The following is a 576,716-nucleotide window of genomic DNA, read 5'->3' as shown; positions in this document are numbered from 1 at the left end:
GAGCCTTTCGCTGCTCCAGCCCAACTGAGATCCTCTCCCCTCTCCCCACCTGCACCAGCGCTGGTCCTAAAGGACCCCGTCCCCAGAGAAGCCGAGGCTCTGCTACTTACCCTGTTTCCCACCCACCTACCCCATCTCACTGCTCACCTGTGGCCTCACCACCTTCACTGAGGGGGGTGGTGACCCCTTTAGTTCCTGGCCAGGACACCCTTTTAGGGAATCTGCCTGGGATTTCATTCCTGAGAATCCAGAGGACTGGCTGCAGAGGTGGCTGAAGGCGGGTGCTTGTTCAGATAAGGCTGGGGTGTTCATCGCAGGGATATGTTCCTTTCAGGAGATCAAAAGAAAGACAAGAACAGCCAACAGAACACTCCTTATTTACACTCATCTGATGTTCCAGGCCACATTCTTCCCCTTGCCCTCTGCCCCCACACGTCCTGCACCATCTGAGGGCGCCTGACCCCTGGAGCTGGCAGATGGAAGGCAACCCGTGGTTCTTAAATCTCACCCACCACTTGGGAGCCCCCTGGGAGCAAGCCCTTGGGATGACCTCGGTGGCCTCCAGAACAGCCCCCCACCCGCCCCCGCCCCCAGCCAGCTGCCAGGGGTGACGAGGAGTCTCCCTGCCCACGTCCTCTCTGCCCCGGGGAGCTCAGGATTGGGAGACTCAAGGACAGGGGAGGGTGAGCGAGGAATGTGCCTCACAGCATAAAGGACAGTTGCAGTTCTTATCTGTTCCCGCTGACCTCAGGGCAAGAGGGGAGGACTTGGGCCAAAGGCTGGAGAGAACCTCCTGACTCACAGGGAGGCCGTGCGGGTGCCGCTGTGGAGTCTGCGTGGAGAGGGCCCTTTGCTGGGAGCTCCCCCACACCCCGCTCCTGTCCGAACGCCGCCCCAGCCCTTTTCCTTTTCTGAGACCTGAGACCGAGGTAACAACTCTGAGAAGATAGGAAAGAGGCGAGTGCAGCTGGGAGAAGGGCTGAAATAGAAACCTTGGCAGCGTGAGGTGCGTGCTGGGGAGGCCGGGAGGCTGGACACCAGAGCCTCCACACAAGGGGCCAGGGGCAGTCAGCTCAGCCCTCTGGGCTTTGGTTTCACCTTCGGTGAAATGGGGAAACGAGCCCTGGCTGGGCCTGCATTAGAAGTGCTGTTATGGCCCGGCCAGCGTGGCTCAGTGGTTGAGCGTCGACCTATGAACCAGGAGGTCATTGTTCGATTCCCGGTCTGGGCACATGCCCGGGTTGCGGGCTTGATCCCCAGTGTGGAGTGTACAGGAGGCAGCCAATCAATGATTCTCTCTCATCTGATGTTTCTATCTCTCTCTCCCTCTTCCTTCCACTCTAAAATCAATAAAAATAAATATTTATATGTTTTAAAAAAAAGTGTTGTTATGAACAAGTGAGATAATGGACACAAGCGTCTTAGGAAATATGTGATTTACTTGTAAAATATGGAGAAATACTGCTCTCATCAGCTCACCGTCCCACTCAGAGGGGACAAGGAAGGTGTCCCCGTGCTGGGAGGGAGAGCCAGGTGATACTGAAGATCCCTTCCACTTCAAAGAGTCTATGTTATAGCTTCATCTTTCCGCCAATGAATTTCACTCAACCCACTCTTCCTGTGAGCAAGGCAAGGACGCAGCGTGTGTGAGCGGGCAGCTCTCCGGACACTTAGAATAAGAGCTGACCCAGGGCCCTAACGGGTGTGGCTCAGTGGACAGAGCGTCGGCCTGTGGACTGAAAGGTCCCAGGTTCGATTCCGGTCAAGAGCATGTACCTGGGTTGCGGACACATCCCCAGTAGGAGGTGTGCAGGAGGCAGCTGATCGATGTTTCTCTCTCATCGATGTTTCTGACTCTCTATCCCTCTCCCTTCCTCTCTGTAAAAAATCAATAAAATATTTTTTTTAAAAAAAAGCTGACCCAGGGCCACCACATGGAGGGACATTATGCTGAGTGGATTAAGCTGGTCAACAGAAGAGAAAGACTATAGGATTCCACCTACACAAAACACCTGAGCAGTCAAGTCTAGGAGACAGTGAAATGATGGCTTCCAGGGGCTGGAAGGAGGGGAAATGGAATTAGTGCTTAATGGGGACAGAATTTCAGTTTGGGAACATAAGGAAGTGGTGACGGTGGCACAACAATGTGAATGTACTTGATGCCACTAAACTGTCCACTTAAAGTGGTAAATTTTATGTCATGTCTATTTTACTGCAGTAAAAACGAGAACGAAAACTGACATCAGGACACATGGCTACTAAGTAATAAATTCCTATCCGAACCTAGGACTAGGCTTTAGCCACTAAAATGGGCTGTTTCTCCTGACAAACTGCCACCGTTGCTCTGTGGGAGGGGAAGGCTGTCCTGTTTGACATCCCCTTCGTGAGGGCAGGGAGCAGGCTCGGCACCGGGGGTGTCCGCGGTCCCCCTGGGCACCTGGCGTCCTGCCCACACACCTGGGCTCTGAGGAAGCGCCGAGGCTGCACACGGGGAGGAATTGCTTCTCACTCCCTCTTGCTGCAGCGCAACCTTCCTTCACCTTCCCGCTTTAATGTCTTAATCAAGTGGCAGATGAGAGGAACTGATCCATGCAAAGGACAGAAGGTTTGACAAGACGTGTGGAAGCCACTGCTGCTCTCCTCCCCCGCCCCGGAGCCGCCGCCCCACCAAAGAGAAAGACCGGGGAGACAGAAAAAGAAAGAGAAAAAGGCAAGAGAGATTTTGTACCCTTAAGCCTCGACAGCCGCAGTTCAAAAGACCAATCTTTACTGAAAATAAATTTAAAGGAGAATTTTTGATGTACATTATGGTCTCTGGTGGAAGACAAGAGCGCTGCCGGCGGTATATGGAGTTATGCGAAGCCAAAGTGGGATTACTTAAAAGTGTCTGTAGTGCTTTGATTAACTGGTGTGTATTTTATTTTTATACGACACAATCACAGGCCTGTATTGATAATATCTTGCTATTATTGTTTGACACTTGAATCTCCCTTTTTCTTATGACTTGGAAGCAGGCTTTGTTCAGTCTGGGGCAAGGGGCAAAGGGTCAGGATGATCCAAAAGGGGTAAGAGGGAGGCGTGCCCACCCCAGACTTTTTCCATGCAATGTGTAAAAGCCCTCAGACCTGTCCTAGGAAGCTAAGCCATGGGAGCTCAGACATGGGGACTCGAGGAGCCGGCCAAGGGCATGTGCTGTATGCAAGCCCAGCCCACCTTCTGCGATTCCCTATGTGTGTCTGTGAAACAGTCCCCCATGAGGGCACCCTCTGGGAATAAGGCTCCATGCCAGACACTAAGCTCCAAACCCACCTTTCTATGGTTTGCTTTGGGATGCTGGGCTGGGACTCAGCAAATTGCATTTCTCCTTGGCCACTGGGCTCCTGTTTGGTTTTGCCAATAGGAGGAGCTAGAGTGAGACCTGAAAGCTGGGGGAGGGGAGAAGGGATTTGCTCCTTCCTATCCACCTGCTGTTTCTGCCTCTGCTGCCCCAGCACAGGTGCCCTTGCCCAGCGGCAGCAGTGGCTTCCGGGCACCAACTTCCTTTGGCTCTCGCAGTACCAACCTCACCGCAGCCCCGAGGTCCCAGCACCAGCCAGGCAGTGTCCCCTGGGAAGGCGGAGTCCCAGCTCTGCAGCCCTGAGTGACTGGTCTCCTGAGATAGGAGTGGGCGGGGCGCAGTCAGCTCAGAGCGCTGAGCTTGGGGCCCTGCCTTCCAGCTCCAGGTGTCAGCAGCAGCGCTGCCCCATTCAGGGCTGGATCCCAGCTCTTCAGGGTCCTGTCTTTGTTCATCCAGATCTAGGTAATAGCTGCTGGCTTCTGCTGAACCAATCCCCGGTGTAAAATCATCTCAGAAGCAATGCCTGGACCCCAAAGGGTATAGGTTCCTTGAAACAAAGTTGTCCTGAGCAGCGGGCTCCGTTCTCCTTCATCCGCAAGCAAAGATGGCGCTGGGGAGTGGCTGGGCTGCATTCCTGAGGCTCACAGAACCCAGGAGAGTCCCATGGAGCCATGCCAGGGAGGAACTGTGAGGGTGGTGGCTGAGAGGACTGCAGAGCCTCACACCCCACTCGGGAGGACATGGCCGGCACCTTTAAGACGTGGCAGGGATAAATCCAGCCAGTCCTTTGCTCTTTGAGCCCTTGGGGACAAGGAAATGGCCACTGGAATGTATCTTTGTTTATAGAACCCACAGAGCAGCTGTTTTCCTTGCTGTCTTTTCCCAGCTGTCACCCCCCCCCCCCCCCCGCCCCCCGTGGCACTCACAGGGACACACTCAAAGATGTTTTCTTTCTAATTTCCAGAGATCTCTCAGGTGCCAGTCTGACTCCCCCACACTAGCTCCTTGTATCCCTGCTTTATACCTGCTGAGCTCACCCGCTGCTCCCTGGGGTCCTGCCTGAAGCCTGGGCAGAGAATTCTGTTGCTGGCCTCATCCCCTTCATCCACTGGCGGCTGAAAGTGGAAGCAGGGTCTCCGTTATCCCTGTGCCGCCGGGTGTGCGTGTGAGGCCAGAGGGCACACTCCCAGGCTCATGGCTGTGGCCTTTCTGCCTTCCCAGCTGCCCTGGCACGGTGTGGGGCCCTCGTGATCCTTTCATCCCCCACCCCCACCCCAAGCCGGATTCTGTCTAAACTTCAGCCAAACCTGGTACGGAGTCCTCTGTTCCTGAAACACACCTGTGAACTTCCTTTAACCCTGAGCCGTGTTGCCCGCTCACTCGGGCGGATCCTCTTAGCACAGTGGAGTCAGAAGACCGGCCTCTTTCTGGCAGTGTGGTTTTGGCCAATTGATGGCTCTCTCTGAGGCCCAGCTTTCTCCCTGCTGTAGGGTCAAATACTATAATATACATGAAAGCATTGTTTTAAAATATATTTTTATTGATTTCAGAGAGGAAGGAAGAGGGAGAGACAGAAACATCCATGCTGAGAGAGAATCATTGATCGGCTGCCTCCTGCATGCCCCCACTGGGGATCGAGCCCACAACCTAAGCGTGTACCCTTGATGGGAATTGAACCTGGGACCCTTCAGTCCACCGCCAACGCTCTATCCACTGAGCCACCCCAGCCAGAGCCATGAAAGCATTTTTACACAGGAAAGCCCTGTACACATGGGAGGTAACATCACTGCAACAGTTGCTGTCCAAGCCACTCACCATGTTATTATCTAAGTCCTCCTTCTGGTGCTTTTGACTCATCCCCTTTCGCTCTGCCTGGTTGGGCGATGCTGTAGATCTCTCCCTGAGGCTGCAGTTGCACAGAGGAGGCTGAGGTAGCCACGTGTCTTCATTCTTGATTCTCAGAACCCACAGGGCTCTGGCTCACCCAGCTCCCCTGGGGTGGCCTGGGCTGCCCCTCAGGGGCCATACTTTCAGGCCTATCCAGTCCCAACTGTGGAGCCACTTCAGGATGTGTTGGCTGGAGCCCCACCAGCGGCTGCATGAACCATAACGGCGTGTGGCCCATCATGCAGGTCAGGGTTTCAGGGGAGGAGGCCCGGCCCGACCTCAGAGCTCCCTGAGTTATTTACTGCCTCTGGTGTCATGGGCTCATTTGGCCCTTTGCCCAGCCCTGGGCAAATGGCTTCACCCCTTCTCCCCCGGGGCCCTTCCTTTTCTACCTCACAGGAATAAATGACGGGGAGGGAGGACAAATTGAAGCACTGCTATACTGTGCTGTGCACTAAATTCTGCAGTAACAACTACTATAGATTGAAGAGAGGTCTCCCAACTTGAAGGAGCTGTTAAGAATGGAAACGCTCACCCATGGGAACAATGCTAGACCCTACACTCCTGTCCAGCTCGTGCTAAAACAGAGCCACGCAGACGGGCCTCAGATCGGGAGAGGATTAATGGAATCAGTGAATATTTCTTAGAGAGTGTCAATTTTTTTTAAAACCTGTGTTTTGCAGAAAATAAGAAAATTGATAAGTGAAAAGAAGAAGAAAAAATTACCTATAATTTCTATCTGAAGATAACCACTGTCTACAGGTTGATATATGTCCTTGTAGATGTTTTTGATGCATGTATTTGTATTCATGCAATTCTAATAAAAATCAAATTATTCTTGGTGTATTATTTTATAACCTACTTTTTAAACTTAATTATATATATATATATATATATATATATATATAGTCATTATTTTTAATGACTAGTAAGAATTCTATTATCTACACTAATAAAAGAGAAACATGGTAATTAGCATACGACCGCTACCCTTCCCATTGGCTAATCAGAGCGATATGCAAATTAATTGCCAGCCAAGATGGTGGTAACCGCCAACAAAGATGGCGGTTAATTTGCATACTTGCAATGATGGGAGGTAAAAGGGGAAGGACTGAAGAATGGTGATCGGCAACCTACTCGGCAGGCAAGAGCTGGGGGGTGGGCAAAGGCCGCCTTTCCCCACCCCCCAGCCAGTGATCGCCATCGGAAAGCTGGGGTTGCCGGCTGGCCTGTGCCCAAAATCGCCATGGCAATCAGAGGGCAGGAGGGCCGGGCCACAGGCCAGGAGGCAACCCGGTCCCCGCCATGGTGATCGGAGGGCGGGATGGCCGGGTGCAGGCCAGGAGGCAACCCTGGACTCCCGGAACCTCTCTTAAAGGTTCTCTTAAAGCAGTTGGCAGGGACCTCGGAGAGCCCCACGGGGCCCTGGTGCCAGCAAAACTGAGACCTGGGGCAGCTCTCCCCAGCAAGGTCCAGGGAACAGCCACTGCAGCCCGCCCCGACCCCAGCGCAAGGCAGGGCACGCTGGGCCCAAGGACCCACCCCCTCCCAGAGGCCCCTTGCTTGCTCATGCAGCCCTGGTCACCGGAGCAGCTATAAGGCACAGAAAGCACCAAGGACTGCCGCTTGCTCCCACCCGCATTTGCAAAGACAAGGCCAGAGGGTGTGAGGGCGGCTCACATCTCCTTCTCCCTCCTTTTGCTCCTCCTCTGGCTGCTTAGCTCGCCCAGCTTCTTATCCAGGCTCCTCTGCAGCTGGGCCCTCTTGGCGGGGTCCAGGGATCGGTCCTTGGCCCCACTGCCGGGCATACAGCACTGCTTCCTGGCTGATTCTCTGCTGGGCGTGGGCACGGGCCCTCTCCCCACAGCCATGGATCTTGGGCGGGCAGTGGCTGAGGCAGTAGTGGTGGCTGCAGTGTGGCCAGAGCTGGCCCAGAGTCACGACGCTGGCCCTGCACTCGAGGAGGCCACAGGTGTTATCAGCCTTCATGGCGGCCGAGACCAGGGCGTCAAAGTCCTCCGTGGAGGACAGATCCAGGGCCGGGGTCCTTTTTCATCTTTCTTCTTTTTCTTTTCTGGCAACTTCCGCAGCCCCGGGCCTGCGGCCCATGGGCCCTCCTTGGCTCGCTGCTCCTGCCTGCCCCTCTCCCTCTGCAGTTGCTCCCCAGGATCAGCAGAGCCAAGAGGCCTCAGGGCCCTGAGATCAGCAGAGCTGAGAGGCCTCCCGGCCCGGGATCAGTGGAGCCTGATGGAAGCCCTGTGTGTTTATGCACCCTGGGGGTGCAGAGGTCCTGTCCTAGACAGAGGCCTATGGCGAAATTTCCGGCTCTGAGAAGCAGCCTGGGGGCTGGAAGGCGGCTCCTCTGACCTCAGGGCTGGAGAAGACCATTAAGCAGAAAACTAAAGAAACCGATTTTACATCATTTCCCAGGTGGAGAACAGTTGGCATGTAAGCCCCTGACCAGTGCCCAGCCTCTCCTCTGTCAGTCTATCTCACTCTTAGGTACCATGTTCTTTGTTCTGTCTTAACGGCAACTCATTTTTAAACTAGATTGCTTTTAAAAGAAGACTAAATAAAGTTTCCCTTAAGTTATTTAGGTGGTGCTGGGGCTGCTGGGGCTGCTGGGGCTGCTGGGGGCCTGATAGAAGACACAAACACGCAGCGGGGGGCCTGTACCCAGCAGCCCCAAGGCCCACCACCTTGGTGCTGGGGCTGCTGGGGCCCTGATCAAAGACCCGCAGCCCCAAGCCCCGCCATCAAGGTGCTGGGGCTGCTGGGGGTATCAGAGACACAAACCCGCAGGCCCGGCACCCAGCAGACCCAAGGCCTTCGTGGCAGCACTAAGGAGCAGCAAGCCGAGCGGTAGGAAGCAGCAAGCAGGTGGACAGTAACGAGGGAGGGGTCCCGGACTGCAAGAGGGCACATGCTGGGCTAAGGGACCCCCACCCATCCCCAGTGCACGAATTTCGTGCACCGGGCCTCTAGTACGAATATAAAAGAGAATGTGTCATTTTGTTTCTGGTCCTCTAATATTGGACATCCAGAGAGCGCCGGCTCTGTGCCACCTCAAACATTGCTGTGTGGCACCCTGGCCTTTTTATGTACATGTGATTGTGGCTTTAGACTAAACTCCTAGGAAAAAATTACTGAGTTTAAGGGTTAACATGTTTCTAAGGCATTTATTCCCCCTTACATTTTGCACCAAAGTATACTCATGACCAACAGAAAAATTATCAAGTGTTAGATTCGGCTTTGAAAGTAGAGAGAAATGTGGATTGAACACTAGGCATGGAGACAACTTTGGCAGGAGGAAAGCAAGTATGAGGCACTGAGATGGAGTCTAAACATGTCATTCCTTTATTCAATGAACATTTGTTAACATGACTGGGCCAGGCACTGTGCTCAGCTCTGAGGTATAAAGACAAGATCTTTGAGACACTCATCAGAATGGAATTAGAAGGAATGTGGCTTTGGGTTAAGCCGAGCATCTGTGTTGGGAGAATGGACAGTCGTGGAGAAGTGGCTGAGTGATGGCCTTCGAAGACCTGGCTAAGTGGTAGGGGAGGGGCTGGTTCTGACCGCCCTGGAGTGACATCCGTCCAGGGGTGAGTCCTTGGGTCACAGATGCCTGGACTGCAATCTGGTTTAGCCACCAGGTCTGGCCACAGGACCCAAACAGGTGATTTGACCTTTAGAGTCTCATTTCTCCAACTGCTGTGAAGATACAATAAGCTAAAGTGTGTTAAGGGCTCAGCAGAAGTAAATGCTCAGTAACGATTAGGCATCATTCTTATCTTGAAAGGAGGTGAAGAGAGGTTGGTGCGGGTCTAAGAAGATGTAGTGGTCCCCACATCCTTGGTCCAATGGCAGGCTGGGTTCTGGCCAATCCACGCTCTCTGAATAGCCTATGGGCTCTGCTCATGGGGACTCCATAAGGGCTGACCCGGGTGGTGTAGTTGGTTCTCTGAAAAGGCGTAAGAGAAAGATAGATGATTGATAGATAGATAGATAGATAGATAGATAGATAGATAGATATAAATAGATATAGATAATAGATAGATGATAGATAGATAGATAGATAGATAGATGATAGATCTGAGAAAAATTAGGAACACCCCCAACCTAAGTGACCCATGAGGCCGAGAAGGGGTCACTGTGTGTCCCAGCACTCCGCTTGCCCGTGGTCACATGTTGCACAAGCTCTGTGGAGGCCTCCTCAGAGGCTCTCCTCCAGTCTCCACGCAGCAGGGGCTGCCATGCGTCTGTGAGCCTGTGATTTGCCTATTTGGCCAATGACAACCTGTCAATCTCCCCCAGTGTCACTTCCGATAAACAACTCGGAGAGAGTGGCACCTGGATACATCAATTCCATCTCACATTCCCTAGATGCCTCCCAGCTCCTGATCACCAGGGTAACTCATGGCCAGACATGAGTACTGCTGGCCAAGACGAGGGGAGGAGGAGATCTGAAGTCCCTGTCAGAGGCCTGGGTCCCAGGCTGGCCCTCCACCAACCTTCCTGCGGCTCTTAAAGAGGCACCGAACCTCTTTTTGATGCTATCACTGCAGACATCTCTGTCCACCGGTAAGAAGACACATTAAACAATCAGAGAATGTTAACAGAAAAGGGGAGGGAGGTTTTCAAGATCGTCAGGTTTAACTGTATTTATATTCATCCATTGAACAAATATTTATTGAATGTCCATTATGTGCTAGTGTTGGGGAATATATCAGTGAGCAAACAGACCAAAAAAAAAAAAATCTATACTCCTGGGGCTTACAGTCTAATGGAAAGAGACAGATAGTAAACAAAATAAATAAGTACAATATATAGCATATTAGGTGGTGATAAGTGCTGGGGATTGAAATAAGGCAGAAAGAAAGGAATGGAGCAAATTTGGACTTAACTTTAAGTAGGGTAGTTAGGGATGACCTCATGGAGAACATGATATTTGAAGACGGAGAAGATGATATTTGAGTGAAGCGAGGGAGCAAGCCATGAGGCTCCCTGGGGAAAGTGGGTTCCGGCAGAGGAAACGGGGAGACACCGAGGCAGGAATGTCCCCCTGTGCGCGGGAAGTGCAGGTTCCATGCGGCTGGGAGAGGTGCAGAGACCCACGTGCAGCTCCTGCAGGAAAGCGCTTGGGATTTTCTCCTGAGGGAGACGCGAGGAGATCGTGAACAGAGGAGTGATGTGGTGTGATTTGGATTTTAGCAGGATCGTTCTGGTGTTGTATTGAGAATAATACCAACAATAACAACGTATGCTTACATAGCACTTACGATGTGCCAGGAACCATTTTAAGTTCCTTGTCCATCTAAACTAGTCTTCACGAGAGCCCGACAGAGTCCAGTCTATCATTGCTCCCACTTTCCTGCTGAAAAACCAAGGCCCAGAGGCCTGATAAGGAGCTCGCCTAGTGCACGCAGCTCGCAAGTACAGAGCCAGGTTGCGAGTGGAGGCAGGTGGCTCCAGGTTCGGTCATTTCCCCAGCCTGTGTCAGCACAGGGGTGATGGTGTGGCGGGGAGAGCGGACCCCATTCTGGCTGTATCTGAAGGTGGAACCTACGGGTATTATTGTCGGATGAGCTGTGGGGTGGAAGCAAAGAGAGGAGTCACACTTTTGTTTTCACCTGAGCAGCTGGACAGATGGAGTTGCTTTTAACTGAGGCAGAGAAACTGGAGGGAGGGAGGAGGTTGAGCAGGGGCAGGGGTCCTGCTCCGCGGGGTTCCTCTCTCGGACATCGAGATGTAGGAGAGATGAGCCTGGCAGGAACTGAGAGTCTCAAGGATTTGCTCAATGTCATGGAGCTAATTAGTGAAAGGGTTAAACCGTTCACGCATGAGCTTTCCCCCATCTTTGCCCTGCTCAGCACATTTCCTTTCTCGGGGTGGGGAAGCGGGGGTGGGGGGTGGGGGAGCCAGGCCACTGTCACACCATCTGTACATCACAGGCCAATGAGGTGCTGGATGAGGGGGACAGTGTTGCCGGCTTGGTCCAGAGCGAGCTGGTAACCCAGGTAACTCTCCCAGGTGAGGGGGGGGGGGGGGCGGGGGTGCTTTAAATGTTTGCAGACTTCCGCCATTTCTCCCTCCCCATGGGCTGCTGGGCTGGGGTGCTGGCCTCCACAGAACTCTGTCCTGAGAGACGGGCCATCACAAGGGTCCCCAGCAGCTCGATGAGGGCTGGGTGGAGCTGCCGCTGTTTATTTGGGTAGCGAGCTGCTATTTAAAACCACGCTTTGTTTCTGAAAATGAGACAGCTGGGGCTACATTTGGTGGATAAAGACATTTTGTTGAACTTTCAAAATGGGTATTATTTTCCATTTACACTTATTTCACGGAGAATTGTAGGAAGATGAGATTGCAGACATGTCTGTGATATGCAATAAGGAGTGATGGATCTTTGAAGGTAAAAATATCTCTAGGATATTCTTTTCCTTTTTCTTTTTTTCCTCTCCTCTCTCTCTCCTCCGGGCCTCAGGTTGGTGGGTTTAGGTTTTCTTTTGTGTTGTTTTTTAATATCAAAATGGAGAGAGTCTCTGGGGGGAGTGTAGACTGTTCTCTGCTCAATGTTTGTCTTAATAAAGGTTAAAAGAAATGAAATAATATTAAAAGGGATCTCAGGAGACAGGAGCAGCAGAAGCTCTCAGCTCCCTGGGTTACGGGGGAGGAGGCGGCTCAGATACCAGGTCGGGGAACCCACCCGCCACCCACCCCCAGGCTGAACACCTCAGAGAACAAAGAAGCCAGGGGAGACCAAAGGAGCAGAGCAGAAGAGGACAAAAAAGGAGAGAAAGTCGGATTCCAAGAGGCCGCTGCCCTCTCTCCCCACGTTCAAGGCCTCGTCCCTGGGGAGCGGCCGTGGGAAGAGCATGCGTCCCAGGGGAGGCCTGCCAGACATCGCTCCCCCGGCTCTCTCTACCTCCTCTTAATTGCATTGGAAGGAGACCAAGAAAAGAGGAACTAGAAGGAAGAAAAACATCCATCTTGATTTTTTTTGAATTAAGAATTTAGATAAGGAAATCCATTTAGTGTTTATTGAATAAATAAATGAATTAATCATTAGTCTATCAGCCACTATATCAAAGTACCAATACTTGACTCAAGGAATGATTTAGGGGATCAGCAAATTTGGCATAAACACTCAGATTTTTTAACCTCCTGCCCCCAAATACAAACCTCTTTATTTTTGGCTATTGACAAAGTTGTTATTAAAAAAAAAACACACCCCAAACAAACAAAAAGCCATGGAATTTCCCACCATCAAAGGCCTGTGCCATGCAAGGCTTGCATCAAGCTATGTCCTCATAAAAATAGTGAAAAGACCCCTACCCTTTGTACATAAGTACTAGGTAATAGAAACAACATTTTTAAAGTAAGGGAAGCAAATAGTTTCCAATACACTGAGCTCAAACCTGTAGCCTCACTCAGCCACAAGGCAGGGTTAACTTCTTATCCTCACCGAGGATATGTTTTTATTGATTTTTAGAAAGAGAGGAAGGGAGAGGGAGAGAGAGAGAAACATCGATGTGAGAGAGAAACATTGCCTCCTGTACATGCCTCCTGTACTTGCTCCAACCAGGGGTTGAACCGGAAACCTAGGTATGTGCTCTGACCAGAATCGAACCCCCAACACTTTGATGTATAGGAGGGTGCTCCAACCCACCGAGCCACCGGGCCAGGGCGCGCAGGGTTAGGTTTTAGAGTTCAACTTCTGAAGGTTCTTTTAAGCGTGCTTCCCTCCTTAGCCGGTTTCAGGTACGACTCCCTTCCAGCCTCCCATGGCTGACTGATTGATGGGGCCTGCCCTTCTTCAAGGCGAGTTCCTCTGGGGACAGATCTAGGCCTCCTTCCTCTGGGTGTCTCCCAGCATCCCCAGGGCCAGCACCATGGCGGGAGCACGGTGCCCATCGGCAGATGATTCTTGAATTGGACTCAGTGTGGTCATGTCCAGAGTTTCAGCTTTTCTCCCAAAGACCATGTTTCTTAGACGACGACAGATGTCGATCCGTGGTCATTTTTAAATAGCAATTTGTTGTTTAAGGGCAATTACCCTGAGGCATCCTGGACTTCTCCGTGAGATGTCACTCATAAACCCACTGGCCCTGGGAACCAGCGTAAGACACAGAAACTTGGCGATCAGCTCTTCCTAATACCTTACGGTAGCTGAGAACTCAGGTACCTAAGATCTGTTAAGAGAGTGTCCTGCCCTGGCTGGTTTGGCTCAGTGGATAGAGCACTGGCCTTCGGACTGAAGGGTCCCGGGGTCTATTCTGGTCAAGGGCACATGCCCAGGTTGTTGGCTTGATCCCCAGTGGGGGGCATGCAGGAGGCAGCCAATCAATGAATCACTCTCATTATTGATGTTTCTATCTCTCTCTTCCTCTCCCTTCCTCTCTGAAATTAATAAAAATATATATTTTTAAAAGGTAGCATGTCCTGCACTTTGATCTGAGGGCAATAAGATCATAAGGAGCAAAAGGGGTAGAAATATTTGCCTCTGAGAGTAAGACTTATAATCAATAAATTGAGAAGGACCACCTTGGGGTCAGCCATGGAGCAAGAAGCCAAAGTTCTCCAGCCTGGGAAGAAAAGACCACATGAAAGCAGGAAGCGAGCCAGAGGCCCCAGCAGCCCAGAGCAGACCTTTGTCGTGGCTTCAGTGAGCAGAGGGGAGGTGACCTGCTTCAAGACTCTACCTCTGACTCATTGGGACAGAGTAAGGGATGGGAGAGAGGCCACAGGCTACACATGTGAGAGTGACCCCTTGCCTAGAAGCAGCAATACCTTCCCTGGTGTCAGGCCATGTGGGGTGGAGACAATTGCCCTGAAGATGAAAGAATCCCTGAGTGTCAAGGAGGGAAGGGATATGAATCATCCTCTCCTCCGGCCCCTCCCTGGCAGATGAGGAGACTCCTACTCAGAGAGGGGAGGCGCCATTTGCCTGAAATCCCTCCTCTCCCACAGAACTCCGTGATTCCTACCTGCATGCCATCCTCCCCAAAGGAGTTACTGATGTCCCAGGAAAACACAACACACCTCAGACCATTTTCTGTTTTTTTTTTCTACCACCTTCCCAACAAGTTCTGGAACTTGAATATGCAGTCACCAGCCCTGGAAGTTTGAAAACTGGAAGGAGGGGGCTGGGGGCGGGGCGGGCAAGGGCTGAGCAGGCCCCACTTAGAAAGTTAGAAGGACAGTAAGCCTGGGGAGGGTTCCCAAACGCCAGTCACATGAGGAGCACCTGGAGAGCCTGGCAAAAGTGCAAGTAACTTGCCCTGAAGCTCTGACTCCACACCTCTGTAGGAATCTGCAGTTTCCCCACACCTCAGGCGAGTCCTAGTCACTGGGCGCTCGAGGAGAGCATGACAGACTAATCAGGGAAGAATCAGGGAAGCTCACCTCCCACAGGTGCACGGGTGTGTAGGGCTGAGTGCTGCTGTCCTGTACCATGGGAAGGAGTCCCCACTCTGGGCTTCCACCCTCCCCATGAGCCAGTGACTAACCAGGTCAATGGGTCAGAAAAGGCGGGGCTCCTCTGAAGGCGCTCTATCATTGATTCCTATTTGAATGATCATCCGTTCACCATTCAGTCTTTGAAGAAAGGCTGATCTGAACCGGCACCACGCATGCCCAGATGCCTCTCCAACCCTCACCCGTCTTCGGCCAGCCCACCCAAGGCAGGTACCTCAGCTGCCGACCCCCATTCTGTACTCACCCTTGATTTAAGGCCACGGGAGGAGTCATTAAAGATAATTGAGGCTGCAGCTTCCAAAAGAAGACTTGCTGCCACCCAGGCGGCAATTAATCACCTCTCTGCCCTCCCCTCCCCCACCAGCATGTGCTTCAGACCAAACCGGGCCTTTATATCCCATCCACAGCAGACTCCCAGCCCCCTCCAAACCTCCTCCTGGGTGACATTCTCTAACTCCACCACAGCTCACCCACAGTTCCGCCCACTTAGCATCCCACATGGCTCCCGAGCACTGCAGGCAGCAGAAGCCCTGCCTGAGGCTGAGGATCACCTCACTTCCCGTCTACTAGGGGACATGGGGACATTCCAAGTGAGAAGAAGGACCACGCTCCCCCCACCCCCGGGGGTAAAGTCAACCACCTACGTTTTCTGCACACGCCCTGGGTGTTTGGTGCCCCACACTAGTCGAGGCCAGTGGTCGGCAAACTCATTAGTCAACAGAGCCAAATATCAACAGTACAACGATTGAAATTTCTTTTGAGAGCCAAATTTTTTAAACTTAAACTATATAGGTAGGTATACTGTTATTAACTTAATTAGGGTGCTCCTAAGGCTTAGGAAGAGTCACACTCAAGGTGCCAAAGAGCCGCATGTGGCTCGCGAGCCGCGGTTTGCCGACCACGGGTCTAGACTGATAACACAAATAACCCAGCCAGTCTGGGCCGGCCTTCCCTCCCAGGTGGGCCCGGGATTGTCGCTGTTTTAACGCTGGGGGACACAGAACTTGTAAAGAGCCTGGAGCTCTGAACGGGGGGCAGTTACGTAAGTCCGAGGAGCTTTGGCGCCGCGGGACCACGGGCTCCAAGTCGTGTCTAATTGCAGGGAGGCTGATGGCCGCAGCTGAAGATACCGGCACAGGCCCCGGGTCTCGGCCTGCGATGTCTCCCCAGCAGCTGCACTAAAACGGAAATTAAGTGCGCTGTCATGGCCATTTAGGGCATTAGGAACGGAAGGCGCCCGAGAGCGGCTGCCTGGCCCCTTGCCCACCTTATTAACAAGGTGCAAACAAGGACCTGTGCTGGGCGAGGGAAACAGCTGGAGGAGGGACCTGCTCTGCAGGTGGAGCTATGAGGAGAGGAGGGATGCAGTGAGGCTGTGTCCCAAATCACCTTGGCTGGGAGGAAACTGGCTTGATGAATGAGATAAAATCATCAGCCTCTGGATGGAACTCTTTAAGGAACATTTTCTAGGTTGCAGGTCCTTCATTTCCATTCCAACTTCCCCCTTATCCCCAAACCATACACATACAAGCAACTGGGGGCTGGGGGAAGGCATGGGACCGAGTCAGTCCCCTCTCATCACGTTCACTTGCTTGAGGCCTTCAAGCTAGTGGGTCCCCGCAGGGCGCGGCCAGCCTGCCAAGTTCTCTGGCTCTGATCTGGGGAATCCTCGCCTTGGCCACTGTCCAGCCCTGGACACCAGGGCTACCTGCTAACTGAAGGCCCCAGGCCCAGCCCTGAGGATGGGCTGTTTTGCTGCTCACCTGCCCCCCAACATACATACACACACATACCCTTCATACCCTCTCCAGAGTCACCCTGACCTTTATTTCTAGCCATTGTCCTGGCTAATTGGCCCACAAGCTCCTCCTAGGAAATGTGGTCAGACAGGGTGGGGGACACAGCAAGAGCGTGAACAGAGCTGTGACACCTCAGGGTGCTGCTCTCACCTGCAGCCCGAGCCCGGCTCGGGGGAGGAGCCTGGGACCTGTCTTATTTCTTGGCCAGCAGCTGTAGCAGAGGTGAACTGGGACGTGGGAAACACAGCTCCCTCTGGCTAGGGGAAAAAATTAAAAAGCCCGTTTTTCTGTCCTGTCAGGTCTATTTAAGTATTTAATGAGGTGAGATAGTACCAATAAATTTAACATGGCACAATAACTCTGATGATGGGGCCACAGACTAATAAGCTTCATCCCAGGGACAGAAGAGTGATCTCGCCTTTTCGAGATCTTATCGGGTTTGATTGCTTTGTGCAGATATTAAAAAGGTTGAGCAAGGACTTTCAGGCGCTGCCAGGGATCTGTGCGTCTCCTCCCAGAGAAGAGAGATTGAAGCCGGGCCTCAGAACATCAGGCTGTTTATTTTCATTGACAATCGAGAGGAGTGGAATAGGTGGAGGGTGGAGGGTGGGTGGGCGCCACAGGGGGGCCTGTGAATAGGTGGCTGGTGTGTGCGTGTGTTTTCTCCTCTTCAAAAGCTTGTGGCTAAGCTTCAAATCCGAGGGCCTATCCAACTGAGCTCCTGAGGCTTCAAAGAGCCTCTTCCCCACTTGTCTAGAGCAAGGAGACGGGCCGCTGGCCGGGGGGTCACCGTGATTTTTGTCCTTGCTTTTCACGGGGCCAGGCCTGCTGCCGACATCTCGCAGCCACTTGTGTCCCACTGGGGCTGTGTCCTGTGGCCCAGTCCGTCCCCCCATCTTCTGCAGATTTATGGGGCTGCCACCAAGGCTCCTCCAGACCAGGGACCACCGTTCCGCTTCGAGTCCCCCCAGCACACGATGAGATCCGAGCTTCTAACGTGTGAAATCCACACTTTGGGGTGAGTGCAATACCTTCACAATGGGTGGATTAGTGAACATTTAAAGTTAATGTTTAGATATTCATATGAATGTATATTGTAAAAAATATAACTAATACATTATACATCATTTCACAGATATTATTACAATGAGGTGAATGTAGACTATAAATTTTAAAGTGAGTCAAGTTTAGGTAAATTGTTTTTGAAAATATCCAAATGAGTAAAGTTTGGGAAACACTGTATTAGCTAATTTACTAATTGATTGGTTAGTTGGTTGGTTGGTTGGTGGCTTTGTGACTGGTAGAATTTTTCCCCCAACATTTCATTAAGAAAATTTTCAAACATAGCAGAAAAGTTGAAAGAATTGCACAGCAAATACCCACATGCCACCACTTAGATTCTACAATTAATATTTTGCTGTATTCATATATTATGTATCTGTCCATATAGCCTTCTCTTACACCCTCCATCAATCTATCGGATGTTTTCGGATGCATTTCCGACATCAATGCACTTCACCCTCAAACACTTCAGCATGCATATCATTAGAGTGCAATATTTGTTCATGGTTGGCTCATTTTGGGGGAGAAGTAAGATTTACATGCCACGAAATGCACAAATCTTAAGGGTATCATTCAATGAGTTCTATAAATTCCTACACCTGTGTAATCCACCATCGTACAGAAACAACTGCGGTTGTGATTTTTTTTCAATGTGTATTAGTTTTGCCTGTTACGGAAGTTCATCTACATGGACCGGCACAGGATGTACCTTCTGTATACGGCTTCTTTCACGAAGCAAGGTGAACGCTTTTGAGATTCATCCACGCTGACGCCCGTCTCAGCGGTTTGTTCCTTTTTGTTGCTGAGCGCTAGTTCTCTGTATGTGTCCATGCTCCTGTTGTTGATGGACATCTTGGTCTGTCTCCAGGTTGGGGGCTATAATCAATAAAGCTGCTATGAATTCTTCTACAAGACTCTGTAGATATACGCTGTTACTTCTCTTGGATAAATAACCAAGAGTCGTATTGCTGATCATAAAATAGATTTATGTTTAGTTTTTTGAAAAAAACACACACAAACTAACAGGTCTTTCTTCAAAGTGGTTACACTCTGCCACCAACAATGTACAAGAATTACAGTTACTCCCCGTCTTTGCCAACATTTGATGTTTTCAGCCTTTTTAATTTTAGTCATTCTAATGGACGTGGACTTGTATCTCGAGCCTTTTTTTTTAATGTGCTTATTGGCCATTTGTGAACTTTCCTTAGTGAAATTGTCAAATATTTTCCCAGTGTTTTGGTTATCCTGTTTGTTTTTCATGATTGAGTTGTAGCAATTCTTTATAGATCCTGGATCCAGTTCTTTGTCAGATTATGTTTTGTAAATATTTTCTTTCAGTCTGTGGGTGGCTTGTTTTCATAATTATGTCTTTTGTTGAGTAAAATGTTTTGATTTTGACAAATTCTAACTTATAATAATTATTTCCTATGGTCATTGTTGTCACTGCTCTAAGATACCTTTACCCACTCCCAAGGCATGAAGCTGTCCTGGGTTTTCTTCTAGACGCTTTTGAGTTTTAGCTTTTACACACAGGTCTGTGGTCAATCTCAAATTAATTTTTGTGTATGGTATGAGTCAGGGGTCAAGGTAGATTATTTTTTATATAAGTAACCAGTTGTTTCAGGAAAAAAAAAGTTGTTGAAAGACTTTCTTTTCTTCATTAGGTGGCTTTTGCAATTTTGTCAAAAATCCAATGACTGTCGGTGTAGGTCTGTTTTGGGCTCTCTGTTCTGCTCTACGGATTGATGGATTTTTAAAAACAAACTCTTGGAATGTTAGAGCTTGAAGGAAACTCAGAAAGTCCTTAATATATCAGTTTGTAATCTTTCTTGGATAACAGACCCCTTTAAGAATCTGATGAATATTGTGGTTCATCTCTCTCTAAAGGTATTTCCTATAGATGTAAATGTTTGCTTATAATGGGGGCGGGGGTGGTCATAGACCTTTGAAATCTGTATCTCAACTCTCATATTTTACAGAAGAGAAGATTGAGGCCCAGAGAAGTTATACGATTTGTCAAAGGCTACAGAGTTTAGCTCGTGGTATAACCCAGACTAGAACCCAGTGCCTTTTACCTGCTACACCAAGAAAACGAGTAGGCCACACTCTCTGTTATCCAAGAGCTTACATTTTAGTGAGGAAGTCAGACATGTTCACAACTAACCACAATAGAGAGCACTGTCAGATCAGAACCAAACCAGAAGTATGTGCTGCGGGGACATGGAGATTCCAGGTAATCAGGGAAGGCTCCATGGAAAAAGAGGCATTTGAGCTGGACCAAAGAGATGCGGTGCAAGTACTCTACAGTCCAGGGTATTCCAGGATGAGTGAAAGCTCTAGAGTAGAAAAGACTCAGTTCATCAAAGCTAAAGTCCAGGTCTGTGTGGGTACGAAGCAGTAGATGTGGACATATTAACAAACACATTTTGATGGTTATAACAATACTCCACACATTCCTGCTGATGGCTGGGGAAAACTTCCTATGAATTGGTGTTTTTCACACTTTGTTCCTGAAGCCATCACTATTATGAATTGAAAACTCTGTGTTTCTGAGTGTATTTAGAATGGCAGACTAAACCAACCTCTGGGTAAGAAAAGGAGGAGGTGGAGGCAAGCAGTTGAGCAGAAAGAATTCATAAGTTGGTGTGAGCACACACCACATTGAAACCTGTGTCTAAAATTCACTAATTGTGTGATCTTGCACAAGTCATGTAACCTTTCTGACCCTGACCTCCCATTTCATCATTTGTAAAATGAGACTAATCATAGCACCAGCCTCACCGGGTTGTTGTGATGTATCAAAGAAATAAGATATGTGAAAGCACGTCACCCTGGGCAGAGAACCGTGCAAAGAGGAGAGACCTCTTTATTATAAAGAATGACCTTGAACCTCAGTCCTGGGAACCCAGACTACTGGTGCTGGGCAATGACTCAGAGAGGCGATTCCAAGGGAAACACAGGCACTTATACTTCAAGCCAAAGCCTGAACAATGCCTTCTGACCCCAAAGGCAAAGAGTTGCATGGAAACTGTGACTTTACACACATCAATAGGCTTCATTTTTTCTATTTCCCATTCAAAGCCACCCTTGAAATTTATTTAACCTTATCTCTTATCTCTTCAACTCTATCTCTGTGTCTTTGGAGACTCTTTGGAGAAGAGGAGGAAAAGGTATTTCCCCAGACTCTATTTATTCTATCAATCAGGATAGGCTAGGTTACGCTTCAGTAACAAACAACCTTAAGGTCCTAGTGACTTATAACAACAAAGACTATTATTCTGAGAACAATACAAGAATATAGAATAGAGCTGGGGACTTTGTTCTGTTTTTCCTCACCTTAGAATTTGGACTAACAGAGCAGCCACCATTTCAAATATTACCAGTCACTGTAATAAAAGAAAAGACAGTTTGGGACTGTTTCGCATCAGTATGAAATGCTCTGGCTTACGAGTGGCACTCGTGACTTCTGCTCCCAACTCATTGTCACATGGTCACACTGTCACACCCAACTCTACAGAGCTCAAGAAAAGCAATCAAAACGCATGTTTAGAATTCGGAGAACAGAAGTAACACATGGCTCCCCCTTCCTTGGACCCATAATGCTGTTCACATTTAGTGGCTTCGTATATTGTGCTTCTTTTGCTTGGAATGCCATTATCTCTTCCCAGAGAGAGGCTATTCATCTTCTAAGACTCATTCAAATACCTCCCCATCTCGAAGATAAATGCTGGAATTATCTATATAATATATACTTTCCTGCTACACTGAGAACTCCTTTAGAGGAACAAGATTAGTGGCTCTAGGCTGAATGAATGAATGAATGAATGCTGCAACTCCTTGCCCAAGACGGCCTGGCCTGATCCCCACCTCACAAATGGCTCTGGATGTCATGGAAGGAGAAAAACAAGTTTTGCCACACCCTTCCCAGCGTCTGCACCATAATAGTGGCCATGTGGCAAGCATTAACCTGTACCAGGCACAATTAAGGATGCTATTTATATCACCTGATTGAATCCTCCAAACAGTAGTCTACGGCAGTGGTTCCCAACCTTGGCTGCACATTAGAATCACCTGGGAATCTTTTCAAAATCCTGATTTCTGGGCCTCATCCTCAGAGGATGTTTCTTTGTTATGGGGTGGAGCCACAACATTAGTAACAAAGAAACAGAATTTTCGGAGGTTGAGGCCCAGAAATCAGGATTTTAAAAAGATTCCCAGGTGATTCTAATGTGCAGCCAAGGTTGAGAACCACTGGTCTATGGCCTTGAGTTAGAAATCACAACAGTAAAGTTTAGAGAGGTTTGGTGACAGACATAGTCAGTGAGAGACCCAGGCTTAGCGTGCAGGTTCATCAGAGGCTAAAACCCATGCTTTGAACCGTGCACTGTGTTGTCTCAGGCCAAGGCCGCAGGCCCATCCCCACCAGGCTCAGGTTTCACTCTCTCCCAGCACACCCCTGACAGCAAAGCCAGGAGTCCCACTGTCCACAGTCCCTAAGCAAATTTCTACAGATTAGAGAACTAGATATACCAGAAGCTCTGCCCCAACACAGGCCCATGTGGTAGGAGCCCAAGCAAAACCCATTAAGGAAACTGGCTTGCTCTGACCATGACAGAGAGAACACTTATATGAACAGTTCATTGAATTGGGATTATTAAGCCTGAAAAAAACAAAAAACAAAACAAAACAAAACAAAAAAACTAAGAGTAACTTAATAGATTTTGTTTGATGACCAAATGTTCACTAAATCCACCAAGGATAAAAGATTCATCTTGGGGGATTTCAATTAGGCAACAAGAAGCCTCTCTTAACAGGACAGAGTATTAAATATATTTGACGAATGAAGGGCAATGGAGTCTTCCTTTGTACCTAGGGCCTCTATCTACTCAGTCATTTATTTGTTTATGCGTTTAACCACTTATTCTTTCAGCATTTATTTATCTACCAGGCCCTGTGCTGGGCCCTAGAAATACAAATATGAGGAAGAAATAACTCTCTGCCCTTGAGACCTTCTTCCTGGAATCTCTTTTCAAGATGTAAAATTTCTTGGAAAAATATATAACAGTTTATAACACCTTAATGCAAATACATTTTTACATTTCCCAGGGAGGCCCTGGTTACCAGACTTGATTTATGTGGTTTGGGATGGTAGAGGCTGAAGAGAAAGGCCTGGGAACCCAGACTACTACAGAAATGTTTATGCTTTAGGATCCCACTGGTTTCCTATTGCTGCTGTAACAAATTACCACAAACTTCAACTGGCTTAAAACAACAGATATGCATTCTCTTACAGTCCTGGGGGCGAGAGGGCTAAAGCCAGTTACACTGGGCTAAAGTCAAGACGTTAGTAGGACTGATTTCTCCCGTAGGCTCCGAGGGGGGAATCCTTTTCCTTAATGTTTTCACATTCCAGTGGCTGCTAGCATGCCTTGGCTTGTAGCCCCTTCCTCCATCATCAAAGTTCGTCATTACAGTCCCCTCCTTCTGTTTCACGTCTCCTATCTCTGACTCTGACACATCCCATTTCCCTCTTATAAGGACTGTTGTGATTACATCTGGCCCCTCAAGATACTCTCTCCATCTCAAGAACCTGAATTTAATCACATCTGTGAAATCCTTCTGTTATATAACACCAGAGGCCCAATGCATGAAATTCGTGCAAGGGGCTCGGTCCTCGCAGCCCCGGCTTCATCTGGAAGGTCGTCTGGACAGTCATTCTGCTGTTCGGAATAATTAGCATACTAGCTCTTTTTTATATAGGATTTCCAGGTTTCAGGGATTCGCACCTGGACCTATTTGGGAGGCACTATTCAGCCTTTCATGGGGATAGAAGACTATTACAGCCACTTTTCCTAGTTGACAGTTGTATCCAGGATTGGCCCTGACATTCGCCATCGCTGTGGTCATTGTGGAATAGGGGAGACTGCCTGGGCCAGTGTCACACAGCTGCTGGGACCCCAAAGTCACTGGGTTCGCCCTGTGATATGGCCAACCCTGGGCGGGATTTTAGCTACTATGCTGGCTAGAGGCAAGAGAACAGACAAGATAAACCTTTCATACCCATTCCAGTTCTATAATGATAGCTAACACCTACTAATCATTTATCAAAGTAATCTGTGCACCAGTTTTAAAAAATAAACTGTACTTACAGACTCACATCCAACAATAGCAGCCCCTGACTCACCCTCCTCACCTCTTCAGTCCCACAGAGGGAACCTCTCGCAACTCTTAGTACTTCCCACTGGCTTTTCCCTCCACTCTTAAAGAGCACAGTCGTGCTGCTGTTTCCCGAGCTCTCAGTGTCAGACAGTTTCTACTAAATCCCCATTATTGCAGTTGAGGGTTTTGCTCTCTGCTACACTGCCACCTTCTTCCTACTACCTCTCCCCATCCTTCCAGTGTAAGTATCTGCGGTGAAAGTGATAGTCTGTGATAGACTCTAAGTATGGGAGAGAGGAACACTTTTTCCCTCAAAGTTCTTCTGGCCGCTCTAATAATCAAATTGACAGGACACCAATTAACAGGAGAAAATAACCTAATGTGTCACATATGTACATATGGGGGTCCATAAGAGTATGGGGCCAGAGGACAGATCAGGCAGTTGAGGCTTATACACCATCTCGAGCTGAGGAGAAGGGAGGAGGAGGGAGTGGTTTAAGACTTCAAGGACAGAAGGCAATTCGTATGGAGATGGATGCAAATGCTTGGGAACTAAATGTTTGCTGGGCCATCTTTAACACTGGGCATGGGAGGACTTTAATCAAATGGCCTTTGCTGGGCTCCTTCCTGACTGTCACACTAGTTCAGATTAAACTATGGCTGTCTGCCATGATAGCTCCCTTCCTGGAGCAGGTCCTCTGCTAAGCTCTTTTAGGCAATTGGGGGGGGCGGGGGGGGGGCGGGGCAGGGCGGGGGGTCAAAGGTTCTTTCTGAATCATTGGTTTCTTTAAAATAATCAGTGTCCAAAAAATAAGCATATTTTGGAGTGGCGAACTCTGCTCCTCATAAGTATCGTTCCCAGCTGAGCCAGGTACTGTACCATAATACTGTTGTTTTTCCTGAGTTTATAAATGCATGATTTTTTAAAAATGCTGTTTTAAATGAACCAACTACTCTTCCTCTCCCCCTACAAATGTTCCAACTGTTGGATCGCCCAGCAAAAAATTTCCGAATATTTATACTGATCAGTAATCCTCCAGCCTGCCACGCCCACCTGGGCTTTCCCCCTCTGGCCAGGAGCAGCGCTGCTGCCCCAGAACTTTGCTTTGGCCATCTTCCTAGGCTGGACTCCCAAAGGCCCCCCAGCAGGGGTCAGGCCTCAAACGCCAGCCCCGCCCCCCCCCTCCCCCCGCTGCCGTGCCATGCGGCTTCTGTAAGTGAGCTTCCAGAGAGTCGCTGTGAATCTGAGCAGGAGGAAGCTGCTGCCGGTAGCTACTGCTGATGGTCGCATTGCGTTTGAACTCTACACTTGCACACACTTTCCAAACAGACGACACTTCTCCAAGTGTGAGTGTTGGCTCTGCTCTTCACACCTGGAACACAGCATGCACGCAGGGAGTTATCTTTAACCTCAAATAGCCTCGCAGACATGCCTCCTTTGCCACTCTGGGCATCCCTCCTTCCTCCTGTAAGGCTGTGCTCAGAAGCAACATCTGGTGGGTGTGGGTGGTTTTCCTCTGATTTATTTATTTTCTCTACCTTTCTCCCCTTAGTCTTGGAAGACTTCCAGTGTGCATACAGCCTGCCCAAGCAATGTAGCTTCTATCTCAGTGGTTCTCAACCTTCTGGCCCTTTAAATACAGTTCCTCATGTTGTGACCCAACCATAAAATTATTTTCGTTGCTACTTCATAACCGTAATGTTGCTACTGTTATGAATTGTAATGTAAATATCTGATAAGCAGGATGTTCTTAGGCGACCCCTGTGAAAGGGTCGTTCGACCGCCAAAGGGGTCGTGACCCACAGGTTGAGAACCGCTGTTCTATCTGAACCATGTACCCCTGCACCCACCTACCCCCACTCCTGTATTCTCTCACACACACAGACTCCCTGAGCACTTTGCCCCAACCATGTGAGGAGGAGAAAGTCCTGGTCAGTGTCAGAAGACATGGGTCTCATCAGCCTGTTGGACTGGAATCGTGAGGGTGAGAGGCATGAGGGGGAGAGAAGAGAGGTGTGATGAGGGAATTAAAGCTGCTCCACGTAGCCCTGCATGCCATTTTGTATTTCCTCCGTGGTACTCCCTCACAAACATAGACATACACCATGAAGAGCCAAATTACAGCTGGATTTTACTCTCCACCTGGTGAAGCCACGGATCCCCAAAGGGCACGAGTCCTTTCAGGACCAAAGCCCGGCCGCAGCCGGCCATTCCACCGAAGCGGTCCGGCACCGTGGCTCTCTCCTCTCTCTCCTGTTCTCTTTTTCCTTTTTCTTTTGCCTCCATTTTTCCCACTCTCCCTCCCTTGTTTCTCTCTGCTGCTCCTTCCTTTTAAAAACAAGCAGAGCAGCCACCCTCCTGTTGATCTGCTTGTGCTCTGTGTGCGGACCCTGGGGACCGCCCAGCATAGTTCACTGTGGCTTTTCCGTTGAGCCCAACTACAGTCCAGCAGCGGCAATGCAGTCCTGTCTCAGCTCCATGAGGTCCCGGAGGCTGACAAGCAGAACAGCCTCTGCTTTGTTTGTGTTTTACTCGTGGTGCCATGTGAGCTACGTGGGCTGCTGGCCGGGCTCCTCCCGCAGGACACATCAGAGAGGAGCTGGGCTCCATGTCGTCCCTACACACTCCCTCCTGCTAACACACACACTTACACACACTCCACAGCTCGGGCCGGTGGCGGGTAATGATCCAGCCCAGGGAGCATGAGAGGGCGCCCAGGGAAGGCAGTGGGGCAGGGAGGGTGGAGGGGAGAAGGAAGGGAAGTAATCCCGGGGTGGGCAAAGATAGGTTTACAGTTGTGCATGACATTCTTTCGAGTTAATAAAGCTCCTGTAATCATTGTAGTCTGCGTGTCTTTTTCCATACGAACAACTGTAAACCTACTTTTGCCCATGCCTGTACTGGTATTTATTGAGACGCTCACATAGTTCACTAAGCACTATGCCACCCTCATGCTTCTCTTTGGAATATATGTTGTTGCCACTTTTTCTCTCAGAGAAAACTGAAGTCAGTCATCTACTTGGCCTTTTCCCTTTCAAGTGGTAGACCTGGAATCCCCAAATTCATTCACAGTCTACAGTGGGTGGGTGGCTGGGGGAGTTTTTAACAGCTCTTCTGGGCAAAGAGCCCAGATCCGACTGTCAGAGACACGGGCTAGATGATCACCCTCCCAATTTTGAAACAGAACATGGTTATATAAAGTCGCAGGGGCTTAGCATCACCGTTAGACACACTCCCAGCAGGCCCGGGCCCCCCGCCATGGAGCAAGAGTGGTACAGTATCTCACAAGCATTTTAAAAATGGTGAGATTTCAGCACAGCAAACTTACAAGGTGGTGTCATCAATACTGCAGCTGAAATAGCGAGGTTTTACCTAAAAATGCAGAGGTGATGACTCGGTGGAGAGGCGTTAGGAATATATTAGGGACAGAACAACGGAAGACCCAAGCCCCAAGTCATTACTGAGGACCTTCAAGTTGCTGGGTGCTAAGCTAATGTTGTAGACAGATCCACTGACCAGATAGCTTAGATTGTTCTGGACAATTCCAATTCTAAATATTCTCTTAAACAAAAGAGAATCAATGACAGGTACTAGAAGTTTCATAATTTTGGCATCTGAACCATTTAAAACAACAACAATAGCTAATATTGTTTCATGCTCTCTATGAACAAATTCTAAGTGTGATCCAGCCACTAGTTCATCTAATCCTTGCAACTACCCAGGATGTAGGTGCTATATTAACAGTACCTGGCACAGAGCTGATCAATAAATATTTATTGAATGAATCACCACGCTGTTTTCTAGACTAGGAATATAACACAGAGAGATATTTCAGAGCATGTCCTACATCACACAGCTAGTGAGGGAGTGATGGGAATGAGAACCCAGGCAACCTAACTCTGCCAGACCCTGCCGGGCACAGCCTGCGTGTCCCCACCTCATTCTACTGCCTCTCCACAAGGCTCTCCAACGGACTTTTCCACCTGAAAGTGACACCAAATCCAACACCAAATCCAATTTGAAATTTATGACCACTCTATGTGCAAAAAGTGGCAAAGGGACTTTGTGTGGCTTCAGATACAAGGGGACCCTACACAAGTTGAGGAAGCACTAAGGTGGTGGGACCTGGTTTCCAAGGAGAAGCGATTTCACGGGAGAGGACTGAGAACAGCCCAGGCCATGGCACCACCTAAGGAGACCCACGGCTGGATCTGGGCCTGCAGAGGGATTGGAAGGGAACCTCTCTGTTATCAGGCGGTGCCGGCCCAGCGCAGGATGTGTCCTGGTCCCAGCCATGGGCAACAACTACCCACCCTTTCAACTGCCTCCTCAGGCCTCAGGCCTGAGTCGCAAAGGGCGAAGCTGGACTCAGGTTTGTACGTAGAAGCAGTAATCAGTTCCAGCGCCGCAGCTGCAGCTGTGGGAGTGGTGACAGTTACATCCATAGAGCATGTCCCATGTGCTGGTGACTCTATGCACATACACTCATTCATTCTTCCCATGTCCTTTATGAGAGCAACTGTATGAGCCCCATTTTGCAAACGAGGAAACTGATATATTAGAGATTAAAACCAAGAATTTTACAAATCACCAGCATCTAGATAGGAATAAAGAAGTGTTATGGGTAGCCTCGAAGAAGGAAAGGCATTTAAAACTCATGCCTGTGAGCTCATCTGTGGGGAAACTATGAAGGGAGGGTTCCATTCCTCCCCCTGGAACAGTGGAGGGTTATGGGGTGAAATGTATACGAGCATCTGCATTTTCCAGTACAAGCTCATTGACCCACCTGATGCTCCTCCACCATCTGTCTTCCCACTCACGACCCCCACCCCCCCCCCCCCCCACCCCCAGCCACTAGGGCAGCCTGGAGCCCAGAATAGTCCCTCATATCACCCGCGCCAGGAAGGGATGCCTAACACTCTGTGCACCCCCAACAGGGCGGAACCTCTGAAAAAGAGGGTGCCTGGCATTTATTTATTCTAAAAACAGGTATTGCGTCCCTTCTGTACCAGGCACATTTCTAGACATGAGAACAGACCAGTGAACACAGCAGAGAAAAGCCACCCTGCTCTCATGCAGATTCCGTTCTGCCCAAGAGACCTGGAGCGACAGAGCCATCGGCCCCGGCCTTCCTCAAGGAAACCTCAGTCCCCGCGAGCTTCCCAGGAGAAGCTCCTCCAGGCGGACCTGCTGTCCATCCTCCCAGCAGCTGCCCTGGCGTCACAGCGTGCGTGCGACAAACAGGGGTGAGTGTCCAAGTCTCCCCAAGTCAGACCCCGCCCCTCAGGGCCCCTCTGCAGACCCTGTGCGTGGCTCCATCTCTTCCTCACCACTTTGCATCGTGAATGTGTGAGGCCAGCCCGAGAAAGCCCCCAGCCCAACCTGCTGGGCCTCGCACCCGCAACAGCCTTATCAAGGGGTTTCTGCGCAGGGAGCACAGAGAGCCACGGGTGTTGATTCCTGGCGGTGAGGCGGGAGGTGCTGAAGCTGACTGAAATCAGCCAGGTCAACACTACACCTGAGAGCGCGGTAATTGGGCGAGAGCACCGCTTCCCGCGTGTGTGATCCGGCACTTTCTGCCTCCTGCTTTGGCGGCGAGTCTTTGTCTTACACAAAGACTTTATTGCACTGCTGTGTGTTTTATTTGTCTAAACTTCGGGTTTTGCTGACCCACAATTTCCGTTCCCTTTGTCGTGTAGCAGAGAGGTATCTGGGGGGATGGAGATAGAAGGAAGGTGGCTTCAGACCCTGGGGGTTTTGTGTCTGGAGGAATCGCACACTCCCTTCCGTTTTGTTTCAGGGAGGAAAGTGCTCTCTACCCTTTGATGTGGATAAGAGCGCAGGTTACCAAGAGCACAGCTCTACCTGACTCAACAGCAAGTGCCTCGCTGTACTCAAAGCGGCATCCACACACTCACACACTCACACACACACTCACAGACGCTCGCTCTCCCCCTCCCTCCCTCACAGAGGTTCCATGCAATGCGGCTCCCTGGGGCGGGAGCTCTGTCCCTTCTGTGCACCCTGGACGCTTAGCACAGGCTCAGCCCAGGCTGGGACCAGTAAGTGTTGGGTGAATGAGTGGACACCCAGCTGAGACTCAGTGGTGGCGCCGTGTCCCGAGGCCCAGCTGAGCGTGGAGAAAGGACTCTGTGGGTGAGCATCAGCCCTCATGGAGGAAGAAAGCCGCCACGTGGCCCCTGCTGCGGGGCCCGACCGGCTGACCCAGAGCCTCAGAGGCAGCAAGGACTGAACTGGAAAGCGACCTTCTTCACATTCAGGTTCTGGGGGGATGGAGATAGAAGGAAGGTGGCTTCAGACCCTGGGGGAGGGTTGCCCCCAGGAGCCTTGCCCGTGTGGAGGCTGCTGATCTGGAATCTCGTGGGAACTGGCCGGGGATTTTCCCCATTGGATGTCACCCCATCGGGTGGAGCCCCCGCCTGCTCTCCGGAGCGCTGATGGCTGCCTCCCCTCCCTCTCTGCCCAGAGCTCGCTGTCCCCGTGGAGCCCCTCCCGGCAAAGAAAGGCAAGGTAACCGCTGGTCACCTAATGACCTAGGGAAGTTCTCGCCCCAACCATCTGGCCCGGGAGACTAACAAGGTACCCACCAATGCTAGTCTTCGATTGAAAGCCATTCCTGTTGGCTTACCAGGGCCCCCGAAGGCACATGTCGCCAACCATGTAAGGGTAGTGGAGACTTCTTCATAAGCAGAATGGTCACCTCCCCGTTTGCAAATTGATAAGAGACTAAAGTCAAGAAGTTCATAGTCAGTAACAATATTAGCGAGACAGGCAGCCGATTCTGCCATGGTCTTTCATGCGGGCCGTGGTCAAGTCCTCCTAACGCTCTCTCCCTGTGCTGCCTTCTCAACTGCTCCCCAGTAACCCTCCTGAAAAACACAGCTGGCAGGGAATAACCAGTGTGGGGAGGATGTGGGGGAACGGGAACCCTTGCACATTACTGGAGGAAATGTAAAATAGTGCGGCTGTTTTGGAAAAGGCTCAAAGGTGAAATGTAGAGTTACCATATGACCCAACTATTTTACTCCTAGGTGTATACCCAAGAAATATGAAAACATATGCTCACACTAAAACCTGCACAGCGCAGCATTGTTCATAATAGCCAAAAGGTGGGAACAATCCCAATGGCTATGAAAGTATGAATAAGTAAATAAAATGTAGTATATCCACGCAATAGAATGTTATTCAGCAACGTGGAGGGATCTTGAAAGCATTATGGTAACGAAAGAAGCCAGTCACAAAAGGCTACATAGTGAATAAGTCCATTTATATGAAGTGTCCAGAATAGACAAAGCTATAAACACAACAAGCAGATTAGTGATAACCTAGAGCTGGGGGGACAGAATGTGGGGGCCCGGGTGGATGTTAGCGCTAAAGGGTGTGAGGCTTTTTTGAGGGATGATAAAAATATTCCAAAACTGATTGTGGGATGGTCGGTTGAGCAACTTGGGGAGTATACAAAAAAACATTGCAGGCACAGCTGGTATGGCTCACTGGTTTAGCATCGACCCACAAACCAGGAGGTCATGGTTTAATTCCAGGTCGGGGACCAGGCCCGGGTTGCGGGCTCAGTAACCAGTGTGGGGCATGCAGGAGGCAGCCAATCCATGGTTCACTCTCATCATCGATGTTTCTGTCTCTCCCTCTCCCTTCCTCTCTGAAATCAATGGAAAAGTATATATGTTTTTTAAATATTGCATTGTACACTTTAAATAGATGAATTGCATGGTATGTGAATTATATCTCAATAGAACTGTTACCAAAAAATAGAGGAAAAGTATTTTAAATCTGCTCCTATCCTTAACAAAGACATCTGCTGGTTTCCATCACCCATCAATGAAGCCCCAGCCCTGGCCACCACAGAAACGCCACTTTGACGGCTTGGTTCTGCCCTGGTTTTCAGCCTCACTTTCCTTGCTGAGCAGCTGAGCCTGAGCCTCGAGGATGCTCTGGCCCTGGAGCGTCATGCTGCTGCCGCTCGCGGGACCTGGCTCAGCGTCCTGTCGCTGCCCCGAATGCCTGCTCTCTGATTCCACTTGACGACTGTTGGTTCTTCTTCAGGATCCAAGGTGAACGTCACCTCTTCTTGTGAAGCTGTGCCCAGCTTTCCCAGAGGGAGTTTCTCCCTCGGCTGGGCTGCCACCACATTCTGTTTATAGTCTATTCTGGTGCTTATCACATTTTACTTTAATTACCTGTCGACAGAGTACTTCCCCACTATCCTGGGCCGTGGACACTTTGGGGACAGAATCTATGCCTTATTCATCTTCATACCCTTCTCTCCACCCCACTCCACTGATGCCACTGAACAAGTGCAGAGGGAGAGAGAGGGAGAGAGAGAGAGAGAGAGGGGGGGGGGGGAGAGAGAGAGCTAGGACTATGCACAGCTTACTGGCCAACCCATAAGAAATAGTTAACAAAGGTGGGAGGGAACATTTAGCGTCCCAACTAAAAGGAGGGAGGAGGGAAAACTAGTGAAGAAGACAGACTGTGGCACCTGAAGAACTAGTTTGGAATCTCGTCCTCTCCATTCTGACTGGGCAGCCTTGGTTAATAACTGTAGTTTTCTCCCTCCCAAAAGGGAATATGTAGCTGGTGGTTTGATCGTTGTATTAAAGACAGTAGCTGAGTGGTCACCTTGTGCTGGTCACTAATGCTAAATGATTGTACAGACATTAGCCTAGCCTTACACCAGCCCTCCGAAAGGGTATCGTTGCGCAGTTCACAGGTGAGGGAGCTCAAGGCTCTGTCTATCTCTCTGACACCCACCGCCCCGCAAAGCCTAAGCTGTCAATCATCTCAACAATGTGCATGTGTAAGCTGATATTGCTACTAATTATAGTGTTTAAGTTTCTTTCAACTTTCAAAGGACCCTGGAGGCACAAAGCACTAGGTCCCACCGTAAGAACAGCTTCCTGACTGGCCCTGTACTCAGAGTGCTTTGCTTTTCAAATCTGGGGCTTCAGATTTTACCAAGAGGCAACTGTACACACCCTAATTTCCACCCACTGCTCTTCGCCCAGCCACATCTCATTTTTAGAACCCAACATAAACCCAGTCTCCTGTAAGGCGTCCTCTTCAACAGCCCTTTTCTGTATTCTTTGAAGCCTTCCATTCGGAACCATTTATTTTAACCACACACCTCTACATTTCGCCTTCCACTCACAGACAAAATTGTCAGTGTCTCCCCCTGCTTCCATCTCCTTACTGCCCACTGAGTTTCTGACATTCTGCAATCCTCGCCTCTCCATTAGCCTTCTATTCTCTGGCGTTACTGCAGCCCTACCTCTGTGCCGGGCAAATACCTCTTTGGGAGCGCCATTCCCTCATCCTCCACAGCATTTGGCACTTGACAGTACTGACTGTCCTCCTAGACACTCTCACTTCCCTCCTGTGGCTTCCTAAACGGTGTACCTTTCCTTCCCTTTCCCCCCTCCCCCACTCCTCTCTCCCCGGGCCTGCCTGAGGCTCGGGTGTGGCCCTGGACTCTCCAGCCTTCACACTCCAGCCGGACTTCTTTCCTTAGCTGCAGCTGAGTGTCTCCAACCGCCTCTGGACACTCTACTTGGACACCTCGCTGAAACGTAGCATTCATTCTCGACCCCGTGACTGCTCCTTTTGTATAATATGAGCTGTAAATAGCAGGAGAAACTATAAAATACCTGTTGCATTTTCCACACCCCCAAATAGCCTGGTCTCTGTCAGAAAGTCACATGAGCATGCTTATCCCACAAATGCATCAGCTGAGGTGGGGATCCAGATATCTCTGTCTACCTTTACAGATATTTCTGTATACCTATATCTATAGAGGGTTAGCGGGACCGACATTTTAATACCAGCACCTTTCAACTACGAGTCAACAAATCCTCATTTGGTGCCTGCTCTGTGCCTAGCACTGTGCCAATGCTTCTTGAGATACAATGATGACTGCTACCACCCATCATCAAGCATAGCACAGCATACAACCCAACCCATCTTCTCCCTCCACGGCTGACAATCATTTTAGTCATCCATGTTTATAACAGTTGGGGGGCTTGCCTATTGCTTGTCCATCTTCTCTACAGTTGCCCCAAATCAGGTCAATTCCCAAACCCTGCTGGCTCCTCTTGCTTAGCATCCTGTGCCCATTCACCTGCTCTTTGCCTCAGCACACACACTGGGCCTAGTCCTCATGCCCAGCCCCCTGCGATGATTGCTTCCCTCTGCGAGCCCCTCCACACCCTTCCTCATCTAAAGGACCTCTCAGACCTTCCAAACTCCTCCTCTGAAGATGCCAGTTCCAGGAACTCAGTCTCTGTTCGGTTCCCATTACCTGCAGCACCTTTCACAAGGTGTGGAATCTTAAAGTCAGGAGAAACGCTGGGGGCCTTTGCGTCAACATTCCTCCTTGCTGTTCTCTCTTCTACAACACTCCCCCTCTGAATTCATCCAGGAATGAGGAGCTCATTCCATCCCAAGCCGTCCATTCCATTGTTGCCCTAATGGTTAGAGAATCCTTCCTAGGTGGACTTAACTGTCTTCTGTATCACTTCCAGCCTTTGGTTCAAATCATCTATTTTTACTACCTACTATCTCCTCCGTCACTTTACTCTGGGCTCCTAACAATCCAGAGACTTTCTGTCCTCAAACTCAACTCCACCCAGTCTCCCCACTTCCAATGAGCTCCAGTCCTCTCTGTCCCCATCTACTGGGCAAAGGAAGGAAAGGACAGGAGGCCGGTTGTAAAAGGCCCAGGTCTCTCCTGCCCAAAGAAAAGCCTGCCCCTCCCCCAGTGCCCTCACTTCCTGTGTCCCATGCAGCTCAGTCCCTTGGGCTGGGTGCTCTGTGCTCTCCCAGGGTTTCTGAAGGTGGAATCACACATAAGCAAGGCAAATTTTGCATCATGCTTAACTTGTTCACTAATATACAGTCGTATTGCAACAAATCCACCTTTAGTTAGAGAAAATTCATAGTCCTCACACAGAGGACATTAAGGACAAAGTTGGGAAATAGACACCAGAACTCTGTGGCTACCTTTGTCTGTACCCCACCATGCCGCCCTCCACCCACCATGCCGCCCTCCACCCACCATGCCGCCCTCCACCCCACCATGCTGCCCTCCATCCCACCACGCAGCCCTCCACCCACCATGCCCCCTCCACCCACCATGCCCCCCTCCACCCCACCATGCCCCCCTCCACCGCACCACGCCGCCCCCACCCCACCACGCCGCCCTCCACCCCACCATGCCGCCCTCCACCCCACCATGCCCCCCTCCACCCCACCATGCCCCCTTCCACCGCACCATGCCGCCCTCCACCCCACCATGCCCCCCTCCACCCCACCATGGCCCCCTCCACCACACCATGCCGCCCTCCACCGCACCATGCCCCCCTCCACCGCACCATGCCGCCCTCCACCCCACCATGCCCCCCTCCACCCCACCATGCCCCCTTCCACCGCACCATGCCGCCCTCCACCCCACCATGCCCCCCTCCACCCCACCATGGCCCCCTCCACCCCACCATGCCCCCCTCCACCCCACCATGCCCCCCTCCACCGCACCATGCCGCCCTCCACCCCACCATGCCCCCCTCCACCCCACCATGGCCCCCTCCACCACACCATGCCGCCCTCCACCGCACCATGCCGCCCTCCACCCCACCATGCCCCCCTCCACCCCACCATGCCCCCTTCCACCGCACCATGCCGCCCTCCACCCCACCATGCCGCCCTCCACCCCACCATGCCGCCCTCCACCGCACCATGCCCCCCTCCACCCCACCATGCCGCCCTCCACCCCACCATGCCCACCTCCACCCCACCATGCCCACCTCCACCCCACCATGCCCCCTTCCACCGCACCATGCCGCCCTCCACCCCACCATGCCGCCCTCCACCCCACCATGCCGCCCTCCACCCCACCATGCCCCCCTCCACCCCACCATGCCCCCCTCCACCCCACCATGCCGCCCTCCACCCCACCATGCCCACCTCCACCCCACCATGCCGCCCTCCACCCCACCATGCCCCCCTCCACCCCACCATGCCGCCCTCCACCGCACCATGCCCCCCTCCACCCCACCATGCCCCCCTCCACCCCACCATGCCCCCTTCCACCGCACCATGCCGCCCTCCACCCCACCATGCCGCCCTCCACCCCACCATGCCCCCCTCCACCCCACCATGGCCCCCTCCACCGCACCATGCCCCCCTCCACCCCACCATGCCCCCCTCCACCGCACCATGCCGCCCTCCACCGCACCATGCCGCCCTCCACCCCACCATGCCGCCCTCCACCCCACCATGCCGCCCTCCACCGCACCATGCCCCCCTCCACCCCACCATGCCGCCCTCCACCCACCATGCCGCCCTCACCCCCACCATGCCGCCCACCACCATAGGCTGCTTCCCTGTTCCAGGGCAGGCCAGGCCCAGCACATGCTGCCAGCTGACCAGGACTGGAGCTGGAAGGAGGAGTGGTGAACAAGGAGGCTCACTCAAGGCCTCCTATCTGTCTGGGCAGCTCCCCAAGTTCCAGACGGAGACCTGATCCTGAACCAGTCCAATGCCATCCTGCGACCCCCGGGCCACTCCCTCGGGAGTATGGGAAGAACCAGCGGGAGCCGCCCGAGTGGATGCGGTGAACAAGGGCATGGAAGGCCTGCAAGCACAGCAGCCCCTCCTCTACACTGACTGCGGGGCAGCTCCAACTATGAGGCGGGCAATGGGGGCCACGTGAAGGAGCTGGGGGACCCTGAAGCCTTCGGAGACCCTGCTGCCCAGACCCAGGGGCCAGGCCTTCCTGGGCCCATCTCCTTCTCAGACTACACAACCTGCTGAACGTGCTGCTGACTCAACGGGCCTGGCCCCGCTGCCTGGACTCCATCCCCGGCCCTGGGCCTACCTGCAAGGCTCGCCTCAGGGCCCAGCCCACGCTCCAGGCCTTCCTGGTCTCTCCCAAGCTCGCGAACTACCTCATGGATGGCAATCCAGGGGTGCCTGCCTCCCCTTCCCCAGGACCAATAAAATTTCCAGGAAAAAAGAAAATAGACACACAGGTTAACATGAAAATAATGAGAAGGTTGAGCTGTTTACTTCCTGGTTTTACATTTGGACCTGCAGTCTTCTAGAGCAGTGGATCTAGGGGCATTGACCTTGCCCGCAGGGGACACGGGCACTGTCTGGGGACTTGTTATTCATCACAGCTGTGGGGAGTGCCGTTGGCACCCACTGGTCAGGTATTTTGCTGAACATCCTACAAGCCCGTCTCATCTCCAGAACAAAGAAGGTTCCGGCCCAAAGTGGAGTAAGCTGAGAAACCCTACAGGAAGCTTGTCCCTTTTTCTTTTCTTTTCTTTTTAATATATTTTTATTGATTTCAGAGAGGAAGGGAGAGGGAGAGAGAAATAGGAACATCAATGACGAGAGAGAATCATTGATCGGCTGCCTCCTGCACGCCCCCCACCGTGGATTGAGCCTGCAACCTGGGCATGTGCCCTTGACCAGAATCAAAACTGGGACCTTCAGTCCGCAGGCCAATACTCTATCCACTGAGCCAAACCGCTGGGGCGAGCCTGCTCCTATTTTCACTTGCTCCTCCGGCTCGCCTGGACGTGAAGTCCTGTGCTGTGGGGCTGGACAGAGTGCTGGGAGGCTGCCAAGGGAACGCCCGCTCCCCGCGGGCCTGGAGGCTTGTGGTGTGACCTCCGGTCCAAGCCCTGACCCCTGGCCCCAGGCAAGCCCATCAAGATAATTAGGTCAGAAACACAGACACTTGGCTGGCGACCAGCTGCTGTGTCGGGCCGAGTTTCCCCTGGGAGTGGGGCAGAGGAAGAAAAAGAAAACAGAAGCAGGGAAGATAAACTACAGGGCAGGGAGCTGGGCGTCGGTGGGGAAGGCGGGCCACGAAGTGCGGACCAGGCATCACTGCGGCGGAGGATGTCTTACCTCCCGTCAGCTTTCGACTGAAAACAGTTCTCCTTGCAGCTCAGTGAAAACCTCACAGTTTACAGAGTTCTGTACCTGTGATCGCATTTAATTCTCACCAGGTGATGGTGACTCATCTCTGTGTCGAAAGGGAAGCCGCGTATCAGGGAGACCCCAGATCTCAGAGTTGCTCAACACGTGTAGGTTCTTGAGAAGCACTGAAAAGAGAGAGAGGAAAGGAGGGACGGAGGGTGACAGACAGAAGAGAGAGAGGAGAGAGAGAAGAGCATGGATGTGAGTGAGGGCATAGCAGATGCTCCATGAGTGCTGGTGTTCTCCCGCTGCTTGTCTAAGGAAAACTCTGTTAGGACAATGAGAACATGACCTTAACATAGCGCAGTGGTTCTCAACCTTCCTACTGCCGCGACCCTTTAATACAGTTCCTCATGTTGTAGTGACCCCCAACCATAAAATCATTTTCGTTGCTACTTCATAACTGTAATTTTGCTACTGTTATGAATCGTAATGTAAATATCTGATATGTAGGATGTATTTATGTGACCCCTGTGAAAGGGTCGTTTGACCCCCAAAGGTGTCGTGACCCACAGGTTGAGAACCGCTGACATAGCGCAAGAGAAAGAACTCTAGACTACCACCCCAACCTCCTGGGGGGTACCCCACTTCTGCCCTACCTGATGGGGCAGCCTCACCTTGCTGGACCAGGCTGCTCTGAAAATGTGGAGAGTGGCGTCTATCATTTTGGGGGCTCCTTCCAATTCTTGAATCTCTCATCTCTTTCTTTTTCAACTTCCCAGGCTGTTCAGCCTCAAGTTCATGGTCACACGTTCTGGCCTATGGCAGCTGGGCAAGGACTAAAGGCTCATAACTTATGCAGGTATTTGTGACAGTTACTGCACTTGCAACATCCCATAGCAATGTCACTGGCACCGGCTTTTCATCTTCACCAGGACTTTTGGAGGAAAATAGGGCAGGGATGACAAATCTCCCCTTTCTGGGAAGAGATGAGACATAATAACAGAAAGAATATTGGAGGAGGAACCAAGAGATGCGCGCTCTCTCTTCCAGGCTGGCCATCCCCTCGCTCCAGGCTCTCCCCACTTAGAACACTCCGGTGGCTACTGTCTGCGGTTCCACCAGCAGCTGGTCTCTTCCCTGCGCCCACGAAGGGCCCACGTGCCCAGGCCCTGCCCAGCTCTCTGCTTTATCTTCTCTCACTCCCTGCTTTGTTGCTTTGTGACCCTGGGTCTCTCTCTGTTCCCTGAACGCACCAAGTTTCCTCCCTCTCAGAACCTTCACCCTTGCTGTCCCCTGACTAAAGAGCTCTTTCCCATCATTTGGTCTCCAATCCAATGTCATTTTCCCAGAGAGCCTTTCCTAACCGCTCTGGCTAAAGTAATCCCAGAGTTCCCAGCTCCCCACCCCTGGTTGTATATTATTTCTTCATAGATGTAGGAGGGGACCCTGGGGAGCCCTGCTGCTGTTTCCTTCCAAGTGGGGATCTTGTCATTGGGCAGGAGAAGCTACTGGTCTCTCCCCCGACGGGACTCACTGCCCAGCAGGGTGGGTGTGTCTTATCTGACTTTCAGATTAAAAGAAGTTGCCGAGGCCACTGGCTCAGCCTCTCCCTCTCCTTGTTGGATCTGCTTCCTGCAGAGCTTGAGCAAGGGTTTTCCCTGGACTGAAAAGCAGGCTTAGTGCTCCGGTTGCTGCCCCTCTGGGGATGGGGGGTGGGGATTGACCGTGGAACTGGATGCGCAAGACTCTCTGGTTGGGGAACAGCATCCTGAAGCCCATGTTGCTGCACTCCAGAGCCAGGTCCTCCGGCCCAGCGTGGCTGAGCCAGAAAGCCAGTGTTTGGGTCTCAGTCTGACTCACAGGTCTGTCTCTCTGGCTCAGAACTCAGGCCTGGAATAGCTACGTCATCAATGGGCCAAACCACAGCATTTACCTCTTCCTGAAACATCATGCTTCTTGATTGAGTCATTTGTTTACATGGCTATTGTCTGTCCCTCCCCCCGCCCCCCGTCACACACACACACACACACACACACACACACACACACACACACTCTCACACGCCTCTCTCTTGCTACCATCCCCTACAGAAGGTAACTCTCTGAAAACAAGAATTCTGAATATATTCTGTGCCTGGAACAGTTTTGGGTTCAAGTATGAGTCAAAAAGTATCCGTTGAATGAATACAAGAGCCTTCTAGATGCCTTGGACTCCCGGGCCTGTGCACAGCCTTAGGGTGGGTGTCCCATTAATGACTAAGACTAAATGTTCAACTTGCTCAGAAGAATCGGAATTCAGAGCTGGATTCACATTGGCTTTTTAAAAATGTATTTCTCCTGCTCCTAAGTTGCACATGAGATTCACATCCATGGATTCTGATTTCCCTGAGGAGGAAAGTGGCACCAAGCCTCAGTCTTGCACTTCTCTCCACACCCTCTCCCCCGCAGGGCAGGCTGGCTCCTCCATCCCCTCACTCAGAGAGCCACTGGATGCCGATTTCCCAGTCCTCGTCTTCCCTGGGGTCTGTCAGTCCCGCCCGGTGTCAGTTCCCTTTGTCTAGGCCTTCGCTCTGCAGGCTCAGGCCCCCTGGCACTGAGAAGCCGAGTGCCACATGGGGCACACGGGAGCGCCAGCCATCCTTCCAGGGAGGCATGTCTAGTTTGCTCTCCTAAATTCAGCGCCTGGTGGGCCCGGGTCCCCTACACACTCACCGAGCTTCACCTGGCCCCACTCCTGGTGGCCCCGCCAGTATGAGGGGCTCTGGCGTGGGTTTCCTGCTACAGTCTGGGGTGGCCCTGAACCCTTGCCCCTTGGCCGAGGTTCCATCATCTCACTCAGCACTCATCAGCTTTTTCAACCCCGAATCTGAGCCACTGCAGAAGGTTCTAGCAGTGGTTCTCAACCTTCTGGCCCTTTAAATACAGTTCCTCATGTTGTGACCCAACCATAAAATTATTTTTGTTGCTACATCATAACTGTAATGCTGCTACTGTTATGAATCGTAATGTAAATGTCTGATATGCAGGATGGTCTTAGGCGACCCCTGTGAAAGGGTCGTTTGACCGCCAAAGGGGTCGCGACCCACAGGTTGAGAACCGCTGGTCTAGGGCAAAGGATAGAAACCTTCCAAAGCAAGGCTCTGGCTCCTGATCGATTTCAGGAACCTCTGCTCTCTGCAAAGCCCTGCTCGGGATGAAAGGGCGGCCTGGGCCACTCTGACTTCAGCCCCTGGGAGGGAAGACCAGGGGGTTACTGTCCCCCCATTTCTCATAATGAAACCCTGTAGGCCCAGCCAGCCCCCTCTTGCCTGTGGGCGCGGCACCTACACTGTCTCAGCTCCATGGAGTCACTCCCTGTCGGGCCTGAGCACCAGGGGAGAGCCCCTCCCTCTGGCATCTCTCTCAGGAGCTGGCTGGCCATTTTCCAAGAAGGCCGCTTCCTGAGCATTCATGCAATGGCCCTCAACTTCTCTCTCCTCCCCTTCCTGTAAATTTCACATTTGAAACAAATATTGATTTTCTTTACTAATGCCCCTTGCCAGATTGTAAGGCACACCACACACACACACACACACACACGGCCATAGAAAACAAAAGGCGTGGACCTGCTCCCACTTCTGGAACTGAATGAGGGAGGAAAGGGAAATCACAAGGAGAACAAGATGTGGCTTCCGCCGCTGCTGTCAGCTCCGTCCCTCCCTGACCCTGCGCCCAGGCAAGCACTCAGGGCAGCTGGTGTTAACAGGGGGTTGTCTTTAAATTTACAAAAAAAAAAAAAAAAAGGAGGGTTCTAACTTTTCTATCTCGTTACCAGAAATGAGCATGAAAGACTGGAATGGGCTGGGTTCTGTGGCTGTGAGACTCCCCGCCTCATCACCCTCCCCCAACTCCCTTTTCCCTTGGCTAATAAGTAATCCCCGAGAAGGTCTGTGCACTTTGCTTATTGTGTTTGGCTCAGAAATACATTCTCTTTATCACTCCCAACCTCAGGCAAATGCTTTCTGATCTCCATTTGTATGCCTGAGCACATCCAGCAATTGGGCTTAATGTCATTTGCTGGGTAACTGTAGGAAGCGGAAGGTCACTGGGCACAGCAAGAACTTGGCTCCTCCGAGGGGACCTCCATGCCCGAGGCCTGGTCAGTTTAGGCCTCCGGCTCAGCAGCCTTCTCCCAGCCCCAGCGACAGGCCTTTGAGAACCTACTTAGTTTCACTCCCTCGTCCTGCTTCCCCACCAGGGCGATCTCCGAATCCCCCTGAGACAGCTCACACTGCACAGAACCTGCATGTAGCCGGGCAATTGATTGAAACTTTAACGGAGCAGAGTAACTGACGCAGAAATTCCCTGTGTCTTGTTTTCCTCTGCAGTGGGGACAACACAAAGGCAAGAAAGTATTTCCTTTCCTCCTCCCCACCCTCCGGCCACCCCTCCCCTGGCTTCTGTGTCCTTGAGGTCTGCTTCTTCACTTGTTTAACAACGTTTACCTCTGTTTCACAGCACAGAGGAGACATTGCCAGCTGCCATTTTTTCTGTGACAACTCAGGGACAATCAAGCGATTAAATAGGTTTGTCATGTAGGGGAGGAGCTTGGTGGCTTGCAGGGCAGGGTCTGGAGAGAGAAGGTCTGGCCCAGGAGGAGGGCCTGCCTCTGGACCTGGGAAGAATGCCTGGATCCCAGGAAGCGGGAGGGGGAGAAGGAGGAGGCCCAGAGAAATAGAGACTGAGCGGCAGGAAACATAGCACCTCTGAGGCGGGAGGACTCGGGTGGGGAGAGCTGCGTGGGTGCCTGTGAGAACTGGCACCCTGGCCACAGCCTGGGGAACGCCAGGAAGGCCTCCCATGAGTGAGCAGCGCAGACAGCATCAGCTGGCCTTGGGGGCCTGAGCCGGGAGCTCGGCCAAGTGACCCCACAGACCGAGGAGCAGACTGACACCTCCCTCCACCTTTTGAGCGCTAACAAGCCCAGCCATTCTCTGACTAAATGTGAAGGAGGCCCTGAAAACATGCCGACGTGGGCAACCTTGGGGTCTGTTCCGGCAGGTTTTTGTCAGGTGTCCCCCAGCCCACTGGTGGGTGGCAGGCTGTTGGACGCAGAGAACTGAGTACAGCCGTGACCTCTGGGGGTCAGGGTGGGCTTTCAGGGGCTCATCCAGGCTCCCGGGAGCTGCTTCAGGACACCTGCCGCAGCGCCATCCGGCATTTAACTGATCCTTATGAGTCTGATGGCCGCATCCAATTACTGGACCGTTCCCTGCTTATTTCCTGACTGTCTGTTGCTTTCCCTGCGTTGCTGTTCTCTGGTCCTTGGCTCTCACTTGTGTCTCTGAGCCAATGGCCTCCAGTGAGATCTTGGCGCTTTCGCTCTGCCCCTGGCTTCGGCCTTCTTGCCTTGAGGATTGAGCGTTTGCTTTTGGTCCTTCCTGTATTAAATCTCAGCTACTCGTGCGCTCAGCCGTTTGGGGCCTCCCCTCAGGCTGGCACTGTTTGTGTGCTCCCCTCTCCTCCTCTCTTGAGGCTTTCGAACACGTCCAGCTGGGCTACCCTCTGCCCAGTCCCAGTCCCACTGCACCATTCACAGCGCCTGGCCCTTTCACAGATGCCTACAGAGCTCAACCCCTGGCACATACGCCTTCTCCCCGCCTGAAGCTCTGTCATCGTCCGCAGTGGCTTTGGTCTTCAAGTGGATGACTCATCTAATAACTTAACCCCAAAGGTTCTTGACTTCTTTTACTTCAACTCCATTCCAATTAAGTGTCCCACTTCCATGGCAACACCCTAGACCTTGTCGTCACCTCCAGCAGGCCCATCGCCAAACTCTGAAGTTCAGACAGCCTGCTCCCCAGACTTGACCTCCCGCCCCCGGCTCCTTTAGAGCTGCTCTTCGCCCCACGCCCCCAGACCTCCGGTCTCAAACCTTCCCCTTCCCTGCTTCTCTCGGCCAGTCTGTCTGCCTTTCCTTCCTTTGCCTCCAGATCCAGCCATATGATCATTTGTCTAACAGGAGTGGCAAACACCTGGAATTATTTGTGCAAGGCCCAGGTAAAAGGCTTTTCTATATGTTAACTTTCTTCTTCTATGTCATCAGCTTACACAAGAAGAAGATGAAGTGGAGTAACTTGCCCAGTGTTTCCAGGCAGAGCCAGCTACATAACAGGCAGAGCCCAGAGCAAAATGAAAATGCAGGTCTCGTTCAAAAATCAGGGGGGAATGCCCTTAAAGTACTAATAGATAAAGCTTGTCCTTTAAAAAAAATGTATTACTTAGGGCCTCTAGTATTACTTATAAAATGTAATAGGAGAAATCATCATTCTAGGTAAAGTTAAAAATGTTAACTATTAGCATTAAGTTTTACTGTTTATCTTTATATTGTGCAGTGCCAGCCTTAAATGCAAATATAAGAGCATGAGCTTGCCCATGCATTTGGATGTCATTCTTACCAGCACAGCGGGGGCACTGCACAAAACTAGCCTTCCACTTGGTGATATGCACGCCAACACGCCTCATCTTCAACAGACGGTGAGCGAGGGGAGACTGAACGGACAGGGAGCTACACGTGCCCTGTGTGTTTCCTTTCCTTGGACGCGTGACTTTCAGCATCAGCGTTTGGCTAATACAGGAAAGCAACGCCGTAAGAAAGGATGTGATGGGTTCCTTGGTTGTTCGAGTTGCTTAGAATGCCGCTGCCTTTTGCTGTGCTCCAAGCAAGTTCTGGTGGAAAGGAAAGCCCCTGAAGAGGGCTGTCGGTGCCACTTACTCGGTTACAGGTATGTTGATATGAAACAGGAGCACAGCATCTGGTGGGCCCACAGTGCCTGAGATCAGCAGGACTCGGAGGACAAACTAAGCACTTTATGGGGCCGTATAGCTTCCCGGATGCTCCACGCAGGCGAGGCACCAGGAGTGAGGGTCACGCACATGCGCACGTGTCCTCTGCTCACATGCATGCTCCATCGTCCCATCAGAGGGAACAAAACACACGTGCAAAGGTAAAATTATTCAGAACTTCAAGACAGTGTCAGCAGCCCTAGCCAATTTGGCTCAGTGGACAGAGCGTCGGCCTGCGGACCAAAAGGGTCCTGGGTTCGATTCCCATCAAGGGCATGTACCTCAGTTGCAGGCTCCTCCCTGGCCCAGGCCCTGGTTAGGGCTCGTGCAGGAGGCCACCAATCTATGTGTCTCTCTCACATCGATGTTTCTCTCGGTCTTTCCCTCTCTCTTCCACACTCTCTAAAAATCAATGGAAAAATATCAAGCACAGGACCCAGGAAGCCAGCCCTGCCCTTGTCACACACCCAGGAAGCCAGCCCTGCCCTTCATTCTTAAGAGGTGGTGCCAGGATTTGAATCCAAGACCTTGCCTCCAAGATGAACACGAAATGCAAAAACCTAAAATTCAAGTTTCCACAGATAATCACGGTTGATATTCTGATGTATACTTTTAGGACCCTTCTGCCAGTTTCATACTTTATGGGCTTTTCAGTGTTGAATATTGAATTTTTGATGTAAAATTTCTTGTTTTCAAAAGTTTCTATTGTCCTTCACATATGACTTTGTATTCTTTGTATCTTTTTCTTTCAAATGAATAAATGTAATTCTACATTGTAATGGCTATACAGCATTCCATGGTAAACTGTATTAGAATTCTTTTTTCAACATTTTCCACTACAATCAACAACATGGCAATGAGCATCCTTGTGGCCAAATTTCTGGAGCAAGCCCACAACCACTCTTAAGGCTACCCATGGATCTTGTCAAATTATCCTCAGACAAGACTGCACTGCTCTGTATTCCACCAGCAGGAAGTGAGAGTGCCGTGTCCCCTTGCCAAGAATACATAGCATTGCCTTTTATTTTGCCTATTTTCCTATCATTTCAATAGTGTTTATTTTTTTCTGTTGGCTTATTGTTCATTTGTATGTCTTTCTTTGAAAATTGCATTTTGGGGGTTTTTTTTGTTAATTTTATTCTGTAGGAAATGTTCTTTTAGTTAATGGTTTGCAAATACTTCTAAGTACTATTACTAAGACCCTGTGAGATGACTACAACTAGATTTCCTTTAAGGACTTCAAGATCAAAATTTCCAAAGCCAGATGATTATCTTCCGCATAAACAACACTTACCCCTGTCTCCCCTCTCTCAGTTAAGAGTGCCACCGTCTCCCAAATTAGCTAAGACATAAACTTCGAAAATGAGCACATCACCACCCCCTCTTCTAATCCAGTTGCAAAGTTGTGTCCATTTACTCTCAAACAGCCCTCAAATCTATCCCATCTTCTCTGTTCTCCAAGTCACTGTCTTAGCTTGGTGGTAGTCATAACTCCATGTCTTGCTTTCAAATGAATAAATATAATTCTACATTTTAATTCTACATTGTAATCCTCTCCTGTTGGAACCATTGCAAAAGCCTCCCAGTGACAGCCAGATGCCTCCTCCTCTATCGCAATTTCCATACTGACACAGGAATGATTTTCTTATTCCGGTACAGAACAGCAAAGCACAAAGCTGCAAGTGCCAGTCCCCTCCTTAAAACCCTGCTGTGGTTCCCCAACACTTTCTGTGTAACCTATATGACGCCCAATGCGGTTCCAAGTTACTGTTCACATTCTTCTACATTATTCTAGTCTTGGCACCTGCAGCCAGCCTTACTGAATACTGTTCCCTCAAAATGTCGCGCTCTTATACAACTTTCTGTTTAATCTTTTTTGCCTGGAGCCGCCTGGTTACGGCTCAAGACTTATAGCACATCTTGCCCCTGGAAATCCCTAAGAAATAAGTCAAACATATAAGCTTTGGATCGTTGGCTAGCCAGGAGCTGGGATAAAAAGCTGACCCCTTATAGCTGGAAGCCTGACTCAAAAAATAGCTGAAGGAGTTCTCAGTACAGCATAGGACATAAAAGATAAACTGCCTGGGTTCAAATCGCAGCTCTGACTTCACTGGTTCTGTGGTCCAGGGAAAGTTAGGCTGCTTTAGTTTCTTCACCTTTGAAACGGTAACCACAATTACAACTCCTTTAGGTCCTCATCAATTCATGTATGTAAAGCACCGAGAAGAGGTAGCCATTATACCAAGTGACTTGAATAGATGATACATCTGGGGTAACTAATGTTAGTGTCATCTGACTGTACGTGTGATGGTTCACCTGATGAAATGGATAATGCAGATGCGAGCGCTGTATAAAATGTAAAGCGTTACGAATTGTCTGGCATTGCCCTCACTCCATTTTAAACAAGGTAAGTCTCTATACTTTTAAGTATATTTCGAGATCTAACCCATAAAATCATTATAAGGACTAAAGAAGATTTTTTTCAAGTGTTTTATAGATCATCTCACTCCAAAATGACTTTGAGTAGTTAAATTCAACCCTAAAACTTAGCGTGAAGCACCGTGATGCAGGAGTGAGAACACTGCTGGGGTGTGAATACAGGTTCCCCTGCTCATTAACACAGGGGCTTCTCCAAGGCCCAAAGGTATGTGTGAAGCACTGAGCATTGAGAAATGATTGTTATTATCACGTGGTTGAAAGAGGACCACAGCAAGGCACTCTGGGCAGGAGGAAGAGGGCAGTCGTGCAGAGGAAGGGACCGAAGGGTGAGAGTTGCCCTAGAAGAGCTGCAGGACAATAGCCGGCCTCTCAGGCAGCCAGAAGCTCAGCCTAAGCTCGGACAGCAGCAGAGCGGTTCCAGGCAGAAATCGTTCCAAAGGCTGAGATTGAGCCCTTGCTCCGTTCAGCCTTCTATGGTGGTTAACTACTACTGTTGCATCTCTTGCAGTACATTTTCCCTTGAGATCAGTGACTTCGTCTTTGTAAACCCAACACCTGCACAGTACTTGGCCATTCAGAATCACGTATGTGGAATGAACGCGAGAAGAATACCATCTGTCCTGTGAACTCTTAGACGTGCATTAAGGCCCAGTTCTCTCTGTATGAACTGAACTGAGAGAAGACAAACACAGGTTTCTTTCAGAGAGAAGTAATGAGAAACCGGGATGGAGCCCCCAATCCTGGGGAAATTTTGCCAGAATCATGAGGCAACAGAAAGCTCTCCCAAGCCAGCCTCTACACCCACAGGCCCCCGTGAAGTAGCACCTGAAGGTGGCCAGGTCTTGGGGAAGCCGTGGTCAGAACTTCCTAGGAGCTGAGCAGGGCTGTGAACAGCTGGTGTCCCCAGACCTCAGACAAGGGCCGGCACAGGCAAAGGGCAGTTACGCCGCAGGGCTGACCTGGGGGAGCTTACCCCCCAGTCCACGTGAGTCCCACAATCCACTCATCCTGATGGCGACAAACTCAGGTTCACCAGACAAGCTCAGGTTCCTAGAGCTTCTGAGGACGGATGGGTTTCTGTGCCTGTGTCCTTCCCAACGTTCCCTTTCCTGTGCTCTCTCCCAGCCCAGGTCAGCCTGACACTCGGCCTCACAAGAGCCGGCCAGTGCTCAGAGGCATAGTTGCCTAAAGACAGCAAAACAGAGTGGCTGAAGGTTTCGAAAGCTCTGGACCTACAGGGATGATAAGGGGCTCCTCTCATCTCCCCGTCTCGAGAGCCCTCCCTCCTGCCCCTGAGACTCTTGAGCCGAGGTTGATCAGGACCTGAAAAGGGGTCACCCCAATCGCTGGGATCTAGAAGGCCAAGATTCCCCAGGGGCTCCCAGTGACTTCTAAGAGCTTCATCTGCCCAGGACGCTGGGTGGAGGTGAGGCTGGTGGAGACCTGGTGCAGAAAGCAGTGTGCAGTGGCAGCTGGCCTGGTCCGGGCAGAATGGGGTGTGTCTTCCTCGTCTTGTTTCCCTTTTCCCTGTGAATGTGTTCTTTCCTGGACCCAGAGGATGAGAGAAATCCAGCAAATGGTTATTTCCTTCAGTCATGTAGCAACTTGTGCTCAGATTAGCCCTGCTGGGTTTACTCGGAGGCATTTGCAATTCCTGCAGCAGCCGGGTCCTTGGAATGCCAGCCCAGATAGCATCGCTATGGGCTGCCGCGTGTGTCACCGGTAGATGGGCGCAGGGAGTGGCCAGGGAGTGGCCAGGGGGAGAGCGAGGAGGGAATCTCACACAGAGGGCTTTGTCCCGGGGCTGCCCTAAAGCAAGTACATTGTGAAACCAAAGAAGAGATAGAAGGGGAGGTCCTCGCTGCTGTGGCCCAGTGTGAAGAAAACAGCCGCTCTGTTAGCCAGGCTCCCGATACAATGTAATTTCTCTGTGCAGCGCCCATAGTCTGAGGCAGGGAGGGCTGGGGGCCTGGGAGCCTGGGAGCCTGGGAACCATGCAAACTTGAGGAGGGAGGAGGCTTGTGAGCCTGATGTCTGGTTCTGGGCTGTGCTGGGTCTCTGCTGGCCACCCCCGATCTCCAGCCAACCCTCTCCCAAGCCCAGTCATGACTCCCTCCCCATCCCCTGCTCTTCAGTCCCAGCGACCCTTTCTCCTGTCAAGACAGCAGAGGGTCCATAAGGCACAGAGGTGACATGGGCACCTGACGTTAAAATAAAATTTCTGCCAAGAATTCAAAAATGCCTCTGGCCCGAAGCTTGCACTCCAGCCCTCCTGTGGGTACACTGACCCCTTGGTTAGAAAGTCTCCCAGGAAGACGGGTCACATCCCTCTGCACCCCGTTCTCGAGTCTACACCCCCACAGCCTCCTCCCGTCTTCAGCGTGAGTGCCCTTCCTCCCACTGGCCCCAGCGGAGGGAGCAGCCTCGGGGGTCAGGCCTTCGCTGCCCCACGCCAACCCTTCCTCGGCTCTCAGAGGCCAGACTTGGGGAGCTGAGATGGGCGCGCCGCAACGTCATTGCTTTGAGAAACTCAGACTAGGCTGACTCAGGCGCAAGAGAGGGGTCACCCGGTCCTCTGGGTCCCTGTGTCCGAGCGGCCCTGTCACAGAGCTGGGCTCTCTGCCCGGCCACATCCGCGGGCTGTGTCTCCTGTTGTTGGGGTGGACAAAGGGACGGACTTGATTGACACCCTCTACCCAGAGGCCTGACACTTGGGAGAGGTGAGCAGCGTAGGCTATGACATCCATGTATTCCAGCAGGAAGAGGGTGGAACTTTCTTTAGGGACAGAGGGAGGGAGCGATGCTCATTATCTCTTGACCCCTGTCCCCCAAGCTCTCAGTAGAGGACATGGCTCCAATGTGGGGTGAAGGGCTGCGGGGCTGGGCTGACAAGAAACTATGGGTTGGCTGTGGGCAGCCCACAATTTTTCTTAATTAGCCATGGCCTCTTGCCCATCATCGAAACAAATAGCAGGTGTCCCCTAAGGACACCACGTGAGAGGCACCATTTATCCCATCCTGAGAGGAAACTGACAAAGTGACGGGTGACGCAGCAGAAATAATGAAGAAAAATGGCCGTGGCCCAAGGCAGGCCTATCTCGGAGCCTCGCAGTCAGTCCCACCGGCAGCCCCTGCCGCGGGGAGGGCAGCACCGCCCGTGCCCTCTTCTCTGGCAAGGTTCACATCTCCCCTTAGCACCAGGCAGGGGCCAGGTGGCGGCATTTCAGGGCACCAGCAACCCCGCCTATCCCCTCAGCGATGACTGAGACTGCGGGTCAGCACCCCCGAATTGCCGCTCTGAGGGTTGCATCGTTTTACCGGGTAGATATTTCAAGTTCAGGCAACTCTGACTTGTGTGGATCGCCTCTGCCAAACGTGAGGCTGCAGGCCACCGCCTGCCGCCCGAAAGCCTTCCGGCCGTTCTCCTCCTCGGACAGCCGGTTGCTAGGTCATCTCCTGTCCAGGGTTTATCTCAGAGGCCCCTGTGCTTGGCATCCGGGCCCTGCCGCTTCACCTGGAGTTTCTCTCGGTCAGCTCTCTCCTCTCTAACCATGATATTAGGCTCTCTCCGTCCATTCCCCTCGGGGATTAAAAATACACAGTCTCTCCCATTAAAATCAAAACAGCCAAGTCGGGCCTGCCTGAAGCCTTCACTCCACCACCCTCCACCTCCTACCTTCCGAGCCAGCTTTTCCGAAGCAGCCTCACATCTTCCCATTGACTCCACAGTCGACTTCCTGGCTCCGGCCCCAGGGCCACTGAAACACCTTCCCGAAGTCACCAGCGAAGTTCTAGTCCAGGGGTGGGCAAACTTTTTGACTCGAGGGCCACAATGGGTTCTTAAACTGGACGGGAGGGCCGGAACAAAAGCATGGCTGGAGTGTTTGTGTGAACTAATATAAATTCAAAGTAAACATCATTACATAAAAGGGTACGGTCTTTTTTTTTTTTTTTTTAGTTTTATTCATTTCAAACGGGAGGATCCCGCCCGCGGGCCGTAGTTTGCCCACGGCTGTTCTAGACTAAACGCAGTTGTCGCTTTCAGCCCTCATCTTCCTTACCATTGACAATTCCTTACCTTGACATTCCTTTCCCCCTTGGCTTTGGGGGGTCACTCTTCTCAAATTCTACTGCTAGTTCTTCAGCTCCTTCTTCTTAGACGCCACTGCAGCTCCTTCCCACTGCCCATCCATGTGTTGGAAATGTTCAAGACTCAGCTCCCACTCTTCTTACTCTGCATGATACTCCTAGGCAGACGCATGGCTTCAACCATCTCACATGTCTTGATGCTTTCCAAATCTGCGGCTGTAGCCCAGACCTGTCCCTTGCGTTCTACTCTCATATATTCACTCACTTACTGGACACCTCTCAGAGTGTTTTATAAGCACACACACACATCCACACTCAGCCCAAACTCCTGCTCGGCAATGACTCCACGCCCCACTATTCTAAGGGAACAGTAGAGACAGGGAGGTAGCAGCCACCCCGCTTTACACTGCTTCATGTGGTCCTAAGTGCTCTGAGAACAACTGGGTAAGCATTGTTGGCTGGAATCTGGGGATGGACCCAAAAAGTCTAGTGCGTATATGTTTGGACAAAGGCAAACACAGGTCTAAGCGAGTCTAAGGATTAGAGGTCATGTAAGGCCACAGAGAAGGCTATGGCACTGACGGTCTATCTATACACAGCAAGGCTCTTGCAATGGGCAGAGGTATGTAGAAAGCTGGACCAGCCCCAGAAAGGAAGATGAACTAGCATTCTTAGAGATCCCATCACTGATAAGTTCCAGGGCAGTGGTCTCAGCTGCAAGGGGCTTGGTCATCCCAGACAGGGAGCCCAGAAGATTCTAGAGTGGGAGAAAACGCCAGAGTAGGGCCTCAGGCACAGGTCCTGGCGTAGGGGCTGAACGATGGTCGAAGCACAGGAAATGCTCTGCCCAGCAGGCTTCTGGGCCGCAAGGGCTCATCTGAACACACCAAAGCCTGGGTCCAAGATAACGCAATGGTTCCAGTCTCAGCAGCTGGTTTAGACAGAAGCCGGTGCCCCACTGAAGACTATTGGGGACTAGGGGGCGCAGGCTCCCCTGTAGATCCCTTTGGGAGATGGAAAGATGGGAGGAAACTAAGGCAGGATAACAACACAGGCAGACGGACAGCTAGGTCTGCACAATGGTTCATTTGTATGCGTTTTGCAGAGCGGCGTCTGGAGGTCAGTTCTGCCTGGTGAGCTGGCCCTTTCTCTCCCGGGGTGCAGTGTGGTTTGGGTTGCATATCTGGGGAATGAGCAGACGGGGTGGCTGAGGGCACTTTCTATAGGCAGCAACAGTAGCGTGTTGTCCTACCAGCAGGTTTGGCCTGGGACGCATTGAGGAGCCAGAAGGGGTTTCCTAGTGTTTCAATTGAGCCCATTGAAGACGACTGCAGGAAAAAATAGCCTGGGTGATGTCATGCATGCAAGGGCCGAATGCCTACTAAGTATAGAGGCCGCGTAGGTCTTCTGTGTTGATGGGGAACATCTTTTGTGTGGGGACGAGGCTGCACCCCAGCCCCAGGTCTGCCTCGGGAGCTTGAAGAGGAGTCTGGACAGGCCAAGGATGGGAAAAATGAGAAACGGGGCAGAGAGAGATAAGTGATACTTTCCTTTCCAATTATGAGACTGCCACAGGCTGCTGGGTAAATGCTAGAGGACAAGCCTGCACTGAGAGTTCCCAGATTGGGGGAAATGAACATGCAAATGAAATATCCTAATATCATAATCCTGTGTGGCAAATACAGTAGGAGAAGGAATGATGATACCTGGGGTGGATGAGCACTTATTACATGTACTATAATATGTAAACCCTAGGAGACACCATGTTACAGATAAGGACCATCAAGGTGAGGTAACTCATCTGAGATCACTTAGCTACATGTTGAAGAGCTGAAATTCAAACCCATGATAGGTGTGCCTAGAGCTCATACAGTTAACCCCTCCACCTGCTTCTGCTTCCCTAGTTAAAGGCAGAGAAAGACAGAGGAGAGAATACTCTTTCTTCCCAACTGATCTGAAAGGATGAGGAAACGGAGGTGTTAGCCCGGGGTCAGTGGACTGGTATCCAGAGACTCAGAGAATCAGTAGCAGCCCATGTCCTCCCTCCTGGCCATGCAGCCCCCCCCCCCCCCCCCCCCCCCCCCCCGCCTCAGCCAGCATTTACCACGCTGCTTAGGACTCTTCGCCAGGGGTCCTCTTACTAAGCTGCACGAGCAACTGTGTTGGGTCTGCATGGTCTGCATGTATGAATTGCTTTTGTTTCTCTGCTTATGCTCTCGGGAATGCAGGATGCAAATAGGGTCATGGAGAGATTCCACCTTAAGAGATGGCCTAGGTGCAGCCCGAGAGATTAGCTGAAGCAAGAAGCTTAGATAACACCCTGGAGACCAGGTTCCAGACCTCCTTTGTTCCAGATCTGGTCCTGCCAGGTGGCACAATCTTTTCTCTTCGTGCTATTTCCTCAACAGATCGTCTTCCCTTCCTCCCCGACTCTCAGGGCCTCACACCTCAGGTCTGCATCCATCCTGAGTGGCTGCTCTCCTCCTCACTGCATCCCTTCCTGAATTTCCCCACTCCAGACCGAGTCCATTTGCAGGCCAGAGTCAGCCCCTGAGCTGGGCCAAAAAATAACAAGGAGACAGATGAACGATCCCTCAGCATCGCCCAGGAAATGCCAGCACAGGAGTGAGACTGGCACGGTGGACGCTGGGAAACCTGCCCCGTCCCCTGGTGTGGCTGTGCGGAGGGAGCACGAGCCCGCTCAGCCCAGGCCAGCACCTCGCATAGGGGCAGGGAGGAAAGATGCGGAGCGGCTCCGACCATCTACTCCAACTCCTGCTCTCCTTTCAGCATCAAGGTAAAGTGGAGGACCTGGTGCAGCCACGTGAGGGTGGAGAGGGGATAGTAGAGAGGGATTTCCTAGAGCACCGGTTCTCAACTGTGGGTCGCGACCCCTTTGGCAGTCGAACGACCCTTTCACAGGGGTCGCCTAAGACCAACCTGCATATCAGATATTTACATTACGATTCATAACAGTAGCAACATTACAGTTATGAAGTAGCAACGAAAATAATTTTATGGTTGGGTCACAACATGAGGAACTGTATTTAAAGGGCCAGAAGATTGAGAACCACTGCCCTAGAGACTCTGTGCTCCAAACTGCGCATGGATTAAAGTTTCCAGATAAGATCACCTTCTCTGCATTGCTCCCTATCTGAAGTTCAACACATCATAAATTCATAACTACAGTCATCCACATCTTCACACATCCTCTCTCTCTCTCTCTCTCTCTCTCTCTCTCTCACACACACACACACACACACACACACACACACCCCTGTCCCCCAGAGTCATATTTTGCTATGCACATATCTACACACAAAGCCATGTCTTCCTGGCCCTGAGCCCTGCCTGTGTGGGGAGGTACTATGGTTGGAAAAGAAGAAAAACACTAAAACCTTTGCATCCCTAGGCCCCCAGTACACAGTCCCAGCTCCCTCTAAAGCCCTGGTGGGCTAGGACGGCTCCCCCCTTCCTCCTTTTCTAATTATGACGGGCCCCAGGGGGCCGGAGCAGAGCGGGAAGGCTGTGTGAGGACTGCAGCGGGAAAGGAGGGCATAGGAGGGAGGGAGGGTGGCACCTGAAGCAGAATTCCACTCTGGGGAGAAACGCGTGCATGGCCGACACAGAGAGCCTGCATCCGCAGGGAGGTGACCCTGCGGGGTTCCCGGCTCGCTGTGGGGCCTGTGCCACGGGAAAGGGGAAATCCCTTTCGGTCTGAGTTTCAATAGTAGGCTGGCTTGTCTTGGAACCATAATAAAGTTCAATGTCATTTATCCTGCTGGCCCCTCTGTGAAGCTAGGAGCTGCAAAGGGCTTTTGTCATCACTTACATGAAGGGAGCCTGAGTTAAAAAAAAAAAATCGACTGAAGGTACAGGGTACAGGCCTCCTTGCTCCTAGCTAACGCCGGTGGTCTTGATCCGGCATCAAGAAGGGTTCAGGAATCTGGAGAAGGCACTGTGTGTAAATTAAATAAGAGTCCAGATACGAAACATAATTTTGAAAGGCATTATGGGAGTCAGAGAAGACTTAGCTAAAGGAACTAAGTTCTCCTTGTCGCAGGACCCCTTGCTTTTTAGTAACACAATTTGTCCTAAGGCGAGGTAGATATACACATCAAAGGGCAGTGTTTCCTGTATACAGTCCATTGTCAGATTGGGGAATTGCCTACGGCTGTTCAGGTGTTTGGCCAGTAGGAGGCAATAACATGTAGATTGAAATGCCCTTAGCTGTCTGGCAGCAGCCAATCATTTAATGCATCCTTTTCAGATTTGGGGAAATGCCCTCAGCCATTCCCAGATGATTCGGCCCTGCTGACATGCTGGAATTGGCTTCCGGCACCTAGCCCCATGCACACTTCACTGCTCTACTTCTTGGAGAAGGACTGGCCTTCCCTTCCATTCTTGGGGTTGGAGTCTATTCATAATTATGTCTTACAAGTGAACAAACAGAGGCATACAAAAGAATCCCTCAGCAATTATAAAGGGAACCCGCAGTCATCTGATCTTAGGGAGCACATGTTGACTGAGGGCTCCGCTCTCAAGGGCTCCACTATTGCCAGGCGCTTGCGGAGTGAGCGTGGGGCGCAGCTCAGGGGGTGCCGCCGGAGGAGCCCTGGTCCAGAGGAGGCCGAGGGACGAGTGACACGCCTGTTGTTTACATCGTCTTAAGGACACTGTGAGGTTAAGGACCACGGGAAGGAAACCTGCTCAGTCATCAGCGAAGAGAGAGACACGCTGGTGAGGAGGACTTCTCCAGACCGCAGCGTCTGTCTGTCTGTCTGTCTCACAGCTTTTGGTTGACCCAGTCCCAGGCCCTCTTCTCACCCCAGGACTCAGAATCAAGGGGCAGCGTCAGGTCCTCTGCAGATGGTAGATTTCCTCTCTCCCCAGATGTTTGGTTGTGGTCATGAAGACGGCCCAGCCAAGGATTTGGAAATAGCAACTGCTCCACTTATGTAAAATGTGATTAAAAGAAATGTCACGGCCCTTCACACGTGCCTTTCACTCAATTCTTGCCTTGCAACCCTTGCTTGGGCAGACAAGCATAATAGAGCTACTTGATGCATCTTGTGCTAAAAAAAAAAAAAAAAAAAGTCTAGTCAAAAGTGCTTAGAATCCCTCGAGGCTGGAGTTGGCTAATGATGTCATTACTCCACAGGGCTGGCATTATTTTTAGGATGGCCATTTCCTCCCACATTAAGGCTCATTAGGACTTTTTTTTCTCTGTAGTACTCTACCCACACAATAGAGGTCACACACACAGAGAGGCCTGGTCTGGGCCGGAGGCAGCTCACTTACTCTTTCTGGAAAGCTGAGTTCCAAATAAGGCCACCTGACCTGGCAGGAAGCTTTCTTTTAAGGGTAGGAGAACAGGCCAAGGTCAAAGGATGTCTGGGCGAGACTTGTGTCCACACAGCCTGCTTGCCCACATGGAAATGGCCAGGTTTGTGTCATCTACACCCCACTGGCCTCATGCCGCTCAGCTACCACCAGTTTAACATACGTTTAGCCCAGCTCAAATCACACAGCTGGAATAGCCTTGCAATATTCCATCGCCCACGACAAATTCTCTGGACTCCCAGAGTGCGGCAACCCCTACTTTGCAAGGAAAAACATTGATCTATTTTATCAGCATGTACTTTGCCATCAGATCGTTCTAGGCTGTGTAACCTGGGGCAAGTTGCTTCCTCTCTCTGAGCCCTAGCCTCCTCGTCACAAAAAGGAAGACAGTAATACCAACCGCACAGGACTGTTGTGAGAGAACAAATAAATACATGTCAGGCACTCACTGTCCCTGGCACAAGGAAAACACTTATTAAATGCAACTGTTGTTATTATTTGTCATCACCTTCAGTATTATTATAAATCAACAATCTGTGATTTTGAAATCAAAAAGGCTCTGAAGCCCTAGCTGGCTTGGCTAGGTGGATGGAGCATCGGCCTGCGGACTGAAGGGTCCCAGGTTCGATTCCGGCAAAGGGCACATGCCTGGGTTGCGGGCTTGGTCCCCAGTGGGGAACATGCAGGAGGCAGCTGATCAAAGATTCTCTCTCATAATTGATGTTTCTCTCTCTCCCCTCTCCCTTCCTCTCTGAAATCAATAAAGAAATATATATATATATATATATATATATATATATATTTTTTTTAAAGGCTCTGAATACTGAAAGATTTTTCATAACTCACTTGGCAGCAAGACCTGCCCGGAGCTGGCCTGAGTTGCCTGTGGTCCTTCTTGGTCCCACCTGGGATGAATATTTGCTGCCGAAATCTGACCGGTTTTCCTGTACGAGCTGCTGCTCTGGACTGCTAGGGATCTTACATCACACACCGTAGCCGCGCCACACTACTTTTCTAAAACCTAAAAAATCCTGAATTCTGAAACACATCTGGCCCAAGGGGTTTTGATAAAGGATTGTGGCCAGTCTTCTTTTTTGAGCCAGGCCAATCTCACAGTGCCAGGCCCAAGCCAGCACTGGTCCTCCCCACCTAGAAAAATGCAAAAAGTGGTGATTTCCTCACTGGCCGCAAGGCAGTCACCCTTCCCCAGGACAATCTTCAGGGAAGAAAATCCCAGGCAGGACTAGTGCCATTCTGCCACTCAAGACCAAATCTGTGACTAAACTTGGATCGTTGATTCTTGGCGAATCTAAACACAAAGGGCAACACAGGTAACCGAGAGTAATATCTTTCTGAAGATTTTATGCTCCCATATGAATAGCACTTCTGTTTACTGAACACCTACAATGTGCCAAGCTCGTTATAAATGCCCTAAACTTCACAACAAGAACAAAGAAGGTATTATAGATGTGTAAATGGGGATGTAGAGATGGTGGGAACGCGGACGAATTTCCATTTGATTCCAAAATCACGGCTCCTTTCTCTACAGCACTGCTTGCTGACACTCGGAACCATGGGAAAAGAACAAAAAGGCAACGCTTAGTTTGAATTTAACTTTGTTTCATTGTTATTATATTTTAAGTGTGTAGCATTATTTCTTTTAAGACTCAGGCTATAAATAGGGAGTCACTTTGCAAATTTTGGAAATAATTACTTTTCCTACTGCCATGGTCTCTAAGAAGCAGTTGTCTCAGAAAATGCTATTGACCTGTACTACTCACTCTCTTCCTTTACCCCTCCTCAATCTCCTGCAATGGAGATGACCTGCAGGCCGAGGGTTAGGATTGTGGAGGAGGGTTAGAATTGTGGGGGTGGCGGAGGTGGATATGGTTTTGGGGGAGGGGCGTGTTTTGTAGCTGTGTTCCCTGTTTGATCTGATGAGATCATTTAGGCATGAAGGCCAAGAAAGGCAATCTGGTGACCTTGGCTCTAACCCACGGGGGAGCATTCCGAGTTACTACACTCCGCCAGCACACTGCGCGATAAGCCAGGCACGAGGCTCTATCCATGACAACCGCCTTCCCTGGAGCCAAAAGTAAAAATCAAAGGCAGCAACAAAGGTTAAAAAGTAAGTGTCCAAAACCAGAGAGATCCACTCAGCCCCCTCGTGAGGCCCAATGAGACAAAGACCACCACGAGGTAAAGGTGTCTGCAGCCGCACACTAATCTGCGCTCTGCCTTAGTGGCCAGGCGCCCTCTCCCCCAACAGGCGGCCCAAGAACCTGGCCATGGGCTCCAGCCAGCAGCCAGCAGGCCTGGGCGGCCCCGTGCTTTGTTGACCAGCCACCCAGGGCTTGGGATGAAAAGATGTCTGAGAGGCTTTGTTATCTCCTTGTACTCCTGTGAGCAGCGCTGCTCCTCTTAAATTCCTCACTTTTGATTCGAGGACGTGATTGTTGCTTAGGCTGACAATAGGCTTGCAACCCAAAGGTGGGGCAGGGCCCATGGTCGCCTGCACGTGGGAGGTGCGGCTGGGCTCTGACAGGCCCCGGGGAGTTCCAGCGGCCTGCCAGGTGGCACGGCGGCCAGTGATCCATGAGGTCACCAAGGTACCCGCCAACGCTGGTGGCATCCATGGTTGCATCTGTAATATAGATGGTTCATGTCGCATGTCACAGGCCAATGGAAAAGTGACTTGTCTTGGAGGGTTATATATATATATATATATATATATATATATATATATATATATAATCCCAGTAGCAGAGAAAGCAATCAACCAAGAAATGGAGGGTGTGGGACAGGAAGCCCTGCCCAGGGGGGCTGCCCCTGCAGCGTGGTGCGCGGCTGGGAAAGTGGCCTGTGTTCTGGCCACTTTGTCCCTCTCTTCGCCACCGTAGGCGTCTAAGGCCATCACCCTGCTCTACTCCCTCAGTAGCTGCTCAAAAACTCAGGAAAGATTTTGTCTACTCACCTCATTTTAGAGATGGGAACACTGAGGACCAGAGGACAGGACTGTTCCAAGGTCACGGAGGACAGCGTGGCAAAGCTTCTCTCTGGGTCCCCAGTCCCGTGCTTTCCTAAGCACCTCACTCAGAAGCTAAGACCCTCGATTTCCTGATCCTGGAAAAGAAACCTGTGCTGGAGCACGCCGCAGTTCACCTGGAAACCTGCTCCAGGACCCGCGGCTCCCGACGGGCGCGCAGGGAGCTTGGCACCAAGAGAGCAAGCGCTGCGGTGTGGACAAGTGTGACGTCAGCAGGCAGCTCTCCACAGTACACCCTCCGTGAGCAATGACAGGAGTGAAATGCATGTAGGAGGATGGTGTTAGGCATATGCATTTTACTGGTCAGCAACCTAGGAGTCTTTTCCATCATCCTTTCTCTGTGCCTGAAGATGGCGGGGATCTGTGAACCTCCAAGTGGGCTCCAAACTTTTCACAGATGCAACTGAGGGTCCGTCCCTGTCCCCACTGCCCCCCCGCCCGCCCCGCCACACAGGCACCCGTTGAAGGATGGCTCAAAAGACAGGTGTGTGTTTTCAACAAACTGGGGAGCAGTGACGACTGCCCGCACCTACTGTCCCTCGCTGGTGGTCCTTGGGCTTTGGAGTCCTTCCCAGTGCACCCGTGTCCTGTCCTCCGTCACGTAGTCACACATTCTCGTCACTCAGCGTTTGCAAAGCCCCGTGTGTGGCCCTGATGGGGGCTGAACACAGGAGAAGGGCTCCCCCGGCTCCACATGCCTCCCACTCAAGCCCCACCTGTCCCCAATGAGCCTGCGGCAGCTCCCTCCCAGGACGCCCCCCACCCCCACGTCTGGCACCAAGAAGGCAGTTAGACTGACAACAACACTAACGGAGATTAATTCCTGCATCTCTGAGAGTTAATTTCTCTGATTAGAGGGCTCTCAGAGATGTGCAGTGACTAAGTCCTGAGTGGAAATATTCAAATGACAGAGGCCGGGGCGAGGAGGCCCGTCACACCCCAGCAGCTCCCTAAGACTTTCCTGAGCCGGGGCCCATTTGGGGTCAAATGGCTGGGATAAAAGCCAGGGCAGGGCTCCGGTGGGCGAGGTGTCTGTGCCTTTGTCTATTTCGTTCCACTTGTTTACTTACTGTTTCCATTCCTTTCCTGAGCTCCTGGGCAGGTCTTCTCTGAAACCTCCTTGGTTCAGGGAGATGACAGGAGAGGTTGGAGGCGTATCCACCTGGAGAACCGCACCTGGTCAGGCAGAAACTGACCCCTAACCGGGCTGCTGTGTTGGTCCATCCACCCTCCACCCCCCACTCCCGGAATTTACTTTGGATCATGAAGGAGGAACAAGCTGATGGGACAACCCACCTCGTGCTGTCCCTGCCCTGCCCTCCCTTCCCGTCTATAAACTCACACCAAGTGCTCCCCGGGGCCAGCAGCGGGCCGGGAGCTGTCCATATGTGACCTCCTCCTCCCTTTAGCCACAGGCTCCCTCACCCCCACAAAGATGCCCACCAGTTCCATGAGCAGGCACTGAGAGCCTGCTTTGTGCCGGCTTCCATACTAGGCCCCAGAATAGGAGACAAGGTCTCTCTCCTACGCGGTTCACAGCTTATTGGTGGAAGAGAAGCTGGCTTTGGTCTGAAGAGAGCTCCTGGAGGTTTGGGTAGGAGTACCCGGCGCTGCCCTCCTGAACGGGGCCAGTCCGGATGTACAGCTGCCGTCAGCACACTGCTAATGGGGCTCTGAAAGTCTCCGCTTGATTAGAGCATCCAGGAAAGCCGATTTCAGCTGCAAATGCCTTCATTGCCTCCCCAGCAGAAATGGCTAATACCTGCTTTCTGGGACAAGCTCATCAAAGGGAGACTCTCAAAGCCCCATTAGCAGTTGTGCTGACGCTGCCTGTACATCCTGAAAGGGCAGAGTCCAGTGGAGCTAAAGGAATCCAGCCTGTTTGTCAACACCAGAATGAATCAGAGCTCCCCACACCATCCCAGCCCACTGCCCCAGCCACTGCTCCCTCCCTCTTACCTGGGGACCTTGGGGTTGGGGGGGATTACTGTTTCTCAGCAGGTGGCTCTGTAGTCCCACAACCCACAGGCTTCCCCCTCCTTCCTCTGGCTCACCATCCCCCGTACCTGAGAGTCTCAATTAACCCTACAACCTTGCAGAAGCCTAGACACCAGCATAAACCTGTACACCCAGGACTTCCCAGTCTACCATCAGCTGACCACCTGGACAAGCTCTGGGCTCTGTTCTTCTGATCACCTTCAGTGGTTACCCAGGCTGATAGCAACTTGAAGCTGACCCAACCGACATGTGGTCAGTTGGTCTCCTGAGAGTGAAGATGACTGTCACCAGAGAGCCTTTGGAGGTGGACAGACCAGCCAGAAGCTGTGGGACCTTGCTAGTGCGCGTCCAGCTAAAAGGAAGGGCTGCCATCACAATCACAAGACACTGTGAACACCAAGAAGATGGCCTTGCCTGAGATTTTCACCAGCCAGCTTCCCCCCCCCCCCCCCCCCCCCCGCCCAGACTGCATATAACCTCATCTCCACTTTCACAATGACCCAGGATCGCATGAAAACGATGCCCAGTACCTAGAAATATTGGCCTTGCTTTCTCCGTGGGCCCCCTGAAAATAAAGGACAGGAATTGAGATTTCCTCAACTTTGTTTTGCCCCATTATTCTATAGACAAGCAGGGTGATGTACACCAGTAGGCAGCAGGAGTCATCAGAGAGTCTAGCAACAAATACAACATTTCAACATCACTGAGCAAGCCCTGCTGGGCTGCAGCCTGTGCTGGCCCCTGGGAATGCAAGGCTGAATAATAAACTCAGTCCCTTACATTAGGACTCATGGCTTAGTGGGTGAAGACCAACATAAATAAGAATTCTATGTAGCCTGAAACACGCTTTATTAGCCACGTGAACAAATGGCTTTGTTTTATTCCTTGTCTCATTTGATGTTGCTCTGGCATCTATCATTGTTGGCCACTATCACCTTCTTGAAATTCTCTACTTATTTGGCTTCTGACTTCACTTTCTCATGAGTCATCTTTACTTCTCAGTCTTCTTTATCGTATCCTCTTCCTTTGCTCACCCCCTACATATTGGTATTCCCCAAAGAGTTAATTTATTTGCCACAAATTCAGCAACTTACATTCTCCATGGAAAATATCTTTTGCTCCTAGACCCTGACAACACCTACACACTGACAGCTCCCAAATCCTATCTCCTACCCCGACTTTTCTTGAGTGGCATCTTTATAACTTATATTTGTCAAACAAACATTTCTTTAAAATGCCATGTATCAGTGCTATTCTAGGTGCTTTATAAACATTGATTTATTTAGTTCTCACAACAACCCTCGGAGGTGGGTGCTATTATCCCTATCTTAAAGATGAGGAAACCAAGGTACAGAGAGGTTAAGAAACTTGTCCAAGATCACACAACTAGGGAGCATTGAGGTTGAGTCCCACACACATGTGGTCTAGCTCTAGAGGGTGCCATACCAGGCTGCCTCTCCACCTCTGCATAGGCTACCGAGAAATCTTGTAGAATGAAATAAGTTCTTCTCCCCAAGTCTACTCTTTCATTTGTCTACCCAAATCTTGCACTTTTGTTAAACCTTCCACTCTTCAGTCTCAAAGAAAGTCACTGTCTGACATATCAAAAATTTTCAGTGAAAGCTTCTGAATTTTATTGAATTGAACTGTTCTGTTCTAAGCTGAATTGAATTGAAGCATGAAAAGATATCAGAGTGTGAACTTCCACTGGAAAATTGGGGAAGATTTTAGAGTAGAGCTGACATTTGCTGACCAGGATATAGCACATTACGTAGGGCATTACATATTTGCATTGTAAGGGGCTAAGAGATGAGGCGGTTCTATACTCTCATTGTACAAATGGTGGATCTCAGGTAGGTCAGAGGGAGCTGCAATGGGAATAATTTGAGACCCAGTGGGAGAGAACCTTAGCCCCTAGAACTCGGTGTGGTCCACAGACTGGTGGGACCTGTGGCACTGGCATCAAATGGAGGCTTGTTCCCACAGACCTGCTCAATGGGAATCTGCAAGTTAGCAAGATCTCCGGGCGACTCACCTGTCCGTTGCAGTTGAGAAGCATTAGTCTAGAGCTGTTTCTATACTGGCCAAGGGAACCAGATTACATAGCCAAACTCAGAGTCCTCATGCTTTCATTCTCTCTGGACCCCCTCTAAGTTTTGGTAACTACATCTCTCCTCTGGCCTGCACCCTGCTCCTGACAACCTCATGCATATGAATCCGTGGAGCTTAAGATGAATCTGACTGCATGTACATATATTTCTACTGTAGAGAGAAGGCTTCGCCCTCAGCAACTCAAAGGACACATAGCTGAGAGGAATGTTGGTGAATGTTCCACAGATGGTCTTGAAGAGGGTAGTTTTGTCCAGTCCCAAGCACTTATAGTTAATGGGGCTATTGGGCCTGCTACAAGTCGGACAGACGTGCTAGGAAGGGAGTGGTCCAGGTGGCTATTGGTTCAAGTCCAGGAACGTGGACGTGTTGGATGATCTTGGCCTGAGAGTAATACTGGGCCTGGATGGGGACTTGAGGCCATAGGCATTTGGCCAAGACTCTCAGTGAAAAAGAAGCCAGGTCCTGAGGCCTGGGTTAGCCTGAAAGGTGGATGCCATTAGACAGAAGGGCTGATACGCCGGATAGAACCAACAATGGAGGCTGGCAAACATGATAAAAAATTGGGAAAAGTATAAAAGCATAGGCTACATATAATAAGAAGAAAACAGTTAATTCAAATAAAACAACCTTCAGCCACCGCTGCCATGGCTGAGGGCGATTTGATGGTTGGACATGGGATGAAAGCATAGAGGAAATAGCAGTTAATGGAAGGGGAGGTCTTCTAGGGAGCTTGTCAGCCCAAAGTTACTCTTTTCCTGTCTAAACCCATGGAGGACAATAAAACCCCTTCTTCAACAGCTGGGGAAGACATCCACAGGCATTTTCTAGAGGCAGTTTGTTGCAGAAGGTATTCATGGAACAGGTTTACATTGGAAGAGAATTGCACCTTCTGAAATTTCTGCATTTGCATGAATATGTATGGTAGCAAATAGGAGCAGAAATAGCTAAAGTGGAAGAAATACGGAAATCTGTAAAGTCTGGAGTGAACAGTTGGGGGCCAACTTCAATTCTGCAGTCGGCCTATCAGCTCTGCAGCATGGAAGGGGTGGGCCCAAAGTCCACCAGCAGGAGATGCTGATGGGGACTGTGGCCTGTCCAGCAGGCCAAGGGAAGAGGGTTCAGAGCATCAGCACAGTGTCTAGGGGCCCCTAGCAGTTAACTATAAGTAAGCCATGTTACTCATTCCACAAAGTGAGCCCGGAACTGATCCTCTTTATTGCTGTTTCCAGAACCCCTTCAATATTGACGGCAGCTGGACATGATCAGAGCGAGGAGATCGGGGAGGCAGCACCCCTTGGGCATGGTCCCTTTTCTTCTCTCTGGGGCAGGTCTCCTGTCCTCTTTCTTTTTCTCCTACTGCCACATTCTCTCCTTCCCTTGGACTTTTTCTCACTCTTCTGGCTAGAAAATGAAACTGAAGTTTATATCTTATTACATGTTACAGAGAAGTTTGTGTTTCCTGGTCTTGGTTTAGAAAAATGCATAAGTGAAGTAGCTTTCTTTATTGATACATTCAAATAGACTAAATTACCCTGACGTGTATTTTTATGTACCTGCCTCCCCCGCCCTTTGCCCTAAAAGATGGCACTTTCTATGCCAAATGGTGTCTACCCAAGTCTGTTACTAGCCCAGCATTTGCAAAGGACGTTTCCAGATGCGGTAGATGCCTCTGAGCCTGCCCAGCCATCCTGCCCTTCAGAGGGTAACAGGAAGCTGCTCATCTAACGCTGAGGGTAGAGCCAGGGTGCAAAGGCAGACAAGTCAGGGAGCAACTTGACTGTGTCCACCGATGCCAGGCATATCTCTGTGTGAAGGTCACAGAATTCCTACTTGCTCGCCTCTTAAATCATCTGCTTCTGTCTGCAGGTGGTGACAAAGACTCCAAAAAAAAAAACCCAACTAAAATAGTCATCTTTCAGGGTTAACAAGGAGCTGCTTAGAAGCCCCAGCCTGACTGCCAACAGCCAATCAAAGGGAGCTGTCAGCGGCTCCCCTGAGGAGGGTTCCGTTAAAGCAGAGTGAGGCTGGGAGGCTACATGTGGAGAAGAACCAGCTGTCTGGCTTCCTATGTGGGAACCCAGAGCTGAGGGCGAAGAGGATGGGGTTTGCCATTCCGCCAAGCAGAACGGACCAGAATGGTCCCAGTGGGATGTCTGCAACCAGGGAAAACTTGCTACACTCTGGGGCTCATCCAGTGAAACCCATTGTCCTCTCCCCATGTAATGGGTTCTCATTAAATTTCCCCCGAAGTCCTTTTTCTCCCCTAGCGATCTGCTTCTTGCAAGACGTTTTACTCAGATACGGCAAGGTTGATTCAAATGAGCGCTGTAATTCTAGTCTGAGGTCAGAGTCATGCCATGCCGTTTTCTGAACATCAGCCTCTGTTTCCTTATTTGTAAAATGAGAGCGAGTGCAAACACAATATATAGTAACGCAATGACTTAGCTCCATAATAATTCTACCGGCATTTTAAAAAGAGAGTTATTGAGACTAACGTAAACGAAAAGGGTTTTTCTCCAGACTCCTCCATGACCTTCCCCTGCAAGTTCAGTGCAAGAAGGGAAGAGGTGGGACTACTCGCGGCAGAGGCATTGTACAGACAGGAGAGAAGGAGCACAACTTCTCAACCCCTTATACTTCTGCCTTCTCTGCCGCGCAGACAGATCTCCGGTCTGGGAAGAGACAATACACTCAAGTAGGAACAGACTGAAGTGTGATGGGTGGGGAGAGAGAAGAGCACCCGCAGAGGAAGTCAAGCCTTCCAGCCTAGAAAAGTCACCTGGCGGACAGGTGGGGCTGGGAAACGCCCATCTGGAATCGTGGGGGATGGTGAAGAAGAGCGGTGCCCAGTGACCGGAGAGAAGCACCTTTGTCCCAATTTTCAAAGAGAGGTAAAAGCTGCACGTGGAAACCACTCGCGGGGCAGCCCTTCGAAATCATCTGCTTCTGTCCGCAGGTGGTGACATCAAGATGGTCCTATTGGAGGTGGGAAAGCATAGTCAGGAAAGCAGGGTCAGCAGAAGCTGGCCGGCCCCCACCGTCAGCCCAGGAATAGCTGGGCTGATAGACTGTCCGGTTGTGAGAGGTGAGCAGGATATTTTAAAAGAATCTTCTAAGACTGTATTTAACATATTTGTCACTAATTCATTCATTCATCTGTTTATGAACTTCTGCTAGTGTGTCGGCTTCACACAGGCAGAGATCTTACTGCACCTAAGACAAAGCCTGGCACCCAGAAGACACTCATTAATATTGTTGAATGAATCAACATGGGTGCATAATAAAGGACTATAAGAAGAGGTAACAGAAGTTAATGGGGATTATCTCTGGGTGGTTAGATGTCAGGTGGTTTTACTTTTCTTCTTTATACCAGTTTTTTTTCCTCTATTTTCCATATTCTCTATAATGAGTTACTTTTGTAATCATAAAAATAAAATACTATCCTCTTTGAAAAACTTACTCATGACAAATTAGCCTTATTTTTCCTTTGAAAGCATACCCCACCTGGTAACGGGAAAACATGGGTTTCTGTGAAGTGCTTCCCTCGTCCTTTGACCCAGAGGAAGAGCTGTGGGCTCAGTGATGGCTGAATTGGGTGGACTTGTTGAAAGACTAAACCCAATGGTGTTGATTAAAGGCTCAATGCCACTTCCCAGGGAGCCGCAGTGGTGATACAGGGATTGGTCTCATTCAGCACGTTCTTCGGAGGCCTGGGTATGACTTCCTAGGCCTACTTACCTTATCGACGGCAGCTGGCTGAGAAACCTGGGTGATGCATTGGAGGATTCAGATAAAAAAGACCTCAACGGCCTTTAACCATGGCCAACACCAATAGAGGCCCTACACTCGGATTCCAAAAATGTCAATAGGCCAGATTCTGAAAGGAGAAGACCTACCAATCGATGGTTTATGCAAAAACCCACGCTGTGAGTAGAGTGAGTGCAGCGGGTGCTGGAGCCGCGGGCCACAGCCAAGAGCTCTTGTATCTACACTCAAAGTGTATCCTGCGTTTGGCATTCTAGGATGCAGGACAGCATTTCCCAAAGTGTCTTCTGGAACATTCTAGGTGAAATGGGAGTTTGATAGGGTATATACTTAGGAATCCCTTTTGGAGCTGCTGGGTGCCCCTTTTATTTTATTTTGTAAGATTTTTAATTGGTGTTTAGAGGGAGACAGGAAAGTGAGAAAGAGAGAGAGATAAACATCAATGTGAAATTGAAATCTCGATCCACTGCCTCCCGAATACCCTCCACTGGGACTGAGACCACAACCCAGGCACGTGCCTTGGGAATCCAACTGGCAACTCCCAGTGCCCAACCAACTGAGCCACACCGGCCAGGGCCTGGGTGCCCTTCCAGATGTACACAGTGCACATGAGCACATTAAACTCTGTGAGACATCTTGTGAAGAGATCCTGGATTTATCAGGAAATGGTTTTGGTTCTGCTTTTCTGTGACACCTGCCAACAATCAGAGCACTCCTCAGGGAAAGCCGGGTTAGGCATAGCTGATATCATACATGCACCGGTGGACAAAGTAGGTTTACAGTGTGAGTACCTTAAACATAGGCTTTATCATTAGGTTATTAGTTATTAATTATTGTGTTATTTTCACTACAAACAGCCGTAAACCCACTTTTGCCCACCCCTGCATCCGTGTCTGCTCAGCACACACAGGGCATGGCACACAGCAGGGGCTCGGACATGCCTGGGAGTGAATGGGGAGAAACTCCAGCACCACGAGCTCTTCAAACCACAGTACGTAAAGGTGCACAGGCACCTGAGGTGTCGGAAGGAGAACGAACAGTGTGTCGACTTGGTGCCTTAGTCTTCGAATGGGGGCTTTGCGTGAAGAGAGAAGGGTTGGTCAGAACAAAGCCCGCCAGGAGGGAGGGACCAAGCGAGCCTGCCCGGGGTCTGGAAACGAGCCAGACCTGCCGGGGGGAGGAAGGCATCACAGCGACCCGCAGACTCCCAGGGCAGAGCGTGCGCAGGGAAGGTAAGGGCCTCAGGTACATATCCAGGCAAGAGACCCCCGAGATGACATGGTCCAGTAATCCTCAACCCTGGCTACACATGTGAATGCTCTACGTAGTTTTTTAAAAATACCAATATCTGGGCCTCTTCCTGACTTAGTAGACAGAATCTCTGGGAATGGCCTTGGGAGTGGCAGGGCTGGGACTAGGGTGAGGCAAGCCGGACTCCTAGGGCACAAAATGCCAAGAGGATATTGCTCTCGGCGTCCTACAAGTGCTGGGCATCTTCTGAGAGTGGTGCCTCCTTCTGTCTGTCACACAGGAGCCTGGCCTGCTCCACCCCAGCCCCTGTCCCGGGCATTGGCATTCGGTAAAGTTTCTCCAGGGAAAATTCTAAGATGTGGCCCGTTTTTATAATCACTGATACACTCAAACTCACTCATTTATAGGCTAGAAAACGGAACCGGAGGTCCTGCAAGGAGTTAGTGTCAAAGGCAGGGCCACAAGGGACCAGCGAAGCTGGCAGCAGGCACACCAAGGGGAGGGCAGGCTCGTCAAACCCCAGGCTCATCCCTGGGGGTGGGGATTGGGCTTCACTCCTAAGAAGGCCTGTGAGAGAAGACAGGCCCCCATTCGAGGTACAGGGTCCTAAGCAGGGAACCAGAGCAGAAATGTAGACATCAGAGAAGAAATATGGCCACGGTCACAGGGCTGGACCACAGGGCTCGCTGGGTCGTCTTGAGCCGATGTGACCTGGCGATGGGGCTGTGATTCAGGGGTCCTCTGGCCTCGCTCCCACAGCCCCCGTGTCTGAGTGGAGCTGGGCTGGCAGGACAGGGCTCCACGACACAGTGGGAAACACAAACATTTGAATGGAAATCATATGGAAAAGGAATCAGATTTATTCCAAGGGGTTTTGAAAACTAGGACTCAGACCAACAAGAGAAATTATGACTTGGCCCCGATATTCAGCATTGCCACCCAGCGGAGCTCATGCTGGAGGGAAGCAGCGGGATCTGTGGGAGGGCGAGGCATGTGGGCGAGGGTGTCTCCCAGGGCAGCCCCTCCATGTAAAGTGCCTGCTGTTGCCTTTCACCTGGAAAACCCCAAGTCCCTTGTCTTTATATTTTTCTTCCCTCAAGGAGCTCCCCGGGATTCCCCCAAATGCTTGTCTGTCAGATATACACTGTGGTTAGGAAGGCCACAGGGGCATTTGCATATAATTAGATTACAAAAGACTGAGGTTTGAATAAACTGTGCAGTCTACGCACAGATAATTTTCAGGTTGAAATTACATCACTGCTCCCCCTATAGTCATCATCTTTGATTTCCCTCTCTGTATCTCCTCCTGCACCAAGTCACATTGACCCAGATCAAACCTAATCAAATCAGCTCGCATTTGTGGAGCGCTGACTGTGAGCGGTCTCTCCGCCAGACACAGTCCTCTCCTCGGAGGCCTGGGACACAGAAGCTGAGCCACGGAGCCAGGGCTGAGGGAACAGAAAAAGCCAGGGCCTTGGATGAACCTGCTGAGGCCACAAACCCTCATGCCCAGCCCTCTCTGCCCAGTGTGGGGAATAAGGGAGCAAATCCCCCAGACATGCTGCCTGCAACTCTCACTCTGCCCCCCAGAGCCAGGATCAGGACAGGCATGGATCCTTGGGACCCCAGAATGTACCCTCAGGGCTTTCGCAGAAGAGAAGGTTCTCTGGGCAAAGAGGCCAGGCAGGCATCTGTTCCTGGGTACACAGTGGGGCAATGTCCCGCCAGGAGGAAGGACTCTGACGAGCTCCTGCCAGCTCTGGGGTCTTTGCCTGTGCTGTTCCTCGGAGCCCGAAATGCTATTCACGCCTCCCCACCCCATCTCCCTAAAGCAGCCTCCGGAGTCGGGCACTTGGCATCCTAAGTCCCCTCCTCGGGAAAGCGTTCCACATGCACCAGATGAAGTCGGTCAGCCCCCCAAACACCTTCAAGCTTCCCAGGGAAACATCCATCCCACTTGTAAGCAGTAACATTTGTGTAATCATCTTCTCTCTAGACCACCGATTTTTAACTGGTGTGCCACAGAAATTGTGAAAACATGCAATACCTGACCATTTATTTAGTCAGGGGCACTGACCTCTTTTCCCTCAGATTGTCAAATTTAAAAATGACAACATTCAACACAATAATAGCTGTCTGGTGTGAAAGAATCAAAATTAAACCTATTTTTTTGGTCAGATCAGCAAAAGACAATATATTGTTGGGTGTGCCACAGACTTTTAGTAATTAGTTTATGTGTGGCGTGAGATGAAAAAGGTTGAAACTCACTGCTCTAGACTCTAAGCTTCTTTGGAGTAGGGATTGCAGATGAATAAATGAATGAATGCTGTAAGTTAGGGGGGAGCTACAGCAGCAGCGAGCTGGGAGCAGAAGCAGGCCACCGGGGGCACCAAAGCCAGACGCTTGGCTGGAGCAGAGAGGAAGCCAGTGGGCAAAGCATGGGGTCAGGCACAGGGCAAGTAAAGAAGGAGCAGGGGCTGTTGGGTTCGGACTCTTGGGACCAGGCTGGCAAATGCTGATTTCAATAGCATCCCTTGGAGGGAAGGGTCGGTGCTTCTTCCTGGATGTGACACAAGCTGGAGGGAGGAGGGCTCCCCCTGGATACCCTCGCTTCCAGCATGAAGGAGCTAACCTTCCCCTGGCAGAACTAACCATCCGGTATAAATTAGGCTGCACACGGGTTTATGGGACATCTGTCCTCAGACCACAGGGATTTGAGATCCCTACTTAGCAAGGCTGCCATGTCTCGCTTACAGCTGCCCTGGCCTTCTGTTGAATTTTTTTCCCAACAATCACTGAAGGGACTGGATCAGCCCCTCTCTCTGCACTGTGCTATCTGATGCCCAGAGTACCTCTTGATTACCCAGCTGAGATATCTGGGGGAACTTAAGAGACGGAAGAAGGAGGGTACATCCCAAGGGGCAGGCAGGGGCAGGTCTTAGAGCTCAGCTGGACACGGGCTGATTAACCACTTTAGGACAGAGCAGACAGCAGGGGTTCTGAGATGTAGAATTAGACTCATCTGTGCAGGTAGGGCAAGCTCCGAGGGAGAGAAGCAGCACCAGTCCAGCAGGAGGAACACAGAATCCGATAAATACAGGGAGAGGCCGCGGGAGCGGGTGGTAAGAAGTCAGCTTTGGGGCTTTAGTGGAAAACATTGGGGGTCACTTCACTTGCTGGTGGACGGGCACAGAGATACACATAAAATGTAGGTCAAATAGAGGCAGCACTAAAAAGTACCAAGAGGCAGAAAGCCATCCCAGAATATCCTTTTGCAGGTAACAAGGTCAAAGAGCAAGATATAGTCCCCCAAAGAACTGGAGGTCAGGGCAGGACACTTAAGCAAGGCATGTCCTCAGCCTCTGTACAAGGAGGCTGGTACCAGGAGAATAACCACAGCAACTTAGGGACAGAGGTGTGTTAGACCAGCCACTGGTCAGAATGAGTCACAGGGTCAGGGACAGGAAGCAAGCAGCCAAGGTGACAGGGGCAAACCCACACTGTTGGTCAGCAGCCGCCTGAATTCTTCCGGGCAGAGCGGAGCTGCAGGTCTGGCCCAGGGGACTCAGTTTTGGGGGAGAGGGCTGGGAGGGAGGCCCCCAGTGAGGCCCGACAGGCGGACGGAGTGCTGCCGGTCTGCTCCAGCTGCTTCCACAGCCTGGCTTCTGGCTCAGAGTTCAGGAAGCATGGAACGGGCTCGCCTGGAGCAGGAGAGGAAAGTGTGTGACTGTGTCAGGGTTTCTAGATGCCCTGAGGGGTGAGGGGCTAATCAACCGCCAGGAGACGGTGACCCAGACTCGCAGGGCTGAGTCCTGCACCTGCAGCAGGAAGCTGGCTTCTCCGCGCAGCCTCTCCCCATGGGAGAGGGCTGTACTTAGGTTTCCTGCTTTGTTCTGAGTATTGTTTAGCTGCTTCTTCCTCATTAGAAGACGGCGAGTGTTCTTCCTGTCTTGTCCTCCTCTGTCGCCTCAGCGTCCATGGCAGTTCGGCCCAGTAAGTGCTGTAGAGTGAATGAATGACTGATGGGGAACCAGGGCTCCCCCGATCCATGAAAGAAAACTGTTCTGTGTTTCCTGGAGTGGCCAGACCCCAGCCAGCCGAACTGGTTTCTGAATGCTGGTCCTACAGGGGATCCGCCTTCCTACTCACACTACGTGAGGGCGGCAGAGACCAAATCCGGATCAGGCTCCGGGTCCACTGTGCGCAGCCCCTCCCTGCCAGGCTTCAGCCTGGGCCGTTTGTTCGGGGGGGGGGGGGGGGGGGGGGGGGCGGGTGAGGATCGGGAGCAGCTGGGGAGAGAAGCTCTGACCAATTGGGAATGGCTAGCTTGCCGTGGGTCCCCATGGTCAACTGACGCGGCCTGTGCTAGCTTGCAGAACCCCGAGTTCCAGGACCAATTCATCAAACCCAGTAACTGGGCTAACGGGGTAGGGAGATGTTTACCACCTTAAGTGAAATAACGACAAAACAAAATCAGGGCTAGTGATGGGAATGCATTGATTTCCCGGTGGGTATAAATCTCTAATGGGCGAGGGGAACAATAGGTGATGGCTGCTATTCACCGTGCTTCGCTCCTTCAGTGAGTGCCCGCTGTGGTCCAGGCACTGTTCCGGGTGCTGAACACAGAAGGATGAGCAAGGTGGCCCGGTGCTTGGAGACACAGACAGTAAAAAGGCGAGTGCTGAGAAGCACAACATGGGCACAGAGAGTGCCGTGGAGCACAGGGAAGGAGCACCCGTATCAGCCTTGAGGCTGGAGTGAGGTCCAGGCAGCCTTCCCAGAGAAATGCTACCCAGGCTGAGATGTAAATCAGAGAAGGACTCACCATGCAGAGAGGAAAGAGAATTCCAAGAGGAAGGAACTGTGAGATGATGCCCTGTGAGAAAAGAAAGCTTGGTACAGAGGGCACTGCCGGCATCAGCCTGCTTGGCGTGTGTGGGAGAGCGTGGTGAGAGGCGGGGTAAGCAGGGGCCAGCTCATGATGGACCTTCTATATTAGTTCAGAAAGCTAAGTTCATCATGCTGTATCGGTGGGTGGCAATGCGGGGAAGTAGACAGTGAAGATTGATGGGTCTTAAGAAGGAGAGTGTGTTCTGGAATAATCTTTCTCCCTGCGGCTCTTAGAAAACATCCTGGTAATGCTTTAGGAAGAGGTGTTTTTCCATTTTCACCAGGTTGTTCCTAAACCCTCCTCTTCAGGGACACTGTCTGCCACGTCCACATGCCCTGGCACAGTGCCTGGTACATAACACATACTCCACACCCAGACGCCATTCCTTTCAGGAGGAGAGCGGTGGGATTTAAATGGCAGAAAGGACATACTCACTGCTGCCCTGTCCTTACCAGAGGGACTGAGGGAAAAGGCCACGCACAGGGGCCGCCTGGGAGAAGCCATCAAAGCCAAAGGGCTGTCCGCCTGTGGCAGAGGCTGCTCTGCACCCCCCGAATCCCATTTCCTTCGTCCTGGGCAGAGCCTCCCAGCCCCCGAGGGAGGTATCACCATGTGACTGGATTCCAGACACTTCATGTGGGCAGAAGAGATGTTCCCCCACTTACATATCTGGCCCAGAGGTCTTCTCCCCCTCTAATCTCTCCTCTAATCTCCATCTCCCCGCCCTTCTTCCAGTTGAGTGAAGGGGAGTCTGAAGATCTACTGAGGGCTAGACCACGAGATGAAGGAGATGAAGAAGCCTCAGTCCCCCCATGGCCACACAGAAAGCCACCTGATTGGGGACGGTCTCGCTGTGGTACAGTGTGAGTGAGTAAAGAACACCTGTTGTGTTGAGCCTCTGAGACATTGAGGTTTATGGAGCATAGTAACATGTGTTACTTATCCTAACTAATAGGCAGCTCACTTAGCCCACCATCCCCAAACTCATTCCAAGACAGGCCCCATGCCAGGCTGGGTCTCCTTTGAGACAAGAAACGGCCCTCTGACGGAGAAAACGCCCCTTGCTCTCTGTGAACCAGTTCTCCTCCTGAAGAACGCAGACCCTCCCACTTGAGCGAGTCTTGAGACCTCTGCAGGAATTTTGCATTGCTTGTCCTAATGACCATTTTTAGATTTCAAAATAAAATCTCCAAGAGAAACAAGCAACCGACTCACCCATTTAACTCTGTGTTCTTCCTGCTCATAGATGTTCACATGTTCACATGGACGTGAGCATGAAATTGTTCAGTAAAAAGCACCTAGAGATGAAGTAGTACAAGACGTAATGTGTGGTCAATGAGTTCTATAGGGTGAGGAAAACTTCTGCTCATTACTGAAATGAGGAGTTACTCTCTTCTAACTCCCCTCCAAAATAAAAGTCAGGGACTTTGCAACTCCTCCCAGCGCCTCCCATGAGCTCAGAGGGCACACAGAGCGGAGAGACAGAATGCAGCTATGGAATAAGAAGTTAATGTTCTCGGGGTTACAGGTAAGTTCATAGAAAATTCATAGGGTGAATATACAAATGGTTCAGTACGGCATGGATCTACGCGGTAGCTATTATAAACAGCAGTAGCTAGAGTTACAGAAAAACAGCTGATGGAGATTCTGTACTTAGAGGGAGAACTTTAAGAAGTTGCTGTCAGAGAAGCTGAGAATTTTTCACAATTGGTATAAAAGGAAGCAACCATTCAAAATTTGGTGGATGGTCTATAGTAGTGGGGAGTAGAATCAGATACGGAAACAAGAAGATAAAAAAATAATAATTCAAACAGGAACAGGACTTTCTTAGCTAAAGGTTTTTTTAAGATTCCCTGGTGAGAAGGGAACTGGAGTTAGAGCCATATTAGACATGATGTACTGCTTGAGGTATGTGTACAGTTCACTCCATCAGAGAGCATTCAGAATGATACCTGAACGGACAGACGCTGGCTAATCATTGCAATCAAGTTCCTGTGTCCACGAGTGGGACAACCCCACAGCCCTCTAAAAGAATGAGACCTCAGCCAGGTCTTATTCTGTGAGTGTGTTACACGCATTGCATGATTGAGTCCTTAGAAAGCATCTTCAGATTACCAAAGCTGTTCCCCCACAATAACTCTGTGGGGTTCCAGGTATATGCTTGAGCAACAATTATGATTTGGGCAGTACTATTAGTGGGTGTTACTGCATTTAGGAAAAGCCATCTCTCACTTCTCACTTCCTTGGCCGTTTTCTCCTTTGGTTCCCCAGCCAACTCCACCCCCGTTCCTCCTCTCTAGCACTAGGCCTTGGTCCTCCTTGCCCAGAGCTCCAGAATGAAGGCACCAGCAGCCTTTATCACATTGACTATGCCCTGCCTACCTGGCCTGATTGAGCGGAACACCTTTCTGCCAGGAAGGCCCCTGGCCTTCTGCTGCAAGGTGTGACCAACCATGATGGCCCCTCCTCCCCTTTCAGGCCTCAGTGACTGTGGGGAGAACAATTCTGCATCACAGGGCTCAGCGCGAATCCTGGCAGCTCAGCTGGGCCCCCAGCAGCACTGAGGGAACTTGGCGGCTATCCTAGGAGATAGGAGGCTTGGAGGGGCAGGAGAAAAGAGCAGAGGGAAGGCCAGAGGCAGAGAGATGAGGAAAGGAGTCCCTGTGATAGAAACTTCAAGACGGAGCTGCCTGAGCTGAGCTGACTACGTGAGCTGGGAGTAACACTCCCTCTGGGCTCATGATGCAATGGAAGCACTGGCTCTTCCTTTCAGTGGTTCTCAACCTTCCTAATGCCGTGACCCTTTAATACAGTTCCTCATGTTATGGCGACCCCCAATTTCATTGTTACAAATTGAACATAATTAAAGCATAGTGATTAATCACAAAAACAATATGTAATTATATATGTGTTTTCCAATGGTCTTAGGCGACCCAAAGGGGTCGAGACCCACAGGTTCAGAACCGCTGCTTTAGAAGGAGAACCATTTCAACACTCTGTCCTGGGACCTCAAGGCATCCCTTCAACTAACTACCGTGGAGATGTGTCTGCACTGGGAGGCTGCAACAGCCTCTGTTACTACTTTGGAAAGCAACTCAGAAGAGGAAATCAATTGTGTCCAAGGTGATTGGGGTGGTGGGGAGGGCTGGAAGGGCTGATCTAGCCTTTGGAGCATTAGCAACACAAAATAAACAAGATCATATGAGCATAGGCAGCAATAAGATGATCACTGCAGACTATGAAAAACTACTTGTCAGCTTTTCATCACCTTCCCTACCATAATGCCACCCTTCCCAGCCCCTCAGAACTAGGTCTCCTAAGTGAATAAGCCAGACACAAAAGCAAATATGTGATTCCATTTATATAAAGTGTCTAGAATAGGCAAATCCATCGAGACAGGAAGTAGATGAGGGCTATCAGGGACGGAGGCAGTGATTACTCAACGGCTTCAGTTTCTGTTTGGGGAGATGAAAACATTTTGGAAATGGATAGCGGTGATGAATGTGCATTTTGAATGTAATTAATACCACAGAATTGTACATATAAATGGTTAAAATGACATTTTATGTTATCTATATTTTACCACAATTTTAAAAATTAATAATGTAATATATCAAAACCCATTGAATTATACACTTTAAATAGATGAATTGTATGGTGGGGTGAATTATATGCTAATAAAGCTGTTAAAAAAAAAACCTAGGTCTATTAATGACCCTCACCTGCAGGCAGATTTAAGCCTCTTGTGGAGTCTTCCTGCCCTGCTCACCAAGCAACTTATATTTTCCAGGTATTCTGCAAGGCATTGATGGAGGGGAGGGACTTGGCAGGATTTGTTTAAGCAGCCTAACTCTCCTCCTTCCAGCCAGCTGATGGAGTTAGCGTTGGGCATCCCTTCATGTTATTATTCAGTTTTCTTCCTAATACCGACCCCAGAATTGCAGGGTGGAGGTTTACTTCTCAGTCTCAGCTTCCTGGCAGCACTGTGTTCTGTGCTAGAGTCTGTTTGCATTTCTGCCCTGAGTTCCCAGCCCACCAGCCTGCCAATCTCCAGTCGTCCTAGAAGACTCTGCTTTGTACTAATAAGTCTCTTTCTAACCACCCAAGGTCAGTGGTTCTGATTTAAACTCCATCCCATTGTCTGGGGTTCAGATTCTTTGTGGAGAGACCTCACTGATGCCCACTGCCCAACTGTCTAAACACCCCCACCCCCATTCACTTTCCCCGTATTCTTTTCCTTCCTGGCAGGTTACTTTGTACAGACCTCCTATTTTGACTTCCTATCAGCACTGCAACCAAAAGAACACATTATTCAGTTATTCTTGCAAATGGGTTGGCTCTCCTATCACATGTCCTAAAAAATAGATCCTGGTACCACCTCGCCTCCCTTGCCCCACAATGTGAACTGAGATAACCCAGAGCCATGGCCAAGAATCTCAAGATATGACAACTATGCCCAGGGCTGTATCTGAAACACAGGTGGGGTCCCACCTCTGCCAGGAGGTCACTTACAAACACAAACGCATTCGGAGCAGGAGCTTACAATCCTTGCTCGCGTTCGCATCACCGCTGGGACTCTTAAACAGTGCAGATCCCCAGGAATCCTCCAGCAGCCGCAGAGCTCATCTGCACCAGGGGCTCTGCTGGGCTTGAGCCTCCTGGCCCACACTGCAGACTTTGGGTTTGCAGCCTCCATCATCACGTGAGCCAGTGAAAGGCGGAGACTGATTCCTAGACCATGTCCCCAGAGATCCTGACTTAAATGGTCTGCGTTGGTTTTGGGCACGGGAGTATTTTTAAAGTGATTCTAATGTGTACCTAGGTTTAAGAGCTACAGATCTAAGGAAACTAGATAATATAGGAATATGTTCTTTCATTCAGTGAGTATTTATTGAGCACCTACTGTATGCCAGCCATAGAGTCTAGGATGCAGTGAATTAGTAAAATGTTCTGTTCTCATGGAGTTTCCAATGGTGGGTGGGGAATGAGGAAGGAAGCAAAGTAGAATTGTATAGCTGGAGAAATAGAAAATGTAAACCATACAAAGCAGACTTTTATAACATGTACACGGGTCTCAGGAACCCTGGACTTAGGTTTCCAGAACATGTGGGTGGATAGCTAGCATCGGGGGAGTGGGGATTGGGATCCCACCAGCCCACAGAGGTAGGCAGAAAGGGGGAAAGGACTCTTCAGAGAGTCAGAAGCTCTTCCCTCTCTTAGAATCTTAAACCATTCATAAAACCAGGGTGCGTGGAAAGACAGGCAGCTGTGTTTCAAGGGGGACAGGGCCAATGACAGAGCTCCGCTTAGTGTGGCTTTTTAAAGAGAAACAGGATCAACAGGTTTGAGGGCAGCCTGTGGGGAGACGGAGGGGAAGGACCCTTCCCCCTCCCTCTTTTCCACAATGGACTCTTTTTCTCTCACTTCAAGCTCTTAGGAAGAAACAACACGGAGGGGGCGGGTTTTCTCAACTCATCCTCTCTCCCAGGAACTCGGCCAGGCTTTGACTGGAGGTCCCTGGAGAGCCAGGCTGACTCACACCTTGCCAACCCACGTGTGCACCGGATCCCGCCTGTCTGCACTGGGACCTGCCACACAAGGTCAGGGGAGCAGTGGGTTGGTTCACAATCCAGCGTGGGGCTCGCCTGCTTTGGGGAACTCCTACTCCAGGGAGCTTAGGCTCTGGTGGAGGAATGGGACAGTAGAGTGCTAAGCAAATAGAATAGGCTATATTCTAGGGAAGAGGACGGAAAGCTAAGTCTGTGCTCTCTCAGGTGGTATTTTCAGGGAAGCTCTGCAGAAGGCAGTGATATTTCAGAAGAGGCCTGGGTGACATAAAAGATTAGGCTTCAGATTCCTAATACATAGGGAGCCTGTGGCCGCCCAGGGATCTTTTCCTTTCAGATAAAGCACAACCTGCCCTCCTCCAACCAGCCCCACCCAACTCCTCCCTGGGGGCTACTTGCCAAGGGCTGGGCGATAAGCCGCCTGGAGCTGGGATCTGGCTCCCTATGTCTTTAGGAATCGTCCTCAGATAGCCACGCCTGTGGTCCACAACTCCCGCTGAGTTCAAGTTCCTGTAAAGTTGTAGCCCCCCAAACTGGGCCCTGGAGGCCTCAAAGCCGCCTTACGCACATTCACAGACAGAGCCAGAAACCCCTTTCCGGGCGCTCAGTTTCATCCTATTTCACGTCACCAGCGGGAGGCTGGTTTCCCAACGGTGACCACAGTACCCAGAGCTCAGCCTGGTGCTCGCTGGCAGCGCTGTTGCCTAGAAGTGGGAGAACAGTGGGACCCCAGAGACGGCGGAATCCAAGGCAGATGAGGTCACAGTCTCTTCTGTTCCCCAAGAAGGATCATTGGACCGTTCTTCCATGTGATTAACTTCAGCCTCTTCTGTTCTAACATCGCCTCCTCCATTGCCTTTACTTGTGCTTCAGCAATGAGCTAGACAAGGAAGGGGCAGGTCTTGCCCCGCCAAATGTCACCCCAAACTCCTGCTTTTGCTTTTGGCGCAGAAGAGCCCTGTGTGAGTGCTGGAGGAGAAACGAAGGGAAGGATGGATGTGGGCTCTCCCAGCCACTCTTCCTGCAGGACGGAGTGCAGGGCCGATGGGCATGATGGAGACAAATTAGATAAAACTCAAGAAAGAGCAACACACACAAAAAAGATGATGGAGAGGCTGGAGGGATTGAATGATGAGGGGAGATTAAAAGAACTAAATATGGACAGACTGGCTAAACACCGATTAAAAGTAGCGATCAGAACTGTCTGCGGGCATCTGAACACCAGCAGGGAAGAGGGGCCGCCCTGGCAGGCGTGGGGTCAGGCGGGGGCAGTGAGGTGGGCCGAGAATAAATGAAAGGAAAGTGTTAGTGGCAAACTGCTGGCTGGTGAACGAGCCTCTATTTAGGGAAGAGGTGGGGGTGGGAGGATAGAGGGGCACTGGGCATAAGAGAGGAGGACATTTAACAGACGCACCTCCCTCTGAGCCTTCTAAATATATGCCCAACGATGGTGTTTAGCAAACCCTGGGGGATGGAGGTCAGGCCCCAGCAGACTGTAGGTGTGTCACGGGCTGTGTCCTCACCTCACATCTAAAGCCAGAGCAGTGGGTTCCTGCAGGCCTGGACCCAGGATGGTCAGAGGCCAGGAAGGACCATCGGATGAAGCCTCGGTTCAACACAAAGATGGGGCCATGTGACTGCCTAGCCGACACTGACCTCCTATGCCCCTCTTTGTTTTAAAAGTAAAATCCTGAACCAGAAATAACCCCCCTTCTGCCGAGAGAGAGGCAGCTGGTCAGCTTGACAAGCGGAAACGCCGGCTTTCTCGTTAATGTGCAGTCCTGAAGCGGTGATGTATGGCTGGTGATAGATCATGTTGGGTTTCCAGAGAGCAGGGAAGGCGAGCGCCGGAGCCTAATTCATGATGCATGAACACATTGATCTTCCTGGCTCTGAAAATACAGTGTAATGAACCCCCGCTAACACATCATTTTTATTCTGCTGCACCTCGCTAATATCTAATGATTTCACCTTCTACTGTGATCAAACATAATTGTATGGGAGTTCCAACTTTGTTCTTTGATACCGGAACGCTGCTGCCCAGCACTGTTTTGCTCTCTGCTATTGGTAGAACAAGTCTGAAACTTACACATATAATGATTAAGATATTAAGATCCCACAGGTGAGCTATCCTGTGGTCTTTTGAGGAGCCCTAGGTGTCCACATGTGTGAGCGTGCACGTGTGTGTGTGTGTGTGTGTGTATGTGTGTGCACAAGAATGTTCTGTTTATATTGAAGACAGAAGCTAATTGAAGGGAGGGATGATATTCAGAGGCAGAAGGCTGTTCCCTGGGATGGTTCTACCCTTCCCACCATTGGCTCTTGGAACATGGCAATGCCTTAGAATGGAGATTACACTGTGAGTGTTATTGTTTGTGGAATCCCATCTGCTGATGGAAATCACTGTAATAATTTGGTTTGAAGTCCATGCAGCTTCCTGCGGGCTCTCCCAGGCTGTCTCGACAGCACCACGTCCTCTGCACATCTATCTCGGGGTTCTTGGACAGGGCTCTCGGTCGCACTGGTCCACTCTCCATTTCAAACAGAGCTTTTGGAAAGGAATTAATATTAATTTTATAACTCCAGCCATCTGTTCTGAGGTAGTTGGTTTCTGATGAAGGACCAGATATTTGCAGTCCTTCTGTGGGGGAGTGGGACTCTCCCTTGCCAAGCGCTGCCCTTGGAGGCAGGGCACCAGGGTGTGAGGTCACTTCGGACGCTCACCAGCTGAGTGACCTTGAGAGAGTCATGTGACCGGTTACCTCATCTGGACCCCAGCTTCCCCCAGACAAAAGTCTAATATTTTCCTTGTCTGAATGCAGTTGACTGAGCCAGCCAATATTTTAATGTCTCAACATAACCTGCACACTCCCTTCTTTCTAATGTCTGCAGAGCCTGCGTTTCTCAGAGACCTCACCCTTTCCCACAGCCAAGGCTGGATGTCAGTAAAAGCCTCACAAGTTGGATAAAGAGAGAAACCTGCACTTTTGGTGTATTCCGCACCCCCCCCCCACCCCCACCCCCTGCCCAAGTCTTGTTTTTTAAAAAGAACAATGACAAGAGCAAATTAAGTAGAATGGTTGCCTGATTGTTTAGATTCTTTAAAGAATCTGTGGCAACATTAAGTTAATGCAAAACTCAGTTCTCAAGGCCAAGCTCCTGCACAGCTTAATAGGTAAAACTTTGACCCCTGTGCAGACCTCTGTACGCTGTTCCGTAAGGAGCTGCTGGAAGGTTAATACATAAAAAGCGAGCATTCCCGAGAAACACAGCCCGGAGCTTGTGATGCAGGTCAGGGTACAGTATCCGACTGAAATCAATATGCACTTAAATGTTTAGATCATCTGAACCTCCACTTGGCACAAAGAATCTCTAGAGAGAACCTTCTTAGCAGCAGAGAAATCACTATTCCAGAGCTGACTGTGGGTCTTCTTGGCCATTTGTTTTTCAAGGGAGATGCTGGTGAGAGGGGCAAGGGAAGTCCCTTTGGGATGAATTAGCTTAAAAGTAAATAGTCCCGGGGGTAGAGAGCCTTCCTTCACTTCTGGTCACAGCTTCCCAGAACAACTTGGCCCAATTCCTAATTATTGTCTCTCAGTCTCTGCCTCTGGAACAGGAGTAATTATTTAGACGCATGAACAAAGTATGTTGAGACTGTTAGATAGAAGGGAAATATCGTTGTTTATACTCACAGACTTGACAGAGCTAACAGAGAAACAGCTTTGAACTTTCAGCCATCACATTGTTCTGATGCTAAAACTGCAGGGAAATGGAAAATGTCATTTATTTGCATCTTTGCACTCCAAAACCTTATTAATTCCATAACCAAAACCGGTTTATTTTAGTTTTCAATGAGCCCAGATCTGGGCTGGATTAGAACTAGAATCTTTTTTCTTTTTAATTACTTTGCCAACTTCTTGAGAGACATAAGAAATGGAAAGTGGAAAAGTAGATCGACTTCAAGAAGCTTGGAATCATGGCCCAGATTGGGGACCAGGGATGCAGAGCTAGACTTGGGGTTGAAGGAGGGGAGCCACACTGGCTCCTGCTTTGAGGAGAAACAGAAAACAGCTCTATCACAGAATGGATACATACTGCACATATTACACATAGACGTCAATTCAGATATTCCCTTAAAAGCTAAGTGATATAATTACGGCAAAGATCTTTGGTTGGGAGTGAAGTTTAATTACAGGCAATGTCCGCGGTCAGAATAGTGTGGGTGGTGGGTGCTTTGAAGGGCTAGGGGTAAATGAGAAGGTTAGAAACAAGGTCTTAAGTTGTAAGGCAAGAGTTCAGAAGGACACAAGGCAGAATTCATTGGTCTTGCTCAGAGATTGTAAAGCAGAACAAGCAACTGAAAAAGCTAGAAAGTCACCTTCCACGAAAAGTTGGGAAATGTGACAGCCTTTCCTGAACGTTTGGGCGTGTCCTACCTAGAGGCCTGTGCTTGACCAGGTGGCCTGGCGAGGCTCCTTGCAGGTCGAGGAGTAAGTGAAGGCATCCCCCTGGCTTAGCGCACGGATCAGTGAATTTGCACCCACTCATTATTTGACTTTTTAGGACGCTTTTACTCCACAAGAGTATTCAATATATTTTTACAAAGCACTTAAATGTTAATGCAAAACCTGGAGGAGGGTGAAGGATGTCAACTAGATGAGCAACAGTCTCAGGCATGATGCCCCTACAGAAGGGTGACCCCAGTAATCTAATTTGCTTTACATTTGAAATGATCCTTCATTCTCTTGTTATAAGGCTCCATGTTGTGGGCTCATAAAGATTACTATTCCTTTTCTTCCAATTGCAATAAATCCAACTTAAGTGCCCTCTTGACTTGAAATTCGTCACAACTACATGCAGAGGGCAACACTCCCCTGATGTGCCTCTCGGTGAAGGCACACTAGTCTTCTCCACCAGAGAGAGACGATGCAAGACTCTAAGGTCAGTCTCTCTCTCCCCCTTTCTCTCTTCCACCCCCTAAACCTCAATCTAATCTGTGGAAAGAATACTGTGTCTAAATTATGGCCGATTCCTCATTATCCAGCAGTAAAAAGGTTAGGAAAGCCCAAAGCCAGACTGATGGCAGCTTCACATTTTATCTTTCCGCCTGGGAACAGTTCGGTTTCTCAAATTCATTTGAAAACACTTCAGCCCATTCCATCCAATCTAGGGATTTTAACCTTTTTCTTTCTTCTTCTTTTTTTTTTAAAAAAACTGGCAGCTTAGAATTATAACTGACCAGCCTAAAACTGGCGTATCTGTCTATCTGTCTATTGATCAGTCAAGGGTCTAGTGTCTTACAACAGAACTTGACTTTTGGATAACATTTGGTATTGATTCAGAGCTAAATTGGTTGGCTCTCTGAAGGACTTGGTTGTACTATCAAGGGTCTTTTGAGTGATAAATCATCCTAGTAATTACAGCACTTGGTATGAACTTCATAATTATAAGGCCTCTGTCACCCAAAGATATTGCCTTGTCAACCAGTAACTACCCCGATCTAGACGGGAAACTTGAGCTCCAAGCTACCACAAATTGTTATATTGATTAATAGGAACTCAAGGAAGCCAGCCCTGTCATAGGGCCTGAAGATGGGGAGCAAAGACCCAGAGGAATCCAGTGCTCTAGAAAGAGACTTAGTGCTCTAACCCAGACAGCACTAAGTCTATAGGCATAACCATTATCAACAAAGGAGATGCATCTCAATGACAGCCTTCTCTGTCATAAACATTATTACCAGACATAGGAATATATGGGCATCAGAAGGATATGTGCCAAGATCAACAAATGTTATGACCAAAACAATATTTAATACTAACTAAAATAAAAATAGTAACGCAAATAACAAAGAATGTATCAGAAAACGTAAACCGTGCTGTCTCCCTGGGGCAAGGGAAAGGAGGGGGGGAAAGCAGAGTTAATGCTGGGCGGGGGGGGTGCGGATTGAGAGAAGGGAAGAGAAGAGATTTAACTCCAGAGTAGTTCTCAATGTTGGCTATGCATCAGAGGAGCTTTTAATACAGCATTGTCCTTCCCAGAAACTCACAGCCAGGAGATCTGGGGTGGGATCCAGGAAAAGCTCCCACCACCAGACACTGTGGTTCATATCCAGGGATAAGAACCATTGCACTAGACTATGTTTTAGAAAAGAAGGACAATGCCCTGCTCGAATTGTGTCTCCAGTGGCCAGCTTAGTGCCTGGCTCATAGTAGGTGCACATAATGTTTATTTTAAGGGCTGATCAAATAGAAGACTGACAATTGGAATGAATGAGTGAATAAGTGTGCCGAGCCAGCTCAGCCAAGGGTTCACAAGCCTGAGTGAGGGCGGCAAATGGATGAAGAAATGACAGATAAAGAGAATAAGCTGGGTCTAGGTGGATCTTCCTGTGCCTGGCTGAGGCCACAAAGAGAGATCCAGAGGTAAGCTGAGCCTTTATTTTATAGTCAGAGGTAAAGAAGGTAGTGGTCACCATAGTTACAATGTTCTTCTGAGTTTCACTTGTTTTGGCAGCACTTGCTGCATCTCCCACAGCCCATTAGCTACCCAGATAAGGTCATAAGGTCAAGCCTAATTATGCTAAGAGGACTGTGCCCTCTAAGCTGGGACTTGTTTGTGGCTTTGCCAACAGGTCAGTCCGAGGCTTAACCTTATAGCCGCGCCCTACAAATAAGCATTTGTGAAGTGTCTACCTGGTGCAGGCTCTGTCCTAGGAGTCCTGCCTATAGTATCTTCTATCATTCAGATTGCCCCAATAAGGGAGATGCTATTTCTTTTTCAAAATTAGGTATTTAAACTCAGGAAGGCTATTTGTCCAAGTTCATGTGCTAGACTGGAGAAAGAAGCCTCACCTGTAGTCAGGTAAGAAAGGCAGGGAGGTGAGAGGGTCTGGAACACTCACCATTCCAGAACTTTTATAAAGAAAGAGTGGAGGGATGGCAATTTAGTTGAGCGGGGTTTGCATACCTATATGTTTACTTGGGGAACTTGGCAGGGGGGTGAGTAACAGAGATTCTGGGAGGTCTCACTCCAACCCCATCCTATGCCATTTCCCAGCAAGTCGCTGGTTTGGAGGAAATAGTTTGACAGTCCCCAGTTCATCCTTCTAGTGTCTCAGAAAGACAGAGAAGCTATCCCAGAGTTCTCTGAGCCTCCCTCATTTCTCCCTGTCTGCCAGCTAATGCCTGAAATGTATGTGAATGAAGAAAAGGTTTTATTTCCCATAATTAAATATGAAAGACTTAAAACACAAAGGTAGCCCTATATTGAAACTCATTCACACTAACACCAATCTACCAACAAGGGTGAATGACTGATGGCAGACCCCTCCTTGTTTTGAAAAGGAAAGTGAGGAAAGAGAACATAGACACTTGCCCCTGAGGTGGGCAAAGGCACCCCGTGCACAGATTTGCCTGGGATGAGCCTTACTTACATTCGACGGGGAAGGGACAAAGAGAAGCTGTGCTCAGGGGTATTTTTGTCATTGGCAGCTGTGAATACATGAAGCTTTTCTTCAAATGATTTATGAAGGGTTTTTGTTTGCCTTTAAAATGTGGAATAAAAGTGCTCCTTCCCCCAAGGCTTCATCGACAGAGATACCACCATCCCCAAAGCCATCTGTAGAACCCTCAATGTACGGAAGCCACCCCACCAGAAGCCGGGCATCGAAGTCAGAGGCTCAGCTCTGCCCTGCAGGCGAGGGACCCTGAGCAACTCCTTTATTCGTTGTGCCTGGAGTAGGATTAGAACAAGAGCACTGGCGTCCATGGAATATTTATCAAGTGTCAGACAGTGCGAGCGCATTTCCTGCATTATCTCTGTTCAACCTCACAACACCACCACAAAGTACACACTCATATTATCTTTTCATTTTTTAAAATGAGTCTTAGAGAGCTGAGTGTGGCTTGCCCACAGCAGCACAACTAGTAACAGGAATATTGGGTATTTGAACTAAGTCCTGTTGGACATTAGAGTTCACTATCGTAGACACACCATGTTATGATGCTACTTCATGGGGAAGTTATGAGGAGAAAAAGAAACAATTTAGTGTACATGCTCACATATGCCCATTTAACACTGTTCCAAGCTGCCCAGATTGGTTATGTTATTTAGATCAAAAACAGGTACATAAATCCATATCTTGACACCAGTGGTTTTCATAATGTGGCATCCAGATCAGCATCAGCAGCATCTGGGAACTTATTAGAAGTGCAAATTCTAGGGTCTCACCCCAGGCTACTGAGTCAGAGTCTCTTGGGATGGGATACAGGCATCTGTGTTTCAACAAGCGCTTCTGGTGATTCTGATGCATGTTAAGGATTTTGAGCCACTGAGTACAATTGAGCTAACATGGCAGAGAGTACATTCTCAGCCAAAGACCACAAAGGCACAGACTGCAATGCACTCATCCTTTGAGCTCTCCATTGTCCTATGGAGAGACCTATGGCTTGTCATCTGGCCTTTATTCTGTATTCTGGTTTTGACCTTAATGACTAAGAAAAAAATTTGCACAGAGCAATAGTGACTTTACCTTAGGAAAGAGAGAATGAGTATTATGCTGGGTGTTAAAATAAAGGATCAAGGTGTGTTCAACGACATGGCCCAAGAAACAGAGAATTTCGATGGGTAGATATATTTTATATCACAGAGGGCATGCATGATAAGCAACTGCATCCTGGGACAACTGACCAACATTTCCAGAAAAAGTAGAAGAAAGAAATTGGGCAAAGGCGTTTCATGACATGGGGATAGCTGAAGAAAACCAAAGAGGTATTGTAGAGAACAAGCTTCCTAAGAATGATCTAAAGAGGGTATACGTGTGTTTGTGTGTATGCATGTGTGAGCAACCATATTATTTATCATGCATTTGGCAATATAACATGGAGCTTAGTATTAAAATACTTAGGTCCAATTTTCTTACTGGATTTACCGTTAGTAATGGTTACCTTGGGTAAAGTACTTAATATTTCCAACCCACATTTTCCCTATCTGTGAATAAGGAACTGCGGATAAGAATAGCAGCTCCCTATTACAGAGCGTATTAAATTTGATACAGCTCTTAGCATAAACCCTGGTGTAGTAAGTGTTCAATACATTTTAATTATCATTTTTTTAAAAGTTGGAAATTTTAAAAAAGTTGATTTGAGAGAGAGGGGAAAAGGAGAGAGAGAGAGAGAAAAAGAGTGAGAGAGAGAGAGAGAGATATTTGTTGTTCCACTTATTTATGCATTTATTGGTTGATTCTTGTATGTGCCCTGACCCTGGATTGAACCTGCAATCTTGGTGTATCAGGACAACTCTCTAACTAACTGAGCTACCTGGCCAGGGCACATTTGCTACTAGAGAAGAGGGGCTGTGGGAAGATCAGTTAATTTTGATTATTATTATTATTAATAAACATAGTAGCATTATTAATATTGTTTTCTTAAATTAAGAAGGCTTCTTGGAAAACCTGAGATTTGAGTTAAGTCCCTAAGGAGAGAAAGGTGGTTGGTGGTACCTATAGAATCCAGTACCAGGCTCTGGAAGTTTCTACCAGAGTTTGTTCGTGGCTGATTATTGTCTCTGTGAGAGGACATGCTTGTTAACCCTCCGTGTCTCCTAATCTGCGGATGGCTAAGCACGGTCCCTCCCCTCAGCCCCTCACAGTCTTTACGTGACTTCCTGGAGCCCCCAATTCTTCCTCCCTTTCAAAGGGTTCCCTCCGTTGTTCGATTGTGTTTTGCCTCCACTCTTGGATCTCCATGTTTGGTTGTTTCCAATCATTCTCTGGGGCTCTGTTTTGTAGTCTTTGGGACACTCTTGGTGACTTCGAGGTGGGTGTGCTTCCGGAGGGAGCGATCCTCTAAAAGGATGTTTTCTTTTCCCTGCAGGAAAACCAGGGTGGATTCTCTTCACAGCCCTTTGCTACCTGCTTGTTGCCCCTTCCACGAAGCTGCTGGGCTCACTCCTTTGGCACCATGCTAAGCCTTATTACAGTATAAACCCTAGCAAGTTGTACTGTATATGGCAGGTGCTTAATGAATGCCTGGCCATGAAGAAGTTTACATTTTAATAGTAAAGAAAGGAGAAGACATAGAAAGGTTAGCCCATAAAACCGCAAAAAGATCTGGACAGGAGGTGGCTCTGTGAAGAGGGGAAAAGAAGGAAGAGAAAGAGACAGAGCGCCTTCGCCACTGTTCTCAGATGTCACAGATGATGACCCAAAGAAGGAAGGGCCTTTGAGAAGGCGATGCTGGAGTCAGAAAACCCTGGCCCAGATCTGATCCTGCTGACGGCTTGGAGACCAGCACACAGGTTGGGACTTATCCATCAGCTCCCCGTGAGCAGAACCCCTGGGAGGAAGCGGCGCAACAGGGCACACCTCCCAGTCTGCAGAGGGAGGGCAGCCGCTCTTCAGTCTCCTGCCAGCAGTGTCTGGGCAGCTGGCACCCCTCCCACCAGGCTGTGTGTCTGAGCAACTTCAAAGGCCAGGGCAACCATCAAAGGGAAGAGGAGGAAAAAGGCAAAATTAACTGCTCTCCCCACAGCCCCTCTTCTCTAGTAGCAAGTGTCCTTTGCCAGAACGTGGATGAGCAGCACACACCGTCACCATCAGATACGTGTGTCTGCAGCACGAGCCAGGAGCAACTTTTCAATCTGGGCCCAAGACATGACTCCCCCAGGCAGGTAGGAGCTCCGCCACAGGGCCTGTTCCATAGGAGACTCACAGTCCCAGATCACGGCCAGGTGCCAGCAACGAGGCAATGGTTCTGTTCTGTTTTGTGTCCTTTAAACTAAGTCGGGATCTGAGTATCTGTGTTGGATTGGAACAGAACCCGTGGTGCAGACAGAAGGGAAAAAAATGACACACGTACATGTTGAAGCGGGTACATTTCACATCAGGCTGGCTTATTCTAACCTGGCACAAGAATGATTGCCAGTCGAGGAAAAAGAAAGGTCCTGAGAAAGCATGGCCTAGTGCAAAGAGCACGGGCTTTCCAAGTCAGATAGGTCTGTGCACGTTACTTAGCCTTTCCGAGCTGCAATTTTCTCAACCATGTAATAATAATAATAATAATAATAATAATACTCAGCTATTGCAAGAATTAAATGAGATGTCTTAATAGAGTAACTGGCTCGTAGTGAACATTTAATAAATATCAGTATCTGTATTGGTTCCTTGCGGCTGCTGTATCAAATCACCATAAACTTGGAGGCTTAAAACAAGACAAATATATTCTCTCCGGTTCTGGAGAGCAGAAGCCCGCAGTCAGTGTCCCTGGGCCGAGCTCAGGTGTTGGCAGAGCAGCACTGTCCCCACAGGCTCCAGGGGGGAGTCTTCTCCTCGCCTCTTCCAGCTTCTGGCTGCTGCGGGTGTATCTGGGTTTGTGGCAGCCTCACTCCAATCTCCAAGACCAGTACCTTTAAATCACTCTCCGCTAGGCCTTCTAATCAGCTCCTCTGTGTGTACGTTCAATCTCGCTCTGCCTTCCTCATGAAGAAAACTGTGCTTACATTTAGGGCCCCCTTGGATAATTTCCCCACATCTAGACCCTTCCAGTAATGGCCTCTGCAAAGACCACTTTTCATGTAAGGTGATGGTTCCTCATGAAGGAACATTCACAAGCTCCAGGAATGAGCCCTACATATTTTGGCGGCCTTTAATCAGTGGCTACCACATCCTTCAGGGTTTTGAATAGCTGGAAAAGAGCAGGAGGAAAGAGGGTATCTTTCCATATGAAGTGAGTTTATATGCAAATTTGGCATACAGTGCTGATTCTTTTTCCAGTTGGCAACTCAGAATAACAAGGCCTTGGTTTTAGGAGGTCTATCATTTGGAGGTATAAGTGTACACATAGTGTTTTTTGGAATTTGGTTGTATTTATAGTGGATTATGTTATATAAGATCTTTTGTTTCAGTTGCATAGGAACATAAAGTGCTTCTTGAAGTAACTGTATCTGTACAATAAGAAATCATTTAGCCCTGGCCGGGTTGCTCAGTTGGAGCATTGTCTTGTACACTAAAGGGTTGCAGGTTTGACTCCGGGTCAGGGCACATACGTAGGTTGTGGGTTCAATCCCCTGTTGGGGCATGTGCGGGAGACAACCCATCAATGTTTTCCTCTCACATCGATGGATGTTTCTCTCTCCCTCCCTCTCTCTATAAAAATCAATAAAAAATCATTTAACAGGATTTTAAAATATCTGCCTAGCTCTTTCCCTTTGCATACTATATGCTTCTCATATACTGCCTTGAGATGTCAGTTAACTTTTCACAGATCTTGCCTCTTTAATACAATTATAAATTCTTTGAGAGAAGAGATCATGTCTCATTCAGCTTTGTATCTTTCTTAGCGCCAAACATAGCATATTGCTCAATAAGTATTTGCTCTACTGATTAATTTTGAAATACCCAGGAAAGCAATTGTGAAGGAAGTTGAAGGCAGATCTATTCAACATCTGAGCTTCATGGAGAGCGATATTAGGAAAATATACCTTAAACCTTGAGGGAAATATTGATGCTTCTCTCCCTCATTCCATTTTTCTCAGCTCTCATTAAAATTGTAAATCTTTGTCAAAATGCATTTCAAACTGACCAAAGAAAAAGAGCAATAAAGTATTTGAACACAGATTCTATCTGTTTTATCCCTTTTATCCAGGGAAGTAGATTGACAATCTGGAATCCCCTCAACAAAAATTCAAATAGTGTCCCCTTAACCTTTTTTAGCATCAAAATAAGCCTATTTCTGCCAGAAAGGGCCTTTATAATATGCTTATCAGTGGTGGGAAGAAAGGGAGAGCTTCTAACACAGAATACATTATGCATGTAAGACAAGCGAGCACACATCCTGGCACATAGCGCTCTAAAATATTAATTCCCTCCTGCTCTCCCTTTTGCTTTTTCACCTTAATAAACAAACTTAATAGTCGACAGACCGAGCGACCTTCAGAAAAATGAAAATTCCTTCAAGAGTAGAGGGTTTCACTGAAATGCAAAGTGTCTGTAAATGATGTCTTTTATGGGGTGTAGAGACCTAAAAAGACATCCTGTACCCACTCTGAAAGGAAAAGGCAGTTTAGCCATGAGTAGGGGGCTGTGGACATGGTCTTCCTAACGTGACTTCTAGGTTGTTCTGCTGGTGTCCTTGCGGTGATTCTGAGGTTTGTGGCTTCTCGGGAAAGCTAGGGAATCAGAATGCCAAGGTATCCTTAAGATCGTCTTTCCAGAAAGAAGATGGGTTCCCTTTCCTTTCCTTTCCTTTCCTTTCCTTTCCTTTCCTTTCCTTTCCTTTCCTTTCCTTTCCTTTCCTTTCCTTTCCTTTTTCCTCCTCCTCCTCGTCATCCTCCTCCTCCTCCTCCTCCTCCTCCTCCTCCTCCTCTTCCTCCTCCTCCTTCTCCTCCTTCTCCTCTTTCTCCTCCTCCTTCTTCTTGTTCATATGTGTTCCTTTGCAATGCCTTTCAGAGTAGAGGAGCAATCTTTTGAAAATGATGACAATATGGAATTGGCCATTGTAACCTGATTTAGCAAACCAGTTCCATGTGGGTGATTTTTAGCCTGCCTCTGAGAAGCAGAAATGGGCAGGTTGGAGTCTCCCCAGGCCCCTGATGATTGAGCTGAGCTAGTGTTGTGTACTCGATGTTTGTGCATTAGCTGCAGCCCTTTTGCCCTCTGCAAAACAGAGCTCTTTTCTCAATTATTCAAAATAAATCAATCAATGATATAGTTCTAAAACAGAGGAAAAAAACACCTCCTCTCTGTTTCCATATGGGAAGTGCACTCTAAACTTCAGTGATTTTAAAGCCAATTTTAGCGAGGAGAGAGAGTCCATCTGTATGGCTCGGCAAATTAATTTTGAACATTTGAAGATAAAAAGGCTGGGTTCCTAGGAATTGGCTTTAAAAGTCACAATCCATAGCAATTCAAGGTATTCGCCGACTATGGGCTTTTCTGTTTCTTCCAGATACCCCTTTATCACTGGTTTGGAAAGAATAAAAAACTGCCAAGTGGGGGAAAAATTAGATAATGAAGAAGTGATGCTGTCATGATGACAGGCCTTTAGGTCCCCGATAGGATTTTTCTTAAATCAAAAGACTGCTTCACTAGTGCAGTCAGTGGAGGAAGGGAAAAGAGGAGGAGAGCTTTTTCTTTTTCATCTTCAGAACCAAGCATGTATTTGGTAAACCCCCCTGGATGAGCCACAATGCAAACCCAGAGGGTAGAAGAGAGAACTTCGTAAGTTATAAATCAGAAATTCTATTTGCAGGAGACGCTGAACATATGTATTACCGCGCAACGCTGGTATCTGCAATAGGAGTGCGGTGGATGCCTTGTAAGTTTGAGAAGAGGGGCAGCGTCATTTAAATACCACGTATGACGTTCCTCGGTCCTCTGGAATTTCCCTCATTGGGAGATGCTCGAGGAGCAGAACATAGGCCTTGGCAGGGCCTGGAGACAGGGGGCTGCACAGTGGCTGAGCGGCCCCTCCCTCCGGCTTGTTTCATGGTCCAGCAGGAATGCAACCAGAGGAAGGAAGTTGGTGGCATTTGATTTTAGGATGATCTTGCTTTACAAAGGGACTCTTTAGGAAACTAATATGCCAGCCGGCTTACCACCTCGGGATTCCTGACCATTCTGAAGTTCGAATCGACTTGCTGAGACTTTTCTCCTTCTGTGCATTAACAAGCAAAGAGCACTCCTCGGTTGGCTGTGTGGGCTGAGAAGCCAGGTAATTGACTCTGGTGGGAGGCAGGAGTGGATGGCACAGCAGAATACGGTCAACCCACAGGCCCTCGGAGTAGCTCTGGGAAGCGCAGTGGGCTCTGGGGCCCTGATCCTAGCCTCTTCCTCATCTGGCATGGGAAGCAGCAGCAGTGCTATTTCTGGGCTAAAGCTGACACTGACAAGAGGAACACTTTAGATGGAAGATAAATAACAATTATTAGAAATCATAAGGGCTTTTTTTTGGGTAATTGAAGTCATGAACTGTACTAATTGCTTCTGAAACTATGTTATTTACCGCATTTTATTAACTGCGGTGCAAGAGGGTCTGCCTGTTCTGTGTATTGGCATCTAGTAGGTATATCGAGGTTTGGGCATAAATGTGTTATTCATCTCAGACCAAGTCACATAAATAAAATATATAGAGAGATATTAGTACAGTAACAAAAGTCTTAGAGAAATAGCTTAGCAAGTGACAATGCTGTCAGCGAACATGAAAGACTAAAATTAAGCCTTGCTTTTCTTCAAAACACAATCTTTAAACAAACCGAGCTTCAGTTTTCACAGTCTGGGGACTGGTAAAAAAAGATACTCAAAGCGGCACCTGGGGTTCCTGCGAGCTGATAGAAGGGCATCCTTGGAGAGCCAAAATAACTTTTAAAAAATAAAAAAAAATCTAAACAAAATGCAAACAGGAAGATGATTATTCCTCTTCGGGAACCCTTTTGACAAACCCCTACATTTTCAAAGAGTTACATGGGATTTAGCCTGGCATTGATTTTAATGTGAATTGCATTGCTAAACTACATGCAGTCCTTCAGAAATTTAGGGTCTGGTGTTTGCTATAATTCAGACAGTGGTTTGATCTAAGTTGACAGAGTATGAAGAACGAATAAACAGGGGCACTTTAGTGTGAAAATACAAAATCTTTAAGTAGTCCACTAGTCATGCAGGGGTAACCACAAAGAGGAAACACGTAGAATATCCAATTCAAAATGCAAGAGAGCGACTTGAGTGTCATTTGAAACTATAGGTCCATCAGAAGATCCCAAGGATGGTTTTTTGAGACCATGCTCCTAAAAACTTTTCCTGTTTGGGACTGCAAGATAGATTATCAACACAATTTCTATTCAGAGCTTGTCCTGTTTCTAACAGATATTACAAAAAGTTATATTGCCATTGTCATATTTTAGCAGCATGAGTGATACAATCTCATATTCATAATATGGCTATTTTATATTTGCAGTTTTATGAAAATCTATAGATATCAATGTCTGTTTTTAATGGATCTTGCTGAAATCCGGCTGCCTGGGAAGCTGTGCTGTACTGCGGTGGGCTTATCACAGAGCTAGATCTGACAATTATGATATCATATCAGAGAAATATGACTTCTAAAGTGTGGAGAAAACTTTTGCAGCATCATGACCAATCATATTTTAGTTTGGAGGTAAAAACTAAGGTCTAGATGTGATAATTAGTTGAGTTACCTCAGTTGCAACAATCCTTCTATGCCACCCAAGGCTGTCTGTCAGTATCAATGAAATTGAATGTCAAATTGAAAAACTCTAACGCTATTTCTTCCATATTAGAAAATCACTAGCAAATCACACCTTCCTGCCCTACTGGCAAGATAAGCAAAATTAGCACATACTGTATCTCTTTCCTTATTTTGTCAAACTTTAATCAAACTGTTTACACCAAATGTGAGGCTGGTCACATACTGAACCTCAGAATTTTATCTTTAATGTCAACTCTTCACAATTTTTGTGAAATGTATTTATTTGACTTTTCTTGTAGCAATTGACATGGTTAATCACCACCTCTTCCTTGTTTAGCCACCTCTTGACTCCCCGCTTAGTCACTTATCTGAGTTCTAAACCAGCATTTCAGATGACTTATTGCCCGGCTGAATATTTCATAGACACCTCAAAGCCAGCTTGTCCCAAAGTAAGATATTCATCTTCTTCTCATTGCCCATTCCCCGGACAAACAATAAGCAATCAAATAGACCTGTCCCATATCTCTATAAATATCATGGGTGAATGGTACCAATATCTACTGAAATGCTAAAAGTCAAATGTAGGATCCATTTTGACGCATTTTTTTTAACCATATCAGTGGAATACTCTTTCCAGAGTGTAAATCTGACCATGAAATTCTATTAGTTCAGTGGGTTCTCATTACCTCTAATCAACAATCAAAACTTCTTAGTATATCAATTAAGGCATTTCCTGCTCCTATATATTTTTCCCAGCCTCTTCTCTTGCCACTTGCTATATGGCAAGCTGTGATCCAGTCATTCTACTTCTCATTACCCCCCAAATACAGCATGCTCTCCTAAGCTGTTGGGCCTTGCAAATGGCCTTTCTCTCGTCACACCTTCCCTCTCTATCCATGTGCACTTTGTGGAGTCTTATTTAACTGCTAAGAGTCAGTTCATAAACATTCTCTTATGTGAACTTTACCCTCATACACTGACATTCACACCTGCCCCTTAGTTGGGTATAGTTGGTGACTCCTTTCTCTGTTCACATAGAGCAGTGGTTCTCAACCTTGGCTGCACATTAGAATCACCTGGGAATCTTTTTAAAATCCTGATTTCTGGGCCTCATCCTCCGGAAATTCTGTTTCTTTGTTGTGCGGTGGGGCCACAACATTAGTAACAAAGAAACGGAATTTCCGGAGGATGAGGCCCAGACATCAGGATTTTAAAAAGATTCCCAGGTGATTCTAATGTGCAGCCAAGGTTGAGAACCACTGACATAGAGGTATGTGCACACATTAAAAATAGCTTTGTCACATATAATAATTGTGGTACTTGACTGTCTCCCCTACTAACTCTGAGTTCCTTGACAGTAGATATGGTTTCTCATTCATCTTTGTAGTCCCAGATTTCACAGTGACTGTTCCATTGGGGTGCTCTATAATTTTTGTCTTTTACTGAATATATATTTGGATCAACCATGTATAACTAGACATATTCCTAGATATCTGATTGGAAGAAACGATGGCTTGGTCCCTATGGCAAATTCCCTTTCCATAGGCATTGGGGCTGCTCCTTGACCCAGTTTATGGGCAGTTTCTGCAATCTACTTCAGTACTTCCTTTTCTTTCAAACTGATATTCAATCCGTTATATTCAAGAGTTTACGATCAACTCTGTGAATCTGGAAGAATAAACCTGTGGGCAAAGTGTTTAAGTACTCATTTAGGAATATGGATTTAGCTGGCTTTATATTTCATAAAGATTCATAGACTGTGCCCCCAAAGATGAATTGCTTAGTCTTAATATAAGTATAGATGCGCTGTCTACCAGACAGACCAAGAGTCTCCCCAGCCCATGCCCGTTTGCCTCAGTGGAGAGAGCATTAGCTTGTGGACTGAAGGGTTCGGGGTTCAATTCTGGTCAAGGGCACGTACCTTGGCTGGCCCTGGTGTGGGAGGCCACCAAATCAATGTGTCTTTCACATCGATTTTTCTCTCTCTGTGTATCTCCCCAACTCTTCCGCTTTCTCTAAAAATCAATGGAAAAATATCCTCAAGTGAGGATTAAAAAAAAAAGTCTACCCAGCCCAATATTCTAACATAATACTAACTTACTTTATGGAAAAATTTTTAGAAAAAGTTGACATTTATTATAGATTTTATCAGTTTTGACAATGGAATTTGCGGCTTAGGGGTTATTGTAGTCATCTCAGGTTGCTGCGACAAAAGGCCATGACTGGGTGGCTAACATAACAGACATTTATTTTCTCACAGTTCTGGAAGTTGGAAGTCTGCCAGCATAGTTGGGTTCTGGTGAGGACCCTCTTGCTGGCTTGCAGAAGGCAGCCTTCTAGCTATGTATTCATATGGCCTTTCTCCAGTGCCTGCATGTGGAGAGAGAGCTTTGGTGTCTCTTCCTAGAGCATCAATCCCATCATAGGGCCCTCACCATCATGTCCTCATCTAAACCCAATAACTCTCAAAGTCCCCACGTCCAAATATCATCATTTTAGGGGTTAGGGCTTCAACACATGAATTTTGGGGTGGGGTGGAGGACACAAACCTTCAGTCTCTAAGCTGGTTAAGTCACTTTCCTACCCGTACTCAGAGAATCTAGTAGCAGGCAAATGCTGACTCCAAATATTGTTTTTTCTTTTCCCTAATAATTTGTCTTTATTGCTTTTTATACATGGGCACTCAAGTAATTAGCATTTTTGAAAGCAGGATGTTACTTGTTCTCACTGATTATCTGTGATGTATTCCCTAAAACATTAATCTCCCTTCCGTGCTTATTTTTCATATATGTTTATCCATATTTCTCAGCTGTGAGAGCAAACAATCTAGGGCCTCTCTGCCTCTCACTCTTTAAAGTTTTCTCAGGAAAAAAAAAAAAAAGAACCGAGCTCTAGGTGCTTCTGGCAATTTTATTCCAACACAAGTAGCGCCCAGATTGTAATTCTGATAAGTATTTCAGTTCTTTCTTGAAAAATTAAATTCACAAAACAATTGATTATCAGTTATAAATGGCGAAAACACCATCTGGTTTTCAAAATTGGTTCAATCCGTGCAGCAAGGGGGAAATGTTGGAACTTGGAGTTGGCTAGGAGTTCTAGTCCACAAAGCAGAAAATGACGAGCTTTCCTCTGAGCAAGCCAGAGTAGTCATAACTTGCATTTAGCGGCTGCGGGAATTTGCTACGTGCTTCACATGTTCCATATGTTAACTCACTTGGCGATGTCTCTAGTGTGAAGAGCTGGGGTGGGAAAGGAGTGTGGCTAGTGGGTAGGGTAGCAACAGCTTAATCCTAAAGGTTCAGCTCTGGTTCTTTCCATGGAGACGCGGTGATAAAGATGTCCCGTGGCCTGGGAATTTGGATGTGTAAGTTCCTTAAACTTATGGCACAGGTGGCATTCTTTTGGTGGAAATCTCTAAAGCTATTTGCATTCTGCTGGCGAGGTAAGTCATACAGCATTAGCATTTCCTACAAAAATGTCCCGTGTTGTTCTTTGCCAACTGGAAATTTGAGTAGGTGTTCATTGGATGTGCCAAGAGAATGAAGGGATATGAAACCACTCCACCTCTTCCAATGTCCCATACTGTGTTCTTAGTGTGGGAGGACTGGGGCCTGACGAGATTCTCCTGAAGATTCAGCTTCATGAGGAATGTTTTTCCTTGGGAGTAAAAATGAAATCCTGTTACTTTAAAAAAATGTTTCTGAACTGCTGGCATATTTTCACCTTATGTTAAAAATGTAGATATGGTTTTGATCCATGCATTATAATGTGAAATGTATTCATCCAGTTAACAAATATTTATTGAGGCACAGTATCGCATAGTGGTTAATTGCATAAGCTCTGTCTGCACTTTAGAAACTTTGACCTTGGGCCAATGACTTAATTTTCCTAACAATGTTTAAAAAAATATAAAATGAGAGATAATAATAGTATGTACCATGGGGATTGTTCCAAAAATTAAGTGAGATTATGCAGGCAAAATACTTAATTAAGAACTCAATAAGCCCTAGCTGGTTGGCTCAGTGGATAGAGCACCGGCCTGCAGACTGAAGGGTCCCAGGTTTGATTCTGGTCAAGGGCACATGCCTGGGTTGCGAGCTAGATCCCCAGGAGGGGGCCTGCAGGAGGCAGCCGATCGGTGATTCTTTCTCACCATGGATGTTTCCATCTCTCCCTCTCCTTTCCTCTCTGAAATCAATAAAAATATATTTTTAAAAAAGAACTCAATAAATGCAATGTAGTAATAATAATAGCAAATAATATTATTATGTGCTAGGCTCTGTGCAAGGATGCCAGAGTTCCTGACATATAGGACCTTACTTTACAGTTTGAACCTCAAATTGTTTCTATGGCCTCAAATTGTTTATCCTGATTTTGTTGGGACTCTGCTTTGCATTTTAGTCTGATCCAGGTAGATTTACTTTCAGAGGCATAAGAATAGGTCGGACGTTGCGAACTGGACACGTGGTGATGGTTTCCATGTGGTGATGGTTTCCTGCCTCATGTAGTGCTATTTTCCTGCGGGAGCCTTCCCACTTCTGGAGGGCTGCCTGCAGTTCATGCATGTGGCCTGTAATTAAGAGCAGAAATTCCAGGGTTGTGGAGACAGGGCAGTCTTGGAATTAGTTTATGCATAATGGGTAATAGGAGGCCGTTTTAAGTGTAACTCATTTGTTGGGTGTGCAGCTCTCGACTTCCTTTTTGGGTATGTAATTTTATTATTTATTTATTTTGAACATGATGAGGACGGAGGGCCTGGCCAAGCCATGTGGTGCAGCTCCACCAGACCATAGCTCAGACTTAGCAATTCACATTTAGTAATCTCTTGGTCATTTAGCCACAGATAATTTGTCATGGTTTGTTTTAGCTGTTGTGATATTGATATTTATTATGCAAATTGTATTTCCTACATCTTATTGTTCTGCATTCTATGAATACTTAAATTTTTATAAACCTTTACACTTAATATGGCTCGTCCTTCAATTTGATGCTTGAGCAACAGAGGGTCAGAGCGCACATGATCTTCTAGAGGAGAAGAAAATAAGTAATTAAAAAGCAAACAAACAAGAGATGGGGCTCCCTGGTTCAAAAGAAAGCAAAGGCAATTTCGAGGAGGTAGAGCGAGTGGAATCGGGAGAGCCTCTCCCAGAGACCCTGGAAGCCAGAGCACCTGTTGGACCACCCGCCTGAGGAGGGACTGGGGGTGTAGAGCAGGGAGGAGTGGGTTTGAACTCCGAAGGAGGAAGATGGCAAACCCTATCTTCACACGGGCGCCCACCACTCCCCGCCTCCGGGACTGCACCCGGAAGCCTTGACAGGATAATATTTTTTTTGTTGTTGAATGTGTGCAATCGTAAATATATATTACATATGGTCATATGTATTAAACACAGGCACACACACACACACACACACACACACACTAAAGCCAGGAAGGCGACCTTCAGCAAGCTGGGGCGCCTGAGTCGATCCTCCTCGAGCCACCTTTCCCGAGAATCTATCACAAAGACGCGGACTCGAAAACCCCAGAGCCCGACTCTGGCTCCTTTCTCCCCACTATGCCCCAGTCTACCGCTAGGTTGCCGAGCAGGCTCTCGCGCTCGCCGGACGTGCAGAGCACGCATGCACCTCTCCCGGATTGTTTTGTCAATCCGGGGACCTGCACGCTCACTCTCCACGCCCGAACACCCCCGTTTCCCAGAGATCGATCCCTCCGGTGCAAGGTGAGTGACGGAAATTTGCAACGTCTGCTTTCCAGGCCGCTGTGCTCGGTGTACCGGGCAGGGAACCTCCTAGGGAGATCCTCCAGTCATTGGTCCGACATCGCGCTTGCTGTAAGCATTCTTAATAAAGGTGTGCAGGAAGCTAGAACCGCCCCCGGAGCCGAGGCCCCACGCACCCGGCGCAGGGAGAACACTTTTTCCTAGATGCCCAGGAAGCAAGAAAGAATTTTAACATAAACATATTTGCATACGCCCCGCCCCTTTGTCCCGCCCCTAGGTGGCGCGGGCGCGTAGCCGAACCCCAGCGCCAGGGGGCGGGGTGGGGGATGGGGAAGTCCTCGGAGAGCCGGGTTGGGCTCTCAGCGCTGTGATTGGTCGGCCCTGACTCCGCCTTCAGTGCATGTCATTAGCATATCATTAGTTGTCCGCGCTGGCTCCGGAGGAAGCCGCCGCCGCCAGTCTGAGGCAGGTGCCCGACATGGCGAGTGCTGTGCTGCCGAGCGGATCCCAGTGTGCGGCGGCGGCGGCGGCGGTGGCGGCGGCGCCTCCCGGGCTCCGGCTCCGGCTTCTGCTGTTGCTCCTCTCCGCCGCGGCATTGATCCCCACAGGTAGGTGTGGGACCAGGCCAAGCGGCCCTCTAAATCTCCTAAGGCACCCCAGTAGCCGTAGCCAAGGGGTGGTGGTGGAAACGTTTCCATGACAACCGTCCCCCACTTCCTAAATCCGAGGCGCTGAGAGTGTGGAGAGGAAACTCAGGGCTAAGATGGAAGGGGCTGAGGGGATCGGTCATTCCCCTCTCCCTTGTCCGGCTGGGTGTGAATTAGAGTCCTTAGGGATGGCTGCACCCACATCTTCCCTCCACGGCTTGGCGCGGAGTGGAGTGAGAATGGGGAGCCCGGTTGGGAGGGGGGCTAGAGAATTTGGGGGAAGGGGATGGGTCATAGGCACCCCACAAACCGTCCAAACTCGCTGTTGTCCCTGTAACTTGCAGTCCTCGCCTCTCCCAGGCCACCCATTCACCACCGCCTCTCCAGCGGGCCCCCCAATTCTCCATCCCCAAATCCTCCCCGTGACTAGCCGCCGCCTCCAGTGAGATAGATCCCTCGCTGCTCCACAGGACAGCCCCAGACTTGTCTGGTCGCTTTGCGCTCCCCGCGCTCTGCCTGTTCCCGAGCCGCGCGTCCCCAGTGCTCCCGCCAGCCTGACCGCGGCCCCTCGGTCCCCTCCGCTCGGCTGCGGGGCGCCTCGGCCAGGCTCCCGGGAGGGAAAGTTACCGGGTCCGGCCCCGCGGGGGGGCGTTTGCTCTCGTCGCCTCTGCGGGTCGGAGCCGGGAGCCCGCAGTCGGCCTGCCCCACGGCATCCTCCGCCGCGAGTGGGGACGCCAGATTTCAGGCTGCCTGTCCTTTGAGCAGCCCGGGGGTGGCGGAGGGAGCGTTCGCGGCCTTTGCGCCACACGGGCACCCTTCGGGCCTCCGGGCGCCCCCTGTGTGCAGAGCTGTCTTGAGAAATTTGCCTGGGGGCGGCTCTGCACGCCCCGCGCTCTCCCCGAAGACGCGGAGCCCTCGGCCGGAGCTGCCCGGTGGCCGCCGGAGTGCCGGGCGCGTTGGCGCGGACGGGAAAGAAGAGGGCAGTGTTTGCTTTTGCTAACAAAAGGGAGCTCTTCCCCGGCGAAGGGGCCGGCCGTGCTGCGCCCGGCCTCCCGTTCCCGCCACCGCCGAGCTCAGCGTTCGCGCAGCTTCCCCGCGCCCCTGGCCTCCTGCAGCGGGCTTGGCGCGGGGAGCCGGGAACCAGGGCGCGAGGCCGCGGGGGGTTGCGGGGGGCGGGGGCAGGTGCTGGAGGGAATGCTGCAGGGCTCGGCGCCTGCAAAGCCCCTCCTTGCAGCTTCGGAGCTGCAGGACCCACGAGCAACAAGTGGCGGAGGACAGCGAGAGCTCAGCCCCCACCTACAGAGCCCTGGGCCCGGGCCGGCGCAGCGCGGGAGCCGCCGTGCGGCTCCGGGCGCCGCTCCCGGGGCGCCTCTGCGCTCGGGCTGTGCCTTTTGTTTACACGCTAGAGGACACACAGTTACGTAAACACCGCAGGAGCCGCGCTGAATGAAATGGGGATGCCTGGGGGTGCTAGCTTGGATTTGGGGGATGCCGGGTTGGTTGTTTCCTCCCCAGCACAGGCTTGCGAGGGAGCTCTGTTCGGGGAGCACATTGGGGACGTATCGGGGTGGGAATCTGGCAAGCAGCTTCAGTTCCCGAGCCGAGGGTTTTTTCTGCCATGCCACGGTCTGTCTCTCCGGATGTTGTTTATGTGTTTTTTCCCCCCGTGAATTTTTAATTTATGAGTTACGAGATAATTGGGTTCAGCCGATGCCGGTGTGGTTACAACTTCATTTCGGGTAATGTCTCCGACTGGATGGGTTCAATAAAATGTTCCCGAAAGGGAGTCTTCGCGCTGCTGCATTGTAAAAAGCGCCAGTGTCAGTTAAACGTGAGCGTGAGTAAAGGCTGGGAAACTGGCGCATAATAGAGGCAACAATAGACTTGTATTGGCTGCAAAAAAGGGGGAGGGGGAAAGCGCTGGTCGGGAATATCGCCTTTTGACAAAAAAATGGGAGCCGAGCAGTGCCGCTTGGCAGCAGAGCAGGATGAGATGCTACCCCCTCCGTCAAGCCTGCTCATTGAAGGCGCCGAGTAGTAACAACACCACTATATTTGTCACTATCTCGCGGCAAGAAAGAAGTTGCCTTCCTAGCGAGGGATATGTGCTGACTTGGAAAGGAGCGGTCTGGAACTCAGCCGTGCATGTCAGAGCTACAAGAAAATTCTGTTGCCAGTTACCATGGAAGCAGCTTCTTGCTCCTGTGTACCTCTCTGTTTATATTTTGGTTATCAGATTGTGTTCACATTAGAAAGTAATTGGGTTTGATTTGTAGTGAGGAGGTAGATGGTTTTCAAATCCTTTTTTCTTTTTGTAAATGCCTTTGTGTGTGCGTGTGGTCAGTTTGAGGAGGGGTCTGGGTCCTAGGCTACCAGGGAAGATTTCAGCTGGCCGCCCGTGACTTTTCTTCCTCAGTCCTCTGAGTTGCAGCTTTCGCGGAGGCCTCCAGTCCCACTCCCAGGATTAGAGAAACCTGTTGGAGCCGTCTTCTAACTTCATTAGCCTTGTTTCATTGACATCCTTGCCGGGATAGCAATCGAGGGCCATTGTGCAGTAGCTCCTGGTTATGTCTCCCCTGTAACCCAATCCACCCTCCTTTGGAGACAATCTCCCAGCCCCCCTGTGGTGTTTGGATGTTAATGAAATGCAGCTAAAATGGGGTTTTCTGAGCTCCTGCCAGTGTAAATCGTGCCTGTTTGGTGTTAGCTGCATGATGTTGTTTCTGATCCCGAGCAGACCAGTGGTTGGTCACCCTCCTCTTACCTCTTGCAGCATCCCAGAGGGTGGCTGATGGGTGGGGCTCTGGTGGCGCTGGCAAGCCCAGAGGCCGAGTTTTGCTTCTTGTGGCCTGTTGGGGCTTGAATACCAGGATCGGGACTTTGCAGAAGTGCCGCCCTGCTATTGTTGCCTTTCCGTGCATCAAATTGAATAGCCACAGGAGGGACTCGCACTTGTCTGAGATAGCTTTGATAAAATATCCCTCATTAATGCCACTTTATATTTACAGTGTGTCACTGGAGACGCACAAGGCTTCATTTAGTGACTTGTGTGACGAGACAAGCTTGCATTATTTGCCTGGGACGTTTTGGAGGAACAAGAGACCCATTGAGCAATCTTTTGAAATGAACAAATACGGAAAAAGGGGGGAATAAAAGAGGAGGCAGTTCCCTGGAACAAGAGCTTTATTCATATGGATGTTGTACATGCTTTCTCCCGTTTTCTCCAATGGCCCTCCTGGTGCAGGGGAGCGGGACCTGGAAGAAGCCAGCAGGCGGGACACTTTCGCATCCTCTCTCACTCCCTGACTTCACATTCTTATCCGAGTGGGTCCTCAGCTCCCCAACTGTTCATCTCGCTCCACACCCTCACACACCTCAACAGGTAACAGCTTTCCTGGGTCTAATGGAGATTTTGAAATCCTTCCCAGCTGTGAGTTTCAACAGAAGCAAATGCTAGCTCCCCGCTGAGGCCGATGGTTGTCGGAGGATATATTGGTGGAAAGGAAAGAGATGTCACCTTTCTATGACATGTGTCAAGAAGGGGGTTGATAGGAAGTGTCCGACTGCAAAGATGTCTTGCAATTATAATACTAGTCTGACTATTTTCAAAGAAATGTGTGAAAACCAAAATCCAAAATTCGATGGTGCTCTTGAAGTTTGCAGTGCCTTCTGCCCCCACTCGCTACATTTTGGCCGCCTACATATGTGAATTCTTATTCCTTGGCTTATGTTGCTTAAGATTTTCAGACTTTAGAAAATTGATATTATTGCTGTGAATATAAACTGTCTTATCCCCTGGGTTTCTGTATGTGCTAATCAGTCACTTAGAATTTACATTTTAAAAATGGTGTGTGTGTGTGTGTGTGTGTGTGTTTGTGTGTGTATGTGTGTGTGTTTAATAAAAGGCCCATTTTTACCTGAGTGACCTTCTTAAATTGAGCCAAACTAATCGATGCTATGATTTGAAGAGAAATTTACCAGCATATGAAGAAATGTATAAAAAATAAATCGGAAGTATCCAAATGCCGTGTCTCCTTCTTGGGAAGAATAGTACTGACCATTAGGCTGGGCTTTTTAAACTGAAAATCCAGCACAGAAAGGAGAAACCACACAGCGACATCTGTTGCAGAATTGAAAATTTGCTGCTTTGAGTTGGAAGCAATTAGTTCCGTACAAGCACCTAATGGTATCAATTATTGTGTGTGTGTGTGCACACACTCATACAAATATGTATATATACACACATATGTACATATATGCACACGGAGAAACTCACCCAATACAATATGCATATTCACCTTTTTTTAAAAATATATATTTTATTGATTTTTCACAGAGAGGAAGAGAGAGATAGAGAGTTAGAAACATCGATGAGAGAGAAACATCGATCAGGTGCCTCCTGCACACCCCCCACTGGGGATGTGCCCGCAACCCAGGCACATGCCCCTGACCGGAATCGAACCCTGGACCTTTCAGTCCACAGGCCGACGCTCTATCCACTGAGCCAAACCGGTTTCGGCGCATATTCACCTTTTAAAAGTATTTAATAGAAAACGTTCACTTTAGCACCAGAGCTTTTTTTCTTAATGTCACCTGTTGGAGAATTTGAGATTTTTGTGATCCTGGCATTTTTGAAAGGGGAAGGGCATTATTAGAAATCATCTGGTGAAATCTCATTACTTTGCAGTGAGGCAGCCGCAGCCCAGAGGGGGCAGGACCTTGCTTACCATTGACCTGAGGCTAAGTTACCTCTGCACCCTGGACGGGGAGCGGGTTCCCTTGAGGTCCAGCCAATGGACCTTCTCTTCCACCTTCCAGCAGGGATGCCCAGAGAGGGATATGGATCATGGGGAGACAGTATCTTGGCTGGGAATGGTTTGTATTCTGAAGGCAGCACGATTTATTGCTGTTTTAAGTAATAAACCCATGGATCAGAGGAGTGACCTCTGGGAAGAAAGGCCCAGTTCTTGGTAAGGTTGTCTTTGGTGTTGACAAATGATTCCGAAACCTCTGGACTTGATTTGGCAGCCACAGCGTGAACGCCATCCAGCGCTCCTGCACGGGGGCGAGCTCAGGGTTGTGTTGCTGTGATAAGTCAAGTGCATGAGAACCAGGTTTCAGAATCCTCAGCTTTCGTTTTTCCAGCTTTTGACTTGCCTTTGCAAGGGTTCCTCTGTACCTTAGAGCTCTTCCCCCCTAACTAAGGAAGAAAGGAGGGTCCTTGGTTAATGAACAAGAACACAGCTTGATTTCCTTACCAGGTGCTCACCCCTTTTTATGAAGCAGAGGAAAAGCGGAGTATGATTTGTTTCTTTTTTTAAAAAAATATTTTTTTTTGCAAGATGACTTTTTTACATTGGTCATATTTTCTTTACTTTTCCATTTTACTATGAAAAATTTCAAATACATACGAAAGCGGAAAGACCATAATTAACCCTGTGTGCAAATCACCTCGTTCAGTAATCATCCACCTATGGCAGCCCATCCTCTGTGCTCTCCACATGTCCTCTCCTTCCCAGATTATTTCACACGAATCCTGGACGTCCTGTTATTTCTCCCATAATTTACGTTAGAATGAGTCTCTGTGCAATGCAGTCCTCCTTCCCCCACTCCCATAATCACAGTACCGTTATTTTAATGTACATCTTCCCCACTGGCCTACGGAATTTTTGCCCTCCCCTTGCCTTACTGAGGAAAGTACCCAGAGTGAAGGCTTGTACGGCGGGTAAAGCTGAGGCAGAAACCAAGAAGCCAGAGTTTGATTACTGCCTGTACTGAGGAGACCCTTTTTCTTGGTTTGGTTTATTTTGAGCGAGGTTTTGTTTGGATTGGAGAAGATGAGTGTTATTGTTGTGTAAATATGGTTGTGTAAATATGCAGTAATTGTAGCTAATCCATCCACTGTGGTGTGCTTCAGAAGCACCGGTAGATTGCATTTCCAGTTCTCATGATGAATACCTCCATCTGAGGACTTCTGTTAGGGTGGCTGGGAGATACATAGCTTCATTTGTATGTTTATCTTAAAATGCCTCCATGCTATATAAAAGGCCTTTGCCTTTTTTGAATATAAGGATTAAAAGAAAAAAACTCCTTTTCCCATTTCTGACTGGCTTAGTGCTAATTTTTCCCTGTATTCTGTGACTGAAGTGATCGCAGAATTCTTCTGCACTGCAGGAAACCCATACAACAAGCTGTGAGCATTCGGGCTGAATTTTTGTAGGATAGGGGCACCAGGTAGGGAGAAAAAAGATCACTATTTTTACTTATTAGTATTTGCCCCATTGATTTAAAATATGAATTTTTAATTTTAACTAGAAATGTTGAAATGCTTCAGTATTAATTTCTGAACTTCTTTGTGTTTTTGGTTTTTTTTTTTGAAAATAGGTTGTTCCATTTTCCAAAGTTCATGAAATGTGAGTCTGTGTGCGTGTGTGTGTGTGTGTGTGTGTGTGTGTGTTAAGAGGTTCTTTCTCAAATGTATTTAATGTGGACTATAAATCAGAAGCATTTGGTTTTTTTGGTTTCCAGCCAAACAAGCAATTACACATGAGATGGTTTTGAGGGGTCTGAGCTGCTTGGCCAGGTGAAAAGCACAAAAGAATGCCTACATTCAAGGTTTGGGGAGGGGGAGCGCCACCAAATTCGAATAAACAGCCTTTGTTTGGAAACCAGCAATGAAGGAAGGAACCCACTGGAATGTTTGTAATTACAAGTAGCACCTCCTTGTTTAAATTTCAGAAGCCACAGTTTCTTTTTCAGAGATTTAAATTGCAGGCTCCAGCCAGCAGCTGCTGTTGTGGTTAATGGGCAGTTTCTCTTTGAAGACCTTCCAGGGCTGGTCTCAAAAGCGTGGTGCAGTTGGCCTTGAACTAGGGTGAGAAGAAAAGGCGATGGAGCGGTCTCTGTACATGCACAGCAAAGGCGATGTGTGGCCTTTCCTCCCCAGAGGAGAACCTGCGGTCAAGTGGAGAGAGAGCTGGCCCTGAGAAGATGTTATGGTGACAGGTGTCTTGAATCTCTTAAGAGAGTTGTGGGCCGGGGAAGATTTTTTCTCTTAGTAGATGTTTTACTGGAATATAGTCATTTGACCCAACATTTTGATCTAGATATTTCAGAAATGTTAAATAGGCTTGAATGAAAGTGCTCTGATATATATTTAAATGCTACTCAGTGTTTGAAGTTGATACTCCAATGACATGGACCTTTAAAAAGGCCTAGAATAAGCATCTCACTCTTGGCAGTCTTCCTTGGTAAGATAGGCGCTCCGATCCTCAGCATCCAGCAGGGACTGTAATGCCAGGTTGGAATTAAGTTAGGAGGTCCCTGGAGCGGGCAGGGAGGTATCTGCCCAAACACCAAGGGCTCACCTGCCCCCGTCATATCTCCCATTGTCTGCACCCTCTCTCCACTTGGCTAGGATTAACCTGAAGTTAACATGTCAGAAATGGAACTTTCATCTTTTTCTGTCATTGCATATGACACCATTGTCACCCTGGTCTCTAAGGCCCCTGAATTTGGAGTCTTTTCCCTCCTTGACTTCCACTCTTGGCTGAAATAAAATGGGCTGATTGCTTCTCCACAGCACTGTCTGGAAGCCTCAGCGTCCTGCCTCGCCAGATCATGTTGCACTAGCAGCAGCTTCCTAGCCAGGTCCCCTGACCACTCTGTCAGAATATGTCCACCTACACGATGCTGGTGCTTCTCTGGACAGGACCATGCTGCGTCCCTTTCAGAAAACCTCGTCTCACACGCTTGCTTCTTGTATCAGCTCAGCATCCACACTGTTTTGTCTTCAGGCCGTTCCTTCCTCAATTGCTGTCTCACTTCCTCTCTAACTGTCCTAATTTTTTATTACCTTTCAGCCCAATTCTGCTGGGACTGGGAGACCGTGATTCTCCAGTGAACCAGAGGAAGAAAGTGGTTCCACTGGTCCATCTTCAGCTCTTGCCTTTGCGTAAAACTGCTCTCTTATCTTTCCTTAGCCGCTTGGTTTACAGGTGTAGGACGCCGGATTCTCCTTGCCTACCTTGAGAATAAACATCTTCCCTTTGCATCTTTCAGTTTAACCAACACATCCTTATCTTCTTCTGCTTTACAGGTATATATGTTTATGTGGGGTTTTTTTTTACAGTAAGCCGAAGTGTGTAGCTATTATGGCCATTATTTTACTGAAAAAATTTAAAGGTTAGAATGTGGAAAGTGTGTCACACCTGTTCGGTGATATGTGTTTGAATGAGGGCAAATTACAGGCCGGCAAAGTAAGACCTTTAGACACAAAGGCAAGCTCTATAGCAGTGATGGCGAACTTATGACACGTGTGTCAGAGGTGACACGCGAACTCATTTTTTTGGTTGGTTTTTCTTTGTTAAATGGCATTTAAATATATAAAATAAATATCAAAAATATAGGTCTTTGTTTTACTATGGTTGCAGATATCAAAAAATTTCTATATGTGACACGTCACCAGAGTTAAGTTAGGCTTTTTCAAAATGCTGACACGCCGAGCTCAAAAGGTTCGCCATCACTGCTCTATAGGATAGGAAGGGCTCAGAGGTCAGGGTCAGGGTCAGGGTCAAGGGAGCTTTATCTGGAGCTGCTGCTGTGCCGTAAATGAGACCAGGCTCCTGCAGATGGCCCCAAATAGGAGCCGTTGTAGAAGAGTGGTTGGTGCTCATGTGTGGTCTGTCTAGTTACCAGAGTACCTCCCTGGGGGCCGGAGGAAAGTGCTAGAGCCAGGCTTTTGCCAGCCAGTGTTTGAAATGGCGTGACCTTGGGAGCAGTGCTGCCTGCCTGCACAGTCACCCCCAGCATCGCACTAGCTGATCGCATCGGGGCTGAATTGTCGCTGGCTCTAATCGCCGAGCCTGTTATCTTAAGGATCTGTTCAAAGCCTTCACCTGGTAATAGTATGTGCCACAGTCCATCCCTTATTTTTTCCTTGTTTGGACCTTCCTCTGCCCAGTTGGGTTTTTGCTGGTAGAAGGTTATGTAGCATGATACTTCAGTGATAGCTAAGCTGGATGATCCTGGAGTCTCTGGGGACAGTCTTGGGGAAAAGGTGTGTATTTGGCTCTTTGCGGAACGTGCCTGTGGTCAGCGAGCCGCCCAGACTCACTACAGTCATCAGCCTGGTGTCTCCTCTAAGCAGGCGAGGAACATCGCTTCATCCCTCTTCCGGAACCGCTCACCCAAACAGTAAAACTTCACAGACAGGGAGAAAGCAAGTGAATCTCATACTAAGTTACTGCTCGAGAGGTTTTATCTCTTAAAACAGAGGTTCTCAACCTTCCTAATGCCGCGACCCTTTAATACAGTTCCTCATGTTGTGGTGACCCCCGGCCATAAAATTATTTTCGTTGCTACTTCATAACTGTAATTTTGCTACTGTTATGAATCGTAATGTAAATATCTGATATGCAGGATGTATTTTCATTGTTACAAATTGAACATAATTAAAGCATAGTGATTAATCACAAAAACAATATGTAATTATATATGTGTTTTCCGATGGTCTTAGGCGACCCCTGTGAAAGGGTCGTTCGACCCCCAAAGGGGTCGCGACCCACAGGTTGAGAACCGCTGTCTTAAAGGGTTCACATAAAGATTCGCTTAAATGACTTGGAGCCTCACTGTTCCTGCGCGTGTCCTGTGAGCACACATGGAGCAGAGACCTTGTTTCCTGTCTTTTAGTTGGTTAGTCATCACATGAATGTTGGCTGCTGATCGTTTCCCTTTTCTGAGGCAAAGCTCTCCGTCTCCGGGCCCAGCTGGCCGGCGGAACACCCAGGGTAGGTTTTGGAGGGACGAAGCCCAGTGAGTTAGGAAGAGCAGAAACAAGCTGCCTTACAGGGGGCTAAAAATAAAAGAAGATCATATATGTGAACATATGTGAAAAAGGAGTTTTATAGGTACGTATGGCTTTTATTAAAACAGCCACTATTTAGTGATGAGGGTTTCATGTCTCAGACTACTGCTTATCACATTTGTAAATCTCACATGTTTGGGAATACGGAAACATAAATACCATGCTGATAGGATTAATTCAGGATATTCTGTCTCTAAGGTGAAACTGAAGAATAACCTGCAGTTTAAAATTTTTTTGTAAGTAAATGGAATCATCTAGTACTGACAGTGATAATAATCTCAAATTTCTGGACCTTTTTTTTTAACACAGAGAGGACTATATTATTTTACCTAACCTCCTGTATTTTAATACACTATATTTCAATGAAGAATTTGGCCCGGCTGGTGTAGCTCAGTGGTTGAGTGTCAACCCAGGAACCAAGAGGTCACTGCTAGATTCTGGTCAGGGCACATGCCCGGGTTGTGGTTCCGATCCCCAGTAGGGGATGTGCAGGAGGCAGCAGAACGATGATGTTTCTCTCTCATCTGTGTTTCTATCTCTCTATCCCTCTTCCTTTCTTTCTAAAAATCAATAAAAACGTATTTTTAAATACTTTATAAAAAATAAAAAAGAATTTGGTAAGGCACGTGGTGAAAAAATGAGATTTAAAAAGTGACTTTTAAGTGGAGCACCTGCTTTACACCAGGCTCTGTGTTGGGTGCATCCATAGTTGGGTGGGTTGATGTCTGTCTTCCAGAAGTTTACAGTCAATTTTTGTTCAGCTTTTATTTTGAAAACTTTCAAAACCACAGGAAGGATGAAAGAAAAGGACAATGACTGCGTGTACTTCCCCAGGTTCATCGACTGTTAAAAGCTGCCCGTTTGCTTTCTCTCTAGCTCTCTGAATAATGTGGACAAACATCTTTTCTTTTTGTACTGAACCAGGTGAAAGCCAGTCGAAGGCAGGGACACTGCCCCCTGCATGCCTTCAGCTCCTAACTTCTGAGAATAAGGACATTACCTGTGCAACCTCAGTACCATTATTGTGTTCATGGAACTCAACATTGACTGAACAATACCTCATATCTAGCCCATATTCAACTTTTCTAGTTGTCCTGGAAATATCCTTTATATGTTTCCTCTTCCTTCCTGATCCAGGCTTCGTCAGAGATCAAACATTGGATTTGGGGTTCCTGTCTTCCTTAGCCCAGTCCCGTTCCCTCCCTGTACCTTCTCTTTCAAGGCTTTGCAAAGGGGGCTGTCTTCCATGGTGTTGATGTTTTGATGTGCCCAGACCTGCTGTTTTACAGAACGTCCCGCAGTTCTTCTACAGATTGTTGACCCTTTCCTCATAGCTCCATTCAGACTACAGACCTGGGTAAGAACGCCGCATGCCCATGTTGCCACTTCGCCACCTTCTTACAGAATCACATCAAGGGGATGTGATATCAGTTTGTCATGTTATTGGTGATGGTCAGCTTGATGCCTTGGTTAATGATAAAAATTTAGTTACTTTGTTTCGATGGATCTATTGATTTGTCTATTAATGTCCCTTTATGATTAATAAGTAATTTGTGGGATATTTTGAGCTGAAGATCCTGTTTTCTAATAAGATTTCATTGAACATTTTTAGCAGCATTGATAAATCTTGTCTGAATCAAATATTATACCAGTAGGGTGTAATCTGGCTGGGTGTCGTCCATACACCAAAAGGCTGGGGGCTCAATTCCCAGTCAGGACACATACCTAGGTTTCGGATTCCCTCCCTGGTCGGGGTGCGTGCAGGAGGCAACTAGTCGATGTTTCTCTCCCTCTCTCTCTCTCTCTCTCTCTCTCTCTCACTCTCATCAGTATAAAAACATATCCTTGGGTGAGGATTAAAAATATATATAACAGTGATTACTAAATTGTGTTTTTTCTAATTCTGCCATTCCCCGGCCTTGGCCAGAGGCAGGCTTGCCTGAAGAAGAGCTTGCCTTCCCTCCGCCTCTCCTTTGATAAAAATCACAATGGACTCCGATTTTAAAAATTCAGTGTGATTATATTTCATTATCGTCAAATTTGGCCAGTGGGAACCCCTTTAGTCTGGCTCCGATTCCTTTTGATATAGCTCTGTTAATTTTTAAGAACTTTCTTATTTTCTGTCACAAGAAGATGTCTAAGCTCACATTGTATTTTCTCTGCCCCAGACCTGGAATCAGCTATTTCTCCCAGATGTCCTGGTTTCTTTTAGTATTTAAATATCAGAGGAGTGCTCATTGCTATGGACTTATCTTTGTTTCAGTGGGCAGAACTAGGAGATATATATATATATGTATATGTGTATATATATATATATATATGTATATATGTATATGTGTATATATATATTTTTTATTTTTATATAAATTTATCTCTATATTTTTTCTTTATATTTATTCATTTAAATCATGAGTTCAAACTGATGCTTTCAATTCGAGTCTAACACCCCAAGATTCTTTCTCTCCTTCTCCTATTCCTCATTTGTATCTTTCTTCTCAGCCACACTAATGTCTTATAGTTAATGCAAAATAGTTTTGGAATTACTCCACTAAGACCGCTGTAGACAACGAATCTACCAAGTATAGCTCAGGCTCTTTTTGCCTTTAAGTGAGATTCCAGGGAGGCTAGGCAGGGTACTGTGTTCACAAGATCACAGGAACAAGGCTCAAAATCAAAGCTGTAAAAAGAATTCTCACTTCCTCCCTTACCTTCTGGCCAGTCCCATCCATCTTCCCATATAGTAGCCAATTCCATTCCTCTCTCATGAATCCTGTCTGTTTGTCCTTTTAAAAAATAATAGGTAGCATTGTTCTTTCTTCCCACACATTCCACAAGCCGTGTTAACATCTGCTTATATCCTGTCTCCTTATTTGACAAAGCCTGGGTTCTCAGTTATTTTAATGAATTGCCCCCATTTGGCTTTATTTTACTTTAGAAACCTTTATCTTTCTTTTAATTCTCCAAATTACTTATATGAAAGTAGGGGCCGGATGGTTAATAATGTTGTTTAATAATGTTGCCTTATTCTGCTGTCTCTCCCTAGTTATCTTTCACCCTTCTCCTCAGCCACTACAGTGGCATATCTATTTCTCAAGCCTCACTGCCCCACTCCCCTCCCTTTCCTAAGGTGTGGTGTCCTTAGTTACGCTACACGGCCTTTTGCATCTAAACCTCAGACTGTTCTAAAGCGGTCTATTGGACATTTCAATCTGGATGTCCCATAGTTACCTCAAATAACAATACTGACAAAGCAGCTATCACTTATTTAGTATCTTCATTCATGATCTTATTTAATTCCGGCCCCAGGAGTAGTTACCCGTCTTGCTTCATTCCAGATGAGGGAGCAGAGAGGATGATAGATCCCTTGTCCAGGAGGCACAAATAATAAGTAGCAAAACCAGATATATTTTTAAAACCCATAGTTTTAAACACTTATCTATCTATCTATCTATCTATCATCTATATATATAAAAAGCCAATGGCCATAACGCCATAATGCAGGAACGACCAAACGACCGGCCACCAGGAGGTGCATTGATGGGTCCCGCCCATGGTGGCGTGGTGGAGTCGGGTCCTGCGGCGGTTTTGCGCATTGGGCCTCTAGTATTTTTCTAAAATTCCAGATGTCTGCAACGGAACTTAACATTTTTTTCTCCCCTAACCTCCCTCCATTCTGTGTTCACTCTTGAGTAGAAGGGTACCACCATTGACCCAATGAGCTAAATAAATCTGGGAGACATTTTAGGCTTTCTTCGTTTGCTATCCTTAGCCCCTCTGTTAGTTACTAAGTCCTGCCTACCTCTTGCATTCATTTATCTATTTCACCACCACTGTTTTAGTTTACCCTTATTCTCATTTTACAAGCGATGAAAGATTTAAATTAATGTAACAGCCCCTTAATTGGTCTGTTTACTTCTAGTCTCATCCCTTGTAATGCATCCTTAATACTGCTTCTAGACAGATCTTTCTAAAATACACAATAGGTGTCACTCTCTTGCTTAAAATCTTTGCACGTTTTCTCAGCACCTTAAAGACCAAGCTTGCCTGTTTCATCATGGCCTGTAGTGCCCTTCCTCACCTGACTCCTGTTGTCCTCTCAAGCTCATCTCCTGCCACCTGCACACACCACGTTCTTGCTGTAGGACTTGCTTTAGGTGCTACACACTGTTCCTTACCAAGGTAAACGTGCCCTACGTAAGCCATGATCTCACAGGCTCTCTGCTTTTTATATGCTACTGGCTCCTCCTTATGTATATGGCTGATTTCTACATGTCTTTGAGATCCAGCTCAAAGTTTTGCAAAGAAGCTTCCATGACTCTTCAGGTTGGTTAGATACCTTTTCTTTGCGCCCCTCCTGACTTATCTTCTTCCCTCCCATCAAGCATTTTTCTCCGAACCGCCCCGTGTTCCTTCTACATACCGTGCATTTCATATTTGTCCAACTTGTTTTCACCAACAGAAATGTCCCACCCTCTGGTCTTCCATGCCAGCATGTTTAAATCCTATGCATTCAAAAGACCCAAGTCCAGTGTTTTCCAAATCTAGTCTGATTACCAGCCTGAATGTAATGTTTTCCTTTCAACTTCCATTACAATCTCTCTAACCGTTCTATGACTTTTGACACCTTCTACATACATATTGACATGTGTTTCTGGATATATGTATCATAACCTTTCCATAGGAGGGACTATTGTGCAACTTGGTTCTCTTAACAGAGCACAATGCCCTACATAGTATGTGCTCAATAAATGTTTGTTGAAACAATGATTGAAATGGAAATTAGGTAACCATCACCATTAAATCGTTTTTAGCCCTTTCAAAATAAATATGAGCAGAGGACATAATGAAGACTAGTATAAAAATGAATCCCTCGAGGTTGTTTTTTCACTCACATTTTCCTATTACACAATCTGATTTCAATATGTATGTAGTCTCTCCTTTCTTATTTGTTCTGAATCCTGGTAGTTGGGGTATAGAATCTGTACTGGGCCTTTGTGTTTATAAATTTAACTCAGTGGATGTCTTATTATCAGCTTTTAGAACTGTAACTCTTGGTAGAAGTTGTTTATTCTCTCATTATGGATGAAGAGCTATCAGAATGCCTGAGTTTTTCATAGTCTGGAGGACTGACTTTTTTAGTGTGTTTGTTCATACTTGGTTGTTGGGCAATCGGAGAGATTTTAGACCACCAGCCCAGATAAGAAAACCTCTTTCTATTTAGTCACTCCACAGCCCTGGGATGGCTGGACTTTAAGTCATTCTAAGGCCATACTGGCACTTCAGAGTTGAAGCAACAAACCCAGAAACTTATCTCAGGGGCCATCTGCCCCACTTCCCCTCAGTTTTCATGAGTCTTTTCTTAAAACTGAGAGATATTCTTAGGAGAGGCATGGTGAACATGGAGATTTACACCTCAGGGTGACCGTTTTCCCATACAGTAATAAAGATATATGTGGAGTCAGTGGCTACAGGATCAAAAAACAGATCACAGCAGTTGGATCAGACATGAGAAATGGCTTGATGCTGTGTTTTAAAAACCTGAGATGGGTAAGGCAGTCTGTTTTATGGAGATGCTTGCGCTATTTGTGTGGCTGTAGTTGGTGCTAAATAAAACTGTGGCAAAATTAAGCTTGTAAAGTTAATTGCCTACTACCAATCTAGTTTTAAACAGAAGGATTTCCTGTTGGTCGTTCATGGAAAATGGGAGAAATTTTATATGCAGGCAGAGGGAGAGAGTTTGCTAACATTACCTTTTAATATAGGAGAAGTTTGGAGTTTGTTTTTTCCTGTGATATAGAGGTGGAACCCACTCTAACCAGAGTTTATTGCTGTAATATTTTAAAAATGCATTAGTGACACTGATGTATCTGTGACCTTGTAAAGGTGTTTTTTGAGGGGAGGGGGATGGTCAGCCTTTCTCTCACTGTCCTAAGTGATGTCTGCTTAATAGCTAACTCCCTGTCCGGGAGGGGCCAGAGGACCCCTCAGAACTTGTTTTCATGGCTTATTTCTAAGGTCTTCCCTTCACATTCCCATCCATCCACTTAGAATTCTTTTCTCTGCCGAAGGCATGCATCCAGCCTAGACTGTGTTTGGTGCTTAAAATGCTCTGAGTTAAGGGGAATCGTAGCAATTTATTGAAGCTTCCTTTGTAGCTGTAGAGCTCTGTATTGTCTTAGGTTATACAGCTTGAAATTCGTAGGCATCGTGTGTGAATTAATTGCAATTAGTTGAGGTTTTGAGTGGAATGACATATCTCCATGTACCATTTCCCCTTGTTGGTAAATATTTTTTAGGGGGGTTTGACTTCTTAAGAAATTTTTCAAGGTAGAGGCATTAAACCCTTCCTTTTCACCATGAATCTTGGTAAATATATCTTCACTAGAGGCCCGATGCACGAAGATTTGTGCAAGAATGGGCCTTCCTTCCCCTGGCTGCCGGCACTGCCTTCACTCCTACCGGAGCCACCTTTCTGCCTTCCCATGCTGCCCAGAGGCCCGGAGTGGCTGGGGTAGTGGGGAACACCTGCGTCGTCACCATGGCGACGACACAACCGTCCTGCCTCACCTCCAGCCACTCAGCACCTGCATATGTAAATTAACCCACCATGTTTGTTGGGTTAATTTGCATACTCACTCCTGATTGGCTGGTGGGCATCGTGAAGGTATGGTCAATTCGCATCTTTCTGCTGGTGGGCATCGTGAAGGTATGGTCAATTTGCATGTTTCTCTTTTATTAGTTTAGATTAGCATGGCCTACTGTCAAGTACTATGAATGGTTTGATAGCGATATTTAAGAAAAATTGTATCTTTGAAACACAAATTTTGTCAGTTTATTAGTATATAGTACATGATGATATTCCCTAAGAGAGAGAAGAGGCTAGTTAATCAGCTTCTTCTAGAATTAGGTGAATAGTGTTTCAAGCATCCTATTTAAAAACAATTGCTCTAGGTTCTGCTTATTTCATTATTTTGGTCATTTGCATGAAAACAAGTTGGTTCTTTAAATAACCCCATTTAGTTTTCTTTTTCTTGTAAAATGTTATTTATCAAGTATTATATTCCATCCATTCAGTAGCATGAATCAGGCCTAAAATAGTAATGGAACTTTTTTTCTTTTATAACCAAAAATATCTCCCATTTTTATTTTCATTTACCTATGATTATATCTCTTTATTCTTGTTTTATAAAGTGAATGCATACAGTGTTATACTTTAATAGAATATTTTTAAGGTATTAAGATTTTTTAAGATAAGGTCATCACCTTGAAGATTTTGACCTGAACCTTTGATGAAATAAAGGAGCAAGAAAAGGACAGACTTACACAAAAAGATGAACATATAATCTACTTACGGAATAACTGATAAGAGTAAAATTCATTTTATAACATTTATCTGTTTCTAGTTCCCAAAGCTCTACTAGAGATTTCAACAAGAGGATATCTACATTTATATATTGGATCTCCAAAGCATCCCCTTTGAAAAAAATGTTCAACTCTTTTGAAAAAGGTTTGAAAACCAAGCGCCTAAACAGAATGAGTCCTTTCCGGTTGAAAACAACAAAGCTAGAGAGAATGAATGACAGTTTACTGAGAACGTATCAGGGCTGAGGCCAAAGCCACAGGCAGCAATGAGGAATGTGACTGTCGCCTCAACAGAGAACTGGATTCGGAGCTGGGATTTCAGATCGCTGTCATCTCCGTCCTTCTATCAGGACAGGAAGAAGGGAGCTAACACGGAGTTGGAGGCTTTTCATTTAAACGAAGTCGTGCAAACATGGGCAAGATTCCCACCAAGAAAGATGGGAAGAAAGGACATTCCAGGCCGAGGAAGGAGGAAAGCTAAAATGGCTAATGAGAGATGAGATTAGCAAAAGATAGCTGGGGTCCAGATTGTGAAAAAACTTTGAATGCCAAGTTTAGATTTAGTTCAGGAGATCATGGGGATTTTGGACAATGAAGAAGCTTCGGATTGGTGCTGTAGGAATGTGATTTGGCAATGGTTTGTGATCAGATAGAAATGAGAAATTGGTTAGCAGTGTAATAATTCAAGTAGCTAGGGTGGAGGAGGAAGAATAAAGGTTGAATTGATTGGATTTGGTGGCTAACTGGAGAATGGGGATTGAGAAAAAAATAAAGACTGGAAATGAAGCTGTGCTTTGAATTTGAACATGAGTGGCTTAGGAGAATGGCTATTCAAATGAACAGAAATACAAATATATGGTAGCTTTTATAAGGGAAGACAATAAACTGGGTTTTGAATATATTAAACTTGAGCTGCCATTAGAACATGGTGGAGCCGAAACCGGTTTGGCTCAGTGGATAGAGCGTCGGCCTGTGGACTGAAAGGTCCCGGGTTCGATTCCGGTTAAGGGCATGTACCTGGGTTGCGGACACATCCCCAGTGGGAGATGTGCAGGAGGCAGCTGATCGATGTTTCTCTCTCATCGATGTTTCTAACTCTCTATCCCTCTCCCTTCCTCTCTGTAAGAAATCAATAAAATATATTAAAAAAAAAAAAAAGAACATGGTGGAAATGTTTAGAAGGTAGTTTGAAATGTGATGCTGGAATTTAGGAGAGAAGTTGGGAGCAGAGCTGGAGATGAGATCTGAAAGTCACCTACAAAGAGTTTATAGTGGAAGTTCTATATTATGCATTGATTCAGTTATTTATTTGACATAAATGTGTTGAAATGCCCAAAGCGTGCCAAACATAGTATTGGATGCTGGAGATGAGTGTATGAGAGGTCCCAAAGGGGTGATGCATAGAGGTAGAATGTTAAGGAAAGTGTGTTTTTAGGAGGCAAGATAAGGAACTGTGTGATGAACACCAGGAAGGACTAGTCAGAGGACTGGAGATTAATGTTGCTGAAAGAGGAGGGAGTAGTAGATGGAAGATAGGCTTGCTGACATGGGATGGAAGTTCGTTAAGTTTCCAGAGAGTCAGAAAATGGGGAGAGGAATGAATTCTCTTGGAAGTGAATGAATTCTAGGGAGGATGTTGTGTAAGAATGAAGTTAGACTTAGGTAACAGCCAGTCACACAGCTAGGATGTGGCAACACTCAGATTTTTGAACTGGAACATGCTGTAATGACTCCAGTTCTCCTTGTAGTGTACCAGTACACCTGATAATGCCTTTACCATGCTATAGGGAACTGTGGAGTGTCCGTGTTCCTTAAAATGTTTTTTTAAATTCTTGAGGTTGTGATGTTGAATAAAGAACAAATTAATGCCAAAACCGGTTTGGCTCAGTGGATGGAGTGTCGGCCTGCGGACTGAAGGGTCCCGGGTTCGATTCCGGTCAGGGGCATATACCTGGGTTGCGGGCACATCCCTAGTAGGAGATGTGCAGGAGGCAGCTGATCAATGTTTCTCTCTCATCGATGTTTCTAACTATCTCTCTCCCTTCCTCTCTGTAAAAAATCAATAAAATATATTTTAAAAAAATGTTTTTTTAAAAAAAGAACATATTAATAAAGCTTACAACTGTCCTTGTATTCTATGTAATGAATGGCCGTTTTGGCAGGCTGAAGCATGGAGGGAGGATGGTGAGAAGCTGTTTTTCTGGGATTGTGTTTCTTTAACAACCTCCACCAGAGAACAAAAACAAATCTTAGTGTAGCACAGGGAGCACTTTCAGGATGGCAGGACGAATCTAGGTCAATTTACTGGCAACTCTTATTCTTCAGGTAGATTAATGTTTGCATCCTGGTTTTCAACATACTGTGCAAAGTCCAGAAAGACTGGGCATGGTTCCTTAGTGAAGATTAGTCAGCAGGGGGTCACGGATTCAATTGATGTGTGGGAGCATTTTTCTCTACAGCTGAGTAATGAGAGTATAGCTCAGGCCTAATGTGGTAACCTGCATCTCCTTAACCCTTCCATGTAAAAGATACATCTTTGTGGAATTTTTCCATATTGTGTTTAGGAGATGACTGGTCTTCTGTAGGTAGTAGGACCAGAAAGGAGCTCAATTTAGCAGTGGAGCTCTGAAACTGGAGCTGGCTAGTCTAGCATCTTTAGCATATTTTCTCCTGCCACGCCTCTCCAGTGCTGTCCAAGAGAACGTTCTGTGATGGTGCAAATACTCTGTATCTGTGCTGTCCAGTATAGTAGCCACATGTGTCTGTTTGAGCACCTGAAATGTGGCTAGTGGGAGGCTAAATTAAAAAAATATATATATATATGTTTATATAATGTGTATATATATGTACATACAGATACATATATATATATTTGTATTCCATATATATATTGATTTCAGAGAGGAAAGGAGAGGGAGAGAGGGATAGAAACATCAATGATGAGAGAGAATCATTGATTAGCTGCCTCCTGAACACCCCTACTGGGGATCCAGCCCACAATCCGGGCATGTGCCCTGACCTGGAATTGAACCGTGACCTCTTGGTTCATGGGTCGACGCTCAACCACTGAGACACACCAGCTGGGTAGAAGCTGACTTTTAAATTTTATTTATATTAAATAGCCACATATGGCCCTAACTGGTTTGGCTCAGTGGATATAGGTTCAGCCTGCAGAACAAAGGGTCGTAGGTTTGATTCTGCTCAAGGGCACAGGCCCCTCCCCAGCCCGGGCCCTGGTTGGGGCTTGTGCAGGAGGCAACCAATCGATGTATTTCTCACACATTGATGTTTCTGTCTGTCTTTCCCTTTCTCTTCTACTCTTCCTAAAAATTGATGGAAAAATATCCTAGGTGAGGATTAATTAAAAAAAAAAGCCACATATGGCTAATCGCTACCATATTGGGTGGCATAGCTCTAGACTAAAAAGTAGGATGCCAAATTGTCATGCTCATCAATAGCATTAACTGATGAGAGGAGGTTGGAAGAGGGGTTGAGTTAGGGTATTGACGTTCATTCCAAATTCAATAGATTTGTATTGAATCTTGGACTCAGCTTTTGTGGGCATCCAAATTGTGCATTTCTCTCTACTTTTCTCTTGCTTTTCATGTCTAAAAGCTTCTCGCATATCTAATTGTCCTTCTTCATTTGAAGAATTATCCCTTTTGGCTTTACAGGGGTGTAGCTCATCTAGCGCAGATTAATAGCTCTAGCTTTGTCCTTAGAAGGCTGAATCCTGAAGGTTACTGTTACACGACTGTACTACCATATGCCAATTCACATTGTTATCTTGTGTGTGTGTGATGCTGAGAGTGAGTGAAATGTGAAAAAAAAAACATCATTCATTTTAAATAGTTTTGACTGCCAGGTTAATGCGACTCTTAAGCGGAGCTTCATGAGGTCTGGCCATAGTAACCGCTTTTAACTTGATTTAAAGTTCTTAAACATTCTGAATTGCTTCACCTAATCTTTTTATACTGAACGTACAATTTTCAGGCTCTTTTTTATTTTCAAATCCATAACTGACAGCTGCTCAACACCTCATTCAAATAGTTTTAAGAGTTTTAGAGAAAAGTTGAGACAGACTGGATTTACTGACGTCCGTTGGATTGAGATATTACGGATTTAGAGTAGATAGAAAGTGAGAAAGAAAAATATGAAATAATTATTGCACATTCACTGCTTGCCCAATGACAGTGATTTGAAGTGTAATAACTAAGAATACTGAGAGGAAGCAGAAAGACCCTTGAGTTAACTTTCAAAATTCAACATAAGAAATGAATATATCATTTGAAATAAAAATTTTTATGTGTGGCCTCATTTGTTTTATTGCATTTCACACCACACTGATGAACAGAAATGCATATATATATATATATATATATATATATATAATCTCCTATATAATGAAAGCCTAATATGCTAAGTGTCCAGTCGGCTGTTCAACCAAAGCGTAATATGCTAATGTTATGCTAAAGCTGCTCAACCGCTCGCTATGATATCCACTGACCACCAGGGGGCAGACAGTCTACCAGTCGACCAGTCGCTACAACGTGTACTGACCACCAGGGGGCAGACAGTTGACTGGTTGACCAGTTGCAATGATGTGCACTGACCACCAGGGGGAAGACGCTCTGACCAGTAGGTTAGCTTGCTGCTGGGGTCTGGCTGATCAGGACTGAGTGAGATGCCCTGAGTGAGCCCTTCTGCCTTCCCTCCCCGGCCCCAATCATGCACCAGTGGGGTCCTTTGGTCTGGCCTGCACCCTCTTGCAATCCGGGACCCTTTGGGATGTCAGAGAGCCAATTTTGGCCCAATCCGGCAGGCCAGGCCAAGGGACCCCACTGGTGCACGAATTCGTGCATTGGGCCTCTAGTGTGTGTGTGTGTGTGTGTGTGTGTGTGTGTGTATACACTGGGCCTCTAGTGTGTGTGTGTGTGTGTGTGTGTGTGTGTGTGTGTGTGTTTGTGTGTATGTGTATATGTATGTGTATATATACACACATACCTTACAATAAACCTTTTCTTGAAATATATTGTACAGATTCTATGAGACTGTAAGCCTTGAAGGAACTAACTCTTTAAGGGAATCTGTGATGTCTAGAGCACAACAAATATTTCTCAAATGAAATTGACCATTTTATAAGAGAAACAAGGTCATAGGTCTTCTACCTCTACTTCCAATGACAAATGAAACTATGAAACTGCCCAGTGACTCAACTCGAGAAGGCTCTGAACTATCTATAGTGAATATAGAGAAACTGTTTGTCCAAGACTCAAAAATTAATGTGACTATACATATTGTTCTCAGCCTTTTAATGCCTTTTGAGTAAATGCTGCATGCATGCACCCCCTCTTATATATTTGTGGTTATGTGTATTACCTGCTATGTGCTAGATACTGTGTTAAGTACTAGATTTACAAAGATGAATTATAAGCTGGTCTCTTCCCTCCATAGACTTATACTGTAGATTCTTTTTAAAAATATATTTTTATTCAGCAAGGAAGGGAAAGGGAGAGAGAGAGAGAAACATCAATGATGAGAGAGTATCATTGATTGGCAGCCTCCTACATGCCCCACACTTGGGACGGAATCTACAACCTGGGCATGTGCTCTGACCAGGAATGGAACCTTGACCTCCTGGTTCATAGGTTGACGCTCAACCCTTGAGCCATGCCGGCTGGGCTACTTTAGATTCTTGTGTGGGAGATAGTAAAACAAAAACAAAAAACCAATGCTATGTGCTAAGAACCGTAATACACATGATTTGTGGGTACTGCAGAAGCACAGAAGAGGAGTATCTAATGTAGTATGGAGATTGAGTCAGGAAAGACTTTCAAGGCCTCTTTTGTGTTGGGTCTTGAAAGGTAGTTTGGAGATAGCCATACAGATGGTTTAGTGTTTCCAGGTAGAGAGAGAGTATGCGGACAGATATGGAAGCATAAAAAACATGGGGTATTCTGGGAACCGCAAATAGTTTGGCATGGCGGCGGGCATGGTGGGGGGGGGGGGGCTTTGTGAGAGGAGCAAAAGCTGGAGAAGGTACGTGGGAGTCAGATGATGAAGGACAAACTAGGTAATAATGAGGAATCCCATGAAGTGTGTCAGTAGGAGGTGGAGAGAGTCAGATTGGCTGTGGGTGGAATGGATTGGGAGAATTAGAGACCACAGATAGGAGAACAGTTAGGGAGAAGCTGTGCCTTTAAGGTACTTACTATACAGTTTGGGAGGAAGTTGGTTTCAAGATGTGTTTGAGGGTTGAGTTTCCTAACTGTGAGAATGAGAAACGGAAGACTAGTTAATGGTCACGTTCTGGCTTAGCCACCTAGGTGGGTGATGGAGTTGAGAAGATGGACAGTGTTGGGGCTAAGCTTTGAAGAGGTTTTGGCACATGCAGGTGGAGATCTCTAGCAGCACTCGCTTGGGGCCAGGGTCATTGATGAGATCTCCCAAGTGTGTGTACTGGGCAGGAGGAGAAGAGGAGCTTAGGACAGAACTTCAGAAACATCGATGATTACAGGTAGGTAGAAGACAAACCAGTGAAAGGAATGAAGAAGGAACTGTCAGAGGTTTGGAGCAACATGGGAAAGGTTTTTTGTTTGGGGATCCAAGAAATAAGAGAGTTCTCAGAAAGGAAGGGAGAAACACTGTCAAATGCTACAGGGAGGTCTGATAAGATAAAGGAGGCCATTCATGGACATAGCACTTAAGCATTTGTAAGGGACAATCTGCCTCACAATTTCAGTGCTGGGGAGGGTGGAGACCAAATGGAGCAGGTGGAGCAAATGGGAGTGCAGAAAAGGAGCAGGGAGTATAGTTAAGAAATTTAAGAGGCATGACTGGTACAAATAAGGCCAGGGAGAAGGAAGTGGACAGAAGGAGATGTAGGACTGAGGGAAATTTTATAATATGTATGTTTATAAATTAGGGATCCTTGAAAAGATAGGGATCCTTGAAGATAAGGAAGGGAGAGTTGATCATGAGGCCCATGAGGAGGCATTTGCTTGGAGAGGAGAGACCTTCACTTTTTTCTTCCTGAGATGGAGTTGAGGGAACAGCTTTGGGAACAGGGTGAATGTAAGTTAAACTGCATGTGGGAGGGCTGAGGACTCGGTGGGGAGGACCTCTTTGGGAAAGCAGGAGCCCCTGTAGTACCTGCTGACTGTCCATGGAAGAGACAGCAGGAGGGAGAGGTATTTCAGATCCCCTGGGGGAACTCAGAGAGAGCATCCAGCTGAGGTTGGAAATGACATGGTGGTCTTGACCACAGTCCTGGCTGCTGCAGATTGGCCTCCTTGGGCAGTTGACTGAATGCTCCTCTTTACCAGGTAGATACTTTGCTACTGGGGTGTCTCTGATACCTCCTCCCTTTTCGAGCATATCACAGACATGTAGAGCTAAAGGGATTTTAGGGATCATAAGACTAACCTCCTCGTCTTGTAAACAAGGAAACTGAGGCTCAGAAAAGTGAAGTGACTTATTGAAGTGAATCCACAGCCAGGGCTAAGCCCCAGGGTTCTCTTTCTGTACCTTGCTACCTCTTTGGTAAGGGTTACGGATGAATCCCATTCATTATAAATACTCTTACTAACCTATTGGAACTGGGAATCCTATACCATTTTCTTACTTCTTCAACTTGTTTTTCTCTTTGCCAGGTTCAAGCAGGTACAGCCAAATTCTAGAATGATAAAAATAAGTAGGCTTATCTATTCCTAAATGGATTTTTTTATTAGATGAGAATATTTGGGACTTGTAAATGGTCAAATGTTTGGAATTTATAATCTTATAAACCATCTAATTTTAAAAATAGGTGATTTATTTATTCATACATATATTTATTCTGAGTTTTAAAAATATTTATTTTAGTTAAATTTATTGGGGTGACATTGGTTAATAAAATTATATAGGTTTCACGTGTACAATTCAATGATACATCACCTGTGTATTACAGTGTGGGCCCACCACCCAAAATCAAATCATCTTCCATCGCCATATACTTGGCCTCCTTTACCCTTTCCTACCTCCCTGACCCCGCCCCCCCCCTCCCTCTGGTCATCACCATACTGTTGTCTGTGTCTATGAATTTTTGTGTGCTCTTCTTGTTTGTTCATTTGTTGCTTCAAGTTTTATATCCTACATATGAGTGAAATCATATGACTCTTGAATTTTTCGGCCTGACTTATTTTGCTTAGCATGATATTCTCAAGATCCATTCATATTGTTGCAGATGGCAGTATTTCATCTTTTGTTATGGCTGAGTGGTATTCCTTTGTATATGTGTACCACATCTTCTTTATCCAGTCATCTATTGAAGGACACTTTTATGGTTGTTTCCATGTCTTGGCCACCATGAATAATGCTTCAGTGAACATAGGAGTGCCTATATTTTTGTGAATAAATATTTTCAAATATTTTGGGTAGGTATCTAGAAGAGGGGCTGCTGGGTCACATGGTAACTCTATTATTAATTTGTTGATGAGCTTCTGGGCTATTTTCCATACTGGCTATGCCCCAGCAGTGAATGAGGATTCCTTTGTCTCCATATGTTAATACTTGTCTTGTTGATAATAGCCATCCTAACAGGTGTGAGGTGGTATCTCATTGTAGTTTTGATTTGCATTTCCTCAGTAGTGAAGTGGAGCATCTCTTAATATATTTTTTGGCCATTTGTATGTCTTCTTGGGAGGAATGTCTGTTTAGGTCCTTAGCCCATTTTTTAATTGTGTTGTTTTGTTAGTGTTGAGCTGTATGACTTCTTTATATATTTTGGATGTGAACTCCTTGTCAGAGCAGTTGTTTGCAAATACTTTCTCATTTGGTGGTCCCCTAGTCTAAATTTCATTTACTCCATATTTTGAGTAAGTTCCCACTAGATGCCAGGCATTGTGATGTTGTAGTAGCACAGAATTCCCATCTCTATCCAAGGCCTGTTGAGAACTGACTCTTATATTATACTCTCTCTGTCTAGAACAATGGTTCTCAACCTTCCTAATGCCGTGACCCTTTAATACAGTTCCTCATGTTGTGGTGACCCCTAACCATAAAATTATTTTCGTTGCAACTTCATAACTGTAATTTTGCTACTGTTATGAATCGTAATGTAAATATCTGATATGCAGGATGTATTTTCATTACATAATTAAAGCATAGTGATTAATCACAAAACAATATGTAATTATATATGTATTTTCCGATGGTGTTAGGCGACCCCTGTGAAAGGGTCGTTCGACCCCCAAAGGGGTTGCGACCCACAGGTTGAGAACCGCTGGTCTAGAACTTTGAGTTTAATATCAGTAAGTTGTGTATGCCACTTTGGGGTCTGCCATCTACATCCTTCGTCTAGACAAGGACTAAGGAGCAGATAATAGCACGTCTGTCGGATAAATATAGGTTTGGCAGGAATGATTTAGTGTGGGACGGGGCCCTTAACTAATTATCATTGTTTATAATACCTTTTCCTCTTTCATTTTCAAGAATGAGAATAATTCAGTAGTATGATTGATAATACATAAAAGGTCGGTATGGTTGCCCTGGTATCTGTATTTTTCAGTAAGTATTTTGTTTGCCATGAAATGTGTTCTGGGTGATTTACTGAAAATCACCCTCTGTACGTCATGACACTTTGTGTTTGAGTTCCTTTTGCGCGTATTCAGGAGTGACAGCTTTGTCGGGCGCTTTGGGTTGGATTTGGAAGCTGTATGGTGCTGGGGTTCTTTGTATTTTTTCTTTCTTTGGGAGACAAACAGGACACTGGTTACAGTGAATCTGTTTGAGTTAAAGAAGAACTTCCAAGTCTAGTGGGATTTAAGAGTTTTTGAATGATTTGGGGGATACATAAAATTTCTTAAAAAGAATATTTTTATATAGAATACAGATAAAATATATTTTCTGATAAGTGATCAGAAATGTGTTAAAACATACCTTTTGATTTAATTCCTATGCAATTGATTTTGAGTAGAATAAATGATTCTCAAAAACAGTATTAAAGATGAAAATCAAAATAATTAAGCAATTAAAGCAATTGCTACCTTGAAGATTTTTGGTGGTATGAATTAAAGCTAAGTGGTTTTTTTTAAGTTTAGCATATTCTGTGACCCCAAACAAAAACCTATTTCAAGGAATTCAGCTTATAGGAATAATTTAAATATATATACACAAGGATGTAACTACTGGATTGTTTTTAATAGCAAAAAATGGTCCAAATGTCTGACAGTAAGAAACTAGTTAAATAAATTTTGGCCTCTGTAACAGAATACTTTGTAACCATTAAAAAGAGTGATGTAGATCTGTGTCTAGGTACAGAAAAAGATTTTCAAGATAAATACCAGTAGGCTGAAAAAAGGCACCTTGCAGAATATTGTATATGTGGAATTATCCTGCCTTTCTTAAAAAAAAAAAAAAAAAAAAAAAACCTTACATTTTATGTATAATTTGTCTGTAACACAAACTATAATTAGTATAGTCACTAAAATGTGAAGAATAGACAAAACTATTAGCAATGGTTATATCTGAAGAGTGGGGTTATGAAGGATTTTTACTTTTAAGTTATTTTATTTGCATATTGTTTGAAATTTCTATAATGAATGTGTTATTTTTGTAATTAGAGAAAAAGAATGATACAAAGCCTGCTGTTTAAAAGGTCTAAAAAATCAGTTGAAATGGGATGCTATATGTAAATACATTAGCTTTGTGGAAACCTTTTATTTATTGTTTGTTTTTGTCTAGATTCCTTGGACTTTGAAGTGTTTATATATATACTAGAGAATTTCGTGCGGGGGGCGGGGGGGGGGGGGAAGGGGTCCCTCAGCCTGGCCTGCACCCTCTCGCAATCTGGGATGCTGCACGCACCCGTGACCACACTTTTCATACAGGTGAAACATCTTGCTGTTGTATGGGCAGCTACATTTTTTTGCCCTGATTATAAAAAGTAGTACATAACATGATCCTTCTGAGGCAGTAGTACTATTTTCCCCATCTTATGGGTGGAAAAACTGAAGCAGAGAGAAGTTAAGTAACTGGCTTTGTCACACAGTTATAAGTGTCAGAATCAGGGCTGACCACAACATGTGCAAGCCAGAGTCCATGCATGTCATCACTGCATCATCCTGTTTTTTCAGTGTTAGAGTAGCCTTGCCAGGTGTTAATTTTTAAATCTAAGACTGTTCCCAATATATAGGGTAGGGTTGCTAGGTCTGGCCGGCGATCGGGGCCATCTGTGGGGCGATGGTGGGGGAGGGGCCCTCGCTGGCACCTGTCTTGGTTCATGGCCTGGTGGTGCCCATGACCGGCCCCGCCCCCGATTGCTGCAGCCATTTGGTTGATATGCATATTAGGGTGTTTATTATATAGTATGTTTCCTATACCATATATACTGACTGTTTTTTTATTCTTTTATAGATATCCACCAGCTATTTTGTTTTCTCACATTTCAGTTGTTTTCCAACATACCTTTTTCTTTAGATTATCACTTTGTAAGGTAACCTGTTTATTTCTTTTATTGTTATTTTTAAGATATATTTTTCATTGATTTTTTAGAGAGAGAAGAAGGGAGAGGGAAAGGAAGAGGGAGAGAAACGTCAAGTGTGAGAGAAAAACATTGATTGGCTGCCTCCTGCATGCCCCCTACTGGGGATCCAGGAATCAAGGGAGACCTCTTGGTGCATGGGAAGATGCTCAACCAACTGAGCCACACCAGTGAGGCTATTTCTTTTATTTAACTACAATCTATGATGCTTTGGTGGATTTTTGCTTTTTGTTAAAAGACTTTTTGGTGACCCCAATACTACAATATTTTTATGTTAAAATTTTATTTTGTGATCTCTGTGTACCAGGGAATTTAGGAATGGAGCTTACGTTCTTCGGGGTTTCATCTGATTGTGATTTACTAGATCCTGACTGCTGTACTGAATGTATAGGGGTGTGTGTGTGTGTGTGTGTGTGTGTGTGTGTGTGTGTGTTCCCAGTCTCTGCCTGGACCCCAACTGCGACAGCAATCTGGAGGCAGAACAGCACCAGGTGTTAGGCCCTTCAGGTCAGACAGGACCTGGGTTCAGCAGCCTAGGTACTTGAGTTCTGGCTAAGAAAGAATTCAAAGCGAAGACTCAAACTATAAGAGAACATTTATTTAGAAAATCACAAAGGTAGAAGAAGTAATTCATAGAAGAGATGGGCTTAAGAAACAAGTTACAGAGGCAAAGGCAGGGCCCTTGGAGCTTGGGAGTGAGGGAGGTAAAGGTGACACGTGAGGGTGGGGGTGGGGGTAAAGGCTAGGGGGCAGGAGAGAGAGCACTGGGTCCTCTGGCCTAGGGTTTTAAGGGTGGAGATTTTAAGGGAAGTCTCCGGGAGGAATCATTAGAATATTCCACAGATTTCCAGGTCAGTTCTCTCAGGGTCTGGGTTTCCACTGATTGATGGGTCTGCACCAGAGCAGAGGGTTTATTATCCAAAGCAGCTGGTCCTGAGGAGTTGCTTGTCTGGTTTTGCTACTTTTCTGGGCCTGGAGCTGAAATCTGTTATCTCCACGGAGGAAAGGTCAGGGGGTCCAGACCGCATGACCAGTGATACGCTAAGGGAGGAAAGGTCACCCTGGGGATGAGGGCCCCCCTACAACTGTCCCTTGCTAGGCATCAGGGCTTTCCACCTGATGACCTTCTGTGCCCGGCCCATCGTCCTTGCTCTGCTCACGGCTGTAACTGTCTACTACAAAGCTACATAGTGAGGTCACCTTAGGTCACAGTGCTGACATTGTGGATGTATTTTATGGATCAGGTGACTTAGTACAAATTTAGAAAACAGCCTGTGTTTTTTATTTTCCCTTCTTCTGCCTTGGTTACATAAAGCTGAATAGGTAATTCCTTGGAAATAACCATTGGATTCTTGTCCTTGGAAAGAGTATGCAAACATATTTTTAAAGAGGTTTCAGGTAAGAGGTTACTATGCCATGGGTTAAGATTTGAGGAAGTGTTTTTATAGAAAAAATTTTGACCAAGATGTATGCAACCATATATGCACAATAAATCACTTTGCATATATGCACAATAAGTTACTTTAAGTGTGCCTTGATGTTTTCTTTCAGTATGCTTTCATATTTTCTTTCCGTTTCCTTCTCTATCAATCTAAACCTGTCCACTGTATCTTGTCCACCTTAATCTACCCACTCATTTTTGTATCCTAGCCTACCTTGCTGCAATTACTCCATTTCTAGTTTATTTTATTTAAACAAATGCTGGGTGGGACCCATTCCAAGTATTTTAAGACCTACCATTTGAAAATCATTGATAAGAAGGATGACAGATTGTAATAAAAAAGATTGCTAAGATGTTATATTTATTTCTTGAATGCTGTGTGTCTTTTTCTGTGGAAGTCAGTGTGTGGCTAACTTTCAGTTATGGTGTATCTCCCAGGGCTTGCTTCCTGGCTTGGTAGGATGACAAATCGGCTACCTCATAATGAGATGTATACAGTTGTTGATTTCTAAGCCTTCTTTTTTCCAGGAGAGTTTTAAACCAGGAAATCTTTATCATTCTGATTCTCTTATCTTGTAAATGTTGAGTATGCTGAATATTCAAAGATGCTAATAAAGTCTGCATTTTCTCAGTGGGTTATGCTCTAAGGAGGTGTAATTCTAAGGCTGCTTTCTCCAACCACCCATCATGCTCCTCATCCTCTCCTGCTGCCATCTACCGATGCCGCATAGAGCGTACACCCACTGCAATGCTGCACTGAGCTCTGGGCCTAAGCTGCCTAGGTGAGGTGGAGACAAACCGCCAGTCCTCCCCCACCCCAACCCCCACTTAATAACCACATGGAAATGACCTTGGATTATCTGGGCTTGGTCATTTTTATTATTGATAATTTATGTTGCCTTTGCTCCTAAACATTTTATAACTGAATTTTAATCTTAACTCTTAGATATATAGTGAGAACATAAGTTACATTCTTGAAATTCTTGAAAGTATAGGCCAGCCGTGGGCAAACTACGGCCCGCGGGCCGGATTCGGCCCGTTTGAAATGAATAAAACTAAAAAAAAAAAGACCATACCTTTTATGTAATGATGTTTACTTTGAATTTATATTAGTTCACACAAACACTCCATCCATGCTTTTGTTCCGGCCCTCCGGTCCAGTTTAAGAACCCATTGTGGCGCTCGAGTCAAAAAGTTTGCCCACCCCTGGTATAGACACTATGTATGTTATATTTGCTGTAGAAGCCAGCTCTGTGCCAGGACATAATTGATCCTTGATAAATGTATTGATTTGATTCTAATAGGAATTGCATGCTAGATACTATAATAATTTAAAATGTACTGAGTGCTTACTATGAGCTTAGTTCATTCAGCATCTCTTGAGTTCTCACAACTCTTGTATGAGGTAAGTACTCTTTTTCTAGTGACAATTTTGTTTCCTTGACACTTTTAGGAATTTGTTATTAAATTTACATAAGCTAAAACTTACTGTTTTGAGGGTGACTGCTCTGTAAATATGGACTGATGCATAGAATCCTGTAACTACTCTGGTGTGTGACTGCCACGGTCAGTGTCCTGCTCCCTCACTTTCCCAAACCCCTCCCTCTTGCTCCCCCTGGTACCCTTCACAATTTTATATGGTTGAATTTGATTTTAAGAGAGATGTATGGTATTTCAGTGAAATAATTTTTAAAATGAACTTTTCATTTTGAATGTGAATCTAAAATTTTGCAATCATGCAAAGTGAATATATAAAGGAATTTTTATTAAAAACTCACATTTAACACCCAGAAGACTAGTCTGTTAAAAAGTTTCATATGGTGTGTTTTTATTTTGTACTTTATGCAAAGGGTTTAGTAAATTTGCCAAGGCTACAGTGAAGACAAAGTTTAAAAAATATTCTCTGCATCTTTCGAGTGGGCACTTGGAGGTCTGCGTTTATTGTGATGCACATCTGCACCTCTCAGGATAGAAAGTCTGCTTCCTAGTGTGACATTTGCTCATCTGAGGTCTTCAGTGGGACCTAAAGAATACTTTGGTCCACCCAACTTTTAATTCACGAAGCTCTGAAATGAGGAGCCACCAATCTGTTCTTCATTAGTATAGTTTTGTGTCTTTTCCAAAATTTCATATAAGTGGAATCATACTGGATGCAGTCTTTTGAATCTGGCTTCTTTCACTTAACATGTTGCATCTGAAATTAATTTATGTTGTTGCATGGATTAGTAGTTCATTCCTTGATATTGCTAAGCAGTATTCCATTGTACAAACGTACCATAGTTTATCTGTTCATCCATAAACGGACATTTAAGCTATTTCCAGTTTTTGGCGCTCTGAGTAATGTGGCTATAAATATTTGTGTACAGGCTTTTTGTGGACATAAATTTTCATGTCTCTTGGGCATATGCCTGGAGGTAGGATTGTCAGGTCATACATTAAAATATATGTTTAACTTTTAAAGAAACTGCCAAACTAATTTTCAGAGTGGCTGTGTTATTTTTCATTCTTGCTGCAATGCATGAAAATTCCATTTGCTCTGCATCCTTGTCAGCACTTAATGTTGTCAGTGTGTGTGTGTGTTTAATTTTGATCCTTTTGATAGCTATATAGTGGCCTCTCATTATGGTTTTATTTTGTATTTTCCTAATGACTACTGTTGAACATCTTTTCATGTGCTTATTTGCCATCTGTGTATCTTCCTTGGTAAAGTGTTGTCTTTTCAAGTATTTTGTCATTAAAAACTTTTATTTTACTGTTGAGTATTGAGAATATTGAGCATATGCCCTTTGTAGATGTGTGATTTGCATACATTTTCTCATAGTCTATAGCTTGTCTTTTCGTTCTTTGAATGCAATTGACCCTGAACAACACTGGTTTGAACTGTGTGGGTCCACTTATATGTAAATGTATCTTTCGTTTCTTATGATTTTCTTAATATTTTCTTTCTTTGGCTTACATTAGTGTAGGAATACAGTATATAATACATATAATATAAAACATGTTAATTGACTGTTTATCAATTGAGGCTTCTGGTCAACAGTAGGCTACTAAGGGTTTTTCTTGTTTTACTTTTAAAAAATTTTATCTCTATTGTTGAAAGAATTACAGATATCTCCCCATTACCCCCATTGACCCCCCCCCCCCCCCCACTCTGTACTCCTCCTTCCTCTAGGTCTACTGCACTATTGTCTGTGTCCATGGGCTATTCATATACATTCTTTGGTTAATCTCTTCCCATCTCCCCTCCCTCCTTCCTTCTGAGATTAGTCAGTCTGTTCCAAGCTTAAATGTCTCTGGATCTATTTTGTTAGTCAGTTTATTTTGTTCATTAGATTCCACATACAAGTGAGATCATGTGATACTAGTCTTTCTATGATTGGATTATCCTCACCTGAGGACATGCTTAGAGAGGAAGGGAGAGAGGGAGAGAGGGAGGAAGGGAGGGAGGGAGGTAAGAGAAAGAAAGAGGGGAGGTGAGAGACTTGAATACATGCCTGACCAGGGACCGAAACCACAACCCAGGTATGTGCCCTGACCGGAGTCACCCGGTAACCCTTGGTACACAGTAGGATGCTCCATCCAACTGAGCCAGGCTATTAGGTTTTTGAGGAGTCAAAATTGATAAGCGGATTTTCGAATGCACTAGGGTTGGGTCCATAACCCTTGTGTTGTTAAAGGGTCAACTCTATTATCTCGCACTGAGTTTTTAATTTTTATGAAGTTCTGTTTGACAGTTTCATCTTTTATGCCTTGTGTTTGATAAGGTAGCTAAATCCAAGGTTATAAAGATTCTGTCCTACTTTCTTCTAAAAGTTTTATAGTTTTACATTTAGGTGTGTGATATATTTTGGGTTAATTTTTGTTTAAGGTAGTAGGTGTAGATTGAAGTTTATCTTTTTCGCATATGAATGTTCAATTGTTTCAGAAATACTTGTTAAGACTAACCTTTCTCTTTTGAATCGCCTGTGTACCTTTGGCAAAAATCAATTGGCCATATTTGTGTGGTTCTCCTTTTGGACTCTTTTTGTTTAATTGATTGATTATGCCTATCTCAAGCCAGGTGAGGTAGATGCTTCTGAAACCTCAGATTTCTGACGAGGAAACCGAGTCTTAGTCAAATTAGCTAGCAAATGGCTGAACCTGTACTCAAACCAGGGCTCTGTGACCCCAAACTTCCGCTGCACTGGGAAGTTAAATTGGCACCTATCCTCATCTTAGTGATTTGCTTCTGGTTGAAATACTTGGTTTTAAGTAAATATTTAAGCAGTATATTTTCAGAAGAGTAGATGCGACAAGTAGATCTCATTGAATTATCTGAAATGGGTATTAAGGGTTTTTGTGTGTTTTTTTTTCCTGCTAATAAACTATTGATTATCAAATAATAGTTGTCAGTATCTTTAACAAGATATAACTTTTTTCCCCCTAAATCCAGAGAGCTGTATGCAATTTTCTTTTCTTGTAAAGAGAGCAGTAGAAATATATTTTCCTTGTATGGTAAGAAATAATGTTTAGGATTTGTGAATGTGAGAACACAGATGGGCTAAGAGTGACTTACACCCAGATGGCTTATGCGAGGAGCTCAGTAAGAGGTGAGAGAGTGATGCTAATGTGGCAGTGAATAATAAATTAACAATTCAGTATTGGCAAACTGAGGAATTTTGAAGAACTTTATGTTTAGTTAACTTCTGATTTTTAAAAACTAAGCTTGCACATGGGTAGGTTAATAACTAGCCATGCATATAGACAGACACACACACATATTTTTGAGTGTGGTCTCTAATGACTTCAACCTAAGCACTTAAATGTTGTTTTTTTTTTTTTTTTGAGGTATAATTGAGGTACATTATATTAGTTTCAGTGGTGCAACATAATGATTTAATATTTGTATACATTGTGAAATGATCACCACAATAAGTCTAGTTAACATCTGTCACCTTATGTGCTCATAAAATCTTTTTTTCTTTTTTTCCTTGTGTTTAGGACTTTTAATATGACACTCTTTATGCTTTTCCTTTTGGGAATCCATTTATTCACTTTTTTCAAAAGGCCAATGACTCCCAAACCCACATCTACATTCCATTATTAAGCCGACTTTCACTCTATGGGCTCTACTTACCTGTAAGATACAGGCAAATATTAGGATGGCCTTTTAAAACATCTTTATTAACTATTTATTTTAAAATTATAGTTGACATATTATATTAGTTTCAGATGTACAGCATAGTGATTAGACATTCATATAACTTACAAAGTGATTGCCATATAAGTCTAGTACCCATCTGACACCATACATAGTTATTACAATACTAGAGGCCTTGTGCATGAAAATTCGTGCACTCCGGGGGTCCCTAAGCCCAGCCTGTGCCCTCTCGAAGTCTGGGACCCCTTGGGAGAGGCACCTGCTGGTCCCAGAGAGTGGGCATAAGCTGGCACTCAGACATCCCTCTGGCAGCCCAGGAGCCCACGGGGGATGTCCACCTGCCAGCTTAGGCCCCCTCCTCAGGCAGTCAGACATCCTTAGTGCTGCCGAGGAGAGGGGAGAGGCTCCCACCACTGCTGCTGCACTCGCAGTCATCAGCCAGGCTTGTGGCTGATTGATCTCGCCCTGAAGAGGGAGGCTCCACCCACCCACCACAGCCCATTGGTCAGTGGCCTAGGTCTCCCTCTTTGAGGTAATCATGGAGCCCTCCATTGATCACCCCGCCAGGCCAGTGGTCTGGGCCTCCCTCTGCGGGGTGATCATGGGGCAATGGCCGGTCATATTGCACCCGCCTTGGCTGGCCTGGTGCCAATGGGTGTCTTAACGTGGTTGTCCCGCTGTTCGGTCGATTTGCATATTACACTTTTATTATTATAGATTATTGTCTATATTCACTATGCTGTACTTTATATCCCTGTGGCTAATTTTATAACTGACAGTTTATAGTTCTTTTTTTTTTAATGTTTTTCTTGATTTTAGAGAGAGAGGAAGGGAGAGGGAGAGGGAGATAGAAACATCCATGAGAGAGAACCATCAACATCCATCAACTGCCTCCTGCACTCCCCATGCTGGGGACAGGGGATGGAGCCTGAAACCCAGGCATGTGCCCTGACCAGGAATCAAACTGTGACCTCCTGGTCCATGGGTCAGCACTCAACCACTGAGCCACACTGGCTGAGCCAGTTGGTACTTCTTAATCCCTTCACCCTTTTTTCCTCTTTTCACTTACCCCTTCTTCCCCAATCTGGCAACCATCAGTTTGTTCTCCTTATCTATGAGTTCGTTTCTGTTTTGTTTATTTAATTTTTTTTAAGATTCCACATATAAGTGAGATCATATGGTATTTGTCTTTCTCTGACTTATTCACTTAGCATGATACCTTTAGGTCCATTCATGTTGTCATTAATGGCAATATTTTATTTTTTATGGCTGAGTAATATTTATTCCATTGTATATGTGTACCATATCTTTATCCATTCGTCTATTGATGGACATCTAGGTTGCTTCATATCTTGGCTGTTGTAAATAATGCTGCAGTCAGTGGACATAGGGGTACATATTATCTTTTTGAATTAGTGTCTTCGATTTTTTCAGATAAATACCCAGAAGCGGCATTGATGGGTCATATGGTTAATTTTTTGAGGAATCTCCATACTGGTTTTCCATAGTGGCTGCCCAGTTTATGGTCCCACCAATAGTGCCTGAGGGCTAGTTTTTCTCCACAACCTCCATAACACTTGTTATTTGTTGGCTTTTTTAGTACAGCCATTCCCACAGGTGTGCAGTAGTACCTCATTGTGGTTTTAATTTGCATCTCCCTGATGACTAGTAGTGTTAAGTATCTTTTCTTGGCCATCTGTATGTCCTCTTTGGAGAAATGTCTGTTCAGGTTCTCTGCCCATTTTTTACTTGGATTTGTGTGTGTGTGTGTGTGTGTGTGTGTGTGTTTTATGTTGAGTTGTATGAGTTCTTTATATATTTTGGTTATTAACCCCTTATCAGAAACGTCATTTGAAAATGTCTTCTCCCCTTCAGTAGGTTGGACTTTTTTTCCCCAAAAGCTTTTTAGTTTGCTGTAGTCCCATTTCTTTATTTTTGCTTTTGTTATCTTTGCCCAAGGAGATATGCTACTGGGAACTTACATACAAAACTGAACTCTTCTCTCTTCACCTCACAAATAACCAAACCATTCTGGATTTCCTCTTTGTTTTCTATAAGGTAGACTTTTTGGACCCTTAGAATCATTTTTGACCTCGCTTTCTCTGGCCCTGGTATGATCAAGTTCGGAGCCAATTTCTGATTGTTTCCACCTGGTTGCGTCGGACCTAGCTCCTCTCACTTCTTATAGTGCCTCCCACGCCTCTTGCCCTCTTCCTTCTCCCTGGATTTACAACTAGCAGCTTAGTTCGATGCCTTACCAGCTCCTCTACATGAACCCCATGCATGCCAAACCAATCTTTCTTGTTTTATTACCACCGTTCATGCTATTCAGTCCATCCAGAGAGGCTTTCCTTCTCCCACAGGATCTGCAGATTGAAATCGAGGGCATAACTCAACTGTTATCTTATCTTTGAAATGCCTTCTCTCATCTCCTGAAATACAGCCCCGACGGTGCCCAGGCCAGCAGTGTCGGCGTGGCCTGGGAACTTGTTACAGGTGCAAATTCTCAGGCTCCACTCCAGACCTAGGAATTGGAAACTTAGTGGGGAAGAGAGAAGGCAGCAGTCTGTGTCTAACAAGCCCTCCAGGTCATTCTGATGCTTTCTTGTTTGATAGCCACTGTCCTCTGTATTCCCATGTCTACATTCTCAGTCCCAAATGCTGAGGAGTCTCACTCCCCTTCTTAGCCCACTTCTACTTTTTAGCATGCAATATTTTTCATTTTGAATACCCACTCTCTTTTGCAGCTACTTCTAATTCCTCATTTGACATGTCAAGCTCCAAATTCACTTCCTTGAGAAATGCTCAGTTCACTCTGAGTAGCAGGCATGCAGTTTCTACTGTGCTCAGTTCTGCTTGTTGATCAAACTGCTCTGTGCGGACTTGGGTTGATTGCTCTAAGTGTGTCCTGTCTTTTCAGCAGGTAGAATGGTAAAATGTGTTCCCCCAGACTGGCATAGGATACATTTGGTACGTATTTTTGGTATGTCAATTTCACTAGAAGATTTGAGAAAATACATTTAAATAATGTCAAAACAATCCTATCCTATATAATGAAAGCCTAATATGCAAATTGTTCCCTCCACCGGGAGTTCAACCGGGAGTTCGACCAGGAGGCGGAGCTGGCCGGCCAACTGCAGGAAGGGAGGCCCTGGCCAGCATCCTCTAGGGACCCTACCCATGCATGAATTTTGTGCACTGGGCCTCTAGCAAATATATATTATCATATGGAATGCAAAACATGCATGTACTTTCATAGTTAGCGATATCTGGACCCAAGTAACTTTTGGCTATGTCTTAAGCCGCCTAGGGTCTTTATTAATTCCCTCTGCTCTGATATTAGAAGTATGTTGGTTAAAAAGTCCACAGCACTTTGGATGACTCCAGGGAAAGGGAGCGTGTGCCCTGTAAACATGGGGCCAGTTTGGGTTTCTGAGTTGCTACAGTAATTGATTCACATGTTTGGCCTTTGTTTTCTCATTTGAAAAATTAGGATGATACCGCCTACTTCCTATGATTGTTGTATTGCAAGGATTAAGTGAGATTTGGTAGGTAATTAATGTTATCCTACAATCCCTGACCTACATAAGGGGCTTTAAAAATGTACTTTTTTTTTTTGTTTTGATTAACTCAGTTAGGACAGTTTTAAAAAGACGATCATTCCATAGGAGCCTTGTGTTCTCGCACAGTAGGCACTTGGTAAATGTGATTTCCGTTCTGTTGTGTGCAGGCACCCTAATTGTACAGAGTTGAGAGTTTTAGTGCTTTACAGTCGTTAACGAACGGTAAGGAATACCACTTGACTTTTTGACAAATCTATTGCATTCCTTAAATTTTTCATTGGACTTTAGTTTTAATGGATGATAGCTTACTTCCTAATAGTATCTGAAAGGTTTTTATGGTTTTTCCAGTAGAATAAATTAGGCCAGCTAAATGGGCTTTTTGACACAATGCCCTACCTACTAGGAATGTGTTTCATTGTCCATCGCTAGTTTAATCAGTATTCTTTGAAGACAGTTTCCAACTACTTTGGTACTTGGTTTTCTATTTAGTTTTTATTCTTTTCCTAGCATTTCCTATTAATTGAACTGTACAATGTCTAACATAGAGAAGGTGAGCAGATGATATGAAAAGTTTAATCATTACAGTTGCATTTCAGACAAATGTTATAGTTTACAAAGTACTTTAACGTGCATTGTATCCTAGCTCCCAATATCATATGAAGTGGGTATTATTATTATTGTTACTAGAGGCCCGGTGCATGAAAATTCATGCACCAGAGGGGGGGGGTCCCTCAGCCCAGCCTGCCCCCTCTCACAGTCTGGGAGCCCTCAGGGGTGGGAGGCGACCCGGTGATCAGAGGAAGGCGACGCCCTATCACACCTCTGCTGCTGCCACTGCCTGCAGCACAAGCCTCGGCCGGCCCTGGTTACCTGAGCCTCGGGCAGCCCTGGGTGGCTGGGGGGCTGAAGGGACTGGGGGACTCTGGAGGCAGGCGTGTGGAGCAGCCAGGCCTGCCTGAGGGCAGTGGGCGCTGCCATCTTGTGGCTATGGGCACCACCATCTTTGAGGGTGGGGCAGTCAATTAGCATATTCACTCCTTATTGGCTGTGGTCGCCGCCATCTTTGTGACAGCTTGAGGGTCAATTAGCATATTCCCTTATTAGATAGGATTATATATGCTGATTAAAAAACTGATGCTCAGATTAATGACTTGTCCAAGATCACAGAACCAGAGGTAAAACAAAAGCCTGGGGACTTGCAGCTAACACGGTTATGAGGAACAGTTCCACTCTCTCACGGCCACTACATGCAGGTAGTAGCTTCCTGCCCTCCAGAAGCACTTCTCGGACAGTTCATTAATGTGACACCGGAGTCAGACAGCTTGGGGTTCAAATCCTGGCTTTACTACTTCTTTTTTTTAAAATATATTTTTATTGATTTCAGAGAGGAAAGGAGAGGGAGAGATAGAAACAGAAACATCAATGATGAGAGAGACTCATTGATTGGCTGCCTCCCTCCTGCACGTCCCCCACTGGGGACCAAGCCTGCAACCCGGGCATGTGCCTGGGGAATTGAATCTGGGACCTTTCAGTACACAGGCCAACGCTCCATCCACTGAGCCAAACCAGGTAGGGCTACTACTTCCTTCTGTGAAACCTCAGGCAAGTCTAACCTCTCTGTCAAATAGGGAGAAGAATCGTATTCATCTCATAGAATTGTATTACAGTAAGTTAATAAATATGAAACTATCAGAACGGTCCTTGGACGTAGCAGTAAGCACCATAAAAGTGTTAGCTATTATTATTCTTACTCTTATCATTATTATAGTGGAGTGGTTGAAGTGTTTTACATGAAAGGTACTTAGGCATAACTGAAATTTATAGAAATGGAAATTAGAACTTCTATAAGCATTTATTCTGGCAGAACTATTTAATTCTTAATCCAGCCTCTGCATCTCCTCTGACTTAACTTCATGCACTGCCCTGGGACAAATGAACATTTGGAGCACCTGGCCCCTCTTTCTAAAAATTCGAATGTTACACAAGAACTGCAGTAAGGTGCCCTCCCCCCCCCACCTCCATACTGGCAGACCTTTGCCTTTCTGCAAGAAACACACCCACACCCCCACATGGTGATAACTAAGTTGTTTGCTTTCTTTAGGAATTCTAGTCTTTCTTTTAGAATGTTCACAAGTGAAGCAGGTATCCTATTCATGAAGTTGAGTCTGTTTTTTCTTCTGGCTTTGGCAATGACCTGTTCTAAGAGAGCCTTCAAAGAGAGCCTTCATTATGGTAGAGGAAGCACCAACCCTGGCTGCCTTCCAGCTGTTTCCTTCTCATATAAGGTGGTGCTAGGAACACAGACTGACACGGTGCTTACAGTTCTCCTTTGTAATGTTCGGAAAGGCTTGAAGCTTTTCCTCAGTGAACATGTGTCTGTTTGATGGAACATGGAAAAACCCTTAAAAATTAAAATTCTGGTAAATGTTGGAAATGGGGAATTAAAATTGGTGAAACTGTAAATTAGTCTTAAAGTTTATACTTGTCTTTCTTGTGGATAGCATGTGCAGGATGTTTTTGTCTTAATTGCCTTTTTGTATATGAAAGCTAGAAGCTGAGTATACCACCTGGTTAGGAAATGAAGTACTTATAGAAACATATTCACTTTTAATTTATTAATGGCTATAATCAAGATGAAAAGCTTTTCTTAATAATTAATGTCAAGAGAAGTGTAAACTTACGACAACTTTATGACTTCTCTCCAGAGGATGTATAGATGTGACTGGGTTTATGAGTAATTTTTTTTCAGTTCCTTTGATTTCTTTCTTTTGTGGAAGGTCTTATGTTTCAGCCGTGGCTTGCTGTAGAGTTAGGAACAAACCCTTGTTGTCTACAAACTCATTCACTCTTAAAAGGATGAGCGTGTTTTTGAGTTCTTTCCTCCTTTAAAAAAATCGTAAGATGACAAAGGTATTTGGTCCAGGTGGTCCCGTTAGGGTGCCTCTCTTTCCATGCCCGACTCAGCCTTTGAGGAGGGGCTTGCTGGCAAGCTGCCTGCTTTCAGAGTGTGTTCATTTCTTGATACACCTAGAAAAACTCAAAATGGAAATGTTCTAGAAATCGAGCGGCTTCCTCATTGGGTGGCTCCATGAGCACTTAGGAAGCACTTTGTGAACCTATTTGTGGGCATCTCTGCACTGGTTCTTGGGCGCCTCCCACTGTTTGGGATCATGGCCCTTCCCAGGAAAGAGCAGGGGACGCCCTCCAGCCCCTCCACCTGCAGTCAGTTACTGAAGCGCAGCCCATTCCCTGATTGGAGCTTCGCGTCAGGTGCTCACTCTGAAGTGGTCCAGATCGTGTAGAAGGTTGAAGTAGCATCAGTGACTGAAGCCTATTCTTAAACTGAAACCCTTGTTGAAGGGTGCTGCTCCTCACCGCCAGCCTCTCCTGCACATCCTGGGTGTCCATCAGAGCAGGCCCCACCCACTTTCTCATAAGATAAAAGCGCTTTTAATTCCTCCTAACAGCTGCTGCCACAGTTTATTTACAACCAGTGCATTAAGATGAAACGTCCTGAAAGGGCCTGAGTGGAAGGCAGCTATTGAAATATTGCTGTATTTAAACGAGTTTTGTCAGGCTGATGGGTGGAAAGGACAAGCCAGTGTTGGCTGGAGTGATGTGCCGTTAGCTTCCTGTAGGCTTGGAAGGTGCTTTCTGTCGTGTATGTAAGCGAGTTGTGCAAAATCTGGGCCTAGCAGTGGGGTTGGTTGCACCCTTGCATGTTCATAATCATATTCAGATGTGGTGAGCTTTCATGCTCTCTGACATTTCTGATCTGTATGAAGCATGACATATGTTAGAACTCTCTCGGCCTTCTAGACTTATATTGAAGCACAGACTTGAGATGCTCAGTGAAAGAATTGTCCAGTGTTTCATGTAACCCCTTTCTTCCCAGCCCAAGTTTGATCTCATAATAGGGAAGGGTAAATGTACACTTTAATGTTGATGCAACTTCTTGGTATGAAGGCTTGTTAAGCTTCTGAAATTCTTGATTTATATTTCCATTGCATTTTCTCTTTCCTGAAAAATCTCACCCGAGCCGGAAGTGGTTGGGCTGTATTAATGGATGTTTATGCTGTCCTGTGGCAGCTGGTTTTCCTAATTTGTTTCTACAGGGCAGTTATAGTAAGCGAATGGCATGCTGAATATTTTACTGAGGTTTCAGATTATCTGAAGAATATTTTCCGGTTTACTAATTGGTAGATAATACTGAGTACATTGATGTTGACACAAGCAAATGGGTTTAAAATGATTTGAAGTGAACTTCATTAAAAGATGCTCTAATCAAGTCAGCAGGAAATGTCAAACTAGTTCTGCCTTCAGTCACTGGAGACCTGTCACCCTTGAAGACTTAGGGTGCTGTGCATCTTTGCGGCTCTGGTTTCAGGGTGACCCAGCCTGAGGGACACGATGGAGGCTTTTTCATAGCTCTTTTTTTGCTCTTAAAGTCTTGGCTAGAAAGTAAGTAACATAAATTATTAATTACCTGTATGGTTAAATGAACAGTCTCTAAACATCATGGTTGTATTGCTGGAGTCCCATAATGCATTATGGATTAGATACATGGGAGTCATGTTTGTTGTCCACTCTGACCTGGAAGAGAGGCGCTTACCTGGTACCCATTTCAGCAGAAACCTATTCTAGAATTAACGCTAATGTGCTTATCAAAAACATCAGGAAAAATCTAGCCCAATGCATTTAAATTCCCAGGCTAACACAGCATCTGTCCTACTTTTCATTCTTGTGAAAAGTTATAGAGACTGTTCAATCACAGTTGACCACTTGGGCCCTGGTCTGGTGGCTCAGTTGGTTGCAGTGTCATCCGGTCCACCAAAAGGTTGTGGGTTAGATTCCCGGTCAGGGCACATACTTAGGTTGTGGGTTCATTCCTGGGTCGTGGCCCATACGGGGAGGCAACCTATCAATGTTTCCCTTTCGCATTGATGTTTCTCTTGCTCTCCCTCTTTCCCGTCCCCTCTCTCTCTTAAAAAACAAACAAACCAATACACATATCCTCTGGTGAAGATTAAAAAACATTGACCACTTGGGCACAAAAAGGCTATGAAATAAAGTAAATAGAACAGTGAAGGAGTGAAGGCGGAGTCTGGAAAGACCTTTCAGGATTGAAATCTCACTTTTTCCACCCCGACTGTGTGATCTATGCAAGTGGCTTACCCTGTCTGAGCCCTAGTTTTCTTGTCTGTAAATGGGGATAAGAACATCTCCCCTGTGAGGTTGTGGGGAAGTCTGTCTGGGTCTGTGTTTGTGTTTGTATTTATAGCTCTGAAACATTTATCACAGTACACGGCACATGGTATGAGCCCTTCCAGAGTAGCTATTGTAACCAATGGAAATTTATTTCCTCTTTGGATACCTGTGCGTTTCACATACTAAGGCATTAACCAGACATTTTATTTCTACTTGTTTTAAGTTTGTAAAGACCTCTCTTGTCACTCAGAACATGCTGCCAAGGTGATGATCTGATATTGGATTTGTTGAGCCAGGTTGCCCCCACATTCGTGCAGGAGGGACTGGCCATGCTTGCTGCAGTGGCCTTATTTTTCCCTTTGAATTCCATTGAAATGCCTTTTCCTTCAAGCCCTGACACAATATGCTGAGGTATAATGCTCCTAGGCAGAGATCAAGGGCTCTAATTATTTCTCAGTAAAAATAATAGGATGCAGGAGTGTGTATAATGCTAATGAAATCTAGCTACATGGCCAGCAACCTGTTCTTTTGTTTCCTACTTAGCATCACATCTGCCCTGCTAAGTGGTCTTACAGTTTGGGTATCTTCTAAGGAGCATTCCTGTGGGTCAGCCTGACACTGTGACATTGTAAGCTCCACGCTTGATGGACGGCAGTGCCTCCTGGTAATCACTCTAAAGTGTCCTGTTGGATTAGGAGACGGATAAAGTGTGCTGATACTGGTGAAGAATGTTCTGGATCACACAAACAGCATCCCTACGTGACCTAGTGTTGGTTCTAAGCTTCTGGCTACATCGCATATGAATTTGGCCTGTGCACTTGAGTAGAAATGGTCCAACTCCTTCGCCAGGGTCCATAGGGCAGCTGTGAGTTGGCCTCCCCTCCCTGCCCCCCCTTTAATGCCACAGTGTGTTTAAAATGCGGGGGAGGGAAAAACAAAACCAGGCCTCTGCCTGGAATGGCCCTATTAGCTTTTCACTGTTTCCTGTAAACTATGCGGGAAATGGAATAACCTGTGATGACTTTGAGAGGAGGACACAGCCTCTGCTGACAACACCAAATGGGAAAATGTCACCCTGGACTGCAGCTGTGGCTGGTGGGCTGGTGTGGACTTCCCCCATCAGTGGGGAAACGGGCTTAAGTCAGGCTTAGAAAATGAGAAAAATGCTTAAGGGATGTGACTGATGTCTCCAGTGTGCACTACGCTACATAAACCCATTATGTGCTTTAATTTAATGTTCTCCATAAAGATTCAGGGCCTGTCAGGAAAAGGAAAGAGACAAGCAATCCATCTTCAGTGGATTGCGAATAGATTTTTATATTTTTTAAAATACACATTCACCTAAAACATACTTTCCCCTTCATTCAGTTTTCTCCAGGTCTGCTGCATTTCCTGTCCTGCATCACCTCTGCCAGACCTGCTTGTGGATTGTTTTGTTCAGTGAAATAAGACTAATGTGTTAAATATTTAACGTGGCTAATTGATTCAATGTGAGGGAGAGGCATAGGTGCAGAGTGCTGTGTCTGTCAGCGTGCTGAGCGAACGCCACTGCAGACGTGAGGTGCCATGGTTCCCCTGGAGGCTGTGGGTAGCAGAGCATTTCTTGCAGGTAGCGATGGGGTCGACATGGGGGGAAGGAACTTGCACCTGGAGCTGGAAAACGGAGTAGCTCTTTCTATGGGAACGTGGCTCTGCTTGCTGGTTTCCTCCTCGGGGTTGTTTTCCGGCTTCAGGGGTAGATGGGGAGGTGAGCAGGGAGATGTGGCCCTTCAGGTTGGGACATTTGAACACTCACCTGCACTTCACTAAGGCAAGCTGACATTTGCTGATGGTTTTAATTGATGAGTGAGGAAGTAGGCAGCCCAGTGGGTCAGTGAGAGTTTTTTCATTATAAAAACATAACCTTTCCGAAAGTAGTACCCAGTGGTAGAGAAATGTCAGGCACCTGGTTTTTATAAAGGAAAGGAAGGCAGATCTGTATTAATTTCCTATAATATGATTATGATACACTAATGCACATATATACCTCATTCTCTCAAAAAATATATTTTTATTGATTTCAGAGAGGAAGGGAGAGAGAGATAGAAACATCAATGTGAAAGAGAATCATTGATCGGCTGCCTCCTGCACGCCCCCTACTGGGATTGAGCCCACAACCCGGGCATGTGCCCTGACCAGGAATGGAACCTTGACTTCTGGGTTCATAGGTCGATGTTCAACCACTGAGCCACACCAGCCGGGTGTATACCTCATTCTCTTATTTTTATTTTTTAATCCTCACTTGATGATTTTTCAGAGAGAGAGTGGAAGAGAGAAGGAAAGACAGAGAAATACCAATGTGAGAGAAACACATTGATTGGTTGCCTCCTGCACATGTCCTGAGGGGCTGGGGAGGAGCCTGCAACTGAGGCACATGCCATTGACCAGAATCGAACCTGGGACCCTTCAGTCCTCAGGCCAACACTCTGTCCACTGAGCCACACTGGCTGGGTGTTTACCTCATTCTCTTTTTAAATTGTTTCGTTGGCCACTGTGTGAAGGTGAAAGATAATTGTGACACTGATAGTTTGAATTGATTAAGAACTGACGTAAGCCCAGGAAATAGAAATAGTGTAACAAATGTTGATATTGGGAGTTAGTCTCAGCTATTTTTCTTTCTGGAGGCAGAGATGGCTTTGTGGGGTAGCCATGTTCCCATGGCTGTGGTCAGGAGTAGTTTGGTGAGATAAAGCAGAAGGCGTCCATGTGCGTCCACGGGATCCCTCAGGAGGTCCATCCTGAACTCATGCCATGTTCTGTGTGTACTTTCCTGGCAGGATCCGTGTTTTAAGCAGCCTCGCAGGGTTATAAAGAGCACTGGAAATAGAGCTGCTCCTGCCAGCTGCCTGAGTGGCTTCTCTGCAGGGTCACATGAGCTTCTGTTTTGTGTTATTCATCCCCTGGCCCCCTGTCAGCCTCCCTTCTGCAGACCACACTGATGTCCCCTGCCATGCCCCCCGCCCCCACTGTCTCTTGTGCAGAGCCTCCAGGAAAGGGTGCTCCTGGTGCCTGCCATGTGGACTGACACTCAGACTTGAAGGGTCTCCTTAAATCTTCCTGCTTTAAAGTCCACAGGCTCCCGGCTCTGCAGGGACAGGACAGTTCAGTCTTGTTTGATTGTACACTTTCCTTGTACCCGGACACTTTCCAAAGCCATGATGGTTTTCTAACATCCCTTTCCCCGCTCCTACCCCTCCTCCCCACCAAAAATGAATTACTTGGAGGATATTTAATAGGTTCGTGGGTTCTGGTCCTGCGTCATGTTTTAATTCTGTGAGGGGAGATGTGCCCCTTGGCAGCACAGGCTGCCGAGGGTGGTGGCCCACCTTGCAGAGCGCAGGTGCTGCCCGCAGACCCGCACCGCTGTCCCACACACCCCCACAGCTGCCCCGCACACCCGCCCCGCTGCCCGCACACCCCCACAGCTGCCCCACACACCCCCACAGCTGCCCCGCACACCCCCACAGCTGCCCCACACACCCCCACAGCTGCCCCACACACCCCCCACAGCTGTCCCACACACCCCCACAGCTGCCCCGCAGACCCGCCCCGCTGCCCCGCACACCCCCACAGCTGCCCCGCACACCCCCACAGCTGCCCCGCAGACCCGTCCCGCTGCCCCGCACACCCGCCCCCGCTGCCCCGCACACCCCCCACAGCTGCCCCGCACACCCCCACAGCTGCCCCACACACCCCCACAGCTGCCCCGCACACCCCCACAGCTGCCCCGCACACCTGCCCCGCTGCCCCGCACACCCCCACAGCTGCCCCGCACACCCGCCCCGCTGCCCCGCACACCCCCCACCGCTGCCCCGCACACCCCCACAGCTGCCCCGCAGACCTGCCCCGCTGCCCCGCACACCCCCACCGCTGCCCCGCAGAGGGAGCATCTTTTCCTTTTCCTGGGCTACCCCAGTCGCCCATCATTAGCTGGGGGGGTCGGGGGAGGGGTCAGCGGTGCCAGCAAGGCTGCTCCTCCGGTCTCACCAGCAGCTCCCTGAGTGAGTGGCCGTGGAACCGCCTCCATCCTGAGATGCTACTTCTGAAGGCCACGCCCTGGCCTTAGCTTTGTCCGGGGCCTGCCCTACAGTAGTTGCCCATCTCCTGTTTCCTCTAAAATCTGCCCTTTCTGCCGCAGCCCCGCCTCCCCGTTTACACTGGGCTTCCCTGGGCCCAGGCCTTGCCGCCCTTCTTCCCAGCCCCTGCCCAGGCTTCGCCCGCCTCCTTGTCCACAGCCCGCCTCGGGGTTCGGGGTTCGGGGTTCAGGATCCCATTGGCTCCACAGCTTCAGGGGCTGCTTCAGCCCGGCCTTTTTTTTCATCCCTGAACTGCATGGCCTGATGCCCACCGTTCTTGCCACCCTTGGAGCCCTCCCGTCCCCTCTAACTTTTCTTGTTTAAAACAGCTATCTGCACCTCTTCCCCTCTCAGTCACCAGAGAGACAGACCCGAAAGGCAGAACCCTCCCTCGGTTAGAAAGGCTGCCCTGCCCGTCCCGAAGGCTACCCCTCACCGGCTGTGTCCTTGTTCATCTCCCTCCCTCTCACCGCTCACCATCGCCTGAGCGGCCACCGAGTGGCATTTGTCCACGTGGACCCCACTCGTCCCACTGCAGACGGATTGATCTTCCCCAAACACGGTTCTGACCACTGTCTGGCTCCAAAGCCTTCAGTGTTTCAAAAGCAAAATTCTTGGGCCTGCTGGGCTCACCCACTGCTCACCTGTGTCAGCTCTTCCTGCTTGCCATCATCTGCAGCTTATAGTTTCTCACTATTATGAATGTTTAAAATATTTTTCTTCTAACATATTCTTACGTAGCAGCCATTTTCAGCTGGTGTGCGGCAAGAACTCTTCACGTGCAGTACCTGACTATTTAGTCAGGGCACTGACCTCTTTCCCCTAGATCAGTGGTTCTCAACCTTCTGGCCCTTTAAATACAGTTCCTCTTGTTGTGACCCAGCCATAAAATTATTTTCGTTGCTACTTCATAACTGTAATGTTGCTACTGTTATGAATCATAATGTAAATATCTGATATGCAGGATGGTCTTAGGCGACCCCTGTGAAAGGGTCGTTTGACCGCCAAAGGGGGTCGCGACCCACAGGTTGAGAACCGCTGCCCTAGATTGTCAAATGAAAAGATGACAACAGCACCACAACAAGAGCTGTCCGGTGTGAATGAATCAAAGTTATACCTATTTTTGGTCAGATTGGCAGAAAATACTTTTTGGTGTGCCGCAGAATTTTAGTAATCAGTGTGTGTGCGCCGTGAGGTGAAAAAGGTGGGCAATCGCTGTTAGAGCGAGAGATTGTTCACCCTTTGCGTTTCTCAGTGAAGACAAAGCCTCTCCTGACTCCATTGGCTGCTCTGAACTACTGTTCGGGAGCACATACATAAAAGCACACATATTAAATCTTGTGTGCCACCTCGCACAGGACCATTGACATGTTAGGGGTCCTATAAATATTTATTGAATGGATTAATGAACTTCTACACTAAAGTTCTACTTCAGGTTAGCAGTCTGACCCAAAATTAATAAAGATCTCTTCCTACTAAAGATCTCTTGTCTAACTGTTTTTGGAGCCTTTCTACTTAGCCATGCAAATGAGTGTGGGTTCATGGGCTCAGGACCTGAAATAAATTGATCTATACTTGAAATAAATCAGACTGTGGCCATGCAAGGATTTTAGTAAAAAAAAAAAAAAAATGGGGAACAGAGAGCCAGTGACCAGTTGTCAGTGTAAGTGACGTGCTTCTCTTTTTCTTTCTTCTGGAACATTCACAGTAGGAGGTGGCATTTACCTGCAGGGGCCCAGGGCAGGACCTCGGCAGTACAGTTAAAAGGGCTGAGACAGGGAGAGGAAGATACATGAGGGAAAACAGTACAGTGCCTGCACTTCTTAACTAAATGACGTCATCATCCTTATTATTGCTATTACTCGGTTTTCACCATTTATTGCCACTTTAAAAAAGTGGGGAGTACATCTTCAGAGGGGATTTCGGAGACCCAGCAATGAAGGGTGAATGCGTGCTTTCAGGCCGTCACATGTTTTTCTCTGGCACTCGATTGCTCGTGGGAGAGGGTTTTGTCAGACTTGCAGGTAAAGCTGTGCGTAGCTGCACGGTGTTGTTTCGGGCTATCTGTGAGCATTGCACGTGTGACACGCTTCCAGCACATGGGCAGCCTGGTCTGTGGGCCATTTGCAGTTATGGCAAACCAGCATGGCCGGGGCGAGGCTTGCTCCGTGCAGCTCACCTGGCCCCGCGTCCCCTGGCTGTGCCAAGAGGTATGACTGCGACGCTTACCAAAGCCGCGCCTTGGCGGGAGCTTCTAGAAGCTGCATCTCCCGGCCTGCGTGGCAGCTGGAGAAGCGTGCCAGGCTCAGGTGCCGCTTTGCAGGTACCACCGCACCTGACTAAGCACATGTGCGTTTCTAAAATCTCAGTCCTCCTTGTGGGAAGTCCCTGGAGGCCTTATTAGAAGGTTAAACATATTACTCAGATGCACACAGAAATGGTATGGCCTGAGTGCCAGGGGCCAGGAAGTGACGCTGTTTGGGTGAACTACTCGGAGGCCGTTTATTTCCAAAAAGTATTGAACCCATTGAAGCCATATGCACATACGGTCTGGAACTGAACTCTTTCTGAGATGGGAGCAGCCAGTGGCTCAGCCGCGTTGAACTAACTGTGTGTGTGACAGTCTCTCTAGTGCAATCTCTTTAGGTTCACCCGTGGTGGGGAGACACTGTAGTGCTCCCCTGAGAGGCGACTTCCAGGAGGTAAAGGAGACCCTGCTCATCCTTGCTCAGAACTGGCTTTCCATCAGGGAGAAGAGGGGCAGGAGGACAGCTCTGCCCTTCTTTTCTGGAGAGAAAGCTGGTTTGATTGAAATTTCATTTATAACTTCGGGTTTCTCACGGGAAAATGTAATTGTGACATTGCAGTTATAAATTTTATGTTTAAAAAGCATTAAATTATAAAGAGTGAACATACTTTTTGTGTGTGTCTTAAAGCTATGCCCCTTGCCGGGTGGGGATGCGGCAGAGGGTGCATGTGCAGGGGAGAGGAACATGCAGGGAGGCTCACCAGAGGCCGAGCGGAGCCATCAGCCGAGACAATCTCCGGCTGGAACACAGGCGCATTGTGGGCAGTGACACTCCTTCCCATTCACTTTGCGGGTATAATTATGGAACCCAGCACACTGAACTGGCACGGTGTGCTCTTCTCCCTGAATAGATGGCATTGTTCTGTGGGAAATAACCCTCCTGCATCGGAATCCACGCACATGTTGCTTTTTGGCTCTCTCTCGAGAGGTTTCCTTGTTTCCATGATGAATGATTAACCGAATCGTAGAGCCTCGCTCTGCGTCCTACGCGAAGAGGGTGTACATTGGACGTAAAGTCGGGTATCTGCTCTGCTCTGCTCCTACTTTGAAGAACTTTGGTTAAAAAAATCTGTGCGGTCTTTGTGAGTAAGTCTTAACTTAGAAACAGGTAAATGGAAATAGCAGTTGAGTTTGATATGGGCTGAATGCAGAGGCCTTGTTAGAGGAAGTTGTGTCTGGTGGGATGGCATCGGTGTGTGAGATTCTGTTCACAGTGGGTCCCAAAGCGGGGTGAGAAGGAGCAGTGCCGAGTGTGCACGGGGAAAGGACCTCAGAGCCTTGGAGGCCAGGACCAGAGACTCCTCTAACGGCAAGACGAAAAGCGTGTGTGGATAGGGAGGGCCAGATCGTACAGATAACAGTTGTCGTATTTATTATTATTACTGCTAACGTTGGTGAGCACGGATTGCCTGCCAAGCCCTGTCCTAAGCCTCTTAGGTTCCTTCTCATTGAATTCTCACCACTGTTCTGGTGTCTGCTGTTATCCAGGGTCCTGATGAGGAGCACTAGCCTGGCTGGACCACTTCATTTTCTTGTCTGGAGATCGCAGCCAGCAAAGCTGGGACTTGATCCCAGCTGCCTCTCACTGTGTGTAGAACATACTGGGAAGGCATCGCTCATTGTTTTAAAACCTTTACTATGTTGGTCATATTGTTCCTTACTACATGTAGAGGCATCTTGATTTTTGAAAATTAATCAGAGCTCGACAGGCTGTCCCTGGGACATCAGCTCCTCGCTACCCCAGCTCAGACTGACGAGGGGGAAGGAGAGCAGGCCCACGATGCTCTTCGCTGCCGCCACCGGCAGGCCAGGCGGCTGCGCTGGATGCTGACGGCTTCTAGTTCAATTTCTTGCTGGAAAGGATTCTTCACAAATCAGGCTAATCCTCCATTTGATGTTGACTCACATGGATTCCTTCCGTGTTCTGTACTGTCCACATTGGGTTTTGCAGTTTTTATATATTCCTGCCAGAATGCACTTATTCATTAACTGTCTTTATTGGCGTTACGGTTGAGATGACATTTTCCCATTCTAAACTCCATTTTCCTGTGGCTTTTAATTTCACAAAACAATGACCTATTGGGCTGGAACTCCTTGGGCTGGTTCTCCTCAGAGGGGAGGTTCGGGGGCAGGTTTGAAAGTCTGTTCCGCTTCCCGAGGCAGCCTGACATTTAGATTCATGGACGCGCTCTTTAAATAAAGTTGCAATTTCTTAATTATTTAAATAAACAGGAGTTGATTTATTTAAGGATTTTCTGGCAAGACAAAAGGTTTGGGATTTTCTCTCCTACCCTCACTTTTCCATCCTTTTTTGGGCTGGCCAACTGCAGATGGGTGTCTTTGTTGTGTTTTGATGTGTCTGCAGATTTAGGCATATTTTCTGGAGATTTTACCCAGGTTAAGCCCATGGATTTTCAAAGTCACGTGTGAAAATTTATACTCAAGTGCTTATGTTATGTCTCTATGTAATGTTACCGTTAAAATGAAGACTTTTGTGAAATTCTGCTTATTGACCACCTACAATGTGAAAGGGAGAGTAACAGAGGGGAAAGAATACAGTCTGCGAATTTGAAAGACCTGGGTTTGGGTCCTGGCCCTGGCAGTGATGTGGCTCCGTCACCTTTGCAGTTACTTACTGGTAACCTTTCTGAGCGTCGGTTTCCCCTCTGTGACCCACCGCAGAGGTTTGAGGCGGGGATTAAGGAAACGTATGCCAAAGCCCCACAGACCCTAGCGTCTTAGTGAACACTCGGTCTAGTAACTATGAATCTGTGCCACGCGCTGTGCCCACTTTTAGGAATTCCAAGGTGGACGAGACAGCAGTGCCTGTGCTTCCTGAACCGGTGGTCTGGTGATGGCAAAGCCTGCCAGATGCAGGAAACACACAGGGCACAGGCAGAGGTAGGTTGGGAGCCACGAAAGTCCTTCAGTTAGTTATTTGGCAAATGGTCAGAGGGTCAGTGTCGCAGTGTGCCTAAGCCCAGTGTTAATGTAATGGGAAATATTAAATTGATGCGGTGTTTATGAGGTTTATAATACACAGGACATACATTATTTCATTCGATTCTTGTGAAAATCCTATTTGACTGACAGGGATTACTGTCTCTATGTTACACTGGATTTGAGTGACTTACCCCAAATCATACAGGTAGTGGGAGGTTTAGGATCAAAGTTCATGTGTTTGCATTTCTGGTCCAGTGCTCTTTCTGCTGTATCTGGTCCAGTGCTCTTTCAACTTGCCGTATGTCTAATCTATATACATAGGTTAAGGAGCCTTTAATTATAATTTAATGAAACTTTAAGCTGAAACATGTTTACTCAAACTCATCTGACTTAAGATAAAATTATACAAAATCAAATTGAGTTTATACTTTAGCCTTTATGTATATCACTTGTGACCTTGTAATTAAAACCTCCCAAAACAGTTATAGTTTTTTTCTCCCTACTGCAAGGGTGTTGTAGAGTCCAAATTCCACCTCCAAACTTTACTTTAAATGCTAGTTCCTTTTTATTCTATACTAGAGGCCCGGGCATAAAATTTGTGTACAGTGGTGGGGGGGGGGGGGGTCCCCTCAGCCCAGCTTGCTCCCTCTCCAACTGGGACCCCTCGGGAGATATCCAACTGCCAGTTTAGGCCCGATCCTGGGGATTGGGCCTAAACCGGCAGTTGGACATCACTCTCACAATCTGGGACCACTGGCTAACTGCTCACCTGTCTGCCTGCCTGATCACCCCTAACTGCCCCCCCCCCCCCCCGCCAGCCTGGTCACCCCCAACTGCCCCCCTGCTGGCCTGGTTGCCCCCAACTGCCTCCTCTGCCAGCCTGGTCACCACACTCAGCCTTCTGTTCAGTCGTTTGGTCGTCCCTCACTAACCCCTTTGCCGGCCTTGTTGCCCCACGCAGCCTCCTGTTCGGTCATTACTGTTACTATGACGGCGCCCTGGACAATTTGCATATTCCTCTATTATTAGTATAGATGTCTTATAATTGTCTTACAGAATGGACAAAACACTTCTTATACACATTCAGATCTGCTGAGTATACAACTAATGCCATAAATACCCAGTTCTTACTATTATTCTGCATTAATGACAACAAAAGATATTGGTTTCATTATACTTGATTCAAACATGTTGGATTTTTGCTGAAACTGTTAAGATTATAGTTCTTTTGACATCACTTATTTTTTAAAAATATATTTTTATTGATTTCAGAGAGGAAAGGAGCGGGAGAGAGAGAGAAACATCAATGATGAGAGAGAATCACTGAATTGCCTGCCTCCTACAGGTCCCACACTAGGGATGGAGCCCACAACCTGAGCATGTGCCCTGCCCAGGAATCCAACTGTGACCTCCTAGTTCATAGGTCAGTGTTCAACCACTGAGCCACGCCAGCTGGGCGCCATCACTAGTGTTTTAAAAGCAATGCACAAACAGGATAGTACGCCCGACTACTTCCATGTTCTATGTTCACTAGGAGCCGCACCACTGCGCCAGTTGTAGGGCGTTCACGGGAAGGCCGAGTGAGGCTCCCCTTCCTGGAGAGTACTACTGGCACCTGGGCTGCTTCGATCCTGCCCCTGCATTTCCAAACATGACCGCCACGCATGCATGCTGTCGCCTTGCTCTCTGAGTGGGGAGTTCTATGAGTGGGCAGACATGCTGATGCCCAGCATGGGGACATACTTCACCGTGTTGGGCACACAGGTTGGCAGGCTCTTTCCTCTCACAGGGAAGAGCACTGGCGAGGACTGCCTTCTCCTGGCTTTCAGGGAAGTATTTTACAGTTGTCCCTGTGTTAGGGAAGAGGCCCCTGAGGTAGGAGTGTTGGCTCCACTGGTTACAGAACTTGCACGGCTTTCCTGGAAGGCTGAAGGCTTTTCCTGGGGGCTTCACTCCATAGGAAACTTTCTGTAGTTATGATTAAATTATTGAACTTTTCAGTGAGGGTGGCTCGTAATTTTTGGAGCTTAATGTGTGAGGTGTTTTGAGTTTCTCTTTTGATTTTGCAATTGTGAAAAGATGCAAGGCCCGGAAGCAGCAGCTGTTGTGACCCGGGAAGGGCTTGCTGTAGTGAGAGAACCGAAGCAGGAAGGCTGCCCCCCATCCGGGCCATTTCCGCCTCCGTGGGGTGGAAGGAAGATCTGAAGCTTCCTCTCCAGTGCTTCCACGAAGTTGAGAGTTTTTATTTATGTTATGGACTGGCAAGAACGCTGGGAAGGGCAGGGAGATGGTTTCTTTCTGTCAGGAGTATCAGAAGATAAGGTGCAGGACTTGTCCTTGGAGATAGACAGGTGGACAGATCCTCAATAGTAAGCACCACTGAGAGGCACATTTTAGGATGACGTTTTCCTACAGGGATCGATCGTCTGACTCTCTCTTGTGATGCCTCCCCTGAAAAGAGCTCTTGGGAGGCCACGTCTTCCCTGCTTCACAAAGAGGAGGTGGGCCTGACGGTGGGCCTGACAGTGGGTGGGGGGCTGGCCCTCCATCAGGAAGGCGGGCATGCGCCTGATGGCCCTTCTATCGGATTTAATGTGCTTTTTGGTTTGTCATTTTGCCAAGAGCTTTGAAGGCATTTGAAAGGCGATGTGATGTAGTGCCTTTCTGTTTTATGAGGTTATAGTGAAACTCTTTTCCTTGACCCCGTGGCAAGACCAGCTTCTCAGGGTTTGAAAATCTTTTAAAAATATAGCGCAGATGTGAACAGGGAGCGCGAGAGCACTGCCCGGCACGCCGACTCGGCCCAGGAGCTGTTTACTGCACCTGATGGACCTGCAGGAGAGCCGTTGCAGACACTGCTGAAGGTTTTCTTAAATTCCTCCGCTTTGAATTGTGTCTCCAGGAGCCATTCATCTTTGTCACCTGCTCTACTTCTGCTATTTTTAGCCACGTGCCAAAGACCCCACAGCTTCCTCCAGTGAAGGACGGAATTAAGATCTGCTGTAAATAAAGGCTCATCACAGCTCTGTTTTCCTTTTCCTGTGAGAGCTTCCTTCAAGTTTCCCTTTGAGTCAACTTTAATTGCTTAGAACTGGAGGACTTAGACTCCAGCAGAGAGACCTTTGTCAATTTGATTCTAAATCCTAAGTCCTTGAAAAGGACTTTCTTTTTGTAAAGAACATTCTAGAAGCGTCCAATAAAGGACTACTTCTTTTCCATCTCCATTCTCATGTAGAAATGATGAGCTGTAGGTTAGTCATTTAAAAAAATAAAAGTGGGTTCGGGGAGTGCCTTCTGGATCTAGGAGGCTCTGTCCTCTAAGGTGATCCATTTGGAAAGTGCCAGTATTTGTTTAGCACAATCGGTTAATTTTGGTAATCAGGAATTAAACTCATTTTTAGGCTGCTGTGTGGAGGGGATAGATGTGAACTTGTGATCAGTGAGCTTTTGGTATAACAGCCACGTCTGGATGGAAACAGCTAGGCACATGCCCCATGGTGAGTGCCTCCCTCTGGCTGCCAATGGGTTTCAGGACTGACTAGACAGATAATGTAATTGTAGATAAGTAATTAATCCAACTAATTAATGTAATTTTATCATGCAAATGTAAGATGCTTATAGGTTTGGTTTCTCCCTTTAAGAAAGTGAGACTGCCCGGCTGGTGTGGCTCAGTGGTTTAACATTGACCTATAAACCAGGAGGTCATGGTTCGATTCCTGGTCGGGGCACATGCCTCTGTTGCAGGCTCGATCCCCAGTGTGGGCTGTGCAGGAGGCAGCTGATGGGTGATTCTCTCTCATCACCGATGTTTCTCTCTCTTTCTCTCTCTCTCCCCCCCTTCTCCCTTCTTGTCTGAAATCAATAAACATATATTTTTTAAAAAGTGGGACTAAAATAATTTCTTTTATCTCCATGTTGATCGCTTCCACCTTCCCCCTTTAACATTTATTTTGGAGATTGAAATATTGTATAATAGATATTTCCCAGTAGTGATATTTCTTTTCTATATAAACATTGTACTTAATTTTTGAGAGAAATAGGGAAACGAATAGTGAAATATTGCATATGCACAGTGCCCAGAAATGGTACTTTTTTTCTATTCTTCCAAGTTGAGTTTTGTGCTGGTCTTATTTTTATCTCTCTATGTTTGAAGGACTGTCTGTTTCCCCCAAGTGTTAATGTAAACACATTTTATTTTGAGACAGATTAGTTCACTTCCCTCTGGAAATCCATTCCTATAATGTGGTAAACCTCAATATAACTCTCTGGTCCGAATGACATTTCATAACTGTGTACAAATCAAACATACTGTTGATATTAAATGACAACATTTAATGCTTTTGTCAACAATTCACTTAAGTCTCATTTCATTAAAATACTCCTGATCTGCAGAGAAGCCGCTGTCTGAGCAGATACAGCACTTGACTTTCACCTCTAGCTTCCAGGTTAAAGTGCAGCTGATGGCTGTAATTCAGGTGGATCTCATATCTCATGGCCAAGGGATTGGAACCGAAATCTAGTTCCCATAATCAGAGGAAACCTTGGGTCGAGAGAGCATCAAAACAAGATTTGCAGTGTGTTCCCTGTGTAAGTCAGCTTGTCTTTGGGGATGATTTCCCCCCCAAATCTTAAAAATATCTTATTTCTTGCCATGCTCGGTTTTGTTCAGTGGGTAGAGCATTGGCCCTCAGACTGAGGGGTCTAGGGTTCGATTTCTAGTCAAGAGCATGTACCTCAGTTGCAGATTCCCCAGCTCCGGTAGGGGCATGTGGGAGGCAGATAATGGATTTGTCTCTCCCACATTGATGTTTCTCTCTCTCTCCCTCTCTCTCCCCCTCTTCTTTCCCTTCCATCTCTCTCTCCCACTCCTCCCTCCTTTCCATTCTCTCTGGAAATCAGTGGGAAAAATATCCATGAGTGAGTATTCTAAACAAAATAAACAAAAAAATACCTTATTTCTTAAAGTTAATATAACTTTCTTATGGTTAAATAAGAAATTAGCTCTAGCCAGTTTGGCTCAGTGGATAGAGATTTGGCCCTCGGACTGAAGGGTACCAGGTTTGATTCTGGTCAAGGGCACATACCTTGGTCTGGGCGTGTGCGGGAGGCAACCAATTGATGTTTCTCTCTCTGTCTCTCTCCCTCCCTTTCACTCTCTCTAAAACAGTGGTTCTCAACCTTCTGACCCTTTAAATACAGTTCCTCATGTTGTGACCCAACCATAAAATGATTTTCGTTGCTACTTCATAACTGTAACGTTGCTACTGTTATGAATCGTAATGCAAATATCTGATATGCAGGATGGACTTAGGTGACTCCTGTGAAAGGGTCGTTCGACCGCCAAAGGGGTCGCGACCCACAGGTTGAGAACCGCTGCTCTAAAAGAAATCAATGGAAAATATCCGCTGGTGAGGATTAACAACAACAACAGAATTAACGTGGTTAAGAAAATTAGTGCAGTTCACTGCTCTGGCTTATATTCTCCCCTCATCCTCATCCTTCACAGCCATCTTCAGGCCCTTCATTCCTTTTTTAACAATTTTTATTTATTTATTTATTTATTTAAATTCTTTATTCTTGAAAGTATTACATATGTCTCCTTTCCCCCTTGGCTCTTCATTCTTGCTTTGAGGCTATTTGGAGAACCTTTCTGTTTCCTTCCAGCTCTGAGTGCGCTCCAGTTTCTCCTCTCAGGATCCTCTCCAGTGGTCGGCAAACTGCAGCTCGGCAAACGCGGCTCGAGAGCCACATTCGGCTCTTTGGCCCCTTGAGTGTGGCTCTTCCACAAAATACCAGCTCTTCCACAAAATACCGACTTCTGTGCATGGGCCATGAAGTTTCAATTGCACTGTATGTGCGCGCCCGCACGTGGTGTTTTGTGGAAGAGCCACACTGAAGGGGCCAAAGAGCCGCATGTGGCTCGCGAGCCGTGGTTTGCCGACCACGGCCTAGGCTTTTAGTATTTCCCAGAGTGTAATCCTAATTTACCTGCCAATCTTCTGAACACAGTTCCTCCTCCGATGGTATCCCTGGAGCTAGGAACAGAGCCCAGCCCAGTTAGGAACCCCCTCTTCTCTCTAAGTCAGCAAGGGCAGGTGCTCCCTGCACTTCATGGTCATGGTGTCGCCATGTTCAAGAATAGCCTCTTTTTGGGGATTGCTGGTGTCTAAAGCTGAAGCTAATAAAGAGGCCTACGATTACACGTGGTCTGTAAGGGTAATTTGAATAAATAATGACAGTTGCTGCTGCTATATAAATGATCCCAGAACATTTTCACTCCATATAACTCATGAAGTTTAGGGCTTAGTTGCAAATCCCTGTCTAAATCCTTTTCGTCTTGCACTCCTGTGAGCCCTCAGCACATGCTGGAGAATAGGAGGGGACCTGAGCCACTGGCATCTCACATGGCTGCCTGTGGCTGAACTCGGGGCTCGTGCTGAATGTTGACATACCTGTGTCAGTGCAGAAAGACCCTGAGCTGAACCACACAGTGGAACGACGTGAAGTCGTGGCTGTGAGGCTTCGCTCAGGTCCCGGTAACTTAGGGAAGGCAGATAATTAATACAGCCAAGATGACAGGGGGCCGTCATTGGCTGTGTATTATGAGGCTTAGACATTTCCTTTCCTTATGTCTCCGGGAGAAAGAAATTGCTCGAGCATATGTGTATAGAAGGCATAAAACTTACTACAGCAATATTTTTATTTCCAAATTATTCTTAGAGCTATTTAAAAACCACCATAGAACGTGCTTTCCAGTAGCAATTTCATGGCTCCTTCAGGCTTTTGTGTAAATCCAGACAACTGACACGTGAGCCCGGATTCATTCTTGAAAAGCCAGGAGGCCCCCAGTGCTGAGGGTGGAGTCTGACCACAGTACTGAACAATGGGGGGTGGAGGGGAGGGTCTCACCGGACTCTTCGGATCTGCCTAAGCTTTCCTGTTGTGGTGGGTAATGGAAGGGGCATCTGGAAGATGATCATTATTTGAGAAATGTTTCTGAACTCGAAATTCGCCAGCTTCGAGTCCCACTAGTGCTCACTGGCAGTGAGAGCCATTTTCCATTCCATGAGATCAATTTGGAACTCGAGCATAATTTTATTTCTGCTTTTATAGTTCTTAAAATCCTGTTTGGAAATGTCATTAGGAGGATAAGGGATGTAATGAAAAATACGTTTTCTCATGTATCAAATCAAAGTGTATAGTTATGGACCTAGCTATCTATACTGAACAAGTTAAAATGAATTGGCTGCTTTCTGCATTTGAAGTTGTATAGTGTAAAATTCAATGAAACATTCAATAACTGGAAAGATCACATCGGCATCAAGGAGGTTTCCTCCTACCATATTCCTAGAGCAGAAGTACAGTTCAGAACCAGGAATAAAAGCTGCGATTGAAGTTAGGAATTGTGGGAGGCCTGGCAGTAGAAAAACAAGAAGTGACTGTGCCTGGAAACCCAAGCTTGGATGCAGGGGGCAGACACTGACAGAAAGATGGGCCTTTGGGGACCAGTCCTTCATCTGAATGGTGCTCTTGTCAGCATCTTCTATTGAAGCCTGAAAGTTATCTTTTGAAACTGGCATCTGTCAGATTCCTCCTTAGGGCAAAGGACCTTCGTTTTAGTGTTTGAACTTGCTGGTCAGATAGAACGAGGGCTGACTCCTGTGCAGCATGGAAAACAGAGGGTGGCATGAAAGGAGCTTTCTTTCCACCCAAAGTCTTAACAGCTTTTTATTTTTATATTTTTGCAAACAAAATGCTTTATTTGGCTGCATTTATACCAACTCAGCATAATTATTTTAAATAATAAAATAATATTAAATGCTACTTATTATGTTTCCACCATGAGTCAAGTGTTCAACACACATTATACATTATCTCTTTATCCCCCTAACCTATATGACTTTATTTTTATTCTTTTTTATTGCAAATGGAGAAACTAGAGTCCTGCAAAGAAAAATTACGTGTTAAAGTCATTTTATTAGTAATTGGCAAAGCCAAAAATAAGGCCATATTCTTTTTGCTAGTGTATGGCTATTCAAATAGTTTTGCTAAATTTTTATTGTAAAGTTTAAAAAGAAATCGTTATTGTTGAGAGTATTAGAGATGTCCTCCTCTTCCCCACCATTGGCCCCCCTCTGCCTGGTTCCCACCCCACCCCTTCACCATCCTACTGACTATGTCCATAGGTAAGAGCTTTGGTTAATCTCTTCTAAGTCCCACCCCTTCCCTCTGAGATTTGTCAGTCTGTTCCATGCTTCCATGCCTCTGATTCTATTTTATTCACCAGTTGATTATGTTCATTAGATTTTTTTCATTTATTTTGACTTTTAGATTCAACTGTTAATAGACATGTATTTGTTGCCATTTCATAAAAATAGATTTTTATTGATTTCAGAGCTGAAGGGGGAGAGAGAGAGAGAGAGAGAGAGAGAGAGAGAGAGAGAAAACAACCATGATGAGAGAGAGTCATTGATAGGCTGCCCCCTGCATGCCCCACACTGGGAATCGAGCCTGCAACCCTGGCATGTGCCCTGACTGGGAATTGAACTGTGCCCTCCTGGTTCATAGGTGGATGCTCAACCACTGAGCCACTCCAGCGGGACTTTGTTCCCATTTTATTGTTCATATTTTTACCCCTTCTTCTCCTTCTCCTTTGTCTTCCTCCCCCCGCCCCTTCTCCTCCTCCTTCTCCTCTTCCTCTTCTTAAAGAAGACCCTTGGACATTTCATGTAATACTGCTTTGGTGGTGATGAACTCCTTTAGCTTTTTCTTGTTTGTGAAGCTCTTTATCTGACCCTCAGTTCTAAATGAGAGCTTTGCTGGGTAGAGTAATCTTGGTTGTAGGTCCTTACTATTCATCACTTTGAATATTTCTTGCCACTCCCTTCTGGTCTACAAAGTTTCTGTTGAGAAATCAGCTAACAGTCATATGGGTGCTCTCTTATAGATAACTAACTGCTTTTCTCTTGCTGCTTTTAAGATTCTCTCTTTGTCTTTAGTCCTTGGCATTTTAATTATGATGTGTCTTGGTGTGGGCCTCTTTGGATTCCTTTTGTTTGGGGTTCTCTGCGCTTCCTGGACTTGTAAGTCTATTCTTTCACCAGGTAGGGGAAATTTTATGTCATTATTTCTTCAAATAGGTTTTCAATATTCTTGCTCTCTCTCTTCTCCTTCTGGCACCCCCATAATGTGAATGTTGGTATGCTTGAAGTTGTCCCAGAGGCTCACACTATCTTCATATTTTTTTATTCTTTTTTTCTTATTGCTCTTCTGATTGGGTGGTTTTTTGCTTCCTCATATTCCAAATCATTCATTTGATTCTCAGAATCCTCTTCTCTACTGTTGAATCCCTATAAATTATTCTTTATTTCAGTTGGTGTATGCTTAATTTCTGGCTGGTCCTTTTTCATGTCTTTGATATTCTCACTAAGATCCTTGAAAGTCTCATGTAGATCCTTGAGTAAGTAACCTTATGACCATGGGTTGAACTCTGTATCCAGTAGTTTGCTTGCTTCCATTTATTTCATTTGTGACATGTTCCTTTGTCTCTGAATTTTGGCTGCTTCCCTGTGTTTGTTTCTATGTATTAGATAGAGCTGCTGTGGCCTTGTGTAGGAGGTGTCCTGTAGGGCCCGGTGGCTCAGCCTCCGTAAACGCTGAGCTGGGTACTCTAGGTGCGCCCCTGTGTGGGCTGTGTGCACATTCTTGTAGTTGAACCTTGATTGCTGTTGGCGTGAAGGTCAACTCGGATATGGCTGCCAGTCCACTCTGTGACAGGGGAGGTCTCAGCATAGGAAAATGACCCCTGTAAGTACCCCCATCTGGGAGAAAGCCGCCCCTGAGTGCCTGGCCTGATGCCAAACAATCTAGCTCCTCACTGTATGTGTTTGGGTCCCCCAAAGCCTCCTGGTGCTGGGAGTCTGAGTAAGTCCCTGTGCTGGACCTTTAAGAGGAACACCTGGGTCTCTGGCAGCCTGCGTGTCCCTCAGCCACCATCCCCGATGGTTTTTACAATCCGTAGTTACAGGGATTGCTCTTCCCAGCTCTGGAACCCTGGGCTGGGGGTCTGGTGTGGGGCTGGGATTCCTTGCTCCTCATGGGTGGCCTCCGCAGAGATGATCTTACTCCCAATTTAAAAAGCCGCCCACATGAATGTCGGACCAGCCCACTTGGCGCCTCTGCCCCTCTTACCAGTCTCTGTGTGTGTGCTTTCTTCTTTATTCCTCTAGTTGTAGGACTTCTACTCAGTCAGCTTTCAGGTGGTTCTGAATGATGGTTGTTCTGTATTTTAGTTGTAATTTTGATGTGGTTGTGGGAAGTGGTGAGTACAGGCATTCAACGACACCACCATCTTAGTTCTTGTCTCTATTGTAAAGTTTTTAGCAGAGTTTTAGAAATTATCCTATATAATAAAAGCCTAATATGCTCAGTGTCCAGTCGTCCATTCAACCAATCAAAGCATAATATGCTGATGATATGCTAATGCTGCTAACTGCTTGCTATGATGTGCACTGACCACCAGGGGCCAAACAGTCAACCAGTAGACCAGTTGCTATGACGTGCACTGATCACCAGGGGGAAGACGCTCTGACCTATAGGTTAGCCTGCTGCTGGGGTCCAGCTGATCGGGACTGAGTGATACGGCCAGACACACCCTGGAGTCCTCCTGCGACCCCCCCTCCCCCCCCCAGCTGGCCAACCTCCCGTGCCTCTCCCTGGCCCCGATCGTGCCCCATTGGGGTCCCTCGGCCTGGCCTGTGCCCTCTCGAAATCCCGGACCTCTTGGGGAATGTCAGAGAGCCAATTTGGGCCCGATCCCACAGGCCAGGCCGAGGGACCCCACTGGTGCATGAATTCGTGCACTGGGCCTCTAGTTCCATAAATAAGTAAATTAAATGAATGACTGAATGAATGAAAAAAAAATCAATAACTGAGTTTGTTTTTCCTGGACAGGTTTTGTTTGCTATAATCTCGTTTTTCCTGTTATAAAATGAAAGCTAAAATCCAAAAAAAATGCATACTTAAGGTGTGTGTGTATGTGTGTCACAATAATATGCAAGGAGATTATGGAGCTCACTGGCATGTTTGGAACTGTAAAGTTAAGCCTTTTTGAAACATTGCTCTGTTACACATTGGCTTAGGGAATACATATTCTCATATAAAACACCATGAGCATTAAGTGAAGACATTGCTAGGAAGTGCACCTTGCCATCTTGAGCAGTAGCTGCAACTTTTTAGAATGCAAATGTAAAAAGCTGACGGTGGGAAATTACTAGAAGCTCACATATTCTTGGGTTTTCTCCACCTGAGTTTTAAGGATAGGCTGCTTCTGATTATGGTTCTTCCGGGGGGAAATAGGTTTACAGGACTGACCTGAGTGCAAAATGGATAGTAATTCAAAGCCCTGAGGGGACGTAAGACATGAAGGTGCCTTATTGGTGTTGGCAGGGAAACGGTTGGCTGGTAAGACCACTGAGCCCCTTAGCTGACAGTGCTGACAAGCGGAGAGGCACGTGTGTGTGCTACACCAAGCACAGTCATTATTTTCATTGGCAAAGTGTGTTGCTCACGGTTTTGAGTAGTGTGTCCATTTTGTCAGTAATGTAATCTAGGTCGGAAAAGGCCTGGTGTACCTGCGATTGTGGCGCACCCTGCAGGCATGCCCGCATGTCCGTTTTAATGAGGAGCCTTCTTTACGTGTGGGCCCTGTGGTGGCTCACAATATCTATTTTGGGTTTTTTCACATGGGGGTTAGCTCTTGAACTGGACAAGGTGCTGCCTGAAAGATGATGAGATTCCCCCGCCCACCTTTGGTCTCGGCTCCTTGTTAAATTGATAATTAGGTGAGACTTACAGGCAGAAGTGGAAATACAGATGACACGGGTTTGCGTGGAAGGTGACGGCTTTCCTTTGAGAGGAGGAACGATTCTGCAGATTGGAAGTAAAGAATTGGAAGACAGAAACTTTATACATTTGGGAATTTTCTATATTTTATATTAATTTCATTTCACAATGTGTGACAATATGTGACACCTTGAGTCTTGTATTTTTACCAGTACACTCCTTACCCCAGATTTAAGCGGTGCAGTCGCAGGGTGAGGCAGTACGGGCTGACTTTGTAATACTGCCTCTAAGCCCCCTGCTCCGCTCCCTGGGAGTGAGCTCGCCCACCCTCCACCACAGACTCATCAGTTGTGCTAAGGTAGGGAACGCCTCGTGTTTTCTATGCTTTTTCAAAATATTGTAGTTTATTAACTTGAGTTGAGAAATGAGGAAATAAAATGATTACTATTTAAGAGTTGAAAGCTTCATATAGTAATGCATGTGGTTCTTTAGATAAGGCTGGGAGTGTCCTTGCCAAGGAGAGGAAGGCGTGCCACCTTCGGTCACATTGTCCGAGGCCGCCCGTGCGGCGCAGACCGGACTTCCCAAGCTGATGCTAAATAAGGGGACCGTTCACTGTAGGCAGCCTTCATTTTTTCTCTCAGTAGATACTTGGCAGAAACTGTTGGGACATTCTTTCCCTAATTTATTCACTGCTCCACTTACACCATATAGGAATTTTTAGAGCGGAAATAGGTTCATGTTCTGGTCAGAGTAGAACAGGGAAGGGAAAGGACTGCCTTTTGAGAGTAGGGTGAGGAACCCAGTCATTTACAGCTACTGTGGCCGCGGGGACTGTTGAACATTACAGTGTATCAGGCACTTGTCTAGGAAACTATAATTTGGGCCCGTGAAGAGAGAGAATCCACACAGTAACTTGAACAGGGGAAAGTTCACTGTAAACTCATTTACTGTAACGGGATTAGGATAACGAGGGATTTGCTAGTAGGAAGTTAAGAGAACTCTAAAGGATGTAGGTGCAGCCGATACAAGCCTCAGCGGACTCTGGACAGAGGCAGAGCCCCTGGGAGGAGCCCCTTCCTGCCACTCCAGGCTCAGGCCCAGGCTGTTGGAGTGGGCACAGCTGCAGTGGAGAAGTTGCTGGAAATCTGCCCTCTGGGAAAGCTTCAGAAGAGGGTTTCTCTTTGGAGGCACTCTGATAACAGAAGTGTCTGGGGAGGGTGCCCAGGAAGCTGCAAGTCTCTATGTGCTCCAGGCCTGCCCGCTAGGACCTGGGAGCTTTGGGGGTGGGTGCTCCAGGCCTGCCCGTTAGGACCTGGGAGCTTTGGGGGTGGGTGCTCCAGGCCTGCCCGTTAGGACCTGGGAGCTTTGGGGGTGGGTGCTCCGGGCCTGCCCGTTAGGACCTGGGAGCTTTGGGGGTGGGTGCTCCAGGCCTGCCCGTTAGGACCTGGGAGCTTTGGGGGTGGGTGCTCCAGGCCTGCCCGTTAGGACCTGGGAGCTTTGGGGGTGGGTGCTCCGGGCCTGCCCGCTAGGACCTGGGAGCTTTGGGGGTGGGTGTCCAGGATGCCCGCTAGGACCTGGGAGCTTTGGGGTGGGTGCTGCCCGCTAGGACCTGGGAGCTTTGGGGGTGGGTGTCCAGGATGCCCGCTAGGACCTGGGAGCTTTGGGGTGGGTGCTGCCCGCTAGGACCTGGGAGCTTTGGGGGTGGGTGCTGCCCGCTAGGACCTGGGAGCTTTGGGGGTGGGTGTCCAGGATGCCCGCTAGGACCTGGGAGCTTTGGGGTGGGTGCTGCCCGCTAGGACCTGGGAGCTTTGGGGTGGGTGCTGCCCGCTAGGACCTGGGAGCTTTGGGGTGGGTGCTGGAGGATGCTGTCCCTCTGCAGGGACCCTCCAGCACCCACTGTTGATGGAGCTTGGCGTTGTGCCAGCAGGTAAAGGGGAAACGTTGGAAGGGCCCATATCCCTGTTCGCAGAGCAGGCAAAAAGGGTGAATTTGAAGTTGAGAGGAGTAAACCAATAACCAGCAAGGAATTCTGTGCTGCTGCTTTAATCCTAAAGGGACCAGACTAGGTATTGTTTATCCCCTTTCCAGGTGGAGAAAAGGATTTAAGCTTAAGAGAGATCAAACGATTTGTTCAGGGCCAGATAGCTAATAAATGGCAGGTCCACATTTCAAACTCAGCTCTGTAATTTTCCACGGCCCGTGTGCTTGCCACTGGCCCCGGTGAAATGCAGGCATTGACACACCAATCTAGAAACGGACAACTGTACCAAGTCCCCTGTCCAGACGTTACACTACAGACCATGTTTAGTTCCTTTCGTTCACCTCCCCCTGGTCCACACGCAAGGGTAGCCATGTGATAGAGGATCAGATTTTGAGTCTTAGAGGAATGACTTGTACCTATTCCCAGGGACTCCCGAGAGCCTCTTTTTACCCATATCTTAGCTGTGCTCTGGGCAGTTGGAGTTCAGGCTCCATACCTGCTTGACCAGTTGATGGCTGCAGGGCGTTCAGCAGATCTCTCGGGGTAGGGACAGAGGACAGTGGCTGCTCCTGGCTGTTGATGCGACCTTTTCTCACCCAGCCTCCCTCCCACACTGCCTTTCCGGGGCACCTGCCCTGGGCGGTGTCCTGGTTGACACTGAATTTGCATTCTGCTCTTTTGGAATTCCGTGATTTTATTAGGCTTGTGTTTACCTCATTTTGGATAGTGGATTTATTCCTCAGATTTTTTGTAAAAGAAGTGTCATTTTTATACTGATTTACACTATAATTTTTAGAACTACTTTACCTTTTGACTTGGGCGAGTTACTTAACCTCTCTGGGGCTTAGTTCTTTCATCCATTCTTTAATCTATAAAGGGGGATGGCCTTTCTAACACTCCTCTCATTTTAAAAACACTCAGTGGCTATTTCTCGCTTAACATCTTTTGGCAGCAGTTCCAAACGCATGAGTGTTCAGATGCCTGATCCTGTCCCTGGCAGCTAGTTGATGAATTACACATAAATGGAAGACAGAGTGATCTACTTGTGTGAATGTGGCTTTGGAGTCAGACCCACAAGGGTAGAAATCTTAGCACCAAAACTTAGCTGTTTTGTGGCCTCAGCCAGTATTTCATTTTTCTGTATCCTAGGTTTTTACTTTGTATAATGGGAACAACAATGTGTGGCCTATTGTATTCAAGAGAAATAATATATGTAAAGCCCTTCAGTCACTGGCACATAGTAGGTGCTCTACATATGGAAGGTGTTATTATTACCCATGACATTGTAAGCTGCCTGAGGGCAGGAGCCTTGTCTTAGTGACCGAATTTCTTGTAGTGCTCCCCCATCTCAGGCATTCGGCAATAGCACCATTTGGAATTAAAATGCTTCCATCCACTAGGGCAGTACTTTCCAAGCCGAATCTCTTTAGGAAGTAAATACTTTCCATATGAATAATCTGCTTGATTGCACACATTCTTCTGACTTAGAGCAGTACATCTTTACTAACAAGAAATTTGATAAAATTACAATTTTCTTACTGACTGCATGGTTCTTGGATTTTTTTAAACCATCACTACATAGTATAATAGTAATAGTAGTAACATGATTAGGGATTCACTATGCGTGGTCATTATTCCAGGCTATTTGCACTTACTGATTCCTTCAGCACTCACAGCTGACTCCCTTCCCCCCTTCCTTGTCTGGATGAGAAAGTGGGGGCCGCCCTGTGGCTCCAGAGCCACTGTCCTTCACTCCCAGCTGCATTACTTGGTTCCACTCTGGTTCTGAACCGCTTCATCAGGGGCCACTGATGAAAATCCAGTCAAACTCAAGTCAGCCGGAGTCTAGAATGACAGAGTGACTTCAAGGCAGCTTGGCATAAATCTAATTTTAAGCCTTTAAATACATTTTGGGGGGATTGCCTTCCCCTTCCTAAATAAGTTCTGAGATCATGATGAGCAAAAGCCAACACATGTATATTTTATGTTTTAAGATTAAAATGTCACTGACTCCGTGATCTCTCATAGTCCTCGTCTATGCCTCAGCTTACCCTACCTGCCACATCCCTGCTCTTAGAACATGGCAGCAAAAAGGACCTTTAGCTCCATTGATTCCCTCATCCTTACATAGGACCTAGGGTTAGCCCTCCTGTAAGGGCCCCTACTCTGCTCACTGACATTATCTTTGCTTTTTTTTAAACATGAGAAAGACAGAGATTTTCTGCTGACATGCAAAATGTTGGTAATTTACTCTCATAGTATTGGTAAGTAGGAGTATGGGACCCATGGCATAGTCCTAGCTTACATTTGAGGGCCCCTCCTCCTGTTTGTTTGCAGGTGGATTTCCAAGAAGTAGGGACCCTGAATGCAGTGCATGTTCAGATGCCCACAGCTTTTCCCATTCCTCCTCTACTTCGGTAGCAGCAGCATTTTCCCTGTTAGGAGAGCGGGGCTCGGTAGGGTTAGGAGCCATGTTAGTCAGTGTGGATAAAGGAGAAAACACAAGTGATCAGCTTTCATCATGACAAATGGAAACTGTCATTTAATTTTTATCCCCAATTATACAGCTCCAGGACCAATTTTTCAGGTGGAATGTTGGAGCCATTAAAAAGAAATAAGTAAACTATACCGTATTCCATCATCTTTCTGGCAGCTAACCAATGATCTGTAGCCTTATTACATGTACGTTTTTATAGAGATATTTTTCTCTTAAGTTTCTGGAAGGCTTATTAACTCCTTCCTGATCTCTTCTGGAATGCATTTTTCCAAATGCGTTTTCTCTATACCCAGTGTCGGTTGGAATTTACCTTTGATTTGGCTGCCAGTTATCCCCATTTCCATTTTTTATGTTCGATTACTAGAATTGCATGGAGCAGTATTTCTTTTATTTCAATTGGAGCGATGGTTCTGATCTTTGCTACAGACTATGCTCATTTGGATTTCAGAATGCGATTTATTAGAAACATAATGTACATACAAAACCCAACTAACCACCTCTCATCTCCTACCTTGGCATGATGCGGAAAAACTTCGTTACTCCCTTCTCTGTGCCTGTCATGTTGTCCATTGTCATGTTGTAGCATTTAATATGCCATGTTTTATCTTACCTGGCATCATGACTGTGGTCCCAGTAATCTGAAATTTAGGGACGATAGGCATGTTATGATTTGGTTGTGTTGAGTTCCCTCCCGCCCCCCATTCACAAACTTAGAAAAATGCTTGATAGTTTCTAGATATGCAAACATTTTTTTTGAAAGATCAATGAAGTGCTTTTTTTCCTTGATATTTATAATAAAAAAAATTCTTCAATGATACTGAGATATAGTATCTTCTGAGGACACAACAACCCTTTATAACCATGTGTTTTGTCATTTTTATTCCATCTAGAACAATTTTGCATGTGGCAGATACTTGATATTCTGAATTTTACAGGTGAGAGAAATGAGATCAAAGGTTACTAATGATTTGCTGGATACGAAGAACTCCAGAGAGAGGTGTCACTGGGCTTGGAACCATGGACTTCTGGTCTCCGAAGAGGTTAGGAAGAAAGCCCAGGTTCCCCTCTCCGGGCTCTGTGCTGGGGTTGCACAGTCTGCCATGACTTGTTTATAAAAGCAGCAGCAGTTTGTTGTTGCATAATTAATAGGCAAAGTGGGTGGGGGAGTGATTGACAAGACACCAGGCTGCTGGCTTTTGAAGAAGCTGATTGTGAGCTGTGTCTCTTTACATAAGGATTTTTTGTTTATTTTGGTGTTCAAATCTGTTCTCCTTCCTTCACCTAATTAGGAAATCATGGGTGCCTTTGGCCTAGAGCCAGAGAATGTTTGCGCCTACTTAACTCTAGCATCCGAATAGCTTAACTTATTAGTAGTTTCCCATAGAAGAGGTACTGGAGTATATTATGAACAATACGGCTGCATTTCTTCAGATGTATGCCTTAGCATATGCTTAGAGGGTAAATGATACCCTCTTGTATCTACTTATAAAACTGTCATCTGGTGCGGTTACCATTAGAATATGCAAGTCAGCTTATAAACATGCTGACGAAAGGACTCTCTTGGCTTGGAACCTTGTTAAGTAAAAGGTGTTAGATCTTGTATCTTGTCCTCAGGGGTGCTGCCCTGAACAGCTGCACTTATCCTTATTAATGCCTGTGGACTCCTGCTTCTGAAGGAGCAAATGGCTTTTTATGAGAGTCCCTATAATATGAGGTTACTTTCAGGCATGGTGTTTATTGGGAATATTAATATCTTAGTCTAGCTGGCAAACAGCAGCAAGTTTGGGAATGTTTTTCCTAGTTGCTTTTCCCTGCTAGTTATAGGAGGAGTCAAGTCAATGAATTAAACATCCATGAGCTGATCTGTCATAAATCACTGCTTGTGGTAGGCGTCATTTTAAGGCCACATTAGGACTTCCAGTAGGAGGAAGAACTCTTGGATTTGGCTAATGTACCTGCACTGATGGGGAGATGGTAATATTCGGCGTGTCCTCTTGTATTATAAATGAGGACTTTTTTGTGGCTTTTTTGGGGGTTGTGGATTTGGAATTGGTGAGTGCCAGAATCGCAGTGTTGGAAGAGACCTTAGAGATTGTACTCAGCAATAAATCCTGTCATCTTTAGGTAGCTGGAATAAAGTGATTTTCACAGATTATGATATTATCTGTAATGTCCACTCATTGGTCCCTTACTTTGCTCCCCAGAGTCTAATCCTTGCTCATCACTGTCCATTTAGTGTGACATCTTTGTGCACCGTCGTATTTTAAGTTCCCTTCTATAGCAAATGTTTTAACATCCCTATGTCTTTGCCTTATGCTGTGCCTCAGCGTTCCTTGTCATCCTAACATTGAAGCACTCAGTTCAGAAGTCGGTGCCTCTGTGTGACTGTTCCTCACATGGCTTCTCTACCCCTTTAATCCCCAGGTAGTATTAGCTGGTCTTTCACTTGTTCACCACTCCTCCGCCCCCTTCTTAGCACATGCCTCTTAGATGCCCCTGCTTTAAAAATAAAATCTAGGCATATTATAATTTCCTATTTGTTCACCTGACTCCATGCTGGCCTGAATTCTGTGAACGCAGGGGTCAGATCTTAATGCTTCATAGAATTTGGGTTCCTAGCGCAGTGCTCTGCTCTTAGTAATATATGTTATTGCATATGTATTGTTCCTACCAGTTTATAATATAAGTATCACTTTTCCTGTTTATTCCCATAGGCGGAGTTTTTAAGATGTTGGATTACATTTTGCTGTTTGAGCTCAGGATCAGTAGAAACTCCCAGGACTGTCAGAGTTGCCTGTCAAAGGTTTTACATAATATCGGGGTGTGTCAAACGACAAGAGGGGCCTGAAGGTGTCCCTGAGCAACTTTTCATTGCTTTCAGAGTCCCTATTTTTTTCTGAAAATATTAGTTTGCAGCATCCAGGTGGTTGGTGTGAGTGAGAGTCAGTATCCTGCTTACTTTATACAAAGTTTGATCATGTTCACAAATTTAATATCACAATGAACAGTTTCCTCATCTGATCTTTAATGCCATGATAAGTACTCACCCACTTGTCCCAAGTGGTGGCTTAATCTTTTCTCCAGTTCCATGCAGGAGTTAACATTATTATTGTTAAATGTTTTGGTAGAAATGAAACCACATTCTAGGTCTTTTCTTAATCTTGACTTTGTCTTATGGCATATTCAGTGTCTCTGTAACCTTATCCATTTTATATTTGAATGTCCAAACCCTCAAGGGGTTGAGGTAAAAGTTACTATTTTCATTGGTGTGTTCCATCCATCCTGGGAGGTGCACAACATCCCGCCCTTCTCATATAACGGGAGAAACCCTCAGCGGCAGGTACAGTTTCTAAGCCCATAGGACAGGCCTGAGAAGGCAGGATCTTCTCTTTCTTGGGACGTAGTCATTTGTTTTATTATTTATATTTTTCAAAAGAACAAATAAACTCCATAGTTCTATGAGCGCTGAGTGATTGCTAAAATGACTGTGGTTATTGCACTTGAGGAAAGAAAGGCAAAGGATCCATAGTTTTCTCAGAAGCTCTGAAGGAACATTTGAGAAGTCAGTCAGTGGATTGTTCTTCAAAAGGTGGCTTCCTGTTCCCATTGAACCTCGAGCCTCGTTTGATGGAGGGGGTGGCATTTCCTCCGAATTCACCTTTGCTGGCCACGTGGAGTCGATCAAGGGATCTTGCATTGAGGAGAACCAGTTTCATGTCTACAGTAGTAAGGCATCCTATTGCTTCAAGATATTCCTGGGTGGGGGTATAATTTCATTCTTTATATTTGATTGTTTTTTTATTCAAGATTTTAGCAAGTATTTATTGAGCTCCTATTGTATGCCAAGCACCAAGCTAGATATTGGGAAGTAATGGTTAGCAATACAGGTAGGATCCCTGTCCTCCAGGAGCTTAGAGTTTAGTGAGAATGCAGGCAGTTAAACAATCACAGTGTAGTATGTGTAGTAAGAGAAGCTCTGTCAGGAGATGAAATGTTTGCTGCTTAGCATATTGGTACAGTGATTATATATTCTGAACAAATTAGAGCACAAAAGATTATGGGGGAAAATTATGCCAAAATTAAAAACAAAATTCTTTGCCAAGACCAAGTGTAGAGTTAGAAATGTTTAAGATGTAGTTTGGGCATTAAAATATATGATTTTCTGGGACATGAGAGTGATTTATGAGTACAAAGGGGTGCAGTATCCAATATTTGAAATCAGGCTGCCCTGGTAAATCCAGAACAAGCGGTTGCTGTACTTTCTGCTTTCTGCCACTTGTGGAGCTGAATTTGTGGAGCTGTTAATATAGGAAACCGATTTTAAAACAAATTTACTGGCATATAATAAAGCCATAACAGAATTTATTAAAATCTGCTTTACTTGAGAAATTCTGAACCCTCCTCTAGTGTTTTGATGGGAGAAAATAAACCAGCAAAAAATGAGCCATTGTTCGTGCTCTCAGTGCAGGCATCATTAAAGGCCTCTGTGCTGTGGAGTGTTATGGATTCTGCTCTCAAAACACCACTTTGCTGTGCTTTGTCACCAGTGTTGATCTGACAATTTCCCATAGATAACCGAAATGAGTGTACATTCGTGACTTTGCATAATAATTGTATGCCTTTAATATTGCTGAGGTCAGCAGGTAGACATTTCTGCAAAACATTACTTAAAGAATTGGCCCTTTTAAGCTACAGTCTTTCAGCAGACCTCATCCTTTGAGGCCACAAATGAAATGTGGAGCGCTGTAGTGCATTCCACACAAATCATTGGTCCACAGGCAGCAAGGGCAGTACAAAGCAACTGGATGGCAAACATGCTCCAAGCAGTGAAGAGTTTCTAGAAGAAGCAGCTATCTGGTCTACCTCTTTCCCGTAGTCAAGACCTAAACTGCCAGAGAAGGGCACCTATCTAGGGTCTATTATTTATTTACTAGAGGCCTGGTGCACGAATTTGTGCACGAGTGGGGTCCCTTGACCTGGCCAGCGATTGAGGCTGATCAGGGCTGCGGGAGGTTGGCCGGGGTGAGGGGCTGTGGGAGGTTGACTGTGGGAGCAACTGACCACCAGGGGGCAGCTCCTGCATTGAGTGTCTGCCCCCTGGTGGTCAGTGAGAGTCATAGTGACTGGTCATTCGGTCATTCTGTATTTCGGTCGCTTAGGCTTTTATATATACACTAGAGGCCCAGTGCATGAAAATTCGTGCACTCGGGGGCAGGGGGGAGGTCCCTCAGCCCAGCCTGCGCCCTCTCGCAGTCCGGGATCCCTCTAGCAGCCCAGAGCCCTCGGGGGGATGTCCATTTAGGCCCGCTGGCAGTCAGACATCTCTCTGGCAGCCCGGGAGCTGTCCAACTAACGGCTTAGGCCCACTCCCCGCCAGGGGATCGGGCCCAAGCCGTTAGTCGGACATCCTTAGCGTTGCCACGGAGGTAGGAGAGGCTTCCGCCACTGCTGCTGTGCTGGCCAGCCATGTGCTGGCTTCTGGCTGAGCAGCACTCTCCCTGTGGAAGTGCACTGACCACCAGGGGGCAGCTCCTGCGTTAAGTGTCTGCCCCCTGGTGGTCAGTGCGCGTTATAGCACTGCCATTAGGGTTAATTTGCATATTACCCTTATATTATATAGGATAGATTAGAGGCCTGATGGACGAAATTCGTGGTGCAAGAGTAGGCCTTCCTTCCCCTGGCTGCAGCACTGGCTTCCCTCTGGCACCCAGGACCTGGGCTTCCCTTGCAGCCCTGGCTTCATCCGGAAGGACGTCTGGTCTAAATAGCGTATTATGCTTTTATTATTATAGATATTTTTATTGATGTTAGAGGAAGGAAGAGAGAGAGAGACAGAGAGAGAAGCATTGATATGAGAGAGAAACATCTGTTGGCCACCTCCTGCACTTACCCTGACTGCGGATTGAATCAGAAACCTGGGTATGTGCCCTGACCAGGAATCTAACCCACCACCTCCTCATATTAAAACAGAAGTGTGCTCTCAAATCCCACTGACTTGCTAGGATGAAAACTAGGATGTTAAAATACATTCGGTGTTTTAGACAGGCCTCTCAGGGCAGCGCATAGGCTCTTTTTAAATGTGATCACACCAAACCTTTGGGAACATGACCTTCCTTATGTCCATAATCTTTACCACTACCTTATTCCTTTAGCTCTTGGCCAGTTTTCTCTTTGGTGGTAATGAACACCTGTTTAGCCTTTTATTATAAAAGCATTTTGCAAAGTCCCTTGCTGGAAGTAGTGCTGGGGGCTCATGGTTCGTGTGTTTGAAAGTCCTTAGGGTTTGGGTAAAGGCTTTGCATGGCAGGAAGAAGACCCACTGAAGACTCACTGCGCCCCTCTCAGAGTGGGTGCTCTGATGATCATGCTTCACCTTAATACTGCTTGACAGGATGTAACCACACATGCGACAAATCAATGCAGTGCCGAGCACAGGTGGGCTTGATCTATACTGTATGTCTTCTTTTGACTGATGCAGCAGAAGAAACCGTCAGGAAGCACCTTGGTTAAGCAGCTTTGTTCTGAAAAGGAGGCAGTGATGTATTTAGGGGGGCATATGGCCAGGGCCTGAAATGAGGAGGTGTTTACCAGTCTGGACAACAAATAGTCATACCCAGCTAAACTAGGCTAGAAAAGGAGTTTGGTGCTTTAGAACAAACCATTTTATATTCAAGTTCTCTAATAGTTTATTGGCATCATGGAAAAATATAGCCCATTAAAAATCCTAAGTGATCATTTTAATGAAAGTTGTGTCATTTGTGAGTGGCACTTACCTATACATTTTTTTTAGAGCTGTGGAAATAAATTAGGCATAAGACCGATGGTTTGTTTTTCTTTCTTCTTCTATTTTTTTTTTACCCTTCCCAGACCTCCATGAGCAGCTCTGACTGTCTGATTTGTTTCATCGTTTCATTCCACTGCCTGTAGAACATTGTTGAAAAATAATGCCTGTCCTGTCATTTTCCAGAATCAGCAGCAAGCCTAAGTGTGTGCTCAAGGTGGATGTCAGCAGTACACTGCTGCTGCCACCAGGCCACTGAAAGACGGAATTAATCCTGAGCCGGGGAAATCCACGTTTAAAAAAGGGTTGGACACCTCTGTTCGGGAGTAGGAAGCTCATCCCCAAATGGACCAAGCAGAACACTGGCCACGGTGTGATTTTGTACCAAAGGCACAACTACAGGATGATTATTGCCTGTTATTTCGTGGATGATTCTTTGTTCTCAGACTAGGTTATACTGTTTTGCTGGAAGCGCACAACAGATCAATAGTAATTTTGTTATGGGCCAGATATCAAAACAGAGTGTGCTCTCAAATCCCACCGACTTGCTAGTATGACAGCTAGTATGTTAAAATACATTCGCTCAGCAATCGGGCATTTCATGATAGTCTCGTAGTTCTGTTTTCTTTCATCTGGAGCCTTCAAGTTATGCATTGCTAGCTGAGATTCTCCTGTTGTGTTCCTTTCTCTATTACATACGTCCTTTGATCAAGAGTAGAAAAACCTCCTCAATCCTCCCCTTTTGTCCACCTTGATAATGAGCTGGGTGTAATGTCACCCTGGTGACTTCTGGTTACAGATGTCATCTTTATGGCAATAAATAAAACCTGTGGTAGGAAAATGGCTCTGAAAGGAAAGCAAGATACCAGGAGGTATGCTCTTTTCATTGGTTCCTCTGTAATCTGACTTTGAAATTTTCATTTTGGTTTGGTTAGGATTTGGGAGCTAAGTATTTTCTGATGAAAGGAAGTTACAAGGATGTAACTTGCCTTTTGCTTTGGTATATTCCTGTTTCTCTCTTTGGCTTCTCTTCTGTGGAACTGCTGGTTACCCACCAGCTTTTGGATGGCATTAGGATAGCATTCCCAGTTAAACAAACCTTGCTGTGTTGACATGTTTCTGTAGAAATATTCAGAATAAATCAGATAAGCAACAACTGTAGATGCAGTTTGGCCGTGTAATTTAAAATGGTGTTTGTTTCTTAAGTCCAGAGAGAATTTGGCCTCAGCCTTATGTCTTGTCTGGTGAGGTCTAGCCTTCTTCCTCCCCTCCCCACAAAGCAAGAAAAGAAAAAGAAGGAAAGCCTTTTCTTCTCATACCATGAAAGGACCGAACAAGGTCAGAATTATGTGTTCCCTGATCTGACAGAGCTTCCCATTCCGCCCGGGGCAGGTTTAGCATTTGTTACCGTTACCTTCCTGTTGAATAGAAGTGTTTGCAAGTGGGAAGAAACATTCCCGCCAAGGGTGTGAGTTCTGCTGGAACGCATTGCCCCGCCAGGTTGTGTTGTACGTGAGCAGATATAATTGTCGGTGCTGCTCAGCAGATTTCTCCAGCAGACACTGTGCTCACAAGAAGAATTACTTAGATTCCCTTGTCCTTTCATATCTTTGTTGACAGGCTGTTCAGAGCATTGAAGCTGATAGGGTAAAGTGAGGAAGGCAACGTTCAGGTCGGACTTGGTACGTTCTGTAGCAGTTCTTCAGCTTCCTGACTGACCACTGAAAGAGGGCCTGTTTTCAGCAAAAATCAAGTACATGACCACTGTACTCTAGGCTCTACGTTAGAAGTAGGAGGGGTTGCAAGGCAAGTCTGTGCCTCTGTTCAGAAGCGTACCCACAGGTTGTCATACACAGAGGCACTGCTTGCTTCCTGCCGGGCGGTGCAGGAAGGGTGGATTGGCATGCTTCCGTCCTTCCCTGCCCCCGGTGGCTCTTCTCTGAGTTGGTTCTGATAACTGCGGCATACATTGCCAAATCATGGGACAGAGAAGTGAAATGGTCCAGGAGAATGAAGTTGAAGACTTGGATTCATGGGACAGAGCTGACCAATTACATTCGTTGCTGTTACCTCAGCTGTATTTAAGTCCCAAAGAGTCAAAGTGCTCGACAAAGGAATTTGAGATTCAGAGCAGAGTCAAGAAGAGAATGCCAGTGGGTCTCCCCCCAAAACAAAATTCAGCCATGGGTGGGGCTGAATACGAGAAGTGCAGTTACAGTGTTACCCGAGAACAAAGCAGCACGAAGCCCGGGAAGGTCGGCCATGCTTCTAGGACACTTTTGGGAAAAGCTCTACTTTACCCAAATTAAAATTTATAAAGGACTCAGGACAATGTGGGGCCACTTGCCCCTTTGTGTCGCATCTAAAGTAGCATTCTTTTATGTGAGGAACATATAAATTACCCATTTATTTTATTTTTTTAATCCTCACCCGAGGATATGTTTATTGATTTAGAGAGAGGAAGGAGGAGAGAGAGAGGGAGAGAGAGGGAGGAGGAGAAAGAGAGAAAGAGAAACATCAATGTGAGAGAGAGACATCTGTGTGTTGCCTCCTGCACTCACCCCCACCACTGATAGAACAGCCTGGGTATGTGCCCTGACCCAGAGTGGACCCCGAGGACCCTCAGTCCATTGTGCCGCCCCGGGGCTCTCATGTATGTTATCGGGTGGCGTGGATGGGTGGGTAAGATGAAGAGCAGTAGGTGGTTACCTTTGTCGGGTTCAGAGCCCGTTGCCATGGTGTAAGTGAGCCTAACCCTGTCACAGAGTCTCTGTAGAGTTACTCTAGTACCACGTGAGGTTTTTTAGAGGGTCTTGTAGGTTTCTTAAACGTTCACCATCATGTACTAAACTTTTTCAAAACCAGAACACAGTAGTGCAGACCAGGAGTTGGTAGCTTTTTCTGAAAAGGGTCAGAGAATAAGCTTTCGAGCCCCCGAGGCCTGTGTTTTCTGCCACAACTGCTCCACTCAGCTGTTGTGACGGGAGCAGCCACAGGGAGCACAGAGCTGAGGGTGTGGGCCTCCGGCACAGCTTCATTCCCAACACTGAACCTTAAATTTTGTTTAATTTTCGTGTGTCGTGAAATGTTCTTCTTTTGATTTTTATCAGCCACTTAAAAATGTACAAACGAGCCCTGACCGGTTTGGCTCAGTGGATAGAGCGTCGGCCTGCGGACTGAAGGGTCCCAGGTTCGATTCTGTTCAGGGGCATGTGCCTTGGTTGCGGGCACATCCCCAGTAGGGAGTGTGCAGGAGGCAGCTGATCGATGTTTCTCTCTCATCGATGTTTCTAACTCTCTGTCCCTCTCCCTTCTTCTCTGTAAAAAATCAATAAAATATATTTTTAAAAAAATGTACAAACGCTTCTTCGTTCTCTAGCGGAATTTGCCCCATGGCTATAGTTTGCTACCCCCTGTCCCAGACCCTACCGTTGCTGCTTCCCACCCCATGCTGTTGACTAACTCGGAGCTTTACCTGTTCTGATTGAATCTGGTGGCAACTATGTGGGAGAGGACACATCTGTGACAACCCTCAAGAACTGTGCCTCATTCCGTTCTGGTTGGGGCCGGGCAGGCACTGGGGTTGAAGAGTAGAAGGGGGTGGGAAGCGGCCGATCGGGACAGGTGCCAGCGCGTTCCTGCTGGACACAGCCTATGGGAAGTGCTAGTCAGGCGACCTCACTCGGTCTTCACAAGAGTCTGTGAGGGGAGCCCTGCCCTCACCCCCTTGCGTCCAGGAGGAAACCAGGCTTGGAGGCTAAGAAACTGGCCGCAGGCACCCCAGGGTCCCTGAGGGTAGGCTCGAAGTCAGAGCAGGAAAGCCCTGCACGGACTCGGAACCGGTCCACGCTGCCCATCAGTGACTTCCTCAGGGGAAGCGGGCATCGCGGGCATCGCGGGCATCGTGGCAGGAACAGGCAGGGGGACTAAAGAACGATGCCAGCCGGAGGCTCAGTTGACCTGCGGGCAGCCTGTATCTTGTCAGGCCAGAATGTGCTGGTGAACCCCGAGAGCAGTAACCGCCAGTGCCCCGGCTCCCTAGGAGCCCTCTGCAGCCGCTCACTCCCGCAGCTTCTGCTGGCCCTCCAGCTCTCGCTTCAGAAATGATCCGCCCAAACAAGAAGTCATCAAAGCCTAGCCAGTTTGGCTCAGTGGATAGAGCGTCGGCCTGCCAACTGAAGGGTCCCAGGTTCGATTCCGGTCAAGGGCATGTGCCTTGGTTGCGGGCACATCCCCAATAGGAGGTGGGCAGGAGGCAGCTGATCGATGTTTCTGGCTCTCTATCTCTCTCCCTTCCTCTCTGTAAAAAATCAATAAAATATATTTTTAAAAAGTCATAAAAAAATGAAAATAATCCGCCGCATCAGGTCACTGGCGTGCCGGGACCCTCCCTGTCCAACGCGGCTGTGGACACAAGAAAGTGAATGAGGAAAACGGGGAGCAGGAGGCTGACAGTGAGATGGAGAGAGAAGGAAGGAGAGGAGGAGAAGGAGAAGGTGGAGGAGGAGGAAAAGGATGGAGAGGAGGAGGAGGAGGAAGAGGAAGGTGATGGGGAGGAAGAGGATGGAGAGGAGGAGGAGGTGGATGAGGAGGAAAAGGATGGAGAGGGAGGAGTAGGAGGAGGTGGAGGAGGAGGAAAAGGATGGAGAGGAGGAGGAGGTGGATGAGGAGGAAAAGGATGGAGAGGGAGGAGTAGGAGGAGGTGGAGGAGGAGGAAAAGGATGGAGAGGAGGAGGAGGTGGAGGAGGAGGAGGAAGGTGGTGGGGAGGAGGAGGATGGAGAGGAGGAGGCGGCTGAGGCAGCCACAGTACAGGGGCAGCTGAGGATGATGAGGATGAGGATGTTGACACCAAGCAGAAGACCCAGGGGGATGATTAACCGGCTGCAAAGGAAAAGGCCACCGAGACCTCTGCCTCCTCCGAGCTGAACGGGGTCACCTTGTCCCACGGCTCCCCACGGACAGCGCCACCGCTGGTGACAGGCGTCTCCCCCACCCAGCCAGAACGCAGTGGGAATTTGCAACCAGGGAGGAAAAAGAACCAAAACTTCTAAGGCCCAGCTTTTTATTTTCTTTCTTAAAAGTGCTTTTAAAAGGAAAACTTGTTTGTGTTTTTATTTACATTTTGTTTTGCACATATTGTTAGGGGTCAGCCATTTGTCATGACCTGGGCTTGACCAAGCCAGCCTTGCGGGCGTTCTCCCTCCCACTCCTGACTCCAGTGGTGCGACCATGGTCATCATCACCTCAAAGGAGAAAAAAACCCACAACTTGTAAAATAGGCAAAACAACAACAAAAAACCGATCTTGCTCAGAGCATTCCATAACTTTTTGTGTAGGTACTTTGCTGTACTACTATTAGATGGTTGAAAAGGCCAAAGATAAAAAGATTTATTTTTTTCTCTTTTTTGACTATCAAGTTGCTGTTTATGTTTTTTGGCCTGTTTGATGTATGTGTGAAACAATGTTGTCCAACTACAAACCGGAATTTTATTTTTTGGGGGAAAAAGTTCAGAGAAACCCATGCATTTAAAAATGTGGCAACTCGCCGAAACCGGTTTGGCTCCGTGGATAGAGCGTCGGCCTGCGGACTGAAGGGTCCTGGGTTCGATTCCGGTCAAGGGCATGTACCTTGGTTGCGGGCACATCCCCAATAGGAGGTGTGCAGGAGGCGGCTGATTGATGTTTCTCTCTCATCAATGTTTCTAACTCTCTATCTCTCTCCTTTCCTCTCTGCAAAAAATCAATAAAATATATTTAAAAAAAAATGTGGCAACGCATAGACATGCAGAGGTCGCCAGGTGAAGGTGGCCACCCCTGAGTCCGTGCCTCCGTGTGCTAGCTGGTGTCGTGATAGAAAGCTGCAGGAAGGTTTCTGACTCTTTGCCAGTCATTTACTTAAACTTAAAAGATCTAAGCGTTAAAATTACTCATGTGAAGTGCTGGCAGGCTAATAAATTCAGGGGGCTACTTTAAACATTGTCAATCTAAAATGTAACTCTGTGAAAATATTTGGGTATTTTCTGAGGGCAGAATTCCCTTGTCTTCCTGCCCACAGATCGCAAAAGGACCACTTAAAGTCATTCTAGAAGGTCCTCTGGACATGGAACCAGCCAGTGTTTGCACAGCATAATTCTGGTCGGCAAGGAATTTCCTTGGCTATTCCTCTTTAAAAGGCAACTCCCCAACATAGTGACACCGGTTTATTTTAATGGTGGGAAATGGGGATTTTATTTGGAATGATACCTCAGAGGTCCTGGGAACCTTCTGGGTTAGTTAATTTGTGCTCATTTCTCTGTGTGATTGAAGGTCCTGTGTAACTTGAAACGTTTGCATTTTCTTCCTTCTGTTCATTCCTTTGGCTCCTTGTCATCCAGCAGCTTGGGTTACCTTGAATTAAATTGGTTTATGGCATGGCGTTTTCGGTAAAACTCTGCGAACGAAACGGTCGCATAACTCAGAAAGGCTTGCCCTTGGACTGATTGAGTCTCGCCAGCGATGGCTGAGGAGGCTTATTGACTTTGAGCTCCCTTTGGAAGCTGATCCGAGCGCTGTGCACTCTGCGGCCCCTGTGAGGCACTCGGGTGCATAGAGCTACTGAGAAAAGCATTTCAGTTACTGGCATTTTTCCTAATGCATTTTGTATGTTGTCTATACCACAGGGGGACTGTGTGGTTATTGTTGAAATATTACCTACATGGCTTTGCAGAAGGAGAAAAGCCCACTGTACAAGACTTATCAAGAGAGAAGTCTCATAGTGTTGCAGTGGTTTGGAGTCTGTGGGTCTGTCCTCCCCAGCAGGAGGACAGATAGATGGCTGCATCATTTGGATACTCCTGTTGGACTTAACAAAACTCATTAAAGGGATGTTGAACTTGGCGAGGTGGAGGTTGGTGAACATGCTTTGGAATGTTAAGTATTTACTGGTTTTGTTCCCCGAGTTGGAGCAGTAGGCTAGGCCTTGCCCACTTGAGTGAGTGTGCTGTGCAGTCTGAGCTAGGAAACCAAACTCAGCCGTGCACAGGAGTGAATTCCGGTTTCCTGGCGAACAGATAGACTCCTGTTTAAATAAAAATTTGTGTGGACAGATTTCCATTTGTCATGTGTGAGCTGGGCATGTTGCTTGTCTAAAGGAAGCAGTTTTAAGTGGGTGGATGTGTAATACCCTCAGGCTATCAGACCTTATTCATTTCAACAAATCCCTTCTCATGTTACAACCTTGAGGGAAGGTTGGTTAATTGACTCGTCTGAGCAATACAAATATTGGAATTCTTAATCATTCCAAGAGCTGGGCAGAGCTACTGCTTTTATATTTTAAAAACATCTGTTTGATTCTCAGGCATTCATTAAACAATTATTGATCGACTATCTACCATGTGTCAGGCTCTAGGCTAGATACTGAGGGTGCAGGAGGGAAAAAGGCAGGATCTCTGACCTCATAGTCCACTAAGGGAGGCAGATCCCAAATGGATGAAGGTAATACATGCATCCATTAACTTCAGATGCTTTTATTTAACTAGTTTTTATTTAATGTGTTAGGTGCTGGGATGGGAGGGGAAAGGGACAGTGGTGAGCAAAAGCAGACTTGGCCTCTGCCCTCGTGCTCCTTATAGTCAAGGAACAATTAGTAAATATATTTAATACAATTACTTATTAACCAGACAGTAACACAATGTAAAGTTATAAAGTGGCACAAGTGTCATGGCGCAGAAAACTCAGGGGCAGTGAAATCATGTATTAGGAGACATTGATCTAGACTGCATGGCCAAGGAGAGCTTCAGCGCAGCAGTAGTGATTGAACTGTGATCTGAAGGTCAAGGTTGGTGTAAGTTAACCAGGCTCTAAAGGTAGGAAGAGCCGCTCCCGAAGGAACCAGGTGCATTGAAGGAACTGAAAGAAGGCCACTGTGGCTGGAGTCAGAGAGCTGAGGGGAGCGGGGAGGGGGGGAGTGGCCGATGGCTCAGCCCCTACAGGCGGTGGGAAAGATGGGGAGCTTTTGGGGTTTTAAGCAGATAGTGAGTGATAGCTTGAGCCTGGTTGTTTTCTGGTGACGATGAGGAAGGGTCTCATGGAGATATGTAGACAGACAATTCCGGTGGCTCCTGGCTGGACAAGAAAGAGGTCAGTGGTTTGTATTGGGGTGGGGAGAGGGGAGTGTGGAGAGAAGGCGGTGGAGTTGAGTAGTGTTTCCAAGGTCAAAATTTGATGATGGATTGGATATGGGCTGTGAGGAAGGAAGGTCATAGTCCAAGGATAATAAAGTCAGAGGCTATTTAGTGACTTTTTATATCGATACATTATAATTGGTACATTAAATAACGTGAAACAAATCCTTATTTACTTCAAGGTTAAACTTTGTGTATTTTTTTATAGTAGTTGTCAATCTACTTTCCAATTTTCTGGTACTTTTTCTATTGTTAGAAAGGAAATTGCAGTTTTTCCCACCTTCACTAATGGAAGTACTCAGTTATAACTCCAGGAAGAAGTGCAAAGAGAAGCAGACCCAAGCCAGAAGCCTGGGAGGACACCATCAGAAACCAGCATTCGCTGCCTCCTATCTTCCTTCCCTGCCGATGTTAATTCAGAAAACGCAAATGATTTTTCTAATATCAAAAATGAGTTAAAATACTAGGAAGTCTTTTTTTCTTCCTAAACTGAAGTTGGAGCAATTTATTTTATCTGGAGGAGAGTATTAAATTAGCTGTCAACTCTGCTACACAGGTGGATGGCGACTTTTGAATGAAATGACCAAATCTCCAGGCCTGAGGCATTCATTTTAGTCTCTGCTTCCCATTGAAATAGGCAAAACATGAAAAGTTGAGATAATAGTACTGAAATTCCAAGTAATTGCTTTTGTTAGCTCTCCTCATGTTTACTCATATTAATTACTGAAATGTGATGCCCTCTTTGTTTCGCTGAGCAGACTCTGAATGCGGGAGGCAGAGCTGTAATCAGGCAGGGGCCCTCCCTGCAGGCAGGACTCTGGCGTTGATGTTGGCAGTTTAAGGCTAATTCCCTGGGCTTGATAGGTTTGTAATTCAAGAAGGTGTGATTTAATGCTGGTGGAATTAAATTTGACACACATTGTAGGACGAAGCCTTTCGAAGTAAACAATGACGTTTTAAGGGAAACCTTAAGTAACCAGAGACTGTCAGGGCCTGTGAGCACCCACCTTCAGGGATCTCTCTGGGGTGGGTGCCCACGCAACGCATCTCCACTCCTTAGCTGGGCACTGTGGGCGCTCCGGGGTCCTTTAGTAACCACCCAAGTAAAGACATCAATTTATTGTTTCCTCCCCTCTTTCTACAATGGTTTCACATGACCTTGTTTTTGTAGTAACTTTTCATTCATGATATCCCTACAAGTTATTGTCCCAGAACATACCTGATAGGTATGGTTTTTTTTGTGTGTGTTTTTTAATATTTAATTTAAACTACAGGTTTGCAGAATTTGGAGAAACCCTGAATTTACCTTTTCAACCTGCTAATTTGTAAATGTCTTCAACCTCTCATTCATCTCGTCCACACCTTCTCCCCTCAGGATGTGCTGAGTGCTGGTCACTGCTCTGGGCATTGGGGATTAAGCAGGAACAAGCCACACTGAGTACTTTCTCGTAATGAAAATTGTTCCAAAATATAATACATGATTCTCTGCCTTTTAAAAACCTAGCATATTGAACTGTTTTGCATAAATGACTTGGGACCTTTTAGAATACTAATTAACATATTTTACTTAGAGATTGTTCATGTGGATGGGTTGTCCATTCCGCACTCAGAGAGACTGCTATGCTTTCTGAGTTTTCAATGATTTTTTAAAATACTTTTTCCTGTCTTTTCTTTTGTGCTCACCTTTTCTTTTCCTTTTTAAAAAAATTTGTTTTGGTTCTGTTGTAAGCTGGCAAACAAGACAACTAAGAGTATTAGTAGTATATGAAAAGTCCGTTAATAGAGTAAATTCCGAGTGCCCATCAGCTTCCATTGAACAGAGTAAGTGTCCTCCATGGCGTCAGCAGGTCTCTGTCGCTTGGGTGACTCAGACGATCCCTTCAGAGCTTGGCCCTCCCCTCCCCTCTGACACTCCCGAGGGTTGGGTTTCCTGGATACCTGGCCTCAGAGATGAGCAATTACTAAAACTATCTTGCCCAAGACATGTTCTTGTGAAATCCTTTGAGACAATAAACTCTTAATTGTAACTGGTATAATGTGTGATAATTTTATCCTTTTTGGATTTCTGCACACACACACACACACACACACACACACCTTTTATTTTAGTTTTTCTCTACAGCTAAGCTTTGGCGAGTAAAGTCTTTAAACTGACATCTCTACATTCTGTCAGTTGTATATTAAGAATTATAACAAAGCAAGGTATAGTGAAAATAAAAACCGAGGAGCTTATAGACAATTGCAAAGCTTCTAGACTGGATACTAGATTGCATGAACACACATATTGATTTGGGGAATAAGAGCCATGTATAGTTCAGATTCAAGCTATGACAGATGGGGGTTCACTAGCAAAAAATTTGATGACTTCTCGGCACAATTCCAAACTCTTAAATTTACCAGATGCAAGGACTCTTGCCATTCTTAATGGATTCACTTTTATATAGTTGAATCCCATTTATATATTTCCTCCCATGGCCAATTATCCTGAAGGCGTTATAAGAATTATTATTTTATTATTATTTTCCCATTTAACTGATGTATTGCCATGTGACAGTAGGGTAGTTATATTGTTAAAGTTGGCTCTTTCTAAAGGAACCCATAAATATCTAGATCTTTTAAATATACTTCTAGATATTTTAAACTTAAATAAATTCACAACCCACTGAGAACTATTTTTCCTAAATACTTGTACCCTGGTCTTGGAATGCTTTTCAAAATTAACTCTTTCAGCCCTAGCCGGCTTGGCTCAGTGGATAGAGCGTTGGCCTGCAGACTAAAGGGTCGCAGGTTTGATTCTGGTCAAGGGCATATGCCTGGGTTGCAGGCTCAATCCCCAGTGGGGGATGTGCAGGAGGCAGCTGATCGATGATTCTCATCGATGTTTCTATCTCTCTCTCCCTCTATCTTCCTCTCTGAAATCAATAAAATATATTTTAAAAAAGTAACTCTTTCAAAGGAGGTAGAATAAGTTTATATACTAGTCCTTTGATAGAATTTGTAAGACTCACACATTTTCTTTAGTTCTTGACATTCCCTTTCATTATTTTCCAGTTCATTATAAATATATTTCCTTTTTCTTTAATTTTGAATTAGTCAAGTAATACATGAAAAATATTTCCCTTTAAAAGATATTTCTAATAAAGCTGAAGTCTCTATTGATCCTCAGTCTATCTTAGCTAATTTCTGTATTCTTCTGTACTTTTCCATCTATCTATCATCTGTCTATCTATCTATCTATCTATCAATCAATCAATCAATCATCCATCCATCCCTCCACCTACCCATCCATGTAAACACGGTCTGTACAGCCGCTCTGGCTGGCATGTGTGGTGGCACATGTGTTCACCGTTCTGCAGCAGCACCCGCCCAGCCTGGCCATGCGGTTACAGGCACGCTTTGCTACCTTCTATTCCATAGCGCACACATGACTTCCGTTTGACAGACAGGTACTTCACTGAGGATTTTTGTATATGTCTCCATGTGCACACGAGTGAGAGTTCATTTAGGATAGACACTAAGAAATACCATTGCTGGACCATGGAGTATGCACATGTTAAATTTTAATTGATCTATTTTATATCTGGCTACTGGTCATTTTAAAGTTTTTGTCAGTAACTAGGTGATTTTTTTTAAAGGTTATAGAGTGAACCAAGTCTTGCTCTCATATGGAGCAGAAAGAAAGATGGTTTCATTAGGCCCCTTATGTTTTTGTGCCCTGGCAACCCCGGCTTTCACGGAACTTCGGAACAGATGAAGTGAGGTTTGGTAACATACATGCCCTGGGAGACACTGTGTTGGTTTCCTCAGCCCTCGCCTTATCCATCACCTTTCTCTTCCTGTTTCCTCTCAGTCTCTCCCTGTGAATGGAAAGGGTCCAGTCCTGCCAGCTCAACTACTAGTAACTGCCCACATTCTAACCACACCCACGGCAGCCACACCGTCCCAGCTCAACTGTCCACATTCTAACTGCACCCATGGCGGTCACACTGTCCAGCTCAACTAACTGTCCACATTCTAACCACACCCACGGCGGCCACACCGTCCCAGCTCAACTACTAGTAACTGCCCACATTCTAACCACGCCCACGGTGGCCACACCGTCCCAGTTCAACTAACTGTCCACATTCTAACCACACCCACGGCAGCCACACCGTCCAGTGGGCAGAGACTGGGGTGAGGGAGGACAGGAGGTGAAGTGAAGGAAAGAATTTCATGGATGAAGCCAACTCTGGTGTCCACGAGGACCTGTTGTAACGCACAGGGTAAGGGGTGTCCTCCTGCCAGAGGTCTCCGACCAGGTTCATGGAGGGACGGCCTGAGGCCACGCCCTTGGCACTCCTGGGAGCTCTGGGGTAAAAATGGGGCCACTGCTTAGCAAGCTAAGGCTTAAGGTGGGGAGCGAAGCTGCCTTGACTCCCACCCCCACCCCGCCTCTGAAGAGAGTGGGCAGCCCTGCCGTGGGTGCCACTGGCGCTGTGGAAGCGGGTGGGTCAGGAGGAGGCTGAGGGGCAGCCTGGCCCTGTGTTTTGAGAGACGCCTTGTGCTGCGTGCTCAGATGCGTTTTCTTTGAAATGTCAGTGTCTGTTGCGGGGCCTGTAGGCGCCGCGTGCTTCGGAGTCCAGGCCGGGCATCTGCTCCCGCAGAGCCTGCCTTCTCCTGCAGAAAGCTGGTTTGTTGGGCTGACAGATGGGGTGCCCGCGTTGGCCTGCATGAGCCTAGCTAAAGGGTTTCTGTTTGAAGCCTGCAGGTGAGTCCCCACTCCGTGTGGACCCCTGCTTACAGACTTCCCTCCATGGCCCCGTAGAGCAGGAAGGAAGTTTTTCATTGACGTCTTCTGTTAAGGGGCATCGTGTGGACATCTTCCGAGAGGGCTTACTGTCCTGTGAAGTTCCAGGCCCTCACTTCACCAGGTAGTGCAGTGTGTTTGCTCTGGGGGAGAGAGGAACAGGTCGTAGTGTATCTTCTAGAATCTCTGCACATCAAAATCCCCTCAGAAGCAACAATCTCCCAAACCTCTGTTGCAATTTAAACCAAAGCTTAACCTGTTTGAGTGATAGAGATGGGTAGAATAACAGTATTTAATGCCCGAAGCGCATCGAATTTGGGTGAAGAGGATGCATTTTGCAAAATGCCTAGAGATGTCTCATATGGTGTGGTTACCTAGCAACAAGTGGAAACTATGAAAATGAGGTGCTTATCTGTGGTGGAAGTGGGTGCAATGAAACTTATTACGCTAGCCTGTTTGCTTGGCATGCTATTAAAATCACAGCTAATGTGGAAAGAGCTGGAGCCTGTTCCCATTTGATACAGAGGCAGTGTTAATGCAGCGACTGGAAAATGCCAGTAATGTGGGCAGGAAACAGAAGTCAGCAACCTCCTTAAACACCCAGCATTGAGAGGTTGACATCCGATATGTATTATCAAAGATTTCTTCATCAGCAAAGAGCAGACAGAATCTGCAGGGCCATTTAAGAAGCAGCTGATTGTTTAGATTTCTAAAAATATATATATATATATCAGGGACCATTTATAGTTTCTCTATAATAATAGCTTGCTAAAGCTCTGTGTCTCCCAGCCAGATAGTGTTGAACTGGCTGCTGAGTATCCAGGGCTTCTGACCATAGGTCTTCAGTTTGTTTAATTTACAGAACTGGGTTGCACTGTCACGATCCTTGAAGGTTCTGCTTTTATTTAATCACTTTAAAACAAGCTGCATTTTTTTATACAATATATACTTGGGTAAATAGATGATTTTCTTTAGTTTATCATGAATTTTATTGGTCTGATTTTAGGAAAGGCCTGCCATAGCACTTTTTTGTATGTGCTTCAGATTGAAGCCTTATTTCACATATATTTAAAGAATTAAACTGAGAAAACCTGCTGAAATATCCTCCCTGGGTGATACACACCCGTTACCCCAGGGATGGAGAGGATGTAAGGACGTTCTGTGCTCGTCAGACCCATGAGGACACAGGGGGTCCCGCGCACAGGACCAGCTCTGTTAGTTCCATTCCGCCAGTGCTGGGCAGAGCGGGTGTGCATGGGGAGCAGATGGAGCTGTTAGTTAGCGGTGCTATCTTGAAGAATTGCTTTCCCAGGTAATCAGCTCTGCTCATTTAGGATGTCGTTTCCCCACCACGGTATGTCAGCTCAAGAAGCAGGAATGATTAATGGCTGCGACTGGCCAGTGCTCTAGAATAACTGGGCCCAGGGCACCACCCCGGTGCTCCCCTGCAGCAGGGAGTTTGGGATGCTCTGATGCAAAGCAAACAAGATGGGGGCGATGACCAGGATGCTTTCTGGAGCTTACCTTCAGTGTGTAGAGTTGCTGTGGCAACGGGAGATTTTCAATTCAGGGGAAGAGTAGAGTGAGACAAAACCTTAAGTCATGGCTGTCATTACAGTGGAATGGGTGCCACCAACACCTGGCAACCTCTATTACTTCAACTTGTTTCTTTTCACGCTTGGAGGAATAAAATGCATAAGAGATTAATATGCATAGTAAACCTTTGGTAAAATATGTATGTGCTGTGCATTTCAGATGAGTCAGAACTTCGAGTTCCCCTTCACTTAAATAAATATTAGTTTATAATGTTCAAAGTGAGCTTGACGTCATACTCTTGCTAGCATAAGAACTCTGATGCAATGATGAGGAACATACCACATTCTCTTCCTAATTAAAAAGTGGATAGATTGCTGTGGATTTTAAAATGCTCGGAATGTGTTAATCTGAGTTCTGTGCCTTCCCTCTCCTTGCTGCATAGCAACAAGAAAATAAAGTTGTAGGCGTCATTAGGTCTAAAGAGAAGTGCTGTTCTCTTCCTCCTCATTAAGTGATGGGTATTTTAAGTTTATCCATCTACATAGTGTAAAAGCATTTAACTGAGGATTTTCTGTATGGGGGGAAAAGTCCACTGAAGTTTCTAAATATGGTGATATCGTTTATGCATATTCTGTAATTTCACCATTTAATGGAAATGTGGGATTCCCAGCATCAAACTAATATTACAGTTGTTTTCCTTAGGGATTCCCTGGAATGTTGAGAGTGGATGGCTACGTACATTAAAACGTATTTACGTTTTAGTTGTCACTGAGGCTTAGCTTTTGTCTTTCTGTATTAAAAATGCACACTTATTTTAAAAAACCGCCTGCAGCACTTTCTACATTTATATTTTAGTTTGTTTAGTAACTTTTCATTTTTTGCTGTAGAATAAAATGTTTTGTTTTTTTCCAAGCATGTATTTTAAAACCAGTTAAGCTGAACTTTGCTTGGAATTTTCTGGGGTACAGAGCTTTTGAAGATCTGTTTTTGAGTGTCAGAAAAATGTACAGTTGCAATAAAACCACAGCAGTCAGCTTCCTGGCAGGCACATTAAACCTGGGATGAAATCTGAAGGGCTGATGTGTTAAAGACACATTAAATATTTAATCATAAAGATCAGCCTATAGGTTTTCTCTCATCTTTTCGAAGGGCAAAGTGAACTACCGGTGCTGTTCTAAGCAGTTGCACTTGTCAAAGGGCCCTTTAATTTCCAACAGGATCCAGAAACCTGGGCTGTGGCCAGAGGCAGAGAAGACACGCAGGCTTCAGGCCCACCGGCGAGCTGGCTCTGCCTGTGCCCGCCGAGACCGCCATGCCTGCAGACCAGCCGTGTGGTGATGGGAGGGCATCTTCTTGAACATGGAGCCTTTATTCTTGCGGCTTGCAGGGGAGTTGTCATGCCTGCCTGCTTTCCTTTGCATCAGATGTTTGAGGCCACAGCTCCCGGTCAAAGGAGCAGATATTCTCACCCGTCATTTACAGCATTTTCAGGAAACTTGAGTCTTCTGTTTAACTAGAAAACCATGCTGCATAGGCCCCTTTAGGAAATAGTCTGCGTGCACAGCCTTTCCCAGCGCTCGCTGAGTGGAGAGAAGACACGTCTGACACCTGTAATTTGTAACCCAGTTAAAACCATTCGCCTTGCCGGACACACTTGCGGACGAGGGAAAGCTGCTTATTTTACGCTTAGCTGTGTGGTTTTACTTGTATGCCCAGATGGCCTTTAATTTATTTTCTGAAGAACTAATAGCAGTGGCAAGATTTTAGAGTTAATTGCCAGTTTCCAGCGAGGACTCCGTGAAGGGGCTGGAGGAGCGCCCCAGGGCATGAGCTTGCGGGTGGTGACAGTGCTAATTTGAGCTCATAATCAGCGTACAGACATAGTTAAGGTGAGGGTCTGTGGAGCCTTATCTGCTGAGATGTGATCCTTTGTGTCTGGCAGGCCTCATGCAACACATTTTCTTTCTTTTATCTAAGTGATCGCTGCGCAGCGCACGGAGTGAACCGCGCTCCAGGGAAATGCTTCCCGGCAGTGGCACGCGCTCAGGACATATTTTTAGAATTAGCTTGTCCTCTCCCCCACCCTTCTAGCAACTGAACTTTAATGTAAGCTCCCTGCTGGTAACATTGGAAAGAAAGTTTCCCGTGCCAATGTTTGCCCCAATGGAAGAGCATGTTTGCATCTCGTACGCAGCGTTCATAAATTCAGTGAGTCGAACAGTTTGGCACCGGGTGTGAGCACGCTGCTCTGTGCTCTGTTTAAGGCGGGCGGACCGCGTGCACAGCGCTGCCGCTGCGGAAGGTGTGGCTCAGGCGCTCCCCCTAGAGGTCGGAGGACGGGACTTCAGGTTCTCCTTTCCTAGGGCTTTGAAGGTCAGTACTGGGGACAGAGGTCTGCCGTTTTTCCAGTGGTTGTGAGCAAACAAACCTTCCTTTCCTCCTCGGGGTCAGGGGAACTGGGACCCTGGGCCGGCTTGACTTCCCCAGGCAGCTTTGTCTCAGCAGAGCTGCTCCATTCTCTCTTTCTAGACCTTTGCTTTCCCTTGTGAAGGTTTTGCCAGACTTCGGCAGGGGCAGCAGGGCCTTCAGCCCTGTGCTCTGGCAGCGGTGCCACTGTTTTCAGTATCTGTAACACATCAGAGCCACAATGTAAAAAGTCACTGTACCGTGATTTAATATAAAGTCAAAAACATGTTTTTATGTGCAGTACAGAGTTCAAGGAACAAGGAATTAAAAAAAAAAATCACTACACAGGTGAGTTGTTTGCATAAAAAGTGCCGATATTAAGGAGTATGAAACAGTATGCTAGGGAGTTGACTGATAGGTGTATGTGATGACCCACAGGGGACCCAAGCAAGAATGGCTTGTTCCAGGAACCCTCGTGAGGCAGTGTAGGAGGATGCACTCTGGGCCCCATTCTGCAGCAGCACTGACTCCGGTAGTGAAGCTGCTTGGGCTTTGCTCAGCATCTGTAAGCCAAGGAGAACATGCACGGGTCATTAAGAGCCACAGCTGAAATGTAAATAATTCAGGACCCACAACCAGTCATTAAAAAGCCACGGTGGCACTGCTTGGAGTCAGGTTGTCTGGGCCCCCTCTGGGGGATGACCTCTCGCCTTCTGGCTAGAGACCTGTCCAACTGGGCACAGATGGTTGTAAGAGCTTTTTAACGACCTTTTCTGATGCTGGTGAATGGGTCTTTGGACACCATCGTCACCAGTGGATGAGGAGGGTGGGAACGGCAGGATGGTGGCAGCTGAGAAATTAAGTGCCCTGAATTTGTGAGGCATCTGCAGAAACATGCAATTTGTTGGGCAGGAAATTGTAAACAAAACAGACTGAGTCAATTATTAATACACCTGTGACACCCCAGGATGCCAGCTCTGGTAGTGTAATGGCAACTTTCAAAGTCCATACCCCCTGGAGCAACCTGTTGAGTATTCCAGAGGTGTGCCAGGCTATGGGATGCCTCCTTTGCCCTTGGGGCCAGTGCCTGGCTGGACGCTTTCAACCATATGAGGAGCAGAGGATGCTGACCCTCATCAGGAGGAAGTCAGGGTCTCTGCTATTGCTTGTCTCTTGCTTGTGTGGTGTCCTGTGTGCGTGGAACTTTCTTCGTTACATTATACCCATTGATCTACATTCTGTGTCTGTGGTGCTTAACCAATGCTGTGTTTTGGTGTAGATTAGGGAGCTTAAAAAGTTAGCTTCTCCCTGGAAAGGCTGATTCAGTAGTTGTGGTATGGGACGCTGGGCATGTGCATTGTTTATAAATTCTCCAGGTAATTCTGACATATACACACAGCTAGTTGAGAAATATGCGTGTCTCAAGGTCATACTGGAGAAAGTAAGAGGTTCTGAACCAGGTCATGAGATGCCTCACACTGAATTCATGGATCAAGAATGAACTCACTATGCAGATAAATGTCATTAGGGGGTTGGGCACAGTTGAGATCAAAGTGGCTGAGGACATTTTTGTCCTAGGCCCATCTCTGTGGCAGAGCCAAGCGGCCGACTTTGGGTTTGGATGGAAGCCACTTCCTGACTCCAGCATCTGTTCCGGCTCTGGCTCTGCCATTTAAGGTCCACTCTGCTGTCGTGTTCACCCAGTTTAACTAATCAGATTACTAAATCTCAGGGGCTCATTTTCAGGTTCATGGTCAAAGACGTCTTCATTCTCAGAGGACTCAGTTAATTTCCTACGTTAAAAGACCAGATGGGGTATCTGCTTTATGAACCTGAAAGATAGAGCCTTTGTTAACTGGGTGATTTTCGCAAACTGGAAATCTCTGATGATTGTAATTTGTAAGATTTATTATGAGTAGTTTGAATTTTAAAAGTTCAAAAGGCATCTGTCTGTCTGTGTGTGTTTCTTAGAGGAAGGGAATGCCCAACAGAGGGAGTCCTAGTGTTCTCGTACCTTGTGCTGGGATTGGGGGAGGAGGGCAGAGGTGGAAATGGAGTTTCAAATGACTTGAGTGCTTCAGAGTGTGTAGGGGATATAAGCACTGCTGAGAAAGGAGAGCGGGGGAAGGGTGGAAACCGAGGGGCAGTCTAAGAAGCAAAGGGTTGGAAGTTATTTAGGGACTGGAGAAAGCGAAGGTGTGTGATTATGAGAGTCTAAGGCTGGAATGAAAGGGGAGGGGAATTCTAAATTATAAAAACTTCAAAGGGTCTGTGTGGGAAGTATACTATAATGTAAAATTAGAGGCCCCTTTTATTTCTGTTAATGCATTTATTTACATTTTCATCCCTATAGATCTCGCCTTGTGCCTTCAAAAGAATCTTGAGTGTGCATTCATTTGTAGGGCCCAGGACACTGCAGTCTTCTCCCTTTCCCTCTGTAGTATTTGCATTCTAAATTAGGATTCAGTGGGTCCCTGAGTCTTTCATCTTTAGATTATGGTGTTGTATAGTTTATGTAAATATTTGTCTTGATGTGCTTTAAGTACTTGCTCCTGTAAAGTCTCACATTTGAATTGTTTTATTGCAGTCACTCTGTTTAAATTAAGCCCTAATCTTTTCAGTCCTATTGTCAAGGTCTCCCTCTTGGCTTGGGTTTAATGGAGATAGAATTTGTTTGGTTGCTTAATGTGGCATATTTAATTTAATTTTTCAGGTAGTGATAAACACTGGGGCTTGGGCTATAGGTTCTTTGACATTAATATGTATAAACCCTGATCTCAAATATGGAACAATTTAAAGCATTGCCCTGAATACAGTTTGCAGCAGGGTTTTTTTTAAAGTGCATGATATGGAATAACATCTCAGGTTCATATTCTGCTGGGGCTCTTAGCTGAAGCAAACCCCTATTGGCTCATACTTTCCTGAGACCAATAGAATTGTTTGGAAGTCTGGGAGGGGCAGTAGCTTGATATTTATCTCTCAGTTCTCATGTACTGTAGATTTTTCTAAATATAGCCACTTGACTGTAAATAGATCACATGAGGTAGTAGGCCAGTGGACTGTCCCTTCTTGTTACGGCTAATCATGGAAACATTGAGTGTTTCACTCCCTTATAGCCTTGGGCTGCATTATTAAAGAAGTTTCATCTTCTTCTGTGCATTATCACAATATACAGAGCAGCATAACCATGGCGCCACAAGTGAACTCTGTGTGCCAGGGTGGGTAAGGCAAATGTTGTTCTCTTAGTGTCTTCATAGAATCTGACTTTGTTAAAGAAAGACGTCTTTATGTGTGAAGGATGGGAGAGGAGGGAGAACACATTTCTTTTCATGTCAAGTTGAATTCCTTTACTACTCATCAGTTCTGCTACTAACCCACTTCTGAGGAAGGCGTTAGAGTCAGAGCCACACTATAATTTGAGGTTTATAAATGCATCATCTTTTCACGCTTTATGCAGACTTGCTGTGTTAAAATCTGAGTTATGTCTGTCAGAGCTGATGCAGTTACTTTAGCACAGTAATGAATGACTTCACCACAATGTTCCCATAAACAGTGAGCTGCCTTAGTCAGGTATTGCATGATTCAATTAAAAGTGTTTTGATTTGCATTTAACTTTGCAGGAATTGACTGTCAAGGTGATATAACAGTTTAATGAGCTACTGGGGGGAGTTGTGTAGTCTCCAGTCAGCCAGTTTCCTAGTGAGTTGAAATCTGTTTTCCCCTGAATGGTTAAAGAAAAACGTGCATTGGACCACATCTTTCCCTAAACGTGCATTTCCTCCTCTCCTGTGTTTAAGTACAGCTACAACTGACATATTGGATGAGTTTCAAATCTCTATTTATATTTAACTAGTGGCCCGGTGCATGAAATTCGTGCACTCGGGGTGAGGGCGGGGTCCCCCAGCCTGGCCTGTGTCCTGTCACAGTGCAGGAGCCCCGCAATCCATCGCCCCAAAGAGGTAGGCCCCACCCACCCATCCGGGGCTCCTTGATGGATTGCCCCAAAGAGGTAGGCCAGAGCCGGGGGAGGCCTGCGGACCCCTGGGCTGGGCCCATGGCGGAGGGGCCTCTCCGCGTGCCTGCGGACCCCCTACACAGGCACACAGCGAGGCCTCTCTGCTGCGGCCCCGCCCCCATTCCCAATGCTGCAAGTCCCCGCCCACCCGTGCCTGCTGTGCACGCAGCCTGCTGATCTCAGGTCCTTACTGTGACGGTGTCCTGACCAATTTGCATATTACCCTATTATTAGTATAGATGCCCTATTTTTAGAGAGACCATATACATGCATAAGCATATGCATTCTTTTACTAAGCACATTGTTATCATGATGTGTCCATCCCAAAAGCCACTCCGTCCACGGAAACTGCCTTTGCCATATTGTTTCAGAAACTCTTCCTCCTCCTCATCTTTACTGTCATGGTCACTTGAATACCCGGGGGCTGAGAAGATTCCATGTAAGCAATTAGTTGAATAGTTTGAAAAATCCAGAATACTATGTAGAATATTTTCTAATGTTTTTCTTTAGTAGCTGATCACATCTTGTTGTTTGCTTGGATATTTAGACTGAGTGCAAAATCTACCAGTTTTGTTCTGTACATGTCTATAGCCCCTTGCAATGAGCAGCATGGAGAAGGGGTCAGTGCTTCTAGGCTCTGACTGTAGGCCTAGCAGGTTAGTACTGTGGCTGCATGAAAAGAAACCCTCTTGGTTAGTATGGGCCGGAATGCCAGAGCACCGGAACAGCAGGTGAACTAACAGCGGAGTGTGCTTTATCTGTGGCTATTGGTTCTCACTGTCTCTGCTGCTTAAATACTGATAAGGAGAGTCTACAAGAACCCTAGATGTGATATGTGCTACTTGAGTTTCCTGTTACCGAGCTGATCTATTCCTTCCCTGTTTACAGTCTGAGCAGTTCGCTTCATGTCAGGGTTTAGTGGTTCTGATGGGCAAAAATAGAAATATATTGTTTCATATTTTTTCACTCTGGAGATTTAATACAGGAAAGCAGCAGACAATTGGCCAAAGATGCACAGCTTTGAATAGGATTCCTGCTTTTTACAAAAATGTGTCTTCGGTTATCTCTTCATAAACGTATGACCTGGAGCTAAAATTTCCTGTCAGTGTCTTCAGTGGAGTTGTGTATTAATGGTTTGACTTGGCATTATCAGCAGAAGAGCGATGCCACTACAGTATTTACACTGTGTGCCAGACATGGCAGGTGGCACAGCAGATAATAATGAATTGAAAGTCTTCACCAGCCCCATGGTGCTTTGTCAGCATCATTTGTGTTTTGGAGGCTCCTTTTACAGGGGCACAAAGGGAGTAGGTTGAACCAAATATAGTGAGGTAGGACATAGGGTCTTTCAACCCTAAGATCGCCCTGCCCTGTCCTTCTTTCATGCAGCTTCTTCCAGGAAGCCTGCCCTGATTATCATATTTGGAGTCAAACTGTTAGGATTTTCATTGTTTCTTGTTCTTACAGCTCTAATGTCATGTTTACCTTGTATGCTAATTTTGTTCACTTATGTCTTCTCTTATAACCTTTGAAAATTCATAAAACAAGCAGACTTTTAAAAAACCTTGTTTTAGTTTTTAGCTACTTCCCATAACAGCTAACATATGCAACCAGTAGTCAATCAGTATGTAATATATGAATGATGAGTGTTTGGTGAAATTAAGTATCAACTCATGGACATGGAGGTTGCGTACAAGAACACCAACATTTGGTTAGCTGTTTGCTAACTAAAAATTGCTGCACACGTGTGCTCTCCCATGTTCTCTTCATGAATAGCACCTCGAGTAGGGAACATTCCATTTTCCAGGTGTGAAAACGTCTGAGGGTAAGAGATTATCCAAACGCACTGCAGCTACTGTGTGATTCCGCTGGGATTTGAAGCCAGTGTCTCCGACTCAACACTCTTGCCTCATTAGACCCTCTGCTGGGAGGGGTGCTGGCTCTCCCTCACCCACGCTCCGCGAGTTGTGAGTTCCCTTTAAAATGCAGGCCGTGCGCAGATCCGCCTGTTGCAAGGTAACTGGTGACTGGAAAAGGTCACCGAAGTGAATTCACTTACAGCAGCGACCAGATTTTCGGAGTCAGTGGCGAGAGGTTGGATTGAACTTTATTGTGGAGAGTGAAACTAAACATTTGGAATCTGTTTTATCCTGTATTTCACAACATTTAAAGTATAATTACAACTCTGTAATTCTTAGAGTGAGCAAAGAATCACATTGATTGTTTTTCCAGCGCAATCTTCTGATAAAGCTGGGTGACAGCATGTCCTCCTCCGCGTTAATGCTTAGCCTGTTGTCCTTGCAGGTCCCCTCCTGGTTGCTGTTGGTCTCAGTTTGCCAGATACTCATTGGCTGGTGACTTTGCTTGCGATTCAAGCAGTCTTTCTCATCACCGTCATTGATTTCAGGAACTTCTGCATCTTTGAAAACACAGTTTTATTCTGCAGTCCCTTGTCTTTGTATATGCAGTGTAGAATCTTCCAGAGACCTATGAAGAATATAATTCTCTAAGAATAGAGACAGACTGTAGTGTTAATTGGGTAAGGATTAATTTTACATGTGGTTGGTGTGGTTTTTATGTTATGATGACTTTTGCCTTCTTACAACTACGGGGGCTTACATGATGAATATTAAGATAATTAGGACTCCCTGAACTAATTAAAATATTATATTTATATATCCTAAAGATGTTCTTCTTTACATAGTAGAAGTGTTGAGGTTCTTTTTCTATTCCCTAATCACATACTTTCATGAAAACAAAAGTCCACCACGTTTATGACTTTTATTTTCATGAAATAAAATTTCATTAAGTTATATATAATTAAGGTCACACAAAAATAAGCAAATGGTTCCAGAAGAGAACTTCATTTTAATGCAGCATTACTTAGTGGATTAACAGTTATGCCATGCGTGAGTGTAGTATTTACATAAAGGATTACTCCTCCTGAGTGAGATACCATGAGACTGGTGGTTAGATATCGCTTGAGATGAATTTTAGCCTGTGCTTAAGTGGAAATTCTGGAGCCAGACTTCCTGGAATCCTAGCTGTTGTAATCATGTTCAAATTATGTAACCGCACTGTGCCCCAATTTCCTTGTCTGAAAAATGGAGATACTTACAGTATCTTCCTCACACAGCTGTTTTGAGAATTGAATGGGTTAATATTTGCAAAGTGTCTAGAACAGTGCCTGGCATGTAGTAAGCACTCAATAAATGTTAGTATTTATGAATTTTTCATGATCTTAGATTATTATTAATATCAGAGAGTTTTGCAGAAGGAAGAAACCTCAAGAAAATTGGTTTAAAATAGATTGAGAATGTTAGTTCTATCTTTTGTTTCTTTGTCTGAAAAGTAATAATCTTATAAATATTTATTGAAGGAAGAAAGTCAGTTTACTGTTGAATGATATATGAGAGCTCATAATACTTTTGAGCAAACAATTTTAGATTTTCTAAACATTTAAATTTTTTTAAATCTTTACCCCAGGATACCTTTTCCATTGATTTGCAGAGTGAAAGGGAGGGAAGATGGAGGGGGGAGAAAGGGGGGAGAGAGAGAGAGAGAGAGAGAGAGAGAGAGACATTGACTCAAGAAAGACACACCGATTGGTTGTCTCCCACACGTGCCCCACAAACCGGGCTGGCGCTCTAACCACTGACCCAGCCAGCCAGGGCTAGATCCTCTAAACATTTACATGGGTACATTTTGCCAAGCACATCCTCTCTTCCTGCTCATGTCTCTGTGTTCTCAGCCCCAGGTATTTCTTTAAGTTTTTACCAAGAAACTTTGAAATGATCAATTTAATGGCTGAGGAAATGATAGTTTTTAATTTCTTTCTAATGTGTAAACACAGTGTAAGTTCTGTCGGAATTTATCTTTCAGTTGATTACTTGCTTTGGGTTTTAGGAGTGAGGGTGACAGATGAACAGTAATTGAGGTGTGAATAAAATTTTGGAAACAATAAATGGCATCATTTCTTGTGGAAAATAATTGCGTTCTTCCATTATGGTGCATGGCTATTTATTAGTTATTTTTAATGGGCAAGGGCGCTGTTGCTTATAAAACACCTATAGCTCTGAGTTGGCTTGTAATATGTTAACAAATGAAGTCGTGCAAGTAGGGACCTAGCTAACTGGCAGTGAGGCTGCCCTAAGTGACAGACCTAGTACAAGACAAATGTCAGCAACGAGACTCGGCTCTCTCTCTCCCTGAGAGGTAATGGCTCGCAGGAGGGCTGTCTCTCACGTGACCACCTGCGGGCCCTCCACTTTGGAATCATCTGGAAGACGGGATGGTTCTTCCTCCTATAGCCATGCAGCCAGGAACCCTTCTGAAGGGCAGATTCAGTATAATTTTAAAATACTTCCTTTGCTTAATATGTCTGTTTATAAAAGCAGATAACAGTATTCATATCTTAGGTTACTTAAGTCCGCTTCATAGGACTGTATGCTATCTCGCATCGACTTGATTTATTTGTGAGCAAATAAACATCTCTAGTACTAAGATGAAGCTAGAATATTTCCCGGCTTTACAGTGAACAGATCTTGGCATCTGTCAGTTATGGTTTTGTATCGATTTTGTTTTTTGTCTGGTAAGGACGTGCCTCATAAAAGTCAGACAACGACAATTAGAACGAAGAGCCGTCATTACCGTCTTAAGTTATTATTTGAGTTCAAAGTATTTTCTGTGTCTTAATTTTTTTTTCTTTTTATCAAACTCTGGTTTCATTTCTCCAAATGAAACCAAATTAGGAAGGTCCAGTTTGCAGTAGGGGTATATAAAAAACTACAGGCAACAAATCAGAACTGGAATTGACTTTGACTTTGTGAAATTCTTCTAAAAGAGGATACCCACCATATTCCCTTTCTTTATAAAAGGAATTACACTTTTTCTTGTTTATTTTAAGGGTGAGATTAAGTCAGAAACTCTGAGGTCGCCAGTGGGTGGGCTTGTGCTGTTAAAATGCCATAGATTGGAGTCAGGCTTTCCTAATTCTTACCATATTTCAGTTTTTATTAAATTTAAAAATGTGAGCACTTCCAGTCATGTCATAACTAATATAGTAATGACACTTTATCTGAAGTCAGGAACATTATCCAGATCTGATTTGATGTGTGTAGGACACTGTACACTCATTGAGTGGTACAGATTGTGTTAAATGGGCCTGAAATAATGTTCAGGAAAGAGAATCACTTTCTATTCTTCTTGACATAAACAGTTTGCCACAGATACGCATTCCTCTCCCTATCTTGTTAGTGTAGCCCTTATATTTTTCATTGCAAGTTTTATGCAAACACACCAGTTTCCTTGATTAGGTTTATGTGAGTACATCACAATTATAGACTCGGTCTTATTAATATGTGCGATTACACATGTAATTAATATGTGTAATGGCAGAGTGAGAGGTAGGGCTGGGCCCTGTGCTGATCTGTGGTGTAGGTGCTGCGTGCACAAGACACAGGGTCTGTGCTGCCATGTCCTCCCACTGTAAATCGCAGTGGTCTGTCATCAGGGTGTGCTTCTCAGTGAGTACAGAAGTCTTTTTGTGGTCGTGGGACAACTGGATTATGAATGTCTTTTACTGGGGCTCTATCAAATGTTCTGCCCAGGAACCCACAGAGGAAGGGCCTGGTGTGATGTGTGTGATGGTCCTGAGTGTGAACAGGGCTATGCTAGCCACACTCGCAAACGCACACATTTTGCATTGTTATTTTGTGTGACTTAATTAATTAAATAATCAAATAAGCTCATCTTTTAAATCAGGTTTTTCTCTTTCATCTCTCATATGTTTGGTTGCTTCCCCTCTTAGCCAGATTACCCCCTTTTAAACATCTAAGAGCACCTTTCTGCTTTAATTATTCCGTCTGTGCCCATCCTATTCTCGCCCAGGTCATTAGCACTGCACATTCTTTAAAGCTTTGTAAACAGACATAATGTATCTCTGCTTCCTCGTTGGCGTTTATTCTGTTGCTCTTTTCCCTCGCCCCCATCCCCTCTCCACTGTGTGTTTCTTGTTCTTAGGAATTCTGAGTTAAACTATGCCAAGGAAGGAAAAGTGGCAGAAGACAAGGCAGCATTATAAAGGACTAAAGGGGATTCGAAGCAGGTGAGGCCTGGAAGTCTGAGTGAGGGACAACAGGGCCATGGAGGCTGGCAAGCTTGGCCTCTGAGAGGCGTGAGCCGGCTACAGGAGGCACTGATGTGAGCAGGTAGCCCAGGGCCTGTTGATTGGAGTGCACCCCACACCTTGTGGGGCAGGTGGCTTCTGTGCTTTGGTTAGAACCTGGGGGGCGGCCCCAGGGCCCAATAACTCCCACATGTCGGTGTGATTTGGTGCTTGAGGAGGTATGCTTTCCTGAAAAAACATGGAGATTAAAGGTTGACTTGGACTCAATTGGGTCTGTTTCCAAGGGGGACCTGGGAACAGATGTGTTGTCTGCTCTGAATGCATTGGGATCCGTCCATGTTTTGCTTACAGACCCCCTTCTGTCTGGTGCACTCTGCCCTCTAAAAGCTTCCTGAATTGCTTTGTAAACAAGGCAGCTACTACAGCTGCAACTGTGGGGTTTGGACTTTTGCCAGCTTGAAATCTATCCCTGCCCTCCCCGCTATATAGCTGGGAGCAGGCAAAGTGGATTAAAACACACACACACACACACACACACACACACACACACACACGCACACACACACGCGCGCGCGCGCGCTTGCCTTCCCTGAGGAGTGTGTGTGGAGGCTAAAGGAGCTCAGGTTCCTAGAGCTGCTTGCATCCTCCAAGGGTTTGTGTTGATTTTTCCTCTTGGCAACCAGGCCAGATTCCAGCCCCTTCCCTCCCCTTTCCCCAGTCACTCAGTTGGGCTCCTGCTTCATTAAAAACCCATCACTCTAATGCCCTTTATCTTGGTGGCCCCTTGAGTTCAAGAGGACTGAGTGAATGAAGATTGTTTTTCAAGATTCCTTTCTCTGGATGCTAATATTTAACAATGAAAGAAGAGAAGGACAAAACAAAAGGAAAAACCCGGGCGGGGGAGGGAAGGATGAGAAGGAGAATGCAGCTTCTTTAAGACATCATTTGGGGATCAGCCCTACCTGCCCTGGCTTCAGTAACCAGGCTGCGCGGATTTCAGGGTCTCAGGGTGTCACGGTTCCTGCGTGCGCGGAGAGGAGTTGCCACATCCTCGCTGAGTGCCGAAGGCCAGTATTCTTGGGAAAATTGAAGTTTAGTGTTGCTTTATTATATTCTTGATTTGTTGATGAATTTCCCATTTAAGCCCCTTCTTCCTTTGACCTCCCTCTCTAGCTTCTGAAGCCTTTGGCACAGGAGGACTCCTTTATGTGTGTCCCTGGATCAGGATTTAAAATGTCCCGTGTGCATCTCCTCCTGTACTTCATGGCCGCCTGGGCCTTTCCTGACCTCTCTGAACGGCTGATGTGTGACTCGGTGCATCTAGAGTCAGTTCTGCCCGTCTGGCTGCCTTTGGTTTGTTTCATGTGACCGGATTAAAAAGGAAATCTATTTCATTTCAGTAGCAGCAGAAAAAACAAAATCTTGAGGTTTCTGCCAATATTCTCTTTTTGGAACAGTATCAAAATGTAACTTCTTTTTGGAATAAGTATTTTCTGGCCAACGTTCTGCCCTGCCCCCAGCCTGTGTGATGAACTAAAATCTCGGGCTTTTGAGCTAAAGGAGCCCTTCCCCGTAAGAGTGATGTCTCTCTTACTAGCTCTCCTGGAGCACAGTTGCTGCCGGGTCCTGCTGGAAGGAGGAGCTCTGTAGGCTCTTAGTGATGTGTCTAGCTCAGTGAAAGGACTGGGTGGGGCTGCCTGGGCTTGGGGGGGTGGATCCTGCCACGCCATGGGATTTTAGATCACGGACCAGCAGTTGTGGCCGTCCTGGCTCTGGCTGCCCCTCCGCTTAGCACAGCGCTGGCCTGTGCAGTGCAGTGGGACAGAAACCCAGGGCCGCACCGATTCCTTCCTTTTGGTTTCAGCCCCAGACCCTGAGCTGTGGAGGGATCGCACCTGATCAGGGACAGCCAGCTAGCCATAGCATAAAGAGATGCGCTACGGTCTTGGGGAAAATTTGTTGTTTGAGGAACTAAATTGACATTTTTTTTTTTTAGGCAGAGGAAAGTTAATATATTGGACTGTTTTTTTTTTTAATTTTTTTTATTGCTTAAAGTATTACAAAGGGTATTACATATGTGTCCTTTTGACTGGTTTTGTTTTTAAGGGGGGCACCATGGCTTTATTCTTACTCGCCATGTTCGCATGTAAAAATACGAGTGTGGCTTTTGCTTATGATGTTGCTGATACCAGTATTTCCCGTATCTTTTGAAAAGTTTTCTCAAGGGACCATGTCTGACTGAAAACTCACTTAGGACTAAAATTGGTCACTCAGTTTTTGAGGCTACAGGTAAATTAACCCCCCTTTAGAGCAAAAGTACTTTTCAGAAATTTATAGTTAAAGAACTCATTTACCATTTAAAATGTGTATCCTATCTATAATAATAAAAAGGTAATATGCTAATTAGACTGGATGTCCTTCCGGATGCCCTTCTGGATGAAGCCGGGGTGGTGGGGGCTGAGGCAGAGGCAGCTGCTGTGGAGGTGGGGGCCGAGCCCCTTGCACGAATTTCGTGCATCGGGCCTCTAGTTCAATATATAAAAACAAAGACTCTGTTTAGATGCCATGACATCATTTTTCAGTGTTAGTCGTGAAATCAAAGTTATCCTCTTGGCGTGGGTTTTTAAACATTCCTAACGTGGACCACACGTTGCTGGGTGTGTCCAGTCACTTCAGCGGCACTTGATGAGCACGAGCGCCCGCCCTCCGCACAGATGCGTGGTTCTCCCCATGGCTGTGCTTGGCTTCCTTTTCCTTCTAGCCGTGGCAGATTTGCAGTGAACATCTAGTGTTCACCATGAAAGTCAGGAAAACAAGGTTAGGGAACAGAGGATGGTTTCTTTTTTTTTTTTCCTTTGTGAAATTGTTATGTGAGAGAAATGGATGCTGGTCCTTGGCCACATTATTAACATTCTTAGCCAATAGCCTCACTGTCTTGGATAAAGTGCAGTGAAGAGGTGAATGGGAAGTTCTTTGCCTTCACTCAAACCTTTGTAGCACTTTTAATCCTAGAGTGTGTTCACCTTCCAGGTAGTGAGTCAGTACAGTTACACCTGCTGGAACTCAGCAGCAACAGCGCATCGTACTGAGGGTGATAGGGAAATTGCCTCTCATATACCTGATACTAGATTATTAAGTGTTTATCATACTTCCTCAACCACGGGGCATTTCACAATTATATATTGCTTTTCAACATAAAAATTGCACAGTAATGTATGACCTGGCATTTATTATGGAAAATGCAATTTTATTTAGTTATTTAATCTTCATGAAAGGCATTGTAGATTATCTGATTTATCTTAAAAATTAAACCTCTTGAAAATATCTTAACATCCTAAATATATTCTAGGGTGTAGCATACTCCAGAGGGATTTGGTTAAATGTTTTCTGAATTGAACTCTTTAAGCAACTGAATATATGGATAATGAGGGAGGAAGTATTTGGGTATTTTTAAGGAAACAAAAGGCAGCCTTAATTTTAGAATATGGCCTCTTAGATACCCTGTATGTTTTTGTATCAATATGAATATCAAGAAACAAGAAATGCAGTAATGAAAAAACTGCAAAAACCCATCAAATTTAAACAAATCCTGTTGGAATCTGTTTAGTAAAGGCCCATAATTTATGCTTATTCTTTTTGAAATTATATATTTTGCATTTATAGAAAAGAATATGCATAGGAAACACATAACCATACGAGCTTTGTCACATCTTCATACTGGGCTCTGTGTGCAAGGCCTCCCTCACGTTTGTCGTCTCTCTCATGTCATTCCCCTTAGTCCCGTGGTTAATCCTGAATTTAGAGTTTATTAGTCCCTTGTTTTTTTTAGTCGTTTTCCTACAAACAAGTGTCCATATATAGTATGCAGTATTTTTTGCATGTTTTTGATAAAAGTATTAAATATAATGCCCTTGCCAGTGTGGTTCAGTTGGCTGAATGTTGTCCTGTGCACTGAAAGGTTGCTGGTTCACTTCCCAGTCAGGGCACATGCTAAGGTTTCGGGTTTGGTCCCAGGTAGGAGTAAGTACAGGCCACAACCAAGTGAAGTTTTGCTCTCACTTTGATGTTTCTCTCTCTCTCTCTCTCTCTCTCTCTCTCTCTCTCTCTCCCCCTCTCCTTCCCCTTCCCTCCCCCTCCCCCTCCCTTCTCCACCCTCTACCTCCCTCCAGCTATATTAAAAAATTTGTGAGATTGATTCATTTTGATGCATGTAGCTCTGGTTTATTTATTCTTACTGCTGTATAGTGTTCCATTTTTTGAATATACCACTATTTATTTAGTCACCTCTTGCAGAGCTGCTAGGTCATTTCCAGTGTTTACTCTTATCCTGAATGCTACGATGAACATTCTCCTACATACCTCCCTGTGCATCTTCCCCTTTAAGACCTTAGGGATTTCTCTGTGGTACTCTCCCTAGAAGTGGGGTCACTTTGGACCTGTTCTACTTTCCTCCATCAGTCTATCCCTCCTCTACGGGACTCTCACAAGCACTGTGGGTGAGCTACCATTGCTTTCCGTCGTCTCTAACACTGATATTACCAGATAACCCAGTTTTTGTCAATTTGATTGCAGTAAAAACATATCTTCTTGGTTTAATTTGCATTTTCCTGACTCAGGAGGTTGAGTATCATTTCACATTTATTGGCCATTTTGAGTTTTTTACTTCTATCAGTTGCCAGATCAGATCTTTGTCTGTTTTTACATTAGATTGTTTTATCTTTCCTTTTTTAAAATAAATATTTTTATTGCTTTCAGAGAGAAGGGAGGGGGAGAGAGAGATGGAAACATCAGTGACAAGAGAGAATCATTGATTGGCTGCCTCCTGCACGCCCCACACTGGGGATCAAGCCCGCAACCCTGGCATGTCCCCTGACCAGGTAGAACATGACCTCCTAGTTCAGTGGTTCTCAACCTTCTGGCCCTTTAAATACAGTTCCTCATGTTGTGACCCAACCATAAAATTATTTTCATTGCTACTTCATAACTGTAATGTTGCTACTGTTATGAATCGTAATGTAAATATCTGATATGCAGGATGGTCTTAGGCGACCCCTGTGAAAGGGTCGTTCGACCGCCAAAGGGATCGCGACCCACAGGTTGAGAACCGCTGTCCTAGTTCGTAGGTCAATGCTCAACCACTGAGCCACTCCAGCTAGGCTTGTCTTTCTTTTTGATACGGAGAAAGTCTTTATTTTCTGAATACTAATCCTTTGTTGGTTATAGCATATGCATTTCAAGTGTATGGCTTACCTTTATACTTTGTTTATACTGCCTTTTGTTGTTTTTTACTTTAATGTAGACAAACTCAAGATCATGAATCAATCTCTCTCTCTCTCCCTACCTTCCTCCCTCCCTTAAAAGTTTCAGCTTTGTTTTTTACGCTCAGTTAACCTAACAGAAATTTTTTTGCATGTTATGAATTATGATGTAATGATCCAATTTAATTTTTTTCCATGTGGATTTCTGTCTCAGTGTCGGCATTTCTAAGCGTATATATATATTTTTTAAGAAATGCTTTTTATTTAAAAAAGTTTTAACACAATTTAATGTAAAAAATAATTTCAGATTTTCCAAAATTTTGCAGAAATAATACAAAAATCTCCATAGACCTTTCATCCAGGTTCCCCAAATGTTAGCACCCGCCACAGCAGGCTAAGGTGGGTCCTGCCACATTGTCCACAGTAAAATGACTGCTTTCCCCTCCGTAACTTTAGCATCTATTCTGGCTTGTGGTGTTTGCCAAATGCTTTTCTATTTCTGTCATCCTCTCTATATTTTTATTATTTTGGAATTCTATCAGCACCATCTATTGGAGAGTCCTCTTTTCTTCACTCACTCATCCTTCCCTCTACACTGGTTTCTAAATCTAATCTCTGCCTGACCCTGCCCAGGCCCCTTCCTTAGGGCTTTGCACGGTCTTGCCTTCTCGCCGGCAGTATACATGGGTGCTATTTCCCCTCAGCTCACACAGTATGTTGTCAGACTTTTGCATTTTTGCCAACGTGATCAGTGAAAAATATATGCACGTTTTTGTTGAGTAACATTGAGTCTTTCACTTATTTCTGTGTACTCTCTGTGCCTATATTGGGCGTGTTTTACTCTGGGGATGATGGTATTTTTCTTTACATATTTTGAGGAGCTCTTTATATGTAAGGGATATTATCCTTTTGTGATAAGTTTCAAATATTTTTTCAAGTATATGTCTTTCGTCTGATGGCTTTTTTTTTTTTTGCTGTGCAAAATATTTTTATTTTTAAATACATTTTTATGTAGACCAATTTGTTAATCTTTTATTATTTCTGCATTTGCCTTTTCTCACTTTTGATTTATAATGGAATTCACCCAAGTTTTCTTTCAATACTTGTGTGACTTTAGTTTTGAATTTAGGTTTGTGACCCATTTGGATGTGTACTTGGTGTATAATGTGAGATACGGATGCGAAATAATTTTTTTCCCCCCCAGTGGCTATTCAGTTCTCCAAATTGGATATTAAGAAGTTCATCTTTCCATCTTTGATTTGAGATGTTACCTTATGCTAACTTGTGTATTATATGTCAGTTTCTGAGCTTTCTGTTTTGTGTCATTGGTCTACTATGTTGTACTATTAGGGCTAGTCCCATCCCCACCCCAATCAATTTACAGCATAGACACACACACACACACACACACACACACACACACACCTTTTCTTTTTCAGGTTTTTCTCACAATTCTTTGTTTGGCTTTCTTTTTTTTAAAATTTAGAATTTTATAACCAACAGATCTAGTTGGCATCCAAATACATAGTTGTCAGTTTTCTGCTATTTCTAGGTACATTCTTTGCCTACCTAGTCTTGACCAATTTTTTTGTTTATGTGTCGTATGTGCTTAGAAAGAATGTGCCTGTCCTGGCCACATGGCTCAGTTGATTGCAGAGTCGTCCCGTGCACCCAAAGGTAGCAGGTTCGATTCCCTGTCAGGGTACACACCTAGGTTGCGGGTTTTATCATTGGTTGTGACCAGTACAGGAGGCAGCCATTCGATGTTTCTCTCTCTCATAGTGTTTCTCTTTCTATCCCTTCTCTATCTGTAAAATCAATAAAATATAGGGCGAGGATTAAAAAAGAGAATGTGCCTTTTCTATTTGCTGCGTGCAAAATTTTGTACATATAGCACACACATTTTTAGGAATTTTAAATTTTAGGTAGGATTCTGAAGCAATTTGAAGCATGTTCAAGAGTCAGGGATATCCTACAGTGCGGTCTTATATTATCTTGTAGGGTCAGAGGGGAGATTGCAGGGGGACTTTGAACCCACTGTGTGAAAGGTGTTCCCATATAATTTTCTGGGGAGGGTTAATCAGTCTCCTGAAGATGTTCTATCATCTCAAAAACATAAAGACTGTTCTAGGTTAAGGTGTGAAAAGGGCTGGAATTTAAATAGCAACCGAAAATAGCTTTGAGAATTGGAGCTATGAAGAGAGTTTGCTGGGCTAGGGACACACTGATTGTAACTCTAAGAGCAGAATCTCTGCATTTACAATAATGGCGCTTTCTCTCTTCTCTCTTTTAGGTAAGTGACTGTCTCACGCTTGGATACATCCACTTTGGGATGGATGGGTGTTTAAGGCTCCGTCCCTCATCTCTGATGCTGTGGGAGTAAGTGCCTGTGTGCTCTGGTCTGGTCTGGGCAAGGTGTGCCTTGACAAGTGAGACTAGATGGTTTCCCATAAATCCTTCGCCGCCTACTGTTTATATATGGTTTGTTAATAACCCTCTGTATGTGTTGTCTCAGAGATTACAAGGAAAATTTAAAAACAGGGCTCCTGCTTTCAAGAAGACTGGATTTCTACAGTAGAAAGAACTCGGGGTCATGTTGTGTTGAGTTTGAATTCCACTCTTCCATCACTAATTGCTGGATGTGTTTGTCTTCCCTGATGCCTTCGTTTTTAAAGTGGGTATAATAATATCTAATTCATCAGATTGCTGGGAAGATTCATAAGTCTGGGAGGATGTCAGTTTCTGAGCTTTCTGTTTTGTTTCATTGGGTGTTGTACTATTAGGGCTAGTCCCATCCCCACCCCAATCAGTTTATAGCATAGACACACACACACACACACACATACACACACACACACACACACATATCTTCCTTCCCCCCTATCCCCCCAGGTTTTCCTCACAATTCTTTGGCTTGCTTGTTTTTAATTTTTAAAATTTAGAATTATATAACCAACAGATCTAGTTTCAAACAGTTTCAATATATAGGTATTTTTTCCTCATTTCTTCTTTTTAACTCAAATTTTATACAAAAAGAAAGAGCAAGGTGTATAGAAAGCAAGAAAATAGAGATCAGCTCTCCTCTTATCTGAAGTTTCTTTGGCTGAGATTTAGGAAATCGTGGAGACCAGACGCCAAAGGATTTTGTGGAGGAATCTGTAGTGGGTCTCAGAGGCGCCTTCCGAAGCAGCAAGCGTCCCCTTGAACTTCCCAGTCATAGAGCAGCCTGGTGAAGTGCTTTGGTATGGGTCACAAGTGGCCCTAATTGAATCCTTGTGAAAATGCTAGAACATTATGTTGGGAAACTATATTCTTTTTTTAATCTAAAATGGAATTCAAACAAATGACTAAAGAATGTAAGCAGAGGTCTTTTGATCTCATATGATTTTATAAATAATTGTCACATTGTTGTGTTCAAAATTATCTAGCTCTCTAGCCTATAAACAGATGAGCAGTGCTCAGCGGGGAGGGGCCGTATACACGATCTGGTGTGGAACGTGGAGGAGAACTGTGCCTCAGGGATGGCTGGGCAGTTCCGTGTGTGTGGCTCCGACGCCTCTCACCCAAGGACAAAGACCTCACTGGAAATGTCCCTCCACGGTGAGGCTGGGCCGAGGGAGACCACAGTTCCTTGCACATTCAGAGATTAAAATATCTCCAAATTGGTTCCAGTGAATCATTTTAAATTATTTTAAAAGTGCTTTATATTTTAATCAGAGCCTATTCATGACCAGTTAATTTGGATGGTGCGTTCTAAAATTACTTCCTGCCAATGATGTGTTGAGCCGCTGCCTTAGAATGTGGGGACCAGTGGAAGAGGGGAGTGGGCGGCCGGAAAGTACCAAGGAGCGGACCGTCTGTCCACTGGCTTAGGGGTAGATGAAGGTTTGGTTCTTGCCGCCTGGTTCAGGTGGGGTATGTTAAAACTGCTGCGGGTAGAGAGTGTTGGTGACTCCACAGGATGCCAGATGTCTAGCAATGAGCTCATTTCTCCAAATGTTCAGGGAAGACGATGCTATGGCATGACTATAGTGCATGCTTTTATATTTGGATGTAGTCTTTGGTCTGGAGAAATACTGCCTTAGCAGTCTTTCATAATCTCAAAATGTTTACCACCATTTTGCTCATCTTTTCTGCAATTAGTGAAGTTGCTGGCCTTGTTACAAGTTCTAACTGTGTGGAATGCTTTCTTAGTCATTACGGTAAACATCGCAGAGTACGATGCCCTTTATTGTCACTTTAGAAGAAAGATCACATGGTCCCGGTGTGACTTCCATGTCTCTTGCATAGCAGCCCCATTCTACAGCCGCCACCCTGCCTCTTGGTAATACAGGCGTCTCATCCAGGGAGCGGGGCTGCCCCTCCTGGAAGCCGCTCCCTTTGCAGTTAAGGCAGAGGAGCCTATAATGTTAATAATTCCATGCTTTCCACAATGTTGGGTTCAGGTACCAGAATCCATTGTGAGATGTTGTGTGCATCCGTTAGTGACCAATCTTCTGCAGGAAAGAATTAAAATAGGAGAAGTGAGAGATGGACAGGATGAGTTTCCAAATTCCAGCACTGAGTAGCAACTGCTAGTCAAGAATTTTTGGCAGTTTGTTAGAATCTCATTTTAAAGCAATAACACACTCAGAGTTGTATTCAAACACTGAGATAAATGCATCAACCTAAATTCATGGTTTTGTTTTTTACCATGTAGCTGTTAATTATTGAACATAACGAAGCTTATTCAAAATTTCTTTTCTCCTGCTTGATAGCCATAATCCTGTATTTGTGCTGTTGTCATTCCCATGGTAACAGACTAATGTCTGAAGCATGAGATTATTAAATACAGAACAGAACATTAAAATAATGCGAGCTTCAGGCTTACAGAGACACTTCCGCACGGGGGCAGACTTCAAACAAGAGGACACGTGTACAAAAGGCAGTTTCCTGGGCCTAAATGCTCAGTGTTCCCGTCGCTGTTTTGGAAGAGGTTTGTGTGAATGATAGCCTCTTCCTTCCCAGCCCCTCATCCCTCTGGCTTTGCAGCCAAGTCTTCGGCTGGTGTTTATGATGTCAGTCTGTGCATGGAGTTATTCTGTCGCAGAAGTATCCTGACTTCCCTGCAGACAGAAGGAACTTTAGGATGAGAGAGAACAACCCTAAAGTTACTCTCTAGCGTATCTGTTCTGACAAGAAGCATTCCTTCACCTGTATGTGCCATTGTAAAAAGTTAGGTAAGCGGTGTTTTGTCGGAGGTTGGCCCATTATAAATGTCCTTGAAGTCACCAAAATGCCAAAAGCCAGTACAAAGGAGAAAATGTTATCTAGATGGCCTTGGGTCGAGATTTACATGTTTAACCCTGTGCTGCAGCAATGAAGTGCAACCCTGTTTGCAGCACATACATTGATGCACCAGTTTTTCTGGATTTCTTCTGAGAATGTCATGTATCTGAAATCTAATGTGGCCGTAGGCACAGGACATGCTTCTTAGAAGTCTTATGCCCTTCCCTGCCTTCCACCGCTTAGCAAGTCTGCCTTCACTTCTCACGGCGATCCCTGGAAGCGCTGCCCAGCTTACAGGTGTCTTTGAGGCCAGATTCTGTAGTGCTCGTAAGCATGTTAGCATTTTGGCCCCTCAGGGCCCCTCATCGTCTGGTAGCTGGGACATTCTCCCATTTATGGCATAAAAATAATCTGTACCCTTCCCTACGGGTGAAGGATTTCTGTAGACCTAAGCTAAGCACACACATGGTGCTCTGTACATGATGGAGTCTGCATATCATGAACGAACACCTGACCCTTCAACCATTTTTTGGTTAAGGGTGTAGGGGACAGAACGAGCTGGAGGTAAAGCAGATGTTATATAATGAGTAAAATCTTTTGGATCATGTTTAAATAATATATATAATCAGGAAATTAACTTCAATAAGTCTTTTTTTTTGTAATTACAAGGATTAGGACTTTTTGCTTTCCCCCTTCTCTAGCTTTGAACTTCATAGAGTGTCTTAGTGTCCATTTCCTTATTAGAAGAATGACTAAGGTAGGGAGGCTAAGCACGCTGACTGCTTCAGACATCCAACTGCTGCCATTTGTCACTAGCAAGTTGTGGTCGTCCACTTGAATCTACAGCACTTGGTTTTGTGTTTGTAGTAAGACTCTCTCCCTTAGCGCTCTCACCCAAATCAGCATGCTGAAGGAATGGCGCTGAGCAGCATAAACTCACGTCTCCTTAGAATGTATGTGCCTTTATAATGACTTTTTCAGCATTCTGTTGAGCTAGCTTCAGTAACAGCAGTGTATATGTATTCATGATTTTCTTAAAGAACACATATACAGATTAATGCATTGATTTAGTGATTTTTCTCCTTCCTATCTCTATTCTCTCTCTCTCTCTCTCTCTCTCTCTCTCTCTATCTCTCTCTATCTCTATCTCTATCTATCTCTATCATCTTTTTCTTTCTTTTTTATTCCCTGGGATGATCTGTATGGAAAATCTTAAGGGAGGTAGAAGAATTATTTGGTTTCTATACCAAACTTGGGGAGCTTTAAAAACTTTGATGCCTAATTTCATTCCCCAAAGTTTGTGGTATAATTAATTGCCTGGGGTTGTGATACGGGCTTTGGGATTTTTAAAAGACTCCATATGGTTCTAATATACAGACAGCTCTGCAACCCTCTGCTTTATATGTAGTAAAGGCTGAAAATGGAAAGACCAAGGCAAGTCCGGTCGTAGATGTGTTTGATTTTTGTCAGTCTGCTTGGCCGCTCCCTACTTTATGTTGATCCCCGGGTACTTCTCTCCCTTGCTCTTTCGTAAATACACCGTGAAATCACCGAAAGCTCTGACCCATGTTTTTTCTTTGTTCTGGAAGGAGAGCAATTGATGAGCACTCATGGTGTTGGATGTCTTCTTTGGCACGCTTGCTGCGTTTGTCGTGTAAAAAAAAAATGGACTCAAAATTTTAGGAGATTTGGAATTAAGACTGAAACAAACAAACAAAAAATCATGCAGGTAGTAGGGGAGAGCACAGAGTTCTCATTTTAGAAACTTGATTAGCACTGGAAATTGAACTTTAGTTTTTGACATTTTATACTAGGCACCATCATGCCCAGCCTGCATGCAAATTGTTTTCCTGAAGCTCTTTATAAATGATGAGATGGCATTAAAAGAATAGTTTAATCATGTTTGTGTTTTTTCAATATGTAACGCTAGAGGAGAGGCGGAAAAGTAGATTTCTTCATCTCATAAAACAAAGTACCTTTGCAATAAAGTTCTGACTAAAACCTAGCCCAGCATTTTTTCATTTATCTTGGTTATTGCTTTTCACATGTCTTGTGGTTCTTGTAAACATGATTTTCCCTCTGGATCTAGAGTCAAAGCAGAGGTTATAAAAGAAAGTGTTAGCACCCAAGCATCTTGCTTCTGATGTTCTGATGTTTAGCCTTAAGAAATATATTTGAGCTTGAAGAAAAGTAATAGGCTTGCTGGAATTTTCTTACCTTTCCTGTACATTCTTTCACACTGCATTCTGTGGATAGCCCTTCAACTTGGATTAGATGGAGCTCTGATGCAGTTTCAGGAAACAGAGCTGTCAGATGACCACAGAGGATGCCCATACTTCTGTTGATAGTATTGTAGATTGCCAAAGCGCACATGCAGATGTTGCATCTGTAGATCTATATCTATAAGCACGTCTTTGTTTTAAATGTTTGCCTTTGTTTTAGAATAGTCCAATGATTGCTTTGCCTGTGCAGATTAAGAAAAAGCGTTTCCGCAAGAGCCTGGGTAGTGTTTTCTTCTGAACCATCCATACGGATAAAGCTGTTTTCATAAATTCAGCCTTTTCCTAGCAGGTGATCTATCACTGTGATCAGTGACTCCGTATTTGGCTGACTTATTGGAAAGTCTGTTTATTTTCGATAATTTTAGTTTATATTCATGGAAGGACAGTGCTAATCCCACACATGCCTTATATTTTCTTTTTGTTTTTCAGATTTGTTCCTCTTTCATAGCTATGTGAGTTAGGAAATAAAACTTATAAGTGTTCTGGTTTAAAAATTTTCTATCATATTTAATATTGCATTTTAAAAGAAAAATTGTAACGATATAATTTTGGAATGAAAAGACCCTGTACAGGTTATTTAGGGCTATGGTTCATTATTTGCTGTTTTTTATTTAAAGGGGATTAAGGGTGTTTTGCTTCTTTAAAATGCTACTAATATGTTTTTTTTTGGATACTGCTAACATTTGAACTTTTTTTTTTCAAAAACTTTACTAGTCTTGTTAGTAACTCAAAAGCATATTTTACCCTAATTCCTCTATGACATATTTCTTTCCTTCATTTTTGTTATAAAGGTAGAACATGTTTATTTTGATCAATAAAAGAAAATCATTAAAAGTCTAGAGGATAAAATTTACCTATAATCCTGTCACTCGGAGATAAATACTCTTGGTAATAACATCTGCTGCCTTCCTTTCCCATTGCCCTGCATGCTTCAGAGCAGACTTGGCTTGCTTTTCCTTATTTAACATTGTGTTACTCACAGTCTTTTGTCTTTTCTTTTCTTTTTTTTTTTTTTTTTGAGAGAGAAACATCGATCAGTTGCCTCTGTATTTACTCTGACCAGGGATTGAACTCACCACCTTTTGGTGAACCAGACTACTCTCCGACCAACTGAGCCACATTGGCCAGGGCCACCATCTTTTATCTTGAAAATATTTTTCAAGCATGCATTTTAAAGGCTGTCATAATAATTGACTTGGTGGTTGTACCATAATTAAACTGTTTCTCTATTGTTAATTCTCTAGACTGTCTCCAGAATTTCACTATTGTAAATAGTGCTTTGATGAACATCTTTGTATTTGATTTTTGTCTATATTTTATAGTATTTCCTTGGAATAAGGTTTCACAACTCATATGCCTACGTCAGACATGCAGATTTTTTTTTAGCTCTGAATTCTTATTTCCAAATTACTGTCTAGAATAGTGGTTTTAATTTCACTCCTACTGTTGGGAATGGCCATCTTCCCGCACTCTCATTGTGTCAGGGATCTTAGTTTTAAAAGTCTTTGTTGTCAACTATACTTAAATAAGTAATAACTTTTAAAAACCTTTGCTAATTGCTCAGGAAAAATCTCATTTTAGTGTTTATACCATATTGGTGAGTTTCTTTTTCTCTAACCATGTATTAAGCACTTGCTGTTCCTTTAGTGTAGTATAGGTTCTTTACCTGCTTCTGAGTGAGTGCTTAAGAATGTGTATGTGTGGTCATTTGTAAATAGGCTTTTCATAGTAAAGATAATAACCATTTATGTGTCCTAATATAACTCTTCAAAATTTCCCTAAGTTTTGCCTTTTCTGCTTGAATAAGAAGAGCTTCAAGAAATCATTTAGCTTAATGAAGGATTCATTCATTTAATAGACATTTATTGAGTATCTACTATGTGCCAGGCACTAGAGTATATTAGTAAACTAAGCAAATATCCTAACCACTATACAGCTTATATTCAAGGAGGGTAGGGAGGGGGAGGAATGAGATATAAACAGTTAAATATTAAAAGAACAAATTCTCTAGTGTTTTGAGGGTGAGAACAACCATGCAGTTTTAAATGGGATGGTCAGGATTGGGCATAATGAGAATATGACATTTGGACAAGATTTGGATTTATTGTTTATATTTTAGTAGAAACATTTGTTTAGTGGTGATATTGTCACTGTTGGCCTACTATTTTTTAAATAAATCAGGTTTAATTCTCATTTATTAAAATGAATACAATTAGATGTACAATTTATGTAAGTTATCCCCCCCCCCCCAATTTTTAAGGATAGCCAACAGGCGTCCCCTTGGTCCTGAACCTTCCATCTGCATTGCTGGAGGGTTTGGAAGTGCGTCTTACTGCCTGCATCCTGCCTGCATCATCAACAGGAATTCTGTTTTTGGTCAGGCCCACCAGCTGCAGCAGCCATGGCTTTATGGCCTCTATATGTCAGGATGCACACAGCTCTAAGGAAGTTTTGTAAATGTGAGTTGAGGGTGGAGAGGTAAGAGGTAAAACTCGTGTGGTATTTATTCACCACTGGGTAGAGTAATTTCATCTATCCTACACTAAGGCCTCCTGTTCATACCCGCCCCCCCCCCCCCCACCCCGGGAAAACAGGAAGAACAGTGATAGGATGAGTTTTCATTTTTCATTATTAATGTGTTGAAATTTCAGGGGTTCCCCACCATCTTCCTCTTTTTCTTTTTTGCCGTCTCCTGCTTTTATTTCTACTCCTTCAGTCTCTTGCTTATTCAGAAGGTGGTGGTGTTGCTGGTGTTATTTATTCCGGTTGCATAACCAGTTGCTTTTCGGAGCTGGGTTCCGAGGACAGTCAGATTTTAGTGGAACTATGTTGTTATGTCATTTGTTACCCAAGTTTGAAAGTCACTGTGACCGTCTTGCTGATAAACAACCTGAGTGCAAAGAAGAAAGACGGGTAAACCCAAGTCCCGAGAGTTGTGCTGCGAGAAAAGGAGCAGGGCATCAGAGGGAAGCTCTTCATCTTTGCTCACCAAGTTGATGAAGTCTTTAAATTCTGTGTCTAATTGTGCTCATTTTTTATAGTTTCACAGAGATAAATTATAAGATTCTGGAAGCTATTGCACATTGATTTATTTCATAAGTTTGGAGACAATTGTTGATTCATAAAACATGACAGGAACTTTGGGTAATTGTCAATTGTATGACTATTTTTCTTCTTTGCGTCCCTATTGCTTTGCTATGACAGTCATTATTTGATTCAGTGTGAAATCTGAATGACAAATTAGTGTATTCTTATGAATGTTCCTCACATAAATTTTAGATGAAGTGTTTGACTTTTTTATCCAAATCAAGTCGGCAAAAGAATTTTAATTATTTTATTGGCTGAGTTATGACATCCAGTTGAAGTTCAAGATTAGTTAAACCAGGCTATCATAAGAAATAAATATTAAGATGTTTTCAAATGTGTATATCTTAAACAAGAACTGAGCTATAATAATTGTTTAATTAAGAAACTTCCTCTTTTGTTTTGTTACACAGTTCTCTTCATAACCCCTTAAAAAAATAGCCAACCTTTGGCAGTGACTAGGAACCTCCCATGCTATTATTAGAAAATGAATGGTGGTGCTCTTTCACTTTTACTTTCAACTTTTCAGTTAACCAAACATTTATATCTCATCATTGTCACCTACTTTTTAAAATTTCTGGTGTTTTCTCCCCCCTGCTCCGCCCTCTTTCCCTCCTCGTGTCCGCCCCCCCCCCTTTCTTCCTCCTCCCTTCTCTTTCTCAGTGAATACCACAAGAACCCTAGGCAGAGACAGGTTCCATGGACAGGATGATTGGGCTTGACCAGCTGCACCCGTATAAAAGCCCAGAGTTGCTGACCAGGCCCAAATGGAAGAATTTCAGCTTGCACTCTGCCCCCCAGCATGTGAGCAGGCGTGGTAAGAAATGTGACTGTTGAGCTCAGCAAGGTCCAGCGCTGTGAGAAGGAAGCCACCATCACACTCCATCTTCGTTAGAGCCTTGCTTTTCTTTCCCCCCTTTGAGGAGGGGTGAGGTGCAGTGGGATGTAGCAGGTGATCTCATCTCACCATCTTCTGATGCCTGAGAATAAGCAGGAAGGAGGCACCTGTGGCTCATGGATGTGTGTGTGGACTCACAACTAAGTAGGTTCTGCTGAAGACTGCCTTCTAGCATGACTTCCCCTTTCCTTGTTTTATTTCCTATCTTTGGGGCCAGAAATAGATCAAACTAGATTTGTATAGCTGAGCATCCACAGTCAGTAGCACTTATTTTATACAGCAGGTGTCCCTGAAGAAATCAGGTGAATTAAACTTATTTCTATGTTATTATTCTAAGAATAAAGCTTATTTTATGATAACATTATTATGCAAGCATCGTATATTTGAAATGTGCAGAACCAGAAGGGAGAGAAGTCATCCATAAGCTATCTCCAGGAGACAGATGACAGTGTTGGCATTTTCTTGAATTTCTTTCCACTCTTTTTTCTATGACTTCTCCCTTTATATGTCTCTACTTCACCTACATATGCTCACACTGTACATATCATTTTTATTCCTGCTGTTTTCACTTAGTATCACATCATCTGTTTCCAGTTGTCACTGTAGACTTTCATACACATTTAAAGGCTGCATAGTGTTCTGTGAAAGTTACACAGCATAATTTGATTAACCATTATTCTGCTTTTTAAAAAGTATATGTGGCATTTTCAATTTTTTTGCTTTTATAAATAATTAGGGGCCCAGTGCATGAATTCGTGCACCTTGAAAGGAACTGTGGGCCGCGAGGCTGTGGTGGACACAGGGGCTGGTCTTGGCCCATCTTCCACGCTCCTGACTGGCCCCTCCCACTGTGGTCCCCAGTCCCCTGTCTGCTGGCAGCCCGGCTCCCACCAGGCTCCCACTACTGCAGCTCCGGCACTGGCCCCGCTCGCACCTGTTGATGGCATGGAGCGATTGAGGCTAGCGCCAGCAGTGGGTGCAAGCGGGGCCGGCACCATCAGTGGGTGCGAGCAACGGCTACTGCCCAAATCGTCCCTCAGGAGCAGGGGGAGGTAGAGAAGCCCTGAGGGGCGATTGGGGCTGGTAGCCGAAGCTGGCACCCACTGATGGTGCCCAGTGATCGGGGCCAGTGCTGGGCGCCGGCAGCGGGTGTGAGCGCCGGGCAGGACCGCAGTGTGTGGGAGCAAAGAATTTTCAGTAACCACCAGAGGCTCATCTCAATGACAGTGACCTGCGCCCCGTCTTGGTCTGGCGTTCCCGCTCACCTACTCCACCATCCCACTGCGGCCGATGTCCACCTTGTTCTGCGCTCTGCCTCCAGTGCAGATGCCCACCATGTTCTGTGCGCACCCCCTGGTGGTCAGCGCATGTCATAGCGACCAGTTGTTTGGTTGTTTGGTGGTTTTGCTGTTCGGTCTATTTGCATATTAGGGTTTTATATATATAGATGGCAAACACCTTTCTCCATATTTTTTCTCTGCATTTAGGTGATATTAATAGAAATAAGGTTATGAAATTAAAAATACTGCCATATGTCATTTTAAACTCACTGGGTTTTGTGTTGAGGGGTGGGGTGATTGGTCTATTTTTCTTTAAACCTTTTTTGGAAATAGTTTCAAACTTACTGAAAAGTTGTAGGAATAATACAAAGAACACCCCTATTCCCATTATCTAGGTTCACTTTTACTAATTTTTGCTCCATATGTTTTATCATTTTTGTGTGTGAACATTCCTTCCCTCGTCTTTATATACAGTGGGGCCTTGACTTACGAGTTTAATTCGTTCCCAGACCGAGCTCGTTAAGGAGCTCGTTAGCTCAAATTACTCTATCAACTCAATGCAAAAAATCAGCCGAGAGACAGCTGGTATCTCAAAAAACGTGTTAGTCGGGACACTCGTAAGTCAAGGCCCCACTGTACTCTTTTTCTGACCCATTTGCAAGTGAGTTGCATACATCATGTCCCTTTGCCTCCAAATACTTCAAAGTATATTTCCAAAGAATAACATTTCTTATGTTACTATGGTGTGATTATTAAATTCTGGAACTTTAACATTGACATGCTTTAATCTTCTGTCCATATTTCAGCTTGGTCATTTTATATAATGATATGTTTTTATAGCATTGTTTCCCCCTTTAGTACAACATCCATTGCAGGATAACATATTGCATTTAATTGTTAGTGTGTTAGTGTCTCCTTTAGTGGGAGAATAGGTTTGACTTTTATGACAGTGACATTAAAAAAAACAACAACACATAGCCTTTCCCTTCCATTTAAAAAATATTTTTAACATATATTTTTATTGATTTCAGAGTGGAAGATAGAAAGATAAAGAAAGAAGAGAGAGAGAAACATCACTGATGATGAGAGAATCATTAGTTGGATGTCTCCTGCATGCTCCCTAGTGGAGACTAACAGACAGCCTGGGCATGTGCCCTGACCAGGAATCCAACTGTGATCACCGGGTTCATAGGTTGGTGCTCAACCACTGAGCTACACTGGCTGGGCTTTTTTCTCTTTTTTTATATAAAGAGGCCCTCAGCTGGGTTCATCTGATGTTTCCTCATGATAAGATGAAGGCAGTGCATTTCCAGCTGGAAAAATGCCTAAGTGACATGCCCTTATATGTATTACATCCAGAGGTACCCAGTGTCCTCTTCATTGCTGATATTAATTTGATTATCTGGTTGAGATGTCTGATTTTTCCATTATACAGTTACTGTATTTTTTCTTACAACTGATAAGCAATTTGTGGAATACATTTTAAGATCAAGCAAATATCTGGTTTTCTTCAAAAAATTTCTCCTTTGGTTTAACTTCTATTGATAATTCTTGCTTGAAACAGTCTTTCCTTCAATGAATTTACAACTATGGCATCAACATTGACCAGTCAGTAGTCAGCATTCTCCTCTAAACAACCTTTTCCCCATCCATCCATCCATCCATCCATCTATCCACCCACCCATCCACCCACCTATCACTTATATTGATTCATAAACTCCCCTTTTTCATGGTTTATTACATAATACTTTTTAAAAAATATTTTATACTCAAATTCTCTCAGATTTAATCGGTTGGAGCCCCTTGGGTTATCTCCCGCGTTCTTTGGCGTGCTCCCACGACTTTTTGAGTTTTAACTTCCTTTCTGATACAAGGCATTATAGGCTCATTTTGTATCTTCTCTGCTACAGCCCCATAAACAACCATTTCTGGAGGATTTCTGGTCTCCTTTAGAGGAGATCAATACTGATCTTAGAAACCAATATTGGGGTGCTAGGTGTGCTACTTACTAATGGAGTCGATGCCTTTTGGGCCTTTTTAGGAGTCAGAGGTAGGAAAAATAATATGCACCTGCTTGCACATGCATATGTCCATATTTTTGAAATTATGAGTTCAGACTAGTACTTCCAAGTTCAAACTATTTCCACAGGTGATGCTTATCTCCATTCTATATCTGATTCTCCTTTCACAGTGAAAACCCTGGTTCCTAACACATTCACTTGTTTACTTGGTTCTAAAGTATATCTACAAATAGTTTCAGAATTGCTTCACCTATACGAGGGAAAACAAACCTACTAAAAAAATCTCAGGACATATTTGCTGGGTCCCCTCTACGCCTTCTTCGCATAGAGTATATAGTAAAATTTTGAGATTACATTTGTATTATTCTTTTTCTCCTCTGCCCTGATAGTAATTATGTTACTGATTTGAAGTACATGGTGATCATTTGCTTCAGTGTGCTTTCAATTTTAGGTTTTTCTTTTTCCCACTCATGTTCATTTAATATTGATGTTTGAATATTACATATTGAATATTACTTTTTTAAATAGTAAAGCACTAACATGCTTCCCAAACTCCAAACTCTGTGTAAAGGTATAGTGAGACATCATCACTTATTTAAAGGAAATATTCATTCTCTTAAAGTTTAAAATCATTCCTTACTTTATTCTAATGTTTTTCTAATTAAGCATAGTTCTCAGTAATTCAAAGGGAGCAAAAGCCATTCTTTATTCTTGCAGATAGCCTAAGTTTTTGTATAGTAGAAAATAAGAAACTGAGGACTTTCGTGAAGATGGTGGTGTAGGTAAAAAGCAATACTCACATTCTCCCACAACCACATCAAAATTACAACTACACTATAGAACAACTGTCATTTAGAACCACCTGAATGGCAGTCCTGCAACTAGGGAATTACAGAAGCCACATTAAGACTGATAGAGGGGTGGAGATGCAGAAGGGGCAAGTCCCACATCCATGTGTGGTAGTTAAAAATAGGGAAGGTTATCTCAGCTGCAGAAATCCCCCTGAGGAGTGAGGGGTTCTAAGTCCTAGCCCAGGGTTCCAGAGCTGGGAAGAGAAGTCCCTATAACTTCTGGTTATGAAAACCAGTGGGGATTGTGGCTGAGTGAGACTGAGGGCTGCTGGAGTACCAGGCAGTTCCTCTTAAAGGGCCCACACATGGACTTACTTGCTGAGGGACTCCCTCCCTCTGAGCTTCAGTGCTGGGGCAGCTGCTTGAAAGGCACCAGGGTCATAAGGAGGGTACTGAATTATCTGTGATCGGGGAGAGAGCTGGGGCAGGTTTCCATCAGATAAAAATGCTGGCAGAGGCCATTGTTCCTTTTCTGAGACTCTCCCCCACCCCCAGTCCCTATCCAGCATATCTGAGTCTCCATCAACCTGGCTCATACTGTTCACCCTACTCTGGTGATTCCCTGAGACCCCGTCTCACCCAATTTGCAGGCCCACCCAAACTATTTCTACTGGCTTTTCCATATGAATGGCTTGTCTTGGCTCATGCTTCAGAGTTTCCTAAAACCTCTCACACAAGGAGCATCTGGCGTTGGCATGCCCTGTACCTCTTGCTACATGGTCCCAAGCCCAGCACAAGTAGCAGCCATCTGTAGATTGCTTTGTACCTCATGCCGGATGGCCCCTGGCAGAACAGAGGCAATGGCTGACCTTGGCCTGCATCTCCCAGGAGGCCACAGAGCCAGCACACCCAATGGATAGCTTCAGACCACGTCGAAGCACCACCCAACTACCTCCTCAAGTGACACACTCAAGGGGCGGGCACAGTGGGCATCAGAGCCCTGCTGAAGTAAGTCCTGCTCTGTGGGGTTGGCCCCGGCACAGCTGATCCTCCATGGTGGTCGATGGTCACAGCCAGTCCTTGCAGCTGTTTGGCCTGGAGATAAATCCCTCCCATTGACCTGTCAACAGCAATCAAGGCTCAACTACAACGGGAGGGTGTACAGCCCACATGGGTGGGGTACAACTGAGTGCCCAGCTTGGATAATTGGGGAGACTGCACCACTGGTCCCTACAGAACACTACATAAGGCCACTCTACCAAGCCCAGGAGATGTAACAGCTCTACCTAATACATAGAAACAAACACAGGAAGGCTGCCAAAATGAGGAGATAAAGAAGCATGTCCCAAATGAAAGAACAGAACAAAATACAGAAAAACAAATGGAGACAAGCAATCTACTGGATGCAGAGTTCAAGACACTGGTTATAAGGATACTCAATGAACAGAGAGAGCTTCAATAGCATAAAAAAGGACATGGAAACCATAAAAAAGAACCAGTCAGAAATGGAGGATAAGGTAAATGAAATGAAGAATAATTTACAAGCCATCAATAGTAGAGTAGTCCTAGCTAGTTTGGCTCAGTGGATAGAGCGTCAGCCTGTGGACTGGAGGGTCATGGGTTCAATTCCCATCAAGTTGTGGGCTCAATCCCCAGTGGGGGGGTGTCTGGAGGCAGCCGATCAATGATTCTCATCATTGATGTTTCTATTTCTTCCTGTCCCTTCCTCTCTGAAATCAATAAAAATATGTATTTTTAAAAAACACAATAGAGTTGATGAAGCCAAGAATCAAATCAGCAATATGGAATATAAGAAAGCAAAAAATACCCAGTCAGAACAGCAAAAAGAAAAAAGAATCCCCCCCAAAAAATGAAGATAGTGTAACGAGCCTCTGGGACTTCAAGGGTACCAACATTCACATCATGGGGGTGCCAGAAGGAAGAGAGAGAGTAAGAAATTACAAACCTATTTGAAACAATAATGACAGAAAACTTCTCTAACCTGGTGAAGGAAATGGACATACAAGTTCAGGAAGCACTGAGAGTCCCAAAGATGATGAACCCAGAGAGGCCCACACCAAGACACATCATAATTAAAATGCAAAAGGTTAAGACAAAGGGAGAATCTTAAAAGCAGCAAGAGAATAGTAGTTAGTTACATGCAAGGGAGCTCCCAGAAGACTGTCAGCTGATTTTTCAACAGAAACTTAGCAGGCCAGAAGGGAGTGGCAAGAAATATCCAGTGTGATGAAAAGCAAGGACCTACAACCAGCAAGGATTTACTCTTAGCAAGCAAGGCTCTTGCTTAGAATAGAAGGACAGATAAAGAGCTTCCCAGACAAGAAAAGCTGAAGGAGTTCATCACCACCAAATCAGTATCACATGAAATGTTAATGGTTCTTCTTTAAGACGAAGAAGAAAGAAAAAAGATTAAAAATATGATAGTAATAAATACATATCTATCAACAATAAAATCTAAAAAGAAAAATAAATAAGCTGAGCAGAAACAGACTCTTCGTTACAGAGACCATTTGATAGTTGCCAGATGGAAGGGGTTCGGGGCTGGGTGAAAAAGGTGAAGTGATTAGAAAGTACAAATTGGTTGTCACAGAATAGTCATGGGGATGTAAAGTACAGCACCGGGAATATAGTAATCTATATTATAAAAACCCAGTGGCCCTAACGCCGTAAGGACCAAAGACCAGTGTGGGTGGGCGGGGCTGCACAATTTCACCCGCTGGGCTTCTAGTATTCTAATAATTTTGCATGGTGTCAGATCCGTGTGAGATTTACTGGGATGATCACTTAGTAAGTTACAGAATGTCTAATCACTGGGGTGTATACCTGAAACTAATATAATATTGTATGTCAACTTTAACTGAAAATTTAAAAAAATGATTTAGATGAAAAAAAAAAAGAAAATAAACATTTGATTCACAGATGGGGCAAGTGCCAGGTTCTTCATGACATACCCGTTATTGGCCCCTTTGTCCGCATATCTTAATGACTGGTTTTCCTGATTCCATCCACTGTTTGACTACCTGTTTGGCTTTTTTGTTTTTCTGACTTCTTTATAAGTTTACCAGTCATAAATGTTACTAGTTTCCACTCTTCTAGTTGAACTTTGAAACATCTTTGAGGGGTGGACATAGCAAGTGTGCATTTTTCAATAGTTGCTCTCCGGATTCAATGTCTTTTTTTAATGCCAGATTGCTTAAAATACATTTAATATAAAAGGCTGATGTATACTCCCATCCAAATGGGACATAAATGTGTACATCACACGTTGGGTAATTGTGACTGACCCAATTTATGGGCTTACTTAATTAAATATTTAGAATTTGTGGACTTTGCCCATGAGATATTCTTATATCCCCTTCTTATTCAAAGTTACATTTGGGATTTGTGGAACGATGGGCTCACAACAGTCAATCCTGAATGACTTAAAGATCTGCCAGGAATGGTGTTCTGGGACGACCTTGACTTGTAAAATGAAAGGCACTGCAAACGTTGCAATTGCTCCTTTCATCCCAGCAGGTCATTTTGTTAGAGGTAAGCCATGCAATCTTTATATCTTAATGTGTTCAGTTTTATCCTGTTCTGAAATAGGGAAAATTCCAGTGCACAGAAAGAATGAAAGTAGCTTGTACACTAAAGACACTTCAGCACTTGTGTCTGGAATAAACTTTGCTTGCGGTGTTGATGCAGTGCGGTTGTGACTTCCTTAACTCAAAGGTGTTAAAATGAATATGAATTCAGTCTGCCTTGCGCGGCCCAATAGCTGTTCTGAGAGCCCACTTGAATGTGAAGTTAGGGCTTGAGCTCCTTGTATTTGGGAAGGATTTTCTGATGAACAGATTGTGAAATCTTGATGATGTTAGCCACTCGTCTAATACATGCCTAACGGAGGTGGGGTTTTTCTTCAGTCCATCAGAGTTTAGCTCTGAGTAGTGAACTTGGCTTTATATTAGATAGACCTCATAAGGGTACATTTTACGACAGACTTAAAATAAAAGCCATTATTTTGAATGCAGAGAACATTGAGATGCTTGTCAGTATTTCTCCTCTAGAGTTGGATTCTGATGCCAGGTGGAGGCATTTCCGTACATGAAGCCCGTTTTCCTAGAAGAGAAGTTAATACATGGAGACCTGTATTAAACGTGCTCAGATGTAGGAAATGCTCTGGAGTATCGATAGCATTTTACTCAGGAGCAGCAAATCTGTTTCAACAATTTTATATATTTTTTAACATGTCATGTTGTTGGGTCTTTTATTCCACATGCGTTTTATCCGTTGTTTTTATCTTGTTCTTTTGAATTCTATAATCGAAAACTTATCTGTTCTTTTAAAAACATAGTTTAAAAATGAATATATGCTGTTCAGTTAGGGGGTAGAATCTGAAATGCGTATGAATGTATGTTTTCTGTAAGGACTCTGAAGGCAGTAATGGGCTCTCTAAGCTCTACTGTGTAGGAAGGCCAGTGATCCATCAAAAGCACAGTCTTGGATTTGAGTCGTGTATTTAGATTAGGGATGTTAAGAAAGATGGATGGCAAATGTCTTTTAGCTGCATTGTCCCCAAAACATAAAATGAAATCTAAAGACTCAAAGAAAGTTTCAATTACACTAGCAAATGACTTGAACAAGGATTGGGTAAGGGGAGGTCACGGGCCGATGGAATGCCAGTTGTGGATTTATATTGTTTAAAATGAAAACATTATTTCCATTAACCCCTTTCCACACCCACCTCCACCAGAGCTGTTTTCAGATTGTCCGTTTGTGGGTGTTACTTGATAGAAATACCTTATCGCCAGTGTGAATTGCACAGCCTGTCTGAGGATACATTTTTTCTGTCTACACAATCCAAGGTTTCATTTGGCTAATCCTCTAGAGCAGAGATATTCAACCTTTTTCATCTCCTGGCACTCATAAACTAATCACTAAACTCCTGCAGCACACCAAAAAATATATTTTTTGCCAATCTGACCAAAAATAGGTATAATTTTGACTCAATCACATTGGAGCACTATTGCTATGTTGGCTGTTGTTATTTTATTTGACAATCTAAGTGAAAAGAGGTCAGTGCCCCTGACTAAATAGTCAGGTATCGCATGTTTTAAAAATTCTTGTGGCACTCCAGTTGAAAATCTCTGCCTTAGAGAAATACTGGCATCCCTGTGATCTCCAGACTTGATTTTAAAAGTTAGCAGTGAGCTATCTCCTTGCAAAGAAGCAATTATAAATGTTTTCATTAAAAGCAGAAGTAATGGGTTGTGTGTTGTGGTTTTCTATAATAGTCCACACAGTGTACTTGGGTTTAGGGAGGAAAGTTCTAGGTTTCAGGATGATGTTAATAGATTTGCCCTTAACTGTGGGTGTGGGTTTGAGTGTGGCTTCTGCCCTCTCGTTGCAAATGGAGAACAGGAGTTGGGAAGCAGCAGAGGCAGTATCCTTTCAATGAGTTGGCTGCAGTGTGTGCTCAAAGCAGGCACTTTACAGAGCACCCCTAATCTGAATAAAACAGGAGTAGGTAGGTGCTCTGTACATCCATAAAGCACTGAAGGGGATAAAGCCAATTATCTGTTCAATATTTAATGGCCATAAAGTTAAAAATTTTAAAGGCAGGACCTTGGAGACTGCTTAGTCGATTCTGTGGGTATTATTTTTGACATTCAAAAGTCAAGGTGGACTAGCCCTCCTGATGGCAGCTCCCCTCAGCCTGGCCTCGGAATCAGTGGCGGTGACCCTGGGGTCTGTGTTTCTGCTCAGAGGAAGATCCGCATCCCACGGCCTCCCCCCCTCCCCCTATTTTTTAGGAACTTTCATGGAGGCCTTAGGGTGGACTAGCTTCTGACTTGTTTTTAGTTCCTTACTGTTTGGTGTGAAAGGTCATTAAAGATGATTGACTTACACAAAAAGCAAAAGAACCAGGGTAAAGACCAGCTGTTTGGATTAAAATATTACTTTTAAAGAAAACTGAAGATTTTACTTGAGATATTTCAAAAATTCCTATCTAAGAAACTATTAGAAGCTCTATTCCATCCCAAACCTATCCTTACAGATTTTTTTTTGCACTGCATATTTCTTAAAAGCAAGTTGTGAAGAAAAATGAGAATTTATTAATTCTACCACCTCTGTTCACTTTTCTACAGCTGAATCATAAAGCTTGTAAGAAAATCGATGCTCTAGCAATACTTGGAGGGAATGGCAGTGTGAAGAGTGGTTTTGTGATACGGTGAAGCTTCATTCTTCTTGCCTATTAGCTAACACAGGGTCCTAATTAGCCATTAACATGTTCTCATCTCCTATGGTCCAACTGTAGAAGCGTGTCTTGTATTTCTGAGAGTGTCACTGGCTGTCTTTTTTCTTGCTCCGTTTTATGTATTTCTTTCCCGTTTTGTACATCTCTGCTGTGACCTATATGCTCCCAGGGCACTGGATCCCTTTCAGTTGCCTGTAGCTTTTTACTAAACTATTTTTAAATGACTACTTTGTATAGATAACTTTTGACCTGATGATGGTTTACTATTAAAATGTGGTCGGACAACTTCAAGAGAGGTTAAAGAAGCGGACGCTGATATATTGCATGAGTTATGAGATGATAACAGGACGTTTGTTTTGTTTTGCTGTGAGATACGTAAGAGCTTCCAGAGGCCCGGCCTGTTTGGAGAGCTTTTGAGGAGTTGGTGGTGTTCCCTGGGCATCGTAGAAAGCCTTTCCCTTTCCCTTATTTTGCTGCTGGTTTCCCTTGAAAAGGACACTTAGTTTATTTTACTCTATTTTCAAATGCATATTCAGCTTATCCCTAGCCCTTATATGGTTTTCCCTCCAAGGATGATACTCAGTGCACCCTGGAACCTTTTCGTGTGGGTGGACTTTATAGCTTTAAGTAGATTGCTCCTTGTTTTGCTGCAAGTGTCTCGAGTGATTAGGCTGTTAAACTAGCAGAAACCTTTGTTTTGTTAGTTTCCTATAAAGAAAATAAAAGTGAGAAGAGAATGATTTCCTGAATAATTCAAAGAGAAGACATAACACATAAATCCCTACCGTGCTTCTACTAGGCAAGGCCTTCCGAATCAGCTGACGTTACAGCTCAGCACGATAATTAAACTCATTTATTCTTAAAGAGCTTTTGTATGTGGTACATGTTAACAGAGCCAAGGAGAGAGGGACTTTTAACACCATCCTTTTTAATATGACTCAACTTGAAATGGGAGGGTACTACATTTGTTCACTTATGATCCACTCAGCCTTTAGATTGTAAGCTTTTTCTAAAAAATATTTTTTATTGACTTCAGAGAGGTACGGAGAGGGGGAGAGAGAGAGAGAGAGAGAGAATCATTGATCGGCTGCCTCCTGCATGCCCCCCACTGGGAATCGAGCTCGCAATTTTGGCATGTGCCCTTGATGTCCTTGACCGCAATTGAACCGGGGACCCTTCAGTTAGCAGGCTGGTGCTCTATCCACTGAGCCAAACCGGCTAGGGTGATTGTAAGCTTTTTGAGGAAAGAAACCCTTTCTTGTGTATTTATATTCCTACAACATAGTGTATCTTTCTTGTATGATTTTTTGCCATATCTTTATGTTGCCCATATTATTATTTATATTTTTTGTTAAAGTTGATTTTGTTTTGTTACCCAGCCTTATCCAGATCGGTATTTGCCATGAAGTTATAAGTGTGATAGGCTGTGTTTTCTTTTCTATGTGTTTAAATCTTAAATAATAAGACTTTAAAAGTTTTATTTCTGTATCTCTGAGAATTATTTCATGTGTCACACCTGAGAAACTGTCCCAGCATTGCCTTCCTTGCAGGGAATCCATTTATGCACTCAGTTTGTCAAATACTCTTTTCAAGAGTTTACATATATGTATTTTCTCATTTAACTCTTTTAACAATCTCAGAGGAAGGTGTCCCCATTTTGCAAATAAGAAAACTGAGGCTCACAAGGTTAAGTGACATTCCCAGGTCAAATAGCTTAGTACAAATTAGAACTGAGATAAGAGCCCAGGCCCATCAGATTGCGAGGTTAGTGCTGTTCTTGCTCCGTGTTACTGACTCCCGGTGATTAATGAATTAACCCTGTGCGTTTGTATAAAAGTCTGCTTCCCCCTGTTAGCCTCTGGCGTTGAAAGAACTTCCTCTGAATGGTATGTACTCTGTGGTTTCCCTTAGGAATTGTGTTTTGCATGGTCTTGGGAGTTTTGCCATCACCTTCGTTTTAGGGCTTGTGTCCCTGGGAGCCTCCCAGCCTTCTGAGAGGAGTAGCCTCGTTGTCGCAGGTATTGCTAATTAGCTTAAAACAAACATTAAACTCCTTATGTAAGTGAAAGCTAGTCTCTCTGTCGTCGTTTTTATTGTATGGGGTCCAAATTGTGTTATGCTATGAGATAAAGTTTGGAGATGATCCCATCTAATTCACTACCCTTATCCAAAATGAGTGCTTGAGGCCCCTGATGAGCATGCGTGTGTGATCAGCTAGCATGTGCTTGGTTACTCCCATTAGAGTCTCATGTCCTGTAACTGTTACTAACAGACGAAAGAGGGCTTAGGCAACCATCGTTCTTCAGGACTAATTTCCTAGGACTTAAAGGTTGCAAGATCACCTAATGCTTGCTTGTTTAATTTATTTTGGTAGTAGAGAATAGGAAACAAGTTTTAAAATTACTATTTGCCTTTTGATACATTCAGAAAACATTTAAAACTTTCCCTTAAATCATTTGGTTCCCATCCCAGATCATCATTAGGGTTTCATTTTCTTGCAGCTGGATGGCATACCCAGGGATTGTTTAATGGGACCACTTACACTGACGGATGGTTTAATATTTTGAAGATAGCACACAGTAGCGCCTTTGAGAGAATCATCAGGACTGGCATGTGAGGGATGTGAATTAGCTTGAGCTTGACATCAGAGCTAGTGTAAAAGCAGTTTTGTGGAGCTTCAGGTACTCACCAAGCATTTCATACTTTTTTTCCCCTCCCAGATTGTAGTTTTCTTGGTTTGCTATCTGACTTATATACCGTATTCACTTTGTCTTCTAAATTATGGGAAGTGGGGAAACAGCAGAACTGCCTGTCTGCCTGTCTGTGTAGAGTCTGGCTGCTCTGCTTTTGAATGGGATGGGGCTACTGAGGAGGCCGAGTCAGTGTCTTATGAGGCTGGGACTAGTGCATCTTCACAGCCGATGGCAACTGGGTTGTTGAGTTGGCCTATATCTGTTGATTTTATCACTTGGATTGCGGGAAACGAGTTAAGTCAGCTCGCGTGAATTGCGCGTACTCCGCGGGAGCCGTCTTAACTCGGTTCATATAGATTTGCGGTGGAGTGCGGGAAACGTGTAAACTCGGGCCGATTGTAACTGCGTATTACCAAATATTTGTTTGTTTGCCGTTCACAAAGATACCTACCTGCGTATGCGAACCGTTTCATACCCATTGGGGTAATAGGTATCATAAAAATCCCTTGTAAGTAGAGAACACCATGCAGGCTATCGATGGACATGAGAAAGCATACGTTACAGGCAATTGTCGGAAGTGGAAAAAAGAAAAACATTTTGAGAAGGTGTCGCGTATGTTCCGTTCATAAATTGCGCAGTGAGACACGCTACATGTGCAAATTTTGCAATATACCTCTACATAAAGGGGCGTGTTTTGAAAAATATCATACGCTAAAAAACTATTAATTTCTATTTGTTTTGATTTATTATGAAAATTTTATTTTAAACTTTAAAAATATGTGTATATTTTTAGGTAATAAGTATTTTTTGGGTTTTTCGTATTTAGTTTATATATATCGAATTATTTATGTACTGAATAGATAAAAAAATGTCTGTGATTGAATAAATTTTCATTTTTTACACAAGAAACCGAAAATTTCATTTCAATCGAACCCATACTTCAAAAGATATAGGCATTTTAAACTAACTCTGATTTTGCGCGGGAAACCTAAATAATTGCCCGCGCCATCTTATATTTTGGCGGGAAATTCACCCGACACCGTAGTGTTATTATAGTCTATACTGTATGGGGTGAAGAAGCTGCTGTTTTATTATTCCCTCATAAAATTAATTGGTGCCTAAAACAAATATTATTAAAGATACTGTATTTTATAGTATACCAAGATGATTGATACAGTTTTAGTGTGGAGTTGATTTTCTGTGTGTCTATGTCGATAAACTCATAAAATCTGAAAATTGAAATGAGCTAGAGTTTTATTTTTAGTCTCATGGTAAAGTTGTCAGAGGGAGTGACCACACAGTTCCCCCAGTGACTCAACCAGGAGACTGTCACATGCCCACATAGGGTCTTGCTCGTTTCCCGAACCCCGGTCCCCTTCCCTCCTCACTGTGGGGAACTTCAGCTTGCCTGAAGCCCAGAGCCCAGAGCAGCGCCTTGTCACAGAACATTTGAGCCTCTGTGGTTGCATGTTGTCTTTTCTCACTAATGTGAGATGCTGGCATCCAGAAAATCAGGCTATTTTTGGTCTAAAATGTAACTCCGCGGTCCCCATGCCGAACTGAATTTCTCCTTAGTGTACTGTTTGCTTCAAACTAACCTTTCTGTAGGGAGGTGTAATCTGTTTATTGTCAGTATGTGGATATTTTAATTGAAGAAAAATGAGCTTTCTTTTTAAATGTCTTCAGTATTACATATCTTCAGTTTTATTATCCTAATTTCAGTAGATTGACAAAGCCAGGCAAGGTTAACAACCCTAACCGGACCCAGCCTTCCTTCCTGCAGCTGAACCCAAGGCCTGGCTGCAGGAACGTGGCTGGGGGGGGGGGGGAGGGTGGGGGGGGGAGAGGGGGCCTCCTGGGGGGGGGCTCCCTCCAGCGCATTAGGATGGGGTACATTGTGTTGTGTCTGCATGTACACACTAGGCAGAACTTCATAATCAATTTGGAAACTCATGCCGCACCCTCCAGCTAGCGATATGGAGCATTTATTGCGATACCTCCTCTTTTGGGGGAAGTCTTTAAATGATTAGGTCCGGGCTTGCTCGGAGGGATGGAGATGGGCCAGCCGGCTCAGGAGCCATCAGGGCTGGGTTCCACTCCTTTCGCAGCAGCACACTGTCTGGGAGGGCAGGGCAGGGCAGTGAGCAGGTGAGGCCTCCAGTAAAACTTCATGCTCGCTGAATGTGAATTTTGTAACATTTTCATGAATTGTGATATAATCTTAAAAAATTCTTTCCAACCTTTTAAAAATGTGAAGATGATTGCTGGTTCACGGGCCGCGCAGAAGCAGGCAGCGGGCTTCCTGTCTGAGCCTGTTTGCCGACTCTGGGCGACAGCGTCTCTTACTGCACTTTAATTTAGTGTTTGCAGTTTGTGTATTTATCCACTCACCGGTCTGAGTGGTTTGCTCTGTGTTGCTCGCTCGTCGTCCATGCCCTGAGAGCTGCGAGGGCCGGTCCAGCCCAGAGCCACGCTGCTGCCGGCCGGTAGCTGCCCTTTAATTCCAGAGGCTCGACCCTGCAGCGGGCCTGGCGGTGCCATCATCTCCTCTGGAGGCGATCCTGTCCGTTTCCCGGTGTCAACCTCCCCCCGTGGCCGTCACCGACAGCGGAGTCCACGGGCTGGTCCCCGGTGTGAGTGGGAAGTCGCTGGCCTGCACACCCGGGGCCACAGGGCCGTCGGGGACGTGTTGTTGGAAGTGGAGCCGGGCTTCATCGCTGCACCCGCGCTGGAACTCCTGTCAGCAGAGTTTAGGTTGTGTTGCAAGAGAGTTCTTGTTCCCGACATTTGCTACCAGTCCTATTCGCCTCAAATTTTTATGAGACGATGAATCATTTACAGGTAAGGTTGGCGTTGTCTTTTTAAAAACGGTTCTCCAGAAGGCAAGGATTAATTTATAAGATCCAAATTTTGAGAACTTCTTTTTTCTTATAGTAAAAGTTCAGTTTGCTGATAAATCAGTGAGAACTCTGCCATCTGACCTTGGCAGCTTGCCTCTTTATAAATGTAGAATTCGTCATTTAAGCTTGCTCTTGGCATCTTTTGCAGAGTAGATGTAATCTTGTCTTTCTATGAGATATCTTCCATATTCATCCTGGAAATAAAATGTGAGCATACTAGTTTCTCTCTTAAATAGTGGGCCTTAATGTGAGTTTTAGGCATATGAGTTATTGTTGCCGATTATGGATGATAATTTGTCGATTGTAACCAGCTTATTTCCGGAATGATTTACTGAATAAGAAATGTAACTAGCTGGCCCCTTTATAAGATCAGCTAAGTCCTAAGCAGATTTCCTACAAACACTTTTAGTCCTTGTTTTGCATCATCATGGAAGAAAACTTAACAAAAAGCTAAGTGCTTGTTCTAACTCCTGGCGTTCTTATCTGTTCATGTCTTCTTTGTTTTGTGGTCTCTCTCTCCCTATAAGGTGATTAGAACACAGTAAACCTCTACAAAAATGTTCTCCTGTTTCCTTACCCTCAGCAAGCAGATCATGTGCAAATGGCGTGAACGTAATTCCAAATACGGGAGCTTTTGCACAAGGACCGCCAGCAGTTTTAAGGTGGTACACAAAGTTCTGTAGGTCAGCTTGGAATCATAATGCTTGCAAGGAAAAAAATTAAAATGGACTTCAAAGGACAACTCTGACATGGTCAATTAATAATTAAAACAGTTTTTTAATGAGCTCTGCAATTACCTGTGTGTCCCCGGAGATGATGGTTTATGGCATTACTGCAGTGCCCTTTCTTCAGTCACGGCGCATGGCATCTGTAATTTAAAGCCAGCTAGACATTAAAGTGACAGAACTTTCATTAACCTTGTCTGAAGTTTGCTGATGACAAATGACTTATAAAACACGCTATTGTCAAAATATACCACATATTTAAGCACCTTCCGAGTTCTGTTGCCTCTGAGGCTGTGGCGCCTCAGAGAGAGACCAGGGCCACCAGCATCCTTAGGCATGACCTGACGGGGTCCCCAAAACTGGCCTCTTTCTACCTATTGAGGTAGGTGGTGCCTGCTTCGGATAAGAGCTAATGGGCTTTGCATGGCTCTCTGGTTCTGGTGGCTTTTTCCTTCGGGATTTAGTGCCCCATGGCTTGATTCTCTCAAGCAGTGTTTATGACTGTTGGATACTTTCTATCTGCCTTGGTTTGTAAACTTTTAAGTCTAAGAGCAGTTTTATTTTTTCAGCTTGAAACCATTTCAGCAGTTCTGTTTTGATTTTAGCTTTGCTGATATCTTGCTTTTAAATTCTTAGCGTCCACTTCTCTATGCCATGCTATATCCTCTTTATTTTTTAAGTTTTCTCCTTCTTATTTGAAATAACCCCACCCCCGCCCTGCTCCAAGAACCTGTGTAAGAGCAATCTCTATTTTGGAATTTTAAATATCTTTCAGAGGACTATTTCGAAAGTACTGAATGGGATATTAAAGAGGGATATCCTTTTAGAATTATAATAGTAACACATATACAGTAATTAACATTTACTGAGCAGCTGCTGTATACCAGGCACTGAACTAAGAGTTCTCATTTACTCTTTATGGTAATCAGAAGTGATAGTACTGCTACTCCACCTACAAACGTGGAAACTAAGGCACCAGAAGATTAAGTCCTTGCTCACTGCCACTCAACTTGTAGGCGAGGGAAGATTTTGACTGACCAGAAGGGGACTGGATTGGAGCGGGTCTGCCTTGGCCGGCCTTAGTGTGTGGTTCTTGGTTTTGTGCAGGAGCGACTTTACAACATGAGTCCAGGTGATGGTGAGAGGATGTGTAGTAAAGCTGGGATAGTGAAACAAGGGAGGGCTTAGGATAGAAGCAGCAACAGGAGAGAGCCAAGCGGTGCTCTGCTTTGGTTCCCTGGAACCTTTGTAGGGAAGAAGTGAGCCACACTGGGCTGCGTGAATTCACTGGGCGGCACAAGTCACAGGGACAGGAGTGAGCCACGCTGGGCTTTTCTGAACTCACTGGGAAGTCAGAGAAAAGGGGACCTTGGTGACAGTATAGGGGGGAAGTCCAGGATGAGCTTCTGTTGCTCCCCTGGTTGCAAGTCTCCTGAGGACCCTTAGAGTTTAGGAGAAATAAAATAAAAAGTTCATTCCTTAGAAAAGGCATGGACATACTCTAGAGCAGTGGTTGGCAAACTGCAGCTTGGGAGCCACATGCGGCTCTTTGGCCCCTTGAGTGTGGCCACGAAGTTTCAATCGCACTGTACGTGCGCACCCACACGTGGTATTTTGTGGAAGAGCCACACAAGGGGCCGCAGTTTGCTGACTGCTCTAGAGCAGTGGTTGCCAACCTTACGGACCTCATGGACCACCAGTGGCCCTCGGACCACCGGTTGGCGACCACTGCTCTAGAGCAAGCATGTCAAACTCATGAATACTTCTGCAGCCAGCCAATATAATGGTATGTAAGAAATATTTTAATGAAAATTGTGTAACTTAATTTTTACAATATCCTGTCATACATAATCTATAATAATAAAAGCATAATATGCTAATTAGACTGGACCACTTTCTGGACGAAGCTGTGCTGTGAGGGAAGCCCGGGTTCTGGGTGCCAGAGGGAAGCCGGTGCTGGTAGCCGGGGGAAGGAAGCCCTACTCTTGCATGTATTTCGTGCATTGGGCCTCTAGTTATTAATAACGAACTACAATGTTCGCTAATGACTGATGACTATAATCGTGTTGCATTCATTTCCCTTACACGCTTTACGCGTAGGCACACCATTTCTTTCCACTAACACTAGCAGCGAATATTTTAGCAGCCAGTGGCCACATCATTAGTCTTGGACTGACTTGTTTGGTGTGCACAACAGGAAATATTTCGCTTTCGGAGAACAAAAAAAATAGGTTTATTTGCGTTAGCTTATTTGTGTAGTTATTCAGTGTCTGGTAAGTTAATGTTCAAGAAAAAATATGAATTTTTATTAAAATGTTCTATTATTTTATGTTAACTATTATGCATTTATTTCAGCCCTTTGTATTCAGCATGTCTCTACCAAAATAAAACTACGTTTCTGTGAAAACTGAAGCTTTTGTGTTTTGCGGCCCACGTACACTTAAACCTTGTTTATTTGGCCCGTGTTAGCCTCTGAGTTTGACGTGCTTGCTAGAGAACGTCTGCCCTGGGTCTTCTGTCTTGAGGCTTTTATCTCTTTTGTGACTGGAAATCCTAGAGGCGATCTCAGGGGAGGCTCTTCTCAGAATATTCATTAGTTTTCCAGGTGTGTCCGTCAATATATTGACTCATCAAAATGAGTGTATAGAGGGGCCAGAGTCATTCTCTGGTCAGTCTCATATTTAAAGACTGTCATTGAAGAGGGACTAGGACCAAGGTGGGTCCACTCCGAATGGTGTGGGATGTGTGAGTCATTTGCTCCTAAGTGTCTTTGGTTAAGGAAGGCCAGACCATGTGACTCACTGGCTGGCTGTAAATTGCTGGAATTGTTGGGCCTTGTTTAATTATTTTGTCTCAGTTTCCCTCTTTCCACTTACCAAAGAATTTTCCTAGCTCCTTTCTATCCTGACTCCATACTAAATAAAGATCTTGCTTGCGACCATTTATAAACATGGCCTCTCAACTCTGGCTTTTTCAAAATAAATTACGTTTACTTGCAGTGCTTTTATCTTTGTACAGTACAGTGATTGCATTGATGGACTATAAAATACACCAAATAAATAAATGTATACTAGCTAGTGTATCAGCAAAAACGAACTTACACTATAAGTGAAAGCTGAGTATATCTTATTTGAAAGAATAGTTAACAGAATTTATAACCACCTTTCAACTCAACTCAATGCGATATGAAGTAACAATGCTTCATAAGTGTTTTATTATTATTAGCATCTTCCCTGCATTGAATATGTCCTGATTCTGTTGTGGTTCTGTCTTATGATTAGTTTCATAAGATTCAAGACTACAATACAACATTCACAACACTTTGTCTTTTTGCTTTTGATTAAGGTCCATAATTTCTTAAACATTCTCTAAGTATTATACCAAGTGGGGCAAAAACAGGTTTACAGTCGTGAGTACACAAAACAGAGTTTATTCTTATATTATTTATTAATTATTGTGTTATTTTCCATATGAACAACTGTAAACCTACTTTTGCCCCACCCTGTATGTTACAAAATCTTAAATACTTCATACTTCCCTCCTGTGGAATACATTTCCTACGTTTATATCACCGAATACCAGGCTAGATTTCTGCATACTACTATGAACTATTATTTGGTTGAAGTATAACACCAAAAAGTTCTCACAAAATATAAATATACAGTTAGTAATTATCACAAAAATAAACACCTGTAAAACCATTACTCAGGTCAAGAAATAGAATTTTGCCAATACCACAGAATTTTCCCTCGTGTCCTCTCAAAACTGCTACTCTTCTCTCCTTCTCAAAGATAAGACAGATTTGAACTTTAATGCCATAGTTTTGTATTTTTTATTTGCTTCTGACATTTTTAGACTTCCTATTGTAGAAAATGTCAAATATACAAAAGCAGAGGGAATATGTATTGGACCCTCATGCTCCCATCACTCAATTTCAACGATTATGAACTCATGGCCAGGGTTACTTTATCTATAATCTCATCCATTTCTGCCTCTGACCCCTAAGCCGATCATTTTAATCAAATGGTAGGCATTTTATCATCTTATCCACAAAGATTTCAGTCTATTATCTCTAAAATACAGGCCTCTTTAAAAAGATAACCCAATGCTATTTTCATACCTAAATAAATTAACAGTAATTTCTTTGTATCAATATCTGGTTAGTATTTAAATTCTATAATTATCTCATGTTATTATTACCTTTTACAAAAATTCTTTTTAATTCAAGATGTAAATAAAGTCCATTTATTACAACTGGATGATAAATATGTCGTCTTTTTAACCCTATAGCTTCTCCCTCCATCTCTCTTTTTTCTCTTTTGAAGTTTATTTGTTGAAGAAATGGGACTGTTTTATAGTTTCCCACAGTCTGGTTTTGCTACTTATAGCCTCATGATATTGTTTAACATGTTTGTTTAGTTTGATTTTCTGTTTTGGGGGCGTGAGTGTATGAAGGGCAAGAACATTGCACAGGTGACAGGTAATGCCTGCACCGTTTTGCACGTGTGTGATGTCAGTAACATGAAGATTACTGCTTACATTCACTCCTTCGGTAGGGTTTGCAAGATGGAATTCCTTCTTCATAAAGAGAAACTTTCATCATGTACCTTAAGGTGCAGTAATATAGGAAGGGCAAGATAAATGATTGATTCTTTACCTTTACTTATTAATTTTCTAGTAACTACTAGGTTCTCTAGCATCCCTCAAAGGTGATCATGGGGGTTTTTTTTGTTTGTTTATTATTTTGAACTGATAGCCTTTAACATACTTATGCTTCAGCCCATTACTGTTATTCTAACACTGCTCACATTACCCTGTTTTGCCAGTAGGAGCCTCTTTATGTTGTTTCCTGAGACCTTTTAACATGACCTGAGACCTTTGTTAACATCCTTCTTTCCTGTTAATGAAAAGATATCCTAGGTTTACTTTATAAGGATTTTTTTTTCATGCCTGGATCCAGCTATTTCTTGTAGGAGCTTATTCCTTTTAGTGCGAAATGTTAATTAGAAACCATAATCTGGTCACTAGGGCATACTTACTGCTTTTGGGTAGATCATTGTTTTTAGATCTTTTAAAAGTGTATAAGAGCTATGTATGCTTATGTTTTCTTTTCTTTTTTAAAAATAAATATTTAAATATCTGCTGTAACAGAAGACAGATTCTTTAAAAAATTTTTCTTTTATTGATTTCAGAGAGGAAGGGAGTGGGAGAGAGAGATAGAAACATTAATGATAAGAGAGAATCATTGATTGCCTGCCTCCTTCACGCCCCCTACTGGGGATAGAGCCTGCAACCTGGGCATGTCCCTAACTGGGAATCTAACAGTGACCTCCTGGTTCATAGGTCAACACTCAACCACTGAGCCACACCAACCGGGCTCTTTATGTTTTCTTAAGAATAAAATGCATAATAACTTCACCTTAATTCTTGGAATTCAAATGTAAAACTATATAATTTTTACTTAACATCACACCTTTAGTCACATATTTGTATTTTCATTCACTGTGCTAAAAATCCTGGTTCCTAATTATGCCAACATTGAAGATTCTCAAAAAGAGATACATCAGACACGAGCTGCTACAGCTGCTGGTAGGTGAAGGTTGGCACCAGCGTTTTTAAGTTCTGCAGGTGATTCTGATGCATCCAAAGTATGAAAACCACTGGTCTATTTTAGAAACTAGTTTAAGCTCTCGGTGTTTTAACTGTGTTTCCCATTTTTTTCTAGGAACTCCCTCTTTTCTCTTGATTGCCCATATTCTTTGAGCCACCCATGTACCATGTGAATTCTTTTTTCTGGCTTAACTGGCTACTCTGCACAGGTAATAACAGGTATTTCCCTCCTGAGCAAGTGAGGCTGCAGCTGTCTTTGACCACGTGAATGCTAAGAGACAGGTGAACCTCACACTGAGGCTCTGCCTGAGGCCAGAGGGAGATCCTCTCTGCTCTGAGCACATGCCTGTAATGGAGTGGATTTGCTGTAGGGCACTTCTGCGTTTGATAAAATATCAGAGCAATTTATGTACCTGCACCCTTGTTCCTTTCCTTTCCCCTTATGCAGAAATGCTAATTGACAATCAAAGGAGTAGCAAGGGCATCCCTGAATTCAGCGCCTTTGGAGGCCCATCTGTAATTCTTCAGAGGCTGCGAGCCAGGCTCGGGTTAGGCCTTCTTTCATCCATGGGCACCCGAGAGGAGATCTATTTTCCTTGCACCTGTTCCTGTATTGAGTTCTGATATCTGACTCTGGCGCGTTATTTTATTGCCTCTCTTAGAACAGACTCTAGGTCTGTGTGGGTCCACTTAGCTTTTACTAGATTTAGTATTGATAACTGGAGGAAAGAGTTTATTATTTTGGAAATGAATACATCCTAAGATCAGATTTTGGTTTTAAAAATTTAGCCACACCAATTTTGATAATCCTTTAATCATTTAATACTGACGTAGCTTTGTTTTTTTAAATGTGTAAACTTTCACATTTTATTAATGTTTCTGAGAGGGAGGTGAAGTGACCAAACGGAACTTCATAGCAACTGCTCCGATTTAACTCACATGTATTATAAGTGGTGGAACAAATATTCATGTCTGATTCTTGATATTCTTTCTGTTATAAAACACAACTCTTAAAAAGAATTTAAAGTAGTTTCCATTATTACAATGCAAGTAAGATAATTTTAAGAGAGGTCAACAACCAATTAGAAGGAGAGAGTGAGAATCATGCTAAGTGCCTGGCATGGAATTATTTTTAGGTTTTGGCACTAAATTGAGCTTTCTGGTTGTTAGCCAAGACATAAAGGAAAAAGGTTGGCTCATGTTATACTTATCTGATTAAAGAAACCTCATGAATCCATATGGAATGCCGACATTTTCCTGGCACTGGATTTTGTGAAGAGAGTATTGTATGATCCTGCTCAGGGACAGTAGTGACAGTGCATCCTATCTTCAGCAATGATTGCGTACAGTATATAAAAATAAATTCAAATGAACCCTTTTCATACTCTTCCTAACCAATGTCATGTGAATTCGTTGGCAGAGTTTCACAGTTGAGACACATATAAAACACTAGAAATACAATGCTTATAGGGAGCATTTATACTAGGTTTTAGTGTTGGTGTGACCTATTTTTTCCCATCTCTTTGCTTTTTAAAAAAATTCCTCACCCAAGGATATGTTTATTGATTTTAGAGAGAGAAGAAGGGGGAGGGTATATACAGAGAAAAACATTGGCTGGCTGCCTCTCATAAGTGCCCCAACTGGGAATGAACCTGAAATCTTTCAGTGCAAGGGACAATGCTCAAACCAGCTGAGCCACACTGGCCAAGGCTCCATCTCTTTACTTGTAACCTATTTGTGTGTGTGTTTTTAATCCAATCTGGCAATCTTTGCCTTTTAATTTGCATATTAAGGCCATTTATTTCTAATGTGGTTATTAACGTGGTTAGGTTAATTCATCTTGCTATTTTATTTATTTGTCCACTTGTTCTTTGTTCTCCTTTTCTTTTATTTCTGCCCCCCCTTTTGGGTGCTAATTGCATACTTTTTGTGATTCTAGTCTAGCTCCTCTGTTGGCTTACTAGCTATAATTCTTTTAAAAATATTTTTATGGCTATTTTAGGTTTTAGTGTATATCTTTAACTTGTCGGAGTCTATCTGCATGTGATATTATATCACTTATGTGTAGTGTAAAAACCCTAAATCCTTTACTTCTGTTTTCCTCTTCCAACCTTTTCCTGCTATTTTGTCGTACATTTTACTTTTGCATATAGTTATAACCATCACAACACATTATTGTTATTTGTGTTTAGAATCATTTAATTAGCCTTTCAAATAAATAATTCAAATAAATATTTAAAGACATCTTTTAAATAATAATAGAACATTCTTATACATTTATCCATCTAGCTATCATTTTTGGTGTACTTTATTCCTCTGTGTAGACTTAATTTCCATCTGATATCATTTCCTCATGCCTGAAGATCTTTCTTAACATTTCTTATAGTGAAAATCTATTGATGATAAATTCTTTCAGCTTTCGTATGGCTAAAATGTCTTTATTTTGCTTTTGTTTTTGTAAGAGAATTTCAGTGGACACTTAATTCTAAGTTGACAGATTTTTTTCTTTATATATTTTGAAGATGTTTCACTGCCTTTTTGCTTGAGTTATTTCTAATGAGAAATCTTATGTCATCCTGTTCTTTTCTTCTATGTATATAACGGCATTTTTCTCTGACTCCTTTTAAGGTCTTCACTTTATCACTGTTTTCTTTTTTTTTATTTAAATTCCTTATTGTTTAAAGTATTAAATATGTCTCCCTTTTCCCCCATTGACCTCTCCCCTGCCATCCCCCCCACTCCCTTGCCCAGCACATGCCCTCACCCCACTACTGTCTGTGTCCATGGGTTATGCTCATATGCATGCATACAAGTCCATTGGTTGATCTCCTCTCTGCCCCCCACCTTCCCTCTGAGGTTGGATTGTCTGTTCAATGTTTCTATGTCTCCGGATCTATTTTTGTTCATCAGTTTATGTTGATCATTATATTCCACAAGTGAGTGAGATCATGTGATACTTATCTTTCTCCGACTGGCTTATTTCGCTTAGCATAATGCTCTTCAGGTCCATCCATGCTGTTGCAAATGATAAGAGTTCCTTCTTTTTTATAGCAGCATAGTATTCCATGGGATAAATGTACCACAGTTTTCTAATTCACTCATCTGCTAATGGGCACTTCAGCTATTTCCAAATCTTAGCTATTGCAAAATTGTGCTGCTATGAACATAGGGGTGCATATATCCTTTCTGACTGGTGTTTCTGTTTTCTTGGATATATTCCTAGAAGGGGTTGCTGGGTCAAATAGGAGTTCCATTTTTAACTTTTTGAGGAAACGCCATACTGTCTTCCACAGTGGCTGTACCGGTCTGCATTCCCACCAGCAGTGCATGAGGATTCCTTTTTCTCCACATCCTCACCAGCACTTGTCCTTTGTTGATTTGTTGATGATAGCCATTCTGACAGGTGTGAGGTGGTATTTCATTGTTGTTTTGATTTACATCTCTCGGATGATTAGTGACTTTGAGCATATGTCTCTTGGCTTTCTGTATGTCCTCTTTCAAAAAGTGTCTATTAGGTCCTGTGCCCATATTTTGATTGGATTTTTTATCTTCCTTTTGTTAAGTTGTATGAGTTCCCTATAAATTTGGAAATGAAACCCTTATCAGAAATAACATGGGCAAATATGCTCTCCTATTACTGGTTTTGAACAATTTTATAATGACATGATTGGGCATAGATTTCTTCATGTTTTTGTGCTTGGAGTTAATAAACTTCTTACATTTGTGGTTGTCCCACACCTTAATGATTATTTTTGTTTTACGTTATTTTTCTCTTTCATTTTGGGCAGTTTCTATTGTTTATTCTTGAAAACAAATCTTCTCTTCTGAAATGTCTAATCAGCTGTTAATCCTATCCAGTGTGTTTTTCATTTCACTCATTATAGTCTACCTCTAGCAGTTCATTTGGACTTTAATATGTTTTTTTAATTGATTTTAGAGAGCGAGGAAGGGAGAGAGAGAGATAGAAACATCAATGAGAAAAAGACTCAGTTGGCTACCTCCTGCATGCACCCCACCGGGGTTCGTGCCGGCAACCCCAGCATATGCCCTGATCAGGAATCTAACTGGTGAACTCTTGGTTCAGGGGTCAACACTTTCACCACTGTGCCATACCAGCCAGGCTCATTTGTCCTTAAAAAAAGAAGTCTTCCATGCCCCTATTTGGAACACGTGGAATACAGTTATGTTATATCTTTTAATGTCTTTGCTAATTTTATCATTTCTGTCATTCTGGGCTGGTTTTGATTATGTTTTACTCTCAATATGGGTCTTATTTTCCCGCTTCTTTGCATGCCTGCTAATCTTTGATTAGATGCTAAACATTATGAAACTTTCCTTATTTGGCGCTAGATTTTTGTATGTACTTTAGAGCCTTGTACTGCTATGGGGTTACGTTACGTGGAAATAGTTTGATCCTTTTGCATCTGCTTTTAAGATTTATTAGGGGGAACCAGGGAAGTATGTAGTCCAGGGCTAATTGTTCCCACCCCCGAGGCAGTACCTTTCTCAGTTCTCTACCCAATGATGGGGTTCTGAGGCTGGCATTCTGTCCCGCGGGAACAGGTACTATTTCCAGCCCAGTGTATGTGCACACTGTTCCTTCCAACATCTCAGGCGGATTGTTTTCCTGGCCCCAGTAGGTTGTCACGGTCATGCAATGATTAGGTGCTGGCTGAATACTTGTGAGGGACCTTCTGCAGATCTCTCAGCACCCCTCTCTATAGAGCTCTTCTCTCTTGGCACTTGTGTCCTGCAAAATCTAATTCTTCAAGTCTCTCTGGGCTGCAGCGCAGGGTCCGCACCCTAGGCTCTGTCCTGGAGACCGTGCTGGAGGTAGGCTAGAGCTCATCTAATATGCATTCTGTCTCAGGAATCACGTTAATATTGCCTCATGTTCAGTGTTTTGAAAACATCGTTTCTTTCACTTTGTCTTTGTTGTTTGTTGTTTCAGGCAGGAGGGTAAATCTGGTCCCTGTTACTCCATGTTGGCTGGAGGCTTAAGTCTTGATTAGTTTTAAATGTAAGTTAAATAAATAGCCAGGAATGTAGGCCGAATTCTTTAATAGCTGGGTTGTGGTGACATTGGGTATTCACTGTGGATGCTTCTGACTCTTCCTTGAGAGATAATTATAAAGAGATCAGAGTAGCCAGCTATAAAACCGCAGTTGAGGGTGCATCTGTATTCATCAGCTTGGGCTTCTGTAACAAAAGTACCATCGATTGGGTGGGTTAAGCAACAGAAGTTTATTTCTCACAGTTCTCCAAGATCAAGGGGCCTGCAAGGTAGATTTCATTCTCAGACCTTCCTCTTGACTGTGTAGGGCCGTCTTTCTGTGTGCTCACAGGGCCTTGTGCCTGGAGAGAGTGCAAGCGCTCTGGTGTCTCTTTCTATAAGAGCACCTAATCCATCATGAGAGTCCCATCTTCACGACCTCATCTAACATGCTTACCTCCCAGAGGCCCATCTCTAAATACGGTCACACTGGGGGTTTAGGCCTTCAACATCTGACTTTTGTCAAATACAAGCATTCAGTTCATAAGAACAGCCATAGTGAACCCCAGTTTTTCTCTGCATAACTGGTGCAGTTTGTGATTAAGGCACCTGAGCCATGCATCTGCGCTGATCTCTTTCTTCTGCTCTGGCAGGCTTGTGGCAACATAAGGAACACTTTTCCCTTAATAGACTAGAGCCGTACCTGGACTTCCTGGTCAGAGATGCTTTGTTCCCATAATTCTTTTGAAGTGCCAAGAACTCCTGCAGTTCTACTGGATTAAACAGAGCAAAATTATCTCCAAGAATCAGGAGCATCCTATAGGGAGGGATGAGGGGTGTGCAGCCTGTTGGGAGAGCTGCATTTGTAAGGAGATGGTCCAGGGAGGATACGTCATGTCATAACATCTTAGTCTTAAGTGACAGATTTGTTGCCAAGAAAACGGAAGTGGATGGAATCAGTGCCCCGTCTTCTTCCTGTGGCAGCATTTCAGAACAATGGGTCGTAGCTCTGTTTTTGCTTGTGCTTCTCCCTTCAGTTAGGATTAGAGTAGAAGCCTGCCCAGGCACAGTGCCATTTTGTCTTCCTAGTCCATGCTAAGGACAGGTAAATCTAGAAGGATATTAATGAGAGCAGAAATCTGTGAGAGAGGTGGTTGGAGTCTGTGTCAGTTGTTAATGTTGTATGAATGCAAATATTCTTCTTTGGTTACAGAGATTCCAGGATGCCAATAAGCCCTTAGATTTTTCCAGAATTTTATGTTGGTGTCAGAATTTTGTGTCTTAATTTACTCTACAACTTGTTAGCTGCCTTTTCTCTGCACATCTGAGAGAGATTTTTCTTCCCGGTTTTAATCATTGAAAAGTAAATTGTGACCATTGTTTGTTGACGAATGCCTCTTGTGCCAGCTTTCAGTAGCAAATGGATTGTAAACACAGACATGTCCCGTTTACTTACTGCTTGTTCTGTAAGCACTCAGATGGACTCCCAGGACAATTTCAAAATAAAATAACGACCTCACTAATGTTTTGCACATTTGCCCAAGATTATGCAGATGGTGCCACAGGAAATGTGGGCACGGGTTGTGGAAATTGTCTTTTCATTCAGTGGCTTCTTTGCAGTGTGACTGGGTTGTTCTTGGACGTTTGGATCCCTTTACATCGGACAGGATGCTTCTCACAGTGTTTCTCTGATTCCTTTATGAGGGGAGATAGGTTTCACCTAGCAAATTTTTATTATTTACAAAAAACCCACGGAGTAAAACAGAACAAAAAACAGGTTTTCTTCACTGTGTTCTGCACTAGGGGGCTGTAAGGACTGACACACCCCTTTCCTTCTTGAGCTGCAGGTAGCAGTGCGGCAGCCACCTGTGCTGGTGAATGTTAACGAAAAGGAAAACCTTCATTCCTCAGTCACAGTAGCCGCATTGCAAGTGCTCAGCAGGCACCGGGGCGCTCGGGCCAGGAGGGACCGCAGCAAGCTCCCCGGGAGGCGGCGCACCAGCACTGCCTCACGGCTGTGTCCACCCCGGTGTGGTGTGGCCGTGTGTTTCCCGTCCTAGAGTCACAGCTACCGGGGGCAGGCAGGAAAGCACAAACAACAGCATGCTGCCAGGAAGATAACTGGGCTGTTGATGTGTTCTTGTCACTATATGTGCTCCTAACATTGGAACTATATTTCCCCCAAAATGTTATTTCACTTTTTTGTTTTTTTTAATCCTCACCTGAGGATATGTGTGTGTTTTTTCATTGATTCTAGGGAGAGAGGAAGGGAGAGGGAGAGAGAGAAACATTGATGTGAGATGAAACATCGATTGGTTTCATCTCATACATGCCCCGACCGGGGATGGAACACTGCAACCTGGATATCCACAGTATTATTTCTCAAAAAGAAGAAGTATATATAGAAGGTCTTACAGGAGGTCTCATCCTACAGATCAATCTCTCAATTACACTTTGAACATCAAAATGGCCCTCATGGATGTTTGCTTATGATGCTTAAAGAAGTCACTTGGCAGAGTCAGATGTACAAAAGAGGGATAGAAATTTAACACAGATTTCTTAGGTCTGACCTCTGTTACACGTGTTGGACACCATTGTAAACGGCCTTTTAGAAAGCAGAGAAAGCAATACGGTGTTTGCCAGAGATCACATTCTGTGGCTGCAGGATGCACGAGAAACTGTCCTGTTCAGCCAACTGCTGCTCGTGGCGGCTGTGCCATCCGTGGGCTTTAAAAAGTGCCGTGTCTCCAACAACCTCCGAGGGAAGGAGATTTGCCTGGAAAGTATCCCTAAAAAGTGGCTCTAGTGACAGTGCAAACACCTGTGTGTCTGGGAGTCCTTCATGGAATGTGAGAGGAGAGAGAGAGAACGAAGCACTTTTCTAAGGTAAACGGGCTCGGTAATGTTCCCTGTGATTTTGAATATGTACATGTAACTACACAGAGAAAATATACCTAGACATTAGCATCTCATTCTCAGCCCTGGAAGTTAATATGGTCAGGCTGTAAACACACACACACACACACACACACACACACACACACAAAGACAAACACTTCTTTTTTGAGGGGATTATTTCATATGGAAAACGGGAAATGTTCTTATATTAGGATTCACTTAAATTTGGACATATAAAATGTCTGCTTCTAGAGATGATCTTACAGGGTTTTTTTTTCCAAAAAACTCTTAGAGTTTCAGAAGAGGATTAACTTAAATTTATTACAGCAATGGAAGTAATCTCCTTAAAATCATGTTACTATATAAAAGTTTATGCTTATATTTCAACAGATTTTTATGGATTTCAGAGAGGAAGGGAAAAATAGAAACATCAATGATGAGAGAGAATCATTGATCAGCTGCCTCCTGCACTCCTCCTACTGGGGATCGAGCCCGAAACCCCAGCACATGCCCTGACCAGGAATTGATCCATGACCTCCTGGTTCATCAATCTATGCTCAGCCATTGAGCCATGCCGGCCGGCAGTTTATGCTTATATTAATGTGCTAAAAGTGCACAGGAAAATTAGAGTTTGGAATGAAAACAAGTGTTAGCAGTGGCTGATCTGGGCAGTGGGGTTCCTGTGATCGCCCCTGCTCCTTTGTTCTTTTCTGTTTCATTTTCGATGATGAATAATTACTTTTATAATTAGAATAAAAAGAAAAGAAATTATTATTTTTAAAAGTTCGTATTAAAAGGAACTCTTATTTGAAAGTCGGTCCATACTTGTACCTTCCTTACCTCGAGCAGAAGGGAGAGCTTCGCACAGGACTCGTTCTGAGAAAATGCCCTGTCTGACCAGCACGTTTGTTTCATCTCTAACAGTACTCAGAATGTGCAAAAATTAAGGCTTGGCAATTCTTACGTAAATTCTGAAGATTCTGCTGAACATCTATGAGTAACATTTCATGCCCATCCAAGGTCTGAAAATATCCCACGCTCCAGCTGCCAGGATGCTAGCGTGCTCAGAGGCAGGGTAGTCCCCATGCAAAAGAGTATAAAAGTGCTCAGCTCTTTTCCGACCATTTCACATTAATTCCTGGTGAAATCACTCAGAGGAATACTTTGGAGATGAAGGTAACTTAGGCCTACTTTTTTTTTTTTTTTTGGTCGTTGACTTACTATGACCTTGAGTAAGTCAAATCATACATTTCTAGTTCCCTCTGTATTACTTCTCATGTGATACTTTAAGGAAGCTTTTTTGAGGGGAAATTATTTTGACCTATTTGGAAGCAATGCATGTTCTGAGAGCTTTGAAACAAATCTAGTCTTGGAATGCTGTTTCTCTTCTTGTTACTTCACCCAGACTCAGTAACGAAATGGCTTATTTCTTTGCCTGTTGTGAGGAGCAGGAGGAAGAAAGAGGAGAAACTCACTGCCTGTAGAAGGGGCTTTTCCCAAGACGTCCCATGCCGTGCATTCCTCGGGACCAGGAATAGCCCTCGCTCCCATTGTACAACGTGCGGTGCAGGCGACTCGGGTGCAAAACGCCCGCCTGTTGCTTTGGACATCACTTGACACTAAAAAGCTATGCATTTTCCATTTTTGCCTGTTGGACTCTTAGCCAGAGGAAGTAAACATACATATTTAAGTAGGTTCCCGGCTTTCCCTATGAAGAGGCACGGAGACGGGCAGTTTGGTGAGCACGTCTTTCTTTGGCCTGTTTTTGTGCTGCAGAGGATGGTGATGTTGGGTTTGGAGCCCCTAAATGCACAGGCCTCATGCCATTAGAGCGGAGTATAGGGCGTGCCCGCACTGTCTGTGGAGGGCTGTGTAATAATGTCACCCTGGTGACAGAAATGAATGTGAATTGGCAAAAAGGAGCCATTAATCTGGATGAAAATATTACCACCCAGTGTGTGGATTAATCCTGGTCCTTCCATGGCAGTGGCCTTTGTGTGATGACCTCCTGTGTGTTCTAGAAGTGTCAGCTGTGGCTGGAGGGGGCACTTATCTAAAATCTCCCCATGTTATGGAGACTGAATTTCTAAGTGCTTTGGTCCTTAAAATTGATTTTTGGTTTAGACTAGATTAGCATTATGGGCATTTTAGCATTTATAGTTTGATATCCTATGTAATAAAAGGGTAATATGCAAATTGACCCTAATGGCAGAATGACCGGTAACAACCAGTCGCTATGATGTGCACTGACCACCAGGGGGCAGATGCTCAACACAGGAGCTGCCCCCTGGTGGTCAGTGTGCTTCCACAGGGGGCGCGCTGCTCAGCCAGAAGCTGGCTCATGGCTGGCCAGCACAGCAGCAGTGGCGGGAGCCTCTCCTGCCTCCTCGGCAGTGCTAAGGATGTCTGACTAACAGTGGGCCTAAGCCAGCCATGGGCAGACTACGGCCCGCGGGCCGGATCCGGCCCGTTTGAAATGAATAAAACTAAAAAAAAAAAAAGACCGTACCCTTTTATGTAATGATGTTTACTTTGAATTTATATTAGTTCACACAAACACTCCATCCATGCTTTTGTTCTGGCCCTCCGGTCCAGTTTAAGAACCCATTGTGGCCCTCGAGTCAAAAAGTTTGCCCACCCCTGGCCTAAGCCGTTAGTCAGACATCCCCTGAGGGCTCCCGGGCTGCCAGAGGGATGTCTGACTGCCAGCTTAGGCCTGATCCCCCCAGGGAGTGGGCCTAAGCCATCAGTTGGACATCACCTGAGGGGTCCCGGACTGTGAGAGGGCACAGGCCGGGCTGAGGGACCCCCTGAGTGCACAAAATTTTTGTGCACCAGGAGGCCTTTAGTTTTGAAAATAAAAAGTTATGATTATTTTGCTACTTTTGTTAATGGACTGAGGTGATTAAAAAGTTAACAGAAGTCTTCTTGTGCGTTGGCGCTAGAAGTTGGCTTATTAAAAAATTTCTAACAAATTATAAATAGGTAAGTCACCTTTTAATGTTAACATTTATATCTATATTTATCATATACATGTATATTTTTAATTTGCCAGTATTTGATATTAGGTCTCAACATTTTCTTTTTGGGTTGGAATCCTTGACACCTTTCTTGTGTAAACCATAGCCACAGCTCAGTGTCTATGATTTCCTGCCCAGGTCTGCCTAAGTTGGAGCAGTAATCGAAAGAGATTGCGAAGTGGTCTCAGTGCAGAATCCTTCTAAAATTTTACTAAATCTCACCTGAAACTTTGGTTATCTAACATCTGATTCAATGATAATTTTTTAAATTGATTTTGGAGAGAGGAAGGCAGAGAGTAGTACAGAAAAACATGCATTTGAGAGAGAAACATCGATTGGTTGCCTGCCATACACGCTCTGACCCTGGTTCAAACCTGCAGCTTTGGTATGTACCCTGATGGAAATCTAATCCACCACCTTTCAGTGTTTGGCTGATGCTCTATCCACTGAGCAAAACCGTCTAGGTTCACTCTGCTTAATTTTGATAGAAATGATGGATCACTTTTTTTTACATTTATATTTCTTTGATTTACATGGTATCATCTGTTCAATTACATTTTGAAAGTCCATTAACAAACATAACTGAAATAAACAGGTTTAGAAACAAACCGAATGAGCTCATGGTAAACGCAGCTTAGCTGGGGAACTAGTCATGCATGGCCATGCGGGAGGAGCCCACCAGTACGACTGTTAGAATACCCCGAGCGCCAGGTAGTTTGTCCTACAGAAGGATGGCGGTTGCTGTTTGATCAAGCCCGTCAGGGTTTTCTGTAAACATCTACAAACAGCTACAGCTACAACCGGTCAGGAATTTAATTTTTACCATTGTTTTTCTTTCTCTTGTCCAATTTAAAATTCAAGTGTAGGTAAGTAAATACTAATGAAACTGTTGTTAAATGAGGCCATGTCAACAAGGATGTAAGGGCTGAATTGGGTATTTTACTGTTTGGGGTATTTATTTACATATGTAGTATATTATATTAGTTGATTGGTACTTGATGCTATTCAACATTTTTAAGAGTAGAGAGTGATATGCAGCCAAATGTAAAAGAGAACGGGAGAGGTGAAATTGTCGAGGACTTAAGTGTAGTACTGATGTTGCAGGATTCTAGCAGCAGCATAGATTCTCATACGCTCCTGCATCATAGAGACCCCTGTACTTTGTCAGAAATATGTTACCCGAGTGAGTCTGACCTCTACCAAACAAGTAAAAGGCTTTTTCCCCTCCTCTTTTTCAGCTTCCTCCTGCTCCTCCTGCTCCTCCTCCTCTGTCTGTATCCCCTTCTCTTCCCCTTCCTCCCTCTTGCTTCAGAGTTGACTCCACTGTGGAAGAAGCACGGGGGGCGGTGACATTTATGGATGTGACAGACGTGTGCTTCTGCTGGTTCAGGCCCAGGTGTGTTCCCTAGGAATGCGAGGAAGGAGTTGAATTAAGCAAATGTTTACTTAAAAAGAAAAAGGAGTGAAAGAAAGATACAAGCTCATGTTAATTGGGAGGGTTTCAAGTATAAAAGAGCTAGAATGATGAATGTAAACATAAATGTTATGACACTTTTGGAAAGGAAAATTTGGCCCGAGAAGAGGTTATAGAAGCAAATATTTTAGGAACTGTTGATTCTGAGACTGACACACTCGTTGCCCAAGTAAGAATGAACATACCTTAAGTTTCACTGAGAAGAATTACAGATATGGTCAAAATTATAAGAAGCAATTCCAAGGTCATCTGACACTGGCCCCAGTAAAAACACTAGACTCCCCAGGAATCTCAGCCTTCCCACTGGGGACCTGGTGTACTCTTCAGCCTCTCCTATGAACGGATGCAATGATCTGTGGACCTTAAGTGGAAGGAAACCGATTTCTGTTTATCTTAAACCTCCTGTGCTGTGCTTTTGCATGCATTCATCTTATTTTTTCCATTATTCTTAACTTAGTCATCCAGAGTGCTGCTTAAAAGGAAAATTACCCTAAAACGGACCTGGCAAACAAACAAATCTATCACTGTCCAGGTTTCTGAATCTTTCTTAACACATTTCTTGTAAGAAGAGAAGGAGCTGTTTTCTTTAATATTGAAAAGGCATTCCCTGCCGCACTCCTCATCAACCTTGGTCCCCAAGTTGAATGATTCTGTAGAATTCAGAGGGTTCTGACATTCAGAGAGCAGCAGCCAACTGTCAGAAACGGCAGGAGATGGTAGTAATGACCTCCACTTAAGGTCGCTGGTGCTTGAATGCATGTGGCACTTTGGCGCTAGCTAGGCCACATCCTGCTGGCTGCGGAACTCGTGCCAGGTTAGCTCTGTGGGGCCAAGAGAATTCTGAGTGTAGTGACGAGAGGCTCAGAGCCTGAGCTCTGGGCGTGTACGATTTGTCCTTAAGGGAAGATTCCTCCGCACTGGGCATGTCTGTGATTTTTCTGTTGGCAGGGACATGAGGAGGTCAGTGAATGAGGTCTGATCCTTTAGCAGATAGATGACAGCTGTGTGCTCTGTGTTCCTGCCACCTAGCTCCTAGTAGGTGCTTGGTTGTTGAAAGAAAGATCAGCTGAGCTACAGTTTCTGGCTAAGAACACTGTGGAGCTGTCTAATAAAATTAATATTTGCTTTGGATTTCAAAAGTGACCATGTTGCTGGTACACATTTAAGCAATGAGGGAAATTTCTCCAGGGGTCATAAGCATAAATTACTCAGTGACCTCCTAGCTTTATTGATGTTTATTTGTGAAGAAGGATTAAATCTTTGCCTCTTTTACCTTGCTTTATTCATGTATTGTTAAATAATAGAGGCTTTGGCCATCTGTCTCTGCCGAGTTCTGCCTAGATGGAGGACTGGATTACAGAGGCACTTAAAAAACCACTGTTAGTATGCTGTTATTCTCCAGGCGTCTCCCTACAACAGTTTTAAGTACATTTCCTACCAACTAAAGTACAAATTTATCTGTTAATTAAAGCTATTTTTGTTGACTAGGTCTTAATTCGCTTGAGGCCTGAGGGAATTGTACTTGGCGATCTTTTCTCTTGAAGATAAGATAGAAAACAGGAAACCTTGTCAGGTTTAGAAGGTAAAATACAAAACTGTCAGTTTTCTGATACCAAGGAACATTCTTTTGAGAATCAGCATTCCCTCTGGCTCATCTAGTTAATTCTCGGTGGTACAACATGGAGCGCCACGAGTGACCTTGTTGGACACTTGATCTTATTTTATTTTATACCAAGTGCTTCTTAGGTTATTCTGCCTCATCTGTATTCCACAGGAGTTGGCATCATTAACCTCAGTGAAGAGTTTATTACAAGCCATTGTTAGAACTTGTTTTTGAATAATATTACTCCATTATTTAAATGAGACAAACTACCTATACCCAAACTGAATCAACAGAGTTTAAAATGGTCCAGGATATGGAAGGACAAGGTTTGGGTGTATGATTGGGGCAGGTTTGTGTGTGTGTGTGTGTGTGTGTGGGGGGGTACAGAATGAATTTTCCTTGAAATGAATTTGGTTTATAGAATTGCTTCCTTCTCAATCAGATGTGAAATACGGTGAAGTACCATAAGCAATTATAAGTAATGGCTGTCGACACCATTCAGGGGCAACTTCCACAAGACACGGGCCCCCCAATATGTCCAGACGCTCCAGCACTGAATCTACTCCGGGTCTCAAATGTTTCAGAGGAAACCGGGGTAGGCAGCGGCACAACTGGAGCTAGGCATTTGGATTTCCTGTATGGGCGTAGGTCAACGGCAGCCCTGGCTTCTGCTTCCCATCATCCTACTGAGTTGGCTCTGGGAGAGAATTAGCAGGCACCCAGCTTGGCATGTCTGGAAAGCTGTCAGTAGCTGAGCGTTACAAGGATTATTTGTTAATGAGGTTGTGGGGACAAGCACTAGATATTGATGGTGATTTAATGTTGTGCTGTGTGGAGGGTGTTTTCCATAAAGGTGCCTTTTTGTTTTCCAGGCCTGCAGCAAGCTCTCCTCCCTGCCCCCACCTTTTAGTGGAACTTGAGACCCAAGAAGTAGGGCATTTTCAATCACATGTATATGTTAGAGCCTGTTTTAGAGATTCTTAAAGTGTAAGTTACAGGTTAAATCATAGTTTGTGTACTTCAATGCCAGGGACATTTGTACTGAGAAAATACCAGAGATTCCCGTGAGGACCACTGAGGATCAGGGCAGTTTCGTCTCACTGCTGAATTAAAACCCTAAAATAACAAATTCCTGTGGGATCTTGTGTGTGGGCTCCAGGAGCCCGGCGAGGCTTTAAAGTCAGAGCACCTTCAGGAGGGGCTCCAGGTCACAGTCCTCACTGTCTTTGAAACACTTTTATTTTTCCTTAAGAAGGCAACTGTGTTCGCCGGGGGTTCTGCTGACAGCAGGGCTGCGCGAGTACAGTCCCTCCCCGTGCATCAGCACAATCCGAGGTTTCGGGGCTGCGGTGGCTGTGAGGATTCAGTCATGGAATGTAAGGAATTTTCAACAGGAAATGTATCTGGCTTTGAAATAGTTTCATCTGCTGCAGTCGCTTAACCTGCCTGCCTTCTGGGTGTCAGCACTAATTCCGGGATTTCATCTGGAATGTGTGTGTGTGGCTTCTCCCCCAGTTATGTGTTTGCTGCTGCTCGTGTACAGCCTGCTACTATTAATAACCATGTAAGCAGTGTTAGCAGGTTTTGGCAAATGCTCCATTTCGTCTGTGCCCAAGAACATAACGCTTTTATCGGCAATGTAATTCCATTTCACTGTAGGTTTTTGGTGAGGATGCAGCCATGGAGTCAGCAGAAGTACAAGCTGTTTCCAGGGGGCTCATTTGTATTGTAGTTGTACTTACATGATTTATCTGCTTTTGAGTCTTCAGTAACAAGTACAATATCAATGTCAGCTTTTAGATAGTGGTTTAAGCAAAAGTCAAAATAGCAGGTGTATTATTGTATTGCTAAAGATAGGCTTGTTTTTGTCCTCCTCTGTGATTAATGTTCTCGGCCGTTGGTTATTGAAGACTTTCAACAATGTTTGGAGTGAAGAACACCTAGGAGCCCAAACACCAAGGCTATTGTGAGGACAACTGGGGAGCACAGGCTGAAGCGTGTGTAGTGCCACAGTTAGTGTAGATCTTATTTCCAAGGCTCTCAGACGTGACCCTGCCAGGAGACAAATGGCCTTTGAAGCTGTGCAAAGTACTGTGAGTGTGTGTGCATGTGCCGTTCTCTTATATTTAAACTGAAGGCGTTTAGAACATTCACTAAAGATTGAGTCTGCACCATCTGATCGTGCCCATCCTTTAAAAAGTCTCGTTGAATGCTGGCACACAGTAGACACTCAGTGAATACTTGTTGTCCAGCAGCTCGGGGCTGACTGGGTAGGAGCTGTGCAGTTTTGTGGATGACGGAGTGAAAGGGGGGGTCACTGTGATCAAGGAAGGGACCCATTCCCTAAGGAAGTGTGACTGGGACTGTGGCATATTCTGCCCTGGCCAGTCTTCCGCCCAGGACGGTGCTCTGATGTCTGGGCTTCATGGCGGCACTCCTGTGGCAACCCTGGTACTTGGTGCCTGAGATAGAGCATCTTATTGTGGTATATTAAACTGGTTAGAAATAGAAGAAACTCGGTGTTGAAACAAAGGAGAATTTTTAATCCAATATTTTATCCTGAAATTACCGGATAAACTATAATGAGAGCTGCTTGCCTTGTGATACGGCGGTTGGTTCTCTGCGGAGCTCCCCCGGGGAGCTGTGTGACCTGACCGCTCAGCTGGGAGATTGTCAGGCTCCACAGGAATATATTTCACGTCCTGGAACATCTAAAGAACAGATTCTCAAGGAATTTCACCATTTTCTGACGCTCCACACAGACCTGTCTCTCAGATGGTTGTTTTTTTAGAAATGGTGATGGAGATATCTTCACACAGTTATCCTGAGGGTCTTCTTTGGTGATTGATTCAAGATTACTCATCTTGGTTTTGTTTGCTTGATGTGAGGAGCGTAAAACATTTATCTTTCTGTTCTGACAATAAAAATAGTGGTCGGTGTGAAATACTCAATGGGCTTGTGAAGCATTGAATAATAGGGAAATAGTATTTGGCATGTGGCAAACTCCTAGAAAAGTGGTTAATTCTGGATTTATCTGTACTCCTCAGTGCTTCTAGGGGTGAGTTTATTGGGAGAGGCGATGTTTGAAAGAAAAGGCACAAATTTGTGTATGGTTGTCTAGATGAGATGATGTAGCACAAAAGAGTCTCAAAATAATTACTCTGAGTGAAATAAGCCAGATAAAAAGAGTGCACACATACTCTATGATTTATTTTATATAAAGTTATAGAAAAAGTGCAGAGTGAGCTATAGTGAGAAAAAGTGAGAGAGGCTGGGAGGGTGGGGGGGGAGCAGAAAGGAGGGGTTGCAGGTGACCGAGAGACTCCTGGTGGGTGGATGTGTTCATTCTCTGGATGCTGGTGATACTTTTCCAGCTGCATACATATGTCAGATTGTACTAAACTGTACACTTTAAATATTGGAGTTTATAGTGTGTTAATTATACCTCAATAAAGCTGTTAGAAAAAATAGAATACTTACCATATTATAATCAACTAATTAATTGTTTAGCATATGTCTCTTATACTGCACTGTAAGCTCAGGAAGACAGGCTCTCTCCGTTCTTATTTTATCTGTGTTCTCAGTGTCTAACCTGTGTGCGGTACCTAAGTACTCATTGCAGTGTGATGAATGAAGAAATGGCCATGTTATTTAGCAAAACCACAGACAGCTGCTGTTTCCTGAGCATTTGCTATGTGCCAGGTACTGTATGCCACAGATACAGTATTTTATTCTTCTTTACAACCTGTGTTTTAAGAGAGACAATCTTGATATCCCCATTTCCTAGACGAGGAAACAGAGCTTAAACAGTTAAGTAACATGCCCCAGACCACTGGCTCCTAGGAGGGAGAAAGCTGAAATCAAGGCTGTCTGATTGAAAGTCTGTGCTAGCCTCTGCACATGGCCCTTTGGCATTTCTTCATGGTTTATGTGGGAGCTCAGTCAACATTTAAAAACGAATGAATTTAACTCTAGTTGTGTGTGTGTATGTGTGTGTGTGTGTGTGTTTTACATTTAAAAATGAATGAGTGAACCCAGTAAGGTCTTCTTGGTAGAAGCCCTTGGCCTTCTGTTTATCTTCCCAGTAGTAGGAGAGCAAGGCTGTCACCCAGAGCTCTGAGTCTGGGGGCGTGGTCACAGAAGGAAACAGCCGGGGGCGTGGCTTTCTGCTGGCAGGTCTCTAGCAGCTGCTCTGGAGGCCTGGGGAACACCTCCACTGTCAACCTGAGGTTCTTCCAGGAGTGGGAGGGCAACAGCGGATGTTGAAATTGTCTTTACACTTGTGTTATTTGGTGGGTTTCTCTAAAAGCTAGTTGTTTTTTGTAGGGCAACATGAAAATTCCAAAAAGGGATTATAAGAATTTTGCATAGTAATGTAACATGGTTGGAATACACATCTCTCCCCTTTTGGTTATAATACCAACTTGTAAGAATTTTAAAATACAAAGAATGGTTACATTTCTGGAAAAAAAAAATATATATATATATATATATATATATATATATATATTTAGGTAATAGCATTAAACATTTAAAAAGCTGTTATGGCCCTCGCCGATTTGGCTCAGTGGATAGAGTGTCAGCCTGCAGACTGAAGGGTCACGGGTTTGATTCCAGTCAAGGGCAGATGCCTCCATCCCTGGCCCTGGTTGGGGCGTGTGGGGGAGGCAACTAATCGATGTATCTCTCTCACATTGATCTCTCTCTCTCTCTCTCTTTCTCTTTCTTTCCTCTCTCTCCTTCCCTCCCCCTGGCCTTCCTCCCTTTCACTCTCTCTAAAAGTAAATGGAAAAATATCCTTCAGTGAGGATTAACAACAACAACAAAATTTTAAAGCTGTTATAAGGTGAATTTATCTCTAGGTGTGTGTGTGTGGGTGTGTGTTTCATGTTAGTGCATTAAACTTAAAAACACTGTCAACATTTTCTGAGTTTAGCTTAAAAGTAGTCGTTTCCAAACAGTGGTGCTCTCACATTCTGCTCGGTAGAGGCCGCATTAGGGTGTATGTGGACTGCTGTTTTCCCTGTAAGTGCTACTAAAAAATAACTAGGAATGCTTTATAGGGAAGGGGAATATACCACTGACCTCATTAGACTTGTCATTCATTACATTCTCTAATTTCTTTGTTTATTCATTCAGAATTATTTATGAAGATTACACCATGTGCCCAGGTCTTGTTAGGCGTTGAAAGGTAAATGGGGAATGTCCATCAATGCCTTCTGCCTGAGTGGGATTGACCACTGCCTCCTGGTGGTGGTGTTGCTTTTGAGAATATTAGGAATATCGGAATTGTTAATACCTCTACACTGGCAGACTTCAGAGATGTGGTTGGCATGGTTCCAGGCCACCTCAATAAAGCGAGTCACACAATACAGCAAGGCACACAACGTTTTTGGTTCCAGAGTGCACATAAAAAGTAAGGTTTACACTATACTGTGGTCTATTAATTATACAGTAGCATTAGACATTAAAAAAAACAACATATATACCTTCATTTAAAAATACACTATTGCTGAAAACTGCTAGCCATCCATCATCGGAGCCTTCGGCGAGTCATCATCTTTTTGTTGGTGGAGGGTCTTACCTTCACGTTGTGAAAGATGCAGTATCTGCGAAGGGCAGCATGGTGAGTACAGCAGCACGAGGTCACCTGCGCTTACTGTCAGCTCTGCCACAGTGACAGGCCATCAGGTGCAGCTGCTTGACCTCACTGCCCTCACTTCTCATTTTATAAAGTGGGCATAGTACCTGCTTCTCCATGTGAATTTTATGACAAATGCTGTACTTTAGGGAGTTATAAAAATACATAAAATATAAGAAAAATTCAGTGAGCAACCCATTTTCTGAGTTTGTGCATTGTTGAGTATGAGAGAGAGAGAAAACAGAGAACAGAGAGAGGAGGGGTGGGGTGGGAGAGAGATTTGAAGTTGAACTAAATCTATTTAAATTTCTGGGTACTTTGCCTGTAACTTGATTTCTCTTGAGATGATTCTTGAAATAGTTATTATTTTTCTGTCTTTGTGTTCTGAAAGTTTTGGGTTTTGATAACTCTGATTAGTATAATTCTAGCAAATTAAACTTCTGCACGATGTGCAGGAGTGTCTTTGTTCCAGTAGAAGGGAAATGGGCAGGGACAGGATTTATTTTAATGGCATAGGTGGGTACATTAGAGATGTTTAGGGAAATCCCCTCTATAGTGTTTGGTGAATTAAATGAATGCATAGTATCTTATAATTAAGCTAATGATCACTAATTGGCGCAGAGTCCTTCTTTGTAATGATATTGAGGAACGCTCTGGAGACTGTTGGTTATCCTTAATTTCAGTGCTAATTCTAAACTTCCAGCCATTGCAGTCCTAGAGTTTCCAGGGAAATTTCTTAGGCACATAAACTTGCTTTTTCTCATGACCTCCCACTGCCATTTAGGGTTGAGTTTATTTTATACTGTAATTATCTGGCCACTTGCAAATCCCTTCAAGGCAAAGACTACGTCACATTAAAGTTTGTGCCTCCAGTCCTTTGATCAGGGCAGTCAGCTGTAGAGATTGTTGGCTCACTTAGCAGAAGGCTTCATCACCAAGGCTCAGCCTCCCTGCATTCTGGACCCTCCCCCTCACCCTGCTTCATCCACTTGATTTCCAAGTCTTGAGAATCAGGGTTGTATGGTCCCCAACTGCAGGCTGATCCAAGCTTGCATCTGTCTCTCCTACCAGCTACGTGCCCTAGGGTAAAAGTTACACAAGATCTGTCCTTAGTTTCCTAACTTAAACACGTGAATGATCATGTTTAATTTATAGAACTGTGAAGAATAATTAAAATAATGACTACCAAAAAGATAGCCACATGCCTGGTTAGAGCGTCGGCCCATGCAATGAAGAGTCTCCAGTTTGATTCCATGTCAGGGGCACGTACCTCAGTTGAAGGCTTAATCCACAGCCCTGGTCAGGTGTGTGTGGGAGAAAGCCAGTTGATATGTCTCTCTCATATTGCTTCTCCCCCCTCTCTTCCACTGTCTCTAAAAATCAATGGAAAAAATAACCTTGGGTGAGGATTAGCACAAAAAAAAAAAAGATTGGCACATAGTAGGACTATGATGTTAGCTGTGGGCTTATTATAGATGCTCTTTGTTATGTTGAGGTATGTTCCCTCTCTATCCACTTTTTGGAGAATTTTTATAAATGGATATTGAATTTTTAAGTGGTTTTTTTCTGCATCTATTGAGCTGATCATATGATTTTTATCCTTCATTTTGTTAATGCGTTCTACCATGTTGATTGATTTGCGGATGTTGAACCTGTTCCCAGTCCTAATCTTGGAATTGTACTGCCTTTGGCCAACCACAATAAAGACAAACTGGAAGAGAGAAGGGACAGAGCTTATGAGAGGGGACTGACTGTACTCCCTAGCTACATGGAAGTAAGTCTCTCAAGAGCCTAGGCCTTGCCTACCTCTGCTTACTACAGGAAGTCAGGAAGCAAGAAGGTCAAGGGCGTGCTGAAGTAGGTGCCGGACCTTAACACTCAGTGATCCTGGCCTCGTTTAAGCCTCAGTGCCTTAGATGCTGCTGTCATGAAAGGTTAAAAAAGCCTTCTTCAAGATGAGTTGGATGGTAGCTGGGAAGGCAGTGGACAAAGGTGAATGGCATAGAGAAAATGAGACAGAAGTCCCCTCCTTCCTACACTGTTACATGACCTGAGGTAATTGATCATGTTCGTGATTTTCCCTTTACTTGAAATCTACTCATTCAACCTTAGGTTGCCTTCCCCATTTGCACTTTATTCCTCTCCCTATCAGCCCAAAGCAGTTTTTAAGTTACTTGTATAAATTATGACAAATATACCTTCCATCTTTGATTGTAGTTTTTCTTATATTTTCATTAGCTCAGTCAGCGTCTGTTCAATGCCTGCTGCCTGTCAAGTGCTGTCCTTGACACTGACGGTAGACAGCGCAAGGCTTGATTTTCAGACCTTGAAAAAATTAAGATCTGCAAAAGTAGAAACAACACCACGGGGACTTGGTTATTTAGCAAAAAAGTCATGTGAGTGATGAGGCTAAAAAATGACCACTGGCCGACTTACTGTGGCCATGGTGCCCCACACTAGAGAGCTTGGACTTTATCTTAGAAGACGAGAACCCACTGAAGGGTCCTAACCAGAAGTGGGACCCGGTCAGAACTGCATTTTAAGAAGATACATCTGGGACTTTTTTCGAAGATGGATGTAAAGAAGGCCATCTTGGAGGAAGGGAGACAAAGACAGAGACTGTATCAAAGATCTAAAGGAAACGGGGCCAAACTGGGCAGGGGTAGTAAGGACCAATCTATGCAGTGGTCTGAGGACCAGAAAGGAGAAAAAGCAGCATGATTCAAGGTGACTTTCCTTTTTGGCTTGTTTGTTTGAATGGATGCTGCTGATAAAGGAAACGTGCAGCAGGTTTGTGAGGGAAAGTGATGATGTTTGATAGTGTCTTCTTTCCTGGATTGTAAGTTTCTTGAGAATAAGGTCCCCGCATCTGTCCATTGGTCTGTGCATCCATCCATGCATCTATCTGTCCAACAGTTATTGGGGACATACTGTGTGTCAAATGGTGGACCAAAAATCTTGTGTAGTTAGTGTGTGAGAATGTGTTTTTGTTCAACTGTATCTGTTTATCCTCACCATAGCCGATGGTACATGTCTAGCAATATTTGTTGAGTGAATTATGTGAGATGTTCCCTGAGATTGTGTTCCCTAAGAAAAAAGCCTTACAATGAGTAGACTTGCTATTGCCTTTATCTTCCCCACCCTCCACCCCCACCCCATCACACACACATATATTTACAGGGAAATATGGACAAGATGAGGCTTACTCTCTGTGCATGTCAGAATTCCTTTCACTCTCATGGCACATTGAGTAGTTATTGAACTTTGACTTGTGAGCTCATACACAAAATTGCAAAGAGTTGATTCACAAAGGGTGGCATATATAACATAACTTGCGATTCATTAGCTGAACAAATTGTCTATGTTATAGAATTAAACTTAAGTTTAAATAATGACACGTGGCTATTACATTTAGACTTCGGTAAAGTTAAAACTTCCATTCTGCAGCTGCACTGTCAATTATCAAAGCTCAGGAGCCGCATGTCCCCAGCGGCTTCTGTGTTGGACACTGTGGTGTGGACACCCCCCGTCACAGAGCTCTGCTGAGCTCTGCTGTTGGAATAGTTTAGCGTGGGTTCAAAGCACAGAGTGGAGCTAGACTGCTTGGCCTTGAAATTTGGCTGTGCCGGGCACTAGCTGAATGAAACTTACCTCTGTCTTGACTACAAAGTGGGGATAACAGTAATGCCTATTTCTTATGGTAGTTACAAGACTAAACTAGTTAATTTGTGTAAGATACTGAGAACAGTGTCCAGCACAAATGCTATGTGTTTGCCACCACCACCACCACCACCACCACCACCATCATCTCCTCTCTTCTTATTAAGAAACACATGTTCCTTAATATGCGAGAGAAATGAATTCTTTGTGTACTCTCTAGTGTTTTTTCCTGGAGATGAGCTCTTAGGGGGCTTCTAGGGGGAATTGTTTTCTCTCTTTTAGCCAGCACTCTACATAGCCTGTGACAGTTAAATGAAAATGTCAGTACACATGTCTTAGAGGTTGCTTTGGAGACCATTCCATCTAAATCACCCATTCATCCCTCCACACGCGTGCAGGGATTGCTTCTTACGTGCAGGGCAGCCTGGCTGCGTGAGCTGGGTCTCAGGAGCACCCCTGGTGCTGGAAAGTCCTGCCCAGGGGACGGCCGCCCCCTCTGACCACAGCACAGGCTTCCTTCACTGTGTGTGAGGCTGGCACTGAGCTGTGCACCGAATACCCCTCTATAGATTTGTACCCTTCCGATAGTTTGTATGCATTATAGTTTTTGAACTCCTAAGGCAGCGGCCTTTTATCACGGCATATGTACCATTTGTTGTTGGTGTCAGTGAGGACTGCCGATGTAAAGCAGTCCATGACTTTTGGGAATGTTAATAAGCCTCTTAAGTATTTCTTCAATTAGATTCCCCGACCTGCTGCCTAGAGGTTGAATTCATTATCTGAGGAGGCTTCTGTGGTCTTTCCCGCCCTCTGTCTGCCCCTCTCCCGGCCTTCTCCCTGGAGCGGAGGCAGCACCGGACGCCTGTCCAGACTCCAGAGGGGCTTTCGCGCCCGAGGTTTTACTTTGCGATTGTGTCTACTTTTTACTTAAACAGTGTTTGCATATCCAGTGTTTGAAAGATTAATAACTTGTTTTACTTCTGTGGAGAGCCGCTTCTTTCTGCCGCGAGCACCAGGGTCAGAATGTGCATGTTATTTGCATAAAGTGGGAAGTGTTTTCTTTTAGGTCTTATTGGAGTGAATTCCAAGACTATTGTTCCCTGGTTTCAGCCTCACTGATGCGGGGCCTGTAGGTCAGCGTGCGGAGGACAGAGAGGCCACTGTGTCTGATGCTGTGTGTGAGCCTTGCCTGGGACTCCCAGTGGATGGAGACTCGCCCATGGTCCGTCCTGCTATCAACCACGGACCTGCTGTGAGATTCTCCCCTTGTCAGAGTTGTAGTTTCCCTTTCAGATAGTAGATCACGTGATTTAGAGCTTGAACCTCGTTGTTCATCAGTTTCTGTGGCAGAAAAGTAATGAAGAAGAAGGAGGAGAAGGGCCAGGACTGGGCAGGCGGGCAGGACATGCAGACATGGTGGACTTGGACGGCTTCCCGTTTTTTGAAGTCATGGATAATTTTAAAAGTATTCGCTTTTACTTTCGTTTGTTTCGTCGCTTGCAGCCACATCTATCTGGCAACCTTTCTAAAATGTCATGATGTAATTATTTTAACAGGCACTGTATGCTCCTTTATTTGGGGGGTATTAACCTTTCTAAACAAAAGGAATGTTAATATACACTGGAGACACAACTAATGGGATTTCGTTTTTCTTGTTAGGCAAGAAGCTTGATTTTTTTTTAACTTCTTGTAAAAGAATGCGGCAAGTGAAATAATTGCCTTAAGCTAATCCACGATAGCAATTTTAAACGTGACTTTCCAGATCACTTTTATATGGCTTAGAAAGAATAATGTGATTTTCTTGTTTTTGTTTGCTTTAGCTAAACGGTGTTGAAGGATGATATGAATTCAATGAATTCAACACAAAGCAAATGCTAATTGCTAATGCGCTGAGTTGAGTTCTTTTAAGGCATGAAATATAGTGTTTAATTCATGAGCATTGTTTAATTTTATATAGATTTAGTTAATTTTTTGAAAGTTTGAATAGGACAAACTCAGAACAAATTAGCCAGCTCGCCATTTCCTTAATCACTGTTTGATGTTTAAATATATATGACCTGAATCTGCTGTCCTTTTTATAAAATGGTGGTGGGCACTGGCTGTCGGCAGGAAGGCACAGCGGTGGAGGGTCCTGCCTCATCCTCTGCCTTCTTCCCTCTCTTCCCCTTTCTTCCCTTGCTTTCTGCGTGATGATCTAGGAGCCATTCCCATGCACTTCGTGAGTCACTTGACCAGTAGCATGCATTTCCATGGGATGGCTGTCTGAGATGGTTAAGGCAGTGAAACAGAAGGAAACTAATTGGGCCAGGCCGGTGTCAGGCCCATGACTCTGGCCTTGCTATTAAGGACCCTCAGTCACTGAACTGCCCAGCCTCACAGTTCTACACACATGTAGAGACGGAATGGAATGTGCATTGTTAGTCTCTGTGCTGAGGGGAGACCAGGAACACGGGTGGGGAGGGGAGGCGGGAGGACGCTGTGGAATTGAACTGTGCTCTCTGCAGCCGGGAGCAGCTCCCCGTTCAGCCACAGAGATGACAAGCTTCTGCTACTTTGGATTAGTGAGACAGTGGAATGGTTCCCTCTCCTTCCAGGCAAAAAGACCAGCAGAACCTGCCTGTGGAATGCAGGTGCCAGTTTCATTTGGTGACTTTCAGATCTGAAATATGTGCGGGAACTGGACTCGTGCGGCAGTCAGCGGAGGCCGGGGCGGTTGTTTCCAAGTCACTCATCATTACTTCATGGCTTCCAGTTGTCTGCACTCAGACCCCAAACCAGCATTTGTTTGGAGACCAGAATTGGTTGGGTTGTCAAGCCGTTTTTCAAAGACAAATCTTACTATTTTTATGGGTAGAAATACTTTCCTGGAATAAAGAAGAGAGCTGTAATAAAGAGAATCTTGCATATGAAATGTAATCTAGATACATATTCAGAACTATTGGTTTATATTTTAGTCTTGATGTTTAAAGAATCTTTTTCTGACACCTTGCTTTATCTGCATTAAATTCAATCTGTTTTACTAGGATACAGCGAAGTTTTTGTTCCTCACGTTGAACTTAGGAGTGATCCGATAGTTAACAAATGCGTACGGAGGAAATGCAATGTCGCCCCGTGGTGCGTGAAGGGAGGCGAGTGGGAGGCAGCGCTGACTGCGTATCTGTCTGACTCAGGCTCTGATTTGAGCACCAGGTTTCCTTTGTGATAGTAAAATGTCACATTAGCATGTCCCTTTCATAATCTAATAGGCTGCCAGTGGCAGGAAATACATGCACCGAGTGGGGCTCAGGGTTCTCAGCCTTCACCGGCCTGTGACCCTGCCCGGTGTAGTTAGATTGCCCAGATGACCCTCCTGTCATATATTTTTAATTGTAAAGCACTTGAAAGTCATCATGTTTATTTCTTTTTAAGTAAGCATCTCAAGAGCAGTGGTGAGCAGTCTGCTCACGGCACTTATCCACTCTTGAAGAAAATTAAAGATTGGAAAGGCCTTGAGTCTCAGTGGCAGCGAAGCCATCTACATGGGGCGGGGAAAGGGGGAGGGGGCTGTGGAAACTTCTCACACCTCTTGCCTGCGCGCTTGGTGAACAGAACAAAGTCAATGCATCGTGTGTGATTACTGCGCATCTGCAAGGGGCTGTAACCCAAGATTCAAGCACTGCAGGGAATCGGAGGTTTTCTACGATTTGTATGGTAACTGAGTGCCTTTAATTTGAACTACACTGAGCTCATCTTTCAGAGAATTGGAACCTGCCTCTGAACTAATTATGATTTACAGAAATTGATAATTTGTCTTCTGCATGTGTCTGCAGGAAGAAATCACTATTAAATTTGATTAACAAATGACAGATTTTGGCCCAGTAATTTACCATCTTCATTAGAAAACTTCCAATAGTAATTTTTTCACTCCTATGAAGTCTGTCTGGTGAAGTTTCTCTGGAAATCACAGATGTGTGGCGTCAGCGTGAGCGACCTCACCTTCACAAATAACCCCCAAGCACAGCCAGAGTACTCACCCTGATTCCCACGCTCCCTGCAGCAGCATAACGTGCAATCAACTCCTAAAAATGAACGCTCTGTGTTTTTAATACGTTCCTGAAGAATTTCCTCAAAATATGTAAAATTGTAGAAAAGAAAGCAGAGCATAATGTTAACCTTACTGTTCATGTACCACTTTGCCAAATACATGTTTTCCTTTCTGTTTAAACAGGCTGTACTTGTGTGGAATGGACAGTAGTGCTGGGGAAAGCTGAGTCATAGTACATGATTGACGTGGGCGATTCTGAAACCTACCTCGGGTGTGCAGAACTGGATGTAAGACTGGCGTCGCATGTCAGGAAGGCATGGGCATTCAGCTTCCCTTCCGTGGCTGGCATGGTGTGGTTTTAAAAGTATGAATGTACATGTTTTGATGTAGGCGACAGAAAGAATGTATTCTACCGAGCAGCCTAGTAGCATCGTCACAGCATTAAAAATGCCCTTTCCACTTTTCCTGGAGGAGAATCTTATCTTCCTCATGTCGAAAAGGGAAGTTGAACCAGTAGCCTTTTAGAGGCCCAGAGGTAAAGGTTAATTTTATAATGCCATGAAATAAATGTGCTATTATCTAAGTAACAGTTCACCAGAAAAGTCTGAGGTGGCTCCTTTCTGAGGCCAGGCTCCCGCGTGATGCCAGCATTAGAATGGCCTGCCAAGCTGAGTGATGGGAGGTGCTAACAGCTCCAAATGGGAGAGGAAACAACATATTGCACACACCTGCTCTCGGCTGTCAGTCTCCTTAGGTTATGGTGGGGAGTGTGATGGGGAGGGGGGGGCAGACTGGGACAACGGGAAGCTCTGGGTAGTGAGGCTGGTGCCCCACAACAGTGTGGCTCAGCTGGTAGCCCTGCCTAGGGAGTCTGACTGTCACCTGTCACAGGGGCATAATCCTTGACCGTTGACTTAAGAATGAAAAGGCAGTGCAGATTGTTAACAGCAGTCTGTCCTGGGCAGTTGTGCTGGCCTTGGGGGTGTTTTATTCACCTCTGCTCTACCTTACTTCATTGGTGTTGCATTGCAAATGTGTACTTAGGTACTCCTTTTATTGAGGTGCCCTCAATTTTGTTCTATCTCTTTGACTTTTTAAATATACCAAAGGCAATTTTTTCCTGACAATGTGTGGTGGTATTATTCTTTTTAAAGTAGGGCTTTATGAAACCTGACTAGGTAGAAGGGATTACTTTAGGGTTTGCTAGCAGTTGTTATTAGTAATGGTCACTATTATAAACTGTAATAATTTAACAATAAACAAAACAAAGCTTAGGACCTGAGTTGTGGGACCAGCCCTCACAGGTATGGATCCTAGGGGACTCCAGGGGGGCGTCCCTCTCCCTTTGGCCAAATCTAGGCCCCTCCCTGGCAGCTCCTACTCGTCCCAGAGGAGCCAGGGGGCATTGAGTTCCAGAAGCACCTGGTCAGCTCTCCATCACCCCAACGGAAAAGAACCTTTGTGAGGTGTCTTTCAACAGTGGGTTCCTCACATTACTTAGCATTGACTTTGCAGTGTGTATCAAATGTAACCCCTGTAGCTCAGTCTGACTGGTTTTTTGTTTATTCTCATGCTGACATTCATTCGCAGTCCCTAAGCACATAATATTGGAATACAAATCCAATCATGCCCTGGGCGGCAAGGCAAGTCAGTGTGGCTCCATGAAAAGGTTGATGGGATGATGCCCGGCCACATGTGGGTACTTGAGAGGGGACTGTGTCTGTGGCGCCCTGTCCGGCAAACAGGGTCTCTGGGAAGAGGAACGTCTTCAGACAATAGGATTCCCGTGAGCAGAAGGCGCATCAGAGGTTGTCTGGTTCAGTGGTGATGATCGACTGACTGACACCATGCTGAGTGGTCGGGCGCAGTGTGGGATGAAGAAAGGGCACCTGGAACCAAATGAAGATGGTTGCCGCTCATGGTTTCAGAGGGACAGGTCAGTGCATGGACTTTTTTCTTTTTAATTTAGAATTTTAAAAATCAAATTGAAATGCAAACAAACAAAATTGAGCGAAGAAATGCTGAACATCTGGGCTGTAAAGCAAGAGGACTCTTGGTCCTGGTGGGTAGAGAGCACCCCGGTGAAGCTCTGACAAGTGGCACTCCTGCCACAGGCCTCTGTCAACAAGTGCTCCCTGGAGATGAACAGTGAAACAAACAGGATGTGAACACCGGCGACTTAGTGCTTGCCAGCTCCGTGGTGGGACTGGAGGTAAAGCTAAAGATTACAGACAGCCTGACCACATCCCCACGCACCCGCAGGAGCGCCACACGGCACGGGGCGCCGGGCAGAGGGGGGGGGGTGTACAAAGCTGGTGCTGAGCCCCTGGAGGGCGGTGGGCCTCGCTGGGACATGCCAGGAGGACTGTGCTGCTCTGCAGGTGAACTTGCGGACTTCAGCTTTCCAGTCCATCCAGTCCCTCCGGTCAGACTCTCTTGACCTTGCCCTTCTCTTGCTGAGCACTGGCGTTTTCAGAGCAGAAGAAACACCCGTCAAATGTGTGTGTGAGGAGGGGTGTCTGCATTGCTGGCCTCTGGTTTTAGGGGTCTGGGCTCCTTGGATTAGGCCTGCCCTTGGTTTGGTTTGTGGTTTCAGAAGAGCTTAGGAACCGAGCTGGGGAGGAGTCTAGTTCAGATTCTCCTGTTCTCCGGGCGAGTCTACAGCCGCATCTTAGCCCCAAGTGAGGAGCCGAAGGCAGTGCGCCGCTGCTGGGCCACCTCAGCCCTTCAGCCCGACTGCGCTGTCCTGGTCAGTTTCCCTTATTGGGATTTTGCCTAAGACTTTGCTTGGTGAAAGAATTCCAAAACTGAGAAATACTTGCAAAGCTCTAATGCTGGAAGATTGTGAGAGACTGGCCTGGTAAGGCAGATTTGGGCCAAATTGTAGCAGATCTTAGGCATCTCACAACGGAGAATGTTATTATTTTACCGTTTATGAAGCTGAAGTCCTGCAAGTTTATCCACAGGTGATGGGAATGCTGAGGAAGGCTGAGCCGCAGAGGCTTGCGTGGGAGTGTGGGTGGAGGGCGCCTGCAGGCATCCCGCGTGGTATGCTGGCGTGTGGTTTGCATCAGAGCAGCAGCCCCAGTCCTGGTAACTGTATGGAACCTGCCAATGGCCGTGGCTTCCGGAGCCCTGTGACTAGAGGGATCGTAAGTTATGTGAACGCCCAATGGGAAGTGCTATGATCAGGTAGTGAAAGAATAGGGGACAGCCCTAACCAGTTTGGCTCAGTGGATAGAGCATCGGCCTGCGTCAAGGGTCCCAGGTTCGATTCCGGCCAAGGGCATGTACCATGTTTGCGGGCATATTCCCAGTAGGGGTTGTGCAGGAGGCAGCTGATCGATGTTTCTCTCTCACCGATGTTTCTAACTCTCTATCCTTCTCCCTTCCTCTCTGTAAAAAATCAATAAAATATATATATTTTTAAAAAGGATAGGGGACAGTGGCACCTCTTCTGTGCATCAGTTGCCCCTGGCAGACAATCCCCAATGCATGCGGAGAGTCAGGATGCGGGTGAATAAAGGCTGGCTGCCCTTTAAGCCTGGCTGACCTGACGTAGAAAAGTGCCAGCCAGGGGAGGAATAGCCAGTGAACAGAGATGAGGTACTGCAGTTGGGACTGAGATCGGAACCGGTGATTCGGGCTGGAGATGATCGATCTGCATAGATGTGATTGTTGATGGGCTCTTGCAGTTTGGATGGTGGTGGGGAGCAGGAGAGGACTGGGAAGGAAATTAGTAGGGACCAGCTTGAGTCAATACGTTTATATTGGCGCGGAACTCTGAACATGGACATTTTTACATATTGAGTCCAATTGCAAGAAGTGCACTTGGCAATAATAAGCTTTTGGAAGTAGTTGAGTGTTTAGGGTGCTGTACCTGGACATTTAAATTTTGTCAAAACTCCATTGGACCTTTCTGTTTATTTTAAACTCTTACTTAAACTCTACCTTGTCTAATAATTGGCACATTTTAGTGTTGACTTGAGCTAAACGTCTTCTTTGCTATCTTGAAGTTATATAGGTTATGATGCTAAGAAGAAACTCAATCTGAACCTCTGTTAAACGAGGACTCGGAGTGGCTCAGGTTTTGCCCGCCATCAGAGAATTAGTGGTGTGGCTGGGTCTGAGTCAGGCTGTGCTTTTCCTTCTAAGTGCTTTCTCTGTTATTCCATGCTATCTTTTCTAGAACATGTATGTTAGAGATTTGTACTTTATGTATAAAATAAAGGATAATTCATGTACATAATCTGATGGAATATTTTGGAGAAATAGAGATACTGGCAGGCCCAGCTTTTTGCCCTTTACATTTTGCTGCTTAATTCATATATTCATAAATATGTTTAAACCAGTCTTTGAATATTTAAGTTATTTCTAGTCATTTGTTGTTATAAATAGGAAAAGGCAGTATAAGTTAGCCTAGATTTAAACCCAAGGTTTACCACTTCTTACCAGTGATACCTTTGACCAGTTTCTTAGCCTTTGCATCCCAGTTTCCTTATCTGTGAAATGGGGAGGGTAACGGAGCTTGCTTCATAGGTTGCTGTGAGGGATGGTGAGGGTGGATTGTAAAATACTTAGGACAATCTTTGGTACATGGCCAGCAGCTCTATATATGAGAGCATAGGTTTTGGAGTCAGACTGGGTTCAACTTCTAGCTCCATCTTTTACTAGTAGTTTGACCTTGGACAATCAGATAATATCTACCTTTTGATAAGTGAGGTAATATAAAGTACTTCCACAGTGCTTGACTTAAAATAAGGACACAGTATGTGGTAATTTTTTTATTATTACCATTATAATCGTAATTATGGATAATGCTATAATGAACATCCATACACATAAACCTCTGTATGTCTTTGTGAGTGTTTCCTTGGGGGTAAATTGTTAAATGTGGAATTGCTGTGCTCCTCTAAAATGTGTGGGGGTTTTTATCCTTACCAAGGATGTTTACTGAGTTTTAGAGAGAGAGAGAGAGAGAGAGAGAAGAGGGAAACATTGATCCCTTGCCTCCCTTATGCACCCCGACCGGGGACCGAACCTGCAATCTTTCAAAGTTTTACTGTGCACATACTGGGCACAAGTTACCGATCTAAGCATAGAAGGTTGTGGGAGAGTGAACAGTTCCTTGTCTGTAATGACCTTATATCTAGTGTGAGAATTAAGAGGTAAAACTAAATAACTGTAATAATTATGCAACAGGACATGTCTTTGAAAAGGGATAAAGTCCTGTGGAAACACATCGATTGGGAAGATGAATTCTGGCTGAGGGCAATCAGGAAAGGCTTCTCGGAAGAGATGACACACTCGGGTATTGATGATGCCAGCACTCTGATAGACGGAGATAGCGAAGGTTATTCTCGGCACGGGGCCCTCCTGCCTTTGGAGCCGTGGGTTTAAGCACGTACACCAGCCAGGCTTTGGAGCTTTAGGAACCAGTACGGAGCTTATCTGCTCCTCTCTGCTCTCTGCGCCTCCCCTGGACGCTCTTTGCCTGCTGTCATCTGCCTGAGGACAGAGGCAGCCTGAGGACTTGCTGGTCTCGCCGAGAAGCATGAGACTGCACCAGGTGTCACTGAAGGCCTGCCCAGGCCCCTGTGACCCAGGAGGCCCTGTGATCCGGCCGTGCAGTCCTAGGTTCTGCGAGGTGACTGTGATCTCATTTTGCTGAAGAAAAACTGATCCCCTGTTATATTGCGAGGACCCTTTGGTATTTAATGTAGTTGCAATTCTTAGGGAAAGTTAATGCCGCTTCCATTGTTACTTATTTTTCAGTGACAGTTATGACAAATGGCTGGCATGATTTATTTTTGCTCTGTAGATGGGTGTAACTGGAGATGTTCCATATTAGATCTGCATTTTTTTATGAATTCATAAAATTTAGGCCTAGAACATTGGATTAGATGTTAAAGCTTTTATGTTGATAAGCAGGAAGTAAATTGTACTCTGATCCAGTTTGTAGACTCATGTGCAGCCCTATCTACTGAGTGTAAATGGTAATTCTGCATGGCTCGGAGAGCTAAGTTACATATATGAGAGGTGACAGTCATTTCTGCACGTTAGACTTGAACTCGAGAAGGTAAAGAAGTTCTACTTCATTTGTGTTCCACAAACAGTCAGAAACAGCTGGAAAAGGATTCTCACATCATTCTCTGCCTCATGCTCAGCAGCAGTCTCCTGAATCAGTGAGTCAGTGCTGGGAGACACGTAGGTTGCTTGTTTCCTTAACGCTTTCATGTGACAGATTTATCATTTTACATGTTATTTCTAGGTCAGCAGTTAGATTAATGTCTTATCTGCTCAGCAAAAGCACAGGGCTTCTTTGTAAACTTTGTTATCTCAAACTGAAAATTGCAAAACAAGGAACGTTCTAGATCTCACATTCCTTGGTGGAGAGCTTTGTCTCTAGAGGTTGCCTTCTACTTAACGCTAACTGTTCTGCAGGTGGAGTAAATACCTATTTAAGACTTTCAAATCTTACTAATCAAAGCTAGCTGCCATTCCTGATTGTTTACTGACTTATTTTTTCTTTGCTATAGTCCAGCAGGAGGCCACTTAAATTGATCAGAATATAAGTCGGTTCTGCTCACTAAAGATACCTAATGCCTGAATACAGAAAAATACTCAAGAAATGTTTGTTGAAAAAAGAAAAAGAAAGAAAGAAAGAAAGAAAGAAAGAAAGAAAGAAAGAAAGAAAGAAATGTTTGTTGAATGAGTTAAACTGATTATGTCTCTGACCTAGGAGGTTAGAAATCTGGAAAGAACTTTACTGTATGCAGCTCTCTCTATCAGCCTGGTACCTTTGGGCATTTTCTTCTACTGGAGCTGGGGTGAAGTTCAGGTTTTCTGAGGTATGATAGGTCAGCAGTTCTCAAGTAGGCATGGGACCTCGTTAATGTTGTTTTTGAAATATATTACATTTCAGAGACTTCATACCAATACTAGAGGCCGGATGCACAAAAGTCATGTAAGAGTAGGCTCTCAAAGGCCCAGCTGCATCTGGAAGGTCGTCTGGAAGGTCCTCTGGATGGTCTTTCAGCTGTTGGGTTGATTTCCATATTACTCTTTTATTATTATAGATTTTCTTTCATTTGCATGGATTAAAATTTTATTTTTCTGTGACTCTCCGACTGGGAAATTTGATTTTATTATACCACATGTATTATGATCTGACTTTTTTCCTTGCGACAACCCACTCTAAAATCTAATACATTTCAGCAACTGCATAAGCCTCACCACTGAAAACTTGTTTTAGTATAGCCAATGCTAACTGTTCATCAGAGAGTTCCTAGGAGGAACACGTCATACAAGGGATTGTCAAAAAGGGTTTGCATCTCCTCACAGGAACAGTGAAGCTTGCATTTGTGACCAAAGATGATCAAAGACAGCACCCAATGACATAAAAGCAGCAATGCAGCCATAAGTCTACACGTTTTTAATCTTAAGATCCGAATCTGCTCAAAAGCTTTTTTCAGTTATTGAGGGAGGAAGGCCTGGGCAGGGCAGACTCAGGGAGAGCCACAGTGAGGCAGCCGGTGCTGGCGCTCACTGCGACTCTAGGTCACACTGGTTCTCCAGCCCTTGGCTAAGCTGAATCCCACCCTCATAGCGTGGATGCCCTGGTTGGCATGGCAGAGCAGACCTGATGAACAGGCTGATTTTTTAATTTGATTCCAGGTAGTTTCGTGATCTTACAGGAAGCAGAATTAAAATTTAGAATACCTGGAGGATCAATACTTTCTCCTCTACTTCTTTTGAAGTAAAATATTCTGAATCTCAGTTGGGCTTGAGAGGTAGCAGAATAAAGAGGGCTCGGTGCTGAGTCTGTGGTGGAAGCTTTGGTGCACATACTGTGTTATACATTGAAAGGAAACTCGTTCTCTAGTTGATGGCTAAGAAACTTGCCAAAATGAAAGTTGCCCAACTGATAACTAACTTTGGATCTAACATTCTTTTCTCCATTTCCTGTATTCCAATATTAGCTGCTGTATGACAATACATCTTTAAATGTAAAACATGAAAACTAAATTTTGAAATAAGTCACATTTGTGAAGAGACAAAAGATAAGAGCGGCTTTTATGAAGTGAGTATGACAAAACTCCATGAAATTATGATTAGATCTGTTTGCTCTTTTGATCACAAGATTTTTAGATAGTAAGAAAGATGGAACAAACCTCTTCAGAATAGAAGGTACAGGATCTTATAGCATATACAGCATTTGCTGTGTCCTTTCTCCAATTGATTGGCTTTAATGCAGGAAAGATTGAGGGATCTGGACTTGGAGGGAAGCAGAAGGAGATGCGATGGCCTGATTTTAGGAGAGTTGAGCTGTGGCTGGAGCAGAGCAGGGATGCTAGGGCCCTTTGCGCAGGCCGCGGAGACAGGGACTGCTGCAGTGTCGTTCCTGTGGGTAAGCACGGCCCTGGTCACTGGGAGCCGTCCAAGGGCTTTAAGTGGTCATGAAGGTTGGGCTGAAGGATTATTAATATTTGTTTAAAAGGTGCTTGGCCTGCGTGGCTCAGTGGTTGAGCTTCGACCTGTGAACCAGGAGGTCATGGTTGGATTCCTAGTCAGGGCACACGCCTGGGTTGCGGGCTCGATCCCCAGTGTAGAGTGTGCAGGATCAATGATTCTCTTTCATCATTGATGTTTCTTTCTCTCTCTCCCTCTCCTTTCCTCTCTGAAATCAATAACAATATATTTTTAAAAATTATTTTAAAAGGAACAAATTCAAGGTTAAATAGAGAGAGCACACCAGGGTGTGCCTAGATGTGAATAGTTCTTTAAATCTTTCTCCAAATGGTAATTTTTCTCAAATTTGAGACATAAGCACTATGTAATTTTGTGTTAGGTGAATATTTAAACAATTTAAATGAATTTATTGCATCCCAGCTCTACTACTACTTATTAGCTGTGCCTACTAGCTGTGCAACCTTAGGTAATTATTTGAATTTCTCTGTGACTTAATTTTCTCATATAAAGTACAGTCAATAATGGTTCCTACCTCTTAGGATTTTTGTGAATATTCAATGAGTTAAAATCTGTCAAGAATTGTGTCTAGCTAATAGTAACACTGTACATGGGGGTGGTGGTGGTGGTGGTGATGGTGAATGTGGTGGTGTCAGTGGTGGTGGTGGTGGTCATGGTGGTGATGGTGGTGATGTGGTGGGGATGGCGGTGGTGATGTATTCCTCCTCCTCCTTCTCCTGTTCCTCCTCCCTCGCCCTTTAGCATTTGAATTGAGCTTTCTCTCAATTCAGTCTTTCACTGCATCAGAAAAACCAATCTTGTAGACCAGTATTTTATAACCCAAGATATTACAATCCACTCAGGGCCGATCAGTATGCTGCCAGCTTTGTACTTAGGTTCTTCCCAACCAGTCTCTTGGAAGCAAGACTTACAAATCCAACCTCAGTTCAGTGGTGGCCATTGTTTATCTCTGGTTATCTCTAAGGTGATTTATTATTAGAAGCACTGCTCTGATTCTCGTATATTAGAACATGTTTGTCTATTGTCAGTTCCTTAAGGAATGGACTTTCAATAAATCATTATCACAGTGCCATGGACTATTGAGTCAACATTTGTGGGCCTCTAATTCATATATAGTATTGTGATAGAAGTTGTGGGCAATACAAAGAGGGCAAAAAAATTACACCTTAGTTCCAAAGATACAAGGAAAGTTCAGAAAAGTTAAGAAAGAACGTAGTGCCAAGCCCAGGAAAGCTCAAGTAAGGAAGAGCACCCGCCTGCAGTCTTGGGCAAATGTTGCTGGGCTAAGCGGGTCTCAGCACTCTAGTTGCCAGATCCGCCAGCCGAGACGACTATCAGTGGAAACTCGATTGTGAGCCAGCAAGCAAGCACACACTGGGGGTGGCTCCCAGAGCAGTGCGTCCCCAAGCAAAGGACTGGGTTCATCTTATTCAGGGAAATTGTGCATATGCACGGAGGTGAGCTTCATCACATACAGGTGGGACATTCCTGCACATGCACAGTTAGAAACATGCTGCCCTAGCCAGTTTGACTCAGTGGGTAGAGGGTTGGCCTGCAGACTGAAGGGTCCCAGGTTTGATCCTGGTCAAGGGCACATGCTTGCTCCCCAGGGTGGGGTGTGCAGGAGGCAGCCAGTCAGTGTAGACTCCTGCAGGCTGCTGTGGGCAGCCACGGGTGGTTTGAGCTGGATTAGCCCTCTGCTTGTCCCTGTAAAGGCAGGTCTGGCACTCGTCAGTGTCAGGAAGGCAACAGTGTGGAGGAAAGCTTAAATCTCGGCCCTTCTGTTAAACTCTGAGCGACTCACAGGTTGTTTAGAAAAGCACATCTTATAATTAGGGCGATCTGAGTGGGTTTATAGGTTAATCTAAGCAGTTATGAATTCTAAATAAAAGTTAGTTTATGTTAGGCTGCCTGCAAAATTGTGTCTGTGTGTACATACGTAAATAAGACATATAGATTAGTTACAGGAAGACTTCACAGAAGTGTAGAAGGCAGAACCTCAGTAGGCAGAGAAGGAGAGGTGCAGGTCGAATGGTAGAGGAAGGCTGTGTCTGGTGCATTCCGGGGCTACCTCATTTTACTGGAAAAGAGTCTATGTTGAGGAAAATGGAATGGCAGGTTGGTAAGCTAGGAAGATACACAGTTATATGGAGAGAATGGAAGTTGTGTTAACTGTGAGACTCAATGTCTACAGCACATCAGATTAACACTTGCATTAAGCGTCGTCGATTCTACCAGCTGAATTTCAACTGGAACGTAACTAACTGGAGAACATCGGGCTCTTGTTGCTGGTGCCTGTCAGAACTGCTGGCCCTGGAAACCCCCGAGAGAGAAAGTCAGTCACCTCAGACAGACTTGCTTTGAAACTCAGCTCATCTACGTCCCAGTGTTAATGGACAAGTTAATCAGTTCTCTGAACCTCAACTGCCTCATCTGTAAAATGGTGATAATAGTAACATGAAGGGTGGTAACTTTGAAATGTGAGGATTAAATGAGATGGATAATATTTGTAAAGTTCTCACAAATTTGGGCATAGAGTGAGCACTTGACTAAAGGTAACTATTAATAACAGCAACATAGGCTGTTTCAACCGGATAGGATAACTTTGGTTTTATTTTCATATTGAGATGCCCTGTAAAATGTTAACTATTTAGTGTTCCACTTGAAGGAAAAGTTGGAAACACTCTAATACTTATTTTTTACCTTACTACTCTGAAATGTTAGTGCTTCTAATTCCGGCTGTGACATCTAGTACTCCTTTTTAAAGGAATAAGTTGTAATATACACATTAGGGAAGGACTTAAATTTGGTGTTTACTGAGTTCATGTTTTGGTGCCAATAAATATATCTAAAATTTTTAAGAAGGCTAGAAACCAAAAGAGTATGGATAATAGAAGAGTTAACAAGAAAATTAAGCTAAGGGTCTCCTTAAGCAGGTGTGTCAGTAATGGAGGCTTTTCTGTACTGGGAGTCCCTGCTCCTTCTGCCCCATATTTGCCCCTCAGTTTGTTTTAAATGGTGACGTGAATCTATTTTAGTTTTTTATGCCATTTACTATAGTGGAAAGACTACAGACTGAACAAAACCCGGAGTTTAAGTTCCTCTGTGCCATTCTTGGCTGCGTGAGCTGGAGTAAATAATCACACATTCTTGAGCCTCACTCTCTATAAGGTGGGTAGTGAGGGTACCAACCGTACATATTTCACAAGGTACTTAGGATTGTAGCAGGAAACAGCATTGCCTTTGTTGAATCTTGACCCTGGTCCATGGTGTTGGGCAAGGGGATGAAAAGGAAGCACTCACACAGGACTGCGTGTTTCATGGGACACTGCATGCACTTGACAGACCCATCAACAAGCTGCGGTTTTCAGACTCGGGTGTCAGGCAGACGTTTTCTCACAGGTAAATGCGCCCGGATTCCTCACCTTAAGGGAAACAAGGAACAGTGTTTGTTGTCAATGATAAAATTACGTCAAATGAAAATGAGAATCTTAGGAAGCTTTGTATTCTCTACTGTGAGCTCGACCGCTTCCTAATACTCACTCTTCCGGTGAGACTGGTGGTGAGACTGGTGGTTATACTAGTGAATGCGATTTTTAAAAATAATAATGAAATGTGTCAACACCTGGGAGAGCTGCATAACTCTGAGCTATTTTCCAAATGACCAGTGCATGGTGTTAAAAAAAGCCCGGCAACTTGCAGGATAGGACGATGGATGCCGACTTCATGGCTTTCCTTTCTGCATTCTGTATGCATGGAGGACGTACCTCCTGCTGAGCTTGGTGAGGTGTCAAAGAGGCATATTCCTAGTTGTCTGCAAGAACTATTACAACCCTTTCCTCCCAACTGCATAGCTGCATGGCGCTGGATTTTCTTTATGTATTTCCGTCAAAACCAGCCCGTCTCACCAGACTGGATGAAGAAGCAGATAGAAGAATCTAGGTGTCACCCGTTAAGCTAGACATTAAAGAGATTTGCAAAAGACTCTCATTAAATTTTTGCTTTGCGAATGTAGTTACTTTTACAAAAATATACTATGTATATGAACATGTAATGGATTTATTATTTTAAGTGGATTAATAAAAATCTTTCAATTTTTAAAAATTTTAACTTCTACATTGGTAAAAGTTGAGCTATAACCTACATAAACAGAAGCCCATTGAGGTCCGCAATAATTCTTAAGAGTTTTAAAGGATCCTGACATTATGAAAGCTGCTCTTCTAAATCGAGAAATTAAAACGTATGATTTCTATGGTTTACCAACACGTGATATTACCATCTGGTGACAAAATAGGGAAATGCAGGCATTTTTGAAAAGGCCCTTAGAATGATTTGGAATGACTGCTTCTTGGAAATTTATTAAGAGAAAAGAAAGACATAGTTCCTATTTCCAAGGGATATAGCTTAAGATTATATAGGCCCAAAATAGTAATTGTTAGGAGGCAAGCAAAGAAGAGTTAATTAAGTGGCTATTTTTGAAGGCTAACATTGGTTTCAGGCCAATCTCATGGTAAGAATACATTTAGTTTTTGTATTCAATATGTATATGTCATAATACGCAGAGCCCCCTGGTATGTGATGGTGTAGGCTGCAGAATGGGTAGTTGCTGTGTGACTTAGTGGTAAATGTTTATGGTGGTGTTTTCCTTTGCTGGCATATCTCCACCTCCTGGGGCTGACCTAGAGCTCAGTCACTGTGAGGAACACCAGGCTTGAGCAGTTCTCCTGTGTTGAGGGTGCGGGGCCCACGCTGTGGTGGGTGTTTGCGCCCGCTGCTCTGGGACCCTCCACCCAGCAGCTCTGTGTCGCCTGTCCGTGCAGACCTGCAGAGTAAGCATTGTTCCTTCCTCCGCGTTCCTGAAGGACGACAACATGGAGTGTAAATATGCATCACCATGTAGAAGGACATTTGGGCAAATAGGGCCTAAGCCAAATTGACAAGATGCAGCTGCAAGGACCCGGCGGACCCGGCTCCTGAATAATGAGCATCTATGCTGTGGAGCAGCGTCAGTGTGCCTGGCTGAGCAGCTCTGAGCCACGTGAAAAGGAAGGAACCTCGTTTTATTTTCATTCTGTTCGAGGAGGGCCCACTGGCCAGTTTTTTTAAAAAAAACTCAATTCAGCTGATTGTTTTCAAAATAACCTGTTCTTTTCAAGCGGTTGTGTGTGCAGGGACAGCTGTGCCCAGATGAAATGAGTGAGCCTACACTCACTGCTGTCCTCATTGTCTGCCTATGTCGCCATGCGCCCAGTCACCCTGCGGATGAATCCTTTCGACACCCGCGTGAGTGTGCAGACTGCGCACGGGAGAGCCACTTGCTTCTCTGTGAGACTGGAACTGCTGTTGAGCCGATGCCGACTCATTCTGTGTACCAAAGTGAAATAATACACATCTCCCCAGGTTCTTAATCTGGATTGTCTTTGAGCATCCGTGCATGCTCTGCACCTGATGCCAGATTTTACTTGACGTGTGTGTGTGTGTGTGTGTGTGTGTGTGAGAAAACTCCAGAGCTTTTATCAGACTCTCTAAGTAGATTGTGACCCCATAGAGGCTAAGAACCACCAAACTGCTTTGTGGTTCCCAACGTGCTTTTACACACATTTTTATTTGATCCTCCCAACATTTCTGAGGGAGAACTGGCAGGTATTCTCTCTCTTCAGGAAGAGCATGACTGGGCGCTTAAGTGGTTTAGAGTTTCATCTGTAGGCACAGGGAGCCATAGAGGTTTTCAGTGAGGAAGTGATCTGATCAGATTGTTGTTTGGGGAGACGGCCCTGCCGATGGTGTAGAGTGGGAAGCGAGGAGGCCATGTGGAAGATCAGATGACAAAAGACGGTCAGCCCTAAGTTCATGGCAGTCCGATTGGAAAAGAGCCAGTGGATTTGCAAAATAATTGATATCCTTCAGGTTTATTTACTTCCTGGTGTTGGAGGAAGGGAAAGGTAAAGGAGGAAAAAATGGTTTTTGAAAATGACTTTTGGCCTGCTTGCAATAGAAGCGGGGAAGCAGCAAGATGATACGTTTGGTTTTAGCCATGTTGACTTGAAGAACTCATGGGACATCCAGAAAAACCAGTAGGCGTTTGCAGTGCTCGTGTGGGACTGGTGAGGTGGGTGTGACGTTGCTTAGACTCAGAGTGTCCTGGTGAGCGAACAGTGAGAAAACCCAGCCAGTGGTCAACTAGCTGGAGTTACGGTTTTAGGAAAGCCCCAGGAAATCCAATAATGGCTTTTTAAAAATTCCCGCTATTCCTGAGTGGAGAAGTGGGGATTAAATATTTCTCCACTCTCTTTATTTACTGTCAGATCACTCCATTGTTTCTGGGTGATCTTAAATTAATGAAAGTTATATAAATCAGTTGCCACTGTAACTGCCTTCAAGTCAGCAGGGCTCATTAAGCCAAGGATGGGTTAAGGGTCTAGTTTAATAATCCCCATAATCTTCCCCATTTTAGACATGGAAGTTGACACCTTATCAAACACATGTACCCGCCCAACTTAGAGACCTCCCCACACCCTGCCTCACTCCCCTCCCCCATAACAGCCCTGGAGCCACACTTCCCCACTCGGTGTAGCATCCCTCTGAGGACATTGCTAACGCCCGATCTCCTGGTCCCCTCCCTCCAGGGAAGTGGCCATCTTCATTCCACATCAGCCACGAACACACATGCCACACTCGCAGGCCTGCGCCACTTCCACATTTCAAACTATTGTCTCCTCTTTGAAACAGCCCTCTAATTTCTACCCCCCCCCCGCCCCCCCCACACACACTTTTCTCAGGAGCTTGCCTCTTTCCTCTTTTCCTCCTTCCCATTCCTTGTTCATGTCACTTCCTCTGTCCTTGTTTTCCAGGGGGGCAAATGGGTGAGTGGAGGCTGGCTACTCCTTTCGAATATCCCCTGTCAGTACCAGCTCGGAAATAATCAGATGGCTCAGTAACAGTCGCGTGGCCTATAGATTTTCTCACACGGTGTTCCTTGATCATTTCCAACCCAGTTTCTTGCCTTAGCATCTGTTTTCCCCTCCCACTTGCATTCAGGCAGCTGGGCATTGTTAGAAAACCTCACAAAAACTGGGGCAGCTGGATCAATAAATGTATGTGGATTAAAAAAAATATAAAATACCCTCTCCCTCCCCCATCCACACACCTTAGAACTGTGCTAAGGAAAAGTAGATCTGAATTTCATTTTAGTTTCATTTTATTGTTTCTGCTGGCTTTTGCCTGTGTGAGTATTTGTAAGGGTGTGTGAATAGTTGTATATGTGTCAACAGATGGCTCAGAAATTTGGGGTCCTCTTAACAATGTTTAATTAGAAAACCAGCCCATGTGCCCCGTTTCTCAGACTGGTGTAGACTGGACGAAGATCTTGATAAAAGCCCCCCCAGATGTCTACCCCTTGTGAGTTAGGAAAGGGACTGTGCACATGCCTTTTCTTCCTTCTAAGTGAGAGTGGTAGTTACTTGTTTTACTTGTGTCAGTTGGTTCCATGGTTCATGAATTCTTTCTTAGAGAAGGAGTCAGTCACTGGAGGGAGAGTCATTGAAATTGTAAGTTTAGGACAGTAGTGGGAATACCCTACACGACATGCGACCGGTTGGGCCTTTAAAATAATTTAAAATTAAATGAGTCTTATGATGGCAAGCCGTACAGGCATGGCTGCGGCTGCAGGTGAGATGGGGGCCCTTTGTGTTTAGCTGGACAGACCCGGGAATCGTGGCCTGAAAGCACCCCCGGGTTGGGGCGCGTACATAACCGGACAGACTTTAGTGAGGAGTGTCATGAGAGTTGAACCCCCGACTTCCAAGAACATGGCGCAGGGAGGGAAGTGCTGAGAGCACTCTCTCCTGTGTCCTCCAGATGCCCATGGCAGGGGCTGAAGGAGCCCATCCCCAGAGCTAAGCCCAGGAGGGCAGGCAGGGAGCCTGCTCAGCGCTGGAAGGGCTTTTCTTACTCCCTGTGGCTGAAGCCAGCTGAAGGAGGGCCCCTTCCTCAGCACCCGTCCTGGCCCGATCTCCTGGCTGCTCCTCGCCCCTCCCCAGCACTTCCTGCCTCCATCATGGAGCCCTGCTCTCCTGAGACCGGCCTGCTTGCCCTTTTGTTCCTTTCCATGTTTTGTTCATCTCCATGCTGTTCATGGCTTTAATTGATTGGGCAAATAGCTGCCACCTGCTGCTGCTCTGACTGACTCAGTGTATGTTGGGGGGGGGGGGGTGGCAGGGGACAGGGTAGGGACTGCTGTCACTGAACAGACTCGTGGCTCCCACCCAGCTGCTGGCTTGGTCTGTGCCCTTTGGTGTCTGGAGGTCAAGCACCGGGATTTGCACCTGCCAGGAATCATTTTTTTGCCCCCAAGCCCACCCCTGGATTCACTAGTGTGGGTTTTGTTTGCTTCCTCCATCGGTAAGCTCATAGGGCAGGGAAGGGAGCCTGCGGGGTGAGGGGTTCCTTCTCAGTGGCCCCAGCACCGTCTCAGTTCCCGCGCATGACAGCTTGGAAGAGACTTGTCAGCTCATGCATGAAGCTCCAGTGTGCGTAAGGGCCTTAGAGCAGTGCTCAGGTGTGGGAAGCGTTGTATAGACGGATAAACAGAAGTCACAGCTTCAAGGCAAAGTTGTAGGAATCTGCAGCCAGATCTTTCTGAAACAGATTTGCTTTATGAAACAAGAAACTATTAGAAAAGCTGTGCTTTGTAAACTCAATGAGATCTAATAAGTGAAAACTTTAAAGGGGCAAAATGAAAAAAGCCCTAACGGGTAAAATAAGTCTGCACTGTAAATAATAAAAAGCAGATTTTACTTAGAAAACCCACCTGGCGATAGAGGATAAACTTGAGGAAAATGCCAGAATGCAGCAGAGAAGCCTAGACAGACAGAGGTCCCACCTGGAAATGAGAGACGTGACTGAGGAAGACAGAGAAAACATTTGGGTCAACTGTGATGATTGTTGGAGGGACATGTTCCATGTCTGAGAGAGCTAGTCTTGGGTATGATGTGCCCTGCCACATCCAGGCAGAGTTCTAATTACAGATCACTGCTAAAAAATATGCTGATGATTTTCTCTTTAAAAAAATAAAATATATTGCTTTTAGAGAGGAAGGGCGAGGGAGAGAGAAACATCAATGATGAGAGAGAATCATTGATTGGCTGCCTCCCATTGGGGATCGAGCCTGCAACCCAGGCCTGTGTCCTTGACCAGAATCAAACCCAGGACCCCTCAGTCTGTAGGCCAACACTCTATCCACTGAGCCAAACCAGGTAGAGCAGTTTTCTCTTTTTAACTGGAAAACTGGTGAGTAGAGTAAGGAAAGTCTTATTTGATTATTAGTCTTTAATTGAAAGAAGATGAATGTCATCTTTTGGGGTTACATTGTCAGGAAATAGTAGTGTTTTAAGGTTGATTAAAGTTTTTATAATTAGTAGAAGAGACAGGATGCCTATAAAAATCAATATAGGAAACAGAATCAAGCAGCATAATCCCACCTTGCTGGAGAAAACAGAATAGTTTCACATTCCTTTCCTTTTACCTAGCTGCAGTCCCACATTTATATCTTTTCCTTTTTCTTTCTTTTGAAAATATTATTGAAACTATTACAGATGTCCCTCCTTTCTGCCCCAGCCTCCACCACATTATTGTCTTTTTCCATTGGCCATGTGTATATGCTCTTCAGTTCATCTCTTCCTGCCCCTCTGAGGTCTGGCACTCTGTTCCATGCCTCTGGTCCTATTGTGGTCCTCAGTGCATTTTGTTCATTAGATTCTACATATGAGTGAAATCACATGGTATTTGTCTTTCTCTGCCTGGCTTATTTTGCTTAGCATAACCATCTTCAGGTCCCTCCATGGTGTCACAAAGGGTAAGAGATCCTTCTTTTTTACAGCTGCATAGTATTCCATTGTGTAAATGTACCACCTCCTTTTTCAAATAGAGATTGAAGTTGGAAATAGAAATATACCTTGTAGACTTTCAAATAATATATAATTAACTCTTTAAAATCTTTGAAAATTTTTATCTTTCTACTATTATTATTTTAATCCTTGCCTGAGGATATGCTTTCTATTGATTTTAGAGAGAACGGAAGGTGGAGGGAGAGAGAGAAGCATCGATGTTTAAGAGAAACATCAATTGGCTGCCTCCTGTATGCTCCCTGACAGGATTGAAACCAAAACCCGGGCATGTGCCCTAACTGGAAACGGAAACCTCGACCCTTTGGTGCACAGGACAACACTCCAACTAACTGAACCATCCAGGCCAGGGCAACATTTTTCTAATTTTTAAATTACAGTTTACATTCAATATTATTTTGTATTCCTTTCAGGTGTACAGCATAGTCATCAGACAGTCACACACTTCACAGAGTGGTCCCCACCGGGCACCATGCAGTTAATATAATATTATTGACTGTATTCCCCATGCTGTACTTTACATCACCATAACTATTTTGGAAGGCAGCTGTGCTCACCACTATACCACCAACGCCAACCCCATAACTATTTTGTAACTACCAATTTGTACTTCCCAATCCCTTCACCTTTTCCACCCAGTTCCCCAGCCCCCCTCCCTTCCGACAAACATCAGTCTGTATCTATGAGTCTGTTTTTATTTTGTTTGTTTGTTTAATTTGCTCTTTAGATTCCACATAGAAGTGAAATCATATGGTACTGTATTTATCTTTCTCTGTCTGACTTACTTTATTTAGCATAATATTTTCTAGGTCCATCCATGCTGTCACAAATGGTAAGATTTCTATTTATGGCTGAGCAATATTCCATTGTGTAGGTATACCACAACTTTTTTATCCAGTCATCCTTGGATGGGCACGCGGGTTGCTTCCGTATCTTGGCTATTGTAAATAACACTGCAATAAAATTGGGCTGCATATGTTTTTCAAATTAGTGTTTTGGATATACACTCAGGAGTAGAATTGCTGGGTCATAAGGCAGTTCAATTTTTAAATTTTTGAGTCACCTTAACACTGTTTTCTACAGTGGCTGCACCAGTCTGCATTCCCACCAGCAGTACATGAGGGTTCTCCTTCCTCCACATCCTTGACAACGTGTGTTGTTTGATGATTTATTGATGGTAGCCATTTTGACAAGTGTAAGGTGATGACCTCATTGTGGTTTTAATTTGCATTTCTCTGATGATCAGTGATATTGACCATCTTTCCATATGTCTATTGGTCATCTGGCTGTCCTCTTTGAAGAAGTATCTAATCAGGTCTTTTGTTCATTTTTTAATTGGGTTGTTTGTTTTTTTGGTGTTGAGCTTAATACCCAAAATTTATAGAGAACTCTTAGCAGATATCAGATGTACCACTGGCGAATATTTTCTCCCCTACAGTGGGTTTTTTTTTTTCATTTTGTTGATGGTTTCCTTTGCTGTGCAGAAGCTTTTTAGTTTGAGATAGCCCCATTTGTTTCTTTTTCTTTTGTTTCTCTTGCTTGAGGAGATATATCACAAAAAATATTGCTGAGAGAAATGTCAGATTCTACTGCCTATGTTATCTTTTAGGAGTTTAATAATTTTGTGTCTAACATTTAAGTCTTTATTATATTTTGAGTTTATTCTTGTATATGATGTAAGAAGGTGGTCTAGTTTCTTTCTTTTTTTTTTTTTTGACATGTACTTGTCTAATTTTCCCAACACCATTTATTAAACGCACTGTCTTTACCCCCATTGTATACTTTAGCCCTTTTTGTTATATATTAATTGACCGCATAGGCATGGATTTACTTCTGGGCTCTCTATTCTGCTCCATTGATCTATGTGTCTGTTTTTATGCCAGTACCATATGTTTTGGTTTCCGTAGTCTTATAGTACAGTTTGATATCAGGTCATGTAACACTTCCAACTTTGTACTTCTTTCTCAAGATTGCTGTGGCTATTTAGGATCTTTTGTGTTTCCATATAAATTTTTGTATTATTCTAGCTCTGTGAAAAACACAATTTTGATAGGAATTGCATTGAATCTATAGATTGCTTTAGGTAGTATGGACATTTTAATTATATTCATTCTATCCATGAGCATTATACATGCTTCCATTTATTTGTATCTTCCTCAGTTTCTTTCTTCAGTGTCTTATAATATCCTGGGTACAGGTCTTTTACCTCCTTGATGCAGTTGTAAACGGGATTGTTTTCTTAGTTTGTCTTTCTGATAGTCATTAGTGGTGTATAGAAATGCAACTGATTTCTGGATATTTATGTTGTAGCCTGCTACTCTTCTGAATTCATTTATCAGTTCCGTAGCTTTTTGGTGGAATCTTTAGGGTTTATTATATATGGCCTTTATTATGTTGAGATATGTTCCCTTTAGTCCCACTTTTCTGAGAGTTTTTATCATAAATAGGTGCTGGATTTTGTGAAATGCTTTTTCTGCATCTATTGATATGATCGTATAATTTTTATTTTTAATTTTGTTTATATGGTGCTTCACTTTGATTGTAGATATTATACCAACCTTTCATCCCCAGAATAAACCCCCCACTTGGTCATGGTGTATGATCTTTTTAATGTATTGCTGAATCCGGTTTGCTAATATTTTATTGAGGATTTAGCATCTGTTTTCAATTTTTTTCTTTGCAATGTCTTTATCTGGTTTTGAAATTAGGATAATGCTGGCCTCCTAAAATGAGCTTAGGAGTCTTCCCTGCTCTTGAATTTTGTGGACTAATTTGAGAGGATAGGTGTTAGTTCTTCTTTGAACAATTCACCTGTAAAGCCGTCCAGTCCAGGGCTTTTGTTTGTTGATGGTTTTCTATTTGTTGGTCTGTTGAGATTTTCTGTTTCTTCTTGATTCAGTCTTAGAATATTGTGTAACTCTAGGAATTTATTTCTTCCAGATTACCCAATTTGTTAGCATATAGTTAACTGTAATATTTTCTTATAATCCTTTGTATTTTTTGGTGCCCATTGTTACTTCTCTAATCATTTCTAATTTTATTTATCTGGGTTCTCTCTCTCTCTCCCTCTCTTTTTCCCTTTTTGATGTGACTCTTAAAAATCTTAAATACTCCTTTTAAGCAACTTGTGTAATATAGGCAGACAACAGTATTTAGCACCTAAGATACTGTCTTGTTGTTGCAAAATGTATGATTAAAAAATAATGAAAAAAGTGTCTGATTCATCTGTTATGGCACATAGTAGGCACTAAAGAAATATTTGTTAAAAGAATGAATGAAGACATATGTAAATTAACTGTATACTTGGAAAATGTAATTTCATCTGCAAATAACTTTATAAGTGACTGCACTGTTTCTCCCTTGTTATAAGAGAGAAAGATAAAAATTTTTTCTGAGATCTGGACAGACATCTGTCATGAGTGAGCGTGGAGATTAGCGAGCATTCATAGCTGTGGCGAGTGCCGGGAAGGCGGGCATCAGAGCGTGAACAGCACTAACTTCAGGCTCTCGGAAGGTTAACTCAGATGGGTGTGGATGTTGTCATGTCAGAAAGATTTGTCCAATCTGGTAGAAAATCAGAGGTCAACAGAAGTGATTAAGCAGCTAGAAAAATCAACTCAAAAAGCATCTTTTAGTATATAACCTAGAAAAGAATTTGAATCTTCCTAAGCCCAGAGCAACAGAAAGATAACTCAGGATGATTTGGAGAGCTGTAGAACTGATGGTATAAAATTGAGTAGAAAAGCACTTACTGAGTGTAAGACAGTTTTTAGTGGACAAATGAAAGAACTACTAGCATGTTCGGGCAGCAGGGACAATGGTACAGTCCCCAAGGAATCGAGTCATACTGTGTGTGCGCGCAATGTGGCATCACTTCATTTAAGCTTAGCAATCTGTGAGCTGGTGCTGAGCCTCCATTTATGGGCAGGGATGTGGAGGCCTGGTCACGTGGCTGGTAGGAGGTGGCACTGTGTTTGGAAATCAGGCTGCAGAGCACAATCCCAGTGACTCTCCATTGTTATTGTTCTGTGGTTCCAGGCTGGGCAGTTGGGTGGAACAGGCACACTGTGCAGAAATCTGACCGAGTTAACCAGCTGGTCTTCCATATGCTAAATAGGTGATCACAACAAGCCACTTTAATTAAGTGAAAATCATAATAATACCAGTACTCATGTATTCTAATCAAAGGCTCACTTCTGTTCAGTCTTCTGGATGAATGGATCTTTGCAGAAATAAGATTTGTGTATGAGAAGGCCTTCTTAATGCGAATGTAAAGTAAATAAGTAGTAAACTCCCGGACCCAAGAGAGTGAGCAGTATCCAGCAAATAGCAGCTCTGGAAGAGGTTTTACATGCCCTCAAACTGCCTGCATAGTACTGTATAGGGGACTAGAGAGGTAAACCTGAGTTGGAATTCCCCTTCTATCTTTCATTTGCTTATGATCTCAAATAAGTCATATACCTCTCTGAGGATGACAGTACCACTTACCTTGCAGAGTAGAAAGTGAGGTATGGGACTGTGAATGTAAAGATAGCATGCATGTATGCAAATCAATGGTATGTCTGTAAAGATGGCATGTAGATAAGATAGCATGTATCTAGAAATAGCATGTATGCACATAATGACTGTTTGATTAGCAGCAGCTAGTGTTACTATTCATCGTTCAGATGCAGTTCTCAAGCAAATACTTAAAACGACAGCCAAGTACTGCTGTAAGGTGGTAGGTTTCTAAAAAGGTTTTAATTTTGTGCAGTCCTCTCAGCTGATGTATTTAACCCCCTGAAGTAAAGTGTCCCCCCCTCTTTGCCCTTTTCACAGTTTGGGGGTTCACAGGAGGCTTTAGAGGCAGTAGTTGTTCCCTGAAAACATAGCTGATGACAAAGGCAATGATTGCTGGGCTCTAATATGTTAGCAGACAGAAGCATGCTTTTAATATTCATCATCTTTAAGTGCCACCAACTGACATTCAGAGTAAATGTGCAGATATGGGTGCTGAGCAAAACAGAGCAAGGAAGGGAACTTGCTAATTTGTATTCTAGATGGAAATCTTAAATTAGTTTCCAAGATTTTTAAATGGATTTTTAAATGCTGGGCACATAGGAAATTGAGTTTATATTAATATTTATAAGGTTCAGAAGATATTTAGTGAAATATTTGTATAATTTAATTTTGGTCATAATCAAGTAGGAAATCATCATAAGAAGGACATTGTATTTTAGTTGGTGACTATTGTGCCTCCTAGGAATATCCTCTGAAAACCTGGACAACATGCATTTTTAAAAGCCTTCTTTATTAGTCATTTTATTAGTTATTGGAACGCAGAAGTCAGAGGTTGTTGGATTGTTTTATGTTAATTTCATTTACATCAATTAATTTAGAAATCAGTTCTGATGATGATTTTTTAGAAGCGTTTATTGACAGTTCTGCAGAGCTCTGTAATCTGCCCGCTTTCATGGTCTTTATTGTAGAGAACAGCTCCCTGGCTCCCGGGAAGCCTGCTCCTGCAGTTCTGCTTCGGGCTAATTGAGTTTAATGCAGTTCTGTGTGCAGAAGGTATTGACTTGTGCATAGTATTTAATTTGTGTAAATATGTGTGTATGTAATGTTTTGCCCCTCTGAGTTTTATTTTAAATGTAACCCTTGAAACGGGGATAATAGGAATTCTTAGTGTAGGCCTTCTAGCATTTGCAGGTGCCAACGGTTTAAACTGCTGTAGAAATACAATTATGAGCAGCCAAGAGCAAATCTTGTTTTAAGGTCCATGTGTAATGAATGCCTGTTAGTATCACAGAATACAATTAAAAAGAGGTTTGCCTCTCCTGAGCTGGGATTGGTTCTTTCTGATGGAGCAGTGGGGTCCCGCCAGTGGAGTGCATTCAGCTGGCGGTGATTGAGGCTCCAGGGAGCCTGGCCTGCTGCAGGCTTGGGAAAGGCAGGGCAGTCACAGTCAGGCGGGATGGGACAGGCGGAAAGATTAATGAGGGAGCTTTAAACAAAGCTCCACAAGAGAGCGACGCACTGCCGCTCTTATGTAATTGTGCCGAGTGGAAGTCGGTCTTGGCTGCTGCTGCTTAACAACGTTAGGAGCTTGGCAGGAAATGTTTGTTTGTTATAAAAACTGATCTAGAGAATGATAGTGAAACCTCGCTTGCCCATCTATGCCCTCAGAAACTCGCTTCCCTTCATGCCCGTCTCCCCTCTGCTCCCACGGCTTCTCTATGGCCAGGACCCTTTCCAGGACTCCCTGAGCTCTGGCCTCGGCCGCCTCCCGACCAGGGCCATCAGGACATGCGTGTCTGAGATGCATTCCTGGATGTTGATGCCTTTACCATGAGGCCTGAGAGATCTGGAGCAGAGCGGGTGGGAGAGCCCTCTGAGAAGGTACTCCGAGTTATTGTTGGTTACCTGTGGCTATTGTGGGTACCGGCAGCAGGGTTATTTCCCTTGGATGGTTGTAAATAGCAGCTTTGTACCATTTCTTCCTACAGATCTTAACTTAAGGGATCCTAAATACTAGTAGCTTTAAAATGCCATTTTGCCTTTGAAAATCTTTTTAATAGCTGCTGTAATGAACCTTCCCTTTATATGATGGACACAGTTGCTCCCTGCATGAAAGCTGGTCATAGAGTCAATGTGAGGCTGGGCACTGGGAACAAGAAGCCCATAAATAACGTGGTGCAGGTGAGTAACTCCTGAAATTTAAAGCTTGCCAATACCAGTAAAGAAGAGCTGTCTTGAAAGAGAAATTGCCAACTCACAAGCAAATTCTTTAGCGCTTCAATATAGACACACCAGCCTTTTAACTTGGCTTTGTTCCTTCTTCAAGGAGTTTGGCGCCACCTGCAGGAAGCAGGAAGCACAGAAAGCAGTTCAGCCTCTGTCCCTAGCACCTGGGTTCTCCCACTGGTCATTCCTCATCCCTAGTTTTTATAAATTTGATCACTTGCTCATCATATAGTGTTTATCAGGCTTCCTCTTGGCCACGGAGTGCAGCTAAGCTCTGTGATGAAAGCTTACATCTGTCCTAGCCGTCTGGCAAGGGATTCCTCACCCCTAATTGCTTTTGAAGGTCTCAGTCTGTTTCTGTGGCCATGCACCTTGCCCACGACACACCAACCAGAGAACAGCTATCGACTGGGGCATGGAAAGGTACTGCTGACTCCTTCACAGTTTTGCCTTCTTTTGTTTCTCATACAAAATGTGGCATCTGGAGCATGTTTATTGTGGACGTTGTGTATTTGTTTTATTTTTATTTGTCTTATTTGGAGAGAAATGTTACAAATTTTAAAAACCTGCACAGAAAAGGAAGTTTAAGGTGCATGATTCAGTTCTGTGAAGTCTAAAGGGGGGCATGTGATTGCTTCTACGGGCGCATAAGTAGGATCAATTATTTCCATTCATCACTGTCTCATCACTCTATCACTGAATTAAGTTCCCCATTGTTTCAAACTAGAATGATTTGGCTTGAAAGGAGTTAAAGATGATGCAGGGCTTTTCTCTTTGTTGTGTGAACAGACTGCAGCTCTTTCTTTTCCCACGAGCGTCTCTAACCCAGACCCTCCTCCGAGCTCTATCCCATTGGGTTCTATGTTTGGCTCTCCTCTCTCTGCTCTAGGACACCACCTCACATTTCCAGATCAAATCCACTGCGCCCCAGGTTGGATCAATTCTGTAATTTTTTCTTTTACAAATCTTCTCTCTTTAAGAGCAGCATAGCCCACCACTACATAACTGTTTCACCTCCAGGGGTCTGCGTTATGTGTTGTTCTCCTCCCTTTTCTTCTGAGCTAATCCTATTTAATAAAGAGCTAATATGCTAATTAGACGGAACAGCAGAACGACTGTCTGGACAACCATCCAGACGAACTTCTGGACAAAGCCAGGGCTGCGAGGGCCGGCAGAGGCAGCGGCGGCTGCGAAGGCCGAGCCCCTTGCACGAATTTCATGCATCGGGCCTCTAGTGACTCCATAATGCACTCACTTACCTAAGATGACTCCTAGCTACCTCAGCTCTCTCCACTGCTGAAGTCCACGTCAGCTTCGTTTTGCTGCTTGTTCCGTTCTGTGAGCCTCAATTTCTTTATTCTGAAGCTGGACTTAGACTTCATTCTTCTCACCATCATTTCATCCTCTTGCATTTTCCATCACTCATCCACTCCCAAGCCATGTATCTTCTTCCAGTGGATTTGGGAAATGGGCTATTGGCCAGAAAGAACTAGTCAAATTAAGTTTCACCCATCCACCCACAATCACCCCTCTAACTTATGCTATAGAATTTCAAGACTTCTCTGTATTTGGACAATTGTGTTAATAAATTTAAACATCAAAAGGAACATTAGGGTAAGAAAATATATTAGTGACTTGATAGAAAATATTACACATTGGTGCTGGAAGATTACAAACATAATACTTCATATATTCCTACCAAATGGTTGATTAAAAGTTGCTCAGAATATATAATGCATCTTTTCAAAGAACACATATAAATGCGCAATAAGCACATGAGAAGATACTCAGCATTATTAGTTGCTAGAGAAATGCAGATCAAAGCCAAAATGAGATATTACTTCATATCTACTAGTATCACTAAAATAAAAAGACAGACAATAATAAGTGTTGGCTGAGGATATAATGATGTAGAGAAGTTGGAATGCTCATTTGTTGCTGGTGGGAATGTAAAACAGTGTAGCCAATTTGCAAAACAGCTTGGCAATTCCTCAAAATTTAAACATGGAATTACCATATGACCCAACAATTATACACTTAGATATATACCCAAGAGAATTAAAGCATATGTCCTACAAAAACATGAACATGAATGCTCACAGCAATATTATTCATAGTGACAACCCGAATGCCTATCAACTGATGAATGGAAACAACCCAAATGCCTATCATTGATGACTAAACAAAATGTAGTATATCCATACAAGGGGATGTTACTCCAAACAAAAAAGAATGAAGTGCTGATACATGCTGTAGCATGGATGAACCTTGAAAACATAATGCTGAGTGAAAGAAGCCCAAAGGCCTCATATTATTTGATGCCATTTATATGCAATGTCCAGAATAGGCAAAGCTATAGAGACCGAGAGTAGATTAGTGGTTTGCTAGGGGCTGGGGGCTGCTAATGAGTGTAAAATTATTTTCAGTATGAAGACAATGTTCTGAAATTAGACAGTGGTGATAGTTTCACAACTCTGAATATGCAAATAAGCCATTAAGTTGTACACTTTGAGTGAATTATATGATACTAGAGGCCTGGTGCACGAATTCATGCATGGGTGGGGTCTGGCCGGCCCACCCTGATCAGGGCCGATTGGGCTGGGCTGGCCAGGGGGAGGGGACGTAGGAGGTTGGCAGGCTGGCCCCACCCCCTGGTTGAACTCCGGTCAAACTCCCGGTCGAGGGGACAATTTGCATATTACCCTTTTATTATATAGGATATGAATGATTATATCTCAATAAAGCTATTATACACAATATATTGGGGTCATTAGCACCAGTACATACTTAGTGTCTGTGTCTGATTCATCTTTATATTGTCCAAGGTACTAAACACAGTGCCTTACTAAATCATTGAAAAATGGTGGGAGGGAGAAAGGAAGGGAGTGAGGGAGGAGGGAGAGAGGGAAGGAGGGAGAAAGAAGGATATAGATGGGTCTAACAAACAAATCCGTGAGTGGTCTTACAATGTGTGGAAGAGTTTTTTACCAAGTGCTATTGGGGAGGTAAAGAACAAAGAACGTAGCCAAGAACTGAATACAGTTCACTCAGTTCAGCTGTCCTGTTGTTGACTGATATCAGACTGATAGAATCGTGTATGTTGTATCCCTTTTTTATTTTGAGTGATAGGTTGGCAAAACATACTTTAGCAACTGTATGTTATGTGGATAATTCATGATGCTAATACTGTGGTGTGACCTTTATTTTTATGAGCTATGAGAATTAAGAACCTACAGTTTTAGTTTAATTAAGCAGTAAGACACAGCAGATGGTGTATTTGTGGGTGATGATTGCATTCCTCTGGTTCCCTCAAGCCATGCTCTAACCCGGCGGAATGCTTTGCCTAGGGTGTTGCACCTTTGCAGGATTGCTAGGAAGACAAGCATGTGATATTAATGTCGTCAGAAAATCTTGGAGGGCAGTTTACAGCAGGACTTGAATACCACAGGAAATTCTAGTGGCTATCGGGACTAGCGTTTTGGGAAGAGGATCCATGACATTATGTGGTTGTAGTAGTTTACTGCCTATCTTTACTCTTCAATATTTGCACTGCGTTTAGTACCTTGGACAATATAAAGACTTTTATTACCCTGGTATTCTTCTGTGTAATCTGGTCCAACATTAAGAATGCATTGGAATATGATTTGCATGCTTTAAAGTACCCGGAGAAGAATAGGTAAATGGAGAAGCACTGGGTTTATGGCAGGTTGTTTTATTAGGTTTGTTTTTAGTCACTACGAAGAGCCCAGAGTGTCCTACAATATGCATTTCGCCCAAGTACTGTGCTCACCGCCAGCATATTTACTCCAGAGGATGTTCACAACATACACACACAGAGCGAATATGGAATCAGCCCAGTGCTTTGCACTGTAGTTCTTCAGGGAGAGAACCAGATTGTGCAGTTGAATTACTTCCTCATTGTTAAGGGAGAGACTATCTGTCTAGCTCAGATTCTTTTCCCATTGCTCTCTTTGAAAAACTGAATTACTTGAAAGCTGGAATAAGACTTGTAATTACACAGTATTTTAGATTTTAAGATAATAGGCCTCAAATTTTCTCATTAATGCAATATATGAAATCATCAGAATGAAATACAGTCACTTACTGGCTGTAATGTTGTTAAAAGTATGAACTATGTGAATATTTTAAAATATAAATTTCATTGCTTTGGATAGAAGAATCTATTTGTCTCATCTCTTTGCTACAAAGGCTAGATTTGGAATTGTAGTTAAATCATGAACTTCAAAAAATAATATTTTAACAGAGGGTGTAATTTCTCTTTGGGAAAACCGACATTTTATATTGATTTTTTTCTAAATTATATAAAGAAACTATTTCCTTTTATTTTTAAGGCTGTTGTCGCCACAGAACTACATTATCTTACCAGATATTCTTTTTGGAGACCTTTTATAATTAATTAAATGAAGCATTTCTTTTCTGGATTCCTACCAACTTCAATACACTCAAGCACTGAAGATATAAAACTGAAGGTATAAACACTACTTAGCAATTCTTCCTGTAGGAATAAAAGATTATTAACCTTTTAGTTAATACTCGCCAGTGTGTATAGGGAAAGATCTATAAACATGTAACTGCACAGGAAATCTAATATATAACTAATTTTAGCCTATAAATTATTAATGATTTTGACAGGAGAAATTGCAAATTATTTTTATATGGAAAATAATTTGCAATACTTTATTGCAAAATTATTGGTATTTCATTTCCTTCAGAACTAGATTTTCATCTAATTAAAATTTAGAAAAGAAGGATCACTAGCCTATTGCCCATTTACTCAGTATATAGGTACCTTTACAATTCTTTTGTAGCTCTGTTTAATAAAAACATCCTAATGACCCCCAAATAGGACCTTAACAGGAAGATTAAATTATGCCTTAGAATTTTAGGAATATTAGAATTATTTATTTTAATACTCTAAAATCAGTAATAGGTTAATTATCATCCAGCTTGCATACCTGACAATGATGCTGAATATTTTACATTATTTTCATATTAGAGGAAATAAGAAAATCTGTCAAGGGATTTTCAGCCAGTGTGCCACAAGAATTTTTAAAACATGCAATTCCTCACTAGTCAGGGGCACTGACCTCTTTTCCCTTAGATTGTCAAATAAAAAAGTGACACCGCACAACAATGGTTGTTCAGTGTGAATGGATTAAAATTCTAAATTGTACCTTTTTTTTTTGTCAGAGCGTCAAAAACCATATTTTTGGGGTGCCACTGAATTTCAGTGATTAGTTTATGTGCCCCAAGAAGAAAACGGTTGAACATTGCTGGCACACACCTGACGTGCACCTGCAGCTTCCGTCTCCTGAGCAGTTCAGCCCTTCTGTTGAGAGGATAGAGAATCAGAAAGACTGGCTTCAGTCCTCACTGTGCTGCTTACTAGCTGTGTGGCTGCATCACTTAGGATTTCCTTTTGGCTCTAAGAAACCCCAAATGGTGGTGTAAATGCCAGTTATTTTGTCACCTAAGGGTAGTCTGGAGATGGGAATTTAGGGCTCCACCCAGTCTTCAGGAACTCAGCCTCCTCCTTGCTCTCTGCCTCCCCACCCCATTGGTGACTTCTCCCAGAGGTCATCTGCTGCCCAAGGTGACTGCTGGAGCCTGAGCTAGAGCTGCAGCCTCGGAGGCAGTGGGAAAGACAAAGACCTCCTCCCGCATAACCCGCTTCTCTTCCAGCCCACACATCTTCTCTCAGAGCCCGTGACCTAGATGCGAGGGAGGTAGGAAGTGTTGTCTTTTTTGTTGTTGTGGTTAATCCTCACCCGAAGATATTTTTCCATTGATCTTTTTAAAAAAATATTTTTATTGATTTGAGAGCGGAAGGGAGAAGGAGAGATTGAAACATCAATGATGAGAGAGAATCAGTTGCCTCCTGCACATCCCCTACTGGGGATCGAGTCTGCAGCCTGGGCATGTGCCCTGACCGGGAATCGAACGGTTATCTCCTGGTTCATGGGTCAACGCTCAACCACTGAGCCATACTGGCCGGGCTCCATTGATTTTTAGGGAGAGTGGAAGAGAGAGGGAAAGACAGAGAAACATCAATGTGAGAGAAACACATCGATTGGTTGCCTCCTGCATGAGTACTGACCAGGGCCCGGAACCCAGAATTGAACCTGGGACCCTTTGGTTCTCAGGCAGACACTCTATTCACTGAACAAAACCGGCTAGGGCAGAAGTGTTATCTTTAATATGGACAGCTAAAAACCAAGGGTTGTGTTACAAAGGAAGAGGGGAAAAATGGATGTTTGCTAAGGAATAGCATTCTGGGCCATATTGACCTCGGGCATTTTAATTTCATTGAGCCTCAGCTTCCTTGTCTTTAAAAATGATTGTGAAAATAGTATCTAATTCACTGATCCTATTGTTTTGGTTTTTTTTTAGATCCTATTGTTTTGAGTATCTTCTTCCATCACCATTTGGCTTCCCTTATCCTCTTCTACCTCCTCCTACCTTCTTTTCCCTCTATTGTCTGTGTCATGAGCTTTGTTCTTTAAAATATTTTTATTGATTTTTAGAGGGAGAGGAGGAGAGAGGGAGGGAGAGAGAAAGAGAGACATCAATGTGAGAATGGAACATTACTGGGCTGCCTCCAGAACACCCCCCCCCCCCGCCCCCCGCCCCCCGCCACCCACCGGGGATGCAGCCCATAACCTGGGCATGTGCCCTGACTGGGAATTGAACCTGCAAACTTTGGACGCACAGGACAATGCCCAGCCATCTGAGTCACACCGGCCAGGACTGTGTCTGTGAGTTTTTTATTTTTATTTTTTTTTGCTTAATCCCTTCACGTTTTTCAACCAGTCCCAACCTCCCCCGCCTCCCCTCTGAAAACTAGCTGTCAATCTTGTCTCTGTATCTATGAGTCTGTTTCTAATTTGATAGCTTATCTTGTTCATTAGATTCCACATGTAAGTGAAATCATATGGTACTTGTCTTTCTCTGACTGGCTTATTTCACTTAGCATAATGCTCTCCAGGTCCATCCATGCTCTCGCAAAGGGTAGGATCTCTTTCTTTCTTATGACCAAGTGGTATTTCATCATGTAAATGTACCACTTACCTACTGACGTACACTTGGCTGCTTCCAAACCTGGGCTGTTGTAAATAACGCTGCAGTGAGCACAGGGTGCGCATATTCTTTCAAAACAGAGTTCCAGGTTAGTGTCTCAGGTTTCTTACCAGAAGTGGAATTGCTGGGTCATAAGACCCATTTTTAATTACTTCAGTCGGTCCTGTTTTCCACAGGGGCTGCACCAATCTGCATTCCTACATCCTCGCCAGTACTTGTTGTTTGTTGATTTATTGAGGATAGCCATTCTGACAGGTGTGAGGTGATATCTCATTGTGGTTTAAATTTGCATTTCTCTGATGATTAGTGGCATTGAGCATCCATTCATATGACTATTGGCCATCTGTATGTCCTCTTTGGAGAAATATCTATTCAGGTTCTTTGCCCATTTTTTAATTGGATTATTTTTTTGGTGTTAAGTAGTATGAATTCTTTATAAATTTTGGATATTAGCCCCTTATCAGATGTATTATTGGAGAATATGTTCTCCCATTCAAGGGGTTGTCTTTTCATTTTGCTGATGATTTCCTTTGCTGTGCAAAAACTCTTTAGTTTGATGTACTCCCATTTGTTTATTTCTTCTTTTGTTTTTCTTGCCCGAGATATATCAGAAAAAATGCTGCTGAGAGAAATGTCCGAGATTTTATTGTCTGTGTTTTCCTCTGGGATATTTATGATTATGAGTCTAACATTTAGGTCTTTAATCCATTTTGAGTTTATTCTTGTGTATGGTGTAAGAAAGTGGTCTAGTTTCATTTTTTGCACATATCCAATTTTCCCAGCACTATTTATTAAATAGACTATCTTTCTCCCATTGTATGTTTTTGCCTCTTTTGTCAAATATTAATTGACCATAAAGACATGTGTTTATTTCTGGGTTTTCTATTCTGTCCCATTGATCTATATGTGTTTTAATGCCATACCATGCTGTTTTGATTACTATGGCTTTACAGTACAGTTGGATATCAGGTAGCGTTCTTCCTCCAACTTTGTTCTTTTTTCTCAAGGTTACTGGGGCTATTCGAGGTCTTTTGTGCTTCTATTTAAATTTTTGGAACATTTGTTCTAGCTCTTTGAAATACGCCATTGGTATCTTGATAGGATTTGTGTTGAATCTACAGATGGTTTTGGGTAATGATTTTAATTTTTCCTATCCATGAACAAAGTATATAGTTCCACTTATTTGTGTCTTCTTCAATGTCTTTTTTAAAAATATATAATTGCAAATGGGATTGTTTTCTTAGTTCCCCGTTCTGATAGTTCATTACTGGTGTATGAAAATGCAACTGATTTCTGGGTATTTCTTTTGTATCCTACTACTTTACTAAATTAAATAGTTTTTTGGTAAAATCTATAGGGTTCTCTATATACAGTATCATGTCATCTGCAAATAAATGTCATTTTACTTCTTCCTTTGGGAGCAATCTCTGAATAGCTCCTTATTGCTGTCTGTACCCAATAGTCATCAAGAATAATTCTACCCACAAATGTTGTTCATGGATTTCCCGACCCTGCCCTCATGTCTGTTGCCACTCTCTGAATTCAAGCTGTCTTCATCTACCAGATGACATCCACACTTTTTAGGATAGTATTTAAGTATTTCTATAACCTGACTGCTATATTAACAGCTTTGTCTTGTTTCAGCCACCCCTCTGTAGTCTCTCCTAGTCACACATTCCTTTTTCCTTCACTTCAATGAAAATTCACATTCTCCAATTAGGTCACTGTGACTCTGGTTTTATCTTCAGGATAAATGTTGAATAATTCTCAAGTTTATAATTTTAAACACCAAGTTGTGATTTCTAGAAACCTTTTATGATTTTATGCGGCCAGCACATCGATAGGCATACCAGCCCTCCTTATCATACCTGGTGTCCACGTGTATAGAAATGAGAGAACAAAGGCTCTTGAGTGACAGGGATGGGTGGGGGAAGTTGAGGTCTCTAATGGATGGCGTGGTATGTTCAGCAATTCTCAAGGTATAGGTTTAGATCTGGAAACTCATTATTTTTACTTTGCTAGACAATAGCATTAGTTTAGCTACTTAATGCGAATGTTATGCATTTTGCTTTCAAATTAAAATAAAGAAGTAGAGAAGGCTCGCTTTATTGGTATGTGTATGTGTGTATGGAATGCGTAATGGGGATGTATAATTTAAAATCCCTCTGATGCAATATTTTGAAACTAAGTTTGTAGTACAATTAAAACATATCTTTGGTTATAGATTACTTGGCCTTTTGCCATTTTCATAGGCAGTGTCCTACTTAAATAGCCTGGATTGGCTGAGAAAAATAATTGCTGCTATGAAATAATTTTGCAATTACCGCTGTAATTAAGGGCAGTTTGTTAATGAAAGTGCTTGGTGAATAATGACTGCAGGGCACTCCATCTTGCAGCTTCATGCCAGATGATTGGCTCACGTGGTGGAGGCAGCCAGGGAATTAGTGACACAGCTGTCATGGCTACAGGATGGATGTAAATAGCCTTCGCCGTTGATGATGAAGAACAGTCATTAGCCTCCTGCCCCTTGGGAACTGGTCAGAAGAACAAAAATAAACTTCACACACGATGGTAAAAGCCATTCCTTATGTCTCCTTTTCTCCAGTTTGAACAATTAGCATTCTGGGAAGTGCGGGAGCATGTGGAGGAGGCCCCTGCACTGCCCAGGCAAGTTAGCGTGATGGATGTCTCCTGCTCGGGCACTGTGGTTCACAGTTCATAGCTGCTCTGATTAGCTTATGGGCCAGTTAAAAACTGCTCTTCAGAGACCCATGGGCCCCATTTAAATTCTCCTCGCTCATCTCCAGGTGGTGTGTGTTCAGCTGGGCCCCCGGAGGAGCGCCCCGGCTGGGGTTTTGCGTGGTTGGGTGTTTGCATGCCAGCCGCATGGCAGGAGGGGCAGTGGGAGATCAGTTTCCCTGGCTGGGCTCACTGGCCTGTGTGAGCTATACATCCTTACGAAGATGACCTGGGTGCCCTGTTGTGTAGGTTTGGGTAATTTTGCCCCAGTGGGAGGATATGTGATTAACTCCCCCGCCCCCTTGCTTGTGCTAGAACAGCTAGTAAAGGCATAGGGAATGCCTTTAGTGTCACAGAAGACACTTCTGACACGACTGTACTTTGACAAGAGCCAGGGCACCTGTTTCTCCTGCACACAGGCCCGGCTACTGAGAGTGCGCCCAAGTTAAACTGTCCAATGTGTCAGCTCCGAATCAGATCACAATTTTAACGTTTCATGAACTTTCACCCCTAACTTACTTAACAAGGTCTCACTCAAAGTGACCATTTGTTCTAGATGCCAATGTGTCACGGTCGAAATTGATTTGGCGTTAGCCTTGCTGTCCGTGTGCTGCCACCGTGCCTGGGGATGCATCCGCTCTGCCGGCGGCATATGGCAGGCCCTGCGAGGACGGCGGGACTGCGTCTCTCCCTGGTGTTGTCTGGCACTCCGGCCGGTCTGGGGACGCCACTGCTCATGGCCCAGCCACAGGGGTCAGTGCACCCTGTTTGCTCCCAGATCCACACTGCCCCACACAGTGCCTGGCAGGCACCTGCGGTAGTTCTTCCATAAATGAATGGGGAGTGAACGCTTTCCACAGGATCATATAGAGTCTTGAACACTTGTCCTGCAGAGCTTACTCAGCTACCCTTGCTCATGTTTCTTAGACATTAGGGAGGGGCGCTTACATCCATTATACTGAGGCATGTCCTTTGATGTTGAAGGGCAGAGGCAATTATTTTGTGTGGATGAACTTTTTATATTCATGGAAGAAATACTTTACTGGGCATGAGAAGGAAAGTGACTATGTTGGTGCCTAATAGGGAGCTGAGCTCATTAACTGAATTGCTTAGTGGTCCCTGACAACCGTGTTCTCCCCCAGTGTCCACCGCTTACCCTTGCACAGCATTACCAGTGAGCGCTGCAGAGGGAAGTCTGAGAGAATGGCCTCTCCTCCTGCCCTTCCCTAGGCTTCCCCGTGCACAGGGACGCTCTGGGGCACTGGGCTCCAGTGGACTCCACTGGTTGACCTGAAGGTGAACTGATCACTCACGATGAGTCAGTTGAGAACATTATTCATAATATTATCAATAGTCTTGCATCTATCTCTATTAGCAGTTCTCTGGGACTGTGTTAGTGAGGGTAGAAAGCTTCAAATTTGCAGTGACATGAGTATTTGGAAAGTTTCTTTCTTTTACTTAGTAGTTTATATGTTCCTATCTGTGGACAGCTTAGCTCCACCGAGCCACTGAGTGACTGAGGCTAATGGTGGCTGTGCCACTGTCTACAGAAGCTTCTGGAGTCTTCTGGCCAAACGGGTTCCACCTCCTGCACAGGAGGAGAAGCCTGCTTTTTAGGCCCACGTCACCTCTGCTCACATTGGAAAGACCTTAGTGACCTGGCCCACCTGGCTGCAAGGAAGGCTGGGAAATGCCGAGTGGCAGGGCCGGTGCGTGGAGAAGGGGATGATGACTTAGGGGACAGTTAGCAGTCTCTTGGACTTTAGGCTTTTCCTAACCAATTAGCTGTCCACCAGCTTTATTTTGCAAAGTCCCACAGTTGATCTTGGACTTAAACTGTAGTTAATGTGACCTATGATGATCATTCACCCCATTAGTTTCTTAGGGCTCAAATTATTGATAAAGATGATTGTGATAACTGGTTAGAACATCTAGTACACCTCTTTCTAGTGAATATCAAGTCCTTTGTACACACATATTGTTACACTTTGAAATCCCAATGTAAATCTGACAAATATCCATTATTTTATAACATTTGAGCATTTCATTTCTTCCCACGGTTTTGATTCTGGGAAGCAGAGATATTTTGATGGATTTGTAATCCCTTTTTCTTCATCTGGAAAGATATGCTACTTACTGTTGGTATGCTAATCATTATTCAGGAAAACCCAGCAAGCATAATCACCATGGTCTGCAAATATTATTGTATAGTGTATACAGATGGTCACTGTCTAGTACAAAATTAGGTTTCCATTCAGGATCTTTGTTCTTGAGTTTGACATGAGAAATTGTTGTCAATATCATCGCTTTTTGGCTCTTCCTAGTATACTAGAGGCCCGATGCATGAAATTCGTGCAAGAGTAGGCCTTCCTTTCCCCAGCTGCCAGCACAGGCTTCCCTCTTGGACCCAGGACCCGGGCTTCCCTCACAGCCCTAGCTTCATCCAGAAGGTTATCTGGAAGGTCGTCTGGTCCAATTAGCATATTACGCTTTTATTATTATAGATTTCCTGCAAGGATCTACAACAGACTTTCCTACCTTGGTTAGATTTTAGAGACAATGTCTGGCTTTTCTGCTCATGTGGTATAGAGAAATTATACTCCCAGCCATCTCCTGATGCTTTGGGATGAGATATGCTAAGATCTTGGAGACATTTAAACCTGTGTTGAGATGGGCTCTAGTCTCCTCTGCTACTTCGCCACGGGTAAGGGATTGTCAGAGTTCTTGCTGTGCCATAAATGTTGTGTTCAGATGGGGTTTGGATGACAGTCATCTGGCTTCTTAAGGATTAGCACAACCAGACAGTTTTGGTTTTGTGCTGACAAAAATCACCTTGAGTTTTGTTTTATTTTTGGTGAGAGAGGGGCAAGAAATGTCAATTGTATTCTAAGCAGGGTCAATATATGTTCTTTATTTTATGTAAGAAGGTAGTTTCATTTTAAATACAGATCTTGTTGCTCTCGTATTGATACTGTATACAGTAGTAGATATTTTTGAAGTACTTTCTGAGTATGATTTACTGTAAGGTTATAGTCCTGTGATTTCAGCTATATTGAGGCAACTATTAATGGTTTAGTGCATTTCAGCAGCATATTTATATAGCATCTACCCTCCAGTGATCAAAAAATGAGGTTCAGTGCAAACTGCTTGCTAAGGTGAGGGGGAGAAAAAACACACCTATGGAGTGATGATATTAATCTGTTTTCAGTGTATTGGGAATGTGCCTGATGTCTAAGGCATATTAAATTGAGGTTTTCAAAAAATAGAGCCCCTGAAATATAAATGAAGTAGCACTGGAGCAAGAAGCAAATCGTGTGTCTTCTGATGGTTATCCAGTTGCTACCTTACCCGGCTCACCACCAGCATCTCACTTGCCTGTCACTTCGCTCTCACATCCCACCGTCCTGCATGTCTCTCTGTCTCCAGCTCTGTCTTCTGTAATGGACCACGCTTCCTGCAGGAAGGGGACCTGCACTCTGTCCAAGTCTGCCTGGCGCGGCTACTCAGTAAATGGCCGATGCGTGAATTCAAGCAGGAATACATGTCTTAAACTAGGAAACCTTATCCCTGTGTCAGCAAGGGGGAACTAATCCAAAGACACTCCCTCAATGTTTGTTCTCTCTATATAAGGCAGCGGTTCTCAACCTGTGGGTTGCGACCCCTTTGGCGGTCGAAGGACCCTTTCACAGGGGTCGCCTAAGACCATCCTGCATATCAGATATTTACATTACGATTCATAACAGTAGCAACATTACAGTTATGAAGTAGCAACGAAAATAATTTTATGGTTGGGTCACAACATGAGGAACTGTATTTAAAGGGCCAGAAGGTTGAGAACCACTGATATAGGGAATCTTTTGTTGCCCTTCTCTGCCCATCTGATGATGTCATCTTTTCTTAAAAATCAAGAAAAGATACAGAGGTATGTTGGTCAAAATGATAAAATTATTGCTTCATTCTCCTCCTTGAGAAAACAAAAGCTTCTCATGAGAAAGGGGGACATTCTCCCAGGATGGGCCTGACTCACCAGTAAGCTCCTTGCTCCCCCGCTAAGCCTGATGACTCATCAGTGAGGGGGAAGTGGTAATGGGACTACCGCTGGGAGGACCGAGCAGGGGCCTCAGCCCAGCGCTTGCATGTAGTAAGCTCCCAAAAGCACTAGCCATGCAGGTGGTGAATATTATGGTTTGTTCATTTCCACAGCAGTCATCCTTGATTAAAGACTTAAAATTCCTATTACTTGTTTATTGCTGTTGTTTTACTTCATCATGATCTTCAGTGGAGCTGTCCTCACCGAGTGACGCTCTGCATCCCTCTGAGGGGCGAAGGAAAGGCTGTGGGAAGGTTGGGTGAAGTTAGTGCCGCACGGCGTGGGAAGCAGGATACAGGAACATCGCCTTTCCTCCTGCTCTATGGAGAGGTCATACCGCAGATCGGTTGAACTGTGTGAAGTGGCGTTTGTTTGTCTTTCCCGTGTATAATGCATGTAAGCGATGGAATCCCTGCTAATGGGAAGATTCTCCTCCTTATGTGTTTAAGGAATCCCTTCCCCCTTAACTGCAGAGAATATTTATTCTCTCCGTGATCTAGTGATGTGTGCAGAACCGCCTCACTTAACTGGAGGGCATGCACCCAGAACCTCGCTGTGTGGGCACAGCTGAGGGTAGAGAGTAAATCGGAAAGGCCTCTGGAACTGCCAAAAAAGATGTTAAAAGCATTTGCATTAAAAGTGATGCAGATTACTCAAAGAATGCCCTATGTTTCACCAAGACCATGTTTTCATCAAGTTTACAATCCTATAGAACTTGGACAAAATCTTACCTATGTCAGTTACCCTTTCTCCAGTCTCCACACCTCGAAGCCAGATTTGAGATTCAAGAAGTGCAGGGTGGGGGATACTGCTAGCCACAGGCAGCCTCTAGGGCAGTGGTTCTCAACCTTCCTAATGCCGCGACCCTTTAATACAGTTCCTCATGTTGTGGTGACCCCAATTTCATTGTCACAAATTGAACATAATTAAAGCATAGCGATTCATCACAAAAACAATATGTAATTATATATGTGTTTTCCGATGGTCTTAGGCGACCCCTGTGAAAGGGTCGTTTGACCCCCAAAGGGGTCGCGACCCACAGGTTGAGAACCACTGCTCTAGGGGCAGGAAAAGCTGATTGGGAACCTGAGCAAGATGCCAGTGCAGCCTGGATCAGCCTCGAAGGTGACATTTTTCATTTTCTCTGTTTAAGAGGACAGGGATTATATGAACTTTTGGGACATTGTCATCCGTATCATCTAAGTAAGAGGGAAACTGTGATGCCGTGGGAAGCTTCGCTGTGACGGCAGACAAACCGGGAATGCCCTGCTCCCTGGCATTCTCTGCCAGGCGTGGAGTTCCTGGGGCATCACGCTCGGCCTTGTATTTTTGGCTAAGTTTCCTCTTTGCCTTTCATGGTTGTGCATATATGATTCTCCCCTACCTTGTTTTTCCCCCTAAAAGAATTTAAAATAAACATTTAGGGATAGTAGAAAAACTGAAAGTGTCTTGAATATCGAATTTACCAAAATTTGTTTTATTAGTTTTGAGCATTCCATCCTGCATTAACTCTCACACCCAAATACTAAACAATAACAACAGCCACATGAAAACAATAACATGGGCATCTGCTTCCCCTCCTGAGCATCGCTAGACAGGTTAGCACCATGCGTGGCACATGGAAAGTGCAGGATGCTGGGATGTGACAGGAAGTGACAGGCAGGTGACGCGCTGCAGGTGAGCAGGATAAGGTGGCAACTGGATCAGAAAACACACGTGGTTTGCTTCTTGCTCCAATACTACTTCATGTACATTTCGAACAGCAATTGTTTGAGGTAGACACTATTTTTATCCCATTTTCAGATGAGGATGTGAAAATTCAGGGAGCTGAGTGCTTGCCTCCAGCTACAGGCCAGAAAGAGCCGGGGCTGCAGTCCACGTTGCCAGCTCTGTATTCACTGTAAGGCTCACTGCTCAGCTTCAAGAGAAACTTGGTATTTTACTGTACCTGCCATTTAAACTCTCCATAACTTAAAAGAACTGAGCTCCTAATTGACAAAAATAAGAAGAAAAAAGGCCTAACTGAAATCTGTTATTAAACTTCTCTGGTTGATTGAATTGACATAACTGCCTAGCTTAAATAAACGAAATGAACTATTTAAAAAGCACTGATATTTCATGCCCTCAACCCCCTAGTTCATCTACTCTTTCATTTTCTTTTTCACTTTGACAGAATTCTTGGGTTGTATATTGAAAGCCCATGAGTTAAAGCTAATCTATGTTTAAAATTATGCATTGACAATCCTTTTGGTTTTCCCTTTTTCACATTTTTAGAAGGTTGACAACTTTAAAAGAAATGGCACATTCCTTTAACCCCAAGAATATTTTATTTAAACTTAGTTACTGGTTTGGAGAAAGAATAAACAGAACTTTCAATTAAATGTTCCCATGTCACAGAAGAATGAATGGGTAGTGATATGATTTATAGCTGGTATGAGAATAAAGAAGATAAAAGAAAATTGAAACCCAAAATTATTGGTTTCAGCAGAGCATTTCTGATTTAATTCTAAATTGTGAATAAGGTTTACGCCTTGCTTAAATGCTTCTTGCCAGGTTTTAGAAGCAAATATCTACCTTTTATGTAACATGTAGCTTAATTCACTGCTCATTGTCTATGTAGATAATTTAAAGTGAAGAGAAGTAAATCATCATCCATATTTATACCTGGAACAATGCTTCAATAAATATTTGTTGATTAAATAAATAGATGAATGAATGAATTAAATTATATATTAGCATGTATGCTCTGTGTACCAGTTATGTTTTATGAGAGTTAATGGTAAAAGGAATGAAGCACACAACAAAAAAGTTTTTAGTGTCATGGACAGCTGTATCTTGTTACAAGAAAACCAAAGTAGGAAAAGTAAAATAGGTTATTTTGGTAAAGAATTCTCTCTAAGATTATAATTTTCCATAGGGGCCCCCAAAGGTCAGCTTTGTAGTAAATGGAAATTATCTTTTGTGGTCTTCATTTACTAGTAAATGCTTCCTAATATGTTTAGTGAATGAAAACAGATTTAGAATTAATAATGGTTTGATTGCTATATGTACTAATCTATCTACTGCTGTCTCTGGCTTCTTTTTTCTGAGGTCTGAACTCCAACCATGGGTTTCCAAAAATCTACTTCTAGAAAAGTGGTAGATCTCTTGATCTGATAGGAAAATGCTTTGCTCCAGAGTATTGAAATCTTCTTATCTTCTGTTGTAATGTTTATAAGTTTCACCTGTTAAGGACAAAAACCTTTTGGTAGGTAAAAACAAACACACATATATATACATACTTTGTGTCTTTTACAGTAATCATTGTAAGTCACACAGACTTATTTCATTGAGGCTGCTTTGAGCAAAATCCTTTTTCTCTTTCTCCTTATGAACTTTATTTGAGTTATATGAATATCATATCTTCATTTGTTGGGATAATTTGATTTATTTGGAAATAGCCCACAGTCATTTGGAATCATATTATGAAGGTGGACATTGGGCTTCTGTTCAAGATGGCATCATAGGTAAATGTGACACTCACATCCTCTCACAACCATATCAGAATTACACCTAAACTACAGAAAAACCATTATTCACAACTGCCTGAAATCTAACTGAAAAGAAGTCCTATAAAGAAAAAGCCACAACAAGACTGGTAGGAGGAGCAGAGACCCAAATAGGGAAGGTCCCATACCCATGTGTGGTTGTTAAAATTTGGGAGGGGTTACTCAGCTGCAGAATTTCCCCCTGAAGAGCTAGGAGTATCAGCCCCACACCAGGCTCCCAGCCCAGGGGTCTAGTGCCAGGAAGAGAAGTCCCCATTAACTTCTAGCTGTGAAAACCAGTGGGCAATGTGACTGAGTGAGACAGAGTCTCCTGGAGTCCCAGGAAGTTCCTCTTAAAGGGCCTGAGCATGGATTTACTCACTTCATGTGAGCTCAAGCATTGGGACAATAGGTCAAAAGGCTCCAGGGACATATCGAGAGAAACTGAATTGTCTGGCATTTGGGTGAGGACTGGAGGAGCAGCTTTCTCCCAGACAGAAGTGCTGGCAGAAGCCATTGTTCCTCTGCTATGCCCTCTTGCCACAGATCCAGCAAGTGGATGCTGTCTGGAAAAGCCTTTTCATGTGAATGGCCTGTCTTGGCTCATGCTTCAGATTTTCCTAAAATCTCTCAAACTAGCAGCATCTGGAATTGGCATGCCCCATACTTCTTGAACTTAGGGGAGGAGTAGAGGAACTTAGTTAGAACTTCAACAAAGAGATAGGAAACATAAAAATGGAAATAGAAAACATAAAAAAGAACCAGTCAGAAATGAAGAATACATTAGATGAAATGAAGAATATATTCCAGGGGATCCCCAGTGGAATAGATGAGGCAGAGGACTGAATCAGAGATTTGAAAGAAAAGGAAACAGAAAACACCCAATCAGAACAGCAAAAAGAATTTTTTTAAAAAATGAGGATAGTTTAAGGAGCCTCTGGGACAATTTCAAGTGTATCAACATTCACATCACTAGGGTGCTGGAAGGAGAAGAGAGACAGCCAAAAGTTGAAAACCTATTTGAAAAAATAATGACAGAACACTTTCCTAACCTGTTGAAGGAAATAGTCATACAAGTCAAGGAAGCACTGAGAGTCCCAAACAAGTTAAACCCAAAAAGGCCCACACCAAAACACATCAAAATTAACATGCCAAAGGTTAAAGACACAGAGAGGATCTTGAAAGCAGCAAGAGAAAAGCAGTTAGTTACCTATAAGGGAGCTCCCATAGACTGTCCACTGATTTCTCAACAGAAACTTTGAAGGTCAGAAGGGAGTGGCAAGAAATAGTCAAAGTGATAAACAGCAAGGACCTACAACCAAGATTAATCTATTCAACAAAGCTATCGTTTAGAATCAAAGGACACATACAGAGCTTCCCAGATAAGAAAAGGCTAAAGGAGTTCATCACCACCAAACTTGTGTTACATGAAATGTTAAAGGGTTGTCTTTAAGAAGAAAAAGAAAAAAAAGGATAAATAATATGAATAATAAAATGTCAATAAATACATAACTAGCAACAATTAAATGCAAAAGGATTAAATACTCTATCAAAAGACATAGGGTGGCTGAATGGATAAGAAAAGAAAACATGATGACCTTTCCATATCCTGCCCATAAGAGACCCACTTAGATCAAAAGACACAGGGAAACTGAAAGTAAAGGGATGGGAAAAGATAGTTCATGCAAATGGAAACAACAATAAAACAACCTGGGGTAACAATACTTACACCAGACAAAATAAACTTTAAAACAAAGGCTACAACAAGAGACTAAGAAGGACCCAGCATATCTGGATATCTATCCAAAGACACCACAACACTACATTGAAAAGACATATACATCCATATGTTTACTGAAGCATTATTTACAACTAGGGGCCCAGTGCACGAATTTGTGCACCTTGAAAGGAACTGTGGGCTTCGAGGCTATGGTGTGTGTGCAGGGGCGGGTCTCGGCCCATCCTCTGCGCCCCCACCCGGTCCCTCCCTCCGCGGACCCTGGTCCCCTCTCTGCTGGCAACCCCGCTCCCGCCACCATTGCTCCCATGCGCTGATGGTACTGGCCCCAAACGCTGTGCACCATCAGCAGTTGCAAGCTGGGCCAGCATCATCAGTGGGTGCGAGCAGTAGCTGCTGCCCTAATTGCCCCTCAGGAGCCAAGGGAGGTGGAGAAGCCCTCAGGGGTGATCTGGGCTGGCAGCTGCCACTTGCACACATTGATGGTGCCGAGCGATCAGGACCGGCACCAGGCGCTGGCAATAGGTGCAAGTGACAGCTCTGGGCCCAGCAGTGGGTGCGAGCGGAGCCCTTGCTGGCAGTGGGTGTGAGAGGTGGCTGCCAGCCCGATCGCCCCTCAGGAGCCAGGGGGAGGTGGAGAAGCCATTGAGGGGCGATCGGGGCTGGCAGCCACCTCTCGCATCCGCTGATGGTGCTGAGCAATAGTGGCTGGCGCCGGGCACCAGCAGCGGGTGTGAGTGGGGCCAGCGCCGGCAGCAAATGCAAGCACTGGGCAGGACTGTAGCATGCGGGAGCAAAGAATTTCCAGTAACCACCAGAGGCTCACCTCGATGACAGTGACTGGTGCCCCACCTTGGTCTGGCACCCCAGCTCACCTGTTCCACCATCCCGCTGCGGCCAATGCCCGCCATGTTCTGTGCTCTGCCACCTGCTGCCAATGCCTGCCATGTTCCACATGTGCCCCCTGGTGGTCAGCGCACGTCATAGCTACTGGTTGTTTGGTTCTTCTGCCGTTTGGTCTATTTGCATATTAGGGTTTTATATATATAGATAGCTAAAGTACGGAAGCAATTTAAGTGTCTATCAGATGAATGGATAAAAAAGAATAATAAAAGGCTAATATGCAAATTGTCCCCTCGACTGGGAGTTGACCAGGGTGCGCGGCCGGCCAGCCAACCACCCATGTCCCTCCCCCTGGCCAGCCCTGCCCCCGATCGGCCCCCCACTCCCACCCCATCATGGTGGGCCGGCCTGACCCCACCCATGCATGAATTCATGCACCAGGCCCTCTCTCTCTCTCTCTCTCTCTCTCTCTCTCTCTCTCTCTCTCTCCCATGCATGAATTCATGCACCAGGCCCCTCTCTCTCTCTCTCTCTCTCTCTCTCTCTCTCTCTTTCTCTCTCTCTCTCTCTCTCTCTCTCTCTCTCTCTCTCTATATATATATAATGGAATATGACTCAGCCATAAAAAAGAATGAAATCTTGTCATCTGAAACAATATGGATGGATTTTGATGTTATTGTGCTGACTAAAATCAGAGAAAGACAAATGCCATACAATTTTCCTTATATGTGGATTTAAAGCACAAAATAAATGAATAAGCAGAACAGAAAAAGACTCCTTCATACAGAGAACACTTTGATGGTTGCCAGAGGTGAGGGGCTGGGACACTGGATGAAAAAGTGAAGGGATTAAGAAGTACAAATTGGCGGTTACAGAATAGTTACCGGGATGTAAAGTACAGCATAGGATGTCAACTGTAATTGAAAAATAAAACACTATTTTTTTAAAAAGTAGACATTGTAGTTGTGGCTTAAAAAAAGAGAAAGCCTGGGTATCACTGTAACACACTGGGCATAGGTGTGGCTCACGGGCTGTCATGAAGGAAGGGTAAATGGAGTGATTCAAGGGGTGCTGGTTTTTTCACAGCAACTATTTTGAAAGATAATACACATTTAAATTTTAAATCTATAAAGTCCACTGATTTTTTTCTAGAAAGTTTTCACCTCATAAGTTAAAGTCTCACCATTTGCAGACGGACAGACTGATGAGCAGCACTAGGGCAGGGGGAACTGGGGTGCTTTGGGCCTCATTGGCCCTGAAGAACTGAGCCAAAACATGAAGCCAAAGTCCACTTCAGTGTGGGGTGGGTGATGGGAGTAATTAGGCTTCAGCGTGGTGGGCTTTGTGTGGGTTTTTTTGGGCTTTCAGAGTTGAAAATACTTTTTAAAATGTTCTTCTGACTTACTCTCTTGTGTTTATACCTTTTTCCTATTGTCTCATTGGAAACAGTAACTGGGTTTTTTGCCTTCCTATTTTGGCCACCTGGGGCATTCTATCTTTTCTGGTTGCTTTTTTGCAAATGGAAAATTATGTTTTTAAAAAACTATTTAGGCTCTAGTTATAGCACATGCTTGCTTCTGCTTGAAGTTTTTACCAAGCAGGCAGGACCAACCCATACTTTTAACGGCTTAGAGGCGTATCTTTTTAACAAATATCTCTGCAATGTGGGAAATTCAATTTGCCTTCAAGTATGGGAATCCAGATCAACAGAAATGAAAGCATTTAAAATATGTTATAAATATCTTGCAGTGAGCGTTTGATTGGCCTGCAATACTTTCTTTAGCTGTTTTGATGCAACGACATGATGCAGCGCTGACATCCTGACTGCATGCTCACCCACCCACTCACTCGATCGATCGAGGTTGCTGCTCCACAAGGAGTATTGATGGACAGCTTAAATACTTCTCATTTTGAAAAGTGAAGCATGAGTAATTAAGCGATGCATCTCAAAGTTGGATACCAGGTTTTTACTCAGTCCAGTAATGAATAAAAAGTGCATTAACAAAATTAAAACTCTTACATGTCTATATATTGGCTATTGATGTGTCTTTGTGAATTTCATTATAGTATACTGGTGTCTTGTTTATCAAAGAGCTTCCCAGAAATTTCCCTTGTATTAAAGCTTTTTGTTTATGTCTAAATTGGTTAGGGGAAATAATCCTGTGACAGTTCATCTTTCTCACTGATTTGTGTAAGATAATCCTAATCTTCGGTGACTCAGAAATGTACAAAACATAAACAGGCCTTTTCTCTCAGTTGTGCTCAGTATACAAATATTCTCTCAGATTCTGTTCTGTATCAATGACTATGGGAATCTTTAAAATGGTCTTCTGCTAAAGTGAATGGGCATCTACTAATGTCTATTCATCTCAGCAGGGGATGCATATGTATGTATGTGTATGTGTCTGTGTATTTCCTTCACAGATATACCTGAAATAAAACTTTGAGGTTAAATGATGCTTATTGCTGAAAGTTCTTTGATGCGTAGGAAAATGTACCAGAATTGTATGTGATTCAAATTAGATATTACACTGCCTGAAATTTTACATTATATGTTCTTTTATTTCTTTTGTAACAGAATTGGATCAGAACTAAATATCCTGAAATGAATCACCAGTCTGTTTTCAGCTCTAACATGAGTCACTAGTAAACCATTGAGGGCACCCTTGGTGCATCACCTCTTTGAATGTTTTAGAAATGGGTTGTTGCTCCTCCGAAAGACATTGGCAGTCAAGATGCTGGTTCCCTATTAGCTGGAGAAAATACAAAAGGAAGAGCGCTAGGTGGTGGAAAGAACTAGGTTTTAATAGAACTTTAAAAAATACCTCTTCCATTGTGGCCAGCCAATGCTCTATTTTTTCTTTATCTCGTTGTGCTGTGACTCCAAGCTAGAGGAGAGAAAAGATTCAGAATAAAAGTGTGGATAAGAAGCAGAGACCAAAAGAACAAAAAAGCAAAAACTGACTAGAGGAGGCAGAGGACTGCAAACACAAAAAAATGAGAGAAATTTCAAGGACAGAATTGGATGGATACATGTTGAAACCAGTGAGAGAGAACAGTTCTTTCTGATAATGCCTCCTAGGTTGAGGTCTGTGTACTTAACCAGAGACTTGTCAGAGCTGGAAGGAACCCATGAGCAGGAGTACTCTAGATAATCTTCTGGCCCTTCTGGGGGTCGGATGGCAGGTGAGGCTAGAATCAAATTTTTTTCTATCTCAACATCATCTCCATTAAGCACTTGCCAAGCAGTGACTTGAGGGCTCCAAGTGATTTGGATTCCAGTGTGTCTCACTTACCTGACTGCGTTCTCATCTCACCAGTTGAGCTTCTGTGTCTCCTGTAAGTGTCTCTTTCCTGCATCGGGAGACAGACCATGCAGTCTTGGATTGCGGTACCAACTTTCAGGAGTAGTCATTTCTCACTCTCCATCTCTGATCAGAGGCGGTAGGCTGATAGGTTTCACTCCATCGTTTACATAATTATTGTGCACAGCTATAAGCACAAAGGCAGTGATCTCATAGTATCAGGTAACCTGAGTACTCCACAAATAAGGACAAATGCTGACTTATGAAAAAGACCTATAAAAATTTAATGAAGTGGAGCCTTTCATTTGTTTTATTTTCTTTGAGTTGTGAATGGAAATATATTTGTTACCCATTTTATTAATTTTTATATGTGTATGTAACAAGGGTTTATTTATCTTGGGCAGTTTTAATTCTTTGTCTGTATACCTGTTTGAAGCATGATATCCAATCAGATTATTTCTTTGATAATTCTAAGATGAAATGCATAGCAAGTGATATGTCATTTTTAGCACAGTCTCTATTTAAGTTTTTTCTTTGAAGCCAGGAAGTTTGAACATAAGCTGTTTATGATGCCACAGTTATATCTCTTCCGAAAGAAAACCACATTGTATTAACTTTTGCATAGTGTATTTTTATCAAAGCATTTGATCCTTGTTTTTTGCAAGATAATCCCAAGAACTTTTTATTTTGAGAATAGAAAACCATGATGGATTTAATTCATAAAGAGAAGCTGCTGCAAGGAATGTAAATGTAAGCACTTGATAAGGTAGGATTTCCTAGTTGCTATGGCAACCTTTGGGTCATGAGCCTGAGAAAATATAAAGTAAGTCCTGAAGCTGTGAAGATGATTATAAAATTTAACTGTCATTCTTCATTTAGAGTTGATGGCAAACATTATTTACTTAAGTTTATCTCAAGGCAAGTGAGGATCTGTTTTTAAAAATCTGAGACTCAGATCACAAATGAATCCATGTTGCACTTGTCTAACATTATAAAGCACATGCAGCATTTATTATTCTAAACAGACTATTTGTACATAATATCCCTGTAGATTTGGTCACCTTCGTATGGAAGCCAACAGTTTTTGTCTCTGGAATTCCTAATGAAAGCTGGAGAATGCAGCTGTATACATTGAGTAATTTTGCAAAAATGTGTGTGCTTTCTGTGCCAAAAAGAAGGCCTAGGGGATGGTGTAGGAAGGAGGCCTTTGTGCCTTCTTTTCAGGTTCAAATAAAAATAAACTGTTCAGTATGGACCAGTGCCAGGAAGGGATGTTAATACAGCAGTACATTTTCAAAATATCTAACAACCCGAGATGAAAGAGGTAGGCTGGACTCTCTCTCATGCATGTTGCCCCTCCGGCCAGGGCGTGGTGTGGTAAAATCCCCTTCTCTACTAGGAGAAGGAATTGAATACAAGGTGTCAGATTTCTAAATTGAAATATGATGCTTAACTGTGCGCTATGACAGTTTCAGTTTTTTTCGCTTTATCTTTTACAGAATGCTGTTAATTTACCCTAATAACCTATGAGACCCATTACAAATTATCCAATCTTGCAAATTTGTGAGTATGTGGACAAACACTATAAAACTATCAGATACCGCATCAGACAAATGCAGTTTATTGCAGGAAGAAAAATAGACTCGCATATTGAGAGGGAACACATTTTTACGACCAGATAAGTGCTTCCTTGTCGTCTGCTTGCCCGTCGGGAGCGTCAACGCATTGTATGGTCTGCGGCAGCCAGTGCCTTACTGGCTCTTGAGCAAAAACATCATTTTTTTAAAGGCAGGCACAGAAAACCTCAGTGATTACATGCAAGCTGATATCTGGTATGGAATTTTTTCCATATCCTTTGCCTCCTTAAAAAAACTCCTCTTTCCAGCTTTGTATGCTGAACCTTTACGTTAAAAAGCAACAGCATTTACGGTTATTAAGAATAAAATGCACACTTGGCTAGCTTTCCAGCACCGCACCCCTTTGCGTCTGAACCTGGAGATTGTCCGGGTCTCCTTTTTGGAAGACGAGGTAGATTCCTGCCCACACACCCAGCAGCGTGCACTGCTCATCAAAGCCCTTTGCTCAGTTGGATTGTTTTCATGTCTAGCAGCAGAAATAGCTGCTCTTTTTCTTTTCTGTTTTCTTCAGGTATCTTGTAATTGCAGCCGCTAATGTGTCTTCCTTCTGAGCAGCACAGAGATGGCAGCCGTTCCTGCTCACACACAGCCTAGCTCCCAGCGGGACCCAGTGATGAGCAGGCGCCCCACCATTGCCCTCTCCATCGCCCCGTTCCCTTCATCATCAGGCCTGACCTGGTCTACCAGCTTCCCCTTCATTTTTGCCACTGGCCTGTGTATTCTACCTGGCTCACTAGCAGCAGCCGCCGCAGCATCAACCAGAGCGGCAATGAGCCTTTTTAAATGCTGAGTATGTGCTAGGCACTGTGATGAGCTCTACGCTGTTTACTTGTGTTTGCTGAATGCTTTACCCAATATAATTTATATACATACGTCCATACGTATTTTAAATTTTACTTTAAAATTATCATCTCGTGAGATTTCCATGTTTTTCTTTTTGTGCAGTTCTGTGAGTTCTAACAAATGTATGTATGTTTTCAAGCTACAGGACAGTTTCATCACGCCCCAAATTCCCTTGTGTTATGTGATAAGCATTTTGAATGCATTTGCTATTCAATTCTTATAATGTTATGGGGTATGTACTATTATCTCACTTTTTTTACTTTTTAATTTAATTTTAATTTTTTTTGGTGAGGAAAGTGAAACTCAGAGAAATTAAGTAACCCAGTCAAGGTTGTGGCCCAGACCAGGCCCAGAACTTGAGCTTGCCCACACTGTCCCGCACTACCGCTCACAAGAGCGGCTCGGCACTAGATTGCCAGTGGAACGCGAGGGTCTACATGTGATTATAAATGACAGACTGTGATGTTGCATCTTGTCAAGGATCACAGACATGTCTGTGTGATGCACTCTCAAAAGTCATTAGCAGACTCGGGTTTTGTTGGTGTTTTATTTTGTCTTGACTTCAGGTAAGACTGGTGAGAGGATGGAATTGACCATCTTCTTGGTTCAGCGGGGAACCATTGATCATGAAAGCTTTTTGGACGACACTTTCCAACCCCCGTGTCTCATTGCTGTCATGCTATTTCCCCGCAGGCTGTTTCATGCCGCTGCGCGTAGAAACCGAAGCTGGGCTTTTCCATTAGCCTTGGTCAGCTCACACGATCCCATCTCTCTTCAAAAATAAAACCCATTTCAGTAGCTGTGGGCTCTTCTGTGTGGGTGAATCAGCTGTAGGAATAATAACCAGAATCTTTCATCCATGCTTTCACTCTAATGTGCTGATGCTCCAGTCATCCTAAATATCAATATGGAATTTTGCTGTAGACGAGGGATTCTTCTGCCATCATTCAGTATAAATCCCCTGAAGTGCAAAAGAAACTGTGAGCAATAAAGGAAGTGCTGAGGTTCTATCCGGAGGGAAAATGGAGGGGGATGGGCAAAATGCTTTGTCCAGGGGAAAGCAGGTGCTCCCTAGGTGGGCCGAGGAGGTCCAGTCCCAGCACTGCCCCGGGCTAGAGTGGCACCTTAAATCGAGTGGACGAGGATAAGCGATTTTGTGACCAGAGCCTATGCATGTGCCGCGGTTTTCACGGTGGTGGCCGTAATCAGTGATGATCGTGCAGAGACTCTGAGGAAACAGCCCCGCATAACCTCGTTTCCTTTTCCTATTTCCTTCTCATGGTTTTGCTTCTGACACAACCGGATCTAGGCTGTTAAGACACATTGCGGATAAAAGATGCACCTCTTCGTACAGGTTTGGGAATATCACTTGGGAAAGTTTTGTTTGAAGCGTTCCTCAGGGCAGGTTGGGCATCCTACTTGCTCTGTGCAATGCACTTACCTGTGCTGAAGGAATAAGCACAGATAATGACAAAAGGGAGGAAGCCAGGCATCCATGGGAAATTGTGTTTGGGGGTTTTGATCCCTTAATTTGATTCTTCTCAAAGCAGCATCTGTTTTTGAGGTGAAGATGTGGGCATTAAAAGCCTAAACACCAGTAAAAGAGTTTCTTTCTTCTATTTGTGACCATTTGTGAGGAAGAGGGGAGGAATTCTGGCCATCACTTAGCTGAGGGAGCTCCTGAAAGTCTTATCTTGCAGTAACTTGTCCCAAGGAATGTCATGATTGTCACGGAGCAGCTGATTGTACTGAGAGTTTTATGTATCTACTTGAGTATTTAAAAAAAAATTACTATTTTACTTCCCTAACTGTAGCCTAATTTAGGCTGGGTCAACTGAAAAATCATTTTCATTTGCCTCAACAATACAGTTAGAGTAGCTAATCTGAAATCAGCTTTCAGTCAGAGAAGAACACCATGCCTCTGGAAAGATTACTATACGCTAAGTTTTCTCTCCTTTTTTCTAACTTAGATTCGTTGAGTGCACTTCGTTAATGTTGAACATGGAATCAAACAGGTTTCTTTCATTTTTAAACATTGCAAATTCAAGGCAGGGGCCTCTGCTCTGTCTTCAGACAAATGAGCGCACCGTTCTCGGGAGAAGGCGGCTGCGGTCAGTGCTCCGTCACCTCTATCAGGGACACTGACTGATTACGGTGGGGGTGGCGACTCTCCAGGCCACGCTGTCTTGCTTCTGCTGCTTAAGAATGGATAATGCAGTCCAGCCTTAAGACAAATGGGTCACAGTGCGAAACTCTGCAGGAATCAAAGAATGAATTTCAAAGTAATACAGTGGCCCAGCTCTGAGCTTCTGTCTACTGTTTAAGTATTTCCTAACTTAGAGGCAATGCCTCCTAACTGGCTCTTCCGTGACTTGACACCTGTTGGTGTCAGGGCTTGTCATTCTCACGCACTTTCAGCCATTGTTTCTAGACCTTATTGAGAGTTATTGATCATTGAAGGGGAAAGTACATACACATTGCTCACCAATTTTTGCTGCTAATGAACTCTGGAAAAAAGTTGTTCTCCTGTGGAGCAGGAAACAATATTTTGGGGAACATTCCCTCTGAAGATAAAGCAGGTGGCCAATTCTGGACCTGTCAAAAGTGAAAATCGACTCGATGTTAGCTGTAGTACATGCCACCCTCGAGCATGGGGAGCGCGCGTGTGTCTCCTGTCACCTCTCTGCCCAGCGGTGCCATCAGGCAGTCAGCTGCTCTTCATGTTTCCCTCCAGTCCTGAATTGAAATTTTTTTTAAAAAAAGAACTATGACAGAAGCAATTTGAGGTAGTGATGCCTTGAAAGAGAACCCAATTAAGATTACCTTTATGGTTGCTCATTGTTACCTACAGGACGCAGAGTCATGGTGATCTTCCCAATATTAGTACTCTGAGGGTTGTCACCTGACAGTGTTCAGGTGGCATCACAGACTGGGCTATGATACTGAGATTTTAACTGGTGGCACAAAGGGCTGCCCACGCCAGTCTAGTGCAGAGAGAACCACGGGCTCGGGAGTGCAACCATTCTCATTTTGCTTGCGCTCTGTGAATATTTCTGTATTTAGCCAAAGTCACGTGACATTGAGTGGCTAATTGAAGGTGTTGGAAATGGGTTTTGTAACTGTACCATGTAGAGAGGGGACTGGGAAAACGCTGGTGCCTTAGCTGATTTTCTGACCTGTAACTTAAAATGCTGTATCATTCCATTTCCTCAGCAAAGACCCACCATGCGGGCATGTGCCATGGGATCTCTCAGAGTTATGCCATTAAAATTGCAATGTGATCAATGATTCATGAACATCTGGAGCCACTGTCTTTCACAAGATGCAGTGATGACTCTGGAAGGGGAAGCTGTTAGAGAGGACCATCTGTCCCTGAGAGTGGGATTTCCGGGGCGTTCACCTCTGTCCCGATCATAAAAACAGGTCTAGTGGCTGCATCTCTTCCTCGTGCTGCCTCGTCCCTTCCTCCTCCTCACCATCCTCCTTCCCGAACCCTAGAGCCAGGTAGTCAACAGACTCTCAGAACGATGTCATGAGTCATACAGCTTCTTCTAAACAGAGCAGTGCAATATACTGGCATCTTATTTGTGCTCCGAAAATCCCTCCCGACACATAACAGGTGTCAGTCGTCTCTGCGTGTCAGAGGAGGAACCCGAACAGGGAGAGGAATGGGGAAGCCTGACCAGAAGGTGCCGTTGTTAGTGCCCAGACTCGTGCTCCTTCTCCACTGTGCAGATTATTCACAGCAACGGTTATTCCCCACGAAGCCCTACTCCCCTCCCACATTCCTGTCAGTGGCGTGCGGTCAGGAAATCTGCCCTCATTTTAACTGCTCACTATGTGGCCATGAAGGGCACTTACTCATAAGGGGCCATGAGGCACACCCCAGAGGCCAACGTGAGTGGCATTTAGCTCTGCCATCCGGGGGTCCACATTAGGGCCACTCGCCACTCTTCTAAGGAACCAAGAGTTAGTTCTCCTTAGCCCAGCGTCCTGCTGAGTTCACAGTTTACCTGCCCTTTCCAAGTGTGTCGGCCCATGGTTTGTTTGGCTTTTATATCCACTTTGGTGCTTACAGTTTGTGTCATGTTCTTGGCCCTTGGGGATGTTTTGGATGGCATAGGACATGCTATTGAATATATATATATATATATATATATATATATATATATATACACACACATACACACACACACACACACACACACACACACATATATATATATGTATGTATATATATAGTATATCAGCTTCTTCATCTTGGCAGAGTCATGGATGCTGAAATATTTCCGAAAGATGTATTCTGTAAAGATTCATGAACTGCATACTCTGCCTGTGTCGGAAGCACATGTATGATTTTATTTGTGGCTTAATCAACAGGAGAAGATGCCAAGCCGCTTTGACTAGCTGGCGGTAGACCTGTTGGTGTTTGCCTTATTTTCTCTGTAAGACCTGCTGGAGATGAGAGCCAGCAGAAATGCCAAGGAGCTATCTGGGGCTTCGTCATAGCAGCATCTCTAATGATCAAAGAAGCCTTTTATACCATCGTGTTCCCGATCATGCGGCTGAACATCTGTCTACCTGTCTGTCCACCTTTAATGGCATCATCCAGGTCTCTCTGATCCTAGACAGGCCCGTCAGTGCGGCTCCGCTCTCCCCATTTCTGATCACTTACCACAGCATTTCTGCAAAAAACTGGTAAAACCGAGAGCTTTCTAATAAACTCAAACTGAACCATTTTATGAGAAGTTAATTTTCTATTGCATATCCAGTGAAGCCCTGTGCTAATTTATTCTTCAAAGCCAAGTACTTATTTATTGGGGACAAAAGGAGCATGTTCTACCTAGACGCTGCAATCTGCTAAACACTAATTTTGTTTAAAAAAAATTGACAGTAGGAAGTCAGGGATTTAATTCACTGATTTATTCATTAATTTATTTGTCAAATACTTATTAAGACATACCTATTATATGTAGGACTGTGTGTGATTCAAAAATGAGATACTGTTTCCCACTCTAAAATGTGATGAAATATGTATAGATTAGTTATATGAGAACCATTATGTATTGATTTCAATATGAAAATACTCAGAAAGTGGCATGATAACCCAGTGGAGAGAGAACTCACTTCTGGTTGAGCCGATCAGAAGTGGCATGATGAAAGGAAGATCCCCCCTAATTTGGGCATTGACAAATGGGGAGGATTTGTGACATAAGATCTAATAGTAGGAGGTATTCTAGGTAGAGGGATCAGCATGAGATAAAACAGGGTCAGGTAATGTTGAGAGTGGTTACCCTGGCCAACTGTGGGCTAGTTGACTGAAACCTGCAAAGAGTGATCATGGGAAGTCTTGCTGGTGGGGGATGGTAGGCGGTCCTTCAGAGACTTCAGAGGCATGTTAGGAGCTTTGGATTTCCTTCCGTAGAAAGCCAGAAGTCATTGAAGACAGTTTGGAAGAGGAAATAACAGAAGTCTGTATGGACTGCAGAAGGGAGTACCACAGCAGTCTATCCAGGAGTTAGTGGGAACTTTAACCAGGGCAAACACAGTGGGGAATAGATGCGAAGGCCTGCCTGATGTACAATGTACAAAGTCAGGGCAATTGATGGCAAATTAGAGGTGTCAAAATGACCAGAGAGGATGCCCTTGACAGTGTTGGAGGGGCCAGGAGAAGGGCAGCTGGGTGGAGCGATGCAATAGATTTTGTGGGACTTACCGAATACTTGGTTCCAGGGGAGATGTCCAGGACTCTGTTGTCAGTGTGAACATTGGAGTGGATGAAGTGTGGTAGGGTGTTGGAGAGAGGTTTCAGAGTCTTCTATATATAATTAATAGTTGAATGGATAGCAAATTTGTGATAAAAATTCATGTAACTAAATTTTATTTATTAAGTAATAAGCATTGTGTCTCATTGAGCTGATAAAATTCTATGCAGGAGTCAGGAGCTTTATCACAAGTACTTTTTGAACGTTTTACAGTTGCCTGGGACTCCTTTCTCCACTGTATTACCTATAAGGACCCTCAGAGGAATCACCACATGGGATGGGCACGGAGAGGAGTGGGGAGGGATACAACCACTGGAAACGTTGGCCAGGATAACGGGGGCTCCCGAAGGTGAAGGGAGAGTGTTGAGGTGGAGGGCTCAGCGCGGTGGTGCCGACTGGAAGGGTGAGGGAGCTGAGAGCAGACTGTTGGCTGTGGTACCCAGGAAGAAGTTGCTTCACGAGACTCGCTTCCATAGTTTGGTTGCAATAAAATTGTAAGAACTGAGGGAAGGAGTGTTTGGTGAAGTATAGACCATATTAATGAGGGAGGCTGGATCTGGGGTATAAGTTGAGGCCTCCTGTTGCAAATGTTTGACTTGAGAGAGCAGCTCAGATTCCCTCAAGGAGCCTCCAGTGGGGGTGGTAGGAGCCCCCCAAGGCTGCATCGCAAGAGGCAGGATGCTTTGAATATGTTCGCAGCCAGTCAGTCATGTGAACCCTGTCCGGGTTATTGCCTGTGCTGCCAAGGTACTCGGGGTCTCTCCACCTGGTTCTCAACTGAAATTCAGGCAGACGTGGGAAGCCATAGTCACCCGCAGTACCTGGATCTCCCCCTGGGCTTGTGCAAGGCCTGAGGCGGTGCTGTCCTGAGCTTTATGTACCTCTCAATTACAGAGCCTGATCCGAAAGATTATTAATGAAGGATAACTGGCCTGATAGTTTGGAAGAAATGGTTGCTTTTTATTCTGTTCTTATGCCTGAAATTAGGACTTGAATCAGGACATGTTGATTATTAATTGAAATCTGCAAAATTCTGGGCAGTTTCTTAGCTTAAGCAGCGTAACAGAACTAATCATAGCCAATTAGAATAAATACTATTAAGCAAGGATGAGACAAAACTGCTGTGGTTGTCTCGTTCAGCAATACTGACTCCAGAGTAGTCCAGTATAATGTTTATGTGTTTGAGTCAAATTAATGGTTTGAATGAGATGAGCGTGTCGGGTAGAAACTTTAAGTAAAGTTAATTTTTGTTGTTTATGTAGTGTGGAATAAGGAATAAAAACCCCTATGATCTTTTTTAAAATTGATTTTTAGAGAGAGAGAGAAAGAAATATGCATGAGGCTGCCTCCTGCATGCCCCTACTGAGGATTGAGCCTGCAACCCAAGCATCGAACCAGCAACCTTGCAACCTTTCGCTGCATGGGGGGGACACCCAACCAACTGAGCCACACCAACCAGGGCTCCCTGAGATCTTTAAGGGATTGTGGGGTCTCTATAGGACAGAATAGTTATATTTAATCTTTTAGCTATAAATAAGTCATATAAAATTTTGGTTTTCTGCTTATTTCCCTTTTTAATATTATTTCTTCACAATAGTTTAATGACAGCTAATTGTGCTGCAGCATTTGGTAAATGTCATGTGTCGACTTTTCCAAAAGCAGTGAAGGAGTGTAAGCATGTGGCTTCTTTTTTCAAAAGATCTATGCAGCAATTTTCCTGAAGGCTATTACAGTATGCAAGTAGCAAGGGGGTCCTTGTCCCCTAGATTAGAATATCAATATTGATTCAACATCTACAGAAAGAAAACAGTATTTCTGACCAAATCTTAAACTTGTTTTGAGAGTGGAAAGAGCACCGATGTCAAGGTTTGACGAGGGTTTGCGCTCTCGCTTCCCTGCTGAGCGGGCTGGCACCGAAATTTGCTGAACTGCTGCCCCTGGTTTCGTCCTGCTCACCTACAAACGGATGTTCTTTTTTTTTTTTTAATATATTTTATTGATTTTTTACAGAGAAGAAGGGAGAGAGAAATAGAGAGTTAGAAACATTGATGAGAGAGAACCATCGATCAGCCGCCTCCTGCACATCTCCTACGGGGGATGTGCCCGCAACCCAGGTACATGCCCTTGACCGGAATCGAACCTGGGACCCCCCAGTCCGCAGGCCGACGCTCTATCCACTGAGCCAAACCGGTTTCGGCAAACGGATGTTCTAATGTCTGTCCTGCCTCACGCACAGGTCCTGGGAGGGTGACCTTGTACTCCATGCCCCGTAATGCGCTGAACGCGTGCAGATGATTATTATTTCAGAAGAAACGTTGTCTCTGGATTATTAATTATTACTAATTTAAAATATATGAGGCATCTGACTTGCAGTGGCTTCCACAGAGAATTAAACTGGCCCTGGATAGGGAGGTGATGTGGTCCCATTCGTTCATGGTAGGGAAACTGAGGCACGCAGAAATAAACTCGATGGCTTTTTGTTTTCCACCTAAACCATGTTCCCTGCCCATTATTAATGACTTCCTACACTTCGTATAAATGACATGCAGATCGCCTGGAATTACTGCGTGAAGCTACAAAAAAGGGTTTCTTCTGAGAATGAAACGATATGGCCTTGCGGCGGCCTGTCTTTTTGGTGTGAACAGGGCTGCCTGCACCGGCTATGCTTCCCTTGTGGCGAGCATGTGCGTGGAGGCCTCCGGCTTCAGACTGGAGCAAGGTTGCCAGTGACTGTTCGCACACAAGTGTCTTGCTGTCACGCCAGGTCACGGACCCCTCCAGCTGTTGTTTAGCGGGTGGCAAGAAGCAAGACACGGCCCTCGTTATCGCTACTCTTGAATGATTCTCTCCGGTGGTTTCCAGAGCCCAGTACAGATCACGGCCCACGTCGCTCCGATGCCTGCGTTCGCGGGAGTGTGGGGGAGGCTGCGCCGTGGCCTCTGGGAATGCTCGTCCCAGCTGGCTCTGTCTGCCACAGTGGAAGAGCAACACGCAGTGAAATACTCATTTTCAATGTTTTTATTCACTCACCGCTCCAGATGACAGGTTTTCCAAGAGCTCTGACTCAGTACTGTGTACTAAACTGTTTATTATCATGATTAATACATATTTCTTTCCATGCCCAAGTGGCTGTGAGAGATTTGGCTGGACATTTGGGGAAAGTAATGCAAATTTCAAGGTCCTTTTAGTGGCATATCATGGAAGTGCGTAATGATCATATCAGCACTGCGTTAGATTCGAGAAGGAGAAGGTGGAGGAGGAGGAGGAGGAGGAGGAGGAGGAGGAGGAAGAGGAGAGGAGGCAGGCCCCCCCGAGAGCCGGAAAGCTGCTCTTTGTGAGGGAAAGGTCGGCCACGCCGGGTGGGGAGCAGTGAGCGCCCCTCGGCGAGGCATTAGAATGAGTCTATCTGATTTTCCTTCACTCGTGACCTTTCGAGATGCCGCTTTTAGATTGATAAGCAGGTGGATGCTTTTAGTAACCAGTGCAGAGTCAGTTTCATAGAGAAAGGCTGTCTCTCAGATACGGAGACATCACCTCCACAAAGGGCTTTCCTGCGGAGCCTCCGCGGAGAGAAATTCAGTGATCATATCTTATCTGTCACACGGAGAGAAAATTCGCAATCACTCTGTGTTCAATTAGACAGTGTTTTCTCTCAGAGCATTAATCATTTTCTGGAACATTCACCCTCCAGTTGAGGATCTGGAGGAAGGCCTGGGAGTGGGCACCCCTCCTGGCTGCCCTCCGGATCTCCTGCTCCACTCCCCCCACCTCCTCCCAGATCAAAGCTGCTCTGTTGCTATAGCGACCCTTCCACGTGGGCCTGATGTCTGCAAGGAGCACAGGAGTGGGAGCCTGGAGTTCTCAGGCAGCCAAAGGTGATCCGCGAGGCAGGACGCCAGCGCCTCCAACCCGCCACCTGCCCTGGCCCATCTCAAATGTAGAATTTTTATGATGCCTGCAGACTCTAAACAGTCTTTACTTTGTATTTTGCAAGAGTGAAGTAGTTTACTTTCCATGGCCAACACACTCAAATTTCTCTTCCTCTCTCTTGTTTTCAGTTCTTAATTACACCATCCATCTTGTTTGCTCTAATTTCCTCCTTTTATTCTCCTTATCCCTTCAGTCATCAATAGTTCAAGTCCATAGGCGTCTTTTATTTTGTCAAATGCTGGTGTTTTATTGGGCTTCTGTGCTGTTTCTCTTTCTCATTTGATATCCTGCCTGATAATAAAGTCTTCATAAGCACTCCTGATCACATACACCGGGTTCCTTCCCTTCCTGTGCACAGGTTTTAATTTCCTACTGAAATCACAAGTGAGGTGAAGAAACTCGCTCTCCCGCAGTGTCCCTGACTCGGGGTGCTGGGGGAGCAGGGGGGAGCTGAGTGCTCCCATCCTGCCAGGCCTCCTGCAGCAAGCAGTCTAAACAAGAGGGATCCGCTGGGACGCGCCAGCTTTCACATAGCAGGAATTCTGCTCATTTAAAATAGTCTGTTTAAAAACACCCAGGGGTGCATTCAGGAGTCCACATAGAAAAACATCCCCCTCAGGAGGTCTGGGCCTCCCAGCCACATGGATAGACAGTGCGGCTCACGCCTGGTGAGCAGGGCCAGCCTCTGAGCTCTGCCTCCCGCCCCACCCGCCCTCCATCTGTTCACTGTCAACTCTGAGACCCTCACTAAGAACCCCTGGGCTGGGCGGTGGCCAGCAGGGCTCCCGCCCTCCTGGAACTCGCATTCCAGTCACTTTTGACCTGCAGGAGAGGCCCCCGGGATAGGAGGCTCTGGTCCCATGCTGTCCTCCCAGAAGCCCCTGGACCCATATGGCTGTGTGACCTTAAGCCAAGCAGAAGCAAATCCAATGGGCTCCCGGTTGGACAGTGCGGACACCGAACATGTCCATTATCACAGAAAGTGTTATCACGCAGGGCTGTCAAGAACACCCCCATTCCTACCAGTAAAGGTGGTAAGCAGGCACATCTGTGATAAACAACACTGTCATCTCCAGAAAAGCCGTTTTTAAGCAAAATGAACATCCTGCTCCTTGTCAGCTGGGGGAGGGGAAGGGAAGCAGGTACAGGCAGGGAGGGAGGAGGGAAGGGGAGGGAGGCCACCTGAGGCCGAGTCCTCTACTTCCTGGTGGAGTTAGAGAGGCAGGTCAAGATTCAGAAGCTGAGTGCCTAGCCAGCTTTTCATGCATCCATTCCACAAACTTCTGAGGCTGGAGAGACCTTGTAGTGAAGTAAATAAAACCTTTTTATCTCTAGTGGAAGGAGACAGGTGTCAAACCCTGACCTGCAGGGGGAGGGCAACGAGGGCCAGGATACAGCCCTGGGTGACTGACTTCCCAGGGAGTGGGGAGGAGCAAGGGGAATGAGCACGGGAGGTGCTTCTGGGGGATTTCCTTTGTTTTGTCTTTAATGCATTCTTTTTTGGAGCAAGCTAGTTTAGAATCCGGGTTATATAGAAATAGGTTGGTAATTGTCAACTATATAAAGTATAATCAGTTATAAAATTCAAGTAGCAAAAGCTGGTAGTGCTTTTGGAATATTTGCTGTAAAATGTAATTTTCCTCTGATATTCTGGGAGGGAGGTGTTGTTTCACCTGGGCGAAGTGTGAGTGCCCAGTTGATGAACGGTCCACTCACCTTTTACTCCTGCTGCCTCCCTGCCGTCCAGGGATACACCAAGCCCACCCTGCCGGAGGGCCTTGCTTTATCGCTCTTATTTGCCAGGGACGAAGCCATGCTTCCTCCCACACATCCATCTGCCTGTCTCCTGCGTGTCCTCCACGTTCGGCTCAATGTCACTTCACCCACAGCCCTTCCTGACCACCCGATATAAACACCGGCCTGCACATAGCACTTTCCAACCCCCTCGCCTGAAAGCACTGGTCACCTGGTGTACGGAGCCGGCAAAAGGAGGTTCACAGTGTTGAGTATGTGAACCAGAGTTTGCTCTTGTGTTATTTATTAATTATTGCATTATTTCCACATGAACAACCGTAAACCTGCTTTTGCCCCACCCTGAATTATCTATTAGTATTTCTTTAGGGTCTGACTCCCATCTTTAGAATGTAAGCTCCATGAAGATGGGGATCTGCACTAGTTCACCGTCATATACCCAACGCCTACAGAAGTACTGGTGCACAGTAGGTCTCAGTAAGTATCGCTGAGTGAAGAATTCTATACTGACATGTTACAGATCCCCAAAGGAGTGGCTAGGTTAACCATTCTTCCGATTTGTCTTTGATTCTGTAAAGGTCATTGAGACGTGTGTCTTGGAGCAGTTCGTCATTCTCTGTAGCCACGTCTCAGAGGCCACTGCCACGGTCACTCCCCAGCTAACCCCAGGGCGAGGCAGCTCCGTGCTGGCCGTCAGACACCGGGCCACTGCGTGTCCGCGTGTTTGAGCGCAGCATCTGTGTGGCCAGACCAAGGCATCTCAGAGGACCCTTGCATTTCTGATGTAAATAGTGACTCTGGCTTGCTTTTCCCTCCCTCCTCCATCGTACACGTCCACAGGATAGCAGCCCCTAATAGTAAAGCAGCCTCTAAGGAGGCCTGTTCCTCGCTGCCCCGGGAACCTCGTGCCCCGTGCCCTTATCGGTGTAGACACTTCAGGGGGAACTTCGTGCACGGCACCCGAGGCCCTTCCCTTGCACAGTGAGGGGCTCCCAGCTGGAGCGCAGTGTCCCTGCTTCCCTTTTGGATGCTTGGCCCCGACCTACACAGGCGCGGCAGGGGTTCCCACAGGCAGCGGGCAGATAGGGGTCGGAGGGGACTGCTTTTCTCCTGTGGATTTTGTGAAATTGTTTGCAGAATGACTCAGCATTTTGGGGTAAAAAATAACAGCTTCGAGTCGCTTTTCAATTAGGCGAATGTTCTTTGGCTGAAAGGCTCTGTTGTTCTTGAAATGCGCTCCCCTTCTGTCACAGAGCCTCTGTAATCAGTGGCGATGTGGCAGGCAGCGCGGCCACCCTCCACCCGCTCCTGCCCTGCCTGCTCCTCCGTGAGGCTCCTCGCCAGGAGGGCTGATTGGCGGAATTGGTCCTTAATGGGGAGAAAGGTAGTTCTGTGAAGACAGGCGCTATCCAGAACCTAACAGATTGCACTATCAGAATGCGTTGTACCTGGTTAGGCTTTGTTTCAACAAGAAGTCCTAGCAGCTGGGATTGGGTTTGAACAGGCATTTATCTTAACATTAAAATATTATTCAGGTCATGTTATTGCGCAGAGCATGGAAGGGAGAGTTTGTTCCATTATTGTGCCCATTGTCAGGTCACTGCATTTAAGTTCCCTTTACAGTGCACGTGGAGATGAGTTTTGTGTGTAAGTCGAATGCCCTGGGCTTTAACAAAGAGGCTTGTCAGTGTTTAGTGGCCTGAGAAAAAGGAAACGCCCTTGGTTTCCTTGTTTGTTTGTTTGTTTGTTTGTTTGTTTTAGGGGTGTGTGTGCATGTGGGTGTTTGTGTCTGTGTGTGACTATGGGGGGAATTACAGTATAGCGTTACATTACCCTTTGCTGAATATTAATTACAGTGGGTGATACAGGTTTGTCTTACATGCAAAATAAACTCCGGTGGGTATGGGGCCAGAAACAGTTTTAAGTTTGCTAATTTCTTTTTAATATATTTTTATTGATTTTTTTACAGAGAGGAAGGGAGAGGGATAGAGAGTTTGAAACATCGATGAGAGAGAAACATCGATCAGCTGCCTCCTGCACATCTACTGGGGATGTGCCTGCAACCCAGGTACATGCCCTTGACCGGAATCGAACCTGGGACCTTTCAGTCCGCAGGCCGACGCTCTATCCACTGAGCCAAACCGGTTTCAGCAAGTTTGCTAATTTTTAAAAAACATGACTCACATCTAAAACACCACTTCCTTTAGAACAACTGAAGAACTAAGACCGATTGTGCTTATTTTTGCCTGTGGCTTTGGAGTGTGCATGATGCTGTCTGAGAAACTGTAGTGACCATGTGAGGTGATGGGTGCGGTGACTGACTTGAGCATGGCAGTCATTTCACAGCGTGTGCATAAGTAGGCAAGCACACTGTGCACCGTTAAAAAAAGCACGTGTGCAACCTAAATACAGCAGTCCCTCCTTTATCCGCAGTTCTGCTTTCCACAATTATAGTTGCCTGTGTCAACTGCAGCCGAAAATATTAAGTGGAACATTCCAGTAATCAGCAGTTCCCAAGTTTTAAATTGTGCGCTGTCCTGAGTAGCATGATGAAGTGTTGCTCTGTCCACTCCATTGTGTACAGGACACAAGTCACCCCCTGTCCAGTGTCCTTCTGCGCATGCTCCCTCCCCCCTGGTTCTCAGACCCACTGTCAAGGCGCCCTGTGCTGTCTTCAGCTCACCTCATTTTACGTTGGGGGGGCCCCAGGCTCAGAGGAGGGATGCTGACAGTTCATATATGCTGAAGAGTAGCCGGAAAGTGTTTCCTTTAAGTGAAAAGATGAAAGTTCTCCACTTAATAAGGAAAGAAAAAGATCGTGTGCTGAATGAGCTTGCTAAGATCTGTGGTCAGAACAAATCCATTCGTGAAATTGTGAAGAAGGAAAAAGAAAGTCCTGCCAGTTTTGCTGTTGCACCTCCAGCTGCAAAAGTTTCGGCCACAGAGCATGATCAGTGCCTAATTAAGACAGAAAAGGCACTAAATCTGTGGCTGGATGGTGGACAGAAGACGTGTTCCGATCGAGGGCAGCCTGTCGCACCAGAACACGCTGAGCCTAAGAAGACTTCAGCAAGGGTCCCCCGGAACGAGCGACACTGCGCCGTTTACTGTGCGTGGACGGTCACATTCGGGACCAGGTTTGCACTGAAAGTGTAGCCATTGCTGGAGAGACTGCCCATGAGGAAGCTGCCTTCCTGGCAGAAGGAAGCTGACTAGGGTGGGTCCTGCCTTCCGTGTCAGGTGTCATCGTGGTGTCAGGTGACGCCTCCAGTTCTGGCATCAGCCTGTGCATGAGGGGGCTGCAGTAGGTATGACTTGTATTCATTAGTAATACCTCAGTAGAGCTCGGGGAAAGAAATCATTGCATTTTCTCCTCACAACAACCATGTGTAAGGTGATTTCACAGATGAAATGGTGAGGCTCAGAGACGGTACCATCACTAAGTGAGAGCAGAGAGCCAAGGTTTCATGCTCCAGGCCGACCCTGGGGGCTCCTGGTGGGAAGAGTCAGGCCCTGTCCCAGAGGAAGGCAGTGGCTGGAGAGCGGTGGGGGCTGGAGAGCTGGGGGCGCTGGACAGCTGTGGGGGCTAGAGAATGGTGGGGGCTGGAGGCGGGTCACTGAGCCGCGGGGAGCTGGGCTCAGCCACCAGGTGCCCTTGGACAGTTACTTCCCTCTGCTGTCTCATCTATCACAATGAGACCCACTTTGAGTTTGGATGGGATGATAGATGTGAAAGCACCTAACAGCCATTCAGTGCATGTTAATTTTTCTTCTTTCTCCAGCGAAAGTCTAATGCTTTCCCTTATTTACCCTGTGAACCTCTGTCAAGCTTCCAGGCTTCCACACTTCTGAGCTGGTGACCTTGAACAGTTAGGAAACTGTGTGTCTCAGTGTCCTTGTTTGTAAAATGGGAATGAGAGCGCAGCTTCATTGGGCTTCTGAGGACATGAGAGTTAACGCATCTGTTCCTATCACAGAGGAAGTGCAACTAATGTTGGATGGTGTGAGCTACAATATTAGCCTTTCTCCTTTAAATTATGCATTGCGTTAACAAGGTGTGTGTGTGTGTGTGTGTTTTCTGTGATTGCATCATTAAAACACTGTAGTAAGTTTTAAAATATTTAATCTCATTTTAAACTTGAGTCTTTGGACTGTATAAATCAGGGGGTTGGCAGTTTGGTTTCTGATTCCTTGGCATTGACTGATCAACATTTGGTTCATTGGTGAGCATTTAAGAACCACCAGTGAGAGCATAAGAAATTAGCAATCCTTCATCCTGTCAGGAAGCGTGGGGCTGGAGCTGTCAGAGGCCAAGGGCGGGATGCTGCCGGGATGGAGCCATGAAGCCGGCTGGATTCTGTCTTCCACGCACTCTTGGATGGAGTCCATTTGACTAGGAAGTAAAGACTGGTCAGTTCATTTAATAGGAACAAACTTGGAAAATCCCGTTAACCACTTAGACATATTGAAAATAGGAGAACAGCCCTAGCAGGTTTGGCTCAGTGGATAGAGTGTCGACTCACAGTCTGAAGGGTCCCAAGTTCAATTCTGGTCAAGGGTATGTACCTTAGTTGGAGGTCTGATCCCCAGCCCTGGTCAGGGCACATGCAGGAGGCAACCAATCGATGTGTCTCTCTCACATCAATGTTTCTCTCTCCTGTCTCCCCCTCACTTCCACTCTCTCTAAAATGCAATGGAAAAATATCATCGGGTGATGATTAACAAACAGGAAGGAAGGGAGGGAGGGAGGGAGGGAGGGAGGGAGGAGAAAGAAAGGGAGGAAAAGAAAGTAAGAGAATATTAGTTATTGAGCTAAATGCCTTTAAAAAGGAAGTAGGAAAATATTAAGGCACAAAGTAATACATAACCTCTTTCTTTAGGTGCAGCCTAAACATGCCTTTAAATCTTTAGAAAATTTTCTTTTAAAAAAATTCATCAGAATGACCATGTTGATTGGATGCTAGTGTAGTGGTGAGAAGACGGAACAGGAAAAACAGCATTGGGAATTGTGGTCAGTGACAGCCTCTGAACACATGAATGAATGTGCTTTATTCTTTTTTGAAGGCTACCTTCCTTTATGTTTTTCTTAAAAAAAAAAAAAAAAACCTATCTGACTGACTCTAACCTTTAAATAATTGGTAAACTGAAGCAAGGAAAGTGACATTAAAATCCACAGAAGAAAACAGGGGAGGAGAGGGGGTGTGGAGCATTCTCCAGGAACGGACTGGCTGCCTGTGGCCCCACCTGGGGGGAGGGGGGGAAATGGAGTAATTCCTGCCGGCCAGGGGCAACATTGGCGTGGTGGTGTTTAAATAACTCACACTCTTTCTGTTGGTACTAATCCTATATAATAAAAGGCTAATATGCAAATCAACCAAACTGTAGAATGACCAGTTGCTATGATGCACACTGACCACCAGGGGGCAGACACTCAACGCAGGAACTGCCCTCTGGTGGTCAGTGTGCTCCCACAGAGGGAGCGCCGCTCAGCCAGAAGCCGGGCTCATGGCTGGTGAGCACAGCGGCAATGGTGGGAGCCTCTCCTGCCTCCATGGCAGCACTAAGGATGTCCAGCTGCTGGCTTAGGGAGCGGGCCTAAGCTGTCCGTCGGACATCCCCCGAGGGCTCCAGACTGCGAGAGGGTGCAGGCCAGGTGGAGGGACCCTGCTGAGTGCACGAATCTCATGTACCAGGCCTCTAGTGTAATAATAAGTCAGCTCAGGGCCTTGAAGTAACAGACCCATTTCTGGGAGTAGAAAGTTTCAAACTCCAGTGTGGCCTGTCCAACCCCAGCTGCCTGCTTTACCTCTCTCCCTATGCCCTGCGGTCTGTGCTCGTCAGCCCCACCCCATTCCCCCATGGGCCCCTGCCCAGAAGACCTATTTCAGCCTCAGTAATTCTATCATCTTTTAGGAGCCAGTCCAAGACCCAACCCCCCAAGAGCTTTTCCTTCCTCTTCTTCCCTGGACAGTATTCAATTCCAGAGCCATTGCTGAGTGCGAGGCTCTGGGGGTCCCACCCAGAACCAGGTGGGCGTGGCCTCTGCTCTCGGGCTCACAGGGCTGTGGATGCAGGTGAGGTGGGCATCTACTGCAGGGGGTCGGTGCCCAGACAGGGGTGCAGGGTGTGATGGGAGCTCAGAGGGGCGCCTTACCCAGACCATGGCCGGTCTTCTTCCCGGATCTCACCCACCCTGAGTGTCTGGAGTGACTGTAGCAGCTTCCAGGAAAATGGGTGTTTGATTCCATGCTGCCTGGCATTGTTCTCTTTCTTGTCTGCTATCTCTCTAGCTAAATGGTAACCCTGAGGGGAATGGCCTTTATTTATTTTATTTTTTATGCTGCTTTTTAAAACTCTGTAGGCTCTTGCATACCAGTCAGTGGGTGGAAATGCAGTAAACACTTACTTGCACTTTACTTAGACCCTCTGCCTTCCTCTCCTTCTCGACTTTGTGTAGGATTGGCTTCCCCTTGCTGTGGTTTCAGGTGTCTGCTCAAGAGCAAATGGCTGGCTTCGGAGCTTGTTTGCCCGTGAGAAGTGGGCTCCAGCTGCTGGCAGCACTGTCTGCGCTCGCTCCCAGCAACGCCTTCCCTCCCCCCAGCCTTTCTCCCGGGTGCCCCTGGTGTCATTAGGTTTGGGCTTGGGCTCAGACCTGCCATCGCCTCTTGCATGCCCTAATGCTTTTCTCTTTCTGGGGCTGTTTTCCTAATGAGGGTGGAGAATAATTTAGAGGCTTAATTTTAGAAAAGTGTATGAAGCAGCAGACCCATAAAATGTTATGATTCACAACCACTTGTTTTGTTCTCATAATGCAACCTGATCTAGAGAGCCATCCATCAAAGCTCTAAATGCTGTGCGTGGCTGTCTGTGGGGTGTCATGTGGAGTGCAATTCAGCCCCCGGAGAGGGAGAGGGAGAAGGTAGATTCATGGGGCCCTTTGCCTGGGCGTAAGGTAAAGGCCAGTGATTTCTAAGCCCTGCGGAAGACCCTATTTTACTCGAAACCCTGGGTTATTTCTTAACCTCGCTAAGTTTTTCTTTCCATTTTATTGTCAATGTATCATGATTTACAAAGTCCTTCTTTCCCTGTAAGTAATTGCCAGACCCTGGCTGTCCCCTCATCATAGCCACTTTGCTGCCTTCGCCTGTTGAGGGAATCAGCAGATGTGAAGATTCATTGGTAGAAACCCACAGTGCAGCCTCCTCGGAGAGCCACTGGTCAGTTGTCAGCTACAACAATCCCCAGGAGAAGCCTGAGACCCCCACAACTCCCGGGGGCAGGTCACCACCATTTCCCTAGAAGTGAGAGAGAGCTGCCCAGGGCGCTCTGGGTACGCTTTTCTCTGCTGCATAGGAGCTCAGGTGACGGTCACCCAGATTGCGCTCTCGTGTCCTTGGTGGAGCTCAGAGAACGCCTGTATTGTGACTCACATTTGAATACTGACGCCAAGTGCCTTGTCTGACCTGGTGTGTTTCTCTGTGGTCCCGTATCTAGATCATCATACTTTAAGAATTACATATGTGCTACTATCCTGGAGGTTAGATGGAACTGGGTTTGAATCCTGGCATAGGCACCTGCTCGGCCCTGCTCCTCAGGCTGTTTTCTAAAATGAGGTTAATCACGGAGCCTATCCCACAGGATTACTGTGAGGACAGCACGAGGTAACCCTTACAAAATACCACCACAGTACTTGGCACGCAAGAATCAGCAACACTGCGGAATCAATTCTTACTTTCTTTAAAAAAAAATACTATTTCAGAGAGGAAGGGAGAGGGAGAAAGAGATAGAAACATCAATGATGAGAGAGAATCATTGATCAGCTGCCTCCAGCACACACTGGGGACCGAGCCTCCAACCCGGGCATGTGCCCTTGACCGGAATCGAATCCGGGACCCGTCAGTCCGCAGGCTGATGCTCTATCTATCCACTGAGCCAAACCAGCCAGGGCTAATTCTTACTTTTATTAAGTCTACCAAAAAATAATAATTTGAAGGTGAGGAACTAGAAAGGACTTACTGAGTCCAGATAACCTAGTTTCAATAACACTCTCAAGAGGATGGCTTGTATATCTTCGATATGTGATTTCTAAGCTCTGTGGAAGTGGTTTGTAAAGTGGTTCGAAATGTGTTGTAAATGGAAGCAAGTACACGTAAAAAATGAACCAGTTCTCTAGCTCCATGATTGAACGTCGGCGACGTGGTGTTTCATCTCTCCTTCAGTCAGCTATGCAGTACAGGATTATGGCTTTTAACTTGCCTTTTGCACGTCAGTTGTTTAGCTGAAAAGTAAATTCTTTTTATATTAGGAAGTAAGCTTGTTTCCCTTTGGGTACTGCTCTGGTTGTAGACAACTCGTGTATTTCCACTTAACTTGGACTGCGCACTGCACGTTTGCGAGGGTCTGAAGATCATCTTCTCTAGCAGGCTCATCCTAAACTCTCAGAGCACTAAATGATTTCCTTGAAGAACAAGTTTCAGTATTTGGAAATGAATCTGACAGTGGCCATTCAGGAGCTTAAGTTGGATAACAAGGATTTTCAAAAGCCCCAAAACTTTGAAATAAGTTTATGTATACTATACAATAGGAAATTGGTCAACAAACTTGATAACTGTTTTGAAAATATTTCTGTTCCCCCTTTTTAAAATCCATTCCCCTCTAAGAGGTCAAAGTAGTATTTATCTTGGTATTCTCTTTAAGTGAAAGTCTTGAGGGGGGAAATTCCCTAGAGCTGAACTCTTGATGTTGGCCCAGTACTCCTATTTATTGTTATTTGTTTTTATTGGGTGGTCTTGGTCCTTCCCTAGAGTTTGAAAGAGTCTGCCTCCTACTCTCCGGAGCAGCTGGTTAGGTGTCCAGAATCGTCTAACAGAACTGTGGCAGGCTCTCCTGTGGCCCATGGCCTTAGGAGGCTCAGGCCAAAAGGCATGGCCTCAGCCTTTCTTCGCCCTTTTTCAATGAGGGAAACTGATTCTGTTTGGACTGGGGTGGGCTTCCCAATCTACGGGGAGTCCAATCCATTTATAGTGAACGTTAGGTCAAGGCCAGAGGAGCCGTGGCCCTCACAGTTCTCCTTATTGAGCTCTTATTTCTATTCCATTGAGGAGCTGGAATTGACAAACTGTCTAGGGAGATGTGCAGCTCATGCTGCTTACTTTTTAGGAGGATGCATTAAGGATAAGTTACTTGTCATGGTGGAGTTCCTCATCATTAATCACCGAGCGACCACATTCATGGGTAAATCAGCAAACTTGATGATGAAGCCACATCTTGATGGAAATGTACCTTTGAAGTCCTCTCATCTGCCGGGCTGGTCAGCAGGGCTGCCGCCTCCCCGAGCAGGCTGCCTGTTTCCTTCTGACAACAGCCACACACTGCGACCCGGGAACGTCCGAGCCAGAACTGCTGCCTGAGGCCCGCTTTGATTTGTACACAACATGGATCGCTGTCTGTGCATTAGGCATGCTGTAATGTTTTCATCTTTTAAGCCTATGGGGACTGTATTACCTTATCAGGGTTAAGTTCATTCTGTAGGACTGATAATTAATCCCCTGTTCCTTTTCTTCCTCTGCTTTCTTATCAGATGGCTACATTATATATAAATTCCAGCATTTTCATCCCTATGCCAAATAAAGCAATTTGGAGATGCAAGCAATGAAGAGCTTATTGTTTAAAACCCCTCTAGAAAGAAAACTGCTCAGACTCCATTTGAGTGAAAAAAGGCATTCCATTTTGTGGCCACATTTACATCTGCTCCCCAATCCAAGTGCTGGAAGGGGGGACCACTGGCGGCAGCGATGAGCCCCGGACCCTGGCAGCGCCCCGAACAGGGCTCTGTTGTTGAGATAGTCCACTGCTGACATGCCCCCTGCATTCCACACTGTGTGCTCTCTCTGTAACTTTTAAAACATAGAAATGAGACAGTCTGAAGACTTGCTACCCAAGACTCACGTCCCTGACTGCAGAGCGAGTGCTTACAATCCAGGCTTGTGTGTAACTGGATTAAGTCCAGTGTCTTGATGGTAACGTGCAGGGGGCCAAGTCGTCGTCCTTTAGGAGCAGCTGGGCTTTGTGGAGCCTCGCAGCGCACGGGGCACACGCTCGTCCAGGGGTGCCGGCTGGCTGGGCTCCATCTGGGGGCAGGGGAGCATTGCAGCACAATTAGCTGGGTCTGAGCAGAGTATTTCGCATGTAGGAAGGAATATTGTCTAATTAAACTGAATTTGGTGCCCATGGCAAATATGTGCTTAATATATTGGGGTATGTGTGGAAAATGATGCAGATTTTCATCAGTTGGTTGACCCCCCCTCTCTTGTCTTGGATCTTATTTGCCTGAGAGGAATGGTTTCATTGCTGATGCCGGACGGCACCGTGAGCCTGCAGAGCCAAGCAGGTACCTGGCCCCTCCCGCTCCTCTTGGAGGGCAGGGAAGAGTTCAGTCTTCTCCTCCGAGCTGGGAAACGGAAGAGCACGATTGCCCTGTCCTATCTAACACAGAGTACCTGGGGTCCATCCCTGGGCTCTTAACTGTTTTTAGTTTAGAAAAGAAGAGCAATTTTAGCACCAAGTAGATCTTGGATCTTCCCTTTCTTAGCCTGACACTTGTCTGTTAGGTGGTCTTAGGGAACTATTTGACTTGAGGGGTCACAATGTTAAATTTGTCTAATTTCATTTGCTAATCCATTGGTTGGCGTCGACTGTACCCCACCTCCATTTTTGCAGCCTTGGAATGTCAGTCTAATGACACTGTAATTAGAAATAAGTGCTGATGTGTCTGATTTTCTGATCTGTGGGTTGTTAGAGTGTCTGCCCTCAAAATGCCTGGTGGGAGGTGGGTTTGAAAGGGATGGCCTTCTTAGCAACTGTCTTGACCGATCCTGGGTATTTGCCTACTTCCCAGTGATCTCTGAGGATATGATTCAACTGTCATCTTGATTGAGATGGTCCCCAAATCTGCATCTTTCTTTACTCTTGAGCTCATTTTGAAAACGTAGAGCTTCTTGACCGCTTGGTCTGCTCTTCCCTGCTCACATCCTCTGGCTTCCCGTCTTTACTCCGAGTCCCAGACTCACTCCAGGCGTTCACCTTCCCTCCCTCCACTCTCTCCCACACCGCCATTTAGAGATGGACCAGGTTGTGGAAATGGCCCCTTTAGGATTCTAGAATCCGACCTTTCCTATCCGAGACTGCTGCGCCCCCACCCTCGTGCAGGCCGGCATCAGCTTCCTGGCAATGGTCCAGTAGCCTCTTAGCTCATCTCTACACTTTCGTGGTCCCCGCTTCCCACCCTCATCACAAATGCAGCATTCAATCCATCTTAGAAACCCCTATAGAATTCTTCCTGGAGTAAGTGTGATACCGATACCTCTTACTGCATTTCCATGACACCCAGGCTTTAACCACCTTCAGTCACTTTTCAGCTTCATAGATTAAAGGCTGCTTCTTTCTCTGACATTCAGAGCCCTCCATAGTAATCACAAACTATGTCCCTCCTTCTTCCATCTTAACTTCTACGTCTCTCTAAAATATTCATTGGGTCTTTATCAGATCCTCTCCTGCATCCTAGTTGTAAAAAGACCTGTCTTATCTGTCCTCCTAAATCCTGAATTGCCAGAGGACAAGTTATTCTTCTTAAGCATGCTTATATCCACCACATGTGATTGTAATAAATGGTGAGCAATCCTAATTACAGGTAGCATTTACTATGTGCTACTTGCTGTTCTAAGTGCTTTGTATGATTTTCTCCTATTAGCTCATGAAGCATGTATCATTATTTTTCTATTTATAAAGAGCATGTGGAATTCAAGAGGCAAAAAATGTCCCTTCTCTGCAACAGGACCGGGCAAGGCTCCGTGGCAATCCACAGGGCACAGCAGGGAGGGGACTTACTGGGCCCATGGCAGCCAGGAAGAGGGGCTAAGCCGTGACTGTGGAAGGGGAGAACCCGGCCAGTGAGGCTGGCGCTGGGAATCAGTGCTGTGCACCAGCCAGCAGCAGGGAGGGAGCAGGAGCTCCGGGCCACCACCGCTGGCAGGGCGGCTTCCTGCTCCTCCCTCCATCCTGTTGCCTGTCTAGACTACCGCTAAGGTCCTTGGGGAAGAGGAGTGTGGCTCATTTGTGTTTGTAGTTTCAACGTTTGGTGTAAAGCAGACACACAGTCACTGTCATTGTATGTGCCTATGGAGCAAAACATTAAAATGTCACAACAGGCAGTCTTCCCTCCACAATGAGAAGGCTTCTTCCCGTGGGCCAGGAGCGAGGAGCACGCGAAGCCTGCGCGAGGGGGGCTGCAGGAGGTGCAGGGGCTTCTCCTCTCCCTCTCCTCTCCCTCGGGCCAGTGTGACCCCAGTCATTGTATTGCTTTCCTCTCTGGGGGGAGGGGGGGCACGAGCTGCACTCGCTCCTGGGGAAGGACTGCTTCCACGCAGAGGGCAGGGCGTAGCCCCAGTGTCCGCACTCTGTCCTCTGTGTTGATGGTGGTGCTCTGCCCTCTGAGATGCAGTTACCATCGGGCCCTGGTGGCTGACGGCAGCGCCCAGGTCAGTGCTGCGTGGTTCTGTAGGGGAGAGAGGAAACCAACCAAGCCTCACCACAGCAAGAATGATTTCTCCAGCTGACTTCCTGGTGCATGCGTTGCTGGTCAGCAGTATATTCTTGTCGACTCAAGCCGGCTGCTGGCTGCCCGCTGCGAGGGGCTCCCTTGCTGACAAGCCTCCCCCATTCTGTACTTTGCCTCAGGCCCCCAACTTGCTGGATGCAATTGTGTTGAGAAAATGTGGTCTTTATTAGTGTTCGGCACAGGTCGACGTTTCTTTGTCCGCTTCTGCAGAGCTAGTAGGATGCTTAGTGCAGGGAGGAAGGGGGACAGGGGAGTGGGGGTTTTCAGGTGCTCAGACCAGAATGTTGGCTTAATATAGAGATGATTTGAGCGTAGAGGGTAGACATTGCTCATCTGCACCCAGGGAGCTTTTTGCAGCATTCCAATCAACGGCTAATTGTCAAAGAAATAGACTTGTCAATAAAAACAGAGCTAGTTGCAAATACATTACAAAATAAAGAAATGTATCTGTAAAAGCCAGTTCTTACCCTGCAGATGTTTATGATGTAATGAGAATATAAACCCGATGTGCGTGTTGATATCGGCCAAGTCACCGTGGTGTGTGCGACTTAATACATCACGTTTTATTTTTCACCGCGAGGATGTATGCGCATATGCTGGTGTGTATTTCTCGGTTGGCCTCCACTTAGCTCTGTCTGTGGACGGGCTGTTGTATTGGTCTAATGTATTCCACGGAGAGACCGGGCGTGGCCGGCTGCCGAGGCTTCCTTCTCCCGTATGCCAGCTCTTTAACGAATGCCCACACAGGTGACTTTTTTCTGTCCTAATCCTGCTGGTGCCTATTGTTTTAAACAGTTCCTCGATGTAGAGGTGCTGCTGGGTAGCTTTTTAAGCACAAATGCAAATGCGTTGTGAGTAGGAATTAAATGCCAGGGAGTCTGTACAAAATATAAATCATAGTCATTTTCATTTAAAATAGTCATTCTATAAAGAACTGTAGGAATGTGAAATTAATAAATACTAGCATAAGCATTAAATATTCACCGCCTGCTACCTCCAAAACGGCACAACGGCATCACTTTTTAATGATGGGTAATGATAACACCATCAATTTTAAATAACCTGTTTTCTCCTTCCCTCCCCTGAAGCCAGGGGATGGCAAGCTTGAAATTAAATACAGGTAAAGACAACCACTAAGCTTCTGCTACCCTTGGGCACGGAATAGACACTGTTCTGTGTTTCATGGATATTGTGTGGCTAATCAAAAAGATCAGGTTAAATGTAAAGAAAAATATATCTGTTGGTGAGAAACAAGAAATGTAGACCCTTAAATAGCAAATGCACCATTGTCTTCTAATGCATTCTTATTTATCACCTTAATAAGGCTCCCTGAGTTCCCTTAAAATAGTTAAAATGAACCTTGAACTAAAATACATTCTTATTCCTTCCCCCTCTAAAGTCCCTTTTAAAACACCTTTAGTTGTAGTTATGTGTCACTTTTATTGAATAAGTTACTTGCCAAATACCAGAGTAGGATCGGGGAGCAAACGATTGTAATGTCTTGAGTTCATATGTTCCTTTTCCATCGAAGAACTGTACATACCTTTTATTTTCAGCCTTTAAGGCACACATTTGACTGACATTTTTCTCTCCAGCTTGTAGACAGGAGGGAAACAGGAATGCATGTTTCCGAGGTCCGTTGGAAAGCAGCCTATGAGCTTGTAAGTTCTGAGGTGGGGACGCACAGGTGACTGGACCCTGAACAGGTCCTGAGCCTGGCGAGGGAGGAGTCCCTTCAGGCCTCAGGCAGGTCATGGTGTCTGAGCTGAGCCCTGGAAAGTGACTTGGGGTTAACTAGTCAGCAAAGGGCTGAGAAGGAAGTGGGGGACACGAGGTTGCCTTGAGGCACATGGCAAACCAGCTGTGGCAAGGCCCAGGGCATCGTGGTGCTGTGGGTGGGCCTGATGCTGGGCCACGATGCAACGTGGGGAAGGATTTTTGTGGAATTGAAAGAACTGGGTTTTCCCAAGAGTATTTGGACAATTCTTTCTCTCTCTTGAGCTGACCGAGAGAATGGTGGGGGGCCATTTAGAGTGGCTGGATCTTGATTGAAGGGGAAGAATTCCTCAGTTCCCTCAGCTGGTAAAACCATGCTGGTGGGTTGGGGTTCTGAGCCTAATTCCTGGAAAGCGGGCTCAGGGAGGAGCCAGGGCATGTGGGGAAGGTCAGACAGGGACGGAAGGGGGGCGCATGTGGTAAGAAGGCCCAGGTCAGGGAGAGACACAGATCTGCCCTCTAGTGCAGTATGCTGGGTTTCTGGGATGCTCTCTACCAGAGAAGTGTCCATTGTTTGTAGATCTCTGAAGCACGCAGCCTACGAAGGGAAGGCCTGATGATGTAGTCAGCAGCATGAGGACTCTAAAACCAGGGTCTCCCCTTGGGCTCAGCTTCCTTTCCGCCTGGCTAAGAGCAGCTCTGGCTCTCCCCGGCTCTGGGTACTGTTACTGCTCCCCTCCCCTCGCCCCCAGGCGTTAGGCACCAGCCCAGGAGGACAGGAGGGGCTCTGACAGCCGCCTGTGCCATCATTGCCTGGGACCAGTGGCAAGGTTTCACATTAGCAAGTTGTGTGAGACTGAAATGGGGACAGGAAAGAAGTAGACTTTTCAAAGCCCAACCATTTTGTCTTTCAAGAGACAAATCTCCCCGGGCGACCACCAGGTGGACCAGGACTGGGAAGTGGTGCTCAGAGGGGAGGCCGCCGGTACAGCAGCAGTGGGGACAGGCCCTGTGTCTCCCTTTGAAAGGCTAGGCTCTCACTAAGGGATTCCTGACTAAGAAGTACCAAGGCGTGTGGGTGAGTAAGCAAATGAAATCAGCCTGAAGTTCATCCACATGAATTCACATGTGCCTCTCCCTGCAGAAGTCGGCTGGTATGCACACCTGCATCCATTTCAGAAGCAGGGTGGACTGTGATTTTCAGGGAGGAACGAGACCTCGAGCCGCACCGACATGGCCTGTGGCTGGGGGCGTGTCCGGAGAGCACGGTTTCTATGAAATGGGCATGAAGACCGCCACTTCAGCAAGTGTCTTTTCCTGTGACACCTCCTGGTCGTGGGCTTTCAAAGACGGTATTGAATTTGTCACTAGCTAGAGCCATCTCCGTCTTTCTCCGGGCAATGTTTTGATAAATGCTGATGAGTTTATAACTGTAAAACCAAATGGCATTTGTAGTGTGATACACCCTACCCACTGCATAATTATATCTAATGGTCCTGCGTGTGGAAAGGCATTTACCACTTACTTTTGTGTAAAATGACAATATAAACCCCGAGGCCTAAATTTTTTTTTATACAAAGATAAAGACTTAATTAAAAGCCAAACACAGTTTGTTTTGTATCTGGCATTCAAGGGACCGAGTGTGTGGTTCAACCTGCGATGGAAATCCCGATGCTTCCAGAAACATCAGCGGGGCCGCTCTCCCTGCCTCGGAAACCTCGGTGAGCTCACTCAGTCATCAGGCTGATGTCTGCTGTGACTTCTCGCTTCCCGTTTCTAGTTAAAAGAGCTATTTTGAAATTTAGCACAGAATTGAATAATGTGTTCCGTTAATGAGGAACATTTAAGAGACATTTCTAGGTTTAACGTGATAGCAAATGCTCACCACCACGTGGTATCTGTACACTTTTCCCGACAGTGGTGACACTCCACGCTTGCTGGCGTGGTCAAGCCATTTTATTTTGTTTTTGATTCTTTTTTATTTTTATTATGATCTCTAGCATAGAGATAGCCATTTAAGTTTTTATAGTGATTATGGTCATAAACCAGGTGACTTTGTAGGGAAAAAGAGTTTTGTTATCAGCCTTCCCCTCAGAAATACAGCTTTCAGTACCGTTTCAGAATATCGACTGCGTTCCCGAGTAGACGGCTCAGAGCTTTCTGGGAAACAGGCTTCTGAGTTTCTCCCAGCCCCTGACCCACCTGCCTGGCACAGCCTCTGACCTGCTCACCAGTGGGCAGAAGTTCACGTTGCTCTGTCTGCCTCCCCATCGTACACGCTTGGTGATGTTGCTTGATTGCTTCAGGAAATAAAACGGAAGCAGAACAGGCCTCTTTTCAAGTGTCGGTCATAGGAATATTTGGTTGAATGTCCATACTTCTGACACTCATTCACTAAGTTATTTGTGACTATCATGAAGTTTGTCCTCTTCGTCATATTTAATGTTATATCCTGTTGAAAAATTAAGCTCCATGGAATACTGGAGAGTTAAAATATTTTTAATGTTAATCTCATAATGACCTAGTTGTTAATTCTAAGTGATTTTAAAATTGTGTTCCGTTTTCCTCTTGTATATTAAAACACGAGCACCCGTTATGTATATCAATCTAGATAATCTGAAACCCAAGTAAATTATTTTACAATAAGCCAGGAAATTCTGTTTATAATGAGTGTGCTCACAAAACTGATTTCTGAGCTGGGACCCAGTGGAAGAAAGGCTGCAGCTGAATGGAGCCCTTGGCTGGGAGGCTTAATGGAAATGAGCAATGCTCCGGCTACAATTAAAATGCCGGCTGAGACTCCTGCTTGTGTCTCAGGTCAGGATTTTAATAACATCTTTGAACTACTTTCTTTTGCCTTTAACAAGATCATAGAGCAATAGTCTTTGCAAGTTCCTTAAAAAGTCTTTACTAGAAGAAGTGATGTTAAACCAACATGTAAAATCTCCCAGAGATCTTCAGAATTGATTGGAAGAAGGAGCAGCCGTTGTCGGGGGAAGGGCGGTGAGGAAGCACCGTTTTCACGCGTGCAGGCTGGGACGGGGTGCAGATGAATGTTGAGACCTCGTACATACAGAACTCACTGCGACTAATGAAAGGTGCACATCCACAGGGAATGCCACAGCTCAGTGGATCTTTGGCAGCCAATCCAACCAGCGCATGGAATGTGTATACCAAGTGCTTTAAAAGTTAGCCAAGAATGGTATTGGTGAAAGTTCTGAAAACTTCCCTGAAAATCTTTAGCCTCTTTGTATTGCAGAGTCTCTCTTAAGAATCCCCATCTCTAAGAAGTACTTCTTGCAATGGAAAGGGTGACAACCTGTGTTCACCTGTAATGGGCACGAATGTACAGCTGCATAGAGGTTAAAGAGTGGACCATACCTAGTCCCAAATCTTACACGTAGAGGAACTTAAATGGAATTACTTGGCAGTGGCTGTATCATCTGTCTTGGCCCTTTGTGTCCTGGGCGGGCCTGGCTTCTAACTGGGTGCTGAGCGCAGTGAAGCTGGAGTGTGCGAGCACTGCCTGCTGTTAGACCCAGGAGAGGGAATGTGCATGGCAGCCTCTCTCCCGCACCAAGCTTCCCCTACTACCCTTGGTGACGCCATCGGTTTCTCACGCATGCTAATGAGCAGCTCACCTGACACTGGACAAACACAAGCTGCTGGTTGTGTTCAGGCCTTTCCATTCCTGCTAATGGAGGAGCTCCCGTGCTTCCTGGGGAGCGGAAGTAGCAGGGATGTGAGATGGATCCCACAAGGATACCTTCGCCGTGTCTTAAGTCAAGCAAACAGGATGTTAGAGAAAGTGGGAGTGTCTGGTTCTGTTTTAATTCCAGGGTCAAAGTAAGGAGGATTATGTTTTAAAGAAAGGAATTTAGTAATCATAGATAGCACTTAAAGCTGAAGTTTTTATTGGGAGGAGGGAGTATATGCAGGCAGATAAGAGTGCCTGTTTATCAGTTGGCAAAAGAGATATCAACATTTGTCGGTAAAGCCTTCTTGTAAATAAAGATTGAATTGGAGCTTTGCTGGGCAATCAGCTACCCCGTCAGAGATGGGTTTCAAAGAGGCCACCCATTCCATTTGTGTAAATGCAGCAAGAATAAGGAGGGAATGTTCTGGGAGGAAAGGGAGGGGCCCAGAACGTATAGCAAATAGATTAATATTTATAGACATCGGCATTGGTCTCTTACCAACATTTATAACCAGCAGTGGCAGATTGAGGGCTGAATCAACATTTTCCCCCTCAGTAAAATAATAAATATGGTGAAGTAGCTCTCAGAACTGCCTTTATCTTAGGCATAAATCAGGACAGTTTGTGTTGCAGGAGAGACTTAAAACTTATACATATGTTGCCCTTTAGGCTACTATTCATCAAAGTGCCTGATATGAAGTCTAGACTAAAGGCATTTGTTATTGCGTGTCTGCGTATTCTCTTTTCGAAGGAGAAATTGGAAAGATTGCTGTCCTCTTGGTCAGACCGGCCTGCTGTGCTGGTCCCTTTTGGGATGTATCAGAGAAGGAAATAGTGGGCGTGGACTGCTGCACATTTCCACACAAATCCTCTCCGTCGCCTAACCTTCCTCGCACCGGGCCTCATTTCCAGCAGGAAAAGTACACACATAACTGCCTGGCAAATGACCCTTTTTGGCGCAGTCACACTTCTTTCTAAGATACTAGAGCAGAGAAGTTTTTCCTTAAAAGCCTCATAAAATCCATAGAGACCTCACTTTTCTTCTTGGGGCTCCTTCCCAGATGTGTCCAGATGGGCATGGCTGAAGATGCTTCCACCTTAGAGAGAAGCATGTTGGGCTGGGACAGGTGCTCTACATCATGGGACTTGATCGGTAACATGTGAGAAGTCTCACACCACCCTGCAGTTCGCAGTCTGAATGCTTGGCTTCTGTGACTGCGGTGTATGGCTCTGCCCTCTCCTCCCCTCGGGCCTTTAGCTACGGATCACATATGGTGTGAGGAGGCACCTGCCGCTCGGAGGACCACAGAGTGTGCACTAAGCAGTTTTCCTTCTGCCGTGTGCAACACAGCCCCCGGTTTTCAAGAACAACTAATTGGGAGCATAAACCTCACTTTGCCCTTGAATGGTGTGCCTCAGAGGAGACCTGAACACAGGGGCGGGGCCCCACAGAGGCGGCTGCGACCATCTGCCCACTGGGCTGGTGAGCCGCGGGCCGGCACCGCCCAGGGAAGAAAGGACAGGCTCTCAGGCTGTGGGCTGCTTCTGGGGATGGTTTGGGGGGATTCAGAGTTAGGCAGCTCTCAGCAACCACGTGAGGTCTTTACCTGCCACGTCACCTTTCACTGGAGGAAAGTGTGGCCGCTGGGTTTGCAGAACGGCCGCAGGTCAGAGGTTCCTGATTAGCACGAGAAGTGTGGCCATGCTGTGTTCACGGGTGGAGAGTTGCTCTTGGGATTCCAGTCTAGAAGCCACATTAAGGTGGAGAAACACTTTGAGGGAGGGCCAGGACGAGGCGGTTTTGTCACGGTGTCCCCCTGGTTCTGCGAGGAGGTGGCAGCAGGGCCTGCCGAGCCAGTGCCCTGTGTGAGGATGCCCCCCCCCACCCCACCCCCGTTGGTCGCCGTCACCTGACTGCCTGCACAGGGCCTCCGGCCGCAGAGCTCGGGCTTCCTGTACCAGACGCCTGAAGGCCCACTGCAGCTCAGCCCTGCGTGCTGCCACAGGGTGGAGAGTGACAGTCCCATCAGGAAGATGGAGGAGGAAATGGGCAGTTCCAGCGGCAGGCGGGGCTGGGCCTGCTCCGCTCACCTCCCCGCCCGCCCAGGCCGGCTCTGGGTCCTTTCCTCCCACCCTCCTTACTAAGCACAGACCTGTCTTTGCGGCCCCTTCCCAGCGGTGCTGGCTAACTAACCAAGACTTGAAGAGAGAGCCGTGAGCCTAGCCAGGGAGGTGATGGTTGTGCTGGTAAGAATCTTTTTCTTTGCATGAAGAGGATGGTTGGAGAACAAGCATTTAGCGTTCTCCACCCCCACGCCCCAAGCTGAAAGACACATCCCCAAGTCTGCCAACATCTTAGTCCAGTGACCAAATCAGAGAAGCTCAGGTGTAAAACTCAAGAATGTCTTCTGAGGACCAGGGCTGTGTGCGTCGCTAGCAGCTGTCATGCAGGCCTGGCCTCTACCCAGCCAGCTGCCACGGACGGAACGTGTGGGCTGTGGCTGCAGGGCCAGCGTGTGAATGATTCTGTGCGAGCCCATCAACACCCCTGGAAAAACAGCTCTGAGAAAAGAGGACGAAGATGACTCGAGAAGCTGCAGCAGAAGGCCGCAGCTGTGAGACCTCCGCTTCTCGCTTCTCGGAGCCGGATGTCTGTTAACCATATATTCTCAGGAGCAAATCGTCCTGTCGCGAACACGATGAACCTGACTCAGTTGTGTTCCCTTGAGACTTGAGTTTAGCCCAATGACTGTCGTAAATGTGATTCTGACCTCCATGGGGGCTGTTCATAACCCTTACTTCTCCTGCGCGTGACCTTCTCGATTAAAACGTCCACCCAGCTCTGTTGCCTTGTGATCGTCGTATTCGCTAAAGGAACCAAGGGGTTAATCTCAGGAAGGAGACTTTTGCCGAAGAAAACGGTTTCGGGTGAGTTTGTGTGGTCGCCAGGGAAATGCAGAGGGCGGAGCGTGGAAGGCTGTGCAGGTAACCTACATACTGCGCGGAGATGTGTGATTCCGGCGGCTGCTGAAATGAGTGCTTGTTTGATTTATCTCCCACAATGGGATGGCATTCTCCTCTTAAGTGGCATTTCATTCGCAAGCCAGGCACTGTAAATCTGAACTGAATATGTAAGTAAATATCCCTCAAGGAGATAGCACGCTGCTGGCCTCGTCTGAGGCGGCACAGCTTAAGAAGCAGGCTCTTGGCTTCTGGAAAAGGCTCAGCACCTGAAATGCATTCGCTTCCAAAAGGGTCCTGGTGTAGCCAGCCAGCGGGCAGAAAGTCGCCAAACAAAGTAACATTGAGCTTATAGCTCCTACCTTGACCCTCACACACCGAACCTTAGACTCGGTCCATGGGAACTCGGCTTTGAACTGCCTGGTCTGGGCACATGGCCTCCGTGCAGGGCAGTGTGGCACGTAGCTTTTGCTGTGGCATCTTTGCACGGCAGGGACAAAGACGGTGGCCGTGTCCTGTCAAGTCCCAACAAGATTGCCTTGGTGCATAAATGTTAAACTAAAAGGCTGTCGATCTGCTGCTGCAGATAGGCAAGAAACTTAAAGAACGGGGAGCACCATAATCACGAGCAACTTGTATTCTGATTTATTTATCACATCGTGGTTAAAACCATTTTCTCTAGTGTTGTGTACTTTTAATATTATTTTGACATTGAATTTTCACCTAATGAAAAGGCAGGTTTCAGAAACTTTTTAAAACATTTATATGTTCCTGTAGTTGAGGGGGGGGACAATCCCTTTTTTATTAAGATACAGAATGCATGTTTATCAAAATTCATCTCAGATTCCACTTGGAAATATAGATATCTTGTGTGTGAAAGAGCTCACTAAACTACAGAGAGTGACAGATATTACTGACAGAACAAAGTTACGAGTGATGAAAGGACCAGGAGACGCTTATACTCATGTGGCCGTAAATTAGCTGGTAGCAGAAGAAAGAGTGCTGCTCGCTGTTCGCACAGAGCAGGCGGGAAGCCAGTGAACACAGCAGAAGCCACACAGGGCATGTGCTGGTTTGCTTCCAGCCTGCCTGGCCCAGCCCTGCATGGTTGCTGGGGTGCAGCACACGTCCCCACCTGGGTGTTACTGGCGGAAGGGACGCTGGCATCAAAGTGACTCACCTCACAGAGGTCACTGACAGGAGGTCATGGACAGTGAGCCTGTGCAGAGATTCCAGCTGAGAACCAGGGAAATTGGGACTTGCAAGTGCTAGTTATGGTTCATGTTCCATTTAGCTGCTGTGAGCAGCATCCGTCGGCCACTCTAAGGAACAGTTGCCTAATCCAAGGCACAGCTCACTGACGTTATGTTTATCTGAAGTATGGTAACCGATTCACTGGGCTAGCTGGTGCACCCCAGGCCCTCTGCAAACCCTGCGGCTGATGCTCAGGGCACACGGAGTGCAGCTGGCGGGGTCGCCCATCTGCCTACACCTGCACATCTCGTCTGCCTGGCAGTGCTCCTCACGCTTTAGGAGGAGACGTCAGAGTCACCCGGAAGCTTGTTAAACAGAATGCCCAGTCCCACCCCTCGGGTTATTGATTCTGTAGGTCTGGAAGGGGCCTGAGAATGTGCATTTCTAACAGATTTCCTCGTGGTGTGAGGTGTGGTCCAGGGACCAAAATGTAAGCACTGCTGTCCTACTAGTTGAGTTATATTCTTCATTGGTTTGTAAACCACCTCAAAGAGAAGGTTGGACTTCACACCAAGAGATTAGTCAATGAATACACAGCTATGTGTTTTAAATTAAAGCAGCCCTAGCTGGGTGGCTCAGTTGGTTTGGAGCATCATCCTTTATATCAAAGGGTTGTGGGTTTGATTCCCAGTCGAGGTGCATACAGAAGGCAACCAATCAGTGTTCTCTCTCACATCAATGTTCCTCTCTCTCTCTCTCTTTACCTCCCTCCTTCTTTCACTCTCTTTTAATAAAAATCAATAAACATACCCTCTATTGGGGATCAAAAAATAAAATGTTTACAGCATGTACTTTTTTATGGTTCCCCACTCTAAGTCATTTTTTTTATTTGGCCCAATAAACTGCTGTTCCCAAATACATCTGATAAGACAACCTGTATTTAGGACAGCATTTATGCTCATGGCGAAATAGGTATAGTCAGTGATGGAGATGGAAGTTTTTTCCACAGTTTTATGAAGCAATGAGTGTGGGGCATGTAAAAATGTAGGAATACATACAGGAAACCATCTTCCCTCTGCTAAGTGTCTCTGTGAGGAGTGATGAAAATGGAGGAGCCTAAAACCTAACAGCAGCAGGAATGCGTCCGCTCTGGCCTGGCCCAGAAGGTAGGAGCCAGGCACCGGTCCAGGCCCTGGAGAGGGAGCAGGAACAGAACACTCGGGCATTTCCCCTAGAGGTTGCGCTTACTTTATGGTTTTAATAAGAAAAGAGGAAAGTTCAGTGTTGGTATTGGATTCCTGAAAACAGGGAAATGTTAGGATTCTTTTCTTTTAAAAATTGGCAGAACATTGTTCTCCAAAGATAAGCCTGTGTACTCAGGAAGGGGAGGAGGTGTGGAAGGTTGGAGGCAGTCTAGTATACTTTGTTTCAAGTGCAAACACAGTCTAATGAATGCATTAAATTGTCTTAATGCTGACTGACTTTTCATAACTAATGCAATGGTTTCATGTACTCATTTCCTTACAAAGAGATGGAGAAATACAATTCCCTTACATCACCGCATTCCTGTTCAGTAACTGGGGTCCCCCCCACCTCCAGCTTCCCCTCATTTTTAGGTGTGGCAGTGGGGATAGTAAGAGAAATCATCATCGTTATCATATTCTAGCTGGTGTTTATTGAACCCTTAGTGCCAGGCCCTAGGCACATGCATCATCACATTTAATCTTCATGTCTGTCTTCTGCATTGGCTCCCAATACATATTTCCATTTTGTAAGTGAGAGCGTGGAGGCTTAGGTTTACTCTCAAGATCACACCGTTTACACAGTGGACCAGGATTTGAGCCTAGAGCCATCTGACACCACCGCCATTACCACAGATGTTTTTGTACAGGTACTTCCAGGGTATTCATGGAAAAACTGGCTCTTTTCAACCTGAATTTTGAGCTGAATGTTTTTCTGTGGTCTTGAGATAGGGTGTACTTGTTCTTGGTCACTACAACAGATGACAGAAATGGAATGACTGTTCTGGAACTAAATGTGCTGTATTAGCCCACAGCAGGGAGCCATTCTATATAATAAAAGCCTAATATGCTAAGTGTCTGGTCGTCTGGTCATCCATTCAACCAATCTAAGCATAATATGCTAATGAATGATATGCTAAGGCTGCTCAACCGCTCACTATGACATGCACTGACTACCAGGGGGCAGACAGTCAACTGGTCGACCAGTTGCTATGACGTGCACTCACCACCAGGGGGCAGACAGTCGACTGGTAGGTTAGCTGCTGGGGTCTGGCCAATCAGGACTGAGCGAGACAGGCTGGACACGCCCTGGAGCCCTCCAGTGGTCCCTCCCTGGCCCCAATCTTGCACTGGTAGGGTCCCTCAGCCTGGCCTGCGCCCTCTCACAATCCAGGACCCCTTGGGGGATGTCGGAAAGCCAGTTTCGGCCCAATCCTGCAGGCCAGACCGAGGGACCCCACTGGTGCATGAATTCGTGCACTGGGCCTCTGGTCTTTGAATGTTTGTCTTTTCTAATTGTGTGTTAAGTAAAGTGATTGGACAAACAGTCCTCTCCCGCCTGCTAATCTGCTGTAAATCAACCTTCAGATGTTAATAAAACAAGTCAAGATGACACAGGAAGTTCTGTTTGTATTTTAAACTCCCAATTCATCAGGGTCTCCTCCTTCAGATCTTATGTGAGTGTCCTTGGTCTTAATGCAGCTGGGAGATAAAACACAGATAAAAGAGCCATTGTCTCCAAAGAGCATTAATAAAAGGTGGATGTTGGTCCTCACTGAGGAGTGTTTATATATGCGGGTGGAGGGGTGGAGGCGCAGTCTGCAGGGAGCACCTGAATCTGTTAGAATTTGACTCTGTCTCATCTGCCTCCTCTGGTACAGTGCCCTCACCGCCCAGCTACCTCCTGGTGTAACCTGGAATTAAGAAAGATACATGGGCGTATATTATAGCCCATTCCAGATCTTTCCCTGTTGATGTTCTTATTTTAAAACAGTGCACTATTCCTCTCTTTATCTCTTTCTAAAATCTGTTTCTGAAAAGCTGCTCATTTTCTATCCTTTTCATTGTTGGCCTATTTCTGTTGGTCCCTGATAACTTACATTTAAGCTCTCCCTGATTCTGTTCTGTTGGATGTGACAGTAAGAGCTCCCAGTGGCCGAGACAATCTGAACCATCTATATCATAAAAGGCCTGTGGTCGTCATGCCGCAATGCCATCACGACCAAATGAATAGTGGCTCTTGGGGCAGGTGGGGCGGGGCGCGAGCTAGTAGCTGCAGAGAGCTAGGAGCAGCGGAGGGCAGAGCAGCGAGCTAGGAGCGGCGTGTGTGCTAGGCCTCTAGTAATATTAATAATATAGTATTGGATTAAAAACCAAAGAATAAACACCCATGTGTGCATGCAAATAAATAAATTGGAGAAAAGGGAAAGCTCTTCTGTACAAAAGTATTTCAATTAAGCAGTGAGAGAAATAAAAAGTATCACTTGAACACATAGTAGTAATTGCTGCGGGCAAGATCCACCAGTGACTGTTAAAATTAATGAGCAAACGTTTAAGGAGAAAACAGGATAGTTGCATAGCCTCAAAAGTAACTCCCCCCAGGTATTTATTAATTGCTTTGGTGGTTCTAAGATATACATATATCCACAGTCTCTGATACTTCTCCCTCCCAGAGCTGGAGCTGAGTTCCTCTCTCCATGAGCATAAGCTGGACTTTAGTTATTCCGATTCTAAGGCCTGGAAAGGGAAGCAGTACATTGCCTGTGGAGACACGGGGCACACATCACCCCCACCAGGTGGTCAAGGGTAACGACACCGGGAGACACTGCTACCAGGTGTCCATTTCATCTGACCGGAGGAGAAGGGCACATCCTCTCCAGTACTCTTCCCCCAAGTCTGTCAGCTCCGTCTAATCGTGAGAAAACATCAGACTGAAAACTGAGGGGCATTCTGCAGACTAGCTGACCAGTGCTCCTCCAGCTCTGGAGGCGATGTGGTCTCACACAAGGTGCGTTTTTAGTTCTGATCGTCGTGCCATGATTGAGGAAGATGTTTACAGTAGGGGAAGCTGGGTGGGGAGTTTATGAGAACTCTACTGTTTGTGCATCTTTTCTGCAAGTCTTAAAGCATTTCAAAATAAAAGGTTTAAAAGGGATACCTCAAGGGTGCGGACAGTGTGAGTGAAGAAGTTACAGAATCCATCCTTTTACTTGCTGGTTCATTTGTTCACTCGTCCGTTTATCCCTTCAGGAATGCTGAGGGCATCGCGGGGGCGAGGGTAAGCGTGGGCTCTTCCTTGGCAGAGCTTGGCCCACAGCCTGGTCCAGAGGAAATGCTGGCCCATCTCCTGCTTCTGTTAGAATCGCAGCCTGGTGGGCCGTGTGGCAGATAACAAGGGCTGAACTGGGACAAGTGAGTCCTATGGAAACACACAGGAGTGGCGCTCACCCAGCGGTGAGAGACCACAGGGGCTCCCTGATCACCTTTGTAATATGAGTAAGTCCATCGCTTCCTCTTTCAGTCAGTGTTTTCAGTAGGAATGCATACTTTTTTAAATCCTCACCCAGGGATATGTTTCCGGGGAGAGAGAGATCCGTTGGTTGCCTCCCATAGGTGCCCGACCAGGGATCGAACCTGCAGCCTATATATGTGCCCTGACTAGAAATCGAACCTGGAACCATTTAATGTACAGGACCAGCACTCCAACCAACTGAGCCATACGCCCAGGGTAGGAATGTCATACTTTTTACTTAAATTTTGAATTCTAAATCCTCTTGGACTCTGAATGCCTTAAAAGTAACAACAGTGTTATGGTTTTTGTGTGTACTTTAGATCATAGGGAAGGCTATAGAATTTGAATGGGGTAAGAGTCCTCAAATCATTTTGGGTTGGAATCTTTATTATTTTGAATTTTATTTAGCAATAAAAATATGTAGCAAAATATACAGATGCTGCTGTGATTTTTAAGTTGAATAGTAAAAATATGTTGGTTTGTATGACATTTTCAGTGTTAAAAAGATGTCCTCAAAATATGCTGAAATCAGAGTATTTATGCAAAATGATTTTTAATTGTAGCATTTTTTTAGAGTAATAAAACTTGAAAACAATCTAAATATGTAATGAGTAGATGGCTAAGTGACTTTTCTGGTTTACTTATGTGATGTGCTATCACACATTAATTATCATATACACACACACCCCCTACACTGTATATGGGAAGGAAAAGGAATACACTAAAATATTGGAAATAATGATCTCAGGGTTGAGGGATTTTCTTGTTTATACATTTTTGTTTTACGTTTTCTTCCATGAGTATGTATAACTATGAGGAATGAAATAAAAATTAGGACACTGAGAAAGGTACTGATTCTTAGACGGTGTGGCAGGAGGTCCCGGGCGCGGTGCAGAGGAGGAGCCGGTGCTCCCGGGAAGTGGGTCCTCCAGGAGCCCGGGCAGGCAGCCTGCTCCCTGTGCAGCATGGACAGTCATTCCATAGGAACTTCCTTTTCATGCCCCATTTCTCAGTGCTTTTAAATAATGCCTTTGATGGTCGTGTAGGAAAACAATGTTCATTATAGGTAACACCTCGGGGTTCCTCTCTCAAGTGTTTAAAAAAAAGTACTTGGCCTATGTATCAAGTGGGTGAATTCTACATACAAATGCTGAAAAGGTACTGACTGACAGCCTCATTAAAAGCAAACCCTGAAAAGGTACTGATGGCCTCCTTGGGAACCCGGCTGGGGTAGCTCAGTGGGTAGAGCATTGTTCCATGGACCTAGAGGTCCTGGGTTCGATTCCCAGTCAGAGCACATGCCCGGGTTGCCGCCTCGATCCCCAGTTGGGGGTGTGCAGGGGGCAGCCGATCAATGATTCTCTCTCATCATTGATGTTTCTATCTCTCTCTTCCTCTCCCTTCCTCTCTGAAACCAATAAAAACAAAATAAATAATAAATAAATAAATAAAAGCACTGGGAAATCTTTGTCTCAGAATTGATTACAACGTGGCAAACAAGCCTGCCCCTCGTCTATCAGTGTCAGTCATTCTCTTGTGGCCATTTGACCTATTGTCAGCAACTGTCGCCACCGTCACTGTGAAACCCAGGTCTGACTGAGGCCACGCAGGCCACCAGACACAGGGACGGAGGCCGCTGACCACACTGGGAGCTTCCTGAAAACATGCTTAGGGAAGGGGACAGTTCTTAGAATCCCGGGTTCCGCCCGCCCAGGTTTGCTCTGTGTGCAGAGGTCACTGGAGTCCGTCCCAAGACCAAGCCCGGGGTCAGTCCCTGCACATTCAAACCAGGGGGAAGATGAGCCGTCATCCTGAAGACAGATCAGATAGGGAGAAGCAAGCTAACTGGTGAAGGCACCAGAGCTTGAGATAGGACTGAGCTAACAGCCCGTGAACCAGGGAAAATGAGGAGACGCGTAGAGCCAGGGGTAAGAGAGGGAGCGTCCAGAAGCGTTCAGGAGACCTTGGGGTCTGCAAGCTGCCCACTTGGAGTGTTTTGAGGAGCTGTCCTGTAGTTCCACGTGGGCCGTACTCGGATGTGAGGGGCAGGCTTCACAGGCAGGTGGGGACCCTAGCCTGCTTTTTTCTGTAGATAAAGCATCTAAAACAGCGGTTCTCAACCTGTGGGTCGCAACCCCTTTGGCGGTCGAACGACCCTTTCACATGGGTCACCTAAGACCATCCTGCATATCACATATTTACATGACGATTCATAACAGTAGCAACATTACAGTTATGAAGTAGCAACGAAAATAATTTTATGGTTGGGTCACAACAGGAGGTACTGTATTTAAAGGGCCAGAAGGTTGAGAACCACTGATGTAAAACATTAAGAAGACTCTGCTTTTCATCTTTATTTTCCCCCAAATTAGGACTCTTCCTAATGAAAGGAAAAATGAACAGTTTAAGTGAGCCTGCCATATCTCCTTACACTGAGTCACCCTTTGCCTCAAAGAGCTCCAATATGCTAGTGATCTTGGCAACGTGTTACAGTAGAAGTAGTTTTAGCCGCTTGGCCTCAGCCTCCAGTGTCCAGGTGGTTGGGCCCAGCCTTACTCTGAGTGAGCACCTCTGCATTGCATGGGCCACGTCGGAAATGGTCATCAGATCCAAAGCCGGGCTTGGGCAGGCCGGGAAACAGAACTGTGATGCAGCGCTTCGCGGAGTTCTCGCTCTGACCCGCACACGGGCCTGCCATGAGCCTGTTTGCCATGCTTTTCTTGTGGTTTGTGACAGATAAGAACTGTATTGATTCCGGGCATCTGCTGGCAGTAACCTTTGAAAGGGCAGGTGATGCATCACCACAGAATTTTATCTATCAATATCGGAGTAATAGAAAGACAGGGATGACATCTAATCACAACGCTGCTGGCAGATCATAAATCTGAGCTGATGCTTATTGGTAATGGGCAGTAGAAAAGGGACACGGATTAACATTAGGATAAAGTCAGGGACATCAAGATGGGAAGGACGACCTTTGGCCCGAGAGAAGTCCTGGTGGGCATGGCTTCCTCACAGGGACCCGGAAAAGGTAAGAAGTCTGGCCCAAGTTTAAGCAGCCGGTGGTGGGAGAGCCCGACTCAGCCGTGGTTCCTCGGATGTAAAGTAGACATGGCGAAGGATTCAGGAAGGTTATGCACGCCAGTTCTCAAGGTGTGGTCCCTGGATCAGCAGCAACAGCAGAGCTTGGGAACTTACTAGAAATGCAAATCCCTGGGCCCCACCCCTGCCCTGCCAAATTAGAAACCCTGCGGGGCTCAGCAGGCCAGCTCTGGGCTTCTGATGCCAGACAAAGCGGAGACCCACAGACCCGTCTCACGCGACACTGCAGACCTGGGCCTGGGCAGAGCTGGGGGCAAAGGAACAGCACTCAGTCGGCGTATTATTATTAATATTATTTAGTTCCACCATTTATACTAAAACCTTGTTCTGTGACAAGCTCTGCAGTGCTCAGACCTCGTACTTTCTTTTGATTCTTGGGTGAGTTAGTGATGAAAGGAAACATTTTGGGAAGGTAGGCATTTGTGACCTGGCAACAATGCCATGGCCCTGGAAGGATGCGTGCGCCTGGGACTCCGCGGGCCGCAGGTGCCGCGCTCTGAGGGTTAATGTTCTGACGTGCGCCTGGGACAGGTTAGTGCTTTTGACATGTCAGGGAGCTCCCAGCCCAGCCAGTGAGTCGTGCTGCAATTTAATAACATAAATGGAGTGTGCCTGACTCGGCAAAGAAACGGCCCTCCTTGGGGCCAGGATGTATAGTCCCTTCTGCACTTACACTCACAGTGTTTTTAATCATTTCATGTTTTTATTATATCCCAAGTACAAGGTGCTACAAAGAGTCCCTGGTGCTGACTGACAGTCACTCAAAAATTGACAAATCTAAAAAGTGAATAGAACAGCAAGCCGCCCATTAGGGGTTTTCTTTTATCTTTATTTTTTTAAAAAATACTTTAAAAAAAGCAGTACCTTACAATGCTGGGAGAGTCGATTTTGGCATCTTATTCATGAATAGTAGTAATAAAGTCCCCCAATCCTTGGTCTTTTTCTGCAGAAATTATGGCTGTGCAAGGCGGAGGGGGTTTCACTGTGTTTCTATGAAGTCCGTAATTCACACCCTGAATGTGACAAGCATGACTGCCCATAAACCTAACGACTTTTTTAAGAGACTGAAATTCGGAACATTATTCTCTCTGCGAGTGCACTTCAGTCACCGAGCCGAAAGCGGCTCCGAGACCCGTGCCCACGGCAGCAGCAGGCGCCCCGGAGGCAGCGATGCTGGCGCGTCCACGCAGGAGCGCGTGGCTCAGGCGTGAAGTGCCAGCCGTTGCAGTTGCGACTGAGAAGGAACAGAAATGAGCGCATGCGTGACCGCTCTGCTGCTCCACCCCTCGTCCCCACCGAAAAACAGCAGGAAAGCTTTTCCATTAGGGAACTGACACAGGGTGCAGGTCTAGGCATATACCGCTTCAGTGATGGTGAGGACTCCCCAGCTGAGTGAGGGTCCTGCTCTTAGGCGAGCCCTTAGCATCTGTGCTTTTCAGGAGCGTGTGTGCCTCCGTGCGCGGCTGCTAGGACTGCTGTTCGCCCGGCCTGGAGAGCAGGCGCGTTCCCTCAGCCGCCCAAACAAGGCCTGCGGTCCAGGCCACGCACGGGGGCCGTGAAGAGGCGTGGGAAGGGGCGCTATTGCTTACCTGCTCTTCCCGTGAGCCTTCCACGAGGCCTTTTCCGTGCCTGCTGCTTTTTGCCTCCAGCTCAAGACTCTTATTAGTTCTCTTAAACTAATTTTATAAAAGCAAAATTATAAAGATGCTTTGAGATTTGAAATTCAAAAGTATATTCAATATGGGAGTTGGGTACAACTGAATGTGTTGGTGTTGCTAGACTTGTATATCTCCAGCCGTGAGAGTGCCTGGGACCCGTGAAGGTCCAAACCGCCGTCATTTAGTAACTGTTCAACAAGCATTTTTAAACACTCGCTGGGTAAGCGGTGCTATGCTTTAGGAGACAAATTAACGAGGCCACTGAACATGAACTGAGTTCGGTGGAGATGGCTGTTTATATCGTTACCTGTATTTTTGCAGTAAATTTTATCTATTAGACACAGAGTGAAAGGCCTGTTGTCATGGGTAGTGTAGCTTTTATCTTCTTTCTCCTTTAGATAATATAGTTCAGCGGTTCTCCACCTGTGGGTCTCGACCCCTTTGGCGGTTGAACGACCCTTTCACAGAGGTCGCTCGCCTAAGACCATCCTGCATAGCAGATATTTACATGACGATTCATAACAGTAGCAACGTTACAGTTATGAAGTAGCAACGAAAATAATTTTATGGTTGGGTCACAACATGAGGAACTGTATTTAAAGGGCCAGAAGGTTGAGAACCACTGATATAGTTGAGTTGCATCACTTTCGGAGCACAACCCAGCAGCCTGTTCTGCTTTCATTTGGGACCACTCGCTTCATTTCCCTGTTTGTCCTGTCTTCAGTAGCTCAGTGTGGTGAGCACAGAGCATACTGTAGCAGGGAAACCGCAGCAGCAGACACTCACCGGGTGCAGCGTGCGAACCGCTGCCCCGCGGGTGTGCGACGCCCCGGGTGTGCGAGCGTGGGGCGCAGTGGTGGCTCGAGGCTGAGTGGGAAGAGTGCTCTGGCCGCAGTCCGCAGCTGCTGCCGGAGGGGTGTCTGGGATGTAAGGTTGTCCCCTGAAATGAGGAAGAATGCTAGCTTCTACTTCCTCCTGTTGACTTTATGAATGACCCCCATCAATTCATCTCCATGCAAACTTGAATTTTTAAAGATTGGTTTTAAGTCAGGAGAGGATGGAAGCCATGTGTCTCCTGGAGACGGGCCTCGTGGTGGGGGGTCGTCTCCGCCCATGACCCTGTTTCACCAGGGCCCTCCGCTCCTTCCCGGGCTCCCTGGGTAGGCAGTCGCCTCGGGTTTAGTTCAGGGCACCTCGAAGCTGGCAGGCGCACTGTCCTCGAGCCAGAGCTCCTCAGACTGTCTGCATAGGGTGACCCGAGTCTCTTGTTAGCACTACGGTGTCGGGTGAATTTCCCGCCAAAATATAAGATGGCGCGGGCAATTATTTAGGTTTCCAGCGCAAAATCAGAGTTAGTTTAAAATGCCTATATCTTTTGAAGTATGGGTTCGATTGAAATGAAATTTTCGGTTTCTTGTGTAAAAAATGAAAATTTATTCAATCACAGACATTTTTTTATCTATTCAGTACATAAATAATTCGATATATATAAACTAAATACGAAAAACCCAAAAAATACTTATTACCTAAAAATATACACATATTTTTAAAGTTTAAAATAAAATTTTCATAATAAATCAAAACAAATAGAAATTAATAGTTTTTTAGCGTATGATATTTTTCAAAACACGCCCCTTTATGTAGAGGTATATTGCAAAATTTGCACATGTAGCGTGTCTCACTGCGCAATTTATGAACGGAACATACGCGACACCTTCTCAAAATGTTTTTCTTTTTTCCACTTCCGACAATTGCCTGTAACGTATGCTTTCTCATGTCCATCGATAGCCTGCATGGTGTTCTCTACTTACAAGGGATTTTTATGATACCTATTACCCCAATGGGTATGAAACGGTTCACATACGCAGGTAGGTATCTTTGTGAACGGCAAACAAACAAATATTTGGTAATACGCAGTTACAATCGGCCCGAGTTTACACGTTTCCCGCACTCCACCGCAAATCTATATGAACCGAGTTAAGACGGCTCCCGCGGAGTACGCGCAATTCACGCGAGCCAACCTAACTCGTTTCCCGCAATCCAAGTGTTAGGATGCAGATTCTGACTCAGGTCAGGTGTGACTTTGAGATTCTGCATTTTTAATACTTTTCCAGGGATTTTCAAAACTGCCGTCCAGCACACTGAACACAAGGCTCTGGTGGAGGGGCGTGGTGAGCCACCCCGGTTTCCTAACCACATTTTTGGTACAAGTGAGGGCTACGAAAACCCTGTTCAGTCTGAACAACAGAAGTGACCAGAATGTATGTGCAGTTTGCCGTCTAACTCTTTTAAGCTCAGCTCTCTGCCGGTCTTAGAAGGCCACCAGACATGAACCGAGTTTGGTCGAGATGCTAAGGGACACTTAGGGCATGAGTCTTGGGGCTCTTTTTCGGATGGAAAACCTCCTGGTACCAGAGGCCTTGCCTCACCGGAAGTATTCTCGACACTCCTCACCTGCTCTCCCACCCCGAGCTCTGCCGCCTCCCCGATTCCCTCGCCGGGCTCCTGTCAGCCGTGAGGAATCTGGGCAGAGCCTCTTAACTGATCTTCCTGGCTCCAGCCTTTCCCACCTCCAGCCTCCTCTCCTCCTCATGGGCGTTATCTTTGAAACACGGGGGTGATCATATCACCCCCTGGATTAAAATCACTTAATGGCTCCCTATTAATTACAAGATAAAGTGCAAATTCCCTAGCCTGGCATACAGTGTCCTTCAATATCTGGACCTGGTGACCTTTCCAGAAAGTCCCTTCCTGTCCTCTTCCGAGCTCACGGCACTCCGTCCTTTGTTGTAAACGTGCCATAGTCCTTTCAGATATCTCCCCCTCTGGACCCCACGCCCCGTCCTGAGCTGTTCCCCCTCCTCCAGGTTCCCGAACAGGTTGGTGCACTGCGGCCCGCAGTCCCCTCACTCAGGGGCCACTGCGCGTGGCTGTCTCCCGCGGTGGCAGGGCTGTTCCCCGCACTGAGCACCGTGGGCACAGCGCCCCGCCTGCCGCTTTTCACCAGCCTCGCGGACCTGCTTTGAGCCGTGGAAAAGGAAATGTTTGGCTTCAGAATAAAATACACAATTGAAATGAACAGTTTCAAAAGCAAAATTATAAAAATGCTTTGAGATTTTATTTTTATGCTATTTTTTTTAAAATTTTTATTGATTAAGGTATTACAAATGCATCTTTATCCCCCCATTGGTGCTTTGAGATTTTAAATTCAAAAGTATATTCGATATGAGAGATGGGTACAACTTAATGTGTTGGTGTTGATAGACTTGTTATCTCCAGCAATGAGAGTGCCTGGGCCTGTGAAGGTCTAAACAGCCCTTCATTTAGTAACTATTCGACAGGCATTTTTTTAAATTTATTTTTTTATTTAAAAAAATATATAGATATATATATTTTAAAGACAAGCATTTTTAAACACTCGCTGTATAAGCTGACTGTATTATGCTTTAGGAGACAAAGATGAAGAAGATAGTAGACTGTCTCAAGGAGCAAAAATAATTATAATACTATTAATAAGTATTTTGAGGGCACACAACCTTATGTGCCAGCTCTCATGCAGTACAGATGCGCTGGGTAGCCCATTTAGTTTGCAAATATCCTGGTGAGGGAGATGTTTCTGTACTCATGCGCGCGTGAGAAGCAGGCTCAGAGCCTAAGGGGCTTTTCCAAGGCTTACCCAACTGGCAGTGCTGCCATTTGAACCCAGATCCAACCCAGAGAAGCAAACAACCCTATAAGAATGAATGGTCGTGGAGCTGTCCGAATTGCGAGTGCTGAGACTGAGACAAGAACAGCACACACACGTCAGAGTCTGAGGGCGGGTGTCAGAGCTGCCCAGGGAAAGCGAGTGGCCCTGCGGGCTCCTGGGGGTGCCGGGAACGCCTCCACGACAGTGTCCGGCCGCTATAATAGATTGTAATAGATGGGTCTGGTAAGTGAAAATGGCATAAGATGTTAATGTCAATAACAAATTAATGTCAGTCACCAGTTTTTTATTGATTTGCTTCCTGCATTCAAAGGTATATTTTTACCTAAGAATATATCTATTGGTGTCAAAGTATATAATTGTCAAACTAAACCAAATATTATTAATTAAATTTTGTGTGTGCACTTTTCTTTCCTTCGTGTCACATGAAGGGGGAAAATTACAGCACCAACCACCCCCCCCCGCCCCCCCCCGCCCCCGCCACAGAAGCACACCACTTAGTGAGGTCAGGTTTCTAGGGACCTCACGCATCCTGGACACCCTGTCTCGTTAGTGAGCAGGAGCGGTCTCAACACCTTCCTCAGAGCTCGTGCCCTGGTAGTGAAGGAAGGAGCGTCAGTGAGAAGTGGCCGCAGCCTGGAAGGGAAGCACGGAGGACGCAACCCAACAGGCTGAGCTTGTTTAGAGAAGGGCTAAGCTGGCCTACAGCTTTCATTAGCTCAGGGGTCCTCCCTGTATATGACAAAGGAGGGGGAGTCAGAAAGCTGGTGGACATTGTTTTGTTTCTAATGTTTCATGCATTTCATGTTGGCCTTAGCGGGAGAGTCAGTTCTGTGGAAAGCTCCCGTCCAAGAGCCGTGCTCCCTGAGGCCGGCTGGGTCCCTGGGGGGTTGGCTGTTGCAGTCCCCAGCGAGGAGCTGGTGCTGGTGACGCTCCTCTCCTTGCAACGTGGAGACCACTCTCCCAACCCCGTGTGGCCCTGGCTAGGGAGGCGCCAGAAATACTTCATCGTTAGTGCTAGAGATTGAAGCTGGTTAAAGTGTCCATTCCTCTGCCTAGACCTGCTGTCGCCTTATACTTTTCAAGGTTATGATGGTGGATTTACACGATTTCATGGGAGTGATGAAGATGTTTTACCTAACTCTGCTTTCCAGTCCGCCTTGGAATGAAAGAATAATGGCGAAAGCTCTGAAATGGGAAACCCAGCAGGTTTGGGAGATCAGAGGGAGGTCCTATCAGTTAGACCCAGGCTGCAGGTAGACCGTGCCGACGCTGATGAGGAAGCTGGAGGATGAAGAGTGTACCGTTACTTAGCATTGCCGGAGCGTAAAAATACTGCTGCACACGTTTCCTCACTAGATCCTCATAATACACCCCAGAGGAGAGAGAGCTTTTACCCTTTTCAAAATAGAAAACCAGAATCCGATTTCCAGTTTTCCCAGTTCCACCCCTGGTAAGCTCAGAACTGCAGCACCAGCTCCTGCTCTCCGAGTCTGAGGTCTCGTTCTCCTTGGATGCCCCGCACAAGTGGAAACACGGCAGCCATGTCCTCGTGCCCCATTTCTCATTCCGGTGGCCATTCGCAAGGTACTGTCGTGGCGGCACCATTGTGGGACTCGGCAATCACGGAAGTAGCCTCGGGAACCTCCTTGGGCCACTCTCCAGCCTTTCCCACCTCCAGCAGCAGTCCCCTCATCAAACTCTCACTTGAAAAGAGCTTTGCAATTCTTGTGTTTCTTCCCAGACTCAGCTGCGACCACAGCAACTCAAGAGCCGGGCCTTTCAAAACCACCACTTGCTCTGTGACTGACGGGCGATAGAGGGAATACCTTACCAAAGCAAGGGGCTTCGTCGCAGGACCCACTTTTCTAGCGAAGAAATTGTCATTTCGTATCATAGTCCAAAGCTTCTTGGCTTCCTGGTAGGAAAGGGAAGCCGAGCGGTGCAGCGTTATTCAGCATGGTGATTATCGTGGATTCACAGCTGTTTCTTGAACAGACTGTATTGCGCACACTCGGAACACTCTCTAGAATAGGAATAGGAAACGGTTTCCCACTTTCTGTTTCTGTAGTAATGTTAGTCGAAGCTGACATTCACTCTGAGTCCATATCTGATGTGTTCCAACTGATATTCTTGCTTGCTTGTCCTGTCGGCTCTCAGCTTTAAATCCGGAAGGTTTTCAATGGCCCTGGTTGGCAGGAAGAACGCACGAGGAGCTGAGGAGAGAGACTGCTATTACAGCCAAATTTCAGCCACATTGATTGTCAGTACTAATGAACGCCCTTGAAGCAGATACTGCAAATGCTTGAAGTTGGAGTTGAGTGGCCTTTCGAGTCCAGATCATTCGGCAGAATAGACATCTTTTCTCTAAATACCGAAGGCCCAGTATCTGACTCCGGTGTAGAGCTAATTTTATCAGTGTTGCACATTGGAGCATCCTGATTGCTCATCGCTTCAAATTCCTTCCAATGCTGACCATTACTTTCGTTTTATTCCTGAGTCATAGAAATGAGACCGCGATTCTTCCATCAGCTCCTCCCTGTCCTTTTAGCATTATAAAGCCTCGCTAACACAGTCAGATAGTCATAGCACCAGAGCTAGACTTAAATAGACATCGGTTCAGATAGTGGTGCCACCACATAGTTAACCTTTTAAGTCTCAGTTTTTTCAGCTCTGTGATGGCGATGATGATAAGACTGAAGCACTGGGGACTGCTGTGGGGCTTCAATGAGATCATGTAAACAAGGAAGCATAGCACCTGGCAGGAGAAGACATTGAAAAACTATGTTGGCTATTGTTACCATGCAGGTGATTAAATAACACCCCCTCCAGAAACAGTGGGGATTTTTTATATTAAAAAACTTAAATAAATAATGAACCCTTTGGAAAAGAAGGAATGTGTTTTCTCTTGCGTCCAGATGTGGAAAAAAGCAGCAGTCACTTCCTTTTTCTTCCCTGTGTGTAGTAATCATTGTTACGTGTTACAGCCTTGTGATCTTAAGTATCTTATACTAATCGTCAGTATACACCCTAGAGCAGCGGTTCTCAACCTGTGGGTCGCAACCCCTTTGGGGGTTGAACGACCCTTTCTCAGGGGTCGCCTAAGACCATCGGAAAACACATATATAATTACATATTGTTTTTGTGATTAATCACTATGCTTTAATTATGTTCAGTTTCTAACAATGAAATTGGGGTTCACCACAATATAAGGAACTGTATTAAAGGGTTGCGGCATTAGGAAGGTTGAGAACTACTGCCCTAGAGGCACATGCAGAGGGGAAAATCAGCGTTTAGTAAGTTGAAACAAAAAGTGGCCCGAGTTTAATCATGGTGCCTCCTGGCAAAGAGAAAAGGATATTGAATTGAGTACTTTAAGGCAGGGTATAAAAATCAGGGAAATACACATGCCATCTCCATTGAGATTTGAGGTTGGGGTTATAAGGAGGAAATCCAGTGTAGAAAGCCTGTGGCCACAGCAGAGCCAGTCGGCATCTCCAAGGCTTTGAAATCTAACATCTTTCTCACAGAGTGAGAGCTCGGCTGCCGGCACTGAGGTCTGTTCTGGGGTAGGGAGAGTCCAAGTTCCCTTAAGTCTTTATAGGGATAAAGAGCCCAATGTTTGTATCTTCCTTTGTGTATTTTGAGCTATACTTTAATATGTATTTTGAGCTATAATCATGTAAACTTTTTGTTTTAGTTATTAATAGCTCATGGTTTGGGAAATGTAAATATCTCAATATGTGAATTCAATTAAAACTGTGGACTCCCATTATCCAGGCGTAAGCTCCCTGGGTGATGTAAGAGTGCAATTTGTCAGCTACCAGCTTCTGGCTGCACGATGCATCCCTTTTAGGATGCGAATTGCTTCCCCTTAGTCCACACTCATGGGCAGCAACATTCTATACCACTGGTTTCCACTTTGCACAGTAGCCCTTTAGTACTAGTACATCCCAGAGAATGTAGTCGCACTTGATCAACTCATTAGCCAAGTGGTCGACACGGAAGACCCGAAGTTGGCCTGCAACAGGCTTTGTCTAGAACAGCGGTTCTCAACCTGTGGGTCACGACTCCTTTGGGGGTTGAACAACCGTTTCACAGGGGTCGCCTAAGACCATCGGAAAACACATATAATTACATACTGTGTTTGTGATTAATCACTATGCTTTAATTATGTTCAATTTGTAACAATGAAAATACATCCTGTATATCAGATATTTCCATTACGATTCATAACAGTAGCAAAATGACAGTTAGGAAGTAGCAACGAAAATAATTTTATGGTTGGGGGTCACCACAACATGAGGAACTGTATTAAAGGGTTGTGGCATTAGGAAGGTTGAGAACCACTGCTCTAGAAGAAGCAGTGTAGCCGGAAAGGCGGGACGCCACGCAGATTTGCGTTGCCACTGTAGCAGCCCCTCCAAAAACGGCCCTCTTCTTTCTGTGCCATGAACAAGCATCTCAGAACCTAACCTTGGCGAGGGCACTGCCTGCTTCGCCCGCCAGCGGTTGGTTCTGGAGGAAGCCTCTGGCTTCAGACTGTTCTCCTCCCGAGGCCTCGGCGATGGCGGTGCCTCTTTTTCAGTTAATGTTTTTGAGAGCCCCCCTTGCTCCCCTCCCCGGAGCCTGCAGCGGATGTAGCCGCTCACAGGCCTCTCCTCAAGGTGACCTCAGTGCGGTCTCCTTTCTCCCCCGTTTAGTTCTCATAGAGCCTGTCCACTGGAGGGAGTTTTTCTTCAGGGTCGGGCTATCTTCTCTCCAAAAAAGATGCTATCTTTTTGATGAACAAAAAGGCAATGAAACCTGTCCAGCTATGAAAAGGAGTGAGAAGAGAGAGAAATCTGGGGGTTTTGCCTTTCAGTATGAAGAACAAAGGGATTTAGTGATGATGATTATCTTTTATGGTTATTTTTATACTGTTTCTTTTATTGCCCTTCGCTTCTTTGATAAGTGAATTTTAATGAAAAAGCTCATCGGGATCTTGTTTAGTGGGTGGGTATCACTCCACAAACAGTCTCCAGCTGGGACTGCACCTCTGCATTTTATGGTATCATGCAGCTCAGACCTTAACATCATAATTGTTTGGCCCCTTTAGTGCTTTGGGCATTGATTAAAAAGGTCTATTGAGCTCAGAGTCTTTTAAAAGGAAGGAGGCTAATGTGATGGTTAAAATTGAAATAGCACAGGCACAGCTGCTATAACCACTCTCTATTGTCACAGTCTTCCTCGCAAAGAGTGTTCACGTGTCCAATCAATGCTTTCCTTCCCGAGGAGGGACTCATCCCATATGTAAATACTGGTTGGACTGTGCTTGACCTCAGTTCTTCAGCCGTAATGTTGAAAACCAACAGATGGGAGGTAAAAACAGCTCGATGCTGATGCATCTTCAAAGTTGAGACTCCGGTCACCTTTGGTCTGGATGGAGTGAGGGAGCCTTTTCCTGGAAGATAAGTAGTGTAAGGCTAACGGACTTCGTGGGGATATGAGAGACTGAACATAATTCGTTACAATAACTTTTTTTTTATTGTTTAAAGTATTACACATAGTATTACCTATGTCTCCTTTTCCCCCATTGACCTCTCCCACGGTCGTTACACTAAGTTTTGTCCTGTTTTTAAACCTGACTACTTCCCAGTTTATCAGATGACGGTGGAATTAACGGCAATCCATTCACTAGGTAAGTTCTGCCAGGAACTGTGAAGGTGAGGTCTGGCTGTGCTAGTTCACAGCCACCTCTTCCAAGGGAGCTGCAGAAGACAAGGACTATTGCAAGACCCAAGGCTGGGGAGCTGGCCCTCTGTCCGGCTGGGGGAGCTTGACGCTCAGTTAGCCCCGAGCTGCCTGCACAGTGGCCAGCCACCCGGGAGCATCAGTGTGCTGGCTGTCTCCCCGTGAGCATTTGGGAGTTAAAGGTGAAGTTCCATCTTTAACCCCCTTGTGGTTATCTGAACAGTGATGAATGGACTGATTGGGTTCCCTGCAGACCTTTGAAGATGGATGAAGGATGGAATTTGAGCTATTTTTTTTTAACCCAGGCCTTTTGCTTAATACAGCTTTTAAAATTAATTCCTTTTTTGAATGCTAAGAAAACAAAGGGAATTTCTTCAAAGTGTTTGCAGCTTGACACAATGGGCTTAATTGGGGTCGAGAAGATGCTAGGCCGGATGGAGAATGCCCACTTAGCTGATAGGACTGAGAAGTGGGGCCTTATTATGAGCTGTCATCTCAATGTGTATTTAAACTCCAGCAAAACTGAAACATGTTTGCCATATAGATCATAATGACTCCAAAGGAGCCATTATGCTCTATTATGTAATTACATAATCAGAGCATGCATAGTAATCAGCTTTTGGAATTCAGTGCTAATCAAACATACCTATAGTATGTGTTTAAGCTAAAATAGAGAACGTTAATTTGCCATTAGTCAACTAAACAAGAATGTGTATACAGAATATCCACGAATAGCTTCATGTTGTGTCAGATGCTATTTTTTGTTTTGTAGTCAGGGGACAGCAACAATTTTAATTGAAGAAAAACCAGCACTGCGGCCTTACTCTTTACCTTGCTGTTCAAAAATGTGCCTCACCTTGGACTGATTATAAGAGGAGATTAGATTAAAGTCAGTTTTTTTTCCCTTCCCTAAGCTCAAGTGACTCAACAGTAATTATATTACGGGAGACGCTTATGAGATCCTGACCATCTACATGTCATAGTGTTACAAATACTACATATAAAACAAAGCTTTTAAAACAGTAAACCTTGAGCATATATTGCTTTTGTAACTAGAAGCAAATCATTGAATGTTATTTAGAAATAGCCAAGAACAGAAGTGCCTTGATGACCCCTTAGGAGATGCGGCCTCCGCGCCTGGCGGTGCCTCCCGCTCGCTCACCACGTGGTTGTAGGCATGTGTCCTCCTGGGTTTCATAGGGTTTTATGAAAAAGAAGGTGATGCACATGTTTTTGTCAGTGTCACATACTCCTGCCCCCTCAGTTACTTGCTGAGTTGGTTTAGCTTAACTCTAAGCTTAGGAGCTATCTGATTTGCGTTCATTATTTTGGATGCAAACAGTCAACATATTCAACTTTACTATTTGGGATGGCAAACCATGGAGGAGGGTCCACAAGGGTAAGAGGAGCTTTGCAACAGCAGACTGAATGATTGCTTTCAATTTTAAATAAATGCTCACGTGTTCAGGAAGGTTGATGTACTGCCTCTCTTTGAATTAAATTTAGACTTGTGTTTATGTTGAAGAGGTCTCACCCTTAACCTTGATCCGCGGTTGACCAACCCTTCTTTTCGGACACTGGTTCTCACTGTCTCATCTGCACATTAGAGGGCTAAAAATGTTACTGTCATATTTAAATGGAACTAAATCCTTTCATCAAAAGCTTTCGTGGCCTGAACTTCAAATAATTTATTTTCAAATTACTTTTATTGTAATTCTTATTAATTCAAATAGGTTTCTGATTTGATATAAAACTGTGAATGCAAGGAAGAGTTTAATGAATTGAAAGATAGGATTGAGTCTTTTAAAGGAAATGTACAAAATATGCTGACAATACTTGCTTAGATAGAAATCAGATCTTAATGGGTTTGTTAATGATTTGTAGTGAACACTGTCTTTACGTTGACTTGAGGGGACATAGGCAGTTAGGAAGACTTTTCCCTCTGGGTTTCAACAGAATCTTAATTTTTTTCTCTTTTTCTGAAATGTGTTCACTTCTGGTGCTAGCCCTCAGAATCGTTAGCAGGACTGCGGTGCCTCCTTGGTGATGGTGTGATATGGGTAGGGGTTGTTCTTTCTAGTTGGGGATATAACCAACATTGTAAACATGGGATCCGCTAGAAACAGGAATGAGTGAAAAGCCGGTGGAAGCTTGAAGACACAGAGGAGAGGGCTCACACAACAGGAGAAAAGCTTTTCAAAACCCGCAAGTTTTTTGACTGTTCTATACCTCTTAGAGCAGCCGTGGGCAAACTACGGCCCCCGGGCCGGATCCGGCCCGTTTGAAATGAATAAAACTAAAAAAAAAAAAAAAAGACCGTACCCTTTTATGTAATGATGTTTACTTTGAATTTATATTAGTTCACACAAACACTCCATCCATGCTTTTGTTCTGGCCCTCCGGTCCAGTTTAAGAACCCATTGTGGCCCTCGAGTCAAAAAGTTTGCCCACCCCTGTCTTAGAGGGAAAGACTTATTAATCCCGAGCCTTTAATTGGTGTCAAATTTCAAGAATTCTTGTGGCTTTTAAAAATGAATGCCTACATTGCTCCTCAGGAGGAGGGTTTGGTGGAGTACCTGCAGTTTTGGTTAGACTTGGGTCTGTTTAGACACCTGCCTGTGCTGATTTAACTCTGGGTCCAGACGTGCATGCAGCAGAGGAAACAAAGGTTTCCCTAACATGGTTTTTACTGAAGAAGTAGGTCGGGACTTGATCTGCTCCTTCTCTGGGCAACTGTCTTCCCAGCTACGCGTCCTCGGTGGCCCTCCACGTAGGGAAGTTTCCATAGCTGCCACAGGATAAGCCTAGTTCTGCTCTAACTGGGACTTGCCCTTTTATGTGGACTCACTGGAGGACTCCCCTGGCGTAAATGAAGGGCAGGCAGTGTGTGTGTGTGGGGGCGGGGGGGGGGGGGGGTCCTCTGGGCCCAGTGTGCTGAGGCAGAGAGAAGGCAGCAGCAGTAAACAAGGCGTTTTACATGCAGGACACTCCTCTGTCATCTCCAAGTGGGTAATAGTGCTCTGGATAAACTATCGAAATAAAAAAAAACTAGAAGTTGCTCAAAGGGAAATAACCCCCTTTAAAAACAAGTGCCTGTTCTGAGGCAGCGCCAGGAGGGCCCTGGCAACACATCCTGATGCTGGCTGGTCCCAAAGGACCGGCTGTGAGGGCTGGGGGGGCTGGCAGAGCTGAGTTCAAACGCCACGGCCACTTGGCTGAGGGCATTAGGCAACTTATTAAAACGGCTCTCGTCCCAGGTGCTTGGTCCGCACAGTGGGGATGTTGAGGACTCCGGGGGTTTGAGAGGGAAGCCTGCACAGAGCAGAGCGGCTAGCTCAGCGCCTAACGCTGGGTAACCTCTCCCTCCCTCCCTTGGGGTGCCGCCGAACCCCTTTCTCAGCTCAGCTCCTGCGGGAGGTGCGCCCTCCTCCGGTCGGGTGGTCATAGTGTTGACTGAATAGATTCATTCCATCAATGGCAGTGCTCCGTGTAATGTCGTTCACACAGCATTTATGAAGAATGGGTGTTTCAGGAGAGAATCGTGAGTTAAACTAATTGAAGATTGAATTAACAGGGGATTTATGAGCCAGCTACACCTCCAGCCTCACTCCAGTCCTCACCAGCTCAGCTTGAAATGGTCCTTTCTTTTCTAGTCATCAAAATAAATGTTACTGTGTTTTAGATAGCATGTTTTCTGTCTGGTAACGCATGCCCAGCCACTTCTAGTTGACTACGGGAGACTTGCCTGTAAGTGAATGGGCCTCTCCAATACTACAGTTTTATTTTTAGAAGTTGTGGGGCAAATAGGGAAGTTATTGGGAAGACAGTGGCTGATAGAAACTAAAGGTGAGCTTGGTTCTGTCTCCTGACCCTCGCCCGTCTGTACCGGTCAGCACTCAGAAATGTCTGCAGTGTCAGGCACCGTCCACCCTGAAAATAGATGTGCGGCTGTGAGCAGCCTTATTTCGTGGCTGTGGCTCGTTGTCCGTGCTTGGCTTTCCTTTGCCCAGAACAGGTGCTGTATCTGCTAATTGTGTTTTAGAAAATCGGAAAGGTTTTTAAAATGGATTATTTAAGAAAGGCACCAAAGCTGCCTGTTTGTACTCTTCTGCTGCACGTCAAAGTGCATTTTGTAACAACCTAATTGTCGTGCTATTTCAAGGGGAAATTTATCACGTCACAGTACGTCTCCTGTTTGGAAGAAATATTTGAGGATGTGAGCAGAAAGTATTTTTACATAAAGGCTGCAGGCAGTTCAGAGTACTGACATGCATACATTTTCATCCCTGCCATTTACTTCCTTGCCTCACATAAATAGGTCATTATTTCATTTCAGCCATCGTGTGGCGTCTCAAAGTATGGAGCTCTATTTAATATAACTGCTGTCCAGCTGACCCGTATAATTTATTGGTGACATCCTTGGGCCACCATCATCAGCCAAGGCAGTTAGATATCTTTCAGCAAAATATTTCATTATCACTTATAATAGTTTTAGATTAGCATTACAACCCTGTTAACATAGCTAGGAATTGGCATTTTCCGAGACAGGATTTCAGGTCGGCCTTAGAAAATTCAAAAGATTAATACAGCAATGATGGTCCGCCATGGACTTGCAGAGCGCCGTGTGCCAGGCACGGCCAGGGCCAGCGCTGCAGAGGCCCAGCTGTCCCTGAATGGCTTACCCGTAAGGACACATTAAGGTGATCTGGTCTTACATTACTCAGCTATAAGTAATAATTAAGAATATTCAGACTTTCTCAGAAACAACCCCTCAGATTTTGTTTTATTACCTTCATTGCTTAAAATCATGGTCAACTCCTCTCTCATCTCTTGGGCAAATATTTTGTAGCCTGAATATGAATAGAGCATGCTACTTAGAATATACTAGGATTCCAAGTAAAGACTAAAAGTACATGGTTATTTCCACAGGAACTATTTATTAAGAGCATAATTGAATTGCAACTGGCTTTCAGCCACTGTCGGTGCAAGTAGCGGCGTCTGCAAGCCTTGGTTGTGTTGCCGTGAGTCAGGCCTGCCACCCTGTCCCTTTCTTAAGTGGAAGCTTCTCATTTGTGCTGCTAATGACCTGAACTTCCTCAGACAGAGGCGCCCCCCGCACAGCCCAGTAGACCCAGTTTGGTATTCTAACCTCCTCCAGGCAGGTCCCATGACTTGAGAGGGTTACAGCATCTGAATCGTGCAGTTTAGTTGTTCCTTCGTTTTCTTACTAGATTGGGTTTCCCCAAGGGAAAAGGGTATTGTCCTCTCTGCACAGACTTCTACCAGGGCTGGCCAAACCACCTTGAAGAGCTTGCTTGATGGGCAAGAATTCCCTTTCCTTGTTCTTTTCTCAAAACTGGGAATAAAGCGCTCCCTTCAGAGGAAGGGTTCTCATCTACGAGGAAGGGTTCTCATCTACGAGGAAGGGTTCTCATCTACGAGGAAGGGTAAGCAGCCCTTCATCTCTCCTGGTCACTTTTCCTCTTGCTGCTCCTCTGTGATACTCAGCCCACTCAGCTTTCCCTCCGGGCCAGGCCGGGCAGGCCTGCCCTTAGGCACCACAGCCCGGGCCCGCCTTCTCACACCCGGATCAGAGATCTCAGGGTGGGTTTCATTTCGGTTTATTCCCCAAGCACCAAGAATTATTTATCTGTGGAGCTAATAATTTCTCCTTATCCCTCTGGTTTCCTCTTTTCTGATCCTCGCCAGTGGCTGGTTTATTTCTAGGTGGATTTGGCTGAACGCCACCTCAGACACCCCTTTGCAAGCTTTCCCACTCTGGCTTGCCAAAAGGGTTCTCGAGCAGAACCAGGGTAGCAGGTGGAAACCCTTCATTTACTCTAATTGCATCTCTTTCTATGCTGTCTCGTTGTGGGGTTTTTTTTAGACTAGTATTTATCGTTGACCTTTGTTTCTTAATGTGACAGTTTTGTAAGGGAGTGACTAAGCTATGCTGAGTTGATATATAATTACATAGAGAACTCCCTGAGAGCAGGGACTCGGAGCCTTCGTTCTTGTATCCACCCTACCCCCAACATATACTAGTTGCTTAATAAATGTTTGGATGTGACATCTAGAGAAATGATGGTGATGGTGATGGTGATGGTGATAGCAGCCACTACGGATTCAGTTTTATGAGAAGCTAGACACAGTGCTACATGCTTTATACTTATCTATCCTAATCCCCCAACAGGTCTGTGAGATAGCTTTTATTTCTCCATTTTGCTGAGAAACTGGCCCAAGGTCTTTAAAAGATTTACCTGAGATCCTTCAGCTCAGAGGCAGTCTCTCTCCTCCTCTTCCTGACCAACCATCTACCTTTGGCAGGTGCTACCCCTTTGTTCTGCCCGTGCGGGTTCGGTCTCAGTTTTCACCCACACTGCAGCTTCTCAAAGGCCCGAATAATGTCATACGCCTCCATATCCCCTGCCGTGCCGCTGCGGGATTGGACACTGGACAATGGCTTCACCTTTTGCTTTTCAACTGCACTCTTCTCTCCTCCTACCTGTGCTGTGGAGCGTTTAGGACATCGGTGAGGGGCCCTAACTACGATACTAAGGTTAGAAGCACCAAACCAAAGCAGATTTGCAGGTCTGCCTTTTGCCAATGGGCCTGAAGCCCTGCCTTTCTGGCGTGTTCTCAAAGGGGTTTTTCAAAGGGCACAGTTCAGTACTGCCTGGGACTTCAGATAAGTCAAGAGTGTGTGTGTTTCTGAAAACAGAACTTTAAGAAACTGAACTGTAAGCCAGCGGTTCTCAACCTGTGGGTCGCGACCCCTTTGGGGGTCGAACGACCCTTTCACAGGGGTCACCTAAGACCATCGGAAAAACACATATAGCATATCAGATATTTACATTACGATTCATAACAGTAGCAAAATTACAGTAATGAAGTAGCAATGAAAATAATTTTATGGTTGGGGGTCACCACAACATGAGGAACTGTATTAACGGGTCGCAGCATTAGGAAGATTGAGAACCACTGCCCTTCTCAGGATTTTATTGAGATTCCAAAGAATTAGAGTTGGTAGGTCCTCATTCCCACACAGTACATAATCGAACTGCCTATACAGTAGACCCCCTTGTCCGTGGTTTTACTTTCCATGGTTTCAGTAACAGTCAACCGTAGTCAGAAAATATGAAGTGGAAAATTCCAGAAATAAACAATTCATACGGTTTAAATTATGAGCAGTTCTGTTAAGCTTGGTGAAATAGCGTATTGCCCCGCTCTGCCCCACCCGGGACGTGCATCCTCCCTTTGCCCAGCAGCTCCACACTGCGATGCTCCCTGCCCGTCAGCCACTTAGCAGCCGCCTCAGTTGTCACATTGATGTTGCAGTATCAACACCAGTGCTTGTGTTCAAGTCACTGCAGTTTTCCTAATGGCCCCAAGGCGCCAGAGTGAGGATGCTGGCAATTCAGTGTGCCAACGAGAGCCCTAAAGGCCTCCTGTCAGTGACCAGGTGGAAGTTCTCGACTTCATAAGGAAAGAAAAGCAGTCTGTGCTGAGGCTGCTAAGATCTAGAGTAAGAACAAAATGTCTATCCCTGAAATTGTGAAGAAGGAAAAGGAAATTTGTGCTAGTTTTGCTATTGCACCTCCAACTGCAAAAGTTATGGCCACGGTGCACGTTAAGTGCTTATTAGTGAAGATGGAAAAGGCATTAAATTTGTGGCTGGAAGACTTGGATGGAAGACATGTTCTGATTGACGGCATGTGTTGTGGCAGAAAGCATTGAGCCAACCAGCAAGGGGACCCCGAAACGAGTGACACCAGGCCATTATGAGAGAGAAAGAGAGAGAGAGAGAGAGAGAGCAAGACACCACATTTAACTTTTATTAAAGTGCTGTTGACCCTTGAACAACACAGGTTTGAACTGTGTGGGCCCACTTATCCATGGGTTTGCTTTTAAGAAATACATATAGTAGTGTAAATGTGTTTTCTCATTCTTATAATTTTCTGAATAGCATTTTCTCTTCTTTAGCTTACTTCAGAGTAAGAACATTACAAGTCTCTAATATACGCTTACAAATATAAATACATAGAACATACTGGTACACAATACATGGTACTAGAATGTTCATGTGATTGTTCTGGTCAACAGTAGGCTACGAGTGGTTAAGTTTGGGGAGTCCAATGTTATATGTGGATTTTTGACTCTATGGGTGGTTCAAGAGCCAATTGTATAGTGTTAATAGTTGTTCCATTGTATTACCGCTGTTGTTCATCTTTTACTGTGACCAGTTTATAAATTAAACTTCATCATAGAGATGTATATATAGAAAAGAACATAGTACATACAGGGTTCAGTAGTATCTGTGGTTTCAGACATCCACTGGGGGACTTGGAACATACCCTGTGGATAAAGGGGGGACCACTGTGCACCGGGAATGCTGACATCCACTAACAAGACAAGATTGTTCAGTGGTCCATCCATCCTACCTGCTTTTAGTAGGTAGTCCCTTGAGTTTTCTGTGAGGTGGCCAAATAGCTCAGCTCAAGGGCCTGTGAGCTGAGGCCGAGTACACACACCACCCATCCCGTTGTGATAGCTCAGCTCCTCATAGAAGCCGGCACTCGGACCTTACCACTCACTCAGGGCTCCATTGCACAGGTCCTGGGGCTGGACCGAGAGCGCCTCACCCTGAGAGCAGGGGATTCCAGGCTGTGGTATTGCGCCCCTCGATCTACTTGGACTATTAGACTCATGCTGTGGCCCCTGCAGAGATGAGGGGAGCCTTACCCAGTGCTGCTCTGGTTTACAATTCCTAATGCGCTTCCTGCTTCTCATTTTAATTGATCCCATTAACCAAATTTTAACTGATAGAAAATTCTTTCTGATCTTTTCTCTCTTTTTTTAAAGGTGATGGACAGAATTTATTTACGAAAGACGTGACAGTTATCGAGGGAGAAGTTGCAACCATCAGCTGCCAAGTCAATAAGAGTGACGACTCCGTGATTCAGCTCCTGAATCCCAACAGGCAGACCATCTACTTCAGGGACTTCAGGCGTAAGTGTCCGTCGCTACAGTATTACACGGCAACTGACTTCCTACATGTTGTCTTGATGAAGAGACTGCCAAGACTCCTCTGCTTAGCTCAATGTTAGATGCTTAAAGTTTAGTCCATTCTTCAGAAGGGAGACGCGATGTGCAATCATAATCTTTCTACTTCATAGAAACCTTGAATGGTCCCTTTTAAAAGCAAGGCGGTCTTACTTTGCAATAGGAATGGGTTGTAGTAATTCAAGGTGAATTGCAATTGAGTCCCAATACTTCGCTTATAGAAACAACTCAAACAGGGGAAGGCCAGGAAAGTAGGGCATACTGAAAGGTAATCTGTTTGAAGATTGAAATTTTCAAGGCAATCTGAACCTGTAAAGACAAAACCAAACCTCCTGTCACCATAGCACCACTGGCATGTGGAGGTGTCCATGTACGAAAACGTCTGCAAATGGAGTGTCACAGAAGTGAATACTGGACACTCACCTGCATATCACAGCCCGGGTGCAGGTGGGTGCTGGGCTTGTGGAGAACCGGAGAAGGTCCTCTGAAACTTGGTTTGAGAGTCAAGGTGCCCAACAGACAGGTGTGGAGAGTCCCCTTTGCCTTGTTTCCACCCCACCGCAGTGTTCAAGACCTGTGGACAGTTGAATAATCTAAAGAATATTTGAGAGGATACTTCGTCCTTTTGTAATAATCTAGCCTTTGCCAAAATTAATATAAGGACTTTAAACATGAATATTTGTTATAAACAAGTAAGTCCACATACATTGCTTTCCTGTGTTCTGCCCAGTTGGCTCCTACTGTGCTTAGGAAACTGCAGGGCGAGGTCAAGGCCTCCGGGGGCCCCTGGTCACCTTCTATCCCTGAGAAGTTCCACCTCAAATCATATCAATAACTAGAGGCCCGGTGCACGAAATTCATGCACTTGCAGGGGGGTGGGTCCCTCAGCCCAGCCTGATCCCTCTCTCACTCCAGGACCCTTCGCTCCTTACCGCCCACCTGCAGCAGAGGTGGGAGAGGCTCCTGCCACCGCCGCTGCGCTCACCAGCCATGAGCCCGGCTTCTGGCTGAGTGGCGCTCCCCCTGTGTTAGTGCCCTGACCACCTGGGGGCAGCTCCTGCATTTCCCCCTGGTGGTCAGTGTGCATGATTGCGACCAGTTGTTCCGCCGGTCGTTCTGCTGTTAGGTCAATTTGCATATTAGGGTTTTGTTATATAGGATGCCAAATACATAGATACATCCAAATTAAATTGGATTATTTTTTTATAATTTTTAATGATTTTTATAAGTCCTGCTCCCTGAACTCCCAGTGCCCAAGGGGACTCCTAGCCCACCTTCTTCCTCTTTTCCTCTTACCCATGTCTGACAGAGCATCCAAAACCATTTCAGTAAGGGCTGAATTCTGACACACTGAGGCAGAGGGCGTGGGGTGTGTGTGTGTGAGTGTGTGTGCATGTAGGTATACACACTCACATGTGCACCCATGTGCACCAGTCTCCTTTGGACAGGTTATTTGTCCACATGGGGTTAGTACAGAAGCCCAGACAGTAACTCGGGAAGTACAAAGGGTACCTCTCCTCCGGGTGCGGGAGACTCGGAGTTTCCACTCTGCCACTGCCTTTCCAGGCCCCTGCGTCTCCCTCCGCTGGGCTAGGGAAGCAGACTGTCCCTGTCTCAGTCACAAACCCTGTGCTTTGTTCACAGCTTTGAAGGACAGCAGGTTTCAGCTGCTGAATTTTTCCAGCAGTGAACTCAAAGTGTCGCTGACAAATGTCTCCATTTCCGATGAAGGAAGATACTTCTGCCAACTCTACACCGACCCCCCGCAGGAGAGCTACACCACAATCACAGTGCTGGGTGAGAGGCACGACGTCGTGGGGAAGGGTGCTGTTCTTGTCTTAGGCAGGCCCGCCGCCCATCTGGCGGAATTTGTAAAGTAGCCTGTTTTGCCAAACACTCTGAGGAACGTAACCAGTCTATGCAGATCCCACCTGCTCTGAGGTTGCAGACCTCAGGCTCCACCAGCAAAACTCAGGAGGATTTGGAACCTCAGATGAATCCCTCACCATGGCCATGCCATTGCTCTACAGGAGGCCTGATTATTCTAGAAGTAATAGGATCCTGCCGATTGTATAGGATTGTTTCCTTCTGTGCAGGAGGGGGAGGCGGCCGCACAGCTGGGCCGGGCAGGGCTCTGCTATGAAATCCGCCTAATGGTTTGTCCTTCTGAGTTACACCTCCTTTAATATTGTCCTCCTTTTCCTTAATTGCCTTGTTTATTGCTTATACTCTAGATCAGCGGTTCTCAACCTGTGGGTCGCGACCCCTTTGGGAATTGAACGACCCTTTCACAGGGGTCGCTTAAGACCATTGATAACACACATAAATAATTACATATTGTTTTTGTGATTAATCACTATGCTTTAATTATGTTCAATTTATAACAATGAAAATACATCCTGCATATCAGATATTTACATTACGATTCATAACAGTAGCAAAATTACAGTTAGGAAGTAGCAACGAAAATAATTTTATGGTTGGGGGTCACCACAACATGAGGAACTGTATTAAAGGGTCGCAGCATTAGGAAGGTTGAGAACCACTGCTCTAAATCATGCTGTAGCGATCATATCTCATGAACTCATACTTTGCCACAGAATTGCCACCATTGGACATAAAAGAATGAGGAGCTCCTAGGGCGAGAAAGCTGAGAAAAAGCCAGGCTGCTGACGGGCCGCTGGGGCACCACTGGAGAGCTGCGTCTCCACTTGTGGTCACCGATTGTGGCTTTCGGCACACCCCGGTGGCCAGGTTCCCGTGTGTGTGTTTGAGGTAGCCCGCAGATCCCCCGTGTTGGAGGAGGTCTAAGTTGGTCTCATTTTAGACAGACGCACACTCCAGTGCACACCACCGGCTGATCGGATTTTGAAACCAAGTTTTCAAGGACACACACTACAGCGCGAGGCAAGATCTCTGATTTGTACCTTCGGGGTGGTGATGAATCAAAGTCTATTTGAGGCGGCAGGTTGCAGCTCTCGGTGTAATGATAGGAAGATTAAAGAGCAAAGATAAATATGAAGGCGGTTTTGCTTGGTGTGTGTGACCATATATGTATTTATGGATGTACATATTGGGCTACTGCCTCGTTACTTTATTTAAACACAGCTGTAGAGGGAAAATATTTTTTTGCTCATTAAAGTAGAACATGTCCCTAACACTTACATACATGTTCTTGATAAGAGGAATACTGACTTCAGAAAGCCATGTTCCGGGTCTGCCCATGCCGTTTGGAATGTGGTCTGTTAATGACGGCAGCTGGCAGGTGCTCCTGTTTGTCTGATTGTGGCTTTGACCCACGCAGGCCTGCAGCAGTAGGGAGCGTGGAAGGTTTTGCTGGGACGACGACGGTTCCGGTATTTTGGAAATGTGCCAAAATCATGAGCATGCATTGGACCTTTTCTGTGCGTCTGCTCGTACAGAAGCATTTGCGAACACCGTTTGCTGATTGGAGCAAGTCATTAGTGGCCTGGACCTCAACTATACCCTTCACCCACTTCCCCACCATAGTTTATGGCTTTTCAACAAGAGTGACAGCAAAAAAAATTGAATATAGTTGCGGATTCTGAATTTTCAGAATGTTTTGTTACATATACCTTTAAGTATGAATATCTTTATTTCAAAGAAAGAAATAGTAATAGTAGAGCTCAGTCATCTGCCCGGTGACAAGCAGAGTGAGAACCAAGAGTCAAGCCTGAACCAGACCTCGTGTTTTCTCAGAACCTTGTGTCTTCTAGCCGAGGTTACTTCCAATAAAGTCCCGAAACTGCCTTCCCAGATGTTTTTCCCTGAAAGAGCCCATCTTTTGTTTTCAGGAGTATATCTGCCCCTTGGGAGGCAGTGTATGCCTGTCAGTTTCCAGCGTCTGGTACATTTGTCCTCAGGCCCCTGGACAGGAGGTCTGACTGCGCACACCCAGTGCTTGTGGGGGTCAGCATGCCAGCACTAGGCTCTGCGAGGAGCTCTACCTGTAATGCTTTTGGAGGCCTGATTATTCTAGAAGTAATAGGTTCCTACCGATTGTATAGGAGCATTAACTTAAATATACTTGAAAGTAATGCTAGTAGATACTCTTGCTCAGATATTATGCGTTCATTTAATATTCTGTTAAATTTACTATAGGATTTCTTGATGAGGTAAAATTGTTGTCATCAGTGTTTGAGTCTTTCTTTTTCCAAAATCTGGCAAATTCCACTGATACTCAAATATTCAAACCTTTCTCTTACGGTGTGGAATTTGTAGATACATAGTGACAGAAGAAGGACACGTTAGCGTCTTCATTTCCGTCCACAGTCCTCTGGAGGAGAGGACTGTGGGGACGAACACAGATGTCCTGCCTCCATGGGTTGAAGGTGTTCATTTTAGTGCATCTGTTAGTCGTTTGAAGCATCAGCAAAGAATTCAGCATCATTGGAAGACATGGAGATGGGTATTTGTTAGTCACTATCATGTTTATGCTCTTACCCATGTGAAAATGGAAACTCCTATCACATTTTGCATGCATCTCTCCAATTCCCAGTGTAGGACTCTTTTACGTACTGCTGTTCATTGGAGGAGATGAGCAAGAGAGAAAACACACTGCTTTAAGATGAATACAGTTACTGATAATAGTAGCCAGTATTATTATACCCCTGTCCTTCCAAGATTAGTGTTCACTCTTAAGATTCCAGGAACAGGAGGAACTAATTATTTTAAAGTGTCTTAGAGTGAGATTTCACGTGCTGATCAGTTTTAAGACTCCTCCCATGTAATTAAGGTGGCATCCTGAAATTGCTGATTTTTTTTAATGCTTTAGGTGTAAAGGTTTTATACCTCCCTGAAAGATTTATAATTGGCGCTCGGATAGATTTGAGGTTGGCTAAGAAAAACTGTACCATTTCTTTGCTATTTTCTAGTATTTCCTTCTATGTGACTTTCATTCAGGTTTTCATCCACACGCACATCCTCAGATATAGTTATGGTTATTTTCATTAATGGCCGCGGGCAGTTTTTACTAAATGCGACTGTTTAGTGGGACCATGTGTAAGTGTACTCGCTGGTTAGTAGTAGTTTTCATTCATTTTTTTATAAATGGATATTTATACTTTGCTAACCTATTTTATATTAGAGTAGGCATTATGAAGTCAAAGGGAAAATAGGGTAGACTTAATAGACCAAAATAAACTTTAACTTTAAACTTTAAACTTCTTGTTCAACCCCCTTTTTTGGAAAGATATGCCTAAATCACTTCATTTCTATTTCCCAAAACTTTCTCGCTCTTAAAAAAATAAAATAAAACAGCCCTGGCCAGAGTGGCTTGATTGGAGTGTCGTCTTATACATTGAAAGGTTAGGGGTTCGATTCCAAGTCAGGACAGGTACATAAGGCGCTCTCTCTCTCTCTCTCTCTCTATATATATATATATACATATGTATGTATATGTGTGTGATATATATATATATATATATATATATATATATATATCGCTCTCGCTCTCCCTTTCTTTCTCCCTCTCCCTCTCCCTTCCCATCTCTCTAGAATCAATAAGCATATCCTCGAGTGAGGATTAAAAAAATCTGAGAGAAGTCATGTTTATCATTGACATCAATATAAGCCATTGGGACTCCCATGATCAAATTTCACTTTATGTTTGTAAACCAGACAACTCCTACACTTGACGGTTTCTTCTAATCTTAGTAAAGATCAGAGACACTGGCCATGGTCTTGGGAAAACTGTGGACTTGGAATAATCACTTAACTGCGTCTCAGGCTGCTCTTGTCCACAGGAACAAGCCCTTTATTTTTCTGCATTGGTCACAGTTTCCAACACTTTTGAAGTTTTCCACAAGTTTACCTCAGCCATCAATTTAAAGATGACTTCAGCTCTTCAGGAAGGTATTCCTGGGATTAGCATCGTTATGGGAATCTCCCTGAAAGGTTAGGGAACTTTAGAGCACAGTTGACCCTCTGGGGTCACGACCCCCTCCACCACCAACTCCCCCACCCCCCTGCACAGTGAAAATCCACAAAGAACTTTTAGTCAAAACTTAACTGCTAGTCGCCTACTGTTGACTGATAACACAACCAGTCCATTAACACATATTTCGTACGTTATATGTATTGTATACTATATTCTTAAAATGCGGTAAGCTAAAGAAAAGAAAATATTAAGAAAAGCATAAGGAAGATAAAATATATTTACAGTATTTATTGAAAAATCTGTGATAAGTGGACCCACACAGTTCAAACTTGTGATATTCAAGGGTCAACTGTATACCTGTTGCAAAAAAAAAGGAAGCGTTAACAGGACAGTACTAACAGTAGGTGATCCAGATAGGGACCTGTCTGCTGCCAGTCACTCTGTCGGCCCCAAGCAAGGTCTCAGAGACATCGGTAGTTCTCCTCTGGCCTCGTTTGTATCCACCCCTTCCTCATCCCTGCTCGGAGCCAGCAGACAATATAATAATGTGCAAAGAGCAAGCCATCCACATCCCGGCCAGCTCAGTCTTAGGGAGAGCATAAGAAATACCAATGGAGATGAACAGCTGGTGCAGGTGGTGAGGAAAGCAGAGGTATCTGAAGGCTCGGCATGAGAAAAGGAGAGAAGGAAGGAAGAATACCCAGCATCACACAGAAAAAGAGATGTGACAGAGACGGTGTTGACACTAAACGCCGCTGAGACTGACAGTGATAAACTGGATCTGTCCCATCACCCAGAGCGCCCTTCCGGCGTGTTCCCGGAGCTGCGTGGCACCAGGCTCTGACCCGCTCCGGGCTTACTCTTTCCAGGAGCGCGAGCTTCTGCATGGCACCAGCCTTAGCCACTTGCCCGTCATGTCCTCAGGGGCCCACCTTCCGTGCCTGCCCCGCACTGGACCTGAGTTTCCTCACACTGAGTGGGTCCCATCAGTCACAGTGATTGACTCATTTCTACATTTGTGGGGAGGACATTCCTAGTTTTTTTACTCTTTGGTTGTTTGCCTTTTATCATTTCTTATTCTGTTCCTTAGAGTTCGCCAAGATCTTACTACCTTTAGGCTTGGACAATCTCACATTTGCTTAAACAGCATTTTCTTCAAGATCCCTATTGTACTGCACTCGGAATTCAGTAGTCTCTGTTGGCGCTAGACATCTATTCTCTCTGTTGCCTACCAGCTCTCTCGGTACATGTGATGAGAACCAATAAGCTACCTGATTGTCATCCAGCAAAGATAAGTTACGTTTAGGAAATGGCGAGCTGAAGCTGCCCCGTTTACTTGTGTAACTGCCTTTCTGTGTCTCTAAAATGCTAACAGATGTGCAACTCCAAATTGGATATTAGACTCTCTCTCTCTGCTTTTTTCCCCCTGAAGTGTAAGCTAGGGTAGTTCTTTCTCATGTTTAACTACTCATTGGGGCCATATCACTTTAGCAACACATCCAATTGAGCAAATGTGCTATTTTTCTCTTTCACGGGGAAGAGAGGAGGCCTGCTTTTGATCTGGTAGTTACCCATCACCACCACACTGTCTTGCTGAGAAACATATGCAGCAAATCATTTCCTTTTCCATCATTCTCTACAGGCATTTTCACCTGCTTTAACTCAGCATAAAAGTCTTCCTTTTTCCACATTGGACCAGAGCAGGTGGAAATCCCAAATATGTGCTTTAATCCCATAGTTTTTTGAAGCAGTATCAGATTTATTATTCAACTTGATCATGGGATGGCATGTGTATACATATTTAATTTCTTGTTTCTCTTCTGAGTTGAGGGACTTATTAATCATGTCTCAGAACTGTCTGCTTCTTCGTGGTGGTCAGGGCACACACTTAGATTCACGCATGGAATTCGGTATTCTTACTGACTTCTGTTTCAAGAAGCTGGCACCTCATATGCAGTTTCACTGTTGCTCAGTGTCATAAAAAATAACATGATTTCTTCATCATCATCATCATCATCCTACATACTCTTGATATGATATTCAGCATTTTAGCCACAAAATATATTTTTTATTTTATTGCATGTAGGTTTAATATACTTAGAGAAGGGTGGTTTTAATTCTGATGAATAAAACTACTTACAACTACTTAGTGGACTTTTCTACCTTTGATTTCCAAAATCTGGGGCATTTAGAATCTGGAAAGTTACTGCGAAGGAACGGCATTTCCTGTGTTACTGCATCTTCATAGCGGGGTTTTATTATGTGCCGCCCACCGGAGGTGGCGATTACATTCTGGGTCTCTGTGAGTGGCTTTGACCGAATGAACTGGTTCAAGGTGCACTTTTCTGTGGATGTTCATGGTGAGGGGTTCTTTTAAGGGACTGCAAGTTTCTGATCTTTGCTGGTTGACTGTAGATTCTTTCATATGATGATTGAAATCAAAAGGTTGAGTTGAAGGAGAAAGATTTCTTTCAGAGACTTCCAGGTAAGGATGATAACTTGAATTGTGTGTACTCCTCTTGCTTTTGTCTCTACTTCTGGTTAATTTTTAAATGACTGATTTGTAACTAATATCTATATTGTTATAACTTGGTCACTGATAACTGAGGAGTGGGAGACCGGTTGTTTTGTAAGATACTTTAGGGCAGAAATTCTGAATCGAGCGATTGTGCATAATTCCCTTTATTTGATGGTGACTTTGTATGTTTCCCTTCCAGTGGCAGTTTGTTTAAAATTCCCGTCAGGAATGTCCATTACTTGTCTCTGATTTGAAAGCAGTGGTGCTAGTTTCTAATGAATGGAAGGATGCGTGCAGGAGTAGATTCTGTGTGTAAACGCACACACGTTTGCTTTGCAGTCCCACCACGTAACCTGGTCATCGACATCCAGAAAGACACGGCCGTGGAGGGCGAGGAGATCGAAGTCAACTGCACGGCCATGGCCAGCAAGCCAGCCACCACTATCCGGTGGTTCAAAGGCAACACGGAGCTCAAAGGTGAGGTGCCGCCAGGTCCCAGGGGCGGGTTCCCTTTGGGGAAACGAGAGGGAAATGCAACCCATGCCTCAGAACAAAGGCATTCGTCTAGAGGTGGTTGATCATCACGGACTAAAGGCGCGGGGCAAGGCATAACCGCGTGCTCGTGTCCTCATTCCTGTCCTCGTTCTGTCATGTGGGGGTTGATGGTGGTGGGTGTCACTGTGAACTGGAACCGCTGTCAGAGCTGCCCCAGGGCTCAGGCTGTCCATGCTGTTCCCTCCGTTCTCCTTGCTTTTCCCTGACGACCCAGGGTGGTCAGAACTCCAAGTCCTCATGTTATCCATTTAAAAATGTATCACAGCCTTCACCGTGTACGCTGCGAGTCATCCTACCACCGGCCGCCCCGTCAGCTGTGCTCAGCGTGCTCTCCTGAGCCGTGGCCGCGGCGGGCGGAGAAGGTCATCTTCCTTGTGAACTTACAGACACCCCCTTGCTTGTGAAACCTGCAGTTCAGTCGCCCGTTTCCCGCTGTTCTTCTGCACAGCGTCTGGTGTGATGGCAAGCAGGTGGCCCTGCTCCCTGTTCCCACTGTCTCCCCAGGCTCGGCCATCCCGGGCTCCCTTCCTAGATCTCAGATAGCTGCTACCTTACCCACTGCCTTGGCTGGAGGTGCAGCCTGGCCCCTGATGCCCCTCTGTCAGTTGTCCTAAGCCCTCAGACGTGTTAGCATCCGGTTCTCTAGCAGCCGGCACCAAGGTCTCGGCCGAACTCCCGGTCATGTGACAGAGTGCTGCTGCGTGCCTCCCTTCGCTCTGGTGGGGATGTTGACATTACATACAGCATGGGATTCTGATGAAGATGACACGAGTGAATATTCGCAAGGCATGTAGCTAGTGTCTGTGTGTGCTTGTTAAGTAGACGAAAGGCCCCGGGAAGAAAGGAACCATCCTTAGAAAGGGGACGGAAAAACCTCTGCCTGGAACCAGATCAGTCTGTGTAACAGCTCCCGTTTCAAACAGCTCGCTCTGTTTCACTCCCTTCCTGGGTGTGGTTTTGAAAGGAAGGAGTTTCCCATTTCCCCTCTGCGTTTCTGTCTGAGTGAACTGAGCCATGAAATGTGTACCGATACGGACAAAACATTAAAAGAAAGTTAATGGTGCGTCTTGTCCCAGGGCGGGCGGGGTTTAGGAATGGGCGGCCTTGGCCTATTCATCCCCTCCGGAAGCCTCCCCTTCCGCACTCCCGTCTGGCCTGGCGCCCGCAGCCTGCTTTCTCTCCCCACACCCCTGCATGCGCTGTGGCCTTTCAAAGGTCTCAGAGCTTAAACATCCCAGTTACAATTTCAATTACGCAAATCCATTTTGTTCCTTTCCGCCTTGATTGATGCTGGTGGGGGTGGGGCAGGGGTGTTTATCCTTCTTCTGATTAAGTTACTGGGGGGCTCTGGGTGACACCCTGGAATTTCTAAACCAAATGACAGCCTAGCGGACGGGTCAAGTTCAGATGGTGGTAGGATGGCACGCTCTTCTCTTCTCCTCTCCTGAATGCCTTGAGCAGTCAGATGTCAAAAAGGTTCAACCTTCAGCTGCCTTTGGGGGAAGTTTTAGGACATAAGAAACATGTGTAATGTATTTAAATGAAAATGGTATATGTTACGTCTAGTTGAAAATATCTGAAAGACCACCCTGCCAGGTTGAAATGTAGGAAATTCCCATTTTCTCAGCCATCTACCCACAGATCGTCCTTATCCCAAGTGACTTCCATCCTCTTTGGTAAAATAACACTGGGCTGGGGCCGGGGAGCCGAGGATCTGAACACAGCGATAGACATGCTCTCAGCTTCTGGCTTCCTGGTATGGTTTCTCCCCAGGCAAATCGGAGGTGGAAGAGTGGTCAGACATGTACACCGTGACTAGTCAGCTGATGCTGAAGGTGCGCAGGGAGGACGACGGCGTCCCAGTGATCTGCCAGGTGGAGCACCCTGCCGTCACCGGGAACCTGCAGACCCAGCGGTACCTAGAAGTACAGTGTGAGTACCTGTCGCGGCCATGCTGGCTGCTGTCACAGTCACCACAGACAGAGCAGCTGGTAGCTTAGAAACAACAGCACTGTCTCTCTCACGGTTCTGGAGGCTGGGAGGTCCGAGATCAAGGCTCAGCACGGTCATGTTCTGGTGAGAGCCGCTTCCCGGTGCACGCAGGCACCTTCCCACTGCGACCTCACTGGGAGAAGGGGCTGAAGAGCTCTATGGAACCTCTTTTAATCCCACTAATGTGGCTCTGCCTTCATGACCTACGCACCTCCCAGAGGCTCCACCTCCTGGTCCTGTTCCCGTAGGACATTGGGTCTTCAGCGTATGGATTTGAGGGCACACAAACATTCAAGCTATAGCAGTGCCCATGTGTTCTGTTCTGAGGGACCAGAGCAGCAATTGCTTAAAACATGTCAGAAGCCATTTATTGAATGCATATGTTCTAGTAGTATAGATAGAATTTTTATCTAGTTGTCTTGGTAGAAAAATAAGCAAAGGATTATTTTACTGAAACACAGCCATATTACTGAGTGCCAATAAGGATTTTGAAAATACTAGATTTAACCTAAATATGAAACTTTAAAATGATTCCAATCTGCTCTAGCATATGAGTTAATTACATTTTTTGAATATTGACTATAATCATTTCTATGTCAACTTCAAAATCTAGGGCAATCTCCTCTCCCCCTTTATTAACCCCATCATAATACTAAAGTTTTTATAGAAGAGATTTTATTCGCATTCAGCAGTTTGCTTAAAATTGCACATTCTCTTCCATTTTTAGCTTACGTGATACCAGTGAGTTTAAAAGTGGAACCCTTTGGGCTCAGTGCTCAGTCCTGCTGGCTTCACCAATAAAAGCCATATCGTGGGGAGTGAGGTTAGCTCCTCACTGTGCCCTGTGGACAAAAGGTGTTCTCTTCATCTTCTCTTAGGGCCTCTCCTACTTGTGAAAAAAATACGACTTCACAAAACCATCCTCACACCAAGGTTGCATCTGAGTGACCACCTCTCATTTTCCATCAGAAGGCTCCTGGAACTTGGCCTTTGGTGGTTCTGGGAGCCTTGAGTGTGCAGAGTGAAAAGGCTGCAAGCGTTTGGTGGGGTGGCAGTGCCTGGGGTCCGATAAGGAAACGCACTGCCCTCCGTGAATTCTTCTGTTACTTCCCCGGGCTGCTGTAACGTGTCCACAAACCTGTGACTTGAAATAGCATAAATGCATTGTCTCACGGTCCTGGGAGACAGCAGTCTGAAAGCTGGGTGTCGGCAGGGCCGGTCGCCCTCTAAAAGCTCCGGGAGGAGCTTCCTGCCTGTTCGGGCTGCTCTTGGCTCCAGGCTTCCGTGGGTGGTGGTCACATCACTCCCTTCTCTGTCTCCATCTGGACGCGGCCTTCTCCTTTCCTGTTTGTCTCTTAGAAGGGCACTAGTCGTTGGACTTAGGGTCCACCCAGATAAATCCAGAATGTTCTTATTTCTAGATCCTTTTAATGTAGTGACATCTGTAAAGACTCCTTTTCCAGATGAGGCCAGTCCCAGGTCCCAGGGGTTGGGAAGTTTGGGGACCACCGTTCAGCCTCCTGCAGTTTTCATCATGTGTTTAAATGGAGCAAAACAAAGGATTAGGCAGGGTACACAGAGTTTCCTCCGAAAGACCACCGTCCCATTCCAGGCTTTGCTTATTGACTCTGTGAGCTTGGCTCAGTTTAACATTACATAATGCACATTTTCCTTGTCAATTCATTTCCTCTACTTCATTATGTAGCTTCATTATGGCAGCTGCTTATAATTTTCATATCACTAAAACTATTGTGGTGTGATGTCCCTATAATGGGAAAACATAAATGATCAGATGTTATCTAAATTGGCAGTTAGTAGATTTCTTTTGACTTTGTTAATATGTAATTCACTTAAGCAAACTTAATATCCATTAACTTCCCTTGTAGGGGCCCATTAGCTTCAATAATACATTAGCTCCTTTGTGAGACCGGAGTGGTGCACGCCCAGTTCCCACCCCAAACTCCTTCAGTAGCCTCCCCAGAATATCTTCTAAACAGCACATGGCCCACCACCTACAACATGACACTCACACCCAGTGCACAGGATTCTGAGCACTGCACTCCGACCCGGGAGGCATGCTAATGATATTTATAAGCCGTGTCTTCCATACCGTGTAGAGTCAAGTGGCCTTTGTTCCTTAAGAAAAGAAGTAAAGCACCACCTCTGAATGCATTTTACTTCAGGCTACAGAGTGCTGCCAGCCCCTAGCTGCAGGCCAGGACCGCAGTGCCTCCAAAAATGGAGACGCAACTGCTGGTCATGTCACTCTACGGCCCATCTCCTCATGGGAGGCCCTGCTCCCTTCTCCCCCGTCAGCCACACAAACATTGTATCCCTGATACTCCATATTTTGGAATGTAGGTAAAGAAAAAAGTCGTCCTGCATAAAAGAAGGTTAAGAATCGCAAAGCATTACCTTAATCTGCGTGGAATGGAGAGTCTGGTGTGGCACCCTAAATTCGACTCTCTGCTCAGGAAAGTCACCCGCAGGCCACTCCCCTCCATCTCCAGAGCACAACTGAGGACTTTGCGGAGTCAGCCAGGAATGCCCAGTAGCTCCTTCAGGCACAAGGGGATTCTCTACATCACTCCTATGGCTGTGCTCTGGAACCCAGCAGCTGTGCACAACAAAAAGCCTCAGGCCTCAGGCGCCCAAGGCGCTGGGTCACGGCACCAAGTTCTCGGTCATCGGCCGTGGTGTTGGTGACTCAGCTCCATTCTCCCAGAGGAGTCCTCTCTCTGCAGACAAGCCATGCCGTCTGGATGGCCAGGAGGGAAGGAGGCACTTTAATGCCTGAGGTTCAGTAGCCAGTCTGCATGGATGGTGAATCATTTTGGATACCCTGTGAGAAGTAACTTTATTTATTGGCTCCAAACCCTTAGAGTCAGCAGCTTTTAACCTTTTTTGGGATCACTGGCCTCTTTAAAAACCCTTTGATAGCTACAGACCCGGTAAAGATGAACAAAATTACATATTCCCTACATTTTGCTCACAATTTAAGAAGTCTGTTGACCCTACAGTTTTCCCAACTTCAGTTATTTGAGGGCTACTTTCATAAGTTTTACCATATCAACAGGTTATCTGTGTTCCTGTCCTGTTCAGAATTTATCTTTAAGTCACTTTATTGCTTTAGCCTACTCAAGACCCATATAAAAAGATCTATAAAATTATGAGTTTTATTTGCCATATATATATCTAAATCTAATAAATATTAGTTAAATAAATATACAACTTAAAAAGACATACAACTATTATGTTTTAGTGTTTTTTTCTTTGCCACCTAAAAAGATTTCTTATATTATTCGTGATAAATAGTAACTTATCACCAGAAATACTGAGTTCATCCGCAAACATCAGAGGAAGAATTGCTCTACTCCGGGTGAATACGGCTACTTTGGGGGCAAAGCTAACCTGATAGGATTAGCATTAAGTACACTCACTTGGCCCAGCCGGCCGTTTTGTCACATGACGGCTTATGGAAACCTCTCTCTCAGCTAAGAGGATATGAACAGGGTTAAATGACACATAAGGGATTAAATTCTATATAAATTATGTCCTCTTAGGAATACTATTTTTAAAAAGAAAATGAAATAATGAGAGCCTACATGGTATGCCATTAAATATCTTATTTTAAATGCACCAGGCAAAGGAGGAGCGAGATAAAATGAGCACACTGCTACCGTACTGCGTAGAAGACAAGGCTTGAGCTACAACTTGGAATTGCTTTTGTCTTGTGGATTTAAGTCCTAATTAACTGAACACAGAATTTTGCAGCATTTTTTCGTTAGGACCCTGTATTGGAGGTATCAGGAGAAATTGTTTTGCCCAATTATGTGAAAAATCAGCCAGAAGTGGATGCTGTCACACTTTTAATAATCCTTAGATTTTTGGTGAGTGTAGATATTAATTGTGCAGTATGCATTGAAGTGATTAACATCAGAGTAATTTATCATCTGGAGATTTCTGAACATAAATAAATGAGTTGTTTTGTTCACAAGGTGTTGACCCCGTCAGAAGTAGAGAATTAGAGCTGCCCCTCCCCCTTTTATTATAAATATGAAAGCACCACAATCAGCCAAGTGTTCAGTTATTTGATTTTCTGGGGCATTAGCTGCTCTTGTTTGTGACATTTCCCTGTTGGGTGCTCGTTTGCAAGCTCATTAGGAAGGTTTTCTCACAGGAACGTTGCTGGGAACGAAGAGCGTACAGTAGGGCTCTCAGCTTCCAGCTTTCGTCCTGAGACCGGCAAGGACACAGCAGCGTGCAGCTAAATGTGTAAAATGGAAAATAATTGTACTTGCCAGCTGAAACTCAAAGCTTTCTTTCCTTAGCTGTTGGGCAGAAACGGTTTTGCTTTTGAATGTTCTGAGCGGTATGACCCTCAGTTCTTCCTGTGCATTTTTTTCTTTCGAGGTGCGTGGAGTTGCTGGCGTTTACATCACAGTTGATACAGCAGAGCAGAGCCTGGTGCAATTGTAACCGGTTAGCGCAGCCTCAGATCGCGGGGGGCGGGGGGGGGGCGCGGGGGGGGGAGCGCAGGCTTGTCAAATAAGAGGCTGTGGGCTGTGTAAACGAGAACAGCTCACTGTCTGTGCCTTAAGAGAAAACTGTCTCAATAGCATCAAGGTGGCCACGCAGAGCGAATGAGCCGGGAGCTGAGAGGAAAGCTGTGACCCTCAGTGCGGAGCCAGATCCCCGCAGACGGGGAAGCCTCGCTGTGGACCGAGGTGACCCTGAGCTCTTGAATTACTGCTGTGTCTACTGCTTTCTCCCATCATAGCCTTGCTCTTTAAGATGTTCTTACCGAACTCCTCATTTTGCGAGGGTTCTGTGTGTGTGATTATTTGTAAAAAATAAAATAAAAATTACGAGATGAGTCTTGAAAGGGAGCATGAACAGACCCCAGAGGTGGGTGTTTGGGTGCCTTCCCCGCTCTGATTACCATCTGACAGTCAGTCATGGACGTGGACATGTTTCAAAGTGCGTGTTACTGACTCAGGCAGGCAGGGGTTTTGTAAACCCATGTTCCCCTTCATCCGAGGTCCAGAAAAGGCGAGAGGTTTCCTTTCATTCCCTCAACTGGGGGCAAATTGGGCGTTGAGGGGACAGCCAGCCCTGCTCTTTATCTGCATCAGAATAAACATTCCCCCTGGAAATCAGAAGCCACCCTGTTGGGAGTGGCAGGTGGGTTTCGGGAGCAGCTCCTGTCCCGCCTCCTTGCCCTGAAATCTGCTCTCAGGTGCACTCTTCACAGCAGACGGCTGGGGCCTGCGGGCCTGTTCCTCTCCGATCTCCAGTCTCGTCTCTTTCCTACACGGAATACACTCTCCCTCCCATGCTTCCTTTCTTCCGTTTGGTGTATAGCAATGCATTGAGTTTCAGGGAAGTTACTTCAGTGTTTATTATTCCTCATGAGCAATAAATAAGTCTTGGTGACCCCGTGGTGCACTGTTGTTTTCACCTCTGGTTTTTGTATTAACACAAGGTCCTGGCCCTAGATGGTCAGTGATGCATCTGCCAGAGCAGGCGGGCGGCTGAGGAACCAACACACAAACACAAGGAGCAGGTGTTTGGCCAAACACAGTGTGAGCCAGACGTGAACGGCCTGAAGGAAGAGAGAGCGCCTGTGCCTCCCCAGCCTTCGGGAGACGCCTGAGAAAGCGCGTCTTCCCACCACGGCCTTCCTGTGCCGCCTGGTCTGGCCTAGTGTGTCTGTGAGAGGCGTCCCTGCGCCTGTGGACAGTGGCATCACCCAGTGTGTCTGTGAGAGGTGTCCCTGTGCCTGTGGACATTGGACATCCCATCACCCAGTGTGTCTGTGAGAGGCGTCCCTGCGCCTGTGGACAGTGGACATCCCATCACCCAGTGTGTCTGTGAGAGGTGTCCCTGTGCCTGTGGACAGTGGACATCCCATCACCCAGTGTGTCTGTGAGAGGTGTCCCTGCGCCTGTGGACAGTGGACATCACCCAGTGTGTCTGTGAGAGGTGTCCCTGTGCCTGTGGACAGTGGACATCACCCAGTGTGTCTGTGAGAGGTGTCCCTGCGCCTGTGGACAGTGGACATCACCCAGTGTGTCTGTGAGAGGCATCCCTGCGCCAGTGGACAGTGGGCATCCCATCACCCAGTGTGTCTGTGAGAGGTGTCCCTGTGCCTGTGGACAGTGGACATCCCATCACCCAGTGTGTCTGTGAGAGGTGTCCCTGCGCCTGTGGACAGTGGACATCACCCAGTGTGTCTGTGAGAGGCGTCCCTGCGCCTGTGGACAGTGGACATCCCATCACCCAGTGTGTCTGTGAGAGGCGTCCCTGCGCCTGTGGACAGTGGACATCCCATCACCCAGTGTGTCTGTGAGAGGTGTCCCTGCGCCTGTGGACAGTGGACATCACCCAGTGTGTCTGTGAGAGGTGTCCCTGCGCCTGTGGACAGTGGACATCCCATCACCCAGTGTGCCTGTGAGAGGTGTCCCTGTGCCTGTGGACAGTGGACATCACCCAGTGTGTCTGTGGGAGGTGTCCCTGCACCTGTGGACAGTGGCATCACCCAGTGTGTCTGTGAGAGGCGTCCCTGCGCCTGTGGACAGTGGACATCACCCAGTGTGTCTGTGAGAGGCGTCCCTGTGCCTGTGGACAGTGGACATCACCCAGTGTGCCTGTGAGAGGCGTCCCTGTGCCTGTGGACAGTGGACATCACCCAGTGTGCCTGTGAGAGGTGTCCCTGTGCCTGTGGACAGTGGACATCCCATCACCCAGTGTGTCTGTGAGAGGTGTCCCTGCGCCTGTGGACAGTGGCATCACCCAGTGTGTCTGTGAGAGGCGTCCCTGTGCCTGTGGACAGTGGACATCACCCAGTGTGTCTGTGAGAGGCATCCCTGCGCCTGTGGACAGTGGACATCCCATCACCCAGTGTGTCTGTGAGAGGTGTCCCTGCGCCTGTGGACAGTGGACATCACCCAGTGTGTCTGTGAGAGGCGTCCCTGTGCCTGTGGACAGTGGACCTAGGGAAGCTAGTGTTAACTTGTATTCTTCACTTACTGGTTTTTAACTCAAGGTCAGGTTTTGATCCTGTGAAAGGTCACATGATTGGGAACCGGCACAAAGTCTGAAGAGAATGGTGAAATGGCCTCCTCTGTGATTTCCCTGAAGATGCCAACGTAAGATGCACCAGAAACGCTAATTAATGAGCATTGAAGTGGAAGAATAGAAATCAACCTGAGCTGCCCTTACATTTTGGGAGATGGATTGACCTTCCAAAAAAGAAATACAATTATATGTTGTGATAAGAGCTGGTCAAGCAATTAAATGTAGGGGTCTTGTATTCCAGTGCCATGGCCGCCTACCAATGCACAGCTGAAGCGGTGCACTCCCACCAACAGGAAGCTTCAGCACAGCCAATCGCAGACGGCCAGGTGGGCGGTCCAGACCAGGCACCGCTTCAGCTTCAGCCAATCAAATCATAGCACCTTCTCTTTCACAGCCTTTCCCAACTCCCCAACTCGGTGGGACAGTGCTGAGTTCTGTGTTGCCATTCAGACTGACGTGAGCTTAAGTCAGCTCAGAAATTGCAGTGTGCCTATTTGACCTGATAACAGGACTAAGAGGATTCGTGGTGTGTTTGGTTGCTTGGTTTGTTTGTTTTAATTAGAGCTAGGAATAGAAACACATACCCTAACATTTCTCCACTTTCTCATTCATTCATTAATTTGGCAAATATGTATTGAATGCCTACTGTGTGCCACCAGGGATACAAAAACCCGAAAACTTTTCTTTCTATAGAGCTAAAGGTCTTGTGCAGAACATCTTGCCCAGTGTTCACCTCAAATCTTGAAGGGATTTAAAAAGCACCAGAAACATAACTTTCTACCACAAAAGCCCAGAATACAGGTTGATTCTGTTGGATAAACAGTAATTGCAGAACCTACTAAACGACTTGCAAGTTGCAACAAGAGGAAGTTGCGTTCTGCTGTGGTGATGCGTCTGCTTGAGATGGAGGACTCCCTGTCCGTCACCAGGTGGGACTCCGTCACTCCCAGGAGCCCTCCTCCTCAAGCAGAGCAGAGGCGGTGTGCCCATGCAGACCCAGAGGTGGCAGCAGGGCCCTCACCTTGCAAACAAGCTAAGGCGGTGAAAACCACTCAGGAAGGTCTGACAGGAGAAAGCAAGCCTTTGGCAGGGTGTTCTACTAACCAGTCCCACACTGCTCTCTAACCACCCATACCTGCTCTCTAACCAGTCCCACACTGCTCTCTAACCACCCATACCTGCTCTCTAACCAGTCCCACGCTGCTGTCTAACCACCCATACCTGCTCTCTAACCAGTCCCACCCCTGCTCTCTAACCACCCACCTCTGCTCTCTAACCGCCCACACCTCTGTTAGAGATGCCCTCCTTCAGGACAGACTCCTCTCCCAGCAATCTGGGCTCCATCTTAGGGGCTGATTCTTGTTTTGAGCACCAGTAGCCCCTAAAACTCACCAAATATCAGGTTAATATTTGCATTGTCACCTACTCCAAGTTGTAGTAATCCTCCATGATTGACAGAGACTCTTCAGTCCGTGCGTCCCCACCTGAATGCACAAGCCAGGCTGTACTGCAGTGGGACCCTCCCCTGACCGGCTGTACTGCAGTGGGACCCTCCCCAGCCAGGCTGTACCGCGGTGGGACCCTCCCCAGCCAGGCTGTACCGCAGGGGGACCCTCCCCCGGCCAGGCTGTACCGCAGGGGGACCCTCCCCCGGCCAGGCTGTGGGACAGTGGGACCTCCCCTGGCCAGGCTGTACCGCAGGGGGACCCTCCCCCGGTCAGGCTGTACCGCAGGGGGACCCTCCCCCGGCCAGGCTGTACCGCAGGGGGACCCTTGGGTTCTTGACACACTGCGCTCGCTCTCCCTGCTGGGCCCGGAAGCAGTGAGCACTTGCTTCCAGGCCGTCCAGCCCCACTGTCACTGGTGTCCCCGCATATTGGGTGGAAGCTAAGGAAGAGCCCGAGTCCCCAACGCAGCGCCCGAAGCAGATTTGCACACAAGCCCTTGAGCCCGGCTCAGTGAGCACGTCGGGGAACGTTTGACGCCCACGTTCCTGACTTAGAATCTCAGGGAGAGAAGGGGGTGCCTGTAGTTCCGGGGGTGACAGGTCTGCTGGGCTGAGGGAGGCCTCCCCCTGGCCGCAGCTCTTCTTGCTGGTAGGATGTGGGATGGTGGCATCGCACCCTTTTAAATAAAGACCGGATGCGTTGGTGTTGGTCCGGAGAGGAGACCGGTCATTTGCATAGGAGAGTGACATACAGGTTGGGGTTTTGAGGTTCATCTTCTGAGAAGATCATAGGATGTGCGGCGAGGCCAGGCTGGCGTGACATCAGCCGTAACCTGCCAGCAGCCATCCTCGCCTCTTTCAGAGTTTCCTTTTATATATGCACACGTTCCCTTTATAGGGAGAGCGGAGTGCATTTAAAGGAAGCCTCAGCAAATCAGAGCCTCTTTCTAATGTTATTTTTTAATTGGCTGCTACTGTAGTGTGACCTAAAGCCTCGGTATTTAGCCCTCCATGCACCGCTGACTGATGAAGGGATGTTGATGCTATGGCAGTCTTGCTAAGTGTCTTTTATGGGGGGGTGGGGGTAAAAAATTCTGCTGTATTATGAAAACCTCAGATTCCTCGACCTAATCGGTTGGCTGTTGGTGATGCCATCTCTGTAATTGTAATGGTCCAAAGTGCGTGGGCCTGGCTGTTTTTCTCACTCCCGAGGCCGCTCCATTCTGCAGTGACATGGAGCCGCTCTGAGCATTCCATTCCTGGGCAGTTACTGCACTTGGATAGAAAGTGTCACCTGGCTTGTGGCCTATGCCTGACACCACCAGCCGATACATAAAATGGTCACCAGGAAATGGACTGGGCCTTACCTCATTACTTAAAAATAAATCCCGGCGTCTGCTTCTGTTTCAGAAGAGATTCGGTGGGTTATAGCATTTGATTTATGAACATAATTAAAACATTACTGATGAGCCTGGGCCATGCAGTCGGCCACCTGACTGCTCAGGATTTTGACAGTCATCCTGCCGTCAGGCTCTTGCTGGGAACTGTTAGCATCCCTGAGTTCTAGAGGTGCCAGTGGGACCCCAGGGTTTCCAGTCTCCTGTGGAGAATACGGAAGTTCCTCTCCCGGTGAAAAGGACAGGGAACCGGCCTTGTCTGTGAGTTTCCTTCACTCCGGGAGGGATCTGGGCACATAGGTCTCTGTTTGGTCCCTTCTGGCCCAGCTGGCCTGCGGTCGGATCGTATGCCTGTAAGTACTGAATGTGTGACAGAGGAAGACATGTTTTCTGTGTGATACCAGCAAGATTAATGTGTACCTTTTCACTTAGCTATTAAGGTAACTGTGGCGGCTGTACCCATAAGTACATGGTAGTGTGTCTCCAGAAACCTAAGGGGTGAATTAGGAAAATCAGTTACCAAAAATGAAGGTGCCTGTCCTATGGCTTAGTATATGATTTTTAAACATAAGCTCCAGATATGGCAAACTTATAGCCTGTTCTTCCTAATTTATGTGAGTAATTGACAACTGGTAAGCAGCCATTAGTAACATAAAGAAACATTTACCTAAAACAAACTCAGTTGTACTGAAAAGGCAGAGTGGATTAGATGTTCAGCACTCTCTTTATTATTAACCAGAGGCCCAGTGCATGAATTCGTGCACAGGTGGGGTCCCTAGGGGTGGCCTGCGGGGATCGGGCCCCAGCTCTCGCCCCCAGGCTTGTGGCCCCAGCTAGTGCCCCCAGCTTCGCAGCCCCACCTGGCACCCTGCCATGGCCCGGCGCCACCCCCTTACCTGCTCCACCATCCCGTCTGTAGGACCATCTGTCGGGGCCAGGACCCCCACCCAGATCCCTCAGTGCCTGGGAGCCGGGCAACAGCCCTGCCCCCACCGTCGCCGCTGGTCACCTTCTGCGGGGCGATCAGGCTCCCACTAGCACCTGCCTTGGCCTGGCACCGCCCAGTCACCTGCTCCACCATCCCACTGCGGTCCCACTCTCATCAGGGCCGGCAGTGCCTCCACTGCCGCCCGCTACCAGTGCCCACCATGTTCCTCGCCACCCCCTGGTGGTCAGCACACGTCATAGTGAGCAGTCGAACTCCCAGTGGTCGAACTCCCGTCAAACAATTTGTATATTAGGCTTTTATTATATAGGATGGAAGTTGAGCATGTAGAACCCTCAGTGGCTATGCTGAAAAATATATCCTTTCTGATTGCTTGTAAATTACACATGGGGAAAAAGCCTTGGACATAACCTTTGCTTCCCCTTAATTTCTGGGCTGAAGTCAGCAGTGCATGGAAAACGTAGCCCTTCCGTGAGTCAGAGATTAACCTGTAAGCAGACGTTACACTTCAGCCTGAATTTGGGGCTTTACATTTAGTCTCACCCAGAAAAGTTCACGGGTGAGAATGACAGAGGCTCCCGACCAGGGACTCTGTCACTGATGCTGTGTCAGAATGAACAGTAAGGCAGCGGGTCCCGTGTGGTCTCTGCTATTGTTGTTGCTGTTGTTGTGTTTGTTTTTCATAACCTTCCCCAGCCAGCCCCTCTGGGTGTATGTCATACACCAAAACCAGCAGGCGTGGCTGTCTGTAGCTTACGGGACAGCCCGTAGCTCTCAGAGGAGCTCTTTGCCCACCAGCAGTCAGTCCTCAGTCAGGGTCGTCCTGCTGTCCTGTGCCCGGCCTTTCTTTACTGATTCCCTTCCTACAGTCATCACGTCAGGAAACTTTCGCCATTTCGCCAGCAGGGCTAAGAATAGAGCCGTTTGTTACCTGCAGCTCATCTGGCCCTCAGGCCGGTGAGCCTGTCAGAGACCCAGCTTCTTGGGAAGCTCTTCCCACTCACTGTGTCAGCACGAGGGGGTGGGGCAGGGGCTCTCCGCAAAGGCCTTGCGTGCCTCGTGGTTTTCAGCCGTAAGAGAAAGATCTCTGATAGGAAGCAAGACCTCCAGTGCGTCCGGAAAGCAGCCATCCCTGGAGAAGACCTGTGTAGCCTGGCCTGCAGGGTCCCGGCTGAGACTGGCCGAGCCCTGGGTCCCTGTGTCCTCCTGGTTCCATAGGATGAATGTTCATGAGCAGCCACTGCTTGTAAAGGCCAAAGGGCTGTTGTTTAGGTCTGTGATTGTCTGACAAGGGTGAGTTATGGAAATTATTTTGGCCTTTCAGCCAACTGATGTCTTGCCCTCTCACATTTATTACTCTTGGGAACATTTTCAAAAATATGCATTTACAGAGTCACAGAATTAAGTGAGAAACTGATTTAGGGACTAATAGCTTGTTCAGAATAGACAAAAAAATAAAACTCCAGTTTCATCTAGGTTTTATTTTATTTGCAAATGTATCTGCTTGGATATTTAACTCCAAGCTCTTCTCTCCCCTCCCTAGTTAGTCCCTGCCCCTCCCTCATTCAGCTCTCACACGCTTACAAACTCAGTTTTGTTTTGTTTTTGTTTGTTTGTTTGTTTTTAAATATATTTTTATTGATTTCAGAGAGGGAGAGAGAAACATTAATGCTGAGAGAGAATCATTGATCGGCTGCCTCCTGTACGCCCCCTACTGGGGATTGAGCAGGAAACCCAGACATGTGCCCTTGACCAGAATCAAACCCGGGACCCTCAGTCCGCAGGCCGACGCTCTATCCACTGAGCCAGACCAGCTGGGGCACAAACTCAGCTTTTAAGCAGCTAGTGGAAATAAGAATAGCTGGATCACCTACCTAAGTACTTCCCTGAACACTTGGATTGTTATTGGGAAACATGGTTTTGAATCAGAAATTTCTCCCAGTACACATTTTGTGGGACTCTCTCAGGTTTATTTCTACTTCGTTCTCCGCACCAGTGTTCTCATCCCCAAAACCGGGGCTGTTTCTCCACCAGTTTCGGTCCCCAGGACAGGCTGGCTCTCAGGAGACAGTCGGCGCCCTTCCTTCTTGTTTATGTTCACATGTGAGAAGCCAGAGTTTCAGTAAGAGCCACCAGAACCTCCATCTCCTCGTCTTTAAAGCCGTTTGAGTAGAACGCGGGAGTTGTGCATAGAAGAGGCAAACTGATTAATATGCAGTGTCACAGCTTATTGTCGCATAGTAACATATGACATATGATAAAATGTATCCATTCCAAGCACCACAAATATCTGTGGCTTTACCTCAGCATGAAAGCAAATGAGTTTCCTTTAGCTTGAGTGAGTCTGGAGATAAACTTCAATGTAACAAAATGTCTTTCACAGGAAATATTTGATGTGGCGCAGTTGGCTTATGAATCTCTTATCTATTCGTAGTTCACTCCTTAGCGTTATTAGTCAATTTAATTTGAGCAAATGCCAGGATTACTAACTAATTAGAAGGGAGTTAGGGAAGGCCGAGGGTGGGGACGGTGGGGGCTGGTACTCCGGGGCGTGTGGCAGCAAGCGTGTCTGATTGTGCCTGACGATACCGTTTGCTAAACATTGTACTTTGTGTTGTTGTCATACAGATAAGCCTCGGGTGCATATTCAGATGACTTACCCTCTACAAGGCCTGACCCGGGAAGGGGACGCGCTTGAGTTAACCTGTGAAGTCAGCGGGAAACCCCAGTAAGTTCTCAAGGCCATGGTTGGCGGGGGTCACAGCAGGAAACATCACCACGCAGAGACTGGCCTGTCACTCTCTCCTGCTGGAAAGGTGGAATATTTTTCAGGAAATAAAAGAATATTCAGTGGACTAAATATCGGTGGTTCTTAATGGTGACCTTAGGGAGAAAAAATGAAATACCAGCTAAGATTGAAATCTCAGCTAATTCTATTTTATAATCAGCAACATGATTGTCAGAACTGTTGTCTCTCATACACAAAAAAATAATCCCAATAAATTGTTAGTGTGCCCACAATCTAATGATACATCTACTCCCTCCGTGTTCATGTCTTTGCTGCTGGGACGATAGTTGTTAGACAGAAATTAAGCTGCTGTGTTTAGGGCCAGCCGGAGGCAAATGAATTTGCCCTACCTTTAACTTTGCTTCTCTTTCCCGCAAAGACAAGTGACTACTGGAAATATTCTTGTTAGTAAGGAATGATTCAGGAATTTTTCTCAAGATATATTCAGGGTGTCCCTCCAAAATGTATATACACCTTAACAGCGGATAGCTCAATTTTGAAAACAAGATGTATTGTAATAAACACTGCCTTTATAATTATTCAAAGTGTGTGTATCCATTTTGGGGGGACACCCTATATAGGTATGTGAGGAGAACCAGCAAACACTCCAGTGTCATTGCAGTGTGAAGAAGTTACTTGCCCCTGATGGACAAATGAAGGCGAATTAGAGAAACTGTGTCGTCACTGACACAGCAATACCCGCTGCAGGTGTCCTCGGTGCAGTTGGGGAGGGGGGACGCTCCAGCAGAGTGGAGACTGGTGTTAATGCTTCTTTGGGGAAAGTAATCCATGGAACCCTAAAGGGGCACCTCGGGTCAGTGCCGGGAGTGGCACTCAGACTCCCAGTGTCCCCGACAGACACGCGTTGAGCTCCCCCTGTTGTCCCCCCGGTATGATTTTTTTCCTCTCACTGTTGCTGACCAGCGTCATTCTCGCCGTTTTCGTGTAAGGAACTTAGAGCCTCTGAACAGAAAGCTTTGGAAAGGGCTTTCCCACGACAGCTAAGCAACGGCCCGTGGCCGGGTCGGGAGCCCAGGGGCCTGGCCGCAGGAGGCTCTCTTCCCCTCCACCCCTCCAGGGGCGCGTCCCTCTCCCAGGGCAAGGACTGGCTGCTCCCTGTCCTGGCCACTGGGGATTGCAAGGCGACCTTAGGAAGTAGGAGCATCTTGCTCGTCTCCTGGTGTCCAGAGTTGCTGGTGTACATGCCCAGCTGCGGAGTGGCCTCTCCTCTGAGCACTGGAAGACTTGGCGTCTCTTGTGAACACTGCTTGAATTATGCCCTGGTGAGCAGCTCACCTGCCTCCAAACAATCCCCAGGAGAGAAAATTATCCTCACAGGCCTCTTGCCACTTGGGATACCTATGTTCAGCCACATTAACTGCATTTCCAGTGTATGGCTCGCTAAACTATATTTTGTTTGTCTATTTCTTCTGCTGAAGGGGGTACGGTATTTGATTGCATGTGGCACGGGGACAGTAAATGACAGGTTCCCTTGGGACATTGATGCCAGAGAGGGTGTTTGTGCCTCACGCACAGGAACAGGTGCGAGTAGGAGCAAGCTGGCATCGCGGCTGCTAACCCGCCCTGCATGTGGCCTGTTTGCTCTCTCTGGAAATCGCACACAATACAGTGGTCATTGGACTTGCCCTTAGAGCTGTGCACGGACTGAGCACCCACCCCACTGGTGGGCTCAGCTGTCAGGCGCAGGGCCGCAGTCTGACTGCAGGGGGGCCGCTGGTCGTTGCCTGCACGGAGCACATGCGGTGCTGATTCTTAAATGGCCTACGGGCTGTGACGGTGGGCGCAGGTGTCATTAAAGAAAATGGTAACTTCAGGTCCCCTTTGGAGGTTGGAATGCTGCTGGACAGGGGCCTGAGTCTCCACCCCCAGCGGCTCCTTTGTGGCATCCCTGCCCCTGGAGGTGGCACTGGGACAGGGATGTTCCCCTGCACTGGAGTCGCGCCACTCTCCCTGCAGCCCCACTGAGGCACAATCCTATTGTGGCTGCGATTTCCTCGGAGGTCGAAGGAGCCGCCTGAAGGAGCGATAGTTGTGAAGATACTTTTGAACGATAATATGTGTGTGCAATTTTGGCTCTGGTGCATCTTGTGAAATGCGCCTTTTCGTGATGGATGCGAATGTGGTACTTAAATCCCTAAAGCACCGTGGTCCCTGCAGAGTTCGCCCCTGGGACTGAGGAGTCCTGCGGGGATGACCTGAGGCCTCCAGCTGTGGGCCTGTGGGTGCACACAGGGCGAGCGGAGCCTGCAGAGGAGGCACCACCAGGGAGCACAGGACCAGGTGGCCGGCGGGCAGCGGGGCAGTGCCGCTTGGGTTGGAGGAGGGCAGAGGAAGTGAAGGCAACTTTCCAGAATGAGAAAAGGTGATTCTGATAGAGCAGAGCGCAAAGCAAGCGCTCCTCAGATGTGGACGCCCATCCCTTTTTGTGAAACTTTAAATCCATTTCAATATCACAAGTGTCTTCTAAGCAAGTGTCTTGTTGTGCCAGTCGCCACCAGATTAATGCGTGGGTCGCTAGCCGGGGATGCAATTTCCCCTCGTTAATGAGATGAATAACAATGCGTGAGCTCTGTCCTGTCTGAATTGGTGTGAAACCAGACAGCAGGGCAGACTAATAGGGTGTGCTGGTTATTTTCTGATTTGTTGAAGATAAATTGGAAATCATGAGACTCCCACTCGTGGTGTGTTGAAAGTTTTTCAACACCTGATAACGTTTAAAGAAAATTATATTCCCAACAAATGTTTTGGAGACTTCACAGCTGTAATTCTGTGAACTTAAACTACCTTCGGTAAGTCCTCTTTAATTGTGTCGCCCTGCGTGTGATTCCATGTGGGAGCGCAAAGTCTGCGCAGACCTGGTGCGGGAGATAACGCGCCTGCCCCCCCTCTTCTCCGCAGGCCCCTCAAGGTAACCTGGGTGCGAGTCGATGATGAAATGCCCCAGCACGCCGTGCTGTCCGGGCCCAACCTGTTCATCAATAACCTGAACAAAACAGATAACGGGACGTACCGCTGCGAAGCCTCCAACGTCGTGGGGAAAGCTCACTCGGATTATACGCTGTATGTATACGGTACGTGAGATGCAGCTCTCCTCCCTTAGCCGCGGTACATGTTGCTGCTACTTGCAGTTCTCTCCCCAAGTCTTCGGTCAAGTTGAAAACCCATAACCCAGTTGTTTCCTTCAAGAAGCAGGGCCTGGGGCAGACCCCAGCGTCTCCCCTGGGAGGGCGGTGCCAGGCCGCGGGGTCCCCAGGCACCTGGAATGGAGATGATGTGAGAACTAATGACTGCAGGATCCAACTGCACCAATTCATGCTTTTCAGCTTAGAAAGTTTATTCCCATTGGTATTTTCCTGTGGTGCCTGGGTTAGCCTTTCTCCTGCTTTGATGAGCAAACTACCCTATTTTCAGCATGAATCTGGTACATTACAAAAAGGTGTTGCAAGGCAGTAAATAAATGGGAAAAAAAACAAAACAGAAGGTCCTTGGTAGCTACGTTAACCACCTATAGATACTGCTTTAGACACAATTTTTAAAAAATTTTGTTTGCTTTCTTAATATCTTTTTACAGGATTGTTAAAGTATGTTACAATGAATTTCGTTCTCTAGTCACATTTTAGTGAGCATCCCACCGTGTGCTGGGCATTTTAAACCTTTTCCCCATTTACATCTTCCCGTCAGCTCTGTGTGTGGTGACTGTTCCCCCTTACCTGAGGGACCACCGCCTCTCCAGGCTGATGATGACAAGCCGCGTCTCTCCTGCTCCGTGCAGTCTCTTGGTTAGTTTAACACCGGGAAAAAGAGCCATGAACTGACATGACACAGAATGAGTAACCATAGGCAGGAAAATGCCAGCGTCTTCTAAATATCTGAGGTGTGAGTGCATGTGTTTCTTCTTGTTAGCAGTGTAAATAACCCCACTGTAAGTGTACAAGTATACACATACACACAAACAGACATGTGAAATATTTATTTACAGCAGACTTAGAACCTGGCCACTTTCCTTGTGAAGAAAATAGAAATCACATTCTCTTTGATGAGATGGAAGAATGCTTTACACCGTATCTACGTGGATATTAAAATAAAATCTGTAGCCCATACCTGAGCTTTTCGTCATTAGCATAATGCAAAATTAAAGGACCACTCCTCATCCCCTATTTAGTAGACTTCTGAGGTCAGTGTTTGCTCACTGTCCCTGTTGTCTGTGATCTGCACACGATAGCATTCCTTCTCCCCGGTAGTTAAGGAGGTCAGAGTGAAGGAAATGACTTTCCCAGGTGGGTGCCCTACTTTTGGGTGACAATCCACAGAGCTACTCCGTCCCTCAGACTATTCACGATGTGCCACTGGCAGCGATGGAAGGTACATGCCTCCCTCTTGCTTCCAAACTCGCCCCTCTGCTCTCTGAGTCAGGGTGTGAACCTCAGGCGGCCCCCACATTGCTGTTACCCAGGTGTAGACTTTGGTTCAGCTCTCCTTAAAAGTGCAGATTATAAGAAGTAGTGACAGATTTCCACCAGCCTATTATATGCTTCCTTGATTCAGAAGACTCAAACACCTAGAAAAACAATGTTGATTTATTGTACTTGCTGCTCCTGCATCTCAAGATGAGAAACACTTTATGGGTTTGGTGGACAGCGATATGTGGATAACTTTTGGTACTAGCTCATGGCTAGTATTTATTCCACACTCTAGGATGACTGTCTCCACAATCACATCAGGAGGTAAGCATTATCTTCATCCCATTTTACAGAAGATAAAATGAGGCTTAGAAAGGTCACATAACTTGTCCAAGTTCACAAGGTTACCAAGTCAGGGCCATGGTCCTTTGACTCCCAAGTCCACAGGGACATTGGTATCTTTCTGTGCAGTTCCTTTTATTCTCACTGATGGCCAATAGAAAAATTCCCTCTAATATAAGACTGCTCTTTTGGAATTAACTCACTGGGCCAGAGTGCATTGTTGGAAAGCCAAGAAACATAGAGACCTGCAGTTAGGTTAGCACATGTCATTCACACATGTCCCCACCAGGATAGGGCTGGTCCTTGATGAGAGCCTTGTGGGATCTGCACTGTACCACCTCCCTACCTACCGCTGTGCCCCTCGCAGGCCTAGGAAAGCAGGCTAGAATACTCACCTGAGGTGTTGCTAGTCTGTTGATAAAATATTCTAGCAATTTGAGAAGATGGTGAATAGATTTTCTTTTCAAAGCCGATTTACTGTGCTACTACATTAACTTTCAAAGTGCTTTATGAGCTAAGAGTTAACATGCCTTTACAATGTTTAATTCTCTGGAAGTAACTTCTGTACCTTGAGAATCTAGCTGCTTCGTGCCTGAGCCCCAGTTTGTTTTGTTCTGTTGCTTCTGTGTGTCAAACCCAGCTCATTAGCTCCAACTCTGCATTTTTTAACTAGTGGCTCATGTTGCTCTTGATGCTGGACACGATCTGAACACTGAGGTTTTTTTACCTGTTAGCAGAATCTAATTCATTTAGGTCACTTGAGCCAGATGTGAAGGACAACATTTTCCCCAGCAGTGAGGAAAATAATTGAAAATGTGTGATTGTCCACAAAATGAAAAGAACTGTTGACCTGAGTCTCTGCCCTCATTAGGATGGCCCAGTACTTGTTTATAACCATTTTTTCAAATCACCTTCAGGTCCTCTTTGATTGACTGGTGGACATCACATATTTGTGCCAATATTTTTACAGACAGGTACAGAAATAGCAGTCTAGGGTGTCAGGGGAAGCCCCCAGGTACAGATGTGGCCATTCAATGATAAGTATTGTAATTGAACCAGCACATTAGCTGCCCACTGCTGGGCAGCAGGCGCCTCATTGGGTGTAGTGGAGTTGGGGACTGGAGGGAGTGGAAGTCTTCAGTGCTGGCTCTGGGCCAGTGTGCCTTTTCTGCACCTACACGTGTGTGTGTGGGGGAGGGGGGGGCGGGGGGGGGGGAGTGCGTCCAGGTGAGCTGCCCGGTCACACCTGTGGCCCCTGAGAAAGTGTCTCAGGAGCAAGACTGAGCACACTGCCTGTTCTTCTTAAAAAGTAGTTTTGAAATCACCAATTTAATGGTTTCTACTTGGAGGAGAATGAGATTTTGTTTTGTTTTTAGTGGATTCCTTCTAGTCTTATGTGAGGCTGCTTTAACAATAGCTTAAACTGCTTGTGTCCTCAACTTAAATAAATAATGTCTCCCATAAAACGGAACAACTTGCTGTTGATTCTTCACTGTCAGATGAGTACATATGTGTATGTCTGAGAGAAGTCTGTGAGGGACATTAAAACCTCGGCATATTGATCAGTAGTAGGAATCATTTTAAACAGGCATTACAACCAAGAACCAAGATCATGTTTTCATCAACTTTCAGGAAGTTGTGCGAAGCCCAGTAAAGGTGCAGTATATAATTAAAGTTTGATGTATTAATTAGACAATCTGAGCGTGCACTTGGAGATTAAAGGATACCAGATGTGTCAGGGAGAAAAAATTGACGTGCTTTAGATAAAATTTAAAATCAAAAGCCTTCAAGTCATCTTCTGCTCTGTTACAGCGGAATGGTGGCTCAGTTCAAAGTCTTGCTGACAGTTAACACATTCGGTTTGATCATTTGGGCTTGGAATTTCTCTCTTTCATATTTGCCCTTCCCTTTTCCCCAAAACCGCAGCGTCTGACAGAGGCTTCCCCTGGGATTCCTGGCTCTGAGGGTCAGGCCTCACTGACACCTTGTCCTCTTGTTCACAAGGTGGAAAACGCTCCTTCGGTTTCATCCTTGTCGTCCACTTAGGTCAAGCTCTTAACATGAGCAAAGGCAACTAACTTATCAATATCGATAAGTTGTAAACCTTTATTGACTTTTAAGGAAGGAAATCTCCCGTGCCTGGAACTTGATACTTAGTGGTGGCATTCTCTCTTCTCCGTGTGGAGGTATGCGGAGGCAGAAGCGGTCTTGCCTCCTGCTGGGCTGCGTGGATGGAAATGAGAGGGTTAGCATTCCTAAGAGCAAGGAAGCAGGAGCCTGCAGACAGCCGGGTCCCTGCTCCTGCCCGTCTGTGGAATTATAAAGTGAACAGTGAACGACACCCATCATGCCCTTAGGTGCGGAGCTGATTTAACTTCACCTTTGAAATTGGATCCGGTGGGGGCGGTCCTATGTTTTTATTTTTCCTCCCTTCTCTACTTCACATTTCCTCATCTTCATCGACGTCATTATTACAACACTCTTCTTTTCTTAGCTCTTCCAACCATGGCTCTGGGATAATTAGAAGACATAAATCTTTGGAGGAGACTTTTGGTTTTAAAGGGGAGCCATCAAACAAACATCTCAGTGTCCTCATGCCTTTGTTTTGTCATTACTGGTCATTGTTGTGTTCAGCATTGTGGGTTTGATTTTCCTTTTTTTTTTTTATCCAGATCCCCCCACAACTATCCCTCCTCCCACAACAACCACCACCACCACCACCACCACCACCACCACCATCCTTACCATCATCCCAGGTACGGTACGTCATTACCATGGAAATGTCCTGCATGGTGTTGTCTTTCTGGTATGTATAAAACGAGGCATACAAGTCCCCTTTCAGTCTTCGGGATTTCATTGGTCCTGCCTTTGGAACTTCAAAGACTGTGTTCTTAGGTTGAATCTTAAGGACCTCAGACAATCTTTAACATTCAAGCATTTAACAGCAGATCGGCTATCTTGCAGGTTACCCACAAGAGAACTCTTTTTTAAGCATCACTATTTAAGCAAATGCTAGGGAAATGGCAGCCTGGTCTTAGAGGACATGCTGGTGGCTGATGCTCAGCCACGGTTGTTGAATGGTAAGTAGTCTGGCCTTGCGTCTTCCCCTTGTCTCCACTTCATCTTCATCCACCTGAATGAAAACGCACACCCTTTAACATGCCCGTGTGGCCATGTTCCCAGCGCGCCGCCATCCTTCCTGCCCGAGACTGCCTGCTGATCATGCTGCCCGTTCGGGTCGCCTGGGTGGTGACGAGATCGGAGGGAGTCGCTGCCTTTGCCGTGCTGGGCACCCTGGCTGCCCTGGAGAAATGTGAAGGGTGGCGCCGCTGTGGCTGCCGTGACGGCTTTCTCTCTGCACCCTTTGAAGCTCCTGTTCTAGTGAGATTCACAGTCTCCCATTCTGACTGTCAGTGAGGCGGGAGCCCGCCATCCACCCCCTTCTGGCACCCCAGCAGCTCTCACACGGCTCGATGGTGCCCATCTGGGAGCCTTGGAGGCCTCTGTCCACCAGGGTAGGAAGGGCTAGGTGCCGTGTCCACCAGACACGCGGGATTCCTTAGGTAAGGCCTTTGCCACTGCACAGAAACACATAATTCTTTCTATGAGAAAAACTCTGAAAGATGACTTTCTGTTTCATTCTGTTGCCTGATGAGACTGCGGGTCTCTGGCCATGTGCCCCCGTAAACAATCGTAGCACTGGACCTTCCTAAAATCACGGAGGATTCCCCTCTCCATCCTTCCACGAATGCTCTTCGCCGCCCAGCTGTGGCGCATCCTGCACGGTGGCTTTATTCATGAAAGGGAGGCTCATCGAAACGGTTTCCTCCACCTTCAGTGGAGCAGAGAGCTCTAAGCCGCTAGTGAGGGTGTCTGAGTGTTCTTGATGAAAGTAGCAGTGCCTTCACGTAGGACCTTCTGAAAGTCCATCCGTTGGTGCTGTGTCGCTCTGAGCTCAGTTCTGTCGAGCCGCTTTGAAGTTCTGTCTGTGCGGATTTCTGTTCTGCGTTTCCCAGCTCCTCTGTGCTCATGAGCTCGGCTTGTCGGTGTGGTGGCTGGGTGCCTCCCCTTCCTGGGTCACTGAGGAGTGCAGTGAGGTGCTCCTCCCCAGCTCCCATTCCCAGAGCAGCCGTCACCCTCCACACCAGGCCACTGCCTTTATGACCTCTCACCGCTTGTCCAGGGTGCCCCCCGTAGGCTGCGCTCGTGTCCACGGGTTTCCACCGCCCCTGGGAGCTGCCCTGTGGGTGTGGTCAGTCTCATCGCCGGTTCTCAGGTCCCGCACAGGGAGCCCGTGCCCGTTCAGGGAGCCCTGCAGCGGTCCGTCCATCCTGTAGACTTGTCCACAGCCGGCTCAGTAGCTCCCTGGGATGGGGGCAGGGGCTGGGGAACCAGCAGGCGCACCCTGAAGGGTGGCCGAGCCTGCCTTGCCGTGCAGCTCTACATTCTCTCAGCGGGGCACACTCCCTTTGCGCTGGCCTGTCTCCGGCTTAGGCTTTTTCTTTTGTTAAGACCTGTCCTCCCACTCCCTGACCCCTCCCCACAGTCAGTCTCAGTGGCCGGAGAGGCGCTTGGTCCCCAGCCCCGACTCTTCACTCCCACCCCCGCTGCTCTTACTCCGCTGCTGTCAGTTCACGCTCACGCGGCAGACCCTATGTTGAAGGGACGCTTTAAAAACAAGAGTGCTGTGTTCTGCCCACATTGAAGGTGCCTATGATAGGGCCTGTTCCAGCATCGCTCTCTCTGCTCTCGGCCTCTCATTCAAGGTTGTGCACGGTGATCTCCCGGGCGCACTGTGGCCCCTGGTGTCAGCTGCTGGCCCCTCTGCACGCACAATGCACTCGTGGTCATGAATTCCCAGAGCCTCACCTGCACTCCCATGAGCAGGTCGACAAAAATTGCCACTGAAACAACACTGGAGAATCTGCTGCCTTAACGGCTGTGATCTTACAGGCTCGCTGTATCTTAACAAGCCGCTTTGTATCTATTTATCTTGCCCAGAAAGTACACCCGTGGAATTTAACATTGGCTCCGTTCTCCAAACAGATTAAAGGTGATGAGCTGAATGCTTCTGCGTCCCATTGAATAAAGTCCAGGCTATCCCCCGGACTTGGGTCAGTTCCTACAAATTGTCCAAACTGAGCCTTGCCAAATGGGTAGCCAAGTTCATGTCCACTCTTCTCTCCTGCACTGCTCGGTATGTTACAGCCACCATTAGCCTTAACAGCCTCAACATCTAGATCCAGTGACAGTGACATAAGCCTGAACGTAAAGAAGCCCTCAGCCATCTGTTTTGTTTTTTCCTCCCAGTCAAATGCGATAACTGCAACCCACACCCAGGTCAGAGTTTCATTATGAGAAAACGTACAAATTCGACAGAAAAATGTTTGTAAACTCCACAGGTCAGAGTTGATTTCTGGTGTCTCTGAAAGGAAGTATTCCATTGCTGCCTTCCATCCTCTGTAACCAGGACACCCAGGTTGTCCCCGTGAGGGAGGCAGGCTGTCCTTGAGTTCCCTGTCGCCCCGCCCTCAGAACAGCCAGAGCTTCCCCCTGGAGATGCTGAGAGAGCCCTGCAAACACAGTCTGCAGGTGGCCCGGGAGCCACAGGCGCGCAGGTGGGAGGAGCGGAGTGGCCGTCCTCCCTGGCCTGGGGGTCTCCTGCTGGCAGGCAGCCTCCTCCGTGGGCATCTGTGCAGGCTCTGGAGCTGAGGATTTGGCTTCCCAGCCTATACGGCCTTAATGGCATGAGAATCTCTTTCCCAATGAAAAGGGAGCCGCACACCCAGGCACAGACCAGTGGGAGGCGCACAGAGCCTCGCGCACCCGCCGTGAGGCTCTCTGGTGTCGGGGTTGGTGTCCTCACATCTATCTCTGTTCCGACCATTGCTATTGGCAGGCACCCCCCCTTTGAAAAGTCACCCCAGGTTGTGGTTTCATCCGGGTGGGTCTGTGCTCTCATGTGGAGGAGCCACCTGTGTGCCTGGCGTGGTCCCGGAGTCCTGTGAACACAGACACGGCCTGGCCGGTAGGAAGCCCTCACGAGGTCCCTCCCGGAAACCAGCCCGAGGGGCCTCGCTGGGGGTCGGGCGCGTTTTGTTTCGTTTTGAACTTTTTTGAAGGCGGTTGACGTTTTGTGTGAGGCCCACATAGAAGTCCCGCTCTGCGCTGGTGACCGCTTTGCCTGCCAGTGTGGTCACACTTTCCCTCGGGCTGGGGGCGGGGGGGGGGGGGGGGATGTGCGCCCCGAGGCCTGTGCGCACTGCGCCATCTGCACTGGCCGCGTCCTGAGTCGGGCTCCCAGCCGCGGGGCGCCAAGCTCGGTCTAACCCCCTCCGGCTCACGGCCCTCAGGCCAGGGCTTTGACCTTCAGGTCGCCGCATGCAACCCCCCACATTAAACACTGAATCACCCCAGAATAAGAAATGAGTAGCTATGGGGCCGAATTCAGAAGCACATTGAACACTCCCTTCATAGCAATGAAGTAGGTCATTTCTAAAGGAGGTTTCCTCCTTTTTTAAGTACATAGCCAATTAGGATGTTTTGTTTCTTGGAAAAGAAAATGGCAAGGTTTCTCTGATTGGCATCTGAGAACTGAAAGCCTGTTTCCGTGGGGCAGTGAGTCCCGCCCTCAGGTTCCCGTGGCTACTTCGGCTGCCTGTCCAGTGCACGAGCCGTCCTGTGTGCGGTGGGTCTGGCATCAATAGAGGAAGTGACTCGGCCCATCCTGCGGAGCATCTGGCGATGGGGGTGGGTGGAGGGCGGTGCTGGTGGCGCAGGTGTGCAGTCTCTTAGGCCGCCCCGCACAGCCACTGCTCCGGGGCCTGGGCTGCTGGCTCTCGCTGGTCTCCTGGTGGCACAGGAGGGCACCCCCTGTCTGATTTCAGGAACGCATCCGACAAACACAGGCACCCTAATGCGCACAGCGCTGTGCTAGCGCCTGCGGGGCCCGAAGCCTCCCCTTGCCCTAACGCTGGCTGAGGGGGACCAGGTCATGCACGTTGGGGAGCCCTGTAGTCAGTTGGTCAAGGGACACAGGCGGAGACTGAGGCCAGGGTCAGAGGTCAGTGGTCCAAGAATGAGTACGTGTGAATAAGAAAGGATGGCAGGCAGCTCCCCGCCTCTAGGGCGCCTTCTCTCTAGAATTGCCCCAAGAAGGCCCTGGGTCCTGCCCCTAAAGCCGTGGTTCTTGGCCAAGGACCATGTTCACGCACCGGTCCCTCCGGTGCCCCCGCCCCCTCCCAGGGACGGTTGGCGGCATCTGGAGACATTTTTGGTTGTCACAACTGGGGTACTAATAGCACGTATTGGATGGAGGCCCTGGATGCTCTAAACATCCCGTAACGCACAAGAAAGAGTTATCTGGCCCCAGCGCTGATTGAAACCCCACCCTGAAGGGAACCAGGCTTGAATTTTCTAGGGACTTTGCTCTGGTAAAGGAAGAAACTTTTCGACTTTGGGAAGTGAGCTGTGGGAGAGAGAGCAAGGTTGGCAAGCTGGAGGTGGGAGAGATAGGGGTGGAATAAGAGCAGAAAGAACGGCATTTTGGAAATGAAGCCTGAGGCCAAACTGCTTCCAGCTCCCTCCGTCAGTGTGTGTGCTGTGTGCTGTGTTCCAGGCGTATACTACCCATCGGTGCTAGAACGTGCTCATCTTTCATCCCAGAATGTTCTCCAGATTGCCCTTTCCCTGGAGTTGGATCTGCTCTGTGAAACGGCTTTTCATTCAGCGCTTCCTGAGCTTCCCGATGCGCCCGTGTGGCCGGGGACGGGCACATTATCAGGACCCTAGACTGCTTATGCGGCCTTTTATATAAGAGCCATCTTTTCAAGTTTTGCCCCCAAAGAACTGACCATCTTTTCATACTATTTTCATTTTACTGATGATCATAAGCCCATGACAAATAGCATCCTAGCCCACCAGCTTGGGCCCAGCGTGATTGTGCGGGAAGGGAGGAAATTAGCATACCATAGTGATGAAGCTCCTGTGATTCTGCATTTTTCAAAAAAAGGAATGAGAGACGGAAAGTAATGCTTCTATCATAATTTCCATACTTTTCTGCTCCTTGTTTAAAAGTAAGTCACGAGATAAAGACTTCACATGCTTCCATACTGAAGCTCTACCAACAGTGCAAACAATAACATCATGCATGCAGGTTTCTCAGCTGAGAACGGCGTAAGCTAAAGTGAGGACTTGGCAGAAGGGCCCAGTCCCGGGTCTAACGCAGGGGGAATAGTAGCCACTGCTGCCGCTTCCCTCTCCCACCAGCACCTCCTGGCAACACCCTCCCAGTCCTCGCCTCCCTGTGCCTTGCCCCTTTCTCCCGCCAGCATTCACTCTCACGTGACACCGGGATTGTTTCCTTGTGAAATGAAGCCACTGTACAGACTCCTATGGTTTTCAGAACATCAGGTTTCAAATGGAGAGATCTCAGGGGCACAGCAGCACCAGGGAACGTTTCTGAAGAAGCTTTATCACAACTTGAAGCTGCTTAACCAGCGCCCACCCTGTTGTTCTGGACACAGTGTCTTCACTTGGAGGGGGGGTGGGGGCGCGCATTCAGGAGTCTGGAGCCTTGTCGTAGCTCTGACCGGGCCTTTACCTTCATTTTGTCCCTGTCCACTTCTCCTGCCTCTGAGAAATCAGTTTAATGAAAGCACAACATAGATGGAAAGAAAATTAACCGCAAAACCAGTAGAAAATAAATTTCGAAGTTTAATTTTCCAGCACGTGCTTTTGCTTTCAGTAGATTTCAAATAAGTATAAATAAATAAATAAGCAAACACAAAGGAAAGATTTTAGATATAGATATAGATAGATTAGATATAGATCAGATATAAATATAGATTGATATGGATTAGATAGAGTTAGAGATAGATAGATATAGATTAGATATAGATATAGAATAGATATAGATATAGACATAGATATAGATATATTGGCCAGCGCAGCATGCCTTTGATTAAAGGCAGCTCCCTCACACAAACTGAAGGGGAATTCAATTAAGAAAACCATTGGCTCCTTATTAACTTTAGTTAAGAAAGTAAACTGGGGAAAGTGTATTAAAATGCGTCTGGACTGCTTAGTATGCTTTCATTTAAGCTTATGACAATCAAAATGGGGGAATTTAAATTCTTTACAATTAAGCGCTGCTCTGGAGCAGATTGGGCTCGTGGTTATTACACTGCATTGTTCTGTACTCGGCGCCCCCCCCCTCCCCCCAGCCTCGCAGTGGCTCATGGCGGAGTAGGGGCTGCGCCGGGCAACTGGAGAAGAGAAGGTATTTAAGGTTGTGAATTTAATTTGGTTCTAGGATTTTCATTTTCATTTATGGCCCCCGTTGTGTTTGAGAGCTCGGACTAATTTATGGATTAGCTTTAAACCCCCAGTCTGTCACACTCGTTGAACAATTCTGAGTTGGAGAGAATCCATATGAAAGGATTAGCATGTGCCACAGCGGAGCTTACACATGACTGTTTCAACTAAATATTGCCCAGCTGCCTCTCAGGCAGCAATTTCTTTTCTACTTGGTTAAATGGCTAGTGTCTCTAATATCACACATTGTCGGGCCTTTCATTGTGTGAATATCATCTCCCGCAACATGAAATATAGATGATGTTTAATTTATTCGAGCTCGGGCCCCGTACATTGTTTGTGTGGTTGGGAGACTAAGAAGAAAAGTCCATATTTCGTGAAATGCATCTTTCTAGTAGCAGCATGGGGCCCGCCCTCGGACACCTCGATGCCACTCCTGAAGCAGCTGGGGAGTGACTGGTAAGAATGGGCACACTAGCTGGGTTTTCAAGAACATGGGATTGTTTTGTGTTGACCACTCAAGACAAATGTACAATAAATTTGCCCTCATTATAATTAAAATTAAAATAAAGACAGTAGCTGGGCAAAGCCTTTTCCATTTCTAGCCCTTTAGCACTGCAAGTCCAGCTCAGCCTTGTGGGGGCCTGTTTCCCCCGTAGACCCAGCTCAAAGGGGAGCCTTGAGAGGCAGCACCAAAATGAAGTTGGAAAAAGCCTCTGTTAGGGTAATTAGGCACTCTCTTTTTTCAAGCTAATTGTAGCATTTGTAACTTATATTGGAAATGTACTATTCGCCTGTTGCCTTCTGTACACCAAGAACGTTACCAAACACTGCGCGGCCCCCCGAGTTGATTCACAGGAGTGGGCTTGCACATCGCCCCAGTCTTCTGATTAAGATCCCCTTATAATCCCCGCTGCACAGGCGGCCCCGCTTCAGAGCGGAGGCTGGTTTCTGCATGAAGTCGTAATGCAATTATGAAGGAGAATTAGATTCTGTCACGGTGCTCTCCTGTGGGGAGCGCAAAGTCACTTCTAAAGAATTGTTTTTTTAATTCTTTATTTGAAATAGCCTCTGTTCAGGTAGCATACCAGATGCTCTTAGAGAAATGGGACCAGCGGCTCAGGCACACACCCTCAGGCATGTACACTCTAGCCACAGCCTCGTTTCTGCTGCATCTCCTGCTGCCCAGCCGATCATGGTTCTACCATTACCAGCTGCAGAAGTGGTGCTGTTCGACTGGAATGCTTGAGAAGTGATTTTCCTTCTCACCCTCCCTTTCTCCTGCCCTTTGGGGTACAATTGATGGGTTTCCCGTCCCCAGAATGGGGAAGCAAGCTGCACTGTGAACTTGCCTTCATTTATGTTCTCGTACCCACCTGGAAGCTGACGGCCAGCTCCACTTAGTCCGACTTCATCATAAGCTGACATGAAGTTGTGATGTAGGGAGACAGTAAATTTAAATTGGGAGTCACTGGTTAACGCCAAGCTATTCTTTGTGAGGACTCCACCCCCTTGCTTTCATTCTCTACTAATGATTTGCTTGGTGAAAATAAAGCATATTAGAAACGCTACTACACAAATAACGAGCCAAAGTGTTCATTGCCTTTTGTAAATGGTGAGCGGAGCAATGCCCAGCTACACGATGTATGAACATGCGTATAAGTGTTTCAATACAAAGTGCATTGGATTTTGCCCTTGAAGTTGGAAGTACCTCAAACTAACATTTCACTTGGATATTTCAAGTAAAGACATGTGTGGACTGTGTCACAAGAATCTGGTGTAGAGGTTTCAACTGTACAATTTGGGGTGTTTTTACTGCTATTTTATGCATACAGACTCGACTTGTAAGTATCATGTTCTTATGTGGTGAATTTTATGCTTTTCTCTCCTTCTGTTCTTCAAAAACCCAGTTAAAAGTGAGATTATGCTACAGTAGCCGCTCAGACTTTTGGTTAATTCTCGCTCCGGGAAGGGCTCTGAGCTCTGATGGAGTGGGATCCTAAGGAAACTATGCCAACTGCAGGGAACACCAGTGCGGTTCACATGTCATACTTACAAATGGGAAGCACCAGGCTCATTTGACCAAAAAAAAGTGATGTTAGCATTCCAGTGCATTTAAACATTGCCTGTGTTGAGTCCGAAATAGTCTTTTGAAATCTCCAGAACCTGTGAAAATAGTGACCAGCTGAACAGCTGCATTATAGAATGCTCAGGTCACTGCTGCAGTGGCACCCAGAGCCGCACCTCCGCGCGAGGGGGACGTGGAAGGAGGCGCGCTTGCGAGGCGGAGAACGGAAACTACAGCCTGGCCGGGCGGGTTGACATCGGTATGGTGCTGGCGAGAAGAGTGGTGTTAAAGTGACTGGGAAAAGAATGTCATTGTGCATTTTCTAGATGTGTGTGCCACCTTCCCTGTAGCCGAGAATAAAGAGCACGTTTACGGAGCACCTTGAGTTTGCCGGGAGGAGGAGCCAGTAAGGCTGGCGTGGAAGAAGAAGACACGCACCTGCATCAGGGCTAGAAGGAAGACGGAGCACATTTCCTTCCGCAGCAAGTGCATTGGCAGTGACAAGTCCACGCGCAGTCTCCTGAGGCAGCCGCGCAGGCAAGACTCCGGCGGCTCGCAGCACGCATGTGCTTATGAGTTGTGAGCCGAGGGTTGGCTGGAGACTTTTAATTTTTGGAGTGTCACGGGATTAGAAGTGGCATCTGGCAAGTTAACATGGGTGTTTCCATGACAGACTCCTGCTCTTCAAATGTGCCATAGTAAGGTCTGGGAATGAGGAGTGGCTTAGTGGTGCGTGTGTATGTGTGTGTGCACGTTTGTGCGTGCGTGTGTGTAGAAACGAATCTGAAAACGTTGACCATGTTCCTTACCAGGGCCTCCCGATTACCAGAACTGCCCAGCTAAGGTCTGCTGAAACAACACTAGGTGGAAAACGGGCACCTGAGCACAAGCCATAGATGATCCAAAAGTGCAGCTGATTCAGGGAGCCTGACTGGGAGTGCTGACCCCAGTGCCGGCGGGTGGGGTTCAAACAAAGGCAATGTTTGAATGTATGAATGCATCGTTTAGCCAGCTTCTGACAGCTTTTGTGTCCAGTCCTGAGCCTGATGCATTAGGAGCCGTCCGCCAGTTACTGGGCTTGCACTGGTGTTTCTCGTCACGTTGCATGTTCCCTGACTACGCCAGCAAGTAGGTGTGTCCTGGCAGGACCCCAGAACCAAAGGGCTTACCGTCCTCCCCACTGGCTCGCAGCTTTGAGCTGAAGGCATGTCTTAAAACAGTGCAACTCACTTCAAATGCTTTTTGCTTTTCATTTATTATTGCTTGTCACGCGATGTTCTTTGAAAGCTTGCTCATATATTATCTGTTCCATTTTTTTCCATTTTCCCTTTTTTTGCATGCCGTTCCTCCTGTTTCTTCCCTTCCTCCAATCCTCTGTTCCTGTCTGTAGACACAACGGCGACGACAGAGCCAGCAGTTCACGGTTGGTATCACATTACTGTTTATCTACTTGCTCAGCACTGCTGAGAGGCAAGGCAAGCCTGGGAAAAGAGCAATGCAGTCTTCAAGGGCGATCGTGTTCCAAGTAGACTCATCTCATGAACATGCCGCGATTCTTAACGGCTTGAAAGATGGCGAGTCTTGTCATTTCTGTTGTGAGCCCAGTGGCCAGAGTGGCAATCTGAGGGCAGCCTCCTCACTGGCTAGATGACAGGAACCTCAGTTTGCACCTGTTCCTTAGTCATACAACCCGCCCGACACTGTAGTCATAGAACCCGCCCGACGCTAAAGCACCGGGGCTCTAAAACACTGACACTGGCCTACAAATTGTAGCACCCGCATTCCAGGCCCAGGCCAGAGTCCCAGCTGCCTGAGGAAGGGCATGAGCAGTTGAGCCTGGAGGTCAGGGTGAAGCATCCTGCCCGTCACGGGGCTGAGGAGGGCCGTGCTCTTCGGTTCACTGCGCCCCCGATTGTGTTTACCTCCACGGCCCGTCCTGGTTCACCCTTCACCTCTGAGCATAAAGGTTTATGCTAACATTTGCCAGGAAACATCTCCAGACCAAGAGTGACACATTTGTATATTGTAACAGCATAAACTGGGAATTTTAAAAAAATCATTTGTGTGTAGGTATCGTGTAGGAAAAAGACTAAAAAGTTAGTTAACATTTTAATCAAACGGTGATAGAAGCAGAGTAAAGCTCAGGATGGGCAGGGGGACATCTCTCCCCAATTCCACCACTGACACGTTGGAATAAGTCTATTAGCTTTTGATGTCGCTCAAATCACAATCATGTTTCATCTGTAGATTATTCATCACTTAGCGCAGATCTCACCGTGCTGATACTGTGCTAGGAGACGGATATGTCAGTTTAAAATGGGCTGAATTTTAATTGGATCCAAGGGGATTACTCGGTAAAGGGCCTACTTAACTCACTGTGCATGTTGTGCAGGGTTGGAATCTATCACTTAAATGGCAGGAGGGGACCAGCCAACCCTGTGCTGTTCATTCAACTTTTAGAGAAACAGCTCTTCCTCTCGCAGCCTGGCTCCTTAAATAGACCCACATTGGAGGACTCGCCCGCTGGAAACCTCCGAGCAGAACCTGTCCTCTGAGCCGGCCTTGAGGGGCAGGTTTGGTGCTTGGCTGTGCTGGTAGGGAATTCTGAGAAAGCAAAACAAACTTAGGGGTGCAGCCATATAGCCCTCCCCCACCCCGCCCCAGCTCACCCTGCTCTTCCCTGCCATTTGCACAAAGGGAAAGTTCATAAAGTAAGTTAAAGGGCCAAATACACTGACAATCATGAGAAATCAATTAGGTATAAACTTCACTTTCTAAGGTTAATGCCCCATAGTGCTTGTTACATCTCCAGGATTGCACTCCATTAAGCTCAGTTATTTGTAGGTTTCATCATTAATTGAGCACTTCCTGACTTTTATCGATTATTCTCAGAGCTTTAAGGCTATTTTAATGTAGTCCGAGAGATTTTGCTCTATTCTTTTTAAGATGCTTTGAGTTCTGAGCTTCCCATAATTAACTCCAGGGTCAGATGTAACCATAAGATTCCTGAATTTGTGAGATCTTTGAAGAAATATTGATCATGTATTTCCTAAGACTCCAAAGTTCTGTTTTCTAGGTCCCTTCACTAAAGTCTATGTTCGTATGTGCCTCCAAGGGGAGTAGCTGGAGTTGTGTGGGGCGTTCACAGTAGGAAACATGCCCCTGACCTGGAAAATGAGAAGTTTGCTCCAGGGCCAGTCCTGAGTGTAGGACACCATTCTGATGAGGGCTTCCTCTCTGGGGAGAGGAGTGAGGTGACCTCCTGGCGTGGTGCAGTGAAGGCACACTGGGCAGCAAGAATAACTATATATATTCCGAAAACAGTGTATACACACTTTAACAGCAGATAGCTCAATTTGAAAAAGAAATGTATTTTAATAAACACTGCCTTTATAATTATTCAAAATATCTATACATTTTTGGGACACACTATATATGTATATATATACGATATTTTAATCATATATATGATTCCTAACATCAGGAGAGAAGTGAAAACCCAGGCTGATCCCTATATGCTACATTTATGAATACATTCTCCAACTCACCTAAAATCCTCACAGCATCCTGCCAAAAGGGTCCAACCACTATTTTGAACAGCATATTCTCCAGCAAAGAGCTTTAATGAAAACCAAACTATTGTTTAGAATTTTACTGGCCGAGGGGAAAAGTCCCCAGGTCAGCTGTCAGGAATGAAATGGTAATCAGAATGTGGTGGAAATTACAAAGTAGGGGCCAGATTTCCAAAGAAATGAAGCTAGAAAACGGATTTTATTTGAGTGAATTATGGCTAAAACCCCACTTCAGTGCAGTTACCGTCTGACTTAGAGTCACCCGAGAACAGCCTAGCTGTGTGCACTCTGGAGTCCTGGGCCTGGGAAACTTGGCAACTTAAATGACAAGACACATCAGGTCAGCCAGCGACCGCTTTACTGGTCTTAAGAGTTTTTATACTGGATTTCCTTCCATATTTCTCTTTCATTAAAAGAAAAAACCACTTTTACAAAAAGCTTTCCCTTTGAAGACTCATTAAAACACTTTATTCAAGCTTGTGTTGCTAAAGTATGTATGAAGTAAACTGGTTGTTTATGTATGTTGACCATTTGTTCTTACCAATACCTGATTGGAACAATAAGCATGTTTTGTAAGGTTAGAAGTGCATGGGCATGACTCAAAATCAAATGGATTTTCTCCAAAAAGAAACTAAACAGCAGTCAGCCACTATGTGTTGTTAAGGATCTAATTGGTAGGGAAGATAGACAGGCGTGGAAGAATGGAATTTTTAGACTAAGGTAGCCAAAGGGGTTTTCTCTGAAGAAGGATCCTGTGCATTTGTGTTTTTGGAGCTCATCCTTAAGGCCTGGACAGGAAGGCTCCTGTGCTATGTGTGCATGTCGAGCAATGCTGAGCACACCCTGCCACGCCCTGGTCCCACCTGGTCTGAACCTGATGGCAGAAGTGCATGAGTGACTTCCAGCACGGATGGTGTACCTGTCATGATGGCTATTGATGTGTGGGTGCGTGCGACGGTCTTTACTTGTCTGTTCAAATGTGGGTGCTTCTCTGTCTGTGTCTTGTGCCTTGTTCTTCTTCTGCCCTATGTGTCCCCTCTCCGCCCCACCCCCCTCCCTGTGTGAGGGTTTGGGTGACAGCATGCCTATGATCTGGAATAGTGCTTGTGCTTTTGCTGCACTGCTGTCAGCTGGCCTCTCCCGATTCCAGGTTTCCCTCCCTCCCTCCCTCCCTCCCTCTCTCCCTCTCTCTTCCCTTCTTCCCCCTGCCCCTCCCTCCCCCTGTCCCTCTCTCCATCCCTCCCTCTCCCCCTCCTATTTTATTATCAAATCTAACTGTTCTTTTGCTTTCCACCTCTTGACACACTAGATGCTGACGATCTCATGAATTTTGATCTCCCAAATGAGTTTTTAAATATTTTAATTCAGTATGTAATTGTGGTAAGACTCAAACTTGGAACCCCTCTGAAATAATGTTTCACTTTCCTTTTAGTTTCTAAATGTTTATACCTTAGTCCACTGCCCTTAGGTACCTGCCCCACGAATCTCCCTTTCCCTGACTTATTTTATAAGTAGTGTAAGACATGATAAAATTCCAAAAGCACATGAAATTCTTATCTTACTTTCTATTCTAATTGTGGGGAAATTCAGAAGCCCATTTTAAAGGAAAGCGGCCAGCAGTGCGCATTATTACAACCTCTATGTCCGCCACCTGTGTGTCCCCCTCTGCACAGTCTGTCTGCGCGCGCAGTGGCATCCCGAGGCTGGTGTTCAGCCGGGGCCCTGCAGACACGCGGGCCGCCCGCGTCAGGCCAGGCGCGGTACAGGCCTGCGGACGCTTCGGCCCGGCACGCAGCTTGGAAACAGTGTGCTGCTGTCCACCGTGAACCAAATTTCTGCTCTGGGAAGAAGGGAGGACTCTCTACAAAGCTGACCAAGCAGGAAGAGCAGGAGGCCTGAGCTTTTAGGTTAAAACCGGGGGCACCTGCAATCTCTCATGGCTGGTGATGGAAGTAAGTTTCCATAGTGTGCCAGGGAGCGGACGCGGGCTGTAGGTAAGAGAGAGACGTCTGCTGCTTCTCACAGTGGGCGTGCTTCCAGGGCCAGAGGGCTCAGGTTTTGTTTCCTAGAGGTTTCATTGGATCATTCTCTTTTGAAATTTTCTTTTTTAAAAGATAAAGGAAACTCTAATGAACTGAACCCACAAATATTCACATTTTACTTTACCTTGAATGTATTTAACTATCTAGGATTTCTTGCTGTTACTAAGTTTTGAAATTTTCCTTAACCCAGTTTAAAAATCATAGCACTTTTAGAAGCCAGCGGTGTCCATGGCAGAGGAGGAATAAGCACGCAGAAGCTCTGTCTGAAGAGGCTGACTGTGTGCAGTGCCTTGCAGCACAGCAAGAAGCGCAGAAGAGACGGTTGTAGTGCAGATAGTAAATTATCATGTTTGCCCCTCAGGACTTTATTAATTGCTCAAAAAACTCCCATGGACCAAAAGTAAACTTGCACTTGTTTAACAACATTTCAAGAGACTGTTGAATAGATTTTAATGAGAAGTGATGAAAGGGCTTTAACGGTTGATACAAAAGTTTAAAGAGAAATTCAAGATGTGCTTTCCTCCTTATTGTTAAGTTGTGAAGATCCCTTCTGAAGACTATTCTCTGCCTTATAAAACACATCTCCGTCTTCTTTGATAAAATGAGAGGTCTATAATTTTTAGCGTGGAAGAAAACTACCTAAGTCACAGCAATTTGGGGAGGTAAATTCTGCATGTCCTCACCAGCACATGCAGTGCTTCAGTAAACTCTCCCTGATTATATTTATTCAGAAATGATCCGACTATGGCAGAGCATATAGATTCATAAAGTACAGTCGTGGTGCAAAAACAAATTTAATGCCACTGACGTAAATGACTGCCTACTTTCAGATGTAATCTGAGCAGTAGATTCCAGATGACTTGGTATATTTTAAAGTTTATGCCATTAAAAATGACAGTTTTGTCTTTAATGAGGTGTATATCAACTGTCTGTTGCTTTTTAATGGGAAACTGCATATCAATGATATTTCATAAACACATTTGTCTTTATTTTTTAAAATTAGCTTTCTACTGCTCTCTCCAAAGAAACACGCTTGAGGGGTAACGCTACCTTCTTGATACATCCTTATTTAAGGCGGTTCAGTGGGCGCCAAGCATGTATGTAGACGCTTTGATATTCATTGGCCACGCAGAAGTGAGGGATTAGCCTTCTGAGAAGTGCAGACTCATAATTAACTACAGAGAAGTACTTTATGTTGCCCATTTATAACAATCATTCAAATAATTGTATTCATCAGTCTTTATACAATGGATCAAGCCAATTAGAAACAGGAACACCTTCAACCAATCAGATTTCAGAACAAATGGTTAGATTGCATCTTTACTCAGTTACCTCTATAATTTGTTGCATTACTCACTGCTTTCCCTTTAGTTGCCTACATCCATAGTGGGGAGCACTCATGGATTCAAAACCTTCCTGGTGTTAATTGGCACCTGCCCTTGAATATTGGCATCAAGAGCGGATGATGCAGCCACATCTTTTGATGGCACCAGCCTAGCTGCGATAGTCATATGGCTTGTTTAGAAAACAACTTACAAAACCCAAACTTTTATGACCATTTTTACATGAGTGTTTCCGTTACTTTGGGTTTTCTGAAAATAGTGCCATCAGCTTGCATTGCTTGTTTCCCGAGCATTTGTTTTGGCTGCTTTTGTGCTCTGGTTGGTAGTTCACTAAGTGTTACTCCCAAATCCTTAATTCAGCAAACACTGGACATGTACTTTGTGCTTGACTACAAAAGAAGGGAAAGATGGAAAATAAACAAGATGTCCCCTCTCTTAAAGACCTTGCTATGTAATAGGTCCACGAATATCTTCAAAAGTGACAAGTCCCATTAGAGAAACATTAGCGACTTGTGTGAATTAGAGCGGTCGGACGGACAGGACTTTAAGCAGAGCATTGAAGAGCAAGGAAAGGCCTCCAGGATTGCCCAGCATTTTGGGGTGTTTAGAAAACATAAAGCACAAGGATTGGAAGCCATCTCCTGGCTGAGCCCCAGCCATTCTCTCTCTACTTTGCTCTTTTAACTCAAATCAGAGCCTAGTGGAGAGCCATCACAGCTGGCCGACACTGGTGGTGAGGGGGATACGGGCATGTCAAACCCCCACTGGAGTATCTCCTGACCTAACTGCTTTTTCAGCTTTGAGAGTTTTATTTTTCAAGAATACCTCTGATTTTTGAAATTTTCTTTTTTAAAACAACCATTTTGCAAATCAGATTTTCTGATGAAGGCATAGCCTGCAATCTGCAGTGAGCAGATGCTATACCATTTAAAACAAGTGATACAACAGCGTCATAAATTGATCATAAACTGCATTTGTCAGTACTGGCAAAGGATTTCAATTTACAGAAAAATGTGAACTGAAACTTACATCAGTATATAACATGTAAATATATTTGTATTTAAAAGCTATATCGGCATCAACAGTCACAATCGGGCTTTATTTATTTTTCTTTTTTGCATGCTGTTATGAATGAGTGATTTTAGACATTCACCTTCATATTTCATGTGCTTTGAAAGTGGAGACTGAGGAATCCTTCTGCCTTGATTGTGTATCAATAACAAAATCAAATGATTGGAGAAATGTACTTACCTACGAATACATTCAAGCTATCCAAAAAGAAAGAGATAGCAAGAGATTTGGCTCATGTTTTTGAGACATTCATCCTCAGTTCTTAAGTGTTTTGTTTATGTCCCTTGAGGAATGAAAAGAAAAACGATTTGTTTTTACTTGTAAGGCCTTACTCAGTTGCCCAATTCCGCAGAAGAACTGGACAGTGAGGACCTCGCAGGTAAGGGCTAGTCATTGGGTAAGGCACTGCAGTGTCCAACCTGTGGGCGCTCTGTCCACGTCTACAAAATGCCCATTTGGTTTGTCGAGCAGTCGATGAGCAATTGTGGATTTTGAGACTAAAGAAAAATCAATGTTATTAACACTGTTTTCCGCCCTCCCACCTCTCTTCCCTGTGGCAGTGGCATGTATATTTCAAACGGGGGCTGATGCTATGAATGCAGTGGAGGTCAAGTCATGGTTGGGATTGTGCGCAAGCCACTCAGTTCAGTAGCTTTAATTGAAGTTTATGTCCTCGGTATATGACGGTTCAGGAGAAAGTTTGTTGCATTATAGCACTTTAAGGATGCTGGATTATGAGGCAAGATCTTTATTTTTAAAAACTCCTATGGACCTTTTACTGCCGTGGAGTAGGTTAGAAAAGCCTTGTCATCGTATTCTTGGAAGTGGGGGTGGGGAGGGACAGGCCGGAAGGGGGCAATTGTTTGTCACACACCGTGAGGTAAGCTAATGATCCACCTCAGACCTTTTCCACCGCACACTGAGCTCTTGCAAAAGTAGGTTTCATGCTTGACTCCAGGATTTAGGTGTTACTAATCCAGAATAAGAAGCATATCCTAAGGGGGGCATTTAAAATGGTCAGAGCTGAGCCATTTCATGAGCTCCCGTCCCTGCCAACCAGCTGCGGCTTCGTGCACGTTTTGCTCAGTCACTTCCTGGTGAATCAGTGAGGAGCCCCTCTCATCACTGGGAGGAACCGAGACCTGGCCTTGTAGATGCCCCCAGCCTGCTGGGAAGAAGGCTCCGTGCTGCCCTTCAGTGCAGCTCCCTTGAAGAGCTGGTTGTTGAGGTAAAGCATTAAATGCAGGCCCCACCCAGGGAGAGGAAGACAGCACCCACCACCAGTCCTTCCAGAGGCCATGTAAGTATTGCCTCCTATGCGTCTGCCAGCCCCCAGGAGGCCTTCAGTTTCCTGTTAGGGAGCGCATCTCAGTCGGAGCTTAGCTGTCGGATGTGTCCTGGAGAGCTCCCTGCTGTGTGCCTGCCGCATAGTATGCCCACAGTGGGATAAGACACGTGGATGAGTGAGTGAGTTCCCAACCCCAATGAATTTACAGAGATAAGTAAACACAAGATTGAGAAGACAACCAGTCCATCAAGGAAGTGCTTCCTTTTTGCCTCTCAGCTGTGGTCTATTTGGAAAAGTTGCAAACACCTTAACCTGAGTTTCTGTTAAAATGAGAGGAGACAAGTCCTCCCTGCGTAGAAGGCAGTGCAGCCGTGAGGGATCTCTGCCTCAGTCTGTGCCACTCTGCCTGAGAACACCGACACGGTGGCCGTGGCCGTGGCGTGTGGACCTTCTCAGGGTCCTAAGAAAGGATGCGTTCTCTGTCCCTGACCCTCTTGGATATTAGCCACACGAGCATCCTTGCAGAAGTCAAGCATCCTTGCAGAAGTCGTGTTTCTCCTCTAGGAGAATGGGATGAAACAGCCACCCCCGCTTCCCCCCCGCATCCTCAATGAAGGACTCTTCTGGTGTCAGCGCCGCTCCGAGTCAGACGCTGCCCTGCTGCGTTCTCTCAATCACCCCAAGTCAGGAGCAATAAACCAACAACTGTTTGTGTTCATCATAACGCGGTTAAATTAATCATGGCACCGCTCCCTCCCCACACCTCCAGGAGCGCTGCCATCCCGCCGCTCGGGAGCCGGAGCCTGCTGAACACCGCCGTCCATCAGGCGGCCAGGCTGCCTTTGCATCTGGCTTGATGAACTAATCAAAAACTGATTAGCACCTTTGTTCAAAGGGGATGCTGATTAATCAATTACTATTGATTGTGAGCTTGACTTCGCTCAGCAGCAAAGAGACATCTGAAGGGGCAAAAAACAACCAATAAAAATTGAGCAGCTGTCATACTGTTTAAATTTATTAAAACAAAATACATTACTTTTTATGAAGCTGTCTTGAAATGGGTCAGTGAAGGGGAGCATATTGATTGAGAAAGGATGAACTTCTCAAATTTCTGTAGCCTAGAGACTGAATTCAATTATAATACAAGACAAACAGGTTAACACCTGCCTTAAACAGTCCATCAATAAATTAGAGTAGGTGTTGCCCGCTTAATGCTAAACTGTGGTAATGAATCATATTTCCATTCATTCCCGCTCTATCTCGGTGGAAATTTCGTTCTTTTCTTAATATGGATAAATGTTATATTCTACATTTTCTTCAAAATGACAGTCTGTCTCCACTCTCCCCCCCCCCCCCCCCCCCCCCACTAAGCACCACCTCCTAAGCAACACGGGGCTCCTCCTCACCCAGCGAGCCCGTGGCCCCTCTGGTGCCTCTGCATTAAGCGTTGTGCTTGTGTAGTTCCGAGAGTGTTGACGCAGACCTGGGAGCTTCCGCAGGTTGGCTTTGAGCCCTTTCGCTTGCTTTGTGGCTGTTAACTTGACAAGAGTTTTTAATTGTTTTATCAGTTACATCTGGTGACAGCTGGTGGTTATTGCCCCCCACGTGGAATAGAATAGCTTTAAGCCTCTTTTCCTTCCGTTTTATTCTAAAACTTTTAAAAAATGTCTCCAACTGCCGCAGCAATGGCCGGGCCTCGGGGCCTGTGGAGTGGAGTGTGGCGGCCAGCGCTCCCTGTGCCGAGAGCAGCCCATCAGCCTTCTGCTTTTGCAGCAAAGGCGTGGCCGGGAAGTTCCAGAGCTGCATGCTTCCCCAAAACGCTCTCTCAGCTCCTGCCCTGCACACGAGAGCGTCTCCCTCGCACTCCATAGAAGCGTGTGGGTAGAGGCACGTTCTAAATGGCTTTGATAATCCAGCCAGGTGTTTAGATAATGGAAGCATTAGAGGTCTGGATCCAGGTGATGTTCTGAGCTGGGATACATGACCGTCTGGTTAGTGTGAATGTGTTGTGAGGGACTCTTAACTAGCCCCCACCCAACGTGTGGCTCAGATTGGGCAAATAGGCGATTCCTTTTCACTGGTGGACTTGCAATGTTGGTGATAAAACAGCCAGAGCCAGCTGGGCTGGGCTGTGTAGATGCAGTCAGGGTCTGCCCCATAAATGTAGAATGTGGCATTGTTTACTCATATCTATACAGTATTTACAGCTTAGGAAGCTCTCACATATATTGATGATCTCATTTGTTCTTCATTCACTCAACACAACTGTTTGAGCTCCTGGCACGTGCCAGCTCTGAGCTGGGCTCCAGGGATGCAGCCGTGAGCAAGCCCAGCAGAAGCTGGAACTGCCGCAGACCCCATGCGCAGTCAGGGTTGGTGGGAGACAGGCTCAGAGCACAGGAAACCTGTGGCCAACACTGTGAAGGCGACAGAGCCACAGCGGGACAGGAGAGTGAGTGTGGGCTGGGGAGGGGAGGCCAGCCACACAGCTCACCCTTGTACTGGAGGCCCTTGGAACAGAAAGAGTGGGCCAGGACGGGCCAGACGTGGGAAGGTTTTCGGGAAAAGCCTGAAGGTTGTTCATCTCAGCGCACAGATGAGGAGCCGGGCTCCAGGGGTTACATGACTTACTCGAGAGACCGTGAGGATTTGAACGCCTGGCTCCTCTGGCCTCTCTAGGAGATGGGGCTGGTTTGGAGTGGGTTTCTTCCCTGGGAATTCCATCCTTCCTCTGCTCTGGGGCCTTGGGAATCCTTTTCCTCTTGGGCCCTTTCAGTCCAGTCTGTGCATCCAGGACACGAGGAGGGACAGTCAGCCCTCCAGACCCATCAGCTGGAGAGTCAGTGCTGACTTCCCTGGGTGGTCTCTCCCAGCATTAAATCCAGCTTTTCGCTTCCCACTGAGATGGTGCTGAATGCCATGGGATAGTGCTTGATTGCAGAGGTTAAACCTGTAGATCCCCTTACTTTAAAATTCCATTTAGTACAAGGCGTAGCTGACCAATCATGGCCCGCCCACACCAGCTGGCCCATGGTGTCCTCACAGTGTGACTTGGAACCTCATCTTATTGCTGATCTTCCCATGATCCAACATGCTGCTGTTTCCCCCACTGGGAGGAAGGAGAGCATCAAATAGGAACTTCTCCACATTAAAAAGTTGGTGGACTACAAGGCAGACTGCGAAGTCCAGCTCTGCAGGTTGGACACTGCATTCGGGTGACTTCACCATATTCATTAATCCATCCTCACCCCCCAATGTCCGAGTCCACGGAAGCATCTTTCTCCAGAGAGAGATTCTAGCGGGAAACGTGCCCTTGAAAATACTCCGCAGTCCTGTCCTCTTGAGCAGATGTGTCCTCCTTCAAGGAGAACACTGGTCCCACCCTCAGCGCCCTCCTGGTGCTTAAAACGGAAAAGGTGTTGCCCTCAAAGCCCTGTTCCTGAGACCGCAGAGCGGGCTCGGGCGCCTCTCTTCTCTGGGAACGCTGGCGCTTGGGGGGGGGGGGGGGGGGGGGGCGGGGACTCCTGTTGCATGATGTCATCCCCACGCCGCTGAGATTACATCAGTTCACTTGAGGGAGAGAAGCGGATATTAAGAACCCACTTGTTCCTGTGTGTAGCTGACAACTAGTACTTAATACCTAGCACTCGGGTGGTTCACCTGAATCATGACTAGGTGGCCTTCCGCCGCCAGGCTGCAGCCTTGCCCACGGCAGGAGAGCTGACCACAGTCCCGTGTGCTGTTCTGCGTAGGAAAGGGCTTGGTGACTTCAGGTGGCCAGGGTTAGGGCATCTCACCATCAGAAAACAGTGGCGAGTGTGCGGTACCACCCTTAGCCCAAAGAGCTGATGGATGTTTGCCTTGAATCAGGGTTAAGAACTGAATGGAGCCTCTGGCTTTAAGAGGACAGGCTTAAACGTGGCAGACACTCCAAGTGCCTCTGCTGGACCAGCCCTGGCCGGGAGGCCGGCACATTCAGCCGGCACATTCAGCCGCACGCAGACTCCCCAACAACCCTGGGTAATGTGTGGTGTGCTCAGGGCTCAGAGTAGCCGACAGACCACCTATGTCACAGAACAGTATCGAAGCCCAGCTTCTCCCTGATGGCCAGTGTACTTTCCTAGGGACCCTACAGGAGGTGGGGCCGTATGTCTCCCCGGTCTGCCACTCAGGCCAGTTTCTGGAGGCTGATGTAGGCCGGAAAAGCTGCACGCCCGATCCTGCTCGCTGGGTGCAGTGTTCTCACCCAAATGAGCACGCACTGAGCCCTGGGCTCACCACGCAGGGCGGGCTGCACACAGTTCCTTTGAAATGTTAGTGTAGCCGCAGTGACACCGCACGAATGAGATGCAGCTGAAGGGATGTGAGGCGATGCGATGCCCAGGCGCTTGGAGGAGGCTTCCTGTTTCCCTGCCCTACAGGACTCCTCCCTTTCACTCTGAGGAGAGGAAGGTCACTGCACGGCGGCCAGTGTGCCCAGTGAGTATTCACATCTTAATGGGCGAGCTGTGCACGTGCTGGATGCATTTACTGCTCTCTGACAAGAGGGAATTAAATGTCAGAAGGATTTGTAGCCTCTGTAATTGAATTGGTGCTGAGAAAAGCAAATCTTAAAGAAGAATAACATATTCGGATTAGCAAATAAGGTGGCATCTTGTTGGTGGCGCCATTCAGTGTGTTGCCCTTCGGTAATAAAGTTGTGCTTTTAAAACGCACGCTTGTTTTTGTTGTCGTGGCGGGAGCTGCGATCGGTGACAGATAGGTGACGAGAATGAGCAGCTCCGTGATTCAGATGGTGCCCGGCTTTTTGGTTTGGTTTGTTTTGTCTTTGAGGCCAGATTTTGTTTTTGTGAGAGATTAGGGAAATCCACTGCCAGGCTTTCTCTTTTTTCCAACAAGAAGTCGAAAGTGCCACCCTGATCATTGAGCTGCTTCTGAGATAGACTCACCCCCCTCCAGCCCTAGCGAGCAGAGACAGCCTTTCCCTCCCAAACTCCCGGTCTCAGAGTTTTCCATTAAACTGACCCATCCAGCAAGTCTCCGTGCGGGGAGGCGAGACTGAGCCAGGGACAGAACTGTTGCAAAAAGCCAGCGGTTCGGACTCTTCTGCAGCCCCCACAGCTGAGGAGGCCCTGGAGGTGGAGCAGCTGGTGCGTTCGGTAAATTCAAGTAGGAGGCCTGATGTCTTCAGAAGCTGCTAAGGTCGGGTGTGACCGCGGAGAGCACAGATGGCGCGTTTAAGGGGAGTGTCTGCTCCCCGAGTTTTCAGGGTGCCTCTAGCCCGAGCGGGACCGTCCCAGTGGGAAGGAAGTAGCCCTGTGTGGGACTGTGTACTCGTTACCGTGTCGTACTCGGCCCCTCGGAGGTGGAAGACTTGGTATCCTTTTGTCAAAAAAAAAATGGCCTCGGGCTGCAGCCTGGCTCAAGGTGCCAGGGTGCCCAGGTCCCCGTGTGCCAGGAGCTAGTCTGGGGTGTCCTGGCCCTTCCTGGCTCCCTGCGGCTCTCACAGACCATGGTTGTGGCAGATTATGTTGCACAGCCCCGACCAGACCGCAGAGTAGCCACAGAAGCCGGGGCCTGGGGCAGCGCGGCTCTAACACAGGCAGCGGCTCTGGCTGCGAGGAGCGGTGAAAGGCAGCTGGGCGAGGGGAGCCCCAGGAGGGGGACACTGCCCCCCACCAGCGCCACTTTTCTTGTCAGGCCTGGGAGCCAGGGCCTTCATGCCTCCCGCCCAGTGCCCCGAGGAATGGGCGGCCGGTCGCCTGGCCCGAGGGAAGGTCTGAGCAGCCTGGCCAGCCCTCCTGGGAGTTCCTTTGAAACAGGTTGTCCTTTCCATCTCTGAGGCCAGTGCGAGGCCCGTGGTGGGAGCTGTGGCCACACCGGGGGAGCCCGCATAGCTTCTGTCAGCAGCTTATGAACGCTTCCCAGGACCTCGATGGACAGCTCTTTCCCAAAAGGAAAGCTAACTGGGCATGCTCATCCGTCCGTGGGGTCCACCCCAAGAGACCGGGTGACACTGAGCTGAAGACAGGACTGCAGGCCGGACAGTGCCACACCGCGTGGGCACGCACGCCAGGCAGACACCGGGCTCGGTGACAGCCTGTCACCTGCGGTCCTGATGGGATTCTCCACTCGGCGACCACCCACGTGCTCGCTCTGCGGGGCTGGAGCCCCTTTGCACCCTGTGCACACGCTCCACTGCACAGCGGCTGCAGGACAACAGAGCTCAGTCCCGAGTGCAGCGCCAACCCCTGCTCCTGGGAGGGAAGCACATCGTCCGCTAGACGACAAGAGAGGGCTGTTGGCCGAGGAGCAGGTTTTATAAACGTTAACTTTCCCGCGTAGGAGCCGGGCAGCTGGAGAGCCCACCTCTTTGGCTCTCTTTTCTGCCTCATTGAGCAAAGGAGCCAGGGACCTGGGAGCACATCCCCAGGAAAGCAGGCGGCTCTGGCCTGAGCGAAAGTCTGACCCCAAGAGGAGCAGGATCTGTGGGTGACGGTGGGCGGCACAGACACGCCCGAGTTCTCACTGAGAAGTGGCTCCTAGAGGCCCCGCCAGAGCCCCTTTCGGGGTCGGCATCTCCTTCAGCTCCAGGTTTCATCTGACTCATCAGCCAGCGCCTCTGAGTGACGGCTTGTGCTGCTGCTGCTGCTGCTGCTGCTGCCTGAGCGAGGCACCAGCCCTGGGTGCCCGGCCACAGTGCCCCGGCCGTGGGCGCAGGCACTCTTCCCACCTGGTGATAGGTGACCAGCGCTCACCTGCTGCTCCACCACCGTGGGCGCGTCCATGGCACCGAGAACTCTCCTCCCGGGTCCACTCATGGAAACAAAGGAAAGCGTGAGATGAGGCTGGGAACAGCCCCGCTCTTAGGGGCGCCCAGCACGCCTCCACCTGCCGATGGGCAGGAAGCCAGGTGGGTGGGGTGGGGGGAGGCACGAGGAGCTCCCAGACCACAGTGTCTCCTGGGAATGAAACATCACCACCTTCTGTGTCCGTCGGCAGTGACGGGAGGCGGTGGTGAACCGATGGTGGTGAACCTTCCGATCTGAGTATCGGAAGCAAGCAGGAGCCTTCGCCCTCACAGGCAAGCGTCTGGCCTGTGCATGGCCTGGAGGGCGGGAGAAAAGGTGGCACCAGGTGTGGATGTGGGCAGCGAGGGAGCAGCCCAAGCTCCGGCGGCTTCAGCGTCACAGGGAGCAAAGGCCAAATGACTCGTGTGGGCTGAAGAAATGAAGCCCACGGACGCTGCCCAGGAGGGTCTCGTTTTCCTTTATTAAGAGCTCTCTCCCGTGTGCAGGCTCTCTCTCTTTTCCTGGCTTCTAGAACGTTCCTGTGCCTTGGCATGGAGAGGCAGTCTTCTCCACGCGGGCCAGGTCTATGCTGGGTCAGCCATCGACGCTGCTCTCTGCTGTGCCGGGCGGGCCCCACCTTCCCCTCTTGCCTCAATGCCTGGCATCCTCTCCTCATGGCCGGAACCGCTCGCTTCCCTCGCCAGGGCTGAGAGGCCCTCATGTGGCATCCACCCCCAAGTTCCTGGCAGTGGGAGATGAGTTCATTCTCGTTCCCACAGACCCCTGACGTCGACAGCTCCCCGAGGAAGTCACAGTTCGCTGGCTTTCCTGTCGCTTTTGTCTCCCTGTGAGCGGTTTGAATCGGTGCCGTTGGGGCGAGAGTCTCCGGTGTGTAAACACAGCCCCCCAGCAGGTGCCAGCATCCAGGGGCACCCCAAGGGCAGTGCTCCCCTTCAGCGCGCTCTGGTGTCTCCTGGGCGTTTCCGTGGCCGAGTTCTGCCTTGTTGAAGTGACTTCCAAGGCTCCGAGGCCTGGCGTCTGCACTCGGCAGCACTTTGGCCGGGAGGGGTTCCTCTCCCCCGATTTCGGGCCCAGCTCGTTAGACACGGTGCCGGAGGAGCTGGCACGTGGCGGGCGGGCTCATGGGCGGCTGCACTTGGGCCATCTCCATGCTCCACGTCAGCGCATCCCCTGTGGTCCCGGGCGGCCGCCGCGGCTCTCGTTCGGCGCTTCTGTTTGGGGTTGGATTTGGGGTTTTGTCGTTCTTTCGAAGGTAACTTAGTGAAACACTTTAAATACTTCATTTTAAAATTTAAGCTCTTTTAATTAAAGCCCTTTCCATAGACCCCCTCGGTCAGGAGTTATTTTCCCACACCCTCAGTGCTTAATCTCAGCGCAGAATTGGAAATATCGATGGAAAGTGTAAATCATGCCTCCTGCTGAAAGCGTGGTATCAGGTTTCGGCTCAAAAGAGCACCATTACCTTTAGCTGTCACGGATCTGTACACTTGATCGATAAACTTCAAATATTATTAGAGGTGGAGGCTTCAGAGATTTGCTCTGTTCTTTGCCGAGAGTCCGAGATAAATCTTTCTTAAAAATGGACTTGGATCTGCGCTCTCGGTCTCCATTCCTCAGGCGTCCAGCAGCTGCAGGGACAGATTTATAGGCCATGTGCTGCTTGTACTGAAAGATTTAAATGGTAAATCCTTCACATATGACTTCACAAATCATGTAAAGTTAAAAGATTTTTACCGTTTCTGTTGCTGCTGTGCTTAAATTGTAAGGTACAGCTAGTAAATCATTTTAATGGAGGTGTCGTACTTGACTCAATAAAAAAAGAAAGACAATGGTTTAGCTTCCACTCCAAAATGTTAATGTATTAATCAACGGGAGAATAATTGTTTTTTACTACATTATAAATCCTGGGTGCCATTAGGATTTCAGCAAGGGGTGATGCAGCCAGCCCGAAATTAAAATTGTTTACCCTGCCATCCATCCCTTCCGCACGGCCATCGCTCACTCGGGTCCTTTCTGCGCTGTTCCCCAGCCAAGCGTCACTCCTCCGTCGGAAGAAGACATCCGAGGGAGTGATGTTATGAAGGAGAATTAATTGCGTTGTGGAGTGCTAAATTAATAAAATAGGAGCCGTCTGTGGCAACGGACCATCATTCCTCGCTGTCTTTCTGAAATAGGTCTTTAGGTTTTAGATTGAGGCCTCCTCCCTCACACATCCTACATGGAGCAAGCGTGCCACTTGTCTTTAGTCTCATAATCCTGTTTATCTCTAGGCAGCTGTGGCTTGGAGCGCCTCACTTTGCCTGTGCCTGTGCCCAGCAGAGATTAAGACACTGGGCGGCCCGCCTCCCTCCACAGCTCCCGTTACTGCCGAAAGGTGCCATCTGCTCCGAGCGAGCGCCCTGGGTCAGGGCGGCCGCCCCGGTAGAGTGGCACCTGGGCAGATAGTGTGAACGCTCAGAGCAGCCAGGGCGATGGGCCCTTCCTTCCCCTGCTCCCTGCCTGAGCTGTTCCAGGCGCATTAGCGCCCCTGAGAGGCTCTAGGGAAATGGCCTGTGGGCCGAGGGGCCAGGGCAGCACTGGCCAGCCCAGTCTGTCCCGCCTGTCGCTCCTCCCACCTCCCGGTTGCTCTCGCTGACTCCTCCGGCCCTGCAGGCCGCGTCCCCGGGGCTTCTGGTGTCTGTGATGAGCTCTACATCCCTCTTCCTCTTCTGATCCCACAGACTCCCGAGCAGGTGAAGAAGGCTCCATCCGGGCAGTGGACCACGCCGTGATTGGCGGCGTCGTGGCCGTGGTGGTGTTCGCCATGCTGTGCTTGCTCATCATTCTGGGGCGCTACTTTGCCAGACACAAAGGTAAGCAGGTGCCTGGCCAGGCGGGGCCTCGTGCCCCACCGCCCACATCCGGGGACTTGGCAAGGTTGTCCTGGATAGGCAGTCTGGGTTATGTGGCCGCATGGCCTCTTTGATTCCTGAAACGGAGAGGGAAAGAAAGAAAATGTAGCAGCTGCTGATTAGGACTCGGAGAGTTGATGAGTAGCAAGCACTCCTTGATTTGGGTTTTCTCTAAATATACAGCTTTATAGATTGTTACTCTACAATCCATAATTGGGGACAGAGGGAAAACCACAGTCAGGGCTGGTGTGTGAGGTGGGGGTGAACCACACCGACATGGAGAGAGAACGCCCGTGACCTATAGCTTCCGGGGGGCGGGTGGACCAGCTGTGCGCCTGCCCCAGGCTCAGGTAGCCTGCCCACAGTGGCCAGAACACCTCCTTGGTTTGGTGTGCCTGGAAAGCCACATAAATATGTATCTTTTAGATTATCAGTGCAATTGATGCAAATTGCCATGAATCACACACTTACCGGCTATGCAGTCTGGATGGGCCTCCCCTTTTCCAGCGCTTTCCTCCTGCCCCGCTGCTCTGACCCCCCTCTCCCTGGGTAATTGATTCTTCCTCCTCTTCGTCCGCCCTTGTCTCTCAGCTGTTTTTCTCGGTGCTGTGCAATGAGCTTGCGGGGCTTCCGATAGATGGACTCTAAGCGCTTGCATACCGCTCGCTTGTAGAACTTGCGTTTGGAGAGGTTCCCTTAAGCTCAGCAATGGAAGTCCAAGGTCCTTGACAACTGCCTTCAGGATCCAAAGTGCCCGTCTCAGGCGTGAAACTGTTTGGGGTCTCGGGGCTATGCATACGTCATCCTCTGCCCACACCCAGAAGCAGACTGGCCGAGAACCCGCCGCCTCTCGAGGCTGAGCCAGGAAGTCAGGCCAGAGAGCAGGGCAGAGGTCTGCGCTCGGCTGGGGAGAGCGAGGGGAGAGGCAGAGGAAGGAGGGCCCCAGGGGGACACTGGCTGCCTGCCTTCTCAGACTTGTCACTCGGGAAACCTGAAAGCAATGGGTTTTGTTGTGGTTTTTTTTTAACCTAAGAGTTTCTATGAAGACAGTGTATAGTGGGAGCAGGGCTATTTGATTATGACATAGGCAGTGAAAGCCTATGTCATAACATACTTTCTCCATGTAAACTCCTGGGACTTGGTGATAAAGAGTGTCACCAACTTTGTACCGTCCTGTCTGTTGTCACTATGAAGTGGCCGTGCCAGTTAGCAAATCCATGAATCTGGGTCCGGTTAGGATTGCTGTGAGAGAGACACGCCCACAGCTTAAGGCAGACCCAGCCTTGACGAACATCAAGCTAGTTCTGCACCTGGAACCCACCTGCAGCAGAAGCAGGAGCCAGTCAGACACCCTGGCGAGTGCGAGAGCATTCTCGCTCCCAGAGGCACCAGCGACTATAGAGACAGGAGGCCAGGTTCGCTGAACAACTCGAGGTGGCAGTGACGTCATCAGGGCCCTAATTCATCTATTGGCTAATTGCTCTTTCTTGCTTTGGTCCTTAATCATGTCTGTGCATATATCTGGTCATTAGTCCTGGGCATTGACTGTGTATGTGTTAGCCAGCAGCTCTCCAGCTTCTGCATTTTTAGCTCCCACTCACGTCTTCCTCTGCCGCATCCCCTGGTCATCATCACTGCTCTAATGTCTCATTTGCCGAATTATATCGCAGCGGTTCAGTCGGCGTGGTGCCTTTGGAGCCCCGGATCCCCACTTGTCTCACCCACCCCGCTCTCTCCTCCGATTGTTTTCTCCCCTCTGCTGCCTGCACACCACTGCGCTGATGATGGCCACAAAGCCAGTTGCCATCTCGGTACCACTTGACACAGAGGCCATCAGACAGTCACGGTGCTTTACCCCTTCATCTTGCAGGTACATACTTCACTCATGAAGCCAAAGGAGCCGATGACGCAGCAGACGCAGACACAGCCATAATCAATGCAGAAGGAGGACAGAACAACTCCGAAGAAAAGAAAGAGTACTTCATCTAGAGCAGCCTTTCCTTTCCATGAGGTGTCCCGCTGGCCCTATTTAGATGATAAAGAGACAGTGATATTGGAACTTGAGAGACATTCGTGTGATTTTTTTATGAATGGGCGGAAAGGCGCGAGACCTGGAAGGCTTGGGATTTGCTGTATAAAAAAAATGTTCTTTGACAAGTACACTCTGCTGATTGACACCTCTTTCTTTGTGGTTTTTTTTTTTAATTTTTATTTCCTCCTACCAAGTCAAACTTGGATGCTTGGGTTTAGTTTGGGTAGATTGCAGAAAATTCTGTGCCTTGTTTTTTTGTTTGTTGGTTGCGTTCCTTTTTATTCCTCTTTGTGCGCATTTATTTTTCAAAAAATGTTTTGATTTTTTTTTTTTTTTAAATCTCAATTTTGGAATTTGCCTGCTGGGATTCCTTAGAATCTTCCCCCCTTCCCCTTATTTTGCTATTGTTTTTACTTTTTTTGTTTGTTGCTGAAGTAACTGCTTTGTGTTCAAAATTCAGTTTCATAAAAGGAGAACCAGCACAGCTTAGATTTCATAGTTCAGAACTTAGTGTATCCATATGCATTCTTCTCTGTTGTTGTAAAGATTTGGGTGAACAAACAATGAGAACTCTTTGCTGCTGCCCATGTTTCAAATACGTAGAGCAGTGAAGACTAGAAACGTAGACTGTGATTCAGAAACTGTTCTGTTTGCTGTGGAACTACATTACTGTACAGGGTTATCTGCCAGTGAGGTGTGTCGCAACGAGGTGGAATCTGTCTTTCTCCTGTGTCTGTAGACGGCTCCGTGTAGCTACCCCACGCTGTCCAGAGGGTGGGGCTGGGAAGAGCTCCTTTGTTAGTGCCCTCACACACCTGACAGGGAGGGCTGTTCCTTTTGTGTAAGCGGACAAATGTGAGTTGCCACAGGAGGGGACACAGGGAGGGGGAGCGATAGTTCTGCTCCGGTTGTTTCTGTTCCAAATGATTCCATCCACCTTTCCCAGTCGGCCTTACTTCTCACTAATTTGTAGGCAAGAGCAAGTCGGTGCGACGGGAGCATGACTGAATGGGACAGGTCTTCCCTTTGTGCTCAGCCCGGAAGGGGGTGGATGTGGCCTGCGTGTACTGTATATTACAGATATTTGTCATGCCGGGATGTCCAACTCAAACCCGTGTGAAACTCTCCTTCCTTCAGATCAGGCTCGACAAAGGCAGGAGGTCCAGAAGGAGGCCAGTTCCCACGCTGGCCTGCGTGGACCTCCGTTCCCAAAAGGTCAGAGCAGAGGTGGGGAGCCGCATGCAGGGCTTTTCAGTTACTTAATCAGAACTCAAATGTGAGTGTTTTTATCTTTTTACCTTTCATACACTAGCCTCGGCCTCTTTCCTCAGCCTTAAGAACCATCTGCCAAAAAATTACCGATCCTCGCATGACAGCAGCCATAGTGCATAGCTACTAAAGAAGCCACCGGAGGGCGTCGTGGGCGGAGCCCGGGGGAAGGGGAGGAGTCAGTTCTCTACATTTTCTAAAGGCAGGTACGTCTAGGAACCTAGAAGTAGTCCTGAAGGATAGAGACAAAACTCTTACCAGGCGTCTTGGTAAGGCCCCAGACTCCAGAACGCAGTCCCTATAGAAAGATGGCATCAAAAAAGATAGATCTATATATATATAAATATATATTATATAACATTTTCAGTGAGTAACTTTGGATTTTGCAAGGTGCATTTTTACTATTGTTACATTATGTGGAAAACTTACGCTGATTTATTTAAGGGGGAAAAGTGTCAACTCTTTGTTATTTGAAAGCGTGTTTATTTTTCTTGTCTTTATTTTAACCTTTGATAGAACCATTTGCAATACGGGGCCTTTGCGAGCGGACTGGCTCGAAAGAGGAGATCCGCCAGCAGCTCCGCCTCCCTCTCCCGTCCCGAGGCACTAACCCAGACAAAGGCCACAACCAACGTCCCTTTTTCACGGAATTTTATAACGTGCAGCTCTCTCCCGAGCCCTTAGCTCCCATCCTGACCTAGCGTGACCAGATCAAAGGGTGAGAATCATTGGCATGTTGTCGACAGGGTTTTTTCAGTCATTCTTTTGAGGAAAATAAAAAAAACGAAACGTAGCATCGCTCACAGAATTGGCATCTCCGTTTTGGGACCTCCCGTCTTTCTGTTTTGAAAAGTGTACAGTAGTGCAGTGTTCCTGATGTAACTTTATGGCTTACAATGTTGACATGTCTCAGGTCCATGTGTTTCGATTGGTGTTTTCCGTCTCAGGTAGATCGCTAAGTGTAGGCCCCACACATTGGAAAAAAAATAAAATAAAACCAAGCAAAAACAGGAAATTCTGGACTTTAGTTGTATATTGGTTCATGTATTTTTCTTAAGTATACAGTGCACTGTTTGAAATGTATTGTTGAGTATTACTTTGTACAGGTCGGTCACTTTTTTTAGAGTGAAGAAAGAACAAACTTGTTTTTTGTGTTTTTTAAAGGAATATAAAATAATGAAGGATGTATAATTGATGCCAAATAAGCTTGTTCTTTAGTCACACCGACGTCCTATCTCCCTCTAGGCCAGTTCTGTTGCTAAGGTGTCCATGGACGGTGTTACGGTGTAAGAAACTCCATATCCATATGTTCCCATTCGCATTTTGTATTGGTTCATGTATACCATTTTTACAAAAGAAAAAAAAAAGAAAAAAAGAAGTACTATAAAATATCTGTCTTCTTAATAAAAAAATTAATGTTACAAAGTGATCCTTTAATCTCATTATGAACTTTTTAATGGACGTTTCGCGGGCCCTGGTCCGGCTTTCTCCTCAGGACCTTGCGGACCGGAGCAGCCGCAGGCGCTGGGAAATCTGCCGGCGGGTTGCTCTGATCCGATTCCTCCCGCTTCCTCCGCTCATCCTTCCTGTCCTTGTTCTCTCCTCCCCCTCAGTGGCCAGGTGGGCCAGGTGCCTGGCAGTGCGGATCAGCGGTTTGTGCAGGTGCGGGATGCAGAGGCGGGCCAGCTGGGACAGGCCCGCCCTCCGTGGACCCGCTCCCCCCACCCCACCCCCCACCCCTAGTTTCCCTGTGTTGGCTGCTCCACCTGTCTCTTACTTTGGGATTCTGTGTCTTAATAATTCATTCTGCCTTCTTCATTTCAAGTTCTCTCCTTTAACAAAAAGACTCACTGCGGAGGACTGGCTGGCCGCCCACGGAAGATCGTTCTCACTTGCTGTCTAGGCTGCGGGGACCTCCGGCCAGTGCACTGCGCGCTCCAGTCTGTCCTTGCCTTGCAGGCCGGAGTGAGCCATGGCTGGGCTCCCGGGGCTGAGCTGACAAACTCGGATATGTCTGAGCGGCCCGGCGCGCCCTTTCCCCGCCATGCTCCCCCGGGGTTTGCTCTCCCTTCTCTGGGCAGGGCCTGGGGAAAGGCCGCGGGAGACAAGGTGAGCTCTAGGAAAGCCAAAGGCTGGGTGTCTCATTTCAGCCTCCTCCCTCCTGGCCTGCCTCTTGCCCGCCTGTAAAAACCAGTCGCCCAGATGTGCAGTGTCGAGCCCCTGCAAGAAACACAGCGTCAGTCCCACCCCTGGCAGCAGGAGGTGGCCCTCAGCCTGGGCCCGGCCAGCATGTCAGGGAGCCCGGCCGAGCTGGGCTTGGAGAAGGGAAGTCAGTGAAGGCAGCTCTCTGGAGGAGCCGGGGCCCCAGCCGGACCTCTGAGGAGTCTGCAGACAGGGATGAGCCGCAGGGGCCCAGGGCAGTGAGCCCAGCGGCCTCTGGCTTGCATGGGAAAATAAAGGGAAGTGGGATGAGGTGTGGAAGGTGGGGCAGTCACATGGCTCGAGGAGTGGAGATGCCAGGGCCTCTGCCAGCCCCTGCTGCGGGCAGGGAGCCGCGGGCAGCACTGTCTATCCAGCTGTGTGGACCGTCTGCTGGAGGGGCTGCTGAGGAGAGATGGAGACTGTGTACTCAGACGGGCCCGGCCTGCTCCACCGTTAGCTGAGACCTCAGGTCTGTGGGCACGTCACGTGCCCCTGAACCTGCCTTAGACCAGCGGTTCTCAACCTGTGGGTCGCGACCCCTTTGGGGGTCAAACGACCTTTTCACAGGGGTCACCTAAGACCATCGGAAAACACATATATAATTACACATTGTTTTTGTGATTAATCACTATGCTTTAATCATGTTCAATTTGTAACAATGAAATTGGGGGTCACCACAACATGAGGGTCGTGGCACTAGGAAGGTTTAGAACCACTGCCTTAGACCCTTTCTCTTCACCATTTGTCAGTGTCGTTATTCCAGACCCTGTGTAGTCACACGGTATGTTTAGTGTCGCCCCTCCCCTCACCCCCACCCCCCACCCCACCTCCACCCCAGTCTGTAACATGAGGTGGGAGTTTCAGCTGAAACCTGGCAGAGACCCAGGAAGTCCCTGCCCTGAGGCACAGGGCTGGTGAGACATTTACCTTTGAGTCCCATGGGGTGTGCGAAGGAGAAGGTGCCAGAAGAGTCCCGGTTAGCGGGAGCTCAGTGCATTCCCGGACCTTCCTTTGGTCTGGGAGGGAAATGGCCCTGTTTCCTCCGGGGAGTTTTCCAGTGTTTGGGCTGCTTGCCTTCCCCACACATGTCAGCTGGAGCCCGAGATGAAGTGCGGGTGCGCATTGGCGTCTCTCGCTGTCCCGTCCTCGTGCTGCGGAATTGTCATCCTGCCGGGCCCAACTGCAGAGAGGTGTTCCTTTGATTCTGTCGTCCAGAACCTCAGAGCAGCCGTGGGTCCCCATGCTACAGACTGCTACGGGAGGGCTCTCTTTTAGTATAAACTCCTGCCCAAGGCAAATATGCACCCCTTCTTGCCAGGACTCAAGGGTCCAGCCCTTAGGCATGAATAGCTGGCAGCCGAATTCCTTCCGAGTGAAATGTGTATCCACAGCCACACGTGAATAGTTTGGAAATATTTCCGAAGGAAGCCCTTGGCTGTCCTGGCCCTGCCCAGGAGAAGGCAGAGGGGACTGGTGGCCACCATCCAATGACCTTGGGGGCCATATGTGAAGTCAGCGGTGGGCACATAACAGACATGAGCGAGCAGCATTGATTACAGGGAGGCGAGACAGCACCTGGTTGTGCGAGTCTCCCTTGTCCTTAGTCACCAAGTCTGTATCTCAGACGTGACATCTGTGAGTCCTTCCTCAGCACAAGCAGCTTTCAGGTTGGCCTTGAAGAAATCAGCCTCCCGCCCGAGTTCCGTGCGGTGAGTCCTGTCATCCTTCGGGGCCTCATTGCTGGCACGTGTGAGGGACCTTCCGAAGGCGGCATGGCATGCGAGAGGAAACCATATTTCTCGCCTTACCCGTGTCCACCCACATTAGCATGTGGTCAAATCGGGATATTAGGCACGAGGATAATGTGAGCACCCCAAAACCAAGGCTTGAAAGCAGAAATCCAATCCTCCATCTCCAGGTTCTTTTTGTACACAGGAAATTATATTTGTTCTGATTTTTATATTTTTTATGTTTCATTCCAAAGTGAACATAAAATTGTCTACTGCCCCTAATGGTCAGTGTTGGGAATTACAACTCCAGCCTCCCATTTAAATTTGGAAATCATTCCTACAAGGAAAACCAGACTTCAAGTCGCCGGCTCTGTGGGTCTCCACATGCACAACCACCCTCAACTACCATTTAACTCCATCCGAGTCCTTCAAGGTGTTGAGCTGTGGGGCGGTGATGCCGGGGAAAGGACTTCTCCAGGTGCCCGCCAGACCCACCAGGCTCACAGCCACATTTCAGCCTTAAATCATCTTCCTTAAGTGCCATCTTCCTCAGGTTAATTAACCACCAGGCGTAAACTTGCTGTCACCAGCAGGAAGTGCATCCTGAAGTCAGCAATGTTACGATCGCAGCTTCTAATACTGTTTATCCTGCATTCGTGTTTATTTAGGGGGGGGAAATTGATCCAAAATAGATATTTTAGTCTCCCAGAGCTGGTGTTGGAAGAGCCTAATGCAAGCCTTTAATAGCAGCAAATATTTAAATCCCTTAATGGCTGCTGAATGTTGAAATGTGCGACTTTATCACTCCTTTTGGTTTGTTTTCTCTGTAGTTGAGTATTTCATCGTTAGACTTGCACGGGATGCTGGCAGGCTCAAGTTCAGCTAATCCACGAAAGCTGTTTGCCCAGACACCACAGACCCGGTTAAAAAGTGTTGCTATGGAAGGAAGTCTTCGCACTAATCAGCCTTTGTTAGCTAGTGACCAAATTACTATCCATCTCTCTCTCTCTCTTTCTCTCCCTCTCTCTAGGCCTGTTCTCTCTAACCTCCTCTCCCAGAATAAAGTGATGGGGCAGCCATAGTGTTGCAATTAGGAGCATGAATCTTTTATCGTTTGGACAAGGAAGGGAACATGCCATCCCTGTCAACTGAAATGTCCTCCTTGGGTTTTTGCTCCTGCTTCCCTGCCAAAGCTCATTGCTGCTGCTGAAAGCGTAAACCATTCACAGCTGCTCTTGATGGCTTGATTCCTAACACAGCCAGAAATGTAGCCCGGGAGATGCTTAAGACAGTGTATGGAAAATAATAGATTTCCTTGCAGAGACACCAATGCACCGAGAAGGCGTTGAGTCCTGTTGGACCCAGCCAAGATCACCAGTTTCCTCCCTTTCTGCCTTTAGTTACAAAGGCGATTGCTCAGAGAACGCAGGGCCTCTTCACTCCTCTGTGTTCTCCCGGTTGGTTTCTCTCCGCACCCACACGCCTCTGGCTGTGACCGCCATTGTCTCACCACTCACCGCCAGCAGCCGGGAGACTGAAAGAAGCAGTGCCTGCCGGAATAGAACGAAAAGGAAGCTGCAGAGCGAGCGGAGAAGGACCCGGAGAGCCCACCGCTGAGACCCGAGCCTAGGCCCACCAGCCCCGGGGCTCCGGAGACAGGTGGCCACGCCCGTCCAGCACCAGGATGGGTCCTTCCCTACGTGGCACCCCCGTGTGGCCATCGGGAAGGCCAAGAAGTGGTGTCATTAGTTCAGCGGGCCTCAGCCATGCAGCCCCATCACCGCGCTGCCTCTCGGCCCAGCCTTAGTTAGCAACCTCTGAGAACGAAGCTGCCTTTGGCAGGCCAAGAGGGAGTGGCCACTCAGTCACAAATGCTTGGGAGGAGGCGAGGATGAAAGAGCAAACAGTGCATCACAAGGTTGCAGCTGTTTCTGCAAGTGTATGTCCAAAGCCATGGGTTTCTTCACCCCGAGTGCCTCCCCAGCCATGCCAGGAGGGGAAGTAGAGGCAGGCCCCGGCCACACCTCTCGCCCTCCCACTCCAGTTGCAGCCCAATGGCTGCGTCTCCCCCACTGTTTTCGTTCTCAGCTTCTCCTAAATGGAAACCATTAATCATACTAAATTGTGCAGTGATTCTGTGATAGGGAGAATGCTGATGGCAAAAATCATTCTCCTTTGTTGTGCCAGGCAGGCAAAAGGCAGAAGTATTAGCGCGTTGCCCTGCCTGGCTCCTTGCAAATGCTGACCATGTGTTTGCCCACGCAGCTGCCTCTCTGCACACGGTTTATTTTAGCCCTGGGCTGAGGCGCTCCCACTGTGGACAGAAAAGGAGGCGCCCAGGCACCTCTTCCTGGCTTTAAGGACTGCCTGTGAGACTTGTAACTGGCCACTCCCTGAAGTCCTTCCGAGGGCCCCAGGTCAGGGCAGGGAGGGGGGGCTCATGGGTGAGCAGGTGGGGGGCTCGGTGCCCCCCACACGCCTCTGCCAGCTGAATTTCAGAAGCAGCCAGGTGTGGGTACCAAGGAAGCGTTTTGCCTTTCAAAACGTGATGTCTGCTTCGCTTTCGACAAGCCTCTTTGTAAGCCACCCTTCTGAATTAGAATCATTTTCCAAAAGCTCTTAAGCTCTGATTAATGCCGGGGCTGTTTTTAACAATCATCCTGCCAGTCTTAAGCGGCAGTCGCTGTGGATGATTGGGAGTGTTCAAAGGCCAGCCAGGAGTTTGTTGACAACAAAACCCGTAAGAGCCCAGCCAGGCAGCCACAAAAGGTGGAAAAGCAAAGGCACCGTTTGGGCTTAGCTGGCTCTCTGCTCCCAGCGTTTCCCACTGAAGGTTTGATTGAACGCACACAATGCGCTAGGACCCGGCTGTGAGCATGCCTAGGTGAGCGGCTGCCCGCCTGGCCTTTGTGTGAACCAGTGAGCAACATGTTTGGAGGCCCTGGTTTATTTATGGACGCACGTGGCTCATTCCTGCCGTCCCCAACATGGCCAACATCAAAGACCGGGAAGGAAGCATGGTCGCTTTGCTCCGGGCTGTTTACTCCCGTGAATGCTGAGCAGGGCCAGGCCCGGACACGGGGCTCCAGCCCCACGGAGAGCGTGGCCCTTCCCCAGCATGTGCGTTAGACCAGCGTTTCCTCTTGATCTTGGCGACGTCATATAGAGTCTCCATCTGCCTGAAAGCTCCGTCTGAAGCTCTGGCTTGAAATGTCCGTGATTACGGATTTACTTAGGCTCGGCTTCAGGTGGCACTTCTTTCTAGCTCATTACTTCCACCAGTAGGAAGAGGTCAGCTCCGGGTGACAGGTGAGCCAGTGAATTTGGTGTGATGGACAGATTTGTGTCTCAGTCCAGCCCCACCACTGCACTAGCTGTTCCATTACATCACTGCCCAGGGAGAGCAGGCTTCTGGGGTAGCTTGGAGCTCTCATTAGCTAATGCCCAATAAACTCCCGTCAACCGGAGTAGACAGGAGCCCCACCCTGTGTTCAGCGTGGCCTTAGGGGTGCCGGTCATGTTCCCTCATGGTCCCTGTGGACTTCAAGGCCCTCCCTTCTGAGGCTGAATGAGTAGATTCCTGGTGTTGGTCTCCGGGTCCTGTTTCTGCCTTGGCGAGGAGGGCCCAAAAGGAAATCATAATCTACCGAGTACCCTCCGCATCCCCACTCTACTCACTAAGATTCTGCCGGCTGTTCAAGGGCCTCAGTGGGACAACATCCCCTCCAGCACAGCACCTGCCTTAAGATCACGAAGCTTTGAGCAAATGAAGTTTCTTCAAACCTGCTCCAACCCAGTTTTCCGTGAACAGCACCATCAGTCACTCAGCCTAGAAACTGGGAGTCATTCTAGATCCCTTCCTCTCCCCCAGCTCCCCTTGGCCTGGCTCCCAGTTCCTGCCCACAGTCCTACCCCCGCCCCTGCTTCTCCAACTCCACCCAGCCTAGCCACTCCCATGGCCCTCGCCTGCCCAGGCCCCGCCTCCAGCCACAGGAATGTAACAGCCCCAACTTCCAGCTTACACTGGGTTAAACAGGGTCCCTCCACTGATGGGAAACGACTCCTGGTGACCTCTGAGGGCAGAATGAACCCAAATCCTCACAGTCTGCTCTCAGTTCAGTCTCACCAGGTGACCCCCACCACTCAGACCCCTGCCCGGGCCCTTTTCACTTCCATTCGCACCTCTGTGCCTTTGAAGACTCCAGAAGAGTCCTCCCTGGGCGGCTTCTCTGAGCTTTCCCAACCTGAGCGTCATGCTTTCCTGAATTTGTGTCCTTATCACTTACCTGAACTGCACGCTTGCCTTTCTGTCTCCCTCAATAAAACCGTAAGTTTCTTGAAAGGAGAGACTGTATCTGATCCCACTGAGTCCCCAAAGCCATGCCGGGATCTGAGCCTGTGCCCAGTAAATTATCAGAGAGGGTTTTGTTTCATCCGTGGTTGGCTGGGCCTCTCAGCTGCCCGTCCCTTCCTGGAAACATCGCGGTAAGCTGCTTGCTTTCTTCTTTCTAACCAGCGACTCTCGTTTCCAGAACTCCCTCTGTCTGCTTGGTTACATTTGATGGGTTTGGTTTTGACTGTTTCTTGCTGTCCTCGTCAGCATCGTGTCCCCAGTCTCTCCTTTCTTCTCTCTCTCTGGGTTGTTTTGCCCATTAGGGTCAATATGGACAGAGAAGAGTTGTAAACATTTCAAGGGCTCCAACATACAGAGAAGAAAACTATAAAACAAAAGGATTAAATGTTTAATTAAATATCTACAAACCCATCATGTTTGCAACCAGCAAACTGCAACCAACCTAAGCTGGTAACGACGTGTAAATTGTATTCAATGTGGGTTGTAATGTATTTTATGTAATTCGGAACAGAGCCTCTGTCAGAAGAGGTCCTAGAGCCTGCGGAGGTTTTGAAACAGCCCCACCCCGCTCTCTCTTTCTTTCACCTTCTTGCCCTCTCCGCTCTCCTCCTCTGGGTTTTGCACCCCAACCCTGGGCAGACAGACCAGGTCCAGGAGGGAGCCGGGCAGCTGCCGGCTCTGTGTTTGTGTTTGGTGTGTGGGAGGGGTAGGTGGGTGGCCATGAGCTCTGACTCCAGGAGCCAGCACTGAGAGTACTGCTTCCAGCTGGGCCTGGATCCGTCCCACAACCTTGGGCAAATGGCTTCCTCCCGGGCCCGCTCTTCATCTATTAAGAGCCTCCATCCCAAATTGTTCAGAGTTATTTGTTTGTGAAATATGCTGACATCTCAGATCAAGGCATGGTAACAAGCAAAAATACTGCTGTTGTTATAGTGCATTTAAGACCCCAAGTAAAACGTGTTGCCAGCTCTTGAGCTGAAAATGTAAAAGCTGTAATAATTGACGACTGATTCCACTGTTGCTTTACGGTATCCTTGCCTTGCTGAGATCATCCCATTTTTGCCCTTTTTCTTAAAAAAAAAAATGAATAAAGGTTCCTTTGTGAAGAATGGATTTCATTTAGTAAATAATTTTGACTTGTGTGATTACTTCTGTGACTTCTCCCTAACAACCGGGCTTCGCCGAGAAAGCCTCCCCACCCCGCCCCCATCCTGCTGCTCCCCGAAGTAATTGTGCGATTAGGAAGAAGTGGCTGGGCGCCTCGCTCCTCTGTATTTTACGCTGGCGTCTGACTTGGACTCCCCGCTTGCTGGAGTGGGCGAGCCAGCCTGTTATTAAAAAAACAATTATGCTGTTAAAAACTCTGGAGCTCCACAAGTGCGGAGCATCGATTGGGAGCGCCGGTCAGTTATCACCAGAAGGTCCTGACAACACACTAATAGGTTTTTCTGAAGATCCAATCACATTTTCTAGGCAGAGGCTTGAGGTGTTCCACATGGGATAATGCTTGTCCTGGCCGGTATTGATTTCAGCAGCTCGCGCCTCTCCCCTCACTGCCTCACACCCTTCTGCTGCTGCCACTCTTTTTTCTTTTGCTTTTTGCAATAAAGACTTGAGCTTTGTATCCCACGTTCGCAGTGTGATGAAGGAGGGGAGCCTCCAGAGCCCGCTGCCCATGCCAGGGCCTCTCTGCACTATCTCTTTCCTTGCTCTCGCCTTCCAGTCAGACACAGCGACGCTGCTTCCTGTTCTGCTCCCTCTGACCTTGTGGGTTTTATTCTCATAGCTGCTTCCAGCCAAGCCAGCAGCCCCTCTTAGAAGAGATTTAGTTAGAAACCCTGCTGGCAAGGATAGGAAGGAGCCATGAAGCAGCTGGAAGTCACAAGGTTCCCCATTGCCCAGGGAAGTGGGCTTCCTGGCAGGGGAGGGTGTTGGTCTGCAGGTGAGTGAGTGAGTGAGTGTGTGTGTGTTGCGGCGGTGGGGGGGGGGGGGGGGGGGGGGCGGGGGGGCGGGGGGGGGGGGCGGTGCAGAGAGGCAAGGCTACCGGACACAGTTGTCCAGATGGTTCACTTGACCAGAGTGTCAGATCTAGGGGGTGCACAGGGACCAGGAGCCTGCTTACCCTCTGCTAGCCAAGCCCGGTGCCCTGGTACCCAGCGGCATCTTGGAGGAAGGCATAGCATCTTTAATTCACACAAAGATGCATTATGGCCCACAGTGGCCTGGAGACAGGTGGCGGAGGCCCAGCACCTCTGGGGTCCCGGTAGCTCTGCTCTTGCACACTCTCTATCTGGGCCCCGGCCACTCCCCACGAACACCCCTTGACAGACACACTAGCAATTTCACACGCGTCTCACCGCCGGCCCCATCCTTAGGAGGGACTGAGTTGTGCCGGCGTCAGCAGGCTCCCGGGCCTAAGGAGCGGGTATGCATCCCTGCGGCCACTGCTGCCCGTTCATCTTGCCAGAACCGTCCAGGGGCCGGGCAGGGCCACTTGGCTGCCTTTGCCTGTGCCCTCTCTCTTGCTCCCCCCAACGCCCGGAAGAACACAGACTTTGTTACCAGTGGACGTGGGTTCATCCCAACATCCCCACTTAATAAAGTCAACATTGGGCACGTCTCTGAGTGTGTCTTCATCCTTAAATACCCACCTCACAGCAGGTGTGCGGACACGTAGGTGAAAATGCCGCGCAATCACCAGACTGCAGGCTCCCGGAATCCTGCTCCCAGCTCCCGCCCCGCCTGAGTCCCTGAACAGCTCGCAGCAGTCAGCACTCGGGTCTAGCCCGCTGCCTGCCTCTCCCTCTCAGGTGTGTGCTCCGCTCCGCTGCCTGCGCCTCTCGCAGGGTCAGGGTCAGGGTCAGGGTCGCGGCTTGCACCTGTCCGCAGTCCCCAGAGCCTGAGGAGCTGAGCGCAGTGGCCACTCCACAATCCCTGACCTCCTGGCAGTGATTGCTGCACAGTTGTCTGTCTCCCGCACTTCCCAGCCAGGGAGACTTACATGGAGTCACAGAACACAGGCCTGCAGCACCTCAGAGCTTGTCCGGTACACCCCCTCCTTCACACCCTTGCCTGCAGCAGCACCCCGAGAAGGACCAAACACCAGCCCCAGGAGAGGTGTTTCCAACCCACCTTCCCAGGTGTAGTGACTGAGCTCCCTTCCCAGGTATCAGTGACTGACCCCCCTTCCCAGGTGTCGGTGACTGACCCCCCCTTCCCAGGTGTTAGTGACTGACCCCCCTTCCCAGGTGTCGGTGACTGACCCCCCTTCCCAGGTGTCAGTGACTGACCCCCCTTCCCAGGTGTTAGTGACTGACCCCCCTTCCCAGGTGTCAGTGACTGACCCCCCTTCCCAGGTGTTAGTGACTGACCCCCCTTCCCAGGTGTCGGTGACTGACCCCCCCTTCCCAGGTATTAGTGACTGACCCCCCTCCCCAGGTGTCAGTGACTGACCGCCCTCCCCAGGTGTTAGTACTGACCCCCCTTCCCAGGTGTCAGTGACTGATCCCCCTTCCCAGGTGTTAGTGACTGACCCCCCTTCCCAGGTGTCAGTGACTGACCGCCCTCCCCAGGTGTTAGTGACTGACCCCCCTTCCCAGGTGTCGGTGACTGACCCCCCCTTCCCAGGTGTTAGTGACTGACCCCCCTTCCCAGGTGTTAGTGACTGATCCCCCTTCCCAGGTGTCAGTGACTGACCCCCCTTCCCAGGTGTTAGTGACTGACCCCCCTTCCCAGGTGTTAATGACTGACCCCCCTTCCCAGGTGTTAGTGACTGACTGCCCTTCCCAGGTGTTAGTACTGACCCCCCTTCCCAGGTGTTAGTGACTGACCCCGCTCCCCAGGTGTCGGTGACTGAGCCCCCTTCTCAGGTGTCGGTGACTGAGCCCCCTTCCCAGGTGTTGGTGACTGACCCCCCTTCCCAGGTGTCGGTGACTGAGCCCCCTTCCCAGGTGTCGGTGGCTGACCCCCCTTCCCAGGTGTTGGTGACTGACCCCCCTTCCCAGGTGTCGGTGACTGAGCCCCCTTCCCAGGTGTTAGTACTGACCCCCCTTCCCAGGTGTCAGTGACTGACCCCCCTTCCCAGGTGTCAATGACTGACCCCCCTTCCCAGGTGTTGGTGACTGACTCCCCCTTCCCAGGTGTTAGTACTGACCCCCCTTCCCAGGTGTTAGTACTGACCCCCCTTCCCAGGTGTCGGTGACTGACCCCCCTTCCCACCAAGACCCCTCAGCCAGGTAGAAGAGGGACACGCTCCTCACTATCTCTCATCAGCTACACACAGCAGGCCAGTAGCCCTCCGTGCTGGAGGCACCTGGAGCCCCTTAAAAATTTGGCTTTCAGGCTCCGCCCATATTAGGGATTCTAACCTCTGGGGGAAGGGGCTGGCAGGAACCCAGGGCACCTGCACTGGAACCAGGCGCTACCACTGAGGAAACTGCTCGCCTGGCCTGGCTTCTGCGCCACAGCCGAGCTGGCACTCCTGGCACACAATGGGCGCTCGGAAGTGTTGAACTGCCACTCGTCTCCGCTGAGCGACTGGCTGACTGCAAGGCTGATGGGAGGACATGCAACCTCCATCACCTTCACCAGGAAAAACAAAGGGTCAAGTGCCTGTAGGATGAGCTGATCTGCCCACACTGAGAGGAGCCCCCCGTAAACCTGCGGGGTGCACGGTGGAGCGCAAGGATGAAGGCTTTGCAATGGGTGTGGTCAGAAGTCAGCCACACCGCCCTGTGCTCACTGGCGATTGTGACCAACTTGCATTGACCCCCTCATTCACTCCACAGATATCTGGGGCTCCTGCTACCTGCCAAGCCAGGTGCTGGGCATGGAGAACACTCGAGGGAGCAAGTTGGAGAGGTCCCTGTCCCAGAGCAAATGTCCCACCTGCTCCCTGCACGCCCCGCCCTAGCCGTGGGCAGAGACTGTGGACCAGAGCAGCAGGGACATGTTCACACGCGGGCCTCCATCCCCGCCCTCCCTGGCTGAGGCCCCAGGAAGCCGAGTTGCGGACCCTGTGGCCCCAGAGGCAGGAGCTCCCCCGTCCCGGCTCCTGCGTGACCAGTGGAGCGGGGGCTTTGCTGACCCCAGGGAACAGCAGCGCAGGGTGGATGTGGGATTTGCTGCCCTGCAGAGCCCAGCCTTTCCTGACTGGCATGGGCCCTGCCCCCAGGCTGCACTCAGGCAGGCAAGCACACCTCCCCACCCCCCCGCTCCCGCCCAACACACAGCTGAGTATTCAGATACCGTTACAAGACGTGCCATGAGGAGACTTAGGGGGTGCTGTTGAAGCCTACACTAGTGGGGCCTTCGCAAGTGTGGGGGATCCCAAGAGGGCTACCCTGGAGAAGCACAAATCGAGGCCTAAGCAGTGAAGAGGAATGGTGTGAGCTAAAAGGGAGGGAGGTCACGCCCAGGCAGAAGAACCAGCATGTGAAAGGCCCTGAAGTGGGAGGGTGCGTGGTGTGGGCACAGAACAGGGCCAGGAGGTAGGAGAGCCAAGAGTGGAGTGAAGGCGGGAGTGGCCTACAGCCAGGTAACAGAGGATTTTTATAGGCCTCATCCAGGATTGGGGCTTTTATCCTAAAGCCGTGGTCGGCAAACTGCGGCTCGCGAGCCACATGCGGCTCTTTGGCCCCTTGAGTGTGGCTCTTCCTAAGCCTTAGGAGTACCCTAATTAAGTTAATAACAATGTACCTACCTATATAGTTTAAGTTTAAAAAATTTGGCTCTCAAAAGAAATTTCAGTCCTTGTACTGTTGATATTTGGCTCTGTTGACTAATGAGTTTGCCAACCACTGTCCTAAAGCAAATGACAAACTAAACGTTTAGAACAGGTAGCAACAGGGGCTCTGCTTCTTAACATGGTTTGAGCCTTGCCTTCCTCATCTGCACAATGGGCACAAGAGTACATAGGCGTCAGGACCTGTGAATCGGAATGGAATGAGCCCGTGAAGCACGGTGCCAGGCACACTGTTCACACGAAGGCCCCAGCGCCATCTCTGTCTGGCTCGCTCTGCTTAGTGTGCACGTCCGGCACGAGCACGCCAGCATGTTCCTTGAGGTGGCTGCTGAGGTCAGAGGAAGAGACCCCAATTACCCTGCAATGAAAGAATAGCTCACAGTAGTGAGCAGGCGTGGCCGGCCAGGCCCTGTTCTAAGTGTTAAACGCCCCCCCACCCCCGACCCATGGGGTGCACACTATCTCCCCGATGGGAAAAGCTGGACACGGAGCGGTTAGCCTGCTGGCTCAGGTCACACAACTGGACAACACCGAGGTGAGGCAGGGCTCAGCCCAGACATGTGACTCTAGGTCAGTGATGGAGAACCTATGACACGCCTGTCAGAGGTGACACACAAACTCATTTTTTTTGGTTGATTTTTCTTTGTTAAATGACATTTAAATCTATAAAATAAATATAAAAAATATAAGTCTTTGTTTTACTATGGTTGCGAATATCAAAACATTTCTATATGTGACATGGCACCAGAGTTAAGTTAGGGTTTTTCAAAACGCTGACACGCCGAGCTCAAAAGGTTCGCCATCACTGCTCTAGGTTCTCACTCTTAACCGCTACCCCTCTCTGCCTCTTTGGAAAAAGTGGGATTTTTAGGGGAACAAAGTGATCAGAGACCCAAAAGGGTGAGTGGAATAGAGGGGCCCAGGCTCTGACACTGAGCAGACTGCCTGTGGGAACCACCTTTGTGTCATCCCATGTTACAGCCATCTGCCCCACAAGGCCGAGGCAGACCCTCACAGCTGACCCAGGCGGCGCCAGGACCCCCAGCAGCCTGGGCCAGGGAGTGTTCTCTGTCGCCTCCCCCAGCATCTGCACGCCCCTTCTAGACATGGCCCGGCCGGAGCTGCCCCACAGCACACAGGTCCCGGCTCAGGGAGGCCCTCGGAGCCACACTGAGGCATCTCCCCTGCTGAGAGGACCCCATGGGCCTGGCGGGTCTGTGAGAGCGGGCCAGAGACAAACGGTGTCGCTGTCCTCACCGGGCTTCCTGGCAGCAGGATGGCCGCCCTGCCCTGCTCCCTCTGCAGTCAGCCAGAGAGTCAGGAGCTGTGCCCGACCACCAGGAAGCAGATGGCGGAGGACGCCTGTGTCTACAATATTTATGAAACGTGAGCCGAGGGGCGCTGCGACGGAGGCTCCCATCCCAGGCAGAGAAATGCAGGACTGTGTGGTGAGCAAGACTGTAATTGGGGGAGCTCCAATTTACTAACCATTTGCAAAAGATTACATACCTCTCACGTATCATCTTCTCCTCGCCTCACTTTAATGAGCGCTACTCTCTCTGTATGTATAATTTCAGGGCGGGGGAGGGGAGGGACAATTTCTAGTCTGGGAGGCAAAGCTGTAGCTAATACATTAACATCCAAATTACGGAGAGGGGGCGTAATTGTGAGATCCACAGCTCAAGTCATTAGAAGCCTCCCTCCCTTCCACACGTTAAAGGCCCACGTGCAGGGAGGCGGTTCCTGTGACAACCAACCAGTTGGATGTGAGGGCGGGCGACGTTCCTCCAAGATGGCAGCCTCACCTGGAGCCCGGAACATCACCTGAAGAGAGGACCCCTAGGGATGTGTCTCTCCGCCCACCTTCCCTGCTGGCCGTTCTTGAATGAGGAGGGAAGTAAGTCAGACCAGTAGAAGAACTTCCAGAGTCAGGGTTGCTGGTAAGCAGGCCTTCCCTAAAAGTCTAATGCTAGGAGGGATGCTTAGGAGTGAGTTAATGCGCCCATCTCCACCTCAGTGTTATCACCTGGTGGGGGCAGGTGGGATAATAATGCTGCCTAAATCTTTTTTTTTTTTAATTAAGACCTACTACGTGCCTGGCACTCTTCTAGGTGCTGGGGAGACAGAAGTTGTAAAAAATGGATGTTTCCTGTTCTAGTGAAGCTGACACTTACCTGGGGAAAGAAAAGCAAATCAATACTTGGTAGGTTAGATCAGTGATCGGCAAACCGCGGCTCGCGAGCCACATGCGGCTCTTTGGCCCCTTGAGTGTGGCTCTTCCACAAAATACCACGTGCGGGCGCCCACGTACAGTGCGATTGAAACTTCGTGGCCCATGAGCAGAAGTCGGTTTTCGGAAAGGAGATAGACGAAACAAGTATACAAGACAAGTGTGGATGGAAGAGTTGAAGGGGTCGACCTCAGCAAACGTACCTCAATCAGATTGAGGACGTTTTTAGCAAAGGCCAGCTTAGGAGGACCCTAATTAAGTTAATAACAGTGTACCTACCTATATAGTTTAAGTTTAAAAAATTTGGCTCTCAAAAGAAATTTCCATCGTTGTACTGTTGACATCTGGCTCTGTTGACTAACGAGTTTGCCGACCACTGGGTTAGATTATAGGACAAGGTCAGCTCCCTGCCTCTGCAGGACGCGGGGCGAGCTTGCTCTCCAGGGCGACAGGCCTGACTGCCAGGCTCTGGGCCTGGGAAAGGCCTTGCGGTGGCTGTCCTGCCTGGGGGGACGGCCCAGCACCGGGGCCGCCTCGCTCTTCCACGCGTTCCCTTCAGGAGGCGTGGTTTGCATGTGAAGTTTGAGTGACATCACAGACTTACGAGGAGGCAGCAGCTGCCCGGCCCACTGGAGAACGAGGCTGCTGAGAGCAGCCCCCAGTGCTCTCTCCGGCCAGCCAAGCTCTGTCCCTGGCTGATGGAAAGAAGCCCCTGGCTGCCCGCCCGTTCACCAGGGCAGCTCAGGGGCCCAAGGAGGAGGTCAGAGAACACAGCCAGTGGGAGACCACGTTTGCAAACCTGGCCATGTCTCTCAGGAATGCCTTCCCCGCTTCCCACCTGCAATGCACAGCAGGACCGGGGTGAGGGACGGGGGGCGGGGCGGGGGGCGGGTAGAGACACTCCACTGTGCTCGTCTGTCTTTTGACTCATCAAGTCCCCATGAGGGTGGGTGAGGCTGAGGAGTGGGGCATGAAGCAGAGCCAAGGCCTGGCTATCGGTGTCAGAACCTCTGTTGTGCACCTACTGTGCGCTGGGGTGGGGATATCCCACCACAGCTTTGCTGGCTACAGCTCTGCATCCTCGGCCAGAGTGTCCTGGCACAGAGTTTAATCCCTGAGCCCTGGAATGGCAGGGAAGGGTGATGGGACCTATCTGTTTGGTGCCTTTTCCTAGCCCCTGCTCCCTGCCCTCCCTCTCCTGTTCTCCCTTCCACTCCAACCCTTGGCATGCTCTCCAGTCTCCCCCCTCTCTCTCTTAAATGAGCACACAGACACCCGGACAGCAGGCAGCGGGTCCGCAGGCCAGGAAAGACTGTGAAGTTAGCAGGTATTGAAACCCATGCTGGGAGGAAGGGGTGTGGGCTGGAGGCAGGCGCTAGCTCCTCTCCACCTCCACCTTCCCGGCCACCTCAGGGAGCAGAGGGCTTCCAGCACCTTCAGGGCCACCCAGAAGGAGTGTGGACTGGATGAGAAATGCTGCCTCCCTTCTCCTCAGTAGGAACCTTTTTATTGATCAGCAAATTTGAGGCGCCCCTTCCACACCCCAGGCCCCGAGATTTGACAGACTCCTCCCCATAATAGCTGGCTCTGGTTTCTGCTTTTTCATGTGCGTGTGTGTGTGTGTGTGTGTGTGTGTGTACATGCACGCGTGCGCGCACCCCTCCATCCCCCCCCCCCCCACCCGCCTCTGTATGCGGGTGTGTGAGTGCGTGCAAAAGTCCACCAAGTAAGCACATCAAGTGGGAAAGGAGAGGAGAATATGGGCTCAAAATATAAAGTAAGAGAAGGAAGAAAGAGAGGAAGGAAGGAGATTAGGGAGGGAGGAAGAGAGGGTGGAAGGAAGGAAGGAAGGAAGGAAGGAAGGAAGGAAGGAAGGAAGGGAGGGAGAGAGAGAGAAAGAAAGGAAGAGAGGGGGAGGGAGTAAGAAAGGGAGGGAGGGAGGAAGGGAGGGGAAAAGGAGAGAAAGGGAAAAGGAGGGAAGAAGGAGACGGGGATGGAGGGAGGGTGCTCAGCTCCTGGTGCCATTACACCAAGCATATCAAACTCACAGCTGGCGGGCAAGGCATGCGGCCCGCTGGCCATGAGTTTGACATGCTTGATGTACACTAACCACCTGCATACGTGATGGGCTGTGTGCCCCACCCTATCTTCTCAGAGTTGCCTGTCCATGCAGAATGACCTACCACCCCAATTTGCCTGGAAATAAGGAGGCTCCTTGGACTTTTTAGGCCCAAACCCGGACCACTTTGGTGGCGTTGGTCCACCCAGTTCTGCCTCCCTGCAGACCGTGCTTTAGAGCAAGGCCTCGCCTAGGCAAGGCTGGTTCTGGTGGCCCAGATGGAGCTGGTTCTTGGGCGGTGGGAAGGAATCACGTTACACACAAAACAAAGACCTCTTCTTTGTTTCCCCTGCCCTGCATGTGCACCTCTCCCTCCGCTGTCTTTCAGAGCAGCAGTTCTTGAAGCAGCTGCACGGGGTGGCGTGCTAACAGCAATCACAGTTACCACCTACATAGGGCTGAGCCTGCGGCAGGTGCAGCTCCCGGTGCCTCAGGGGGACTAACCCTTTCACCTTCCTAACTAGCCTTGCACGGATCTGCGACTGCTGTGGCCAGTTATGGCTGAGAAGACTGAGGATAAAAGAAGTCACGTGCCCAAGACACAGAGCCAGCGTCTGGTGGGGGTTTGCCCCTGCCAGTCTGTCTCTAGTTGCCCTGCCCCCTTGCTCATCTGTAGCCAGGCCTCCCTCTGAGCCCTTGGCCGGGGCCCCATTCAGCACCCAGAAGCATTTCCGTCATGTGTTCTCATGGGAACCAGTGGGTTGAAGGAAGCAAGGGCAGGGCTTTGCTCTCTGGCCGTCACATGATCTAGGCGTGTTTCTCCTGGTCACAGGGCCAGGGCGAGGGCTTGGGTCCTTGTAGCCACTGAGGCACTGAAAGCTGCCAGGACATTAGTGGGGCTGCCCAGGCACCCAGCACAACTCCAGGTCCTTCCAGGGCTGAGGGCCCTCCTCGCTCCCAGAGCCTAAGGGCCGGCTCCTCCCCGCTGTCGCATCCCAGGGCCTTGTGGCAGCAATTCTCCAAGCCCCAAGGAGAAGTAAAAGGAATATTTGATCACAGGTGGCTGCTGGCAGCCCGCAGCCTCTGAAGTCCTGGGCCAGGTACTTCCTGCGTTGGGAACACTGAGCCCCTCCTCCGTCCACAGCCCCCCACAGGCTCTGCAGCCGCCCTCCTTGCCATGAATGCAGTCCCTCCAGTAGAGCGGTGAGCAGCTGGCTCCCACAGGCTGCCGGGAAATGCCCAGAGCCCTCACCACCACCTGCCCGCTCCTTTCTCGTGAGAGAGGCAGCGTGCCTCCGGAGGGGTGTGACTTCTGAAACCAGCCAGACGTGGGTTCAGATTCACCTCCCATGTGCAGCTCGTGGTGACTTTGGCAAAGCCGGACGCTTCTGTGTGCTTGTCTTAGGGATGAACACCCGCCTGCCGAGTCTGAATCCAGGGTTAGATGAAGCCATGTATCCGAGCGCCTGGGGCTGTGCCCAGGGGCAGAAGGAGCCTGACAATGAGGCTGGGTCAGGAAGCTGGGGTGGGGGGGTGTCCATCCGCCCCCTCCGAGGAGGCACACACAGTCTAACCCCGACTCATGCACTGATGTGGTTCTTCCCACTGCTAGACAAAAGGAAGTTCCAGAACTCCCTGCTGTATCCAGTTTCATGCTTTACCAACTCTCCTTTGTGGTCATTCTTCTTCAGGTCTAACCCGAGTCCCTCAAGCTGCAATTCAAGTTGGTTTTCTTCTGCCTCCTTTTCAGAAGAGACTGCGAGGCACCCAGTCTCCTGTGTTCCTCGGGGAGCATAGCCTGCCCCTCCGGCAGAAGCCCCTCCCAATGGCGGTGCTCCCTGGGCTATGTCTGTCGAGGTGCCGCAGTGGGTCCTAGAGCTGCTGCCTCACCCAGGCCTGCACAGGGGAGCCGGTGGCAGGTGTGGGGGCTGGGACCAGCACCTCCGATTCCCTCAATCTGACTCCCATAATCGCACCTGCTTGCCTTCTCTAAATTCTCTGCATTCTAGAACTTTCTTGGATTAAAAGAAGGGTGTGGATGAAATAAAGGGGGAAAGGACTTAACAAGTCCCCATGCAGGAAAGAGACATGGGACTCCAGCTGCACTTCCAGAGGGTTTGAGGGGGCCACAGGAGGCTGGGACCAGCGAGGGTGCCGAGGGACAGAGGAGTTCTTCGAGCAGAGCATTCCTGTGTGTGGGGGATGCATACCCCTCTCCAGCTCATCTGTAGGTGCTGGTGGCACTTGGCAACCGCTTACCACCCCATAATGAGCACCATTATCTCTGCATAATGTTCCCTTCTCTCTGCAACGTGGCCTGTGAAAGGGGACTGAGGAAGGACCTGCGTTTCTGGGACTGGGAGGAGGGCGACGTGGCCTTGATTGCAAATGAAGAATTAAGCTTACACGTCTCGAATTCTTGCTGCCCTGATTCCATGAAGGCCCTGCACGTCCCTGCCCACCCAGCCGCCTGAAGGGTAGCCATGATCTGTCTCCCTCTTCTTTGGCTCTCCTGGCGTTTAGCAAATCTATAATGCATTTGATCTCTGAAAGCCATTGTCCTTGGCTTTGAATGCCTAACTTGCTGTCCTGAGCTCCTGCTATTCTCTCTGCTGTCCTTTAACTCCAGGCTTTTGTTTGTTCAATCAGCTGGGCTCCGCTGGGGAGGAGTACACAGAATTGTGCCTTTGATCCCAACCTGGAGGGGCAAGAGAAAACAATCCGGAAGGGATCCAGAGGTCGGTTGTCCCACCCGCTCGCCAGCCCCGCCCCCGCTGCAAGAGGTGGTCAGTGCGCCTCATAGTGACTGGTCCAGCAGTTGTTCTGGTCGTTCTGCTGTTAGGGTCAATTTGCATATTACCCTTTTATTATATAGGCTAGAGGCCTGGCGCACGGGTGGGGGCCGGCTGGCCTGTCCTGAAGTGGGCCCTGGATCAGGGTGGGGGGTCCCTGCTGGGGGGCAGGCCAGCCGGGTGAGGGGCCGTGAGAAGTTTGCAGGCCGGCCACACCCCCGGCTTTGTCAGGAAGGATGTCTGGAATGATGTCCGGAAAACGTCCGGTCTATCTGGTCTAATTAGCATATTACCCTTTTATTAGTATAGATGGACTTTTGGCTTTAATGGCCGAATTAGTCCATTACATGGAGGTTTTACCATATTGTATCCGTTTGCTCGGCTGCCATACAGTGTCACAGACGGGGAGGGAGGCTTAAGCAGGAGCAGTGTATTTTCCCACAGGGCTGGAAGCTGAAGGTCCAAGATCAAGGTGTGTGCAGAGTTGCTTTCTTCGAAACCTCTCTCCTGTTTCGTAGAGGCTGCCTTCTCCCCGCGTCTTCACCTGGTCTCCCCCTGTGTGTCTGTCCCAATCCTTTCTTCCCTGAGGACGTCGGTCACGGTGGACTAGGCTCAGATGACCTCATTTTACTGTAATAACCAGTTTAAAGGGCCGTCTTCAAACACAGTCACATTCTGAGGCACTAGGGGTTAAGGTTCACTATATGAATGGGGGGCACAATATATGAATGGGGGAACAGTTCAGCCATAACATATGATTGACACTTAGACTTGCATGTATGTAAATGCACTTTCCAGCAGTGCTCCCAGGCCTGGCCTTCGGAGCAGTGGCTTGGGCACTGGCCTCCCCGCAGCCTTGGCCGGTCTCCGCCTCTGCAGGCGGGAAGGGCCGTCACAGTACCTTTTAGACTCTTCAGCCTGGTTGTCCCAGTGGCCCCAGATGGGGTCGCTACTGCCAGGGAAAGCACAGGCACCCCTCGGTTCAGAGGAGCAGGGATCCCTGGAAATGCCAGCCCTGTGGTCTTCCCTAGAATGGAAGTCTCACTGGAAGTGGCTCACCTGCCATGAGGAGGGGCTGAAGCGAGGTAATCGGGTTTCTTGACCCCTTTCATTCTGCTTTCTCTTTTCTTTCTTTTTTTAAAAAAAATATTTTTATTGATTTCAGAGAGGAAGGGAGAGAGAGAGAGAGAGAGAGAGAGAGAGAGAGAGAGAACCACCAATCAGCTGCCCCCACAGGCCCCCCACCAGGGATGGCGCCTAACTGCTTCCTCTTAGAGCCGTTAGGACTCTTATGGATGTCAGTGCAGACCACAGACTCAAATATTCTTAAAATCAAGAGAGGATGTTATCGGCCTGCGTAACTGAAATCCCAGCGGGTAGATGGAGGTTTCCAGGAGCGGCTGGATTCAGCGGTGAGGGCCACTTCCACTCACCCGCCTTGCTCTCAGGCAGGACTGAGGCCGTGGCGAGATGACCAGCCTGAGCTCTGAGCCACAGCCTGCCAGGGCCACGTCCGACGTCACAGAGAGAAAAGAGTCTCAACAGGCTCATTAAGAGGTTCTTTAATGCCTCTGCCTCACTGGGTCTGTCTAGGTCGCAGGGACAGCTCAGAAACCCTCGCTGCAGCCAGGGAAGTGATGGTCCTTCCAGGGTCACATGACCCTGCCCACTCCATGCAGCCAGCTGCAACCAAAGCAGAGGTAGAAGTGAGTCCCCAGAGGAAACTGGGGTTCTTCCCCCCAAACAGGCGGAATGGCTGCTGGTTAGTCAAAGCAAAAGGCGTCACCTTAGACTCTGGGAGAAGAGGCTGTGAGCAGACCAGCAAGGTATCGTGTCGGCCTGTGCGTTTCAACAAGACGCCTGGCTGAACGGCAGCATGGATTTAATTATGCTCTAAGTTTCCGGCCTCTTACCTAAACTACTTCATTTCTGTGAAGTGGACTATTGTTTCTAAGAGAAAGAAGCAAATACTTTTCCTAAGTAGTTTTTAAAAAGTATAGTGTGGTGGTGAAGTAAGACCGAGAGCTCTGGCGTCCCCCCCCTGCCACTGGACAGCCATTCGCTGCAGACACGTTACTGAACCTCTCTGAGCTTCCTGTGTGCTCACTGGAGTCAGCAAAAGTCTCCTCTCACTGTGAGCATTACATGAGAACACGAGAACAAAGCACTTAGCATGCAGAGCGGGCTCGGTGAATAGTAGCTGTTATTATTATGTTTTAAATCCTCACCTCAGGACATGGAGAGAGAGAGAGAGAGAGAGAGAGAGAGAAAGAGAGAGAGAGAGAGAGAGAGAGAGAGAGAGAGAGAGGGAACTTCCATTGGTTGCCTTCCGTTTGGGGATCAAACCCTCAACCAGATGTGTGCCCTGACCGGTTTCAAACAGGCAACATTTCAATGCACCAGATGACGCTCAACCAACGGGGCCGCTCTGGCTGGGCAGTAGCTGTTATTCTTAAGTGAGAGGCTATAAAGTAGTTAGACTCACTGCGTTGGACTTGAAAGAACATTTCGCAAAACCACAACATTTTTCAGTTGAGAAAGCTGAAGCAGAAGGAGGTCAAGCACCCACTACAAGGCCACGCAGCTGACGAGGCACGGGGGCGGGTTTCAGTCCAGGGCCCGTAGCCCCGTGGAGCCTGCTGATGTCTACGTTAGCCAATCTCCCCCTCAGTCCCGGGCGGGACCTCGCTCCCAGGACATGGAGTTCGGCAGCCTGGAGTCTTCATGCCTCTGCTTGGGAGGGGAGCTGAGCCTTTGTCTTTGCAGAGATTCTTGTAGGGTGAGGGGAGAGCCTTCGTAGCCCAGATCCAGAAGCCTGGCTTCTGCGTGCGTACATGCAGGCGTGTGTGTGCCTGTGTACGTGTGCCTGCGCTGTGCGTGTGTGCTCTGCCCCATCGCTGGGCCCTAGCTCCCCAAGGAAGCAGCCATGATCAGAAGCGGGGCAGCTGCTGGCCTCACCCTGAGCCTCTCTCCTCTCACTGCCCAAGAGGACGCAGGAACTTACTCTGGTTACTTAGGAGTGAACGCCAACCCCTGATCCTGGTAGACCAGGCCTCCCAGCCTGCGGAGTGCTTCGCCCCAGCCCTGCTCTCTGAACCTGCACCATCTGTGGAGAAAACCCAGCAGTTAGGGCCAGGCCCCCTCCTGCCTCACCCTTAGCTGTCATGTGTCTTGGACAAGTCAGTTGCCTCTCCGAACATGTGTCCTCACCTGTGAAGTGGATGCAGGCTTCCCTACAGATGCTGTCGTAGTCCCCTCGGGCTCCGGTAACAAACCCCAGAGGCCAGCGGCTCCCAACCACATGGTTGCCTCCCGGCGCTGGAGTCTGGAAGCACATCAAGGAGCTGGCGATCCGGTGTGGCCAGGGCTTGCTCTCTGGTTGATAAATGAGTCTTGCTGCTGTGTCCTCGCATAGCAGAATGGGTGTGGGGGCTTTGGGGCCTCTTTCCTAAGGCACGGATCCCATTCATGAGCGCTCCACCCTCGAGAACTAAGCACCTCCCGACGTCCCTGCCTCCTGATAGCATCACATTGGGCTAGGATCTCAAAGTAGGAATGGCAGCAGCGGGTGAAGGGGGGGGTGGTAAACTTCAGTCTGTAGCAGATGCCATGAAGATGAAATAAAATGATGCATGTGAAAGCTCTTTTGTAAACCATGATGCTGTGCCTAAGATTCGATATTAAAGGTTGATACCAGGGCGAGGACCAGGCCAACTGCGGAGGGAGACTGCCGCAAACAGGTGACGAAGCTGGGCCGACAAAGTGACGGTGAAGCAGGCCGGGGAGGCCAGGTGCCGCAAAGGGAGGGGCATGTGCCAGTGTCCTGCTGCGCCCCTTGTGGTCATCCCCTTCCCCTACACACACACACACACACACACACACACACACACACCCTCCTCCAGCAACACCAGCCTTGGCCAGGTGCCATGGTGAACAGGATCTAGAAGGCCATCGAGATGTCGCGGAAACTCCACGTTAACCAAGCGTCACCCAGAGAAGGAGGCACTAAGGCAACAGGGCAGTGACGGGAAGCTCCCAGTGAAAGCAGGCCGCCAACTCCTGTCCTAGGGGCCGCTGATTCCCAAACCTCCTTGCACATCACAACCACTTGGGGAGTTTTGAACAAAAGAGCACAAGGCTGCAGGGGTCCTCCCCTGGCTACTGCGAATCCAGATGCCTGATGGGCCCAGCAAGCCAGGCTTCCGTACTGCTCCCCGAGGATCCTGATGCACAGCCAGCGGGGCCCCTAAAGGAGCCACTGCTACCTCGGGACCCGGGCCTCTCGAGCAGCCCCCCTTTCTCCCAAGTGTCCCAGCCCCTAGTTGCAAACCACCTCTCCCAGACCCCTGTGTCAACTGCTTCTGAAAACAGTGACCAGCCTTCTTCAGAGGTTTATGTGGATCCTGGCAGACTGGCTGCCAAGTCCAGGGAAAGCCCGATGCGGGTGGCAGACAGTTGGCATAGGCCCCTGGGGCTGGGCTCCAGCCTGCAGATGCCCGTGTCTACCCCGTGGGCTGGAGGCGCCTGGATGCTGAGCCTGGCTCTCAGGAATCTGGACAGCTGGCCCTGGACAAGCACCAAGGCTCTGCCTTCCAGACGGGGATGGGGTGGCAGCAGCACCGGGCTACAGGTAAGGACCTCGGTCCCCCTGGTGTTATCTGCCCAACTGGCATCTGTCACCTTCCGTCACTGTCATCTCCCATTTGGGTCTCTGCCTTGTGTGTTTCTTTAATACAAAAGACGGATCTGGAAGCAATCTGTGGCAAGGCTCCAGGCTTCCCTTAATTGCAAATTCCCTTAAGTACCACTTCCCTGGAGCTGCGGGCTGGTCTGCTAGTCAGAACTGCTTCAGCCCGGCTGGTTTTAATAGGCTGTAGTCCTCCCAGCCTCCTGGAACTCTCCCTTCTGCTCATCCTCATATCCTGGCATGTCCTCACCCCGTTCGAGGGATCACAAATTATCGGAAAGAACACGTCGTGTTTTTTCATCTTTATATTAAAAGGAAAGAGAGAGGCGTAGGAAAAGGGGAGAGAATGAGAGAGAAGAGGAGGGAGGGAGGGGAGAGTGTGAGTGCAATTGCTGCTGGAGGAGGAGCACCCTCAGGCCGGGCTGATACTGCAGCCGCAGGCCTGTAAGTTGGTCAAGTATCAAAATCTCTATGGACTCGCTGCCCCAGCTCCCTGAGGAGCCCACTCCCCTTGCCCGGCCCCGCCCCTGAGGCCCAGACCTCCCTGTGAACAGTACACACTAACTGGTTTAACCTGGCCTCATGGGGGAGCCTTCAGGGCCACATTGGGCCCCAAAGCATTTGCTCTGCTTTGTTAGAGAAGAATGGGGGTGTCTTGCTTTTTCTCTTGGGAGAAAAGGAAAGAAGAGTGGGAAACCCCTGAGCCTGGAAATCAGTGGGCAGCATCCCGGAGTCAGGCCATGTTTGTGCAACAGCTTCGCCTTGTGCAAGGGCCTCATCACGCCTGCCCTAGGATGCTTGGAAGCGATGCAAGTGCATTATCAATGGCCCCAGCCGCCTCCCCCCCTCCCCCCCCGCCCCGGGGCCACGAGGCTGCTCCCCAAGAGTCAGGCGTGGAGTGGGCCAGTCTCCCCGCTGAGCAGAGCTGGCTTCAGGTGTCACCTGCCACTGCCTCCTGCAGCCAGGAGAGGTGGTGTCAGAGGAGAGGAAGCCCCGAGAAAGCCCAGGTAGAGTTCATGTCAGAAATTGCTGGACTGATGCAAATACACCTGCTTAATTGCCCCGGAGCTCAAGGACACAGCTGCACAGTAGTGTGGAGGGAGGGGGCCAGGAGATGGGATTGTTCCGGACACTTCATTCTTCCCGCCTCAATGGGCCTCTCTGCTGTAACTGCCAGGTCAGTGACTTGGCCTGTAGGAGCCCTCCAGGGTCGCCAGCGACCAAGAGCAGCTCGTGGCTCTCCGTGGAGTCACCAGGCAGCCCGCAGGCTGAGGGAGAGGCATGGCCCCCGCCAACAGCTGTGTCAGAGCTGCCCGGGCTGCCGGATAGCTCTGGGCAGGTCCTACAACCACATTAGGCTCTGGATTTTTTTTTTAAAAAAAAATGTTTTTATTGATTTCAGAGAGGAAGGGAGAGGGAGAGAGAGATAGAAACATCAATGATGAAAGAGAATCGTTGACTGGCTGCCTCCTATATGCCCCCCACTGGGGGCGTGCCCACAACCCAGGCATGTGCCCTTGACTGGAATTGAACCCAGGACCTTTCAGTCCACAGGCCAACACTCTATCCAGTGAGCCACACCAGCCAGGGCGGCTCTGGATTTCTTTATCCAGAATGGGAATAACAACACCTACTCTTTGTAGGAAGGAACTGCAAAATGGATGGGGGCGTGCTTTGGGAGAGGGGAATTGATTTGCAGAGACGATGAGGGTCTCTTCATCGCAAACCACGCTGCCCATTTGCGTCTCCCCCACTAGACTGCGAGTGGCTTCCCGAGGGCAAGGACTGCCCTGTTCCTCTTGGAGTGCTCAGCGCAGAAGGTGGCACCGAGCAGATGCCCCATCAGCATTTGTTGATCTGGACGAAATTGTGTATTGGGACGCGGGTCATTATGACTGCCCTAAGGCCTGCTCCCTGCCTGCCCACCTTAGGCTCACTTGGAATCCCAAAGGTTGAAATGCTCTTGGAGTTACCCTCTTTGCTCTTGTACTGGGCACCCTTTTCCCTTATACTCCTACAGGGAAGGAACAGCGCCCTTGAGGAAGATGGGGCTGGGGGTTGGGCTGTGTCTGGGCAGCCATGGTGTCATTGCAGATTGTGTTCTATGTGAATAGCGCCCCCTGGGGTTGTGCAAGCAGGATGCCCTGCACCTAGCATCTGGTGGGGGAGAGGAGGCATACCAACTGTGATGAGAGGTTCTCCCACCAAAAGCATCGCCGCCTGTTGACTGCAGAGACCGGAGTCTGGGCCCTGGAGGCTGGCTGGGCGGTGGCCATGGCTTGAGGAAGAGGGTGGAGAGAGCTGATCCGCCCCCTTTAAAACTCATTTAAAGCTCAGTTCTAAGGCTCAAACCAAGTTGGAAGCTCCACCTAAAACTCAGTGACACTGAACCTGTCTCCCACCCGCGAAGGCTGTCTGCGAGTCATCCCGCGGGGAGAGAATGCAGCTGGGAGCCAGACATAATTGGGGCCACAGCTTTGAAACTGCATACGCTCGCCTCCCTGAGTCCCAGCTGCCTAATCCGTAAAAATGGGGTCACTAGTCCCCACAGCCGGGTTTTGAGGAATCAATGAACTAGATAAAGAATCCACACAGTGCCCAGGCCAGAGGGAGAGCCCAGCCCGCACACTCCCCGTCTCCTCTCTGTACCAAACCTCGCGCTCATTAGCTCCTGCGCCAGCCGCCTTTCTGTGAAGCATGGACAGCCATGCCCAGCTCAGGGGCCATCAGGAGGGGCGGGCACGAGGCAGATAGATGTTCCCTCCGCCCTCGTTTCCATCTCCCACTGTCCCCTGCCAGTTCGAGCGCCCTCTGAGTCTAGAGAGGACATTCTGGTTGTGTGGGTTTCTGGATGTGCATTCAACCTGCACATGTTCCTGAAACGACTCTCTGTCCCAGGCTCAGGAGCACTGGCTCCATCTGCCGACTTCGGCGCCTCTCCCGGCCCCTGGTCTGTGGCGGCAGTGCCCGACCTTGCTCTTCCCCGTGTCTCTCTCCTTCGGGGCCTTGCAGCCCCATTCCCGCCTGTAATCCTGGCTCCTGGCTGCCCCGCGCCAAAGGCAGATGGTGTTGAGTAATGGGGCTTCTCCCTTGGTTGGATGGGCCGCGTCAGCAGAGCTGACTTCAGCATTGCACTGGGAGCGTAGCGCTTCCTCCTCCTCGCGGTCGGGGTCGGTGGGGCGGGAGGAGGCAGGGCTGGCTGCCTTGGAATGTTTCCTGAAGCTGGGGTGTTGGTGGGCAGATTGCATTCGGAGCCTCCGACTTCCCTGCCATTGAACTTCTCCAAAGACATCTCTCTTTGTTTGCCTGGATTTCACTCTGACGGTGCCTGAACGGCTTCTTCCATTTGCTTTTATATATTCATTTGAAATGACTCCTCCAATATTTAATCTTTATCAGAACCTGGAAGCCTGGTATTTATTTTGCAGGTCAGCTGCTCATCCATTTTCCCTGAGGCCTCTGGCAGGAGGCTGGAGAGCCCGCGGCCCCCGGGGTGCTGCCATCAGCATTCGTCCTGGTGACAGGAGGACAAATCAAAGCGCTGCAGGCTACGGGCGAGAAGATAAATCCGGCAAAAGGCTAATGAGCAAACTGTGGCTGTAGCAGAGGGCCTTCGAGAGCCTCCAGGCCTTCTGGTGTGGAGAGCAGCTCGCTTCTGGGCTGGGGTGAGGGGGCACAGGGTGGGTGTGAGCTGGGTTTTTCCAGAACGAGGCGCTGGGCACCCGAGCTCCAACTTCCGGGCAGCGGCGAAGGGCAGCGAGGAAGGCGAGCACCACTGTTCACAGCACGTGGCTTTCCTCTCTCACGGGAAGTTGTGGCCCAGCTTTCCCCGTTAGGTCAGGGACTTCGTAGGGTGCACACGCGTTTGTGTAGGCAGGGCAGTGGCCACCTATTCATCTCCAAATACACAATGAACACCTATTCTGTATGGGACACCAAGCCAGCTTCTTAGAAGATAAAGGCGGCGTCTGACTGCAAGTGACTTACCAGGGTTACCAGAGAGCCAGGGCGGCAAATAGTGTCTATTTCTATTGATTGGAAGTGGCTGCTTGGAGGCTCGTATCAAGAAGAATTGGAAAGCTTCGCCTAGGTTTAGGGGAAAAGAATGTAGAAATCATTTAGTGATGTCTGAACTAGTGCATCGGCCGCTGCTCAACCTGCCCAGGAAAGGGAGCATTTTTTCAGCAAAGGTTTTTGCAACAGCTGCCATGTGCCCAGTCCTGGGCTCCGAGCTGGGCGGGGCTGAGTATATGCCTTCAAACAGAATTCAATCCAGCTGGGGAATACAGGAAGCGGTGGGAACCCTGCATCCCTTGTCTACAGTCCTCCGGGGGCTGCCTTCCGGGAAGGAGAGGGTGTGCAGGAGTTCTCGGGGGAGCGCTTTGGAGCTGCAAGGGAGAAAGGGGCCAGCCCAGGACCCGCGTCGTCTGCTGGGACATCCAAGGCGGGTCTGTGAGAGCAGGTGAGAAAGGAGGGACCAAGTGAGCTAGTTTGTTCTTTTTTCCTTGTAACCTTCTCTGCCCCTTCTCTAAGCAGCCTCCCCTGCAGGGGGCGCCCCTCCGAGGTGGGGGCCCCAGCCTGCCTGGGCTGGTGCATTTGGAAGAGCTGCTGGGCTGAGAAGCTCTTCCTGGGAGGCGGAGCGGACCCTGCTCGGGCAGGCGTGTGATGAATATTGCAGGGCCCAGATGGAATCCTGTCCACAATTTTCTCTCCTTCTCTGTGCCGGTGCCCCTCTCCTCACAGCCCTCCACCTCTACCCCACCCCAGTCCTCAACCTTTCCTTCCCAAGTCAGGAAAATCAGTCAAAACATTTATCAGGAATCGGTAGGAACCAGCCAAGCGCTGTGAAGAGCTAATCTGTGCAGAGCTAATAAGAATGAACAAAGTCACCACAGACTTCGCCATGGGCATCACTGATAAGGATTTGTCAGAAGAATTACAGGTACAATCTGAACAGCCCTGGGAAGTGGAATGCAAATGCCTCGCTTCCCATCCCTCTGCTGGTGGCCTGGGAGCAGACCGCAGCCCTCAGGACCCTTAAGAACTCACCCAGACAGACAGACCGCCAGGCCAAGAAGACAGCTGGGGCAGGGGGTGGTGCAGAACCGAGGGACAAGCCCAGCTGAGCCATGGTGGCCATGGGCACAGACCCCGCTGTGGGTGCAGAGTAGAGGCCAGAAGGAGCGGGGGGGGGGGGGGGGGGGGGGGGGGGGGGGCTGGGAACTGTTTCCTTTCTCCATTCCCGGGCAGAGTGGACGTGGTATGGAGGTCAATGATGCTGAAATTAGACATAGAAAATAAGTTGCCAAACACCTGGAAGCTGCTGGGATTGGGACGCGGGTTTCAGAACGGCCGGCCTGGAGGCCGGTGCGGTAGAGAGCGTGGGGGGCTGTGGAGGCAGACATGGTTGCGAATCCCAGTCACAACGGTTTCTAGCTGTTGGGCCCTTGAGCATGTTGCCTAACTTCCCTGAACCTCGGTTTCCTCATCTATACAACGAGCATTCACTACTCCACAGGGACCACCGTGCCTGGCACAGAGGAAGGCCCCAAATGTTACCATTATTTTGTTGTTGGTTGTATGGGTAGTTTTGCCTAAAGACAACCTATAACAGCGATGGCGAACCTTTTGAGCTCGGCGTGTCAGCATTTTGAAAAACCCCAAGTTAACTCTGGTGCCATTGTCACATATAGAAATTTTTTGATATTTGCAACCATAGTAAAACAAAGACTTACATTTTTGATATTTATTTTATATATTTAAATGCCATTTAACAAAGACAAATCAACCAAAAAAACGAGTTCGAGTGTCACCTCTGACACGCGTGTCATGGGCTCGCCATCACTGACCTATAACCTCATGGTGTATTTCAGATGTCAGAAAACTTTTGTAAAAGACAAGTAAGTATTTGAGACGGTCAGACCATGTGGTCTCAGTCCCAACTAGCGACCTCCCCTACTTTAGCATCAAAGCAGCCACAGATGGAACGAGCTTGGCCGTGGTCCAATAAAGCTTTATTTATAAGAACAAAAAGCAGCTGAATTTGGTCTGTGGGCTGGACTTTTCCAGCCCTGTGTAATGGGGTCCTGGAATTGTTTCAGCCGCATATCTTTTTTTTTTCTTTCCTCATTAAACTTTGTTATTTTAATGGGTCTCAAAATTCTGTGACAGATTTTTGGTCATGTTGTTTCCATGAAAAAGTATGGATTTTAAAAACTAATAACTTAAAAACCGCCACACACACAAAAGAACCAAATGGTCCATAAAACATCTTATAGGGACTTCGAAGGGAGGCTAGGGGTCCCGGTACCTTGGAGCCCCCAGGCTTCCTGCAGAGGCTGGAGATGGGGTGGGGGGGTGGGGGCAGCTCCCCGGTAGCGAGGATGTGCTGTAGGCCGCGGGCGCAGTTTCTCCAGCCCCCTGAGAGCATTTCCCTATAAATGAGATATGGCTGCCCTGGCTGCACCACCCAGTTCCTCTCCATGCATCTTCACTACAAAGTTTATTGTGGGGCTGATGCATTTTTACTGCATCTCCTAAAAGTAGACACATTTTCATCTTTTCCTTGAAATACATATCGTTAAATCTCTCTACCAATTCCTTCGGGCTTATTGGACTTGGAAGCAAGCTGTGAAGAATGATTTGTTTTCAGGCCGCAAAGCCACCCCAAGACAGGCCTCTGTCACACCCCTGTAGCCACAGGGGATGGAGGCGGGAGGGGCCGGCTGCGGGCCGGTGTGAATGAGGTTTTTGAATAACATTGGTTTTCTGTTGCTCACAGGTTTTGAAGTCTGATGTTTTCTCCAGGGCTGAGCCCGCCGCTCTCCCAGGGCAAGCAGATCGTCTTGCATTTGTATGGGGCTTTGCAGCTTGGAAAATGCTTTCAGTGTGTATATTAGCTCTCAGTCCTCACCACCGCTCGGCGAGGAAGTTGGCAGAAGCAGGAAAGTCACTCCGGACCACGGAAGTGGGCACGGAGGCCCCGAGAGCTGCTCCAGGACACTGGACAGGAGTTCACGATCAGAAGCGGCAGTGAGGGATGGAGCAGGAAGCGAAGAGGGCCCCCAGGATATCAGATACCTACCCTCGGAAGCCTGTGAATGTTTCCTTGTTTGGAAAAGGGGTTTTTGCAAACATGATTAAGTTAAGGATTCTGAGATAGGGAGATTGTCCTGAATTTTCCCAAGTGGGTCTAAATGCAACCATAATGTTGTCAGAGAAAAGCATGGATGGTCTTTTTCCCCTTGCTAGTGAGAATGGAGTAAGCATCTCTGGCGGTCCCCACGGGAGGATAAGGTGTGGGAGAAAGCTTTATTTTCATGAAATTACATCCTGGGTTTTCAAAGTCCCGATTCCCTTAATCCAGTCCTGGAGGACGTGCCCCTGGGGATTCAGTGGAGCTACAAGCAGAGCCGGCGTCCAGAGCTCCCTGTCCATGGTGGAGCCGGGTCCGCACAGCGTCAGGCTGCTGCAGTCCATCAGGCCATTGTGGCGTGCACACGGCGTGAGCCATGCCATGAATGCAGGGGAACCATGAGAAGGCACGCTCCCCCCTCCCCCCGCCCCCTCGCCACAAGAGTCCCAAGAATCCTGAAAACACTAGAGCGAATTCCTTTGTTTAGGAGATCCCCCCCCCCCCCCCCCCCCCCCCCAGCTTGCAGTGGCCACGCTTAGCCTACTCTGGCCAATAACCTGCTTCCAGATGTGACTGGCAAGCAAGTACCTTCCCTATTTAAAACCCCCCCTCCCCTCTCCTGTCCAGTCCCTTCCCCCAGCGATCTGCAGGGAACAGGGCAGTGGCTGCCCGGGGAGTGTTAGAATGCAACTTCCTGGCAAAGCTGCACAAATGGCAAGGCCCTAATATTTGGCCTTTCCCTTGCTCCATTCCCATCGCCAATAACCAAGTTAATTACAACGAGTTCCATAACAGTCTTTGTCAGAGAGAGTCCGAGGGAGAGTTTGTGCCCGAGCGAGCGCACACACACACACACACACACACACACACACACACGAGAGGTGATGAAGACAGAGCAGAGAGAGACCTGAAGATTTGACCTTGAACTAGACGCAGCGGTTCTCAACCTGTGGGTCTCGACCCCTTTGGCGGTCGAACGACCCTTTCACAGGGGTCGCCTAAGACCATCCTGCATATCAGATATTTACATTACTATTCATAACAGCAGCAAAGTTACAGTTATGAAGTAGCAACGTAAATAATTTTACGGTTGGGGGTCACAACATGAGGAACTGTTTTAAAAGGCCAGAAGGTTGAGAACCACTGAACTAGAGTGATGTGGCCACAAGCCAAGGAGTCCCAGTAGCCACCGGGGCTAGAAGGGATGAGGCACAGATTCTCCCCTGACCATCTGGAGGGAGTGCAGCCCTGCTGACACCTTGATTTCACCTGATGATACTGACTTTAGCCTCAGGACTGCAGCACAGTGAGAGTGCATTTCTGTTGCTTTAAGCCGCCCGGTTGACAGTACTTTGCTACGGAAACAGCAGCCACAGGAAACTAATGCATGAGGAGCCAGCCCTGTCTGTCCCTGGGGAGTCGGGCTCAGGTGTCCCCTGTCCAGCACAGTCATGCCTTCTGTCAGCCTGGGAAGAGCCTCTTACTCAGAATAAGGGTCCGGTTGGTGGAGTTGATGCTGGGCTCAGCCAACCAGTGGATATTAAACCTCATGAGATGCTTGGAACTGCTGGCTTAGGGGGGTGTGAGGAACTCTGGTCCCCACCCTCCCGCTGCTCACAGGCTGGCTAGAGAAGCAGTGCGCACAGCCTGGGGCAGTTAGCAAATGCAACAGAACAGGCTGGACGAAGTGCCTGCCTGTGGGTACGCTTCCTTGATTCCTGTTTGTGGAGCTTCCGGCACAGGCTGGAAAGGCCGGGAAAGTCTCCACAGATGGTCCAGCAGGAGGACCTAATCAGCTGTGGGCAAACTACGGCCCTCGGGCCGGATCCAGCCCATTTGAAATGAATAAAACTAAAAAAAAAAAGACCGTACCCTTTTATGTAATGATGGTTACTTTGAATTTATATTAGTTCACACAAACACTCCAACCATGCTTTTGTTCCGGCCCTCCAGTCCAGATTAAGAACCCATTGTGGCCCTTGAGTCAAAAAGTTTGCCCACCCCTGATAACTCCTCACACCGAGCGCGTGCTCCCCAAGCGCTCAGAGGCCCTTGACTGTAAGCAAACTATTGGTGTGAAAGCACTTCATCCTGCAGGCACGTCCCTCCCGCGGTAGTGCAAATGAAAGCGGCCATGTTCAGACAGGACGGTGACTGGGTGTCGGAAGTCCAGGATCCCAGGCCCGGCTCCACCCAAAGAGGGGGTGGGAGAGGACAGTAGATGTTATCTTGAGAAAGAGGAGGGGAAAATGAAGAGAAGAGTGAAAATAAATGCAAACAGAATTGACTTCTTGTGTCTAACAGAGATTTCCTTTTTCTGTCTTTTTTTCCTTCGGAAACAGCGTTTGGCATATGTAATAAGACTATCTGATGCTACTCTGAGGATTGGAACTTAGCTGAAGAATGGGGGTGGAGCCTGCAGCCTTTGGGGGGCGGGGCGGGGGTGGGAGAGGGACTCCGTCTCACCCAGCCGAGGGCCACCCTCCTGTCCTTCCCGGTGACAAAGCCCAGTCCTCTGACCCACAGCCCCACAGCCCGGAGAGTGGGGTACATTTAGGTTGGCTCTAAAATGCAAATATCCTAATTGGTGCCTTATTAGCACAGGCAGAAAAGCCCACTGTTATGAAGAGAAACCTCCTGGTCCCCCACCAATTAATCTTAGGCTACCAGGCTCCGCTCACCCTTCCAATGGGGCCGGCTCTGGATTGGGCTGGAGAAGAGGCTGCGCTGGGACAGGTGCGCTGCAGTCTCTGAGCTGGAGGACCCTGTTGTCAGGGCTGTGCTCTGGGCACCCTCTGGGGGTGTCCCCATGGAGGGTGAGGGGAGCAAGCTCAGGGAGGGGAGAGGGTGGGCCTGTGGCCTGCCGGGTGCTGCATGGAGGGAGGCTGGCCCAGAGGAGAAGATGTGGTAGAGGACACTGCAGGGAACATTTATTGTTTTTCTTTCCTTTTGCGGGGAGGGTGCTACAGCATCTGAGCTGCCTTGCTGGCGATTCTTGGTGGGAGGCAGAGCACACTTTTCCTCCTGCTTTCGAAGCAGAATGGGCACAAGTCCCAGGCTGGGCCTATCTGGCCCTCCTACCCTCTGCTGACCCCCCAGGAGGCAGGACTCTGGAGACTTGTTGGGGCAGTGAGCCCAGCATTGGATGCCGGTGGAGCTGGCAGGCGTGCACTCAGGTTCCAGTTCTGTGATCTGATATTACTGGTGCTCTTGACCACGATGTCTCTTCCCTTCATCCATTTATTCTGATGACCTTCCTGATAACTGCGAACTACAGGACATCTTTTAAATACATTATTTTCTGCTTAAGTCTGCTAGAGTCCGCTCCATTGCTCGGAACTAATGCACCTGACTATAGCAATACATTTCACCGGACAGAACAGAAGGCAAGGAGGGAAATTCAGATTTCTGGAGAAACTGGCGTGGGCTAGGTTCTGGAATTGTTCCATTTGATTTTCACAAAATCCTGTGAAATGCCTGATGAGTTACTTCCCCCACCTTACAGTTGAGGCGGCCGTGGGCTCAGAGAGTTGGCTCGTCCATCGGAGGCAGAGCTGGGGTGGAAGCCAGGCCTCTGTGCCTCACGTCGGCTAAGCAGAGTGAGTTTCACCCCTGGGAGCTCCTCCTTCTCTGGATGACCCCGGCTCATCTTGCAAGGCTAGACACTCACCTTTTCTTGGGAAGATCTTGTAGATGCCACACCCAGGCCAGGGCTTCTGCCCTTCCTTTCTGCTCCCCGTGTGATGCATGCAAGTCTCTGACCAGCAATGGCCCTGCACTTCCCTAATTCTGGGTGCTCGTCTTCTCTGGAGGCTCTAAGCGGCCGAGGGTGAGGCCTTTGTCTCACTGTGCCTTATAACTGTAGTATCTAACACAATGCCTCCTACTTTTTTTGCTGCTCAATGCATGCTGATCAAATTAAATAAACACTGATCCAGGTCTGGGCAGTATAGCTAAAACGGAATATCTAAGTTTTCTACTTCAAAAGGTACCATCTGATCCTATAGTGGGAATCCCTTTTGTGTTTAAATGCTAGAAACCAGAAGCAGAAGCTGTCAGCCTCTGTATAGACCTTCGTCTTAATTAGGCTGAAAAGGTTCAAAGGTGAATCCAAGGCAGGGGTCTTATATAGCCTCCTTAGCCTCAGGGCTGGTCATCAGCAAAGACCTGTTGAAGGGCTGGTCAGTTCCGATGCTCGGCTCTACATGATGGTCAGTGACTGCAGAGCACTCCACACGTCCAGTTTCCCACTTAGAATGTACCTTTTCAGAATTGCCCAGATCTGTGAACTTTTCTGAAATACTGGTTTTAAGAAAAGATACTAGGGAAAAGATAAGCAGCCTGAGGGATGGCAAAGGATGTTGGGTGCTTCCAACTCTCTCAGCCTGGCTCCCACCCACATGTTAACAAAATGCCTACTGCAAGAGAAATCTTGCCTGTAGGTGGTGCTGCCCCAGCCGCTTGCCTCCTGGAGGCCATGTTTGTACTCAGAACAACTTTGATGAGGTGAGCACTCCATAAACACCACCCAAAGACCATCCTGGGCCACCTGTTCTGCATCAAGAGGTAGCCTTGAGAGGCGGCTCTTGTCTGAGAGAACTTTCCTCCATATCATTATAAAACTCTACTTCCTGTGGCGCAAGGTCCCCACCTGCCTGGAGCTCAGCTGACTGAGGCGGGAGAAGACTGTCCTTGGACTGTTCTCGTCACTAAATAATTTCTAGCCAGCTACAAGGGAGCCTCTGAGCCAGGTAAAGTGTTGTCTGGAGAAATCTTGCCCAGATATAACATTGAGACAACATTTAAAACCTCATTTAAGTGAACACAAAGAGAGGGCTCCTGGGTAAAACAGACTTAATTAATCTCGTTTCTATGTAGATACTTTTAATTAAATGCAGCTCCAAGTAGATTGGAAGGGCCAGGCAGTCTTGCTACTTGGTGGAGCTGACTCGAGGGAGCCTACAGGTGGACTCGGGCAACTAGAGGCACCAGGAGGCGCACTGCCAGTTCAGGGCTAGAAACTGGGATGTGGCCCTGCCTCCTCCCTCTCTCCATCTCCAAGGCCAGATGTGCCTCTAACATAGGTCCACCTTCCCAATCATGTGTTGGATGCCTTCTTCTCTCTTGACCCCACAACCTCAGCTCTGGTTCAGGCCCTTGACATCCTTCTAGATTATGACAACAGCCTTCTAATTGTTCTCCCTGGCCTCAGTCTCAATCCCTTTCAGTAGGTTCTAATGCATTCAGATTTAGACTCTTCTTAAAACCCTATTTTCAATGTAATGTTTCTTCCTGGTCCATTTTTCTGATTAAATGAAAGGCCTTTCTTCCTCTTGAATTGAACAGAGTAAGGTGGTATCTCAGAAGACTGGTCAAGCCTAGGAATGGGTGTGGCGTCTGGAGAAGGAAATGAAATGGGGTGGCTCCAAGAAGAAGCCTCCTGGGAGAAACTAACCAGAGTCAGGCAGGCAAAGGGGAAATCTGGATCTGAGGCAATGGACACTGAGGAGACTAGAAAAGAGGCGGAGTTCTAATCACAGAAGAAACCTAGAGAAATTCCATGAGCCCACAAGAGCTCAGCCACAGGGAACTGCCATAGGGTAATCTGCAGAGGAGGGACCAATATGGTACTGACATAGGTAGAATTACACTGCAACTGTGGCAAAGATTGGCTGCTCACCAATACTAATTTTTTCTTCTCGTCCTGGCACACAGCTAAACTACATTGTCTACCCTCCCTTACCCTTTTACAGATAAATGGGGCCATTTAACTGAGTTTTGCCCAATATGGGTGGAAAAGATGCATGCCCTTTTCAGACTCAGCCCCTAAAATCTCCTAAGAGGTCCTTCACACTACCATATCTCTTTTGATGGATCCTGAGTCTCTGAATGACTGTGGGGAGCAGAGTCTTTCCTTCCAACTCTACTGATTGTGTCATGAATAATAAATAAATGTACTGTGGGAGGTTGGCCAGCCACGGGAGGAGGCTGGCTATGGGAGGTTGGCCGGCCAGGGGAGGTTGGCTGTTGGGAGCGCACTGACCACCAGGGGACAGCTTCTGCATTGAGCCTCTGCCCCCTGGTTGTCAGTGCACATCATAGCTACCAGCCCCTCCTCCAGTCTAACAGTTGCTTAGGCTTTTATATATAGAGATAAATGAGTTACCAATGAGATCAAGAAATAAATTTAAAAAACCTGCTAGAAACAAATGAAAATAAACGCACAACAACCCAAAATCCATGGGACATAGCAAAAACAGTCTAGGAGGCAAGTTCATAGCACTACAGGCCTACCTCAAAAAACAAGAAAAATAAATAATAAACAATTTAACCCTACAATTTAAAGAATTAGAAAGAGAACAACAAGAAAAAGTCCAGAATAAGTAGAACAAAGGAAAATAATAAAGGTTAGAGCAGAAATAAATGACACAAAGGCTAAAAAAATATATACAAAAAAAATCAATGAAACCAAGAGGTGGTTCTTTGAAAAAATAAACAAGATTGATGAATTGTTAGCCAGACTTATCAAGAAACAAAGAGAGAGGACCCAAATAAACAAAATCAGAAATGAAAGCGGTGAAGTAACAACTGACACCTCAGAAATACAAAGCATTATAAGAAAATAGTATGAACAACTATATGCCAACAAGGTGGACAATGTGGATGAAATGGAGAAATTCCTAAAAAAAATACGACCTACCAAAACTGAATCAGGAAGAATCAGAAAACCAGAATAGGCCAATAACAACTGATGAAATAGCAGCAGTAATAAAAAACTTTCCAATATCTGTAATACTATCAACAGTAAAAAAATTTTTAAAAAGCTCCAAGCAAACAAAAGCTCTGGTCCAGAGGGCTTTACAGGGGAGTTTTACCAAACCTTCAAAGGACTAACACCTATCCTCCTCAAACTATTCCAAAAAATCCAAGAGAAAGGAACACTTCCACGTTCTTTTTATGAGGCCAGCATTATCCTAATTCCAAAATTCGAGAGACGCTACAAAGAAAGAGAACTACAGGCCAACATCCCTGATGAACATAGATGCTAAAATCCTCAAGAAAATATTATCAAATCAAATCCAGCAATATATTAAAAAGATCATACACCATGAGCAAGGGGGATGTATTCCAGGGATGCAAGGCTGGTACAATATTCTCAAATCAATAAATGCGGTACATCACATAAACAAATTGGAAGACAAAAATCACATGATCATATCAATAGATGTAGACAAAGCATTCGACAAAATACAATATCCATTTTTGATAAAAATTCTTAGCAAAGTGGGAATAGAGGAATCATATTTCAACATAATAAGGCCATATATGACAAGCCTACAGTCAACATCATACTCAATGGGCAAAAGTTAAATCGTTTCCCCTAAGAACAGAAACAAGAAAGGGATGTCCATTTTCACCACTCCTATTCAACATAGTACTGGAAGTGCTAGCCACAGTGATCAGACAAGAAAAAGAAATAAAAGGCATCCAAATTGGAAAGGAGGAAGTAAAACTCTCATAATTCCAAGATGACATGATATTGTATATAGAAAATCCTAAAGGCTCCACCAAAAAACTACTAGATTTATTAAAGGAATTTGGTAATGTAGCAGGATACAAACCTAACACCCAAAAATCAATGGCTTTTTTATACACCAATAATGAATTCTCAGAAAGAGAAACTAAAAAAAACAATCCCATTTACCATTACAACAAAAAGATTAAGACACTTAAGAATAAACTTAACCAAGGAGGTAAAAAAGTTGTACTCAGAAAACTACAGGACATTGAAAAAAGAGATAGAGGAAGATATAAATAAGTGGAAGAATATGCCATGTTCATGGATTGGTAGAATTAACATCATTAAAATGTCCATACTACACAAAGCAATCTACAGATTCAATGCAATCCTTATTAAAATACCAACAGCATATTTCACAGATCTAGAACAAATACTCCAAAATTTATATGGAACTAAGAAAGACCCTGAATATCTGCTGCAATCTTGAGAAAGAAGAACAAAGTAGGAGGAATCATAATACCAGATATCAAGTTATACTACAAAGTCGCTGTAATCAAAACAGCCTGGTACTGGCACAAGAGCAGGCATATAGATCAATGGGACAAAACAGAGACCCCAGAAATCCAACCAAGCCATTTTGCTCAATTAATATTTGATAAAGAAGGCAAGAACATACAATGGAGTCAAAACACTCTCTTCAATAAATGGTGTTGGGAAAATTGGACAAGTACATGCAAAAAAATTGAAACTAGATCACTAACTTACACCATACACAAGAATAAACCCAACTTACACCATACAAGAATAAAATAAAAATGGATAAAAGACTTAAATGTAAGTCAGGAAACCATAAAAATCCTAGAAGAAATCATAGGGAGCAAAATCTCAGACATCTCTTGTAGCAATACGTTACAGATACATCTCCTCGGGCAAAGGAAACCAAGGAGAAAATAAACAAATGGGACTACATTAAAATAAAAGGCTCTGTACAGCAAAAGAAACCATCAGCAAAACACAAAGGGAGCCCACTGCAGAGGAGAACATATTTGGCAATGATACATCTGATAAAGGGTTAATATCCAAAATGTATAAGGAACTCATACAACTTAACAAAAGGAAGACAAATGATCCAAATAAATGGACAGGTCTTCAAAGTGGACATACAGATGGCCAAGAGACATATGAAAAAATGCTCAAAGTCACTGATCATTAGAGAGATGCAAATTAAAACAACAATGTGGTATCACCTCACACCTGTCAGAATGGCTACCATCAACAAATGCCAAGGCTGGTGAGGATGTGGAGAAAAGGGAACCCTAGTATACTGTTAGTGGGAATGCAGACTGGTGCAGCCATTATGGAAAACAGTATGGAGTTTCTTCAAAAAATTAAATATGGATCTGCCATGTGACTCAGTGATCCCCTTTCTAGGAATACATCCCAAGAGAACCTAAACACCAATCAGAAAGAATGTATGCACCCCTATGTTCACAGCTGCACAATTTATAATAGCTAAGATCTGGAAACATCCCCAAGTGCCCATCAGTAGATGAGTGGGTAAAAGAGCTGTGGTACATTTACACAATGGAATACTATGCAGCTGTAAAAAAAGAAGCATCTCTTACCCTTTGAGACAACATGGAAGGACCTGGAGAGCATTATGCTAAGTGAAATAAGCCAGTCAGAGAAAGACAAGTATCACATGATCTCACTCATTTGTGGAATCTAATGAACAAAACAAACTGATGAACAAAATGGATTTAGAAATATAGAAGCATGGAACAGTCTGGAATCTCAGAGGGAAGGCAGAGGTGGGTTGGTGGGTGGGAAGAGATCAACCAAAGACCTTGTATGCATATATGCATAACCAATGGACACAGACAATAGAGTGGTGAAGGCCTGTGATGTGGGGTGGGGGTGGGCTAGAAGGGGTCAATGGGGGACAAAGGGGACACATGTAATACTTTCAACAATAAAGATTTAATTTTAAAAAGAAAGAAAAGTACTATTCAAGCCCCAGAGATTTGGGCATTGAGACAGCAGTTACGCTCTCCTGACTAATACAATAGGTATCCTGCTGGGGGACACCTAGAAAAAAAAAAGAGATAGGCCTAGACCACATTCAGCCCCCACAGTAGGGCCTGTGAAGACTGCGCTACAAGGGTAGGGCCACCTCTCAGCTGAATCAGTGTCTCGGCACCTGTCTTCCCTGTAATGCCGAGGACGTCCCCAGTGACCAGGAAAAAAAGCATGCACAGGCCCCGCCTTGATGGGGGAAGGTTGGAGTCTTGTATTAGTCAGATTTTGGCTGTCACATCCCTGCAAAGCTACAGGTTTACAACATCAAGCAATTATATTTGTCATCACAGGTCTGTTTGTTGACAAGGGTGGCAGCGCTGCTTCATGCTGAGGAGCGTGTTCAAACCTACTCTATGTGCCTCTAATTCTGGGAGTGGCAGATTTCAGAAGCACAAACCCGCAAACCAAACCAAACCAAACCAAACCAAACCACACAAGCACACTTAGGCTTCTGCTCGTGTCTCATCCATTAACATTCCATTAATCAAAGCAAATCTCAACCTAGAGTCAATAAGGTGAAGATGTTTAGGCTGCAGACCATGAGCTATGCAGAGTAGGAAAGGAAGAATAATTGTGGGCAAATCACATAATGTTCCATAAGCACCACCTATAATAATAAAAGCATAATATGCTAATTAGACTGGACAGCCGAACAACCTTCCAGATGTCATTCCGGACATCCTTCCTGAAGAAGCAGTGGTGGCAGGGGCCAAGGCTGAGGGGTTAGGGGCAATCAGGCAGGCAGGTGAGCAGTTAGGGGTGATCAGGCAGGTAGGCAGACTGGTTAGGGTCAATGAGGCAGGCAGGCAAGTGGTTAGGGGTGATCAGTCAGGCAGGTCAGCAGTTAGGGGCAATCAGGCAGGCAGGTGAGTGGATAGGGGCAATCAGGCAGGCAGGCAGAGGTGGTTATGGGCAATGAGGCAGACAGGCAGAGTGGTTAGGGGGGGTCAGGGAGGCAGGCAAACAGTTTGTGGCAATCAGGCAGGCAGGTGAGTGGTTAGGGAAGTCAGGCAGGCATGTGAGTGGTTAGGAGCCAGCGGTCCCAGACTGTGAGAGGGATGTCCTACTGCCGGTTTAGGCCTGGCAGTTGGACATCCCCTGAGGGGTCCCAGACTGCGAGAGGGTGCTGGCCGTGCTAAGGGATCTCCACCCCACCCCCTGTGCATGAATTTTGTGCACTGGGCCTCTAGTCTTAAATAAGGGAGTGACTTGGCTAAATTCCGTGTCCCTCGGCCTGTGGGACGGTGCTTGTTGGAGTGATGTAAGAGGCTTCAGAGAGCTGCAAGGATTGACCAAAATGTTTTGGTAATGGGAAGCGAAATTGGAGTCAAAAGCCTTAGTTTCTTGTTCTGCTGTAAGAGACCATGGACCTTTGGCAAGTCATTTCTCTCAGGGCCTCAATTTAGTTCTCTGGGGCATGAGAGAGGTTGGCAAGGTGATTTCAAAAGTCCTTTCCAGCTCATGCTTCTGAGAAACCTGCCTGTGAGATCCTGAGCCAAGGCCTGTGAGATCCCATTGTCTGCAACCAGGCAAACTGTTGGGTGTGCTCTGCCCCAGCAGAGAATGAGGGAGACGATGGTGTCTGCAGAGCCCTTCCCAGAGGGACAGTGGGAAAGAGAGGAGCTTGAGAGAAGACTCAAGTATAGTATTTCTCTGTGCTCATCTAAAAGCCCTTAGTTCAGGCTGCACGGGGCTTGATAATTTTTCCATTAAGAGGAAATAATTTTCTGTGTCTCTTTTGGTTGTATTTATCTGCAATTGACAGCGTCATCTGCCACAGCCTTGACATGTTGCCTGTCCCCTGCACTAGGCGTGTATTTGCAGGGAGAGGCGAGGGGAAGAGGTCTCAGCATCTTCCAGCTTGAAGGAAAGGGGCCAGGCAGCTACCACATGACCTGGTATCTATCTCATATGACCCAGTTCTGACCTCAGGCACCTCCCACTCCATTTTCTTCCCTAAAAAAGAAGTGTAAACAATAACCCAGCCAGGCAGCCCACCGGGGTGCTGTCTCCGCCCAGCCCCCACCCCCTGCCTATCGCTGCTTCTAAGCCAGCTTGACAATAACCATTCATCACGAAAAAGAAAACAAAGTGCGGAGAAACAAAAACCAATCTAAGGCCGCAAATGGACGTCAAACTTTGAAAAATGGACTGTGAGATGGTTGTGCGGTGAGCCCTTTCTGCTTTCCAGAGCAGATGGGGCCCGCACCTCCTGTCACAACCCCTCATGGCCCAAGTTCAACACGGAGGTGACTACAGCCCAGAGAGCAGATCTGACATTCAGAGGTGACATTGGGATGCAGAACGGGGGAGGAGTCCTTCAGGAATCGTGGCGAAGGAGAACCGGCTCTTGTGCTGGGAACACGCCCACTCAGGGTGAGGGTGATGCTGCTCCATCCATCCTTCGGGATTCTGGGCCCTCTGAAGCGGGGGTATGAGATCCTGGCCGATCTGGCTTCAGGAGAGATTGAAGAAGAAAGAAATCACATACTTCCATACCTTGCACTTGTACGTATAAAGAGCCTTACCAAGTTCAAAGCATTTTCCTGGGCATGATCTCACTGCCAGCAGGCAGCTTATCCCATGGCACAGCGGAGGAAAGTGAGGGGTGAAGACAGTCTACGACGCCCCCAGAGTCACACAACTTGTAAGTGACGGGGTTGGACTTGCACCTCATCCTTCTGTCTCTTTGGGACACTTTGGACTGGTGGGAGTGTGAGGCATCATCAAGATCACCAAAAGCCTACATTCCTCAGAAGGGGAATCTCAAGACCAGAGAGGAGAGCTGACTTAGCCGAGGTCCCCCAGTCAGTTGACTGGGACTGGGGTCCAGGGCCAGGGGGTTCCTGATGGGATCAGGTGGAAGGGCCGCACTGCCAAGTCCCAGTGAAGACCAGGAACCCTACAGTGGAGACTGCAATTGGGGCCAGATGGGACATTTGTCTCCCAGCTTTGTCAGGGGACATGGTACCTGTCTGTCTACTAGACCAGGCCTGAGGCAGCCCTCGGAAATCTGGGAGGAATGGTGATTGGCCCCTAGCCAGTGTGTGAAGGAAGGTCCTCCTGGCTCCTCAGGAAGGCACTGCCTTCCCTGCCTTCTCCTCTCGCAATCACGTACCTACGCTCCACGCTGGTCACCCAGTGCCCTGGACCTGTCTCCCGGTGCTCCCTCAGGCCTGGAACCTGGTCTTATCTGGCCAAGGGGAACTTGATCCTGGGGTGCCCCCCACCCTCTCTGCCCACCAGCGGACTTCCCACTTTCATGGCCCGTGTCCTCAGCCCCTGCCCTCTGTAAGGAGAACCAGCTTATCTGACTGGCTCCGTGAAGGTAGACTGCAGGGGTTCAATTCCAGGTTCCACCACATGTTTGCCCTGCATTCCTGGGCCGTTCATGAACTTCTCCTAGCTTCAGTTTTCTTATCTGAGAAATAAGGACGATAATACTTCATAGGGTTATTAGGAGTTTTAAGTGAATTTATGTAAAGAACTTAGCACAGCCCTAACCAGTTTGGCTCAGTGGATAGAGCATTGGACTGCGGACTGAAGGGTCCCGGGTTCGATTCCGGTCGAGGGCACGTACCTTGATTGCAGGCACATCCCCAGTAAGGGAGTGTGCAGAAGGTAATTGATCGATGTTTCTCTCTCATCAATGTTTCTAGCTCTCTATCCCTCTCACTTCCTTTCTGTAAAAAAATCAATAAAATATATTTTAAAAATAGAATGATGTATAGATTTTTTTAAAAAAAGAACTTAGCACAATGCCTGAAGCATAAAAAACATTCAATAAATGTTCATTATTTTTAGTTTTTGATCCTATTCATGCTCCTGTCTTGATGGAGGCCAATGACTCACCACAAAGTTAAAACAGACTTGATTTATTTACAGAGATCTTATTGAGAAAAGGTTTTATCACAAGGGTATGGAGATTTCATTTCCCTGGGGGGGGGGAGCTTAATTGTGGGGTCTCCATCCAACCCCTCAGCACATTGCAGGCCCCAGACATGGGTCACGAGTTGGACCTTTGGGTCTGTCTGCCAACATGTTCGTTGGAACTGGGACTCACGCCTCAGCTGAGCACATAGCAAGAGGTTTCAGAACCACTGCCAGGGGATGAAGGGGACTGGAGCAGGTAAAGTGGGTGGGAAGGTGGCAGGACCCATGGCCTGGCAACTCAGCAGGTGGGTAGGACACATCTGGACTTTGCAAAGGATTCCTCCTGTCCCCGTCTCCCCCCCCACCCCCCCCGCCACACACACCCATTAATGGTGTGCTCTCGGGGAAGGTATTTGATTTCTCTGAACTTCTGTCTCCTCATCGGGATAAGACAACAGATAGCATAGATAAAAAGCACTTGGTAAATGATATACTAAGGTATTATTTTGAGCTCTGCACAGCTTTCACCCAAAGTGAAGTAACTTCAGATTTGGTAAATCTAAATGCTAACACCCATGAACTGTGGCCTTGTTCTCGCCAGAGCTGTGGACGGACGTATGGAGCAGCGATCCCTAGGAGGACACCGCCTGTGTGAGGGAGGGGAGAGGTTGTTGTGGAAACAGGCACCTCACAGGTGCCTGAGGGCTGCATGGAAGTGATGGTGAAGTTGGTTTGGTCCATCGTGGCCCTTGCGAACTTCTCTGTCTCTGTTGGGCAGCCTGGCTTGTCTCTTTCAGCATTCTGGCCTTTCTCTGCGCAGCCTCTCTGCTCTCTCTCCCTTCCGCTCACACTGCTCACTCCCCCTTTCTACTCACCTACACTTTCAGGTGGTTTGTGCCCACGGCCTCCCTCGCCCTGGGTTTGCAGACTTTCTGCTCCACCACCCACGAGCACCAATGGCTTTCCTCTCAATGTCTTTGCTCACATCCCAGAAAGAACCTGACCCTTTTCACCCCTCAGACCATAGACCATTATGGATCGGCTTCCCTCAGTCCCGCGCCCAGCCCTTAGCCAGTCATGTGAGGCTGTGGGGGTGTCAGGTGGGGCCTGTTCCCTGAGAACACGCTGTAGATCAGTGGTTCTCAACCTTCCTAATGCCGCGACCCTTTAATACAGTTCCTTATGTTGTGGTGACCCCCAACCATAAAATTATTTTCATTGCTACTTCATAACTGTAATTTTGCTACTGTTATGAATCGTAATGTAAATATCTGATATGCAGGATGTATTTTCATTGTTACAAATTGAACATAATTAAAGCATAGTGATGAATCACAAAAACAATATGTAATTATATATGTGTTTTCCGATGGTCTTAGGTGACCCCTGTGAAAGGTTCGTTCGACCCCCAAAGGGGTCGCGACCCACAGGTTGAGAACCACTGCTGTAGATGGTTAGGAAGTGATCAGCAATCCTAGGGCCTGTAGGCAAGTCACAATGTCTCCACAGCAGACTCCAGGTTCCTCATCTGGAAAGCGGACTCTTATGTGGATTAGTCAGTTGGTGAAAGTGATCTGACCCCAACAGCCACTTTCTTCATCCGGGCCTTTATCTCCTTTCCCTGGACTAACTCAGACATCCCCAGCTGGACTCTTCGCCTCCATGTTTTCGGCTCACACCCCACATTGGGTCACATCTGCTTTCCACAGAATCTCCACAGTGAGCTTTCTAAAACTCGAATTTAAAGAGCTACCGGATCAAGTGTTGGTGACGACGTGATGGAATAGACATCTTACATTGTACTGATGGGACTGTATATTTTTTAAATATATGTTTATTGATTTCAGAGAGGAAGGGAGAGGGAGAGAGAGACAGAAACATCAGTGATGAGAGAGAATCATTGATCGGCTGCCTCCTGCAAGCCCCCAACTGGGGATCAAGCCCACACCCTGGGCATGTGCCCTTGACCAGAAGTGAACGTGGGACCCTTCGGTCCGCAGGTCGACACTCTATCCACTGAGCCAAACCGACTAGGGCGATGGGACCATGATATTGCTACAGTTTTAGTGACCGGTAAGCTAGCAATGCCCACTGAGCACCAAGCACAGCTCTGTACAGATATAGTAGGTGCCCACCAACATTAAAAATACCACAGACTTTGACTTTGGGTCCCCACTTGGGGCAATCTGTCCTCTGACAGTGAAAGTACTCAGATGTGATACCCGTATGGATAAGACAACTTACTGCAGCATTATTTTACGTGTCGACATAATTAAATAAGTACATTTACTTAGCCTCCATATCCAACAGTAAATGGTTGAATACATTTCACTACATTCATGCACTGGAAAATTATACACATTTTTAAAAATGAGTTAGTTCCACATCTATTGACGAGCAGGTATGTCACCATATGAGATAAGCAGCTAGCTTAGTAAAGGCTGTGAGGTATTTTCAAAAGGGCGATTAGTGTGAACAGGGGTCTATTTGCTCGATGAACACAGAAATTCAGGAAATTACGGGGTGCCAAGCTGTGTTTCTTAGCCTTGGTAAGACCAGAATCACCTGAAAGGCTTGTAGCAGATAGCATTTTTTTCCAAACATTTTTTTTCATTGAGGTACAATTGACATATACCATGTTAGTTTCAGGTGTACAATATGATTCAATATTTGTATCTATTGCAAAATGATCACCGCATAAGTCTAGGTAACAGCCATCACCATATATAGTCACATTTCTTTTCTTCTGATGAGGACTTTTCTGCTCTACTCTTGTAGCAACTTTCAAATATGCTGCACAGTATCATGGCCTGCGTTCAGACGGCATTCTAGCAAGTCCCGATGATGGAATGCTTCCACTTGGGAAGCACACTTAGCAGAGCACTGGTGGAGGGGAGCCACAGAATTGGGTGGAAAAGTTATGAAAGGTTCTTTCTGTAAGTTTACATCCTCTCACCGGGTTAGGTACACTTGTGTAACTGTAATCAATTTTGAAGAGGAACGCAGTGAAAGAGAGGGAGGGGAAGGTCCTAGAAAAGAAAAGGAAACCTGGTGAGCCCACATCACTCACTCCCTTTCCCAATGTCCCGTGTGGCTCACTCAGCACAGCGGATAAAGTCCAAACTCACCGGTGCGGAATCAAGACCTTTTGGGATTGGGCCTGCTTTTGAGCCTCATCCCCACTTTGTCCAGCAGTGCTGGGCCAGTCTGCCCTGGGCTGCACGGGGCTGCTGCTCCCAATGTACCCACTGCTTCACACAGCCCAGCCTTGCCTATGCGCTGCCTGTGTGAGTGCCTCAAGGGCAGGGGCTGACTTTCCCGTCTTTGTGTTTGTTTGTTTTTTGTTGTAGTTGTTGTTTGTTTTTCTTTTTTTAAATTCTCACCTGAGGATATTTTTCCATTGATTTTTCGAGAGAATGGAAGAGAGAGGGAAGGACAGAGAGAAATATCTCTATGAGAGAGACACATCAGTTGGTTGCCTCCTGCACGTGCCCTGACCCGAGCCTGGCTGGGGAGGAGCCTACAACTGAGGTACGTGCCATTGACCGGAATCAAACCCGGGACCCTTTGGCCCACAGGCCGACGCTCTATCCATTGAGGCAAACCGGCTAGGGCTGACTTGCTTGTCTTTGGATTCTGAGCACCAAGTACAGCTCTGTACAGATATAGTAGGTGCTCACTAAATGTTGTTGAATGGGAAGATGAATGATGAACGGTGGTACCCAAAGAGAGCTGCTAAAGTGGAACCTCTATCAGGCTTTAGCTTGTCTACCAAGCATTTTCCTGAGAGGTCGGCTGTTTCTAGTGTTCCCAGGTGCCTGTGTGGCAAGGAAACGCAAACAACTCAGACACCGGGCAGAATGGGCAGGTGGTTTGAGGAGTCTGTGCTCCAGACCCACCTGCTTCTCCTCACAGCTCTTCAGTCCTCCTCAACCTTCCTGAACCCACTCAGTCTAAGTGGGTAATGGCACAGGGAGGATGGAGGGCACAGGGAGGTCCCAGCGTGTGATTTCTCAGGGGCTAAGTCATTATGCTAATTTCTCTTTGGAGCAAGAGAAGTTTTGTGAATGAAGGGGTGTCTACGGATGTGGATGTGTGGGCATGTGCATGCTCATCTATAATCAATGAGAAAGCCTCGTTTGAGTGGACTTTACAGTTTATAAAGCATTTTATGTCCATTATCCCATTAAGGCCCCATGAAACCCTGTAATTTATGCAGAGTGAGTATTGTCATTTCCATTTTTCTGATGAAGAAAATAAGGCGTTGAGAGTGAAGTGACTTGCTAAGGATTGCATTTCGAGGACACCCATGGAGACACAGAACAATGGCCTCATCTGGTCTGTTCCTGGTGCCGAGGACGGACAGCAGCCTGGAGGGACCCCATCCAGGGGTCCTCCTTCCTGGGACCCAATCGCCTCTACTGAGGGTCGCAGGGCTCCAACAGCCTCATTAGTCAGCCGTCACTCAGCAGGCAGGTATTGGGTTCTGTGATGAGAAATATATATTTGCTCTTTGATCCTGGTTCCTGACAGAGAGCTTTTAAGTCCTTGGAATTTCCTGGGTGATAAGAGTGTATTTTTGTATGCTAATGAGACGGCTGGCAGGAAGCCCCTCAATAGCTTCAGGATGAGGACTGATCACCAGAAAGACCAAGCCGGGATTAGAAGCTTGGGAGTTTCGCCACCACCACCAGCAATAATGATTCCTCCAGATGCCTCACTATGGGGAGCCCACAGGAAAGGGGCCTCCTTCCTGGGCCTCACTGGGCCCAGGAGCTCCTGCAGATGCCTGGAGATGTGCACCAAGGTGACTGGGCTGACCAGTCCAGCCTATTTTCCTTGGAGGTCAGTCCCTGATGTGTGGGCCTGTCCTCCATGGGACCTTGAGCACTTGAGAACAGGAGGAGCCTCTGAGGAGAGCGCCAGCCCCTGTGGGCACTGGGTCGGCTGGTGGGGAGGAGCTCAGAGGACAGGTGAAGGTGAGAGAGTCAGGCAGGAAGTGCAGGACTCAGCCCAGTGGTGGCTGTTCAAGAAGAGGGCGCTGGCTTTCCTGGGGAGATGCAGCCCCTCCAGGCTAGAGAACAAGACCCACCATAAAGGTACACCCTTTATCTGCTCTTCAGTCTTTCATACTCAGACAACTTCTTTTTAGTATCTTGGTTAGGCTCTGCTATGGTCTGAATGTGTCCCCACAAAATTCATGCATTGAGTCCTACCCATCCCCCGCCACCTCCTCCACCCCCCAGGTGATGATGGTGTTAGAAGATAGAGCCCTTGGGAAGGAATTCGATCATGAGGTAGGGCCCTCCTGAATGGAATGTGTCCCTTATGACTGGCCGGAGGAAGCTCCCCTGCCCCTTCGCCCTGGGAGGGCACAACAAGGAGGTGCTGCTATGAATAGGAAGAGGCCTCTCACCAGTCACCGAAGCTACTGAGAACTTGATCTTGGACTTCCCAGCCTCCGGACTGTGAGAAATGCGTTGCTGCTGTTTACAAGCCACCCCGTCTGTGGGATTTTGTTAGCAGCCTTGATAGACTAGACACTACTATTCCTCAGATGATCGTAATAGTACCAAACTCACAAGCTCATTGTGAGGACTCAGTGGAATAATGCCCTGAGCTTGGCACATGCAGGCTAGCTCCTTCCCTATTGCATGTGACTCTCCTCTCCCCCCTCTCAGATATTAGAATGGCCGCCCACCCACGGAAGGCTCAAAGGTTGCACGTGGGTGAATATACATTTTTCTTTCCTTTTAAAATATGTAGAGAACTAAATGTCAATAGAAGCAGCACCCTCCTCAGAGGAAGAGTCTGGTTGTGGTGGCAGTGATGAGGCCACCTTTGGGACTTGGGAGAATTGGTGGTGGAAGTCAGGGGGCAGAAGGAATAAACTTCCAAGGTAGCCGGTCTGTCCTCAATGCCTATTGAGAAATTATTCTAGAACCTTCAGAATCACCATTGACTCTTTTTCCATCTTCTCCCATATTCAATTTGCGGTCGCTTTACCCTCACCTCCCTGAAGAGGAAACTGAGCTAGTGCGGGACATGCCCACACTCACCAGAGAGCAAGCAGGGAAGGAGGGATGTGAATGCCTCTCTGAGGAGAGGCTGGGGCAGCACACCTCTCAGTTGCCTGCGATGACCTGACTGTGGTGGTGCCGCTGCCAGGACGCCTGAGCCTAAACCCGTGCAGGAGGCTCCCTCGGCCTCTCCGCGCTCCCTGTGCAGTCACACCCTTCCTACACCCTTCTGACTGCCCCAAACAAAGACATATCCCTCCCTGCTCACCTGTCACCTCTGTGGGCAGTGGAAAGGGCCCATGTGTCTGACTGGCGGTGTCAGACTGGATCTGGGTTCAGCAGCCTCAGTACTTGAGCTTTGGCTAAGAAAGAATTCTCTTCAAGACCCAACTATAAGAGGAAGCTTATTTAGAAAGTTGTAGAGGTAGACACGAGTCGTAGAAGAAATGGGCTCAGGAAACAAGTTACAGAGGCAAAAGAAGGGCCCTGGAGCTTGGCAGGGGGCGGGGGGGTGGGGGGGCAGAGAGAAAGAGAGAGAGAGAGAGAGAGAGAGAGAGAGAGAAGGACAATGCCTGGGGAAGGGGAGAGAAAGGCAGGGTGCCCCATAGACAGAGCCACAGGGTCTCCGGTCCTCATCTTCAGGGTATTTGTTTGGAAGGCTCAGGGCAGGGTCCCGATAGAGTATTCCTTAGCTTCACAGGTGTGTCCTCCTTCACAGGTGTGTCCTCCCGGTTCAGGGTCTGCACTCACTATCAGCACCAGGACAGGGCCTGAGGCCTGGATGTATTGGATGTGGGTCAGAGCCTCCTTGTATCGGGGCTTAATATTGAAGGGCTGTTCTCCAGCCCCCTTGTTTTTTTCCCTCTAAGGGGGTCTAACCCGCCTGACTAGCAACATGCCAGGGAAGAAAGGTCAGGGGAGCAGCCGAACCACATGACCAGTGATACGAAAGGGCAGGGAGTCTAAACCCAATGACCAGAGACACTCGAGGGGAGGAAAGGTCACCCTGGGGGCGAGGTTTCCCCAGTTTTGCCGGTTCCTAGGGCACCTGAGGCTTTCCACCCTGGTGACCTGTCCCTGGCGCATCATCCTTGCCTGCTCATGCCTGTCTGCTGCCCGCCAGCCTCCACCTCAGCCCCAGCTCCTGCTCAGTGGTTGCTGAGAGACCCCCTGACCAAACCTTCTCAGGCTCCTCTGAGCCCCCTTTCTATCAGGCAGTGACCTTGGGCTACTGAGTCTGTCCTTGCAGAATCCGATGTTAGCAAGGATCCTGCTAAGCCGGCTGAGACAGAATCCTTCCACTCTCACTCTGTGGTCACTATGCCTGCCTTCAGCCACAGTCTCTCTCCCTGGGCGTCTCCCAGTGCTGATTTTCCATCCGCCGCCCCCTCTCTGCTTCTCGGTCACACACCTCCACTTGTCCCCACTTGTTCGGAGCTGAGCCCCGGCTCTCTCCCCTGTTGCTAGCGCCCTGAATCCAGGCTTCCGGCCGCTTTAACAGGTGTCAGGACCAGTTGTCTTTAACACTCCCTGCTTCCAGCCCTGAGCTCGGCAGAGGCTGAGCTGAGCAAAAGCAAGTGAGTCATCTCACGCCGCACACTTCCCACTCCGTCCTTGGTCCTGACCGGCACAGTGAGTGGGAGCTGCTGCAGGCGCGGGTGGGGCCTCAGGGCTCCAGAACCCGGGGTGGTGGTGGGGGTGGTGGTGGGGGGACGCGGGGGGGGGGGGGGAGGGGGGAGTGGGGAAGGCTGGAATAAGCTGCCCCGCAGAGCAGGCCTCGGGCGGGCAGCGTCTCCGTGGTAACCAGAGCTGCCAGCCTGCGCGGCCATCTGGGTTTTTACCATGGACTCTGGTGTACAGGGCATGTCTTGCTCCTCTATTTACTTTTAACATTAAATGAATCTGAGGTTGGGCTCCCATCCCATCAGGTTGTCGGAGACTTGCCTACCCTCGCCCTTGAGCCAGGGTGTGCACATGCTTCCCAGGCCTGCCTGGCCTGGAGGGTGGCTGCTTCTGCTGCTTTCCTACCAGACCTGGGAATAAGAAGGGACGCTTGCTCACTGGCCTTGGACACACCAACAAGACATTCCCTCCAAGCCCTCTGCACTATGGCCTTGGAAACCCCTCTACCCCCCTGCATGCACGCAGCACTCTTTCTTCCCTCTCTGGAAGGCCCCACATAATCCATCCCAGAACCCCAGGGTGGAAGCTGTCTTCCTGCAACCTCTGCTTCAGGACTTGGCTGGCTTCCTTCTTGGAGAGGGAGAGAAAATGACTTTCAGAATAAAACAAATTAGCATCTCAATAAATCATCCTGCCCGGCCAGCTTCACCTGCGGGAAGGGGAGGAGTGTTTATGTTGCCAGGCTGGGAGGAGGGAGAAGGGACTGGCAGGAAGCAGGCCTTCGAGTGGGCAGGAGTTTTCCTAAAAAGAGGAGTTTTCATAAAAGGAGGAGCACTGCCTGCAACCCGTCCCCCCAGGGCCTGAACCCCTCCCTGCGAAGGCCTCCGGGAAGGGGGACAGGATGCCCCCTTCTCCTCAGAGGGCTTGTTTATAGACTTTGAAAGGGTCTGGGGAAGAGTGAAAAGAACAAAACTCCGGTTGGAAAACCTGCTGGGGGCCGAGCAAAGCTCCCTGTCCCTCTGCTGGCCTTGGAATCAGGTGTGCAGGGCCTTCCTGGGGGAGTGAGTCCTGCAGTGACCACGGCCACGGCCGTTTCTCCGTGTGTGTGTGTGTGTGTGTGTGTGTGCGCGCGCGCGCGCGCGCGCGCGTGCGCGTGCGTGAGCTCTTGGGCTGTGCTGGGTGCCAAGGGACCAGAGGTAGTTGCTGTGTGCCCACCCACCGAGGGTGCACTATGCTAATGAATGAGGCATCACAATGCCCCCCACGCCCCGGACCCCAAGCTCAGATCACATGCCCATTAATACACTCCTGGAGTGCACTGTGATTGGCATCGCTACAATAAACAGTAAATGAGCGAATAATAATTGGCCAGCTATTTGAAAGTGTTGCTGAGGTTGCCATGGCGATCACACCTTTTATTAGGCTTTATTAAGCTGCAGCTGTGGGGCGTGCGGTGGTGGGAGGCAGCCTCCCTGGGTCCCCGCAGCGGGTCTGACCTGCTCAGTGACCTTTCCCAGGGGCAGGGGGGAGGGCGGGCTCTTTTCTTTTTGAACCGCTCACCTGCTGGGCACTTGGGAGGAGTCCTGCACACGCTAACGCTGACGGGAACAGGGCAGGGCTTCCTCCGGTCCTTGCCTTCCTCACACACAGGAGGAATGGGGGCAATGTCATTTTATTTCCCCCTAGGATTTCCCCCTGACCAACGGTAAAAATTAAAGTCAGAAAAAAAATTCTGAAAGTAAAATTCATTTTAGGAGCAAAAATTATATTCATTTTAGTTTAGAATAATGACTAAAATCTTTCAGATAAGGTGCTATTATCCTGTCTTTATTATTCCTCTCCCTCCCCACCCTCCACTAATGAATTCTAAATCCTCTATGCAAGGAACAGGTTTTAATGTGAAACTACAAGAATAACAGACCATTGTAATTCCTGTCCACCAAGAACAAGCCATGCAGTACCATTCTCTCATGTCGCAGTATATGGCACACATTCTCTCTCTCTCTCTCCCTCCCCACCTCCCCGTTCCCTGCACACTCTCTCCTACACACACACACACACACACACACACACAGGATGCAGGGACCTCTTGCTCTGTTGGGGGTCCACTCTGGCTGAATTCTGGTTCCCTGCAGTGGATCCGTTCCTAGGCATGGAAGGATGGTAAGCGAAAGACCATGGGGAGAGCCAGGCGCATCCCTCATGTCTGTGGAGTTTAAAGCAAGTAGCTTGTTGTGACTACTGCTCCCACTGCCTGCCTTCTGCAGCATGGAAAGAGTCAGACTTGAAGATGGTCACCATCAAATCAGGGAAACTTCAGCTTGAAATATTTTTTTTTCCTACAAAAGATGTATCTTATGTAGCCTATAATTTATTTCAAAATAATTTGGTACAGTATAGAGCAGAGTTGCCAAATTATAGCAAATTAAAATACAGAACACATTTAAGTGTGAATTTTAGATAAATACAAAATAATTTCTTAGTATGTCCCAAATATACATATTTTATCTGGCAACGCTTTTAATCCAAATTTTGGGGGCAATTGGTTAATATGTGAAGACTCTTTTTTTAAAAAAATATATATTTTTATTGATTTTTTACAGAGAAGAAGGGAGAGAAATAGAGAGTTAGAAACATCGATGAGAGAGAAACATCGATCAGCTGCCTCCTGCACAGCTCCCACTGAGGATGTGCCCGCAACCCAAGTACATGCCCTTGACCGGAATCGAACCCGGGACCCTTCAGTCCGCAGGCCGACGCTCTATCCACTGAGCCAAACCGGTTTCGGCAATATGTGAAGACTCTTAATGGGGAATATGGTGTGCCTCAGGATCTGCAGTTCCTCAGGTTCCAGGACCTGTGGAAGCATAACTCCTCCGATGCTCACGTTCCTTATATAAAATGGTGTAGCATTTGCATATAATCTACACAATCCTCCCGGATACTTCATTTATTTATTTTTAAGATTTATTTATTGTTTTTAGAGAGAGAGGAAGGGAGAGAGAAACATCAATTTGCTCTTCCACCTACCCATGCACTCATTGGTTGATTCCTGTATGGGTCCTGATGACCAAACCCACAACCTTGGGGTGTCTGGAGGATGCTCTAACCATCAGAACTACCCGGCCAGGGCTTCTCCCGTATACTTTATTTTCTAAAATATTTTTTACTGATTTCAGAGAGGAAGGGAGAGGGAGAGAGAGATAGAAACATCAATGATGAGAGGGAATCATTGATCAGCTGTCTCTTGGACACCCCCTACTGGGGTTGGAGCCCACAAGTGCCCTGATCAGAAATGGAACCATGACCTCCTGGTTCATGAGTCTATGCTCAACCACTGGGCAACACTGGCTGGGCTCCTCCCATATACTTTCAATCACTCTAGATTACTTATAAATCCTAATACAATGTAAATGATATACAGTTGTTATGCTGTATTGTTTAAGGAGACAATAAAGACAAGGAAAAAAAAGGTTGTACATGTTCAGTCCAGACACACCCACTGTAGGCCTAACTACATACTGTGCATCGGCAATAATGCAGCATTTTTTTCCAAATATTTTTGATTCACTGTTGGTTGAATCCATGGATGTGAAACCCATGGAGATGGAGGGCCACGTAATGAAAATTTGAAAGACTCCAAGCAGAAGTCACTCTCTCTGGGCAGCCACTGCGAGACTTTCAGCTATCCTTACCTCCTGTCAACGCCAGAGGCTCTGCTCCTAAGCATAATGCATGTTGGAAAGGTTTTCTTTGGTGAAATAAGATCTGTATATTGGCCAGTGGTATCTTATAGGAGCCCTCCCTGCCCTGCATGGTAGGGTATGCTAGTTGGGATGGAGCTGTTTAAAATCCTAAGATTTTAAATAGTTCTATTTATACCACCAATCAGAGAATTTTTAAGCCTGACTGCTAACCATCATGAGACTATTGCCACATCTTCCTGCAATGTGCTGTCACGTGACCTCACAAGTCAGAGGCTGGGGCTTCCTTGAGTTTATTGGTTGAGCTATTCGAGTCCAGCTTGCTTATTTGTATACACGGGAACCCAGCCTGAATCTTGTTTTCTTGTCATATGCCACCTGGGTATGCGAGCATGCCCTCAACTGCCTGAAGAAGGAACCCAGTTGGTTTAGGCTGAATTGTAGCAGAAGAGAATCGTGCAGTAACCAGGGCAAGGCTTTAGTTCTCAGGAGTATGTGAATAAGGAAAAATGGAGAATTTGGAAGAAGCAAAAAGTGCTAAAGGACTAGCTGAATAAATAAAATGGATTTCTTAGGGGCAATAATTATATTCAAGAAATGTTTTCTTTTTAAAAAAATTACACTTTAACTGTTTTTAAACGTACATCTCAGTGGCATAAAGCACAGGCACAATGTTGTGCAACCATCACCAATATTATTTTCCGAACTTTTTTTGTCATCCCAGACTAAAGCCCTGTACCCAGGGAACAAAACTCGCCATGACCCCTCCCCAGCACCTGGCAACCTCAACTCTACTGTCAATCTCCATGAATTGCCTATTTGCGGTACATCATACGGATGGAGTCATCCAATAGTTCACCTTTCTGTCTGGCTTATTGCACTTGGCATGTCTGCAAGTTTCATGCATGTTACAGGATGTATTAGAATTTTTTTTAAGGCTGAGTGATAGTCCATCATAAGTACATCCACATTTTGTCAATCCCTTTATGCATTGTCGAACATTCGGTCAGCTTTTTCTGACAGTGAGTATGCAGTTGGGGTCAGAAGGCGAGCCTGAGCTCCCATTCCTGGGTGACCTTGAGCAGGTCACGCAGCTTCTCTGAGCTCCATTCTCTTTGTTTTAAATGCACAGGCCTTTCTTTGAGAGCCTTGTTGTGAAAATCAAATATGGTACCTAGGAAAGCAGCCTCAGAAAGGGCCCTCCACCAGTCCTTTTGCTTTTGTCCTTATGGGCACTAAGAAAACACCAGCCAGCAAACCTTCCCTTCCTGTCATCCTAACACTGGCGAGTTCTTGCGCTTTCACGGTTTTGCCTATTTCTCAGACGCCATTGAATATAAATACCTCGGGGCTTAGTATCTTGTAGCTCAATTTATTACAAAAACTTTGAAATATTTAAAGGTAAATCCAATTAGTAAAAGTGTAATTACTGCCTGAGTAAACTATACTTTAAATTTTAATATGCCAAAGAGGATCTTTTTATGAGCAGAACAAGCTCTCTGTTATACATTTTTAATGCTCCCAAACTTACAAAGTGACATGCAATCCATAAAAGACACAAAAAAATTATCACATTCATTTTCACATTCCTCAGCCAGAGCCAGCCCATATTATTCAATGGCTTCGACGCCCCGACATTCTGCGTGTTTAATCGCTCCCATTTTTCTCTAGGGTGATGGATCCACCGTGGTTAACTGGCAGGAAGGAGCTACAAGGGGTTAGGCCCCAGAGTTCCAAGGGGAAGGGGAGGAGAATCTGCCCTTGGACACCCGGTGGTCAGCTGCGGCAACACCGCGGGACGGGCGCTGCGTGCAGGTGGGCCCAGCTGGCCTGGCTCAGGTGGGCCCTGGATCTGGAGTCTTGAAAGCAGTTGCCTCCATCGGAGCTCAGGTGCTCAGTTCTGTGGGATGGAGCAGGTTGGGGCGGGGGGACCGGACGAAACAGGTGGGGCAGGGCTGGGGCTGGTCTTCAGCAGGCTCTGCAGCAGCCTGTTTCCCAGCCAACACCCAGCCTTGGACGCTTGCTGACAGCCTGAACCTGTGGGACGCTTGCTGACAGCCTGAACCTGCGGGAGACGAGGCAAAAGAGGGAAGGAAAGATGAAGTGCATGTCCCGGAGCAGAGCCCCTCCTCCACCGCCCCCATCCACGCTGGCCCCACGCTGGCTAATTGTCTGCTGGGCTTCCAGCTTGAGGAGATGGGAGGCCTGGAGTTGGCCCAGTTCCCTCACCTGCAGTTTCCCAAACACATGGAAGGCCAGTAATTACCCAGTAATTACCCCGTTTATTGCCTCATTACGGCTGACCACCTTTTGGCAGGCATTTCCTGCAAGGTTCTCTTCTCAGCACAGGTTTCTAAGCACCAGGAAGGGAGCGGCTGGCCTGCTGGGCCTGCTGCTGCTGGTGCGGCATTGGGCCCCCCTGCACCCCTCACCCCCACAGCTCCCAGCCCCGGGCCCAGCCCTCAGCCCCCAGCCCCCTCCTCTGCAGGCACTAATAACTGGCTGGGTTGGGGGTCACACTTGAGCTACTCCCTCCCATTTAGCATCTATCCATCCCCCGTCTCCAGTCTCTGTCACCATGGAGAAGGGCCCCCCAGGAGACTTCTTACCACCTGGCTCTTCCCCGGGACCTTCCTGATTCCCCGTCTTGCACATCTACTGTGGCTTCAGGTGTGTGGTTCAAAGGGCCCATCTGGGGTCGTTTAGATCCCAGACCCCTGGCCCCTCCTCACCTAACAGCTTCGCATTCTCACCCTGGGATCTGGTGAGCAGCACCTGTGAGCTTGCAGGGTGGGGGGTGGTGATTAGGATTGGGGAGCCGGTAATATTGAGGGGCCAGAGGAGAAGGGAGCTGGAAAAAAGAACTTGTGCTTTACTGACTGTCTTTTCATAACAAATGAGTGAGCCGTTGTTATGGGCTGGGGTGGGAATTCGGCAGGGATCCATGGCCAAGAGCTCTGGAGGGACATCGGGGGTCATCTGGTCTGTCCCCCTGTTTTACAAAGGAAAGACCGAGGCCCGGAGCAAAGAGGAGGCCAGGACCTGTCCCCTCCACTTCCAGTCCAGGGCCACTCCCCTGTGGCAGCACCTTCTTTCACACCTTCTGGTCGCTTGTCTGTGTGCCTCTGCTTTCCCTGCCAGCGCCAGTGGTGGCCATTGCCATTCGGAGGTCATCGGTCTGGTTAACGGTGGCATGAGAAAGTCCTAGAGCGGCCTCGGACCACCAGCCTGGGACCCACCTACTGGCTGAAACGTGGTTTTTCTTGGATGTGTCCACGATGGCCCCTCCTTCAGCCTTTCTCTCTCGTTGAGCCTGGGGTTCCACTGCCTCCTGATCTCTCCCAGCCCCCTGGTCGGGCTGGGCATCTCACAGTTCGTTCTGCCACACACCTCTCTGGGCATGTCGAGAAAGACCACTCTTGCCAACAAAAGCTACTCCTTACACTCAGTGTGGCCAGGCCTGCTCCTGAAGGTAATGTCCAGGCCCGCGGGGCCGGGCACAAAGGGGCTGGCTCCCGCGGCACATACCCGGCTCTCAGGAGCAGGGTGGGACCAGGCGCCTGATCCTGTCTGCAGCTTCGTCTCTATGGAAGCCCTTGTTGCTAAGTTACCGTAGCCCCTTGCATGCAGCCTTATTGCTGAGGAAAGGGCGGTGCACAGATGGCATCAGACCCATGGGAGTGGGCTCAGGGCCTGTGGCCAGCAGCCTTTGTGCAGCAGGAGTGGGGCACCTTTCTTCTGCCAAGGGCCATGTGGGTATTTACAACATCATTCTCAGGCCACACAGGATTATCAACTTAAAAATTAGCCTGCTCTATTTGGTCAAACATTTAATTGTCTCACCTCTAATGCCCAGGCAGGGCCAGACCAAATGATTTCGTGGGCCTTATATAGCCCACGGACCAGACATCCCCCACTCCTGGTTTAGGGGGAGGACTTTATTCCCTCTGTCCACCCATCCAACATGCCTTTATTAAACACCTCCTATATGCCAGGCTCCATGCCAGGTGGTGAGGATACAGGAGTCAGCGCTGCTCCAGCCTCACCTGGCAGCCACGGCACGCTTTGTTACCTGAGCTCCCGCTGTCCAGCTCCCCAAGGTGAGGACAGCATGGACACGGCACGGCGACTGCTGTAAGGCATCTCTGTGCTAGGACCTAACGCTGTCTACTCACTCGATCCGCAAAACTACCTCAGGATGTGGTGGTTCCACCAGCATCCTCATTTTACTGAAGAAACTGAGGCACAGAAGAGGTGCCAACAACGTACTAACCAACAGCTAGTACACGGCCGAGCCAGGAATAAACCCAGCAGATCTGGTTCCCAAGTGTGTCCTTTTAAGCTTCAACTCTACGCTGTGGTTAGTCTCTACCCAGAGCAATAGGAATGCATGGAGGCTGCAGTTAGGAGGTTAGCGTGGTCGGAAGTTTGAAAACGTTAGACTGGCTGTCAGGGGGACCGTGCGTTGGATCAGCCGGTGTGTTAATATGCTCAATCAAGGGAGGTGAAGGTGGGCCTGGAAGGAGGCTTTGGCGGGCCCAGGTGAGAGGTGAGGGAGTGAACCACAGCGAGGGCGGGGGGCCGAGAACAATTGGACCAACAAGTATATGTTTATGGACTTGGTGTAAATTCTTATCTCCCAGCGTCTGCTACGCTCCCTTCTGCCCCTTTAATTTGATGGGCACCTTTGGTATCAGAAAAACACAGTTCAGTCAAGTTTAAAATTCAAATCCCAAACCAGATTCATACTTCATCTGATCCATTTTCCCAACCCTAACCAGTCTGTAGATTTGGAGCAGAAATGATGTATGGTCTTGTCTTTCATATTCTTCCCACTTCAGTACCTCTTCTAAAGTGGAGGTGGTGAGCTGGGGCTGGTTGGGGGGTACATCTCCTTGCCCTCCTCTGCCTCTGAGTCTGCCCATCTGTGTGAAGGCTGGAAGGGGAGGCAGACCCTCTGTTAGATCAGAAGGTGCCTCGCTGAGAATAGTCCTCACCCATAGAAAGCACTCCCAGATAGCTATAATAATAAAAGGGTAATATGCTAATTAGACCAAACATCCTTCCGGGCGTCATTCCAGACATCCTTCCAGACAAAGCCAGGCCAGAGTGAAGCCCCAGTCCTGGGTACCAGAAGAAGCCAGTGCCGGCAGCCGGGAGAAGGAAGGCCTACTCTTGCATGAATTTTCATGCATCGGCCCCTAGTGTATAGAATAAGTGAGTGACAATGCATTTCAGATGAATGAATGAATTCATGATCCCATACGCAATGTGGTAGTATTCACTCTACAATAGAAGTTCACAGAGGGCAGGACCTGTGTGTGTGTTTTGTGTATAGACAGACAGGCAGGCAGACAGGCAGACAGGCAGATGATGAACAGACACATGCTTTTCGTTGTGTTTTGCTCCATCCTGTAGTGAGCACAACAGGGAATTGGAAGCGGTTTTGACAGTGATGATCCTAGTGTTCTGTGCTCTATCCTCCAACCCACCTGTCCAATTCCTAGCTCCCCTTCGCAATTTGCCTGCCTCAGTAAAACTTCTTGCTTTCTAGTGTATTTGGCATCTTTTCCGATGTTGCCGGATGTGGGGGCTGAAGGGAGGCATCTCCCAAGAATCTGTAGATAAGGGAGCTAGGATGTCTGCCGAGAATTGAGCTTTAAGATCTGTACAGGAGCAGAGATATGCAAAGTCACCTTCAGCAGTCAGAATGTTCCCTGGGTGGCAAGATTTGACAGACACCTGATGGAGCATATTAACACACCGGCAGGAAGCCGTGTTCATCAGAGTGGCACTGCCCAGCCACGTGCATAAAGAAAAGAGAGTCACCAAGGCAGACTTACAGTGTCATGGCCAGCCCTGTGTCCGCAACAGAAGCGGGCATTGTGACCATTGCATTTCAGGGATTTTCATCGCACTGGCCCGGCCTTCCCTGGTGGGGAGATGGACACGTGATTGATGTCAGTGTGAAGCCACTCAATGGTTTAGGTGCTGCTTCACATGTGTACTGCAGAGTAAGAACTCAATGAACACAGCGATCATTGCTATTATTGTGCTTATGAGTTGCCTTTTTGCACAAAGAGAGGTTATATTAGTCAAATAAACAGAAATAATCTGTCCTGAGACTATATAGTTCTTGGTAAAAATGAATAAAATGGCATTTGGCTCTTCCTGGGGAGCTAAGAAATCAGAGGCTCCAGCCTGCAAGACTGACAGTCCCGCCTTGGGTGGGGTGAGTTCTGGAAGGAAATAGATGCCCACCCAGCAGCCCCTGGGAGCCTGCCAGCCTGGAATGAGACCAGGCTGATCCTACCCCCGCCACCGGCTTCTTTCTCCATGGAAAGCCCGCCCTCTGTAGAAGGCTCAGCTCTGCCACTCTCACCGGCAAAGAGGGGTGTGTGCTCCCTCACCTCGGTTCTTGGCACCGGCCCTCTGCACCTCGTGGGGGGTGGCGCAGGTGGAAGAAGTAACCCAGGGGAGTCAAACTTATGGGCTTAGGCGTGCTGGGCTCTGCAGTCAAACAAGCTGTGTCACTTGGGGCAAGCAGCTTATCTCTCTGTGCTGCAGTTTCCTTCTCTGTGAAATAGCTACAGAAATGGTGTCGACTTCATAGGAGCATCCTGAAGCTACCGGAACGAATGCATGCAAAGCCCCTGGCACTGTGCCTGTTACCTAGTAAGTGCTCAATAAATGCCAGTCCTTGTGGTGAGTTGCTGCTTATCTTTCTAAGCACATGTCCTGACTCTGCAACTCATTTGTGAGTTCCTTAAGGTAGAGACTGTGTCTATGAGCTTCCATTCTCCCTTTTATAAAAATGGGAAGAATAATAGCCACTTACCACAGGTTTATTGGGAGAATAAGTTAAATGATAAGCATGAAGGGCCCTGTTAGTAAACCTACTTTTGCCCACCCTGTATATGTATTATGTGTTCAATACATTTTTTATTGTGGTTATTACTTAGGATTTTTAAAAATATGTATTTTATTGATTTTTTACAGAGAGGAAGGGAGAGGGATAGAGAGTTAGAAACATCGATGAGAGAGAAACATCGATCAGCTGCCTCCTGTACACCCCCTACTGGGGATGTGCACCCAACCAAGGTACATGACCTTGACCGGAATCAAACCTGGGACCCTTCAGTCCACAGGCCGACACTCTATTCACTGAGCCAAACCGGTTAGGGCTACTTAGGATTTTGATGCTCATTTGCAGGCCGTCTGCTTGGCACAGGCCTTGAACATAGTTGTCTGGATGTGGTGGGATTGGGCGGTGGTGAGAGAGGTCCTCTCACACAGCAATCCGATCCTCTCCCGGGGGCTGAGCGGGGAGAGTGAATGCACACGGCTTGGTACTTCATTCCCAGGGACTTCTGAAAGTGGCTACAGGGGACGTGGTACATGCTCCCCAGCGATGCAGGCCAAGTGCTGTACATCGCTGGGCCTTTGCTCATGCTGCTGCTCCATCTGCAATGCCGCCCCCTCACCCTCAAGCCCAAGTGAATGTTACTTTCTTTGCTCTTTCTGACCTCCCTGCCCCATTGCACATCCCCTTACCTCTACCAGTTCCTTCTTTCTAGCTTTCCATGCACGTATCATATAGCATGAATCAGACCTTATCATTCATTCGCTCATTAATTCATCTATTCATTCATAATAGTATACATATATACATATATACATATATATACATATATACACACATATACATATATACATCTATACATACATATACATAGACAGGGTGGGCAACAGTAGGCTTATAGTTGTTCATATGGAAAAGGACATGCAGGTTATGATTATTACAGTAGCTTTATTCACTCGAAAGAATGCCATGATTGCACAGTGCACTGTGCAGACCTACGCTGCCACCTGTATAGGACATATTTGCATCCGTCCGTCTCGTGAGCAGGACTGTGCTGCAGTCATCACTGGGTCTTCAGAGGCAGCAGCTGCTGGGTGGATGCTACATGGCGCTCAAGGGGCTGCCGTGCTCGTGGTGAGGGGCTCTGCGCTGCTTGTCCAGTGTCCGGGTTGGGCTTGCCCCGTCCGCCTGCACTCCTGCTCCGGGGCCCCGCTGCGGCCTGGAGATGACCTTGGAATAAGTATGTGACTTTGGAGCAAAGAAAGACCGCCATACCCCGGGCCCTTCATGCAGACATGGCAGCTCTACTTTACACACGTGTGCAGGGTGGCAAGGCCTCACACAGCTGGGGACGGCGGGAACAGCAGGGGTCTGGGCCCACTGGTGGAGGCAGAGTAGCTCTGGGAGGTGAGGCTCCCTGTCCTTGTTCCTGGAAACCCTGGAACAAGCTGTTCTTGTTTCCCCCTTTGGTCCTGGCTGGGAGGGAGGTAGGTGTGACCTTGATCTCTGGGACCCTGTGGATTGCAGGCACTGCGAGTGACGGGGACTAGAGGAGGTGTTAGGAGAGGGTCGTGCTACATAAACAAAGGCCGGTGCTAAAGTGGACTCTGCTTGTCTCTCAAGGGCCCAGGGACTCGGCAAGCAGCCCTCTGGCTCTGCGCGGCCAGGCCACCCCTCCTGACCTCAGGTTGCTGCTAATGATAAGAGCTGGAGACCAGCTTCACTCGGGCGAGGGGCCAAGCTGGACCCTGAGGTTAGAGATGTGCTTCCTCTTTTGGGAGTTTTCAGTAGGTTTATTTTTAGCAAGAAAAGATTTAAAGTCCCAGCCGCTCATTACAGCTGTTTGCCTACAGCAAGCTGATTCTCAGGAGAGAGTTGAGGGAGGAAGTTTGAAAACGGTCCTCTCTGGCCAGAGGAGGTAACGTCACCTTCGCAGAAGTTGCCAAGAGTCCCGATCCCAGCAGGTAAGCCTCGGAGGACCCTCTGAAAGATGAGGAATGTGTGACCACGAGTCCCTCGAGTCCCTCGAGTGCCCACTGCCGCTTGCTTGAAGGAGCTGGGCTAGGCCTTGCCTCCCGAGTCCTGGGGGTCAGCAGTGGGATGTCGAGGATCTGAGAAGACAGTGCAGTCGGCTGGGGTGGGAAACACGGCCGCGCTCCGCTCCACGCGCTCCTGTCTCAGGGCCTTGCACTTGCTGTTCCTCTGGTTGGTGCCCGCCCTCCAGATACCTGCATGGCTGACTCCTTCCTCCCCCTTCGGCTCTTTCCTCAGCATCACCTCGTCAGGGAGGTCTTCTCAAGACACATCTACATGCCCCGTGCCCGCTTTGCTTGTTGCTCAGCGCTCATGACTAACTGCCATGAACTACCTCACTCTGCTCTATCGGTTAGGGTGCAGAGCTCCATCTGAAGGCTCACCGTGGCCGGGGAAAGGGAACCTGGCAAATTGTCTGCTGGCTCTTAACACTTGCACAGAAAGTAACGCACATCTCCTGGGCTCCTATTTCACTGGGCCAGCAAGTCCATGAGTCCCTCTACCTTCAACAGGGAGGGAGCATGCAGTGCTCATGTGCCTACAGGGAGAACTGCCCTGTGTCAACGATTCTACGATTCTACTGACAGCCATGCCTGTGTAATAGCCTTCGGCGGCTTTCCATAGCTCCTAAGATGAGGGCCAGATTTCTCTATGCAACTTAAAGTCTCTGCATGATCTGGCTCTGGCCTACCTCTCTGAGACTTGCATCTTAGCTAGGAGGCCACGTCTTCCAGGAAGCCCTCCCTGATCACTCTGCCTAAGTTAGGGCCTCTTCATTCCATGGGCTTCCATAAGCCAGAACTTCTTAGCACATTACTACCTACTTGACTGTATCTCCTACTACAAGTTCTTCTAGTGATCAATCAATTAGACTGAAAGTCAATCCAATTGCTCACGACCAGTAGTTTAAAAAGGAAATGGAACATAACAGGATACATAATAGTGTATCATGTGTGGTGAGGGTTAGCAAGGCTCTGTGAAACTTTTGCTTCCGTATTTATGCATGTGGATTGGTCTTAGGTGCTGGGTTGACTTGTAAAAGGCATTTCTTAATTTGGCTTGTGGTCAAAAGCGTTTAAGGCCACAGCCCTATCAGGCCTGTGAATTCCATGGGGCCTGGGACCGTGCCTGTCTCATTAAACCTGAACCACCAGTGCCTACCACAGTGTCTTTCCTCCAAGCAAGCCTTCCAAATGTTTTAGAAATGAGCTTGTGAACAAATTCTCAGTGACCTGAGCTGCCAGCTCCTTTGAGTAGAAGCTGTGTGGACGGCTTAGGCTGATTGCTGTTCCGTCTCATTTCCGGGATGACCACACAGCAGCTCCGCTTTCCGACGCCAAGACTGCCTCCCTCCCTCTCTGCGCTGGGCCAATGGACATGGGCAGCACTGCGGACCCAGCAGCCTCCGGGCCCCACTGGGGAGCCTGGAAGGACCGTTTCTGTTCCTCAAAGCCCTCGGCCTCCTGGGCCATCCTTCTGTACAGGGACAGCGGGACGCTATTCCACTCGGCAAAGTCACTCTCCGGAGTCAGGAAGACAGAGTTCAACCCCATTTCACCGCCTCCTGGGTGAGCAACTGCAGGTGAGGGGCCTCTCTGAGCCTGTTTCTTCTCCGTAAACAGAGGTAGCGGTACCTCCTCCCCAGAGCTGGTGTCAGGGTCAGAGAGAATGTCTAGTATCCAGGCCTAGCAATGCAGGCATCCGAGAAGTCAGGCCTATTTCTTATCATTAATCCCCGCAGGCTTTTTAAAGCACTTGGCACCCCGTAGGAGTAACTTACTCTTTGAGTTAAGGCACTGTTTACAACAAAAATGCTCCGGGTTCCTGGGAAGGGTGGAGACCTGAAGTCGTTATGGACATCTTTAGTGTCTTTGTTATTTCGTACTGAGAGTACAGTGTCTCAGCCTTTATAACAACCCACCTCCACTGCAAGAGGCTAGCGGGCAGGATGCATCCCCGAGCCGTTGACTATGTCCGGTCCAGCAGGATCAGGGACAGGACTCCCAGGGACAGGACTCCCAGGGACGAGCGCAGAATGAAATGTGGCCTCCTTGCTCCAAAGGGAGTGAAAAGCTGCTTCTTTCTTTCTCTGGACGAGCTACCGTGTTTTTATTTGCTGTTTAGTGTGCGCTCACGTGGGCTCATGATACCTGTGGGCAGCTACATGGGCAGCGGGGGGCAGCCCTGTGGAGTCGCTCTCTGGACACCTGCACCCGGGGTGGGGGGCTGCTGAGGACCGTCCCGGGGCGACCGGAGGTGGGAGTCAAGGCCACCTGCAAGCTGAAGCTCCATGGTCTCATCACTTACAAATCTCAAGTTCAAAGATGAAATTACTAAGACTTTCCAGATGACAACTACAGAGCATTAAGCCCAGGCACAAGGCTCCCTCCTGAGCACAGGGCCTGGCCTGACTGCAGGCGCCACGTCTGTCCATGAAGCCAGCCTGCTTCGAGCTCTTCTGAGTGTTGCTGCCAGGGTCCCCCTGCTGCTTGGCTTTCGTCTTCCCCTGGCCTCCTACAAACCCTCCGTGTTGATCCCAGGTGCCCCTGGGCCCTGAGCAGAGCCCACAGCAGCCGGCACTGCGGCTGCCCCTGCCTCTGCCAGCTTCCCCCTCAGGGCCGCTGTGGGGGCCACCGCGTGGCCTGTTTTTCTCTCCTCATGCAGCCTCCTAGTAGGTGCAACCAGGAGCCAGGGCCAAAAGAGAGGAGCGTCCCCCTCCCCGTGCCTGCAGCTGCTGCTCCTGCTTCTGGCCCAGAGGCCTCCCAGAGTGAAAAACGACTATTTGTGCACATTATTGATCACCTTGCCCTTTCACAGGAAATGGCTAACCTTTCCGTCCTGGCGCCTCAGAGCCTCCCTCTGACTTACTTGGCTTGGAGCGACCTGGAGGGCCAAACGCCAGCCAGGCCTGGGCAACCTGTGCACACGGGGGCCCTGCCCTGCTTTCCTGGCCTCTATTCCCACCAGGAAAGGAAAGCCCTCGGAGAGGACAGAGCAGGTGGATGACGAGTCAGTGCCTGGAGGCCCCCAAGGCTCGGCCACGGGCGGGAGAAACAGGCGTGGAAGGCGCCGGGGCCACAGGCTGGAAGCTTGGGATCTGAAATTCCCAAACCCGGGGTCAAGTCCTGGGTCATTTTCAAGCTGTGACGCTGAGACTCTGTTTTCTTACCTGCAGAATGTCTATAAAAATAATTCCTGCTTCCTACCATTGATGTCAGGTGCAAAGGAACAAGGAAAATGCTTCTTAAGAAGCTATGAAAATATTTGCTGCTTCGTGGGAGGCATAATTCACAATTGCAATACTGCTTTGAGTATTGGGTACTACACTGTTTTTAAGTACAAAAGTACTGGTATTTTTCTTGGTGCAAAATACTGTTATTTTTATAATAGTAAAATAATAGGATTTAACTATTATAATTTATAGAATCCTATAGTATTACATACTAGAATAATGTTATATAACATAAATAAATTTAAAGTACATTATTATTATTTTCTAGTAAATACTAAATACTATTATTTCAAAAGTTTAAGAAATGTGAAATCTGAATCTTGTTCATCCTGAGACATCCTGGGAGAGGTTTGCTGCATTAAAATTTCTGATCAAAGAACTGTTATTTGGAAAGTGTTGTGACTCCATATGTCCTCCATGTAGAACCTTCTAAAGCATCTTCTTTCCACTTGTATTCCCATTTCCTAGTTTTCCTAGTAATGTTGGGATAGTGGCTTATGCTGATTAATGATGCCTACGTTCTCCAGAGCCCTTCGAGTCTCACCTGCCGCCACAGGCTCCCGAAGGCATTTTCTTAGACTCAGGGGGTGACAGGAGATACTAGGAGAAGCAGGCGGAGGTGTGTAGTGTTTGGGGGTGGGGTGGGATGGGGGTGAGAGTCCCCTCATTTCTTCTCAAACCTGACCTCATCCCTGTCCTCCACACCCATTTCCTCTGCTTCCACCCCTTTAACCCACCAGAGCCAGTGTGTCCTCCGAGGGACCAGGACGAGGCCCTTCCGCCCTGGAAATGCTTTCTTCCAGTTGGAACAGCATCTGGGGTAAACTTTGTTAGAACTGCAGTTCAGTCTCTCCTTGTTATAAAATTCCAGTATTTGATATTAGGAGAATCAAAGGTGCTAATTTACTTCGCTGTTGCCATCACTGTGGGTAAAATATGGAAATGTGGTGTCTGACAGCTCTGCAATTTTTGTGGCTTTAGGAAACCACATCAGCTTTCTGAGCCTCCGTTTTTTTATCTTTAAAATGGGAGTCAAGTCAAATGGACTTATTGCCAGAGTGAATGAGATCAGTCCAGAAGTGTGTTTGCTTTAATTTAAAATTAATTTACTGATTTTAGAGAGGAGAGAGAGAGAGAGAGAGAGAGAGAGAGAGAGAGAAACATCAGTTTGTTGTTCCACTTACTTATGCACTCATTGGTTGATTCTTGTATGTGCCCTGACAGGGGATTGAACCGGCAACCTCGGCGAATTGAGACGATGCTCTAATCAACTGAGCTCCCCACCAAAGAGGTCCCAGAAGTGTTTAGCAGGGCGCCTGGCACGTGGTGGGAGTCACGAAGGCAGACTGTTCTTCTCCGATATTGTTACACTTCACGGTTCCACCTGAGCCCTGAGAATAATCTAACTAGATGATCCCCCACTCCCCACCCCTTTCACCCCAACAACGTCTCATTGCTTGGTCTAACGTCTCAGTCACACACTGTTCTGGCAATGGCTGTGGTGGGGCATTGAATCCTCTCATTACCTGTTCCTGAGAAAACTCCTCTGTCTTCACCGGCGCAGTCACACATCTCTACATAGAGTGTAACCTATATTCCCGCCTGAGCAAGGAGGGTTCGTAACAGAACAGGCTGTCTGTCTCCAATGACTCACGCCCCGCTCCCAGCCCTGCACGGCCGTCTAGAAAGGGTGGAGGATTCTGAGCCGGGCACCCCGAGCCTGCAGGATGGGTCCAGAGGCCCGCACCCACCTGTGAGCGTGCCTGTGAGAACGAGAGGTACCGGAGTGCATGGGGTGACTGGGAGGAGGGGTGTGCAAGCGGCATCCGGAGCTGATTGTGGCCTGCTGCGCGGTGGCTGGTTTGGTTAAGTGGGAGTTCCTTTAGCGCAGGAGCCTTTAGGCGTCTGCTCGTCTGCCCGTGGCCGTGGCTCCCGACCAGGCCTGTGGGGAGCGCTGGGGCGAGGCCGCGGGAGGCTGTGGGCCTCGGGGTCCCTGTGAACCTCAGCGTCCCTGTGAGCACACAGTCCAACACCAGGGGCCTCTGTGTGACTGGCCGAGGGTAGCTGTGCTGCTATCTGTCTCACAGGCATTAACACCCACTTCCTCTCCAGGACAACCCATTGGGAGGTGAAGAAGGGGAGGTTCAGAGAAGTAAACCACTGGGAAGGGGCTCACTGGCGCTGGGCTGGGTGAATGTCTTTTTAGGTTGTGGATATACAGGTGGGTCAAGCTGTTCGTATGGGAAATACCATAGCCCTGGCCAGTGAGCCAAGTGGTTAGAGTGTTGACCTGGGCACTGAAGGCTTTCGGTTTGGATTCCCGATCAAGTAGAGCTTTGGCGTTTCTACTGTGGGGCCCACCTCAGAGCTTCTGTGTAAGTGGTTCTAGAGTGGGGCCCCTGGGTCTGTGACTTTAACAAGCTCCTTGACCTCACCCCACACGGAAGAGCAGGTGCCCCATAAATGCCTGTGTCCCTTCCACTGTCTCTAGTTGCCTAGGATGCCTTCTGGCTGGTAGCCCCCCTCCCACCCAGATCCCACCCAGATCCCACCAGATCCCACCAGATCCCACCAGATCCCTGGGAAAGTCCTGAAGGCAGAGGTTAATTTCTGACTTGGGCATCTATTCCTTTCCTCTGTGCCTCACTCTGCCATTTCATCCCTTGGGACAGCATCTGTGATAGTCTGTGTGTCAACTTGGCTAGGCTGCAGTACCCAGTTATCGGATCAAACACTAACCCAGGTGTTGCTGTGAAGGTATTTTGTAGATGTGGTTAACATCTGCAATCAGGAGCTTTAGGTAAGAGATTGGGCCTAAGCTGGCAGTCGTACATCCCCCAAGGGGTCTCAGATTGAGAGAGGGTGCAGGCTGGGCTGAGGGACCCCAGCCCTCTGCACATGAATTTCGTGCACCAGGCCTCTAGTCTATAATAATAAAAGCATAGTATGCTAATTAGTCCTTCTGTCCTTCTGGACAAAGCCGGGGCTGCAAGGGAAGCCTGGGTACCAAGTGCCTGCCGGCGGCCAGAGGAAAGCCCGGGTCTCAGGTGCCAGAGAGAAGCTGGTACCGGCAGCTGGGGGAAGGAGGGCCTACTCTTGCACGAATTTTGTGCATCAGGCCTCTAGTCATTTATAAATAACTTTCACTTATCCTCTCCTTTAAATCCTGACATAACCTTTTGAGTTTAAAAGTACCACCATTATTCTCCTGCTAGACAAGAGAAGGTGTAGGGGACCCCTTTCTCCTGCCCCGACCCCTCCCCCTAGATGTGGGCTCCCCCGCCCCCAGTCTCACGGTGGCTGGCATTCACTACTTCCTCCTCTACATTCCCATTGGTTCTTGTTTATGTTTATTTTTGACACATTATCTCATATCTTGCATTTCAGTTATTTGTTTACATAAAGGCTTCCTCTCTGTATTGTAAGTTTCTCAGGGGCAACACAATGCTTTATTCAGCAAACATTATTCAGCAGTTAGGATGATATGGGTGCCGTTTTCCTGGGTAGCGATTCAGTAGTGACTCAGTGCGGCTCTGCACCGAGACCGCAGGCAGAGATGGTTGCTGGATGTTGACCTTGGGCAGCCACTTAACCTTGCTGCTCCTCACCTCCACCTCTGTGAGATGGAGAGCAGAAAGCTTCTACCCCTTAGGGTCGCTGTGACGCATAAATGGTTTCATTTACATTAAGTGTTCAGAATGTGGCAGGCACTTAAAACTCTTCACTATTGATAATAATTATTCTTCTCGGCATCTCCGCAAAGAGTAAATATTTGCTGAGCAAATGTTTGAATGAATAAATGTAGGACTCCTATCACCTTGAAATCATTCCGTGTAATATCTGCTAAAAAGCTGGGGTACTCGAGTTGGCAATGAAGCAAAAACGCACCAGCCTGGCTGATAACTGGACACGTGCGTGGGCATGCCATGTACCCTCTAGTTTCCAGCTCGAAAAGAAAGCCGATTGCAGTAGCTGGTCTGAAAACCTGACCTCCGTCCCCGCACCTGCCTGCCTTCAGTTCAGGAGGACAGGAGGGCCCCTGCCTGCAGGTGTGCTCCAGAGCCTGCAGGACAGATCTGAAGGGCGCGGGTGCTCAGAGCAGTGAGAAGCCTGGTGCCAGATTTATAAAGTCAGCATTTGCTGACTAGTCCATTGTGATGGGCTCAAAATAGCCTTCCGCCTCCGTGCAGGGTATCAGGCCTTCTAATACCCAGTAACTTCGTACTCAAAACATCAGCCAGCTATTGTGTAACTCCAATGACAGCAGGTTCTTGCTACAAATCCTGAAAGCTGTCTCTTGGATACCCTTAACGTATTCATAACATTGGTATTTATGTATTTATCTCTGAAAACCACAACCTTGGAGAAAGCATTTAGGGGAAAGAAGGCTGTAGTGATTAAAGAAAGCTCTGTTCATTTGAACAGCATTAAATACAACTGGCATAATGACAACTGTGAGATCTGATAGAATATAGAGAAGGCTGCAAATAAAGGGCTTGTATTTTTCCCTGATGTAACATAATGGTCACATTTTTCTTTCACAATGGTTTTGCCGAGATAAAGAACAAATTATACTGATTTGATTGCTACTTAGAAATACTTAAAATTGAAAAAGACAGCAGGTGGGCCTGGTTAGAAAGGATGGTTATTTTAGCATAACAGATGCATGCATAAAACATCGCCCAGCCAATTTTTTAATCATAAGACCCCCCCCCCCAAACTTTCTCTCTGCCACTTTTCCTTGGTATGTGAGCAAGTGGGAGAAATGAGGAGGGCATCTTGAGGGCACCGCTGGGTATAAAGAGCCAGCCAGCCCCACAGAAGCCTCTGAGGGAAGGATGTTAGAGGTGGAGGTACAACCAAGGCCGGGCTGATTGCAGATGGGGAGGCAGGGCTGGACCCCCAGACAGGAGTCAGGGCCTCACACTCAGGGTTCTAAGTCACAGGAAACCACGCTGGGCCCTTTGAAAATGCGATTTTCTAGTTGCTGACAGAGGGGCGCGTTTGCCTTCTCAGCCTTTCACTCCCTAGGGCCCCCTTTTTCTTGGGTCTCTCCAGGCCTCAGAGTCACCGGGTTCCAAGATGGCAGAAGCCAGGGTTCCCCGGAACCATGCTTTTTGGCTTCCAGTTTTTTTGCTGCCAAGAAACCCGAGTTGGAGATTGTGAGACAAATAGGTGTTTGTGTGCCACCCGAATGGTGCCTCGGGGGCTGCAGCCTGGCTCCCAGCGCATCTATGCCCATCTTCTCTGTGGAAGGCACCGAGGATGGGCTCGCTCAGCTCAGCTACTTGTTAAAAGTGAAAGGACGAGTTTATTCCAGGTGAGTAAGCCCTGGAGTTGGGACGACAGGAAATAGCACCAGTTTCAGACAGCTGGTGTGTGGCGGTTTCTGAGCTTGGCTCGTCTTGTTAACACAAAGCCTCTGACCTCTGCTCGCTTGACTCTAACCAGGCAGACAGCCTCTCAGATGTGGAGGTGGAGGCTAGTTATTTAGAGGCTGGAGCTTCTGGGCAGGAAGCAGCATGACCTCAGGTCAGGATGGAACCGCCTCCCTCAAGCCCCCGACTCGCCCGCCGATGGCTTTGTTCTTGGTTTCCCAGTGTCAGAGCTCCATCCAATTTGTTTCTCTCTGAACATTTGGCCTCAGTTACCTTCCATAAAGTTCTCACACAAGTCAAATCCTCCCTGTTTCTTCCTTCGACTTTTTTAAAAAAGTTTTTTATTGTAGAATAGTTTCAGATGGACAGAAAAACAGGAAGAGCCCTGACTGGTGTGGCTCAGTGGATAGAGCGTCGGTCTGCGGACTGAAGGGTCCCAGGTTCGATTCCAGGCAAGGGCATGTACCTTGGTTGCGGGCACATCCCCAGTGGGGAGTGTGCAGGAGGCAGCTGATCGATGTTTCTAACTCTCTATCCCTCTCCATTCCTCTCTGTAAAAAATCGATAAAATATATTTAAAAAAAGAAAAACAGAAAAACAGGAAGACAGTACAAAGAGTTCCCATTTCCCCACCCAAGCCCCCTTGTTGCTAATCTTATATTAGTAGGAAACAATTTCCATAATTAACAGACCAATGTTGATTCCTTATTTTAACTAAAGTTTACATGTATTCAGGTTATTCAGGTGTCCAATTTTCTTATTTTTCACCAACTTCCAATTTCCTTATTTTTCCCTTTTCTGCCCCAGAAGTCCATCCAGGATACCACGTGACATTTAGTCGTCATGCCTCCTTACCCTGCTCTTGGCCGTGACAGTTCGTAAACTTCCCTTATTCTGACCTTCACAGTTCTGAGGAGTCCTGGCCAGGCGTTTTGTAGAATGCCCTCAGTTAGGATTGCCTGATGCGCTCTCGTGGCTGGACTGGGGCTGTGTGTCCTGGGAGGAAGACCACGGAGGCGGAGTGCCTTTTTCTCCACATCAGATCTGTCAGGGTGCAAGCTGTCATGTGACTTACCACTGTTGATGCTGTCCTCGATCACCTGGCTGAGGTAATGTTTTCAGATTATTACTGTGAAGTTATTTTCCCCCATACTATGCTCTGGAAGAAAGTCACTATTTGCAACCCACACTGAAGGAGTGAGAAACTCTGCTCACCCCCTCATTGAGGGCAGAGTATCTACATACATTATTTGGAATTTTTTACCCAGGGCATTTGTCTCCCCCCCCCGCCCCTCCCCCCCCCCCCATGTATTTATTCATGTAATCATTTATTTATATCAGGATAGACTCAGGGATACCTATTTTATATTTGGGGTTATAAGGAATCATTGCATATTTATCCTGTTCACGTCTCCCCAGCTTTGGCCAGTGGAGCCCCTTGACCTCTGGTCCTTTGGTGTTTTGAGCACTTCCTTACTTTCTGGCACTATCAGCTTCTCTGAGCTCATCTCTATATATAAAATCCAAGCAACCAGAACGACTGGAATGACCGGTCGCTATGATGTGCACTGCAGCTGGCCAACCGGCCCGATCGAGGATGGGGCTGGCCAGCCAACATCCCGCTGCCCCTCCCCCCAGTTGGTCAGGCCCCATCAGCCCTGATTGGGGCAGGCTGGCTGGACTCCACCCATGCACAAATTTATGCACCTGGCCTCTAGTCTTCTATATTTCCTGATTCAGCCCTAGAATCAGCCATTTATTTAAGGAGCCATGATTTCTTTTATGGAAGAATGGTATTAAAAATCAAGATATAGGTGCTGGGTGTTTCTTAGACCATGTGAAAGCTCAACTCTTGAGGTTCCCTTTAGTCTTACACAGATCTCCTCTCTTTAGCCATTTCCAAGGTGACTTTTCTATTATTACCTGGTGGGTCAGTTGCCTACAACCCAATATTTTCCAACATCCCTTATAAACCAAACATGCATGGAATAGCGTGTCTACCGCCAGTGAGTGAGCAAGGTGCACCTGAAGCCTGGGCTGAGGAAGGGCAGTGGTGTCGAGAGCATTAGCATCACGGACCATCCTGTCCGACCAGCGTGGTATTTAAAGTCTCCCCATTGAAGACTGTAGTTCTACATGCTGTAAAGGTGACTGCAGGCTTCACATGGCCAAGGAGACATGTCTGGATGTGAGGGCTGTTCCATGCACAGGCCACTGAGGAAGGAAGGACCAAAGACTGACCCAGGAAGTCTGAGTGAGGGGCGACTCTCCTTTAGTAAAGTATGGCCCAGGCTGTCTCTAAGTGGGACCCATCTGCTGTCATTTGGGTGCCTCTGTGGCTGGTCAGACTGTCTCCTTGCCCTGGCCAGGCCTTTATCCTTCATGCCTTCTCCCTTCAGTCTTCTCCAGCACTGATCGTGCGCAGAGACATGGCAGAGATGCAAAAGCTACTAGTGCAATCTGATGCTATCTGGGGTGGGAGGGTCCTTGGGGGCCTCCTTCACATTGCTCCCAGCTAGGGATTGCCTGGCCTTAGTGTGACTTCCTCCCAGATCAGGGAAATCCTTGCCTACCCAGGATTTCTCCTACAACTTTGAACAACCACAACCATGAGAAAAATTATAATTGCCCCCAAATATGTTCCCAGGTGTCTTTCTCCTGTTGTTGCTACGCCTACATCTCTCCGAAGAGCCACTCAGAATAAGTTAACTTTCCCACTTAGCAGCCTTCCATATATTTGAAAGTGGTTTTCTTTTTTAAAAAAAATCAAATTCTATAACATGAATGTTTTCTCATAACTTTAAATATTCTTTGAAAAGATGACTTTTAAAGCTTCACAATATTCCATTGTAGTTATGCACTATAATTAATTAGCCATTTTCTTATTGATGGTATTGAGATGGTTTCCGACTTTTTGGTTATTATATGGAGCATAAGTCTTTGTATTTCAATGGTTTCCTGAGGGTAGATTATTAGAAGTAATTTACTGAGACAAAGGGTGGCTGTTAGATTATGGTTTTTTAAAATATATTTTATTGACTTCTTACAGAGAGTAAGGGAAAGAGATAGAGAGTTAGAAACATCGACGAGAGAGAAACATGGATCAGCTGCCTCCTGCACACCCCCCACTGGGGATGTGCATGCAACCAAAGTGCATGCCCTTGACTGGAATCGAACCTGGGACCTTTCAGTCCGCAGGCCAACGCTCTATCTACTGAGCCAAACCGGTCAGGGCTAGATTGTGGTTTTGATGGAGAGTGGAGTCTCTCTGTAACGTGGAGGTTTCAGGGCTCACTGCCGTGTGGATCTGGATGCTGATGGCAGCTCTGGACAGTTTCTGGAAGATGAGGATCCTTGCATGTAACTGACAAGTGGTCCTCAAACCAGAAATGTGTGTTGTCCTGTGTCGACGTGAAAGTGAAATGGCTGGTGTTTAGAGAAAGATTTAAAGTCCCATTTTGGATGAGGACAAATTCGTCTGCAGGTGAGCCTGCCGTCAAGTGGAAAGTGTCACATGCAAATGGAGCGACGCCAGAAGCCAGTCTGCAGGAAGGCGCCCGCAGTGCGAAGACCAGCATCGAGCTGTCCACAGTGCCACCGGAGCAGCCGTCCACCGGCCCAGCGCAGACGCCGGAAAGGTCAGAGATTCACGCGTTCCGACAGGAGGAGGGCGGAGAGTTAAAATTACATAAAAGGCCAGAGCGACGCTGGAATGGAATCTGGACTGGGGCTAAGTATGTCCACAACTTTCACTGTGCGTTCTGAGTGCTGGAGGGAAGCAATGGCACGTATCTGATTGTTTTAAAAGAAGACAGATGAAACAAAACATTTTGAAATCAAATGCTAACTTTGGATGTTGTGTGTGATTAAGAAGAGCATAGGCATTAGCGCCAGAGGGAGCCAGGATTAACTCCGGTCTCGCCCACGACTGGCCAGTAACCTTGCACAAGTTAATTAACCTCCCGAGCCTTGGTTTCCTGTAGAAAACGGGGATTATGCTTCTCACTGCATAGGCCGGCCGTGAGGGTCACCTGAGATTAGACCCAAATAATAGCAGGGTACCTGTCCCGTAGTAGGTGCCTGGTTAATGCTCGCTGTCATTGCCATGTCTGCTGGGAGCTGGGAGCTTAGAGCCCAAGCCTGCCACAAAGAATCTCAGTATGTCTGAGACCAGGGAGAGTGAGGGCCAGGACCAGAAGTACAGACAATGTGGCTTCATTTTATTGACATCAATAACGTTATTCACATAGAACTCATTCCAGAGGCCCGGACACGCAACCAGGCCTGTGAGGTCACAGGCTGGAGCTTCGAGAGAGTGGGGGCAAGTCTCTCAGGTGGAGGGTGGGGAAGAACACATGTTTTGTCAGTGCCATCAGAATGGCTGATGTGAACCAAACCTTTGCGTCCGTCACTTTTTACGCCCTTAGGAGATTGCCGTGAAATGGGCATTAGTGTATGGGTTTTACAGATACAGAAAGTGACAGAACCAACACCTGAGCTCACAGCCTGCACTCGCCACTCAAACACGCCAACCCTGAGAGCAGACGTGGGCGCTTCGCAGTCACTCCCTCCTTCTGAGTCTTGGGGTTGCTGTTAGAAAATTACAGTCACCAAAAAAAAGCGGTTCCGGACCAAAATGTGAGACCACCCACCTTAGCAATCCACCCGACTCACTGTGACTGACTCCTAAAGACGTGGGACTCGCCGTCAATCTCAAACTCCCGCCTTAAGGAACGGAGAACAGATGCCACGCAGGCACATAGGCACCCGTGTCCCAGGCACATCGGGATGAAAGAGCTGATGCTTCCTCTGAGGCCTCACAGCTCCTTGAGCCCTTTCCTTCGGTTCCTGCCTTCAGTGAGCCGTGGTGCTCCTTGGGCACCAGTGAAGGCCTCCTTTAAAGGTAAAGGGGACAGTCTCCCTACTCCCAGCCTCTCAGCATCTGCAGTTGCAATCCCGCTGTGGCTTCCGATCAGGTGGCCCTCCACCCTATTCTAGGGTCTGGTCCCTCTCCCCAGGAGAATGTCATTTCTGTGTCCACTTCGGTTCCCTGGACAGCGGAGTATCACCCCTCCCCCCGCTCCTCCACCGCCCCCAGGATTATTGGTTCAAGGGCAGCTCCACTACCTCTTGTTCTAAAACTTTCAGAATCTGTGCACGGCTCCTTTAAGAAAGGAGCAACTGCGGCCCAAGGGGCGCCCGCAGGACCCTCTCCTTCCCCGGCATCGGCATGGGTCTGAGCTCGCTCTGCCTGTGGGCTTGCGTCTCCCTCTGAGGATCCTGGCCTGTTCCCTGAGCTCATCCTTGGCCTTTGTTCTGTTGACTTGCCCCTCTCTGACCCCAAACACGTGCAGGCGTCGGCCCTGGTCCACCTTTCATCCAGGCCAGATCGGACAACTACCACCCAGACACCCCGCCCGCCTGGGCCACTCTGTCCCTGCTCCTCTCTGAGCCAGCGCTCTCCTGTGGCTCCCTCTCTCACAGTCCATGCCCTTTTTGACCTGGACACCGAGTCCCCCGGGAGCTGTGCTGGGAGAGAATACAATGTCACTGCCCAGGGCAGCGCCCCCGGTCCCTCTTCTTCAGTGACAAGCCGGTGTCTGCACTGAACTTGACCTCCCCCCCGGGAGCCGTCCATGGAGGTCACTGCCAAGAGCTCAGGGTGCAGGCTTTGTCTGCCTTCTGGACAGCTCGGCATCGCTCGTTTCCGCTGAGATCCCCTGAAGCCTCTGGGAAGGGCAACCCGAGCGGTTCAAGCGGGCGTGCCTGGCTCCTGAGAGCAGCGCGGAGCCCTTTCTGGGGCGTCTGTTGTTCACTAAAATGAGTTGCACCCCGTTCTAGCGAAGGTGCTTTAAAAACGCCTGGGCAGTGGCCGTCCATCGGGGTAGGAGCGAGAGCACAGAACAGGAGTTACTGACCCACCACGGGCTGGAGCCAGCTCCTCACTCTTCGCCGGGCCTCGGGCAAGTCACCCGCTCCAGAGCCCGCGCCGCCTCATGTGGAAAATGAGGATGAAAAGAAGACTTTTCTGATGGTGCTGGTTTGAAGATCAAATAAAATAATTAATATGAAGGTGCATTGTGAAATGTCAGGAGCTTTTTAATGTTGACTATTAATAGTTATGTATATTATTATTATTATTATTATTAGCCTATGATTCCACAAGCTGCTTTAGCAAAACAATACAGAAACCCTGACTCCCATTGGGGTAACACCAGGGAAATGTATCAGTTCCTGGAACAGGAGATTCGAGGGTAGATCAGGCTTCAGGGCTGGCGGCCTCGGGCTGGCTGATCCGGCCTCACCTGCGCATGCGGAGGACTCTGAGGAAGGAGAGGCCTGTCTCCCCCTGGGGCTCTCCTGGGAGAGAGAGGCAGGTCCTCCCAGACCCACCGGCAGCCTTCCCCTCACATGTTGTTTTATAGGAATCAGTCACATGCCCTTTGCTAGAACAATCGAGGGCAGGGGACCCTAGAGCCACTCAGGCCCATCGATTTGCGGGAGGGAAGGTCTGGGCCATCGGGGCTCCAGCAGGAAGGACGGGTGATGGCGCTGAGTGGGCACAGGAGTGTGTGCCACGGACTGTGTTGCTGTCGTTATTATCACTCGGCGGGGCTCCGACGGCAGGGACGACTTTCGCCACGCACAGTGCCCGGCTCATTGCAGACGCTCCGTGAACATTTGTTAACTGAGTACGGGGCAGGTGAGGCGAGGTTCGGTGAGGACACCACCATTGCCGCCAATGTGCCTGGCCGCGCCTCGCTCTCCCCGAGTGCCAGCACCAAATGCAAGGTCTCCCACGTGGTAAGTGCCCCATAAAGATGTGACACGTGATGATTCGCGCACATTTTACAGAAGAAGTTATTCTTTAATAACAGTAGCAGGTACTCACACAGTGGGGCTTCCACTCCCGGTGTGGGGATAAGTGAGCACTGTTTATGCACTAATTCCTATAATTCTCACACCAACTCTGTGAGTTAGGTACTGTCATTATCCCCATTTTACAGCTGGGAAAACAGAGGCACAGGGTCCCGAACTAACTTGCTCTGGGCTACCGAGGTGGTTAGTGAGTGAGGCTGGGGTTTTAACCACCGTGGCTGGCTAAGAGTATGTGCTCTTGACACGGTGCCCTTATTGCTCATTCTTCAGCCTGCCTTCTGGCTCCGTCCTGAGGAGGGGACAGCTGTCCGGTGAGAGGGCTTTGCTGCTTCTCCCTCCCCCTGTGACTGTCCTCAGAAGACCAAGTAGACCACCTGTGAAGGGCCTCTCGTTGGGCGGAGGAGACTGGCAGCTGGAGGGAGTCTAAGTCAGGGCAGCAGCCTCCCTGTAAAGTCCTTCCTCTGATCACAGAGTCAGATAATTCCCACCTCCAGGAGCCCAGACCAACCGAGTGGCGCAGTTGTTTCAGGAGAAGCTGCCATTCCTCACAGTTTATCAGGGAGCCCCTGATTCAGCCCAGCCAGCCGCACTCCTGCTGGGAAGGGGACCGTCGGTGGGGCCGAGCTCTGCACAGCTAAAAGGGAATCCGGCCGTTGCCGCTGCCCAGGCTGGGCTCAGCGGTGGGCGCACGTGCGGGCCTGGTGTGTCTTGGTGATACGTTTCTCTCTCGGGGAGAGCCCGCCTCCTGGCAGCTCTGCTCCCTTCAGTGGCTGGGGGGCACTGGCCCTCATTAGCTCTGGTTTCACCTCCCTGACTTGGTCACAATATCAAAAAGTGTGTCAATGGAATAATATTAATAATAACGTTAACAACTATTTATTGAGCCTTTATTATGTGCCAGACACTACTCTACTGTTCTAAGCACTTTGCATGTATTGAATCATTCAAAACAAGACCCTCCTTTTGTCTCCACAGCGCAGGTGAGGAAACTGAGGCATGGAGCAGTTCAGTTCAAGCCCAGGTTCACGCAGCCACCCACAGCCATCGCTAGTGCTGCCCGAGCCCTGAGCATGGGAGCCCGTCTCAGGCCTTTCCAGGCGCTGTCTTTTCTCTCCCCGCAGCAGCCTCTGTGACAGGAAGCATTGTTATCCAAGGAAGCCAAGACAGAGAGGTTAAGTAACTTGCCCAAGGTCACACAGCAGCAAGGTGAGCTGGCACCCAAATGCAGGCACCTGGCTCTCACATCTTATCCCTTTTGCAAGAGTACGGATGCTGGTCACAGAAGCAGCTCAGGCCGCTTGTTTAATGCACTCGCTCCCCCCACCTTCCGTGCTTTCCTCCAGGGAACTCCTCTTTGGGTCCCACAGGAATCTCACGTGAGGAGACTAGAAAGGCTCGCACTGCTTTCTCCGAGCCTGTTTCACACAACCAGGCCCCTGTGGCTGGAAGGGCTCCTGCGGCCGCTGATCTTTCAGCTCCGGCTCCAGGTGAGAGGGCTCCAGCCGGCCTTGCTGTCCGTGGGGCCTCTTCTTCCTGGTTGTTTCCAGGGAGAGAGGAACTACCCCCAGTGAAGACACAAAGAGCTGCCTGGACGGGAGGTCAGAGGGACCTGGCTCTGACCGCGGCCTGGGTGCCCGGGAAGCCGGGGGTCAGGGACCCTGCAGGGACTGTCTGGAGAGCACCAGCCCAAAAGGCCCGCAGCACCCGCCCGCCCCGCCCGCACCCCTGTGGCCCAGCGCAGGGCACAGTCGGAGAACAACTTGTCTGGCTGTGAGTAATGCCTGGTAACTAAGTGCTAATTAATTTGCTATTGCATTTGAGTTAATTTATGGTGTGTTTTCTTCACCAAGTATATTTTAATTAAGCAGACTAGAACAAATGACAAAGTAATTTCCAAAAAATTAATTTTCAGTAAACACACGCTATTGTTTTTCTTTGTATTGATGATAAAATTTAGAGTGATGCTTCCCTCACCCCCACTCCCTCATGTTCCCTCCTCTAACTATGAAGTTTGCGCTTAAGTCAAGCTGTTGGAGGCGGGCAAATTAGCAGGCAGGTGGGGCCAACAGGACCCCAGAGAGAGCCTGGGAGAAATCAGGCGCAGGCCTCCAAGAAATCCGCCAATCGCTCCCTCACTTCACCGTGTGCCATTCCATCCAACGCTCACGGCTCAGCAGCTGGGGAGGGAAGGGGGCTCTGCGCTTGCTCTGGTAGAAACGCTGAACAGGAAAGCAGGCGCCGAGGCGTTACATTACTACATTTGAATTAGTCAAAGCGCACAACAAAATCAGAAGAACAGGAGAAAGGACGCAGGAAGGCATCTGCTTTGCAGACTTCCCACGTGCTGCACTGGAAGTGCCCCACAGATCCCTGGATGAGGAAACCGAGGGCCCAAAGCCATACGACCAGGAAGTCGGATGTACAGCCCACTTTGTAGCCCTAGTGCTCTGCTCTCCACATCGTCATGCTATCTCCTCAGTTACATGTGGAACAAAACGAATTTTGAAATCAGCGTGCCAGGCCGTGCTGGGTCTGCTGCCTGGGGTTTGGCGTTGGTACTGATCCGTGTCTGGCTTGATTAGGAGTGGGGAACGGGGGTGGTGATGGTGGCCACCTGCAGCGGACGGATAAGATTGGGGAAGCCATCCAGAGGCCCGTCTCAGAGGGAGGCCCTGGAGACCAGGGCAGCCGAAGTGCAGGGCTGAGGAGGCCACAGGCTGAGCAGGAGCTCAGAGGGTGGGCTCCTCCCCTACTGTCCCAATTGAGCCCCTCCCTCCCTGAATCCACAAAGCACTGGGCACAGGGGAGGTGAGCTCCCTCACTCGAGAGACTGAAAGCATCAGTTCAGACCCAGGGTCGCTGGCAGAGGTAAGGGTGCCCGCCTGGGAGCAGAGCCCGCGCCCCCCCCGAGGAAGAAGCTAAGCAGAGGGTGGCCTGGGGGTTGCAGGGCCCTGCTGTTCTGCTGCAGTCACTCGGGGCTCCTGGGAAAGCGTGCATGTGTCCGGTCTCTCTGTTTCAGGCCCTAAGTTTGACAGGGCCCGAAAGGTCTGGTGCTAAGCAAATGCTCGGTGACCAGCGTCTTCGATGAGAGTCAAAGGGAAGCTTACTCCTGAGGGGATGGCTTTCCCCCAACCCCAGCCTGGGCGTGAGCCAGGGGGAGGGGGCCCAGGGCCTCCTGGAGCAGAGCTGGCTTGAGGGGCACGTGGGGACCGGACAGGAGGAGAGTCGGCCCCTCTGGTGTGAGTCCCAGACACCCAGCACCCAGCCCTCTGCAGTCAAGGCCACCCGCATGGTGAGCTGCTTTGGGAACACTTTCAGCCAGAATGGGAGTAAGGCAAGGAGAGGACAGGCCTTGGTTGCTGGTTATGCCCACAGTGTTGGGTAAAGACAGAACTGCAGGGAGGCCAGGAGGGAGGGAGCGAGCCACTCCCTGACTCCTGGTCTGGGTCCTGGAGGGCAGGCTGTCCACGCAGCAGGCTGGGCTGGGAACCTCCGCTCCTCTCTGAACTCCAGAGGCGGGCTCTGGAGGGGGCAGATGGGAATCCGAGAACCCCTGTTCCCCCCTGGCTGGGTGCCTGGGTCCAACTGGCCTCACCTGCCATCTGTCAGCCAGGAAGCTGGGCGCACCCTGGGCTGGGAGCAGGGTTGGGTGGGGGCCCTGGAGGTGTGGGCTGGGACCTGAGGCAGAGCCCAGGGCTGGTGCATCTGCCACCTCCTAGCACAGCGCCTCTGCTGCTCTCTGGAGAGGGCTGCTGGGCGCCTGGTCCAGGTACCTGATGAAACTCTCATGGAGGAAAAAAGAAATAAAATAAACGTTCTGCAAAGAGATGCTTAAGCAACCAGGCACTGAGGGTGGCTCCCGCAGAGCTGCAGCCACAGCCCCGGGGCCAATCAGCACTGAGTGTGGCCAGCACCTCCAGTTCCCAGAGGCCTCAGACCCCCGGGAAGGCTCAGCTGTTTGTTCTTTTCTCTTTCTCGTCCTCACTGTGCTTTATCACATCAAATCCAATCTGTGCAGGAGGGAGGGGCCTGCAGAAGGGGTGGACTAGGGTGGGAGTAAGGGGGTGGGGTGGGGGAGGGAGGTGTGCTAGGAGACAGGCTCTGCTCCCCTGCGAGGCATGGACTTCCGGAGTCTGTTTGGAGTCTGATGCAGAGACAGCACACCTAGGCTTTCCTTCTGTCACTGAGGAAAGTATTATGGACTATGAGGAAGGTGTGTGTGTGGGGGGGGGCGCGGATGGGGGAGAGGTGTGGGGAGGGCTCCTGCCTGCTCCGAACGACAAGTTCCCAGAGGGGTCTGAACAAGGAAACAGGAGATGAAGATGATGGTGATAATTGCTATGTGCCAGAAACTGTTTTAGGTGCTTTAGTGCATTTTCTCACTTAAGTTTCATAACAATATATGAGGAAGATGCTGTTAGCCCATTTTACAGATGGGAACAGCCAGGCACGGAGGAGTTAAGTTAAATAGCTGCCCAAAGTTATACAGAGCAGGGACTTGAACGGAACTCGACCCCGGGCTTGTGTGTCAGCACCAGCTGTCTCTGAGTAACCAAGCACCGGAGGGGTGCGGTGGGTTTCTTACCGAGGCGTGGGCGTCAGGGGAGGCCTTCCGGAGCAGGCGGCATCCTCACCGAGTCCTCGGAGACGCTGGATTTGTCCAGCTCCATAGCAAAGGGCAGGGTCACTCCCAGCACAAAGGACAACATTTAAAGCCCAGGCACCCTCTGGTCCCAGGTGAGGTTGTGCTGGGCTCACTTCCTCTCCTAAACCCGCCGCCCACAGAAGCCAGTGTGAGCTGGCTCAGCCAGGCTCCTCCCGCAGAGCACGGGCAGGATGCTGACCCCCTGCAGCTGTGCAGATGTTGAACTAATATGTCCATTAAAGAAGCAATTCAGGCATTTGCATCCTGAGCCTTGCTCCCTCCCCCACCCCGGCTCCCCTGGAGGGTAGGGCTCATCTTCTGGAGGGATCCATCTCTCCTGGCAGCCACATGAGCTCTTCAAATCAGAAGAGTTTTCTCTGGAAATTAAAGTAATTCATTTTGCATCTGTAGTCAAAGGCACATCCACACCCTCTTAATAAGATGGTCTCTATTTTAATTGGCTTTCTCCATAGCTAATTACCTATCAGATAGAAGGCTCCTCCTTGCGTGGAGGGCATTTACGCATCAGGGCCTGGGCATGGGCATGGGCATGGGCATGGGCATGGGCAAGGTCAGGGCGATAACACTCTAGCAACCCATCATCCAAGTGCAGGCCGTGGGGCCAGGTGGGGTACGGCAGAGGACTTGGGAGGTGGCCCCCTTGGGTAGACCAGGAGGTAATGGAGGGAGGGGGCAGTGGCTTTCTGAGCCCCCATTTTGCCAGGAGCTGGATTCATCAGGAGTCAGGGCAGCAGCTGCCTGAGGTTCCAACCGCAGCTGGCAGACAGGAGTTGGGGGATCCGAAGGCCTCAACTCTCCAGCTTCCAGGGAAGAGCGGGTCTTCCCTGGTCCTCATGGCTGCTCCTTCGCTCTCCATGCAGGGCACTGGGAAATGAACTGTCTGTAGAGACCATGGGTGTAGCCTCTTATCGCCCAAAGGGGCTTGGAGTCCAACCTCCTAACTTTTCAGAAGAGGGAAAGGAAGCCCAGAGAGGAGAAGTAAGCTGCTTGAGGGCACACAGCGAAGTTGGGACTCGCGCCCAGCTCTCCAGTTCCCAAATGCATAGTGAGCAGCTGGTCCGGGAAAGGTGCCCTCTCTCTGGGCAGGGCTCTCTGCCCCCTGCTTTGCATTCCTGTTTTCTTTAGAAAGTGGGATTCTGGAGTAGGGCAGTGCTTGTGAGGGACTTCACTGTCCGCATCTGCCCCGTGGTCCATTGAGAGAGACAGGCCTGGAGGAGGTGAGGGCAGAGTGTGCCCTGCTGTCAGGGACGATGAGGGCTGAGCTGTTGATCAATGGCTTCTGGTGGTGACATCCACTGAGGCTGTGGCAGGAGCTGGGCTCTTGGGGTCACGTGGGTCAGAGAAGAGCAGGTGTGTGTGCGTGTGTGTGGTGTGTGTGCACCAGCGTTCGAGGATGGGACCCTGGCCCAGGGACAGTGGCAGTGATGTGTAGTTTCTCTGCAAGAAGCTTTATGACAAGTTCTTCGAAGGCTTCTTGTCCTCCGGGCCTTTGGTACCAGTCCCATCCCTGCAGCTTTGTCCCTGCAGCTCTCATCCCTGCATCCCCCAGGGGAGCGAGGGAGACTCTCTGAGGTGCTTTCCGTTGCACATCTCAGGGTTTAGTGGAAAGTACGTGAATTCAGTCCAGCTTTGCCTCTTACTAGTCATGTGACCTGAGGCCAGTTACCTGATGTCTGTGAGACCCAGACTTTTCATCTAGGTGAGGGGACTGCTGTGGGTGATCACATGACACAGAACATAGCAAGGTATTCAAGACACAGCAGTTCCCCTATTCCTAGGCTCATTCCACATTAGACTGTAGCCTCCAATAAAGGCTCCATATGACCATCCTATCTAATAATAGACAAACATGGTAATTAACCACAACTTCGCTACCCTTCTCATTGACTAATACGGGCGATATGCAAATTAACTGCCAACCAAGATGGCGGCCGGCAGCCAGGCAGCTGAAGCAAACATGAGGCTTGTTTGCTCCAGTGACGGAGGAAGCCAACATTTCCCGCCTGCCTCGCCCTGCTCTAAGCTACACTCTAAGCAACAAAGTTGCAATTATAGAAGCTAAACAAGCTCCAGATACCTGCTTTCAGCCAGCTTTAGCCTCAGAGCTTAGAGCGGCAGTGATGGCAACAATGTTTCAATTATAGAACTTAAACAAACTCAGATACCTGCTTTCAGCCAGCCGAGGTCTCAGAGCTGGAGCTGAGCCTCAGAGCTAAAGCAGGCTCTCAGCTCCAGTGACAGCTATAGAAGGTAAATAAATCCCAGAATTAAAAAAAAAAAGTAAAAAAGGAGAGGTTGGGAGCTTCAGTCACCCGCCAGCCTGAAAACGGCCCTCAGCCCCTCACCCAGACTGGCCAGGCACCCCAGTGGGGACCCCGACCCTGAAGGGGGTGTGACCAGCTGCAAACAGCCATCATCCACTCATCCAGGCTGGCCAGGCACCCCAGTGGGGACTCCCACCCTGATCCGGGACACCCTTCAGGGCAAACCAGCCGGCCCCCACCCCTGCACCAGGCCTCTATTATATATAGTAAAAGGGTAATAAGCAAACTGACCCTAACAGCAGAAAGACTGGGAATGACTGGTCACTATGACACACACTGACCACCAGGGGGCAGACGCTCAATGCAGGAGCTGCCCTCTGGTGGTCAGGGCGCTCTCACATGGGAGGAGCTCTGCTCAGCCACAAGCCAGGCTGATGGCTGCCAGTACAGCGGTGGTAGTGGGAGCCTCTCCTGCCTCCTCAGCAGCGCTAAGGATGTCCGACTGCAGTTTAGGCCTGCTCCCTGCTGGCAAGTGGACATCCCCCAAGGGCTGCTGGGCTGCCAGAGGGATGTCTGATTGCCATCTTAGGCCCAGTCCCCCAGGGAGCAGGCCTAAGCCAGCAGGTGGTCATCCCCTGAGGGATTCCAGACTGCGAGAGGGCACAGGCCAGGCTGAGGGACCCCCCTCCCCTCTGAGTGCACAAATTTTTGTGCACCGGGGCTCTAGTCTACTAATAAAAGGGTAATATGTTCATTAGACTGGATAAACCGGGCATCTTCTGGACGTCCTTCCAGACATCCTTCTGGACAAAGCTGCAGCAGCTGCCTGGTAGCCTCCCACAGAGGGAGGCCATGGGTGGCAGCAGCAGCGGGGCAATTCGGGGCCAGGCCGGCCACTCGCTGTCCCCAGATCTGCCCACCACGGTTGCCTCCCACAGAGGGAGGCCACTGACTGTGGTGATGCAATGGGGGGCGGGCCTGGCCGCTCACCACCCACGCTGTCCCCTGATTGGCCTGCCCGCCAGTTGTCTCCCTCAGATGGAGGCCAGACTGTGGCTTAGGCCTCCTGTGGGGAGCAGGCCTAAGCCATCAGTAGGACATCCCCTGAGGGCTCCTGGACTGTGAGAGAGGGCAGACTAGACTGAGGGCCCCCCTCCCAGTGCACAAAAATTCGTGCACTGGGCCTCTAGTTTTCTAATACATAGAAGTATAGGTAATACATATTTCGTTAACTCTAAATCATCATTCACGAGTTGGTAGTAGTTTTAGTATCATAAGAAAGGATGACTTCCATAGGTGATGGGTCTGTGTTAAGCCAAACCCTCAACCACACAGGGCAGAGTGGAGCACAGCATTCATGTTAGATCCTGAGGCAGCAAAGAATCTTTTTTTTTTTTTTTTAATATATTTTATTGATTTTTTACAGAGAGGAAGGGAGAGGGATAGAGAGTTAGAAACATCGATGGGAGAGAAACATCGATCAGCTGCCTCCTGCACACCTCCTATTGGGGATGTGCCCACAACCAAGGTACATGCCCTCGACCGGAATCGAACCTGGGACCCTTGAGTCCACAGGCCGACGCTCTATCCGCTGAGCCAAGCCGGTCAGGGCGGCAGCAAAGAATCTTGACTTTGGGGGAAAGTATCTGAACAGCCGGGATCCTTGGCTTCTGCTCAGCCCTGATTGGGCTTTGGGACATGAGGGACATCCACAACTCAAGGTTGACATAGTGTGGTGGTTTCATTAGCCGTGAAACCTCAGGAAAGTTACCTGAACTCCCTGGGCCTTGGTTTTCTCACCTATAAAATAGGGACAATAAAATACATCACAGATGAGACCTCAAGGGCTTAATGCACATGAGGCATTGGGACACACTTGCACACAGTAGGCACTCAAGAAAGGTTAGCAGCTATTATTACTATTCGGCTGTGCTAGCAGACAGAACCAGCCCCAGCTCTGCCACTGATTAGATTTGGGACTTGGGGTTGCTGCCTCATCTCACTCAGCCTCAGTTCCTCATCTGTCAAATGGGGACAATAGTACATACTGTCCTGTGTGGCCGTTGGGAGGATTAAATGGATCAAGGACGTGAAGTATCAGTATGTGGCACAACACCCGGCACATGGCAACTGCTTAACACATTGGTTGCATTAAGTGGCGTCATGTGGCTCCTGCACTGCCCACTGAGATCGTCTCGTGGCTCAGGTCCCCGCTGCCCCCACCCCGGGCAGCCACACACTCCCAGACATGGTGGCGCTGCCCTAGAGAGTGGGCGTGAAGTGTCCAGACCGGAGGCTCTCCACTGGCATGGCGAGCTGCCTCACCAGCATGGAGCTCTGTTTCTCAGAGTGGGTTCATGTCTTTAATCCTAGCCGGTCCTCACTGCAATGCCATACGATACGGTGTGTATTATTAATCTCACTGTGGAGATAAGGAACGGGCTCACAGAGGTTAAGTGATTTATCCAGTCATTCAGCAAGTTAACTGCATGCTCAGGTCTGAAATTCAGGTTCCATGAGAATAATGAACACTTATTTATTGCTGCGTCACTAAGAAAGGCTTTCTCATTCGCTATCTCATCTGATTGTCGCAGCGAAGCCGTTGGGCTGGGGGCTGCTCTCCCTCTTCCATGGACCCAGAGAAGCGCTTGCTCACGATCGCCCTGTAAATAAATGAAGCAAATGGGCTTTAGGCCCATGTTCACTGACTTCGAGTGTCCTGTTCTTTCTTCTTGCCTTTTTCTCAGTCCTTCCTTCAAAAGCCAGCTTACAACAACGACAACACAAATAACACCCCAGCTAGCCAGGGCCCAGGGGAGTAGCTGCCTTCAGACAGGCAGCCACACTAACTCGTTGACAACAGCAAGGAGCAAGGTCCCCACACATAGCCTGCCCCCCCCCCCACCCCCTCCCCCTGCCAGCTCCCTGCTGGAGGGAGCGATAATAGGCAGACAGGCTGCACACACAGTGCCTTAAAGGGTCCCCCTTTGAGAGGCCTGGCACACAGGTAATTGGAAACAGTGGAGCCCTCACAGGAGATCTGGGCTTCAGGTGCCCTCCTGACCCCGGGGCAGAAGCCTCCCCAGGAAATAGGAGGAAGGGACCCACCGGGATGCTGCCAGCGACAGAGGGCTATTTGCCATGATGCTCGCCACACATTATGCTGAAAGTGTGACAGGTTTTCAGAGGCAGCCTGGGCGGGAACCATGGAAACCGCTTTGGGAAGGAAGAAGATGATTGCTGTTCGAGCACTAGTGAGAGAGAGAGGGTGAGGAGAGGGTGAGCAGGAGGGGTGCGCCCTCCCTCCCCACCAGGCTCGGCCCCTGCTCCTGGCCCCAGCTCCCTGGCCAGCAGGCTGTGAGGATCATGGCTCCTAAGGAGACAGCGGAATGGGTGAAGGGAGGTGGGGGCAGCGTGCGTGTGGTGACAAACTGTGATGGTTCCCAAGCCTGATCTCTGGCTCCCACACAAGCCCCTGTCAGAATAACAAGTCCCCATGTTTGAAGGCACCCAGGTGCTGGGCGAGGTGCTGGTGCCTCCCCTCCACCATCTCCAACCCTCTCAACAGCCCTGCAAGATGGTGCCTCTGTGTGGATGAGGACCCCGGGGCGGAGAGATGAAGCAACTGGCCTAAGTCACAGCTGCTGACAATTGAAGAATTGGGATCTGGAAGGATCTGTGTCCAGAGCCTGTGCCCCACCCATTACAACTCGCTTCCCTGCAAGGCAGGGGCGTCCCTCTATAAACCTTTACAAGCCAAGTTTTCCAGCCAGTCCGTGTGCACTGGCCGCGGGGCTGTCCGCAGCGGGGCTCTGTCTGCAGGGGAAATGGGCTGGCTGCGGGCACTGCGCTGTGGGTGCAGCCAGAGGGACTGGCCCCCACTGGAAGGCCTGCCTTACCGGGAGGCCTCACACGCCCTTTCCCTCCGCCTTTGGTATGGCCATCGCCTTGGCTCCCAGGCTCCTGGACAGAGACCCCATCTTCTCTTCCATCAAGAGGAGGGAAGAGGCTCTGGTGTGTGGGCCTTGGGGGGCAGCCCTGGTCGCAGAGCTGTTAGTGATAGAGAAGCTGGAGGAGCCAGAACCCATCCTGGGGGGACAACGCCCACATCCCAGATGCCATGGCGGGGGCTCAGCAGCCTCGGGTCTCTGAGAGCTCTGAGTTCTGTTCTCAAGTGACTGAAATCAGCCTGGAGCCAAGGTTTGTAGCATCAGTGCTGTGCGCCTGCTCAGGAGGGTGGCCTGCAGGACAGCAGGCAAAAGGCAATGCAGACATGCGGACACCGGAGACAGTGGGGCTGCCAGGTTCTGCGCAGGAAGCAGGGGGTGGGGGTGGGGGAGACCGTTCTGGGGAGAGTGGCTGAGGGTGGGGACAGACACAGAGACCTCGTCAGGGCCTTTCCCAGGGCTGGGAGGCTGCGCCTTGGGTTCCATGAGACGGTGGATGCAGGACGAAAGCTTCTGGGAGGATTCTCTTTACTCTTCTCCTCTGGGGCAAATGCAAATTGAAGAAAGACCCCACAGCAGCTGTGGTAGATGTGATGCCAGCAGGGCGTTGCGGATCTCATTTTTAGGTGCAGCATCTGCTTCTCTCGGTGACGAAGAATCGTGTTCTTGTCCTGTTCTAGGCGAAGCCCTTCGTGTTTGTGATCTCATCCCCATCCTGGGCCAAGGGTAACTTCAACCTCTACCCTCAGCCTCAGACAAGTCTTCCCCCTCCCAAGACCCTCCCTAAACCCTGCATTCCTCTTCCGCTCTGCACTAGCTCTTTCCTCTCATCATACATTTCTTGAAAAAGTGATCAACATGTGCTGTCCTGCTTTTATTTCATTAGCTCTCCAGTCCATGACGATGCGTTTATGTTCCCACTGTCCACGTAGCCCCAGGTGGGTGATGCTTAATGGGCATCTACTATGTGCCACAAGCACAGCAGATGTTGGATACGGCCAACTAGTCTCTGTTAGTAGGACCTTACTCCCATCCAGCAGGGCCGGCAGACATTGATGCAGGTGCCATAAACAATGCAAATGACAGGGGATAAGTGTAAAGAAGGCATGAGCCGTGGCACCACCAGAGCAAATACCAGGCAGATCTGACCTGGTTATCAGGCCAAGGACAGTGTCCTGTGGCCGCCTCATTGCCGAATGTAGTAGATGCTTTACAGTTGGGCAATGACTGTGGGATTGCCCTTGAGGGAGGCTTGGAGGAGTGCTCAGAGGGGCAGCAGAAGAGCTGTAGCAGAAGGTACAGACACCTGAAGCCAAGGGGTGAGAGAGTTCTTAGAGGGGAATCTTTGGGTTCTTTCTGACTAGAATGTCTTATTTCCCTTCTGTGATTGGCTATTGTCTAGTCTTTGTTAGGGAAATGAAAACTGGACCTTTTTTGGTAAAGGTTTCCCTAATTGCTTCGTGCCCATCCTGCCCGACCTACCCTATACTCTGTGCTAAACAGCACTATGCACATGCTCAGGATATTGGGCTGGGGTGTATTTCTCGTGTTTGCATTCCTTCCCCTCTCAGGAATGAGGGGAGCAAGGAACTGGGCAGGATGCAATAGATCAATCTTCTTATGCTCCCACCCTCCACTAGCCCAGCACACACTTAGCCTTGCATTGAAGGGAGGGATGGATGGAGGGATGGTGGAGGGAGGGATGGGTGGAAGGATGAGTGGGAGGATGGATAGATGGGTGGATGGATAGAGGGATGGAGGGAGGGATGGGTGGAGGGATGGATAGATGGGTGGATGGGTATAGAGGGATGGATGGAGGGATGGTGGAGGGAGGGATAGATGGGGGGTGAATGGGTGAATAGATAGATAGAGGGATGGAGGGAGGGATGAATAGATGGGTGGGTGGGTGGGTGGATGGAGGGAGGTATGGATAGATGGGTTGGTGGGTGCATGGATGGAGGGATAGATGGATAGATGGATGGGTGGGTGGATGGAGGGATGGATAGATGGGTGGGTGTATGGGTGGTTGGATGGAGGGAGGGATGGATAGATGGGTGGGTGGATGGGTGGGTGGAGGGAGGGAGGAATGGGTGGGTGGATGGAGGGAGAGATGGATAGATGGGTGGGTGGATGGAGGGAGGGATGGATAGATGGGTGGATGGATGGAGGGAGGGATGGGTAGATGGGTGGGTGTATGGGTGGGTGGATGGAGGGAGGGATGGAGGGATGGGTGGGTGAATGGGTGGGTGGGTGGATGGAGGGAGGGATGAGCAGATGCCTCTGAAGTCCTCTGCCTTCCTGAAGAGGCAGTGAAATGTTGTGGAAGGAACAAGGGCAAAGACTTGGAAGACCTGAGTTGGGGTCTGGCCGAATCGCTAAGAGTTGTGTCATTGTTTGCATTTTTCTTTACACCTTTGTGCCAGTTTCCCACTGGGTGAAATGAGGAAATTTGAAGGTTTGATTTCTAAGGCTCCTCCGCACCCTAAATTCCTATTTATTCTCCATCTCATCAAGGGAGATAAGACCTCCTCTTGGGTGGAAAGAATGTTCTGTCAGATCAACACATCTTTCCTGGCTGTCCAGCGGGCGGCCAGCAATCGCGTGCGAGAGCACAGTTCTATGAAGACAGGACGAGGAGGTGTTCGCCGCCTGCAGTGAAGTCACTGTTTAGTGGAAAAGGTAAGTTTGGGCACCTGCTAGGTCAGGAATGGTGAAGAGGAACGGCTGCTTCCCTGATCGCCTTTGCTCTCAGAAGCCAAGGCAAATGCCATCTTACCCTATACCCACCACTTCCGATTTTCTTGAGAGAAGATGTGGCGTCTCCCAGCTCAGCACCTCGCACAGAGGGTTCTGCTCTCTTTGGGAGACGATTCTAACCTTTAAGGGCCTGCCCTGGTTGCTACGACTAGAATCTAACCTGACAACAGACTTTCAAAGGTCCTGTCAATTTCATCACCTCCTCTCCGCTTCTCTCACCACTCCCTCCCTCACTTCACCCCCTTCCTGAGCTGATATGAGTCTAAGTGATGCTGTGTCACAAACTACCGAGTTGTGTCCGCTGGAAATGGACCACGATTAAGGAGAGAAGGAGCCCAGCCTCGCCTGCCCTGACACTCACAGCGGAAGTCTTGGCGATGCATGAGCATCTCTTCCTTCTCTCCTTCCTGGTGAGAAGAGGCCCACCTCTCACCATGTGGGTCCTCACCCACGGGAACAAGTGGGGGTGTCATGAGAGTGGCTGCAGGGGGTGACCCTTTGGGATTAGAATCGAAGCAGGAGCAGGCCTGCGTGGTTAGCCACATTGGCATAATAAAAGCTTTTCTATAGGAGAGGTGTCCCTTGAGGCCCATTTCAGTTCTGATGCACCGGTGGCTGCAGCATGTCTTTATTTGTCCTCCCCACGCCCAAATATTTCATCAAGCCTAGAGGAGTGGAAGGCCCCTGAGAGGGCCCTGGGTCAGGCACATTTGCCCAAGGTGAGCGCTCAGCGCCCTTGGCCAGCCCACTCTCCCCTCGCCTCTTGTGTGGACATCACAGATGCACGCTGCTTTCCTCTGTGTTCATCCTGCAGAGCTCTCAGGGCCAGTCGCATACTGACTGCCTTGCTCCTTCCAGCTGGCCGCCCTTGGTAGGAAGGCACCCGGGAGTCGGGGTGGAGGAGTGGCTGAGCCCTTATGAGGAGCCCGGGCAGGACTCTGCCGCCTGAACATCTGAGCATTTGGTGTGCGAGGCAGGGCCCAGGCACCGGGGCCTCCTTCCCAGGTCCAGTTGCCCCTGGACCGGCAGAATGAGGCGGGAATTGGTAAGGAGTCAGGGCTTGGGATGGTTAGCTATTGAGGATGGCACTGGTGGGTAGAACGGCATAAACCACTCACAGGCATAGGAAAGCCCAGAAGCTGAACACCCCAGGGAGCTGAAGGTCCCATTTCTCTACCTATTTCTGATTTGGTATCTTTTCTGTGCTATTGCCTTGAACTCATCTGGCAACACAGTGTCCTTGTCAATGTCATGCAGAACTTGGGGGCCTATAACCACACCACCCTAACTCTGGGGTGCCCCCTGGCCCCAGACACCCTGCTGTGTATCTGGATTTTAAGTTCACTAAAGAGCACCCCTCAACTCAGTCTACCCTCCTGTATCTCACCACCGCCTCCCTTCACAGGTGAAACTGAGGCCAGAGAGAGCAGTTGGCACAAGGATCGATGTGGTTCCCACCATCTTTTGCTCTTGCATTTCACGGCAGTCTCTACTTTGGTTTGGAGTTAGGGACTTTTGACCCATGGCAAAGGGTTCCTTCTGCCCATGAGTCTGGGAACCATGGCTGCCCTTCTCAAGGACATATGTTGTCCTGGCTTTCTGTGACCTTGAGCAGAGGTTGTAGTACCTGTGAGGCTCTCTGTGACCTTGAGCAGAGGTTGTAGTACTTATGAGGCCCAGACCCTTATTCCAAAGTGCCTGCTGGATACCTCTGCTGCTGATTCATTCTTGAATCTCCTTCCTGTATTGCTCACATTCAATCAACACCAAGTGCTGTCGATTCTGCCGTGTAAACACCTCCTCAATCAGCCCCTGCCCGCTCGTCTCTACAGCCACAGCTGTAGCTCAGACCTCTTGGTGTCTCCCCAGGATTATGGCCTCTTCTCCTCTATCTGCTCTCCCCACCTTCATTCCAGCCCTACAGCCCACCGTCTTGCCCCTTGGGTTCTTTCCCAGACCTGACGTCACTGCCCTGCCGAAAACCTTCCGTGGCTCTCCATCACCTTCAGTGAGCTGTCCAAGGACCTTCCCCACTTGCCTTCAGTCTACCTTTCTGGACTCATCTTCTGGAGTTCTCCCTTTCCCATCTGGACTCCAGCATGCTGAACTCTTACATCCCCTCAAGATCTTTGTTTTGGTACATCCTGTCCTCCACCTGCCTCCTTCTGCCCATCTCCCTGCCTGGCTACCGCTTACCCTTCCTCCTGACCGGGGCGTGTTCTCCCTTCTCCGTGGAGCATCCCCGTGTGCCCGGGAGTTAGAGCACCTTTCTCTGGGCTCCTGTAGCGCATCGCTCACACCTCGGTCACTTATACTGATCATACTGATCTATAATTACCTGTACACATGCAGTTCTCCCTCACTGAATACCCAACTCCTTGTGCAGGACCCAAGCTCCTAGCAAGACGATTGGCATAAACTGTAGATGCTCAACAAATTATACTGAATAAATGTCAGAAGTTTGCAAGCCGAGAGTGAAGGGTGTGTGGGTCAGGGGCCCACAAGGAGCCCTGAGGAGACCCCATTGTGTCTCCCAACGTCCCCAGTGGCCACTGTCTGTGATTTTCAGGGACTCCCCTGGTGAGAAATGTTTATTCCTGCTTTCTTCTCCTGTGCATACATTCATGAGTCTGAGGAAAGCCTTTGTGTGTGTGTGTGTGTCTGTTCCTGCTGTAGATAGCATCACCGTCACTGACGGCGGCCAGTCTGTGCAGAGCGGCCCTGCTCCTTCTCCAGGTGCCTCTGTCTCAGGGACTCAGACACGCCTGGTCTCTGGCCCACTTCGTGCAGGTCTGTGCGTGTCCGCGTGCTGGGCTGGAAAACGTGATCAGAGAGCGCAGCGCCTGGCCAGTTCCTGATCAGCCACCCGCTGAGGGAGGCTGCTGTGTTTTCGTGGCTGGAGCCGAGAGAAAACTCCCATGTGGTTCATGAAGCAGGGGTTCGCCTCAGCTGCCCTGGGAACATGGCATTTAGCTGGCTTTTATTTGGCGTGCGATGTTTTGTCCAACTCGAATGCATGGCTTTATGTGTTTAGCTTGTGTGCAAAGTTTATTCTCATAAACGGCTTATATTCTGTCTAGAGGGACTGTGAGTCCTGGCTGGGGTCTGTGAGCAGCGTGTAATATAATTCTTGTGTTTTATTAACCATAATCGCCAGAAGTCTCCAGCCACAAATATATCTGCATAGCGGTTTTTCTGAATTTCCAATTATTTTAACATTCAACATAAACTGGACAGGAAATTCATTTCCATGCGGTTGAGCTCTTTGTTCTCTCTAAGGTGAGAGCAGGGCGCCTGCTGTGTGACCAGGTCCAGGGCAGCAAGAGGCTGTTCTCATGACTTCTGCCGCCAGGCGTGGCCTCTGGAGCACGGGGATTGAAGAGGTTTGCAGGAGCTCCGTCCCGTTCACCTTCCACCTTCGCTGGGACCGACCATGGGCCTATGTGAGAACGGACGGAACACTCCCCACCCACCAAGTGTAGACTGTCAGCTCTTTTTTATTTTTTTTTAATTCGTTGTTGTTTCTCTGTCTATTCCTTTAATAGGTGATAAAATTGATTAAATCTCTGGCTGTAGATGACTTCAGAATATTAGTTGAGATGATATTGATTTTTTTTTCTCTTTATGAAGCTTTTCTGTAAAGCAAGCACCTGCCGACTTTCAATTATAAACTTTGGTTAAATTATGAACCTTTTAGCCTTGCATCAGAAGTGGAATCTGGAACCTGATTTGCTGGATCAAACCACATTAGTTGTGTTATGTTATTCTCTAAAAACACATTTCAGAGAAATAACTCCAATCTGTGTTGCATTTTATAGAGGACAATAATTGAATGGTGGCTGTTTGTAATTTTAGCAATCTCTTAACCTTAATCATATTTAATGGCTTTTCTCTCCAGGCTAACGGGGGAGAGGAAACAGGTTCCAGCTCCGAGTGTGACGGCGGCGGTCACGCACCCGGTCCTTGGCAGCCCTGCACATTCTTCCTCTCGGAATTGTTGGTTCGGGACAATCATTCAGCAGGGAATTACTTTCTCATCTATGAAATAAATGAGATGTTAAACTAGTTTTCTGCTTCCTGTGGTACAAATGTATCAGCGTGCAGCCCCGTGCAGCGAGGAAACAAAGGCCCAGGGCCTCCGGCGATGGTGCCCGCAGCTGGAGAGGGGCCGGGCAATGCGGCCGGTGCGGCCCGGGGCGGGGAGACTGAGAGAAATGAGCTGGAAAGGAGAGAGGCAGCGTGCTCCCCAGGTGCGGGAGGTGCTCCCCCCTGGGCACAGCAGAGCCACAGGGAAGCAGCTCTGGAATGGAGGTGGGAGGGGGTACCTCTGGGCCTCTGGGCTGCCACCTCCTTCCCGTGGAGAACAAAAGGACTGACTGGCTGCCGGTGACTCTGCGTGCATTTATCTTCAGACTCATTTCCACCCGGGATCCCACTGGCGGGGACAGCCTGCTAGGACACTGGGGAAAGGTGGGAGGGACCCCGTCCGTTTCAGAGACGGGGAGGCCGAGCACCCAGGAAGGGGAGATGATAACCGCCATCGAGTTAAGACTAAAGCGGCATGAAAACTCCAGTGTGCGGAGGGAGTGTAGTCTGAAGATCCAGGAGCCCTGGTCCCGAGTGGGGCCCTCTGCTGCTGCTGCTGCTGCTGCTGCTGCTGCTGCAAGGCAGCCCGGGCGCTGGAGACATGCCCCTGCTCCGAGCCTTCTCCTCAGGGGCCACCTTCGGCGACCTCAGCTCCAGGCTCAGAGGACCTGGCGGGGTCTGGTTTTCTTACAGGGCCTGCTCCGAAGGTGGGCTTCCTCCTCGGCTCCCTCCTGGCCACCTGGTTGCTGGCCCTGCCAGGCACTGCAGAGTCCCTGTGGAAACAGGGTCCCTGGGGCTTGTCGGTCCTCTTTGGGGAGGAGGAGGTAGAAGACTGGGTTGTGCTTCCTAAGCATCTGATCTGCCCCAGGGTGGGAGGCCTCCGGAACCAGCAGCAAGAGGTGGGGTGTTCTCTTTGCTTGTTTGTTGTTTTGAGCGCCTGTTAAATGCCTTACATTGTGCCAGGAAGGGTTAAGTCCATGGTCTTAGCTGACCCTGACAGTGAACCTGTGAGGTAGCTATCATCTGCCCGTTTTATTAGTGACGACACTGAGACCAGAGAGTGTGGTACCCAGCCAAAACTCACACCCAAAGCCAGCCCTACGCTTGGAATTCAAATCTGCCTCACCGGGCTTATGCTTCGTTTCCTTGGAGGAAACCTTATTTCCCCAACCAGCTAGGACCCTGATCATAGCTGCTTTGCTAGGCCTGTTAGTCAAGTATTTGTGTAATAACTTGATTTCCAGTTAACTGTAGGCTCCACAAGGGCAAGAAGCATGTCTTTCCTGGTCTTACCCTTGGTGTCTTCAATAAGCGTCGAATGAAGGAATACGCCGCGCTGCCTACTAAGCCCCTGAGCTCCAGCCCAGCCTGTAAGAGAAGAATGGATCTTGGGGGAGAGGAAGACTTTGTCTGCTCAGAGGCGTGCTGGGGCCCGACAGGCTGTGTGACCCCCCCACTCGGTTCCAAAACGAGGTCCTGGGGTTCCGAAGCCCATGCCTTGGGGCAGGCTGGAAGCTGGTGTCTCATTCTGGGGCTCAGTTTCACCCGAGACCCAGCTCTGCTGCGAGAACGGCTTTCACGTTGCCAAGGCCTAGTGTGTCGTTACTAATTAGGAAATTGCCTTTGGAATTGAAATATGTTTCACAGATGAATTTACTGCACTCCTCGCCGAGGTGTGATTCTCTCGTGCTTGTTGTGAGACAATCCCACCCGGAGGTGGCATATGGAGACACCAACATCTCTGCCGTCATAACATCTTCAGCGCTCAGCCACGCGCCAGTGCCTGGGTGCCCGCATGCAGCTGGGCTGGCCGCTGGGGGGTCGGGGGCCTGGATCCGCCCACGGGGTTGGGGGGCAGCAGCGGCTCCTACTCCTCAGTTTAGTGGCCTCTGCTGGGTCCCTGCTCTGGCCAGGGTTCGGAGAGAGGCCTTCTAGAAGTAAAGCGGGCTCAAACATATGCTGGGAGCTGAGCTGGAAACGCACATCCTCACTCGTGTTTATTTGAAATAGCACCGTTCTCCCATTAACTGGGATGATATTTTGGCATGATCAGAGAGCAGTCCCTTAATGTGCCTAATGTACTTGAAAATTGTTGACACCATTTAAAAAAAATCACCAGCAAATGGGAAAACGTAGGGTGAATGGGCCAAGAGGTCTTCCCTGCGCCATGATCAGGGCGGATGTGCGAGCTGTTGGCCTGTGGCATAGACCCTGGGAAGGTGTCAGCTCAGAGGGTCTTTGTGGATGACAAGTTCTCATCTGTGAAGAAAGCATGGGTACAACTAAGGCCCAGACAACGTTGTTGCTATTCATGCTACTATTATTACTACAGTATTACAATTGCTACCTATTACTATATATATTATCTTTTAAAAAATAATCTAGGTTTTTTAAAAAAATCTTTATGGCTGAAAGTATTACATATGTCCCCTTTTTTCTCCCTTTGACCCCTTCTAGCCTGTCCCGCCTCCCCAACCCCCCGCCTCAGGGCTCTACCACCCTATTGCCTGTGTGCATGGGTTATGCACATATGCATACAAGGTCTTTGGTTGATCTCTTTCCATCCACCCGCCACCCACCCCTGCCTTCCCTCAGATTGGACAGTCTGTTCCATGCTTCTATGTCTCTGGGTCTATTTTGTTCATCAGTTTATTTTGTTCATTAGAGTCCACATATGAGTGAGATCATGTGACACTTGTCTGTCTCTGACTGGCTTATTTCACTTAGCATGATACTCTCCAGGTCCCTCCATGCTGTCTCAAAGGGTAAGAGATCCTTCTTTTTCACAGCTGCACAGTACTCATGGTGAATGCACCATAGCTATTTTTACCCACTCATCTACTGATGGGCACTTGGGCTGTCTTCCCAGCAGCCCCTAATCTAAAGGGAAGAGAATGACCTCAGGGAGGCCAAGCGTTTTCCCCAGGTGACCCAGCTAGATGTGGAGAGCTGGGTTTTAACTTAGATCAGATGGGCCCACAGCCCATGTTCTTTTTTGGAGGGATAGACCCTGGGGGAAGAGTGTGTGGTGAGGGGGCGTGAAGACAAGGCCAGCGCGAGAGGCTGAGCTAAGCAGTGGCCTTGCACAGCTTCTGCGGCTGTTGGCCGTGGCGACTCCATTCTCCCTGGGCCTTCCCATCCACTCCGCGTATGCTTCCTGGCACACACCCCTCAGTAAATGTTTGCGTGAATGAATATCTGTCCGAACAAAGTGGTTTAACATCAACGCTGTCCTCTGAGGCCTCCCCAGGGGCAGGTGAGAGTAAGCGGAGGAGCAGGGCCAGGCATTCAGAGCCGCCGCCTCTGGAGGCCGGAGGAGACATCGTGCCAGGAGCTTCCCGCGAGGATTCGTGGAGGAAGCAGGAGCTCTGTGCCCAGTCTGGCAAGAGATCTCTCTCTCTTCCCCGCCCTTCCTCCTCCCACCCTCCCCCAGGAACCTGGGGTCTTACCTCATACCTGGCATTAACCAAGGGCAGAAGGCGGACAGTGTAGCCGAGTCACCTGGCTCCCCCAGAGGCCGGCCCCCTGCATTTTCTTGGTTCCGGGCCCCTTCCCTAAGGTAGGTGCCCTGCTCCTGCTGTGGGCCTCGCACAGGGGGCTCGGTCAGTGCCGTGGCTCAGCCACACCCCAAACCTATTCCCACGGCCCCTCCGCGCCCCTCAACCTGTGGGGTGAGGTGGGGGGTCAGAGGCGTTCCCAGAGAGACAGCTGCCTTCGCTCCAGCCCTAGGTGCTGCCAGACCTCCGCAAGCATTAGCACTGCATTTGTCTCATCACCTGGGAGCTCGCTCCTGTGTGTGTGTGTGTGTGCTCCCATCTGATAGCAAAGAGAAATATTAAAGAAAGCAATCAGCGCCCTCCTCCCCATCAGGAGTACAAATAACTTTGCTATCTGGTGAGCTAATGGCCTGCCTTCCCCTCCCCCGCTAACGAGCGCTTTCCGAGCTGCCTCCCGCGCTCCTAATTGTTTTTAAATGTCTGTGCTAACCGCTTCACGCCGAGAGCATCCATCTGCGTGCGGGGAACCGGAGCCACGCTGCCGCTCAGGACGACACATGTTTGCAGTAATTAAAAACATGCTTAAGAGGACCAGCCCTCTGCTTCCAAGACTTGGCTGCAAGGGTGAGGGCTGGGGCCGTTTCCAGCCGGTGCTGGCCTAACGGCTTGTCCGCTGAGCCCGCGTCCTCCAGCTCCGTGGCTCTGGCTCTCCACGGGGCTGTGCTGCTGACAGTGGTCTCCAGCCCCGCAGGCAGGGGCGTCCTCTGCAGGTGGTGCTCCTTCCCCACCCCCGTGCCGGTGTGAGGCCCGCACAGGGCCAGCGCCCAGTGCTCAGGGCCCGGAAGCCCTCAGTGAGCTGCTCGTTACCCGCCATCGCTGGGCTCGCCCAACCATGTGCAAGGCAGGCCTGTGGTTGGGACCAGGGCCGGCGGGAGGACACTGGGTGAACGAACATTTAGTGGTTCCTTTGGTCCTTTGCGTCCCTGGGGTCTCGGAGGGAAGAGGCTCTCGATGTGTCTCTGTAAGCGGGTGGCTGTGTTGTGCGCTGGGAAGTGTGGCGGGAGCTGGAGAGACCAGGAGCCATGGATGAGGCAGGAGCTACGGTGAAACCAGAGCTGCTTTCTGCGTCTGTAAGTTCTGATGACTGTTTGCCCGGATGCCTGGCAGAGAAAGGCAGTCCTGTGCCGTGTGAGGACATTTCTGTCCATGGGCCGCATGATGACGGGGTCCCACAAGATTATAGTGCGGCTGGAGAACTCCTCCGGCTCAGTGGCTGTGGCCGGCATAGCACCAGGGCACAGCGGTGGCACAAGGTGGAGAGGGGACGACTTTAGCCTCAGCGTGATGTGGACGACCAGGGAGCCCTAGCCACGGCTCCTGAGGAATGGGCGGACAAGGAGTGGCGGGAGCTGGCACAGCCACGCACGGCTGCAGGGGAGGCCAGAGCAAGGAGACTGCAGGGCGGGGTAAGCCGTCAGGAAAACTCCCAGGGGAGCGTTAGCAGGAGCTTTGCCAGACCTCAACGAGCTCCTTGAAGAGTTGGAAAACGTGGCTCCTACATGGACAGGTTTTCATTTACAGAGAGGAGTGTTCAAGGTGCAGTATCTGCTTACAAGCACATCTATGAGGAGAAAAAACAAGCAAACCAAGCAGGGTGCCATGGACCTGAAAACAGTGACGGCCCCTCACACAGAGCCCGGGCAGGTCCTGGGCCCGATTCCAGGAGCAGGCATCGTTGTCGCAGGAGTGAGGTTCCCTGAGAGCCGCTGCCCGCAGGCCTGCCCTGGGACAAGCTGCGGCGGCGAGGACGTGGTACTGACCGTCCTGCGCTGTGCAGCCTGGGCTACTGTGTGCGCCTTCGCTTTTAACACAAAGCTTAAAAAGTAAACGAAGGAAGATACTTTAAGAATAGAAAAAGCCTTATAGAATAAGGATATAAAGAAAGAAAATACTTTTGCACAGCTGTAAAACGTGTTTGAGTTTTAAGCCGTGCTATTACAACAGAGATGAAAAGTTAAAAAAAAATGAGTAAGTTTATAAAGTAAAAAGATTACAGTGCGCTGAGGCTAACTTACTATGAAGAGAAACGTGTAGAACTAGCTTGAGTGCAGCCTGGGACAGTGTCGGTGAAGTCCCAGCCGTGCACAGCGAGGCTCGGCCCTCACACTCACTCCCTGCCCCCCCACCCCCCCTTACCCAGCGACTTCCGGTGCTGTGAGCTCCATGCAGGGTAAGTGCCCTAGACAGGAGTGATGCTTTTTACCTTTCATGCCACATGTTTACTGTCCCTGTTCTATGTTTAGATACACAAATACTTACCCTTGTGTTACCACTCTCTACAGTATCGAGTGCAGTCACTGCTGACCAGGCTAGTGCCCTGGCGCAGTGGGCCGTGCCGTGCAGGCCCGGTGTGCAGTAGGCTGACCACGTAGCTCCGTGTAAGTGCCCTCTGCGACGTTCCGTGTGATGCAATTGCCCGACCGCGTGTTTCTAGGACCTTACCTGTGCCATGTGACGCCCAACTGCGAATGCTTCCCTGGGAATCAAAGGAGAGGGAGAGCAGAAACTCGAGAGCCTGAGGTTCACTAGGTAGATGGCAGCGGACAAGAGCAGGATGGGCAGAACGTGCTGAGGATGAAGCAGGGGTAGATACAGGATCGCAGGCGTGACTGTCTGTCCTTGAGCCAGAGAGCCAGGAAGAGGTCAAGGACATCATCAAGGACGCTCTAGTCCTGTGGGGCTGGGCTGGGCTGACTCCTGCCCAAGGGGCTCATGCTTCTGGCGAGAAGAGCGAGAACAGCCCTCAGAGCAGGCAGTGTCCGGCTGAGGGAGCAGTTGGCGCCTAGCGTAGCCGAGAGCAAGGCCCCTGACATGCCTGCGAGCGGACCCCAGCACCAGCTCCACCCCCAAGCTGCTCCTGGCCCAGCTTGGCTAGCAGAAAGCTGGACCTGCTGGGGGATTTCCCTCTGCTCTGGACTCCAGGCTTAGAAAATTCCTTCCAACCACAACTGTGCTCCCTCCCCCGCTCCCCCACCGGATGGGAAGGAGGGGTGTGTGCGAGGGTGCATAAAAACATAGATAAGTTCTCACAAACACATTTAGCCTACCAGACCCTAACTTCCCGTGGGATTAAGATATGCACCAGCTTCCAACAAAAATTGAACCTGGGTCCTTGTTTAAGCTTAAGCTGCATGAAAACCGTGCATCCCCAGGTCTCTAGCAACCAGGAAATAAATAACTAACTGCAAGGAGAAGCAGAACTCACAGAGCAGAGCTCTGAAGCGGTCTATTGCCGGGAGGAATTCTACCCCGTCCTCTGCGCAGGAGGTGAAGTTCACGCAGAGAAGCAAACCAGCAACTCCCACCCGGCTCCCTTTAACCAGCTCATTATGCGTGAACCTGAAAGACAATACCTGGTATGTTTTAAAGAGAACCACACTCATCACCTCAGGAAAGTCATATTAACATAATCTCTGGGAAAGAACAATGGGGGAGAAATGGTAGTCGTTGTTGATGGAACAGGTAAGTTTCAGTAGCATGATCTGTTGAATATTCATACGATATTGTTTTTGACATTTAAGAACTCAATTATCCGGTGACTAATCAGTCTTTTACAGGATGTTATTTTTGTGACTAGAACGGAAATACTGATAAGCCCCGAGAGGGCACGGTGCTCAGATGGCTTCATTAGTATTTTCCGACCCTGGCTTTCCTGGCACGCGTGTCCAGGGGAATTTATCCCTGTGACAGTGAGGGGCCGAGGGCCTGGCTGGAGTCAGCGAGTGCGTGGAGCCCAGATGCTATGCCGATTGATTCTCTCTGGTGATTTTTTTCGGCTAGTGAGGGGCAGCCAGGACTGTGACGAGCCCAAAGCTTTGTGCTCAGAATCAACTCCTGGCTGTCACAGGCACTGTGAGGGTGGGGTGCCTGCCAGTCTTCACCCCCCTCCTTGGGCAGTGGCTCTCTGTGGGCAAGGCTGCTTGAGGCTGGAACAGTGTATTAAGCCTATTTTGGAAAGTGTCCATGCTAACTTTCTCCAGAAGCAAGGTCCCTGTGGTGAATTAAAGATTTTGCTATATGTTCTTTTCTACTCCGTCCATTGAGACTAAGTCTATTACTCCTTCTTGAACCTGGGCTGGTCTCAGTGACTTTCTTGACTAATAGAATGTAGAAGAGATGACAACCTGGAACTTTCAAGACCAGGCTGGAAGAAACCTTGCAGGTTTTTTAAGGAACATTTGTTTCTAAAACTCAGCCACCAAGAAGTCCAAGCCAGTCCAGTGGCGAAGGCCACGTGGGAGGAGCCCAGGCCTAGTCGAGCTCCCAGCGACAGGCATCTTAGGAATGAACCCTCCAGCCCCCCCTCAAGCTGTCCCTGTGGAAACCACGTGAGTCAGAGACCGACCGTGCCATCACACCCTGCCCAGGTGGCAGGTTTTTGAGCCAAATCATTGTTATTGCTTTAACTTACTATGTCTTGGGAGGCTTGTTATGTACCAATAGGTGACCAGAGGCCGCCAACCAGTCAACAACAGTTGCTCAGTGAATTGAGAACCAGACGCCAGGTTCTCATTCTAGCTGTGCTGCTAGTAGCTCTAAACTCGTGGCAAACATCTCCCCTCTCTCCTGAGGCCGCCCGGCCTAAAGGAAGGCATTTATGCTTCAGAGCCAAAGAAATCTGTTCCAATCCTCGACCTGGCACTTATTCGTGACTTGGGGGAACCATTTAAGCCTTCCAGGCTTTGTTTTCTCGTGTGCTGAGCAGGCACAGCAACTCTCACCAGCAGGGTTATGTTGACAACTGGTGCCTGGCAATGCCTTAGTGTGTGCTGCGTGGTAGCCCCGTCCTCATCCGTAAAGTGAAGGGGGCGGTGGGGAGCCCTTGACCTCTGGAGTTGGCTCGTCTGGCTCCCAGCTGAGGCTGCTGTTGGCGCAGAGGGCATCTCTGTCTGAAGGAGAGAAAGGCAGATGCAGCCTGTGGGGACGCAAGCAGGTGTGCCCTGTGCCACTAGACAGATGCCCCATCCTCATGGGGGGCCCTCCCGGGGCTCATCTCGGTGAGCCCAGCACAGGTTGGATTTCAACCCCTCGCTTAGTGCCTTTGGCCACCGGACAACCTGCACCCACCCAGACTAGGGTTTTGTTTTGGTTTTATTTTGTAACAGGAACTAACTTTAAATTAGAATTGTATCCTCCCAGTTTCCATATCAGACCAGCGCTGCTCTCTCACGGACTGCTGTGAGAAATCAATGAGCAAACATGTGAAGTGCCCAGCAGGGTGCCTGGCACACAGGTACGTAGTGTTATTTTCTTTTCCCTCCCCACACAAAGTAATTTTTTTTCTTTAAATTTTCCACCAACCCCAGGAGTGGGTGAAGGAAGGGAGGAGTTGGCAGTAATGCCAACGGCTGCAGAAAAGCTAGGGACGGTGGTGGGAAGAAGGGCAGCAACACACTGGAATGGTGTGAGGGTTTCCGGGAAACTCCATTTTCTATTACTCTATAGTTCTATGACCTATTCGTTAATCTTGAACCCCAATAGCGCCAATTATTGCCAATCATTGGCATCATTTCCATAGTCAGGGGTAGGTGCTGGCTGGCTGATCCAGTACAAGAATTCATGCACGGGTAGATGGCCAAAGATAGGTACCCTCCTCTGGGCCCCCAAGGCCATAATTATTTCTTTATTGTCACCTTTATCTAATTTTATACAAGTATCTGCTAAATTGTCTCCTCTCCCTACTCCAGACCATGAGATCTTGGGGAGTAGTCTTTCATGTCACATCATGGGACTCGGTGAATGCTTTCTTCATGCCATTTATTAGGCGACATAAATGTGCAAGGAATGTTATGTTATGTAAATTATCATCGACTCCTGAGGACATCTCTGTGTATGGGAAAGTGAAAAACATTTGCTGAACCTGATATATGTACCAGGAATTCTTCTAGGGACTTTACCACATCAGTTAATCTTTTAAACAAGTTTGTGAGTGCTGTTATACTCACTTTAGAGATAGAAATAAGGAGACTGACAAAAATTAAACAGCCTATCCAGATCTACATAACTTATGGTTGCATAGTTGAGATTTAAATCTAGATTTGTCTGACTGTGAAGTCCTTGAACTTTCAACTATACCATACACCTTCCTCAGGAGAAAGCAGAGACTGGGCGTCCTGGGGAACACAAGAGCTTGTGTTCAAGGGGAGAAAGCAGGAGTTCAGGGAAAGAGACAGGTAAGACATTCAGTCAGTAAATATTTATGAAGGCCCACTTCATAAATGCCAGACAATATTCTAGCACCCTTGTCACATGGGGTATATCAATGAATGCATTGGACAATCTGCCTTTCTCGAGTTTACAATCCACGAGTGGTATCACCCAAGAGCAAAGCTGAGAGTCAAGGCCAGGGTGGCTGTTGCAGGTCCTTGCCGACCATCTGCCGGAGTCCCTGGGCAGAACTGGAGGTGGAGGATACAGGCTCGCAGGAAAGAGCTGCTGGGACCCTGGCTCAGGCAAGGAAGCAGCCACCCCTGGATCATCAGTAGGAAATGTGGCTTCTGGAACTAGTCCCCATTGGATAAGAGAGAAATCAGGACTTGACATCTAGGCACAAAAACTGATACAAGGGAGGGAGAGACCAAGCCAATGCTGAGACATAGGCCAGCCTCCCCGTTTGTCTGTCTGCAGGCTTCTCTGGGGCAGAGGGAAGCATGGAGATGGACTTAAGCAAATTTACGGAGCCAGGCAAAATACTTCATTTCAGAAGCTTCCAGAACATGCGACCTCTCTACTGCTTGAGGGTAGCCATTAGCAGCCACAGTCTCACACTGGCATTTGGATCAACTTCCCACTGACCGTCTCTAACTTGAGCGACTTGAGCCGCTTGGGATGTGAAGGGTACATTTGCTCTGGGATCAGGCTGAGGGTTTCTGCTCAGGATCTAGAGCGAGCAAACCATGTGGAAGTACGGTCAGCTCCTAATGATCTGAATGGAGGTTGTCTTCCCAGTCTCTCTTGGGCTTAGGTAAGGTAAAATAATGGAAAACCTAAAAATCATTTACACCTGGCCTTGGAATGGAGTATGTTATTTTTTCAGTAGGTTTACTTTCCGAATGATGTTTGATTTAAGATGATATTAACATTCAGTAGCTTTCCCCAAGCACACATCAGCTGGGGAGTGGGCAGAAGGAGGTGGGAAGCAGGGGCTCTGAGCTGCTGGGAGGAGGTGCCAGCTGACCCCGGGTTTGTTGACTGTGCCCAGTTCAAAGTGCGGGCATTTCTCTAGGGGGCTTGGCGAGGTCAATATTTCAGATTCAACTCAACCAGTTTTTTAATGTGTCAGACACCGTGACAAGCACTTTAACATCTCCATTTCCTTAATCTGCCCAGTGGCCTCATAATGTATGTATTATTATCCCCAAATTGCAGAAGAGGAAATTGGATCTATGCTAGCAAATCACGGAGCCAAGACTGGAGCCGGGCTTTGAAAGCCCGCTACCCTCCCCACGTCTGCTCAGATGCGCGGCTCCATCCGCTGAGCCGAGTTCAGTGAGTGCCTGCACGTGTCACCAGAGACATGGAGATGAAGAAGGCTGTGCTTCAGGATGTCGGGCGAGGCACCAAAGCTTGCCTGCCTTCTAACATTCAGATGAAAGTGAGATAAATGCCATGCATTAATCACAGAGAATTTTAAACAAGTCCCACGGTGGCTTCCATCCAGAGGTTGTATCTGCTTTGGGGAAGGAGGTGGGAAGTGGGGTAGGTGGCTGACACATGCAGGTGTGTCCTGTGTCTTGTCCTCATTGTTCAGGCAAGTGTAGATCCTGTCGCCTCCCTACCCTGAAGACCTCAAACTGCCCTGTGTCCGTTTTTACTTATAGATCCCAGGACAGGTTAGGCCTCTCCCTCCATCAGGGCAGCTGAGAAGACAGCAGAGGTTGACGATGCTCCCTGGCCTTCCTCATAACGGCCAAACTGCTTTTCATTTTGCTCTGGAATCGCTCCCACCAGCCCTGCTGACTTCATTACAGTCCTCGCAGCCGCAGAGAGGGGGAGGGAGCCTGCAGCCCAAGCACCGCTAACCTCTCTCTGGGGCACCTTCTTCTTTCTGAAGAGAAACCAGTGGCGGTTTGGGCCTCTCTGTAGAAGCCACTCTGTCTTGGATACCGTTTCCTGGGCTGTGGAAGTCAGCAGCGACCGCGGCCTTTACAGTAACTGCCAAGCCTAATAGCATCTTGTGATGAGGTTTTACTGTAAACAGCGGAGAGGGTGGAGGGCAGCGAGGCCCCGCGTCCTGCTGGCATCCAGTGCTTTGTCCCATCTCAGAAATAACGCATCTCACGTGGGCTTCTTTACCAGCGTGTACATTGTTCCGTGTGCGAGGGTCCTGGGATTAATACCAATGTCACCTGCTGAGTTTATTGTGCTTCTCACTATTTTCCTTTCTTTCTGTTTTTTTTTTTGCGAGGAGGCAGGGAAGAGGAGGAGGGACTTGTGAAGGCCTTTGATGGTGAGCGGACCCTGGCCACAGAGAATGCCTTCCAGAATGCTCATTCTCCCAGCAGGCCCTGCTTTCCTCTGCTCTGGGCCTCCTGCAGTTTCCGGTAGAATGTCAATGGCCGCTGGAGACAAAGCCAGTGCAGAGCTAAATCTTAAGGTTTCAGGGGAGCTGGAACCCCCAAAGTCCTCACCTTCTGGACCCTTCCACCAGCCCGAGAGCCCTGTCAGCTGGGCCTGGAGCTGGCACAGTGCCTCAGCTGCTGGACGGGCAGAAGGCTGATCAGAAAGGGAGGAGAAGAGCTGGGCTGCAAACAGCTGACCGCCCACTGGGCACTGACCGCCCACTACCAGGCTCAGGGCTGCCAGCTCTGGGCACTGCTTTTTCCCAGAGCCCTGCTAAAGAGGGGGAGGGGGAAGATGGTGGCTAGGGCAAGCCTGTCACTCAGTTCTCCACAATGCAGCTTGAATTTGAATGGTGGCTGTGTTCTGTATGCTCTCCACCATCCCCTGCCCCCACCTCATTTAACTCACATCATCCAGAGGAGAGAAGCAAGGACATTCCTCTCTGTTGGCAGGGGACCAGGACCAGTAGGCAGGGATGTGGTGTGCAGGTGCAAGAGTGACTCAGCTATCTTGTCTGCCCTCCCGCCCACTGCTGTTTGTGCTGCTGAAGGCCCCGTGGTGCAGGAACGCTGGGGAAATGACTACTGTGTGTGCAAGTGGCCATGGAAGCAGGCAGCCAGTCACCAGATCGCCGCCTGATCCAGGCCTGTGCGTCAGCCACAGGAGCAGCAGGGCATGACGGGGGGTCATCACTCAGGCGAGTAGTGTTAGAGCCGCTGATGACAAGGATGAGATGATGATGATGATGATGATAGAAGCAGTCTTGGATTCTGAGGCATTTATCTCCCTTGTGTCTTTCTTATCTTTGCTTCTTTTGAAACTCCCGTCATACTGGGAAGATGTAGAGCATCTACTAGTATCTTCATTGTTTGCATGTGGAGAGACCAGGCCCAAGGTCACACTGTGTGCATCTCAGTGGAAGGGCCAATGAGACCATAAGAAGCATGACAGATCTTTTCTTGCATGCCTACTCTGTGCTGTTAGTTTCATTTGAATTTTGACGATGACAATGGTGCCATCGTCCCATTACACAGAGGAGGGTCCTTGGGCATGCAGAGGAATATCACCTCTCCAGAGGCCCAGCTCAATTCAGAGCTCACATTCTTAGCCATTCGCCACTGCCCTCAGACCCAGCGCGCAGGAGTTCTGCCCTTCAGGCCAATTGGTAGTGTTTACCGAAACTGAAATGACTCACCCTGCTCTCCAGTAAGACACCAGGGCCCAGGGGCAGGAAGGCTAAGGCAGGTGTGTTCGTTTGCTTGGTCGCTATATGGAAGCCACAGACTGGGTGACTCAAACAACAGCAGTTTCCCCCACATTCTGGAGCCTGCAAGTCCAAAATCCAGGTTCTGGCAGGCTGGAGGCTGGTGAGGATGCTGCTTGGCTAACAGATGGCTACCTCCCCTCTGCACCCTCTCCTGGCCTTGCCTCTGTGCCTGGCCACTCCTGCTGTCTCTTCCTCTTAGAAGGACACCAGTTATATGGGCTAGGGCCCCTTTGTTATGACCTAATTCAACCTTAATGACCTTCCTAAAGGCCCTATCTATATGCAGTCAAATTGGGAGTTAGGACTTCAACATATGAATGGGAAGCAGAGGGTGGCAGGGCGCGGGGAGGGGGGTTGGGGGGGTGGGGGGGTTGTGGGGGAGGTGAGTATACAATTCACTCCATAAGAGGAGGGAGTGAAGAATTTGACTCCAGGAGCAGTTGAAAATGCACAGGAAAGAAGCAAGAACCCGAAAAACAAAGGCAGAGCCAAGCCTCCCTGTCCAAAGGGAGCTCTTGCTGTGACCAACGGCAGGGCCTTCTCCTGCTCACCTGGCCCTTCCAGGGCCGGAGCCAGAGGGATTGTGGGAACAAGGACCATGTGAGCCCATGTTTCATTCTCCTATTTCTCTTGCCCTATTGGGTGTATGAGATTTATCCCAGGACTCACCTGGAGCCCTGGACAGGTTAACCCTGCAGGGCAGACACCCGCAGAGAACTTGTAAGGAGTGTGTCTGGCGCACCAGCGAGAGTCCCGCCGGGGCGTGCGTGGCCTTCCACTCCGGTGTGCGTGGCCTTCCACTCTGGTGTGCGTGGCCTTCCACTCTGGTGTGCGTGGCCTTCCACTCTGACCACGCTCTCCTGAAGACTGAGCCCCGCCTGGGAGGGGAGCAGATGATGCTGAGAACAGTCTCTCCCGAGTGCTCTGCCACCCTGGGGTCAAAGTGCCACAGAGGGGGCTTGTGCCCTCACTTGGTGCTGCTTCCGAGCCAGTTAAAGGTGAGGTGAGCGGCTGAGGCTTGTTTAAGGAGAAGCCCCAGCAAGGCTTTGCCCCGACCTGTTTGCTGCTGGAGTTCTTTCTTCAGGGCCCTGGCCCCTGGGAGATGGCCAGGCCTCAGTCACCGGCTGTGGGCCCAGAGGGGACAGGGGGCCCCACCTTGTCCCTGGGGAGCTGCCCCAGAACATCCAGACCCCACATCTACCCTCCTCTCGCAGCTCCCAGCCTTGTCTGCCACCTCCCAGGAGTAGAAGACATGGAGTCCAGGCAAAGGTGGCTGTTCTTCAGCAGCTGCCTGGGCCAGGGGAGGTCACGGCTGCCAGCTAAAGTGCAGTTTGGGGATTATCTGTGAATTTCAAACACCCCTGTTCTTGCCTGAGGCTAATTGAGGCAGGTTTGTTCCTTCCCTAGGACAACCCTCCCACCCCCGCCCCACCCCAGTGTGCATGGCTGGAGGAAAGATGTCTGAGGAGAAAGCTGTGTCTGCCAGGCTCGGGAAAGCCCCTGGTGGTTGGTTTTAATCTACAGTAGAAAACCTGCGCATTTTCCTGCCGCCCTGGGATGTGACAGGTATTAATAACCCTATTAGCTGCAATCCCATCCGGCGCTATTTGCACAGGCCGCGTCTATGTCGCAGCAGCCGCTCGGTTGCAAGGGACTGTGGACGTTCAAAGCTAACGAGACTGGCTTCTGTTTTTCTCCTTTGAGCCCAGGGAGTTGACAAATTAGGTTTCGGAAGGAGACCCCCTTCCCCCCATGCGAGGCTGCCTGAGGCCCCGTGCCCAGCGTCTCTGAAGGTTCTGCAGGGATCTCACTACTGTGAGGAAGGCTCCTGCCCTCCGCCCTCCCTTCCTCTGCATCTTAAAGCCTTTCCACCCTTCAAGACCTGGTTCAAAGTCACCTCTTCCTTGAACCCTCCTGGGAGACCCTCAGCTAAAAGTCAGCGTCTGCCCTGAACCCTGGCAGCCTTAGTGTGGTTCGTCGGTGCCCTGACCACTGTGTGCCCGGTGTTCTGCACGCACGCTGTCTCCCCTCTTCTCCCGGATGGCACCGGAGCTATACAGGCACTCTGCCCCTCTGCACTCACTGTGCCTAGAACATGCTGCCTGCTGGGTGCAGGGAGCTGGTCACCCAGAGGGAGTCAACCCAACAGAGGGGCAGAGCCTGCCCCGCCCCGCCACAGCCCCACAGAGCTGCGGGGCCAGGCTGTGGGGACTGGCAGAGGCACCCGTTGGCCCCGTGTGCAGGAAGGAATAGAGGTGAAGGGTGGGGATGACCAGGGCAGGAGGCTGACGGAGGAGCTGCAGCCGGGCGCTGTAAAAGAGTCTAAAGTGTTAGCAGGAATGAGGCTGGAAAGGCAGAGTCTAAATTCCAGATGGATATGAAGAGGCCAAGGAAAGCTAGTCTAAAGACTGGGGGATGGGGTCAATGGGGAAGGAAGATGGGGGATAGACAGCATTGCCTTCTAAAGGGATTTCCACTGACCCACATGGTACTTTTCAGTGAGTTTTAAAATGGAGGCATTTACTCAGGGTGACACAGCTCCAGCCAGCTGGGGATGTGGGGCAGAGTGCAGCTGGATTTAGGCGCCCACTCATCTTCCTCACCTGGGCAGCTGTATCGGTTAGCTACTGCCATGAACTGCATGTAACAGACCACACCAAACCTCCGTGCTTGAAAAGCAACCTTATGTTCCTGTGAATCTGATCGTCACCTGAGGGTTGGCTGAGCTCAGCTGGGCGGTTCTGCAGACCTCGGAGGCCCCTCTGCAGGGTGTGGGTGGCTAGGGGCTGGAGAGTAGGAAGGGCACAGCTGGGGCGGTTCATCTCTGTTCCCCCATCCCCTCATCCCCTCTGGACAAGCAGGCTGGTCTGTGTCTGGTCTTCTCATGACAATGCCCAGTGGAGAAAGCAGAGCCCTTGGCCATTATGCTGGCTAGTGTCCCACCAGCCAGATGGCTGAAAAGAAAGTCAACGAGCAAGGAAGTACATCTGGCCTCTTTGGTGAGAGGAACTGCAGAGTCACAGGTAAAGGGTGAAGAGGCGGGGCCGTTGGTGCATGAAGGCACCCTGTACAGGACACATGCCTGGCCATGTGCGCACCCCGCCTGGCACAGAGGTTCTTCCTGAGCCCTGAATCCCCTGGCCCTGCACCCCATTCTGCACCCCATTCTGCGTCTGCCTCGACACTGGGACCTTCGCCACTTCAGATGTGATGCATACACGGTCTTGCTGTCTGTGATTTGTGTCTCTTCAGGCCCGTATCCGACCTTTCTCTCAGGGCAAATCATCTTCCAACCACTGTAGGTGGCACCCCCACCTCTCTCAACCCTGTGAGCGTTCCTCTCTCCTGGTCAGGTGATGCCAGGACCGATGTGGTCCCAAAGTGTGGTCAGGAGGCGTTAGGAACTATGAAGGGGGAAATGCTAAGGAATTGAGAGAAGAAAGTATTTTCCAGAATTCACCGATCTGAGGAGCCAGTCCATTCCTCCTGTCTGATGCCGGCAGATACTTGAACTAAATTACAAAGGTCACTTTGGACCCAATTCTGAAATACCTCTTGGCTGTATGTCGTCTGGACATGTGACGTCTGGAAGTCGTCCCCCCCCCCCCCCCCCCCGCCTCCAATGTCCACAGTCCTTAAATCTATTCTGATTTTGCTCAGCGTTTTTGCTGTTTTTGTTGGCCGGTCCTCTTTGTGTTTAAACTAGCCACTTTTCCTTTTATCCTGAAGGAGACACACACTGGCCGTGTGTGAGATCCCCATTAAGGAAAGAAATGGAGACCCATTCTTCCTACAGATGCTTCCATTGTGAAGCAAAGAATCCAAACATTTAATCCTGACGCCCGGACCCACTTTAGGGCAGACCCCATTTTGTGCACTTAGCTTCTCTCAACGCACACAATTCCTTCTTGATGGAAACACTTGTACGTTTCCTCAGAGGACACTTTGGGGAATGAGGCCCTTCACGCTGATTTTTTGGGTTATTACACTGTCACATTTTCCCACTTTGCAGAAAGAGCATATTAAGCAAAATAGAGTTCTCAGGTGCAGGGATTGCTATTGTTAGAGACATAATACTTGGGAAATAATTCCCCCCAATTTTGTCTTCATCTTTTCTCTGTGGTGCAAAGAGAGGAACAATTTATTAACCAGAGGCAAAAAAAAAAAATGTTACTATTGCTTACGGGCAATGGAGGCTTATGAGCTCCACAATATATATAGTTTCAGTGGGTGAGAAGGCAAGACACGTTGGGAGCTGGAGAAATGCATCCCAGTAGGGAAGGGTTGCTAAGGAGAAAGCCTCATTTGAATTTCGCGAAGGCTTTGAACATCATGGCAGGGGCCCTCCTGCTTGTATTGCAGACCCTATTGTTTCCGTGGCTGTCCGCTGGTGGAGGGAGGAGGTGTGGGTACCGCAAGGGGACAGCCTCAGGATTCTGTGCCCAGGAGCCAGAACCCACCTGGTGCCCATAAGCCAGGCTGACCTGCACATCTCAGTGATCTTTATAGCAAATAGCTCAGAATCCCCTGCCTTCTCTGCTGCCTCACTTCCTTGGTTGGTCTCCTGGCTTTGGTTTGGGCTCATTTCCAAGTCCAAGCTTGTCCTTAGACTCAGGGCTGGGTGTTGGTCTCTGTCCCTGAACGTGGCTGTACTCCCACCTCTGGCTCCCCATGCTTTCAGCTGCTCTGGGTCACTCAGCCTACGAAACCTCTTCTTTGCTGTGGCACAATGCTACCTCAGCCCCATCCTGGGGAAGGACACCTGCTTGGCCAACATGTGTAGGGGAAGGACTTGCAAGGGGCCCAGTAAGGACAAGTGACTTGCATCTTAGACTGTAGACAATGAACCTGAAGGTGAACTAGGTCACAGGTATGCATTTAGGGGACGATACAAGCCAATTCCTCAAGCTGCCTAGGGTTCCCTAAGTTATGCATGGCCTTGGACCCGCACTGAAATCATGTCATTACAGCTCACCCAGCCCTACGGGAGGTGTTTAAGGTTAACTTCAGTCACTGGAGGTCCTGGGCTCGGAGAGGTAAGGCAAAGGCGCACCTGGGGCCTGCCTGCAGCCGAGGTTCAACATGAAGCCTGGCACAGGTGCAGCCTAGCCACGCGGCGTGCAGGCAGAGCCATGCCCAGCTCCATAGGAGGGGCCGAGTGACTCTATTAATGAAGCAAGGATATTGGAATCCAATTGTTGATGGATCAGCACATGCCGGGAACGCTCTCAGCTGCACTGACTGGGCGAGCAGGGGGTATCATTTCGAACTTCTGGAGTTAATGAACTATGGCCTGAAATTTACAACCTGGTGGTGAGTGTTATGGATTTAACTCCAGAGCACAGCTCCAGGAAGCCGGCGACTCCTGGCTCCTGTGGGCCAGAGACTCCCCAGGACCTGGCTTTTGTATTCTCCCCTTTCTCTGCAGCCCATTAAGGTGGGCCCCCTGGGGGCTTGTGGGGGAGAAGCATTGGCTCCCACTGTGGCCGGCCAGGACAGATGACGGAACAGATGAACTGAAGCGGAGTGCCACTGGTTTTAATTGGCCTGAAAGAACTTAGAGAAGCAGTTAGCGCCTGTGTGGAGCAGGTGGGGATGGGTACTCTCTCGGGCCCCACATTATAACAGGCCTTTTTTTTATCCGTACACGTTCATTTATTAATGACTTCAGTCCACAAAGAGATGTTGAGTTGTATGAGGAAAAAGGAATTGGGAGTTAATGAAGGTTACCCTCTAATCTTGTTTGGGAACCAGTTATATTCACATACAGTGGAGCCTTGACTTACGAGTGTCCCAACTAACGAGTTTTTTGAGATACCAGCTGTCTCTCGGCAGATTTTTTGCATTGAGTTGACAGAATAATTTGATTTAACGAGCTCCTTAACGAGCTCGGTCTCGGAACGAATTAAACTCGTAAGTCAAGGCCCCACTGTATACCCAAATCACGGCCATTCTAAAAAAATTCTCATAATATAAAACTATAAATAAATAATAAGATATAACAATGCTTCATTAAAAACAATGTTTCACATACAAGTCATAATACAGACTTGGCTTCTACTATGAGTGGATTGAGAAGCTGAGCCATTTGCAGGTTCAGGAACTGAAAGCAGACTTCAGGGGGCAGGGGGCAGGGGCGATAGAACGGGTGGGAAGCTGCTGCAGATCCCAGGCGTCTGAGAGCTGGGTGACAGTGATAGAGGGTGAGTGGCAGCAGTAAAGCGGTGAGAAATGACTGGCTTCTGGGTCCACTTTGAAGGTAGAGCCAAAGGATTTCCCAGCAGATTGGCTGTGGGGGCAAGTGGGTTTATAACAGCACAGGCGTGGCACGTGGCAAGCGCTGCAGAGTGTTTGCTGTGGCTGTTAAAGGGCAGGGCCGAGCGCAGCCTGCGGGGAGGTCTTTTCCTTCGGAGGAGAGAAGTGGTCACGTGAGTTGTTCAGGGGAGCGTCATGGTGGCGGTGAGATTTGAATAGGTCCTGAGGCCCGTGTGCAGACACACACACCCCCTGAAACTCCATGATTGGTCCATCACCAGGACCTCCACCCCCATCACCAAGCTGATCATCACCCAGCTTTTCTAGCCCAGCCTTCTGGTAGCAGCTTCTGGAAGGTGACGGGGTATAGAAGTGACATGGTTAAGTGCAGCATAGTTAAGGGAGGCACCGCCTTAGATCTGAGCCACTTTGCAAGGCCCCGGGGGCACCTGGAGGTCAGCAGATGGCAGCAGGGAGAAGTCAGTTACTCCTTCCAAACCGGCTACAGCCCATCCTTTTCAGGCAGCAGGGAGGTTCCCAGTGTGGCAGGGAGGTTCCCAGGAGCTGTAAGAGGTGCAGACTCCCAGCCCCCAGCTCCCCGGGCCTGGTCTAGGACCTTGACTGTGTGAGAGCCCCTCCATCTCACCATGAAGGGCTTTGGCCGGGCTCTGGCCTCAGCAAGACCAAGAGCCACGACACGTCATCTGAAAAGCAGAACCATGCTCAGGTGAAACAGTACTTTTGTCCAGATTCAGGGAGGCACAGGTGAGGAGAAGGGAGTGCTGCAGTGGGCGGTGGGACTGAGGCAGAGGACAGGGCATGAAGCCGGGGTGCAGCGGGGAGGGGGGGCGTTCGTGAGGGCAAGTGGGCCTGGAATCGCATTTTCTGGAGTCCCTGAGCATCTCTGAGAGTCATTTTTGTTCTTTTTCATAAAATGAACCTGAACAGCTGTATCAAGAGTGTCTGGCATGGTGTCGTTGCCAGGTTAGCTGATGAGGCCCATCTGGCGTGGGGGTGTCTGCCTTGTGGCCAGTAGCTCCCTCCCACGTCCTGAACACTCACAGCACGTGGGCCGTGGAGTGCTGGGCATGGCACTCGGGGATGCCCTGCTCAGCCGGGATCCTCGGGGGCAGAAATCTTGTCTGTGGCTCATTGGAGACCGCTGCGCAGGCGGGTCCAGGGAATGGGAAACAGGAGCCGCGGTGACAGACGGGGTGCTTCCCTGAACGGGGCACCTTCTGGAGCTGGTGGCTCAGCGACAAACAGAATTAGGGGAGAACACAGTTCTGCAAGTAAGCGCTGAGGGCATATGAGGCCTCCGGAGAGATGGTCACCCAGCACAGTGGGAACCACAACAGGGAGCCGGAAATGCCAGTGGGATTTTTAGCTCCTTTTCCTGGAATCACGCACCTTGAGGGACTCTTGTCTCCCCGCTTCCTAGCCACTCCCAGGTGGGCATTGCGCACCTGGCACTGGGGCGGGGAGATGAGGACTGTGAGGAAGTCAAGCCTGATGGGCTTCGCAAGGGACAATTTTGGGAAGACGTCCCTACCCTACTGCCCACTGTATCTTATGCTGAACAAAGCAGACCCGATTGGAAGCTGCGGGTTGGAGCCCAGTGGCAAGACCAGGCCAGGGTGTCCCGTGGCCTAGAGTTGAATGAACTGGCTGGGTGGAGAGGGGGCAACATATAAACCCAAGACCTTAAGAATAGACGAGTATCAGAACTGGTGAGAATAAATACCACCAGGAGTTCAAAGGTCAGGAACTCAGCAGGTGGGTGTGGACTGGTTTAAAGGCACAGTGGTGGGGCGGTGGTTGACACCAGCCAGATGAAAGTGTACATGCTATGCCTCAAATGGGTCACATCTGGCCACCGAGGACCAAGGCTGTCGGAGCCCGGCCAGCTGCTGGCAGCCCCTCCCCCCTCCCCTTGCGCCGAGAGTCAATACCAGCTCTAATTTGGCTCGTGGGCTCAGGCCTGTTCCACGCTGCCTCTCCTCAATGAATACTAATGGAACTCCAGATTGTTTTAAGTGAAGATCTGAGCGACGCACCTCCTTTCATCTTGTCAAGAGCTGTCATCTCTGACAGAGGTTTTTGGAGTTTCCTTCTAACAGATGCAAAGCAAACTCCTCTCTGCACAGAGCTGCAGATGTATCGCTGGCACTGGGCAATTGCAAAGCAGTCCGCATGGGAAAGAAGTCGTCCTTGGCCTCCTGCCCCTGCCGCGGTCGGTCGCTGTGGACAGAGCATCCGCCTGCAGTGGGACAGAAGGAATGAGGAAGGGAGCAGGCAGGGACGCAGTGCAGAGGGCATCCGTTGAAGGTGGTGGAAGCCGGGGTTCTCTTTCTTTTGCAAGGCTGTTTTGATCATCTTAAATGTCATTTCCATTATTTCTGTAGCCATGAGGCCTTTAAGGTTTATAAGAATGGCTTCCTGACCATTTGAACTGCTCTTTAAATTATCATCTGTCCTTGTTTCATTCCATTTTGCATACAAATGCTATGCATACATAGTTGCTACACAAATTGTTTCTTCACAATGACTCTGTCCTACTCAAAATTCTCAGCGGCTCCATGGCCTCTCAGGTAACCTTCTCGGACTAACCCTCTAATACCCTCCCCCCAACTTTTAATCCCACCCATTGCTCTGCCTGCCCTTACCTTGCCCAGTGGCAGGGGCAGAAGGCCAGCCTCTTGCAGGCTCACGGACATGTTTCCTAAACCAATGAGAGACAGGCCTGCATTCATGGATTTGCCTTTCCACCAATGAGCACAGTCTGGATTCATTCTTTAATCTGAGTGCCCCACGCCACACTAGTGCCTTTCTACCCCAACCCCAACCACGTGTTCTTAACCTCATTGTCCCCAAACTCCAGATGGTTTGCCAAACCAGAACCTGGGATAAATATAAACTTTTCTTACTGACATAGAGTGCCTAGATCAACAACTGCTTCTAATTTTTTGGGAGATACTAGAATGTAACAATTAAGAACTAGGGACAGATGATTTCATAGTGGCACTCATATTCCTTGTCATCTTGGCTAGTTATTTAAGCTAATTCTCATTTCCTCATCTATAAAATTAATATGACCATAGTACCTACTTCATAAGTTTGTGATGATTAACTGAGATAATAGATATGAAGTATTAGCATGAAGTAAGGCATACAGTTAAGAATTCAACAAATATTAGCAATTATCACACTGTTGCTCTCTAGCATTGATCGGGTCAATACATAAAATAGGCAAGGCTTAATGTATGCACAGATAGACACTGTACTCTACTGTGATTTAACAGTCCTGTTCCTCCCCTCTTCAGACACTGAACCCCAAGCAAAAATCAAGCAAACCCCACAAAACAGCCTCTTTTCTTTGCTGACTGACCACTAAGCGAGAAGTGTTGTTTAGGTAAAAGCCCTGCCTCTCAGGCACCCCCTGGCCTGCCCATGGCCCTGATCTGTTGGAAGCAGACACACTCCCCTTGCTCATTGGTGATGGCGGGGAGGGCAGTGTAACATCTGCCGGCCGCTCTCCAGCGCGAGCCAGCTGCTCCTGCAGCAGGGACCGTGTTCTGCTGTGATGGTCCACAGCATTCGGCTCCCGGGGGCCCGGGCAGGCAAGCAGGCCAGGGCTGGGTGGCTGAGAACACTCAAGGGCAGAGTTGGTGGCTCCTGGCCCAAGTGGCCCATCTGTGAGGCTGGCCAGAGGGCAGGAGGCCAGCTTCATGCAGCCCATTCCTAGGAAGGCGCCCTCTTTGCTAAAATCAAACCAAACCAAACCAACAAAAACAGACTGATGGGACCTAAACTCTAGGTATAGGGTGGGGGTGGGGCACATTTCGCTGGTGGCTTTGCTGTTGCTGGCTGTGGCTGTAAGATGGTTCGGGGTTCCATCAGAAATATGGTCTGAGGAATGTTCCCGGTCTCTCTGCGGAAGCCCAGTGCCCCTCTGACCCAGGAGGTTTTGTTCAGATTGAAAGTTTTCTTCTGGGCTCTGGAAAACGCCATCCTCATCTTCCTATCTTCACTTTTCCCTTTTCCGTCTCCTATTTTCCTTCACAGTTAGATAAGAGGCTGCTCCATATTCACTGTGAATTTGATACTTCTTCAACATGGAATTCTTTCTCCCCCCCGATGTATTGCACATTTTTGTCTAATTTCTCAAATAATATATGGGTGCCTTTTCATAAGATAAAAACAATATAGAAATAAATGGAGCAAAACACAGAAGTCAGCTGCCCTCCTCCCACCCCAACAGCTCACTCCTTTCTCCAGAGGCACCGTGGTTACCAGAAGGAAGGACTGTCTGTGGTGACCTGCAAGCCCCCTCTCTCCATTTATAACAATATGTCTACACACGCCTAGGTGAGTTGGGGGTTTTATTTGGGTTTAATTTCATTTTTATTTTTATCAAAGTTTAATATGCATGTAGTTTGGCAAGTCAGCTATTCCTCCAAGATTACTATGAGGAACTGAAGTCTTCCCTCACCCCCTCTCCCTCTTTCCAGAAACAACCCATCTCTAGTCTCTTAGCTGATTCTTTGGGCATTTGCCCCCTATTGCTACGTATAACTCTTACATGGCTGCTTCTTGAGTCCTGGGTTTCAGGCATAGTCTCTTGACTCTTCATATGGGAATGAGGGTTGGTTGTCTTTCTCCCTGCCGCCCTCTCCCTGCACATTCACAGTGAGGTCTAGGTTTTCATTATTATAACTATGCCAAGCCCCGAGGCACCCTGAGCCTGCTTCCCTCTTCGAACGTGTTGTTCCCGGGAGTTCATCGTTGTCTTGCTTATTTCTCCCTGTTATTCTCAATAATTCAACCTCAAGTACTTCCTCAGTTGCATAAATTTCCTCTCAATAGGTTCAACTGTATTAGATATTTAATCAGTTTCATGTTTTTGAAATCTCTCTGGAGCCCTCTGACCTGCTGAGTGTGAGCTGATCAGTCCCCAGGCCTGTTGCACAGCTATCTTCCCGGGCTTTTCTTTCCCCGTCATCCCGCAAATGCCCTTTGACTCTTTCTTACATATGATTCCATAATGTTTGAACCCCTTGTCTCCCTAGTATTTGATTTATCCCTTGTTTTGGGGGTGCTTGTTCTTCAGTAGCTTCTTGAAAGAAGGTACGTAGAATTAGCCCATTCATTCATTCATTCATTCATTCAATTTCATCAAGCACTTACTAAGAATCCTAAGGAAAACTGAATTTTTAAGTATTGGACACTGTTCTAGGTAGTTGAGACTCATCAGTGGAAAAAATCCAAGATCCCAGCATTTGAGAACCTTACATTCCATCAGAGAAAGTCTGATGACAAAAATAAACATAATGAATAAGGAAATTACATCGTATTTTAAAAAGTGGCAAGGGCCAAGGAGAAAGAAAAAGTAGAGAAGGATGAGGGGATCAGACCGTACTGCCCCTAACACCTGTGGAGCCTGAAGCAAGAGTTCAGGTGGGAACCCACTTAATTGGCATCACGTGTGACTTCTGCTATCTCTAGACCTACATTTATACACACTTAAGGGCAATATGGGTTGTTTCATATTGCAAATTATTCTTCAGCTGCCACTTGCAAATGCTGTGGACAGCTCTTAAATTTGTGAGTATCTTGGAACCACAAATTGGAATTCAAAGAGAAGCAAGAAAATGGATGTACAGCACCGCTGGAAAAATGCTACTTTCTTATGTAAGAATCTATTGCATTCATGCCACCTGGGAGAAAAGATTTGACAAGTTAATTAATTTGTCTCCTGCTTAAGTGTTGCTGCTACTCAATTCTCCCTGCACTCCAAAGTAGTGTCCCTCTCTGGTGTTGGCAGTGGCCCAACCCACAAACCTTCATGCGGTCACTTGTACTTCAAGGACATCAGGAAAGAGATGGAGAGATGCATTTTGGGGGTCCGAATGGTGTTAGTCATGAGAGTGGACATTTACAGTGATAGCACTGGTCCAGCTTGGAGGTGTCCATATATCCTTTAATAATGTGTGTGTGTGTGTGTGTGTGTGTGCATGTGTGTGTGTGAGATATGCTGTGCCCTACAAAGCCTAGGCCAGGTCAGCTGCCCTCTTGCATGGATCTCAGTGGTGCATTGGGAGCAGGAGTAGACAGAGTAAGTCAGGGTAGCCTTGTTGAGAAGCTGACGTGTGAGAAAAGTCTTAAAGGAGGTATGGCAATTAGCTGTAATGTTATTTTGGGGAAGAATACTTCATACAGAGGAATAAATAGTCCAAAGCCCTGAAGGCACATGTATGTGTCTTTAGTGTAAATTCACATTTAATTGATAGTTTGGGTATAGAATTCTATAAAGAAAATTTTTTCAAAGCATTATTACCCCATTGCATCTACTTTTTATTATAGAAGTTTGTAGAGTCTTTATTTTCTCCTTCCCATGTGCCTTGCACTGTTCTACAGAAAACTCCCAGCCTTCATGGAGCTTATCTGCTAATAAAAGGCAAAGACCATAAACAAGATAAGCAAACCAGTTAGGGTATTAAATGATACTAAATACTATGGAGAAGAATGAAATGGGGAGGAGGGATAGGGGATTCTGGTGGGTGGGAGTCGGGATGGATGCAGTCTGAGATAAGGTGATCAGGGAGTGCCACACCAAGTGACATTTGAGTCAAGTCATGAAGGAGCTAAGGGAACAAGTGATTCTGAGACTCGGAAGAAGAGCATTGCCAGTTGTCAGGACACAGAATGCCTGGTGTGCTCGAGGGACAACAGGAGACCAGTGTGAACTGGAGCAGACTGAGCAAGGGGCCAGAGGAGAAGGTGAGGTATGGATGAGAGGTAAGAGGAGTCAAATCACATAAGGCCTTACAGGCCATTAAACATGTTTGGTTTCACTTAAAGTTGTATCAGAAATATTTGGCCAAATTCTGGTTCCTTATGAAGTTGGGACCAACCAACAGGATATTTTGGGGTGGTATGGAGGTGGGTACAGGTGAATGAGAAAAGATTCAGAGTTGATTAGGTTATTTTTTGTCTGAGCAACAGAAAAGAAGAAGGTTTCATCAAAAGAGTTGGGCAAAATTTGAGGGCTTGCATATGTGGGGGCGGGGATATGATGGAGGATGGAAAATTGGCCATTAGACTGAGCGATGTGAAAGTCATGGGTGTCCTCAAGAAGAGCAGTTTCATTGTCCTTGTGCCCCAACGGGGCCATTCAAGAGAAAATGGGGAGCGAGAAAGTAGAGCCAGCGGAATCAACTTTCTCAGAGAGTTCAACTAGAAATAGAAAGAGAGAAATGAGGTGAGTCAAGCTTTTTTATGTTTGTTTTTTTTTAATGTTTTTAGTTGACAGAAATAATAGAAGGTTTGTATACTAATTAGAAACTCATGGCCTTCAGTTATGAAAATTTTCTTTAGTTATTATTATCCTAATGTCTTCTTCTCTTTCATTGTTTTGGCTTTCTCTTTGAGACTATTATCTGAATGTTGGATTAGCTCTAAAAATTTCTTATATTTTCCTCTCCTATTTTCTTATTTGCCTTTTTCTTCTAATTTCTGATCCCCACCCCCTATTTCATCGTCTACTCCTACTGAGTTTTAACATTGTCTGTGTTCCTTTCTTGGAGCGTTCTATCCTTGTTTCATGGATACAATATGGTTGCTCATTTCTGCGACAATTTTAGTGATATTTAATTTTTTATTAAGGTTTGTTGTCTTGAATTGGTTTTATCAGTTACTTTTCTTTTTTTAAAAAATAATCCTTTCTTGTTGAAAGTATTACATATGTCCCTCCGTTTCCCCCATTGACACCCTCCAGCCCACCCCCTCTCCCACCCCAGACCTTCAGCACCCTATTGTCTGTGTCCATGGGTTATGCATACGAGGTCTTTGGTTGATTAGCTCCCACCCATCCACCCTCCCCCACCTTCCCTCTGGAATTCCCCACTCTGTTCCATGCTTCCATGTCTCTGGATCCATTCTGCTCAGTAGTTTATTTTGTTCATTAGATTCCACATATGAGTGAGATCATGTGATACCTGTCTTTCTCTGTCTTATTTCACTTAGCATGATATTCTCCAGGTCCTTCCATGCTGTCTCAAAGAATAAGAGATCCTTCTTTTTTACTGCTACATAGTATTCCATGATATAGGTGTACCACAGCTTTTTTTACCACTCATCTACTGATGGGTACTTGCTGTTTCCAGATCTGAGCTATTGTAAATTGTTCTGCTATGAACATAGGGGTTCATACATTCTTTCTGATTGGTGCTTCGGATTTCTTAGGATATATTCTTAGAAGTGGGATCACTGGGTCAAATGGCAGTTCCATATTTAATTTTTTGAAGAGACTCCATACTGTTTTCCATAATGGCTGCACCAGTCTGCATTCTTACCAGCAGTACACTAGGGCTCCCTTTTCTCCACATCCTCGCCAGCACTTGTCATTTGTTGATTTATTGATGGTAGCCATTCTGACAGGGGTGAGGTGATACCTCATTGTCATTTTAATTTGCATCTCTCTGATGATCAGTGACTGAGCATTTTTTCATATGTCTCTTGGCCATCTGTGTGTGCTCTTTGGAGAAGTGTCTATTTAGGTCCTTTGCCCATTTTTAATTGGATTATTTGTCTTCCTTTTGTTTAGTTGTTTGAGTTTCTTATACATTTTGGATAGTAACCCTTTATCAGATGTATCATTGCCAAATATGTTCTCCCACACAGTGGGCTCCCTTTTCGTTTTGTTGATGGTTCCTTTTACTCTACACAAGCTTTTTATTTTGATGTAGCCCCATTTCAGTTATTTTTCTTTCTCTGTGTCTTCTTTTGAGCTCTGTCTTTTACACTAAGTGCTTTCTCAAATGCTCATGATCCTTGCTTGTCTGACCATATTTGAGTTTGGGGCACTTAACAGCCTATGTGGTGGGACTTGCCAACGTGGCTCTCCTGTAGGTGTGGTCTGTCTGGGCTATCGTGCGGGGACACCCCCATCCTCAAGTCTCTTCTCGGGGCTGTAGACTCTTCTGATTTCCTGTGTGGTGGTTAAATGCCCGGCTGCCAGTTTACTGGAACTTAAGTGGAGAAAGAAAGTCAGGGGTCAGTTCTCAATTGTCTGATGTAAACTTTTATTTAAACTCTCCGTTTTCAGTATGGGACTCTCACCCTCAACATGCCTGTCTTCTGCTTTCCAGAGAATACACCTCCAGTTTGTGGTGAAGGGACAGACTCATGGTTACTAAGAGTATAGATAGAGTCTGCTTTTTAAATAAACTTCCAGCCAGTCTTCTTCTTTTTAAGGCACCTTCAGGCCCACATCCAAAAATACCTGTGTTGCCCATTTCCTGAGCCCTCTGGGGGCTCTGCAGTGTAAATGGAGTTGCTCTTGCCTTTCCTCATCACAGGTTTAGAGTTCAGTGCTCTCCCAACTGCTGCGTCAGGCCCTGCCTGCCCACCTATTTTTGAGCTTTCAACATTTTGTTATTGTAGCTTCCTCTCCAGGACTCTCTGTCCTTGTGGGTTTATCCCAAAAGCTAAAATGAAATAAACTGAAATCTGGAAGGCAGCAGAGCTAAAAGTGAATGTCAAAGCCTCCATCTTGAACTGGAAGTCCCAAATAATGGTCTTTAATTTTTTTAAAATATTTATTTAGTAGAAATATGAGGAAATTACATTTTCTTTATTAAAATTGTATATGTTTTCTTAATGCTCAAAATAACATCACATTTCATCTTTTTTTCTTTTGGCATTTTACAGTTTTATCATCATTTCTAACTGTTGCTAAGGTTTCCAGTTTTTTGGTTTTTTGGTGTTTTTTTTTACAATAGAAGTATTTTACATGGTTATAATTATAATCATATTAAAATATATTTAAATTTCTCATTTTCACTCATTCACAAGTCTACTATTTCTAATTTTTGTATATTTACTCAAGCTTTTATTTTGAAAAGTTTCAAACCTATAGAAAGATTCCAATAATAAAATAAGCATTAATATATCCTCACTTGAATTTATCAATTGTTAATATTTTGCCACTTTGGTGCTATTTTTCTCTCTCTTGTTCTTGCTTTAGCTCTGTCTTTCTCACTCTATACACATACATTTTTATTTCTCAATTTTTTTAAAAGTAAGCTGCAGGCATCCTGGCACTTTATCCCTAAACTGTCAGCACGATTCTTCTAAGACCAGGACTATTTTCCCACAGAACAACACCACCGTTACTATTACACCCAATGTAAT

At 47.3% G+C, this 576,716-nt stretch overlaps 1 protein-coding gene across 8 annotated transcripts; it reads left to right on the top strand.

Moving 5' to 3' along the window:
- Positions 1-101,386: 101,386 nt before the first annotated feature.
- On the top strand, positions 101,387-448,038 carry CADM1 (cell adhesion molecule 1). 8 transcript variants are annotated; one of them, XM_070426088.1, is made up of 12 exons: positions 101,387-101,542; positions 383,735-383,881; positions 385,580-385,732; positions 392,692-392,829; positions 394,681-394,839; positions 408,398-408,497; positions 411,477-411,649; positions 415,993-416,076; positions 426,094-426,126; positions 433,057-433,110; positions 443,552-443,683; positions 445,593-448,038. In XM_070426088.1, the coding sequence occupies exons 1-12, from the start codon at positions 101,413-101,415 to the stop codon at positions 445,709-445,711; spliced, it is 1,422 nt and encodes a 473-aa protein (XP_070282189.1). In that variant the 5' UTR covers positions 101,387-101,412; the 3' UTR covers positions 445,712-448,038. The 8 variants fall into 8 exon arrangements, with proteins under 8 accessions (XP_070282189.1, XP_070282191.1, XP_070282190.1 ...); XM_070426092.1 differs by lacking the exon at positions 101,387-101,542 and adding an exon at positions 378,377-378,413; XM_070426090.1 differs by lacking the exon at positions 415,993-416,076.
- Positions 448,039-576,716: the final 128,678 nt, after the last annotated feature.

The sequence above is a fragment of the Myotis yumanensis genome, unplaced genomic scaffold (genome assembly GCF_028538775.1).
Source record: "Myotis yumanensis isolate MYYU_CA2020_CCGP unplaced genomic scaffold, mMyoYum1.0.hap1 SCAF_10, whole genome shotgun sequence".
Classification (NCBI taxonomy): Eukaryota; Metazoa; Chordata; class Mammalia; order Chiroptera; family Vespertilionidae; genus Myotis; species Myotis yumanensis.
This window is presented reverse-complemented; position numbering and strand designations above follow the sequence as displayed.

Excerpts from the sequence above, each read along its gene's own strand:
- CADM1 (XM_070426088.1), top strand. The coding sequence starts at position 101,413 with ATGGCGAGTGCTGTGCTGCCGAGCGGATCCCAGTGTGCGGCGGCGGCG. Across the intron at positions 394,840-408,397 it reads GCGGTACCTAGAAGTACAGT|ATAAGCCTCGGGTGCATATT; the intron begins GTGAGTACCTGT and ends GTTGTCATACAG. Across the intron at positions 426,127-433,056 it reads GACAGAGCCAGCAGTTCACG|GCCTTACTCAGTTGCCCAAT; the intron begins GTTGGTATCACA and ends TTTACTTGTAAG.